This window comes from Canis lupus, chromosome 16, assembly GCF_003254725.2.
Source record: "Canis lupus dingo isolate Sandy chromosome 16, ASM325472v2, whole genome shotgun sequence".
Lineage (NCBI taxonomy): Eukaryota > Metazoa > Chordata > Mammalia > Carnivora > Canidae > Canis > Canis lupus.
Window position 1 is genome coordinate 7,627,118 of NC_064258.1, and position 442,064 is coordinate 8,069,181.

The 442,064-nt window shown below is 45.5% G+C and overlaps 1 protein-coding gene and 3 long non-coding RNA genes across 4 annotated transcripts; 2 read left to right on the forward strand and 2 right to left on the reverse strand.

Annotated features, from left to right (window-relative positions):
• Window positions 1-54,889: 54,889 nt before the first annotated feature.
• Window positions 54,890-397,653, reverse strand: TMEM178B (transmembrane protein 178B). Its single transcript, XM_025433717.3, has 4 exons — window positions 397,133-397,653; window positions 285,998-286,111; window positions 96,738-96,875; window positions 54,890-64,639 (listed from the first exon to the last, which is right to left on the reverse strand). Exons 1-4 carry the CDS (start codon window positions 397,512-397,514, stop codon window positions 64,389-64,391), a joined length of 885 nt encoding a protein of 294 aa, XP_025289502.1. The 5' UTR covers window positions 397,515-397,653; the 3' UTR covers window positions 54,890-64,388.
• Window positions 87,992-99,754, forward strand: LOC112650870 (uncharacterized). Its single transcript, XR_003130508.3, has 4 exons — window positions 87,992-88,451; window positions 96,235-96,342; window positions 96,715-96,873; window positions 97,160-99,754. It is a non-coding gene; the product is annotated as an uncharacterized LOC112650870 (long non-coding RNA).
• On the forward strand, window positions 104,982-107,875 carry LOC125752631 (uncharacterized). The gene is made up of 2 exons (XR_007402608.1): window positions 104,982-105,071; window positions 105,967-107,875. It is a non-coding gene; the product is annotated as an uncharacterized LOC125752631 (long non-coding RNA).
• Window positions 397,654-412,570: 14,917 nt separating the features above from the next.
• LOC112651049 (uncharacterized) lies at window positions 412,571-439,659 on the reverse strand. Its single transcript, XR_007402809.1, has 4 exons — window positions 439,528-439,659; window positions 434,806-439,363; window positions 418,264-418,450; window positions 412,571-412,913 (listed from the first exon to the last, which is right to left on the reverse strand). It is a non-coding gene; the product is annotated as an uncharacterized LOC112651049 (long non-coding RNA).
• Window positions 439,660-442,064: the final 2,405 nt, after the last annotated feature.

The following is a 442,064-nucleotide window of genomic DNA, read 5'->3' on the forward strand; positions in this document are numbered from 1 at the left end:
TATCAAACGAGGTCTCTAATTTTATTTTGCAAAACCCAGTCTCCCAGGATAACTCCATTCTAAGTATTCTGGAGCAAAAAGGGCGTAATTGTATCCATAATGAGTTTTGAGTCAATTTTTTTGACTTTTTTCTTTTGAGAGCAGTTTTAAGTTTAAACTGGGAGGAAGTTAGATTCTCCATCTCTGTCCCTGCCCCTACACTTGCCCAACCTCCTACAATATCAACATCTCTCACCAGAGTGGTAGTTATAATTTGTTACAATTGATGAACCTATTTTGACACATCATAATCACCTGAAGTCACAGTTTACCCTACAGTTCACTCCTGGTGCTGTACATCTTGTGAGTTTAAAGAAAGTATGATGACATATTTCCATCATTATAATATTGTACAGAGTAATTCCACTGCCCTAAAAAATCCTTTGTGTTGTGCCCCTTTATCTCGCCCCACTCCCACCCTGGCAACCACTGACTGTTTTGTATTCATAGTTTTACTTTTTCCAGAATGGCATATAATTGGAGTCATACATTATGTAGCCTTTTCAAATAGGCTTCTTTCACCTTGCAATATGCATTGAAAGTTCCTCCATGTCTTTTCATGGCTTGAGAGCTCATTCCTTTTTAGCACCAAATAATACTCCATTGTCTGCATGGACCACAGTTTCTTTATCTATTCACCTCCTAAAGGACATCTTGTTTGCTTCCAAGTTGGGGCAGCTATGAATGAATCTGCTATAAACATTTGTGTGCAGGTTTTTGTGTGGATATAAGTCTTCAACTTCTTTGAGTAAATATCAAGAAGTGTGATTGCTGGCTTGTATGGTAAGAATAAGTTTAGAAACTACCAAGCGGTCTTCCAAAGTGGACATACTATTTTGCATTCCTGTCGGCAATGTGCGTGCTGCTGTTGCTCCACACTTGGTGTATCCAGTGCTCCAGAGCTGGGCCATTGCAATAGGTGTGTAGTGGTATCTCACTGTTGTTTTAATTTGCATTTCCCTGCTGACACGTGATGTGGAGCATCTCTCATGGACTTGTTTGCCATCTATATATTTTTTTGATGAGGTGTCTGTAAAGGTTCTGGCCGATTTTTAAAATCAAGTTGTTTTCTTTTTTTTTTTTTTTTTTTAATTTTTATTTATTTATGATAGTTACAGAGAGAGAGAGAGAGAGGCAGAGACACAGGCAGAGGGAGAAGCAGGCTCCATGCACCGGGAGCCCGATGTGGGATTCGATCCCGGGTCTCCAGGATCACGCCCTGGGCCAAAGGCAGGCGCCAAACCGCTGTGCCACCAGGGATCCCTCAAGTTGTTTTCTTAATGTTGAGTTTTAACAGTGCATTGTGTATTTTGAATAGCTGTCCATTACCAGATGTGTCTTTTGCAGATGTCTTCTCCCGGTTTGTGGCTTGTGTTCTAATTCTCTGGACACTGCCTCTTGCACAAAATACTTTTTTCATTTTAATAAAGACCAGCTTATTAACTTCTCCCTTCAGGGATCATGTTTAGTGTTCCATCTGAAAAGGCATCACCAAACCCATGGTCATCTAGGTGTTCTCCTGTGTTACCTTCTAGAAGTTTTATAGTTTTGTATCTTACATTTAGGCCTATGATGCATTTTAAGGTAATCTCTGTGAAAAGTATAAGGTCTGTGTCTAGAGTCTTTTTTTATTTTTTATTTTTTGCATGTGCGTGCCCAGTTGTTGAAGAGACAACTGTTCTTCACTATACTTCCTTTGTTCCTTTTCCAATCAGTTCATTTTATTCATGTGGCTCTATTTCTGGACTAATTTGTTCCATTGATCTATTTTCCCCAATACCACAATGTCTTGATTACTGTAGCTTTTTTTTTTAATTTTTATTTATTTATGATAGTCACAGAGAGAGAGAGGAGAGAGAGAGAGAGAGAGACACAGGCAGAGGGAGAGGCAGGCTCCATGCACCGGGAGCCCGACGTGGGATTCGATCCCGGGTCTCCAGGATCGCGACCTGGGCCAAAGGCAGGCACCAAACCGCTGCGCCACCCAGGGATCCCGATTACTGTAGCTTTATAGTAAGTCTTGAAGTTGGGTAGCATCTGTCCTCCAACTTTGTTCTTCTCCTTTAATATCATATTGGCTATTTTGGGGTCATTTGCCTCTCTATTTAAACTTTAGAATCATTTTGCCAATATCCACAAATCAACTTGTTGAGACTCTGATTGGGATTATAATGAACCTATGGATAAAATTCGGAGGAACCAATATCTTGAGAATATTCAATCTTTCTATCCATGAACATGGAACATCTCTCCTTTTATTTCATTCACCAGAGAGGCAAAATATAAAAGAGAGTTAACAGTTATGCAAGAGACCATGAGAAGATCCCATAACCATCTAGTGGTATCTCTAGAAGGAGAGAATAGAGAATAGGAAAAAGCAGTATTCAAATTACTGGCAGATATAGCAGACAGACCGAAACTGCAGAACACTAAAGGCAAAATCCTAAAAGCACCCAAAGGAAGAGGAAAGCAAAGGAAATTAAATGAAAATCTATAAACATGGGTGGAGGTTGCAGTCTTTGTTCTGCCACTAGCGTCTGACCTGCAGCAGTGACTATAACCTGCCCCTCTGCTACCAATTCCACACTTTCTTACCTTAGGACAAGCTGATTAAAATTTGAGGAGAGAGATCAAATCTTCATTCCGGGGGCATTGAGTTCAAGGTCCTGCCTGGATAGAGAGTCAGTAGTCCCTCATTATATTTGTCCTTAGGCATGGCAATATAAAGGAGTGCTTGGGGATGCTTGGGGATCCCCCGGGACTCATGCATATAACTCCCCGCTCTCATTGTATAGTGACAAACTTTGTCCTTGAAAACTGGGCAAAAGTCCCTCACCAGGAGAGACAGATCTCTTGCTTAAGGTCCCTGGTGACTCTTTCCCATCTCTACTTTATGCAGGCTTGGCTACAAGCTGAGTCAGTGGGACTCAGCCAGCTCAACAAAGAATGCTGGATCCGGCATCAGGTGTAGACTCTCCCAGCTGAGCTCCAGATCCTAGTTATTTCCCTAGTAAGATGTTCCCTTTGTCACATAGTAGACCAGATGTTCCTGTCCCTCTCCCAATTTCCCTAGAAATATGGAAAGTAGAGGGATAGTATTTCAGTATTGGAGGACTTCCCATGGTATGTCCAGCTGTGCCTCATCTAAGCACATCTCAAAATGGAATAATGAGAGTTTGTGGAATCATATCATGAATACTCTTTTCCTTCTCTTCCCTTCTTCTTTTGCTGCTGCTGTAAGTTTTTCTCCAAAAACCTTCCTCTACACATTCAATGGTATTTGTATGAGGCAGTGTGTGTTTGCCCGTGTGTGTACATGCATGTACGTGCTCATCCATGCCCCCTTGCGCGTTGCTAGTTATCTTAGGCTGGGTTCTACAAAAGCAGAGGCTGAGGCTGAGAGCTAATGTGCTGTTACCCTTTAAAATATGCACTCCTAGGGAGGAGGAAGATGAGGAGGAACAAGGGGTGAGGCAGCAAACGCTGGCCACTTTTAAATGTGACCAGTTGCTTCACCCAATAGGACTGTCCTCCAAAAATCCACATCAACTAAGTCTCAGAGTCAGCCTGTGAAGGAGAAGTAGGTGAAGGATCTATCCGTCAGCTCTGCCTTGCACGGTCAGGCTGTTAACTTCCCACAGGGTGTGGAAAAGTGCAGGTATGGGTGGTGAGCAGGCTCTCACAGCAGTATCAACAAGGAAGCCAGGGATATTTCCATCGCTCAAGCACGTGCACTCAAGATGGGTGCAGTCTGGCTGTGCCTCTCCAAAGTCGGTCAGAGCACACACAAAGCTGGTTGCCACAGTGGCAGCTGGAACAGTAGACAGGTGGGATCAAAAGACATGAACTGGTGGATAAGATGTGTCAGATACACTGGCTTACAGCATAACCCTGATTTTTGCCTGTTTATCCAGTGACCTCATGAGATATGATACCCAGTCTGTAGTCTAAGCTTCAAGTCCCATAAAAATATTACCCTCTTGGTACCAGCATTTCTATTTTGGATATTAAGTTTTTTATACCATGAGGACATGAAGTAAACATTTTAGAAGGAGGTCACTGGGTATTTGTGAGTTGTGCTACTCCCAATTCTACTACTTGATTCCCTGACTCATGTATTCCGGCTAAAGGAAGAAGAGCATTGTATATGGTGCTGCTTCAAAGAATATTCTCAATCTTGCAGGCAGCACTTCTTATTGAAAGTGCTTATTTAACCAGCTGGAGGCACGAGTGCATTTTAATAGAGCATTCCACTATTCTATAAGACCAGCTGCTTCTGGGTATTGGGTGCATGATAAGACCAGTGATTCTCTTGGGCTATAACCCATTATCTAACTTGGATTCCTTGGTTAGAAGCAATGTTGTGCAAGACACCATGACCGTTTTTAAGGCCTCTGATATGTCCCCAGACAGTGGTTCTGGCAAGGCATGACAGGCAGGGGAAAAGAAAAGCAAATCTGTGAATCCTTCACGGGGGTCTTGCTGTGAGCTCCATTCAACATCCTGATCTGCCCCAGGCACCAGGAGCACTAGATCTGCTAGGTCTTAAGAGCTGAAGGACACAGTTGCTGCTGTTGATCAGCAGCAAAGAAGGCTTCTCACGCTCTGAATACATTCAAACTTTTCATTCACCTGTAAAGTGATCCCCTGCCAGCACACACAAATCTCTTATTTATTGTCTCAAAAATATGTGCCTTCTTGTGGTGGAGGGTACAGTGCCCAGTGCCCTTCCTTCACTGTGATGGGATTAATGGAGCGCACCAGCCAATCTGAGGTCTTTGGGGTAGAGTAGTAGGCAATGTCTCTTGCCCTCAGTGGTGGCATAGCATAGTTCTAGGTGGCCATAGGTCACAAAATTTTTAAAGATTTTATTTATTTATTCATGAGAGACAGAGAGAGGCAGAGACACAGGCAGAGGGAGAAGCAGGCTCCCTACAGGGAGCATGATTCAGGACTCAATCCCAGGACCCCGGGATCACGACCTGAGCCAAAGGCAGATGCTCAACCACTGAGCCACCCAGGTGCCCCAGATCACAATATTTTTAAAATCCCTTTTTAATTAATGTATGATATTGCAACATTTGGATATATCACTGTTTAATATCCCTTCATTGTTAAAAGATAGGGCTTTAAGGTTTTAACTAAAAAACAAATGAAGATCTTCTGAGTCATTTATGATTGCATTCCTAGGGTTAATTTTTACAGCTGGAATCAGAGGAAATATATTGGAGGATCCAGATGCATATTCCCAAAACTTATAACCAGGGTGCCTAGATGGCTTAGTCAGTTAAGTGTCTGACTCGATTTCAGTTCAGGTCATGATCTCAGGGTGTGAGATTGAACCCTGCATCAGGCTCCACACTCAGTGGTGAGTCTGCTTGAGATTCTCTCTTTCCCTCACCCCCCGTCCTTCCCCTCACTTGAGCTTGCTCGCTTGCTCTCTCTCTAAAACAAATAAATAGACAAAATCTTTAAAATAAAATAAAAACTTATATAACCAATTTATATTCCCATTATCTGTTTGGGATAGCACCTTCACCACCAACCAACACCATTAATGTTTTTCCCCAATTTCTACTTATTTAATTGTCAGGAAAATGGCATTTCATTTTTTTCAATGTACATTTCTTTGTTTATGAGTAAAAATACTTTTTAATCCATCAAAGCATTTTAATTCTCTCTTCTAAAAATTATTTGCTCTGTCTTTAACTTATATTTTTATATTTTCCCAACATGCCTTCTATGTTTATTTTAAAATTTTCTAAGTGCATCTAAATTATCAAAATACCACATTTTAGAAAGATTATAGTAACTGGATTCTACTGAAATTTTAATGCTTTTCTCATCAATTTGATACATGCTCTTTACAGATTTAGGATGATAATCCTGTGATTTGTTTGCTGCAAACATCTTCTTGGATTATTTGCCTTTTACTTGGTTTATGGTATGTCTTACGTGAAAAACAAAACAAAAAACCTTGAATTTTATGTGGAATGAATCTTAGCCATAAAGAGCTCTCTAATGATTAGAAATTTACATACACATTTATATTCCATGGTTTCATTTTCTTATAAAATGAAAGAAATTCACCCATAACTATGTTTCTGTACCAAAATGTACCAAAATCTTTCCAACTTTAAGCCTCTACTGCAGCCCCTCATCACCCTGCTCTGACTCATTCTCCTCCCCCCAGCCTAATGGTTATTCCACCCAAAGGACCTCCCCTGCATCCTCTGTCTAAATCAGGTTTCTCCTGCTACACTCTTCCATAGCTCCTATGTCCTTTATGGAATTCATAATAATCTGCGATTATATATTCAGTTGTGTGGCTATTTAATGCCTGTTCCCTCTTCCCACCGAACTGTTCTAAATTCTGTAAGGGCAGTGACAACGTTCTTTTTTTCCTGCAGAGTACCCACATCCGTATACAGATACAGATATAGATACAGATACAGATATAGATATATATAGTACCTGGCATAAAATAAATATTAAGGATTGAATGAACCATGAACTTCCTCCACTTTCTGACCTCCCACATACTAAATTACATGCATATTTACTCAATACCACATATCACCTTCCTCCACCGTAAGCTCTGGGAGAGAATGTTCCCTCCTCCTACCCAAGGCTCATGCACCCACCTGTGCTTTGCACAGCACCCCTTCTTCCTGAGAAAACTGTCTCATCAGTAATCTCCCCACAGTATTTTTTCCCTCCATCTCCACTGTCCTTCCCTCTTAGTATATAAACCTACTCAAAACCCATCTACTTCAACATAAAAATATACCAAAACCTACCACTTCTGATCTTGCAATTCCCTGCTACATATAATTTACCTATGACAAAATGCACCTTTTTAAGTGTACAGATTGGTGACTTTTGATGGATGTACATATTCCTATAATGGCCACAGTGGAGATACAGAACATTTCCATCACTGGCCTGGTGTCTTCTCTCTCTTCCTAGCCAACTTTCTCATGACCCCGGTGTGCCCCCGCAGCAAGTGGCCACGACTCTACTTTCTTCCACTCTAAATTACATCTCTCTCTTTTAGAGTTTCATATAAATGGATTTACCCAGTAGTTGCCTTTTGTCCCTGGTTTCTTTCTCTCAACATACTGTCTGTAAGAGTCATCCACATTGTTGGGTGTATGAGCAGTTTGTTCTTCTTTCTGCCAGTAGTAGACTACACTCAGAGTCTATTGCAATTTGTTTATCCCCTCACCCACTGACAGATGTTTAGGTCATTTTAAAGTTTGGGCTATTATAAATAAAGCTGCATTTAATATTTGTATTCAAGTCTCTGTGCTATTGTTTATGTTTTCATTTCTTAAGGGTGAATGCATAGAAATGTAATGGCTGAGTTATATGATAAGTATATATTTGGCTTTTTAAGAAACTATCAAACTGGGGGTCCTGGGTGGTTCAGTGGATGGGTGTCTGCCTTTGGCTCAGGTCGTGATCCTGGAGTCCCGGAATTGAGTCCTGCATCAGGCTTTCCGCAGAGAGCCTGCTTCTCCCTCTGCCTATGTCTCTGCCTCTCTTCTCATGAATAGATAAAGAAAATCTTTTTTTGTAAGATTTTATTTATTTAATCATGAAGACAGACAGACAGACAGAAAGAGAGAGAGAGAGAGAGAGAGAGGCAGAGACACAGGCAGAGGGAGAAGCAGGCCCCATGCAGGGAGCCTGACATGGGACTCGATCCTGGGTCTCCAGGATCACGCCCTGGGCTGAAGGCGGCACTAAACCGCTGAGCCACCGGGACTGCCCAAACAGATAAATAAAATCTTAAAAAAAAAAAACAAAAAAACCTATCAAACTATTTTCCAGAGCGGTTGTACATTTCACATTCCCACCAGCAGTCTATGAGAGATCTTGTGATTCCACGTCCTTACCAACACTTAGTATGTCAGTTTTTAAATTGTAGACATCCTAATGGATCTAATTGTTTATTATATATCTTCTTTGGCAAGGCATCTATTTAAATATTTTGCAGATTTTGAAAAATTAGGTGATTAGTCTTATTGAATTTTAAGAGTTCTTTATATATTTTAGATACAACTCCTTTTTCAGGTATGTTTTGCAAATATTTTCTCATGATATATGCTTTGCCTTTTCATTTTCATAAGTGTCTTTGATGAACAAAGGATTTAGATTTTGGTAAAGTACCATTTATTGATTTTTTTCTATTATGCTTCATTTTTATGTGGCCTTTTTAAGAAATTTTTGCTTAACCAAAGATCATTAAGATTTTCTCCTGTGTTTCCTTTTAGAAGTTCTATAGTTTTCACTTTTATATTTAGGTCTATGATCTATTTTAAGTTAATTTTTGTGCATGGCATGATGTAAGGGTTGAGGTTTTTTTTTTTTCTTTATGATTATCTTTTCTCCCACTGAAATACTTCTGCAAATCACTTGACCACAGATCCGTGGATCTATTTATGGACTCTGTTCTGTTGGTCTATGTGTCTATCCTTATGCCAATACAATCTTGACTAATAAGGCTTTGTAAGAAGCCTTGAAATTAGGTAGTGTACATCTTCCAATTTTGTTTTTCTTTTTCAAAATACTTTGGCTATTCTATGTTCTTTGAATTTCTATATGGAGTTTAAAGTCAGGTTGTCAATTTCTACCAAAAAAAAAGGCTACCGTGATTTTGATGGGGAGGAAACAACCTTTTTACAATACTGAATATTTCAATCGATGAACACAGTATCTCTCTCCATTTACTCAGGTGTCTTTATATCAGTAATGTTTCTTAAATTTTGTGTATGTGTCTTGCATACATTTTGTTTAATATATCCCGATGTTTTTCATGTTTTTAGTATTATTGTAAATGGTACTATTTAACTTTCAATATCCAATGGTTTGTTTCTAGAATGTAAAAATACAGTTTGGATCCTCCAACTTTACTAAACTCCATTATTAATTATGGTATTCTTTTTCTCTTTTTTGTAGAGGCCTTAGGGTTTTCTATGTGTACAATCATGTCAGCTGTGAATAAAGGCAGTTTTACTTCCTTTTTATCGGAATGTATTTTCTTTTTTATTTCCTTATTTTACTACTTAATAAAGCAATATTAAAAGATAGGATTTGTAAGAATGGGCATTCTCATCTAATTCTTGATCTAAGGAGAAAATTATTCAGAATTTCAACATTAAGAATGATCATAGGGTGGCCTGGCTGGCTCAGTCAGTAGAGCATATGACTCTTGATCTTGGGGCCATTAAGTTTGAGCCTCATGTTGTGAGTAGACCTTACTTAAAAAATTTTTTAAAGTTAAAAAAAAAGAAATATCATAGCTATAAGTTGACCATAGATGCCCTTCATCAGTCTTAAGGCATTCCCTGAACTTCCCAGTTTTATGAGAGTTTTCATCATGAATAGTTGTTGCATTATTTTTTTCAAATGCTTTTTCTGCATCTATTTATCTGTGCCTCCTGTCCTAGATTTAGGACTGGGATGAGAGTCCTAGTTTGGACAGCCCTGAATCCCCTGGCAGGTGCTGAATGACATGGAAAAATAGAATAGGAAAGTTTAGGGTTAGAGAGACAGATAATCTTTAAAACTCTTTTCCCTAAATCTCTCCAAAGCTAATTAAAATTTTCCAGTTAGAGATTTATTTATTCCAGTCGCAAATACTCCAGAAGCACTAAGGACAGAATATAATCAACACGAATTTGATTAGATTTTTCCCCTAACGTTAAACTGGCAAAATACTGAGGAAAGGAGAATGGGTATCAGAGATAACTTTGAAGCCTGGTGGACATGGAGGTGGGCAGGTTAAGAGAGGCCACTGGAGGGGTGCTCCAAGAAAAGGGAAGAGATGTTATAGATGCCACAGAAAGGAACTGAGGTGATACCACAGCATAGATACTTTTACATTTTCATAGAGAACCATAGAGATCATCACCATGCCACCAAAGTCCTGCTTTCCTACATTCTTTCTTGAACGAGGGAGTCACAAACAAGAATTTTTTTTTAAAGATTTTATTTATTTATTCATGAGAGACACACAAAGAGAGAGAGGCAGAGACACAGGCAGAGGGAGAAGCAGGCTCCATGCAGGGAGCCCGACGTGGGACTCTATCCCGGGACTCCAGGATCACGCCCTGGGCCCAAGGCAGGCCCCAAACCGCTGAGCCACCCAGGGATCCCGCAAACAAGAATTTTAAAATACAATTATGCTTTAAGCTGGTAGAGTACTATTTCAGAAGGAAGTTAACAGTTAATCACATGTACCAAACAACAACAAAACAATAATGCCATGAGCTTGGGAATCATTTAGGCTAACCATGTGTCTTTATATTAAGAATTCGATAGAACCTCTGACATACAGATGAGCATGCAAATTTCCCAAGGGTGAGTAGATGGTGCTTTATGTGTTATTTAAGTTGGGAATAAAACTTCACTTCTTGGTTTCTTCTGGTAGAGTGAAGTGGTGTGGCAGAAATATTACTAGACTTCAAGACAGGAAATTCAGGTTCAAGGTCCCGCCCTTCTGTCCAGTTGTTGTATCATGGTGGTGCTTACTTAAAATGTCTGCATTTCTGTTTCTTTGTCAACACAAAGGTAATTCTCTAACTCATCTGGAGGGCTAGTCATGAAGATCAAATGGTTACTGAATGTGCTATCACCCACTCAGTATTCGTGCCAAATATATGTGTGTTCTTTCAATTCCAAGCCACATGCTCTTAAAGAAAATGCAAATTTTAAAATCCATTGTGAATTGCATTAATTAAATTTAAAATGTTACGTATCGTGATGAACCTAAGATTTTATAACTGATAAAGAGGATATGGGTTGACATTATACATCAGATATTTAATGTACATGACAGATGTAATAAACTGCCATCCACATTATAAAAATTGTCAGGCATTCTAGTTCCTGCATGGGGACAGAGTAACCCCAGCCTTTAGGAGAACAGTTTGCGAGTATAAAATAGAATAAAGACTGACCTGTTTGTAGGAGATTATCAGAGCAATTGTAGCAAAACAGGAAAATATCAAAAGAAAGAGGGCACTTTGAAGCAGCCGAGCAAAAGAAGAAAGGACACTCCACCCAATCAGGGCTCTTGCCGCATTTATTGGGTATTTGACCTTGGGCATTTAACGAAGCCTTTCTGCCTTAATTGTGAAATGGCAATGACACGTCTCCTGTCTGGAGTCAGGGGCTGGATCAGATTCTCTTTTCCATTTCTCAGTTCTGCATTTCCTTTGCACAACTTTAACCTTTGATCTTGGCCTCATTGTCCAAAAATTGCTCAGTCTCCCAAAACTGTAAAATGATAAGCACGAATACAAAATCTTGCTACTAATTGTGTATGTAATTGCTGAGATTAAGTTCTGTGACTTAAAATTCTCTGACATTAATTCTAAAGCTCTCAATGTATTCCTTATTTCCACATAGTCTCTTATCTTAAACCTTAAGAGGAAGGCTTTAATCCTCCCAGCTTTAAACCAGGGCACGAAGCCCTGTTGGGCTCTTGGGCCGTGCAGCGAGCCTGGAGGGAGCACCACAAGGTGGCACTGAAGATCCGGCTGCAGAAGGTGGTAGGGATAAATCCACACCAGCGTTCATTTCCTCTGGATCTCCTGGCTGGCACCAGGCTGCTATTTCCTTTATTGTCAGGGATCCTGGGGATGCCTTGGCTTGAACCTAATGCAAACAGTCCCTCTGCAGCGCTCAGCAGTCGGTAAAGGGGTTCTTGGGCTTGGCAATAGTATCTCCAAGAGTTTATCACAAAACCATTAATGACCAGATCTTTCTGTCTCCTCCCAGAACCTTCCCTCAGTTCCCAGAGATGAGGCCTATCCTGTTTCTTCAGCCACTCATCCATTCAAGCATTTATTGCATGCTCTTATGTGTCAGGCATACAGCCAGGAGTGATGTGGTTTGAGAGATCCAGGACATTAGCATTTTTTTTCTTAGTCTGCCATCAGCACCAAACCCAGGTATCGTGCATTGGGGTGATGGCCCAGGTGCCCGAGGGGACCTAGTTGCTGGCAGCTGTGCTGTGTTTCCAGGAGGGAGCAGAGGGGGAAATATTGTGGTGCTTGTATTTACAACCAGCCCCTAACACCTCCCTCCTCCAGCACACACTATCTGCAGGAAGCCAAAGTAGCTTCTCTGCCAGTCTACCCCCATTGAAGCGGACCTTAAGCATCTTCTTTTTCCTTTTAATGGAGCTATTGATATTTATTTTAACTCTATTACAATGCAGTCTTTTTTTAAAGTAAAAAGTCTAGGGAAGTTAAAATACTCCATATGATAGATGAATGGTGGAAATACGTCATTATACATTTATGCAAACCCATAGGATATACGCCATATGTGAATCCTAATGTAAACTATGACTTAGGGTGATTATAATGTATCAATGTAGGTCTATCCATTGTAACAAAGGTACCATTCCAGTGAGTGGTATTGATAACAGTGGAGGCTCTGCATGTGTAGGGGCAGGGAGTATATTGAAAATCTCTGTACCTTCCTCTCAGTTTTGTTGCAAACCTAATAAAACTTCTCTAAAAAACTAAAGTCCTTTTTTAAAAGTCTATGGGGAATTCACTTATAATGGAATAGTATTCAGCAATAAATAGAAATGAGCTGTCAAGCGATCAATGAAAAGACATGAAAGAATTTTACATGCATATTATAAGGGAAACAAGACAATCTGAAAAGGTTACATATTATAGGATTCCAACCATATGACATCTGGAAAAGACAGTACAAAACTCAGTGGTTATCAGAGGTTGGAGGAGGAGGAGTAAGAGATGCACAGGTGGAGCAGAGGGCATTTTTAGGGCCATGGAACTACTCTGTATGATACCCTAACAGTGGGTATGTGCCATAACACATTTGTCAAAACCCATATTACAACACAAAGAATAAACCTTAATGTAAGCTACAGCCTTTAGTTACTAGTAATACATCAGTATTGACCTATCAATTGCAACTAACTGTTAGCAGTGGGGGAAACGGCAGAGGGGATTATAGGGGATCCTTGTACTTTCTGTGCAATTTTGCTGTCAGCCTAAAACTGCTCAAAAAAACCCCAGTCTATTATTTTTTTACAGTCTGTTTGGAAAGCCCTCATATTTATATAGGGCTTTACAGTTTTCAGATCAATCCACTTGATTCTCAGGAGAACATTGTAAGATATAAAGGACCGGTATTGTCCCACGTTTACGGATATGGATGAAGGGCAAGGGAATCAAGTGTCTTCTCAAGTTCACGCAGCTAATGAAACAGCCAGGAAAGGACATGAACCCATGTCATCTTGTTCCAGATCCAGAGTGCTTTTCTCTAAGTACTTACAAGCATGGAACTGTTATCACTCCTCTGCACTCTTGAGTGATTATTCTTCCTTCTCCCAGGGTTTTGGAATTCGATTCAGTAGAGATACACACTGTAAATTACAGTTCCAGATTTCAGTCTCTGGCTATCTGACATGATGTAATACAAGGATTTCATGTGTAAAACAGCATCTTTAACTTCTTTCCTACCAATCCTTTCCTCCAGTGTCTTTTGAAGTCTTTGCTTCCTCACCACTTTTGGGATAATCCATTAGAACAAGAATAAAAGCAGAGACGAGCTAAAAGAAGCTGAGGGTATTCTTATACAATATAACACTGACGATATGGGATCGGTCTCCTGAAAGAGCCACAGCTGCTTGGGATGGGAGGTGAGCCTTCTGGGAGGCATCATGATCCCAGAGCAAATCAATAGCAATGGTCAGACTGCAGAGAGCAAGTTTTCAACAGTGATACCTTATGGTAGTGAGAATTACTAGCAGAAGACAGATGAGACCCTCATTTGCTCCCTTGGGTATGGAGACCATACTGACTCCTCTGGAGACTGTGCAAACCTCCTCCAGAAGTCCTTGGTGTGATGGAAGAGGGGAGTGAAAATTGCCAAAAGAGGCATCTGCTTTCAGCTAGGTAAGCATTTAGACACTTGAGCAATACATTAGAAAAACAAAAGAGGAAAGACCACGTAGGGACAGAGAGAGAAGGTGGTTATCTACAAACCAAGGAGAGAGGCCTCAGAAGTAATCAAAGCTGCCAGCACCTTACTTTCTGACTCCCAGCTTCCAGAACTGTGAGAAGATCATTTCTGTTGTAGAAGCTCCCAGTCTGTGATATTTTGTTACGGCAGCCCTGACAATCTCACATAGGCAGATAGTGGGCACTCAATAAACTTGAAGGGAGAAATGAATTATGCAATTAAACATACACAATTGTGCTAAGTCCCTGGGAGGGTAAATAAAGGTTGCTGAGAACAAACAGTAACATGACCTGACCTACCCTGGGACAACGTGGAGGGCTGGTCTGAAGAAGTGATAGGTTGAGGCCTGAAGGAATGGTGGCCATTGACCAGGCAGAAGGGGTTAGAAGCCTGTAGAAAGCTTTCCACACTCGGAAGGAATAGCATGTGCAAAGGCCCTGAGGTGGTAAGAAGCACAGTGTGGTTTTGGATTTGAAACGCAGCACAGAGAGAAGAGGGAGAGTGGTTCTAGATGAGGTGGGCCAGAGCCTGACTACGTGGAGCCTTTCAGGCCACTTGTCGAGGAGTTTGAAGTAAGGGCAATCCATTTTAAGTGCAGGAATGATGAGAACATCTTTTGTGCCAACAAGATTCCTCTGGCTGCTGTATGGAGAGTGTGGGGTGGGGTGGGGTGGGGCAAGGATGGATGTGGAGAGACCAGAAGTCCACAGGAGGCAAAGTAGGATGTTACGGCTTGAACTAGGGTGATGGGACCCGAGGTAAGCAGGTAATTCCAAAAGATATTTAGAAAGAGGAGCAAAAAAGAAAACAACTGGATCCTTACTCTCAAAAACCTCACTCTTGCTGAGCATGGAAAGCCAAGGGGAAGGATAGGAGTGGTGGTAGGTAAGAACAGGAATAAATAGGACGAGGAAGAAGTAGAACCTGATCTAATAAAACGCTGGAAATGTCAAAAAAGGGGGGGGGATTCTGCGAGGAGATCATCTAAGATTTGGAAGAAGATGGAAATCGGGACCATCCTGCCAACACTACTGGTTTGATCATCTTACAAAATCCCCTCTGTAACACAGGAGCCGCAACACATATTGGTTCACCACTGGAAATAATCATATTTTGCATTAATAGTTTTGGCTTTCAGCTCATCTTCATGCACTTTCAGATCTACTCTTTTTTTCTTTTTCTATTTGACAGATTGTACTCTTGGTTGCCTTTTAATTATCGAATTGCTGCTCTTTATCTGCAGCCTCCGACTAGTAACCTTATTATAACAATTGCCCAAGACTCAGAACTGAACAGTGCACAATAAAAATCCGCAATAATGAAAACACTTAAATTAAATAAAAATCTCCTAACAACTAGCAGAGCACACTGGAATGGATTGTATGAGTCACCGACTGTATGAATGATTTATTTGGGAAGTTATATCAGCTCAAGAAAAACATATTTTGATCTTAACATTCAACAACCAGGCCTAATACACTCATCACAGAGCCTCTGAGTGAAATAGCCTCATGCAGAGATTATTAACCTATAAATAACATCCCAATAATCTGTTGGTGTTTACGACTACCATTTTTAAAAATACTTGCTGAGGACTTTCATACTTGCCGCCTATTTCTTTGCGCTGCCCGATACCTATACGTGTTCATAACTCTGTGTGCGTGTGGCGTTGCAAGCTTAGTAAAACCACCATGCTGTGATACGCAGGCTAGAAGCTGCTTCTTTTTAATTTTTTTAAAAGATTCTATTTATTTATTTGAGAAAGAGAGTGAGGATGAGCAGGGGGCGGGGCAGAGGGAGAGAGTTGAGTGCGGAGCCTGATGCAGGGCTCCACCCCAGGATCCTGAGCTCATGACCTGAGCCAAAATCAAGAGTCTAATGCTTAACGGATTGAGCCCCACAGGTGCCCCTCTTTCTTATTTTTATAGAAGAATGCAAAAAGGAAAAAAAAGTCCTATAGAACATTAAAGAAAATCTCAATTTTGTGACTTGAGAATGCAAAATGGTTTTATGAATACAACTAGAAGGTTATGTTCTAAATTCCACTTCTCCTTTCACAACAGCAAAAAGGAATCACGTGGCTAGAGAGTTGATCAGGAACTTTACAAAGAGGAGAGCAAATGGCCAATGATCATATGAAAAGTTACTTGACCTCCTTAGTAATCAGAGACATGCACATATTGAAATAAAAACGAGATACCATGACAGAATGGCTGTAGTTAAAAAGACTGATGATCCCAGGCCATGATGAAGACCAGAAGCAAAGGGAACACTCCCACATACCTGGTACAACCACATTAGAACACAGTTTGAAATATCTATAAAAGAAGAACACAGGCATACCCAGTGTTTCTACTGGTAGGAAAATCATTATATTAATTTTCTTTGCTGCCATGACAAATTACCATGAACTCAGTGGCTTAAAACAACAAATTTACCATCTTACGAACTTCAAAGAAAATTTCGCTGTCATAGAAAATCTCCTGAGTGAATAAGTACATCAAAAATTACTATTACGCCTATATCTGCCACTGGCCATGACAAAGGCCACAAAAAATGGGTCTCAAAGGGGAACTTAAGAAAATGATATTCAGAAAGACATTTTCCTGTGGATCACATCTGACATCTCTCTGAAGGATCAGGTGCAAATTTCCAGATATGTGGTGTCCTTTCTAGGTCTCTATTTCCCCTACCCGGGGGTGGGGTGGTGGAGGAGAGGAGTGGTCTTTATTGCTATCCCTAACTAAGGCTTTGAATTCTTATGTTGTATTATTTTTAAAGAGTTAAATCTCTAAGTACTTTAAACATTTTTTATTATCATACAGTTCTACAGTTCAGGAGTTCAGATGGTTCTCTTGGGCTAAAATCAAGGTGTTAGCAAGGCTATGTTTCTTCTTCTGGAGACTCTAGTTTCTTCCCTCTAGATTGAGGGGAAAATCCTGTCATTTCAGCTTCTAAAATCTGCTCACAGACCTTGGTTAATGGTCCCAAATCCGGCAACGGTGGATGAATTCTCACAGTGCATCACTCTGACCTTCTCTTCCGTCCCTTCTTCCACATGTAAACTCTTGTGATTACGTTGGGCCCAGCCAGATCTTCTAGGCTAATCTTCCTATCTTACAGTTAGCTGATTAGCAAGTTTACTTTCATTTGCTACCTTAATTCCCCTTTGCCATGAAATGTAACACATTCATAAGTTCTGGAGATTAGGATGTAGACATCTTTGGGGGACTGTTATTCAGCCTACCACAATGGCCAATGGCAATGTAAGCACGTATGCACCAAAAGACATGTATAAGAATGTTTAGAGAAGTATTGTCTTTATTGCCCAAAAGCTGGAAATAACCCAATTGTACATCAATGATAGAATAGATTTATATATATATATATATATATATATATATATATATATATATATATATATAGTGGTATGTTTATAAAACAGCATCTTTTAAATCACAACTTCACGCTACAGCGTAAATGGACCTCACATAATGTTAAACAAGGGGCCAGCACAAAATAAAACATATGGCAGGATTCCATTTATGTAAAGTTTAAAAACAGGCAAACCTACCAATTATATCTCAATAGAGCTGGAAAAAAAACCCCAACAACCATAGACAAACATGGCGCTAGGAGTCCAGGAAGTGGCTAGATTTAGGGAAGAAAAAGAAAGGCAATGACCAAGAGAAAGGCTAGGCCTTCTGGATGCTTCTGGATACTTCTGGATGCTTGTAGGTCATGCTCTAATTCTTGCCCTGGGCGGTTACGTGAGTGTGTCTACTTTATGAATATTTATTGAGCTGTACAGGCAAGATTTGTATGCTTTTCACATCTGTGTATGCTTTAGTAAGATGGTTTAACAAAATGACATGCTTGTGGTTCCACTCCTTATTAAACATTTTTTTACCCACTGCTCTCACCTGTTGTGGGGCAGCCCTGTGGAGAGGCCCATATGGTGGAGTTTAGAAGCGTGTGATCTATAATGCCTAGAAATAGCCACACCAGTGAGTTGCAAAATGGCCCTCTAAACTTCTAAGCAAGACTACAGCCTGCAGGAGACATTTGCCAGAGGCACCAGCTAAACCACTCCCAGATTCCCCACCTGCAGGTATTGTGAAATACTAAATGTTTGCTCTTTTCAATCACCAAATTTTCAGGATAATTGGTTACTCAGCAATAGATCATCAATACAGGAGCCATGCAGAAGTGCTCCCCATTAGCAGAGATCTGTGGGAGAGGTTGGGCTTGTATAGTTCACATACCTTCATGGAAGCAAGGGCTGTGCTGATTGGAAAGTCAGCTCCTTGAAGGGAGTTCCCTGTCACGGGGCGTTAGGGACATGTTTAGGGTGTGATCCACATTTGTCAGTCAAAGAGCAACAATACCCTAGTTACAAAAGAAGACAAAACAGTCACAGTGTGTCACAACAGCCATATCTGGACATCATGTCATGAACACGGGTAGCAGAGATAAAGCTTCGATTGGCTAAGATTCCTACAGAATCCAGATATGCCTGCCAGGGCATGGATTCCTTTCCTGTGAAACTTCAAATGAACTCTTCTTTTCCTACAACAACCAATGTTTCCCTATGCAACCCCTACGACCGTCACTGAATCCTTCCTTGGAGCAGTTGTCTTGAGGAATGCCTCCTAAGTGAGGGACACAAGTGAGTTCTGGGAAGTTACCTTCCCCTCGCCTGCTCCAGGCCTGGCTGACTTGGTCGAGCAACTGAGATCTGCCATTGGCTGCCATGTCTTCTTAGCCACACCCCCTACAACCCATCATGGAGGGATGGGCAACAACCTCCAGGCCAACTTGTTCAAAGATTTTGTGGATATGTGCCATTGGATCCAGCCACATGCTTTCACAAGGATGTCTCCAGCTACCTAGTACAGACTATTGCACCTCAACTGGTTGGCTAGCTTTTAGATGGGCATTTTGCCTCATGCATCCTCTGTAGCATCACACACCATGGCAGGTTGGTCACACACACCCTTGAACTCATGAGGAGCCATAGCGGAACATATGTATGGAAGCACTGTTTGTTTCTACAATTCACTCAGATGTGCTTTTTTCCCCCATAACTGATCTGCTCTATGTTACCAGCCCCTCATCCCAGTGGGTACCTACTAAGAGAAACAAAATTAAAACTTAATCAGTGTGTATTTAACAAACTGCTTTGCTATAAATGTTGTTTTAAAATAGATCACCCAGCCTCTTTGTAGCACAAAGCTCAGATGTTCGGGAACTTCCACATGTGGGAAGGTAGACAGTATTCAAGGCCTTATGGTAGCAGAGATGGGGGTTGGGGGGGGAACCTAGAACCTTCATTGAATCATTTAACTCAGAAAATATTGATCAAGCACCTACTATGTATCAGGTAGTGCTCCTGGTGCTGGATATATATAGTAATGGGCAAAAGAAAGCCTTTGCCCACTGGCCTTGTGGATCTTACGTTCTGCTGGACGTTGGGCAGATAATAAATGGACATAGTATGTGCTATGTCGGAGGAGATGAGGGATGCAGGGGATGGAGAGGCAGGCGGAGGGAAACCATGCAGGTGGGCCCGGGGTTATTCCACACAGGGAAGGCCTTATTAATAAGACAAAGGCAACCTTTGAAGCTGAGTCCTGGAGAAAGTGAGGGACCGATCTGGGGAGGGAAGAGGGGGCGTGATGTGTTGGAGGGGCGCAGGGTGTCCCGGATGTCTGGACTGGATGCGTGTGTAGCCAGATCATGGTGTGTCTGGTGGATGGTAGTAAGTTTTCTCTTATCCTGAGTGAGATGAGAAGCCTCTGGAGGATTTGGAACAGAGAAGCAGCTTACATGTTTAGAGTCGTGCCCGCAGCTGCCATGTACAAAACAGAAGACGGGAAAGCAAGAGTGGGTTGAAGGGGGTGAGTTAGGAGGTGACTACAGGACCCCTGGTGAGAAATGAGGCGCTGGGGTGCAGGATGGTGACAGTGGCAAGATTTCCCCAAGGCTCAAGGAAGAGCTAGGACTGGACACACACCATTGAGGTCTAGAGTGTACAGAATGCTTAGGGCCGTGACCCCAGGTGGTATCACTGTGGGAGCTGAGAACGGAAAGAATTCCAGAGTGTAGAGGTCAAGAGGAATCTGTAAGGGGACTGAGAAAGAGTCCAGGTTGAGCCACTTGCCTGGTCTCAATGTCCTGCCCATGGCTGTGTCTTTGGCCAACCAACCCCAAGCTCCTGTCTCCCGCCAGCACTCTCCATTTTCTCTTTGGGCCAGGTGGGAGAGAACTCTGGATGCTCTGCTCCCTGAGCTGGCCATCTGGCCCCTTCATCCAGCCGCGGCCTCAGCAGCCACCTGGCACCTGCTCCTTTGTCATCCTGCACAGGTGGGACTTCAGCTGGGAACTGGCAGCTCTTCTGAGATGTGTTCAGATACACGGGCCAGAAGCCCAGGGTGACGAAGCCCTCCACTTCAATATTCTCGGTTTCCCCCATCACTACCTGTTTCCTCTAGTGTTTCTCTCCCCTGTCCTCCACCTACACACACACACACACACACGTGCACATCAGGGTCTGACCCCAGGAGAGGTGACAGGAACCTATATGACCTCAGGTCCTAGCTCAGTCTCCCTTTGCCCTTCATACCTGCCTTTCTAGCACCCAATGGGGTAGGTCTTCTCTCAGATGTGAAACTCCCTTTTCTAAAACCCACTCATCTACCAACTAGGCAGGGCTCTCGATATGTCCGTGGAGGAGTCTGGGAATTTAGAAATCCCTGCTCTCTTTCCGCAACACCTAACTTTCCAGTCCAAGCTCTTGATTAAGAGAGATTTGATACCCAAAGGTTAGTCACCCCTTCTTTCTACCCACCGTCTCCCTCCCTGGGGCAGTAAACTCCCTCAGACTTGGGGCTGGGGGTAGAGCTGAGAGTAATTAGACTTAACGGAGAAATGAAAAGAAGTCATTTTTAGTGTTCTCAAAGTGTGATTCTGTTCTCAACTCAACCACCTGCAACTCAGATAACGATTTTTACACATTTTTAACATGCAAGTTTCCCCCTTCCCCGCACATGTCTGAACTTGGGAGTTTAGCTGTATGGCCAGCAGAGGGAAGCCACAGGGGGAGATGCTACTGAGCCCAGTGAAGATTTAGCACATTGATTTTTTCCCCCTTTATTTTCTCTAGGCCCTGTGGTTTGTGATTGAGTGGGGAGGTTGGGGAGGACAGCCAAGGCTTTTAAAGGTGCCAATACTCTAGCAAGAAATAAGGAATAGTGGCTGCGAAAAGAGCCTAGATTCTCCGCTCTACCCTCCCATGCCTCATTTTTCTTTTCCTCTTTCTACTTTCTTAGAGGACCCTGCCTGTCAGCAAGGTGATGAACAGCTTTGGGAAATCACAGAGAAGTAGGGACTGGAGGGAGGGCTCCGAGGGGGAGTTGGGAGGCCTGGGTCCTGCACTGGGCTGGGGTCCCACCTGAGCATGTCGCTGCCCAGGTCCTGGGTCCCAACCTGCCTTTGTGTGCTCTTTCTTTCCTGCAGCCATTGAATCTTTAGAGAGTCTACTGTGTGCCAGGCGCTCTGTATGCGGTTGTGACAAAGCGGCCACGGGCCTGGCCTCAGAGAGCTTGCACTCTAGGAAGGCAATAATTAAGGAAGTGGCAAGAAATAAATATGATGGGAAAACAGATGATGCAAAGGGCCACAAAGGAAAAGCACACCAGGAGAGAGAATCACCCGGCAGGTGGCTTCTAACTATAGAGTCAGGGAAGGTTTCTGTGGGAGGTGACATTTAAGGGGGGAACCTGAAGGATGACATGGAGGCGAGACCCAGATCACACCCACAGGAACAGTGTGCCAAGGAAAACAAGAGATGAGGAGGAAAAGAGCTCAGGTCGGCTCCTCAAACCCGACAGAACAGATTTGGGAGCCACCTCGCACATTTTCTGTCATGCGTACTCATTAGCATCAATCTGTTTAAGTCTGCTATTTTTCGTAAAAAAAAAAAAAAAAAAAAAAAAAGTGAACTTCTCTAAATTAAAAAAAATTTGTGAACGACGCTATAATTAGGATCTAAAAGATTTCTTATAACAAAAGTCAGAAAGCAGAGATACTTGGGAAATTAACTCTTTTCTTCATTTGCATTGGGAGAAAGCCTTAAATTCTTTTATAGAAAATAGGAAAAGGGTATGCCCTCTTTCTTATAGGGTGGTAAGCTTCCCATCTTGTAGACTTTGAGCTTTTTACCAACAAAGGTAATTAAAGCCACGCTGCAGGTCTGTAACTTTTACCAACAAAGGTCACTAAAGCCACGTGGCATGTCACAAACGTTCTTTCCTTTCTCCTTATTCTCTGTCTCTATGCCTATTCATGCAGCAAATATTTACTGAATGTCTGTTTTATGCCAGACACCACTCCTGACCCTGTCAGGGAACAGAACGGAACAAAGCAAAACAGCCTGAGTCCCTCTTATGAAGCTTATCTTTTGCCTGGGTGAGACAGTCAATAAACAAATCAGCACACAATGGGTTTGCTGGCCTTAGGTGACAAAGAGGAGAAATAAAGCAGAGAAAGGGGCCAGAGTCATTCCTGGGGATCAGGGTTCCTACATTATACATAGGTGAAGGGGATATTCGGGCAGAGACTTGAAGGACAGGAGGGGAGGAGTGTTTCAGGCAGAGGGAACAGACGATGCAAAGGGTCTGAGGTGGTGCGGTGTTTGACGTGTTCTAGAAATAGGATGCTGGGGCTGCTGGAGCAGACTGAGCGGTACCTTAGTTTGCCAACTCCCTGAGACAAAAATCTGGATGCAAGTGGTTTATCCTGGGGGTGATCTTACGAAGCACTAAGAGGAAATGAGGGAAGTGCATGAGGGAAGGAAGGTAATTGAAAAAGTGGGACATGGATGAGTGGGTTACCACTGTGGGCTCCTGAGGTTCACCCCTGCTAGAGACCTCTGAGATCATATGGAATAGGCCTCAGAATCACCCTGTGAGACGCCTGGGTGGCTCAGCGGTTGAGCGCCTGCCTTCGGCCCAGGGCATGATCCTGGAGTCCCAGGATCGAGTCCCATGTCAGGCTCCCTGCATGGAGCCTGCTTCTCCCTCTGCCTGTGTCTCTGACTCTCTCTCTCTGTGGCTCTCATGAATAAATAAATAAAATCTTTAAAAAAAAAAAAAAAAAAAAAGAATCACCCTGTGAGCAGACAGGAAGCTGGGTACGTATCCAGTTCCCATCTCACTGATGAAGATAACTTCTGGAACCTGCTCTGCAGCCATAGAATACCTCCAGGCAGATGCAGGAAGGCCACCGGAGCATAGGGCAGTGTCTGCAGTAGCCTCTGGGCACCCGTGGGGAGATGGCCGGAGCACAGGCAGTCACTGCCCGAGGGAATGGCCAAGATGAGACCAGAGAGGAGGTGGGAGCCCAAATCATGTCAGTCTGGGAGACCACCATAAGGACTTTCCATTTTATCTGCAGCAAGTATGGCAAGCATTTGGAGAGTTCAAGCAGCATGATCTGATTTCCATTTTTAAATAAAAACTATGAATACTGTAGGAAGAACAGACACGAGGGGAGTAAGGACAGCTGGAAGGCCTTTGCAATAATGCAGGTAAGACATGACGGCAGCTGGATACAGGGTGGTACAGCCTGCTGGTAAGAGGCAGCTGCTCATTTCTCCATGAATCTTGAAGGTAGAGCAAAGAGAACTTGCTAATGGATTAAAAGTGGAGCATGAGAGAGAGAGAAGAGTTAAGACTGGTTTCTGGCCTGAGAAATGAGGAAAACAGAACAGACGCTGACTGAGATGGGGGTGGGCTTAGGGAATTTGGACATGCTCTATTTGGAATGCCTCCAAGTGGAAGACATCCAAGTGGAGATGTGGGTTAGGCAGTGGGACACGTGTACCTGGAACTTAACTCACGCCTCCCTGACCCACAATGTGGGCCAATTCCCTCCTGGCCAGCCCAGAGTCTTCTCTATGTTGGCCTGAAACTGCATGATGTCCTTAAATCTGGGCACTTCCATCCTCTCCCCACACTTCCGAGTTAGTACCATTTTTTTCTTCTTGGTTCTCATACTCCTGTCCCACCTCCTGAATCAAAAGCTGAACAGGTGACTAGGAAATAGCTTATGCTTGAAGAATGACCATTTCAGTGCCTTCATCCACCATCCTTCCACTAGTTTCTAGTATCTTCTGAGCTGAGGCAAAAACGCACCATAGCTTGTGTTTATAAATAAATAAATTTATTATATTATAAATTAAATCAATACCTCTCAGGGCTTTGGTCCACTTCTGACCCACCCAGTAAGGCTCTGAGAACAAGGTTTCTCACGTATATGTTTCTATACCAGTACCTTGTAGGGGTAGGGAGTGTTTTGAACACTGGAAACAAGTTATTTTCCCCCAGAAAGATCCACTGATACTATCATAAGAAATACACACTTTTTTTTTTTTTTTTTAAGAAATACACAATCTTTAAACCTCAGTGTCTTAACATGGTAAAAGTTTCCTTGCCCACATCACAGACCATGCAGCTGGGTCAGGCATCCCTCCTGGCGGTCCTTCCATTGTGAGTCCTCAGTTGCACAGCCCTTCACTCCCAGCAGTCAGGACATTTTTATGGCCAGGTCTGGAAGCGACATATATATCCCTTCCGCCCGCGTTCCGTTGCCTAGACCTCCGTCAGACGCTTCCACCTGTCCCTACCTGCCCAGGGAGAAGTTTCAGGATTGGCCAGCATCTAGCCCACTCCTGACACAAAAGGCATATCCCTGCCCATAAATTAATACATCCTCCTCCTCCTCTTGTGAACGGTGTAGTGTAAGCCCGCCCTGCAATGAGAGGCTGCTCCCAGCGAACCTAGAAGTTTCTGAATCTGCAAAGCGCAGGACCAAACCATGCTGATGGCAAAGTGCGGTCAACCCTGGAAATTCCTCCAACCACACCTCCTGCGTTTGGAACGCTGCTCACCTGAGGCATCAGGAAGGGCCCAGGCCCATTACTGTGCTCTGTTTAATATGCCAATGAAGTGTGTCCTAAATTTACTTATTTCTAGGATCTCATCCTAACTCCCCAGCTAAGCCCGGTTTCACTGCTCTCACACGCTTACCCTTGGCATGGGAGGTAGCCGAGGAAGTGATTCGAGAAAGGAGGGCGGCCTCGGTGGCTCAGCGGTTTAGCGCCGCCTTCGGCCCAGGGTGTGATCCTGGGGACCCGGGATCGAGTCCCATGTCAGGCTCCCTGCATGGAGCCCGCTTCTCCCTCTGCCTGTGTCTCTGTCTCTCATGAATAAATAAAGAGGAAAGAAGGAAAATAAGGAGAGGGAAAAGCAAGCAAAGCCTGTGAATGTGAGAGAGAAGAGAAACTAAAGGTGAAAATCACGGAGGAGGAAAGGGGTGGGGGAGCCAAATAGCAGAGGGTGAGAGCTGACAAGGGGGGGGGGAGGGCTGTGCAGAAAGGGGGCAGGGTGCCTTTAAGAGCCCCCCACCCCATCTGGGCAGCAGCCTGGGGAAAGGAGCCCTCCTTGGGCACCGGGAGCCCGAGCTCACCCCCTGGGGGAGCAGGACCCCCCCCATGGTCTCCCACGGGGAGTGGGGACAGAGAAGGGAGGTGATGGGAGCAGAAGGAGGGAAAGCGGAGACCCCTATAGGGCAGAGCCAACTGCCGGGGAAAGAACAGGTGAGCCCCTTGGCACGTGAGGCTTTGGTCCCCTGAACCGAGCTCCCACTTTTCAGTCTCCCTTCATGAGAGGCACACTTGCCCCCTGGTCCCCCTTCCCGGGCAGCTGCTCTGCCCCAAACCCAGGAGGCAGAGACCTGAAAGGAGGTGCACTTGAGCCTACTTGGGCTTACCTGGCTGCAGCAGCCCCCACTGTGCCGGCAGAGACCTGAGACAAGGTGCACCTGAGCACACCTGGGCTTACCTGACTGCACCCCTTCCCTGCCCTCATGCTCCCAAACCCAGGATGTGGAGACCTGAGAGGAGGTGCACCTGAGCACACCTGGGCTTACCTGACTGCAACCCCCCTCCCTGCCCCCAAACCCAGGAGGCAGAGACCTGAGAGGAGGTGCACCTGAGCACACCTGGGTTTACCTGGCCACAGCCCCCCCCCACACACACACCTGAGCTTACCTGGCCACAGCCCTTCCCTCCCCCGCAGGGTCTCGCTGGCCCAGAACATCCCTGCACTGGGAAGGAGGAGACCAAGGGGCGCGCGGTGGGGTGGAGGGCGCAGGGCTGTGATTGGGGCGCGGGGAGGGCTGCTGGGGAGCAGCACGGGGCACAGAATCAGCCACAAAAGACCAAACCCTCTTCCCGCTTTCCTCTGAGTGCTCGGCAGCGCCTCTCAGGTTGGCGGCCCTTAGCAGGCGGAGCAGGTGGGGGGGATAGAAGCACTCAGGGGAAGCCTCTGGGGGGGGTGCGTGGACGAGTCCTGGCACAGGTGGGGCGGGCAGTGCTCACAGTAACTCCCTTGGTGCAGCCGCCCCCCCCCCCCAGCATCCTGATGGCCTCCAGCCTCCAGGGCCTTCACCCTTCAACTCCATCAAGGCAGCCTCCACTTTGTCCGCCTCTCTTCCTCTGGTTGTGTCTTCTGCGTTTCTTCTCCCCTGTTCTTCCTCACTCTGGGCCGCACCTGAGACTTCTCCGGAAGCGACTGAGTCTGCAGGGCACCCTAATAGGATATCCCCGAGGCCATCCCAGATGGAGGCTTTTTCCTTGGGCACCTTGGGGACCTCCTGCCGCCGGCCCCCTCCTCACGGCCCCCCTCCACCCAAGCCTGTCCCTTAACGAGCACAGTTGATCTTTCCGCTGTTCAGAGGAACTGAGTGGAGCAGCTGACGCTCACGGTGCAGCTTTGCAGTGACAAGTTGGACACGACCGGCCACGTAGGGAAGCCACGTCATCACGGCAGCTACCCGGACGGTGGTGGTGATGGTGTGCTCATTTCACCCAAATATCTCCCTGGGGGTTCAATGCCCTTTCCAGGCACCCTCAGCTCCCACCCCGTTTTGGGTCCCTTTGGCCAGGTTCCCAGGACCTGGGGGAAGGCAGTGAGTGGTGCTGTCTCCCCTCTACCTCTCCAAGGCTCCCAACCCACACCCCGAAGTTCTCGGAACCATCCAGGCCTACGGAGCACCTTCTGGTCTCTGCTCTTAGAGATCTGTTCTTTCAGTTCTCGCCCTATGTCCTCTTGTCCTTGCTCCCAGGGATTCCCGGTGCTCCCTTCACTGGGATTCAGCTTATTTTAGTGGTTCTCTAGCCCGCTGTCTGGAATAACTACACTAGAAAGTTCCCTTAGCTTGCCGCAGCTCCAGCCCTCGGCCTTGGCAATACCGGCCAACCCCGGATACCCTTGTTACCTTGACCAACACCGCTCAGCAGACTCCAGGTGATGGCAAATCCCAGCTGGGTTCCGCCTTATAAATAAACATTCTTAAGAAGTTAAGTCTTGGGGCCCCTGGGTGGCTCAGTGGTTAAGCATCTGCCTTTGGCTCAGATCTTAGGGTCCCGGGATCGAGTGCCGTATCAGGCTCCCCCCAGGGAGCCTGCTTCTCCCTTTGCCTGTGTCTCTGCCTCTGTGTGTGTGTCTCTCATGAATAAATAAAATCGTTAAAAAAAAAAAAGTGAAGTCTTTTTGCTTTACTGGAGACACTGCCTCATTTCTGAGTTCAATCTCAGGTTACACTCAGGTTGGAGCTGCTGCAAAAGAAGGTTTTGGGGCTAGGTTCCATCATTGGGATGTCTTTGGATCATAAAGTGCCTTCTGGACTCAGAGTTGGATGGGACCTTCGAGATCACCTAGTCCAGTGGTTTTCAAAAGAAATGGGGAGGACGACAGAGATGATGGTGCCAGTGATAGGAAACAGTGTCCCTAAGGGTCTGTGACGTGCCAGGCAGGTGGCCCAGGAGGATGGGGGGCTCCAAGTCGGGCTGATTGCCAGGATCGCAGAGGAGCTGGACCGGCCCCTTTTGTGCTGGGTGCAAGCTTCCCTTCTCTACTGGCTTTCTCTAAAGGGCTCATTTAATTTCTTGATATCCTTTGTCCCCTTGTTCTTGTAGAAACTTTCCACGCCTTCTACCACCTTCAGTGGTTTTCTCCTCCCTATTTTCTCAGATTCTCTGCTCTTCCGCCCACCAGTTTGAGTCCCACACAAATACCAGAGAATAGCATGGACAATTTTCATCACTTCATACTTACCACATGCCTTCATATCCATCCTCACTCATGCTGTTTCCTCAAGAAAACATCTTGATCAGTTTTTCTGCTGTCCTGCGCCCAGTTGGCACATGCAGACACGTCTATACTTACACACGCATAACAGAATGTTTAATCCTGCCCTTCCTGAGGTCCCCTCTTTACGCTGAATCCCCAAAGGTAGAGAGCAATGTAATATGTGTCCTGCCCCCCATGTCCTGATGGGTCTTAGGTCACAGGTAGGACTCCTTAGGAGATTAAACCAGTGTTGCCAGAGTTAGTCCATCATCCGTCCTGTGACAGAGAAGGCCTTGAAGTACCAAGGACACCATTCCTTTGCAGAGAATGTTGGTGCTTTGCCCTCCTCTCAAGTCAGCGGGGATTGCTAGGGATTACCTGGAAGCCTGGCCTCGTTCTGGGGCATATTGGGAGCCAGCATGTACTACATCCCTGAAAAATGTAAGAGCAAAAGGCTTAAGAAGGCAGGAGAGAGAAGGAGGATGAAAGAACTGCCCTGGAAGCAACATGCACTAACTATAGGGCAATGATGTTTCCTGGTGGAATCAATGTGTGACACGCTAGAGGACGACCTGGAGCCATCTTCCAAGGGACCTGGCCCAGGAGCACTGCCAGAGGATAAACTGACCCAGCAGAAGGGTGGACCCCTGGCCTTAAAGCCTGAGTGCTGGAGGCTTAAGTGGCCATTGGGAGGAGCCATCGCCTGGCTCATTGGAAGGGCAGTAGAAGGTTCCAGTGGGGAATTGCAGAGAAACCACAGTAGAAAGCCTTGAATGAGGAGTCAGCTTTGAAATTCTACAAGGCCGAGACCACCACATTTACAGCAGCCAGAAAATGGACTCTTTCCCCCTAATCCTTTCCCATCCCTTTCACCAGGGCCAGTAACAGCAGCTAGCTAGTCGGGCAGAGCCAGTGGGGAAAAGAGAGAAGCAGCCACCCTTTCCCTCAGTCCTGTACTGGGGGCGGAAGAGCTGGAGGAGGAGCAGAGCTCTAAGTGGAGTTCATTATTATAGGAGACTGGACATATTCACTATGAGAAGAAATCAGTTCTTGTGATTGCAAGTACCAGGAAAATCTTAAGACCTGCCCAGAATTTCCCCCAAGGCAAAAAGGAGGCCACAGAGCAAAGGGACACAGGAGGAAGGAGTCCCTCTCACTCAATATAATGAGCACACGTATTGGCGCACACTCGATGATGACAGCTGAGCAGATAAGACACATTCAAACATTAGCCGACCCACAGTAAAAATAATTGGGAAGGACATGGACTTTGCTTTTTTTTTTTTTTTTTTGGACTTTGCATTTTGACTTGGTCATTCCTACTGTGAATATTTCTTAGGACCAGAGGTTGGGCTCACACACCCAGCAGCCTTGAATCCTTTTTCTTCTGGGTACTCGTTTTCTACTGGGTACTCACTCTGTCATCCAATGAAGCAGGGGTGCAGGGAAGTGCCCTGGTTTATGGGTTTAGAATCCAAACCACTAGGCTTTCTATAGGGTATTGAATGCACTTTTTTCCCTCAATTCTATTTTTTGTATAAAAAGACAAATCTTTAATAAAACCAGAGCAGCATAAACTAGTGTTAGTAGAACAAAAACCATTGCTTCAAATGGTGAGTTTTCTATTTCTATAAAGAAACAGGAATATTTAGAGGTATTTTCTTTCTATTCCAGAGGCTCACATATGCATGAGAACTATCTTAGGACTAAAAATGCAGGTTCCTAGGCCATGTCCTCGGAGACTGTGGTTTAGGAGGCAAGACCAGAGACTGATGCCTAGCTCAATTTAAGGAAGAGCAGATCTGTATTTTAATTAGCAGTGATCACATTGCCACTCAGTCTACCCCTTTGTCTCCCACTAGATGAAGTGGAAATGATCTGAGTCTTGTTTTTTGTTTTTGTTTTTTTGTTTGTTTGTTTGTTTTTTATCTGAGTCTTGTAACGCTAGACCGTTTTGGAGGGCCTGAGGTTTTTAGCAACTTTGCCAGATATCAAACCTGCTCATATTTCTCTCACGGAAGACTAGTAGATTGGTCCTAATTACCTGCCTTCTAGTTTACTAGAAGAATACGCATTTATGTGGCTCCTTTTCTTCGGACAACTAGAACAGAGTGACTAGCTAACCTGTAGATTCCCAGTGGCACCCCCATCAGGACCACTGTTCTAATCGATACCAAACAACGCTGAAGTTGACTCACTAAACACTTTCCAAAGCAGAGATCACACACTCGGGATTACATACCAGTCTGCTTCGGAGACATCCACTTTAAAGGCTTGGGGTTTAAAAATCTAAGCCAGCCCAGTGCACTTAATTGGAGTTTAACAAGATTTTAAAACAGATACAGTAATTTCTTCACACGCCTGGAGATCATCAGATAGAAACAGGTGTGACTAGAATAGTAAAAATCAAGAGGGAGGGAATCCAGCTAGTCAAGGATTTAATCAGAAGCTTCAGTCAATGACCTTTCTGGCCCTTTTCTTCTAAGAATCTGCCATTTGTTTTTCTCCATTAAATTTCTCCTTGGCTTTGGCCCCATCATTCCGGCCTGTTGAGAACATTTAGAGTCTCGGTTTTGTCTTCTATCATATGAACTATTCCCTCCGCCCGCAACTTTGATTCACCCTCCAATCGGATTCACAAACCTATGAGAGGGTCTTGCAAGCTGGTGATAAAAACCAACAAAAACTTCGCTGTGGTGCAATCAGCCTCGTTCCACAGGCAACGCATGTGGTTCCAGCTTACACATGGAACCTCAATCTACTACACCTATAATTGCACCAAGAAAAGAAGGCAGGTAGATAGGAAGTACATTCCCTGGAGATTGTCGGAGACACAGAGAGGGTGAGTCAAGGGTCAGCATGGGAATAGAGCAGTGGGAAAGTGGTAGGGCAGGGCTGTAAGAAGTCTGGGAAGCCCCACAGGACACTCATCACAATAGTGAACAGTAAGAGCATTAAGTGTCAGTCACTGTGCTAGCACTGGGCATGCGCTGTCTCATTCAATCCCCCACAACCCTGTATAGGAAAGAACTAGCAGATGCCCTCACGAGCTCAGGGGCCGAACGGCTTGGGTTTGATTCCTGACGCTAGCACTTACTAGTTGTGGCCTTGGGATAGCTTTCTGCTCGAAGATCCTCATTTGGAAATGATGATGGGAACAGCAATGCTCATGGGCTTGTGGAATTTTGTGGGGGGCTCCAGCTGCTATAACAAATCTTATGGCTTAACACCATAAAGGTTTGCTTCACCCATGGAACGGTCCAAGTGAGTATTCAATGGGCGGCCTTCCACGTGGGAAGGATATTAAGGGCCCATGCTCCTTCTGTTTTGTGATTCTGCTAACCGCTAGGTGCAGAGCGATGATATGGCCGTGGGCTGAGTGGGAGAAGCGACGCACGTCCCACAGTACCCAGAAACTCATCGTGTGGCTCCTCCAACTGCAAGGCAGGCTGGGAAATGGCGTTTGGGTGTCCAGGAGGAAGAAGAAATGGATTTGGTGCCTTCCTCGGTTGTGAGGATAAGATGTCAATTCCTTGGACCAGTACCTGGCACATAGTAAGTGCTCAATAAATGGTAGGTGGTTCTCACTCCTCCTATTGCACTAGCTCTGCCTATATTCCTCCAGTATCTTTCTGATGCCTGTGTCCCAATATCTTAACTTTTCACTTCGGAGTTCCCTGAGATTTAGCCCGACCTTTGTGACACATTGGGGGTTCTCCCTGAAAATCCTGGCAACCTTTGGACATTGAGGTCCACTGTGTTCTGTGGACACTGACCTCAGCATCTTAGCTGAGCCCACTGATCCCTGTAACACTGTTGGGGATGGGAGGGTGAGGACAAACAGGGAGAGGCCAGCTGGGTCCGCAGACCACCTGGGTGCCCGCGTGACCGAGCTGCTCCTGCATTCCCAGAATGCTCTTCCTGAAGGCTAAGGAGGCCACTGCAAAAACTTTTGCATGAAAGTCCCTGATTCAAAGTTTGTCTCTGTGCAATCATATCATTGCTAATTGAGCAAGCAACACTATCTCTCCACCTGCTACCCTCAAAAAACCCGCAGACGTAGTCTGAATGAAATGTTTTGGGTGGGTGGAGTACAGAGCTTTCGAATAGGGAAGTGTAGGTTTTTAAATTTTCTATCTTGATAAAATATTTGTAATTTCCACAGCACAGACCAAGTGTGACTGTGACTTTTGTTTTTCAGTTTATGTAGCAGGTACAAGAAACCTTGAAAAACCTATCATGCTTTGGTTGGCATGGCATCATGGTTACGGTCAGACAGCAATGCCTTTGAATTCCAGCCCCACATCTTTCTAGCCTTGCGACTGTGGCTAAGGTAAAAGCCTCAGCTTCTCCATCTGGTAGATGACACAGTGATGGTGCTTAATGTCACAGAGTGGTTTTGCACAGCACGTGACAATAGGAAACTCCATAAATGGCAGTTATTTTTGTTATAATAATGATCACCCAAGACCCCCACATTTCTTTCTCTGTACCATTGAGGGGTAGGTACATGTGCTCCTTCTCCCAAAGCCAGGAGCACCCTACCTGGAGTTTTTTGTTTTTTAAAGATTTTATTTATTTATTCATGAGAGACGCAGAGAGAGAGGCAGAGACCCAGGCAGAGGGAGAAGCAGGTTCCGTGCAGGGAGCCTGACGTGGGACTCGATCCTGGGTCTCCAGGATCACACCCTGGGCTGAAGGCGGCGCTAAACCACTGAGCCACTGGGGCTGCCTGCTACCTGGAGTTTTGAAGAATATTATTTGAAGGTTACCCATGGCATTGTAGCTCTGCATTTTTCCTTCCTGGGGCACATATCTCTCCACATGATCTTCTTTGCACATATAAGATGGAGGTACCCTCAACAGTGAATGTTTTTATCTAAGCTGTTTGCCTTTGTAGAAGCCAAGGCCTTCAAAGGGTATATGTTTATAGAGGAACAGGGTATTGATGATGGGGAGGATCCCAGAGAAAGACTGGGGGGTGGGGCTGGAGGAGGAAACCTTAAATGCCATCCTATCTCACTCCATCTACTTGTTAATCTTCATGATGGGGGACACCTCGGTGGCTTAGCAGTTGAGCATCTGCCTTTAGCTCAGGGTGTGATCCTGGGGTCCTGGTATCCAGTCCCACATTGGGTCCCCCACGGGGAGCCTGCTTCTCCCTCTGCCTATGTCTCTGCCTCTCTCTGTGCGTCTCTCATGAATAAATAAATAAAATCTCAAAAAAAAAATCTTCATGATGGTTCAGTTTGGCAAGAAGGGGGTACCCCTTTTAGCCTTAAAGACCCCTCTGAAGAGCTGACGACTCTTTCTCTTACTCTAGAAAAATGCATTTACAGGCATATGCACAAAGGTTCGCAATCAATTTCAGGGGGGTCAAGTCACCCCCGTGGCTCATTTGTGGACCTCAGGTTAAGACATGGTACTCAGATGGCCCCTTTGTCTCCTTACATGGCTGAAAACAGCAGCCTCAGGCAAGGGAGGGGAATGGTATCATCAGACTCAAGGCCTAGTGGCACTGCATGTGATGGGCATGACAGTAGAGGCAGGGAAGCCAATTAGACCCTTCCAAGAGATGAGGCCTGCGATTGCCGGCAGAGAGGAGGGAAAGGAGGGGGCCTCCTCAGGTCGAGTAAAAGAGGATTCCACCACTCACCTCAGTGGCTGGGCAGTGATGAGGGAGAGAGAGGGCCTAAGGGTGGCTCCCAGTTTCCCGCTTAGATGACAAGCTGGTGCCATTCTTTGGGGGTAGTACCTATGGGAAGGAGAGGATGATGATGGCTCTAGTTTAGAAAATGATGAATGGGGCAGGCCTGTGGACTACCTAGTGAGGCTATCCCCTAGGTGGTTAATCTGCATTAACAGCTCAGGAGAGAGCTACAGAGAGAGACACCGGCATGAACATTATATTAAACCTATGTGACTAGATGAGAAATCCCAAACACATTGGGCAAGAGATGAGGGTCAAAGTCAGAGTCCTAACAGTAGTGTGGAAGCCAGAGTTTCCCAGACCTGAGGCATTTGCCTTTCCCAGGCCTGTCTCACCTGGACTATGGTTTTTGCAGATTTTTTCAGTTGAACTCAACTTTGATTCATTTTTATGAGATTATGCAAAAGGAAACATATTAACAATATAATAAGTGAGAAAGTAATATCCCTTGCCACGCATAGATAGTACTCCTAAAAATAACTACAAATGGATATAAAGAAAACCCAGTTCTACGCTCTAGCTGGTGATGGTTGGCCAGAGAGGACTCCAAGTCTGAGACTGCTGCTCCCCTTTTCTATCTTAGCAAAGGAAGCCCAGCAAGTGTTAGAAAAGTGTTAAAGACATACTAATTCCACGCAGAGACTTTTCCTTTGTTGCAATCAGAAGACCTGGAAGAGAAAGAGAGAATGTATTTTCTCACCATGCAACTCACATTTTATTTTGCGTCGAGGCAGGGCTGAAATGCAGAGGAAAGGATTTTACACAGTGTTCCCAGCCCTGGTTGTGGTCTTCCAGCATCTAAAATGACCCCTTCTGGGGACCTGGGTGGCTCAGTGGTTGAGTGTCTTTGGCCCAGCGTGTGACCCTGGGGTCCTGGGATCGAGTCCCATACCAGGCTCCCTGTGGGAAGCCTGCTTCTCCCTCTGCTTGTGTCTCTGCCTCTCTTTGTGTCTCTCGTGAATAAATAAATAAAATTTTTAAAAATTAAAAATACAAAAAAAAAATGACCCCTTCTGTCACCAGTGGTTTGAACCTTCACTTTGGGAATGCCAGGAGGAATGAGGTCATGGTGTGTGGGGTGGGGAGGCCCGGGAAGGGCAGTGGTCAGTGTCAGAGGCTTCAGAACAGCCAGACCGCAAACCTCCCCCTGAACCTGGCAGCCAGGGACCACTGCATCTCTGGTGGAGGGGATCTCATGGCACAGCGTGGAGGCTGGAGAGTGAGTGGGAGAAAACACTTGGCTGTGAAGGGAAGGAGAGAGAGAAGATGCCCCTGGGGGCTTGGGGAGATTTTCTTTTGTTTCCTTCTATAAAACATGGGAGATATTTGAGCACACGTTTAGGTACTGGGGAAGGAGATGGGCATGAGTCTGTAAGGACCGGAGAGAGGTGATGATAGATGGAGCCAGGTCCTGGTTTGGAGGAAGAAGTGAAGGGCTTATTGGGATCAAAAGCACAGGGAGAGGGACGAGCTCAAAACAGGACAAGGATCATTTTTTCTTAGTTTGAGAATAACAGGTAACTGCTTGCCTGGTGGAGTGGAAAGTGAGGAAGTTCATGTCTGGTGCCTGATTTTCCTGTCAGGTAGGGGCTGAAATTATTTCTGGGGTCTAGGAAAAAACTGAGGGGCTTGAATGATGGGTCCTTTATTTGAAAGAGTGTATGAGTGATTGAGAGAGAGAGAGAGATTTTAAGGAATTCACTCATGTGGTTGTGGAGGCTGGTAAGTCCCAAACCTGCGGGGTAGGACACCACGGGAGGCATTGATGCTGCAGCTCAATTCCAAGGCAGAATGCCATCTTCTTTCTGGAGACTTCGCTCGGTTTTCTATTTGGGCCTTCAACTGATTGGATGAGGCCCACTCACATTATGGCAGGTAATCGGCTTTACTCAAAGTCTACCGCTTTAAATGTTCTTCTCATCTAACAAACACCTTCACAGCAACATCCAGACTGGAAGTTTGACCAAATATCTGGGTACCGTGGCCAAACCAAGCTGACACCTGCAACGAACCACTGTAAGGAGTATTAATGATCTCGTTTGCAAAAACATGAGATGATGTAGATAAAGAGAAGACTATAGAATATGGAGAGAATCTACTGGGTTCTGGGAGGTTCCAACTGGAATTAGGTGCTCTTTAGATCACAGGGATTCTAATGGAGTCAGAGCTAACGAGGACAGCAGGGAAGAGCCAGCAGGGGCAACCCACCCGTGGAGAGTACCCTACCTTGAGGAGAGTTATCATCTCAGCATAGAAAGGAAGAAGCTTCTAGATGCAAATTATGATCGTGAAGCCCAGTCGATGACTTCTGAGGACCCTCCTGCCATGCAGGGCACAGGCGCTTTCAAGACAACAAATCATAGAATTTATCTTTTCATTCTTTCTCCTTCCTTTATTTTCAACAGGGTAAAAGGCATATGCACTTACCTCACTGAGGTCAGTATGATTATTTACTTTATTTCCAAGGCTGCTCTTTCAGAACGTCACAGAATTTCCAGTCCAGCTTATCTTTCCTTCACCCACAAGCCTGAGGTCTTTTCACATCCATCCTGTCCTTGGCAAGAATCCTTGGAGAGTGGCCTGGGACATACCTAGTGGCGAGCCACCTGCTCTGGGTTGCGGGTGGATCTATTCTGGTCCTAGGCTTTGTGATCTGGACAAAGGAGTTGAGTATGTGCCTGTCAAATTGTCAGGCAAATACTAAATTTGGCGGGCCAGCTGAATTCTCCCAGAAAATCATGCAAAATACGGTTTAGCAATTGGGAAAAAATTGGCCCGCAGGAAGACAATTGGATGAAATTCAGTAGGACTACGTGGCCCTGGAATTCTAACTCTAAGACCGCAACTGGCTGTGTGACCTTGTCGCACAGGGGCCAATCCCCAGATACAAGAGGACGCTGTGCCACACCAACGAGTTTGGGAGCCAAAGCAACCATTGAGAAGAAGCCATCCCCCTGTGTATTTCTTTTTCTGAAAAAGAAATAAGAAAAATAAAACAAAAATCAGGTTTCTTCTAACTTTAAGAGGTTATGGTTCTCCAAGTTCACTTCCTCTGAGCTTTGTATCCCTCTTCCTGATTCTTCTAACCAGAATTACTAGCACCTTCCCCCCAGATGCTCATTATTCTGCAGCATTTCCTTCATACGCCTCACTTTGTTTCCCTCTGATTCTCTTCTAGGTTATCGGCACCTTGACAAAAGGACCACGCTGTGTGTCTGTTTAGGAGCCTTTCTGAGAACTCTCATGGTGCCTGGCACATATTTAATGATCAATACTTTTTGATTAAATAGCGATAAAAAGAAATCCCAGTTTTTTTCATGTATTAGGATTTTTCTCACCCCAGACACTCTCCTCTACACACAGTCCAATCCAGTGACTCTCCTAAAATTATGAAGGTCAACAATTAAACATGGTTCACCAGATCTTTGACCAACATAACATATAGGGAGGAAAAATACTTTGTGCCTTGGTATCTTACTTCTGGTAAGAGAAACTGAAGACTGTACTGACTTAGTTTTAAAGCTACATCACATTAAGTTTGTCGTCAACTGAAATACTAGATGTTTCTTTTACTTTTTTCTTTTCTTTTTTTTTTACTTTTACTTTTTTCTTTTCTTTTTTTTTTTTTAAGTTTATTTAAGTAACTTTGACACCACGTGGAGCTTCAATTCATGACCCCAAGATCAAGAGTCGCACGCTCCTCCGACTGAGCCAGCCCGGCACCCTGAAATATTAAGATGTTTTCATGTGGACCTCTCCCAAGCTGCATCTCCCCCATTCTGCATGGGTACCACTGATCTTGAACCCAAAATGTAGGATTTTATGTTTTTTGTTTCAGCTCAAGGTTAAATCCAATCAAAATCACTTTGAATGTGATGCTGTCAGTGACTACATTAGCGATCCTTCCTGGCTCCGGGTCACTGACAAGTTTGACACGCACATCTTTTCTGTTCCTCATCCAGTTTTTGACAACGATGTTGGAAGAATGGAGACTATGACAGAAGCTCTAATAGTAGCCACCCTCTTCCAGGCTGACCCAAGACTATTCATAAAATTTATGAGTAATCAACCACAAGCTGAAAATGCACTCCAAAATACTGCATTCCTTATTTTTCCATCTTATCTACATAGCTCTTATGGATGACATTTTAAAAAGATTTTCCGAAGTACACATACACACTTCCTCCTCAGTAGCCCCTAAAATTTGCCAAGTAATCCATTAAAACATTTCAAAACACAGCTTGTATGGTACAACTTCTCAGCATGCACATGCCAGCCCTGGTGCCCCTGGCATTCTTCTAGACCTCACAGTTCCCCTCCCACTTTAAATAGATCTCTCTTAGATTATTGCCTGGCACTGGCATTGAACTCGTTTTCCATAGTTGGGATCCCATCTGATGGTTTATCCAGTTTTATTTATCTTTCATTAGTCCTCAAAAATTACCCACTGTGACTATGAGATCATAGTACAACTTCTTGAGACGTCCCAGGACAAAGTTTTTAGACTTTAACAAACTTTGCGGAGGGTGCTCTTCATAAGCACAAGGGAGACATTCTGGACTCTGAGGTGGCAAATGTCTGCAAAGAGATCAATTTTTTTTTTAATTTTTATCGAATTCTGTAGGATGAGGCAGATTTTTACCAAATTATTTTACCAAATTCAGGCCTTTGTCACCCTGAACATCTTCAACTGTTAAACACAGTCACCTGGTAAGAAGATGCTCGTCCATCTCAAGATGTTTTAAATCTTTTCCCGAGTTGATATGAAGAATCGATACATATTGGGATTCTACTGATCTTTTGATGCTGAACATAGGAAGGCCCTGCATGATAGCTGTAGTAAGTACCAAGGGGCTCAGACTGATTGTCATAAGATGCCAAAGAGCAAGAAGAAGACCTACCATTCAGCCATGTTAGAATTCGAGCTAAAGACCCTGATAATACCCCTAGGTCACTCTCTTAAGTAGAAAGTGCCACAATCAAGAGATAACGAAGGTGTCCCGATAGAAGTTTTCCTCTTATTCCTATGATCTTTTTTCAGAAGGTAAGCTTTGGAAGTACGTGAAATACATCCATACTCTTGTTCCCATGTGTCATACATAATGAGATCAACAATATATCCTAAGGTTTAGAGCATGAAGCCAAGCTTTGTCTTTTCCACCTAACTCTGGAACTTCAAAAAGCCATATGTTTTCAAAAGAGACCAAGTACCAGGCTCATTTTATGGCAGAGTATTGAAGTTTGAGTCTTCTTTAAAAAGTAGCTTAGAGGGATGCCTGGGTGGCTCAGGGGTTGAGCGTCTGCCCTTGGCTCAGGCCAGGATCCAGGATGGAGTCCCACTTTGGGCTCCTTGCACAGAGCCTGCTTCTCCCTTTGCCTCTGTCTCTGCCTCTCATGAATAAATAAATAAAATCTTTGTTTTTTTTTTTTAAAGGTAGCTTAGAGATGAAGGAGTCCAACTGTGTCCTTTTATTGATAGGGAAACAGTTTTAAAGAGGTTCAGTGACTTGTCCAAGGTCCCTTGGTTACCAATAAGTGGAGCTGGCCCCTAATCCCAGGGCTCTGTAACGTGGGCCCCCTTCACTGTAACATGTGCTGCCCCCTTTGTACATGGTGGTTGTTTTTCCACCACCCTTTATTTACTTCTACTCTTTCCAATTTGAAGATGGTTTTTCTTCCTAAACAATAGTAAAAGAGAACAGAATCTGAATAGTTCTGGCTTCTGCTAATCTCACACCGTATGGTCCAAGAGTGGAATATGGAAGGTGGTAAATTTAGAGACACAGAGAAGCCAGTAATGGGAAAGTGGGGTGAAGAGGACAGATTAGGCAGGCACAGGTGCAACACGAAGAGACTGGAGAGGTCTTGGTTGACCACAGAGGGAGGGATGCAGCATGGGAGGGCTCCTGCTGAAAAGCCAAAATGATCCCAGGCTGTATTTATAGAAGGATGACATGAAAAGCCCAGGAAGCAATCATCAGGCTACGATCTACATTAGTCAGCTCTCTGTTGAAAATGATGCCCAGTTCGCCACACTTTGAAATGCATGAGCCCAGAGCAGGGAACAGAGTGACAGGAAATCGTTACTTAGAGTAAAAGTTAAGGAATCTGGAGAGCTGAACGCAGCCTTTTCACTGATTCCACCCATTTTCCAATTGCTGGAGCGGCTAAGAGGGAAGAAGGGGCAAACAGGGAGGGAATTCCAGCTAGAACTCCTTCCCCCTACTGTCCTCTCAACATAGAATTTTAGAAGCCCCATCTCTCTCCTCTCCTTCCAGTCAAGGTTATGCCCCTGCCAGAGGTCTCTTTCTGCAAGGACTTGAAAGCCCAGCATAATCAATTCTTATTGACTAAAGATGGCTTCTCTACCTGTGCAGGGCTCTTACTGAGTAAGGTACCACTTCTAGCCACATGCTGGTTACAGGGGCTTCCAGAGCAAAGCAGCTGAGCAGACTCGGGCTTGTGGCTGGACCCCCAAGCTGGCCACAGCAGCCTGTGGCCTCCACCTGATTTCTGAACTTGTTTTCAGCCCATGGGTGTGAACGGTTTTCTCCACTGGTCTTCAGCAGATCCCTGTGGGAGTCCACATGGCTCTTACTTCTATACTTGTATGGCTTACATAATGATATGCTGAGGATGATGATATAGTTCAGCCTCAGAGACTCAATGCTGACTTCAAGAAGTTAAAAACATAAAAAAAAAAGAAGTTAAACACATAGGATTCTTCTGATTTGAGACAAATCTGATGATATAATTCCATATTTTGGAGAAAGGCAATGATGACTTTAAGATAGTTCTTCTCTATTGTGTCTTCTTTGACCTTCCACAGAGGTTTTAAGCTTCATTGACTGTCTCCTGAAAAAAAGAAGGAAAGAAAAGAAGACAAACACACAAAAGAGAAAGAGCCCAGAGGGGGTCACCTACCAGGTTCTTGCAGAGCAAGGACTGCAAGTGGAAAAGTCCTACTGTAGGCTTTTCCCATCTTGCCTCCAAAGAAATCCCTGGAAAAAATATAGTGAGAGGAGACTGCATCCCTTCTGCAATGGGAGAACTCAAGAAGCCAAGTCCAAGCAGCTGACAGTGGTCAGATAGTCCTTGCTTCTCCATAGGAGCTTGAGCTCTGCATGTTCTTTCTGGTCCCAGAATTTAGGGGCTCCTTCAACAAGAGTTCTGGGGTACCCAGGGCCAACAAAGTGGGGAACATAGCAGAGAGCGGCTGAATCCTCAAGCATTGCCACCAGAATTCCAGAAGGTCAAGTGTGTCAACATAAAGAGCCCATGAAAGGTTGGAGGCACAAGCTTTGTGATGAGACTGACCTGGGACTGAACATCAGCTCCGTCAGTTCTCCTCCCTCAGCCCAGGGTGAGCCTCAACTGCATCCAAAGATACTCCCCCACGCTTTCCAGAAAGTGCTAGTCTCCTAACAGGACCAAACCACATGCCCAGGGTTTTCACTTAGTGCGCTATCCTGTACATCTCCATGTGGAGATATCTCCATGTATATCAGCACATGGAGATTGACCCTGATGGTTTCCATGGCTGCATGGTATTCCATCACGTGGTCATACTATCGACCTTTGTCACTGGTTTGTGGCGTCTGCGATAGCAAACAATGCTGCAGTGAGTGCCCTTGGATAAGTATCTGCACACGAGTATAGCCATAGGAAAATCTCAAGAACGATTTGCTGCAAATGCCTTCAACATTCTGATTCCGTTAAATCATCCTCCAAAGACCTTCCACCCACTAATGGTGCCCAAGAAGGCTCCTTTCTGCGAAGCTCTATGAAGGAAGGCCAACAAGCGTGTGGAGGAAGGAAGCAATAAAAACGTCTTTTGTTATTCTTTGGCCCTCCAACAAAGCATTGTTGGTGCTATTTTGGGGGTCCTGGGTGCTGACTCCACAGACGAAGAGAGCACAGTTGTGCTTTTCTCCGAGGGGACATCTGTCAGAAGCCGGGCTTATTATTGGCAACTCAGTGACATGCTCCCTGCATTTCCAGGGGATTCTTGGCTTCCCTCAACAATGACCCATTTGTGGCTGAATATTTAGCTGTTCTCTCAATCCTGATGTCTGTTCTGCAAACTATTTTGAGATTTGATAGGTTGGCTCCCAGCAGAAGCTGGATGCAAACCCCCAAATTAGAATCTTTCACTCTGTTATTTGTCCGGGGAAGGTAGTACCTGGGCAAAAGAAGCTTTTAATTTGAGTTACTTAATTTAAACTTTTTATTGTGGGAAATTGCAGGAATATGTAAAAGTAGAAAAAACAGTGTGATGAATCCCTAAATATCCAGCACCAATGATCAACTCATGACCCATCTTGTTTATCTGTACACCTACCATTTCCCCACCTCCTATATTATTTTGTTTTTTCTCTTAATATAGTTTAATTTTTTTCTCTTAATATAGTTTAATTTTTTCTGTTAATATAGTTTAATTTTTTCTTCCTCCTATATTATTTTGAAGCAACTTCCAACCTTCTTATCATTTCAACCATAACTGTTTCAGGATCTACCTACAAATTTAAGGTCTTTTTAGGAAGACATACTCATATTACCATTAACACACATAAAATAGGTAGCAGTGATTTTTGAACATACACGAATAATCCAGTCAGTGTTCACATTTTTTCAAACTGTCTCCTAAATGATTTAAATATGATTTTTAAGTGGTAGAAAAGCAATATCCAGGGCCAGGAGGACTGAATTCCAGTGTCAGATTTATCCCTCTCTCCTTGGTGATTTTCATTAATTCCAAAGTCAACTTTGCCTCTGTTTCTTAGCATTTGGGGATTGGAAAAAAAAAAAAAAAACATGAATCTAAATACTCCTAGACAATGCTGATGAAGATAGGAAAAGAGCGGGGAAAAAAAACCCACTGCAATAATTGAAACTAGAGTCAAGTTCTAATTTCTATATAATGGTGACCGGATCAATAAATGTCTTCTAAACTCAATAAATGTTACAAAATCTGTCTACTCTTCTCCCTGTGAAAGAGAGATGTTAGGGTCAGGGGATCCTTATCTTCTCCTCCTGGCAGATAAGTGCTTTTCAAAATGAAGTAGTTATACTTCGTAGTAGATATACTATAAGCTGCTTTCATTCTAAAGCACAAAATCTTAATATAGTATTTGTTTAAAACCCACAGATACTCCTTTAGCATATCCTCATGTTAGTTAAGAGACTGGAAATAGGGCTGGGAGAAAGGAAGAGCACAGAAAGATTTGTCAATGATCCTGGAAGTCAGGCAGTGCCATTGGTAGCTCTATTATCACATGAGATAATGTATGCATATATAAATTAGAAAGTGGCATAAAATTGTTATTAGGAAAAAGAAGATCCCCAGGTGGCCCTAAATCATGCCTAGCATTTCCCCCATTGCATTTCTATTAGCAGCAATCAGATTTGTCTTCGAAAGAAAAAAAAAAAAAACCTATTCCCTATAAAGTCTAGAAGACGGGAAGGAAGGGGAGCTAGTCAAATGAAGATATATTGGCAGGAAATTGAAAAAACTGCCAGAAACTCTTGAAAGACTTCTTTAAAAGACCATTGCAAATACCTTCCTCTTGCTCTGTGTGTGGGTGGGAGCACAGGAGGTGATGAGCGAGCTGTGTAAAGGGAGGGAGGAGAAAAGGAACAAAAGAAGGATCTTCATTTCTCATGGTCGTTTGGTGGACACAGAATGGAGAACCCCTCCCTGGAGAAGGGGGGGATACAGCTGCCAGGAACGGCGTGCGTCTCTATCTTCTCAATGAGTGGGATCCTTTCGCAGAAAAGCAGCTAGGGAAGGATGAGGGTAGACATTTTTTCTCTCTTTTGAAGACGACAGTGCTCAGGGGTCCGAGGAGGCTGGATTTCCATGGCTTGAGCATCTGTAGGTTCACAGTCCCTGTCCTTTATCGGAACACAAGTGCTCACACATGCAGATGTGATGCAGATGTGATACTTTCCCTCTCCCCCTCCCAGGAAACATCCAGAAGACTCTAAGAAGCTGCCCCTCTGTCTGAAGAGCAAAGGTGACAGTCTGCTACCTCCTGACCCATCAGTGAGGGAGAGAGGCCGCACAGGAGGAGCTGGGGCAGGGGTCCTCACAGGCACGACCCGGAGCACCCAGCTGGCTCCTGGGGGTAGGAGCAGAACTCCCGTCCCCACTGGCAGTGACCGGTTACAGAAGCGAGATGATAATTCACAATTACCTTGGCAACCAGCTAGCAGGCAAAACTGTTACTTGGCAATTTGCAGAGACTGTCCACCCCCTCCCCCCGCACCCACTGTCTCCCCTCCGCGGCTCAGACAACACGTTCCCCCTTTACTGCATCTCAGAGATCACGAGACCGTGTGCAAGGAAATGAGGGGACGGGGTGGGGGGGCTCAAGGGGGACCAGCTCCAAGACACCGAGCCTTTTCTCAACCCACGTGGGAGGGGTGTCGTGGTGTCAATGACCCCCTCCCACTGGTGTCAGGAGACAGACAGACGGGGGACAGAGTCAGAGAGAAGGGGCGGTGAGCAGCAAAGCTAGAACAGCAGGTGGTGCGTCTGCTCATTGTTTCCAGAAGCCTCAAAAATGGAACAAAAGCAGAGGGGATCAGCAGCATGTATTCGCTCCCGTGTTCCCTTCTGTCCCTCCTGCCCTCTTTCCCGAGGTCCTGTTGCAGGATCCTGCCTTCGGGGGCCTGTGCCCACCTGGGTGCTGCCTGGTGGCTGCTGGCCTCCCATCGGTCACCTTGCACACGCCGGCCAGGGCTGCTGCAGTCAGGCTCGGACACACGGGCCTCTGCTCCCCGGACCCTCAGGGGGAGGCCGAGCAAAGTACCTGAACAGGTGAGAACAAGAGTGCAGCGGTGCCACCCAGGATGGGCACGAAGCGCAGGCCGGAGCTCCGGACGAACAGGCCGGGACCCACTTAGTGCTGACTTGCCCGTAGTGCTTCAACTTTCCATTTGGGAATGTTTTTAGGCAGGAGAGCGGAGCTCCCGCCTACACTTCACCAAGCTTCCCCTAATGCTCTTCCCAATTTTGCTGAAGAAGAGCTACACGCATTTAGCTCACGGTTTGGTTTTATTTTGTTTGTTCTTAAAGATTTTCTTTATTCATGAAAGACACAGAGAGAGAGGCAGAGACACAGGCAGAGGGAGAAGCAGGCTCCACGCAGGGAGCTCGATGCGGGACTCCATCCCGGGACTCCAGGATCACGCCCTGAGTCTAAGGCAGATGCTCAACCACTGAGTCACCCGGGGGCCCCTTAACTCACAGTTCGATGGATTTGGACACAGGCAAACACCTGTGATACCATTAGCACAGTGAAGGGACACATCCTGTACTTCCCAGAGTCTCCTTGCATCTTTCGTGTGTGTGTGTGTGTGTGTGTGTGTGTGTGTGTGTGTGTGTCAGGGGGTAGAGAGGCAAGCACACTTACTATGAGATCTACCCTCTTAGCACGTGGATTTGGAAGTGAACAATTCCATCCTGTTGACTCCAGGCACTTCGTGGGGCAGCAGGTCTTGAGAACTTACTCATCTTGCAGAACTGTAACTTCGCACCCACTGGCTAGCAACCCCGATCCGCCCGCCTCCAGCCCTTGCAGCCACGATCGTATTCTCTGCTTCTATGAGGTTGTCCCTTCAGAAATATCACATAAGTGGAATCATGGGGTGTCTGTCTGGTGCCTGGCTTATTTCACTCAGCAGAACGCCCTCCTGATTCACCCACGTTGATGCAAATCCTTCAAAAGGTTTTCCTTCTTTTTAAGACTGAATAATATTCCTTTGTATGTACAGTCCACATTCTTTAAATCATTCATCCGCCAATGGACACTTGCATTGTCCCCATATCTTGGCGGTTGCGAAGAGTGCTGCAATGAATATGGGGGTGCAGATGCTACAACTTATGGTCACACCCAAAGCAGGGCTGAGAAGAAAGGACTCTTTTTTGATTAGGTGCTCAGGGAAGAGGCCTTTTCTGGCACTTAGGCCAAGGTCTGAAGCCTTGGTTTTGTACCACTCGGCCACTGTAAATGGTTGCCGGGTTACGCACTGCACAACTCTGGAGGATGCTATTTGCATTATAGCCTAGCTTGTACAAAAATATGCAGATACCCTGAATCCACATCCAACCCCCTACATCCTAGTTGTTCTTCTCTACTGCTTCTTCCCATCTCCTAGCTATGTATGCCTGGTTACTTCTGGTCTACTGGTGGGACTCAGTGATATGTGTGTGTGTGGAGAGAGAGAGAAAGAGGGGGAAGGAGAGGGAGGGAGAGTGAGGTATTGGGGGAGGAAGGGAAGAGAAATGAGGGACACAACAGGCCAAGATAGAATATTCTGTAGATAGTCCTTCAAAAGGCTACCAACAGGAAAGGCAAGGCTTTAAGTTCTGATTGTTCTAATAAGAAAACCCATTAAATTGTGGAGGAGAAGCCAACCAGCAGCAGAGCGATGGACAGAACCACGGTGCTAATTACTAAGGGATAAAAGGGGGCAAAATTGAAAGCAGAGTTTCACTGGCACACATCTGAAGGCGTGAAAACAGATTTCCAGATCGAGTCTGGGGCTGGTGCTCAGAGTCTGGCCTCATTTCAAGCCAAAGCATTTTGATGTTGCAGGAGGAAGACGATATGATGAAGGATTGAAGGTCGAAGCTGTAGTGCAAGGAAGAGCATGCTTCTGATTTTTATGGCTGGTATATTGTCTGTGCTGCATAACCCGCATGCTTGCTATGATTTAAAAAATAACAGCTAGAAGGAAAATACGTCAAAATGTTATTGGTGATTATCTTCTTGGGGTGGTGGGAAGCGGTGGGTCCCCTCCTACTTCCTGCCTCCTCCACCTCCGCCTACTTTGTGTGTGTGAGTGTGTCCACATCTTTCTTATTTTCCCCAACAAAGATATTTTTTTAAGGTAAGAATCCTTCACTTCTTTTAATTGAAGGTTTAGTGTGGCTAACACGGCATATAAAATTTTTTCCTCTAACATGGCAAAAAGCCACTGTATATTTTCGTTTCAGAATACTCTTCAGTATCAGAGGAACTGCGTTATTCTAGAAGAAAATGCGTATGCCAGGATATGCAATATTCAACGAGATGAATCCACACTTGGCCTTCAAAATAGCTAAGGATAGATTTTATTTTTGCTTAGTCCTAATTTTAGTGCAGATGAAGCTCAAGCCTTCAACATTTAAAAATTATATTAAAAGGCAGACCTCTAGGGGCCAGAAACCAAATTCTCAAGCTTGGATAGCTGGGATATTTTCTGAAGGCCATTTTGTTTTTATGACCATTCGGTTCAGAATTAATGAGAACTACTTTGCATAGACATCACTTTATATTCTAAAGCAGTACCTTTTGGGGATTTTTCCACTCACCTTGTAGATATAGATTATGAAAGTTGATTTTTTTTTTTTTTTTTTTTTGTTCCCAGCACATTCGTGTTCTACTCTAGGAACCTCAGAGATGATTATCTTTTCAGGCCTACAATTTTAGAACATTTATCAGGTTATTAAAACCACCAATTATGGTGGTAAACACCCAAGAAATTTGGAGACTGTTGGCGAAATTAAGAAAACCAACTTCACTGGGATCCCTGGGTGGCTCAGCGGTTTGGTGCCTGCCTTCGGCCCAGAGCGTGATCCTGGAGTCCCGGGATCGAGTCCCATGTCGGGCTCCCTGCATAGAGCCTGCTTCTCCCTCTGCCTGTGTCTCTCATGAATGAATGAATCAATTAATCAATCAATCAATCAATCTTTTTTTTTCCAATCAATCAATCAATATTTTAAAAAGAAAAGAAAAGAAAACCAACTTCGGAGATTCCTCTGGAGGGAAGGGGTACCAGCACATGAAAAGCTCTGTGTTCTCCTTGAACCCTGGTATTATGACAGCTCTTGAAATGTTTCTTTTTTCTTCTCAGAGAGGATCCTTCTTGTGAATGAGATCCTGAGAAAGGTGGCTGATGACTACATACAACACTTGAGACTGGTCGTGATGTCCCCAAGTGTTTTTAAACCCTTAAAAGGATCTGTGACCTCTGAGTACCCAACCCTAGAACCGCATGTGTTCAGTGGAGACCCGTGTGGTCTGGGACAGATGGTGAAGCCCTTTGCTGGCCTGGGATCCTCAGCACCAGATAGACTAGCCTTGGTCAAAAATATCTTTGGATGCTCGCCTTCGTGGTTTATTCTCAGGACTGAAGGGAGCACAAGGAAACTCCGTTTTACTTGGTAGGTCCAACTCCTAAGAGGCTGGGCCCTTGGGAGATGGACTATGACTAGCGGCTCATCAATATCACAGCTTGTGGAAGATGGTACTTGAGTCCCACGACGGGGTGATGGGCCCGGGGTGGTGGAATAGAGCCGCGTGGGCTCTTCAGCTTGACTCAGATCCTGCTGCTCCCCCTCCACCGTTCCCTCTGCTGTGTGTTTCCGAAATCTGACCCAGGGACAGCTGGGCATGTGTCCCTGTAAGCAGCCCACTTCACATCATTATCTCCTCGTACTGTATAAAATCACATGCACCCCCCCAAAAAAATCACACGCCCAGCATGTCCATCCCCCTTCCCTGATTTTTCCCCAGAGAACCCCTTCCCCCCATTGACGATTACTCTCCTTAGCTTATCATTGATATTACTATTTGCTGTATTTTACCACCCATCTCCCCCCTCCTGCTCTCACTATACCGGGAGCTCGCTCCGGGAGGGCGACAATGAATGTGCCGGTCACTGCTCAGTCGCCATGACCCCAGACAGTGCCTGACACAAGCTTCGTGCTTGCAGACAAACCCCCTCAATGATTCTGCTGCCCTTTCAGATTTGAGGAAAATGCTCCCCTCCTCGTTCGGAGCTGACCTGCTGTGAATCTGCAGTAATTTTTCATGTTTATTTACTGTATTTATTCACGGGCTTTCACCCATTTAATTATAAGAGTTAGGTGAGTGGAATATATACTGAGAACAATAAGATTAATTGGTGTGACATAAGTAGCAGTGTTTTTGTTTGTTTGGTTGTTTTGTTCTTGTTCTTGTTGTTTTGTTTTTTGTTTTTGTTTCTCCTGTAGATCAGAGGCCAGGGGAAAATTAGTTCTTCTGTCCTATATGGCACATTGCCAAAATCAAGAAAGTAGTGTGTGTGTGTGGGGGAAGGGGGGGGCACCTGGGTGGCTCAGCGGTTGAGCATCTGCCTTCGGCTCAGGTCGTGATCCCAGGGTCCTGGGATCGAGTCCCACATCAGGCTCCCTGCAGGGAGCCTGCTTCTCCCTCTGCCTGTGTCTCTGGTTCTCTGTGTGTCTCATGAATAAATAAATAAAATCTTTAAAAAAAAAAAAGAGTAGCGTAGGGAAATAAGGGAGGAAAAGCTAAGGTGATGCCTCCCCCCCCACAAGGCCAAACCCCTTGTTCCAGGCAGACCCAGAAAACAAAGATAGGAACAGTGTCAAGAGGCAGGAGCCCTGGCCCTAGCTCTGTCCGCAGCTTAGCTTATGACTCAACCCTTCTGCACCCTGTCTCTGCCTGGGGAGAAGCCCAGGGCCAGGGATAGGCCAGTCATTTGGGTACTTCACATCCTACAGGTGGGTCCCTTAGATCCTGGAAGGACAATTGCTGCCTTTTCTCTGCCTAGAACACCAGGGAGTCATGATCTCAGGGAATGGCCAAGCATGGATGGGCTACTCTGATCGGCTATAAAGTGGGGGAAACTGTACCAGTCTAATAGACTCAAAGATGAAATGAGAGAACACAGGAAAGTGGCTGGCAGAAAGTAAATTCTTGGTAAATGGAACGATTATCTGGTTCCAAGAGAGGCGCAGACGTTACACTGCCTCTGCCTTCCCTGCCTTACGAATGGGTCGCATGGGCCTGGAGCTGCCAACTTGGTCGTTAGAAGAACATGTATCTCTTTAGGGAAAAAAACAAACAAACAAAAATACCCTTGTTCCAAACTTCAGTGATAAGAAGGGCTCTGAAGACATTCACCAAAAACTCTTTCCACCATCACCAACCCTCAAAGTAGGGGATGGGGGTTCTGAGGCAGGGCTCCTTATCCCCGTGCAGAGAAACCCCACAGGGGTCCCTACAGTGCCAGCCACTGGACAGGACATATGACAGTGGACATCACTGCTCTGGAGGCCACAGCCTGGTCAGCAGCGCCACCCCGGCTTGCAAGAGGCTGGACCACAGCCAGCGATGCCGCCAGCTGCCCTTCCCGTTCCCTCCACACACCTGCAGCCCCCATCACCTGCAGAAAACTCTGGCCACCACCACTCTTTCCCAGAGCTCTGTCCTCACACTTAGCCTCACAGTCACATCTTCTGCTCAGGTCTCATTACCCAGGGGGACTTCACATGGGCCATTTAAAATTTGAATGATGATGGGACCCCTGGGTGGCTCAGCAGTTGAGCGTCTGCCTTTGGCTCAGGGCATGATCCAAATTCAGGGATCGAGTCCCGCGTCAGGCTCCCTGCATGGAGCCTGTTTCTCCCTCTGCCTATGTCTCTGCTTCTCTGTCTCTCATGAATAAATAAATATTAAAAAAATAAATAAACATTGAATGATGTAATAATAAATCCATATATAGTACCTACTATATGTCAAGCGCTGGTTTAAGCAACGCAGCAAATATTAACCCATTTTATCCTCACAACAACCGTACAAGGTAAGTTATTACCCTCATTTGTTGAGGGAAAGATTGAGGCATGCAGAGGCTGAGAATCTCACCTGAGGTTATTATATTAGTAGGTGGTAAGAAGTTTGAGCACAAGCGGTCCAACTCCAGTAAGTCACACTGTCATGAACTAAATCTTTGCCATCTAGCTCACAGAGAACACACAGGAAGGGACATCAGGGTGATGGGCTTCGAGTCCCCCCATTCTTTGGATCTATTTGGTCTCATGGTCCAGGCTTTCTTTGGAAGAGCGAAGAGCAAAGTCCCCCTGCTCGGGCCACCCCGAGCCTCCTCTCCCACGGTGGCTGGAAACCATGTGGTCTTATGCACACCTGCTTCGACACAGCTGCTATGGTGTTAACGTTGCCCGACACCTGCTCATCGGGAGAAACAAAACCTAATTGCGTGTCCTTGTTCCCCAGGTGCTTACGCTGAAACCAGGGTTAAACCCAGCAGAAAGGATCTTTTGGGGGGACATTAGTTTAAAACAATACCTGTTCCCATGTGGCTTGAAATCTCAGACTGGGACTAATTTTTTTTCATTGTCCTTTGAAATCCTCCTGTGATCTTTACCCTAGATAAAAGATATTAACAGAAGCATTGAAAACACGACTTTCACATCACGTAGCTAGGTAAGTGAATGTTCCAGACCAGGGCATCCACATCACCTGGAGATCATGTTAAAATGCAGATTCTGATTCAGTGGATCTGGAATTGAAGATGGAATTGAAGATGCATTTCTAGCAAGATCCCAGGTGACACCGATAGAGTGGCAAGGTTCTAGAGCATTTCTCTCACTCCTGGAAAAGGAAGTCCTTTGCAAAGGGATAGAATACTTTCAATCACAGATTTTTTTCCTCTCCTGAGTCAAAAATATTTCAAGGGATGGTTTTATTGCACATAGTTGTGTATCTATGTACGAGAGTTGTATTGACCAAACAGTGGTTGACTACAATCAATGTGAGTTTGCATCTAATTGATCAATGTGTTCACTGTCCATTGGCTTTTGGCCAATGGTGACCGAGTGGGGCACCTGTAGGACTCTAGCAATTGTTCAAATCTAAGTTCAGAAAGCCTTCCCAAGGAGGTAAGAGGTGAGGCTGGCTTAAGAATGAGAAACCAAACTGCAGGGGTGCAGGGCAGCTGAGAGACACTGAGTTAACGGTTCTGGGCCAGGCATCTCCTACAGTTCACTCTTTGACTTTCTGAAGTGGTCTGGGTGGGTGTTGGAGTGCCCCGTTACATACATGCAAGGATAAAGGCTGAGGAGGCCAAGTGACACAACTTATATATAGGAAGATTTGAATCCACATCTGCTTAAAGACTCACGCACCTGCGCCCCCTCCCCCAGTCCCCATCCTCACCCCAGCACCTTGTGAAGGGTGCATGGAGCCTTTTGAGGAGCTGGGATGGGGAAGAGACCAAAGACAAAGAGCTTCAGCACGTGACCTGCAAAGGGCAGGGTCAGGTCTCTCTCTAAGGGGTCAAGGGGGATAAGGAAGGAATCTAGAAAACCTAGAAAGGAACTCGGTTAACGTGGAGAGGAGCTATGTTTGGTGTGATTTAACTTATCACATGACTTACTGTATGTACAATGAAGGGTTGACGCTGCACATCTGGGTTGCCCGAAGCCTGCACATCCCAAAGAAGGTAACACCCTTGACTAGTCCCTGGGAGATCACCTCTAAGCCCTTGGGATATCTTGCTTGATGAGTTGGTCTTGGCTTACCTGGTTTCCCTTGGGCCATGGCAGCTAGTTTATGCTATCACTGGGATTTATGGTGGGGACCTCGTCCACAGGGTGTCAGTTTGACCCCAGCAGGGGTTGGAAGCTGAGCAGCTAAGGTCAGCTGTATGAGCATTTGATGCCTACACACCCGACCTCCCCCCTAGATCCCGGGACACGGAGGCTAGGGTGAGCTTCCCTGGTTGGCAAGACTCCTTTTGTCACACAGCACTGCTGGGAGAATTCAGTGGCATCTGTATAAATCCACTGGGAGAGGACAACTGGAAGCTTTGCTGATCTTAATCTGTATCCTGTCAGTGTTACAGACTATAACCCTGAGTGTCACAGGTCTTCGGAGTTCTGTTAGCCCGTCTAACAAATCATGGAATCTGAGGGTGGGTATGAGGATCCCAATAACACTTAAGGAAGAACCCCGCACCAGTATGAGGGCCAACTTGAGTGGGTGGATGGGGGAAGACTTAAGTTGGTTAAGATCAATATTTACTGAGCCCTTGACTACCCACCAGGCCCTGTCGGTCACTGGGATATGAAGAGGAGTTAAGTCAGAATCCCTGCTCTTTAAGAAAATCCAGTTCCTAAGGAGATCCCAAGGAAAACACCAATTTCATCTGGAAGCACTAAGTACCATGAGAGAGACGTGGCATGGTGCCATGGGGTTCAGGCGGTGGGCACCTAGCAGGATGGACATTCAGGAACGGAAGGCTTTCTGGAAGACAGCAGCCCTCCACGCATATATTTGCCCTCCCCCAGATATTTGGGGGACTTGGTCACGGTTCCCAGAGCTGCCTTTCTCCAATTCTGTAACAGCTCTCACTGGGGGGACTTCTGTGCCTCGAGGCACATGTGCTGGGGTGAGAGGGAGTAGATGCATTTCCCACAAACCCAGGGGACCACGTAATTCATCAGGACACAGAAATCAAAGTTGTGCTTCATTGGAAAAAGGAGCAGCAGACTGCGTCTCTGCGGCTTACCCCGGGCTGTCTACGGGGCATCCCAGCATTCCGCTCACCCCTCAGGCCAGGATGCTGCAGCACAGATTCATAGCACCTGATGGGCGCATCATCCCCCTCCCCACCCCCACCCCCACCCCCACCCTGGGCTGGAAGGGAAGCCCATGAAGTCCCCCTGCTTTCCCTGGAAGGCACAAGGGCTGAAAGGCCTTGCTCCTTTCTTAACATCCATGCTCTCTCTCTTCCAAAGGACGTGACAACCAAGAGGGGAGGGGGGCTTAGGATTCCGGCCTCCCGTTGCTCCGAGCCTTTCTCTACTTATGACCCTTCCCCACCCATTCTGTAAGGCACTTACTTACCTTTGACCCGTACTTACTTTTTGAAACGTTTTACTGCTCATTTCCATCGCCTCCAAGGTGATGATGATAATTCTTGATCTTTTTTCTTTTTAAATTCCACTGCCTACATGAGTGTTCCTTTTTCAGGTTACATCTACGCAGGTCTTCCAGGACAATGTCCAGCACTATGCACGTCTTTTGCCAGAGGCTATGAGCCATGGCACCAGCGATGATCATGAAGATTAGACACTTGCCCGCTCGACCACTACTCGGATGCACCACAAAGATGCAGGGACACTCTCAGTGCGGGATCCTCCCCCTTTTGGTCTGCCCAGCATCATATGGCTCCTCCTGTGTCTGGAGAACTATCTGATCTTGGTGGGAGGCAGAGCTTACCACCAGAGACAGAAATAAGAGGCTCTGGGCCTGTTTCCTGCACTCCCTGGGCTGGCGCACTCACCTAAGATTCTGACTCTGGGGCTACCCCCTGAAGGGTGGAGGGACCCGGGAGCCCATCGAGGTGAAGGTGGTGGCAGAGGCAGCCCCGGAGGGTCTCGGGGAGTCCCACAGCAGCATTGGCAGGAGTCCGGGTTAGCCTGGGGTGTGACTCTGGCTCTCTAGCTGCTTCCTCCTGCCTCTGCTATGAGCTTCATGCTTTTCAGTAAATTACTTTTCCACTTGCACCAGATGGAGCCAGTTTCTTTGCTTAAAACTTCGCAATGTCGACTGACACATAATGCCCTTTAACACGCATGTGCCTCCCACTGTCTTCTTTCCGAGCTGTCCTCCCCGGGGAAGGAGCCAGACACTTTTAAAAGGCACATGGGTGGATGGGAACTGTGATTCTAAGCGAGGGGCAGAGATGATGAAGGCTGAGAGAGAAGTCTCTCTCCTCGCTGACGGCTGGGAAAGAGGCTTAGGGCTTAGAACATAACCAGCCATTCCAGCATCTTACAAAGCTTTCTTCAAAAAGTTACTAATGCCAACAAAGGAGAAAAAGAACAATAGTTTCCTTCTCTTCTGTATTACTCTCCAAATCCTGCTCTCACCAAACTCTAAAAGCACGTACCTTTGGCTTACACATTTCTTGAAATGTTTATGGTCTATTTCCTCCAGGATTAGTCTTCAATCTGCTATCTATAGAGAGCTGTTCTATTTTTTTTTTCTATACCAACCCTGAGGGGAAATTATGGCTCTCCTCCACCAAACACTGCAGCATCGCCCCCTCTCCCCCAAGCAGACACAATTACTTAAAACACACAACATGATCTTCTTTATTTAATTGTTTAATCAGTTTACATTCCACAACTGACAGATTATTTATTTTATTTTTTTTCCATGAACAAGTCATTGAATTAATTACCAGACACTTTTTTTTTCTTCGATCGATGATGGAAAGACGATATTTCTGCCAATTTGAAAAAGAAAATTGCAAGATGGAGTGTCAGTGAAGTCCCCCAAATGCTCTCTGCTTCCTCAGTCCTTGCAAAAATCACGGGAACCTGGCAATTTCCCTTTTCATCCCCCCCCCCCACTTCCCACTTTCCTGTTACATTCACCTCTCCGAAGAGTACAATTGTCTCGAGATCTGGTTTGGATCACCTTTCCTGTAATTAATTAATTATGAGAAGTAACAGACAGCACAATAGAGCTGATAAGATGTAGCATTCTTGTTAAGATGAAACAACACATTTATTCACATCGTATCAGAATGAATTAACAGAATATTTAATCTTATTTTAGCACCAATAACCACAGGAATTTGCTACCTCCCAGGGCAGAGGCGGTGTTGGGATCCTGCAGTACACACCACTCCTTGTCTAACCAGTCAGAAAGCACTAGGCAAATGAAGGGTAAATTTGTAGAAATCTATATTGACCAAGCAATAATCTGGTGGACCATAAACACTCCAGGTGTTCGAGAGTTTTGTCAGTTATGATCCCTGTCTAATGACCATATAGAAAACATACTCACCAAAGGGGCTCATTTTCTTTCACTTGGTAACACAGGGCTCAGAATGTTCTATTTTAAATGAGTTAAATCTTGTCATACTGGCTCTTTGAAATGCTTTGAGTATGCCCAGGGGTGGCTTGCTTGCATTTTATCCTGTTCTCTGTGCTAAGATCTCGGAAAACTGTCTTCTTCCCCATCCACCCCCACCCCACACAAAAGAGGTTTCTTCGCATCTAAGGAAGGTCTCTAGTCAGGGAGGACAGATAGGCAGTGGCGGCCTGAGTCCCAGTGCAAAGGACAGAACCTGTCATCACCACAACCTCCTAGAAAACCCAGTCTTGCCTGTGGTCACTGCTATCTCCAGCGGATCCCCTTTTAGCACTTGACTTAAAGATACAAATGTAAGGAAATTAAGGGGCTGAAAGGAACAGCTCCGAATATTGGTGAGATGTTCTTAGCAGATGATTGGACTAGATGACAAAATGGTGTGTTCATTATTCTTGACCAAGAGGAGGCCTGTCTAGCCCCCCTCACCACTGTACGATAAAGGGCATGTGCATAGGGATAAGTTGGTGCTCTCATAGCTGAAGAAAGTGACCTGCTCTAGCCTCTAGAACTTTGAGGAGTCATTGGCGCCATGCCCAGGGGCAGTGCTGACACCCTGTGGGGCACAGGTGACATGTATTTGACAAGCGATAGTCCTCTCTGACTAAGCAGGTGAAGCAGAATTTCAGGGGTTAGGATAGCAGACTGGCTGCCCCTGCTGTGCTCTACTCTGGGCCAACACCAACCTCTGGCCTCTATCACCTGGGAGATCCGAGTGACTCATGGGGGAGGGGGTCCGATTAGACATCTTAACAAAGAGTCTCAATCTTTGCTGTCCTATATGGTAGCCAGGTGCCATGTGTGGCTGTTGAACACTGGAGATGTGCCTGGTCCAAACTGCAATGCTTTCTAAGAATAAAGTGCCCATTGGATTTCAAAGACTTCATTAAAAGGAAATGGATGTAAGATATCTCAGTAATGTTTTATATTGATTCCACGTTAAAATAATAGTTTTGGCATGTTGGGTGGAAACGTGTTAAAATTACTTTCAACTGTTTATTCGGACTTTTAAAACTGGGGCCACTAGGATATTTAAAATTGCATATGTGGCTTACATTCTATCTCTGTTGGACAGCACTGGTCTAAATTGCCTTCCTGACACCGGTCCCGGAGTGATGATCACTGCGGACCATCAGAAAGGAGGAAGGCTTGGATTATAGGCCCCACCTCAGGGCACCTCATCTTCTCAGTCCGAGGGGAGGCACCTCCTTGTGCTGTAGGATTCCCCGTCCTTCTTTCCTACTTCCTGCTACTTCCCTGCCTCTCAGGGCTTCCTGTTTCATCCTTGCCATGCTGAGGATGCTCTGGTAATTCTCCCATTACCCCTTCCCAAAGCTTTCTTTATCTTACCTCCATAGGCAACTCACGTCTGCTGCCCACGGCCTGTACCCCACCACCCACTAGGGCTGTCTTCCTTCTGCTTGGCAGCATCCCTTAGCCAGCCTCCCTGCTTCTGACATCACAAGCCATGTTTGTACAGTGAGTCACAGATTACAAAGCAATTCACAGGCACCATCTCCTTTGATACTCTCCTACCCCAGCTGGCAAAACTCTGTCAGGATAGCAAAATGAGAATGGCAAAATGGGTGGGAAAAGGCATCTGAGAACAAAAAGGTAGATCAAAGGCTTTGGACTGGAGCACAAACTGGCTGTTAGCTTGAGGTTACTTTCTGCGGAGTGAGAGGGGCAAGAGGAGCATGGAATAACTCTCCAAACGGACCTCCAGGGGGGAAGCACACGCACCTGCGTGGGCCGAAGCCTCTAAGGATAGCAGCAGAATGGCCAAGGAGACGTGGTGCCCCAGGGGCCCCAGGAGCCCCCTGCTCCCCATTTGGCTGAGAGGACACAGAGACAGTGAGGTAACAAGACTCGCCTGAGGCCCCCAGTGAGCCGGTGACAAAGCTACGAATGCAAACCCAGGATCAGGTCTTTGCAGTGACCTTCGTGATGACCTTCGCCCTTCAGACTTGGATGACTTGCTTTGACTTTCTGGAAAATATATTTTACTTTAAAGGCAAAAAGCTTTAGAACAGAGGGTCCCAAGCAGACACTAGTGACTGTCAAGAGAAGCAACCAGAAAAAACAACAACAACAACAACAACTCCTGTGCCAACGGCTTCCTTCCCTTCAAATCCCACCTGGAGTCAGGATTCTAGGGCAGTCTACGTAAGTCCTCCAAAAACTGAGGGCTACGTCAATGCGTGTGTCTAGTCTCAATACCCTCCCCCTTATTTTCAGTTTCCACTTTTATTTGTACATTTTTACAAATAGTCTTAGATCTAAAACAGTCACACCATGGGTGGGAGTGGGAAAGTAGTCTGAGAATGAGTTAGTAAAAGCTCCCTATGTGAAAGGCATCATCACATCCACAACGACACAGACACACCAAAACATTCAGGCTTGAGAGGGTCTCCAGGAGATGGGGAAAGAAGGGAGAGGTTTGGCCAGAGGGAGTCAGGGGAGACAGAAGAGAGAGACACAAGAGTTCCCCAAGGAGCAACACTCAGTCCTTGGAAATGAAGAATAGGATTAGTTGCCAAAGTTGGCATCTGTCAAAGTGAGGCCAGGTTTGAGCTACCACTGTGCACCCCTCCATGCTTACACCCAATTTTCTGCTTCTCAAGAGTGAACAAACACCCCCTGTGGTTGGGTAGGCCCCCCATTCTTGGTTGGGCCCTATCCTTATAGTGAGCAAGGACTTGGACTTCTCTTAGAGAAGGTCTCACAGTAACATTGAAACCAGATCCCCTGCAAAGCACAAAGTGTGCAGACCCTTTTGGAAGTGCATTCTTGTCTAGAACCTAGGATTCAGTTTTTCCCAAATAGGATCACACCCAGAACATCTCCTAGTGAATGCACCATCTAAAGGACTTCCTATGAGAACCCATATGCTTTTGATGAAGCCATCTGCTTTACCAACTGACAAGAGAAAGAAGATTCCAGTTCTTTGAAACTGGTTCCCATCTTAAACTTCAAAGACCATTAAAAAATGTTTCAGACCCTGATCTGTTCCCACTGCTAGGGCATGTACAGCCACAAATCATGTTTGAAGAAAAGAGAAAAAAAAAAAAAGGCATTGACCCCATGCCTTGCTTAATAGTTAACTGTGTTAGCTCATATATGCTACTTGCTTCAGATGGTTTACTCATTCCGTGACCTCTGGGAATAATCGAGAGGGATTAAGAGTGCCCTTTGCAAAATTGGCTTTGGACAAAAGGAAGGAAGCCTGAGAATGGGTAAATTAAGGAGCCAACCTCTGTGAGGGACTCGAATGATAAAACAATCCCACGTGCTGAAGCTGTATTGAACGGCCCTATCTGGTGGCCAAGATGACCGCTCACTCCCAATTGTCCTTCCAGCAGTGAGGACCAGACATCACACAGAAGAATTCCGCATGATGGGGGCTCTGCTGCTGCAGGATCATTTGAACAATGCGTGATTTATGTGACACGTCATGTTTGCAAATCACTTTGCAATTTCCTTGTCACCCTTAATATACCATGAGGTAAAGTGTTATCACTATCCTCATTTTGTGGATGAGGAAGTTCAAGTATGGAGAAGACACAGTGCCCAGAGTCACAAATCATTTAGTGCAGAGCTGAAATGAACTTTACAGTAACTGCACTATAGATGTGCAGCTTAATTAGTGAGTTACTCTGGCTTCAGTGCTCTTACACCTATAATTAGGTTGAGAAAGCACTCAAAAGAAAGAAAAGAAAGAAAGAAAGAAAGAAAGAAAGAAAGAAAGAAAGAAAGAAAGAGAAAGAAAAAATACCAAAGCAGGAATCTTTTCACTCTGTTCTGCTCATCTCTAAGCTCTGGCACTGACTTTTTCGAAAAGTCTCTCTGTGGTCTTTCGGGGCTCAGAGCCCTGTGCTCCTTCTGTTATGAACACAGGGTCAAGTCCATGCAGACCAGTGCGGTTCTGTGGTCTGGGACTACATTCCTAGCCCCAGTTGCCAACCCAAGACAACCACTGACCGTGGAAGTGCTGGGGCTGTGACCATCATGATGCCCCTGAGTGATGGAATTATAAACAATCCTTTAGTCTTTTTTTTTTTTTTTTGTACTTTATTTTTCTAATTTTCTACAGTTTCCTATTGTTCAGAAAAAGTAATCCAACAGCCAATAACAATGTAATCTATGAACTAACAATAATGTTTTAGGAGACATTTTGCACCATGGAGGCATCAATGGAAAGAGTGCAAACAAAGCCCACCAAGTTGACTGCTTTGAGAGACGCCAGAATCTTTTGTGTCTATCAACTCAGGTGGGCTTGTTTAAAAACCTGTCCCCTTACTTTATTGGATACCAGCTAGAAGATGGCATGGAAGCCAACCTGCCTGGTATGCACCCATGATTTCTAAACACAGTGAAATCACCTCTCACTATGACTCATCATATTTCCCTGGAAGGGGCTGGATTTGTCCACTGGGATGGTCAGCCCCTGGAGTGGAAGGAAAATTCTCAGAAAAGGCAGCTTCCCTTTAGCTGTAAGAATCAGCCAAGCAACCCACACAAACTACCCCAAAGATGACCAGAGTGTATTTCTTCCCGCTCCCTCCCCTCAGATACTTGAAAACCAGTTAATTAATGCTCCCAGAATACGTCAGGGGAAGACAGAGTCAATGGCTCTGGGTATTGTACTTGATTTCATTATTCTGAGTCTGACTCAGGTGGGCAGCATTAGGGATCTAAGCAGCACATCCCCCATTAAATCAGAACTACACATGGTTCATTTGAGATCTCTTCTCATGACTGTGGATGACTGTTATGAGGTAGGGCCCATCCATACTCAAGAGTTCCAGGATATTGTCTCCCCTTACAAAAGGAAGGGCAAACATTGTTAGGGGAAACCACCCCCCTCCCAACAAGAGAAGATGCCAGAATGGGCTCAGGGTGCTGCATATGGACATGTGATCAAGGAAGGCTTTGTCTTTATTTGGTGGAGATGTTGAGTCTTCCTAACTTTATGATCCCTGAAGCTGAAAGGATATAGTTATTGAAAGGCTTTCAGAAGGATTGAGGCTGGAATAGGCACATTAAAAAAATTCTGTTTTATATTTTTATGCCAGGAAGCCACTGATCTCCTCTGGAAGCCCACAGCCACAACAAATGAGGAAGGGGGCTACTTGAAGAGTATGAGCGTCTCCAGAAACAGATTCCTAAACTATTCTAACTGATCAACTACTTTAAATTGATGCAGAAGGAAAGTAGAAGTGAGTGGAGAGAGGAAGAGGAAACACGAAGAAACCAAAGCTCTCAAAGTGGGGAGAAAAAGAGATAGGACCTCTTCCCAGGCAGACACTCCACTTGCCTGAATCCTCAATCTCGTAGGTAAGGAGGGAAATGAAAGCCGCCTCCCACAGAGCTCAGAACACATACATAGTCAGAGACCTTGCATGCACAATCTGTAAGAAATTAAACTTGACCTGGGGTCGGGGCTGGGGCTTTAATGAGGCTGCTAACCCTAAATCCCATCAGAAGGTTGGGTTCTACTTTGACTTGAAGTTGGCAGGGGCTCCAGCCTCCTTCTCCTTCTCTGCCCCCTCCTTCTCCATCAGCCAAACCACTGCATCAGTGATAGTGTGGGGCAGCAGGTCTTAACCTGGATCCCTATGTTGGAGGGGTCAAGGTCACCGGGGCAAGGACTTGCCATGTGTATGGGGCTTCCATCCTGATCATATGGCTTACGCTTTGAATTGGTCCCAAGCAGGATCAGACCTCAGCGTGTATCTGTTCCTACCCGGCCCCACTACCAAAGCAGCAGCTCAAAGCTCCTGTTCTCCTGATGGTGAGTTAAGCCCAGGTGGTTGACTTCTTTCTTAGGAATCTCTTAACACTTCAGGAAAGTATTGAAGGGACACAATAAGCGGTATTAAGGATCGATCATAAAGATGAGTAGCTGGAAAGAGTGGCTGATCCATTTCTGGCAAGCATGGGATTAAAAAAAAGAAGGTATAAATAGTTACAGGTCGGTGAAGCAGTATCTTCAAACATGGCTACTTAAGAAAAGTTTAAGTGATAGCAAGTTGCCCCCTTTAGAATTTTTTCCCCCATTTTCCTGCTGGAAAACAGCTGGAGTTTGGGTCTGGTCACAGACAAGCCCTCTGGCCTCAAACAGATGCTCATGGGCCCCTGCCTCTCCCTGCTGGGCAGAGCCCACTCAAGATACTTCTTGGCAGGAAGACACAAGGCCTCTCAATCTGAGCTGCTTCTCACTCTTGCTCAAGCCCTAGTATGCCTTGAAGGGGGAAACGCAACTCTTCAAGGAGAAAATTTTAAAAATTCTGTATACAATAGAAAAATTGGGTTTTCTTGAAAATGAGTTCTCTTCCTATAGAATAAACCCTTTATTTTAAAAATTCTTAGAAGCCCAATTGGAAGGTACTAGCATTTCCTGCTCCACACCTTACCCCTCATCTCTCAGCACACCCATACAAGAGGCACACACACACGAGATCTTTTGCAGAAGCTGACCAATGTCGCTGGGAAGGAAGTCTTGAGTGGTATATCCACAGCTGCATCCAGGTTATATTGACACAAACACACAGAAAATGCACGAGAGCTACACTTTTACAGAGACCCTCATTCAGGCCATTCATGCACATGGGATGTCCTATGTGGATGTGCATTACACACACACACACACACACACACACACACACACTGTCCAAAAGAGCAGATGAGGAGGCAGGCAGGACTTGTAGCCTTGTGGGTGGAGGAGGGAGAGGTGGTTAGTGGGTGAGGAAAGGTGAGGACTGGTAGGAAGACAGATCAGAAGACAGGGAGATGGAACAGGTGCTTGGACGGGAAGGAAGGCTATTGAGCTGTTGGCAAAGTGCCCAAAGCACATTTATTTATGAAGCAACTGAATTCTCAGCTACGTGCTTGACCCATGACTGTACAGCCTAGGGATTCACTTTTTGCCTCCCCAAGGCTGCTCAGCCGCAGCAGGGTCACCGAGGTGACGGTCAGCTGCTCCTGCCCACTCTTCCCAGCAGACTCTCGTCCCTACAGCTTCCACGACTCTGGCTGACTTCGTGGTTTGCCAACACCTGCAGGGCCAATTTGCTCAAGTGAGCCTGAGACACTGGGCTGGATTTGTGCCACCTCTGTTTGGGTGCTAGCCACTAAGACGGCTATTTTGGGATGCATGGCCTTGAATATCAAGAGGAAAAGGAAGAAGATGGAAAGAGTCAAGAGTTCTCCATTAATTTACACAATATCATACAAACTCGAGCCCATGGGACATGGAGGTGCTTTCTCTGCATGGGACCCATTTTCTTTCATCTGTACAGAGGTTGCCCCTCGGAAAGGGGTAGATGTCCAGTGACAAAGGACAGCTTCCATGATGGGGAGTGAAGGTCTGGTTTGGTACACGTACTTGTACAACAGCAACAGAGGCAACGTCCCTTCTCCCTCCTGAACTGTGTTCCCCCTCTTCTCTCATGGCTTTTGTGCCCAGCTTTGTCTTGAACTTCCAGATTTAGAGGACTAAATCCTGTGGCATCCCAGAACTGTGACGTGATGGACCATGGGGCCCTCGGCCCAGCGGTTTTGTTCTCGGTTCTGCCCTCTGGGAATTTCAGCTGCACATACAAATAATAGAAAAATGCAACACAAACGATAAAACCCCACACTCAGGGAACATCCACCACACACACACACACACACACACACACACACACACACTCTCCAGGGATCTGAAGCTACGGAACGGGCACCCGCACTGGCTTGGTCCTCGTTATTCTTCCTTGGTCTCGGGCCTCCGGCCTGGGCCACGAAACGACCACAAATGATGGAGACAACAGTCATGATGCAGTATTTCCAATTGAAAAGGTGAAAAGGAGTAAAGGAATCCACCGGGAGTAGTCTCGCACACACGCACACACGCATGCACACGCACACGCGCACATCACAGCGTTACTCCGAGGCTCTGATCTGCCCTCGCAGGAGTGCAGGTGGGGTCAGGGGCAGGGCGGCCTCTTGTTTAACTGAGTGTAAGGCAGCTGGAAGGTAAGACTGGGTTTTCTGAGCATCCACTGAAGTGTCCTTTTATTGACGTGGATCTTGCCTCTCAGCACATTTGTTCTCTCCCCCTTCCCACATCTACCACTTTGTCCAAAAGTTTGGCAACAAAGAGAAAACTTTCTTGTCGGTCGTTTTCTCCTCCACGTCTTGCGTGTCGCTGGTGGGTCAGGGAGGGAATCAGAACAGGAAGATCAGGAGAAGTGGTTCTGCAAATGACCTCAAAGATCTGGTTACATTCTACGAACTAAGGGCTTCGTTTCTCTGCGGTATGATTGGTGTTGGGGTGGTGTCCTCACTGCTGGCCCCACGGACGGCACCTCCTCGTCTGTTTCCGTGCCGCTTCAGAACACTGGCACTGTCCCTTCCCTGCCCGTCACCCGTCCTCATGAGTGACAGGAATCAGGACGCTATCACGGGTGGCGATGTTCGTTCTGTCTTCAAGACACCATGGAGCCAAAAGTTAAGAAGTGATGGAAGAGCCACATGATGGGAATGCTTTCCCCATCTCGGTGATGAGGCAACACAAAGTCCAACGAGATGCGGGTGCCTGAGCCTACTCAACTCTACCTTGGCACTGGCATCATCTTGAGTTAGTTTTGTTTTATATATGTATATTATATATATATTTATATATATATATATGTATGGGTTTGTTTTTTAGCACACTGTCCCATTCTCGGGTCTGGATTTAGGGCAGTTGGTCCTCGGGACAGGTTGGACAGAAGGGGCCAAGGTACAGAAGAATCCCGAGATTAGCGTGAGGCCCAGGCCCCCCCATGCACAGAACATGGACCATCCATAGCCGTGGCTGATGTCATCGGGGAGTCCATACAGGTAGCGTGGGTAGCGTGACAGCTCGAAGTTGATTCCGGCCACACAGGTGCACAGTGAAATGATGCAGAAGGTTCCTGGAGGGCGAGGGAAGGAACCGGGGGGGGGGGGGGTAGGGTGAGGGAGAGGGAGAGAGAAAGAGAGAAAGAGAGAGAGAGAGAGAAAGAAGTGAGGTTGACAGCATTTTTCAATTCTCTCGAGTAGGAAAGATGAGACGACCCAGGTATGACCCAGGTACGAGTCGTCTGTGAACGAGATCAATATCTGGAAATATTCACAGAGAGGAGAGTAGCATGAAGAGATCACGGCTTCCTCGTTCTCCAATAATTGCCCAGTCTTGGGAAAACTTGGCAAGTCTCTCCTGTGGGAAAATACCAAATGAGTATTACAGTAGAGTCTCATGTAGGGTGTAGTGGGGCAGAAGAGGACCAATTCATTTTTCTAAAGCAAGGAAGATTCACTGTCTTTCTTGGGAGACACAGAAAACACCCCTGCCCCTAAAGTAGTTTGCTACTTCTTTAAAGAGAAAAACTCTATACTTTCCTATATAAAATGTTCTTATACAACACCGGGTTTGTCTTTAACCCATCCATCAACAAGTCATCCCGATCTTGGGATTCCTTTTCCTTTTGCTGCAAGACAACATTCTGCAAAGTGTTCTCCACGGAACACTGACCCTGGGAGATATTCCTTTACTAAGGGGCAGTGGAGTCAAAATCTCCAGGAAACTCTATATGCGATTTCTTGCCCGTGAAGATTCATCACCCACAGTAGCATGAGCTCATGTGTCTAACCTAGTCTTTTTTTTTTTTTTTAAGATTATTTATTCATGAGAGACACGGGGGGGGGGGGCGGTGGGGTGTGGCAGAGACACAGGCAGAGGGAGAAGCAGGCTCCATGCAGGGACTCATGGACTCAATCCCATGGGATTGGGACTTAATCCCAGATCCCAGGATCACACCCTGAGCCGAAGGCAGATGCTCAACCACTGAGCCACCCAGGCGATCCATCTAACCTAGTCTTATGAGTATTTCCAAAACACACTGAATGATGGGACCTCCACTTTAAAAAAAAAAAAAAAGAAGACTCCTAGTGACCTTCAGTGAGAAGAGGTTGCTTTAAGAGAAAGAATGTTATAAAAATGCATACACTTACAAACCCATTTGTAACCATTAGAGATATGCAGTATACCCAAATTCAAGAGTTCAAGAGCAGAGTCTCCTGTTCCTTCTATCAGCACCGAAAGGGGAGGGAGGGCCCGTGAGTCTGAGAAGGCTGGGTTGGCTCGGCAGAAGAGGGAGAAGCATATATTTTTTTTAAGGGGGTGGGAACAAGAGGAGGGGCATTGTGTTTATATGTATTATAAGACCTCCTTGGCTTCCTGAGGGCCAAGTTTCTTTAAGATCAGACCTTATCTCTTCCAGGCCTCAGGCCCATGAGCATGTGACAGTTTTAATGGCCACAGTGGTAGCAGCCGTACCTAACATTTATTAAGTGTTGTGTGCTAGGAACAGTTAAGTGCTTAACATGTATTGAAACTGTAATCCTTTAAATAAATCTATGCAGTAGGTTATATGATTTTTTTTTTAGTAGGTTATATGATTAGCCCTATTTTGTCCCTATCCCTATTTGGTTGAAGAAACTGAGGCCCAGGGAGATTAACCCATCTGTCGGAAATTACACAGGAAGTAACTGGTAGAGCCAGGCTACAACCTCAGGCACGCTAGTGTCAGAGTGTGCAATCTTCTTCTCTGTGCTAAGACTGGTGTCATGCAAGGGGGGGGGGGGGCCTCCTGTTGTGCACCTGCGTTCAAGATGATTCTCCACCACTCAGTCTAGGGTAGGGTAGTTTGGAGTCTGGATGGCTTGTTAGAGTGCTGGGCCTACCGCCATAGTTTTTGGTTCATAGGTCTGGGTCCAGCCTGTAAATTTGGATTTGTTTTTCTTTTTTAAGATTTTATTTATTTGAGAGAGAGAAAGAGAGCAGGAGAGAGCAGGAGAGATCACAGAGGCAGAGGGAGAGGGAGAAGCAGACATGCCATTGAGCAGACAGCCCAAGGCAGGGCTTGATCCCAGGACCCTGAGATCATGACTGGAGCTGAAGGCAAGTACTTAACTGACCGAGCCACCCCAGCTCCCTGAGAATTTGGATTTTGAACAAGGTCTTGGGTGATGCTGATGCCACTGGTCCAGGGACCACACTTTGGGACCACTAAGTCAGGAAAAAGGTTTTATTAGAGAAAGGTGAAACTTAATATTCGAAAGTTCAGATGACAGAGGAAAAAATTCACATGAGCAATACATGCGAAAAACGCTCAATTTTGCCAGTATCCAAAGACTTGAGAAATAAAAACATAGTAAGAGAACATAATCAAATCAGCTGAGTTTTTGTTTTTTGTTTTGCTTTGTTTTTTGATGGTTATTTCCAAAACTAGTGAAGGAGCAGTAAAAGGGACCATCCCACGGACTCCAGGGCACGTGTAAGCTGGTGTTTCCTTCCAGGAAAAGTGATCCTCAAAACATTCATACCTGAAATTTAGTGACTTCCTTTTAGATTAAGAAAGGAACTCCACCTGGGTACAAAGAGTTCGCATCAAGATGTGTGCATGGTGAAGGGTGCCTCTGTGACGTGGCTGTTGGAGGGGGAGCCTGATACCTGGTGAACACGGCTCCTCGAGCTGAGAGGTCTGAGCTTTCAACGGAGTGACTGAGGGTGTTGAGAACTCATGACTCTGCTCTGCATCCCCAGAGACCACTAAGGAGCCCGCTGCAAGGACCAGGAGAAGGGAGCTGGGGGCTGGCGTGGAGGGAGCAGGGAGTAACTGTTTGGTGAACGTTCCTTGTAGAGGCAACCGAAAGCCATGTGTCAGGGATGACCTGGGCTCAGGTGTCCCAGAAATAACATATGTGCGTGTATGTGTGCACGCACAGGTGTGTGTGTATATGTATGCACGCATGCATATGCGTGTGTGCCTGTGTACAAGCGTGTGTGTGTAGTGACCACCATTATACACAAATACATACGGTACCATCATTGCCTTGTAGAACAGGGGTCCCAAACTTTGGGGAGTTACAAAACAACCTAGTCCCTCTTGCTGCTCACTGGGGTTCAGACGGAATCAACAACAGTATCCACAGCGGGGGAGGTTCCACGTTGGCCCTGGGAGTCAGAATCTCTTGGGGGAGAGGATAGAAATCTTTCAGTATGTATATATGTAGGTATTTATAACATATTTTATTTACTTATTCATGAGAGACACAGAGGGAGAGGGAGGGACATAGGAAGAGGGAGAAGCAGGCTCCCTGTGGGGAACCTGATGCGGAACTGGATCCCAGGACCCTGGGATCATGACCAAGCCAAAGGCAGACGCTCAACCATGTAGCCACCCAGGCATTCCGGAAAGCTTTTGGTTTATTTAAAATTTGCTCAGATGGTTCCTATTCATCAGGCTGGTGAGACCCTTGGGTTAGGGCAGAGGGCCTCTGTGTAACCTTGAGACAGAGCCAGGGGAGGGGAGGGGTACAGGTGGTCCAGGAGGAAGGGAGCAGCCTAGGGGGCATGGCCAAAGAGGAGGTGACAGCCTGGAAGTGCTGGCCCTAGTTGCAAATAATCCAAATTCAGACAAACCAGAGCTGGCCTGCTGTGCCTCCAATATGCTACTTTCACTACCTGATTTGGAAATCTGAGTGTGCAGATATAATTTACTAAAATTTAGATTTAGGACAGGAAGTGTGCGAGTGTGTGCGTGCATGCGGAGTTCAACTCTGAGCTGCCCTTGGGATGGTAAGGCACTCCGAACCACAGAAATGGAGCCTCATAGAAGTTCTGAGCTAGAGGGGCACCAGGGTGGCTCAGTGGGTTAAGCTTCAGATTCTTGGTTTTGGCTCAAGCCATGATCTCAGGGTCCTGGGAATGAGCTCTGCACTGGGCTCTGTGCTCAGCATGGAGTCTGCTTGAGATTCTTTCCCTCCGTCTCCCTGCCCCTGCTCTGCTCTCTCTCTCAAATAAATGAATAAAAATCTTTTAAAAAGTTCTGAGCTAGAGCTCTGGACTAAATAATCATCTTATACATTATATACACTTATACACATCTTACACACTGAAGCTCTGTGTATGAGGAGGTCACCCAAGGACTTTATATAAATCGTATCTACCTAGGATGCTTTTTTAAAAAAATGGTGATATTTCTTCCTATCAAAAGGTGTGCTATCCTCCTGGTTAAATCCAGTGATTTGTTCTCGGGGAGGAGGTCAACCTGCAGAACTGTTGATTTTCCCAAGTTGCCAGTGGTTACAAAAGCTTGCTATATAGGGCTTTAATGGCGTGTTCTGCAAGCAGAGTGGACAGGACGGAAAAGATGTGGTTGATAAATTGAGAGTAAAGAGATTAGGCCCGTGTGGACCTAATTACCAACTGCAAATGGCCCAGCTGGTTGACAGCATACATCTTGTTGTGTTACGTTAATGGGGCTAATTGGGGCTCTTCCTGCCTTAACTTCCCGTCAGTTGTCCTGTGACTTTGGAACCTGTTAAAATTTGTTAACTCTTGTCAATAATCCCTTGGAGGGAGGAAAACTTCTAGGGCCCCCATGAAAGCTGGCCCTGTGAGCCAGTCATCTGAGCAACTTGTTCGGAAATGCCGTGTGACTAAGAGGGAAGAGTTGGAACAGGTGCTGGTAGTTTCCACATAACACTACTGTTCTCTGCTATGACCCAGGACTTAGGTTTTACGTACTTCTGCACTTGTAAATTCAAAATGTGTATTAGTACTTGGCAATGAAAATACGCAGGGGGCCTGGGTGGCTCAGTAGGTTAAGCAGCCAGCTCCTGATCTCAGGGTCCTGGGATCGAGCCCCACATTGGGCTTCATGCTCAGCATGGAGTCTGCTTGGGATTCTCTCTCTCCCTCTGCCTCTGCCCCTGCTCGTGCTCAATCTCTCTCTCAAATAAATAAATCTTAAAAAAAAAATAAAGAGAAATGGATGTATGCGGGTATCTGGTGGATCCTTGATAAATGGATGAATGAATGAATAATGTGTTGCCATTGCTCCTGAGCAGCATCCTTGGACAACCCAGCTCACAAGGGGCTTTGACAAGAGTCCCAGAGCATGGAGGAGACGGAGGCAAAGGTGGGTGAGGACCCTGCCCGACCCAGTTTTCTCAGGTGATGAACTCAACATTCAGATCTGTAAAGTGGCAACTGACTGGGGGATGTGGGGTACAGAACACCCCCCATCCCTTGCTGCCACCACAACTCTCTGGGGTTCTCTGGGGGAACTAACACAGATTCTGAAAGCCTCTGTGGAAACTGTATCTCAGCTGAAGGATGGTGGCCTCCTCTTCCTTCACCCCAAGTACAATGCGAGGTCCTCCGCTCCCCCCAAGTGGTAGATAGGAGACTCGGAAGCTGGGTCTTTGGAATCTTGTCATTTTTATTTCCCGTGAGCACTTACTGAGACCTAAGTGAGGATCCAAGGAATCATGCACAGTCACATCTTCTTAATAATTCCCTCCATGGCTTGGGGGTTGGGCCTAATTGCAATCAGACTCCAGGACTAACTGTAGTCACAACCTGGGAGTTAAGTGAAAAGAACTCTGGCCCAAGCTCTCCCCGTGGAACAAGGTTCTGCTGTGTGCCCCAGACCCGGCTGTAAGAAGCGGCAGGTGTAATGCAGGTCCGGGAGGCAGGGATGGCTCCCATATGGCTGTCACATCTAAGTGATGTCGGGTCTGGTGTGTGTGTTGGGGGTGGGGGTGGGGAGCATCCCTGTGGCAGTAGCTCCAGGACACAGAACAGCTCATCCGCAAGTATCTGTTGGTGTTTATGTTTACGGTAGATGCTAGGAAGATAAAAAGAGAGTAAGATATGGTCCCTGCTCTTAAGGACCTTTAATAAAATCTAAAATAAAAAGATGTTTTGAAAAAGCTTATCATCTAGTTGGGGATATGAGACATCCATAAATGAAGAGTTGAGGATAAAGTAGAAAGAGCACCAGACTGAGGACCAAGAGGCTGGGGTTTAATGTCAACCCTGAACCCTGGCCCCTTTGGCTGGAAGATCAGAGGTGGAGCAGAGGGCTGTAGGGTCCCTCCCCCATCTAGCAGTCATGGGGAGAAGGGGGAGGAACACCCAGTGGTAGGTGGTAAGGGTCAACTCTGCCCAAGACAATCAAGCTGGGCCAGGGAAGGTTTCCCAAGGAATCCCAAGGATTCTGAAGGATGAACAGGATTTCCCCCAGGTTGCACACAGAAGGGGGTCCTCCCCTGGTCTGGAGAGTGTCCCTCCTCCACCCTCAGCGCCCCCCTTGTCCCAGAGCTCAACGCAGAGACGGCAAGGCATGCCTACGTACCACTGCCCTGTGCCTCTCACCTCCAAAATGTTCCCTGCTCTAGCCTAGTCCAGCATCTGTCATTTCCCACCTGAGCTGCTCTAACAGGTAACTGCCAGCCTGCCTCTGTCCTTGCCCCCAGAGAGTAGCCAGGGCTATTTTTAAAATTTCATCAGATCGTAATTCTCTCCCCAGCTCAAAACCCTCCAACAGTGTCCTATCACACTCAGGATGAAACCCACACTCCTTACCCGACTGGACCCTGCCTCCCTATCTGGCCTCATTTCTCACCTTGACCCCTTCAAATGTCATCCTCCCAGAGAGATCCTCCCTGGCCTCCTTCTAAAATAGTGCCTCCCCGGTGGTTTTCTGGCTGTTGTCTCTGCTCTGCCCCTGGGAGAGGGAGTAGAAGAGGCTTCCGCCCTCTCTCCTCTCTTTGGCCAGAATAGCCCCGCTTTCATCTGTGTCCCCACGAAATTTCATTTGAAGAAAGGAGTCCAGTGATGTCAACATTTCTGAAAAGCACCGGGCTTGTCCATTCGCAGGGGGACCTCAAGGTGTGCCATTTACAGGGACTGAGCTGTGGACAGCAAAGTCCGATGGCTGCTCCCACAGTTGCAGGTCTACGCCTTTGGCAGGAAACACTAATCCGTCTTGGGGCACCCGGGTGGCTCAGTGGTTGAGCATCTGCCTTTGGCTCAGGGCGTGATCCTGGGATCCCAGGATAGAGTCCCACATCGGGCTCCTCCCAGGGAGCTTGCTTCTCCCTCTGCCTGTGTCTCTCATGAATAAATAAATAAAATAAAATAAAGCTAATCAGTCTCAATTCTCATTGCTGCTGGTGCTAGAAGGGGCCTCGGACTCCTAGTCAGCCCCGCCCTCCAGGCAGCCAGCTGGTTGGAAGGAGAAGTGACATCTGACTGCCCTTCCCTGTGCCAGGACCCTCCATCCCGTGACCCTTCCCTGTGCCAGGACCCTCCGTGCTGTGAGCCCTCCCTGTGCCAGGACCCTCTGTCCCGTGAGCCCTCCCTGTGCCAGGACCCTCCACCCCATGAGCCCTCCCTGTGCCAGGACCCTCCATCCTGTGACCCTTCCCTGTGCCAGGACCCTCCGTCCTGTGACCCTTCCCTGTGCCAGGACCCTCCGTCCTGTGAGCCCTCCCTGTGCCAGGACCCTCCACCCCGTGACCCCTCCGTATGCCAGGACCCTCAATCGTGTGGACTCGGAGCTCAGGAAGTCCAGCTCAAAGAGACAGCGCCACCCCATGGAGCTGCAGACTGAGAGAGCCTGTGCTGTAAGACCCGCTGGACAGAGGCCTTAGGGTCCAAACCCCGGTAGGGTCCCCGCTGGCGAACCCCACCCGGGAGTGGGAAGGACGGCAGGGAGAGGGAACCACGTCAACATGATGCTTCCTTCTGGTTGCTCAAACCTGCCACCTGCTTCCCTCGAGGGCCCTCCCCACTGCAGCCCTTTCAGGACTCACAAGCACGACGTCACCCCGCGTGTGTCCCGTGGGCCCGGAGAGGACACGGCCCACCTGGCCCACCAGCTCCCCATCCACTCCTCCACATCGCGCCGTCCCTAACTAGCGCTTCCCGGGTTGCCAGATATTAGACTCCCGCCCCCCGCCCCGAGTTTCAGCTTCCGGCTGCTGGACCTCGTCCCCCTGCTGGGGATCCCTTCCCTCCATCTCCAGTGAGGGGCTTCTCATCCGCCTTTCTTTCGTCTCTGCAGACCCGACGTTCCCAAGCTCTCGCCCCACTAATACCCTCCCTGCGGGCGGCCTCACCCTCTTCTCTGACTTGAGCTACCACCACTACTTGATTGATTCCTAGGACCCGTGATATCCTATACTACGTCATTACCATTACGTGTCCCCAGCCCCCAGGGACACAGCTGGTCAGGGTGTTCCCCGGCTACCCGCAGGTTTCCAGCGCTTTCCCCATAAACCCCACTTCCCTTAAGCTCCTGACTTCTTTAGTCTTCCCAAATCTTGCCTCCCTAGTGGGGGGGGTCATCCATCCTAGTTTGCCTGGCAGTTGGGCATGGGGGTGGAGCCCTGGAAGGTGGGATTTTCATCCCCAAACTGGGAAATCCTGAGCTACGTGGGACTACCAGGCACCCTTACAGGTTCCTTCACTGTCCTCCTCCCCACTCTGGTGCCAAGCGATGGTACTGTGACCGTGACCAACTTACTCTTGCTTGTAAATCCATTTAACCATCATGCCCTCACCCGGTGAGGATGGAGACCTCGATGTCTGGAATGCGTTGCTCATGTTGAGAAAGGCCACGCTGGGGTTGCACTGTTTTGGGGGCAGCTAACTCTTGTGTCACCCTGAGATGTCACCAAGGAACACTTAATCGCCAGGCCCGCAGTGGTCCTACACCAGTGCCACCTTAAACCTCCATGAGTTTTAAGCCGATATTCAGAGTTCTGGTGTCAACCCCATCCCTGCTCAGCTCAGCACACTCCCGGAGCACGGGCTGCAGGTGTGTAAGGTATGAGCAGGGCCTCCTGCGTGGCTGCTGCTGTATTAGCACACACAGGAGGGGAGGGGAGGACGTGTGTCTCCACCCCCTTTAAGGATGATCAGAGAAGCCATTGGCAGTAACGCTCCAGCAATGGGCCCTGGGGAGAGAGACAGCATCAAAACTGAGGCCTCAGATGAGGCAGCAGAAATGCTCTTCCTAATTCAAGAGGCCGCCAGCCAGGAAACCGAGGCCCTCGAGAAGATTCTCACAGGAATCCAGGGCAGTTACATATTGTGTGCACAGGCACTCTCCCAAATATCTATTCCTTATGTGACCAAGTGGTGCCCAAAACTCCGCTGGAGTATAATTTCTGCAGCTTTCTAGGGCATGAAATCCATCTGCATGACATTTTCTGTTCCTGGGAATGAGGACTGACGTCTTGGTACCCCTGGGCTCTCGCACCTTCGTTCCCTAGTCGCTCCGGGGAGAAAAGGCCTCTGTTCTGACCCCAGCCCACCCCGCGTGCTGCAAAGTGGTGACTGCAGACCTGCTCTTGGGGGTGTGCACGTCAGGGATGTCTAAGGAGCAGCCCAAGTCCTCCCTCAGACACTCCCCTGTTAGCCCTTCTCTCATCTTTAAAACCATAAAGAAGCAAATCGACAAACAGAAAAAGGATCCCTCCTCCTCCAATGGCAACTGCATCCTAGGAAGCTGATGTATACTAAACCCTTCCTTTGCTGAGATTAAATACCTCGGCAGCATTTAGCTCTCAAGAGCACTTTATAGCTTTGCTCAGACCTGTGTGGAATATAAATTACTGTTGAATTATACACTATTGCATCAGCAGCAGCCAACAGGCAGGCCACGTGGGGTTTTACATTCGAGGTGCCTGAGGGGTTTGTTGGGATGAGGCATGGAGCGGTGGTGACAGGCTCCGGAGAACACACCACAAGGCATGGTGCCCTGAGTTCGGACAAAACCATCCATCACTCTGCAAACTCTGCAAACGCTCTAGGCAGACACACTGCAGGAGTGCTGCCACGCAACACCCCCCTCCCTCCCCGGCAAGCGTGCGTGTGTTCCCAAGGTTGTGTCGACGTGCTACAAGGCTGCTCTATGTCTGGGCCCCGGTTATGCAACATCCCCAACTCAAGCACTGAAACGGACTGGCCCATGCATACAGGTTGGCATCGGTCCTAAAGACAATGCTTCCAGATTCCTAACCTAGAACCTGGAGCCTTATGCTTTCGTTTTCACATATCTACAGGGTGGTCACCAAATCTGAAAGCACTGGTGTCACGGACCGAATCGTGTCCTTGCAAAATTCCTACAGTGAAACCCTACCCCCCGTGCCTCAGAATGCGACTGTGTTTCAGACAAGGCTGTCACAGAGCTGATAAAGTTAAAAGGAGGCTGTTGGGGGGGAGGTCCCTAACCCAAAGACATACAAAGAGACACCAGACAGCTGCACACATAGAGGGAAGACCATGTAAAGAGACAGCAAGAGGGTGGCCGTCTGCAAGCCGACAAAGAGGCCTCAGAGGAGACAACCCCGCTGACGCCTTGATCTTGGACTTCCAGCCTCTGGAACTTTGTGAAAATACATTTCTCTTGTTTAAGCACCCAGTCTGTGGGATTTTGTTTTGGCAGTCCTAGCAATGTAATGCAACAGGTGAATACGTAATAAATGGCTTATTACCATAACATTATAATCCACGATAAAATAAGACCATCTATGTTTCCAGACTTTATGGCCACCCTGTAGCTAGAAGAGGCATCTCAACATAGCCATATAAAACAATAGCTGCTGGGCATCTCCTGGGTTTTTTTTACCCAGCTAGTCCTCCTCACCTATGTATCTATGTTTATTCCCACTCAATACCCATCAATCCATTTATTTTGGGGGGTATAGACTTAAATTTGATTACAACCTCAATGGGTCTTGTGGCATCTTCACCAAAGACAGAGCCTTTGGAAACTTGTGCAAACATCTCAAGGGCTAAGCAAATGGAAGAGGGCATTGGTGGTGTTCAAGTGCTTCTTGTGATGGGAACTTCCTAAGGTCAAAGGACCTTTTTGTCCTGTGTCCTTGACTGGAGTTGGACTTTTCTGTTCTCTACCTATCTACACAGAGCCTTGATGGTCTAAGCCAAGTCCTGTCTCCCAAGAAGCCTTCCCTGAATATGCCCAGCTTAAGATTATTCACAATTTTTCTGAATTCATAAAACTTTCATGATCGGGAACAGGTCACCTGACAATTATAGGGACCCTCTCTCACTCTCTGTTTTAGTTTGTGTTCAGCTAGACTGTCACATTCTCCAGAACTGGCATGGCAGTGATGTCTCCTGCATCACACACAGCACTGAGCATGAACTCCACGCCTCTAGAAGAAATGGACTTCCAGGCTAAATGGCTTTCAAGTGAAAATATGGGCTTTGAAACCTGGAGGGGAACCAAGCTGACACCATATCTGGTCATCCCATTATTTCTTCCTCCTCAATGGTTCTGTGATTGCTGAGGGTTTGTGCACCTGCACACGTGTGTGCCCATGTGCGCATGTGTGCCCATGCAGGTACGCACCTACCCATGTTTCATTGGGCACCCTGGGTTTCAGGAAGCATTTTTACATTCACAGAAATTCTGCATTGGAATAATACGCTCTCTGCAGGATTATTTTGAAAAGCAGTAATAAATGTGAAAAGGCTTATAGAAGTTAAAATTGCTTTCTATATGTAAAGTATAATATTAGAAATGGAAGGCTTTAAGTGAGGGTGAAGAACAACTGTTCTGGAAGACAAGGAGAAAATGCGGTTGCTGTTACCTCTCCATCACCCACTCCACATCCCCCCAGCCCCACCCAGAACTCTTCATTCTGTGGACTTTGTTGAATCAGAACCACAGGATTTGGAAGATCTCAGATCTCAGAATACATTTCCAAGACAGTTCTCCTCAATGACGGAGCTTATCTTTGGGCTCAGAGAGGTTACAGCCTCCAGGAGGGGTTAGATGATGTCACTGGTGGGTTTGTGAAGAAGCTTGTAAACCTATGGTTCAACCAGGATGGGTAAAAGGAAGTAGCCCTAATAGCAGTGTTGGGAATTGCTATGTAATAGAAGTTGGGGACTTTTTGTAGGTGCTATAAAGCTTCTGGTTGGTTCCTCTGGCATACAGGGGTGGCATCTAGAGTTCTCCCAAACTCATTTATTAAACACCTATCATATAGTGGACTGTGAGAGTTATCTTTTTATCATTTTTAATGATCATTTTTAATCGACACAGTTTCTTCTTTTTTTTTTTTTTTTGTAAAAACACTACCACAATTCTTTCCCATAGGGAAGTCATTCTGAGACCCCAATGATTAATTCAGACATATGTACCTGATTCAAGCCAAGTCTCAGGTGTTTTAACTTCTGTACCTCTTAAGGCTGTGATTACATATGCGTGCATATATGTGCAGCACAGAACACACATTATATAATGCACATAGTAATCTCTGGTTAAATAATTTTTAGACTATTTTTTAATAACAGGACCAGAATACATTTTAGATTATTAAAAAAAAAAGAGGTCCCAAAGCATATGTGACAGAGCAAACATCTGATTTTGCCTTAACACCTCAAATTGTTTTGATTGCAGAAACATCTGAGAACTATCCATTATATTTGCTCCCACTGTCCCCATTAAAAAAAAATCCCCCCAGAAAAAGCCACCACTGGCCCACTCCACTTCTACCCACCTGCCCTGGGGTATTTAATGTTTCATGGAGCAAAAAGTTGGGAAGAGGGGAGGAGGGTGGTCTGGTGTGAGCCATGAGCTTTCTCTATGGTGGGCATATATGTATGGGTGAGAGAGTCCTAGAAAGACAATGAAACAAGAGTACAGCATCACGTCTTTCTCAATGTGAATCTCTGGAGCTTCCTACCCATCTGGGTCTTGGTTCAGAGCTGAGAGTTGGTGGGATCCAACTGGCTTCTTAACTAAACCGAGAGTGGCATCTACAGCTGTGCAGAAAGGAACATTCTCAAGCTGTGAACAGTGAGCTTCCAAGAGTAAAGCCACTTAGCGCATGCCATCTTCCTGCCACTGTTTCTCTTTTTCTCTACTTCCTTTTCTAGGCCAGCCCTTTCTGTTGGATGACAATGGTCTGTAGAGCAAATGTGGAGAATCTCTAGGGTGGAGGGCAATCTTGTCCCGAGTTTCTTGCTTGAGGCAATGCTTGCAGTCATTCAAAACCTCCTGCAGACCATGTCTGACACTACAGCTTCCTGAATGCTCTGGTCATTGATCTTCCTAAGTAATAGACAAGCCACATCACCCCCCAGGGCCAGCATGAAGCCCAGCACAAGTAGTGTCATCATTACCTACGAATTCCCGTCTTGGTAGTTTAAGGCTCTCTGGCCCAGAGGTACACTAAGGCAGCCTGCACCAGCTTCCTGGTAGAACTGCGGCCAATGGGGATGTGCAGAGTGGGAAGAGAACTCCACCAAGAATCAGAAAATCTTGAGTTCTTGTCCCATTCCTGCCCATGAAGTGGGCAAACCACCTCATCTCTCTGGCCTTGATCCCTCAACCATACAATATGGAGAGAAGGACCAGATCCGCTCCTTCTAGTTAAGTAGAAGGGACCAGTTAAGTGGAGGGAAGGACCGGATCTGGTCCAGGTAAGTGATTCCCTGACTCTCCACATTGGGGTATGACAGTTCCCTTCTCTCTGAACTGCTCTAGGACAGGCTGCCAGTTATTCTGTCAAACGTGAGCCACCTGGAGAGAAGACATCGCTTCTCACCTCCTGACATGCACAGAAGGGCTGGTGGATGAGACCATCAGATGCCATTACTCGACATCAATGTGCATATGAGGCTCTGCTCTAAATTGCCTTGATTTTAAATGTGGAAGGATTGGGGCCCAGCTGTTTAAGTGTCTGGAAGAAATTGGCTACTGAAAGAAATCTCTCAGGCTTCCACCCTATCAGATCCAAGCCAATGCCATGTTAATTAGGAGAGGAAGAGACTTGGGGTGGGAGCCAGAAGATCAGGTGAGCCTGCCACCTGGTTTGGTTTATGTTTTCATGTGCCTGGCACATTTGTTAGCTTGGTCTGGCCTTTCTTGAGATGATGTCACCTCACCGCTGGGTCACTGAACACATAGTTTTATGTGGATCGAACACTGATGTGTAATATTTATAAGGTGGCAGGCATTGCTGCAGGCGCTTTACAAATGCTAGCTCTTTTATTCCTCCGAGCCACCTTATGAGTTTAGGATAAGGAATGTGAGGCACAGAGAGGTTAGGGAGATTGCTCAAGGTCTCACAGCTAGCAGTATGGGAGTCAGGATCCCATACCTCACACTTTTGCTGCTTGTTATGTTGGCTTTCATTTCTCATGCATGTGGGTTGTCTCTGGAGCTGGCCTGTAAGCAATATAAGCAGAGAAGCCATCCTCTTCCCCAGCACGGCCTTGTACGCAGTGGTGCTTCAGTAAGACCTATCAACTAGATGATGACCTGTCATGACCAAAGGGGCTCTGGGGAGGTTCTGGGAACCACTCAAACTCATGGCTCAGGTAATAAAGCTCTGAATTCTATTGCTGAATTCTTCAGAGAACTTGGAAGACCTTTCAAAACCCGTATATAGTTTCACTCCTTACTTGTGCCACCAGAGAGGGGGGAGCTCCTGTAGAGAAATAGGAGCTTCCTAGCAGGTGTAGGGTGGGGAGGTCGAGAAAGGAAATGAATCAAGATCACAGCATTACTTTTTTTTTTTTTTCCAGTAAGACTCTTTGTAGCTTCCCAGTTGGCCAGAAGCTAAACCCAGTGGACAAAGCAAGCTGGTCATCAGAGAAGGACCCCATGGGAGCTCAGTGTGGACCCCAGCCCATGGAAGGTATCCTACCCTCCCACCAGCTCCTCCTGGCTCTTCAGTGGGTCTCAGTCTAGGCACCTCTTTTAAGTCTTCTTTTCTCTTGGAGACTTGGAGGATGATAATTGCTCATCTTTGCTTTCTGAACTCATACTTTCATGAGAAGAGAGTCACAGAAAGGAAGCCAACAGGGCCAAAAACATGTCAGCTTTATTACTGGTAAGGCTAGCATGGCAACTGTGGCTTGACCCCTGGCCACATTCGAGGGTACCTATACAGTCCCCCTGGCTGACATTTTAGGATGATTTGCCAAAGGGAACATTCAGGTTTGCAAAGCAGATACACTCACCCTGAAGTGCTGACTCACTGGTGGGCCAAGTAAAAAAAGATAAATAGGCCTCCTGATGCCAGCCTGGCCCTGGGTCCTTGACCTGGGAATGCTGCCCATGTGGAGAACAAGCAGGGGCAGAGGACCCAGATGGTGCTAGGCTCCACGAGCTCAGCCTCTTGACAAACCTCACCAGAGAAGTCAGTCCCCTCTTCTCCCTTGGGAAGTAGAGTCTTAAAAGGTGGCATGTGGTCCTGAAAAGAGAGGTTTCCTACTTTATGGGCCCCTGATGGGAATGCTGAGATCAGGAGAGAACTGTCCGACTTCCCTTTAGCCATCCTAACTCAGGCACCATAAAGAGCTGGACCCAGAAGCTTCTGGGAATTGTAATTGCAGTGGGACTTGTCTGAAAATGTTAAGAGCTGAGCCACAGGGGATACTTTCATTAAACAAATTGTAGCCTGGAATGGTGGTGGAATCTTTAAGAAGTTCCTAGGTTTTGTTAGGGTGAGTAGTGGGAAGGACACAGCTACTGGCGTTCCTTCCTACCCAGGGCCAAAAGGAGGAGGTCAAATATCACGCCAGATTGACATTTTACCTTCACATAAAGCTGCTTAAGCATTTTTCTTTTTTAGATAAAAGGGATTCTTTTTTTTTTTTTTGCTTCATTCATGAGAGTTTAGTTACACAGAGATATATAAAAATGGAAATGTATTAATGTCACGTGAAATCCTAAATGAGAACGAAGAAAGAAAGACTTGGTGGGGCACCCGGGCGGCTCAGTCAGTTAAGCATCTGACTTCGGCTCAGGTCCTGATCTCAGGGTCCTGGGATGGAGCCCCACGTCGGGCTCTCTGCTCAGCGGGGAAGCTGCCTATCGCTCTGTCCTTCTATCCCTCTGCCCCTCCCCCCATGCTCATGCCCTCACTCTCTCTCAAATAAATAAATAAAATCTAGAAAGAAAGAAAGAAAGAAAGAAAGAAAGAAAGAAAGAAAGAAAGAAAGAAAGAAAGAAAGCTAGCTAGCTTGGCATACTGCTTCTAGAAAGTGGCCAACTCCTAGTTTTGGTGCACATTCAGTTGGCTGATGGTGTAAAAGCCCTTTGAGGGCAACAGTAAGGCCAAGTTGACTTGATTCTTCCTTCGGCCTTCATCTCTAGCCCTCCTTGAGGCTACTCTGGAGCCCTTGGCACAGAAAGGTCCTCTTTCTCTGTGTATCCGCAGTCCCTCTGTTTTGGCACCACCACCCTGCCTCCACCACTGCCTGGGTGGCCCTTGAGGACAGGGACCATCTCTGTGTTCTTATTTGTGTGGCCTGAGTGCTAGCACGCAGTATGTACTCAGTCAATGTTTAGCGAGGTGAACTTAGTTTGTAACACAGATAATTAAGAAGAGCTATAGAGGAGTCTTCAAATATTTAAACGACTGTCGGAGGAAGATGGTCCTGACTTTATGTTGCTATAGCAGAAAGGATCCAAGTCCAATAAGTCGAAGTTAGCAGAAACCACATTAAGGTTTAAAATAAAGAGGAGCAAAATGACCACCGGAGGAGCCAACAAGGAAGAGGTCCCCTGCTACCATGGAGGCTTTGACCCAGAGGGGAGATAGGACGTTATCTCGATTTCTGCTCCTGGTCACAATGAGGCAAATGCCATCAAAATGGTACAGAGTGATGTCTGAGTTCAGAGGCAGAGTCTGGCTTCAGTGAAGCTGATCTAAAAGGTTTCTAGAAGATGCTGAGCATGCCCTGAGCCTTCAGGAAGCTGAGGCCTTTATCAGACCAAGCAGGGTAGCACAGTGGCAGGCAATGGCAATGGCAAGTGGTCTGTAGGGACCACAGGACGTGTGGCTGAATGTGAGCCTGGGGCGAGACTGCGAGCAATGATCAACTCTAGCCTGGCCATGCTGACCTGAGTGATCTAAGCAACATGGAATCCCTAAGTGTTTTCATCAGAGAAATGACATGGCAAGAGGTATATCTTAGAAAGACAGAATGGTATAAAAGGTTGAATTAAGTGGAAAGTCAAGAGGTGAACATTTATGCTTTACTTATCTTCTGCTAGATGCTTTTCCTATCTATTATTTCATCTCATCTACACAAAAACCAGACCAGGTAGGTGGCACCCCTCAGTTTTACCGATGAGAAGATGGAGACTCAAAGCTTGGGAACACAGATGTCCACCAAGGGCTAAGTGACTGGCCAACACTGCCATCGTACCAAGGGCTCCAGTGGCGCTCGGGGAACGGACAGGAGTGACAGAGCCACAAAGCCATGTCAAAGGAAATACTGGCAGATGCAGACAGTTGATGCTAAGGTCCGGGTGACACTAGAAAAGTGAATAATGACTCAGTGGTGACTGGAAGACTTCTGGGCTGAGGAAGGCAAGAAAAACAGCATGTTTCGTTGGGAGAAGGGGAAGGACAGAAGCTGACATTTGTCGGGCACCCACAGTATGCCAGGCGTTTAGCACGTATGCCATAAATGTAAAGCACACATGTACCAGAGAAAGCACAAGTCTAGTTGAAAGCACGTTTGAGGTTCCAGAAGGCTGGAGATGTCCAGAGAACAGTTAAAAACATGAGGCCGGAGCTCAGAAAACGCCATTCCATAGCAGTTCCAGACGCATCTGATGCAGAGGTCACTATCACCATGACAGCAGATATTGGTGATGAGGACACACATTTGTAGGGAAGAAAGAGCACCAGAGGCCACATTTACAGGTAGAACAAAAAGCAACAAAAACAAGAAAGGCACAGAAGGCAGGAAAAGTCACGAGTGTGTTGTCATGGAAGAGGAGAGATGAGAGCCTGAAAAACAGCGACAGGTAAACCCACGTGAGGTCAGAAAGAGGAGGATCAGGAACAGGTGACAGGCGGGACAGCCAGGAGGAAGCAGGTCTCCAAGCAGCAGCTTCTGTGACACGGTGGGAACAGAAACCAGACTTCAAGAGATGAGGGGGGTTGGGGGCGGAGCTAGAGAAGTGATGAGATTAATCTTTTTTTTTTTTTTGAGATTAATCTTTTTTGCTCCATGAACCCCAAGCTTTTTCTGTCTAGAGCATAGGAAAAGATGAGGCTCTCAGCCAAAGGGGCTCATTTCCCTATTTCTCTGGGAAACAACCCTTCAACAGAATCAGTCTCATCTTCTCTTTCTCTCTCTTTTTTTAAAGATTTTATTTATTTATTCATGAGAGATGCAGAGAGAGAGGGGCAGAGAGACAGGCAGAGGGAGAAGCAGGGTCCATGCAGGGAGCCTGACGTGGGACTCGATCCCGGGTCTCCAGGATCATAGTGGGCTGAAGGCGGCCCTACACCGCTGAGCACCCCCTGGGCTGCCCAGCCTCATCTTCTCTGCTGCCCCAAGAACAACAGCCTTCATCCACCGCGATGAGAGCTCTGTGTGGAGTCATCTCTCACCCTAGCAGGACATGAGCGACTTGAGGGTCATAAATACGTTGACAACTTCATTTTTGTTTGAGAGATAGCACCGCATGATAAGTACAAGCTCAGGTTTCAGAGTCCAAGAGATGTGAGTTGGAATCCGGTCTGGGCACCATGTGACCTTCAACTCTCGAAGCAACTGCTAGGAGCTACAAAGGTAGGCGCCAGTGATACACTGAGCACGTGAATAAAAACGTAGGAAGTGCCCATTACGTGCCAGACAGGTCCACCTTCTTAGTGACTTCTTACCACAGCCCCAGGGGCAGGCTACTATCTTACAGATGGTGACACTGAGGTTGACCTTCATCACACCGGGACCCCATGCTACTGTGAAAGCTCTGGTAGTAGAAGCGACTCCCTACTTGGCTTCTCTACCCCCCTGCCTCCTGCCCTCCCCCCGGGGGGGTGGAGGAGGACCCTCTGGCTCAGGTGGAAATGAAGGCTCGTGAGCAAGCCTGTCTGCCTGGCTGGTTAATTCCTCAGGCTGCTTCTCGTCCCGGGTGGGCTCACCCAGGAGCCTTTCCTTTTCTTCCACATGTCCCGCCAACAGGGAGGCAGGAGTGCATATTAACCTGCAGGCCTTAGTTTCAGGCTCCCCCATTTACGTAATTGCTTGTTTTGTGGCTCTCGGGGGCCTGGTTCGTGTTCTACAAAATTAGGGCTGATGGGAAGATGAAAGCATTAATGTTTGAACAACATCTACCACTGATACAGCACAGATGCTCCAAAATGGGAGCTCTTCTCTCCCGCTCTACCTTTTCCATCTGTCTCTTCCGGGGGTTTGAAGGTCCCCCGAGGCCTTCCCCACCCTTTGGAGCTCCCAGAACTGCCAGTGGTCACCCAAATCCATAACTGATCCCCTTTCTGCCCTTTCTGTGTGGCCACTACCTCCCCCCCTAAGAATGCTGGACCAGTGGCTTGAAGCTGTCCTCAACGGCTCTCCAGCTGAAACTTCAGACACAGAATTCTTTGGTTTTCACTCTTTTGCATTTTTTTTATTAATAAATTTATTTTTATTGGTGTTCAATTTGTCAACATACAGAATAACACCCAGTGCTCATCTTGTCAAGTGTCCACCTCAGTTTTGCATTTTAAGGGTGGCCATCATGAAAAGGAAAACTGCTCTTTTATCACACTAATTGGTCTAGGTGTCTGTTCTCTAAGATTGTGAGCAACTCCAAGGCTCTGGGGTTTATCTTCTGCAGTATCTACTGCTTAGTGGGTATTTAACAACTGGTTGTTTATTTAATGAACGAGTGGGTTCTAATGGTTGACTAAAGTGGGGATATGGGTTGGCCTCCTTCACAGCCACATCTTGGATATCTTTGCTCTTCCGATGGCTTCTCCAGATAGGGAGAGGGTTTTTTCCAAAGCCCAAATCCAGACACGTGGTATGAGACGTGATCTGATAACAGGAAAGTGTATTTAAAATCAGACTTCCAGAATGTTAGGGACATGGAACAGCTTCACACAGGCCCTTGCTCCCCAATTATTTTATACTTGGGGAGAAAATGCACGCCATTACCCACCTGTCATCAAAGCCCAGGGTCTATTGGAATGAAAAGGTATGTCCGCCAGAGTATAATTCCTTTACCTCTCTGGGTCTATCTTTATAAATTTTCTCCAGGGAAATGCTTTAGGGCCTTCCCAGAATCATTCTCCCACTGGTACCCCCCAGGCCTTCAAAGCCATCACCAGCTCCCCATTCAAGCGGAGAACTGAACAGTCCAGGATTGCCAAGCTCCTCCCCACCCCCAACCATAGGGGGCATCATCGCAGTGAGGTGCAGGTTCAGAGGTGAGCCAGCCTGTACGCTGTAGGGGCTGCCTGGCCCTGCTCCCCAGCTCAATGATCCAGGCCAGTTCAAGCCAGCTCCCAGGTGCCCAGACTCAGGCCCAGTTAGGGAATGGGGCCCTAACTCCTGTGTTCCTGTAGCGCATCTCAGCCACCCAAGAAGTGGGGGTGACAAGATGCCTGGGGGACCAAGCTCCAACCCCCCCTCCTTCCTTGGGTTTGGCTATTTTTGATGCTGCTTCTCACCTGTCCTTAACCCCCCAGGGCAGGACAGAGGAAATTCCCCCTCATTTATACCTGCTCCTCCCTTTTGTTTCCCTAGGAGCCTCTTTTAAGCCCACTAGTAGGGGTCTCTCCAGTTATTTCAGGAATGAGCATTTTTCTTTGATTTATGACTCATTTCAAGAGCCAGAGGCTTGCCTGACAAGTTCCCTTTCTCTGAAGCTTGCACACCTCTGTAAGAACATCCTAGAAGAGCCATAGGGATAGAAGCTTTTGAAGCTGCTTTAGAAATTACCTAAGTTTCCATGGCAATCAAGCACTCTGAAGTCACCACCACATTCTGGGTCTTTCTGTTTCCACTGAAAAGGCTGTTGGAGAAATCTGTTCTTTCTCAGCAATCCCCCCCACTCCCAGGAATGGAGCTTGGATTCCAGCTACCCTGCCCTTTCTTTCTTCCCCTGCCTACCCTTCCCACTCTTGCCAATAATCCATGATCTGCAAGCAAAGACCCCAATTCAGTGCAGTGACGTTGTTATTTCGACCCCAGGAAAGACAGGGTCTTGTTACCATGATAGGAGGGGGCCTTAGGGTGTCAGAGTCCTGGCCTGACTCTGGACTATATTCACTGGATGATTCAGACATTCTACTGCCCGTGTTGGCAGAGGCAGGCCAGCCATGAAGGCACCAGGCTGTGGAGAGATCAGTCATCCTGAGTGAGACCCCAGATCATGCACCCCGCACTCAGCCTAGAGACTGAACCAAAACCATGCCTTACCATCTAGAGAAATCTAACTTTGCTATTCCCTTGTCTCCTCTGTACTTCCAGGTCTGTCCTGCCCACATAACTGGTTTTGATTGTTTGCCACAGGAACGTCACAAAAGATCCATCAATTTCCAGTGAAAACATCGACAGTGTATGCTAGAAGATTTCGCCAATCCTGCTGTGTCCATCAATCCTAGACATTATCGGTATTTGCAACCAATCTCAATCAAACACCTGCATTAAAATAAAGGCCTTAACGCAAACTTCTAATTCTCCATAAACCCTGACCTTACCTCCCTGCCCTGAGACCCTGCCAGTTTTGACAGGTGCTGTTCTCCCCAATTGCAGTAAGCAACCAACTCAGCTTCATCTGATTAGCAGGTTGTGTGGGCAATGTTGGGGGAGCCAGCTTTTGATCTCAGGAAAGGGGAACACATGCCGATGTGATTATTTGACCATCACAGACAAGGGGTGATCTTAAGCACAGCAGCCTTGGACTAAGTTACAGAAAAGAGGAACTGTAAGTAGAATAGAAGACAGACCTGGTTTCTCAAGACCTTCTAGAGTCCCTGCAGCAAAAGGCTGCTGTGCCCTGGGACCAGGGAGTGTGAGTGTGGGACAGAGATGGAGGCAGAGCTGGCATCATGGGCATGTGTGCTTGCTTTAATGTTCTGCTGTCACCATCCTGAAATTCTTAAATGTTTAAATAAGGGGTTCCAGGTTCTCATTTTGCACTGAGCCCCACAGATTATGCGGCTGGTCCTAGCTGGAGGGGAGGGATGCTCCTAGGTGTATAGCAACACTTTCAGGGACACGTGACAGTCTCTCTACCTGACCTGGCCACCTTGGGGCATAGGTATCCATGCCCCCACTCATAGAAACTGCCATGGGTAGTAGATGAAGCCCCAGGTATTGGCACCCCAGAAGGAAGCCAGATCACTGATACATGCCACATAATATCAAGTGATCACCCAGGCAAGAACCCCAGGGCAATCCGTGAAAGAGAGAGAAGGCAGGCCAAAATGAAGGATGATGCCCTCTCAATCAAACCCACAGCATGGCCTCCAAGGGCCTACATCTGCTCTCTTTTGGGAAACGCCTCCATCTTGCTCTATTCCTGTCACAACTGTCCTCTTACTCATCTTCCTCAGAACCAACAGGCTCATTCCCTTCCCAAGTCCTTTGCACCTACTGTTCCTTTTACAAGGACTGATCCTGCCAAGTCTCTCCAGGAAGACTTCCTTTCAATGGAAGATTCCCGCTGAAGGCTTCCATTCAAGCCTCCGTTCAACTGCTACCATCCGAGAGGCCTTCTGCCCACCCACTGCCCCCTCATCTATGGTAATGCCCCATCACTCTCTACCCCCCGGCCAGGTTTCTTTCTCTCCACAGCTCCTGTCACCTGGTCGCGTATCACATACTTATGGTACTTCTTATCTCTCTCTCCAACAAGACTGTAAGCTTCCTGAGGACTTTGCCCTATTCCCCACTCTAGCCCAAATGCTTAAACGGTGTCCGGCACATGATAGGCAATCAGTATTTATTGAATGAAAGAATAAGTAGGGTGGCGATTAGCTAGAGAGACATCATCTGTTCAAGCAATTTTATCTTTACCAGGCCATGGCATGTGTCTGTGCACGGTGTTGCTAGTGATGGTATGGGGCTGCTGAGAGTGGACTGTCACTAAAGGTGGTTGTTTTCAAAAAGTAGCTAAAGTAGGGGCACCTGGGGGGCTCAGTGGTTGAGTGTCTGCCTTTGGCTCAGGGCGTGATCCTGGGGTCCAGGGATCGAGTCCTGCATTGGGCTCCCCGCAAGGAACCTGCTTCTCCCTCTGCCTATGTCTCTGCCTCTCTCTCTCTCTCTGTCTCTCATGAATAAATAAATAAAATCTTCAAAACAAAGATAGCTAAAATAATATCTAAAGCTTTCTGGAGAATAATGCTAACCGTTGTCCTAAGCCTCTCACGTAAGTTAACTCTATAATTCTCACAACTGTGCTTCCAGCAGGTACTATTATTAGTTCTCTTTGCAGATGAGAAAATTGAACGAGTACATGAAAGGTAATTAAGTAACTTTCTTAAGTCACACAGCTCCTTTGGTTCTGCACTAGTTCTTCATGATAAAAACGTAATTCTCCCCTTTAGATGGATGATTCTATCCATCTAAAAAAGTCCTGAACAAGGACTTCAACCTCCAGTTGGGTGGCAGGGAATGGAAGGCAGCTCACTGGGCATGTGTGGGCAGGGGCATCCAAGAGATGAGGGTTGCTCATCCCATGAGCTCTCTTGGATACCTTCACCACCCACCCTCCTTACCACCTCCTTCTAGAGTCTGCTTTCTGTCTTGGCATTTCCTTCTGGGGATTTAATGACAAAGCATTAAGAATATGTAGCACTGTGGTTTGTTGAGTGTTTGGTGGGCAGGTTATAGGCATTCTGACATGGCCTTCACTGATGCGATTTGGATTTACAGGACCAAGGCTGCTTACTATTGCCCTCTGAAGTACAAATCTTTTTTTTTTTTTTTTTTTTTTTTTTAAGTACAAATCTATAATGGGGGCAGGTCCCAAAGTGTGGCAAGGGTGCAATTCTTTTCAATGTGGTCCAGCTCTTCAGGTGAAAATGAAGTCCTCCTGCTGCCTGGGTTGCTGGAAGGATTGATCCTGGCCCCTCATTCTACATTAGGTAAGGGTGCATGTTGTTTCTTAATTCTCCTGGCAATGTGTCTCCTCCCCTAAATGTCTTTGTTTTGAATGTAATTATCAAATGCTAATAAATATTCAAATATGCACCTTCCGAAAGGCAAGACATATATATTTCAGGACATGAAGTACTTTGTCAATCTCTGCTTAGGATTTTGCAAGAAAGGTTGTAAGACAAAAAGCCAAGAGGGGAGTTGTGATGTTCCAGTGAAATCCCACATGAACCTATAAAAGCAGTTTAGCAGGGTGAGTAAATGGGTTTTATGTCCTTGTTTGGTCATGGTAGATTATAGATACTTCTCTGCCTATCAGAATGGACTTTGGGCAGTCCAGGTGGCTCAGCAGTTTAGTGCCGCCTTCAGCCTAGGGCCTGATCCTGGAGACCCAGGATCGAGTCCCATGTCGGGTTCCCTGCATGGAGCCTGGTTCTCCCTCTGCCTGTGTCTCTGCCTCTCTCTCTCTGTCTCCCATGAATAAATAAATAAAATCTTAAAAAAAAAAAAAAAGAATGGACTTCACTTAGGGAATACATATAACAGTAATGGCTACCATTTATTGAGGGTTTTATAAGCTTTGCACCATGGAAAGTCATAGAGTTACTGGATTTATCCTTTCCTCCAATTCAGAATATCTAATTTCCATCGTCTTCCTCTTCTTTCCCATGAGTCTTGAAGTAATGACCCACAGTCATTAAGTTGGAGCACCGTGCCTCCAGGACTTAGAGAAATGCTGTTCTAGCCAGGTTTCTAAGTAGTGCTGGAGTTAGGAGTGACAGTGGGGAGAGGCTGATGGCAACCCTAGACCTTATTCTACTATGTGGGCATCCCTAAAATCACTTCACTGCCTAACGGAAAGAGTCCTCCAGGTAAAACACCTATTGCCTCAGACTTTCATTTTAGGATTGTGTGTTCTCAGAATTGCTGGGCCTTTATCAAGGTCTCTATCTCTCAGAAGTGGGGTATCTGGGGGTTCACAGCACAGCTGAACTGCTCTCCGGTGAGCCTGGTAGAAGGGGAGAACATCTGGCATCACTGCTCTGCAAATCACTGCCATCACTCAAACTTGATAGCCTAAGGTCCTTTAGGACATTCTCTTGGCTCCTCTTGACTGACTGGGAAGGTAGAAAAGGCCACACTGGTCACAGGTGGTTGGGGAAGGACCTCTAATGATTTCCTTTTCCCATTACCACCTGTGCCCTCAATTCTGGCCATGATCTCCTCCGTGTGTCCTTTTGTATTTTGAGAAGGGATAAACGGAAAGGGAATGGAGTGAGATTCTGGGACTGGCACCTGCTCAGAAGCAGACTGGAGGCATGAGAGTGTGGGAGGATGGGTGTGTGGCCTGGGGGTCATGGGGACCTTCAACATGGGGAGCTGAAAGCCCAGGCAGCAGGATGAGCTGCTGTCACAGGCCAGCTCTGGTTCCAGTGCTGCCACTCACCAGCTGGGGGGCCTGGGACAACTGACACAACTACTCTGATCTGGAGACACGGGGACATCACACTGGATGGCCTCCAAGGTTCCTGCCAGTTCTAATACTCTCAAGCCCCCATTTAAGATAGAGGTCCTTGTGAATTCATGTGTAATCTATACCCTACTTCCAAAGGAAACTTGAGACATCCTATGCCAGAAGTACACAGACCCTGGGACTGTTCAAATAAAGAGAGAAGGAGGATAAGGAATCCCACAGAAGGGGAGAGGATCAGGCCAGGTTATTTTCTTGAAGGATAGCTCTTCCATTGAGACAAAACAAAATACTTTCTCTTCATTACACGTAATTCACTTCTGCAACGCATGCATTCAACAGATATTTAGGGTGCAGACATTGTTCCCAACATGTGGGATGCTTTGGAAAACAAGAGAGACAAGGTTCTGGAGCTCATGGAGCTTCTATCTAAGGGGGGTGGGTGTAAAGAGGCAATGAACAAATACGGACTGTTAACAACTCTGCAGACATCTAGTGCCCGGATCTTGGTGTCTAACACCCTTCTCCAATAAAAGGAACCGGCGCTCCTTGGAGAAATGGCTCATTCCAGGTCTGGGCAGGAAATATCAAAGAGAAGCCTGGAGCCCCTTGTGGTGCCAGAAAGTAGTAAGAGCTTAAATAAATAAATAAATACCAACCACCAAAACCAAAACCCCACATTGGTAAGAATATGTCAAAGCAGCACAGGGCCAGGAGCAGTAAAACAAATCTAGTATTGGATTATAACCCAGAGTAAAAAATAAATATCCGTGAGTCCGCGCTGATATAAATAAAAGATGGGGTAAGTTGATAAATGGAGGAGAGAGACAAATCGCCGTTGCAGAAGTATTCCAAATAACTTACATAGATACTCCACCCTAAAGGAGAGGGAGCCTATGTCCCCTGTCCCCAGGTGTGCACCGCGCCTGGTGACATCCTTCCAGAGAGAACAGGATGGAAACAGGGAAAACAGAGTAACTCTACAATAGAGGATACCCCTCCCTCCACCCGCCACGACTTCAGCCAGGTGATCCCAGGCAACTTCACAAATCATGTGGACAGGATGTAGCCTTAAGATGATGTGACAAATGACACTTGACCCATGTGATTTTCCTCCCCAACCCTCTATCCAGCCTAATCATGAGAAAAAAAAAAAATCAGGCAAGTTCCAGCAGTATGGATGAGCAGTGCTCCTCAAAACCACTGAGGTCATGAAAAACAAGGACAGTCTGAGAAGTGGCCACAGCCATGAGGAGCCTAAGGAGAAGTGACAACTAGTTGTACTGTGGGGTCCCAGATGGGAGCATGGAACAGAAAGATAATGGAGATCAGGTAAAAACTAAGAGAAACTGAATAAACAATGGACATTTGTCAATAATAATCTATCACGGGATGCCTGGGTGGCTCAGTGGTTGAGTGTCTGCCTTGGGCTCAGGTCATGATCCCAGGGTCCCGGGATCGAGTCCCATGTTGGGCTCCCTGCATGGAGCCTGCTTCTCCTCTGCCTATGCCTCTGCCTCTCTCTCTGTGTCTCTCATGAATAAATAAACAAAATCTTAAAAAAAAAAAATCTAACACTATTCATTAATAATTCATTAACAGATTCTGCTAATGGAGGATGTTGATAAGCGGGGAACCGATGTGCAGGGGCAGAGGGCAAGATGGGAACTCTGTGCTCCCTGCTCCATTTTTTTCTGTAAATCTAAAATTATAAATCTAACAAGTAGACCTATTAAAAAAAAAAAAAAAAAAAAAAAAAAGGAGATCTGAAGGTGAGAGATGGAAGAAGTCAGAGACTCTCTCCTGCTGGCCCTGAATACATACACAAGCTTCCCGGAGTTTGGCAGCCACAGGGAACTGAATCCTACCAAAGAGGACCCCAGGCTCAGATGAGACCCCGGCCCCAGCAGACATTTCAACAGCAGTTTTGTTGCTTTAAGCTATTAAAAAAAAAAAAAAAAAAACCAACCTAAACCAAAATACAACAAACATTTCAGAAAGTGGTGAGTGTGCCGTAGAAAGATGAATTAATTACAATATAGACAGTGATCGGGTGGGCTTCATGAATTTGGGTGGCCAGGGAAGCCCTCTCTCGGGGTGACTTCTATTTGGGGTCTGAGTCTGGGGAAGGAGCCAGCCAGGAGGTCCGGGGGAGTGGAGAGTACTACGAGCAAAGGCACCAACCAGGTCCAGGGCCTGGGAGCGAAGCTTCGGGTGCTCCAGGACAGAAAGGCAGCTGGTGTGGTTGGAGTGACGTGAGAGTCGGGGAGAGGAGAGAGCAAGGGGGCTGCCCAGGGGGTACTATGAGCCAGACTACACTGAGCTTCCACTACGGACGGAGTGTGTGGGTATCCCCAGGATTCTTCTGTTGAGATTCTAACTCTCCAGGTGATGGTACTAGGAGGAGGGGCCTTTGGGAGGTGATGAGGTCCCGAGGATGGTGTCCTCAGCCTCAGAAGAGGCCCCACAGGGCTCCCTGGCCCCTTCCACCACACGAGGACACAGCACGAGGGGGCCTGTCTGTGAACCAGAAAGTGGTTCCCACCAGTCGCAGAACATTCCAGTGTACTGCTCTTAGATGCGCCAGCCTCCAGGACCGGAAGACGCAAATTTCTGTTGTTTATCAGCCATCCCATCTCTGGCCTTTAGTCATAGGAGCCCAGGCTGGCGAGGACAGCTTCTAAAAAAGGCTGAAGAATTTGGATCTTATTTTCATTTTGACTAGAAGCCTCGGGAGTCCTGGTAGCAGGCGAGTGACATAGCTGACTTGCGGATTTCAAAAAAAACTGATGTAGACTCTGTGAAGGACTGACTGCTGGCGGGGTGCCGGGTGGAGTCGGGGCGTCCAGGAGCAGCCGAGACCAAGGCTTAGGCAGAGGCGGTGGCGGAGATGACGGGGGTCCTCCAGGAGGTGTGGCCGGGGGTGCAGCGGGGCTGGATGCTCCCACTCGCTTTGTGGATCTGCATCCGTGCGGGGGCTCCGAGGCTCCCCAGCAAGGGAATTATAAGTAACTGCAGCGGCCCCATGCTCCCCCACCGCACCGTCCGTCCCCCGTGTCATGCTGTTCCCGAGCTTCTGAATACCACGGTGATTCATCAAGACTCTCGTCTCTGGCAGTTGCTTGCACCCAACTGGTGCTGTGCCAGTCTGGGCTAGCTTGTCTCCTGGAGGCATCACCAAAGGGGAAAGGGGCTCCCACCCACCGCCCCCCAGCCTCCTGGCCCCACAAAGCTACCCTGCTTCATTGATTGCCTCCTCGGGGTTGAGGGTTAATTAAACCGTTTGTTGCTGGTTACTTCACAAGGTACGGGGTACCCTCTATGTAACCCGGGGAACTGGATAAATCTGGCACAGAGTAGTACACAGGGTCAGCAGCCTCCCTCACGCTGGGACAGAGAACAGGTTGGTAATAGCACTTGCTGCTTGGTTTTCATTTTGGGTTTTGTTTTTGTTTTGACTAAGGTCAAGTGCAATTCTAGCCTTGGACTCTTGACTCCAGGCTTACCTTTTCTTGTTCTTGCAGCTCCTCCTTCTTCCACCCGCTCCCCATACCCCTGCCGGGCCAGCTCCAGGCCCGTCCCCCCTGCTGCTGTTGGTACCCACCCCCTGTGCCTGGAGCTTCACCTAATCCTCTGGGTGCCGCTCTGGGCTCAGTCACAGGTGCCTGGCACACCACTCTGGGTGAAAGCTAGGGCTCAGAGGCCTTTTCAGGTCCCACTTGGCCATAAAGACCTGTAGTCTGGGGGACCACCTTGTTCCTGAGGTGGCCGTCACTGGAGCAGACCCTCTAAGCACTTAACAGGCCAACCTGAGGAGGTTAACTTGTAGAGGACAAAGACCAGTCGGGTTCTGGGGGGATTCGGTGCTGACACAGGGCATTCTATAGGTCAAAGCATCCTTTCAGGGTTGACACCTGGGCCTCTGAGTCACTCCCTCTGCTGGGAAGGGATGGGGGTTAGGACAGCTCCTGTTCCTGGGTGGGCTTCCTCTCCAGGCCTGAACTAAGCTAAATTCATGGGGTCAGCAGATGGCAGCTGCTCCAGGCATCTGGACTCCCATGGCTGTGTCTGGCCTCGTTGGAAAGGATACTAACTTGAGGAGGACGAGAGTGTTCTCACACCCTCTGGAGCTTCAGCTTCCCAAAACAGCCACTGTCCAAGAGATCAGCCCTTAGTGGCTTTGTCTTGTCTTTGTTCCTGTTAGAGCCTGGCCTGATGGTGACATGAGGTGTGTAGCCATCCTTTCTCTCCCTAGCCCCTTCTGGGAGGGTACAGCCCTACTTGTGGACACAAGTAACCAAGCTCCAGGGGAGATGGAATGGGTTAACCCCAACCAGGACAGTGCCCCAATCACCAAGAAACAGCTCTTAGAACAGCAACTTCTCCAAAGCTCTTCTTGATGCTAACATTTCATCAACTATGATTTTGTTGTTAAAAAAAAAAAAATACAGTACATGTCCTAGAAAGCAGGTTTTGCTGAGCCCCTCAGTAACCAGGGCTTGGATAGGTCTGCACAGTAATAACTGAAGTCCTGTTGTGGTATTTGGCTTTCTCCTGCTGCACAAGGCTTTGAGAGTCATAAGAGGTGGGGAAGGGGAGGGAAGGAAGAAAGCCAATCACGAGAGGTCGTGGCCAACTGGCTCATTCCTAGAAGCATAACATTTTGCCACCAGAGACAACTTTAAAGTTCAGCTATCCCACAGGCTCTCACCCCTGCCTGCATGTGAGGATCACCCCCCAGAAGTTCTGCTGGGATTGTTCTGGGGAGAGCACACAGCATCAGTATTTTTAAGAGCTCTTCAGGTGATTAGAGCGTGCAGTGACAGAAGCATGGACGAGGCAAAAGGTGAGCCATGCCCTCACTCAGGCACCCTGTCGGGCAGGGCCTCTGATCCCCAATCAATCAAAGCTTTCAGACTGTCAACCCCAAAGCCCCAGGCGTACTTGGCTGTACGCAGGGCCCCAGCCCCCCTCCAGCCACCCTCATCTCTTTCCCACAGAGCTTCCACCCATGGTCTCAGGTGAGCAGAAAGTGACCCTGTCCCTACCCTGGTCACAGCTGTTGGCCCAGCCATGATCACTCAGGTCTGCCTGACCAATGGTGTGTGATCTGCTGGAGAGGATAAATGGGCCAATCACATTCTTTCTCTATCTCTCGGGAACGTGGCATAAGCCACCCAGAAGGAAGCTGAAAGGTTCTGCAGACTTAGCACCTGGGCAGGCTGTGAGCCTTGCTTGGGGCCTGGAGAGAGGGGAGCGCCTGCAGGGAGCTGCAAACACCCTGAAAGGGCGGGAATGAAAGAGTGTCAGCTCCCAGAGCTCAAGGATTCCTACTCTGCCTGAGGCCTGTTTGCTCAGCTGCTCCCCCCCCCCCCCCATCGGGGAGACCTTTCCAGAGCCTTAGAAAAGCCCATTCACTGGAGGCTTTCTCTGTATCACCAAAAACGTCTTAGAATGCTCACTACAAACAGAGCCACTCTGCTTTTATCTCTTTACATTTCAGGGTCCAGGGGAGATCTTGACTGGAAGGTGGACACAAAAGGTCCCCACTGTTGGCTAAAACACAGTGTGGAGGTCAGGGGCCGAGGCTGAGCCTTGCTTCACTGAGGACACGGGGCACAGACCAAGGACAGGGCAGGTCTTGTGGGCCTGTCTCTGAGGAAGACCAGTAGGAGGGGTGTAGGGACCGTTAGAGAGCTCCCCTAGATACCCCATGACCACAGGTGTGGGGATGGGGGCACAGGGTTGGGTAAGCTTGGGGTTCCCTGGGAACCTGGTCTTATCTCTGGCACAGAATGGCTATGCTTCAGGGGTATGACTGGGCCTTCTGTTGGGCCCCTGGAAGGATCCTACAATTCTCCCCCTCTCCTAACTGATAGCTCACTAGCCCCCAGACATCCCTTCCATGCACCCAGAGGGACAGCAGCCACCGTTCCCAAGGCTAGCCCACCCCTCCCATCTTAGGCACTTCCCAGAGGCGACCTGGCTGGCCAGAAGCATGCGACGCCTCAAGTCTAAGGGACATGGTTTCCCCGTAGAGGACTCGCTTTCCCTTCTTCCCATACATACATCTAATTTCTGCTGACTAAGCCCAGCTCCACCTCCACCGAGCTCCACACAGGGCACCAATCTACTTCTTGCAGAGGAGACCGTGAGGGGCAGACCCGATGGTGAACTTCAGCTTTGGGCCGAGACGTCAGGGAAGGGAGGTGCATGCAGAGTGTGGATCGAATTGACTTTCCATGCACTGGAACCTATTCCTGCCTAGCCATACAATTCTCTGTATCTACAATCCCTTACAGGGACACTGGAGCAGTTCAGTCATGACACCAGCAGAGAGTTACAGGAGATGGATATGAGAGAAGGTCTAGCCCTGTCCTACCACCCTGGGAGTGCCTTATTTGGAAAAGGTAAGAGCATTTAGGATTCATAAATCAAGGGTAAGGATAGGCTTTTGAAAAGGAAACTGCCCAGGTAACACCTGCTTCCCACCCCAAAGTCCAATATGTACATAAAACGCCAGAGCATTTTCTGAGTTTGTGCTTTCTCGGAGTCTGATGCCTCTCTCCGTGTCACGGCCACACAATCTTTCCCATACCAGGCAATCAGACCCCCAAGAGTGAAGGGCCAGATCTTATTAGCCTTTGCAACCCCAGAAGCTGGCGCAGTGGCAGAGAGCTTTAGAGGAACTCAAAAAAATGTTTGATGAATGAATGAATGAATGAGTATTCCCTAGCCATTCTCCTGGAATCCCAGAAACCAGGACCTTTGCCCTCGAATAGGCCCCCCGAGCCCACAGCCTTACCTCCCATGAGGAAGAGAAGCCCTGCCACATACTGCATAAGGCCTCGGTCCCAGCAGCAGCCCAGCACGCCGATGATCCAGCCGAAGAGGATGATGGCCACCGCCATGCCCATGAAGCCGGCTGTCATCCTGCGCAGGTCTGTGGGGGAAGCATGGGGCGACAGTTAGCATCAGAACCTAGAACTCAGGGTCAAGGTACGTCCTGGCCCTGGGCAGAGGGGAGAGGATGGGACACCGCAGGAGCGGGAAGGCAACCTCCCCTTTCCAGACAGATTTGCACAACTGAGCTCCCTTTGTACAGGAGAGCCCCCGATGGTAGCTATCCTCAGGTGCAAAAAGCAGCCAGCACGGCTTGGTTTGTGAGCATAAGGAGAGATCATCACCATAATTGGTGTCATTTCTTACGCACTTCCTTTGTGCCAGGTGCAGCCCTGTCCTTCCCAAGCATCTGGCTCAGCTGTCCGAGATGGGTCCCGTCTTTATCCCGATTTGAAAAATGGAGTGAACTGCTGAAAGCCGTACAGCGAACAAGCAGCAGAACAGGGCATCAAGCCCAGATCTGCACGGCTCCTGGGCGCCAACCACAGCATCGTTCGCCTCTCAGGGAGAAGTGGGCCTTTAGAGGAGGGCGGGCTCTTGGCCTCCTGGCTGCACCTGCCAAGAGCTCCCTCCCTCCCCTCCAGGGTTGACTGGGCTCCCCAGGAGGTCCAGTGTGAGGAGGAGGCTGCTGCGGTGTCTCCTTCCTCCCCCTCCAAGCCAGCTCCCAGGGGCTCAGCTTCCCCTGCATGTGGGGTTGCAGGGCGGGGAACCACACTTCCTTCCCTCACACTGTACCCCTGCGCAGGCCTCTTCAGCCCCTAAGACCCAAATCAGCCCAGCCTTCTGGGTCTGGCCTTTCTCCACTCCTGGGTTCGCTGACCCCGCCATACAAAGCTGATGTGGGTCCAGGCATGAGAAGGGCTGAAAAAGGCAGTATTTTTAGTGGAAGGGAGAGAGCAGAGCTGCTCTCACATCTCAGCCGCCCTCACGCAACATCCTGCCCTAGGCTCTCTCCAGCACCCTCTAGTGTGTGCCCCACCAGCCTCATGCTCCCTCCCTGGCGTCCAGCCTTCTAACCTCCTGCTGGGCAACACCCTGGTCGCTTGCCCTTGATTCCCTCCACCCTGCCCCAGCACCCACCAGCCTGCAGTTCCCTGTCCACCTCCGTGGTCTGTGCGGAGCCCATCTGCCAGCTCCAGTCCCAGTCCCGCCAATGGGACTCCAAACAGGAGCAAGCCACCTGCCCAGCCTCTGCACCCAGGGGGTTGCCAGGGCAGCCTGGAGGACCCCATGGGCACTCCCTGCTCTCAAAGGGAGAGACAGACAGTGAGGATACCCGACAGCAAACTCTATCCACATTCCATGCAAGCAAGGGAGAAATCTCCGCTCATCCCCCACTAACATGCGGCAAGTTTCTGCCCACCACGAGGGTGTCCCATCCGCTCTGTTCCTCTCCCACCCCAGTCACCACCGTTGGGAGCGACGGCGGATCCTGGCACGGTTAGGCTAGAGAACTCTCAGCCCTCTCCCCTCGGAAGAGGGACTCGGTCCACCCTCCTTGGCCTGACACGGGGGATGAGATGCTGGCAGCCCTCCACCCAGGGGGAGCTGGCTGGGGTGTGGGGAGACAGAGGCAGAGGACAGCGGCCGGGACAGGAGGCAGGACAGGCCCCTGTGGTGGAGGCCGAAAGCCATCCAGAGAGAGGTTCCTGCTCGATCTGTTCTCCTCTGTCCTCCCCTACCCGATCTGGAAGGCCTGCCCCAGCCAGGTAGGAGTGATACCCATTAGAGTCACTTATGGGAGCTGCCAGGGAGCTAATTATCGTGCCACACTCCACAGATGGTGCCTATCACCAATGTGTCCCAGGAAGCTTCCCGGAGGGGCGCCGCTCGCTCCATCACAGCACAGTGCTCACATGTGCATGTGTGCCCCGAGCCGGCTCCCTGCGTCCGTGCTCGGGCACCCACAGCCAGCTTGAAACAAAGAGGCACAGCCTCGCCAGGTGCAGAGGCACTTCTCATCCCGGGATCTAACTGCCTGGTCGTCCTGGCCCTCATCTCCCCACACTGCTTTTTCTGCTGCCACCTCTCTTAGCCCTTCTTCCTTTGCCACCACCCACAGTCCTTGGAGTGAGCCAGGCCCCAGCCCCCCTGGTTGGTGAAGAGCCCGCCCTTTTGATGTGTGAGTCCATTTGACCCCTGGAAGTGTAGTCAAGGGCAAGGAGGCAGCGGGGAAGGAGAGGTCAGGGTATTTTTGGAGTAACGTAGGTTTATATCCCCTTAAACAGATCAGGAAATTTTGCTCTATGCCCCTGTGAGACCTCTGGCTCCCTTTACAGGGCAGGAGGGGCTTCTAAAATCTCGGCCTCTTTGGCAGCAGGAGAGAGGGACAATGTGGTTAAGGTCACAGAGCCCCTCCCCTGCACTTGGCCTTGCTCATGGGTGGGCCTTCCTGGTCCTCAGGCTCTGCAGATCCACGGGAGCAAAGGTACTGCCTGGGGGATTAAGTGGACCACGTGTCCTATAAGGTGTGTCCCCGTGGGCCAGGAATGGACAAATAGGAGAAGGAAATGCAATTGGAGGAAGCAGAGACACGAAGAAGATAACTTCTCTTGCAGAAGTTCTGAGACAGGGGACAGTCACCTGTGTCCCAGGTCCGAGAGGGGCTGTGGCCCTCGAGCACAGATTAGGGGCACTTTGTCAGCAAAAGCTGAGTTGTTGATCTGGAAAGCAGGATGAAGACCAGAGGTCAGGCCTGAGTATTTTCACTGACTGAGGGTATTTTTACCACCACCCCGTGAGTCCAATTTGCAAGATCCAGAGAAGTCAAATAATTTATTGACAAACCAGTGACATAAAAGAAGAGTGAGTTGGGTGGGAAAATAAAATTAATAATGCAGCTAAAGACCTACTGGGTTGTCATGGTGATTGAACAGATGTATTGGGCATTTCTTCCTTCCAAATAAACTGAGAACTATAGTTCCGTGATTTTTTTTTTTTTTTCAAATATAGGCGTCCACGAGGATGGGCAAATAGGACAAGAGACAACCCAGGACTGGGAGCAGCAAAGCTGGTAGATGGTGCACTTGGCTAGAGCCAAACTAGAGGCAGCAGTGGCAAAGGTGCAAACCAACCCACCGCATCCCCCAGAGGCTCATGAACAGGCACCCACAGGTTCCTCTGAATCAAGCAGTTGTTACCCAGAGGGCAGGAGCATAAATAACCAAGGTTTGGTAGAGTTGTCTGAGATGGAACTAGATCCCTAGATGCCTTCACCCAACTCCACAATGCTTGGGGACTCCCCTCCCTCGCCCTGGGGGGTACACTGGGGATATCTAGCACTGGCGGTTGACAAGCTAATTCCACAGAGACAATTAAGTGACCATTTACCTACAGAATGTTGGCTGCTTGCCCTTGGAACCCTAGCCTCCTTCTACTCGGCCCCCAGACACTATCTGGCCCCTGCCGTCCAGTCTGGGGACCAGGCAAGGCCTTTCCAGTGACGACCAGCACAAGAGGCAAGACCTAGACACCCAGCATTGGGGGAGTCCCACAAACAGCCCCTCTGACCGCTCTACAATGGACCTTCCCATTGACAAGCCCTCCACCCACTCAGTGCTTCCAGGCAGCGCTTTAGCACTGCCCCCTGACAACCCAGTACCAGCACGTATCTATAACCTGGGAGCAAAAGAACCTGAAGAAACAAGCCACGGAGAGAGGAGGCAATAATTCAAAATTATTATTAATATTCCCAGAGAGGGCACAAAACATATTTTGCCTCCGTGAAATAAGAACAGGAGTCTACTGAAAACATCTGGAGAATAAAACCAACTCCTTAAAATAGCAGAATCAAAGTCACTGAAATTTATAGCATCAAATCGATTCTAATTCATGTATTAACAGTGCTATCATGTTCCTGAAGAGAGATGTAAGGGAGCTTACAAATCACACATGGTGTAACAGGATAAAAATAATTAATGGGAAAGGAAGGGAACAGAAAATAAAGGGAAGAAGCAGCTGGATCTCACATGCAGGCAGGAGGTCCTTAGGTAGGAAATGACACTCTTGTACCTGAATTGAAAGGCAACACACATGATTTCCATTGTCATGGAATCTTTGTTTCCCGGTTGCACTTGAGTGAATCTGAAGGGCCACTCTGCCCGTAGAATGAGCCGGGTGCACACAGCCCCATTTCCTGCCCATCTGCAGCACCCTGTGTGCCTATTTTATCTCCTGAAGAGTAAGAGGGTTCCTGTTTCACTGTGACTGCTCACAATGCCCACACCAGTGCTCTGCACCCAGGAACTTACACAGCTTGTCTCTCGTTCCCCATTTCTTCCTGCCTTTTTAGAAAAGAAAGAAAAGGGAACCAGCCTTACTCAAGTATTTGAAGCCCTGTTTGAATATTATGTAGGATTGGCCTATGAATAATCCCCTTAGAAAGAACCCGGGATGATGAGCTGAACTCTGCAGGCCAAAGCTGAGATAGAGAAAAATCTCATGAATCCTGTTGGGTGGGAGCCCATCGTCTGTATTCCATGACCCAGATGCTTAACATTCTAAGTTTTGAGACGAGAAAGGTGCATTCTCAACTTTTTAGAAAAAGAATGTAGTTCAGCACAGTGGAAAGGGTGTGCAAAAGGGGGTAATGAGGGAGGGTGCAGGAGGAAAGGCAAGGGGAACCATTGAATAGAACCAGAAAAGGCAGTTCTCCCTCACAGAAAACTTTTGATTTTGAAGTTTACACTCCTATTAACATTTAAATTGAAAGGTATTGCTTTGCAACTCTACACGGGAAACCAGGATATCTGCATTTAAATAAATACCACTTAGAGAAGGAAAATATATATGGGCTCTGAATATCTATTTGCTCTTTAAAGACCTTGCACAGAAAAATGATGATTGTAATTTTTTTTTCTCATCAAAAAAAAAAAAAATCCCCCAAATCACAAAAAATGGTGAGGGTAAGTATGTGTTAGACCCTTCTGGGATGATACCCAGTGGAGACGGGGAGAGGATACTTTATTAATGGCCCAAGGGCCAACGTGGGGAGTGACCAGCAAGGCCACATGGGGGCACGTCTGGGTTAGCCTCGTTTGCTGCAAGCTCTCCCTCTACATGAAATGAGCATATCACCCCTGCCACGACGGTGGAAGAGTGTAGGCTGCCCTTGGAGCTGGACATTCATTCATGGATTCATCAGTCCCTTGGGGTTCAAGGTCACAGGAACTGGAAGGTAGAACAAGATAGCAAGGCCAGAACTCCAGTACTTTCGCCCCAAAGGGTCAGTCTGCAATGAACATGCCAGCCGTGGGATATGGGATTAACTCAAGACAAATGGATTTAAATGAGAAGGAATATTCCAGGGCCCATTTATGGGCACACCAAGTGGGGGTCTGGTTCTGGGTAACCATACAGAGATTTGACAGTTGAGAATGGAAGCACGGATTATGGTCCTGCCCCATACTGGCCATGTGAACTTGAGCAAGTGAGTCCATCTCTCGGGATCTGGGGTCTCTGCCCTTGTGAGCGGAGGTTCTGACAATACTTGCTTCAAAGGGTTATTAAGAGGATTAAGTCAGTTAATAGGTGTAAACTTCTTACAACAGTCCCTGGCACAAAGCTGGAGCTACACACAGCATTATGGATAGAAATGGAAGTCACTTAGAGTCACTCTCTTTTTCATGCTCCCTGTCTTGTGCATTTGCTGTCTGTAAGCACAAAAGGGGCTGGGCAACAAGTCTGGGTTAGCCCCTAATTAAAGACTGGGTACCCAGAGGGAACAGCCTTCTGGAATCTGTTCTTATGCCTCTCAGGTACCTAGAGAAGCCAACATGAAGGCTTTATGTTCTCTTCATTAATACTGAGATGCATCCAGCCCGGAGTGTCGATGCTTCCTATCCTCCGTGGACCAACCAGCTGGAGGCTGCAGCAGCTCGCAGCAGAGGGGCTGGTGGCCACGGAGGCTATCAGAACCCGGGGCTCTTGCAGTGAGCACAGCATTGGCTGGAAGGGAGAAAGACACACAGGCAGGACCCCAACTCTGCTGTGAGGGCTCCCGTGACAGTTAATTAAAATTGAAACAGAGAAGTAGCTAATGGGAGACGTTGCCTACAGCTTTCTTATAGAGGGTAAGTTGGTTCAGCATAATGTAGTTATATTTAAAAAGTTATTTTTATGTGAAAACAAACAAAATAGCTCTTAGGTCTGCCTGATTTGGTTTGATTCCTGAAAGGTCCTTCAGACCTCCCATCTTTCTCTAAGCACCCCCCCAGGCTCCGGTCATAGCGGACTGAGACCCCCCTCTTTCCTGGTGGGCACTGTGCTCCCTGCTGACATGGCTGCCCACCTGCTCCACGGGGCAGGCTTCTCATCATCCTTCAAGGCCTCCCTGACAAGTCAATATCTGGGGGGCTTCCCAGGCATGTTACTAGACACTGGTGTCCGGTGCCCAGGCTCCTCCAGCACTTCTCACATATCTTAGGGTAATCACTTAGGTCTCCCTCCCTGCAGTAAATGCAAGCTTGTTCAGGGCTGTGGTCATGTCTGGGTTTTTCTTTTGTCCTTCCCATCTCCGGTGCATTGCCTGACATAAGCAGGTGCTCAATAAATGTTTGCTAAATGAGCTCCCCGTCCCATCCTGAAACAGTTACTAAAACTGTGTGCACCACGGAATAAGGCAGGGTGAGGGGGATGTATGCCCCGCCCCATTCAACACCCTGCAGTGACTCAGCTGTCCTGGTGACTTGTAGCCAATGTCTCTCTCCTCCGATCTGATTTTATTTTTGAAAGCCAATAGTAACTACCACTTAACAATCCAATATACTTGTTTATTGTGTACAAACAAAACATCTGCGTAGGTCCAGGTTCCAGATCACATAAAGCCATGCAGCCTGGGGGCTCCTTACCACAAAGTTTAATGTGATGATGCCCATCGGATCGTGAACATGATGTCCCACAGATTATAAACCCAACAGACCTTTCTGCACCGCCCTCCTAAGTCAGGAAGAGACCGTCGGGGGAAAGATAGATGTTGTAGAACCAAGAAGTGAAACGTTTCTGGGTCAGAAGACAGGCTTGCTTGAGCTTCTCTGTCCTCATCCCTACCTCCGGATTCGAGAGCTGCCATAAATAGGGATATTATGTGATGCCGCCGTGTACAAATCACATCCATTGTCAAAACAATGGAAGGCAAATTGCAGAATGTGTACTTGCCTGATGAGCTAGGTCAGCAGCTAAACCAAGTGCCTGGAAGGAAGGAAGAAGGAAAGAAAAGCCCAGAAGTAAGAAGCAGAGTTCCCAACCAAACAAATCACAAGACTCCCTTCTCCCTGTAGCCCCACTGCTATACCACCAGCAGAAACCATGAAGGGAATGACAAAAAGGAACCCCAACTTGGCCAACCAGACACACCTGGGGAGACCCTGTTCAGCACCTGGCCCTCTGTTCCTAGGGTCTTCCTACTGGGAGAGAGGAACGAAACCAGTACAATCCATCATTCCATCTTGAGACACTCCCACGTCTTCTCCTCTGTATCATGTGTCACTGATAGCTGCTCTGAGTGCACAGTACAGAAATCAGGGTGGCTTGGCAAGCATGTGTCCCCGGTGAGCCCCCCGCCCCCCCCCCCCAAAAAAAATCAGAAGATGCAAGCTTTAAAGCACACAGGCACCTTGCAGGGTGCTCTCTTTCCAGAAAAATGCTGTGGGTGCCAGAGAATGGGCTGATGACAAAGAATCTGAAAAGCCTAGGGAAGGGGAAGATAAATAGGCTCCAACATTTATTGTGTATTTACTATGGGCTGTCATCGTGTTGGGTAATTTCCACAGATGTGTCCATAAGCCTCTGAATGGGTCTGTAACGTAGACATTATTTTTCTCCTTTTGTTGACTTAGACATTGAGACAAGGGAATTTCAGCCAGTGACCTAGGGACCAAGGTCACCAGATAGTAAGAGGCAGGTCTGGGAAAGGGCCTCTGCTCACCCGTGCCCTCTCCATTGCTCAGACCTTTCCAGACTTGGTGCCACTTCAGACCCCAGAAGAGAATTTAACATTCGGTAGAATGTAATGGAAGAACTAGATTTGGCTATTGCAGTAATTCTTTTGAGGAAGGTCAATGACAAGGGAAAGCTCATAATAGACTATTGTGATATAGATATAGATATGATACAGGCTATCACTACGGGCCCACTTACTCCAGATGACCCCTACAGTGCAGGTGTATATATGTGTGTCAAGCACCCGTGTGGGAAGAGCAAGGCAGAGGCACACCAGGTGTTAACAGGGAGCATTTTTGTAAGTCTGCAACCTCTTCAGGAGCTTCCTGGGAGAAATCTGAAACCGACCCCCAGGTATAGAGGGTGGAGAGAGACAGAGGAGAGGCAGGCCACTCCATGTTGGTAGCTGGTGGGTTTAATAAGCAAAGGGAACCTACTTACAAGGCTTGTCTTGGGCACCACAGGATGAGCACACCTCCACACCTGCCCACCAAGTCTTAAAAGTTCACGTAGAGGCTTTAACTGGGTTCAGTCACACATACCGCCCAGAGGGTCTCCATACTATATCACTATCTCAAGGCTGTGCCCTTGGGGCAGCCTCTGGGAGCAGGAAAGGGGATCAGAATCCACATTCCAAGGACAGGGAATGGATCAGAAGCCTCTGAGGGCCACAGTCCAGCCTACTGGTCAACCAAGGGTTACGTCCTCTCAATGACCTCCCCAACACGTTCTGGGGTGTGATATTTTGGATTCTGTTTGTTCTTTTCTATAACAGGAAGGTGTCCTTTAACAATCAGATTTTGAATTCTTTAGAAGATTTGAGCTTTACTGTTTTTAAAGTTCTCTCTTTTTTTTAAAGATTTTATTTATTCATGAGAGACACAGAGACACACACAGAGAGAGAGGCAGAGACACACACAGGCAGAGGGAGAAGCAGGCTCCATGCAGGGAGCCCGACGTGGGATTCTATCCTGGGTCTCCAGGATCAGGCCCTGGGCTGAAGGTGGCGCTAAACCACTGAGCCACCCGGGAATCCCTGTTTTTAAAGTTCTAAGTCCAAATGATGTAGCAACCTAGTATCTGAACTGTGACAAAAGGTGGTGATACCCATCCAGCCTGGCCACAGATTCCTCCTGACGAGTACTGCCTTTTCAAAGACATACATACAAAATAGTTTCTTGTTTCTCTTTTAGCAGTGAAAGCCAAAGACCTGCCTAACAGTGCGCACCATGGAAACATTTGCCATTGGAGGACAGAGCCTCCTCTACCCAGCAGCTCCAGCGCAGACCAGACTGAGCTGATTGTCAGGAATGGGCTCTAAACAGTCATTGCCCCCAGTGGAGCTACCCCAGAACCTCCAATAACTCCCAGAGATGTCTGCAGCTATCTCCTTACCTTAAACTATCCCTTCAACCATTGAGATCTCCATTAACAAAGCGTAGCAGGATCTATTTGAACAGCATGATGGCATAAAAAACAAACACTGAATGTTATATTAGAAGACCTGCATTTGAGTCTTTGTTCTCTACACTGGCTGTATGCATTGGATGAGTCCCAGATACACTCTTGCTTCCGAGGCCTCACAGCTGAGAACAACACGGGATGAGCTCCCTCTCTCCATCTTCCAAAGTATGGTAGCCACCAGCCACGTCGTGGGTACTTGAAATTGCTGCTGAGTCCTTGCACTGAGACATGTGTAAGTCGAAAGTACACACCAGCTGTCAAAGACTCAGTGTGAATTTTCACCAAATACTGCAGTAACAATTTTTTTTTTTTTACTGATTACATGTTGATATATGGGCTAGATAAGATGTTATTAAGATTAATTTTATCTGTTTCTTATTAGGCATTGAATGTGGCTAAAAGAAGATTTAAAATTAGATGTGTGGTTTGCAGCCTATTTCTATGGGACAGCACTGTTCTAAGAAGAGGTGTTAAGACCTCATGCTAAATGTGATACAAGGGGCCCCAAGCTACTTCGGCAACCTGTAGTGCATTTGGCAACTATGGTTTACATATAGCAGGAGGTGTCTCCCTGCTTTCCCATTCCTCCACCAGCACCACTTTAAGCTGAGGAAAGGCCCCTTGGGAGTAATATTGGGAGAGCTGCACACGGATACCCTAGAGACTGGGTGATGGTAGCTACATGTGGCCTGAGAAAATGAGGCAAGAACCTGGTTAAGAGCTATCTTTGGCCACAGAGTGATGACAAAACCATGCACCCAGAGTTTGGCTGGGGAAGGATCCTGTGCTTTCTTCATGGGCCACATGAATGTTGATGAAGAACGAAGGTGTCCTTGAAAAGACTCCATTTAAGAATTTTGCCTGTAGGGGCGTGATGACCACAACAGGAAGGGTCTCCATGGTGGGATGGCACCAAATATGGGGGCTGAGGATGGAGTGGGACCAGGTCAGCTGGAAGGCAGAGGCCTGCATTAGGAAGCAAAGGTGGGTGTCAACTCCACAAAACTCCTCCAAAGGAATCACCAAAGCACCTGACAGAAGATAGAGCCAGAGCCTGAGCCCTGCTGCGTGCAGGGACCCGACTCAGAGAGCAATCACACCAGGCGCCGGGCCCTGTGCATGGCCTCCCGGGCTCCCAACCCTACAGGAGGCAGAACTCGTAGGGCACCGGGACAGCAGGTGGGACAATGAGGATAAAAGACTGACAGATCTCTCCGCTCACTGCAGGTTTCCAAGAGCCAGGCAAACCCAAGCTAGGAAAGGGGGAAGATTTCAGTGAGACACAAGTCTCAAAGTCTGCTCTCAGCTCTGACTCGCAGTTGAACATTTGCAATGAAAGTTTACTAATACCTGAAAGCTAACCCCCAAATCTGCGCCGTCTCCCACAGACGTCATCTTGGAATGGGGATGAGAGATCAGATAGGAGGACCTTAGAAGGTTACAGTAAGGGCAGCCCGGGTGGCTCAGTGATTTAGCACCACCTTTGGCCCAGGGCATGATCCTGGGGTCCCGGGATGGAGTCCCACGTCAGCCTGCATGGAGCCTGCTTCTCCCTCTGCCTGTGTCTCTGCCTTTCTCTCTGTGTTTCTCAATAAATAAATAATAATAAAAGAAAAGAAGTTTACAGTAAGAAAAAGATCAACTTGTAGGGCTGCCTTTTCAGTAAAATGGTTAGAGATGGCTTTATACAAGTCGTATCTGCGTCATGCATGATAATAAAAGAAGCATTTTTTTTATATGCCAAGCATGTCCTGAGCCCTTCCTATACATTACCACATTTAATCTTTCCAACAAGTTGATGAGTCTATCATTCTCCTTTCACTGATGAGATAATAAGTAACTTGCCCTAAGCCTGGCAGCTTAGAAGTAGGAGATTCCAAAACTCAGGCTCTAAATCACTGTGCCCTCCAGCCTCCCAGATTCGCTGATCAAATGAGATCCGTCATAGCCTTTTGTAAACCATAAAGTGCTACCACAAATACCAGTGATCATTTATGTTCATTGCCAGGCTACAAGGCAGACGAACAGACACAACAGACCCAGTGGACATGACTGGTGTCATCTACTCAGGGCATACCAGGTATGACAAATAACATGGGAAATATAAGATCAGCAACTTTTCCCACCCCCTGAAAAATCTTTTTTTTTTTTTTTTTTTGAAGAATCTTTAAATTTGCAATGCTGGGCAAGTTTATTTTCTAATTTGTAAGTATGATAAAGGGGTCCAAGGAATGTGTGCTTGCCTCCGTCCACATACAAGCAAAGAGGTTTCCCAAAGCCCAGGGGCACAGGGTGGCAGGAGGCGGCAGTGGGGCAGAAAACAGGGTGGGAGTAGCAAGAACCGAGGAAGAGTGGTGAGCACTGCCCTGGGAGTGGGAGCTGGCCTTTGATCCTGTCCAATAGTTCACTACTTCAGGTAAGTCACATTATTTCTGCATTCACCTGTCTGCTTTCTGAAATGGAGGTGGTAATACCTTTCCTGCCTGGGGCTCTGGGAGTAGGATGATTCCGCTGCTCCAGCAGGTGTGCTTCTCAGCCTCCTTTTTGCAATATATCAGCCTGCCCTTATCTCAAGAGATAGAGCACAACTCAAAAATAGTGTTATTAAAACAATAATAATAATACGCAAGTGATGAATTATTGAACACTGCATAGGAAACCAAGTATGTACTATACGTTGGCTAATTTAATTTAAATTAAAAACAACAGGGGCACCTGGGTAGCTCAGTGGTTGACTGTCTGCCTTGGGCTCAGGTCATAATCCTGGGGTCCTGGGATCAAGTCCCGCATTGGGCTCCATGCAGAGAGCCTGCTTCTCCCTCTGCCTGTGTCTCTGTCTCTGTCTCACTCTCTGTCTCTCATGAATAAATAAATATAATATTTAAAAAACACACAAAAACCCCAATAATAATATATAATACTACCTACACAACCATGAAATCATTTTTGAGGAGTGAATAATCTTAAATCAAATCAATGATATGGGTTGTGCACCTCCCACAGGCTGGAAGTCACTGTGTATAAGACAGCAGAGCCTCCTCCCCATACTGTTGTTCTCTTCCCTTAAGTGGATGCTTGATAGTGGCCAGGAACAAGTGAGTGGACTTGGTTGACCTCTCCTTTCCCCTCACGCCTTCCTCTGTGGTTCTCCTGACTTGTTTTTGGAGGCTGAGACCCAGGCTTCTTTGGCGGATGGTTAAAGCTCATTCAAATAAAGGCCTTGCCAAGAAAAATGTATTCTGGAGAATAAAAACTAAAGTTATATCCTACCTACCACTTGAAAACAATTCCATCAAAAGAAAGTCTCTCTTTGGGATCATCCCATATGCATTTATTTATTCATTCAATGTATTTTTTTAAAGATTTTATTTATTCACGAGAGACACAGAGAGAGACAGAGACACAGGCAGAGGGAGAAGCAGGCTCCTGGTGGGGAGCCTAAAGTGGGACTCAATCCCAGGACCCCAGGATCACAACCTGAGCCAAAGGCAAGATGTTCAGCCACTGAGTCACCCAGGCACCCCTCATTCAATGCATTTTTACCAAGCAGCTGCTACAAGTGACAACAAAACTGATTTGAGTCACCAAAACCGAGTCCCTGGCTTCATGACATCTTCTTTCCAGGGAGAAAGACAAGCTTTATAACATAGACATGAACATATACATTCAGGTCACAAGACAAACTAGACACCTATACACAAACCCATGTGTCTACATGACAAAGATAAATGCTATGACAAAAAATAAAGCAGATAAAGGGGGACAAGATGCAGTGGGGTGCAGGTGGGGCTTGTTGTTTAACACATAGAGATGAGGAGAGCTCTCTTAAGAATGTGACATTTAGGGGCACCTGCCACCTGGGTGGCTCAGTGGTTGAGTATCTGTCTTTGGCTCAGGTCGTGATCTCGGGGTCCTGGGATTCAGTCCCACGTCGGGCTCCCTGTAGGGAGCCTGCTTCTCCCTCTGCCTGTGTCTCTGTCCCTCTCTCTGGGTCTTTCATGAATAAATAAATGAAATCTTAAAAAAAAAAAAAAAGAAGAATGTGACATTTAAGCAGACACTCGAGGAAGCGAAGCAATGGACAGGTGAGTAGCTGGAAGAAAGGCATTCCAGGAAGAGGGAACAGCTGGAGGAAAGCTGCTAAGGCAGGAATCTGTTTACCACATTTGAGGAAAAATAAGACCTCATCTTCCATACAGGGCCTATTTAATATTCTTCTATTCACAATTATAACAGCACACTGACTTAGAACCACCATGATAAATCTTGGTGACCACTTGAAAATAAAGAAGTACCCTCTATAACCAAGTTCTCTTAGAACTTAGAAAAAAAAGTGGCAGAGTTGGTTGATAGAAATTAGTGGTTGAGTGTGAGAGGCACAGAGAGGGGTGAGTTGCTGGCAACTTCCAGGCTCCTGACTTGGATGATAGGAAATGGTGATGCTATTGACCATGATACAGAATAAAAGAAAAGGTGGGGTGCCTGGGTGGCTCATTTGGTTAAGCATCCAACCCTTGGTTTCATGAGCTCAGGGTCATAAGATCGAGCCCTGTGATGGGCTCTGTGCTCAGTGGGGAGTCTGCTTGGGATTCTCTCCCTCTCCTTCTGCCCCTCCCCTGCTCTCTCCCTCAAATAAATAAATAAATCTTAAAAAAAAAAAAAGAACAAAGGAAAAGGCATAGAGTATTGCTTTTCTGCGTGGACTTACTTCTATTTCCTTTTTTATTTTTTGGACGGGGGGCAGGAGGAAAGATGGGGAGGACAGATCTCGGAAGAGAAGGATGTGATGATCAGTTTGTCAAATACCTAGAAGACACGTAACTGGAAATGTCCATTATGGCACCAGAGATATGGTTCTCGTGCCTGGGAAAGAGATTACTATTTGAGGTGGGAAGCTGCAGGACTGAATGCCTGCTCTCTCAGGGTAGGTGTATAAAACTGAGAGGAAGGCTAAGGATAGAATTTGAACACCAATATTTAAGGGCTGAGAAGAGGGAGAGAAGGAGGAGCATGGATGGTCTAACAGAGTCAGGCAAAATTCAGCATGAGAGGTGTCACCGGAGTGAAAGGAAGAGAGTTTCAATGACACTCATGTCGTTGAGATCAAATAAGACATAACGTCATAAAACATTCAGCAAAGATTTGCTGAGCACCCACTGTGTGCCAGGCATTGTGCTAGCAACAGGGAGCACGGTAGATCATAAAACCGGCACGGTCTGTCCCACGTGGAGCTTACCAGATTCATAACTAGGTCTCTCCTGATCTTGGCAAACGCTCTTTAACCGATGTCAGTCTCGCTGAGTTACTAGGAATGAATGGGAGATAAGGAATAAAAGTCACTTAGCTACTGTGCTTTCAAGTACGCTGACTGTAGAGAAGAGGAGGGAGACGGAGTGACAGGGTGGAACACAGAGTGAGGACTTTTCTTTTGTTGAAATATGCAAGATTGAGTCTATTTCTATGCAGAGGAGGATGAATTAGCAGAGGGAATAAGACTGAAGATCCTGGAGACAACACTCTTTCACACACTCTGCATTTTCTCCAAATCCAAGTCAGAGCCACACGCACTCAAGATAAAGCCCCTGATCCCACTGGACAAATGCGGGCAGCACAGCCGGGTGCTGAAAGCTCTGAATATGGGGGTCAGACTCTCTGGGCTTCAACCCTATGACCTTACTGTCCCTGTGCCTCAGTTTCCTTTTCCATAAGCAGGGATAAGAAGCGTACCAACCTCAAAGATAGTTGTGAGAATTATATTTGTATATGACCTTGAGGTTGGCACAAAGTGCATGCCAATAAATGCCCAGAAAGTAAGGCCTGGAAACAGATACACCTTATACACTTAAACCTACACAATGCACGTGCAATGGAAGGGGCAGAGAAACAAGGTAGAAGGGAGGAGGGTTAGAAAGAGGGTGAGTATCAGTGAGAGACACCTTCCCTTTCCACAGTCCCTCAGGGCTCAGTTCAGACCCCATCTTCTTGAGTACTTCCATCCAGAACCACCTGTTCTGTAGGAAGGGCCCATCATGTAGCACACCTATGGGCAGGACCTCTCACTTACTGGACGCTTGTTCATTCGCCGACTCACTTATTTGGCCCTCACTTGGGCAGCTCCATGTTTTATCCAGGAATTGTTTTACAAAGATGGGTAAGACACCAGCCCTTCCCTCAAGAAGGCTGCTGGCCCATAAACCCTTGGATTTTTTCTCCCCCTGTCTGCCATGTCTCATAGAGTCATTCAACCACTTGGAAAAACGAGACAGCATTACTTCTCTTTGTCTCTTACAACATCTAATACATAGGAAGAGTTCTTTAGAGGAGTTCTAAAGCTCCACAGAATGAAGGAATGAATCTATTCCATTCCGTAAATACACATAGGAGTAGGAACCCACAGTGTCTCTCCTGGAAGATGAGTTAGCAAGAGGGAGAGGCACCGATCTTTATCCGTCACTTATGTGCCAGGCACTGTTGACAGTATACAACTCACTTAGAGCCAGTCAATGAGAAAGCCTTTTCTATTGGTTTTGTTGAAAAGTGATGCCTAATGGCTTCACTTTTATGTTTTCAAATGTTTTCCATTTTGTGCGGTTTGCTTTCTAGGCTTGAAGCGTCTCATGTGACTGGAAACATTTTTCATGCTTCATGTGTAGTCCGTCACTTTTGAGTTTTGCCAGTGTTTGGCTGGTGGGTCTTTTGTTAAGTAAATGCTTGTTATGTACTTTGTGTCTGCTTCGATAAGAGACAAGCATGCCCACCCCTTGGCCCCATATGTGCCTTTCTCTCCCTCCAACCTCATACATTGTCTTTGTTCTGGAGCAGGCTCTCGGAGCCTCTTCCAGCAAGGTGCTCACTAATGAGGCCAGGATCATTGGCAGTATGTGAAAACTCAGAATAAAATGGGAAACATTGGGTAAAAACTTTGTCTTGGTTCTCCCAAAGGAGTTAGCGTTTGATTTATTTCTGAGTTAGAAAAAATAAATAAATAAATGGGTCATGGCTGTTTTTTTTTTTTAAGCATGATGGGTAAAATATTTAAGGCAAGATGTTTATCTCTTGACACTTAGCTTTCCCACTTCTTAAATGATTACTGTAGGAAAAGTAGCCAAGTTGTTTATCCAACACTAGCTCATCAGGTCTTTGCACTTCCCATGTCTTCACCCCCAGCAACAGAACAAATCTCAAGTTAAAGATTCTTTTCTGCCTTCTGAGAATACTGTCTTAGTCACTGGAAAGGGGAAAAGAGTCAGGGTCTTCTGTGCTTGTAGGATTTAGACTCAAGGGTTAGGGGGACACTCCTGGACTCTGGGCTGGACCACATTCATCTGACTGGGAGGCGTCTAGATGTTCTTGAGCAGGTTAGAAACAAGGAACTCATTCTCCTGCTCAGAAGAACCTGAGAACACAGGATGAGAAGACTTAAAGTTGTAGCCTGGCCCCTTCTGGCTCTGGTGCCTGATGAATTAATAAAGAATTTTTTCTTGAAAGATGAGTATTTAGATTTATCTGAATTTATAATATTAAATTTTACTTTGGCTGCATTCAAATATTCTTACACATATCAGAGCTAAATTTCTACTCATCTGCTATTAACTCTAGTTCAGCAGCACAGACCTCTCACCTGGGCTCCATATGCCTCATGACTTTCTGGATATGTTGACAAGGGTGGTCTGCTTATGCCTCTAATTCAGAACCTCCAAAACTCCACTCCTCATCTTTACTCTCAAAGCACTCCTCCCCCTATTGACACCAATGGCACCACCGTCCTCATGACCCAAACCTCAGTGCCATTTTGAAATCCTCCTCCTTCCTTTCCTTCTTCCCTTCTGACCAGTTAGTTGCCAAGTGTATCAGATTATGCTTCCATGATAATTCATGCACACATCCCCTCCCCTCTATCCCCCCCACCTTGTCCTCTTTACATTGCCCCTGGTGTAGTCAGAAGAGCCTGAACTCATCTGTGTTAGGCTTAACACCTGGCTCTGTAACTTTCTGCCCACATGGCCTTTGGCAAGCCTCACTTCCCCACCTCTAAGTAGAGGCGAGGGGATTGACCTAAAATTCCATGCAGTGTCTGGCTCTTAGTGGGATCCCAAATAGCACCAGCACTCTTCATCCTTGCTGAAATTCCTCCTGCCCTGAGTCCTTCCTTCTAGGGCTTCTCTTCTCCAATCAGCCAGATTAATTTTTCTAAAGCAAAATTTCTCACCCTGCATGCCCAAAACCTTGATCACTTCCCACTGTCTGTCAGAGTAAAGGCCACATGGCAGGCCCTTTAGATCTCACCTTCGCTGCCAGCAGCATAGTCTCTCTCCTCACTTCCCTCTTCTATGTGCTCTGTACCAGGGTCACCTGAAGGGCCTACCCTTCTCCAAAGGATGCTCTCTACTTTCCTAGTCTCTGTTCATCCTGAAGAGAAGGCACTTGCCCCACCTAAGTGTCCGGAGCCTGCTCACCCAGCTTCTGCTCCATTCTCAAACCTTCAGAAAGTCCCTCCAGTCCTCAGCAGGAAGATACGCTCACTTTTTTGTGACACAAAATTGATCCATTTAACTTGATTTGTGGCAAAACCCAAAATAAATAGGGACACCTGGGTGGCTCAGTGGTTGAGTGTCTTGCCTTTGGCTCAGGTCATGATCCTGGGGTCCTGGGATCGAGTCCCACATCGGGCTCCCCATGGGGAGCCTGCTTCTCCCTCTGCCTGTGTCTCTGCCTCTTTCTCTGTGTCTCTCACGAATAAATAAATCTTTAAAAAAGATAAATAAATAATAACAAATAAATCATACAAGATAAATACATACAAATAATACAAAAAATAATATACAAAATAAATAACACATGCATATAATTTACCCAACTTTTAGCACTCTTCAGAGGTTGTTTAATTGTCATGGTTAAATAAACATGTATGTTAAGGAGATGTCATTTGTAAGTATTTACATATAAATTTACAGTAGCTTAAAGTATTTGTTGGCATGTGGGAGTAGACAAAGCTAAACGTGAGGCACTAGCTTTCTATATTGGAGCCTCCATATTTCTATATGGTAAATTAATTTGAGGAATAAAAGCCATTTGCAAATATTCTCTAGTAAAGTATTAATTTCCAAATGTTAAAAGTTGACCAAACACATCCTTCTACGTTAGAAGTACATTGCAGACGTTCAAAACCCCTCTGTGAAAACAGCAAACAACCTAAACTGTTCCAATAATTAGGAAATAGTTAAATAAATTGTTGCATACTCACATTATGGGCTAATATGGAGCCATAAAAATGATGTTTCTGAAGAAATTAAATGATGTTGAAAAAAGAAAGATATGAAATTGTACATTCTCTCTGCTCCCAGCCATGTAGTAATAATGATTGTGAACCCTAATGATAATAAGCAGGAAAAAAAAGGAAACCTAAAGAAAAGACACTTCACATTCTCCTGTGGCAGTCAGAGAGCACCCACCCCTGGTTCCTACAAGGCCAGCCACCTACAGCCCTTGGGGGTCCCCTCAGTTCCCGAGTACAACCCACATGTGGCACAACGCCTGTGGGCCTGCTGTGTCCTCCTCCCCTGGACTATGTGTGCATATATGTGATGAATAAACAGTTGGGAAGAGGAGAGGAGAGGAGAGGAGAGGAGAGGGGAGGGGAGGGGAGAGGAGGGGAGGGGAGGGGAGGGGAGGGGAGGGGAGGGGAGGGGAGGGGAGGGGAGGGGAAGGGAGGGGAGGGGAGGGGAAGAGAAGAGAAGAGAAGAGAAGAGAAGAGAAGAGAAGAGAAGAGAAGAGAAGAGAAGAGAAGAGAAGAGAAGAGAAGAGAAAGAAAAGAAAGGAGGGAGGGAGGGAGAGAAGGAGGGAGGGAGAAAGGAAGGAAGGAAGGAAGGAAGGAAGGAAGGAAGGAAGGAAGGAAGGAAGGAAGGAAGGAAGGAAGGAAGGAAGGAAGGAAGGAGGAAAGAAGGAAAAGGTTAATGGGGGAAGAAGATTATGGGTAATTTCCATCTTATCTTTTCTGTGGTTTCCAAATTCTCCACAATAAGCACGTCTTGCTTTTATAATCAAAGAGGAACACAGTCAAAGCATGGTTTGAAAACAAACACAGCAACAAACCATTGTCCTTGAGCTTGGCTGAGGCATGCCGGGTAGAAGAAGTTCAAATGGCTTGTTTGAGCCTTCTCTAGCCAGAGGTTGTTGTTCATGGAGGATCTGGCTTCCACAGCCCGATCACACAAGAAGGCTTTCTCCTCATCAGCCTCGACCAAACACTGTGAGCAGCTGCATGCGCTATACCCTCAGGGATTTTACTTCTAGGCAAGATGACCCAGAATGTCAGGGAAAAGGAACCAGAGTCTTGCAGAAGAACAGAGGATTTATTTCTCCTGTAACATCCCTGTCGGTGACTGCCAATGCATACTGGGAGAAGTCTTAATTTTATTTATTTAGTTCTTCAAATTCTTTTTTTTTTAAATTAAGATTTTGTTTAGTTTTTCATGACAGACACACACACACACACACACACACACACACACACACACACACACACACGGCGGGGGGGGGGGGGCAGGGGCGGGGCAGAGACACAGGCAGAGGGAGAAGCAGGCTCCATGCAGGCAGCTGACGTGGGACTCGATCCCGGGTCCCCAGGATCACAACCTGAGCTGAAGGCAGATGCTCAACCACTGAGCCACCCAGATGTCCCTAGTTCTTCAAATTCTTAAGACTATGATGCCACTTGAGCGCTAGGCAATCTTCCTGTAGGCCTCTCTCAAAAAGCAGAACATACACAGGAATCTCTGAAAGCATCAGTGTGACTCAAAACAATTACAAATTTATGGACACACATTGGGATGGCGCACATGCCGTGACATGAAGTCCGTTTTCTGGAGACAAGTAGAAATAAGCAATGCACGTGTACCCCGAAGGGCGTATCAGCCGAGAATCTGGAGTGTCAGACAGAGGGTGGTGGCAGCAAAAATGGCTTTGAATCTGACACTGTGCTTGGCACAGGGAAAGCACTCAAGAGACATTCTTGCTTGACTGACAATTTTTAGAACATGAAAGATCACGATGATATGGCAGTAGAGACTGTCACCTGTGCTCCTCTGTGACATTACGAAGCTGAGCATTCTTCCTGAGAGCTAAGGAAGAGCAAGCATTCACCAATTACAGCGGTGCTTTTCAGATAAAACTAAAAGTTTGGACTTTTGAGCACCAGCAGAGTCCAGAGTCAGACGGCCTGGGTTTGAGCAGTGGCTCGTTAGCTGTGTGACTCTGGTCCCCTCCAGTGTCCCCATCTGTAACATGGAGTTTATAACAGTACCACCCTCGGAAGGGGAGGAAAGAGGGGGCCATGAGTGACCTCCATCAGGTTCCTCAACAGGGGCAGCTCTTCGGGGAACCAGGCTCTGGGCAAGCTGGACTCCCCAGGAGTCCCACCAAACTCCAGGTCACTGGCAGAGCAATTTTTTTTTCCATTGGCTCCTCTGAATCTGTCCAAATACTCATGAGGGAAGAGCTTAGATAAACTAAAAACCCAAATTTTCCAGAATCTAAATACATAAGTGAAAGGGGTTTTTTCTTTTGTTTTGTCAATAAACACCATGAATTTTGTTGTCAACTAACTCCTGCTGCTGCAAATCTCTGGGGCCCATGCTTCCAAAGCAAACACCTAAGAGATGATCCGGTTGTTTCTGCCCTTGCCTTGATTCAACCCCAAGGCACGTTAATAGCAGGTTGTTGGGCAATTTATATTAAGTGAGCCTGATACACGGCGTCCAAACCTCGGTCAGATGTCACATCTCATCCCTGCCCTCCCCCACCCACCTCCTTAAGAGTCTGACCCTGCACCTCGCTTCATAATAAAGACAGCATTTATCTGGCTCTTAGCATGTGCCCAACAAAGCACTGCTCTAAGGACTTTCCACCTACTAACTCACTTAATTGTTCTAACGGTGCTAAGCTTCAGAGATGACTCAGAGGGACACCTGGCCCCATGGGGTCACTCCATACTGCAAATGACAGGCTGACTAAACCAGACCCGCTTTGGTGTTTCAGGATTGCGAGGCGCATACAGAAAGGACATGTCACTCAAGCTCAGGCTGAAATAGTACTGCTGACTTCTTGTTTTTGTTTTTTTTGAGATTTCATTTATTTATTCATGAGAGACACAGAGAGAGAGACAGAGACAGAGACATAGGCAGAGGGAGAAGCAGGCTCCCTGCAGGGAGCGCGATGCGGGACTCGATCCCAGGACCCCAGAATCACAACCTGAGCCAAAGGCAGATGCTCAAACCACTGAGATACCCAGGGGCCCCAACTTCCTTTTTCCATAGCGTTCAGGCTTTTAGCTCTGGGACCCCAGGAAGCTGTGTAGCAAAGGGCATGGCTTCCCTCCATACCTCATTCCCCCGCATACTTTATTCCTTTGCATTTTTACAGCAGAGGCTGTCACTAAAGACAATCTGGGCCTGCCTCCTCCTAGCAACCTGGAAGAGACTCACCAATAAAACCCACGAGAGCCAAGAGATGCTAGATTCCTTAAGTTCAGCAGCTTGTCGAGCTATTTGTAAGAAAAATGTCGACCATTTAAAATTAAATTCAATTAGTGAGTCTGCACTGATTGTCTTCTTCAGCACTGAGCACTGCGCCTCCCACATAGGCTCCATAAATGTGCTGAATGAATGGGTGAGTTGTCTGAGTTATACTTTTAAATTGAGTACACCAAACAGGATAATTTTATGAACAACCTAAGTTATCCATAAATACATTTTTATATCCCAAAGCTAAGAGAATGACTTTGAATCAATAAATGGGGCTTTCAAAAAAGTCATTATTTTTGTTTTCCCCAAAATGTGCTTTAAGTGAGCCTGATACAGACTTTCGTGCCTTAAAATGTCTTCATGGTGCTCCCCCACCTTTTAAAATTGTGTTTATACGATTCGCCCTGTGAACCATTTTTAAGTATAAAGTTTGATGGTGTTCAGCATATTCACATGGTTGTACAAGCATCACTGCCATCTCTGGAACATTCTCCTCTTCCCCGGCTCAAACTCTGCACCCATCAAACACGAATTCCACACTCCTCCCTCCCTCCAGGCCCTGGCAACCACTTTCTACTTTCTGCCTCTGTGAACGTGCCTATCTAGATATGTCAAGTGGAATCACACAATATCTGTCCCTTTGTGTCGGGTTTATTTTACTTAGCAGAATGTTTTCAAGATTCATCTATGTTGTAGCATCCATCAGGATCCCATGCCTTTTAAAAAAACATGTCTATGTACATGTATTTTTAAAAATATGACATACTTTACCATCTCAACCTTTTTTTTTTTTTTTTAAGAGAGAGAGTGTGTGAGAGAGCGAGTAAGAGCGTGAGCACGGGGTAGAAGGCGAGGGAGACGCAGACACCTCACTGAGCAGGGAGCCCGATGCAGGGCTGGATCCCAGGACCCTGAGATCATGATCTGAGCCGAAGGCAGATGCTTCATCGACGCTTGAGCCACCCAGGAACCCCACCATCTCAACCATTTTTAAGGCTACAGTCCAGTGGCCATGGTGGCTCACTTCTAATATGACAGTTGTAACAATAGCCCTGGTAGCTTGTGGTGTGTAGACTTCTAACTTTGCCGAGCTCTTCCAAAGCTAGCATTGCAACAGCAGTGGGGAGGTCCAGATTAAGGACCCGGCCCTGCTGAGGACTAGTCGAGTCGCCTCACCTCCTGAGCTATTTCTAGGTCTCTAGTGACTGGTCCCAGGCCAAAGCATGCAGTGGATTATCACAACCCCATCGCCACCCCTGACTTTTTTCTTTAAAAAGAGAAAATACCCAACGACAGGGTCTCAAAGGAAGTAGTGAGAGTGATAAAAAGACAGCTGGAGACCTGACTCCGGAACACATCTGTTCAGGGGCTTTGGTTTGGTAAAATTTGTTGCATCTGCATTAGCAGAGCAGCGCTACTCTGGGCTGTGAGCTGCAGCACCGCACAGAGGCTCATGCCGCAGGCCCAGGTGCAGGCCTGAAGACCAGGAAGGCACGCCAGTCAAAGCAAAGTGCCTGAAATTGGAAATGTATGTCCCTTTGAACCCCGGGGAGCAATGAGGAGGTTTTCCAAAAAGAAGGTGATGGGGATGTCTGGTTAAGAAGGAAGCAGTAGAACAAGGATGCTCCAGAGAGGTGAGTATGTGCGGGAGGATGGCCCAGGTCCTCCTGGCTGCTGGGCCCAGGACAGAGCAAGGACAGAAAGGGGTTCCAGGACACATGCGTCCCCCCAGGGCTCAGAAGAGGCAAGAGGCCACAACTCAAACCCCAAGTGAGAAAGGATGCATTTGAAAGGACTTGAGAGCTTGAATCCCACATTGTGTTAATTAACAGAACTGTGATTTGCCAATGAACACCCAGCAGGGGTGATCATCTGCTTGATAGAGAGGCCCTGCTTTCCTGATGGAATCTCAAGTGCATGAGCCATGAAATTACTTCTAAAGAGGGGGGGTGGGGGGGAAAGGAGACGGAGACAGCCAAAGAGGACAAGCACTTACGTTCATGTACTGGAGAGACTTGTTCTCTCTCTTGAAGAAAACTGGCTAATGACAGAGACCAGAGGTGAAACAGAAATATCCGACCTGATCATCTCTCCCAGGAAAGCGGAAACTGCCAGCTAAAGTAAGTTCATGCAAACACCAAACCGGTGTAGAACACGTACAACGTCCCCAGATGTACTTTACCCACGCTCCCCGCCATGAGCCCTACAGCAACCCACTTTCAACCCCACTTCGCAGAGGAGAAACAATAACACAGGTTAAGTCACTTGCCCAAGGTCACACGGCAAAACACAATCACAATAAACATTCCACCTTCCTGAAGCACGGGTCCTACGATTTTAAAAAATCTATTTTAAAAAAGATGGCCCAAAACAGAGGTGGTGAGGGTCCCACACAAGATGGCGCCAGGAAAGGTTTGTCCCCCCTCCTCCTGCCAGTCATCTGCAATAGTTCTGGGCATGTCCCTCATGGGCTCGGTCACTGTTTGTGGCAGAGTTACGTGGCAGCCAGATTCCAATTTGGGAGTCTCCGCATCTTTCTCCAACACACATCCCTTCTTGCCATGGTTCAGCTTAAAATCCTTCAGTGTCTCCTGCTGCCTTTAGGATGAAGTCCCAGTGCTTCCATGTGCCATGCTCAGCCTTCTGTCATCTGGCTCCAGCCTTTCTCTAGTCCCATTGCCTCATCTCCTGCCCAGGAGGGCCCCCTCACCCATCAATATGCAATCCCCCAACTTGTCCTGGACTCTTCCGTCTCCTGCTCCCCTACCCCGGGGCCTTATCACCTGCTGTTCCTTGGACATAGAATTGCCTCCCCTTTCTGCCTAGGTATTATCTACGGAGGCGACGCACAGCCACCTCCTCTGTAAAGCCTCCTGTGCCCAGCCACGCTGAGCTGGCTTCTTTCATTGCTTTCTGCACCTCCCATACTCACCTGGGCTATAGCTCCTCCCATGCTCCACCGCAAAGGTACCTTTCTGTCTTGTCTCTCTTCCTCTCCCTGAGGAGACTCATTCATCTTCTCACTCAAGTATGCAAGCTCTGTCCAGGGCAGGAGCCACAACCAGCTCCGGTTTAATCACTGTGTCTCCTGCCTCACATCCAGGGCTCTCTAAGTGTGGTCCCTGGTAATAGCTATGAGCAGGGAACTTGAGAGAAATGTAAATTCTCAGGCCCCACCCCAGGCCGACTACTGGATGGAGACTCCAACGATGGAGCTCAGCAGCCTGCGTTTTGACAAGCCATCCAGTTTGGGAACCACTGCCCTCATATGATGATGCCTGGCACACTGTACTCTAGAAGCGTGGAAAGAATGAGCACACAGCTGTCTAGCTAGAAACCAGCTACCCCGGAGCCACTAGAGACCTCATGTTTATTCATCCTCCCCCTGGGAGGTGATCAGATGTTCTTCCCTAGCTTCTCTGCCTTGGCCAGAGATTCTGGCCTCACGGTATCCCCACCCTGCTCTAGCCCTGGTGACTTTGGCTAGTTAGGTGACTATGGAACATAAAGAATCAATAGCTCTCTGGGTCATGTGGCCTTTTGGAAACATAATGACCCTCAAAGTCAGAAACCTCAAGACAAGGCCCAGGCCTGGCTCTTACAGGCAACACACGTGAGCTCCCTGGCCTTCCACTGCTCTTCTGAAAAGGTGGCTTGCCTAATCACAGGGATGGCCTGAGCACCGAGCAAGAGAATCTACAGGGATGTGCTTCCTCAGCTTTAAACTGTCCTATAAATATTCATTCCTACTAACAAAATGAGATCTGCTGGGCTACGTGAATAGCACCACTTCAGCTCTAACATTTCTACGATTCTGCGAAATCTAGCTAAACTCCATTTCAACAAATGCTAAAAAAAAAAAAAAAAAGATGGGCTCCCTACAGACAGCGATGGGTCATGATGCAGGTTGGGGCAGCCAACTGGGTTCTAACCAGCTCTGATGCTTCCAAGTGTGCGACATGGATGAGTTCCTTCCTCTCTCCATACCTCTGCTTCCTCTCCTAGAAGGTGGATGGATCATTACTACCCCTCCCCTCCCAGGGTTGTTTATTTTATTTTATTTTTTTTTGGGTTGTTTAAATATATGCTAGATATTCAAAGTGTATCCCAAGCCTTCAATAAATGTTGAGGACCCTTGCTACCAATGCCTGGCTGCTGTCTGTCAATGGTGTTATTTTCATTTCTATGGGGAACATACAAAGTAGAGATCAACAGGTAGTAAACAATCTACAAAGAATAATCTTAATACAATCTAGTCACGTCACACTGGACTGTAGAGTATGTTGTGTTCCAGACTATGGAGTACTATTAATTTGCTTTTTGTTTTGGGCTTTTTTTTGGGGGGGGGGGGGTTCAAACATCAATTAGGGCAGTGTTTCCCATCCTTCCAAGTGAAGCATTTCAGGGATCAATCATCATTGCTAAGAAGTTCAGCATGCCTGTGTCTCTGCCTATCTCTGTGTGTCTCTCGTAATAAATAAATAAAATCTTAAAAAAGAAAAAAAATATCAAGGCAATGATCAATAATCTGAGTAAGCTTAGACATAGACCTCCACGTGGCATGAGGTTGAATTACTGCTTGTTTAGTTGTTTGAAGTCCTCAGGATTCATGGTAGGAGGTGGAGTTTTCATGTTTATATTCAATTGTGATGCAATCTGGGCAGAGGATCAGGGGCTTGGTCAAGTACAGGACCAAGACAGAAGGCAGGGAACAGGGTGATGGACGGAGAGAGACAGGAACTGCCTGACAGCTGAGGGCAGGGAATCCATAGGGCACAAGATGGAGAAGAGGCCAGAACTCAGAGAGGTGGAAACCAGAGCCGGGAACCCTGCTGAGAAAGCACGGAGCAGAAATACCCCTTACAGACTGCCAGGGAACTAGACAAATCAGATTTCAGAAAGTACCACTCAGGGCTTCTGACACTGGTAACGTAACATTTAACATACAATGTGCAGTGAACAGATGTGAGCTGGGAAATGACAGGGTGGAGAGAGGTGGGTGGCAATTTTATCTGCCATTTGAACCTGAACAGCCCAGTTTTAGGAAAACAGATAAAAACAATAAATAATGCAGCACACCTCCTCTGTACCCAGTGGCAATGGGCCTCCATTTTAATGAGGACTGAATGCAACATAGACATTTGACGCCCTGACACATCCATTAAAATGGAAATCTATCTGTAGAGCCTGTCACAGCTGCTTCATGACACCAGGAAGCCCAATCCCCTCTCCAAAGAGACCTAGAAGTTTCTGTGCAGTGACAGAAGGAGCCCTTAGGTGAGTGCCTCCTCCTTTAGGCTAGACCCCAGGCCTGAGGACAGTAGAGCCTGAAAGGTCTTGGGCAGCTGCCCTTGCCTCTGGGCAGGGGGAGGATCCACCCTTGGTGAAGGAGTTCGGTTTCTCCACAGTGAGTTTTCCCATGTGGGTAGGGGAGAATGGGAAGATACTGATATAATTCAAATTCACATTGGCATTAAAGAACTTTTAGAGAGATCAAGTTCATTTGCTTTTCAGCCTGCAAGATAGATAGGGGGTGCATTTTCTCATTCTATAGTTAGGGATATGCGTTCCATGGTCAAGGTCAGATAAGGTCAAGGTAAGGTGTAAAGACAGATCATGACCTGGGCTCTGGACTCGGGGCAGGATCTCCGGAATGGTGGGGCTCCTCTGCTGAACCAGGAACATGTGGCCAGTGGCACTGCCCTGGCCTGGCCCGGACACAGGTGTCTGGTTGACCATGGGTATGATGCAAGGGGCCCAAAGACCCGGTTGGTATAATGGTACCAGTTCATCAGAGGAGCTACAGCTCCCGTGTCCAAATTTCCTTGGCAGGGTTAGGACTTGTGGTCTCCAGATCTGGTTGTCCTCAAGTGTCCCAGGGGTAGGTACAAGGGAAGATCACAGAAACAGGTTTGTTTCCATTAGGAGTTATCAGGAAGCAGCCATCCAGAGCAGGACAGATAGGAAAGCCTGGGATGATGTGGGAGGTAGGGTTGGAAAAACCAAAGCAGAAGCACCATGTTCCCTTATGCTGCAGGGGAGGCTGCAAAGGGGAACTCGGCCCATAGGCCTTGCTCTTGGGGTGTTGGAAGCTGGGCAGAGGGGTGTTCAGAGTACTGGACACAGCACTAGACCGGGCTCAGGAGGCTTGGGTTCCAAACCCAGCTATGTTGCTAAGCAGCCATATGACCCTGGAAAAGACAGGATCCCCTACTTCCTTATATGTAAAATGGGTGTAATGGGTTGAACTCTGTCCCCCAAAAAGATGTGTCCAAGTCCTAACCCCTGGTATTTGGGAATCTGGTCTTATTTTGAAGTAGGGTTTGCAGATGTAATTAAGGGCCTCAAGGGATCATCCTGGATTTAGATGGGCCCTAAGTCCAATGACTGGTGTCCTTAGAAGAGAAAGGACAGGAAGATTGACCCACAGAGACACAAGGAAGTTCATGTGAAGAGCCAGGCAGAGACCGAATGATGCAGCCTTAGCCCAAGGAATGCCCAAAGCCACCAGGAGGTGCAAGAGGCAAGGAAGGCATCTCCCCTAGAGCCTGGAAAGGGAGCATAGCTTTGCCAACACCTTGACTTTGGACTTCTGGCCTCCAGAAGTACAAGACCATAAATCCTTGTGGTTGTAAGTCCCCAGTTCATGGTAAATTGTTATGGCCTCAGGAAACCAATGCAGTAAAGAGAACATCTTCTTACCTCCTAGGATGGCTCTGAGCTGCTGACATACGACCACTGCCAAGGACGAACTAGGGAAGGGGACGCATTTTCTGGGAGAGCTTTTGGTCCTCCCTCTGGAAACTCACATCTGCAATAACTACTCATGACCTCCTCTTTCCTTGGGGCTTAGGGGGCTGTCAAGGTGGGGGATGTTCTAGAACAGCTAACAGCGCTGGAAGGCTCTCTCTGCTCCGGCATGGAACTCAGTCTTTGGTGTGGATGATCTCACTCGGGCTTTCCCAACTGCGTGAGATCGGTCCATTATCGTTCCCACCTTACAAATGAGAAAACAGGCACAGCAAGTGAGCGGCTGGACCACGGTTAGCAAGTGGCAGAGGCAGGATTCCAACCGTTCCACCTACAACAGTCTGAGCTCTTCTCCTTCACAGGAGGGTGAATAATAACCAGGCCCCTCCCCATAGGGCTGTGCCCCTCAAAACAGGCAGTTGGGAGCTCTGGCATCTTACTAAACATGGCGATGAGCACCTAAGCTGTGCCCAGCACTGGAAAAGACCGTTGACATGTTAACAGACTAAATCACCAAACAGCCCTATCATGTCCATTTGCAGTTAAGAACACGGACGTTTGAGTCCATTTCTAGGATCACACGGCATCAAAGTGGCAGAGCCAGGGGGTCCAGGCAGGTCCCTAGGACAGCAAATCCATGCTATTTCTGTCAAAATACACCAGCTGGCCCCACCAGAACCACCATCCTGCTGGCCACTTGAGTCACACTGATCCCCCACTCTGGCTCCTGGCTCACCTTGCGTGAATCCCCTCCGCTTATAAAGGTCAGGAGAGGCCCCACATGCCTCAGGGACCTCATCTCTAAGATCCCTTGGCAGCAGGTTCTCCAATGACCATGGTGTGGCTCCTAGTGGCAGCAGGCCACAGCCTTGGGAGCAGGTATATGAGGGGGCGAGGCTCATCTCCCCTGGAGATGGGGCAGGTCTGAGGTGGGCTTGTTGGGGGAGAGGTCAGGAGACACCTCCTTTTGGGAATTGTCTCCAGAGGTTGGTCTGGCTCCACTGTGCACTGCGGCTGCTGGGTATGCCCATGTGCATGAATGTCTCTTCCTCCTCACTGCTGGCCTTTTATTTCATACCATCATCTACATGTGAGGCCAGCTATGCTTTTCATTCATCATTCGACAAAACTGCAGTGAGAGCATATTTTGTCCTATGCCCAGCAAGTGGCTCTGCGGAAGTGCACATGGAACCAGCCTTTGCTGCCCACTCCAAGGTACCCCGACGCACAAGGTGGCACGTCTACATCCTCAACCACATAGAAGGTCAACTGGGTAAAGTAATCAGCCATGCGTGAGTGTCAGAGGAGGGAATGATCTGGGGAAGAGCGACAGAAGCTTCTGGAAGGGAAGACACTGAATAGGTCATGAGAGGTGACAGTTCAATCACCGATGGCACCTCCCTAAGTGAACAAACAGGAAAATGTAGATGTTCGGGGAAGGCACGTGCTCCACCTCCGTGGAAGGTGAGGTGATGTAAAGGCTGGAGGGTGGAGTCCCACTTCCCTTGGAACATGGTCAAAGATCCACAGTGAATCCACTGTCAGTTGGAAGCGTTAGTGTTTATGTTCGTTTCCTCTCTTTCTCACCCTAGTTAGGGTCCCTCATCACCTGTCCCCAGGACTTCTCAGTGGCACACACCCCAGCAGTGAGCATGCATCAGCAGATGTGGGTCCCAGCTCTGACTTCACCCTGACTAGCTTTTCCACCATGTGGCTTTGTGCAGTCCTCCCTTGGAGCCTGCCTCCTCCGCTGCAGTGGGAGGGGATGGGTTAGGGTCCCTCTAGCTCTAAGCTCTATAATTAGCAACTGAGTGGATTTAAAGGAAGGGCATGAGTACTACGCAGATCAAAGTGTGATCACCCTCATTTACCCTAATGCTCCCCACAGGGACAAGTCCTGACCCTGAGAAGAGCCAGTGATCCCTCCTCACATAGGAACCAGGCCGACCTCTGTCCCCTTGTCCCCTCACATCGCAGTCACACCCCTACCACTGGCTTGGCTCCAGGGGCACACAGATACAAAGGATGCAGACAGACGAATTCTTGGAATGCCAAAGAAGGGGAGCTTATAGAACATCACTTATTTCAGACTACCAAACATACAGACTTTTCAAGCAGTCATGCTTTTCTTTCAAGCAAAAAGAGGGGACAGAGAGAGAGATTGAGAGAGACTGACTGGGTGCCAGCTCTGACCTGGGCTGGACTCAGCCAGACGGTTCTGCCATTCTCACCCATGTGTGCGTGGCCAGCTGGGGTGCAGCTCTCTTCCTCTCCTGGGACCAGCAGGCCAGCCCAGACATGTCCCCTCTTCCTTTTTAATTGTGGCAAAGGACATCAAACTTACCCCCTTAACCATTTTTAAGTGTAGAGTTCTGTGGCATCAAGCATACCCACTCTGTTGGGCCACCATCACCACCACCCATTCCCAGAACTCTTTCATCTTCCCAAACACAAACTCTGTCCCCATTAAGCTCTAACTCCCCACTCACCCTCCTGAGTCCCTGATCCTGAGTCCCTGACGACCACTGTTCTACTTTCCATTCCTTGAACTGAGTACACAAGGTACCTCATATCAGTGGGATCATGTGACACTTGTCCTTGTGTGTTTGGCTCGTTCGCTTAGTATCTTATTTTCAAGGTTCATCCATGTTGTAGCAGGCATCAGAATTTTACTCGCATCTGCTTCTAATTAGCTTTAAAGTTGACTATAAAGCCCAGCTGAACCGTGACTCTGGTGCTACAAACCACCGGCCCCTGGGCTGTCCCACCCAGGCCTGTGCTGTCCTGTCCAGCTGCCAGAAGCCGCGTGGGGCCACTGAGCACCTGAACATAACCAGTCCCAATGGAGATGTGCTGTCAAGTACAAAGAAGATTGCAAACTATCTTATTTTGACAACAAATTAAAATGAACAGAGTCTGGATATGCTTAGTTAAATATTTTAAAATTCACGCCACCTGATTGCTTTTAGAGTTTCTTAAATGGCAAATAGAAAATGAAAAGTTATGTATGTGGCTCACGTGGTATTTCCACTGGGCAGTGCTGGCCAAGCAGTGCCCCGCCTACACACAGCACACTCGTGTGAGAATTTCGGCCAAGCTTTCAAATAGGCACAGGCCTAGAGCAAGTGCGATGCACGCCAGCCATGCAGGGCGTGCCCACGTTCCCTGCCTCCCTGCAGATACATAAAACAGCACTGACAGGGCTCTGCCAAAGCTAGTAGGCCCCTCTTTATAGGGGTTAAATAAGAAACAAAGGAAACTAAGGATTCTCGTTCCTCATTCTACTCCTCCTTCTGCCTACAACCTGGAGCCCTCCCCAGTTCTGTGGCGACTGTCAATGCGCAGGCCTTTGAGCGCTTGGGCCAGGCTTCCCCTTGTCACTGCTAAGTGCCTATAATAACAGGTTGGTTGGGACTCAGATAATTACAGGCCCAAACCAGCCACGTTGTGACATCTGTCTTGAGTCTGTCCATCCAGCTCACTCTACATCTGTCCACCTGTCTCCAGGCAACTTCTCCTAAATTCGCTTTCCTCCCATTTTTTTCATCTCTCCTGTCCCCCTCTTGCTTGGTTTTGCTTTGCACGGGAGCACCAACGCCCTTGATCCCAGGCTGCCAGCAGCACGGCCTGATCCCCAGCGCGATGCAGCGCCCAACATGACAGGTGAGATGTGAGCAGTAATGACAGGCACGGGGAGGGAGGAGTAAATGAATCGCTGGAAAGCCCAACTCCCAGCTCTGCAGATCAAGCAAGGAAGGGAACCTACGCCCACACGTGCAGACAGCCAGACACCCACGTGCCAGACAGGGGGAAAACCAGGTTAGTTAAGCCCCCAAGCATTCCAAACCTCCTCAGGAAGCCTCCTTGCCCTTCCACGCCAGAACGGATACTTTCCCTTCCCGAGAACTTTAATAGTATCTATTGTCTGTGGCCACTCCTCTTTCCAGCCTTTTCTTGTAGAGCCTGCTAGTGTGGCGAGGTCCCGAAGGGCAGGGCCGGGCCTGACACCCAGGCCTCCTGGGGACTGCCATAGCACAGCAGAATAAATACCTCGTATGTGGAAGATGCTGGATGTGAGTCTATCAATGAAGGGGGGAAAAAAAGAGCAAAAGCAAGGATGTTCCTAAAGGCCACCTTTCCTGGTATTAGGAAAAAACTGTCCAAGATTTGGAAATGGAACAAACGTGGGTCCTTCTACTATAGCGTTGGGAGGCAGGTGTCTGGCTGTCCAGAGCTGTTGGGAGTCTTCACAGATGCACACCTGGGTTTGACTTGCTATTGATTAGGATGTTTACAACTCTGTCAGGGTAGATGCTAATGTTCAGAAAACTGACACAAAAACCAAAAAAACAACAATAAAAAGCTTCTATCCAGTAGTATTGCGAGTGAGTATTGTCCTGTAGATACAATCTGGAGAAAAGCCCAATGCTTACTGTTTCCTGCCCTGTGGTCCACGTACCACCTTTGTATCTAACCTAACAATCTGATTTCTTATTCTAGCATATTTTACATGCCTTTCCCCACAGAAAATGTAAGCTATTCTTTAATTAATTGTCTGTGCCAGAACCAGTGTGCCATCTTATGGGTCTCCTCACTAATATAGATGGATACATTTTTGAAACACGTTCATTCGATTTTGTAAGAGAGTCATGTCTAAGTTTTTGGGCATGATTCTTTGGCACTGGTTAGAATTGGCAGTGGTAGGCTCCCGGCGTATAGCTACCCTGGCTAATCAATTAGCCATCTGAGACTTGGATCATTAATGGTCATTGGCTTGCACTTGTTTTCCCCTAACAGCGTTCTAGGAGGTCTTTCAGGAGTAAGAGGTCTGCAGGCCTTTGGAGAAGGTTTTAGAGAGGAAAAGAAAAATAGGATGTCGGGACACCTTGGTCATCATGTAAGTTGGGACGAAGAGGACAGACCAGAGGCAATGAGCACAACACCATGTCCTCCCACACTCAGTGCTTCTGTCCCACCAGTGATGTGAATCCCTACTACGCACCCTCAAGGCCCAGCTCAAGGGGTACTTTCTCCTGAAGCTTCCCTGACCACCTCCTTCCAGCCCAGAGGATGACATGCTGTGGCCTCCTTTGTGACAGTGTTATGCAGACCCTCACTTTACGAGAGAACTTAAACATCTCTGGTTAGCATTGCATGAAAGGCTACCTCCAATGTAAAAGCACCAGCCGCCTTCCACAAGAGTATATGGGTAGAATAGACTATTCTGGGCATGGGTGGGTGTATTCCCAGCTTGGAACGAAGAGGAGAAAGGAGGTTCTAGGAAAGATGAAACAGTCTTGGAAAAGGAAGGGCATCACCGATCCAAGCTAAGGCAATGCGCGCCTCTCAGGGCCCCAGCTGAAGCAGCAGGTAAGGCAAGAAAATGCAGGTGTGTTTGAGAGAACAAGCCTGAGTGAGGGCTTCTGGGGCTCAGGGTGGAGTCAACTGAAGAAAGGAAATGTAGAAATGTCTCTCTGCTTCTGGAACTCAGTCTTAGTTGGAACAGATCTTTGTTCTCGTCATCTGTGAATAGATGCAAGGCAAAAAAAAAAAAAAAAAAAAAGCAGTGAACTCTACCAAGCTCAGTCCACAACTTTAGAACTCCCTTCCTATCGGGGTGGTTTGTCACCAGGAGAATCCCGGCCAGCGGGTGAATGACGGCCTATGGCACTTACAATGTCACCCTACAGTTATCCATGTCCACGCCTGGAGCTTTCACTTGACCATGGACTCCTCGGGAACAGATCCCTGCATCTAATCATCTTTGCGTTTCCAGAAGCCAACACAGAGTCCGACATCTAGGAGACTGTTTTTAAAGATCCTGAATATGTATTTTGTTGCCCACTAAGCCTTCCTTTCAAATGGAGAATGCCTGCGCATTTATTTTCAAATAGGCACGGCAGTGAAAAATCCCCAAACCCAAAGTAATACATAACTTTAAAAAAGGAAAGTAAAACAGAAAATCTCTGGGACCAGCAGAAGGAAGAAAAGGATTCATAGCATTGTAGATATGCCTTGATCATTAGCAGAACAGAAGTCATCGGATTCTCCCTTGAATGTGGTTCAACGTGCAGGCAAAGGAACTAAACAGAATGACATCTATAAACATCTTCCAAGAAATGGCAAAGACACATACCCAGAAAGCAAGCGTGAAACTAATCTCCCAGGCAGAGGCCCAGAGGTGTCTAGTAAAACCAGTTAAGTTACCTTCCTAAGACACTTGTGGTTATCACGGAACGTTTCATTACTGTAAACTGGAAAGAGGAGCCAGAAGGCCTGAGTTCCTGCCATGATTTTGCCTTCACCCCATGTCATCGAATATAATAAATTAGGACTTCACCACCTATCATATTTCTCACTACTTTCCACAAGTGCTTATTCTGGTAGGCGAATGCAATGTTGTCCAAGTCAGGGGCAGACTCAAGTCCAGGGAGCTAGTGAGGTAGCTGAGGCCTAAATCCAGGAATCATTAGAAAAACACTTAAACTGGCCAGTGCTGACTTGAAGATGAAGGTGAGGACTGAGTGGGAATAGAGGCTAAGGCATCACTGATCCAAAGATATGAAACAAGAAAAATCAGAGGGAAGTCAGGACAGGGAGATAAATCTGGTTGGAATGTGCCTTTCCGAAATTAAAAAAAGAAAAGCACAGGAAGCAAACAGGTGCTGAATCTGTGTTGGCCGTATATCCAGAGAACACTGACTACAGCTTGATGCCCTTTTTTTTTTTAGTTTATTTATTATTATTATTTTTTTAGGACTCTCTACACCCAACATGGGGCTCAAATTCACGACCCTGAGATCAAGAGTGGCACTTTCTTCTGACTGAGCCAGCTAGGTGCCCCCAGCTGATGCTTTCTAATTTGGGATGACTGGGGAGATGGGGTACTTACCCACTCATGGAAATAAAATGCCCTTTCGAGCCTCTCTGGTCAATGCCCCTTCTCTGGAAATGAGGAGGAGTTTCACAATGACAAATAATGGAATCGTGGTCCTGCCTCAGATGCCACCGAGCCTTGCAATCCCGGAGAAGTGAGCTCACCTTCCTGGGTCTCAGGGTTCTCATCTGTACACTAAGAGGGCTGGCCCAAGAGTTGCTTGCCTCACCTGCTGGCTCAGGGAGCTCACACCAGAGGCCATTAGAGCACAGCTCGCGGGAGCCTCTACACACTTCCTGCAGCTTCCAGAAAGCACGGGATTCTCCATCAAACCATTCTAGCAAATCATATTTTCTGCTCTCTGCCTCCCACATGCTTTTGCAGATGGCCCGGCAAGAAGACCACATTGGTGTCTGAGGCTCCAAGCCTTGGGGACAGAGAAACCCCGCCGTGGTGGGCAAGAGCAGGAGGAGGTGGAGCAGGAGACAGGAGCAAAGCCACGGGGAGGAGTGGATGGTGCTCAGTACACCTTCCACATACTCGTGCCCACCCCTCCTCGGGTGTTGCCCGGCTCCAGGGCCTAGGCTCCAGGTCACAGCGGCTCTGCAAGCAGGGCAGCAAAACCAAGGTCCCTTCATCCTCAAGGTATCTAGATGGCAAAGCTTGTTCAGAAGCATGGGGAGGGCTCCTGTTTTTCATAATGGGGATCCAGAACTTAAATTTACCCCTCTGATTAGACTCCAAGAGTTACTACCGAGTTCTAGGTTGGAAAAGTCAAGCAAAGATCTCAAATATTCTGAGGTTTGCTTTGATACCACGCTTAGCCCTGGTCAACGGCTCCTTACTGAGTCCCCGATGTGTTAGAAAGTCCACCTGTGTATACTGTGGCACCCTTCCCTCGACCTCGCCGTAGTGACCTCCTATCTATGCACTCTCCTTCCCCTCCCCCAATCTCCTGACCCTGTAGACCACCTTGACTCCGCTTCTGGGAGAGCTGGAACTGGGTCCCCTCCCAATTGCCCTGCTGCCCTGAGGCCAATAGTACAGCTCCAGCTCTACTCTGAGTCCCCACCTTCCTGAAAGATGGTGCAAGGCCCTGTAGGCAGGACCTCCCCCCTTCTGCCCCTGACTGGGCAGATGCATTCTAGTCTTGAACATTAGAAACTGGAATGGAACTTCTCATGGAAGACTTTGTAATGGTGATAAAATTCTACATTATTTAAGTAGAGAGGTCATCAGTTTTCAAGTGAAAAATTCAGGTGCAGGGAACAAATGGCCACAAGGCAGCTAGTGACACAGCTGAAACTATGTGCGGGGAGCCTAACTCCTAGTTCAGTTACATATGGGCTAACTGGACACTTACTCACTGGCTAGGAAACCTGCCTACTGTTTTTGGCACGTACCTATCAGAAAATGTGTTCGGAGATCCAAATGGCCCTATTATGGGAAAAATTTGGAACATGATTCATTCTATTTTGGAGACCACCAGATGCATAAGGTCTACCTGAGGGTTTGCTGGAAGTGTTGGGCTCAGGGAAGGGATGTGACTCCAGGATGGATCTGCCCCACCTAAGAATCCTCATGATGCAAGGGCCCTCAGGACTCTGTGTGAAAGGCAGTCCAAATATTATTGGGGAAAGGAACCATTTCTAATCTCCCAAGGCCATCTTTAATTTTTTTTTTCTTGCTACACCACTTCTAAAGGAAAGAAACTGAATGGAACAGTTAATCACTATGATTTTAGAAAAAGTTCTTTGATCTTATTACTTGAAGCATTTCCTTATCAGGAGAGTAGCTGAATAAGCAGAGGATGGATGCCTCTGGGAAACTGGCTGGAGGGTGGCGGGAGGGGTCAGTGCAGCTGGAGGGGCATTTGCCCCTTTTGACTTTTTGAAACAGATTCTCTGTCCTCCTCCTTTAGAGTCTGGGCAGCAACACACACGAAGAGACCAGAGACAATCTGGGGTGACAAGCAGGCGAGGGGTGCTGGCAAAGTGGCTCCTTCCCTGGTGTGATGACGGACTCCACCTTCTCCTTTCCCTTGCTGCCCTGATCCTCACACCCCTAGGGGTGTGGGGTGGGGTGGGGAGGGTAAGGGAGGGGGACAAAGGAGGGCATCAGGACCCGACACAGGCCCCCCAACTTCACTTCATCCTATTTCACAGGGCATGGCCAGACGCATAGCTGGGAGGATCTCGCATCTCTATTCTGATTAGGAGGGTGAAGATAATTCTATTACCAGTAATAGTATGTTGTAAACATTCCATCCCCACTTGTTAATTAGCACCAACCCCCCTTTCCTCCCAAATATGAAGCAACGCTGTATAATCATGGCATTTTGCGGATGATACTGTTTATTACATGCGGTATTTCAGTGGTTTGTGTGGGAGAAAGAATTAATTATAGCTCTCTGGTTCCAACCCATTCTCAACCCCACCCCCGTCCTTTTCTCCCATTCCCCTGATATAGAAAGCCATATATGTATAAATAAGCAGAGTAAATATGTAGTGCTCATTCCCCACTTACTGAGGAGGGGGCGACAGAGCACTGGGGACCAGGAGCCCAAGTGGAAGTCACGGGTCTGCCTCCCGTACCAGCAGAGTCTGGCAGAGAGGCCTTGGGGGAACCTCTTGTCTCTGGGCCTCAGCCTCCTCGTCCTACAACAGGAATAACAAACCAGCCCTGTTCACGCTCTGAGCTTGTTAGGAGGATCAAAACAATGAAACTCTGGTAGCTGTGCGAGGCCATCTCTACATACAGTTAAATTCTTAATAACTGTTCCAGGCATCTGCAGATTCTTCTGGAGGTATCTGTAGCCAGGTTTCTTAGAAAACCTAACTAAGGATCTAGAATTAGAATTATTAGAGACAAATAATAAGCCGGTGGTGGGGGCTGTTTGGGCAACAGGAAGCAGGGAGTGAGGGGAATCCTTTGGGTGCACAGAAGCAGCAGGGGATGGTGGGTAGACAAAGAGGAGGTCCAAGCTAATGGCAGGCCAGAGGCATCACAGGTGGGTACAGAATTGGCGGGGAGCCCTTATTAAAATACAGAGCAGCAACTTAAAAATGGGCTTCATTTTTAATGGAATTCACAGTAGCAAGGCAAAGGAGGATTGGGGTGATACACCGCTAAGGAGAAAAAAAATATATATATATTACATAAGATATATAAAAAATATATGTATAAAAGAACTATTTATGTAATTCGCTTCATCTGTATCTTAGAATCCGAAAATATGTAAACGAACCAGGCATAGGAGAAAAATGGAAAATAACAGAATTTGCTCAAAATACAGTAGATCTCCATTAACACCAGAAAATAGCAGCTGGGGCATGGGCCATATCCTTGTGGGGACGTGCCAGAGACATTATTAACCTACACAGAGGACACGATTTGGCTTTTGTTATCAGACATTGTAGAGGGCGAGGCATTTTATAATTTATAAGGCCCCCTGAACCATTCTTGCAGTTAGATATTACTAACTGAAGGATATTATTAACAATCGGGAAACTGAAGGTAGAACAAGGTGTATCTTGCCCAAGGCCACACAGCTGGTAGGTGGTAGAGCCAGGATTCAAAGGCATACCCAACTCCTAGGTCACCACACTGGGCTGCCTCTCATGGTAGACTGGAGGGTCCCTACTTTATATTAGGCCCAGATAGTTAGGGTGTGGGAGGCCATGTCTGAACCAAAGTTTCTTAGGCTTAAAGCCTAAGTTCTTGCCCTCACCCTACATTTCCCCACAGAAAAGCCCAGCCCATGTTGATCCTGGAAGTTTGGAAGAAAAAAACCAAGCCTAGCAAGAGTTGAGGTATAGACCAACCATCGTGGAGCCACTAATTGTCTTCCAGTCTTCCCAGGGACTTCTGCAGGGTGCAGAGGATGCTCTGGGGCTGTTAGAGGTAAAATCCTTGACTAAATTGTGCAGAATCAATCTTCACACAAAACCCCCAGAAATGCAATTGCAAGTGGAGGAGAGGTCAAGGAACACAGCTTGCTGATGATTTGTTGAGACCAAACAAAAGGAGTTTCCTTCAACGTGTCCAAACTTTAGGAAGTACAATAACATAAATTCAAGCAACAGAGGATAAACTCCAAAAAGGAAGCCATTCCTTTGTCTAAGAAAGAGAACACAAATCCCAGGCTACTAAAACCTTCCTATATTAAGGTGAAAAACCTTGTCTTTGTGCTCATCCTGCCAAATGGAGTGTGGCCTGCCCAAAGGTCACCTGTCCAGTTAGCTTCCTCTACCCCAAGCATGGCTGCTGTGAGAGAAAAGTGTGTGTGTGGCCTGTTGTAACCGTGTGCACAAAAACTAGTAGGAAGAAACTGAAGGTCTTCTTGAGAGCATGAGGGCATCTTTGCAAGAGATTTCTGACATTTCTGGCTCAGAGACCCTACTCCTTGGACTACCAGCTGCCGGTAGGTCCATCAAGTCATCATTAGTCAAGAGTTTGCATGTAAAGGGTAAGGCATGACTAGAACTACGTTCTGACCCCATCATGCTGAGGGCATCTTTGCAAGAGATTTCTGACATTTCTGGCTCAGGGACCCTACTCCTTGGACTACCAGCTGCCGGTAGGTCCATCAAGTCATCATTAGTCAAGAGTTTGCATGTAAAGGGTAAGGCATGACTAGAACTACGTTCTGACCCCATCATGCTGAGGGGATGAATTATTTTCCTTCTCCTGACCCCCTAGCCACACCCCACAAATCCTGCAAGATCCTTCAACTTCTGTCTTTTCCTGGACATCCTCTGGCTCCTTTATTCCTCCTGGATCTGAACATCTATTACATGCTGCAATCTGGGTTGGAAAGCATTGATTCTGGAATTCTCATCCTTCTATTAGTTTTCTCTCTCTCCTGGTTTCAAGTGCTTTATATTTCCTTTGACTCCCCCTCAGTGCTATGTAAAGAGCTGTCACTCGATAAATATGCTGCTGATTCAGTAAAAGATGAAGGAGTTAGGAATTCTGGGTTTCAAGGTTACCTGAAGACAGAGAGAAGGAAAAGAGGATGAAGATGGAGTTGTCCCCGGGGGTAGAGAAACCCCTGTGAAGCACCCAATAGAGAGCATCCTTCCCTGCTAACAAGCTCTCTTTATCCAAGAGGAGAGGAAAAGCCTTGCAGGAGAAAAGTGTTATTATATGCATTGTGAATTCCCAGCATCGAAATGCACCACAAACGCACAGGCTCAAATTGCTGAGGCTGGTGAGTTATTTACCTTAAATAACAGGACTTGGAGATGGTATATACACAACTTCTGGTAGCTTGGTAATGACTCACTGGAAGGTTTTTTTCCAGACATGCTAAAGATTTGGCACGAGTACATGCCAGATGCAAGCCCCATTCGAACTTGTATCTGGTTTGCCTCGGAGGAGGGCACGTACTCCTCTGTCTCTTTCTTAAATCCACTCCCAAGAGGGGCCCAGAAAAATGCTGCTGTCTACAATGCCAGATTTCAGTGTTGATCTTCTCTCTCCCCACTCATAACTCCCAGGGTTTCCTGCTCAGTGGCCGGATATAGAGTCTAAAGCCTGCCATGTATGATCCCTGGTTACTCAAGAAAAAGAAATCCAACCACAAAAGACATAAGGGGACAACAGAGGACATCAGAATATGAGCCAGGCACAGGTGAGGTCAAGGAATTACTGTCCACTTTGGTGGATGTGATAATGGCAATGTGGATCTACAGGTACGCTGATGTTCTTAGGGTCACAAAGTCTGCAATTTACGTTGAAGCCGATTCACTAAAAATCAATGTTTTTGTTAGGTAGACAGTGAAAAACAAAGATGAAGTAAACACTGTAAAATATTAGCATTTGTTAGATTTGTTTTGTGGATCTATGTTTGGCCCCTGTTGCCCTCAAATACAGAGGTGAAAATGTTCTTCAAGGAAATACATACAGAAGTTTACATGTGACGGGAGATTGAGATCTAAAGGCCAGAAACTAGGAAATGATGATCATTGCCTCTCAATCCCAAAGTGTACATGACATCTCGAATCACATGGCATCCCAGGCCAGGCAGTTTGAGAGCTCTGTTTTGTTTTGAATCTGAGATGTAGCTGGGTATTTACTGCCCCCCCCCTTTTTTTTTTGACTTATGTGCTTGGTTAAAAATTTTCATACTAAAAACAGGATGCCGATGCCTCAAAAAAAATACCATATGATCTAACAATTCCACTTCTGTCTTTATACAAGAGGTGAGAGCAGAAAGTTGAACAGGTATCTGTACACCCACGTTCGTAGCAGCATTGTTCACAACAGCCAAAAGGCAGAAGCAACCCAAAAGTCCAGAGACAGATGAATGGATGAACAAAAGTGGTATCCACAATGGAACATTATTCGGCCTTTAAAAAGGAAAGAAATCCTGTCACATGCTGCGACATGGATAAAGGACATTATGATCAGTGAAATAAGCCAGCCACAAAACAGCAAATGCTGTAGAATTCCACATAAATGGGGTACCTAGAATAACCAGTTAATGAGAGCAGAATGGTGGCTACCAGCCACCAGGGGAGGAGGCGATGGGGGAGTTAGCGTTCAATGGGTACAGAGTTTCAGGTGGAGAAGATGAAAAAGTGCTGGATGGGTGGTGGTGATGGCTGCACTTAATTAATTTTATTTATTTTTAAAAGATTTATTTTTCATGAGAGACAGAGAGAGATACAGAGAGAGAGGCACAGAGACATAGGCAGAGGGAGAAGCGGGCTCTTCGCAGGAGCCTAATGCAGGACTCGATCCTGGATCCTGGGATCATGACCTGAGCAGAAGGCAGCAACCCAACTGCTAAGCCACTCAGGTGTCCGTGCCCTTGAATTATCGAACAAGGAGTCATGGGGGAGACATGGGAAGAAAGGATGTAGCATTACTGAATGCTGCAAAAACTGCACACTTGAAATCTTTAAATGGGGGGTGCTGGTGGTTCAGTCAGTTAGGTGTCCAACTCTTGGCTATGATCCCAGGATCATGAGATCGAGCCCTGTGTTGGGCTCCTTGCACAGCAGGGAATCTGCCTAAGATTCTTTCCCCCTCCCTTCACCCCTTCCTCCGTTCCACCTCCTCCCAACTTGCATGCTTACGCACGCGCGCTCTCTCAATAACGTAGTTTAAAATGATTAAAATTGTAAATTTCACATTGTGCATGTAATTTACCGCAATAACAAGGTTTCATAATACAGAGTTGAAAGAAAGGAACTGCACTAACAGTAAGCTTCCACGGCCTGATCTTCAAGGCCATCTCATGTGGCCCTGCTGAGCATTGCCACACAGTGCTGGGCCCTGCGCACACCCCATACCACCCAGCCTCCCTGTGCCTCTCTTCTTGCTTGTCCTGCCATCTGAACTCTGTCCCCCTTGTCCATCTGTCAAATCTCACCCTTCTGAGAGTCAAGCTCAGATGCCATCTTCAAAAAAACCCCATCACAACTCTCCTGACCAGACCGATCCTTTCCTTCTCTGATTCCTGCTGCATCTTGTTTATATGCTCTGCAAATTCTTGTTTGCTCTTAAAAACAAAATCAATGCTTAGATACTGGCCAAGGCTGAGTACACTGTGTCTACAGTTCATTTGAAAGTCCCCGCAGATGTGCAGGAGCATAAATTTTCTTGCAAAGAAATATGCCCATCAGAAAGGCTATGGGTGGCGTGGGATTGAGAGCTAAAGGTCATAGCTGGGAAATTATGATCTGCACCTTAATCCCAAGCTATGTCTAACATTTCTAACCAAATGTCATCTCAGGGTGGATCAGCAGTCTCAGAATTTCTGCCTTTGACAACAACCCAAAGGCAAGGTAAGTCAGGTTCTGGAAGGTAACAAGCATCCTTAAAACCCCACCAGCCCCTGTCAGAGCTGGCGATGAGGCTGTCCCTCTGGAGAGAGACAGATGCAGGCAGAAAGCTCTTATTTCCCTAACAAGTAAAGATCACTTGATTCTGAGTGGAAGCTGATCCCTCCAAAACCACAGTGAGGTATTTTCGTGAACAGTATATAGTACACAAAAACACAAGCAAAAATTTTTCACTGAGCAAAATGCCACCAAAACTTGTTCACAGCAGCAAAGAGTGTGCTAGGCTTGGAGTCCACAGTGCATGTGATAAAGAATAACATGCAACACTTCCTGACTCAAAAGGAGGAGGGCTGCCCACCAAACAAGGGAAAGAAGAAAGGAGAGTTCCAGAGAGAAGTGATAATTGACCCTGTAACTTGATCTTGGGTTCTCCTGCTCTCATTCTCTCCTTTAAGCCTAAATGATTTTCTCTTCTTTTCTTGAAGGGAATTTAAACTTGAAATAGATTTTAGTGCTTGAAGTATTTCCAGGTGAGAGGCTAAAATGTCCCATAGTAGTAATTGCTCGGGCCTAGAACAAGATGTTTTCCAGCCATACGCTTGGTCCCTGAAGGCTCCCTCTGTCAGATACTGCTTTGTTCCCAAAACAGCTATATATATATATATATTTTTTTTTTTAAGGAAAAAGAGAATCTCTCATTATTTTCCAGAGATCCCGGGCAAGCAGATCAGATCCCATCCTTGCTGAAAGTCAGGTCTCTGGAAACATCCTTCCTCCCCATGTCTCCCCCATGACTCCTTGTTCAGACCCAAAAAGTTTCTTGTAAAACTGTAGACCCCAAATTTCTCTACTAAGATTTATTTAGATATCTCTCAACAATTAACAGTGTCTTTGACATAGCCCTCCCCAAAATTCTGAAAATAAAGGAGACTGTCACTCTACTGATGCCTCTGACAGCATGGTGCTGCCTAGCAACTGCTGGTGTAATTGGTGTACTAATATGTCACTCTTGGTTAATCAGAAGTCTTAAGATGTAGAAACATCAGGGACTCCCACATGCACCAACCACCCCAGCTCCGAGTGATGAAGACCTAAGAACTCTCACTACTGTTTCTTTTACTATACTAAGTGGTATACAGATATACCCCCTTTTTTCCATTAGGCTATATAAATGGATGTCCAGGCCAGGATATGACCCAGTTTCAAAATCAATTTACTAGAGAGACCACTCCATGGGTCCAGAAGGAGCCATTAGGAGGGCGATATGACTTGCTCGTTATGGCAAGCTGGTTCCAGGGAAACAGATATGCTTTCCCTTTTATGTTGTATGTTATCTGGGTAATTGACAGAAGAGCTACACATTTTTTACTATGAATTTTCTATTTATACCACCTGGACCTGATAAGAATAGTGGTATCAGAAAAGAGTAATGAACTTGCTGGCATGATCCTGCTGACTCAAGGTCAGAGTTAGAATTTTGTTTCTGCCAACATAAAGAAACCCAGGAAGGCCTGGTTCCTAGACCCAATTAATCAAGGTGTGGAGATCATGACACCAGACTCAGCTGGGCTTTGGGACCCAGGAAGATCTATTGAATCTATGCTGCTGCCAGGAGCAAGGTTACCACAACTCAGCTTTTGGACAGGACACTAAAGTGGGTACATTTGCAGAAACGATGCTCTTAAAACATCTGCAATTCTAGGGAGTTTTGGGGGAAGAGAAGAAAAGATTTAACGTCTATAAAATATCCAATAATTAGCATACAAATTAGTATTGGTAAATAAACTGGCTACTATTCTACTTACCACCTCAAAGTTTAAAAATTTAAAAAATAAAAAAATAAGTTTAAAAATTTTGCAGCTTTATGGAGTTATACTTGACAATTTAAAATTGTATATATTTAGCATGTAGGATCTGATAGACTTACATATTGTGAAATACCACAAACTAATGAACACACTCATATAATTACCCTTTGTTTGTTTGTGGCAAGAACAGTTAAGATCTACCCTCCTAGCAAATTTCAAGAGTGTGATAGAATATTGTTAACTATAGTCACATCATTGTACATCGGGTCTCCACAACTTATTTATTTTACATAACTGAAAATCTGTATCACTTGACTAACATTTCCCCACATCACCCTCCCCCCAGCCAGTGGTAACCACCATTCTACTTTCTCTTGGTAGGAATTTGACATTTTTAGATCCCACATATAAGCGAGAATATGCACTATTTGTCTTTCTGCCTCTGGCTTATTTCACTTAGCATAATGACCCCCAGGTTCATCCAAGTTGTCACAAATGGCAGGATTTCCATTTATATACACACATGCACACAGGAATATCATTCAGCCTTAAAAAGGAAGGAAATATACATAAATTATATATAATACATATAAATACACACATATACATATACATAAATACAAACATATTTCCTTTATCCATTCATCTTTTGACCGACATCTGGGTTGTTTCCGTATGTTGGGTATTGTGAAAAATGTTGAAGTGTACAGGGGAGTTGCAGACATCTCTCTGAAATACCAATTTCATTTCCTTTGGATACATACCCAGAAGTGGGATTGCTGGATCACAAAGTAGTCCTGACTTTAATTTTCTGAGGATCCGCCATGCTGTTTTCCATAAAGGCTGTCCCAATGAAGACATCTGCAATTCTTATAGCCTTTCCAGGAAGCTGAGATATTTGATTTTACCCTTCTTTGTTTGTGCAGATCTTTGGAAATGAGCGAAAGTCTTGCTGACTCCTACCTAAATCAGCCCCATGCTGTATAAAATTTCCAGCACTACAAAATTTCAGAACCGCTGCAGAGCTGGGTGTGTCACAACTGCTCACCAGGCTGCCATGGCCGGTGGGAAGAGTTCATGCCAACCTGGAGTAGTTATTACTTTAGTCCATTTAAACTAATTCCTCAACTTCTTCTAGGATTAGGATTCTGGGTATCACAGTAGGGCCCTTCTGATTGGCAGGAAGAGGCTTAGGCTGGGAGCATAAGAGCCTCAGGAGGAAGAAAGGATGAATCGGCTTCCTTGTAGCTCGGAAGATTTCAGCATGAATCAATGAAAATGACGGAAATATTTTCCACCTAGAGAAAAAGATGAGCTCACTCATCTTTAGTGAGTTCAGTTATACTCCCAGCAAACCTGGTGGTCATCATTTAGAAAGATGACACCCTTTCTAAAGCAGAAAAGCATGCTTATCATTTATGGCAGACACACATCTCCAGTTGAAGCCTGACTGGGTGACCTGGAGGCAATTCAAGGTGAGTTCTGAGTACCTACTATGAGCCTGGAGTTGTACCAGTTCTGGAGGAACCAAAGACACACCTGAGGGTACCTGGGTGGCTAAGTGGTTGAGCATCTGCCTTTGGCTAAGGGCATGATCCCGGGATCCAACCAGACTCAGCTGGGATCAAGTCCCGCATTGGGCTCCCCGCATGGAGCCTGCTTCCCCTCTGCCTGTGTCTCTGCCTCTGTGTGTCTCTTGTGAATAAATAAATAAAATCTTTAAAAAAAAAAAAAGGACACACCTGAGCTGCTTTCTGCTGCTCTAGGGTAACTCTTATGTCACCTGACAGACACGCAAGCTGAAATAATAATATCCCAGTAAAGAAAGCTGTCCCGCTGGCAGAGAGATCTTACATAAGTCATCGAGATGTACTCAAATGCCAAAATGGACACCTGACAACCATAAAAGCGCACACCCTGAAGAGTCAGCTGCTGGAAAGCTACAAGGGTGTATGGCTTGGCAACGTCAGCAACTACGTACAGGTGAGTGGAAGGGGTGTTTAATAGCAGGTGGGCAGAGGGTGAAGGAGTGGCCAGCAGGATGACCATGGGGGAGGGGAGAGGCCTGCGTGAGTTTCAGGTTGGGTGATAGAAGAACAGAGCAAGAGTGGGTGGATGTGAGGCCCAGAAATGGAACAGTTGTGGGTGAGCCATGTGGTGATAGGAGACAAGTGTCAGGCCACAGGGAGCTGCGGCAGGAGGTGGTGGGCGGGCAGAGGGAGTCCACGCCACAGGGTGGCAGAACTGGGTAAATGCATGAAGGCTCCACGCTTTCCCTTTATTCAAAGGGTCTGCTCAAAGGAGCTTCTCCTCCTGAAAACGTCTCCAAGGTCCTGGTCAACGACGGAATGAGAAAAGATGGCCAGGAGGAGAAATACATCTGTCCCCAGAGCCATTTTATTTTATTTTTTTAAGATTTTATTTATTTATTAATGAGAGACACAGAGAGAGGCAGAGACACAGGCAGAGGGAGAAGCAGGCTCCATGCAGGAAGCCCGACGTGGGACTCGATCCCAGGTCTCTAGGATCACGCTCTGGGCTGAAGGCAGGCGCCAAACCACTGAGCCACCCAGACTGCCCCTCCAAAGCCATTTTAGGTTCAGACAAATGTCATCCTGTAATTTACCTCTGACCTATTTAGATGAGCTAGAAAGAAAATCTGCAGCCCTAGGAACTCAGAAGCAGGAGGAGATTTTCTTCCCCTGACTGATAAGTTATGAGGACCTGTTAGAAGGAGCTGGGGGGATTCCACACCGTCTTCTTCGGGGTATTCCTCATTTGTAGAAGGTGTACTAGGTACTTGGAATGGAATATGGAGTTATTGTAAAAATAAAAGATGCTACATGTAAGATGTTTAGCCTAATGCTCAATGAAACAAAATAAATATTATCTAGGGTTCTGTGCAATCTAATATTCTGAGGTTCTATGAAATTCTGTCGAAACTAGTTTTATCTTCCTCCAAAATAGGAGGACTGTGAATGCCCTGAAATTACATGCAAAGTAGAGATTGTAGGAGACTCGTCTGCCTAGCTCACGATGTTCTCCCTATTTCTGGGAATGGCCTCATGCTACATAAAATGGATCTTAATGAGCATGCCACCCTTCTGGTATAGCTGACTGGACCGACTCAAGCTAGGACAATTCACTTCCTCCTCTTTTAGATTTTTGAAGTTTGGGGCAGATGTGAACATTGGGGCTTATTGGAGCTGAGTCAGAAAGATGACCCCACTGAACTCCAGCTGCTGAACCCCTGGGACTGCCCTGGTTCCTGTCCCACTCTCACCTACCTTACTTACCTCTTACTCTATTCTGTGAGCTTACCCCAGCATCCTTCTTTTTTAGTTTACATTGGCTGGAGTTGTTTCCCGTTGCTTACAAACCAATGATGCACACGTGTACATTCATGATCACATTATTTAGAAAGAAGATCCATAGTTTTCATAACAGTACATAGTATCCTTGACTTCACCCCAGCATGACTAAAACCCAAGAAATAAGACTTTCATGTAATAAGGTAACAGATTGTTCAACGGAGGGCAAAAGTAGCATGTTATTTGATTCACCGGAGAGCAAAGTTCCTGAGAGTGGATTCTAATGTTTTTGACTTCTCCCACATGTCAGCGTCCAGGAACAGTGCTGATGTGTCTACCAAGTACTCAACCCTCTGTACTAGAATGCCACCAATAAGTAGATACAATTTTTAAGTCACAAGTCTTCCCAGAAGAAAGAGCTGAAGGAAGAAACAGAAAAGACTAATTATTTTCATAACAACTTCAAAGCCTGAAGCAACATTTCAAAACCCCTAAGTCTTTTAGAGGCCACCTGCCCGTGAGACCCAGGGTTTCCAGGTTCTGTGACTGTGACAAATGCATGGTGAAAAGTAGAGGACTGTTGTGGAAAGTCCACGAGACCCAAGGAAATCTTGTCATTATGTAATGAGTTTAAAAAGAAGCCCTAGAAGATGAAGAGTCTGATATTTCTTTGTAGTACAACAAAGTCTAGGTGAAGCCTAATTATGTATATAGAACTCAAGGGATCTGGTTCAACTTTAAGGGCTGGTCTTGCAACATGTTATTCTATTTCAGTAATGGGCACATTGCATGAGCTCAAGATGTAGCATAATTAAAGACCCCAAAACATCAGATACAGAGGCATGAGAATTGTTTGGAAAATATGAAAAGCAGGCATATTCTCTTCAAGATGGGAAGCAAGGATTCTCTTTGTGATAGGAAAAAAATCAAGGGATCTTTTTTGAAAATCCATATAAATTTAAGTTAGGATTGTCACCTGCAGGCAAGAATGCTTTAGGTTTAATCTTGAATTCAGACACTCATAACAGATTTAGAAAGGTTTATCTGGGAACAAAGGAATTTGGAAAGGGCTGTGTAAGAGCACTAGTGTGCTCTGTAAGGGTAAGTAGCCTAATTACGTACAATGGCTTTCCACACTAGAGAGACTATCAAAATATTAGATGATCAGTGAGATCTTGAGTACAACTTGACCTACAGAAAGTGGTGAGAACACATGTCAAAACATAGAAATATACAACTCAAGAGTAAAAAACTATACAACCCTATTTTTTTACAACCCTATTAAACATGGGTAAAGGACCTAAAGAGACATATTTCCAAAGAAGATAAACGGCCCACAGATACAGGAAAAGGTACTCAACGTCACTCATCATCAGGGAAATGCAAATCAAAACCACAAGGAGGTATCACCTCATATATGTTAGGATGGCTATTACAGAAAGACAGGAGAGAAATGCTGGCAAGGATATGGAGAAAAGAGGACACTTGTGTGCTGTTGGTCGGAATACAAACTGGTATGGCTGTTATGGAAGACAGTATGGCAGTTCCTCAAGAAATTAAAATAGAACTACCACATGATGCATCACTTCCACTTCTGGGTATATATGCAAAAGAAATGAAATCATTATCTCAAAGAGATACCTGTATTTCCAAGTTCACTGCAACATTATTCACAACAGCCAAGACATGGAAACAACCTAAGTGTCCACCAATGGATAAAAATGGATAAAGAAAATGTGGTGCATATATACAATGGAACAAAACTCAGCTTTAAAGAAGGAAATCCTGTCATGTCTGATGACATGGATGAAATTAGAGGAGGTCATACTAAGTGAAATAAGCCAAACAAAGGAAGACAAATACTGCATGGTATTACTTATATGTGGAATCTGAATTAATAAAGTTGAATTGATAGAAACAAGGAGTAGAAAACTGGTTTGCCAGGGGCTGGGAGTGGGGAAATAGGGAGAGGTTGGTAAAAGGGTGCAAACTTTCAGTTATAAGAAGAATAAAGAAAAATAAAAAAATAAAATAAAAATAAAAAATAAAAGAAGAATAAAGTATGAGGATCTAACAGGACACGGTGACTATAGTTGATAATACTTTATTGTACAACTGAAATCTGCTAAGCAACTAGAACTTAGATGTTCTCTCTCTCTCTCTCTCTCTCTCACACACACACACACACACACACACACACACACACACACAAAGGTAAGTATGTGAGATGATGCATATGTTGATTAATTCAGTGGTGGCAATCCCTTCACAATGTATATGAAAGCATCAGGAGGTTGGGGAATCCCTGGTGGTTTAGCGCCTGCCTTCAGCCCAGGGCATGATTCTGGAGTCCCGGGATCGGGTCCCACATCAGGCTCCCTGCATGGAGCCTGCTTCTCCCTCTGCCTGTGTCTCTGCCTCTCTCTCTCTCTGTGTCTCTCATGAATAAATAAATAAAATCTTAAAAAAAAAAAAAAGAAAGCATCAGATTGTATACTTGAAATGTCTTACAATTTTATTAGTCAATTATATCTCAATAAGTTTGGGGGGGGATTACAAAAAAATATATAGGAAGATGAGTGACTCCTCCAGGGAACAGTCTCCTCCACACATTAAAAATAAAAGCAATTCTAAGAGCACTGGTTCAATGCCAGTGTGACCTCAAACCAAACGAAGACATCACTGGTAGCCAAGAGGTCAAGGTTGGAATGCAGCCTCCCATTGTGGCCCCACATGGGCACTGCCTCCGGTAGAAAGATGGATTTGTTCTTCAAGTTCCGGAGGGGAATAGGGTGGGAGGACATGACAGGGAAAGGTACCAGGAAGGAGGTAAGGGAGCTTCTATGCATTCACATTGGCAGGTGTTACTATGACTTTTGCATGTTCTCAAGAAACTCTAGAGACACAGAACTCACTACTTCGCTGAGGCACAACTTTGAATTGGGGGTGTCACAGGGCTTCTTTGTGGGACTGAATCACTGAGCTAGTGAGAAAAGTGAATCTACTACCTGGCCTACCCAGCTCAATGCATTAGTGCTGTTTTCTCTGTTGTTACACATGCATTAACACTCATAAAGTGATTATTCTTTTAAATTGCCTTTCTTGCAAAAAAAAAAAAATAGTCCATCAAAGGAAGCCAACTGCTAATGCTGATAATAGATGAGAAGAGGTCCCAAAAAGCAGTATTTTGTGTATAATAAAAAGCAGAATGCTGAATTTGGCAAATCAGACATGTGAAATAAACAAGTTTGCTTACTGGGATGAAGGAAATTAGAAAATATAATTTGAATGTTGCAGCCAGGGCAAAGGCTGTAATTTATGGGGGAATTTTTAATCATGTGTTGCTATTCACAAACTGGTAGATTCTCAAACATCTTGGGACCTATCCCTTCAGAATCTCACTAGATTATCAGCTCTAGGAGACAAACTTTGGGACTTCATAGAATCCTGATTCCTGAAGCAGTGCCTGGCACACGGGACATTGAGAGAGAGGCAGCAGCCAAAAATGTAGTGCCTAGTGGTAATTTGTAATGAGGAATCTGGTTATTGATCTAAGTGCAATAGGAAGACTTTGGACATTTTTACACAGGCAAATGATACAGTATGATTTGTTTTAAACAGTCACTCTGGCTGCTACATGGAGAAGACAGGATAGGATGGGAAGAGCATTGGTAGAAGAAGGTAGACCAGGTATCCCTATGGAGAAGGTTACTGGAATAAACCAAGCAAGGGACCACTGTGGCCTAGATTCTGGGGGCTGTCAATTGGTTCAAGATAAACTGGAGACCAGAGCCAATAGGTATCCTGCTGGACTGGGTGTGGGACTGAGGAAAGAGAAACCAAGCATAATTTGAGATAGGCAAGACTGATGAAGGATCTGGTTTGAGGGGGAGGGGGAGGGGCATGCAAAGTTTGAGATACATATTAGACATTGTGTGGAGATGTCAATTAGACATCTCAATTGGAGAGCAAAAGGTGTCTGATCCTGGAACTCTGCGAGGTAAACAGGATTGGAGATTTAAATTTAAGATGAATAAATCAGTGCCTGAGGCCTACTCTCTGAATTAAAAATGGAAAGTGCTCGAGCTGCAAGACTGTAAACATATTTAATTCTCCTCAGCTACAAAAATCACCCCTTACTATCCTTGTGAGCAAAAAGCAAGAATCTGAATTGTCATTGTCCTGAGACGGAAAAGTCCCTCCTATACATGTCAAACTATTCTAATAATCCAAAACCCCAAAGAAGTGGTTAGAGTTTGTTTTTGGTTTTTTTTGTTTATTTTAAGGATTTTATTTATTTGAGGGAGAGAGGGCACAAGTGGAGGGAGGGGCAGAGGCAGAGGGAGAAGCAGACTCCCCACTGAGGGGAGAGCCCAATGTGGGACTCAATTCCAGTACCCTGGGATCATGACCTGAGCCAAAGGCAGACACTCAACCAATGAGCCACCCAGGTTCCCTGTTTTGCTTTTTTTTTAATGTTAGCTACTGAGTGTCCTGTTTTTGATTAATTTAAATATATTTAAGACTCATTATATCTTTAATAAGACAAGGTTGGGATTATCCGGAAAGAGGGGAAATAGAAGCCAACTTTTAAAATAATAACTCATAGAAGTATTTGATGCTCAGGCAACGAAAAGAAGAAATATGAAAAATGAATGTTGTTTTAACAAAGGAAAAATTCCTACACAACACTTAGCTCTCTGACAAATGAAGTGTGGCACAAGAAAATCAAACGGAAATTATTTCTTCTACTTCTAGTACTACTACTACTACTACTACTACTACTGCTACTACTACCACCACCACTACTGAGAATGTGTTCACATATTTACTCAAATGGGAGGCTGACATTGTCGAGTATTGGTTTAAGGATACAGAAGAATTTAAGAAATTTCAGAAATCTGAGTAGGGCCATGAGAGAAAGCTCAAGAGAAGCCATTGCTACATTAACTACAAGACTCAGAATGGGTGGGTGAGGGGAAGTCGCTGAATTACATATAACAATCACCATCACGTTGACGCTAGCTACACTTGCCCCCAATTCTGGGATCTGGAACACTTCCATTCACCTCACCTCACTCACTGTAACATCACCGGATAGTAAAGTAAATGTATAAAAGAAATACGCTGTGTATGCAGATCAGATGTGGATTGTGCAAGACACAGGTGGGGAGACAATGACAGTCTGTCGCTCAGGGCACTGTAGATATATATTAGCCTCCATAATACCCAGTTACAGGTCTGTTTACTTCGAGATACAGATTGAAGTTCCAAATTTCCTGATAGAGAAGTAGTTTTTTTCTCTGAGATGATACCCTGCCTCTAAAATGTATTGCTGTTAATATGCTAAGACTATTTCATCTACAATGTAATGATCAGCTGAAAAGATCTAACACAGCTGAGGAAGATTACAATTTATGGGAATAATTACCTTAAAGATCAAGCTGATAGGTTTTCAATCAATACTTGTTTATAGGAAGGCACAGGATCCTTCTCCAAACAAACACAAACACAACAACAAAAACAACAGTCAGATTTTTACTGTTAGCAGGGAGGGGAACATGTAATTCTTTTTTTTTTTTTTTTTAAGCTTAATCAAAACACTGGAACTGAACATATCCCCAAATTAGCTTAGTAATACATAACATTCTATACTAGGGAGATACTTGGTAAAACGTATATTCTGGTCAGAAAGGCAAAAATACTAGTAACCTAAAAAAAATTTTATACAAAGCCCACGAGTTCAGATATTACAAAGAAGAAAGTGTGGGATATCATTTTCTAAAGGTGCAGGAAGGTTCCTACATTTGAGTATCAGTAAGATGGTGTCTCCTTTTCAATTGTCTCAGGAAGGTCTACACACACACACACACACACACACACACAGAATATGATTGAAAGAATCAATTATTCCAAGGGTTTTGCTATCAATTTAAAACATTCAGATATTTCCTATGTTCAGATTTTTGTGACTAGCCAACAAATAGCAAAAAAATTGACTTTTTTGCTGCCTCCTCATTAAACATTGCAGAACTATAATCTGTTCTATGTTATTGAGGTGATTAGCACAAATGCATGGAGACTTTAATCAAGTAGCCCCCCAAACATACATCTAGGCCTGAAAATTTTGTCACCAAAATATGCACTTCTAATATTCAATAAGATTTGTTTTCAAATTTACATATATGGGTAGGGGTAGAATGCTCAGTAACTTCTTAGTCTATATCTGGAGTAGTAAGAATAGATGGGTAAGAAAAGATGTAACATGAAGTTCTATAAATTTATGTCCACTTTCAAATTCTCCAAACATAAAAGAATTTTCCAGTAGAATCATAACACATCTCAACACTCTCCCAATTTGACAAAAAATCTCCTGAGAATTTTTTGTTAGCCTGAACCAGGAACTTTTCTTTCTCATGTAATGACATCTGTGATTGGGAACCTGTGAGTACCATTTTGAAAGTGGAAGTTACACAAGTGGGAGAAGTTCTTGCACTGGATGCTGGGGTCGGTCCCACTCTGCACACACAAAGGAAGGCATGTCCACCAGGAAAGACAGCTCAGCTGGCAGTTTTCCTCTGCTCTTGGCACCATCCCTTCCATTCTTCTGCCACCCATTGTCCAGTAGCCATGAGATCCATGGAAATTAAAAGTACCTCCTGTAAGGGAAGACCACTTCTCTAATGAAATGAAACCCAGAATTTTTGCAAGTTAAGCTCAGGAAGGAGGAGGTCCAGGTTCGTAAGAGCACAATATAGAGGAGCAGTGGCTAACCAAGGGCTCCAGGCTCGGAGACCCTCTGTGTCTCACTTTGTTACCAGCTCCACCAAAGCCACGGCCCTATCATGTGTTATCTGATGATGCTCTTTCAAAAGTGGAAAAAATAAGGTTCCCTCAGCTCAGCTAAAATTAACTAGTGCTCTGGGTATTTTGGGGTGGGGGGCAGTACAGAGCTGCATTTTGTAAAAATTAAAAACCATATGGGCTGGACTCAGTGACTCACTCCAGAGAATATAGTATAGAAAGGGAAAAATAGTAACCTTCAAAAACAGTAACTAGAAAAATAGTAGAGACTTTTCAGATCCTACCTTACAACCAAGTGACCAAGGTTAACTTAACCAGTGATAAGCCATGTGGCCATCACACACCCTGTCATATGATATAGTAAGAAGCGCACCTCACCTCTGTGGGAGTCTTCCATCAAGCCCACAACCCTTTTCTAACTATGAGAAACACAGCAGACAAATCCAAAATGAGGGATAGCCTGCAAAATACCTGAGCAATATTCTTCAGAACTGTCAAGGTCATGAAGATAAGGGAAGACAGAGAATCCGGCTCAGCCTCAAGAGACCAAACAGACCCGATGATGAAACACAATGTGGCATCCTGGAGCACGAAAGGGACATTAGTAGAAGAAATGGTAAAAATCTGAATGAAGTCTGGAGCTTCGTTAATAGTAATGCGTCAATGTTAATATCTTAGTTTTGACAAATGAATTAGGGTAATGTAAGAAGTTCATGTTAGGGGAAACGAGTGTAGGTTATACAAGAATGCTCTATATTATCTTTGCAGCTTTTCTCTAGATCTAAAACTGCTCGAAAACAAAATAAGGCTATTTAGAAAAATATCTAAACTCCAAAAGGCTCAACTGATCTTAATACAAAATAAAATCTTAATTCCTATCTGATGTTTTCTTAATGATTTCCTAAAATAACAGATAGCCTCTGCACATTATAGAAAAGTATAAAATATACACAAGTGAGCACTAAAACCCAAAATGTAGTATTTCTACCAGCTAGAAATCAACTGCTTACTACCTTAGCACAGTCTCTTTCTGGCTCTTCCTAGCACACGTGTGTGTGTGTGTGTGTGTATGTATACGTATATATGTATATGTTTACAATATGAGATCTTATGGTGCATGCCATCCAATAGCTTTTTTAGTCAATGATTTGCCTCTATTTCAATAAACTTCATATCATTTAATACATTTACCATATTCAGCTTCCCCCCCACCCAAATGTCATTACAGCTTCTTTGTTTAAATACTATCCAGTCCAAGACGATGGTATCTGATTATTACGTCGTTTAAATACTTTTAAATCTAGCAATTTTCTCTTTCGACCCTGATTTGCGGAAATCCCAGGCCAGTGGTCCTGCAGAATGTCTCACTTATGTAATTACTTCCTTCTGGTGGTGCTTAACTTGTTCTTCTATCCTTCATAATTCCTAGAAACTGAAAGAGCTGTCTAAAGTTGCAATGGATTAATGTTAACCTTTTTTTTTTTTTTTTCTAGAAAACATGTAAGTGATGTTGTGGAGTTGTGCTCAATGACATCCAAGACATATAACATCAAGTTGTTACCATTAGTGATGTTAAGATGGTGTGCTGGATTAGACGAGGATAACCTTTTTCCTATATTGTACAATTATGCCCTCCTCTCAAGACCAGAAAGTAATGTGGTAGTCAGTGTGACTCTGGCAGTATAGCAAATATCCATTTCCCTAATAGCTACATATCAAGTGATTTTCATTCCAATTAGTGATACTCGCCTGAATCAATACATTCGTTGCAATTCATGAAATGATTTTAAAAATTATTTCTATAATTATTAGTTGGCTTTCTTCTGTAAAGTAGAACATTTCCTAATCATGTGGGTCTATATAGTTACCCTTAAATACAGTTCCTACAGAAAAGACTGCAGGAATACTGGCTGAAGCTTCTAAAAGATTTTACTAAGCACTAAAGAAGAATGAAAGGAAGATAAATGCTGAAAGTATTACAAATATGACACAGAAACTTGCTTTGGTTTACAAAGACTAAAATACATGCCCACAGGACGGGCACAACTTTAGGGACCCCTACAGGGCTGGTCCCATCTGAATACCTCCAGGCTGATGGCCTACAGGGATGTCCCCCTTCTGTTGCTCACCAATGCTTACTCTATTTCTATTTGATGTCTAAGAGTCTGGCCTCTTTCCCAAGAATGATTTCTGCCTTTAAGTGAGACACACACCCACACACACCTCCTAATTAATATGGTGCCATGTTCAATTCTTACAGTCCCATCAATATGGCCATTTCTAAACATGCTGCCGTTACCCTGGCCTCCTAAATACACTGCAAGAACCACAACGTCCAATAAACCAAGAATTATACAGGGGAACAGGGGGTTCATTTCTTTGTGGCTTCCTTAACAGAAAATGGTGGAAGAACTGGAGTCAAATTACTTCTCCTGGAACACACAACTATTACCTGCCGTAATAAGAAATAGGAGGTAATACTGTTTGCTTCTAACACAGACATTAGTCCTGTCTGCTAAAATCAGCATCATAAAAGGTTCCTACTATATTTTTTAACTCCCGTGTCTTTTCTATTTAAAAATAAGGATCTAACTTTGACAACCTCGATGCAGGTGCAATCACGATGGATGTCATGGAAGGGTTTACTTTTTGCAATGCACACAGCACATCACAATGACCCTGAAATGATGGGGCCACTGTTTTCAGGCTGCAAGCAGTTTCAAATGTGGGCCACATCAAAACCTTTCCATTGTGTCAAAGTCTATCAAGGTTATATAATCATAGGCATAATTTACTCATGTTAATTATTCAAGTCACAAGGAGATGGACCAACACTCACTTGGTACAAAAGGAGCAAATGAAAGCAAACAGTAATACTCATCATCCGGTACAGAGAATGAGGTGGTGATCTGTCCATCAAGTATGCAAAATCTGGAAGGGAAAGCATCTGCCAGTATCCAAGGATACGTTAAATTATGAAAAAGAAGCATATGAAAATTGGAAGACAAATTCAAATCCCAGACATGGGATGTGGGGACATAGATCTTGAGACAAGGACAAAGTGAATACTGAATAGAAAGCACAGGTGCTATGGACACTGGGATTTTATAAATGCAATTGGGATGCTGCCTCATTACATTCAGCATACAGACTCCTAGGGATGCAAGGTCCCTGGTAATGATCTGGTCTATCAGATTACATTTTCACAAATTTTGTTTAAATGCCAGAGATGAATAATATGCCACACGGAGAAAATGGCCTGCAAAAGTAACCACCAGAGTAAAATCAAGTGACAAATTGCCCGTGTGGGAAAGAAGCCCCATGAAAGAGGCTATTACACAAGTGGGAGAGACTCTCCCACCAGGGCCTAGTGAGGGGTTCCGAGCTGCTCCAGTGAGGCCGTGATCACCCTGTGCCCCCTCAGCCCTCTCCCCCTCCCTGGAATGATCACGTTTCCTCACCTACCTCCATACTCCAATGCAGACAAGCAAAGAATCTGTGCAAAAAGATTCTGTGTAGTAGAGGGTTTGGGAGTGCTGTCTATACTGCATACCTGTGTCTGTAAGCTTGTAAGAGATGATAATGTTAAAGAGTGGTTAGCCAAACTGGGAGTCTGGCGTGCCGGAGCACCAGGGGAGACCCTAGGAGATGCCACAGGCTCCCCCTTTACGGTCCTAGAGGCAAGCTGGTGGAGTCCTGTTTAAATACTAACTTCTGGGCAGCCCGGGTGGCCCAGTGGTTTAGTGTCGCCTTTGGCCCAGGGCCTGATCCTGGAGATCCGGGATCGAGTCCCACATTGGGGTCTTGGGGTCCCTGCATGGAGCCTGCCTCTCCCTCTGCCTGTGTCTCTGCCTCTCTTTCTCTTTCTGTGTCTCTTATGAGTGAATAAATAAAATCTTAAAAAAAAAAAAAAACCTAACTTCCACTCAAGAAGTATGGCCCAGGCACCATGAAGCGGTGAACATGGGACTGCCCCTGGGTGTTTACAGTCCTGGGCTACCCACCGCAAACACTTAGAAACAGATGAAGCGCACTCTGGTGACCTGCTCAGGGCTTCCCTTCTCTTCAGCTGCAAGGTGGGCCCTGGCATTCTCCTCATGGCCTCTCCATAAGGAATAAAACAGGAGGAGGGGAGGGTCCTCTAACCATCATGGCCATGTTCTTTCCTGTCTGCAAGTACATCCCACAGAGATGAGTTTGATGCATAACTGCACATTCACCCATGTGAGGAACACAGGGGCCCAGCTGGAAACCCCTTCTCACAAATTCCAGGTTCACGTTCTGGCCTCTGAGCCGAGGTTTCAATACTTTCAATCCTCGACCTCTGGACTCAGGTGAAAAGCCAGCAAGCAGCCCTGCAGTGGATTCTCTGGTACGCTGCCCAGCCCTCAAGACCAAGCCCTTACCTCCCACAGCTGTCAGGAGTGGTGGCTGCTGACGGCTCACAGCTGAGCCCTCTCCTGGAGCTGCCCTCATCCCAGGTGACTCCCCTTCCCTGGGTGCAGCCTGCATCCAATGACCTTGGGTCAATGGCGGGGGGGGGGGGGGGGGGTCATCCCCCTGTCTCAAGAGAGACTTCTCTGAAGGGCCACCCAGGCTCTAGAGCACTTCAGGGGCAGTAGTAGCCAGACCCGTGTGCATTTGAGAGACAGGGAAGGAGAGGAATTGGACAACCCTTCCACAAAGCTTTGCTGCATAAAGGAGAAAAGATGTGGATGGCCAGCTGGCAGGGGAAAATGGGTTCAAGAGGAGGCTTTTTTAAGATGAAGAAAGTAGCAGACGTGTGTGCTCCTGAGGTCAATCCAACGGAAAGAAAGAAAGAGGGGATTACAGATTGGCGGAGAAGTGTCAGAGCAGTGTCCTGAGTCATGGGGGGAGGGGCTAGTGGGGCAGAAGGTCGGGCTTTCGGTGGGAGGAGAGGGAAGCAGGTTGTGGAGGTGGGAAGATGGACTGAGGTGGCCTTAGCCAGTGCACGGTAGTTATTCTAGCCCATTCGCATGTCTGCTTCTAATGCAGAAATTCATGCTGGGGGTCAGAGCCTTTAGTATTCTGGTCTCGTGTATCTTGGTCTCATGGAATAGGGATGAAGATGCCCATTTGTTTGAGCCTGATGCCATTATACCCCATTCCATCTACCCCTACTTATTCTTATTCCATGATCATATCGTAACTTCTGTTGGTTTTGGTTCTGCCTTGGTGATGGATCTGCCTACGAATGGAAAAAAACAGGAGTTGGTCATAGGCTACTGGGTACTCCTCCCCATGTAACCATTCATCTGTCCACGTGAGTGCGCAGTCCAGCTTTCAGGTTACCTACATTAGTCCTCCAGGCTTGGTCATCGTGTATCCTCTCAAGGAAGATGGACCCATTCTCAAAATGCCAACACCACCATCACACTTCTGAGCCATACGGCAGAGAGCAGCTTCTAGTGGCCAAGTAACAGATGCCCTAGGCTAACTTCAGACAGGTGTGCATGTCTTCTCCATATGCATGAACAGAGAGGAAGGCTCTTCTTTTCTAATACTTGGGAGCAATTAACCAACCTCTATGGGGCCGGCGTGGCAAAGACAACTCCTATTAAATATTAGCAAATGTCACAGAGTCAGAGTCTGAAATGACTTGCCCTTCCCGTCCATATCTTATTCACCCTCCAAGACCATACGTTCTCTTCCTCTCCAGCAAACCCTCCTCAACTATTTCAATCTAAACTAGTTTCTCCTTCTGCTGAGCACATGTGGAACCCGGAGTCTGTTACCTACACTGGGACACCTTATCACACGTCGCTTTATACAACCATCTGTTGCAGTATTAGTCTCCTTAACCGGATTAAAAGCTCCTTGGTGGCAGAGGTCATGCGCTACGCATTTTGCTCGTATTTCTCAAAGCTCAGCCATGTTCCCGGGTTGGCCTTCTGGAGCGTGAGCCTAGTCCAGTCCCACTTACCAGTGCCTCTCCTGGCTGCCCAAATATGCCAGATATATGCCCCTCACTTGGCATCACCTTCCAAGCTACCGGCCGGTTGAAAACCACCATCCGTTCTTTTGGGTCCCGTGGCCAGCACTCTTGTTAGCCTACGGTTTGATACCCCAAGATCTTTCCTTTGAGTGCATTTCTCTGCAAGTCTCCTTTTCCTTCTTCTGGCACTCCTGGTACACTTCCTCCATCTCTGAGCCTCTGTGATATGCTTGGGGACTCCCCTCCGAGTTCCATCTGGCTCCAAGACCCTCCCTACCTGGGGGCAGTCCCTCCCATGCTTACCTCAGGCCTGGAAGTGCGAACCCCAACAGCATCCATTGTTATCCGGGCTAAATGACATCTGAGTCTGCCTCATACTGGGAGAAGCAGGGACAAAATAAGGGGAGGCCTGTCCTTTGTTTTTGCTTTCATATTGTTTTTGCTTTTCTCCAAGCTGCATGATTCCATGAGCCTCTTCAACCAGTAGAATGTTTCTCCACTTGCTGGGCATCTTTCCATTTTATGGTTTATTTAAAAGTCATGTTGAAAAACCCGTTGTGGATAAGAGGTAGGAAGTAATCCTGGCTCCAGGGGACAGATGGAATGACCCACTGGGATTCGCCATGTCTGTTCCCCAAGAGAGAAAGTGGCAGAATGAGAATTTGTCTGAAGTGAATTTCTCCAAACCTGGGCTCACAGCCAGTCTGCAGAGAGCAAGCTCCATTAGTAACACAGGTGGAAGCGCTTCCCTGCTCAGTATTCTCACTCAGGGAGAGAGCAAAACACCTACCTTTGAATTTTCCATTTTGCTCAGACATACAAACAAGGAAGTAAACAGGAGGTCAGTCATTTTAAACAGCTGGAGAGGCCCAGAAACCCTGCAAGGAGTCACTGCTTTGAGGGAAAGTCCGTGCCAGAGAAGCTAGCAAATTTCACCTTCTCTATGATATTTATTCTCCTTTACACACACACACAGAGAGAGAGAGAGAGAGAGAGAAAGAGGGGCAAAAAAAAAAAAAATTAAAAATTGAAAAAGGAGGGCAGCCCGGGTGGCTCAGCGGTTTAGCCTAGTCCCACGTCGGGCTCCTTGCGTGGAGCCTGCTTCTCTCTCTGCCTTTCTCTCTCTCTCTGTGTGTGTGTGTGTGTGTGTGTGTGTGTCTCATGAATAAATAAATAAAATCTTTAAAAATAAATAAATAAATGAGATGATTCCTAGGCAGTGTCACTTTAAGACATCACATCTTTCTTCATTAAATCAACAAACAAATCCTGAATATCACTGTGGGGAATGAGTAAGGCCACTGGAGAACAAAACAGCATAGGTATCTCACAACTGAGAACCCAAGTTGAGGCTGAAGGGATGCTCATACTTCCTACAACCCGAAAGCCTGTTGGAGTGACATGTCAGGTGCACAGGGCAGCAAGGAGGGTCCCCAGGCCTCAACTTCGGGAGAGGCCCACGGCCTGAGTTTCATTTTCCCACCACCAAAGGGTGGGTGTCGTGTCAAACACTACTTGAGGGTTTCTCTTTGTTCAGACTGAGCTGTAGGGGGAACAGAGCAAGAGCCACACAGTCCTCTCAGAAGAGAGCTGGCTCGAGGAGGAGACAGCGATGCGGAGGGAGTCTGGGGATGTTTAGCACTCTGTTGGAAGTCCTGGAGTAAAAATTAATCTTTTTGCAATCAAGCAACAAGAACCTCAAGTCTCAAGAGCCTCACCTAATGTTCACACCCCTTTTACCTCTAGGATCGCTATGGAGATAGCCAGACACATGCCACCAGTTACAGACCATAATGTTCAGTGCACAGAACAATAAGGGAAAACAGAAACAAGAGAAAGGGGCACAGTGAAGAAGAAATAGGCTGTGAGGCATTATGTCAGAATGGTATTCCCCGTCTTTAAGTATCATGGTCTCCAAGTACGTTCAACAGTGTCAGTTTTTGTGATATAAAGTAACATTAAAAAGCAGAATCACAAGTTTCTAAGCATCCTCTGTTCAAGTAAATATTCCATGACATATACTCTTAAGTATATACTTTGTGCACTTTATGTATGTTCCATCTCAGAAATGTGTATAGAGAGTAGGATACAAACTCTAGAACAGTGGCTGGTAGTATTTCAGATCATTTAACCTTTTTGTATTTTTCAACATGTCCCTGGCCTTTCAGACTGAGCACGGTCTCTGCCTCCCTCTCTCACCTGGTCTTGGACCATTCATGCCCTCCTGCTCCCCCATCCTGCTGGTCTTTAGATCTGCAGATGCTCCGAGGTCTACTTGCCCTAAGGACCTTTGCATTAATGGGGTCCTCTGCCTGGAAGCCCACCCTCTCTGCCCCCCATGCCCTGCCTTATTCCCATCTCTTCCCTCAGTTAACCCCTGTTCATCCTTCAGGTGTTAGCTCAGGATCATGGCCTCACAAGAAAGGTCTCCCTCCCTTCCCTCCACCTCCCACCAGATGGAGTTGGGTTAGACGCCAGGTTAGTGCCCACACAATTCACCATTACATATTGTTTCTGTGATTATCTGGGTATTGACCAATCAGATCTTCTGATTTTTTTTTGAAGATTTTATTTATTTATTCATGAGAGACAGAGAGAGAGAGGGGGGGGGGGAGAGGCAGAGACACAGGCAGAGGGAGAAGCAGGCTCCCTGCAGGGAGCCCAATGTGGGACTCGATGCTGGGTCTCCAGGATCATGCCCTGGGCTGAAGGTGGCACTAAACCACTGGGCCATCGGGGCTGCCCAGATCTTCTGATTTTAAGAAAGGATTTTACGCGACATGTTGCCTGGTCCCTAAATTTGTTAGATGGATGAGTGAGGAACCTTTCCATCCTGTTATCAAACAGTTAGTTTGTAAAAGAAGTTCCAGGCTTTGACACAGGGCGGAGTGTCTCCCCCTTCTCTCCCTGGCCAGGAATTCATGTTGGGCGTGGTGCTATCTCAACAGGGGTAGAAGCCTTTGCTCTGCCCTCTGCTATCATGTGAGCCCCTCACGGAAGAAATCACAGCAGCACAAACCAACCAACAAACCAAAAAAGGGACATAAATAAGCAGCTGTCCGTGAAGGAGCAGCCCCACCTGCAAACTCCTTTGGATCCAATTCAGCATCAGCCATCCCCTTTTGGGAGCCAGGAGATTGAATAGTTTTAAGGTCCATAAAACAGATTATAAACTGTCACGGGAGAGTGGCAGAGTATATTATGGGCTGGACAGTCTACGAGGTCTTAAGAATGAAAATAATGCAGAGGTTAGCCCAGGATCTCGGCCAATCTGATAAAGAAAGGAAAGTGAGTGGGAGAAGGAGAGGGAATCTATATCCTGGAAAGGGAGCAGGGGCAAAGTAGGAAAAGGAAAGGAAAAATTAGGGAAATGAGGGAGAAAACATGGAGAGGGAAGAGAGTTAAAGTAGTGAAAACCTAAACAAAATGGTAGCATAATGCAAATAAATGGAAATACAAGGGGCTGGGGGTGGGGATAGTGCAGCCCAAGGACTGGAGGGGTTGAAATGCTAAGATATCCAGGCCCTCTTCCCTTCTTCAAAATAAATGAACTCTGGGCTCAGGCAGTTTGTGAAATCCTACAGATTTCATAACACACAATCAAATCAGAGAATCAGCATGGATTTGAAAAGCAAAATACCTAAAGACATATCTGTCACCATCCTTGTGCGGACTTTATTTTCAAAGGGGTGAGGGGGAAACAACATGATCATTTCCCTCTTGGGCCGGAACTCGTGGGTATGTGTTCACTGTGTGCAGGAAGGAGAGGGAGTGGTCAGGAGAAGCACAAGAAAGATTGTCAAAGGATTCCATCAGCGGGCTCCTTGACCTCCAAGGATCTAGCAAGCAGGTTATTAATAATAAATATTACCAGCTTTTACCTTTATGATAGCTCCAGAGGAATGCACATGCCCAACAATCATCAGCTCTGACCTTATCACATCCCTTCCAGGGCGATAACAAATTACTGAGCAGTTATAAAGTGCTCTGTGCTTTACCGAGACGTTCCCCCAACATTACTGCATCTGGTCTTCAAACAGCTCTGGGGGGTGGGTGAGGCGGTTATCTCTGTTGGACAAAATACGAAGAACCATCCAGAGGGCTAAATGCTTTGCCCAAGGTCACTGCTGTGGGTGGAACTGTGTTTCCAAAAAGCTACCTTAAAGTCTTAATCTCTGTTACTTGAGAATGTGACCTTATTTGGAGACTGAAAAGAGGGTCTTCGCAGGCACAATTGAGATAAGGCTACGCTGGACTAGGGTGGGCCCTTAATCTGACAGGATTGGTATCTTAATAGAAAGAGACACACAGGGCGGGAGCATTTCATCTGAACACACGGGCGCAGAAAGAGGAGACAGCTGAGGTGGTGGTGACAGAAGCAGAGGTCACAGTGACACAGCTACAAGCCCAGGAATGCCAAGGATTGCCAGCACCCCCAGAAGCCAGGAAAAAGAGCGTGGCCCGGCCAACACCTTGACTTTGGACTTTTGGCCTCCAGAAGTGTGAATCAACCTCCTCTTTAAGGCACTGGTCCAGGGCCAGGGGCGGGCAGGGGGTGGGGCGTGGGGGTGGGGGTCCTTCATCTGGCAGGTCAGGAAACCACCACAGTCACTGGGCGACAGCTTGCGGGTGTGGTCGCTGTTCTGGCCCCCAAGACATCTACCCCCGCACCCGCCTCAAGATTCCCTCATGTTCTGCTGGTGACGCTTCTCACACCACCCACTGGTCCCCCTTCCACCCGGCCACCCCACTGGGCCACCCCGGCATCCTCCCCTCTCCCAGGCCACCCACCACCTCACATGGCTCACGGAGGCCCCATTGCTCAGCACTAGCATCTCCCTAGCACCAAAAGCTCTCCCCGCATCTCTGGATTCTTCTCAACAAATTCCACTTCTGTGGGCAGCCATCTCAGCTGTCAGTGAAGAAAAAGATCTGACGACATGTCAGTAAAACTTCAGGGTAAGGCAGAAACCTAACACTGGCATTTCTTTAGCACGCTATGACCAGAGCTGCATATACATTTCCTCGAATCCTAGAACATCCCTACAAGTTCAGGGATCATCATTAATCCCATTTTGTAGATCGGGCAGCTAAGGCTCTGAGAGGTTAGGGGAATGTGCCCCGATGTACACAGCGACTCGGGAGCCCTATCCAAAAGCCCTGACTCCCCTCACATCAGGTCGGAGCACCAACGGAGGCTTGCAGGCTTGAGTGCCTCATTTTACAGACAAGAAACTGTTGTTGGCCTTTGCCAAGGTCACATCCCAGCTCCATCTTCAAGTCGTATTTTGGGGGCCAATTTGAAGTCAGAATGTCTCTAAAAGGGATTTGAAGACAATGATCTGGTTGGAGAGGAGGCTCAAAGCTGTGCTCACCCACAGCTTTACCAACAGGACGGAGAAAAGGCCAAGTGTCCATGTGAAAGGAAGGCCTGATGGAGCTGCTGAGAGGCTGCCATCTCCCCAAGCCAGTCCATGGCACCGTCACTGGGACACAGAGGTCTTTTGTTCAGTCCACAAAGTGCTAAATGTTTTTTAATGAGTTTTGACATCAAAAAGTCAGGAGGCATTGCCTTCGATCTTGACTTCCAGCTTTTATTGGAAAAAACAAACAAACAAACGCCCAACAACAATAATAAACCAATCAACCCCTCCAGAAGATTTGGCAACATTAGCCTGACCTTCTCACATAGCATCATTGAGCTGCCGCTGACAAGTGGCAGTACGTTATCCTCAGTCCCCACTGTACCCTATTACCCACACAGGGCCTGAAATGGCTGCTGTATGTTCCACTCCTCTTGCACCTCCACTTCTTTATTCTTCTGGATCGCCTGCCCGGTCTATAGAGCAGACATTTCAGTACGTGACCCCTGCCCCAACCTTCTAATGTGTTCCTGCCTGGAAGAGGTATATGCTTTTCAAGGGAATATACAGCACAAATGAAAGACTTTATTTTTTTTAATTTTTACTTTTTCATGACAGACACAGACACAGGCAGCAAGAGAAGCAGGCTCCCTGAAGAGAGCCCGATGTGGGACTTGATCCCAGGACCCCGGGATCACGACCCGAGCCAAAGGCAGATGCTCAACCACTGAGCCACCCAGGTGCACCCAAATCAAAGACCTCCTAACTGTACTTAGACAGTTGCCTCTGGGAAATTATTTTAGGGCAGGAAAGGGGGGACTGTTCTCTTGGGAAGGTAGATTTGAAGGAGTAAGCTACAGGACAAATGAAAAGAAGTGACATTTGTCACTGTAGGCAGAAACTATATAAATCCATTTCTTCCAGAAGATGTAAAGCTATAACTTGATCCAAAAATAATTTAGATGCATTCATGGGTGATAAAGACATAAACAGACTTCAAGGGGGAGTCGGCTACCTCTGATCCCCTCCAGGCCCTAGGCTTATCTTTATTCGAGACAGCACTTTATCTCAAATGAGCAACTAAGAGAGATCTAACTTCTGCAGAACTGTTTCTCATCCCTGCACACAAAGGAGAATCAGGAGGGGATGATTCTTGGCAACATGAAGGAGCTCTTGCAGGGCGGTGGGGGTGGGGAGCACAGCTTGTGGAGTGGAAGTAGCCCTGTGCTGAGAGTCAGAGGACTGCGTGCAAGGCCTGGCCCCCACTTACTAGGCTGACTTTGGCCCCTCACTTCCCTGATCAGTGTCCCGCTCCTGAAAATTCAGCCACTCCTGTCAATTCCAAGGGATCATTTGGAGGGGCTTCTGAGGCCACGCATGAAAGCACTTAGTGGATTAAGTTCTGATTCCTTGACTAACTGACCAGCCAAAAGATATACGAATAGACCCAGGGAAGACAGTTATGTATGATGCATTTTGCTCTAATAAATCTGACTCTTGACATCAAGATCCTAAAGGAATTCCTAGTTGTTTTCTAGCCCTGCAAAGGCAAATCCCGAGGGTGTCACGCTGGCCCCATTCATGAGCCACAGTATTCTGACTCATATTAAGATGTGTTCACTCTTTTTCGAAGCATTAATGAGCTACTCTGTCTTGGGCCCTGGAGACTTTTGTGATGATTTGTTGCCTCTAAATTTTCTGTCCTGCCAGTTCTCCAGACCCACTGGCAAGACCCCTTGGCCTACCCTGTCCCCAAAGGACAGACTCACTTTGGCTTCTCAGCCCTTGTTCTCTGTGCTAAAAAAACTTCCCCCTTTGCCACAGATCTGACTTCACCAGGGTTTCTCCAGATGGCTGGGCATGTCACTGCCTGCCCCCTGAGCATTTTGCTGGTGGCTGTAGAAGGGAGGGCTATCGCATGGGCGATTTCCTCACATTGCTGCCCGGAGGAGATGGGGAAACTAGAAACCAGGCCCATGGCCAGTCTTCTAGCCCCAACGTCGGTGAAGTTATGATCCTGACTTGGAAGCACCAAATGCCCAACTGAGTGTTTCCCGATCCCTGAGCCAACTGCCCGCATCCAAGGGTCCTGATGCTGTCTGAGATTTGACATTTTGATCATAAAATTATTTAGGTCTTGCTGCTCCATGGAACTCTTTTAGTGGACAAATTAATTGTCTGGCTAATTAGCAGGTCTTTTTAAAAAATTGTACATGTGTGAGGCTTTCATGCTTATGAGAGAATCGAAGAGGAAACCAGCAGTTTTATAGGTGCCATGGGGACAGCTTTTTACTCCGAAGCAGGAGAGACAACCAGACAGCAGGCAACTTGTCTCTACACCTCAAAGCCAAAAAAGGTCCACTTTTGCATGACTACAGTGTCCTATGTTTATTACCTTGTACCAGATTCGTGTTCATTGCCCCAGCAAATGGCCCTGGCAGGAATGCTCCCTGTCACTGGATAGTAAAGGTCCCACTACAGACACCCAGGAATTCCTTAGTGTTGGGCAAAGACTGCATATCATGTCTTAATTTGTGGGATCTATTGAAAAGCACTAATTGTGATCACCGGATAATAGGTTCCCTCCCACGACGTGGTACACTAATTAGCAATGGCGTTTGTCAGACTAGCTGTCTTGAGGCAAGGGGGTCTGGAGAACGGAATTCATTTAGCCATTGCTGTGCACTAAAGATGCTTTGCCTTGTAAAAACAATCAACCTCCTCACCTCCCCTCCTCCAGGAAGGATGAATTTGAAAGTGGCACAAAGACACATTTCCACTTGCGGTGTGCACTGCAGTTATAGTTGGGCTGGCAAATTCCAAGACCTACAGGTGCTAGGAAGCAGTTAATTTTAATGATGAGGTGGGCTGGGTAAAAGAAACGTACAGCCTACTCTATCTGTTCTTTTGTTTCCCCGCTCTTGAGAAAGACAGTCTCTATTATGGGGACAAAAAGCATTGCTAGAGGGATGATAAATCAACACTCAGCCTCAGTGTCATGGAGACAACAAGGAGAGGGTGACTGGTCAACCAGAAAGCATGCAACAGGACGATGGGTACTCTGCTCCAACCAGAGTGGCATACAGAAATGCAAGCCTGATGGTGCCAACATGTCTGGTTTCCTGAGGCCAGAAACATGGTATTGTATGTAAAAATCTCCTGATTTTTAAATGTTGGCAATCAATTTTTTTTTTAAGCACGTAAAGTGTATAGGTCAAACAACATATGTCTTAACCAGAGCAGGACCCCCGGGGACAGGCAATCTTACAAGCTCAGCTTAAGCCATTTGTTCTCATTCTCTTTTCCCCCAAAATGTGCCACAGAAACAGAAAAATTGGGGCACCTGAGCAGCCCATTGGGTTAAGTGTCAGACTCTTGTCTTGGGCTCAGGTCATGATCTCAGGGTCGTGAGCCCCTCATCAGGCTCTGCACTCAGCAGAGTCTGCTTGAGATTCTCTCTCTCCCTCCCCCTCCTCCTTGCCCTACCCCTCACTCTTGCTCTCTCTCTCTCTTTCTCTCTCTCTCTGATATAAATAAATCTTTGAAATAAAAATGGAAGATCTTTCTGTTTCAAAAGTAAAACTGGTTTTGGAGAAATGTACTGGAAAACCAGTATATTCTCTAAGTTACTTAAACATTCCACTTGGGCCATTCATCCACTCCCACTCCCCCGAGGAATGGCAGAGATAAACACCCCACGGTGCCACTTTTCTGCCATATTCCAGGTAGAGACTGAGGCACAGAGAGGTCACCGTGTCACACGACTTGTCAGGATGGTGTCTCAGATCCATGCCAGCATTCAAGACGCCCTCCCAATATCACCTCCTTGAAATAGCTCCTTAGTAAGACACACAGACAAGGAAAGGTCCACAGCAAGCATCATATCCCTTCCTGGTTTAGCGCCTTCTTAACTTTTTCTTGTCTCTGCCCAAAGAAGTTCCGTGCATTTATTGTTTCCCTTCTTTGAGGCTTTTTGGCCAAACTTCCTATAGTAATTAATATTTTTCCTTGCTGGATATCTTTGGAGCTCCAAAGCATCACCAAGTCATCTTTTTTTCATCCACCAAGGAGGATTACATAATGTTTTGCTCCCAAAAGTGTCCTCTGAAATGTCTGACTCTTACTTATAATTACATCTAAAAAGCAGAACCTAACCTAAATCCCAGATGGAAAAAGTGGCTAAAGTATTGTTTAAGCCCAAAACAGTTAAGAATGTGGCTGGCTGCAAGCAACAGAAAATCTGAGTTGTGAAAAATCGTTTAATTATCCTACATAATAGTAAGTCTGGAAATAGGTTGTTACAGAGTTAGTGCAGAGGCTCAGAAAAAGTTAGGATGCTGGGTAAGCATTTTGCGTTCCTCTCGACCATTCCATCAGGCTGGCAGGGTGGCCACAGCAACTGTAGACATTACACCTGGGCAGCAGCATGCCCAGCAAGAAGGAAGGGGTGGGGAGGAAGAAAGATTCTCTTCTCATTGGATCTAGCCTTTTATTTGGAATCAAAATCCTTTCCAGAGGTTCCCAGAAGACTTCTCCTTTCCCCTTACCAGCTGTAACAGTTCCACGGGCACCCCCAGATGCACAGGAAACTGGGAAAAGCAGGATCTGATGAAGCAGAATGGAATTACCCTGACTGGCTCACATCAATCCTGATTCATCCTCTGAGGCTATCAGAGGAACTTTATTCCATGTGAACAGAATCTGGGATCTGTTGGCAAGGAAGGGATGGTCATATGGCCATTACATAGGCAAGTATGCCACAAAGCTAAATTTACAAAATAAATATCAGTTAATGGTCGGAATGAAATGGCATGTACCCATGAGTTCTGAAGGAATTCAAGAATGAAATTGGCCAAAATATATAACCTACTCTATTCATGGCCACCAATTCTAAAGACGGGTTTACTGAAAATTCATCCCCAATTTGTAAGAACTCCAAAGCAGACCTGGAGAAATGGCTGATGGAGTCTAAAACAAGAGGACCCCAGCCACCGTGAGCCAAACTGCTTCAAAAACCCTTAAAAGAACAGCTTACCATCACAATCGTCTATGGTCATTCTGGTTAGAGTAAGCTAGCAATTGAGTTAATGATAAGGGTCAGTTAGGAGCAACTGGGGTACAGGTTGGGACTGAGTGGATATGAGAGATTGGAGGAGAGCATGGCAGTTACTATAAGAAAATGGTTAAGAGAAATTCAATGCAGAACTTTGACAATAACATCAACTGTGCGTATTCCACAAGACTTGAGTGAAAAGAGAGCACCCAGCTGGTGGGCTCTACCTTGGGGCGGAACTGATGACCAACACGTCTCACTTGGACCAGATATACCCCGGAGAGGTAGGAAAGAAGTAGATCATCAATAAAATACTGAGTAGTCATGGTTTGTTTTTTTAAGATACTAGTGCAAGATTTCTGGATCTTGTATGAAAGAGTACCCTGAAGAGAATTTCTTGGAGGCATTCCATTCAATGCCAAATATAACTACTATTTCGGTCACTCTGAACTGATAACTGTGGTTACTAAGAGCTGTTATGATAACTATGATACCTATGCTAATAGGTTATGGTCATGGTCAACTGTCTGTGCAGGAGGAGTGCATAGAGAGGTAAGTGTGTGTATGTGTGAAAGATTGAACATCTACTTGGGAATGACCTTTAGTACGTAACAAAGCTTAATATTACAATTCCACATCCACTGATGATCTGTCTAAACTCTATCTTCTATTCATTTTTAATAGATGTTTAAAGGCCTAAACATTTCCTATTAATGGGAAAGCAACAGGATTCAACAAGAGAAAACTCCTGTCTGCCTACTTGATCGAATTCTTTGCAAAAAGGAGGAGGAATCTAAATAAAGAAGAATGGAATTTCTTAGTCATTAATAAAAGTTTCCCCACTCGGTGCTATTTTAATTTACTGAATGAGCTGTGATGGGATTGGGGAGATAGGGCAGGGTTGAGGGTTCATATATAAAGAGCTATTTAGGGAACAAAGAGTATTTTTAAAGTATCTCTGAGTAGAGAAGCATAATATGAAGAGCCTGGTTTCTCAAAGATAAGCACCAAGCCAGGACTGTTTGGCATCTTTAAAAAATGATGTTGAGGAAAAAGGACATAAGGGTGCCTCACAGATAACACCAAAGTGGTACGGGAGGGGAGAGTCAAACTCCTCTGAAAAAAGACACCGGGCGGGGGGGGGGGGGGGTGGATACAAGAAAATCTTATAAGCCTGTGCAACTGGCAAAAACAAAACAAGACCAAAAAAAAAAGTGAAAAATAGATCTTAATGAAAGTAACAAGGTAAACACATTACAAAATAAATAATCCAAACTCCCCCTACAGAGTGATATACTGAGTATCATTTAAGAAATGATGGCCTCCTGAGGATACCTGGCCAGTGTGCCACGGAGAACCACTGTCAATAAAATGTTGATCATTAAAATGTAAATTTGAAATAGGGCAGAAAGGTTTACTTTCCCTTTGTATAAACTATAACACTTCCGTTTCTTAAATGCTATGTTCAATTTTGTCCTTAAGAAGTATTTAATAGAACCAGAGTTTCAGATAAGAGCCACTAAAATGGTTTCCAGGGTATATGAGCTACTGTATAAAGACAGAATTCCAAAAAGCTTGAAAATTCTTCATCTGTAAAACAGAGATTCTTCACTTTTTTTATGCTATGGATGCCCTCAGCAGTTCTAGGGAGCCCATGAATGTCTTCTGAGGATAATCTTTTTAAACATATAAAATAGAATGCACCATATTACTCAGGAAAGCAATTATGATGCTATCTGGCTTTCAAAATATTTTAAAAAAACAAATTAGTGAGAAGGTAATACATAAGCTTCTGTATTAACACAGCAAGTAACAAGGTCTGATGACAGTTCTAATAACTACCATAATTTCTAAGTAGTGATGAACATAAATGATAGTCTCCTACCTGCATCAATTACAACATGGTATGAATACGCCTGTGGTGCCTATGGTGGTATTTGTAATGGAAGAAAACACTAAATTTCAAGTAGATGTTTGTGAGAATAAAGGTGCAGTATCTCCCATCCGAGTTCAAGAATGCCCTGGATTTCTTCCTCGGGCTCCTTGGGGCAGGAGGGTCTGGGAACCCAAAGTTAAGTATCCCTGCCATGACAGCAAGGGCTGAGAAGGAATCTGACCAACACTGATCACATCATGAATAATGCAGATGAAACAAACTTGTTTCACAAATCCATAAACACAAAGATACGTTGGCCAGGGTGGCATAAGAAACAGGAATGAATTTAGGATTTCCAAAAAAGGCAATTGGGGGCACCTGGGTGGCTAAGCCGGCTAAGCGTCCCACTCTTGATCTCAGTTCAAGTCTTGACTTCAGGGTGGTGAGTTCATCAGGCCCTGAGTTGGGCTCCATGCTGGGCATGCAGCCAACTTAAAAAGAAAAAAATAAAGGCATTTTTAACAGTGAGCCTTAGACACTGGATGTTGTATGTAAGAGAGGAATCACTAAATTCGACTCCTGAAACTATGATTACACTGTGTCTTAACTGGAATCTAAATATAAACCTGAAACAAACAAACAAATAATAAGCCCTAGAAAGACGTGAGCCTCATTATTTCAGTACTGACTGGAAATACTAAAAGATTCAAAAAGATTTTGGACAAACTTGTCCACGTTAGCCATAAAAAGCTCAAGGAGGGGAAGGCTGGAGGCACTTACTACTGAAGATTTATATCAGCGAAGATGACAGAACCAGTAGGTCTGAATCAATACCACCATATTTCTCACCTTCTTCAGGAATCCACTTCTTCGGAACCAGTCTTTTCCCTCCGCTCACAATTAAAACTAATTACGACACAATCCACAGCAATTGTGTACGTGTATTTCACCGCAGACCCAGCGTCTGTACTGAGCACTAAAATCTTGTAACTCCAGCTCCTGATTTAAGGTGTATTTCACAAGCCACCAAATACCGTATTTGCAATGAAGTGGACAGAGAGCAATTCTCAGGTTCAGCAAAGGTGAAAGGAGCCACGGGCTGGGGTGATAGTGCTAAGGATAGCAGGGTTCAAAGCAGTCAAGCCAGAAACTCTGAGAATAAGATCAGTGACCAAGACCGTCACCTGAATGCAACCTGGACCCATCGGCGGGATCCTCCCGACAGGCCTCTGTGCTAACAGAAACTTAAACCTGCGTGGAATGCCTACCCAGGCTCACCTGGCTCCCCCCTGCCCTTCCCACCCAGCACATAACCACTCTGCCCCACTCCGGAATCACAAAGTCCTGAAATTCTTATGTTTCCCCTCTTTCTGTAAAAGAATCAATGATCTTCATCTATTCTCCATCTCTCTCGATTCGTGTCAGGTGCATAACTGACAATGGAATTGGCAGGGGTGGCAGGGGCCCCCGGGTCTCCTCTGAGGCTCACGGCAGGAGAAAAGCCTGTCTGGTCATGGCTGTTTTTGTCCCCAGATTTTCCATCCTCTAACTCCCTTTATTTCTTCAGTTAGTCACCAAGTCTGAACAGCAGCCAAAGCCCTGACAATATTAGCAAGAACATTTGATTCCCTTCAATAAAACTGGAGACGGCCCTGAAAAATGATCAGTATTCACCTGGCTCTCCCTCTGGCTTCCCAAGGGGACAGTCCTTCATCCCTTCCACCCTTTTCATCAGAACAGCAGAGTCTGCTTGGGGAAGGTGTTTACCAAGGCTGGCTGCCTTTAGTGAATTTTTTTTTCATTAACACACACAAATTTGTTTCTTCTAAACAAAACAAAACAAAAAATTTTAAGTCAAAGGCTGGGGAACCTGGGTGGCTCAGTCGGTTAAACGTCTGCCTTCAGCTCTGATCATGATCCCAGGGTCCTGGGATTGAGGTCCTGCTCAGTGGGGAGTCTGCTTCTCTCTCTTCCTCTGCCCCTTCCCCCAGTTCATGCTCTTTCTCTTTCTCTTTCAAATAAATAAATATTCAAAAGAATAAAAATCAAAGGGTAAAAAGATTAATCTTTAATAGCAGCTCAAATCTCTTAAACCTGTAAGTATATTTAAGATCAGTTCGTAGGAAGGGTGGAAAAGAAAGAAGGCCTGAAGCCCTGACGAGTTAAGATGAGGGAGAAACTCAGAGAAACACCCCAGGAGAAGATGGTGCAAATGGCACTGGCTCTCAGGAGTAAGTACAGGATGGAGCCAAGGAAATGAGGGGGGTGCACAAGTGAAACCATGGAGACCACCAGAGCAAAACTGGGCAGAGAAATGGCCTGCCACAAGGAGCCCCTCAAGGGTCACAGGGATTTGATTTGGGATGTTAATAAGAGAGAGAGGACTGGGTGAACAGGTTGGAAGGGGACACCAAAGAATACAAGAAACCTCCACCAAATGAAAATAACTTCTCTCTTGAGCAGGTGCATGTATCCCCATGCGCACACGTACACTCAAACTCCTAGACTTCTCATTTTCCTGGACTAAACTGGGACTAGTAGGCTGCTTTGTTATTTTCTCAGAACTGTGCCCATACCAACTGTGTGAGGCTCTAGGGTTGCGGCAGGAGGTGGAAGAGGACTTCCTGGGTATACCAATCAGCACAGGACCAAAAACATTTCCACCCAATGGAGCACACTCCCCTGAGGTCACACAGTCTTGAAAGTTCTTTGAGGATAGCTTATTCTACAACAATCAAATAAACTAGTCTAACAAACCTAACAAACAGGCCCTAAACCATGGAGTGAGGCAGTGGGGGAGTGAAGACCATAGACCCCTCGAAGCCTACCCTAAGTAGATTAGCACTAGTTTTTAGTTTTGCTTTGCAAATAGTTAGATACCACATTTCACTGTCTCCTGATCCTAAAAGTTACAAAGAGTAGGTTTATTCTTATTTAGCTAATAAAGAAACCAAGACTTCAAAGAAGGAATGAGATTTCCTCAAGGTCAACTGGCTATTAAGTGGCAAAGCAACATCTTCTGGCATCAAGTCTAATGATCAATATAGGACACCTTGCTGCCTGTCCATCAGTGTAACTAAAATGAACTCAATGTTTTCCACTTCTTTCTGGTTTGATTGCATTTATTCAATTAATATTTAGTAAGTGCTCTTTCCTGGAGAAAGTTGAAAAGAAGCTATCTTTAAAGGAGGTCTCCGAAAATAAGCAATAATGAGAAGAGACAATGATGGCGTAGTGTGACTGTACCAGGAGAGGAGTGGCAGGGCTCACGCTTGGAGCAGAAATAAAAGTCCGAGGTCATTAGAAATGGCAGTGATTGGCGTATGTTCTGAGTTTCACATACACATTCTAAATAATGCAGGTGTCTGCTTGAGCATAACCTGCTCCTCAAAGAAAGTGAAAATCTCAAGGTAGACAAGTGGGAGAGGGATCATCCTTGTCAAAGGGAACAAAAGATTTGAGAAAGGCTGGTGTAGTCAAGAAACTGTGAATAGGGGTGGGGGGTCAGTTTTGCTCAAGAAAAAAACCTAAGATGGGCCTGGGGAGATGGTAGGTGATGGGACTCTCAAAAAGGGTCTCGCATGGCACAGAAAGACATTGCATTGGGAGCCTTCGGGCAGAGGGGATCCAGGGAAGCATCTTCACAGGGGAGTGATGTGACCAAATGTGCATGGTAGAGGACATTCTGGCAGCAGTATAGACCTAGCCACCAGCTTGGCAGAGGAGGAGGAACTGAGGGAGGTGGACCAGCAAGAATGCTGTCGTCATGGCAACAGATGAAGGCGACTGAATCAAGGTGGAAGGGATGCCTCCAGGAAGCACTTAAAAGTGAAATCCACTGGGCTTTGCGTGTGAATCCATAGGGACGAAGGAGAGTAAGCCACCGGAGACAACGCTAAATACTTTGAAAACAACCACAAATGCCTTAAAATAGAGTTTGTGTCCTATTCAACTTCAGCTCTCTCCTTTCTCATACTGAGCCTGGCATGTTTGGGGTGCTCGGCATACTTCAGCGAAATGGTGGTCTTCTCTAATTCTTATTCACCTCTGTGGTGGCATCTTGAAGGTGGGAACTGTGAGCTGGTTGTTTGTTTCCTACCCTTGAGAATTCCTGGGCTCAGAACCTGAAATTAGGAGGTGTTCCAAAAGGTTGTGAAATTAGGAAATTTCCCAGAATTTGTTGTTGTTTTAAAGATTTTATTTATTCATGAGAGACACACAGAGAAAGGCAGAGACATAGGCAGAGGGAGAAGCAGGCCCCAGAGGAAGCCTGCTACAGGACTCAATCCCACTAGGATCATGACCTGAACTGAAGGCAGACACTCAACCACTGAGCCACCCAGGAAATTTCCCAGATTTAAAAAAATAAATGATATGAGAGGGAAAAGCAAAGCAGACTTCTAAATTGAAGTGAAATGGTAAATAATATTGGACTTTGGGCAAATTCTTTACAAAAATGGTCACAGTCATGTTCTCTTCCTCCCTGCAGCCACGTCCCTTTAAATGTGACTTTGAGGATCCTCCTTTCAAGGGGTGGAGTTTGTTTCCCCACTGCTCCAGGGTCTCAGCTGAGCTTGTGACCTACTTTGAGCAACAGAATGCAGCAAAAGTAACTTTGTACTTGCACGTGTGCCTTGACCACTACTGCTGTTGCTCAGAGCCCTGCTCAGCTGCCATGTGAATGAGCCTGGGCTGGCCTGCTGGAGAATGAGAAGTCCCTACGGAACAGAGAACAGCTATTCCAGTTGAGGATATGCTGGTCAGTCGGCCTTCCGCCAACCACAGATGCCATGAACTGACCTCCTGGAGACCGAAGAACGGCCCAGCTGAGCCCAGCCCATGTTGCCAACTCAGAAACTTGTGAGTTAAATAAATAATTGTTGCTTTAAGCCACTAGAGTTTGGGAGGATCATTTGTAGCAAAAGCTATGGATAGTGTAATCTTTGTAAAAGCAATGTGGAAGGCACTCTTCCTTGGCTCCCTGCTTCTAAGGAAACTGGTGTGCTAACCACTCTGGTGGATGCACTGCTAACAGCGCTTCATCTGTCACCCATGGGTCATAAGGTTTGCTTAAAAGGATATCCTATGTTGTAGGGGTGCCCATATGTGGTCTCACCAGGGCTGGAGGTAGAGGAAATTCTTTGAGGGATGGGCAAGATCTCTACAGTTTTCAAGCGATGTGGGGCAGTTTGTGCTAAGCACTGCTATTTTGAGCCTTGAGAGTCAAGCACTATAAAACCTTTAAGGAAATGTGTATTTTATGTGTGCATCAAAAATAAAATAAAAAGTACATATGGATATTTTATGTACTTTTTTTTTATTATGTGCTCTTTGAAATATTTCATAATTTAAAATAAAAATCTTTAACCAAGTAAGAAATATATCACATTTTCGTAGCATAACATTTTAATCCTCTCCCTTACTTGGTTTCCAGAGAATCCTATGTTCATATTGCTTTCTCTGATCACAACTCTGTCAGGAGATACAAGGTCTGTACCTCCATATTTAATAGATCCTTCTTTTATAGCACTTCATTTATTTATTCACTCATTCAAGAACCCTTATTAAACATCTTCTATGTACCAGCTATTATTCTGGGCCATAAGGACACAGCAATGAACGAAACAATGTCTCTCCTTTCAGGGCTTACATTCTAGTACAGGAAATCAAAAATGAATGAATATATAAAAATGTCAGGAGCAGTACACACCATAAAATAAAATAAAGCATGGCCAGAGAACAGAAAGACATCGAGGAGGCTCTTTGAGATGAGAGATGGCCAGAGAAGGCCTCACGAATAAAGGAGCTAAGCCAGAGCCTGAATGCAGGGACAGCAAGAAGCAGGGCATTGTATACTCCCTGATTTCTCTGTCTAGGTCTTTTTTTTTTTTTTTTTTTCTTTTAACTGTGGTATGTTGATGTAGAGACCATGTTTTATTCATGTCTGTGTCTTCAAGCCCAGTACAGTGCCAGGTACCCATTAGACCTTACTTGATGGACGGGTGGGTGGCTGGGTAGATGGGTGGGTAAATGAATGCATGGGCAAACGGATGGATGGGTGGCTAATTGGAGATGTGAGTGGCTGGGTAGATGAATTCTTCCTCAGGGCTCTGAGAATACTGGCAGCCCTACAAGTGCTGACTGGGGCTACCAGCAAGGCTTCATACCACACTGTGCCATCACCCTCACTCCCGTATTCTCAGCCTGCTGTATCTGTCCTTTGTTGCACAGCAATATACACCTTCTGACATATCAGATAACTGACCTCCCTGTGTTGTTTATTGCTTGCCTGTCTCCCATCATCAGAATGTAAGCGCCACAAGGGCAGAATTTTTGTCTGTTTTGCTATCATAACCCAAGAACCTCAGACAGTGCCCAGAACACAGCAAGAGCTCAAAACATCCGTGCTGAATGCCTGAATGCGACCCTGCCCATCTCAATTTTTTGAGTGTCCGAGCCAACGTGTGTCTGTGTCCCTTTCCTGTCTAGCTTCTCCTGCGAGATATCTGCTTCTAAGATCATCCATCAGTTAGTTGTTCTGCCTGGAGATGTAGGTTTACCACAAAGAAACTAAAACAGGCCCCCTGAGTAATAGACACTTAAAAACATGTAAAAAGGGGCAGCTTGGGTGCCTCAGATGGTTAAGCGTCCGACTCTTGGCTTTGGCTCAGATCACAATCTCAAGGTTGTGAGATGGAGCCCTGCGTCAGGCTCCGCGCTGAGTGTGGAGCCTGCTTAAGATTCTCTCCCTCCACTTCTGGTTGATAAACAAAGCTAAATTAGTATGTATGAACCAACAAGTAGGAAATAAAGTAAAAAAGAAGAGTCTGATGGAAAAACTAAAAAATGTATTCACGCTATTATCCGTGGGCCTGTCTCTTCTGCTGCGTCAGTCGCGTGGGAGCGTGCCCCGGCTCAGCGGTCCCCGGTGCCTGCCCCTCCTGGCACCTTGTCATGAGCTCCACCTGTCACTCTCTCTCGAGGGGACTCTCACAGCTTCCTTGGTGACAATTCTGCTGACTCATGCCCCGATGGCTTTGTAACCTAGTTAAGGGTTCATTATCTTAACTAGGCTGACGCTGTTCCTTTTCAGACAAAATCAGCCTCCCGCCCTGGCGAAGACACATTGTCTGAAATGGCTCCTTTTCTTCACAGGTCCATTTCAAACTCTCATATTCTGATTTCTTTGTAACCTAGTTAAGGTTTCATTAGCTTAACTAGGCTGAAGATATTCTTGTCAGTTAAAATTTGCTTTCAGCCTGAAATTATCCATACTCTTCTCCGAAATGGCTGCATTTTTCTCACAGTCTAAATTAGATTAATTTCAGGCTGTTCCCTCTCTAAATTACAATTTGCCAAGATGGCCCAGAGATGCTCTCTCTCTTCCAGAAGCCCGTCTGTCTTCTACTACTTGACTCTCCCATCAGCACACCATCCCTTCACAGCCTCCTCACTGCCCTGCCTGTCGTCGGGAGAGCCCCAGCTCGTTAAGAAACCACAAGCACATGCCTACATGGCGTTCACATTACATGCGCTATATGGCATGCTACCTAATTTCTCCAGATGTGATTTTTAGAACATCTTCACACAGTGTGGGCTTTCTTACAGAAGAAACTTTGACTCACTGACTTTGTGACCTTATTTTTATAGTAAAACACCTGCAAAATCTAGAAACCAGTAACAAAAATAAAACAACCCACCATGGCAAAAGCCAGAATTTCAGCTAAGATAAGAATAAAATTAAACTGGGGGAAAAAAAAAAAAAGACCCAGCTAATAAAAAGAATCTCATGAGGAAGCAATAGGATATGGAGTTTGTTGCTAAATGTGGCTAGATCTGCTTAAATCCGTTTTTCCTCCGTCTAGTATGAATATTGTTTTTAAAAGTTCTATGGTAATTATAGATGCAGCCCTTTGGAAATTAAATTTTGAAAGGTTTTATGACTGAGGCTGTTTGTGAAATCATCTTTCCTAGGTAACTAGCGACAAAGCAAGATTGTCAGGGTAGTGTGCTTCAGGCTGCATTCATTATATACACATCTGCTGTTGGCAGGGGTGGTGGGGTAGGGGGTACGGTCAGGAAGGGGTGAGGGGAGAGGAGACAGAGAGAGAGAGAGAGAGAAAGAGAGAGAGAGAGAGAAGGGCAGAGCGAGAGAGACACAATGTGCTGACCTGATGCCAACACTCCATGCAGACAGTGGTGGAGTGTGGGATGGTGAGCTGAGCGAGGGCTGTGACCCTGCTGGCCCCAAAGCCAGCCCGTTACCATGGCTCTTGCTGTGTAGAGCATGATGCCAATCCTTACTGGTAAATATTTTTATACAATGTGGCTCCTCAGCACAAACCAACTGTGTGATCTCATTATCAGCTAACAACAGTGGTCTCTTCCCTCAATGAAGGGAAATCAGGCCCTTCCAGATGTCCTGAGAGACTGCAATGCTGCTCTGCAATGCAGCTCGAAGGGACCTCTTTCCAAGGGAAGAGTTTTCATCTTACACCCTACCTCTAGGAAGTACACACAGTATATGACTCTCCTCCATACTCTACATTTCACAAGAAACTTAGGTAAGAACCCAGTCTAGAAGATTCCTTATGGGGCAGGAGACACCTCCTTTCTGAGTAATTTACATTGTAATAGAATTGTATTTCCTAAGAGAAAACAAAATGTCATTCTGTGTGTGTGTGCACGCATGCGTGCCTCTGTGTGTGTGTGTGTGTGCATACACACATGCATATGCACAGATACCCATAATCTCTAGCCGGGCTGGCTGGAGGAAGGACAGGAAAGTAGTACAGATAATGACACATTATTCTCCCTTGTAAGATGCTAATAAACTACTAGCTGTACACAGAGCTGACTGTGAGTGAGTCAAGCCCTGGAGGTGGATACGTCCTAAGGGGGATTGATCTTTTAGGTGACATTTTAAATATAATTATAATTCATATATCTAAAATGAAGATTTGACGGGGCACCTGGGTGGCTCAGTCGGTCAAGCAGGTCTGCCTATGGCTCAGGTGGATGGGATCTGGGATGGAGCCCTGCTCAGCAGGGAGTCTGCTTCTCTCTCTCCCTCTACCCCACACCCTGCTTGTGCTCTCTCGCTTTCTCAAATAAATAAATTTTTAAAAATATTTTATTTATTTATTCATGGGAGACAGAGAGAGAAAGAGAGAGAGGCAGAGAAATAGGCAGAGGGAAAAGCAGGCTCCATGCAGGGAGCCCGACGTGGGACTTGACCCTGGGACTCCAGTATCACACCCTGAGCTGAAGGCAGACGCCCAACCGATGAGCCACCCAGGTGTCCCTCAAATAAATAAATCTTAAATATAGATTTGTGCCAATATGGCCAGATTTAGCTATCTTCTACCTATAAATGGGAAGAGGGTGGGGTGTGGGGATAGGGTGTCCTAAGCAAAGCATGAGTACAAATGAAAATGCATTTGTAACCTTTACCTTAGGACACAATTCCCTTCCAAGCCCTTCTCCATAACACATTTGTATGCAATGTGCCAATTATGACTAGCTTTAATCTCTTCATAAAAGTAGAGCCTATTTTGTTACATTTTGTTAGCCATTAGTTCAAGTTCATTAATCAACTAATGGGTCGTAGTCAGAGCTGTGGCAGGGCCCTTGTCCATCTCTGTAGCTTTACAACCAAGGCCACTGAGTCCCGGAGACTTCGCTGGCTTGCTCCAGGCCTCACAGCCAGTTAGCAGTGCTCACGGCTGGAAGCCTGGTCTTCTGACTCCCAATGTTCTGGAATCTTTACACTCTCCGGTAGTTTTCAAACTGACCCGTGGGTCTCTAGCTGGTCCAAGAGAGGGGTACGCTGGCCCTTTCAGATCCATCTTTGTTGGTTTTATACTTTGGCTTTCCTTCTATTAGTCAACTCAAAAAAAAAAAAAAAATCCGTGGCTTAAGGAAGTTTTAAAATCACATGTTAAAAATTTCAAAGTGGGGTGTCTGAGTGGCTCATCTATTAAGCGTCTGATTCTTGATTTTGGCTCAGAACATGATCTCTGGGTCATGGGATCTAGCCCCATGTCAGGCTCCGTGCTCAGTGGGGAGTCTACTTCTCCCTCTCCACCCCTCCCCTGCTCTCCCCCCACCCTCCATTTGCTTGTGCATGCACGTGTGCTCTCTTCTTAAAAAAAAAGTCTTTAAAAAAAAATTTCAGAGATGCCTGGGTGGCTCAATGGTTGAGCATCTACCTTGGGCTCTAGGCGTGATCCCAGGGTCCCAGGATCAAGTCCCACATCGGGCTCTGTGCATGGAGCCTGATTCTCCCTTTGCCTGTGTCTCTGCGTCTCTGTGTAGGTGTCTTTCATGAATAAATAAATAAAATCTCTTTTAAAAAATTAAATTAATTAATAACTAATTTTTCAGGGTGGCTCAGTGGTTCAGTGTCTGCCTTTGGTTCAGGGTTTGATCCTGGGTCCTGTATTAAGTCCTGCATTGGGCTCCCTCCATGGAGAGTACTTCTCCCTCTGCCTGTGTCTCTGCCTCTCTCTGTGTCTCTCATGAATAAATAAAATCTTTAAAAATTTTTGTTTCAAAGTAAAAACATTTCTAAAATATGCTGGAAATTTATTATAACTTTCCATTCAATATAAGTTTGGGTCCCTGAAGATTCCCTCTCAAGCTGAGGGAGTGAAGGGCCACAGGATCAGGGATTCAGAGCTCCAGGCCTGAAGGCAGGGACACTAGAGACCAGTGCTTCCAACGCTGTGACCACAGATGAGTTTCTCAGCCACACCGCCTCTCAGTGCCCTGATCTACGGAACAGAACTTATAAAACGTTAAAGCATTAAAAGATAATCCATGTTCACTACTGCTGCTGTCACTATGGTCGCTGTTAGGCAATGACAGTTATATATTAACACCAGAGAATTAACTTCTAGATCAGCATATAGTGAGCAGCGGATATACTCTGTATTTGCAAACTGACAATTCAAACTGTCTTGTCCTCTGTGGTATGAATTAGTAGTTACTTTGTTCCCAAAGGAGGTTTTGGAATCACAGGACAAGATCCTTGACACTGGGGGCGTGACAGGTGTCCAGGGGCATGGGCAAGCCAGCCCCACAGTGGTCTCCAAAGAGTGAGCTGGAGTAGAGGCTTCAAGAAATTTCCCATCCCAGCTGTGGTCTCTAGCAAGACTGGTTCTGAGCTGGGCAGCTGCGGGAAGGTCAGCAGTCTGGGTAACCAATATGGCTTTAGATGTTGTGGCTGCAGAGGAGTCTAACAATAGGCCATGGCCAGATTTGGGGAGTGCCAAATAGGCCTCTCTAGGGGGCCATCTGGCTTTGGAAATTCATAGTCAGAATCCAAAGACTCATCTGAGGTCACAGCAGTGTCTCCTTTTACATCCAATTCAGCACATCACATATTTATTGTCCGTGGCCTTGCGAGACGCAATGCAAGGTGGTGGTGGGATAGGGATGAAACAGGCTCCTCAGGGACCGACCCAGTCATGTGGGGGAAGTGTAAGAAAGTGATTCTCACAGTGTGGTCCCAGCATCACTGGGGATCTTGTTAGAGACGCACATTCTCAGGCCGCTTCCAGACCTACTGACCCAGAAGAAGCCCCAGCAAACCTCCTGTTTTTGCAAGCCTTCCAGGTGATTCTCGGGCAGCTAACATTTGAGATCCAGTGAGTGGCACAGGTTGTGTTGGAGAGGAACAGCCGGACAGGAACAGTGACAAACCAAATGGTGCCCAGAAGCTGGCCTTCCATCAGGATAGACAGCGTGGCTAATGAAACCCCATGGCATGGAGAGCCTACCATGGTGGGCAGAAGAGTCAATCAAGCTGAGAGAAACTAGAGACTGACACAACTGCTACAGAGGTCAGAGTTTCATACCTCACTGACTACAGAAACTCACACGGAAAAAAAATAAGAATGATTGAGTCATCCATTTGTGAGAAGAGTTTTGTTTAGAGTGGATATTAACCTTGTTCTTCTCTGCATCCCAAAGAAGAAAATTTTCAGCAACTTACTCAAGAGATTGCCTTTATCAATACAGGGCCTAAGTAACTAGCCAAATGAGCGCCATCTCGGACTCTCTTCCTCCCTGGAAGCCACCCAGAGGACTTGAGTTGAAAAGTGGAGCTTTATCTTAAGGATAAAATGAGCATTTGTAGAATGCGCAGATTCCTTAGGCCTACCCCATAGGATTCCTCACTCAGAAGGTCTGAGAAGGGCCTCCATGAAGATGAATTGTTTTGAATATGCATTTTTAACAAAGGCCTCCACCAACGCTGACTCAGGTGGTCCTCAGAGGACAATATGAGAGATCCTGACTTCATGATTCACTCGTTCAACAGCAGGGAGGTTGGAACCAATGACCCAAAGATCTATCACTCCTCTTTTATTTGACACTGGTTTGTTTTTAAGTTGTGTTTTTGTTTTGTTTTGTTTTGTTTTTTATGTAATTTGTAGATCTTCACTAGAAGACATTGGAAAAGTCAAGGCTAATTTCTGAAGTGGCAAAGAGTCCTGAAATACCAAAGTGCAGGAAACTTCTAGATCAAGGGCAAATGGGGCTGGCCGAAAAGCAGTGGAAGATTTCTGGGACTTCTCAGGACAGGAGCCTGGTGATCATACATTTTTTTTTTTTCTCGATTAAACAAAAAAGAGCGAGTGAGGCATTTGAAACTCAGCCCTCTTTCCCCTTAAATCAAGTGACTGAGATGATGACTCACCAAAATCACTAGACATGAGTGTTGGCGGGGACCTCGGTGGCCACCCTGCCCACCTCAGTCCCGGCGTGAAGCTGCTCCTTGACCTCCAGAGATACCAACAGCCCCAACAGAAGGCACTCGGCCCACTGATTAGAAAGGTCTTCCCCCCACAGTAAGCTGGAATAGTCATGTTTCCTTCCTTAAAGAGAAACAAGAGATTTGCATGTTCCTTTCAGCCGTATGGGTAGGTTCTTTTTCGTTATAGGAAACGAAAAGTGAGGAGCAATTATAAAGAGAAACCTTAATTGGATTATGCAGCTCAAGCAACAAGACAGAAGGAAAATCTTGTCCGTCTTCCGTCATCTTACCCTCCCTGCACCTCTGGCTTCTTTGGCCACAGCATTTAATAAGTTACTGTAGCAAAGGAGAGAGGAGAAAAGAAAACCCCCTTCTGTTTTGTTTTCCAATCCTTGGATGTCATCTTATTCCTTCATTTTTGTGGCCTTTTGTCTCTGCCGGTTTCCATAGCAACCACCATCAGCAAGCGGTTTGTATCTCTCTCTCTAGCTTGAGCACAGATAACTCCAAACAGGGTCAAAACGAGCTCTGGATTGAGGAAGAAAGTGGGAGATTCATTTCCTTCTCCTTGATGTTGATGTGTGTGTGTTCCAAGGTGCATGTATGTTCTGTGCATTGATCTCACGCAGTGGTTTTGGCTGCAAGTGATTTTTTAAGAGCTTGTCTTTGTTTCAGATTTAGAGGAAGGGAGCAGTGACTTTCACGTTTAGCTACATATCTGAGAACATACAGATACATAATTTGTATAATATTTAAAAAATAAGGAGAATCAAATAATCTTGCAGAAAAAAAAAAAAAAACAGCTAGGAAGCTGTACACAGCTTCTATACACCTAGGAAGAAAACTATTCTGTACAAGGGCACCGGGCTCGGAGAATTATTTTTAAAACCCACCAATGACCCACCAACTTATTAGGCATAGTTTCACATCAAGTGAGGATAGCTGATTTTACTTTATAATTTGAGTGTTTGTCTGTTGCAATGCTCCCTGAGTGTTCTGTGTTTTCCTCAGATATTTTTACTTAAAGTGAATGAAGACTGTATGGCCAACAGGTGGTGGTATGGCCACAATTCGGGTCCTCTGAGAAGCACACATCATCTTTTGAAGAATTTTAACTAAGACTGAAAAAAAAAACATCGTTTTATGCCTTACAAATTCTTATTTGTTATCAGTACAGCCAAACATACCAAATTGCAACAATAGGAATTGTAGCTAAAATTTCTACAGCAGGCTTTTGAGAAACATCTCAGAAGAAATTGGTACCTGCACTAGTTTCCTATCACTGGTATAACAAATTGCTGCAAATATAGTGGCTTAAAACAACACAAATTTATTACCTTATAGTTGTATAGATCAGAAGTCCAAAATGGGTCTCTCTGGGCGGAAATCAAAGTATTAGCAGAGCTGTGCTCCTCCTGGAGGCTCTAGAGGAAAATGTGTTTCTGGTCTTCTCCAGCTCAAGAAGCTGCCTGCATTTCTTGGCCCAAGGCCTCTCTCTTCAACTCCAAAACCAACAGGGCAGCATCTTCAAATCTCCCCCTGATTCTGAGCCTTCTGTCTCCCTTTTATAAGGACTCTTGTATTTATAAAAAGGCCTCTCAGATGATCCAATTTAACCCCCAACTCAAGATCCTTAACTTAATCGCATCTGCAAGGTCACGTTTGCTGTGGAAGGGAACATACAAGTTCTAGGCATGAAGACATGGACATCTTGGGGTCTATTATTCTGTCCACCATGGTACTGCTTCCATCAATCAGGCCCACCCACCTTCTTCTATTAATTTGATCCTGGTTTTATTCCAAGACTCAGACAAAATGACCTTTACCAATTTGCCTTAATGCCATCGTGTAGTTGAATGCCCAGCTCTTAGACTGCAAGCCAGGTTGACAGCAAACATTTCTCAGTTTCTACGCCTGAGTCTACCCACTCAGGGCGGTCTGGCTGTGCCAGGTCTGCCTCCCTCACCCCACCCCCACCCCCCCCTAGACAGGGCTCTCCCTCACCGGCCCCCACACTTAGGGCATCGAGGACGAGTTTCTGCCCCACAGGGTGAGCTGTGGGGAAGTGGCAAGAGCTTTGCTTTAATGTTCAAATTTCCTTTCATGAAGCACACGAATGCCCCTACTTTCCTATTTGATTTTGTATTTGCACTTCAACTTACAAACTTATTTTTCAAACCTCATCTGCTAATTTTAAGCCTTTGCTAGATCTCTCATTGAAGAGTAAGTCGTATCTGACCTCCAGCCTAGCCTGACTTCTGAAATCTGTACTTCCTCCAGCGGCTGGTTTCCTAAGCCTTTACTATGTCCACTCCTCCTGACTGCATGGCTCTGGACGCTGTGCCACTGCCTCGAGACACCTGGGCTGGTACAGCACATTGTTTCCCACACCAGCTACTGAGTCCAACCAGAGACTGTGCCTTACCCATCCTGTCTGTGTGAAGCTGCCCACCACTGAAATGATTCCTCTCAGGCTTCTCTACTCCCCAGTAGGAACAGAATCGATGAAAAGGAAGGAGGCCCCAAGAGGGTTGCCATAGCTTTCCTTAGTCTGGGTATGAAGACACTGGCCCATTTGGGGATTTACAACGCAGGTCTACAGACTAAAGCCACGATCGCCCCTCCCCACTGCCACATGCGCATCCATCTTCTCTCCCTGACACCTGCCCTGGAAATCCCTATATTTTTCTGAAATAACTATTTATGTTTTAATAGATAGCTCCAACTTCCTACAGTTGAGATAATGAGCCAGTGCACAATTGTTCCTTACTGATGAGGAGCACACCCAAAGCAAACATGCTTCCAAAGGACTCGATTCGAAAATATAAAATCCAAGGACCTGTTTCTAAAATAAAAAATAATTTGACTTTGATGCAGAGGCATCACCACTGGCCAGCCAGGACTGGCTCTGACAGCCGTGAGAGACAGAATGCATGGAGTCAGCTGCTGCCACCCTTCTGCACACACCATAGGCCACCATCACAGGGCCAGGCGCCAGTCATTGCTCTCCCCACAGCTCCACGCCATACCAAACATCACAAACTCACTCACAAACCTAAGCAGTCCAGACCCCATGGGCAATGTGATGTGGGCACCTGGAATCAATGAAAAAGGAAGTCATTACCCCTGCCTTCCTTCAATTGCTGCCCAATGTCAAAGAGAGGACAGGTGCCTTAGGGTTCCAGGTGTTTTCAGTCTTAACTGTCTTAACGAGATGCTTCCGGCCAGAATAAGAGTGCCCTCCAACTCGAACACTAAAAATTACTTTCATATGCTTCTTTGATTTCCAGGGAAGGAAACAAAGTTGGGAGTAAAAAGAAAGGCTGAGAAGCAACTCAATTATATAATTGACTCATTTCTCCACTGATTGTAATCACTCTTAAACAAAATAAGGTTATTAAGTGAAGGTTTTCACTGCATCATGACCAAAACTTGACTTTCTTTCACCTTTATGGGTCTAATTCATTTCTAGCACAGAATTTCAAAAATATCCTTGGTTTTAAAGGGCCAAGCCATCTGTGGTATCTGCTAGATGTCTCTTGAATATATTCTACTTCTGTTTGTGCAATGGACTTAAAGTCTTGAACAAGGCCACCAGGGCCTTCTCCTTGTCAAAATGACAAAGAATACACTGACCTATATAGAAACATATCCACAGACACACAGACAGATACAAAAGCACACACATAAATAATCTGAAAGATGTAGCCAAAATATAGACAGAACAGAGGCTCCATTGCTACTCATTAACTCTATGACCTTGGGCTAATTTGCTGAGTATCTCTAGACTTACATTTGTCATCTGTCATGAGGGTAATAATATTAAAAATGAAGCTAACAATATTTGAATACATCATAGAGTTTTTGTGAGAATTAAGTGAGTAGACACATGTGAAACCCTTATGATAGGGCTTGGGAAATAAGTCCAGTAAGAGTTCGTTGCTAATTTAGTGGTGGTGGCGACCGTGGGGCAGTGGGAAAGATGGTGCTGGTAGGAGCAATGGTAGTCAGAGTTTCAGAACGTGCAATTCACTGAAGGAGAGTATGAGCAGAAAAACCATACATCTATACAATTTATATTACTTTTAAATGCACTGCCCCATGCATATTGCCCTTATAGTAAAACTGAGATTCACTGAGCCAATCCTTACATCAGGAAGTTTATAATACTAGCTCTAAAAGTCACAACAGTCCAAACAGGGAGGTATCACTAGGTATCACTTTATTTTCCAGGGAAGAAAACAGAGACCCTCAGCAGTTAAGTGAATGTCTGAGGCCACACAGTGGACAATGGTGAGACCCCAGATTCTGTTATTCAACACTCTCCTCCCATCCAGGCTCTCTCTAGAGCTAGCACTTCCCATTGCTTGGTCCTTCCAGGAAAGCCAGCAGGCCAGGATTCAGATTCCCAGCCTTTAACAGATGAGGAAAACAAGGCAGACAGCCAGGAGGTAGAGATTAGGAGTAGAGTACAAGTTGTGTGGGGGTGGTAGTGGGTGCAGGAAGTGGTGGTGATGGAGGCAGGGATGGTGAGAACAATGGCAGAGATGATGAGGATGATGGTGGGGTTGGTGAGGACAATGAAGGGGCTGATGAGAAGGATGGTGGGATTGGTGAGGATGATATCAGGGATGATGAGGATGGTGGGGTTGGTGAGGACAATGAAGGGGCTGATGAGAAGGATGGTGGGGTTGGTGAGGATGATATCAGGGATGATGAGGAGGATGGTAGGGTTGGTGAGGATGATGGAAGGGATGAAGAGGAGGATGGTGGGGTTGGTGAGGATGATATCAGGGATGATGATGATGGTGGAGTTGGTGAGGATATCAGAGATGATGAGGATGGTGGGGTTGGTGAGGATGATGGAAGGGATGAGGAGGATGGTGGGGTTGGTGAAGACAATGAAGGGGCTGATGAGGAGCATGATGGGGCTGGTGGGGACGATGGAAGGGATGATGAGGAGGATGGTAGGGTTGGTGAGGACAACGGAAGGGATGGTGAGGACAATGGAGGGGATGAGAAGGAGGATGGTGGGGTTGTTGAGGATGGAAGGGAAAAGGAGGAGAATGGTGGGGTTAGTGAGAATGATGGCAGGGATGATGAAGATGATGGTGGGGTTGGTGAGGACGATGGTATGGATGATGATGAGAATGGTGGGGTTGGTGAGGACAATGATGGGGATGAAGAGGATGACGTGGGGTTGGTGAGGACGATGGCAGTGAAGGTGGTAATGGGGCATGGAGGCAGAGAGCAGTGGAGGTGGAGGGAAAGACAGTGAGGATGGGATAGGAGTAAGTGGCACCGTGCAGACCCCACTGTGAACTAGATTCTTCCATTTGGCTCGGTAACAGCGACTCTCCAAGTCTGCCTGTGGCAAGTGATGATTACTCTTTTTCAGTTGAAAAGGCCGTCAAACATTTTAAATTACAATTGTCAGTAGTGAGATGGTGTTTCATCATGTGAAATGATCTAAAGCTGCAAAGCATAAAGCCTTCTTTAAACAGCAAAGTAATGGCTCCCTGCAGAGAACTAAACTTCCAGCACAGAGCGAGGCTCGAGGCTCGCTCTTCCCAGAGACACTGGGAGGAAAATTAGCAAGTGTCCTCTGACTTAAGCACATGCACTGTCTTTGCAGCCCTCTGACAGGGTTCACAGGCTGCACCCCTGAAATGCAGCCAGCCCAACAGAGCCACGTGTGTGCCAGCTCTAAACACGCCTGGATGCAGACCAGTTCCCCTGGCATTGGGAGGAGAGGCAAGCCAACAAGGAGTTTAAAGGGGGAATCTCAAACTGCACACCATATCACGATGGTGTTCGTGGGCTTCTCTCACCCCACAGAAGTTACTAAAGGGCAGCAAAACTGTCTGCTTGTGGGTTCCTTTCTCCTGTTCTTCCAGAACCACTGAAAGTGCAAAGGAGCCACCAATCTGCAAGATGCCGGGCAGCAGGAAGACAGTTAAGGGAGTCCAAGAAGCTGGCACAGACCATGCCAGGTCCCCACGGACATGCCAAGCCACTGGGAAGAGGGGTGAAGAGGGGAGAGCAAGGTGGGAGGCCAAAAGCTCCAGGCATAGGTGGCTGGACGGGGGGAGGCAGGGGAGAGGAGGACGCTCAGGTGTAGGCATCAGAGATGCTACCCACGGACCCGCCTCTGACTTCGATCTTTGACCACCTGTCCCTCTGTTTCCCTTGCTCCTTCTGCCCTAAAGCCCAGCTGCCGGGAGTTTCCAAATGGCAGGAGGCACTCGGACTCTAGATCCTGGAGCAGTCTCCGCTGCATTCCTCAAGCAGATGGGGTCAATAGGATTTTCTGAAAGCCCTGAGCCTGAAACTGGCCTTCCCCAACCCCGCCCCCCCTTCTCTCATTCTAGCCCTGGAAACCTTCTCAGGAGAATTCAATCAGGACAAAGCTAGAAGGCATCATTCAGTCATTTAATGAGCATTCATTGAGCACTACTACATGCCAGAAAGTGTTTTAAGGACTGAGAATACTGCCGTGAAGAAGACAGAAGAGAAAGACCATACACAGGAAACCTTAGCTAACAGGGGCTCTAGGAGTGCCTGGCATCTGGGAAGCCCCTCAACTGTCACCCTCAGCTCCTCCGTGCAGAAGGCTGTCCACCTGTACAGAATCATCACCAGGAGTGAAAGCATCCAGCTCACGCCTGCCCCCATCTCCCACATCTGTTCTCAAGACCCAAACCATTTCTAGCATCCTCAGGGCCTGGTGCTGACAGGCAGGAGAGAAGATGAAGGGCAGATAGAGACCATGGGAGGTGGGGGTCAGTGGAGGTGGGACCCCGAGCTGTCTCAGGAGCTCTTGGAGGACGGGGCTGAGCTGAGCATCCAGGCAGCATTGTCTCCCTCTACCCACTTCCCAACAGGGCCACACCTGTCCCGTCCAGCTGGACACTCTCCGTGTCCTGACATGGATTTCCCTCCCTTATCCAGGTTGGCCCTCCTGAGCGGCTGTGCTGATATAGCTCATATCAGAATCACTGAGGCTGCGCTAACCAAGCAGTTCATGTCATTGTCGGCTATTGACTCAGCAGCCCTGGGAGAAACTGGAGGCTCCTTGTGGGAGGTAAAGATAAAGGTGAAACAAAAGAGCCTCCAGACCGTTTGCATTCGCACCCCTCCTAGGACCTGCCCCGGATTGAGAACAATTTTCCAAATCTTTACCAGCTGCCTGGCAGCTTGCCACAGATCAATAAGTCTTCTTCAGAATTCCAACTTGCAAAAATATTTACTGTACATAATTTAATAGAACCCTCTCCTGGATAAGGAGCTGACACTTTTAATTACCTGGGACAAGTGCCCTCCTTCTATAGGACGCGGCATCCACGTGGCTCGGAATGCCAACTAAAGGCACTTCCCAGGGCTTTTCATGACTGATTGAGAAAGAGGAGAGCCCATGCCATGGTGACCTCCGCAGGGAGCTGTTGTAGAGAAGGGTAGCCACAGACATAACTAGTGATTTTTTTTTCCCCAGCAGAAATTTCAGAACACTGCTCCCTCTTTTCCACTGCTTTTCTTCTCTACTCCCTCCAATAGACGTTCACCTGCTCAAATACGGACAAATCTTTCCCCCATTTCCCGGGAACTGGGTTGTGCATCTTCTTCAGGACTGTCAGGGGCAGCTGGCTCTCGGGCACCCAACCTGCTCAGGTCCTGGGGACACAGGACTCAAAATGTCTGCTCTAGAAGTGACACGGCCACCAGCACAATGATGACAAGAGCTAGCATGTGGAAAACACCTTCGGAGGGTCAAATGTGAGTCTTAATATACTTCATTTCCAAGCTGGATAATAAGCCTGCGTGGAGGCACTGTTATGCCCACTTCTCAGATGAGAAAATAGAGCCTCAGAGGCGCTACATGACCTATCCAAGGTCACCAGCTACTAAGCTGCAGAGGACTCAAACACGTATGGGTCTGACTGTAATCCTGCCTTGCACATCAAGCCCGTTTTTGAGGAAGCCCCACACAATTCCCAGAAAAGCTCCGGAAATTTGGACTCCTTTCTGTCCCAGGGCTATATGGAACTAAGGTGAACAAATAAGGATAGTTCTGGAGACTGGCTTCCTTACCTCTTGTGGCCTTCTCCCCCTGGGCCTGACTCCTCCTCCAGGCCTCTTCTCTCCTGGGGAAATGTCCACCCTCCACCCAGCACAGCAGATGAGTCCCGGGCCCAGTGTCTATCGTGGCCTAGGCCTGGTGCAGTCAGGAACCCCATCAGTAATCAGGGCATTTCTCTCAACTGCTGATTAACTTCCTCTGGCATTTTAGACAAAAGCCATCCCCTGGCAATCATATTCTGCTTAACACCTAAAAATTTGTGGGTGTACAATATTCAGTTCCTAACAACAATTCCCACACTTGCTAATGACTGTGTGGGTACATTTGGTTTCATCGGCTACGTCCTGCCAACTAATATGCAATTGAGCCCTAAAAAAGTTCACGTCCAATGAGGTTTTCAGCACCACATAATTTTAGAGCTGAGCATTTAACTGAGATGCCGCTGAGACCCAGAAAAAAATGTTAATTCTGGGCCACCCTTGGGAGTGCTGACCCTCTAGGAGCAGTGGAGGGGCGGAGTGCAGAGAACAGAATGGCAAAGAGACTTGGAAATTTCACCCAAATGGTGGATTCAAAATGGATGGGACGATTCTTCAGCCAAGTGCTGTTTGGTGCTCTTCCAGGAGACCCTGGCAACCGTATCTACTAAAACCACATCACCCAGCAAGTGGAGGTGAAGGAGAGCAAAGCACCAGAATAGATCAGTTCTCAAAACGATGAATGCACCAGGTTGTTTAGTACACAATTTAATTTGTAACACTCACTACAGGTGCTGACGCGCTAGAGAAACCAGCTTGCGTATTCCAGGGAAGATGCGCAATAGGTACCTTTCTCTGGGGAAGGACAGACTTGCAGGCAGGAAGCAAATGGATATGCATTTCAAGCCTCTATTTCTCTGGGCAAACTCACCCATCACCCTCTGCCCCATAGGCACATACCCTTGTCTTCCATCATTTGAAAGCGATGTCTACAAGAGATGCTTGAAAACCTTCATGGGCACTCACATGACATTCATGTGCATTTCTCAATTAAGGAGACCTCCCTGAGAGGAGTTGGAAGAGCTTTATAAAGACGAAGGGAACCTGTGCACAGAGGAAGAGAAGGGCAGGAAGGGGTAACAGCTCCCATGGGTCATGGGGTCCATGTGGTTGCTAAGTCTGAAGGACCAGAACGCATCAACAGAATTGTGTGTGCGTGTATCAGCATATGCGTGGACCATGTGATGGTCACAGCTGCTAGATGAGGCTGGTGGGCCTACAGGGGATTTTCTTTCTTTTGGTTCATGGTATATTCTAATTTTTTGACAATGTAATGTAGTATTGGGGTGCTTCAAAGAATGGGAGTTTTAAAATATTTGGAATGTGAACATGGCTAATGGATTCCTGGATTCTGTATTTAAGAACAAAAATGTGCATAAGTGTTTGGGAGAGAGTCTTGAATCTTGGGTAACAACTCAAGTCTGGTCAAACTGACGTGGAATGACAGATGTGAAGGTTGGAGCCAGGCCACCATAGAGTCACAGCCAGAGGGTCATCCCTTTCCTCAAGGCGGGCAGATATGCATCCTGAGAACATGGGGGAAAGCCCCTTCAGAGGGGAACCTCTGGGGAATGCTCCAGGGAGAGCAACAGGAGGTCCCAAATAAGACAACAAATGGGTTAGACCAGTGAAGTGAGAACAGGCACAGAGTGAATAGCAAACAAGACCACCAAGAAAATTGCAAGATCTGTCACTGGTTGGTGAGGCCGTGTGCCAGCTGACTGGAAGCAGTCACTCTTTTTAAAGGCTGAGCAAACAGACACTCAAGGTCCTTTTTCCCCAAAGCATCACCCATTGATACTGGTTTCATCAAAGTCACCAGTGATTTCCTTAACCTTTTGTGTCTAACTCACCCGCTTCATTTTCTCTCTCTCCCTCTCTTCAAGACGTATCTGTAGTCACCATATCTAATTTCTCACTTCGCATTCTCTCTTGAAACCAGTCCAAACAGATTTTTGTTCCCTTCACCTTTCCAAAACTGTTCTTATCATGCTCATCATTGCACTCCACGCTGCTAAATCCACTGGAAACACATCCACTGGAAACACTGGCCCTTCACAGTCTTTATGATGTCCACCCTTTCCTCCCCTTGAGTAACTCACATGGCTTCCAACCAGCACCCTGTCTGGCTCCTACTAAGTCACTGGACACAGCTTCTGCTTCTCCCTCATCAACTTGACCTCTTACCATGAAAGTGCCCCAGGAGTCCATCCCAACTCCTCTCCTGCTTCCACTTATCCCCTTGGTGACATCACCTGGTCTATGGCTCTAAACATCATCTACATGCCAGAGGCTCCCAAATTCATGCCTCCACTCCCTACCTCACGGTGAACCCAAGACTTGCAATCACGGGTCTACTTATCTCCAGTTGGACATATTAACACTTCCAACACTTCCACGATAAATATAACTCCCTCTATCTGCTCTATCTCAGCTGATGGCGATTCAAGCTCCCAGTTGCTCAGGCCAAAAAGTCTTGGAGCCATCCTTGACTTTTCTTTCTCATACCTCACATCTCTATCAGGAATCCTGTTGACTCAACCTTCAAAATCAGGACAGAATTTGACTGCCTCTCACAACTTCCACTGCTACCTTCCTAGTCAGAGCCTATCATCATCTCTTGCCTAGATTATTGCAATGGCTGGTGCCTCTGCTGCTGTCTTCTTCCTGCCTCTAGGATATTTTCAACCCAGAAGCTAGTGTGATCTTGCTAAAACATAGTCAAGTCATATCATTCTTCTTAAAACCCTCCAATGGCTCCCCATTATAACCTGTCATTAGAATATTCTTTGAAGAATTGCCTTCTTTGTGGGAGTTTGATCTCCCTAACAAGATTTAGTTATTTGTAAGCTGGTACTGCAACTTCTATTTTATTTTATTTATTTATTTATTTTTTCAACTCCTATTTTATTTTCTGCTCCTCTATCAACTCCCTGATAATAGCAGGTGACCTGATACTTGTTTAATTAATGGGGAAGAACAGACACTAGGACTTAGGTAAAGGGATGCTAGGCAAGTATTTCTGGGCCATAGGCTGATTTCCTTCCCTTAACACATCTTCAGCAGCTATTATAAAATGTTCTGTAGAATGGTCGATGTGCTAGCAGTTCGGTACAACTCGTTTTTCAATTCCTTTGAACAAAAACACCAAGAACAAATGACTTTACCTGAATATGTTGCAATGACAGAAAAGCTTTTCCCCCAGGACAAGAATAAAAGGCAGCTCTGCTGACCCGATGAGTATCAGGACAAAAGGATGATGATTTGATACAGTGGCTCAACAGGCTGTACACCGGCTTGTAGAATCTGCTACCCAGTCATGGGAAGGAACTGGCAATGAGGAAGACCATTGTGACTGTGCAAGCCAGAGCCTGGCTTCCGTCCTCTTGCTCTACATGGGTGGGACCCAACATTCTGCCCACGCACTGTCACAAATCTGAACCCTCAGTCGGGGAGTGAGGGCTGTTTGATCGGTGCTGTTATTTTACTCATTTTACCACAGCATGTTAACAAAACTCCAGTCACTCCTTTGCTAGAGACCTCTGGTTGTATTGGTTAGAGGACAGCAGCAGATCCTCCACCCTCTTCAGGGAGTTTTGAAATATCCAGTGTTGACTCCTCAAGTGTCCAGCCCTCCTGGTCCAAGATGCAGGGGTTGACACTAATGGCATAAAGGCAATAAACCTAAAGGCATAATATATTTGGGGGTGGGGGTAAGGGGGGGACATATTAATACATAAAAAGGACCATCAGGGAGGAAATATAGCATATCAAAAAGATCTGAGAATCATGACACCGGAATCTAACCACTAATTTCCTGAGCTACCTTGAGCTGGGTATAGAAACTCTCCAGTCTCCAAAGACTTCTGTAGGTCAAAGAGCCTAGGGCTCATTATCTAGCCTGGAATGTTTAACCTGCAGATGGCAAATGACAGCAGCCAGACTCCTTGGCCCGTGGCAGGGAAGATTCACACCAACAGCTCCAATCTCTTCTCCACAGAAGAAAAACTTCACACCAGGTGTTCCAGCAGGATATAGCAAAGGACGAAAACAGAATAGTTTATAAGCTAGAATGTGAGGACTCTCAGGATGCAAAAACAGCTCTCTTTTTATTCCTGGTTTAGACCCCAAGACCCTGGGAGACCAGTCATGCATTCAGTGGCCTGGATGTGTCATCTCCTAGGCCACAGCTCATCCACCACGTCATGTTGGCTTTTTTTTTTTTTTTTTTTTCATGTTGGCTTTTGTAGGCTTGGCCCTCACTCCCCTTCAGCTCCTAGCTTCCCCTCAGAGAAGGAGAAGAATCCCATTTGTTTCTCTTCCTGTCAGCAGAGGCTGGGTCTCACAATCCCTTCTGGGATTCCTCCCATCAAAAAGGTATTAGATAAAAGATACCACGTGTGTGAAGGTTGGACAGAATCCCAAGCTGACTTTTCTCTCCACCACTACAGTAGCACTGTCTATGCCTCCAAAAGAAAAGCAATGACCGGAAAGGAACATATATATATTCTCCCTCAGGAGCTAATCTCACTCCTTCCTTCTATGCAAATGGAAAAGAGAGCAACTGAAAGCCTTATGACACACTTGTGTGTGATAGGAGGTCCTAAGTCATCTGGTCATCCCTAAAGGACTCAGACTTCCACTTGCCAAACTGGCTCAACACTCAAGGTCTGTGGCCAGGGAGGCATGAGGTCACCAGGCAGAGATGCTTTGACTCAGTGACTTTCTAGAGAGTTCTTACCATGTACTTCGTGATCAAGCTGAATTACATGCACTCTACTTTCTGAGGCTGCGATGCTTGTTTAGAAATAGTTTTCAACTAGAACTTTAATACATGATACAACTTTACTTTTTAATGGGTTACCAGTGTTTCACTCCAATTCTGTCCATAATTTACAATCTAAAAGCCTCATAAAAACTCCATGGTGTATATGTTGCAGGTGAACTTGTCCCAATTTTACAGACCACATCTTACATATCCTATGTCAGTTCCAATTTCTCTAGTCCTCACGTCAACTACAAATGCATTGAGGACACCAAGTAATAAATTCCAGGATCTCTCGTGTTGATAAAATACAATTTTAGGTCATTCTCTGAAAGACACTAAGATTCTTAAAATGCCCTCCCACTATGCTGCATTACTAATTAGATATTAGAGCGGGAGTAGCTGGAAGTACAGGGTATTAGATCATCACCAAAATCAGAGACTTTGAATAAAATAAGCCTGGCTTTCTTCAGAAGACCAAAATACTAAAGCATGTTGCCTAAAATTGTGATTTTATCCTGAAGCAACCTTATGCATGTGATGGCAAACAACAAATTTTAACTCAACCTGGGGCTACACACAGACTAACTGGGAGAGGCCAAGTTCAGAAAACAAAGTTCGCAGATGTCATGCTGCATCGACCACACAACCGGTTTGGAAATGAGGATTTCATGAGCTGCAACTGGAACAGTAAGCTTTCCTGGGAACATGTGTCTTCTGTGGACAATCAGCCTGGCCACTGGCATCGTCAGCATTGCTATCGGCTCCAGCTGTTTCTGGGAATCATCTGAAATCGGCAGGAAACTGGAATCCCAACCTTTATGATCATGAGTGTACATGAAGGAAGGAGGATGCCTGAAGGGTATGAAGCCCCATACCCACCTGTACACTTCCAGCTTCCAGCAGGGAAGGAGAAAATCACAGAATCCTAAAGCAAGTGAAGGTTTTCTCTCTTCTCCCCTCTTGCTTTCCACACCTCCATCATCCTCAACCCACCTTCCCTGCTCCATCCCCAAAGCAGTGCCTTCATTTAGGACCTTGCAAGTCACCATGATTTGCCCAAGGCTAGTGGTTGGGTTACTCACCCCATCCTTCTCCACCCCCACACCCAGAAGAATTTGAACGCAGACATCGTACATATGTTAAAACCCAGAGAATGTAAACCACCAAGAGCAAACTCTTGTGAAGAACTATAGATTCTGGGTGATGACGGCGTGTCAATGTTGAACCAGTGTACCACTCTGGCACGGAACATCAGTGGCGGGGGATGCCGGGTAGCAAGGCGCAGTATGCATGTGGGAACTCTCTGTACCTTCCACTCAGTTTTACTGTGAACCTAAAACTGCTCTTAAAAAGTTTATTTTTCTTTAAAGAGTAGTTAAAAAATGGGGTGGGAGTGGATTTGAGCTTTTTCCTCTCTCTTTGCTCAACACTTTCCACTGGCAAATCTGTCTTTCCTATGATGGGATATTTCTGGGTGGAAAACTTCATGAACTCTATGCCTCATAAAAAGAGGCCACCTCCTACCCAATGTAGGAATAGTTAGAACATTTTTTTTTTTTTAAGTGTTTGAGTCAAGAGAGTCTGGGGAGGACTCAGCAAACAACAGCACAGAGAATGCCCAGGAAAATAAAGAATTTCACCATTTGGTGTAGAGTGGCATTGTTCAATTCAGTAGTCCACAGGTATATGTGTCTATTTAAATCCAAATGTAAAATAAAATTAAAATGTCATTTCCCCAAGTCACACTAGCCACCTCTCAAGAGCTCCTTAGACACATGTGGCTAGTGGCTAAAGTATTAGATGGCACGGATACAGAACATTCCAGTCACTGTAGAAAGTTCTACTGGACAATACTAGTCTAGAGTAGGGATGGACAAACTTTTTCTGTGAAGGACTGTGAAGGACTATGAAGTAACGGTTTCACGCTCCTTGGACCAAATGATCTCTGTCACAACTGTTTAACACTATCCTTGTCATGAGAAAACAGCTATAGACATTACGCAAATGAATGGGCATGGTTGTGCTCCAACACAACTTCACTTACAAAAATGGGACTTGGTCTGCAGGCCAAATTTGTCAAGCCCTGGTCTAGAGGACCCGTTCCTGGAGACATCTGATACCTAGGTCCTCATACACACCCAAGCAATAGTGGTAGACAGACAAAAATTCTGTTTGGCACAATCTGGACCTTTATCAAGATACCTCTATATAATCATGACTGATAAAATACAAATCCATTTAAAATCATTACTGCTTTCAAAGGAGCATTTGTCATTGCGCATTATTCTCAAGAAATGAGCCATGAATTTCATCTCTTTTATTGGGTTTCTCTAATACAAGTAATGCATGTTTGGTTTAGAAAAATGAGAGATGAAGATTTAAAAAAAAAAAAGAAAAAAGAAAGAAAGAAAGGGAATTATGAGTTCCCAACTTGGGAGATTCTTAACCTTCTTTAACAAATACAAATATGTGATTCCTTTGTTCACACAACTACCTTTCTTGTCCGTACAGCAGTGCTAAATGCGTGAGAGGTACTGCATAAATATTTGTCGAATGACAAAAATGACTAAGTATTACAAGATAGGCGTGTTCACGAATGGCCTTCAGGATTTCTGTAATGCTTACTATGATAGTAATGCTGGGTGCATGTGATGGTTTCTGGAGTGATCTATAGTTTTCGTTGAATTATCAAAGATGTCCGTGACCTTAAACAGAGGAGAAGCCTTTGGTCGTCCTCAGGACTGAACCAACAGGCCTTCACAATTTCTGTCCATCAATGATTGCACCCCCTAGAGAAGCTGACTTTTCCCAGGGCAGTCTCCTGCAACTCACCAAAGTCATCTATCTGAATCTAAACCAACCCAGGTGGAAAACCTGCTTGTTTTAAACATAATTCACTCAAGAGAAATGGGGTAAGAGGGGTTCTGGTGTGTTGCTGAGTCTGAAGGCACAGATCCAGCATATGGAAAAAGACTCCTAAGGAGTTCTGGCTTGAACCCCGCCAGTTCAGGAGGCTTAAGCATGATCTTAACGAGGTTGGACCATGAGCCGACTCCCTACAAGAACAGGCTAAGACCAAGGTGGCCCCGTCAGCATGCCTAAGGTCGAGCGGCAAACCACAGTTCCTCTATCTCTGGGCACCCTCCTGGGATGCCCCCACTGGATACAGCGCCCAGGGTAGAGGACAGAGGCACAGCATGGTGTCAGCTACGCCAACAATGAAGAATCAGCAGAGGAAAACAGGGATGGTTTTCTTCTCAAGATGCTTTTACAACCTGGGGAAGATGACTTGAGATTTACAGACACTCATTTAGAGTTCTCTCAGGCATTTTACCTGCATCTGCTCCACAAAAAAAGCAAATTCCAGTTTCTTTTCTGAATCTTCATTATATAGCACCATCAAATCAGGACCATTAATTGCTAAGAGTAAAGGGCTTTCTCATGCCCAATGAAATCTTTAGTAAAGCAGGCTCCTTAGAAGCAGGTCTATTTATAGATCATGGCTTTTCCTGGCCTCCCTCTCTTATCATGGAGAGCATAGGTAGGAGGCAGGAATTTTTTGCTTCTTGAGAAAATGATCATCTGCCCCTCCCACTTATTCTCCACCTGGAGTCCTAAACCAATTATAACATCCCAATCATTTCCAAGAGCAACCACGATGCTGTCACAAAAACAGGATTACGACTTCAAACCAAGATACAGCAGAAGAGCTAATCATGATTCAGAAACAAAAGGCCCTGTTTTTATGCAAATAGACATAGTTACAGAGAGTCTGCAGAGATAACCACCAAAAATGTAATCTATGATAAACAGATTGATGGCTGCCTCAACATGTGTGCCTCCAAATTCACACACACAAAAAGTGGCAAATGATTCTTGAAAGGGATGTTATACCCTGATTCAAAACTATGATGAGAAAATCCCCTAAAGTCTAACAGTGGAATGTCTCAAAATTGGGAGCCAGCCCGGGCCCCATCTGAGAGCCAGCTACAGAAAGAACCTGTTTAAAGGTGTGTGGCATCTCACACAGCATGAAGCGGGGCTCTCAGATCCTGACCTCTCCCCCACCCAAAGCCCTCACGGAGGAGCATTTGTCCCCACCACCCTCAGTTAACAGTGACCTCGTTCTTCAGTTCCTCTGGACAAAACCCTGAATCATTCCTTCACTCCTCTCTTGCCCTCCTGCTCCACATCTGATCTGTCAGCAATCTTGTGGGGTCAAAGGGCATGGGAAGTCCCACCACTCCTCACCATCTCCCCCGCCACCACACCAGCCTCATCCAAGCCACCACCATCTGCAACCTGAAGAGTTAAATAGCCTCTCTCTCTGCCTCTGATTTTGCCCTGCCTTCAGGCTCTAGCCTATTAAAACGTAACTCCTAGCAGGGGCGCCTGGCTGGCTCAGTCTGTTGAGCACACAGCTCGATCTTGGGGACTGTAAATTCAAGCCCCATGTTGGGTGTGGAGATCACTTAAAAATATAATCTTTAAAACAATAAAAAAATATATAACTCATATCATCCCCCTGCATAAGAAGTCTCCAGTAGCTGTCCCTCTACCAATCAAGAGCCCCAAAAGATCTGCTTCCTCCCTACCTCTTAGGTCATCTCCCACTAAGCCCTCTCTCTCACTCACTCAATTCCAAGTTTATGACCTCCAGGGAGTTTCTTGAATATGCCCGCACCTCAGTGCCTCAGGACCTTCACACTTGCTGGTCCTTCTGCCTGGAACGCTCTTCCCCTAATATTCCATTGCTGCCTCTCTCACATGTCTATCCCAAGTCCCCCTCTCGAAGAGTCCTTTCCTGACAACTCTTCTCAAAATCTCCCTTCCATTCCCATCCCAATAGTTCATATCCCTTCCCACACTCGTTTTCCTGCTTAACACACTTATCACTACCCAATGCATTTTATCTTTCACTCATCGTCTTCATCATCTATGTTACAATAGAATGTAAGTTCCATTAAGAGCAGGGATTTTTGTCTCTTTTATTCATGAATGAATCACTGCTACAGTGGCTCGCAGTGTATGGTATGCGACAAGGACTTGTTGACTACAGGAACACTAAAAATATATTGGCATTTCAACTGTTAATTAAAAGTTAAAGACAAAATGTAACTGGAATAAATTAGAAATGGCCTAAATGCCTCTGAACATGAAATTGGTTATATGACATGGCCATAAAAAGATACAGCAGGCAGCCCTAAAATAGAACAATGTAGAATTTACTCACGAATAGGGAAGCAGCAGCACTACCAACTATATCAAATAAGAAGGCTGCAGAACAGTAGGTATATTATCCCAGCATCAGCTACTATATACATATGTCACGTGGGTATACGCATCACATACGTTTATTAGAAAACCCATTTGTGTGTGTTTGTGTGGCTAGATTGATGGGAGAGAAGGAGAGGCAAATCAATCTTGGCCAAAGACTTTAAGGAGAGTTTTGCTTTCTCTATTCTTTCTGCATTGGATTGTCTACAATGAGCAGCCTTTAAACAGAATTTTTTCAGGAGTTTTCTCATTTAACATCTACCTAGGGTTTGCTAGGTTCTCTGTGGAGAACCTGACTAGGCCTAACATCCCCTAAGAAGCAGTATTTCAGTTCAATCATCCTGAAGCTATTTGACAGCTTGCTCTTTAGAATTGTGAAGATTTATCCACTTCCCTTATGACAAAAGCACCTACAAGGAGATAAAATAGCAATAAATCTCACTCACTAATTAATATGTTGTGAGTCCAAATCTCAAAGCTCCACAAGGCAAGGTGGAAGAACAAGGGTCCTCTCAACAAAAGATTTTCCTTTCTCAGCCACGAGGCCTCCTTCCACCCTGTCCCTCTTACCTGGCCACCCAGTGTCAACTGTAGGCCTGGTTCTAGTCGGACTGGGGTGATGGAGCTCGCTGCCCGCCCCACACACACCCCCAGCTCCATGCCTGTGCTCTTGTCATGGCCATGCCTTGAATGTCCCTGTCCTTCCTCCAGGAAGCTTTCTGACCCAGACTCCCTCAAATGTACTCTTCGGGCATTTCCAACTGACACTGAGGTGGTCGGTCCTCATGGTTCTGAGTAACAAGATGAAGAAGAATGGGCTGTGTGTCCTGTGTTCCTGTGACCGGGCAGGGAGCGAGGATACAGAAGATGAGTGAGAGCCTGAACCTTGAATCATTTCAGATTCCCAGCCAGTCTATAAGCTTCTAATTTGATTTTGACCTCCCTGCTTCCCAGCACAAAGTAGAGAGCATTTTGTACAAATTAGGAACTCCACCAATGGATGCTGGCAGTAATGATGATGAGCTCAAGCTGCCTCTGGCCAGTGAGAAATGGCTTCCACATCTGCTTCAGCCAGAGTCTCTGCCTCCTGGAGGAAAGGCTGAGCCCGTGCCCTGAGCTTCTCCATTACTGGCTACACATGACACTCACTTGGGGAGCATTTTTGGGTTTGTTTTTTTGTTTTTAATGCTGACAACTAGGACCCAGACAAGTCAATCAGCAATTCCAGAACACAGTCTGAAAACTGGCACTTCTTAAAAGCTCTCCAGGTGATTCCAGGGATAGCCAGGGCTGAGAGCCACTGCTCTGGCCTATGGGCAATTTTGCCACCTGGCACTTGTGAGAGCTCCCTTTAGGCCTGGTACTATGGGCAGAACAAAATCACGACTGTGGAGATTCCACAAGTGTAGAATTGTGGAGGGGAAAAAAAAAAAAAAAACGTAGGATGCGGTTGCAGGCCATGAACAGTGACCATTGCCTCCTGTGAGCTCTCCACTGCCCCCTCCCCCTTCTTCGAGGCATCCTTGAGAAGTCTAGCCTTAGTCCCCAGGTGACCAGCACAGAGTGGGCCTGCCTCCTACCCAGATGTCACCTGCCACGGGGGTTAATGAGGCTTCACTGTTGACACAGGTGGCATCTTCAACACATGGGGGCAAACTGCTTTGAGATAGGCCACTGGCATCATAGAAGTGTCTGACCTCTTTTACAGGATGGTAAGCCACTAGAGAATGGCAGTCAGCATACTGATGGCCTGCTGAACTTCCTTGGTGGCCTGGAGATACTCAGGGCTGGGGCATTTGGACTTGGCTACCCCTAAATGCTGAGCTTCACACTGCCAATGGCACAGGCATGCATTGTGTTCTTGAGGGCCAGAGGTTCTTTTCTCTGTAGAGAAGTCATTCTCCAAAAGACTTCATTTTCTCAAGAAGCATGTGCATGGGACATGATCCCACCAATGACCATGATGAGGCTTATCCACAACCATGGGCTTTGAGGCAATCCAGGTGAGTTAAGATGGGAAACCTTCCACCACAGGAAAAGCCAGTCCTCCAGCTGATTCACAGACTGGGTATTAATGTTTAGAAATGAAGAGCAGGAGTTGGACTCAGCTCTTAGGTCTGAATCCCTTGTTACGTAGCTCTGTGGCCTTGAACAAGTTATTTAACTGCTCTCTTTTCCTTTTCTGTAAAACCGCTTCCATTTCCTTTTCTGTAAAATGGGAATAATAGAAATATTTCCATAATAGATTTGTTTGGGGATTAAATTGAAGGCCATAGTCAAAATAGTTAACAAATGGTATGGCAGCAATGTGAATGAATGGATGCACACATGGCTGATTGAGTAAAAAATGGACTACAGGACTGGCTCAGGGTTAAGAATGGCCTGAGACCCCATTGTGCAGGCTGCAGGAGCCAGAAGTCAGAGGAACCACAGTGGGATGGGCCAACCACTGAGAACTGCAGAAAGACACAGCCCTGGAAACACTCCGAGGCACAGAGATTCTGAGTCACGTATCCCCTCCCAGAGCTCACTCCACTCCCAGGTATTATCTCAGCATTTCCAGCTCAAATATATGCGTGCCTGACAGAGATCCCTTACTCAATAGGATAGCCAACACGTTGAATGCATATTATAGGCTGAGCCCCTAAATACAGTTAATCTGTACGCCATCCTTCTAAGACACCCACTGACAGCTAAGAAGAAACTGAGGCTCTGGGATGCAGAGTAAAGTGGTCTTACTCTAAAGCCCATTGTTTTTAACCTTTACAGTAAGAAGACACAGTGACACAATCAGAAAGACGGCTCGATCTTCACAAATTGGCCTCTGTATTAGATCTTTCCACCATCAAAAAAAAAAGAAAAGAAAAAGAAAAGAAAGAAAGAAAAAAAAAAGCCTAGTTCCCCCCTTTTCTGGACATAGGTACTAAGCAAATGAGTTCAAATGGACTTATTTAAATTAGTTAGCCAAAGGCTCATCAAATGGCACAAGTATCACAGTTGTCAAGTACATAAGCCTTTGGAGGGCTAGAGTTTTCCACCTGTTGGCCCCAGCTTGGTGCTACAAATGGCCAATAATGTCAGAGGCAAGGCTGCCAGTCTGTCAATGAGATTCTCTCCTCCTAAAGAAAACCTAATCTGAATCACTGCCTTTTGAGGCAGCTGATCAAAAGCTAATTTATTTCTAGGGTGACTCTCCCATGATCTTGTTTTAAATACAGTGGACCACTAGGATCACCAAATCTCCTGATTTTATGCTATTCCTAAGCCTTTTTTGCTTCACGCTTTACTGTTCTGGAAATCAGTAAGAATCACATTTTGCAGTCTTTGACAATTCTCTCCAACCATCACAGTCACTTTTTTTTTTTTCCAATTGCTTAAAACTTGGTAAAAATTGTTCATTTCTTTTTGGCAGAAGTAACTCATATTCAAGCTTGGATCCAAGGTAAGCATTTTTGGCACATATGGTTAAAAAAAGATCTCTTTAACTGAATTAAGACAGCACGGAAAATACACATTCATTTAGCCCATTTCCAAAAGTTGATTTCTAGCAGTTTAACAATATTTGACAGTATTATTCTTAGCACATGTGGTAGAACCGTTGTGTTGCTCTCTATAAGGTAACAGCGTAAGATCAAGATGAGCTGTGAATTAAACAGCTTTAAAATAAAGTAGCAAAGTTCCAGATGTCTCATATAGGCTTCTGAAGGGTGGGCTCAGGTTTAGATGGAAAACCACAAGGCAGCATGGAACAGGTTTCAAGAAAGGAGACATATTTTAGTTCCCAATACATTTCTATTTCCCATTGAGTGACAAGTGATGTTTGCCCTACTCTGAAAGTTTTAAAAATCAGGCAAAGCGTGATTTCAAAGAAATGAAAGCTAAAGAAAAACTTGCATGGTTTTCTGAATCCACACATTTGGTTTTCCCCTCCACCTCACTCAATTAACTCAAGCCAACTTCAGTACACGGATAGCCAAGCTTTCTTGAGTTGAAACACCCAATTATGGGTTTTCCAGCCCCATTCCCACCCTCAAAATGGGCCTGTCGAAAGGATGGCCAGCCATCACCATATTTTATGTTTCTAGACTCAACATTCAATACGTTAGTGCACCACTTTCATAGAGAACACCATATTGCGGGCTTAATGAATGGACAGATGGATGGACATCCCATACCACTCCAGGTTGTAATTATACTGAAGTCATCACAAGGCCTAAAAGGAACGCTTATTCAATGAAAGATGTTTTAGCTAAATTTAAAATAAAGCTGTAATCTCCTCCCACATATCTTCATTTTTAGAGCCAAAATCTGATTAAATAATTAAAAGGAAGTATTAGGCAGTTGATAAATGCTTCTGGCACTTTGCACTTGTGGATGTTAGCTAAAGCCACATCCTGCAGCTTTTGACAATGCTACTCAACCATCACAGGTACTGGGTTTTTCTTTTTTTTTTTTTTTCCGTCGCTTCATATAGAGCAAGGGAAATCTAATACTTTATCACTAATCCTTAACTGCCAGCAGACACAAGTGAACTTTAGTCTTATCCCTAGACTCTGGTAAAATGTGCTTTTCGAACTCACTCTGAATCATATCTTGGAATGAAATAACTCCTGGGACTGAGTTTATGGCTCTGGAGTTTCCAATCTGTTTCGTGCCAAAAGCCTGATTAGAACACATCTTCTTAAATCACACGGAGACTCTCTATCTTGGCATCTGATTGTTCCTGGGCAGACATCCCAGGAGTTTCGGCTCCAGGATTAAAGGTCATCTTGGCATTAAAACTCCTCCCCGGGTCTCATAGGTACCAGTTTTTCTCCAGTTCCAATGCTCTTGCCACCTGCTTTAGTTGCTCACACTAATTAAAGACACAGCCTTGGTCTGCCCTTCTTGCTACCTCATCAGCTAGAAAAGGTCTGCCAACCTCACCGACACCTGCAGCCAAGCAGGCAAGGTAGAAAAATTAAGATTATATCCACGCGGGGCTTTTCTCTGTTCCAGCGTGAAATCCTGTCATCTCTTTTTTTCCCCACTTAGAAGAAGGCAACCTCCCACTCTCCTCCTTAAGAGGAAAGAAAAACTCTCCTCTCTATAGGCATCTCCAGTAATGGCTATGCTACTAGATGCTGCTTTTAAATACAATGGCACTTCTCAAAGCTGCCAGTGGAGCAAATGGAAACTTCGACCACGTCTTGGCCACAGGCTGCTTTAACAAAGGCTCCCCTGAACCAATTTCCACAAGAACTTTTCAGGCGCACCTGAGAACGAACAAGAATATCCAGCACCAAAGGCAGGACTCAGGGAACAGTGGCAGGTGCCTGGCTACAGCGTCCTGCTCTGGGGACGGAGGTATCCATACATGTGTGGGGGGCCACCCATCCTGAGAAGAATGGGAGGCAAAGTTAGAGAATGTCACTTCCACAAAGTGCGACGAATTTGGGGCAGACTGGATGGCTCAGCTGTTTAGCACCGCCTTCAGTCCAGGGCCTGATCCTGGAGACCTGGGATCGAGTCCCACGTCAGGCTTCCTGCAGGGCGCCTGCTTCTCCCTCTGCCTATGTCTCTGTCTGTCTCTGCATATCTCTCGTAAATAAATAAATAAAATAAAATTTAAAAAGCGCCACGAATTTGATAACATCTGCCAGTTTTATAAACATATCAACCTCAGAAATGACTTTTAAGATACAAAGGAAACGATAATCCAGAGAGCTAGAAACAAGTTGATGAATAAGTTTACTACTATTTACTCAGCACCGATCTTCACATGGCATCGGGCACTTCGTAGCTGCTAAGTACTTGCCAAAGGTAGAGGTGAACATACGTGCATGTGGGGAAAATACGTGTGGGTACAGGACTATAGACACACAGAAATACACACACAACAAAGTTCAGAGGCAACTCCCGAGGCCTTCCTAGAGTTGGGGACTCCCACACAATCATTGCTCTGATTCTCCCACAAATTAATTCTCCGAGTATTAGGTTCCCCGGATGCCTTTATACCTCCCAAGTATCACCCTTGAATAAATACGACAATCTCTAAAGTGTTTTAAGTTCATTGTAAAAGTGTATACAGAGATGCTTTTACCACCAGTGTTTTTAGGTCTGATTAATATCTCTTTCCACCTCAGAAAATGTGGTGACTGTTAAATTGAGCTTCAGGATTTGCTAAGTCAAAAACCAGGCCCCACCTCACCAGCCAGCCAACCTCCTTTTTTTTTTTTTTTTTAAATAACCATTTAATGCAAAAACCTCCAGGGCCAGGTTGTGCTGGAACTAGGTTTGGCAGCTGTTGTGTGCCAGGCTGCTCTTTCCTTTCTGGGGCTCAAACCTGTGACCACAAGCAAGATTCCACCCTGAGCACCACTCACCTGGCCTCGTTGGGGAAGATGGCCCGACGACATATCTTTAAAAACAAGGAGCGTATTAGTATGTCTCAGCTGTCAATCATAGATAATCAAGCTCACCAACAAACAGCACTTTTTTTTTTTTTGATGAGTGAAATTTTATTTTTGCATACTGATGGAAAGACACGAAGGCTGAACAGGTTAATAAATAATTTTGTAGAGGAAAAATAGTTATTTCAAAAATAGATTTCCTTGATTAAAATAAAGTAACAGTCCCAGGTAACCTTAACCCACATTTTTGCGCTCAGGTGCCAAGTAAGTGCTGCTAGCTGAGCTCCATAGCAGCTAATAGGGTGACCTAAGGAAAAAAATGTATAGCTCATGCCTTCAGGAAGCTTATAAGTGGGTGACAGCAATAAAACAGGCAGACAAAAAAATAGGCTTTTTAATTCAAAAATAAAAATTGCATGCCAAGGAAAGAATACAAAAGATCCCCCAAACCAGTGTGCGATTAAATGTGAGTGCTGAATATCAGGGTTCAGAGGTTGAGGCTGGGGGTCGCTGCAGCTTGATACTTTTACAGGAAGTTTCATGAGAAAAGCAGTTGATAGACCTTGAAGGGGTGAGGCTTGCCACCAGGAGGACAGTGAGGAAGCACAAGCATGGGTGCAGGGCACGTTCTGGGCACAGCCCTGACATTGACACTGGCCAGGACTGGGGGAGTTCCAGGACAGCGGCCTAAAGATTATAGGCTTTAGGCTTTTTATGATGCTGAAGTGGGGACACAGAAGATGTGATAGAGGGAAGCAGTGTTTTCCAAAGATAAATCTGGCAAAGGTGTACAGCGCCAGTGGAAGTGGGATGGAGGCTGGTGGCAAGATCAGCTCCCAGGCCGCAGCAAAGCTCCAGGCCGAACAGGACTGGAACTCTGCCGATGAGGGACGCAGAGGGTACAGATCGGAAGGACATGGAGACAAAAACAAACAAGCAAACAACAGGAAAACAAAAAAACAGAACTATCAGGCTTTGGCAACTGATTGGATACACGCCCCCCAACAGAACCAAGCGTGGAGAATAAGCCTCGGCTTTCACAGGTGAAGGCCACCGGGAAGAGGACTCGAGAGCGGGTGGAGAATGGTTGGCGATCACAACGTGACCCTCGGGCAGTGGTGGCCAGAAGCATCGGCTCCACATTCTGCTGGAACTTAATGAGACGAGGGCACAGCCTGGGAGGATCTCAGCAGGACAGACAACTTGGCCACGTGGGTGATCATGTTCTCAGAGCAAGGCTGCCAAGCAGTGAGGAGCAGAGTAAGCGTGGAGAACAGCAGAGGCCCCTGACGGAGACCCAGGAGCAACAGGCAGAGGGGAAAGCAGGACCAGACGGTGACAAGGCGGCCAGAGGAGCAGCACCGAGCGCTGCTGAGCCCGAAAGATGACTGAGGATGCCCAGAAGAGGACACAAGACCTGTGCCACCGGCCCCTAGGAGGATGTCATCTCAGCCGACTGCTGAGAGGTAGGAGGTAGTGGAATGTGGGTGCTCATATGACCACTAACAGCAGTGACTGCAAGACAGGGGCACAGCCACCCGAGGCCCCCAGCCCTGCCCGTCCGGAGGGACACCTTCCTTCTCCCCAGCCATCCTGAGAACAAAGAGCGTGCCCCCTTCCTCTCCCCCACTCAGGCCAGCCCTGCATGGTCCTGCAGGGGAAAACCATCCCATGGTAGCAATGATGTGCACCAGTGTTGAAACCAGCCAGCCTGAGAGCTGGAGCCATATGGCTGCTCCTTCTTCCCTGCAATGCTCGTCGCAGCTGGCAGGGGTTAGACATTTCCAAGAAGGGACAACTAGAGGAACAATCTCCTGGGTTTCCAGGCGGAGGAGCTGGGGCCGTTGCAACCAAATGAAGGAGACATCAGGTGGTGGTGCTACTCGCCAAGGCGGAGCTGCAGCGGCTGCACCGTGGGCGCCCAAAGTTTGCTCTCTGTTTGTTTTCACCTCGTTGCTCTCAGATCTCACTGGCATCGTTTAGTGGAAGCTCTATCTGGTTCCTGTCTGTTCCCTATCAGGAACTGGATTAAAATCAGTGGTTTTTGCACTTAGTGATTTCCTGGTCTCATCAGGGGGTGCCTATGCAAAGAGTGCCTCTCCAGCATTCTAGAGCCGACCCTCCCTGCAAGGACACACATCAATAATGCAGAAAGTGCAAATGCAGAATCTTAAAGAAAAAAAAAAGAAGCATGAAGATATATCCAGAATGTTCACAGTTGTCCACTGAAAGCCACAGTTCCATTCTGCCTTCAGACTGCCAACGTGCAGTGTGAACTGGGTGGCAACAACATCTTTACTAGGGAGGGCAGCTGACTGCATAGAGAAAGCATTTGGCGGCAGAGGTCATACAGGGTTTGGAGCTCAAACCTCCTGTGGGGCACAGAGCTTGCTTTCGTAGTTGTCTATAATGAAGCTGTGAGCGACAGTGGCCAAGGCAGGCAGGCTTCCATTCTATCCAGTAAAGGGAGATGGTTAAGACAGGAAAGGGCAGGAGGCCCGTGGGCAGGAAAGCACCTGACTTCCAGGCTGAGCCTGGGGCATGAGTGACAGCACCACTCCAGAGCCTGGAGATCCCAGAAAAGGGAATTTCTCTTCTGGATGTGCTTTGTGCTTGTGAGGAAGGGCATAACGAAGACAGGGAAAAAAGAAATCACCAGAAAGTCTTCTCTTACACCCCCCAGTCAAGTACTAGAGGAAGACATGACTCTTTCACTTCTTCGGACTTTTTTTTAATGACTCCTATACTTCCAAATGGATAAAAAGGCATAGTTTTACTTTGTCTTCTCCCTCCAAGATTTAGCTAGCCCAAATTTGGTTTTCTATTGCTTCCAGCTTTAAAATGCTTTGCTGAGGGGTACCTGGATGGATCAGTCTTAAGGTTAAGTGGTTAAGCATCTGCCTTGGGCTCAGGTCATGATCCCAGGGTCCTGGGATGGAGCCTGCATCCAGCTCCCTGCTCAGTGGGGGGTCTGCTTCTCCTTCTCCATGTGTGCGCATGTGTTCTCTCTCTCTCTAATAAATAAAATATTTTTTAAAAAATAAAGTGCTTAGCTGAAAAGAAACTGGCCCTCTTCTGACCAACCTGTTGTGTCTTCTGTTAATTAAAAATATAATAAAGAGCTAATTTTGTTCAATTGAGATATTTGAGTGGTTTCTCTTTAAAAGGTCCCACCTGCTTTAGGAGCTGCATTTGCCACCCAAATGGACCACCAGGGGAGGATTTAAATTCTACTGCATAGTTGTTGCCCTACATGATCTGCAGGTGCATCTTCTTATGGATGCAAATCATAAAGCAAATTTAGAAAACAGTTTTGGAATATGTGACCTTTGGAAATTTGAATTTTGAAGCTGAAGACTGGGAAGGTTATTTATACCATCCCTATACTGGAGGAATGCTTAGAAACTCTTGCCTCCTCAATGACCCCTGGGATCTTTAAAATATCTGGGGCTTCATTTCCCAAATCAAAGAACAGGATGTTGTCGCTTGCACTTTTAAGTACTAAAGCAGTTTCCCAGGGAATGCTACTCATTCTCAGCCATGAGAACATCTTAGTTTCTCAGAGACAGGTGTCTATTTCTTCCAACCCTATCGTTTCTGAAAACAGAGCTCAAAGGTACAAGACCCCCACTTGCCATATGATAGGGAGTCCTGGGAGAAGAACAAGGTGGGTTTGGGTTGGGGAGGAGGGCAGATTTGTGCTCAGTTTAGACTGTGCTCAATTTGAGACAAGACATCCAATCATTAGGTAAATAGATTCACCTCGGTCTGGAAGAGAGGCCCAGGTCAGAGACCTAAGTTGAGGGCAGGAGTCATTAGCATATGGATGGTTAATTCAAGGTTAGGGGATAAACAGGTCACCTGGGGAGAGTTTCCCCAGGGAAGAGGCCTAAGGGTGTGAGGCTCTGCCTTGAGGCAGGGACAAAGCAGGGAAACCTGAGAGAGAGAAGAAAATTGGGGCAGGATGGGGTCATGGAACCGAGGGGATTTGGTGCTTTGAGAAAGAGGAAATGCAGGCAATGCCAAAAAAGCGACAGAAAAGGTAAACAACATAAGAAATGAGATTTGACCACTGGGAAGTCCTTGGCTAGAGCAATGATAGTTTTTTAGCCTATTAATCCCTAATCAAAACAAAACCACCCAACCCCACCATCTACACAGGTGCGTCTCTCGGTTTCCCATCATCTTTCAACTGTGTGGATCCGCACATCCTCCAGAGACTCACGCACCACTTGACCCTGACTGTGCAGTTGTCACAGCCTCCCTTCCAGGGTCCCAGCCCCCAGTTCCATGAGCTCTTTCTCCTCTGCTTACTTTATTCAGAATCTCCGTCTGTTCATGATGCCTTCTGATGACTGCTCATCTGGCCCTCACTCTCCCATAGTCTTTTCAAAACTATCCCACCTCGGACAAGTGACACATAAAAATACACTACAGTGGGATGTTAAAGCTAGGGCACCTGGGTGGCTCAGTCGGTTAGGCAACTGCCTTCAACTAAGGTCACGATCCCAGGGTCCTGGTTCGAGCCCTCCATCGGGCTCTTTGCTCACCAGAGAGCAAAGCCTGCTTCTCCCTGTCCCACTGCCTGCCACTCTCCCTGCTTATGCACTCTCTCTCTCAAATTTTAAAAATCTTAAAAAAAAAAAAAAAGCTAAATGAACCAGAAAAATAATGTAAAAAAATACCTTTCCAAGCATAAAATTAGGTGGAAAAAAAAAAAAAATCACAGAGTGACTGATCTGACCATATAATCTAAAAGAGCAAATAAAACCAAATCAGTTATGAAATAAAAATTCAGGGACAAAGTGAAAAATTTGTAGCAAAGAACATAATTTTAATATCCTGAATTTATGTTTTTAGAATCTAATAAATCAATTAGAAAACCAGGAACCACCCAGTTGGGCAAGGAACAACAGCCAATACACAAAGCATTCAGACACAAATAGATGATAAAATATGGGGGGAGGGGGGAGCCTTTCTAATAATCAAATAATTTAAAACTAAAATAAAAGTCCTTTTTTTTTTCTTGCTTATTGAATTGGACCTCTCACTTAGGATAATAGTTATGCCGAGAGTTTAGAAATAGGTATCTACATATACTTCTGGTGGGGAGAAATCCACTAATCCCCTTTCTCTGAGTCATTCCCAAAGAAATTATGCAGATAAAATCTATGTACAAACATTAAGTGTAGCATTATTTACAGCAGTGAAAGCTTGTAGGTAACTTAATATACCATAGAGAACTGATAAATTTCGACTTTTAATTATATACTCAATATTTTCACACAATTGCAGGAAGGGAAAAGATAAATGTCTTTAATCTGTAACAGAGATTTATAAATCAACAATAAATCTACAAAAAGTGACCAAACATGGACAGGCAATTCACATGAAAATAATCAGTAAACTTTTTTTTTTAAGTTTATCATAAAGTAATCAAAGAAGAGAAAAATGAATATCCCTAATTCATCGTGTTAGAAAATATTTAAATATATATACTAGAACCACGAGTATATTAAGAATGTCTAGATATGAATAAAGGTAAGAAAGAGACAAGGAGAACATTCACCAAAATGCTAACAATAGTCATTTCTGGGCATTGAGATTATCGGTGATTTTTATTTTCTTCTTCACGCTTATTTGCATTTTCCTAATTCTAGAATGAATATATATATTACCTTTATAATGAAGGAACTGTTTCAAATTAAGTTTTCAACAGTAAATTGGTGAGAATGGAAAAGGCACGTGCTATGATGTTCAAGAGTGAAAAGAAGAAATAAGACAATATGTAAGCAGTTTGATCCCACTTAGGGCCATATGCACTGTGCACAGAAAGAGTAATGGAAGTGGGTATACTGTGCCAAGCTCTGAGTTGGTATATCCTGGTTATGGGAAGATGGGTGATTTTTCGTCTCTTTAATTGTTCTGCCGTATTTTCCAACTCATTTTATAATGAAAATGCATTATTGTTACAATCATAAATAATAAAACGTGTGAACTGAAATGCTTCACTCTTCCTTCTGGAAAATAAGGTCTCTCTTATTTCAAACTGAACCCCTGGGCATCTTTCTTCTAGAAAATTACCTTGATCAACTGTCTTAGTCCACCCCCAGAGCACTGGATAATTGGGATGTCTTTATGCCAGGTTTGTTTTACTTTCAAGCTTTAGGGCTGGTCTGTAACATGACCTTGTGGGACAGTCATATGCCAGAAGTGGCCAATTACAATGGAGGCTGGGCATTCAGGAGATGGGGTCCTCATGGCCTCCCTGCCCCGGGCTCATTGCCTGACCTCGGGCAGGTCACACAATCTCTTCGGGACTCAGTTTTGTCTTCTTTAAAATCATGAGGTTGGGACAGCCCGGGTGGCTCAGCGGTTTAGCGCTGCCTTCAGGCCAGGGCGTGATCCTGGAGACCCAGGATGGAGTCCCATGTCGGGCTCCCTGCATGGAGCCTGCTTCTCCCTCTGCTTCTCTCTCTCTCTCTCTCATGAATAAATAAATAGAAAAATAATTAAAAATCATGAGGTTGGGCTAGATGCATGGTTTTCATGCTGTGTTCTCTGGAGAACCGCTGCAGTGTGATGGGGAGACTGGGCAGGTGGGGGTTGAGGCCCTGAGCCCCACAGTCACTAGAGCAGCTCTGCACATATCTGCTTTTTATCTTGGGGTTCCACAAAGGAATCTACATTGCCAACTTTCTCCCTGCCTCTTTCAACCCCACCTGCTACAAATGGGAGTTGTCTCATCTCATAGACTGGACTACGAGTCTGAGAAGTCAGAATGACTTTCTTCAGCTGGAGTTCTACCTTTTAGTAGAGGGGAAATGGTTTCAGAATCAGAGCTTGAGTCATAGCTCTGCCCTATCTGAATATTTGATGGGTGATTTGGGGCAAGTTTTAACCCTTTTGCCTTCCCCCACCCCATTCTTTCACCTCCAAACGAGAATACAAATTGGATCTCAATCACAGAGCTTTCTACGTACTCAATAAAATACCATGAATGAAAAGCACTTCATATACAGCACCTACACTCCAAGTTACGTTATCCACAGTAAAGGTATCCCAACTCCACACTAATATTCATCCATTCAACAAATACTCACTGGTCATCCACTATATGCAGGTCTCGTGCTCTCATCTACATGCCTGAACTTCAAGACCCTGCTAGGCTTACATTCAACATGTGGACTGAACAAGTGATGCATATAGAGCCCTTAGCCCAGTGCCTGGAATGTAGGAAGTTAGCTTCCCCACCATTAACATGTACTGAAAATGGGGTAGCTTCTTGGATAATGAAGTCTGCTAATTAAGGACAACACAAGAAGGACATACTCATATCATATATTATATGGGGGCACCCATTCTAGATACAGAATGTGCCTCCTGCTACTCAGAGCACGAAACTGTAACCTCCCGGTCCTATATATGTTACACAGCCACAAAGACACGCCCATCCTCTCTTTTTGCAAAGCAAAGGGCATCCCACCATGAGAGCCCTTCCCATTCACTTCTTTTAAAGAGCACACCTAATTACCGAAAACTGATGAGCAAGTGAAAGAGGACTTTGCATCCCGGTTCACACTTGGCACCCTCATTTTTCCTAATCTGCTTGAGCTTATCTGGCCTTTGAGCTAGAAGGGACTAGGCTACATGAATGCCATCAACCACAGTCAAGGAATCTGAATGTGAATTCAGTTCAATAGATCAAGTATATCCAACATCTACCAGGTGTCTGGTGCTTGCTGGATGCTACAGAGGATACAGATCTGGAGGAAGCTGTCCGGGTCCACAAGGTTCTCCCAAGAAACCAGAGGATAAGCCAAGTATACATATCTACAGCACCACGCAGAAAACAAGGAGTACAATATGAGGGAAACAGAAATATAAAGAACTCATCTCATAGGAGCGCATTGGGGGAATCAGCAAGGGGACAGGGCACCCAGGATAACCTGGAGAAATCGTATAATTTAGACCTGGAGAGGTGTTAAGGGAAAAGAGTCTTGCTTGGCATCACAGTAGGAGAGATGGTGCCTAAGAAGAAAAGCACAGGGCATGATCTACAATAGCAAGTGATACATGCTCTAGAATAGTGGTATCCACTCACTGGGTAGTTATAAGAACGCAACAAGTTAACATGTATTAAGCACTTAGGACAAAGCTGAGCACACACAAAGTGAACTTTGACCCTGACCTCTGTTGCTGTTGCTTTACCATTACTATTATTGCTACGCCACTGCTGGTCCTTCCGGTGTAGGTGTCGAGAGAAGTACCAGCACACACATGGGACTAGAAAGGCGATTTAGGATCATAGGCATAGTCTGGAAACCCCCAAATGCCACAGGCCATAAGCTATTTTTGACAGAGCTGATGGAATCAGAGCTCTACTTTGGGAACATTTTGACAACAGGATAGGGTAGGATGGGGTCGAAAGAAATACAAGGTAGGAATCCTGGATAAGAAGTCATTCTCATCAGCTGTTGAAAAAGTTCAAGAGAATCAGGAGCAAGGTCGTGCATACGGTGTGGACAGTGCTTGACCTTCAGAGGGTGCAGGGAGGTGGGTAGCTGGTCTGAAGATGAGAAGAGGGAACAGAGCTGTTGATACAGACAGAACCACATAGCTGGTGGCCATGGTGGCAAAAGCCAAGTAGCGGAGGATGGCCCTGGAGAAGAGAAGACAGGTCCCAAAAGAACCTTGCTTTGGGCATACACAGGGGGTGGGCAAAAGGTGAGAGCAGGAAAAGGGGAGGCACACAATGTGCAGTTCCAGGGGAGCAAATTCACCACCACTTTCTCAAAAAAAAAAAAAAAAAAAAAGCACCGAACTTGTTCAGAAGAATGGAGGCTTCCATCTTATGGCAACTCTGCTGGCCCATCCCCAAGTCATCCACTCTGCTCTCCCCTCTACCTGATTCTTTAATCACCCATATAGTGTAAGACCTAGAGACATGGGTAGATAAAGAGTATGTGGCACTTCCTAAAAAACTCAACCAACTAATAACCACAGAATGAAGCTCACTGGTATTCTGAAGTAAAAGGTAGTTACCTTAGGCCCTAGACATGGAGATCCTGCAGTCAAAACCAGCTCCCAGGCAGCTGTGGCACTGCCGAAAGAATGGGAAAGTCTGAGTCCAAGAACCTGATTAGAATGTAGTTTCTGCTATTTCCTGGCTGGCTGACTAGAGACAAATCACCAAACCTCTCTGATCCTCTCATGTCTATCCTCTATAAAATGGAGACCATAATACCGAGACTTCTTAAGGATATTATAAGGATTAAATGGGATAATACGTTCAGTGTGCTTAGCAGAATGCCTGGCACATAATAAATAATAGCTTTTATCTATTATTTATATTAAAAGAGATCTTGTGAATAAATATTCTTTGTTCCTCTTCTCCCACCTGCTTTGGGAAGAACATCACATTTTCTCACCCCTAGACTTCAAGCGTCTTTACCCCATCAGGTGATGGAGGTGGGTAGCGGCAAAAAGTAAGATTCACGCATCCAGAAGTTTTCTCTCCACCAAAGAGTGGTTGCACATCTTGCACCCCCTGGAAAGCATCATCAAGGGCAGCCTGGGCTTATCTATGAATCACTGGGTCTCCCTCAGGGCTGAGGGAGATGCTGTGACAGGTCCAGACACACAGCTTATCAGGATGGGGAGGCCATCTGCAGAGGGTGCAGGGGCGGGGGCTGCCTGGGCAGCGGCACACTGGCTGTCTGCAGAAACAAGCTCTCCCAACAGGCATCCACAAGGTTGGGACCTGGACAGGTTCTGAATCTCCCCGCAATTGAGGCACAATTGTCAGATCCTCACCCATCACAGCTATTCATGGAAGGCGCTGCAAACATGGTATTTGGGCTTGTACCTTCTGGAGGCTACAAGAATCCTGCTAACGTAGGTGATAATTCCAGCTAGACACATTTCCAATCCCACAGGAGAGCTACAAGGTCACATGATTGAAGAGGAGGGCGGGTTGCGATCGGCAGAGACGAGCTAACATCCCCATGATGTCGATGTCGCACACACGTCCGAAGCACAGCCTGGCTCGTGGTGGGAGGGGATTGGCACTGAATAAAGATGCAGTACCTTGAGGAAGAAGCTAGTTGCAAATTGGTTAGCCATTTAAATGGCCAAATTATCCAAGACATAATTAGGGCAACATTTCTCCCCCTGGAACTCCTATATGTGAATTAATGGACCCTTCTCAGTAAGCCAAACTAGCACTAATAGCATTTTCTTTCCCTCACTCCGTTTAAATCATTAATCCCTTTTCCAAGCTGGCCTGGGTGTTTGCATCTTCTGTGCCCAGAGGTCAAGTCTCCATCAGGCTGCCTTTGGCACGCCGGCATGCAGTAATGGTGGGCATCTGTCAGGGCAGAGAAATTCTTTCCTGGTTCTACATACACAGTGTTCCCTGCGAGGTAGTCAGCGCTAATGGGAGGAGAGCTAGGCTGGGACAGTAGGCAAGGTTCGTAGGTGCCTTGCAGCCAGCCTGCCAGGACTTTGGGGTGGGTGTAAAATATACATAAAATTAAATGGATCATTTTAATCATTTTTAAGTGCACAGGCCAGTGGCATGAATCACATTCACACTGTTGTGAGCCATCCCTCCTAACCATTTCCAGAACTTCTGCATTTTCCCCCGACTGAAGCTCCATACCCATTAAACACCAACTCCCATATCCTCCCCTCCCTCCAGCCCCTGGCAACTGCCCTGCTACCTTCTGTCTATCTCTAGGAGTTTGACTTCTCTAGAAATCTCCTGTAAATATAATCATGCGACATTTATCCTTTTGCAACTGGCTTGTTTCACTTAGCACGATTGTCCATGAGTTTCGTCCATGTGGTGTGTGTTGATGTCCTTCCTCTCTAAGGCTGAATATCCCATTGTACGTATATGTCACGCTTGAACAAATCTATTTATCTGAATTGTGTTCTTAAATTATTAACTAGCAGCTATGAAACTCTGTTTCCACTATGGTAAAGTATACATGACATTTAACCGTTTTTAAAAAGTGTACCGTTCCATGGCATTCAGGACATCCACAATGTTGTGCAACCATCTCCACCATCCATCTCCAGAACCTCTTTTTATCTTCCCCACCTCAAACTCTGTACCCATTCAACAACTCCTCATTCTCTTCTCTCTGCCTCAGACAACCATGCCTGCCAAGACACTTGACTGTACCCAGCCTCAGCCTCTTTATCTGAAGAATGGACACCGTAATCATAGCGTTGGACCTATCTAGGCATCATTGGGGTACCAAATGGGTCACATTTTCACTGGGATCAGGTCCCTCTGTCACCCCCTCGAATTCCTTCTGGGCTGGTACTTCCAGCCAAGTTAGGTGCAACTGGATTTGGAAGACATCGGGGAACACACGCAGGTCCCACGTACCACGGGAAAAGGGGCCAAAGACATCCCACATGTCAAAGAACGAAGTTGTTCCTAACCTTTCCACACACCTACAAAACATTGCTCTTGGTATAATTAAACACACTTAGCTTGAGGTTGGAAAACCAGGCACAATAGGAACAGTCTAAATATAAGTCCCCATCTGGTTTTTATTTTCATTGCAACCTTTCTGGGCCCGAACAAGAAGAGAAAGTGTTGCTGGTTTAGATTACTCATTGGTATATCTCCTATAAGAAGAGGAGGAAAAAAAAAAAAAAAAGACAAATATCACCTGCCCATTGGTGTAACATACTTATGCAAATCCACCATCTCCTTAAAGAGAAGACAAAGGACTCCCTTTTCAAATTAAGAATCTCACTTTTGGCAACAGAGCCATTTTCGACTTTATATATTGTGCGTGTTTATTAGAGTTTAACAAAGAGGAGAAATTTCATGTAATTAGCCACCGGAGGATAGCCCACACAACCCCATAAATGTAACGGAGGCATATTGACAGTGGCATAAAAGGAAACGCTAATTAAATCCCAATTTCCTCCAAATACTGCCAGATCTTGCAGGTATAAGCTCACTTCCTGGGTTGTTGAGCATTTACTCAGAAGTGCCCAGATCTCAGAGTTGGTGCCGTATTAACACCGCAGAATCTGCAACAAAGCACGACAGGGGCAGTTAAGTGTTCCTTGAGGTTGGGATGCACCTGGCACAGCCTAGGTAGGTAGAATGGAGCCAAAGAGAGATAGGGAAGCAGACTCTGTTGAGAGAAGTGACAGGACAGCTAAGGAATTTTCTGGAAACAGAAGAATCATGGGTTTGAAAAAAAATAATAAAATTAAAGAGATGGATCAACATAGATGGACAGAGGAGGAGAAAATAAGGAGGTAAGGAACACCAGTGGCAAAGAGCGTGTAGGCCTAGAAGGGTCAGAGCACTGAACACTGTGCTCTCCTCTGCACCCTAACAACCCTCATCAATGAGGGGTCTAAGAGCTCTTCCCCACCATCTTCAGGCTGTCACTTAGCATCCAATGTTGAAATAAGCCAAAAATGGTGACGGATTCCAAGAACTAAGAGATGGGAGAAGAAGCAGAAGAAAGTGTCCAAAGATCCTGGAGAGGAACTGTGCCCAGAGGAATCACGGTCTGCAATTTTCATGTGAACACTGATATTTGAAAACAAAAGAAACCACTGTGTGAACCGCACAGAACATCACCAGCGTTCCAGACTTCCAGGTACGTGTAGGGTCCTCCAATCCTGCTTAGAGCAGGCAGTTAGGAACCAGTGTGGAGAATCAAGGAAGCTAGGAAGGACGAGCCCAGGCCTGGCCGGGGGAACCCCAAGGATGGGGGACCCAAAGACCAAGACGACACTTCAAGCATTGCCTCAGAAGCAGCCTTGGGTGCAAATGGCAAATTCTAGGAACCTGTCAGTGGAGTGGGAAATGTGAAAGACCCAGTTGTCATGGTTTGCCCTGCGAGAGCAAAGAGGCCATCATTAAGCCCCCTTTCTCTGAAACACCACCTAGCCCTTCCTCCACCACCCTCAGCAGCATCCCCTTTCCTCAAAATAGGGCTTTTCCAGCAACACCTCTCTTACCCCACCACTCCCAGAAACAGCCTCCTACTTCCATCTCCTGTAGACTAAAGCCCACACATTCCCACAAAGCTCAGAGATGCATGCAAGCCAGGAGGGGTGGGTGCCAGGAGGAGGCCTATACAGGACTGACTGTCCTGGCCTGTACCATCAGCTCTCTCACTTTTCCCTGAACCAATCAGCCAGTCTAACTGACCCTCTTAAAGGGCAGGAGGAGGGAAAGACTCTGAAAACAGTAGATTTCATGCATATGCAAGCAGCTGCTGCTGAGTGCTTTGTAAGGACTTAATGCTTTTTCTACCCTATCCCCTTATTTAAAAAAGCCTTTCCCTCCAGGAGGTACTAGAGAAGCTTATTTCATCCCAATCCTATTCTGAGGACCATAAATCCCAAATTAGTGAGCTAAAACTATTGAGGACTCATTGCTATTAATTCAAGAAGCTCGAAAATCAACAGCTGGAAAATTCTAGTAGATTTTAGGTTGCACGTATTATGACCCTAGAGTTCTTATTAACATCGAGTTTTATCAGGGTAGCCAGGCCCAGCCTTGGGTTGGGAAGGAGGAGAAGGGACAGTGCTGCGTGCTCCGAGGAGCACCAGGGATTCCCTGTCCTGTTGAGGTTGCTCTAGTGACATTTGCCTGGGCTCCTGAAAGAGCACTGGTCTCAATTCATGCTTTAGGGGAGGGTAAGTGCAGAGGCTCCAGAGGGAAGCAGTCATGGCTCTCTGCTTAGTGGTGTGTCACTTAAGCTCCCAACCTCTGTTAGGAACAGTCCCAGGACCTCCGACATAGCCTTGCTGTAAGGACAAGAGACAGCATTACTGGTGAAGCCCGTAGCAGAGGTCGTTGCAGCAATCCTGGTCACTGTTAATCCTTTCACTCCCGCTGCGATGCACCATGACATGCAAGCAAACAACCAGAAGCTTCTAAGCATGCAAGTCAACAACTAAGAATGTGTTGACTCATTAACTGACTTTGCTTCATGACTGGAGAGACCCAAGAGCATGACAAGGCTGAGGGGTAAGGGGAGGAAGACCCGCTTCAAGGAAGAAAGGGTGGAGGTGGTGTGGAGAAGACACACTCAAACTGGCGTACAAGTCTGTCAGACCGTAATGCAGTGACGAAGAGGTCACCACCAGGGGAAACTGAGTCAAGGGTATATGGATGATCTTCCTGCGAATCTAAAATTGCCTCAAAATAAAAACTTGAAAAAAAGAAATCTGCCAGAAGTCCAGGTCTCTAAGATTCTTTTCTTTTTTAAAAAAAGATTTATGTGTTCATTTGATAGAGAAAGCACAAGCAGGGGGAAGTGGGAGACAGAGACAGAGGCGCAGAGATGGGGGGGGGCAGGCTCCCCACTGAGCAGGGAGCCTAATGCAGGACTCGATCCCAGAACCCTGGGATCACGACCTGAGCCAAAGGCAGATGTTTGACCGACTGAGCCACCCAGGCGCCCTGGTCTCTATGATTCTATTAAAACAAAACCTGGGCTCCATGAGCAAGCCAGCTCTTTCAGCAGCCCCCCTCTGGGCCGGGCTTCCGAGTGGAGACACGATTTCTTCTCATCTCTGCATCCCCGCCGTAGAGCTGGGCCTGGCACGCCGCAGACTCTGTAAATGTTACATTGGTGCATAAAAGGATTAATTCTCTTTCCCAAACCCCTCGCGCCCCCGAAGAAGAGCTGAAAGCACTCCTACCCCTTTGGCTCCAGTGCAACGTCCAGGGTTTTGTTGCTTTTCTTCCTTTCCTTTTTTTCTTCTGTGTCTTTGCAAACCTCAATGAGAAGAGACATGTGTGCACCGCTTGTCAGCTCCAGACACCCAGCCAGGAAAGGTTACGGGGAATGCAAACCAGCCACCATTAGCATCAGGAGGTTAATGGTAACAGGGCTACGGCTGGCCCATCTTCAGATTTCTGGAAATGTGGGACAGAGGTGAGCCGCTCTTTTGAGCTGGTATTCCCTCTCTGCTCTCCCCGCCTCTAGTTTGGCAGCCAAAATATCCACTCTAATTTCATTCCCTGCTCTTGCCGTGTGCTTTGTGAATTGCCTCTCTTGACACAAGATAAAGGGAATGAGTGGAGGAATTGGCCCCCCGCAGAAAGCAGAGGCAAGGCCAAGTTTGTTTGCTAAGAAAACACTCCCTGCTCCCCCACCACAGCTCGACGGGTTACCTTCTTCTTTTGCTTCTTCTTTAGTGCCTCATAATAATCCTGGAGCATCTGGGACCCGCCAGATCCTGAGCTAAATGTACTCACAGAAAAGGAGACCAGACATTCTCTTGGGGGGCATGATAGCAGGCCAAGCAATAGTCACCGCTCAGACAAGCCAAGAGAAATGAAGCAACGGATGGCAACTGCTGCATCAGAGGCTCCAGGCTACACGCCTTTCCCCTTTCTCGCAGTCCTGTTCTAGAATTCTCTTTCCTCCCCCTCTCTGCACCTTCCCAAGCTGAACACCAACCTTTAATTCCCCTAACCACGCTGGAGAGTTACCCATGATTCCCCCACAAAAGTCCAAGATGTCCTACAACTCACTTCACCCTCGTGCCCTGTGATTCGATTTCTAGAATCTGGATGCTCTCTTAACCCACGGCCCAGCGGCAAAGCAAGTCCACAGGTGTCACCACCCATCATATCCAAAGTGGGCTCCCGGGGAGGCAGCTTTTTCAGGGCCTGAGATTCCATTAAAATGAAAGATGCCACTTACCATATCATCCAGCCACATGCCAAGGACACCAAGCCCCAAACCATCCCTCTACCTAGTGGTATTAAAACTGCAAAATTACATGTGCAAGCGGAGGGCCATTAAATCGCACCAGATTGAAAAGGCCTATGTGTGATTGATGTCTGTTCATAGGTGGCGGCTCTGCAGCCTGGTGGAAGCACATTCATCAGGATTTGGAACTGAAAAGTGGCCAAGGCACGGGTTTCTACAAAAGATCCTCTATAATTCTCAATAGGAGAGAAATGAGGGTAAAATGAATAAAGTTCAGGATTTATCTTCTCCCGTTCCCTTCTCTCTATACTCTCAAGGAGTCTGAACCCCAATGGGAGAGAGGGATGAAAGCCTCTGTCCCCCCAAACACCAAGCTGGTTTCCGTTGCCTCAGGCTGGGAGCCAAGAGGGCTGGGTGTGTAGAGAAAGAGCCCCACTCGGCTCATTATTTCCACTTACAAAGTATATTGTTGGGAGTCGTTTCAGTTGACATTTTTTGAAACCTGTAACAGGAGAGAAGGGGATGCTCAGCCTGACCATGAGTCGGTCTCTTTCAACGGCCTCTTATTTCTTTCTGTTGAACATCTTTCACACAGGAGGACGTGGTCACGTGCCAGCCAGACCTTTGAGCACGAAGCCATCAGAGAGATGGTCTCCTGCCGCTTCTCGCTTTGGGTCTGAGATTCTGAGCCTCAGGATGAAAGTTGTGACTCCCCTCAGAAGGGCCACATTTCCATTTCTGGGTTCAAGGAACAGAGATCAGCAGGGGTGGGAGGGCAACTATGGGACCCCGAAACTACACCTTTATTATTGGTAATCATGGCAATAAATATTCGTAAACCACGTTTACAGCTTCCTGACCATTCTTGTCTATAGCATTTAATCTTCATGGGTGCCCTGGGAAGTGGGCAAGAATCCCTGCTCACAGCTGACAGAAGCAAAGCTGCCCAAGGCTCGACTACCACGTGGCACACGTGGGGGACCCATCCCCAGGACACCAACTCCAAGTCCTCTGCCCTTGCCACAGCCCTTCCACTGACCTCAAGAGTCGAGGAGTTAGAAATGCCAAACATTAGAGTTTGAGGTGCTCTCCTCTGCTACCTTCCAAATCAGAGGATCAAGAAAGAAATAACATTATAACCTGAAATTCTTTAGGATTGCCTACATCAGTGATGGGGGGAAAATGAGATACTATCTATTATTGTGGCTTCAGGATGACCTTCTACTTGCCCTCTACATGCCAGGCAGAGGTTTGTAAACTTGACAAGCATGACATTTACCACCTTCCCTCTGCTAACCAGTAAAATTCCCTCCTTTGTGCTCCCACTAGCATATTAGACACACAAGTGTCCACCGTGGAAAACAACATCTAGTGGGCATTGGTGAACGCCCAGCTGGAGACTGAACCTGGTAAAGTTGCCATACTCCTCTCTCCCCACAGTCTCACCTTCTCTTCTTCTTTCCTGTTCCCACTGCCTGCACCCCTTTGCCACCATCCCACTTCACCCTCATAATCACAGGGCTAGAGACACCGCTGTGGTGCCTAAGCAAATAGTACTGCTCTCTCCAAAGACATTTTGTGCCCCGAAAAACCAAAATCCTCAAGGCAGTGAGAGATCTTAACAGCAAAGGCAATTGTTTGAACCATAACTCCTTGTGAGCTGTAGGCCCCCAGGGGAAGGAGCAGAAGGCAAAGGAAAGACGTGAACACCTGGAAGATGCTTACCTATGTCCATGCCTGGGAAAAGCAGAAGAGCCCCGACTGGGTCCTCTTCCCATGGTCCCCGAGAAGATAGACCAAAGCCCAGTCTGTTGAGGTCACTGGCTTCAATTTAAGATCTCTGAGGCCATTCCAAGTCTGATTCACCCCCAAATCCCACATGGATCCTTCCTGTCCAGATAAGAGTCATCTGGGCTCTCCTCAGTCTTGCCTCCAAAAAGAGAATACTTTCTGGGACTGTGATGGCCCTACAAGGTCTCTACTGTTTTTATTTCCCAAGGCCCTTTGCCATGACCCTGGCAATCTCAATATTGCAGGCTCAACTCTTCCCCAGAGTAGTGGCCACAGAACTCAATAGCAAGAAGATCTGAGGGCAAATTTGAGGGGGCAGCGGGGGGAGGCTACTTCAAGGTAAAATATGAGGAAGAAGTCAGGAAAGATCTTGGTGCATTAGGGTATGTGTGGGCTGCCCACTTGTTTGCCTGCCTGAGGTTATGAGCTTGCAAGGGTGAGCTCATTCCTCTGCTCCCAAAGATGAAAGGCACTTGAGGAATGATTCTTACAGCCTGGTTTATTAGACGAGACAAAGGGCTCCTCGACAAGATGGCAAGATGACAGTGAAAAGATATTTCTGAGAAATTAGAATAGAGCCAAAGATAAGAGGGGAAAATGTCAAAGAATATGACACAGTAGGTCAAGAGGAGGAGCAGAAATCCAACAACCTTGCAGCTACATTCCACAAGCATGAGTATTCTGAATCTTCTAAGTAAGAACAGTGTGCTGTGCTCCAGGACATTCAGATAAATCCTTGCACAGGTGGAAGGAAATTTATTAGGGCCACAGAGGGGACAGGTACCACATGGCACTTGGAGACTCCCTCCTTCAGAGGCTCAGGGTGGCTGTTTGCAACATGACAAACAGAGAAACATCATCGTTCTGGAATGCATATCTAAGAGGAAATGACAAAGAACCAATAGTGGAAGGAAAAAGCAGACAGGAATTTGATATTTGGGGGAAAAAAAGCAAACCTCTAAGCTACACAAACCAGAGTATAGAACCCCAGGGCAGGGGCGTTAGGTAGAGGCAAAAGAAGGTAAGTGATGAGTGAATTGTCAAAACCATGGTTGCGCCACCATAGGTTGGACAAGACTGATTTTTCTCATTCCAATTCGATGGAAATTTCAGCACCCCAAAAGATCAAAAGAGTCCTACTAACCCTCAATTGCCCACGAACTAAAGGGGTGACTGGTCAGGGATCTCCGGCGTCTGCACACATGGCACTGGCTGCTCTGTTATACCGGGGGTGGGGGGCACGGCTGACAAGGAGAGTTAGGTGCTCTCACTTCCTTTATCACCTCCTATTGAGACCTCACATTCTAGACACTGAGTGGTATGGTTTCTCTGCATGTTTTCTAGTAGACAAAGAAAAGCAGCCAGCGTGATTACTGAACACAGAGTTTTAAAGGGAACCTTGCAGCCCTGATAGGTTCTCACCTCCTCATGGCGCCACCCACTTTCTCTCCCAGTAACGGCAAGCATCTCGGGTTAACCTACTTAAGTATGAGACACAATAGGCACCGTCTGTTAATTCCAGATGCTTCTCATAAGAAAGGAGAATCTGTCACATGGTGATGTCAGAAGGGCCTCAGGATCATAAAAATATTTCCCAGAGGGTCTCCTAAAATAGGAGAAACGACCAAAAGTCATTTTGGTTGAGGTAATTGAGTACAGAAGACTCCTCCAGCTGCAGAGATAAATAACACTTTCCCAATATAGATGACAAAACTTTCTGAGCATCTAGGCACGGCAGTGATATGAAGAGTCCTGATATCTCCTGGAAGCTCAACTCTATTACATGCAGAACATCAAACAGACTCCTGCCTTGTCCTGCTGACAGTTTTATCTCTCAAAAGGTAGAGAAAGCAATTAGGAAAGCCGCCATTCCTGACACAATTCTGACCATCAGGGAAGGGCCAGCTGGCAAGGTGTAAGTGGCAGGGATCTCCCGAGTGACCACTTCATCTCGGGATCCGTAACAGCTGGGGAAGGGGACACTGCCCACGGGTGGACATGGTCATCTCGCACAGCCAGCATCTACAAAGAGAAAGCATGTATGGTTCCTGCCTTCCAAGAGCTTCCAGTCTCCACGGAAGATAAAGAACATTCAAGGGCATTTTATTGGGAACAAAAAAAAAAAAAAAAAAAAGAGGCAGAAAGGGCAGGTGTTGCAGAAGCTTGAGGAAGGAAGAGGGTCTTGTGGAGTGGGACAAGGTGATCAGAAAAGGTCTGCCACAGAAATCTGACTTGAGCTCACCTATGAAAGGTGATGGATCAGATAGTGGGGGTCAGTGTGTGTGTGTGTGTGTGTGTGTGTGTGTGAAGGAGGAACGCACATTCCATGGCTGGGCAGTGGCTGGAGGGGTCAGTGGGACTATATGTGCTTGGCATGGAATCTGGCCCAGTGGAGAGGTCCTAAAAGGTCAAAGGAAACAATGAGACTGAGGAGAGGTGATAATGCTTGTCTTCCAGGTGTTCAATGAGCCACAGCCGTCTTCTCTGAGAACTGCCAATGCCCTGGGGGCAGGCTCCGGCCACCACGTTCATTCTAAGTACTGTGCACCTTCCATCACACCACAGGTGTTTGGACTGGGGTGAACATGTGACAAAAGCTGAACCAAACATTTGCTTCCTCCCAGGAAGTTAAGATTTGGTTCTCTGTTGGTTGGCTGCTTTACGGGTACAGAAACTTAGGAGCTATGGGGAGACCATCTGCTCCTGAGGGGGCTGGGGTAGGGAAGCATGATGGCAGTCTACAGAAGAATGGAACAGACGATGATAAAAGTGGAGATAAGCTGTCTTGTTCAATCCTGGCCCAAACCCTTCTGAGGCAGGCTGCTCTCCTTGTGTTGGGGTCCCCTGAAAGCCCTGCACCCTGACGCATTTCCTTTCAACTTAAACCAGACCACCTTGGTTCTGGGACAGCAACTCAAGGCCATGACGATGGTAATGGCTAATATTTTATTATATGCCAGACACTGAGCCACTTCTCCATAGTCACCTCAAGAAGACTTTAGATAGATACTATAGATTTTAAGTCCCTAAGTCCTGCATAAGATCACTGAGCTTCTAGGAGCACGTTAGGGCCAGGACTGGTGTGTAGACACTGTGGCTTGGGCTTGTGTCCTCATCCCATTGCTCTTCTCCCCCATGCCTTGCAAAAGGGATGTGAGCTGCAACTAGAGCCTGTGACTAAAGACTCTGGACTTAGTCCTTTATACAACAGGAGTAGGCAAAGATTTTTGAACAAGGGCATGTGAGGTGCAAGAAGGGGACAGTCCGTGGGACGGCAGATCCTGGGGGTCAGGCCCAGGCAAGAGGTAAATTTTTTGGGGTTACAGACCCACTGAACCAACCTAGGAAAGAGGTGAAAACAGACCTGGAAGGATACCGAGGTTGTTAGCCCAGAGGGGCAAGAAGCTGTCTGTCGTGGGATGGGAGGAGAGGGAAGGTAGAATGAGAAAACTGAAAAGCATCTAGATCAGGAGCCAGAAGTAGCAGTGGAGAAGGACTCAAGGCAAGGAACGAAGGAAGGGAGAATGAGCCAGGGAACCCGGTTGGCCAGCGCACAGCGAGGGAGGACCCTTGACATCATGCCTGGTGTTTGCCACCTGGGTGGACGCAACGCTTCTCAAGAACCACACTGGAGCTCATAGCTTCAAAGGTACTGGAAGCCAGAGTCAGTCAGCAAAGGTCTAAGGAAAGATGGGAAGCCAATGATGGGGAGATAGGCTTGTCAAGAAACGTCTGCACAAACTTGAAAGGAAGAAGTAAGACAGTCGCTGGAGGGAATAGAAAATCAAAGAGGGTTTCTTTCTTCTTTTCCTCTTTTCTTTCTTTTTTTTTCTTTTTTTTTTTCTTTTTTCTGGACAAGGAAGTTCTGCTTATCTCTGCAGGCAGAAGGGAAAGAGCCAGCGGGTGAAGCAGAAGCTGCCGTAGACAAGGAATAAAGCATGGAGCTGGGTCCAGTCCTGGGTAGCCCCCTGGATTTTAGAAGAAAGGAGGTGATGATGTTAGTGGAGAGAAAAATAGGTGGAGTTTCATGGTGAAACAGTCCAACAGAGTAAACCTTCTGAGCAAGCAAGATTATGAAAGGTGGGATCCCAAAGAAGAAAACGAGTGGGATGCATCTAAGGAAGGCCAAGCTGGCACCAGATGGTCGTCTGCCCAAGCCCCGGGCACTATGCAGATAGGAACGGACATGGGGCTAGTGGGGTCCCTGTGAGGTGCACATGCTCCACCCCAGGGCCTGGGCCTCAAAACATGCCTGACAATTTTTAAAAGGGCTATGAGTTACATTTGGGGGTAAAACAACCAGGACGAGGGGAATCCACTGCTCAAGAGGATAACTTACTGCCCACAGACCAGCAAAAAGGCGGCAACATTCTTATGGGCTCTTCCTTAGGAAAACAATCTTGGAGTGAGGAAGGCAAGGTAAACATAAAGAAGTAAGGGAAGTACAAGAAGATGGAAAGATAAGAAGGGAACAGTTGGCTTCCTTAAATGAATTCAACTCACTCAGGTCCAGAATGGAAGGTGCGGCTCAGTGGTCCGTGTCTGGACAAAGTTTTCAAGGAGATGTCAGTTAAGGAGAACAGCAAATGTGGTCCACATGAGGGGGAGGAGGAAGCACCTGACTCCCAAATGGAGTTAAATATTCTACTTGTAGTTTGTGAATATTTAGGAGAGAATAAATACATTGAGTACTAAAAGGCACCGGGGTTCATAAATTGGAGTAGGTTAAAATCATCCCCACATTTTGAGAGCGAGGTGACCAAACTATTTATTTATTCACACCCAGTCTCATTCCAGAAAGCACTGAGGGCTGATTTAAGGGACACCAAAAATCTACTGAGACACCACACATTAAAAATACGTGACAAAGAAAACAGGAGAAACTGATAGGAAAGACATAAGAATGAAGCCATAAGTAAGACGAATGTTAAATGTGCAGCATAGAGTTGTACCCACTTGTTCAGTTCTATTCACTTGCTCAAGACAGACACTAAGTTGGCTGGATGTGTTCTAGCAGGCAACAACAAAAGAGAAACCTGATAGACTTTTAAATTTCCTAAGTGGTGTGAAGTGAATGAAGTAGCGGGGAGATGAGAGAAGGGAAAGGAGAGACGGGTGGGGAGGGAGGAGAGGCAGAAAGGTGGACAGCAATAAAGAAAAGATGGACAATAAATAGCATTTTAGCATTTATTTGCACTCAGGAGAGGGAGACAGTACGAGACTGTACAAGTGATAAAAAAAAAAAAAGAGAGAGATCTTCACAACTTGGACCAGGAGAATCAGGCTGTGAATATAAGAGAAGTGATCAATAGTCAGTTATTAGAGGTTAGAGAAGCCACGTCCCCCCTTCAGGCTCACACTATGGCATTAAGGACATAAGAGCTTTGCATCTAATTCCAAGGAGAATTCTGGAATTGGACAGACTTTGCTTGAATCCCACCTCCTTCTTAACAGCTTTGTTTGCTTGGCCAAATCTATCCAACAATTTGAGATTTTGTGTGTTCTGCTATAAAGCTAGGATGTTTTACCCACCTCAAAGAATTGTGAAAATTAAATGAAAAAAAGAAAGAAAGAAAAGAACTTTAATTATTCCCAAGTCTACACCCAGAAGTAACTTCTCCTGAGAGTCCTCATAAAGGAGACAGCGTGTAACTGAAATAAGCAAAGACTTCAAGGACTTTCTCGCAGTTAAATGTAATATATTACCTCCAAGAATCCCTCTAACTCTATGTTCTATGATTATTTGTAATTCAAATTAGAGTAAATTTTGTTAAAACAGAAGTCCTAATGCTGTAAAGGTATTTTCAGCCTTAAATGCTGGCCTGATTATTTTAAGCAACATTCAGTACAGATTAATTCTAGGACAAGCTGAATACTAATAAAATAAACTCGGGAGAACCTTCCATTCTCCTCCTGAATGGCAAGTCAGGGTCACACGTCCTCTACGCTGGTCTGTCCGGGCCTCTGCTTTGAGAAGGCTCAGTCAGCTCATTCATGGTTCTCCCTGAAGTTAGGCAGGCTCATGTGACAACCAATGACCCTAATTGGAAAGGGGCTTTGGAAACCTATGGCCCATCCTCAGACGATATTGTATCAAGGCCACCCGACTGTATCAACGACCATCTTCAGATGGCTTTTCTAAGTTATCATCCCATACTTGGCCAAAAGGGCAGACCTGACCCTTTTATCTCACGGCCAGTCCCCAAAAATGATGAGGCCTGTAATCCTTCTATCTGTTGTGATCCATTTTCCCTTGCTTGATCTCAGACTCTACTCTCTGAACTGTTCCTAACTTGGTTGGTCCCAACTGAATCCCCACACATACTCATGTAGCCCCTTTAATTACACGGTGTCCAATCACCCTGACACATCCTTGAGATAATACTAACCAGTCCAGGCCCTCACGGCCAACGTTCCATTTGATTTGTCCTTCTTACTGGATTTAAACAGAGTGATATTTGATAGCCATTCTTTTGTCTAACAACCCTCACTGACCCCACATCATGCCTCATATTATTCCATCCTAAAGTACTATGGAATAAGACCATGGCACTCTATGATAATTACCACTTTTGCTTCTGATTTTTGGTAGAGATACAATAGAATGAAAAGGTCCAGAGAAGGGCAGCTGAAGTCCTCAAAAGACAGAAGAGTCTCCTTCGTAAGGATGAATTAAGGAAATTAAGAGTCTATAAGACAAAGAAAAATGTTAGGAGGAGACAATGTCCAAGCTTTTCAAAAAGTCTTGGAGAAGCTAACAGTGCACTCACTCCTAAACCAAATTCCAGAATGCCAGACTGAGGTACATCCCTTGATTCTTTTTTTTTTTTTTTTTTTTAAGATTTTGTTTATTTATGCATGAGAGACCCAGAGAAAGAGAGAGAGGGGCGGGGGGAGGCAGAGACACAGGCAGAGGGAGAAGCAGGCTCCATGCAGGGAGCTGGATGTGGGACTCGATCCCGGGACCCCAGGATCAGGCCCGGGGCTGAAGGCGGTGCTAAACCGCTGAGCCACGTGGGCTGCCCCATCTCTTGATTCTTAAAGCAGACAAATGTGGAGGAGTTGGAAAGAAATTACTACTAATAATAAGGAAACAGGTGATGTGGAGAGGCAGTAAGGGCTAAAAATGTGAATTGAAGCATGGTTCAGATAAAGCCGGGGAACATCTACACAAGAGTATGATGAGAAAATTGAACAACTCTAACGGCTGAAGACAAGCTCAAATCCCAAAGCACACATCAAGGTGACTACCAATAGCTCAGCTTCATGAGCTACAGGACCTCACGCCCGTATGTGGTTCACCTGCGGGGAGGACTGAATGAGACCAGACATGGCAGAGTGCTTCGTACAGAGCCTGGTGGAGCCTCAATAAAGAGCAGCCACAGCTATGTTGTAGTTATCTGGTATAATTCAGCTGAATGGACTCGGATCCAGCCCCATATAACAGTTCTTCTGCTGAGTCATTATTCTGTCTTCAACAGATCAACAACTGCCATCTGTCCATAATCATATCCTACCGTCAGGTCCCCCTAGCTCAACACTTGGGATCATTCTTGGACATTCCAGATAAGCCCTTCCACAGTTAGAAAGAGGGTCTAGCACTAGAAGTCCTCCAACGCTGAGATCATTCTGGTCTCAGAAAAAAATCTTTTTGTAAGAAATACGCATCAACAACTGCTAAGCAGACTTTCCCCCAGTGACATTTGGTAAAACAAAACAAAAAAACTTATGTGCTAAGAAAGAATGTCAGAGATGATGTGTTGCAGCTACCTGAGGAACGACATGGAAGATTTCAGCCACTTGTCTTTGCAGTAAGACATGGCAAAAGTGAAGATGGAAAGTGGCAAGGTGAATGGCAAGAAAAAGATGTCTATCTAGATGCACAATTTAGAGCCCCTCAGAGGCCATCCATGGGAAATATATAAGAGAAATCTTATATATATCTTATAGTGGGAAATCTTCAAGAGAGAGAGACCATGGTTGTGACCACAATGTCCCCTGGTGCATCTTATAAGGCCAGGCTGGCAGCTCCCAAGAAGCAAACATTTCTGCCCTGAAATTCACCTTCTGCTTCCCCCATCTATAAAGCGGCGTGATGATCTCCATTCTGGTTGGCCATACCTACCTTGGGCTATGGCACATTTGCTGGATTCCTGGGGCCACGAGCAAAAGCAATGACAGGTGGAATTACTTGGTTGGATTCTATAGCCCAAGAGCACTTTAGAGATATTTTACATCAGACCCCACCCTTTTGCTGATAAAGAAGCTGAGCCCAGTGCATTAGGGAAAGAGCTGAATCTAAGCCTGGCTCTTCTCATGTGGTTGCATCTGGCTGTGCTCAGGGATCATGACATCCACTCAGACCGCTGTGTGACCACTTGGCCTCCAGGTCACCCACTACCAAAATGGGGATAGGAAGAGTCCTTCTCCTTCCCAGTTGTAGGAAGCATTAAATGAGATGGTTTAAATGAGACAGTTCATGAACTATACTCAGCACAGCGTCTGGCATATGTCTAAGCATTCAATAAATTATACCTATTATTGGACGTCTTCGCTGTTACCCCTTCTTTCTCATCCCTATACCATCGGGGGGAAAAAGAGCAAACAATGAGGACATTTTTAGATTATCTGCTGCCTGCCATTCCTGCATTTTCAAGTGTTCGTTTATTTAATAGGCTGTGTGCCTTGATTACAGTCCTATATGGGTTTGAATTTACATTCACAAGTATGTTTGAATTCCACTAGCATTCCTCTCCAGGGAGTCGTGCTCTGTCAATACCTCTTACCCGATAAGGCTTCAATTGGTGTCATAAACTACCATTTGGACTCTGTAACAGAATGGTAAATAGAACCATAATTAACGAATTTCCCAATTATTCTCCTCTATTCCAGATCTATCAGGCATGGCATCTTCAAAGTTGTCTTTCACCCTCAGGAATATGGAAGGAAAATGAGCCAACAGGATAAAAAAGGAAAGCGCCACTGATTATAGGCAGGTGGCTCAATCTAGGATTTATCCTTCACATTTGGATCCTATCTCTGCTTCTTCTCTCCAATCCTCTCTTGAACCCCCTGCAATCTCTTTCTCTCCCTTCATCCCTCCTCTCTCCCCATCCCAAGGTTGTAGAAGCCTCCTAGTTGCCAAGCCCCAGGGCATTTCAAAAACCTTACAACCATCTTGTTTATGTGTGTCATTGACACACAATGTTACACTGGTTACACAGGTGTACAACACAGATGCACCAAATCTACCTGTCAGGCTGTGCTCGTGTCAAATGCAGCCACCTCTTCCATCTTCAGATTCCCTGCTCCCTTGGCCTCTGGTGTCCTCTCCTACTTGTCCGGCCACTGCATCCTAGGCTAGAGGACTTCTTGCTTATTGTACCTTCTCAATATCTCTTATTTCTGTCTGTTCTTCCTCCCCACTGCCTTGACCTCATTCAAACCTTTGTCACGGCTTACCTGACTGCTGCCATAGTTCCCCAAAAGGTTCCCTTTGTCTGTCACAGCCAACCCACACACCTTCAACCCAATCTCTACTCCACTAACAAAATGGTCATTTGAAGAGGCATATGCTAGCAGGTGCCTCACCTGCTTAATGGATGCTGGTTTTGTTTTGTGTTTCACTGACCTATAGAATCATACAGGCAACTCCATACAGCCCACAAGTCCTCTCCACTGGCCCTGCCATATACCCTACAGATCTCAATGTGTTCCCCACAACAATGTGTTCAATGAGAACAATGTGTTCTTTCCATAACACCATGCCCTTCCCTCTACACACATGCTGTTTCCTCTGCTAAAAATGTCTTCCCCCACCTCCCATGCCGGGCAAACTCCACCTCCTCTTGTGGAGGATTCAGCTCCAGGGTGGTTCCCCAGGCTTACAACCCATGGGAGGCTTCACGTCTCAACACAAAGCTCTTTTAATTTTTTTTTAATTTTTATTTATTTATGATAGTCACAGAGAGAGAGAGAGAGAGAGAGAGAGGCAGAGACACAGGCAGAAGGAGAAGCAGGCTCCATGCACCGGGAGCCCGATGTGGGATTCGATCCCGGGTCTCCAGGATCGCGCCCTGGGCCAAAGGCAGGCACCAAACCGCTGAGCCACCCAGGGATCCCTCAACACAAAGCTCTTTGAGGGCAGCGGTCACACCTTCCTGGATTTGGGACCCTGGTCTCTCCCAGGCTACCAGTTGATGTCAGCCACTGGGTTCTCAGACTGATAGATAAGCATTCCTTCAAAATAATATTTTTAAACCCCAAAGAAGAAAAAGATGATAAAAATCCCTGTGTCTGCTCATGTGAGTGGCGTTCTGGGAAGCTTTGAAGAACAACAACAACAACAAAAAAAAACCCCACAAAACCTTGTGGGTCTAAGTGATGGCCCCAGAAGAGCAAGCCTATCCCTGAGGCGCTATTTAAATTCCACGCAGTGGCTTTCTTTTTAATTCATTTTTATTCCAGGTGCAGCCCTGCAGCTATTTTAAAACTGAGACTTAAAATAAAGTAATACTAATACCTGGAGTTATCACAGGCTCCTGCAGTAATGGGGTGCCTGGAATTAAAAAAAAAAAAAAAAAAAAAAGCCCTTCATGAAGTCTTGACAAACCACAATATACCTTCCCCGGGAGAGGGTGGAGAAGGAACAGAACAGGGCTCCATCATCAAAGGATTTTGCTTCCCTGCGCAAAAACGTTTATTCCTAGATTCCCTGAAATAGTTCACTTTGTACGTTTAACCACTGGTTTTCAAAACGTGAACAGTCTGAAGGGAAGACCAAAATGCCAAGGCCGGGAACCAGAAAAACACCGATTAAGAAACACTTCCTCCAAGTATGGGCAGCAGACCATCCACATCGGCCACCTGAGACCCTGGGTTCTGAGCACAAATGCCAATTCCAGGCCCCATCCCAGACTGTGGAATCAGAATGGCTGCTAGGAAAAAACATAGTGTAATTTAAATGCATGTTTTCTGCAAAGCACCTCCATGCTAAGGAAAGCTGCCCCAGGAAACGGAGTTTTGTGAGAGGTGCCCAGAGACACAGCTCTGCCTCTGACCTGCTTGTGTCAGCAAAAGCCAGAGTTGTTTCTCTCAAGTCATTAATGAAAAAAAAAAAAAATCATGCTTTAATTACTGGCCCAAGCCAGCAGGGAGTCCACCACATTAATACCTCCCAGCCAGGGAGCTTCCCGAAGCATAGAGTCATGGACTTTCCGTGTTTGATGATCCCAGACCCCTTCCCCTGTCTGAGGAATAACACCGCCTCTCCTATCTGGGGGAGTCCTTTCTTGTCATCTCCCACCCAAACGTACAGCACAAATCCAAAAGGACAGCTGACATCACCTCCTCCATCAGAATTACAATCAGAGTCACAAGTGGAAGGATGGGCATCTGCCCCAGGCCAGGCCACCTGCAAGTCCCTCCATGAGGATTAGCCCAGAAGATCTGTGGGCAAGGTCCTCACCCCTGTTCCTCCTAGGTCCTGGGCAACAGGACTCATGACTAAGCTTGCCCAACGTGGGTTTCTAGCATTCTTTTGGACAACCGGAACCCCTGTGTGTCACAGGTTGTTAAAGTTTAAATGGAGTCCATCTGAGGGTTTCAAGGGCCAGGATCCCCAGGGCATGGCTGATGGGGCTGCTGCAGAGGGACTCGGGCTTCACGGGCCACCTGCCCTGGCACACACCATGAACCTCTGCTGCCAGGCCACGGGCCTCAGGGCCCAGAGAGGAGCGTGCACCTCTCTGCATCCAACTCCTAAATCGGGGACTGCCTTTTCAAGACAACATCCGCCGCAGAGCCAGAGGGTGGCCAGCTCCCCCTTTCCTGAATTCTCACACCATGGGCTGTGCCTACCACCAGTTTGCACTTAACTATTTACAATTCAGGACCTCAGTGACAGCCTTCGAGTCAGAACGAGAATGGGACAGTGTTGCCCAATTTGTTTAAATCTCAGATCCATAAAATCTTCCCCATAAAAAAGAGTGCCAGCTTATTATTTTTGCTAAGTAATGAGACATTTTAAAAATACAGTAAATCTATTAACACCATCCTATCATAAAAGGAAAAACATTCTCATAGCAAAGAACAATGAGAACTATGTCAAAGACAATCTCAAAATTAATGAAAAGTTTACTACGTCACTGTGGCCACCCTTCTCTCCCCACTCTTCCTCCCCTTGCCATTTTGCTTTTTTGTTTTTGGGTTTGCTTTTTTTTTCCTTTTTTCTCTGGACCAGGGGAAACTGCTTGACAGACCACCCGGCATCTGCAGTAAAGGGTTTCTGAGTCTCTCATCTTGGCCCAACCACCAAAAGATAAGGGCCCTCCTAATAGAAGCACCCAACTTCGCACCATGAGCAAGAGAATATCACTTGGCTGGGATGTTTTCTGGTTACAAAATGCTCCCACATGCACTATTCTCATTTAATTTCAACTTAATTCCCATCACAAGGTGCTATATGATGAGGAAACCAAAGCACACACCTGCTTTCTATTGGTTATCAGCTGTTCCTTTACTTGGAGCCTCAGTCTGCCTCCTGTCCACCCAATGGCCCTTACTTTACCCTTTAGAACTTTCCTTCCACATAGTGGGTTTTAAATTGCACCCTTTGGTCCTTTCTTTTCGAGACTAACTAGACCTTGTTTCATTTATTCAAGGATGGCAAGCTTTGACCTGAATCCCTCACGCATCCTACAGTGCCAAGAGACCCTCAATCACTGTTTGCTGAAGAATGAAAAGATTAACTGTTCCTCATTCAATATTATTTCGAGACCCTTTGAAACTCTTCACTGTCCCAGCCGTGTCCCTCGAGAGGCACTGCCATCTTTTAAAATGTCATGCCCAGAACTGTGTGCCATGCACCAGATGGGCTCAGCTGTGCAGAGTGCCAAGGCCCGCTGGACCTCTTGCCCTGGGCACAGAGCCTTTATTCATGAAGCTTGAGACTGTATTTACTTTCTGGCAGCCATTTCATACTGCTGACTCCTCGGACATTGGAGTCAACTAAAATTCTTAGAGAGCCCCAATTCTGATTTTCTTAGTTGGTCATTTTAATCCAAGAAAAAAAAAAGTCTTTGGGGCACCTGGGTGGTGCCACCAGTCGAGCATCAGACTCTTGGTTTCAGCTCAGATATGACCTCCGTGTCGTGAGATGGAGCCTCGCACACTGGGCTCCATGCTCAGTGGGGAGTCTGCTTGAGGATTCCCTCCCTCTGCTCTTCTATCACGCACATGTGTGCATGTGCTCACTCACTCGTTCTCTAAAATCAATATTAAAAAAAATTCTCTTCTCTCTTCTCCTCCCCCTTACCCCTCTGTAATTAATAAAATCTATAAAACAAAACAGGTCTTTTTATTGATTTTATTTTTGCTAGTCAGTGTCTTCTGTTTTTATCTGACTCTTCAGATCTCATCTCTCCAACTAGATGCTAAGGTTCTTGAGATGGTATCTCATACACTTCTACATAAGGATTAAGTGTAAACATTCAGTATGGTGACACTCGGCAGATACTCGATAAATATGTGTTGGTTCATTAAGATCCACTTTTCCCCTAATCTCCCCCAGGACTCTCCACTTCTGATGAATCACACTTTAGTACCAAGAATTAGCACCTACGACTCCTTCCAGTTGCCTTCTCCTTATGCTTCCAGCTCTGACTCTTGCTGGTCCCCATATCCACCAGATGCACCCACAGCACCCTGCTTGCACCCAGACACACTTCACTCTCTACAAATGACCACCTCCCCCAGCCCCCATCACTACCTTCTCAAAACTCTGTGCATACATGAGCCCTGATCCGCTGCAGTTTCCCCATGTTCCCTTAGCATTTGTAGTATAGTCCATCATGCAGGAAAAATATCCGGGGTAAATCTGGGAATGTTCAGATGAGCCGCAACAGAGAAAGAATCATCATTGATCTTAAAATGGAATTGTGTCTACAAATGGGTTTGTTATAGAATTTACTGTCCTAAAAGACCCCTTTACTGTATTTTAAATGACTTGATGTGGTTAACATGCAGCTTTCTACGAACTCATCTGTCACACAGGGAGTTGGAATCTTCAAAAAGAATTGTTCTCTGCAGCAATGCTGTCTCTGTACACACCAGCCAAAGGCCTTGAGACACACCTTGCCAATGACTGAGTGCTGATGAGTCCCGTCCGACAAATACGTATGTGTACAAGTGCTTTCTCCACATTTGCCATATATCGTAGTTATTCCATGAGCCTTATAATGAAATTAAAGAAATCAGAGTCTTCTATCTAGAAGGGACTCTTGATTGAGCAACTCACACCATGAGCAAGGAGAATAAGACTAAGCACAGAGGCTTACAACTCCTTGATCCCTTTCAAGTCCCAACAATTCTTCAGTGAAACCCACCATGAGCACCCAGAGAAGCCAAAGATGGTGCTCCCATCCTGCCCTTAGGGATTTAAAGGACAATTATTATAGGAGAGAAGCTGGCCATCAGTCTCCTTTCCTCTGAAGCTCCTGAAGACTTCAGCCATATAGATCTCTACCTATTCAGACATTGCTCAGAATTCGTCTTCTCTTGGAAGAGGCATCACCCTCAGACAGGACTTCTGGGGACCCTTTACGGTTCCTGGGACAGTGCCGGGTCCAGGGAAGTTTTGGCGGACCTGCTTCTACACTTAGAACTGGAGCAAGGGAGGAAATGAAAAGAGATTCACAATCTCTCTCCGGTTGTGATTATCAATAGTCATTTTGCTACAACAGTACCTGCTTAGATGGCTAATCATCACTGCTCTATTCTTTGTAGAATGCCAGTTTGGTCTTTCTTTTTTTCAATTATATCTTAAATCAGTCTCTCATTTCTGCCTTAATAGCTCTATGAAAATGCCCCAATTTCTCACTCATTTATTATATCCCAGGCACAGTGAAGGTCTGAAAAGGCTGTTTCTATAATTTTTTAATACAAGCTGCTGTTATGTCTCTAAGTCACATTATAGGAAGGAAAAGTACATGCCAAGTTAAGACAGTAAGGGTAGCCCCCAAGCAGAGGGTCCAGGGGGACTCTCAGATTCCCTACCTTTTGGGGCAGGAAAGAGGTTGTGCCTAGCAATCTAATTCCCAGTACAGGGGACCCATGGGCTATCTGGCATAGGGATTCTTCTTTTGATGACCCAAAATTAGGTTTCAAAATGAGAATTTTGTTTTTCTAGTGAGGCAGCATAGTTGATACCGAATGTTATTTATCGGTTTGACTCCAGCTGGTTTAAACCACTGTTCTGGTTTCCAATAAATCATTCCATGGAAATAGCTACACATCATTCCTTCTTTGTCTCTGAACTAAATTACCTATTAAATAAGGGGGGGGGGGGTGAATTATGTTAGTAAAATGCTCAGATTGCTTTGCTCAACATCAATCCAGCGAAATGCATTCCTGCCTTCATAGGTAATGGCCCAAATGTAAAGTAATACTATCAACAACCAGGATTTGCTGAACGAGTACTATGTGGGAAGGCATGCTAATGACTGCAAGGAAGCCAAACGCACTAAGGATTGCCTTCTGAAAATGTGCCACCCTCCCTGGAGAATAAACACATGGAGCTGAAACCTCAGACAAAGTGGGGAATGGTAAGGAGTTTGAGCTCCATGAGCTACAGGAGTCCACAGAAGAGCTCACTTCCGTCTGGAGTGTCCACAGGAGGACTACTTGTTGATCTGGGCCCTGAAGTGTGCTTGAACAAGGGGACAGTGTGTACAAAGACATGAAGATAAGGCACAATAGGATAGTCCTACATAGTGGAAAAGTTTAAATCCTGGAGCTTAAGAGCTGTGTGACCTTCAGCAAGTTGCTCGACTCTCTGAGACTACATATTCTCATTGCAAAAGAAGGAGGATGCTAGAGGAACGTTGTTCACAGGATGGTTGTGAAGAGTAGAGGGGAAAAGGCAAGTGAAGCACTTAGCAAAACCACACTCCAGCATACAGGGTAAACCATCAGTACGTGTTAACTATTGTTATACTTTTGAGGTTATAAATGAGCCCAGGCAACCTTTGGGTTGAGCTCTATACTGGAGCTGCGATCTGCGATGGAAGTGGCTTGTTCTCCAACAGCCACTTATAGCAGGAGAGAAAAAAAATGGGTCATGGAGCTCCATGGTGCCAGTCATGACAATGAATTTAAGAGAGTGACACAGAAAAAAGGGGTCACAGTCAACACCATCAGACTCTTCCCATGCCCTGGGGCCCACCTAGTAGTTACTACTATAAATGGAGTATATATACACCCTCGCCCAGCTCCCAAACCACTTACACTCTTACAAAACTAAACAAAAAACCTCATAAAAAGAATGTCAGAAGGAAACCAACCTAGAAAAATACTTGAGGATGGTGCCTTATGATCCCCCTGCAGGAAGCCACAGGAAAAGAGAGGTCCTGAGGGCAGAGTCAACCAAGAGTAATTGCAAAAAAGGCTGGAGAGCATAGAGAGATGCTGAAGCATACCTCCTCCCCAGCCCCAGCTTCTCAGAAGACCCAGTGATGAAGGAGCAGTACTTACTGGGACCAGATGCAGCAGCCTACACAGAGGGCAGGGTTTGTCTCATTTGGGATCCAGAGCAGAGGTAGGGATTCTTCTGTTACTGGAGCAACAGGCAAAGTGAGGACACAGTCAACTGTCCCTTCAGAGTCCCAGGAGAGACTTTTAGAACCCATGTCAGATGTAACTGGGCTAAGAGTGCTCGGAAACAAGCAGGCCTCCAAAATGGCTGCCTGTGAGCTGGTGCCAAGACCCACGACGATCATGGTCTGGTAGAAATGTACAGAAATACAACCAGGAAGTTCAGAATGCATGGAAGCAACTAACAAGACTGGCCATAAAAGGACTCTCCTGCATCTGGGCTGAGCTGGCTAGCTGAGGCCCAAAGTATGGGGGTGGCACTTTCTTCTCGGATACGAGAGACAGAACAGTGTGGAACCGGGGACATGCTTAACGCTTAGCAGCAAAAGCCAGCAAGAGCTTGGACTTTGGTTTTCAGAAGACTTGTAAAGAGAATTTACCTCTCTTGGCATAAGTTTGATTAAGCTTCAACTGGAATCAGTTTGGTTTTTGTTTTGTTTTGTTTTGTTTTGTTTTTTAAAGCTCAGATCTTAATTAGAAAGGATGCTTTCAGGAAGAATGGTAAAACAAACAAACAAACAAAAAAACCCACGAAAAACAACCCAGCAACAACAACAAAAAAAAAATGCTGAAAGTAGGGAAAGGACTTGTAGTGAACATATTTGACAAACAGGAATGATGTTAAAAGGTGACTGCATATATATGTTGCTGAACCGCATGAAATTTTAGGCTCAAAAGAGAATGTACTGAAAGAAAATTCCTGAATGTCAGTTTCTTTTGTCCTCGGGTCTTTTCTTCCCAGAACTATAGACTGGCCCCCTGAGCATCTGAGCTTCAACCGAGTGCTCTCTGGAGCTGTAGACTGCCCGAGTGTCTGGGCTGAAGCTGAGCTGTGGGCTGGCCCTACAGAAATGAGAAGTTGAGGCAGGTGCTTCCCCAGGGAAGCTACTAGGTTCTAAAGCCACACAATTCTTATAGGGCTTCAGACATCACAGCTCTCTAGCCAAAAGACAAAAATACATCATATCTGGTGAAATCTATCCCATCACGAATGTCTAGACAGCCACTGCATTTCTTATTGTTGACCAGTGAGAAATAATGGACCTCTGTGTGATTCTATAGCTCTACATAGACACAGGGGCACAGGACACAGGGCCACAAGTTGGACAAAAATAAGCCTTGTGCTGTTTCCTTATCAGCTCCAATGTTGACCTTCAAAGGTGAACTTTGAGAATATTTACTGAGCATCTGCTAAGGTCAGGCATCAAGCCAGGTTCTGAGGGTAAAATGGTTATCAGTCCAGCCCAGCCCCTCCTTTACACCCCTGTTACAAGATGAGGAGCAGACAATCAGGTCACTAAGCCCTTACCAGGCTCTTCGAGAAAAGCTTTATCCAGAAAGGACACACGATGACTGAACTATAAAGTTATCCCAAATGCTGGAGCAAGAAAGATGGTGAAACCCAGGGAACAGGTAGTTCTTTGGTGGCCAAAGCTAGTCAACCTGCAGCCTAGAAGGCCCACTTCTGGGCTCTGCATCCACAACTTGATGCTTGGTGTCAGTACATTAACCAGTGATGCCCACGTCTATGCCCGTGCCCTGGAAACCAGGGCCACTTTGACATGAAGGAAGAGGAGCCCCAGGGTAGGTGACGACGAGGGAAATCCTCAAATATCTCCATCACTGGGCTCTTAAAACCCACCACAGGATCATCTTTGTTTTGAGTTATATCAGATCCTCGCTTTTCAGTTAAAAAAGCAAAAACTACAACCTAGGTAGGAGTAACTCACCTAGCCCCTACTACATTAGTGTGAAGAAATGTAACAAATTATTTAACTCATTAGGAGAGACCAAAAAAACCTTTAAGCATAGAAATTTGAGGTGATACAGGGTCCATATATCTGGGGAAAGGGCCAAGAAAGGTCAGGGTTTTGCTTCTTGGCGAATTGCTCCCCAGGTCACCTGGGCTTTAAGCTCTAGATCAGTGCTCTTGGGAGGACTCTTTCTACTGTCACATTCCTGCTCTTCTGTACTCATCTTCTCAGGCAGCAGGAAATGTCAGGGGACATACTTGGCATCACCCAGCCAAGGTCAAAGCCCCTGGGAGCATCACCTGATTTGGTTGAAATGAGAGGCAATGCCCACAGGCTCCTGGAAAGCTTTAAGGAAAGAAAACAGTTCCAGACTAGCCAACCTTCAGCAAACTCCAGCTGCGGCATGAACCCTGAGATGATCCATAACTTGGGTCCCAAGTCTCCTCTCCCATCTAAGTTTCTAGACAAGTGTCCCCAAGGAGCTAACAACTTGATGATCAAAACACAGTATTTCTGAAAAATGTCCTATAAATACTAACCACTCTTTGATGTCTTAACACTGTACAATTCATTGTGGGTCCCTGAGACTCAAGGGGGCAATGGCCTGTCCCTGAGCATGACAAGGGGCAGGACGATTTTCTCAATCTCCTGAGGCAGCCCCCCTAATTCTCAAGGAGATTCACATGGCCTTCCTCAGCCCAAAGCCAGCAGGAATCTCCACTCGTTTACTCCTCCTGGCATAGGGAAGAGGGAAAGCTGAACTCCCTCACCACCCCAGGAACATTCCGTTGACATGTGGTTTTCAAGAACTAAAAGCTCCAGGTGTGCAGTATTTATTGAGAAAGCAGTGGCAACTAGCACGCTGAGTTAGATGGACAGAGAGAAACTAGAAATAGAGAATGGATGGACACCAGAAACTAGACTCATCTCTAATCAACAGCCCAGGATCATGAGGGTGAGATGCCCACTCTCAAGCATGTCATCTGTCAGTGAGGACAGCAGTTACCTATCAGGGTTCCAGGCAGCCTCAGAAGGATGCTGGGAAAGTCAACAATACGTCCTTCCCCATAGAGTCTCACCCCTGAACAAGTCCTACCAGAAGAGGCACCGCTCAAGGCTCTTGTACCAGGTGGGGTTCTAAGTTTCAATATTTTTAGGAACTTCAGAGAGTTTTTAAGAGACATTATCTCATTTGGGTCCCAAATAGCCTCTTTGGTTAACATCTCTGCTGTCAGAAGCCCTAATCATGTTCCATGATGGGCGGGATTCTGGACCAGGAGGAATTCAAGGAGGGGGCACCTCAGGCTTCCCAGGACTAGCTCATGAGGGACCCCAACCCCCCAGCCAGGCCACATGCAAGGAGTTGAGCTTTCATCCAACTAGCGAAGAATCTTTAGCTGGGGAAACCCAGACCTGTTGTCACAACAAGACACCTTCTAGTCAATTAAACTCTATTGTCCAGAGAGCTGTTAGCCACCATGACTGTACTGAATAGTTGGGAAGCTTGAGGAACACTACTGGCACCTGCCCCCACCACCATCTCTGGGGTGCTAGAAAGAGTACCGGATTGGGAGTCACAAGATCTTGGTCCTTTATGGGTTATGTACCCTTCAACACCTCACTTAAACTCTGTGCAGCTCAAGTGCCCCATTACTATAAAATAAACACAATAAAAATTAGTTCCAAGTATATTGTGAGGATCAAATGGAATATAAGTGAACATATCTTAAAACTAAAAAGGGTCACTGTGGCTCAGTCAGTTAAGGATCCAACTCTTGATTTGGTTCAGATCATGATCTCAGGCTCATGGGATGGGGCCCCATGTCAGACACATGCTCAACATGGAGTCTGCTTGTCCATATCCCTCTGCTCCTTTCTCTCTCTGAAATAAGTAAATAAAATCTTTAAAAAACAAACACAACTCGAAAGGGCCACAGCACTGTCAAGTATCACTCTGAAAGTACTTGGGAGCCTTTTAGACAACAAATAAAGTAGAAAAGCTGATCCTGCTTCTTTATCCAACCTGATCCTGAAGGAGATATGCCCCACCCAACTCCTCCAATATCTACCCACTCATTTATTCTGCATTCATTAAATTTCTCCAGGGTGCCATGCACTGTGGTACATGCTGGAGAGACAGCTGTCCTGCCCTCACAGAGCATAAATCCAGATAATTCCAATACTATTTCCACCTCCATTTGGTGTTCTTAACCTGTAAATCCCATCCTACCAAGATCTCTTCTCCCAGGAGCAAACAACTGTCCCCTTCCTAGGGTAGACAAACAGGCCTGAACATGGAACCCTACTCTGTGAGCTAATGAGTCACCTGAGGCCAAGTCTGCACCACTGTCCTAAAGCATGAAACTCAGCTGCACCCCCCCACCCCCCATCCTACCATCTTGGCCTTTCTAAAACCTTTCATAGAGAACCTTGAGTCTCCCAGGGGACCAAACCTCAGTCTTAGCAGACACAGTCTTTTGAAGCCACTTTTAAAATAAACACATTAGATACCAAACCAGTACACCAGAAGTTTATCTCCACTCCACAGGCTGTGTTAACCATATCCATCATGGAGACTCATAATGGGTTAAGCAGAGACACTGAAGGCACAATGACCTGGGTTTGAATCTTGGCTTTGTTGCCTATGAGCCTTTAAGCTAATTATTTAGCTTAGTACCACTCTAAGGCTCACTTTTTACATTTATAAAACTCAGATAATAATCCCTATCCCATAGTGATATTCTAATAATTAAATGTGATAATGTTGGTAAATAATTTAATAGTGCTTGGCACTTAGAAGCATTCTATAAATGGTAGCCATTGTTATTCGTAATTATAATAGTCATTACTACTGATACACTCACAAAACAGCCCATTTCATCCTTTGCGCCTTGATATCTCCACTGCCTATACGGGTGAACAGAAAAAGCAAAGCTTCCATTGACTCTAGATCTGATTATTTCTAACTGTGGACCTCTACTTATCTTGCCTTTTTGGAAAAACTAGCTCTCAACCCTGAGGTTAAGATATATTTATCTTTGGTTCAATACCCATCTGATGGACAAAATGAAAGAATAAATCACAACGTAAAATAGTATCTCACAAACCCACTGGCTTCCATGTCTCCCCCTCTATTCATACAAAATATTACACACACTTCCTCACAGCAGTCCCTTTTCTCTCCAGCTACAGTTTTTCCCCATCCTACTCCCTCGTCTGTGGTTCTTTCACCTCCATCTTCATGACAGCCAACTGCCTTGTACAATTTCAGAACACCCAGCCTTACTGACCAGATTTCTGTAGCGAGTAAAGAGCGGCTATGTAGTGAAGAATTAACCCTGCCCAAAGAGAAGCATGGCCTTTGCCTGGGCTTCTTAGAGGAAATTCTTTAAGTCCTTAGAACCTAAGGCCCAATAGGAGTATGTGTCTTTGTTAGCCTGGGGCCTTTGGTCATGCAGGATGGTATAATAATGGGACTTGGGACTTTGGGTGATGGGGTATCAGCTCAACTTCAGGAGATGCTGGAGACTAAGACTGATGGCATGCTCAGTCAACCACACCTATGTGATGGAGCCTGAATAAAAACTCTGGATGCCAAGGCTCAGTGGGCATCCCTGGTTGGTAGTACTCCATGCCTATCGTCATATTCGATGCCAAGAAAGTATTGCTGCCCAGGACTACATGGGGAGAAGAAAACAGGAAGCCCCACATTTGGAATTTTCCTAGACTCTGCCCTTTGTGCTTCTTCTCTTGGCTAATTTTACCTTGTATCCTTGAACAATAAGAAAGCATAGCCATGAATGCAACAGCTTTTGAACATTCTGTGAGTCCTTCCAATGACTTACAAAGCTAAGAGTGATATCCTGGGGGCCCCACCTCGAAGTTGCCATTGATGTCAGAAGTGAGAACAGTTGTGTGAGCTGTTCTTCTAACACTGCAGAGACCACTGGGAAAAGCCCTGAGCATGGGCAGCTGGGTTCCAGTGTACACAACGGACTCGAAGAAACTGAACAAACACATTCTTGGATCATTCACAGCCATCAGAGGGTGGACTTCAAAGCCCAAAATCATTACTCCGCATTCATCAACAAGTCCTGGTTGGATCTCCAACCACACTCCCCAAGTTCATGAGGATAGGTGGACCCCTCACAGCCTTGTCTCCATCCTCTAATGTCCATTAACAATGTGGATGAGGTTCCTGCCTCTGAGGCATTTGGGGTTTCTAAGTCTGGCATCAATAGTCACAGTCGGTGGTAGACTGGAAGGGGCATCATCTGGAAGACCGTACTTGGGAAACTGCCACCTGTGTTCATGTGTCTCATCTGCCTGGAAAATCCCATAGTCACTGTTCCACTGAGCCCAGTCCTCAACTCAAGGGAGGAAATTGGACAGAAGAAGGGGAAATAGGAGCCAGGGAGTGCTCAGGCAAGCCAGAGGCCAGTAGTCGGACCTGCCAAGACAAGCTCCAAATCCTCAGGAATCACGCCCTTGCTAGGATGTCTTCCCCAGGCTTGCTGGGCAGCCCCCTGCTGAGAAACAAAGCTCCTTTTCAAGCCTGCGCTGCTATCTGCAGCGGTTTGGTGTCCAGATAACTGGGGAGCAAAGAGATACATTGTCATGTCAAGGCTCACGGGAAAAATGACAGGAAGAAGAAATGTCAGCATTTGGATACCGATGGAAATGGAAAAATCTCAAAAAACTCAAGAAGGAAAGAAAATGTATTTCGGTGATAATGGGACTGGAGTGGGCTGTGGCTGCTGAATCCTATATTGGATCTCAACTAGCCACGGTATCCTTCTTTTGTTAGCCCTGATTCCCAGCCACCTGCCCCAAGAACAGAGAACAGAAAGGAGGGAACAAACCGGACCCCATATGTTGAAAATGAAGAGGTTTCAGGGCTGTATCAGTCACTTAAGCCTAATATTTGGATTTCCTTTAAATTGCATTGTCGTCAACGGCTGTTCAGGCTGAGTTGCTTAGACAGTAAATTCTGGTTCTAGCTGCCATTTCACATTATGCTAATGTATGTGAGAAGCTGTCTCCCTGGATACCGTAGCAAATTGCCAGCTGAATCATAGAAATGCTGTCAACTTTTTTTTTTTTTTTGCAAGTTTTCCATTTTTGCTTTGCCATTGTGTGTAGCCAAGAGAAACTGGGAGATGAGGGGGAAATATATATATGCATCAAGCTTCCATTGGATTGGTTTTGCCTCTTTGAGAAAGAGCTGTAGTGATCTCCCTAGTTTCTAAAGCAACCCACATACATACTTCCATTTTATCTGAAGTCATTTCATTGCCCAGATATCTGTGTCAGTTTCAGGGAATCAAGCCTCGAGAGCCAGCAGAGGGAGAGAGAGAGCACCAAACCTGATTTTCTATAGATTCCACTCAAAAGCAAAGCCTGAACAAGTGGACATTTGCTGAGCCCAAACAAAAGGCAAATCAAATGGATTCCCCAGATGAGGCCACTTTTTGAAAGCTGCCTAGGGCTCCAGTATGGTGCCAACAGCCTCGGCTTGCACACTGGCTCCAGTTTGGGCATGCTATCTTTTCTCCTTGGGAGACCTCCCTCCCCCCAATCCTGCTGCAAACAGTTCCTTTGCCTGTAAATGAGAAGAGGGAACTGGTGGCCACTAGCATTCTTTCCGGCCTTAACATTCTAAGTCTCCAGGGCTCTTTTCTGGCCTTAGCTGCCTTCTGGATTGTGGATAACAAATACCTTATTTTCTTGGACTTGGGGGCTGAACCTGATTGCCTAGCAAGATTGTTCCAGGTCACGGAGGTTCTGAGACACTCGTGGTACAAAATAGCAATTTTTCGTATTGTCAGAGGGAGGGAGAGATGGGTATGTGCAAGATGGCCACAACAGGCAGTGGGATGCGGGCTTCCCCTCGCTGGGGGAGGAGAAACAAAGACGTACTAAAGAGTGCAAAGTTCCAGTTCTGTGAGTAATTTCTAGAGACCTACCGTAGGAGGTGATAGATAGGTTTATGGCATAGATGGTGGTAGTAGTTTCACAGTGTATGCTTCTCTCCAAACCCATCAAGCTGTATATATGAGATACATAGTCTTTTGCATATCAGTCATAACTCAAAGAGGGAGGGACGGAGGGAGGGAGGCAGGGAGGACGGAAGGAAGGATTGGTAAATATAAAAAAAGAAAAGGCTGCAATAGACTAGGACATGTTCCCCATCTCCCCGACCCTTACACCTGCCAGAGGGCTGGGAGCAGGGTGGGGCACAGCCCCTGAGAGTCGTGATGTTGACCACATTTCACCCACCGCTCTCCATCACTTGCTTGGGTTTAGGCTTCCTGTCCCACTGTTTTGTCAACGGTGAAACCATATCTGGTTATCATTTCCTGCACATGGGACCCCCCCCCCCTACATCCCACTCTCTGCCCCACCTGTCCCATTTCTAATCACCTAAAAGTTCCACCCATACAGACCCCTGGGCCCACTTTCCCTGCAGACAAAGATTCTTCTGCCCTGTTTCCCATCGGCCCTCACCTAAAATTTAACCAATTTAAGGGTACACACTCAAATGCCTTTGGGAGACAAGAGTCCTGAGCAAGTGAGGCTGCCCAGTTTAAGGTGATAAGGAAAGGTGGGGCCCTAGCAGAACAGAAGGAAGCACATCCACCCCTCTCCCCCCACAAAGAAGACTTTGGCATGAAATTGTTTCCAACTCCGTGCCCCAAACAAGATGATGATGCAGAAATTAGGCTCCTCTCTACCAGTTTTTTTACTGCAAGCTCTCTACTCATGAAATTCTGGTTTCTTTCTAAGTAAGGAATATACCCGCATGGAGAATTCATGATGGTTTCCAACAACTAAGGCTGGATTTGAATTGCCATTATTATTAATGATCTTCCTTTAAGTTTAATAAATACTGAAGCCTTCTCACCATAAAGCCTATGTTATCTTGAATTGATTAATTTCAACCTAATATCAATAGTATTTCTGTGATTTTTTTTTATTGAAATTCAATTTGCCAACATATATTTCTGTGATTTCTCAATGAAAATACTTATGGGAATAAAGTCATACCTCCAGGGGCACCCCACAGGGGCCAAAGTGTAAAATTTCTCTAATATCTCAAGGGCTTTTATCTAAAAAACATATGACATCTTTGTGAATTTCGCATTCTACATGATATCCATTTATTAACCAGAGAGTAATTTTTTTTAAAGATTTTTATTTATTTATTCATGATAGTCACAGAGAGAGAGAGAGAGAGGCAGAGACACAGGCAGAGGGAGAAGCAGGCTCCATGCACCGGGGGCCCGATGTGGGATTCGATCCCGGGTCTCCAGGATCGCGCCCTGGGCCAAAGGCAGGCGCCAAACCGCTGCGCCACCCAGGGATCCCCAGAGAGTAATTTTTAATTACTTATCACATACTTACGTCTTCACTGCATACAAATCTTTAAGTGAAAAGGACATTTCTGGATGATGTACACTTGCCTTCCACCATATTCCAGGTGGGACCTGGGTCTCCCTCTGCAGCATAAGCAGTAAGACTGGCTGGTGACTTGATACTGCTGTTTTAGGGGGGAGGTAGGTTTCATCATAAAATCAAAGGTTTGGAAACCATGGTCTGGTAATGCTCCTCTGCATTTTCCTGTGACCAAACTCCGATAATGTCAAAGCCTTGACAAAATAACCACCAGGCAAAGCACCCCAGTCTCTTCAAAGCTGGAGTCAGGCCTTGTGTTAAGCAGATTCTCATACTACTTTCACCCTCTTGTCCCAGGATGATGGGGAGTCCGCTACAATATCCTAGCCCTTCCCCTGGGGCCCTGGGGCCATTGGCAGAGAGCCTGACAAGAGCCGGGCAGGCGGGGGAAATGAGAACCCAGGGGGAACTGGACATCATGTTCTTGAAACTCATGTGCCAGATAAGCATTTGTATATTCAATCCTATCTCCCCATTGTTACCACAGCTCCTCTTCTTTCACGGATCCTTTTCAATAGACAGTGGAGGTGAATACATGAACTTTAAGCTTCTTTGACCTCTACCTGGTAGCCACAGGGGATGCTAAGGACTCTTCACATTGTGAAGTAAAAAAACAGTCTCATATGGGGAAAGACGGCCCCTTGATTCATAGATTTTTATAAGTCTAGATTTTGATTTTTTTTAGCTGCTGTTAAGAATGGGGTCACCTTTACTTGGATTCTGGAAACTAAGAACCGTGCAGACTGAAGATCACAACTCAAGTTATCTGTTCTCACCCCTTTTGAATTCTTCTTGCTAGACAAGTTTTTAGTTTTAGGTAAGAAAGAAACCAATGAAACAAGCCAGGGGGAGGTGGAGTCGCGTCTCCCGGGAACCTCGAGTTAGCACTGATGGGTAGTGGCAGACATCCCAGCCAACAAGCCACCCACCTGGGATGGTTTATCTTTGAAAGATCGTGTCCCCACCCATAATCCCTCCCAACTTTGAGGGGACCACCCCATGCCCAGATGCCAATCACACCAGAGGTCACTGCACTCTTAAGAAAACAGATTCAAATAAATATCCTTCCTTCCCAGCAGCAATGTTCTTCTCTACTTTACTAGTAGAATCCATGTGAGCCCACTTTTGAAAGCATTTGAAAGGCAAAAAGCCAAACTCACACAGAATGTCAGTAGTAGGAACAGAGGAAGGAACAGGTGGCCTAAGTTCCTTTTCCAAAAGGCTTATTATATCTTTGCCCTGGTAGGCACATGCAGATTTTACACTAGGAGAATGCCCTCTGTCCATTCCAAGGTGGGGTTATAGGCCCCTAGTGTTAGGAGCTATTGCTCACTGTAGAGCATTCAAAGAGGAAGGAAAAGTATATATCTGAAATGAAAGTGCTGTAGAGAAATGGGGGCTCAACCAAGAAATGTGTAACTGAAGGCAGTGTCTCCAGAGTACAGCTATGTTGTACGCCAAGAGACACCTGCAACAAGCACAGCATGGAGCCACTAAATGCACAGACTTACAGACCCAACAGCTTGAGGAGAAGGAAGAGCCTGGATCAGTCGGGACACAACAGCAGACGGACAGTACACTCGAAAGGGCTTAACTAAAGACTTGGAGGAAAGAACTGTGCACAGTCTGGCACAGAATCCAAGAAGCCAGTGAGCACTGGTGGAAAGTGGGAAGTTATTGTCCCAGTGAAAGGGGGAAGGAATGTGCATGCTGGGAGCCCCGCAAAAGCCAGAGGTGTGGAAGAGGGCTCCCTGGCAGGACGGTGCCTTAAAAGAACACAGCACTACAAAACTAGAGCTGGGGAGAGGTGAACACCGCCTCCTCCTGCCTCCTGGGTTGGCTCCTATTGACCAAACCCAAATGGAAAGCCGAGAATAAGGTGGCTCACATACTGCTGTCCAGAGAGATCAGCCTCCTAGGCTATGGAGAATGAAGCTGGGGCCAATGGGGCAAAGAGCCCTAGACTGAGGTCAGGACACCTGGTTCCAGCTGTGCCATTACTGGCTTTGGCACTTCGGGCAAGACTCTACGTATTTAGACTTCCAAGGCTTTAACCCAGAGCCCTTCAATCTAGGAAATAGTCTGTTTCCTAATCCTCCAATGCAGACAGATATCAAATCCATGGAACAGAAATATGGGCCCAAGGAATCCTCACCTCCTGATTCCCAGCTTTATCACCAGAGCTAATCTCACATCTTGATCAGTTTCCCTTTTGATTATTGAAGAGTTCAGAATTTCACATGGCCTTGCTCCTTTGGGAGGACAGCAAATCTGGACAATAAGAGATGAAGCATCATGGGCCCGAGAGCCTCTGAGGCCACACATGTGGGAAAGAAGGCTCAGGCACCCACAAAAGGAAGAACACACTGGAAGTCCAGTCCTCATCACTGTGGACCAGTCTCTCCTACTTCGAGGGTCCTGCTCTTCTGCATTTTTTTCTGTTCTGGCCTGGCACCTGCCCCTTGCCAGCCTAGAGGGGAGAGGAGCCTCTAGATCAGAAGGTTCACGCTCTCTCCTTCCAATGAGCAGCCTTACCCCACTTTCCCTGGTCTCATTAGCTACTTCTGGTCATTTCGGTTCTGTAGCTTGGCAACATCTTTCTCTTGTTATCTCAAAGCAGTTTGGAAAAGGATACTAACAAATATCAGAATCCTGGTTTGGTTTTGTTTTTTAAGCCTTAAGCAAACAGATGTTGCAGAAATTCCTTTCTCCTACAAGAAAATTAAAGAATGCATGATAAAAGAAGCATCAAGTTGATTGAAATTTCAGAGAAGGGACTTCCCTTGCATTCTCTGAACAGTAAAAGGTGCTGCCCCTCATCTGAGTTCTCGGGTGCCACTGACATCCTCAGATGAAAAACCCAAGGGAAGCAGCCTGAGAGAAAATGTCATTTTAAGGCCAAGTCTACTTGCAAGTTAAGAAATGAAAGCCTATTAACCTTGGACAGAAGACCGTGGGTTGGGGCACGCTGTAGCAAACAGTTAAGTACAACGCAGGGTAGATAAAATTAAATTATACCTGGTGTAATAAACGCTCTGATTTTGCTTTAGAAGTTTGCTCTAGAGTTATTACTGTCATTATTTTACTTAATAATTATGGCTTAACACGCTAATAAATTTTACGTAGGCAATAATCTCGCAGGCTAAGTAGTTACCTGGGAACTCTACATCATGCACCTAGTAGGTCCTGTCAATAAATGTTAACTGCAAGGTCTCTGCTAAGGCACTTGGGAAGCTCTGACATCACCCTGCTCTTCCTTCACCTCTCATGCTTCCTTCATCATGTCTAGTAGTGTTAGGCACCACCTCATTCTGGCCTGTTCCCAGACGCACATATTATGTGTTTCCCTGGACATCTGTCCACATGCATTGTCCAGGATCCTCTGTCATTTTTAATGCATCTCTAGGATTCCTGTGGGTGTTTTTGTTTGTTTGCTGGTTTGTTTTTGCCTCTGGCATAGATTTTCTAGGAAACAGACTACTTCCTCCTTGGGGATTAAGAGACTCCCAGGCTAGATGGACTAAGCGCCTCTCACCACCCTAGCATGAGCACTGGGCCCACAGAAGATGCCTAAAGATTGTTAAAGCAGAGCTGTGTTTTTAGGTAAACTGAGCATTGCTGCTCCCTTCAGGAGACACAAAGGTGAATGCAGGGTAAAGGTCTCTGGAGGGAGCCTTCCTTTCTCACAGCCCAAGTTCTGAGAAACATCCTCCCACTGCAAAGTGGGAAGGAAGCAAAGACAAGAAATGGACTTCAGTGTTTGCAGAAAGACTGTAGTGAGATTAGACCCATTTGTCTTGTTGGATATGAAGACGGTGTGTCACGAATGATGAGGTATGCTGGTCAGGGCTCCACTTGGTGGGAGCTGTTCCCAGGGAGTGGGGAAAACAGCAGCTGACTTAATGCACCTGGGGTAAGCGGGGAGAGAAGAGCCTCAGTGCTCAGAGGAATGACAGTGGACAGGCTCATTGAGATAAGCGTCAAGAAGCTTCAAGAAGGCAGGCAGGCCAGCACCAGCTCCTGCTTTGCCACCCACCCCCCCAATAAGTGCATCAGACACCCCGCATCCTATCTATGCTCTTTCCTTGGAGCTCCAGGAACTGAATGGTTCTCTCTATCCCACCAGGCTCTCTTTCCTTAGCATCAGACTTCCTTCCATTCTGTCCCAATTACACAAGAGCGGGTAAATGAATAGAAAGAAGCACTTACTGATTCTGGAGCCACACTGGCCACCTCCAATCCTTCCTCTGTCACTAGCTATGTGACTCGGAGCAAGTAACTTAACCCTCGGTACTTCAATTTTCTTGTCTATACAATGGAATGATGGTAATAGTGCCTACTCATAGGGTCAGTATGAAGATTAAATAAATTAATGCTTGACTGCTGTAAAAGTGACCTGAAGCTCTACTAACAGACAGGACTCAGGTGAAAAAGGAAAAGGAAGCAGGCCAGAAACCTGTCACCAAAGTCAGCCGGAGCTGGGGCTAGTGATACCAGATATGGCTAACAAAAAAATACAGGATGCCCAGTTAAATTTGAATTTCAGGTAAGCAACAAATACATTTTTAGTGTAAGTAGGTCTCAAACATTGTTTGGGACATATTTATACTAAAAACATTTTGGGGGCACCTGGGTGGCTCAGCTCAGTAGTTAAGCGTCTGCCTTTGGCTCAGGTCATGATTCCAGGGTCCTGGGATCGAGTCCCCCATCAGGCTCCCCACAGGGAGCCTGCTTCTCCCTCTGCCTATGTCCCTGCCTCTGTGTCTCTCATGAATAAGTAAACAAAATCTTTTTAAAAAATAAGTAAATAAATAAAAATTTTAAACAGTTTTGTAGTTTACCTGAAATTCAAATTTAACTGACTATCCTGTGTTTAGTCGGCCAACCTCAACCTGGCCGTTGGGCTGTGAGATGGAGAACGTTGGTCCAAGAGACTCTGTGCTCCTTAAGGCTATACTGGCTTCCACCACAAGACTGAGATGCTGGCGGCCAGAATCGTGTATTGGAGGCCTGCAACTGATTCACGAGGACCCTCAGAACTCTGAAACGCCTTCCAAACTCTGAGATTTCTCCTCTGATTATCTTGCCACCCAGTGTCCCTATTCAGATGAAGAATTCCCCCCATCAGAGCTTCTGGACTCCATGTCACAATTCTAGTTCATCCATAGTTCCCTCCTCCTGTGAGAGCTCCCAGGAGCTCATACTGGGCCAAAGTGATGTAGGGTACCCCCAGAGAGCATGGGCTCTGGACTCAGCAACAGCTGGGATGAAATCCCTAGAGCACCACTCACTGGCCACGGGACTCTCTGGACTCAGTTTCCACATATGCAAAACTGAGTTGGTAATAGCCACCTTGCCTGGTGTTAGAGGGACCGGCAGCAATGCATACATTTGATATAAACTGCTGGATGGTACAGCTACAGTCTACTAATAGTAGTTGCTACTATTAATGGTAGTTGCTCAACTGCTCCTACTAATAGTAGTTGTTCAACTGCTAGTTGAACCAATTGTCTTGGTTGCTAATTTTACCAATTTCAGCCCGAAAATCTTTCATTTTGAAAGTTCTGTATCTTTAAAATGGATTCGTCTCTACTGCTTTGACTCTGTAAGTTTAAAATTTGTTTCCTTAAAGAGCACCTATATTGAATTAATACATCTCCACTAGAGTTTGCCTCTGAATGATTACATTAATATTTGATGGAGGTAAGTCTCATATCAGATTTAACATAACCGCATGGAATTTGCTGTTAGAATTCTAGTATACTGAAAAGCATTTCCAGGGAAAAGACAAATTAGTATCAACTATTGGAATGGCAGATGACAAACTTCCCACTTACAGCAGAGAAAAGGGAGGAGTAAGACTGGTAATATACCTCTTCCAGTTTTAACTCTGCTGTCCAACATGATCCATGGTCTACCTCCTCCAGGAAGCCCTCTCTGGTTACTGCATCACTTAATACTATTTAGCTTTCTTTGACTACATAAGCACATAGGCTGTACCACAAAACGCCCCACATATTTAGCCATTATTTTAAAGCCTTTTTGTTTGAGTTGTTCCGATCTCTCCACCCACATTATAAGCTCTTGAAGAATGAATGTCATCCCAAATACCCTTTTGTAGATTCAAAAGCACTTTGCACCATACTGAGCCTGATAAATACTTGCTGAAATCATGAATGAAAAAATTTGCTCCTTGCATCACGTAGGGAAACAGGTCACTAACCTATAAGTATTTTTCAATTCCATTTGACTCAGGGAATAATAAATATTTGATGATATGATTTGATTTGAACTAAAATAAGCATGGCTCCAGTGGGATAAACTATCAACAAACGAATAAAAGTTGCTGCTCTTCCCCCGCAGAGGTCTAGAACCCAGCAGAAATCTGATTCTTTGTGAGAATCATCCCTTCAGAAATAAATGTGAACAAAACGTAGTGTCTAGTTAAGCCTAAACTAGACAGGCTCTTTGTGGGTCCATAGAAAGCTCCAGAAGCTCCAGATTAAATCAGAATTCGGGGGAGGGGGGGTGGAATCTAAAGTACCATTTCCTAAACCCTATTCCCATTCCTACCCCAAACCATTTTCTAGTCTGATCCTGGCTCTAGAATGAGATCCAAACAGTGCTTGTTTACATAACAGAAGTAGATTTACATTGGATTCAACGTGATGACATTTCTATTATAGACCATAATGAAATTCACCAGATGACTTACACCACGAGAAAGATACGGATTTGGGAAAGGCCTGCAAGCAAATCTACTCATATCTTGCTGATCCTCTCGTCTTGATTTCAGTTGCAAAATCTATAGACATTCCCAAATAATGTGGAGCTCCGGCAGGGGAGCTGGCTTACGTGTGCAGCATGGCTGCATCCGAGCTTGGGGATGGGCAAAAACACATGAGCATTATTTGCGGAAATGAGCGTGCAGAAGAGGGTTCTCAGAAGGGAAGGGAAAATAATTCTGAGACTTCGATGATCCCTCCACACGCTGTAAACTCAATCGGCTCTCAGACTTGCTTGTTGTGTTTTTCTATCTTGTAAAATGTACTTGAAAGAAGATTCAACCTCTATAGCAAACATTTAACATCCAGGCCTCTGAGCAAAATTATCTACAAGTGTAAAATGAGCACAGCTCTATCCACAGAAGTCTGAGTCTACTCGAGAAGCGAGATGGCCTTTCCAGGGCTTGGATTTTCCTCCCTTTATCGGGGGCCTCAAGTCACAACCCACACCAGGAAATCTCCTCACTCCTTGACCTACAAGATGCTTCCTCCTACCTCTCTGGTTATTTTTTTTTTTTTTTATGACCTTTTCAGACTCCCTCTTTTCCTTAGGTGTAAGCTCTAGGAGCCTCACACAGCTCTGCCCTCACTCCCTCCTTCTATTTAGGAAACAAATCCTATCTTATGACTTCACTATTGCTTCTACTCCACGACTCTCAAATCTGTATTCCTTGCTGGGTTTTTCATCTACACTCTAGTTCAGGCACCCATGAGCATCTCCTCCTGGCCAGGTCAGCATCGCAAACTACATGCCCCAAACGGAACCCATGATCATTGTTCTCCATGCTCCAGCAGCCTTGGTTCGGTCACCCAGACGCAAAAGCCTGAAGCCATTCATTTGTTCATTCAATAATGACTTACGTGTGTGTCTCTCATTTCCTAGATCCTTCCTATCAACCAGAACCAGAACTTCAACCCAAATTATTCCTACTCAAAAAAACTACCTTCCTTTCTCTCTATATGTCCCATGAGATCTTCAGACTCCTTGGAACTCACTTCCCTTCTCTGGACGTCTGAAGCATTTATTGACTGTATTATCATTTGGGCACTTAAAACAATGCTTTAGACTTTTTTTTTTTTTAAGATTTTATCTATTTGACAGAGAGAGAGAGCAAGCACAAGCAAGGGGAGCTGCAGAGGGAGGAGAAGCAGGCTCCCCACCCAGCAGGGAGCTCTTTGTGGGGTCAATCCCAAGACCCTGGAATCATGACCTGAGCTGAGGGCAGATGCTTACCCAACTGAGCCACTCAGGTGCCTCAAACAATGCCTTGGACTTTTTACTGTTTTAAGCAGATATATTATACCTCTCAAAGTATGCTATAAGCTTCTGAATAACAGGAAGTGTGCTTATGAATTTTTTGTTAAGAATCTCCCTATCCGGGCAGCCCTGGTAGCTCAGCGGTTTAGCACCGCCTTCAGCCCAGGACGTGATCCTGGAGACCCAGGATTGAGGCCCACGTCAGGCTCCCTGCATGGAGCCTGCTTCTCCCTCTGCCTGTGTCTCTGCCTCTCTCTCATGAATAAATAAATAAAATCTTAAAAAAAAAAAAAAAAAAAAAGAATATCCCTATCCTGGCACATAAGTAAATAAGCAGACCTCTATACAATGCTTATTTCAGGGCCTGGCACAAAATAAGAGCCTGAAAATACAAGCTTAAAAATAAATATATACTCACTGAACACTTGGCAAACTGAGTAAGAATGAACTATGTGAAATGTTCCCAAGACATCAGAGCACCAGGCCCTAAATGCATATATACTGGTGGGTACATTTTTGAGTCCTGATGAGCCACGATAAACAACTTACACAGACTTAAATTATTTGGAGTGAAAATAGAACGTGGAAATGCATTAGCTACTATTTCCTTCCTTCTTCCCATCACCTTTAATAATGTAAATGTTTGGTTTAACCTCAGCTCTGTAACAGTGTGGCTGGCTGGCAGTAGGAATGGAAGTGTCAGAAAAGTGCATCTGGACTCGTGGGCCATTATAGAGGAGGAATCAGAGGGAGAGCAGGTGAATCTGACAATAAGGAAGGAAGCAGAGGCCCAGAGAGTGACTTGCTCAAGGTCACACATCTACCGGCCCAAGTTAACCTAAGGGACCTTCCTCACTTCCTACCCACCCTCCCTCTAGCCCTTGTCTGATGACAGCCCCCAGCCCCAGCTGACCTTCCCTCAGCTTCAGAAACATCTTACACCCTTGCCAAGATGCTTTTTTATTACTTCTCATGGCAACCATAACCCCACAATGCAGAGCTGACCTCCCTCTACCTCTTGAGAGGACAGAAGGGCTGAGGGATTTCTATTTGTTATTTTAACTCAAACAGAAGTTAATCATTGGGGTCAGACCAAAAAAACAAGGGACCCTTCCAGCAACCCTCTCCGCAAAACCCAACACAGCCACGGGAGCCTGGCTGACCGCAGACAGATTTAGCAGCAGGGATATTTTTCCCTTTTGTTAGTCAGCAACCCCCAAGAGAACAAAATCAACCAAGGGTCACAGGGATTTGGTCGTTTAGGTTTGCTTATATCTTATTTTGGAGTGAGTGAAAAATCTAAACTGTTTCCCTTTATTCATTACTGGAAATTCAAAATTATTCAATTAAAAAAAAAAAAGAATTTAAGAAATAGGTGGAGCCCAGAGGATTTTTAGAGCAGTGTAACTATTTTATAAGACACATATAATCTATCATTATACGACATCATGATGGATAGGGTCATGAGACATTTACCCAACCCACAGAAGCTACAGCACCAACAGTGAACCCAAAGGTCAACTGTGGACTTTGGGTGATTATTGGTCAGTATAGGTTCACTAAGTGTAACAAGGTATGGCTCTGGACCAGGTGCCCATAAGGGGAAGGATATGCGTGTGTGGGGGCAGGGTACCCCTGGGAAACCTCTGGACCTTCCACATAACTTCACTATGAACCCGAAACTGCTCTAAAAAATAAAATCTATTTTTTAAAAATGCAGTCTTTGTGATGAAGGAAGTCAGATATGAAAGAAGAACAGGAAAAAAGTTAAAAAAAAAAAAAAAGCTGGATAAAGGGGAAGATGGAACGTGGTATCAGAAAAGCAGGAAATGGGCACCTGGGTGGCTCAGTCAGTGAAGCATCTGACTCTTTGGCTCAGGTCATGATCTCGGGGTCCTGAGATCGAGCCCCGCATCTGGCTCTCCACAAACAAGGAGACTTAAGATTCTCCTTCTCTCTCTGTCCCTCTCCTCTACACTCAGGTGTGCTCTACTTTTCTAAAAAAAAAAAAAAAAAAAAAAAAAAAAAGCAGGAAACAAAACCACATGCACTTGAAGGGTAGAGAAACTGAGAAACTGCACTGCAGTTCTAATCCCAATAAAGACTCAGAAAGGTAGTTCATGAAGAGACAGAAACACGACACATATGTTGAAAACAAATTTGACAACAGCCACACAGAAATTTACTGTGGGGAAGTCACTATAGAGCCTTGTTTCGTATTTTCTTCTTTTTAATTCAACTGCACTTTAAGATATTCTAAAGTAGTCACATATAGCTACTGAGCATTTGACCTGTGGCTGCTATGATTGAGAAAGTGAATCTCTTACTTGACATAATTATTTTTTAAAGATTTTATTTACTTATTCATGAGAGACACAGAGAGAGAGAGAGAGAGAGAGAGGCAGAGACACAGGCAGAGGGAGAAGCAGGTTCAGTGCGGGGAGCCCAATGTGGGACTCGATCCCAGGACCCCGGGATTATGCCCTGAGCCAAAGGCAGACACTCAACCGCTGAGCCACCCAGGAGTTCCTTAGTTAAACTTAAGTCTAAATTTAAAAATGAAAGTAATAGAAGTCACTCTCCATTCAACACACCTTTATTCAGTAGGACTTTTCAATCTGCTTCAAGGTCAAATCGATTCATTCTTTGCTGATAAACCAGTTTTATTAATGTGGATGTGAATATTAAAACTGGGAGGGGAGAGGTAACTCATTTTAGTTATTAAAAAACTTAAGTATGTCTGGAACAACTTATATATGTAAATCCACATTTTCCACTGTGCATTTTATGCACTCTAGATATAGATCAAGTATTTCTCATGAAAATTTAGCACCCAAATACAGAGGTATTCTAAGTGTAAAATACTCATCAGATTTTGAAGACTTAATGTAAAATATCTCATTCATAATTTTTTGCATGGATTAGCTATTGAAATCAGAATATTCTGGATTTATAGGGTTAAATAATCTCCACTATTAAATTTAATATTACCTATTTCTTTTCACTTTTTTTTAAATATGGCTACCAGAAAATTTTAAATTAGGTACGTGGCTCATATCATGTTTCTGTTGGACATCACTATTCTAAAGGAAGCAAGGGGAAGCTATTTTAAAAGATGTCTGATGGAAATCAGCCTTACCACATGCCTCCAAATCTTGCTGGAGCTTGATAGCTGAGAAGCCAGATAATAAACTGCCATGCTGATTTCTGGGATGAGGTGAACCAGGGGAGGCAGGAACCCCCTTTGGATCAAAAAGGGATGTGACAATGTTCTAAGCCCACAGAGGGAGCTTCTGCTAGGCTTCCAGCCAAGTCCAAAGGGGAGCCTCACCAGCACCCATCTTTCCAAGAACTTTCCATAAGCTAACAAATACCAAATCACCAAGAGGAGGAGAAAAACTGAGATGTGGAGAGGCAGAGGGAATGCAAACTCAGGGCAGTAGAGGGTAAGAAAACAATTTGCTTCATGTAGATGATAGCAAAATGAATGGTTCACAAGGCCATGTGCTTGAAGCTGGAAATCCATCCAGGCGTTTGCAAAAGGCAGAGAAACACAGATCTAGTTCACATAGGACAGTATTCTCTCTGGGGGTGAAAATGCAATTCAATTGATTAAAAAGTTTTGCCCAGGAACACCTGGGTGGCTCAGTTAAGTGTCTGCCTCCAGCTTACATCCTGATGTCAGGGTCCTGGATGGAGCCCCAAATCGGGTCCCTGCTTAGCGGAGAGTCTCCCTTTCCCTCTCTCTCTCCCCCCTGCTTGTGTTCTCTCAAATAAATAAAGTCTTAAAAAAAAAAAAAAAACTTTGCCCAGAAACATTCTTAAAAGGAAAATTCGTACTCACAAATAATCTTGTCCTCACCTGTGACAGAGAAAATCATTGATTTTCTACTTTGGGAAAGTATCAGTATCAGAAGGTATCATCACCCCAGAAGAGAGAAGAGTATCTACGCTTAAGGCCAATATCCCAGTATCTCAGGACTTTAAGGCATTTGTACTAATGTAAATTTCTGATTGTCGCTAGTTTGTTGTCCTTGTTTTCCAGTTTATCATAAACTATATCATTCTTGAAACTTGCCCCAAAGTCCAGGTGACTCTGAGCTGAAGACTGACCATGTAGATTTGGAAGCTAGATCAGTAAACACCACAGCAGAAGCTTAGAAGCTTCTAGAAGGAAGGTGTCCATCCTGAATAAGCTACCTTAGTGCTGTACACACAAAAAAAGATGAAACTCTATTCTAAAGCTGTCCGATATAGACAGCAGCCACTAGCTACATGCCCTACTGAGCACTGGAAATCTGGCTGGTCCAAACACAGACTACAAAACTTATACTGGGTTTGAGAGACCTAACACCAAAAAAATTAAAAAATATCTTACTAAAAAGTTTCTTTTAATGTTGATTATACGCTGAAGTAAAATTTTTGACTATAATAGGTTACAGAAACCATATTATCAAGGTTAATTTCATCTGGTTCTTTTGAAAAAAAAAATAGCAAAATTTAACTCAGTGGCGACACTCTTGGTTCACGTTATAGTTCTACTGGGATAGTGTTCTCCAGTGACCAGCTTTAGCTCCCAGAAAGCAGAAGGGAGACAGCCCACGTTCACTCCCGCAAGTGAGGTGGTCGACGGTGTTCTGAAGCAAGACTCTCAAGTCCTGTGGGCAAGCCTCCTCTCCTTGCATCTTCTAGGCGCCCCCTGATGTAGAGGTTAGAACCACCAAGAAAGCTATCCTGTTGTTGGAAACCACAAGTGCACCCAGAGTGGCTAACAGTTTTCAGAATGTAGGTATTCAGAGACACTCCTTGTCTCCCCTAGTGGGTGCTGTGGGAGCCAGCAAGGTCCTCCCCACTTCATCGGTGAGGCACCAGTTCACCTAGCTGCCCTGGTGTTGCCTGTGATGCTCTCCCCAGGAATTGCCCTTGGTCAAGGGAGTCACTTTACCCAAGGTAGACCTTTTCCAAGCAGTCCCCTGCACCCAACGACTGGTCAATGTGGAGATACAAAGACCTGGACCCTTCCCTCAATTTGGGGCACTATGAAGAGCAACCCCAGACTCACAGCCCCCACGCCATTAGCAAAGGCCTCTGTTCCAACTCTCTTACCATCTAGCTGTTCCTGTTGCCCAATCCTGCTTCCCATCTTCCCTCTCAGAGCACCTCCCCCAAAATTCCCTACATGCAAAGCTCAGTCCCAAAGTCTGTGCTACGAACCAAATATTTGTGTTCCCCCCAAAATTCCAATGTTGAAACCGCACCCCCCAGTGTGATAGTATTTGGAGAGGAGGGACTTTGGGAGGTAATTAGGTCATGAGAGTGGATCAGCACTCTTATAAGGAAAGACACAAGAGATCGTTTCCTCTCTCTGCCATCTGCCATGTGCGGACACAGCAAGAAGATAACCATGTGCAAACCAGGAAGTGGGCCCTCACCACACCTCTTCAGGCACTTTAATCTCGGACTTCCAGCCTCCAAAAACTGAGAAAGCAACCATGTCTGCTTGCAGCCACCCAGTCTTTAGTATTTTTGTTACAGCAGCCTGAGCTAAGAGTCTGTGCCCCAGTGAACCCACCTAGGATATCCCCAGATGTGAAGGAAACATGACCAAAAAAGAGTATTGCATGCACATGCGTGTGCACACCCATGTGCACCGTCTAGGAATAAAGTGAGGATATCTGGGTCAGCCACACACAAAAAAGCTGAGCTGCTTACCAACTCCCTCGGGCTCTCTCAGTGGTGCTGATTACTGTCAAATGTCCGTCGGTGTCTGCTTTATTGGGCACAGAAAAGAAATCCCAACACCCAAGAGCTAACCTACACCCATGCAACTCGTCATCTCACCTACTTAGAGCCCTTTGCCAATGAGTCCAGAGATGTAGGCTTCGGCTATCCCAAAGGGGCCAATTAATTCCACGGTGTCCCTGGGCCAGACTCCTGGTAGCACGCGTGTTGTTGGGTCTCAGGGCAGCTGTGGGGGAACGCAGGCCTCCGCTGGCACAAGCGCTGACCAGGTGACATAACTCACGCAGGCACACCCAGGCAGGGTCTTCTGTGACATGCCTGGGTCCACCTACTGCTTCCATCATCAAGAGGAGGGACTTTGTCTCCCAGAATGATGGCTCTCGTGGAGGCCTGGTCCCTGCCTGCTTTCTCTTCCTCTGGTCCACCATGGTCCTGGCGCTTCAGTTCAGCAGCACAGGTGTATTTTCCCACCCTCACATGCATGTTTTCCCTTCCTTCTTCTATCTTCCCCTTTGTCTGCTTTCCTTCACTTCTTCCTCTAACTTCTCCAACCTGGGAGGGGTGTAGTCAGACATGCTGGGGAGCCCTTCCACTCCCTCTCCCCCTCAGCATGAACCCTTCCTGAGATCAGAGCTCCCTCCCTCCCATCCCTTCTGACACTCCTGGGGGCCTCTGGGTGGGAGCGTTTGCTTGGCTTGCATCCCAGAGAACATTTGGAAGCCGCAATCAGCCCCACTGTAGCTCTGATCAGCATCTCTCACACTCATCAAGTTCAACTCTTGCTGGTGACTGAACAGAGAAAAAAAAAAATCCCTCTTGTGCTCTTCTGTTTGTGCTCGTTAGAAAAACCAAACAGCAGGCAAGCTTCGGGAACATCACACACCCAGGACCTGGAAGGCTGAGCCAGATCCAAGACAGGCCTGAAGCCAACAAAAAAGCAACGTGTGCTTAAGAGGAGAATATAAGATCCCAAGGGCGGGGCACCTGGATGGCTCAGTGGTTGAGTGTCTACCTTTGGCTCAGTTTTTGATCCTGGGGTCCTGGGATGGAGTCTTGCATCAGGCTCCCCAGAGGGAGCCTGCTTCTCACTCTGCCTATCTCTGTCTCTCAGGAATAAATAAAATCTTAAAAAAAAAAGATCCCAAGGGCAAGGACCACACCCAACTTGTTCATGAGTGGATTTCAAAAGGTATCTGGCAATTTCTTTGGGCTCAGTGAGGAACTGTGAAAGAAGAAGGAGGATCCTCTCCATCAGGAGCTCCTAGGAAGTATGGTGACTGAATCACACAATCAACTTGGCATTATCGTCAGAGGGTTTTTTGGTTTTTGTTTTGTTTTGAACCATCCACTTTTTTTTTTTTAATCCTTGGCTAGCCTGTGCCCCACAAGCATACTTTGAGTACTAATCCTCAAGAACCATAACTTTCTCTGGGCCTCATTACTAAAATGATAAAGTTTGATTAGATGAACTCAAATGTCACCTCTATCTACAAAATCCCATGATGAGATTAATAAGTTCAAGATAAATGCTTTTACGGATGGTTATAAATTCTGTTCTGTCTACATATGGGCTGAGAGTACATCACATAATTTACATCTGACTATACTTTACTGGAAACTAAAGTTCAGAAGGGAATTAGAACCACGAATAGCTTTTCCCAGCCTACTGGGTATGCTTCAACGTGGGCACAGGAACCATCTTTCAAGCAAGCATTCTACACCAACCAGGAAACTGTTATTACCATATTTCTTATCATGATAAATCAGAAAGCTTTATCCAATGATTCTGAATTTGGGAGAGGTTATTCCCAGCCTCACGAAATTTCAATCACAGATGAAGACGTGCAACTGGAAGTCCATTTGGCATAGAAACACCCCACAACAGTCTAGCTAGTATTAATGTAATAATTAATACTAATACATAATTAATGTAGATAATATTAAAATGAAAATGGGTAAGGTTTCTTTTACACAGTCTTGGAATTTGGTGGCATGTGTTCAGGGAGTGCCAACTCATTTGAATATTTGCCTAATTAGGAAGGTAAATCTGCTGCTCCTGCTGCCAGCAATCACACCGTGCATTTCAAAGCCAAATATAAATGCCTTTTGTATCACCCACTGTTTTTGGATTATACACCTCCCACGTCTGTCCCTCCAGTAGCACAGACAAAGCAGAACTGACCAAACTGTCTCTCTTCTTGGTCTGTCCTCCACTCTCTCACCAAGGCTTGGCTCTGCCACAAAGAATAGAGTGCAGATGGCACAAAACTATTTGGTAGTGGGGGGGTGGGGGAGGTTGCATAAGGTATGAGAGGACACAAAGAAAAAGAAGATTTTATGAACCCAAATGTGGAGAAATACAATGGTCATGCAAACCCCCAGACCAAGTTTTGTATCTAGAGGATGCGGTCACATGTGATCCTGCTGGAAATGTGTCAAGGCTAGCCGGGACCTGAAACAAAGTCCTGCGTCCCTGAGTGTTACCCCTCCTTCAGTCTCTCCTTCCATCATAAAGCCTTGTGCATTCTCCATTCTAGTCACATGGGACTCCCCGCCAGCATCCAGGTCTCCAAGACTGCTCAAGCTGCTACACTGGTCTGCAAAGTCTTTGTTACCCACATTTGTCTGGGAAGTCCTAGCCATTCGTCAAAGTCCTATTTGAATCTTAGCTCCCATAACACTCAGTGGATCATCCCAACCTCAGTAAAATGATCTCCCCTTCTCCCATCTTTTATGGCATCTGATTTTCCCAGCGTGTCCTTTATTGAAGTCATTTATGTATGACTATAGATACCATAAATTGTAATGGAGTACAGAGGCAGCACCTTATTCATGTTTCAACACCAACAATGCATGTCACAGGGTCCATATAGAAGCAAGAAGCAGGCTGTAGAAAGGAAGCAGGTAGTGCCCCTTGGTGCCATCTGCACCAGACAGATTTCAGGACCAGTGTTCCTAGGGAGACAAACACCTTATGCCCTAGGGCAGGAGCTTTCCATCTTTAGCTAGCAGACAAAACTCTTTAGAATTTGTTAAAGTACAGAGTCCTAGACTGTCTGCTTATGAATTTAATTCAGTGGTTTGAACTGACAGGGAAGCATTTGGTTTGTTGCACGGGGTGAGAGGGAGGCGTTTGCAAGCCCACTCAGGTGATTCTGATGCTGACGGTCCTGGGGTCGACAATTTGGAAATTCTGTCCTGGGGAAATATTTCATGGGCTAGGCACAGATGCACAATGAAGTCAAAGAAGTTGAACTAGGTGCTGCCAATTTTTCAAAAAGGAGCAGTGCTTTTTGGTAGAGAACTCCTAGGAATCCATGTAACTCCCAAGATCCTTTGGACAAGCAAAAGGTACAAATCAAAGTGCTCTGGGCTTGCCAAACACTGAGCTCCCTGGAAGGATCTGAACAACGAGAGGCTAAGACCCTTCCCTGATAGAACACAGACCCAGGGCAACATGGAAGTCATAATACTCCCAAGTCAAGCTTTCAAAGTCTGGCTGTGTTGAGACGTAGGGGAACCCCCAAGAGGGGCCAGATTGAAATGAAAGAAAAGCCATGGTGAACCATCACTTGGAGAAAGGTGTCCAGGGCTAATATGGAAAATAGGGAAACTTCTGCCTCAGAACAGAGGTCACCCAGCTGAGAGTAATGTCATTTCTACCCTCTACAATTCTGAGTAGGCACCCTCATGCTTCAGGCTAACCCTATACCCACAACTTCAATCTCAGGCTTCTCAACTTCTTTTAATCAAACATTCCTCATGGGCAGCCCAGGTGGCTCAGCGGTTTAGCGCCGCCTGCAGCCCAGGGTGTGATCCAGGAGACCTGGGATCTAGTCCCACATCGGGCTCCTTGCATGGAGCCTGCTTCTCCCTCTGCCTGTGTCTCTGCCTCTCTCTCTCTCTGTGTATCTCTAATGAATAAATAAATAAAATGTTTAAAAAAAAAAAACATTCCTCATGCCCGAGGGCTCCTGGGTGGCTCAGTTGGTTGAACATCCCACTCTTGATTTCAGATCAGGTCATGATCCCTTTTGTGCAAACTGCAAAATGTAGATAAATTTCAAACCTTCTTGGCAGCCCTTTTGTTCTTTTCTTAAGCTCAGTGATAGAGCTGGGGGTCAGAAGAGCCAAAATCACTGCAAAGAAGCCAGAAACTTGTAAAGGCACTGGCCATTCATTGCACAAATACACAGTGAGTACCTTACCTTCTCTGTATGTGCCAGCTCTGTTCTAGGTCCAGGAGATACCAGATACAAACAGGACAATATGTCCTTCCCCTTGGAGTTCCCAAAGTATCAACCAACTCCAAGGGCCATAAAACCCCAAATGTTCCTGAACCTATGTAAGCTACTGGAGTTCATTTTCTGAACACCCCTTAGGGCTTGTGCCTCTGACTGTCAATCTCTTTAGTCTTGAGAGTGAAATCCTAAAGAGGAAGCAATTGATTAAATGGGGTAGGGGGTGGGACTTGACATAAAGAGGAGCCCTTGGTCAAGTGGCACACGTACTAAAGGTGGATTGATTTGGATGGGAAAAAATAGGTAATAGGAAAGTAAAGACAAAGCAAATGAAGAGAGAACTTGGAAAAATGGGTAACACAAATGGCTAATAACCATTCAACCCTTCTCATAATCGGAGAAATGAAATTATCAAAAACAAGTAACTATTTTTCATCAAATTAGAATATACTTGAATGAAAAAAGAATTTCCAATAGAGGTAAAATTAGGTTAAGACCAAACCAGCTAGAATTTTCTGGAAAGCAATTTGGCATTATATATCAAGAACTTAAAAAAATGCATGTGACTTTTGAGCCAGTAATCTCTGTTTTAGGAGTTTATCCTCAAATTATCAAAAATATTGTCAAAGATGTGTGCACAAGGATTAGCAATATGGCATTATCCTTAACAGCCCCAACTAGCACAACATAAACGTTTAACTGCAGAGGTAAGGTTAAGTAAATTACGTGTATCTGTATGGCAGATTATTATGATGCCATTAAAATTGGGTTTGTGAAGAGTTCTGATGACAAAAGGAAATGTTAAAAATTATAAACCAAACTTGGGATACCAAATTATATATAAAGTATTATTTACATCATGTAAAGAAATGCTAAAGGATACATGACCTATCAGCATTTGCCTCTTGGTGGTGGAATTGTAGATGTTCTCCTGCTCTGTTACACTTTTCTGTCAGATTTTTCTGTTACATTTTGATAAGAGAAATAAAATCAGTCGATAACAAAAAGAGATAAAACAGAGGAGGGGTGAATGTTCATCTAATGAAGAAAAAAGGACTGGAAGCAGGGTGGCTGGTTCTGGGGCTGGATTAGGACAGAGACTTAAAGGATTCGGATGATGGGCAAATGCTTGCTGCCCAGAATAGCCTTTGGGGACAAGGTCTGTTGCAGATTTCATCCCTCCTTTCAAGATTAACCAGCATTAATGTTAGCTTTCAATCTCCATGACAACTCTTAAATAAACTTGGCTTGAGTCTATGGCTTTTTAAAAATTTCACTTGGTTCCCACCATTTTCAGCTTCCCAAGCTGAATCCTAGCTAGTCCTACAAACCCCATAAATTGAGCTATGGAAAAAAAAATGTTCTAAGAGAACCATAGCATTTTTTCAAAATTATTTCAGAAAATCCTTCACAGTGAATCAAATTCATCTCCTTCCCCAAAAAACATAGTACTGTTATCAATTGGCTCTAGATGTTCTCTTTGGAGATGCCATCTCACTGAAGGAGATGAATTAGATAGTCCTGGAAAGCTTCTAAATGGGTTCCCTGTCTGTTCAGCACTTACCTTGTGCACAGTATATTATAAATACTTAATGATGAGGCTGACGATAATGACCACATTGATCAATAGTGAGCATGGAGATAGCATTTCATTTCCATGCACCACCAGGATGGCTGTCAGGGGAATGGAGGAAAGATCCCACGTGTAGAAGAGACACTTGGCTACTCCTCTCCCGCATTCTTCATTCACCCATTGGCTATCCCCTACTGATGGCCACTCAGTTTCCCTGGAGTGGGAGTTGAGGTTGTTATAAGACAGAGTTGGGGTTTCTGGCAGCTGATCTGGAGGGTGCCAGCCATTTCCTCACCAGTGTCCCTTGGCCATGCAATTTTAATAAGCTCAACCTAAAGAAAGGAAAAAGGAGCCTGGGATCATGCTGAATTATTCATGGATCCAAGTGAGTAAGGCCGAAGATCCCCACTTTCTAAGAGTATATAATAGCTACTCATTGATTCCACCCCTCTACAATCCCTAGGTGAGAATCCAGTCTTTAAAATCAAAATACAAGAAAATCCAACCATCTTCTCAAATCTGAGTTCATGAGTGATTAGTGAATTGTGTTGCAGTTGATAATTCTTGAGAATTCATTCTTGAGAATAATTTTTAAGAGCTTGGCATATTTAAATATATTTAAATGTAATATATGTGTGTATATGTGTGTGCGTGTGTGTGTGTATACATACATACATAAGAACTAATTCTTATAGATAAATGACCATGATCAAAGGGGTCTTGTTTAATAGCAGAATGAAAATGCTTGTTAGCCTTGAGATTCCAAGGGAAAGAGAAATAGAATTCATGCATTTACAATATGCCAAAGTTGAATTAGCTTTTGAAGCTAATAAGTATATTTCCATGTATGAAAAGAGAAATGTAAGCACAATAAAATATAGTTAATTCTTCTCTATGCTTCCAAAAAAGCTCATTTTCCATGCCCCTAGTTAGTGCTGATAAGTGTTCTTGGAGATAAAGATGGCTGTCATGCAGGGAAGGAGTGAGTCAGAACTTTGTCCACTTGTTTGAACTTTGTCCACACACCTCAGAATCTCAGCCCTCCCCTCAGGCACACCCACTCAGCATGTAGCCTCACCTCCTTATGTGATCAAGTGTCAGAGATCCACAGCAGGGATATCTCCCAGGCCGGGAGATCTCACGACCCATCTCCACCCATTTCCACCCATCCCATACATACTGACAGATGCATTTGCTAAAGCATCATTAAGTCCCACTGCTCACACCATGTGGTTCTCCCATGAGTTAGCTCGGTAACCTTTGTAAGGCTCAGTGTCCTCATCTGTAAGACAGACATAATAAGAATACGCTCCTCACAGGACAGTTGGGGTTTAAGTAAAATAACACATATCAGGGCCATGTTAAGCACTCAATAAGTGGTAGTAATGTCATGAGAGTGTTAGCTCCATGAGGGTAGAAATGGCTGTTTCTTTCATCTGGTGCCTAGGACAGTTCCAGCGAATGGTAGGAACTCAAGGTTAAATAAACTTGGCCTGAGTCTATGGCTTTTTAAAAATTTCATTTTCAGCTTCCCAAGTTGAATCCTAGCTGGTCCTACAAATCCCATAAATTGAGCTATGGAAAAAAAATGTTCAAGGTTAATGAGTGAAGTATTTTTAGGGCCACTTTAAGTGCTGCTACTCCTGACCCATCGTCCTGGGCTGAGATGGTCTCTTCCTCCTCTACACGCTGCTGACAGCACTTGGTTTGTCCACATCCCATAGCACCACCCCTGCCATCCTGACTTCTGTCCCTGCTCTAGGTTCTCTGGTAGACTGTAGGTCCCCTGAAGACCCCTCCTTCACTGCCCAGTTGTACATATCACAGGCCCTCTGTAAACCCTGGTCATGAAGGTCCCACCAGGTCATTCCAAGAATGACCACAGATGGCTCTTCATTAACCAGAGCACAAAGCTCTGACCAGGAACTGCACATACTTAGGATCCCAGCCCTTCTTCACTTAACAAGGAAATGGAACAGTCTTTTTCTTTTTTAATTGCACATTTTCTATTAGCTCTGCCAAGCTAAACAGTAACTAGATTTCAAACCTTAATCATAAATCAGAAGTCCCTACTCTTTTGATGTGAAGTCACATTTACTTCCAGGAAATGGAAAGATCCTTTTGGGTAGGAGCTGATGGCGATGGGGGTTGGGGGTGGGGGGCAGAAACATGCAATGCTACCGTGACTGAGGGTCAGAACCAGACCGGGACAGCATAGGAGGGGGAGCTGGCTCTACATGGGCATTTCCCCTCAACTCAGGGCCTGAAGGAACACACCTTTCTTTCTGCACTACCTCCAAGACAATCTGCCCAGAGCTCTGTCAAGGTAGCCTTTGTATAGCTCCTTTTCCTGGTTTCCCTGGCAACTGTGCAGCATCTAGAAGATCCAGGAGGGAGGTGGTGGGATGGAGTGGCATGTGGACTGTGAATACTGATGTCATCCCACATGGTGTTACCACCACACCCTTGTTAGGAGTCTCTAAGCCTCAGAAGGTCTCATACAGGGCAGCCCCGGTGGCGCAGTGGTTTAGTGCCGCCTGCAGCCCAGGAGACCATGAATCGAGTCCCACGTCAGGCTCCCTGCGTGGAGCCTGCTTCTCCCTCTGCCTGTGTCTCTGCCTGTGTCTCTGCCTCTGTGTGTGTGTGTGTGTCTATGAATAAATAAATAAAATCTTAAAAAAAAAAAAGAAGGTCTCATACACACACACCCCGATTGCTCATTTCTAATTTGCTGCTAGGAGCCCAAGCAAGGAACCTCAGGGAAATCTTACATAATTAGTCTCATTTTATCAACGTGAACTGAGAGGAGGACTAAGAATGAATGATACCTAGAGCCAAGGATGCTTGCGGTCTCTTGGTTGGATTTCTGGATTTCAGATAAGCCTACACAGGATGCACCATGGGGCATTAATTAATTTTGTATCACCAGCTGGTGATAGGCTGAGAACAAGGGACCAAAGAGGAGTCTGTGCTTTCACCCCATGGACAGTGTCTGGTTCGAGGACCCAGACAGATGCAGAAAGAAGAGAGGGGGTGAGACCATTCAGAGGCAAGCTGCCCAGAAAATAGAAAGACAGCCTCCAGCTTTGAAATGAGTTCTGTTCTCAATCCTCATTTAAAAGTTAGTTAGTTAGAATTCAGAACCCATTTCCAGAGAAGTCATGTCTGTTATAAATGATCGAGTTTCCAGGCTAGTCCACAAAAGCCTATTTAACTCATAATGTAGATAAAATACTATACATTTGCAATGAAAAGCAATAGAAAAAAAGACCTGTTGTGATACCAGTAATTAAATGGAAAAAAAAAACAGAAGTGGAAAATAAATAGCTTTCTTTCATTTCTTTTGAATACTTGAGCTCTTGCGTGGAAGGGTGGCTCGCCTGGCAGCTCACAGGGAGGGAGCTTTACTTACTTTAGATAAGGAGGAGGGGGGTGTCACTGATGGTAAGAGAGGGGGAGGATGAAGTAGGGCTGTCCTGAGGATAATGAAAATAAGAAAGTACACCTGAGAAAGTGGGCAGAGAGAAGAGAAGAGAATGTGAGTAGGCTTGTCTAATAAGGTATAGGTAAGGGATCCTTGGGGTGAGGAAAGAGCATGAATTTTACAGTCACCAAGGCCAGGATTCTAGTTCCACCTCTGTCTCTTACAGGCTAGAGCTCTGGGCGGGGTGCTCCATCTGAGTATCAGTCACTTTACTGGCAACCTCAAAAAAAAATCACTTCAATCAAACACCTGCACAGTGGATACTGTGTGTACTGCCCAGAACTCTCATCATGGAAGGATCTGCTGCCCTGGTTCTGGGAGAGTTGTTGGCCTTCAGGGGTCAGCCCCTCCTGGGGATTACTCAGAGAGCTATGGCCCAAAGCTGCCCCTATTCTGGTGAGCCTACAACCAAGAAGTAAGCAGTGTGGGAGGCTGAAGGCCCAACCACCTCAATCCCATTGCAGAAACTCTGAAGGGCCACTTATATGACCAGAGTTCCTATTGGGGTGGGGGTGTCACTTGCCCTGCATTATAGCTTGATTTCTCCCTCTGTCAAACCCTGCTCTGTCCCTTCCTTACCATAGAAGTGGGTCCTAAGGACATGCCTTTAATAAACATCCTCCCACAAAACTCCACCTCAAAATCTTCCCAGGGAACCCAACCTGCAACAACCTGGCCCTGATTTGGCACAGGTAATGATGAGACAACATCCCTGCTACCTCTCCTTATCTGCACATGGCACGGACCAGCAGAAAAGCCTAAGAACAACCCAGTTAGCTCTGGGATTGGGACTTCTGGGAGCCCAAGGGCAGTGTAGCAAGTAAGAATCTGGGTGATTCAAGGGAATGTGCATTCCTAACAGCCTGAAAATGGTTGTAAGGGTTTGTTTTTCATGTGCGATTGTTCATAATCAACAGTTTATAATTTGGAATCTAAGAAATCTGAGGATTGTTTGGAACTACCCTGGCTGATATGGTAGCTACTTGGTCATGTGTGATAATTTAAATTTAAATTAAGTTAAATCAGACACTCAATTGCTTGGTTGCACTAACCCTATTTTAAGGGCCCAATAGTCAGATGTGGCTTAAGGCTAAGTATATTGGGAAATACAGATTTATAGATCATCTCCATCATTACAGGAAGTCCTTTTGGGTGGCCCTGGTTGGAATGTTGAATTACAAAGAATCTAAGAATGTTTTAATTGTAGTCTATACCAACCTTCCATGGAAGACTCCTAAGATAGATACGCATAGAGAGTGAAGCAAGACAAGTAACACCCTATTTTTGGCTCAGGCTTAGCTCCACCTCCCACCTTCTACACACAGAATTATAGTTTCACATGAGCAAGGCTGAATTCCATGGAGAACTACTGTAGGTAAGCCTGAATTACCCAGAACCAGGCAAGCCTCTTGGCCTACTAGGATCTCCAAGTTCAAATCAGAGTCAGCTATCCGCAAAAGACAAGAATGCAAATGGCAGAAAACATCAACCTGAAGGTCTAACTAGGGCAGGAGTCCGCTCCCACAATTATCTCAGAGGACCAAACATTTTAGCTCAGCCCAGCAAATCGATCAACTAAAACAATGGCCTCCAAAAAATAAAGAAATTAAAAGTCCTTAAACCTGATCAACCTATGCAGCCTTTCTTCTTAGTCATGAACAGAGAAATGTGGGGTTTGTCGTAGCAGCCAACGCTGCCAATCACTAAATATGACTTGATCAGCAATGCCAGAGTCTCAGACTGAGCAATGCATCATCTCTAGGGTGACCCTACCGACTCCACCCTACCTTCACCTTGGATCTGGTTCTTGCCTTCTGCCCACCCCCTTGGACCTGGCACTTTAGATCCTCAAAGTTTCCCTAGAACCTCTGTTGTCAGGACTCAAGTTCCATCTTCTCCCCATGGTCATGGCTACGGAATAGTCCCACTAATGCTCATGGCCAGCCCTGCCTCTCAAGGGAACTCAGACCAGCAGAGCTATAGCTCCCTTTCACCCAACTGGTAGGTTACAGACCATCTTCAAGGCCTATCTATCTCCCTGCAATTCTTGGTCATTCTTGGTCGGTAACAGAGAACAGTAGTATCCATGACCACAGTCAGGACCACCCTAAAGCCCATCGTGAGCACAGAGCTGAAAATAAGGAGCATCCTTTTCCCCCCAGAATAGGAATATCATGCCTCTCCCTCAACCCTAACCACATCAACTATCCTCTTCCTAGACCCTCCTCCTTGCCTTATATCTCCAACACTCTTGAGGTATCCACTTTGGGGATATATATTTTCAGTTCAGGAACAGAAGAGCATCTGATCACAGTACATACTGGAAATTGCAGCCTTCCTGAAAGGCAGGGCTGAGCTACTACAGTCAGGAGAGTCGTTTCCATGCTCCCCTCAACGATTTCAGTACAAATGTACTCACAGCATATTTATCTTCAAAGCTTTGAAAATGTTACTTCTCAGACACTTAGTATGTAAATCCTCTTTTAGAGACTCCTGCTATTGTCTAAACCGCATTCTTATTGGACACAACTGATAAATTAGGAGGCTGCCTCTGCTACTGCTATACCACTAAGGATCTCAAACACTGATGATTTTCTGCTCTAAAATTCCTTTCACAATATGCCACACTGTTGCCATTCAGCACATAATCCTCTCAGCCACTTCCTACTCCCACACTGCGAACACCTGATGCAGGCTCCCATCTCACACACACCTGTGCAGCCAGCAAACCCACAACAGACCCACTAACACGTGCTGTCACATAGGAGGCAAACACCCACACAGCCTGTGCGGGGTTCACCAGAAAAGCCCCTGAGTCCAGGAAAGGTCATTTTAGTGCCTTTCCTCCACACCCTATGGGGATCTCAACACCTGGTACATCTCTGCATTCCTATAATAGTACCTAACACCGCCTGGTATCAGGCTTTGCAAAGATACCGACTGATGTCACATGAATTTTATTTATTTTTAACTTTATAACAACTCGCAAGACAGGTATCATTACGTCTGTTTTACAGATGAGTGTATTGGGTTGAAAACACTTACACAGTTTGCCTGGGGTCATATACCTAGACAGTGACAGAGATGGAACTCAATCCAATGTCCCCTAGCTTCAGTGGAGCTTGAAGCCGGTTTCTGAATGAAGGAGAATGGAACAGAGGTTTCGGTCTAGATATTAGGAGAATGCTAATAGCACACATAATGCAGAAAGACAGACAAGGAGAAAGAGAATATACCTCCTCTTCTATGCTAGTTTATTCAATTAACAAACAAATATGGAGAAAAAGTGAATTACCAGAGCTCTAACAGAAAACAGACACAGACAAGAAACACAACAAACAATATACAAATAGGTTAAAAGTCATTCTCCTATGTGAGAGCTTGTGCTAAATGCAGTATTTCCTCTCCCAACTCCCATCCAAGGCCTACCCACGCTCTGTCCTCCAGAGCCATCAGTGAGCACCACTACAGTCCCCACCAATACACATACACACACCCCAAGCGTTCTCAAACTTTAGGGATTCTGATTCAATAGGCCAGAGCTGGGGCCCATGACTTTGCATTTCTTACGAGCTCCTAGATGACACTGATGGTCCATGGACCACATTTGATGTGCTGGTCTAGACTTGGAGAGGTCCTTTACCACAAAATACAGAACTTAAGGACTTTTCCTGCTAAGTCATGCTGATACCCAATGCCTCTCCCCTGCCTTCCCCATCATCCTACCATCTTCAGCAGCAGCCTGACCTCCAAAGCCCAGGACCAATCCCGATCACAGTTTGAGACTGCTGCTTTTACTATCATGATCTTCCATCTTGTTCAAGGCGTGACACCCTTGACCTGTGTATCCCAGATCTTAAAAGTGGGCTTTGCTCAGGCACTAGTCTCTATTCCTTCTTCGAACTCCCTAACACACTCAACTTTCTGTAGAGGTGGGGCATGTAGAGTTGGATCATTGTAGTCCTGAATCCCCAGAGAAGCACCCACGATATTCATACCTACTGACCCATTGCCTCAATGACAAGTGTCTGCTGCCCAGACTATCCTATGCCTCACCCACTTGCACTGTTGCTGAGCTGTCCCTGCTCACTGGAATACTCAGCTTCTGGTGTCGTTCCTCCCCCAACGACTGTAAAGTTCGCCTGGACAGTGAGTGCTGATCATCTTAGCTGTTGGAAAGAAGAATCATAAGTCACACTGAGCTTCCTATTCAACATCCAGAGCCAGGACAGTTTCCCCAGAGAGGCCAACAGGCAGATCCTAGACCCTCCGCATTTCTCCCTTGCTGTGAAACAACAACAACAACAACAACAAAAAAAAAAAAAAAAAAAAAAAAAAAAAAAAAAAAAAAAACAGGCCTTGCCTCAGTGACAGAGTAGTTTGGGCTGATATTTTGCTTTTAGGCCCTCTACAATGAATTCTTGCCGACTCAAGTGTGGAGTTCGAGGGCCATGATGTGGGCACGTCAGTAGCATTAGCCTGCACACTATGGGTAGTCAATAAACAGTACACAACAAGCAGTTTGATCCCTTGCCAGGTTGGCACCTGGAAATATATCACCCAATTTGGAAAGCAGAATACCTTTTAATAGCCCCTCCAGCACCTAATGTAGAGCTTCTCCATCAATATTGAATGAGAGAATGAACAAATGGGCGAAGGATGCCAGTGGAGTTGTGCCCCGTTCTCCTTGGTGGTGTCTGTATCACTATCCTCGGCCAGAAGAAAACAACTTCCAATCTGCAGAGGCTGAGAGAATGCCTCTAGGCCAGACTTCCAACTAATTCCCAGCACAAACTTGGACCAGCACGTTCAGACGAACTGTGGTTAAAAACCGCAATTACACCAACATGGGGGTTCTCAGGTTGGCTTCAGTACATAGGTCATCTGCACGCCTTTAACAGAAAGGTTTGTATCCTACTCCACTCCACCTTTTACTCCAGGCTTCCTTCCTTCCCAGTCCTGAGGTCATCTCAAAAATAAACCCCTGTCCCATCCACTCCATCCCCATCCCACCCCTAGCCAGGCCAGCCACTAAGTAGGCGGGAGTGAGAGCACACGATCATTTTAAGGATCTCCACACTACCGCTACCTTTAACCACTTCAACGGTCATCCCTTTGGGTTGGGTCTTTCGGAAAAAAAAAATTTTTTTTTAATGCGATCCGGGGAAGTAATCCAAGAAGACATGAACACCTTCGCACCAAACAAGTTCATCAAATTTTTGACAGGCAGGGGAAGCCATGAAGAAAAGGTGTGTGCTGGCAGGAGTCACTGCTGCAAGGGCCGGTACAGGTGCAAAGGCACATTACAGGGGGTTTGTGTCCTCCGCCTGGCTTGCTGCAGAAAAACCACAGGAGCTCTAGGAGGACAGGCACAGAGCAGCCCGCGAGTAACCCCAAAAGTTTACAACACTCCCCATAAGGACCGGGCGGGGCAGAGAGACAAAGATGGTTTGCAAAAAAAAAGCAAAGACTTTAGGACACCAAGTGACATACGGTGTTGCCCTGATGATTGAGTTCCTATGTTACCAAGTTTTTGCAGTTCTGGGGACGGTTTCTTGCTAGGCATGACCCCCACGGATGCCAGTCTTGCAAGCAAGAGGCAGCTCGCAACAGATTGCACACAGTGAGAGCCTCACACGGGCTGGGCTCTGATGCGGATTCAGAGGAAGGGAAATGGCTGACACTGCAGGGGACCTGAGCTTCTAATGTCTGGGATGTTTACTTCATTAGGCTGTTTTACATAACAGCAGCCAGAAACAGAAAGGAAAAAAATAGCTGGAGGCAGTCCGCTGGAGTTCAGACCTGGATTCTGAGTTTCAGATTCAAAAGAGGCCAACCAAGGTGGGACCCCTAGGCAGCCCCTTCCTCCCTGGCTCTGTTACTTTGTCTGCAAAGGAGCTGGAACCCTGTGGCTGGGCTCCTAGGAGGAAACCTCGAGCCACCCTCTGAGGGGCATCACAGTGGATGTGAACAAAGATGTAGTTGTCATTGTGATAATTGCTGTTATTTTATTTTCATCCCAAGCCCCTTGGTCCACCACATCCACCTTGTAGTGACCAGGGGATGGCCTGGGAAGGAGGGACCAGAAAACCAAGCTTGGAGCTCAGAGGTCTGAATGGAAGGAAAGTCCAGAGGGTAGATGAATAGGCTGGTCCGAGAGCTGCCAGGGCAGTCCAGTGGGAAAGGAAAAGGCAAATGCCATTACACAAGGAACCAACATAAATCCAAGTCCAGAGGGCCGAGGCCAGCGGGGAAGAGCAAACGGGAGCCTGTGGCACAAGACGTGGGCAGGACCTGGGGGTGGCTACAGAGTCAGCAGCACGAGGGAGACCAGGGTCCAGGGGCAGGATGTGCGAATTATGGAAAGAGGAGAGGTTGTGGAAAAGGCCAGAGGAGGGGACCAGGTAGGGCTTGGCCAAGCAGGGTAACGCAAGTGTTCTGCACTGAGATGCCCGACAGAGCAGCAGGACAGACGTAGCTTCCCACCACACCAGCCTGGGTGGGGGCTGGATCCCCAAAACTGAGCTAGCCTACAGGCCCCCTGCTGAGGGCAGCCTCAAGCTTGGGGCCAGGGAGCCAGGTGTGTCATTCAAGGGTCTATGTTAGACCAGAAACTCCTGGATTTTGATTTCTTCTCCTTTCAGCACATCCACTGAACTGTCCTTGCTTCTTTCAAGTCTCAGGCTCCATCTGTCTGTCGGTCTCCTCTACACCTGTGGCCCTCCCCTCCTCGCCCTCTTTAACCACAGATCTTATTTCTTGGATCCCAGTCTCCAGAGGTACAGTGTGAGTGTGTTTGTGTGCTGTTGAAGGAGCGCCCTCAGGAGGACGGGGGAGCAAGGATGTCAGAGAGGGGGATCAATCCTCCCCTCCTCTTTCCCTCCCTGGCCAGCTGGAAATGTGCCGTGTGACCATCCAATCTAATTAACTGAACTTTCAGTCTTGACAGAAGGAGGCTTTAAAAAAAATAATAATAAATAAATAACTCTAGCTTTCTTGGCTCTCAGCCTCTTGAGAGATAAGGGAAAGGATCTGATTGCAGGGAAGTGGAGTCCCAGCTCCCTGGTTCCCGCTGCCAGGGGCAATCAACTGTGAGCTGTAACCTCCATCCTGAAAACGCCAAGTGGAATGAAAAATCCAGAGTACCCAAGAGCAGCGACTCAGGAGTCCTAGGGCTCAGATCCTGCGGGAAACTCTGCAGCAGTAAAGCTGATATCAGCGGGTAAGAACGGGTACCCTTCTTGCACCTTCTATGGATGCCTACCCGGCGACCCCCAGGCAAGCTCCTCCTCGATGCCACCAGCCAGCCTCCCTGGGGTCGTCTGATGCAGCTCCACTCTGTGCCAGCTCCTTGCAGAAGCACTGATCTCTTGGGGGTGGTCCTCCCAGACCCTGCTTTCTCAGCCTCCTGGTTCCCCAGGCCCTACCATGGGCCACCCAGGATCCCCTCTCTGCCATCTCCCCTTGCTGGGCCAATGGCCACACGCAGGCCTCCAGCCATACCGAAAGGGCATGCTGAAGGGATGCCAGTGGCACAGAGAGCAAAGGCAGAGCCACCTGGGAAGGCCTCAGGGCCCTCGGAGGTGGCAGGAGGACACAGAATTCTCCCAACAAGGGCTGCAAACTCAGATGGAGCTACAGAGCATGAGAAGTCTGTGGGTACATTTTCTAGAGAGAAGAGGAAGTGGTACTGTTTCAGGGGCCACCGCAGTGCCAGCCTGCTTCCCCTCACCGCTGCTCATCTGATTTTGTCACATGCAACATATTAAACCAGACAACCCACCTGGAGAGTGGCACTAGCTGAGCTCATCTCCTGTAGCCACCATCCCATCCTCACTGGCCCAGCAACATCTGCTGTCCTGCTCCAGTGATGGTGGGGCCAGGAGGATCTGGGGCAGAAGTGTGGAGCACCCGGGACCCACGGGGGCTGGACAATTAGGTTCCGGGGCCACTGGAACCTAATGGGAGGAAGTGGAGAGACAGGATGGCAGGTGGGCTGCCTGGGGCCGAAAGCCACCACGCCTGGGTGGAGTGAGGGCCCAGTGCCAGCTCTGGAGAAGTGCCACCTTCTCCCAGGAAGCTCTGGCCAGGGGCGGGGTGGGAGGACAACAAGCACACACAGTACCTCACCAGCAATCGCCACCCAGCCCGGGTAAACCCTGCCAGGAAGTCACTCAGACAAGCCAGCATCCGAACCTCAGAGACCACCCCAAACACACACAGACACACTCACACTCACACACACACACACACACACACACACACACACACACACCTGGGTCTCTGTCCTATATTCCCCAAGGTAGTTATTATCTCTTTACACTTGGATTTATAAGCCTAGTGACCTACAAATAATTTTATTCTTTTGCCTGCTATGCACTTGACCATAAAGCGAATGAGCTCTCAGCCAAACAGTTAAGCCTCCCACTGGTGGTGTTAACTGTTCAGAAACCATAGCACAGTTTTAAACCAAATTGTGCTTTTCCCATTTGAAAATAAATTGCCCCCACGTCAAGGGGTGATGACCACATGGCAAATCCCCGATGAAAAAGGTTTAACCTCACTTTAACCAAAGTGTGAAATATTTACCAGTCATTTTGGGGAAGAGGAGATTAGTTTCAGGGCTTTGACAAATATTATCTATTAAGAAAAATTATAGGGCAGCCCCAGTGCCCAGCGGTTTAGAGCCGCCTTCAGCCCGGGGTGTGATCCTGGAGACCTGGGATTGAGTCCCGCGTTGGGCTCCCTGCAAGGAGCCTGCTTCTCCCTCTGCCTCTCTCTCTCTCTCTCTCTCATGAATAAATAAATAAAATCTTTAAAAAAATTATAGAATGTAAGATATTATAGTCAAATTTCAAAATGATAATCAACCTGGTGTCAAATGGATTTGATCTCATTTGCAGTATTTTTTTAATTTATTTTTTTTTCATTTACAGTATTAAAGAGTATAGAATTCTCAAATCAGAATCTGATTTTTTTTTTAATTTCCAAAGCTTGATCACAGGGGTTTGTTAGTCTTTGTAGTTTCTACTTTATTTTAAAAGTGGGCTCATGAGCCCACTTCCCAGCTAATATCAATATCTGACCTTTGCAAATTAAAATCGACATTTACTATCCTTCCCTATTATGGCAGCACTGCCAATTACACTTAGCACCAACTTCAGATGTGACAGATGCGCACCTGCCCTCTGGCTAAAAATAGCTATCATCAATGACAGGAGTGGCAAATGTTCTCGGCCTGCTTAATAATAGCCCATTAGGCCACTTTGTGAAACAGGCAGATAAATCCCTCACCAAAGAGTATCCTACACTTCACCCACCATGGGATGCCAAAAACCTTTGCCCATCAGTCACCCAGATAGCTTTCATCAGTTAAAAATAGAGATCCGTCAGCACCCCAACTCACAAGCATAAGCTGCACACTACAATCTGCAGAACCCAAAGGCACCTTGTTTCAGAACAAGGACCCCAGAGGTGCTGGAGTCAAAGAAGATTCCACAAATCTTAGCGTTGGCCTCCTCTCTTCATCTTTGCCAACACCATGTAACAGGGATGCTGCAATAGGTAATCTATTTGCATTCCAGGCATCTACTCTGGGCAGCCAATAGCATTCTATTGAAATAACTGGTTTCCCTTGAAATGCATCTGTGCCATTTACGCTAATTCTCCTTGCTGAAAAACTTTCACAAACTATCTTAATTGCTTGGAACAATTATACTATATTGTAATTATCACGTTGCCTTGTAATTATTTGCTTTGTGAGGGTGTCCTTCCCCTCCCCCACCCACCTCCACCTCCAGGTGTGAGCTCTTTGAAAGAGTTCCCTGTGGCCTCAGAATCCACTATGTGCCTGGTACACAGAAAAGCACAGTACCTTTGGTTGAATTGAGTAAATATGAACTGAAGCTATGCCAATCACTTCTTCCTTCTTAGATTCTGTTACGACCCCCATAATTTACGTTATACTTAAGTGGTTACTCGGCAAGGCTTATCACCAATCCTGAACATTCACTGTGGGCTTCAGTAGATCAATGTAATGTGGGAAAGAAGTAGTCATTTTCAAGTATTTATGCATTTGGCTCCTTAAATGTCTACCTCCGAAAAAAATTAATAACCCTGATTACTACTATCTCTAAGGCAAGTCTCACATTAAAGTCAAATAAGAAAAAGAAAAAAAAAAGAAGAAAAAAAAAAATAAAAAAAAAAAAAAAATAAAGTCAAATAAGTAAGGCCCTGGGTGGCTCAGTGGTGGAGCATCAGCCTTTGGCTCAGGGCGTGATCCTAGGGTCCTGGAATCCAGTCCCGCATCAGGCTCCCCGCGGGGGGCTTGCTTCTCCCTCTGCCTATATCTTTGCTTCTCTCTGTGTCTCTCATGAATAAATAAATAAAATCTTTTTAAAAATATCTAAGTTAAATTAGTATGTATAAGCCCAGCTCAACATCTAGTACATGGGAATGCACTTGGAACATTAGCTCTGTCCCCATGTTCTGGTGAGCGTCTCTAGTGATGTCAAAGCCCGAAGGCAACAATTTGGTTAATGCCTTCCTCACTCACTGACACCTGCCCTCTCATTTCAGGCTAGTGGCAGTAACAATCATCCAGACACCTGGTCACAATCTTCCCCTCCTTTCCCCCCAGCCAATGAATCATTGCTCTGTTTTAATTTTACTCGCCTCCCTTACCTCCCACCACCTCAAGCCATGGTTGTTTGACTAAGGCCAAAAAAACAATGGGAAGATACCCTATGGATCCCATATGCAAGCAAAACCTAACTAGCCAACAATAAAGGGAAGAAAGAGGTTTTCAACTTTCTTCAAAATTGACAAAAGATTTAACAAACAATAAAAGACACCACCACCACCGCCTATCAATGTAAACTGAATTTTAGCCCCGTAACAGACACTATTGTGGGGGGACAACAACAAGAAAGAACTGATAAATGGAACAGAGACAAATCGGAACAGCACATGTCCCTGTGAAGAACTGAGTCAGCATCGAAGGACAGCTTCCCTGACACGGATGAGCAGGACATCCCCATGGGACAGAAAAATAAAAATGGCCAACTAACTCTGCTTGCTCATGAAGTCATCCTCTTATCATGGAAGTTTTTAAGGGTCCCTGACCAGGAAACTCCCTAACCTTTGGAGGCAGACATTCTGACCTCTGTGAAGCAGTCACGCGTGAACCAGGTCCCACAGATTCTCATTCTCAGGGAAACAGAAACATGTAAGCAGAGGAGGAGCTCCTACCTCTTGACCACCCACCCAGATGCAAACTCCCAATGCTATGTAGCCTACAACCCCAGCTGGCCTCACCCCATACAAAGGATGACACGAGGGATTTATAGGTTGCCACGATAATACTCCAAGCAACTGGAGACACACGCTGAAGTCAGATCCCAGGGGCTGGTTTCATTAGGTAGGTGAAATCTTAAATGTCTGCCCAGGTAACAAAGCAAGATTATCAGTCATTGTCTGTTACTTACTTGTTTTTGCTTTTTTTTTTTTTTTTTAATTTGTTTTTTTTTTAATATTACATTTATCTGTTGCCTTTATTTGTGTTTTTAAGGTAGGCTTTCCATCCCAATGTGGGGCTTGAACTCATTACCCCAAGATCAAGAGTCCCATGCTCTACAAACTGAGCTGGCCAGGCACCCCTGTTTTTAATTTTAGAAGCAAGCTCTTTAAATCTAATGCGATCAAGGCCAGCGGAGACAATCTGACCCACAGGCACTGACACCAAGGGACTGCTATCGTGCTCTAAAACTGTCCATAGGCCTACGAGGCACATCCATCCATCCAGACCAAGCTGTTGATGGGCGCCCAAACCTCCATGACCTCCAAAAGTCACTGCCCAAGAAAAAAACTCAGGTGTACTTACGAAGGGCATGCCACTCATCCTGACGGATGGTCTTCGTGATGTTGAAAGTGAGGTTCCTGGGGATGGTGGCTGAGGAGTAGTGGTATTTGATGTACGTGCATCGCTCAATTTCTCCTGGCAAAGAGAGACAAGAAACCGAATGTTAATGAGGCAGGAACCATGTCTGGGCAGTTTCTGGGATCCATTTTTCTGTCCTAAGGAAAAAGACTTGTTTCCTATTGGGCCTGGTGACACCTATGGTTTATACAAGGCAATAACTTCGACTTTTCAAAAGGTAATGTCTCCTCTCAGGAGAGTAGAACTAAAGTCAAACACCATCAATTTAAATAGAAAAATACCTCTCTGGCATCATTCAAAGAGGAGATGAGGCAAAGTTTAGGCTGATAGCAGCTTGCTAAGAAAGTAGTGCCTGTGCTTGTTTAACCTTAAGAAAATCAACTTTCAAATGATGGAAGACATGAACAGTTTGTACCCATGGACCAATACAGAACAGGCTCTGGCCTCCATGAGGTCATTTGTGCCTTGTGGAATGGGTGAACCAAAGGGGCATCTTCTCTTTTCCCCATCCTACACCCTAACATCACCTGAGCACAAAGCACCCAAATCAACATCTATCTCCTTGAACCAGCCCCTTCTCAGGCTTCTTGGCGCACGGGGTGGGGTGGGGGTGGGGGGGACACGGGTGACACTCAAGCCCCTTAACATACTCAGCACCTGATCCAATACTGGTAATTTGACTGGCAAAGCATGAATTACTAACTTATTAAAGTACTCCTCTATCTTAGAGCAGAGTTTCTCAAAGTGTGGTCCAGGAACCATCAGCATCCTCTGGGAACTTGCTAGAAATGTCATTTCCTAGGCCTAATCCCAGATCTGCTGCATCAGAAACTCAGAGACAGAGCCTATAATCTGAATTTTTAATAAGCACTCCAGGTGATTATGTTGTACTCCCAAGTTTGAGAACCACTGCCCCCGAGAGTCTAACGAATTACCAATGTATTAATTCAGAAATCCACCATGTTTCCAAATTCCAAAAGGAAGGACCAATTAGGAGTTCTTCTTTGTTACTTTTGGTCTCCTACACGCATGTCTGCTGATGCTTGCACATCTGGGGAGAATTAAAACTCAGTACCAGGGGATGGTAAAGAATCAAGAAAGAAGTGATTTTTAAAGGTTAGGGGATTTAAAATTTGGTTTTGCACCTGAATGGATTTGGATGGTAATCCATTTTGCACCCCACTGATTTTCAATTTATAAGTGGTGGCACCTGATTGAATCGTTTGACCCCTGGCTCACTGTCAGCAGGGAACCTGGCAATGGGTAGAGTGCAGTAATTTAGACAGTACCTCTCATGAAACTGATGCCTTCTTGTAAATCATATCTGGATAACTGCCCTACTGCCAGTTATTGGCAGACACTCCTCCAATAGGACAGACACTGCCCAAAGAGGCAAAGTTTGAAGAAAGCGTTAGACGCACCTTAATTTTAAATCTCCTGTGCCTCTGTCCCCTTAGCCTATAAATGTCCCAAATGTCCCCAGCATTGCCCCCTGACCATATCCCTACCAGGTCTTCCTTTTTCCCTAACTTGCTATGCTTCTTAGAAAAGTCCTCCATCCATCAGACCATCTCAGCTCATGTTCATACCCTAAACCCACGTGCTCTAACATTCTCCATGAATAGCATCACTTCCTCCCAAGTGGTCTAGAACATAATCAATCCCTGGGCATCTCCAATGCCTCCCGCCCCCTAGGGGAGGCCCCTCCTCCCTGAAATCCAAATGGTCACCAAATCCTGTCAGTTCTACCTCAGAAATGTCCCTGGAGGCCAGCCCATCCTCTGTGTCCTCACCCTCTTAAGTAGTTGTGTGCATACAATGACCCATCTCAACAAACAGCCATATATAAGGAGGACTAACTTGTAGGAAATACTTGACAAGTGCTTCATAAACCAACAGTTTCCAACTTCACTGGTGTCACAGCACACACGGAAGAGATGTGTGCAAAGCTCCCCGGGATAAACAGATGCGGATGCCTGGGCCCTGTCAGCCTTCCCAAGGAAGGAGCCAACATTCCCAATCCACTTGTAACCCTGCATGTCCTATACTTATCCCAAGGACAGAGAACCCTGTCATGGATATGGTCTTACTTAATCCTTCATATGACCCAATTAAGCAGGTGTTCCTAGGACCATCAGCACACTGTGATCATATTTCACAAATGAGAAAATGGAGGTTCAAAAAGATTGGGTGACTTGCCCAAGGAAACAGCAGTGCCAGGAGCAGAACACAGAAGCGTCTGACCAGAGCCTCCCTCGGCCAGGACACCCTCCATATACTGCTGCATGGACTGTATTCCAGAAAGGAAACTGTGGTCTCCTTTACACACAGGATAAATGTCACAATCTTCAGGTGGGAAGTCCCAGCCAGGTGGCCCTCCCCTACCCTTCCCGGAATAGGCCATATCCATCAGGACTCTGCACCTAGGCTCCTCCCTATTTTTCTTCACCTGATGCACACCTAACCCTCCTAAGAAGTGGCCAAAACGGCAGCTCCTCGGCAGAGCCTTCCCTGCAACGTGGACTGTGCCCTGCAACAGAGGAAAGTACTGGTTCGGCGAGGTCCCTCCTCCCTCTCCCCGTGCTCCTGCCCTACTGCGGCAAGCACACCAATGGGCTGTGATTTATCTGTTTACACGCCTCACTCCCCCACTAGATTATGAGTTTCTCAAGGGCAGGGACTGGTCTTATCCATTCATCTCGGTCTCCCTGGCTCCCAGCACAGGGTGAGCACCAGTAACATGTGCTTTCAGGAAAGGGATGAATGATAGGAGGCGTCCTCTGTAAAAACCACGGTGGACAAGGCATCCAACTGCTTCTGTGCTGTGCAAGGGACTAAAATAATTGAGGCAAATCAGAATAAAAGGAATAAAAGGTGATGGCTGCAGAACTCAGCCTCCAGCAAATACGTTTTTCCTATAAGACAATGTAGGGAGAGGCTTATTTGATCACAGTGAGGAAGGGGGAAAAAAAAAAAAATATATATATATATAGGCACAGAACAGCCTCTCACTGTACTTTATAAATGTAATCCAAGGGGCAACCAGGTCCATGTTTCTGGGTTTTAAGAAGAAAAAGGAGAGGAAAATATAAAAGGTAGAGAATTATATCAAGAATACCACCAGCAGCTACTTGAACACGTGTAGTCGAGCAAGTTGTGCTGGACTCAGCTTCAGAGACACCTGGCAAGACCTCACTAGAAATGGCCAGACTGATGCCCATCACTGATGTCTGAGAAAAGGATCTGATGTCTTGGCTGAGATCAGGTTCTTTCAGGCTCAAAACAAACTCAGCAAGTGGCCACGGGTTCCAGGCAGGCTGCGGTCAGCTCCCTCAGCCCCAGCCCACCCAGCCACCTGACACTTGGCACCGCAGGTGATCGGCCAGAGAGCCTGGCTGAAGCTGCCGGTGCAGCCCCGCTGGAGGCCTCGCTATTTGCTTTGCCTTGGGGATGCAAGCATCCTGTCTTTGACAGCAATTAAATTTGAAAGACTCAAATATTGCCTCAGAAGAAAGGCAAAATATTTATCCATGTGTCTGCAGGTCCTGTCAGTGTGCTGGGCTTTTGTAAATACAGGCACCATCTGGGCACCAAATTCATGTGCCCAGAACGTGGCTTCCTGAGACGAATAGGTTTTCCTGCAACGATCCAGAGGGGCCACCTGAGAGGCAGTAGAGAAGCCCATGGCCTTCCCCGGAAAGAGGGACTCCTGTGTTCGTGGCCCAGAGACCTCAGCCTGGATAGGGTGGGGGCACCCTCAGAAGGGAGGACACTAAGCCTTCATCTGTGCTCTGCCTTCCTAGCTGGTGACCCACGTCAGGCTCCGGCTCACATGGGTAGCTAAGAAGGGTTTCAAAAACAGAAAATTTACAAAGCCGAGCCCAAGGTGTAGAGGTCAGCAATGGGTGGGGCAGGGACCTAGGGCTGGTGGCAGAAGAAGATGGTTTAACCCCAAGCCTGGAGAGACAGAGGCACAGAGGCCAGAACCAAGAATGGCCGCATGGAGAGGGGTGATATGACCTGGGGCACAGGTCACAGCCAGCCTGTGATGCGGTGACCAGGAATAAACACGCAACCTGTCGCTCCTCCGTCCCCTAGAAGCTGAACCCACGAGATGCTGGAAGAGGTAGAGGAGCTCAGACGCAGAGAGCAGGTGCAAGGCGGGGGGGGGGGGGGGGGGTGATCCAAGGGGCAAACACAGGCATCCAGCTCACTTCCCTTTTGTCCCTCTCCCCCCGCCCCTTGCTCGTCTTCTATCTCCCTGGCCCTCTCTCCTTCTAAAGGCATCACTCCTGTTCTCCCCTATTCCAATGCCAGCTAGCTCCTCCTCCCCTCCACCCCCCCCCCAAAGATCCAGGGACAAGGAAGAGTGGGAGACCACTGCCATCCTTTTTCCCCATCTCAAATCCTTTAGAACCCAAGGCCTAAGTGTGATAACTCACATGAAGTCCTCAGTGTGGTCTTTACACACAGTTAGTGCTAAGTATTAGTTATTACTCTCAACTGCTGCCTTTAAGACCACTTACTTACTCCAAGGGGGAAAGACCAAAGCAAGTTGGAAATAACATTAGCAACCACGGTCTACATCAGGACACATACATTTTATGCATAAATACACAGATTTATACATATAACGAGAGAGAAATTTCTGCACTTGATAACCCTAGGAGGCTGGCAGAGCAAGAGCTCTGCTGTACAGTGGACAGAGAAGAAACAGACCAGGGAAGGGAGAGGCAGAGACGGCACACAAACCCTGAATTCTGGATTCTAGTTATACAACACCACCAGTAAGCAGTTTTCCTCTCCTGTGCATCTGCTATTGGCGAGACCTGGTTTCCGAAACACTTATGGAAGGCTTATATATATTAAGGAGGAGTCTTCTTAGGCAAAGTGATTTGAGAGGCAGCCCTGGGACCCGCCCCCCACTCCATCGAAAATTCTCTTCCCTGAACAGGTGTCATAGCACTTCCAATTCTTCCATTACAGAGTTGTTCCTTTGGATCAAATACTGCCCTATTAAAGCTTTAAAAGGGGCTGCCCTTTAAATAAGTTCAAATGGGTAGCACGGAGTCCCTAATACCTAAGTGTGATTAAGATTCTGAAGTCCCCTTCCTTCCCGGGGCTCCTGGAGAAAAGAGCAGCTGGGAAGGGCATGAAGGATCCATCAAGGGAGGGGATGGGCGTGTGCAAAGGCAAACCCACAGCTTTACAGGGTGGGCCCTGAAGGAAAAAAAAAATGAGGACACAGGAACTCCCCCAACCCTCATGTTGAAAATAGATTGATTGGTGCAACCACTATGGAAAACAGTATGGTGGTTCCCCCGAAAATTAAAAATAGTACTACCATATGATCCAGCAATCCCATTTATAGGTATGCATTTGGAAGAAATGGAATCATTACCTTTTGTATGAATCATTTTTTTAAAATTTTATGTTAGGTAATCTCTATGCCCAACATGGGGTTTAAACTCAAAACCCAGAGATCTTGGGGTCCTTCATCAACTAAGCCAGTCAGGCACCCCTGAAATCACTATCTTTTTTTTTACTATTTTTTTATTTGAGAGAGAAAGAGAACAAGAGAGTACAAGCAGGGGGCATGAGAAGCAGACTCCCCGCTGAGCGGGGAGCCCCACACGGGGCTCAATCCCAGGACCCCGGGATCATGCTCTAAGCTGAAAGCAGATGCTTAACCACGTAAGCCACCCAGGCACCCTTGAAATCAAATCACTATCTTGAAGAGACATCTGCACACCCATGCTCACAGGAGCATTATGCACAACAGCCAAGACATGGAAACAACCTAAGTGCCCATCAGTGGATGAACAGATCAAGAAAATGTGGGAGGGTGAGTGTGTTTGTGTGTGTGTGTGTGTGTGTGTGTGTGTGTGTATAACAGTAGAATATCATTCAGTCATTAAAAAAAAAAGGAAATCCTGTCATCTGCAACAACATCAATGGACCTTCAAAGCATTACGCTAAGTGAAGCCAGAGAAAGACAAATATTGTACAATCTCCCTTATGTGTGGATTCTAGAAACCCTGAACACACAGAAACAGAACAGACTGGTGGTTGCCAGAGGCAGAGGGAGTCCGTGGTAGGGGAATTGAGTGAACATAGTCCAAAGGTAATATCCCAGCTATAAAAACAGTTCGGGAGACATAATGTACAGCATAGTCACTAGAGTTAATAATGTATATTTGAAGATCTTAAAGGTTCTCATCAGAAGAAAAAAACTGGCAACTACATGAGGTGATGAATGTTCCCCTGGCTTAACTGTGGCAATCGTTTCTCAGTATACACATGTACCAAATCAACACATTGTACATCTTGGACTAACACAATATTAGATGTCAGTTGTATTTCAATAAAACTTTTATTTTCAATTAAAAAAGTATCAGGAGTCAGGTTGGGTATGTGATAGTCAAGTGTACTTAGGAAACATTGGGTTAAATATTTAAATGATTTACTTATTGCCAGACTTGAAGAGTTTTTAAATGAACATTGTGACTCCCCTCACCAGCCACCCCAGAAAGGACTGGTTATGGCAGGCAGACTTTCCCAGACTCCTTTGACCCAAAAATCCTTTTTTATTCAAGAGCAGTTCCTACCACTGAGTTGTGAGTTCATCACAACCAGAAACCACCTCTCTTGTTTACACATTTCTCCCCCGGGGCCAGGTGAGCATTTGGTGCACAGCAAGCCTTCCATATACATCTGGATAAATGAAGAATGGAGATCAGGGTCTGTTTCTTGATCAAATGATCTGTAAGGTCAATGAAGTGGTTGGCTCGGGGTATTTGCTGGCCTCCCCTCTGAAACCATGTCTGGGAGCTCCCAGCAAAGCACCACTGGGGTCAAATGTGTATCTGGGAGCTGAGTTTGCACCATGCCGTGAAATAAACTTGGATCTTTGTGGACGGAACCAGAGCAAGGCCTCTGGGCCCATTGAGGGCACCTTGGGTTCCCATGGCAGCTGCAACAGGCACTCTCGGGAAAGCTGACAGCAGCCTGCACATCCCCCTGCCTCAACACACTTTCTAAAGCTACTCAGTCCACAGCAGGCAGCAGCCTACAGGAGAAGAAGGGGGAGTGGGGGTAGAGAGAGCAACCCTCCACCAAGGGCGTGAGAGCCAGGGAGCAGGTGCCTGAGCCCCAGGGGGAGCAGCACAAGGCATGCTCTGCACAATTACTCAGAAGATGACCCCTAGGACCACCCGTGAGGTTCAGGGCAGCAGGCAGCTCAGCACTGCCCCAAGGTTCCCGTCTAGGCTGGACTGGGCCAGGGAGGCCAGAGGAGGATGCTCTAGAGCAGCGGAGGGACGGTGGGTGGTTTATACACCCAAAAACAGCATGGATGGTACCAAGTAGAAGGCACCGGTCCAACGTACATTGTGGGGTTACCCTGCAGGGCGCCTGTTGCTGCAGGCAGGGTCCTCTCTTTCCTTTTCAGCTTCTGTGCTCTCCACCTTCACCTTCTCTTCCTCTCGAGACTCCAGCATCCTAAGGCACGGTGGACTCCAGGACCACTGCGGAGGGCCCATGCACTTCCCTCAGTGCAGAGCTCCTTTTTTTTTTTTTTTTTTAAAGATTTTATTTATTTATTCATGATAGATAGAGAGAGAGAGGCAGAGACACAGGCAGACGGAGAAGCAGGCTCCATGCCAGGAGCCCGACGTGGGACTCGATCCCGGGTCTCCAGGATGGTGCCCTGGACCAAAGGTAGGCACTAAACCACTGAGCCACCCAGGGATCCCAGAGCTCCTTCTTTCAAAGTCTGTTCTATGCCCTTGGCACGTGCCAAAGGTCCTGTTGTCTCCCAGGCCATCCCACAGCAACCCGAGGAGGGGCACGTCCTAGTGATGGCCCCCTGACTGGGGGAGGAGACAGTGTAGACCGACCAAGGTCCTGCCCAGGACCCCTCGGCTGGCAAGGAGGAAAGCCAGGGGCTCTCAGCACAGGTGTCGTGGCTCCCTGCCTTCCAAGGGTCCACTGGGAATGAGGACTATATCACAGCCCTGTGCCCTATATGTGGAGGGAACTCCATACATTTGTCTGTGAAGGAAGAAAGAAGGGAGGAAGCTCACTCCTTTTCCTCAGTGAGAACACCACCAGCGCCCAGAACACCGGGGTTGGCCGACTGGCCCACCTCGGCCTCAGCCTGCCACCCCAGGCTCACCACCCCCTTCCTGGGGGGCTGACCACCTCTAGTCCTCCCTTTTAGCCTGAGGCCTGTGCTCTGTGCTTAGTACATGGAAAGATTAAGTAGAAAATAGAAACACATGGGGAAAAGAATTGAAAAGCCAACATTTAAAAACAAACATGAAATGTAGTTAATGCTTTAAGTCTTAAACCTCATCTCTTCTTGAAAGGCCATTAAAAAAAAAAAAAAAAAAAAAAGCTAAAATGACATCCTAACAGGGAGAGAAGGAAGGGAGCCTTCCCTGTAGCCAGTCGGGAAAGCCATCCTCAGATTTTTTAGTATTATCACTGTTGAATACTTGGGCAGCCCCAAGAGTGAGTTTTAAGATTAGAAGCCACACCATGTCCCTGATGAAAGAGCAGGGAAGCAAGCCAACAATGCTCCAGGGGTGCAAGGGGGGCAGGCCAGCTGGGATCCCCACCCTCCTAACCCTGTCTGCAAGTGGGGCAGAAGGGCGACAGGACTGGGAAAGGCAATGCTGGCAAGAGCTCTCCCTACCTAAGGGGCAGCTCTTCACAAAAGCATATTTCAAGAAACCCCCCCTCCCCCCCCCCCCAGGCTCCTCTTAGCACCTTCTGCTCCTCCCAGATGTTCTGAGCCCAAGGATTTGCCAGGCTGATAGCTGCTGCAGGCCCAGCCAGAAAGGGTTTTCTTCATACAGAGGGAAAGTGTTAGGTTTTTATTTTTAATGCTTTCAAATGCTTTCCACTTTGTGTGCTTTGTTTTTATGCTGGTGGCACTGGCATGGCCTTTTAACGTCTATGTGCACAGCACGGTTTAGGAGCAGCGTTCAGGGGGCTCTGCTGACTCACACACGGGGCATTTCACCCTCAACAATCCTGCTCCTCACCGCCAGCACCCCTCACCCTGTGCCCGAACACCTTCGGCTGCCTATACTGTCACACACTGGGGTGCATAGAAGTCCCGTATTTCCACCTGTGGTAAGAGCTTTGAGAAAGAGGTGCTGGTGTTTTTCATCTCTGTCCTCCCCATGGCCAAAACGCCTCTGCGAACTATTGCTATTCGTTGTAACAACGGCTTACGGTTAATGCATGCTCTCCGTCTATTGGGTAAGGCACCAAGCACTTCATCGTGCATGATCTCATTTAATCCTGAAAATTAAGTCCGGTTATCATTTTGCCGATGAGGACAGAGAGGCTTAGAAAGGTATGCTGCCCAGGAACACAAAGCTGTTGCGTGGCACAGGGAAGGGCCAGCCCACCTTACACCGTACACGCAAAGACACATTATGGAAAGCCAAGTTCTTCAGAAAGAGACCCTCTGAGGTTTTGTATCAGAAACAAATGAAGCAAACTTTTCCATTTACAGGGATTTCCAGCAGCTACACGCCTTGCTGCTCTTATCGGAGTAAGACAGAGTGTTGGCTTCCAAAGTTACCCTAATGAGCTGGAGGGTGGAGAGCCCCCAGCCACAGGGGAGGGGAACTTAAGAGGTGTCCACGTGTGCTCCTTTATCCTCGTCCCCACTCCCAGGACGAGCCCCTTACCAGCAGGAGCTGGGGCAAGGTACCCAAGCCCTCAGAGCCTCACATCCTCAAAGGCCAAAGGCAGATAATAGCACTCCCCCCGCAGGACTGATGAGGCTAAGTGAGCCAACCGAACGCCCGCTCCAGTGAGCATCAGTAGACACGCGCACCACTATCAGTTATGTCCCTGGGACACACCTCCTGCTCCCACACCACGGCCCAGAAGTATGTTGAGACTGTCCCTCTGCCCCTCCCCACCCCAAGTCACCTTTCCTTCCACCTGAGCACCTCCGGCTTCCACACCCACACGGTCACAAAACCCAGCACGACACTGGTCACCCTCGAGGTTCAGGGGATGTCAAAGCCCGTCCCAGTTCCACCCTCCCACAGTGAGGCCTGTGCAAACCCGTGGGACCACACAGTCCCTGGTCTGGGAGCCACAGCAATAACCACAGTGGCCTGGTTCCCTGGGAGCTGCACGGGCGACCACATCACAGGGCTGGTCACACAAGGGACAACACGCTAGCACTTTCCTCCAGTGAGACGGTTAAGCCAGCATACGCTTGGGCAACTGCCTTTTCTCATTGTTTGGTCTTTCTGTATTTTGGTTACCTCCTGCGAGATCTCACATTTGTTCAAGCCCCTGAAGAAATTCTTGGATTGTGATCTTGTCATTCCATGAATTAAGCTATCTGTCCCACATGATGTTTCATGACCAAGCCATCCCCATCCAAGCCACTGCTAACAGCCCTCAACAGGGCAGCGTTAAAGAAAGAACTCTGCACGTGCGCGCGCGCGCACACACACACACACACACACACAAGTTCCTTTGTGACCAGAAATCAGACCATTAAGAGAAAGCTATTTGGGTAGGACTGTTGGGCCTGCTAGGAATTCACACCCCTGATCCGCCCACCTCCAGGCCCACCCCCCCCCCATCTCGTCCACCTGGATATCATTCATCCCATCAACCTGTCCAAGGAGCGTGTCCAGAAAGGGGACGAGGCCAGCTTGGCGTGGGCTGTTTGGGCCCTCGACATCAGAGTTTCCTTGCTGATCACTCACCCGCCATCTGTTTAATAAGCCCTTTGGACAGTTTTCCAGATCTCCCTCTAGCTCAGCTGCTCGTCTGTGTTCACAGAATCCAGACGGTCTTCTCCTTTATTGAAAAAAATCGGGACACTACGCTCCTACCTCCAGGCTCACAGCACTCTGGGTACCACGTCTGAGGGTCCGGTCCCCTTTGGCAAACAGGACGACCTTCCTGGAGAAACCACCTCCCTGTGCTCCTCCCTGTCCCTTATCATCTGGTGCTCACACTCCAACTGAGAACAGGAAGGGAGGCCTCCCTGCTGGGGGACCACCGTGCACCTCTCCTATCACAACCGAGGTCTGTGATCCCCAACCTCCCCCCTGAGCACAGCTCCCACTCCTCTTTCCAGCTCCATTTGCTCCCCAGCCCCTGTCCATTAATTTATCAAGTGACTATTCTCTTGACTAACATCTAAACAGCATCTAAAACCTCATAACCTTCTGTGCTAAAGGGCACCTTACCTTTTGCAGGATCTACAACATTTTTTATCCTAATTTCTACATTCCTAGATTCTGAATGCCATTTCCCCCATCTCTACATCTTTTAGCAGGTTTAAGGTTTTTCTTTTACTTGACAGAGAGAGATAGACACAGAGAGAGAGAGAGAGAGAGAGGATGAGAGCACAAGCAGGAGAGGGAGAAGCAGGCTCCCCGTTGAGCAGAGAGCCCAACGTGGGGCTTGATCTCAGGACCCGTGGATCATGACCTGAGCCGAAGGCAGACGCTTAATTGACAGAGCCACCCAGGTGCCCCTTTTAGCAGGTTTTAAAGGAGACACTTTTAAATGTCATTACATAGTAACTCCCTCACGAAAGGAAAGAAAGAACGAGGGGTCGTTGTGCTTGCCCCACACCACCCATCTTCCCTGTAAAGGTCTGGCTGGTGCTTTTCCCCTCATTTGCTCACGTGTTTTCCAGCTTCAAAGAGGCTGCTTGGGAAAGAAGAAGGTGAGGTATGGCTTTAAATTACCATTGAGGGTGTAGTAAATAACCTAACTCCCTTATTCCCATCACAGTCCTAATAACCTTCTAGAAAGTTCAGAGCCCCAAGCCGCCACTGCCCTCGCCATGCCACCCCCCCCCCCAGGGCACAGACACCCTGCGCAGGAGGCCGCAGCTCCTCCAGGCGGTTTCAGCTGGTGGGAGGATCATCAATCTCCAGGCTCTGACAGACAAACGAGGCGAGAAGGAGACCAAGTCTGGTTTTTCACCGGAAAACAATGAGCTCATGCTTTCTCTCCGGGGACCTGGGAAGTGGAGACAGATCTGGAGATGGGGAGACAGTGATGGAGACAGGCAGGAGTGATGAAGGATGGGCAGGAAAGAGGGAGGAGGCCAGTCTGGCACTTTTTTAAATGTCACTTTTGATAAGAATCCCCGGCTCTCAGGCCAGAGGGAAACATCCATTTTCTTTAAATTAAGGATCCAGCATCAGGCAGTTGTCCTAAAGGGGAGGGACAGTGAGAAGATAAACTAGTCGGAAATTCTTCATTCCTGCTCCTTCAGAGAAAAGATGATCGTTCATGAGTCACCAAAATTACAGATGCCACAGCAAAGACGGCTCTACCTTTCTCCGTCATTGCTGCTCAGATGTGGGGTCCAGGATCAGATACGTGGGACAAAGACTCTGGGGTAGCTTTTCTGGCGACGGTGGGCCTGCCACCCTCAGTGCGCATCTCCCGAAGGCCAAAGGCCAAAGGCCAGTCATTTCCTACAGGCCGAACCAGATAAAAGAACTTCGACAGCTGCCCAGATGTTTCTAAACAGCTAAATAAAGGTCTGATTTCAGCCAGGGGGAAAAAAAAATCCAGATTACAGAGTTTTCTGGTTTTCATTTGAAATGGGAGTTATATAATCCTGATTTTCTTTACCAGTTAATTCAGAGATGGAGAGATTGTGTGTGTGTGTGTGTGTGTGTGTGTGTGTGTGTGTGTGTGTCCCTGGGTATCCGTGTGAAAGAACGTATGTGTTTGGGGCAAGATTGGAAGAAGCAGGGTTGTAGGTAAGAAACCAAACCCAGATGATTAATGATTTTACTCTTCACCCTGTTGTGTGCCTTACCTAAAAACTGAATGGAAACCAAAGATCACAGAACGGAGGCAGAAAGCCCCAATGAATTATGTTTTTCTTTATTACCTCTATTTACCAAATTGACTATTTCCTTGTTTACGTTAAATGGCTTGGCTAGATTAGAGATGTTCAGTGTTAACTCTGCCTGACTCACTAGTTGAACTAAAACTCAAACCCAGGTATGAAAAGAAGAGTGTTTGCTCTTCCGTGCTGCATCCGACAGCACTACTGCAGTCGAGAGCCTGGCCCTGGAGCCAGCCTGCCTGGGGTGAAGTCCTGGCTTTGAGACCCTGTGGGTGTAGGACAGTGGCCAAATTAATGAAGCCCTCTGTGCCTCCACTTTAAAGGAATAGGATGCAAATATCTACCCCTTAGGGGCAAGGTGAGAATTCAGTGAATTAATATAGGTAAAGCACATAGCGCCTGGTACCATGTAGGCTCTCCATAATTGTTATCGTAATGCCTTCGGCCATACTATATCCACATAAGATGCAGATTTATTATATGTGTCAGACGCCAGGTAAGTTTTTTAAGACCTGAAGTAACTACCTATCTGATATGTTTTTGCAAAAGAAATGCATGCCCTAGGAGACAAGCTGCCAGCCTCTCATCTTCTTCCTGCCTTGTGTACTTTCTCAGCCAGGCTGTGGCATGTGCCCTACCCCTACCCCAGCTCAGGGCATTTCTTCATAGGCTCCAACCCTGGTTATATCCTACCACCTTGCTCCTGCCTCAAGGACTAAGGCCACTGCCCCCCTCCACCCCCCCACTGCCAGTCACCTCTAACACTGGTTACAGCAGGGACCTTCTCAAACCCATCTACCCCACTCATCTACGAGACTCTCACTGACAACCACAGAGGCATCGCTCTGACTGCACAGCACCAAGTAGAGTTTGACCACCCATAACCAGGAACGTAGCCAGGGAGGACAAACCTGGGTCCTGTGAGGAGGATAGCTCTCAGCTGAACAAGTGTCCCCTGGCCCTAACCTGATGATCATGGGTGAAGCCGAGATGGAATTTTACTTTTAGAAATGCTACCCCACATCCCACCTCCCAATCAAAATAGTAAGAAGCCAACAGAGTCAGCAAATATCAAGGCAGGAGGAGCCTAGAGGGAAAGAAGCTTTCAGAAAGTTGTCAGGTGTATAAATCAAGTAAGCTGAAGATGCATATGCCCTATGGCCAAGATTATGACCCCTGGACAAACTCCTGCCTATGTGTGCAAGGAAGAGAAGTGCACAAGGATGTTCATATAGCACTGATTAACCTAAAGGTCCATCGATTAGACAGAAAAATAAAACATGGTTATATTCACATGATGGACAGTCTACCAGGGTTTAAATGAATCACCTAGAACTGTATAAATGGAGACAGAGTCCTCAAAATATAATGCTGAATAAAAAACAGAACGTAGAGTTACACCTACAGCATCTGTAGTCTTTGTATTTCCAGTTTTTCCTCCCATAAAATACAGTCTGTGGAGACCCCATGAGAAAGAACATAATCACATTTCAATAAGAAAACCACCTGTTACCTTAACAAAACTCAAAGGCACATTACCCAAGCTTTACCAGCGGGAGACCCTCCCGGGGGCCCTGGCTCACCTCCAGCTCATCTTCTCCTCCTCCGAGCAGCTCACTCGCCACCTGCAAGCCCCACTCACCCCCCCACCGGTGCACACAGGGGCTGGCCCTGCAGAGATGGATGTCAAGTCAGACAGAGAGAGGAAGACCAGGGAAAGCACAGGGGAACACAGGACGCAGTGAGCAGTGCTGGGTACCGGAGGAGAGGAGGGAAGCTCACGGGTGGCAGAGGACATCAGGCAAGGCTGGGGAGACTGGAGGACCGTGTTCTTCAGGCCTGGCAGGGGTGCAGAACATGGGGCTTGCAGGGGGAGCCTGGGGCCAGCCAGCATGTGACAAGTCCACGGCCGACTCCACGGGAGCACAATGCTCCAGAGCCAGTCTGCTGGGGTCCCACGGGGGTCACTGGGGTTGGGGCCAGAGTACCGAGGGGAGGACTCAGGCAGGAGCTGTCATGGTTGTCCGAGTACAGCCACAGGCATAGACGAGAAGGACACATGTGAAGCCCTTCCAGGCTGCATAGACAGCCTAGTCCTTGCAATTCATCTGCTCCTGCAAGGACAGGTGGCAGTGCCATGCTCCCCACGCGTGGAGCTGGCGCCTCCGCTGCAGTGGAGCCAAACCGCTTTCCAACTTTCAGAGCACAGAAGCAAAGAGGTGGATAGTGGATGTGGATGCCCTCTGGGACCCAAGGCATCCAAACCGAGTGAGCAGAGAAGAGCACATCATCCTCACGGAGCACCCTGCTCCCTGAGAGGCTGCCCGACGCCGCCCTAAATGCTCTAAGTGTGGTGAACGTGGCTCCTGGGCCGCCCAGGTTTCACATTCAGGGCTTCAGTGACATCAGCAGCCAGCACGGAGGCACAGCGTTGGGTACAGACAAACAGCCAGCTCTTACATGGTTTTGCAAGGCCCCTGGGAACTGCTCCACTCACTGCCATGAAACAGAACCGGTACAGCACCAGCCTGGCAAGGAGGCTTTCGGAAGGGAGGGGGGGACCCAGGATCCAGGAGGCAGAGGTGAGAGTAGGAGCGCTCCAAAGGGGGGGCTGGAGGCAGAGGAACCCCAAGGCAAATCCAAATCTAAGCTGTCATCAGAGAGGCAGGGGCAGGGTGAGGATGGAATGGCTCAGAGAGGGCACATGCAGCTATTGTTGGAGAAATTTCTATTCACTTACATTTTCCTTGCTTCAAGAAGATGGACTACAAAATTTTCTAAGTGAAAACAGCCCTGCGTTGGACTCCCTGCTCCATGGGGAGCCGATTTCTGCCTCTCCCTGGGCTTGTACGGGCTCGCTTGCTCTCTCACTCACTCTCAAATATTTAAGTAAAATCTTTTTAAAAAATTTTAAGATTTTCTAAATGAAAATAAATAATAAGACACCATCCCAGAGAGCTGGTGCTCCAAGTGCACATCATAGCGATGTTTTGGGAATAGAAGGAGACTGTGAGGAGCCTAGGGTTTGAGAGCAGGTATGAGGACACTGAACCACCAAGACAGTGAAATAAACCCCTGGGAATGAAGAATAGCACACAAAGAGCTCCCATTCTCTGTCTCTGGCCTTCCAGTCCAGCCTCGTTAGCTCCCAGGATGGCCAGAAGGTGGTCTTGCTGCATCCTTCTGCTGGACCAGCCACCCCCATCCTGCCCTTCCCAGGCAGTGTCACGTAGGGCTCTGCCCCCACCTCGACCCCCTTTCTCCCAAACAACACCCTGAGAGGTGTCTCTAATGCTTCTACAGTCTCAGCTTATCTCAGGCTCTCCCTACTACCTTCTTTCTCCATGAATTTTCCCCGCATGTCCCTCTGACTCTCTAGGCTTTAGAGGCCCTGACTCTCCCCACCACCACCCCAGTCACCCCTATTGCCTAGTTGGTGAGCAATATGATTGGACAGAAGGACTGAACCAGAACTCATAAATCCACGGTCAGCCTGTAACACATGGGTATTTTTAAATGGCACGTATTAGGACAGGCTGCCATGACAGGACACTCTGGACAGGACTGCTTATATAACAAACATACATTTTTTTCACAATCTGGAAACTAAGTCTAAGATCAAGGTGCCAGGACTGGTTTCTTTCTTTCTTTAAGATTTTTAAATTTATTTATTCATGAGAGAGAGAGAGAGAGAAACAGGCTCCCTGCTCTTGAGCAGGACTCAATCCCAGGACCCCAGGACCCCCACCTAAGCCAAAGGCAGATGCTTAACGGACTGAGCTGCCCAGGCGCCCTGCCAGGGCTGGTTTCTGAGAAGACTTCTCCTCCTGACTGCCTTGCTCTATCCTCACATGGCCTCTCCTCTGTAAGGCACGGAGCGGGAGGGCAGGAAGAGAGAAGGGACTGGAGTCTTAGAGGAACACACCAGTTCTATCCAATTAGGGCCCCACTTTTATGGCCTCATTTCACATCAATGACCTCCTGAAGGCCCTATCTCCAAATAAAGTCACATGGGAGGTTAGGGCTTCATCATCTGAACTCTGGAGTGACTCAGTTCAGTCCAAAGCACCGTAATGGTGGCATCTCAAGTCAGTAGGAAAAAGATGGCTTATTTATAAATAGTATTCAAAACACTGGGTAAAAATTAAATTGAAGGCATATTTTTACACTTAAACCAGGATTAAATCCCAAGTAGATCAAATATTTGTTTGCAAAGGTCATAAAAGTACTAGAAGAAGCCAGGAGAAAACACTTTGGTAGCCGTAGAGAAAGAAAGCCTTTATAACTGTAACACAAAATCCCTGAGAGAAAACAATTGAGAAGTTTGACTATGCAAAAACACAAAAATCGGGCAGCCTGGGTGGCTCAGTGGTTTAGCGCTGCCTTCAGCCCAGGACGTGATCCTGGAGACTCGGGATCAAGTCCCACGTCGGGCTCCCTGCATGGAGCCTGCTTCTCCCTCTGCCTGTGTCTCTGCCTCTCTCTAGGTCTATCATGAATAAATAAATACAATTAAATTAAAAACACCAAAAATTTGTGCACAGCAAAACCCACCATAAGCAAAATCAAGACAGTTTGCAACTCAAATCACAAAGGACTGATTTCCCTCATACATAAAAAGTACCTACACATCACTAGTAAAAAGACCAACAATCCAATTTTAAAATGACGAAAACATGAACAGACAACTCACATACCTACAGGTGCAGCTTAAACACACAGAAAGATGACCAAGAATACTCAAAGAGAGAGACCAATAAATTAAATTGGCACTGAGATGGCATTTTCAACAACCCAATTCTGGCTAAAGGTCTGAGTTTGATCACACACTATGAAGGGAGGTGTGGGGGAAATAGACACAACACACTCTTGGGTTGGTGCTGGAGTATAAATTTTGTATAATCTCTCCAGAGGGCAATTCATCAATATCTTTAAAAGTTACAAAGGCTTGATTTGACCCAGAAATTCCACTTTTAGTAATTTATCTGGGAGAGACAGCCTCACAGGTGTGAAATGACATATGTACAAGGTTATTCATTGCCACTTTGCTTACAAGAGCAACCTAAATTTCCATTGAGAGGAGACTGGCTAAATAAATTATGGTATATCTACAGAACGGAAGGCAATACAGCATTTTTAAAAAGGCAGCTCGTTACAAATGGATATGGAAGGCCTTATGGGTTAAAGCAAGCAGAAATAAGCAAGGTGCGGAACAACATGTAAAATACGCCACATTTATATAAGAAGTGGGTAAAGATGATAACAGATATATAGGTGTATAGTTGCACACATATAAAATATCTCTGGAAGGAAACTAATAATACTGGCCATCTTTGGAAGGAAGATTGGAAGGTCAGGAAAATTAAAGGGAAAAAAACGTTCCTCCTAGATCTGTTGCTACTTTCAAGATGATAGACCATGTGAATGTATCACTATACAAAATAGTCCATTAGAAGGCTCTGAATGTGGGGCACCTGGGTGGCTCAGTGGTTGAACATCTGCCCTTGGCTCCGGTCATGATCCCAGGGTCCTGAGATCGAGTCCCACATCAGGCTCCCTGCATGGAGTCTGCCTCTGTGTGTGTGTCTCTCTCATGAATAAATAAATAGAAGAAAGAAGAAGAAGAAGAAAGAAGAAGAAAGGAAGAAGAAGAAAGGAAGAAGGAAGAAGAAGAAGAAGGTGGTCCAAACAAAACAAGGTTAAAGAATGTAAAACAGAAACTTCAGCTCTACCTTAGCTCTGCTCAGAACAGTCTTGGGTCAGTTGCTTTGGCTTGGAAAGCCCGGATGTGTGCCCTGCCCTCCCGGTTCCCCAGGGCTCAGCACCCTGGGTGGTCCTTGGTGGACCACCTTGCAGTTCTCCACTCTCAGCGCCCTCCTGTCCCCACACCTGGGCCGCCCCCTCTCTCAACCCAGGCTCCGGCCAGGACCAAGGCCAGCAGCCCCACATTCCCACCGCAGACTCTGCCTCGACTTTGTACACCAGTCCCGCCTAGACTAAGGCCTGCTGGGATAGTGGCCGCTACTGCCACCAGTTCCTCCAAGCTGAGGGCTCTCCCTCCCCGGGGCCGGGATGGGTGGCTGGATTCCTGGCCCTGGAGGAGGCTCAGGAGGCTCAGCCACTGGCTGCCAGACGTCCCGTGCCCTGAGCAGCAGTGGACACCTGCGCCGAGTTCCTGTCGCTCTGCTCCTCTGCTCACTGTGTCAGTGGCTGCCCCGCCAGGTGTCCCTCCCACGGCCTGGGAAGCTCTGTCTGCCTTCACCTGCCTCTCACGGCCAACCGATCAGAGCTTTCCTCTCGGAAACAGCTCCTCAAGTCTGGTCCTTGGCTATATTCTAGAACACCGCAGCGAGGGATTCTCTCCAGCCATTTGATGTTCATTCCAGGTTATGTTAAAACAGCTCGGAAAACCCGTCGTGAAGTCCTCCGGCAGTTCCGGCGCCACAGCTGTCACAGGATGAAACACCACTTCGGTGTGGACCTTCAGAACCTTCTTCTTCCAAAGGGCACGGCAACCTCCTCGGTTTGGGCTTCAGATTCCTCGTCAGTTCATTCAACATCAGGCCACCCGGCTCTGGAGCTCCTCAGCCAGGATTCTGAGACACCTCCCAGCTCGGTATTACCAACAAACAACTCTGGCTGTTTACAGGGTTGCCTGGTTTGGACAAGTACGTGACCTTGATTCTCTCTGGGCTTATCTTCGATCCACAGCGCATCCCAGACTTTCAAGGCAGCCTGTAATTTCTGTGTGTCCTCTTATGTGAGTACTTCAAGGTCACAATCACCAGCACACAGCAATCAGCTCTCAAACGACTGCCTTAATGGATGTTGTTTGCAGCTTATCCTAACTAGAATGTAAGCTTATTTCTTTTTTATCTCACCATAACACCTAGGGATGTGCAATGCTCTGCATTCAGATATAGGATGCATAGGTAAAGAGGTGCGGGACTGGGAAGTCAGAAGGCCTGGTCATAAGTCTCTCAACTTCTCCTTGACTCAGTTTCCACGTATGTAAAATGACAGCAAGAACATCTCCTTCACAGGCTGCTGTGAAGACCTAAGGAGTTCGGGTATATGAAAGTGAAAATGGATTTGGCCATTACGCACAACACAGAAACGATGAGAGCTAATGTATTGAGAGTCATTTTATAAACATCAAAGTGTGTCTAGAATATATAGGCTCTGTGCTATCCAAGAGGACCTGTGATGCCTCCACAAGCCTGATCTTCAGTGACTCTTTAACTATGCTGCAGAGGTAGAGGCATTGAAGCAAGGACAGCCTGAGTCAGCAGCCCCCAAGTGAGGCTACACCCTGTCCTGTTGAATCAAGAGAACCACCACCTTTGTATGGTTTCTCATGGTTCTACATCCCAGAACCCAGAGAAATCCTGCTTCAAGGGCCTGCCCCACATGAACTGCCTTCTAAGAGAAGGGAATTCACTCTTCGTCCCTGCTGCTCAAATAACCATGTGCTGAACCACCATGTGACCCTCTACCCCAACCTGAGATTGAGCACCAGCCCATCCTGGGCCACAGCCACCCATGCCAAGGGCCCAGCCCAGGATGCTGAATCCTCCCTTAAGTGAAAAAGACACCAGAAACATTGAAAGAATGAAGTTGAAGTTGAAAAGGTGCCATGAGATCAAGCTGGAAACCAGAAAAAAAATAATAATAAAAGGCAGGGAAAAGTTATGAGGAAGCCAGGCATGGAGGGAGCTGGGGAGACAGATGAGGAAGAAGCAGAGGCCCAGAGATGGAGGGCAGGACCGACTCCCCAGCTGAGGGGTATCTTCCCCATCAACTCTTCTACTTGACTCATCTTTGGGCATTCCTGAAAGTCGAGTCAGCCAGCCTACAAAACTCCAGGTACCTTGAAAAGGCACCCAGTTTCCAAAACACAGCTCCTTCTCTAGATCATGGCCATGGGCACCACCCTCCTGGTTCTTGGCTTCTATCTGGACCCTGAGGATGAACTCTGGTTTCCTACTCATGACCTTGACTCTTTGACCATGAATTTAACCTGTCACCCTGACTCCTTGATAATGGCTTTTCCCCTCATTCCAACACACTCATACCCCCAATGCAAACCCTGTTTTTTTTTTTTTTTTTTTTTTTTTTTTTAATAGTATCAAGCCACCGTGGGCAGGAAAGAAGACCAGGTTATTAAGGATGAAAAGGTTCCAAGAAATTAAAGTTTCAAAAGGAAAGAATTCTCAGGAGAAACTGATCAAAAAATATCCATATGGATATTATAATTAAGACCATCTATAGAGCCCTGTCCTGTGCAAGGCTCTGAATGAGATGCTAAATACACACTCCCCAGAAAAGCACCGAAAGTACCATCACAAGACTAAACCATGACTGCCTGGGGCTTCAGACATGTCTGGGCACGTCTGGAGGGTCAGTAGGGCAGCTACAGCTCAGAGCAAGACGTGCTGAGTGGAATTCAGAGTAACTGCAGTCTATTCCCAGGATTACCTCTTTCCATCTCTGGGCTTTCCAGAAGTTTATCTACACCCAAGACCAATGACACTGCTGGGAAAATATTCATCCTGAGGGAAAGTCACTATGCATAGCCTGGTCCAAGGACACAGGATCAGAATGAGGCCAGAGGGACTCCAAATGCAGCAGAATGTGTTGCTCTGAAGTCCCCAGGTTCCTGGCCCCAGGGATTCTTGCCAGAGCCCCAGGGAAGAGTGGTGTAAAAAAATAAATAGAAGTGCCAACTGCCAAAAGTCCCTGTAAGACACTGTCCCTCACCCATACAAGGCAGCATGGCTTGGTGACCCACACCACACAGGGAATGATTCTTTCCTTTCCAATGAAATGACAAGCAAGAGCCAGGCTCCTAAGAAGTCAGGGGGCACAGCAGCAAGCTGGAGCAGCCTCCATCTGGAACAGACCCAGATAGCAGGTGCTCCCTGACATCAGACAGGAGACCCTCACAAGGGAGAAGAGGCCAATAGGCAGGTGTCGCTGGCAGAGAGGACAGATCTTGACACAGTCTGAGGGAAATGTCAGAGCCCTCCAGGTAACTGGAGACAACACCACTTAGACATATACATGAGACACCGCTGGGAACTTCTTAAACCTGCAGGGAGGAATTTGATGGCCCCTAAAGAACAATAGTGGGGGAAGAAAGATGGTGAAAATCAGAACCTGGGACGCCTGGGTGGCTCAGCGGTTGAGCGTCTGCCCTTGGCTCAGGGTGTGATCCTGGTCCGGGGATCGAGTCCCACGTCGGGCTCCCTGCATGGAGCCTACTTCTCCCTCTGCCTATGTCTCTGCCTCTCTCTCTCTGTGTCTCTTATGAATGAATGAATGAATGAATGAATGAATGAATGAATGAATAAGATCTTTAAAAGAAAATCAGAACCTTACCCACACTTAATCCCTGAAGTGAGACAGTATAGCAAGTGTGGCTCTACTACTCACTCCAACCAGTTATGATTCTGTCAACACTTAAAAAGCAACTGTGCAAAACACCATGGGAGACGATGGAGGAGATACACCCTCTAGAATCTCACTATATGACCTGTGTCCCAACAAACTGTCCTTCTCATTAAGTGATAGCTAACAATCTGCAGCAGACCTTGCAAAACACCCCCCTACACACACCCAGAAATCCATAAGGAAGGTCTTTCGTTTGGTTACAACTCTCCAAGTGAAGGAAAGACTTTCCAAAAACCATTAGTGAGAAAAGCCCAGCTGGAAGAGCCAAAACAGCTGGAGGCTTAACCCCAGAGGACTGGTTCCATCGTGTCTGGAGGGTGAGATTCCTTTGCAGAGGCCAAACCTGGCTGTTCTGTGCAGTGAGGACAGTGTGCTGGAGCTAACCCAACCATAGGCCAGCATTTGGACAAACCCACAACCCTCAGCTCGGAACAAGCCCCTATTAGGAAATGCTCTTGTTTATCAACTATCAGAATCTTCTAGATGTCCATAAATATCCATCATTCGTGTGATTAAGTATCAGGTACTGTCATTGGGTCCCCAAGGGACAAAGTTAACACAGTCTCGGCAGTTTACAATATAATTTGGGAAGGAGAACAAGGAAGAGGAGTTGGAGGAGGAAGAAAGCTGGAAGTCAAGTCTAAGGCAGTGCTGCATTAGGAAACACAGATCTATCTGGTTAGGTTGGTTATGGATTATCAAAGAGCAGGCCATAAATAGGTGCTTCCCATGTTGTTTAAAATCAGAAAAATAAAATAAAATAAAATCAGAAAAAGATACTTATTTACATGTCGAATATGCTCAACCAACTATTCTTTCCTAGGTAACGCAAAGAGTAATTTTAATCCCAGACCTGTTGGAAGAACGAAAAGTCTTGACTTAATAAAGCACTTTTTACCATTTACCAGGTTAATTCCATGTACGTTTTTGACAATGAAGAGCAAAGCAAAGGACCTGGAATTTGCGAGTGAACGTGCTGACTACAGGATGAGCTAGGGCAGTGCCACAGGTTAAGAGCTATTTTCTCCCATCCTTGGTTTACTGAACCCCACACTGCTGCAAGATTTCAGGTCTGGGAAGAGGCCAGCCAGGACATGGCTCTTACACTGAGGCCCCCAGACTCACAGTCTATAGGACTTAGAGTCAATGTTATTTTTGTGTTGAAGAACTTCAGCCAATTAGGGTACTACATAACTCATTCATTCTCACACATGTAATTCTCCAGGAAAAGGCTCCACATAGGTAACAAAATACAGGACTCCCATATCTTCTAGGACTACAGTGCTGTTTTACTAATTTCCTTCCAGATCTCAACGAACACAATTTCAACACGTGGACCAGTCAACGCCAACATCCACATCATCCCCATCTATCAGTTTCCCCCACTAACTCTTTCCAGCCAGGCATCCCACTTCTTTTCCATTCCCTGTGTGATTCCAGAGGTATCATGCCCTAGAGTTGGACTTAAGTACAATAGGAACAGTCCAAAAAGCTTCCTGGCTACAAATAATGTGTCCTTAGTTATGAAGGTCTTCTCAGTCATGGCATCCTGAGGCCAAAGCATAGCAGGTGTGAGTCTCCCCTGATGTCGAGGACAGTCTTTTACTTCCCAGGCCCCAGAATTCCTAAGTCCCAATTTTCTCTATTTTAATGCTCGTAGGTCCAGCTTCAAGACATGAGGATTCAGATGCAAGCTAATAGGAAATAGTGTACAACTGGAAATAAGTAGGCCTGGGTAAGAACAACTCCCCAACTGCATGTGTAGCCCTGAATGAGAATCACAAGCAATCCAAATATCAACATCTGTAGTTAGGCAAGGGAGCCAAGCTGGTGGGTGAACCTGGCAGCAGGATACTTTGGGTTGAGATAAACTTCCTAGTTGGGCATCTGGCAACCCAGGACTCTAGGCAAAGGGATGGTAGACCATGGAAAGGCTTAGCACCCAGGGAGGAACACTTGAGTAGAGTTTTAGGAAATGACAGATCCCGTTTAGCATTTATGGACCAGACTCAAGAACCAGTCACAAAAATTGTTGCTAACGTGGCCGTGGCTCCTGCTCCCAGCTCCTGGCTGTGAACCTGAACTCACGGTCACTGTGGATTTGAAGAAGAGCCTACATCAACCCTTCTGTGGCCATCTCTCCACCCTGTTGGTACCCAGATTGTATATTCCCACTGCACATACTTGATCATGAGCTTCAACAAACTCCTATCAAGAACTGACTACATGTTACAGCCTCAAAGGGCTTACAATCTAACTATCCATTTAAAGATGGTCTATGAACACATTGTTGTGATTACACAAATTTGTATAGGTTTCTGACCTCTGGATATTTCATACATTAATTTTGTCTCTAAAACTAATATATAAATTCCCTGGGAAAAGGATCACACCTTCCAAGACTTTGGAACCCTTGTCATCCTACCCTATACACTTCAACTATCCTACTTGGCACATGAGGACTAGATGGTGGATGGAGGGATGGTGGTGGAATTGTCCTCACCTGGAGCCTTCTGAAATGAGATTGAGAAGCAACAGAGGATTGAGAAGCAACACAATAAAACTGGTAATCTTACAACCAGAAGTAACATTAGTTATCTGGTCACATTTCTCATTTCAGATAAGAAACTAAGGACCAGAGAAATTAGGTGACAAGTCAAACAACTAGTAACTAGTAATGATGCAATTTAGGAACTAGTGCAGATGTCATGGTCCTCTGCCAGGCGATCCTCAAAAGTAAAAGGATAATACTTCAAACAGAACCCATCATTTGAATATACCATGTATATTATATTTGAATATACCATGGGGAAATAACTCCTAACGTATGGCCAAGTCTCATACAAGCTCAAGTTGACACAGTAAGCCTATGAATTTTGTTCCCATAAATATGACTAAGGAAGGAAGCAAAGGGGACCTTGAGATGCAGAGTAAAGGATGGGGACGGGATGAATGTCATGCTTTTGCATAGATTTGTATTTCATTTAAATTCTTATTTTGTTGAACCACATCTACCAATTCTCTCCCTCTGCCATTTTGACCTATTAATAAACACAAAGGCAAAATAAAGTCTATTGCTTCCAAGGCTTAAATTCCTGGAGAGTTAGGGACCATGGGCCACTTACATCCTAATCAGATCACTTTCTTTTCTCTTAAAAAAAAAAAAAAAAAGACAGAGGTAGGAGGACTGATGGACGTGGTGTGGGAACGAGGGGGGCACTAAAGGTGTGTGGCCTGGGTGGAAAATACAGGGAGGAGCTTTGGACAATAGCAGCGAGGCCAAGAGAGACAAAGGGCTGTGGGCGAGGGTTAGGGAAGAGTCAAGTACATTGAAGGGTGAACAAGACAAAGTCAAACTTCATCTCCTTTGCAATAAAGCCAAGGACCAGCCTGGCCCTGGGCTCTCCTGTGGCCCTGAGGACAGAGGACACTTGCCCAGGATGACCGGCCCAGACACTGGCATTAAAAATGCATTCCCTTCTACCTTGCCCTTAGTAGTGCCCTGTCCCGAACCACTTAAATCCCACTCCATGCAGCCCTTTCTCTGTTAAAGGTCACTTTAAATTCTAAATATTGTCAAACAGAACCTGAACTACAACTATTTCTCTAGACCTAATCTTCTGCTGTCAGCAAATTCAGAGGGGGAAAAAAAAAATCAATAATGGGATTAGCTGCAAGTGACATTGCATATTACAGCAGCAGTACATTATGTCCAAGATGAAGGACTTGCCAGCTACTAATATTATGAACCATTTCAAATGATGACTTTTTACCAGAAAACCTTTCCTGACCCTCTGTGTCCCAAAAGGAAAAAAAAATTAATCAAAACAACTTTTCTCAAAAATGTTTCCTTTTGGCGATTTCTGCTACAACTTTGCCTAAATTGATATTAACCCTGCAGAATAGGTTATTGACTTTTATCATCTCAGACCTTGATACAAGTCTTTAACCAAGAAACAAAGGCTGGGATCCAGGCTGAAGGAGAGCACTTTCTTCCCTGATTTCTGAGAAGTGAAGCAAATTCTAGCAAGTACATGGGGAAGCTCAACTTTCCAGTCTGGGGTCTTCCTCCCTAGACCAGTGAGAGTGTTCAGCATTAGTAAAATCCATGGATCTTTAACAGCAGTTACACCTCAAGTATTCACTCACTTAACACAGCTACCTTGACTAAGCAGAAGCCAGGTGAGAGCCCAAAAATAAGTGGAAAGGGGGCTCGGGGCAAGCCTAAGCACCCATACACACGAAGTACACGTTCTTTATTCATAGAACGTCCCTCAGTACCTGGTGCTGCTTCCTTTAGACAAAACCCAACAGGCTTAATTACAGGACTTCAGAGGCCACTGAAAGTTATAAAACAAAAAGTACTGCTGAAAGCAGAAAAACTGATAGCAGCCAAGAGGTGGTCAGCTGGTATCAAAGTAGGAAAAAGGAGAACAAAATGAAGATATTAGATCTCAAAAGCCAGAGCAACCTGGGACCATTTAGTGAGGGGCACACAGCCCCGTAACCCTTGGGGATGGAACTGTATCACAGCAAAACAATTCATAGGTGACGTTATGATGACAACAACATATCACCAACAGTATCTTTGTGAGTGGTAGGAGTGAGCCACATAAGAAGGAAGAAAACTCTGCAATCGATTCAAGTTATTTTTGTTAGAATTGTTTGATGCTGCATTTATGTTTCAGCATAAAGCTTAAGTCATCTAGAAATTTAACCTCTTTTCTTCAGTTCGTAGCGCAAAAACTTTATTTTTTTATAGCTCAAAAACTTTAGAAGAAATGATTAGGTGGGGCATCTGGGTGGCTCAGTGGGTTAAGCATCCAACTCTCGGTTTTGGCGCAGGTCATGATCTCAGGGTCGGGACACCGAGCCCTGCATCAGGCTCTGCACTCAGCATGGGGTCTGGTTGAGATTCTCTCTTCCTCTCCCTCTGCCCCTCCCACTCATTCTTTCTCTCTCAAATAAGTAAATATTTTGTCAAAAAAGAGAAATGATTAAATAGTACAACAAAGTGAAGATTGCTAAAATATCTGTTTCCATATCCTTCCCAGATGCATAATTCCTTTCTGATTAGTTTTTAAAGAGAACATCTCCACTAGAATCTCCTCAAAGCCCACTGATTCTATACCTTCAGCCTCATAAGAAATGCTTTTGTGATGGAGAACTTTGATGAAAAAGTAGAGAACCACTTCTCTCACCTGTATGGTCCCATGTCCTTGTGTGAGTTTGCACTAAACACACTGCCAGGCCCTATTAAGCCATGAAGCTGCTCCCCCTTATTGATGGAGATCAGGCAAAAAGGAAGGACTGAAGGTTTTCTTTAAAAGCCCAGTGACTTAAAATGGAGATGCTTGGGATGCCTGGGTGGCTCAACAGTTGAGCCTTCAGCTCAGGGCGTGATACCAGGATCCAGGATTGAGACCCACCCTGGGCTCCCTGTGGGGAGCCTGCTTCTCCCTCTGCCTATGTCCCTGCCTCTCTCTTTCTATGTCTCTCATATGAATAAATAAATCTTTTTTAAAAATTAAAATGGAGATGGTCAACATGTGATATGAATACCACCAGCCCCTCTCCCACACCAAACAAGGCCATCAAGCAACATTTACTATGACACTTTCAAATCCTCCCCCTCAACACAAATTCAGGCAACCATTATGGACTGATTGGAGTTGACATTCAGGAAAAAAAAAAATTGTGGGCCTAAGTTATTGTCATATGGCCTCAGATCAGATTTATCTGTTGTCAGGGATGTAGGTTTCACATGAGATAGGCCATCTTCTTCCTCAAGCATGACCACAGTCTGTTTCTAAAGATCTGCCTCAAATAACCCTCCTCAGTGAAGCCTTTCCCAAACACCCAGGGGAAAGGTTTAGGGAGGGGTTGGTCAAGCAATCAGTGGTTCCATTCTGTTTCCATAACACTCTCCATATTATTCATTCAACTCAAGAAAGAAATATTCACTGAGTCTCTAGTACATGTCAGGCACAGTGCTAGGCACTGGGGACTAATTTATTTTTATGACATGGTTCTTGCCTTCAAGGAGCTTACTTATAGTCCACCTTGTAGAATTTACCTTTCTCTCTGTCTCGGTCTGTCGCACGCACTCTCTCTTTCTCTCTCTTTCACACACACACACACACACACACACATACACATACACACACACAAATACACTTGTGCAGATCTCCTCTATAACAATACCTCAAGGAATATTTTAACTAGGATTTAATGAGGAGAACAAAAGAATTAATTGAAAATGACTATTTTTGCTTTGGGATAGAACTTACACGTAATTATGTATAGCAACTAGAAATACTACACCTTCAATGTCTAATCGCTATTCCTCCTCCCTTGGCTGATGTGGCTGTAATTGTTTCCATCCTCATCTATCCCTACCTCAATCTTCTCAGAGTCCCCTCTGTTGGGTCCCATGCGGCCAGGAAGTAGCAGAGTTCTCACTGATTACTACTGATGAGACTCTGCAGCCAAACCTGCTCCTCTTCCAGGTGCTTGGTTCAGCATCCCTGACACACCTCACGGGCAGAGAGGCAGAGTCTGGAACTTTCTGTGTAACACTATTAATATTCTCTCTGGCAGCTGCCAATCAGGGTTTCACCCTTTAACCAGTGCCTAGTAGTGTGGCTGGCACCTAGCAGGTTCATAGTAAGGGGGAATGAATGAGTCATTGGAAATGAAACTATGAAATAAACCATTTCACGCTCACTGTCCTGGGAGTTGAAATCCTGCTGCCAATACATAACCTTGACCAAACAATTTAATCTCTATGTGCCTCAGTTTCCTGTAAAAGAGAAATATGTAACATAAGCATCACCAGAAGGTACAGTGAAAATGTCTATCAAGCACCCACCACAGTGCCTGGAGCACAGCAAGCACACAACAAATGGCTGCAATCATTACATCATCAGCACACAGTAGGTACTAAACCAGCATTTGCTGGAAATGAATGTACAGAGACCCCAACAAGAACTGCAGACATGCAGTGCAGGGCCATGCTCACCCATGTTCACAAGGCCTGTTCCACTGCTAACCCTCTACTCACCACCCCATCCCTGTCACTGGCTCTCCCCGGTGATGCCCCAACACCCCTTTGTGTATGGGATGTGCAAGCATCCCTTGGAAGGAAGCATTATGAGGGAGAACAAGCAGAGCAAGTGTGACCACACACCCAGAATAAATCATGGGTGTAGGTCTGGCCAAGCCACGGCCCAGAAACACAAAAAAGCAGAATAGTTTTAAAGACCTGAGTTCTAGACCTGGCTCCATCACTTACCGACTGAGTGACCATGGGCTATTTGAGCTCCCAGACTATTTCCCGATCAGGAAAATAGATTTACCGTTAATACCTACACATCACAGCATTGTTATATGGCTAAAAGAAGACATGCAAAGCACTTAGACTAATGTGTATCACACAGCACAAATTCTAGAACATTCGGTTTTTGTAAGTGGACAACAGATCTATATTAAGGAGCTAAAAGTAACCTGGAAGACTGGAAAAAAAAAAGAAAAAAAGAGTTCTACTTCAAGCATTTTTTTTTGGGGGGGGGGTATCGTCTGGTAACTACAGGTAACAACCACTGACCCACTCGCATGGTGTAGACCAATCAGAGTGAACTGGAAAGCAACAAAGCACAGGACTTTGACAGAGGAGCACTGACTTTCCCAGGTGCAGCGCATGTAACCCACAGCTTCGCCACCCCCAGAAGGAGCTGCTCCACCAGCTGCAGCATCCACTCCAGTATCCCACTCATCCTTCAGAAAAGGAGTCGCACCCAGGAGTTTGGGGCCAAGCATAGGGCCTACATCAGTAGGGCCCATAAGGACAGGACAGCTCTTTAGGGAGAGAGGGCCTGACTGCCAGGGACCGGTCTGGGATTCGTTCTATCTGTGGCACATCCAGCCCTTCCTCTGTTCCTACATCTGTCTGCCCCCAACCCCACAATCTCATCCCTGCTATGGCTCTGCATTGCTTAGAGTCTCTGCCAGCTGGTGGGAACTTAGGGTCAAGCAGCCCTCCCATTCTGGAGAGGGTCATACACTGCAGATCAAGGGGGATTTGAGGATCCATCAGGGATCTCATTAGGAGTGGCTGACTTTTGTGTCATTTGCAGAAGAACAGCATAAGTTACACTGTTCAATCTTGACAACTCAAAGAACTGACGAACCCCTCTACAGATGAACGGTAAGGAGTATATTCACGTTAAATCATACCAACAACCTTTGTCATTGATCTCATCGCAAAAAAAAAAAAGTACAGTGAAGGAAACCAGGTCCAATCAGCCATAAGACAGTTCCTGTAAAGGATCCCAAGAATTATTATACTAGAAAGGACTCCTTCCAGGAGCAATTCCAGTTGAGGAAACTAACTCACACTTTGTTGATGATAGGATTAATAGAACCATGTGAATCACAATATGGCAATACCTCTCAAGAACCATGAAAGTATTCCATCTTTGACCTGGCAATCCTATTCAAGGAACCCAGGCTAAAAAAGAAACCCAAGAGACTTGTAAAGTTATTTTGGGGGGGAAAAAAAAAAAAAGGCCAACAACTATATAGAGACAAAAATATGGAAACCTAAGTATCCAATATCAAAGGAAAGCCTAAGTCCACAAACCAACACTTGATTAGTAAATAAAAGGCCAACATGGCAATATGCAAAAACATCTATATAATAGTGGAGAAAATCATACTCTGTACTCATGGGGAAAAAAAGTAGGAGGGAACATAGATGATTAAAAACACTTGACTCAGGGATCCCTGGGTGGCGCAGCGGTTTAGAGCCTGCCTTTGGCCCAGGGCACGATCCTGGAGACCCGGGATCAAATCCCACGTCGGGCTCCTGGTGTATGGAGCCTGCTTGTGTCTCTGCCTCTCTCTCTCTCTCTCTCTCTCTCTCTGTGTGACTATCATAAATAAATAAAAAATAAAAAAACACTTGACTCGGGTGGGATGGGATTGTGGGTGAAGTTTTTTTTCTTTAGTTATATAAATACTGCTGAATGTTATTGGCATATGTGCAAATACATACAAAATAAAATGAGAGAGGGGCACCTGGGTGGCTCAGTAGTTGAGCATCTGCCTTCAGCTCACCTCATGACCCCGGGGTCCTGGGATCGAGTCCCACATAGGGCTGCCCTCAGGGAGCCTGCTTCTCCCTCTGCCTATGTCCCTGCCTCTCTCTGTGTCTCTCATGAATAAATAAAATCTTAAAAAAAAAAAAAAAAAAGAGGGAAATTGTACTAGAATTTCTAGTGTCTAACAGCCCTGATAATCTCGGAGCTTTTGAGACCAGAACCAGTATCTTTTTTTATCCTTGTATCCCCAGAGTTAGCTATGCATGACCAGACTTTAATAAACATTGAAGGAATGTTACAAACAACCACATGGATTATTCCCTCCTGAGCCTGGGACCATTTGATCAGTCAGAGCCTGGATCACCCAAAAAGCCTTGTGCCTAGATATTAATTAGATGAATTAAAGGTTAAAGAAAATATCTAGGAGGAACTTTTTAAAAGAAGATGAGAGCAAAATCTGGGGAAGAGCATGGTTGATTGAAAATTTATATATTTTGCAGGGACCCCTGGGTGGCTCAGCGGTTTAGCGCCTGCCTTTGGTCCAGGACGTGATCCTGGAGTCCTGGGATCAAGTCCCACATCAGGCACCCTCCATGGAGACTGCTTTTCCCCCTGTTCGTCTCTCTCTCTCTCTCTCTCTCTCTCTCTCCCTCCCTCCCTCCCATGAATAAATAAAATATTTTTTAAAAAGAAAAAGAAAATTTATATATTTTGCATCTTCAACATAACTCCACAAATTGCATTCCCCAGATACACAAGCCAAGAGGAGATGGGCTTACAGTTCTCCAAAGTCTGGAGACCTTCTTGAAGGCAGAGCTCATTTGTGGAAAGAGAGCCCATGAAGTCTGCATTAAATTCAAGGTCACAGGACACCTGGGTGGCTCAGTGGTTGAGCATCTGCCTTCGGCTCAGGTCATGATCCCGGGATCCTGGGATCAAGTCCCACATTGGTCTCCCCGCAGGGAGCCTGCTTCTCCCTCTGCCTAGGCCTCTGCCTCTTTCTGTGTGTCTCTCATGAATAAATAAATAAAACCTTAAAAAAAAAAATCCAAAGTCACCAGGAGAATGACTTGAAGCCAGAGGTCAATGACACCAAGTCAAAAGCATGAACTGTCAGGATTAGAAGGGACATAGACCCAGCCAGAGATATGGTCCATCTTCACCACCAGCATCAGCAAATCACCTAAACTCTCTGGAAATCGAGTTTCTGGTTTCTGTCCAAGCCATCTTGCAGGAGGGACGTGAAAATCGGACAAGTTACGAAAACATACCTGAGAAATATGCATAAACTGTAAAGTGCTATGTAAAAGCCTGGCCATAGGAATTCTCCATAAATTTGAGAGCACTTGAGTGCAAGAAAGGGGAGAAAGAAGGTAAAAAATAATGTTTCACAGAACCGTAGAGGCAAATATAAGGTGGGGTGCTAACCCGTGTTCAGAGCACCATTTCCCCAGGGGGAACAATGGGAAGCAGCTCTCAGGTGCAGGCAAACCGGCCTCCAGGATGCTGCCCAGATAGAGGGGTCCCAGATACCACCTACCAGGACTGAATCCTTTTTACGGGGCCTTAAGGAGGTAGCAGCCTCAAAAATCTGGGAGACAGCTACACTACATTCACTAATTATGCATTTGGGGACAGCACAGGCAGGAGCATTTTGCAAAATGTTTGCAGTTTAAGGGATTGAAAGGAAGCCTGTCATGAGAAAGGACGTCAGGCACCTTCTCTGATCAAAGGGATGAAAGAGCGAGTGATGGCAGTGCCACAGATCCGGGCCCTCATACATGGCAAGGTGATTAAAGGCACAAATCGGCTTCAGAGCTGTCATTCCTAATAGGACCCGACCAGAGTGAGGAGCCGTGAACTGGCAGGAGAACAGTGTGATTTACACACACTCGCCGTGCCTACCTGGTGCAGCTGTACGAGGCTGAGATGGGGCGCCCCACATTGGAGCTGCTTGGGAGTCGTCCAGAGAAACTGAGGACATGGTGTGGGGGACACCTTGGACGTTCCTCAGAAGCACAGGCAAACAGGTGATTTCATAAGATGCAGAGCTCGTGGCCAACTCGGGATAATGTGTCTGGCAATTAGTTCCATGAGCCCTCGGACCAGGGCAAGGAGTCCAGAGCAGTTTTTGCTGGAGCGGATCTTAGATCACGTAGAGTCGATCAACATCCTCATTTTACAGACACAACTGGAGCCCAGAGAGGGGAGATGACGAACTCTCGGCCACACAGCAAGCTCCAGCTAGGACTTTTAACGTGACCATTCTCTCAACAGAATATGAAAAGCACAAATCTGGCAGAGATGACATTAGACTGGCAGGAAATTGTTGCCAGGCCCCCAGCGAGGAAGGAAAAGGGGAAGGAACGCTGGTCAGAAGTCCCCTGCAGGGACGAACTCCAGGAGGCACCAGGCGACAGTGAGCACCTAGATCTCAGCACCAGTAGCAGCAGAGCCCCACCTGGCCCTTCCCGTTTGTGTTCTCCTTGCAAACATGAAAGCCCAGAGGCAAGGCCTGATGGTGACCCAGGCCTTGGTTCCTGGGCTCTGCAGGAGCACCTGAGACATGAAACAAGGCACAGGGGCAGGTTCTGGGTCATTCCCATGGCTCCTCTAGAGGTCAGCCCTCCACATCCTCAAGGATGTCCCTTCTTACCCCTCTGCTGACATGAGGTAACACGCTATGGCTCTGAACTTTGCAAAGCCTTTCCAGACCACCCCATCTCTTCCTTTTTGAACATCAAGTGTATGTTTAAGAAAGCAAACGTATCAAACACTTTCAAGTGGGCACACCCTGGCTGCCATCAGCATGTGCAGAGTGTGAACCACTCACTCCACATCCTCACTGGGAATCCGCTGCAGAGAAGAAACAAATTCTTCCCCCAGTGATAGTGTGAACCCAGCAGGACCCTGAACTCCTGATGACCTCTCAGCTCCCTTCTTGTTGCAGTCGGTTTTTCACTCTCCCTGGGCCCCCAGTGACCACCTTGTGGACCCTCTCCTAGGGAGGCTTTGTAAGGGGAAGATGCTCCCATCACTGCCCCTCCTTATAGACCTAGCAGTCCAAATCGGGGGTAGTGATGATGGCAGGTGCTGCTGGCAGTCTCTGAATATCCAGCCTCCCTTCTCTTCTGAGGTCTCAGTATCCCCATTGGTAACTAGGCGTGTTGTTCCTGGGAAGACCACTACATTTCCCAGCCTCGCTCACAGCTAGATGTGGCCAAAGAACAAAGTCAGTGACTAACAATGACAGCACCCCACTAGTTGCCCAGCACAATTCTAAGCATAGTTACACACAGAAACTACAACCTTCACTACGACCCGATGAGCAAATAGCATTATCAGCACCTTTTTAAACAAAGGAAAAACTAAACCACATAGAAGTGATTCGCCTCACAGTGTTAATGAGTTCCACAGGTGGATCTGAAGCCAAGCAGCCTGATTCCAGCCAAAGCTCTTCACACTGATTATCCTGAACTGCAGCCAATCGAAGCCGCAGCTTAGTGTGCGACTTCCAGGAGCACTCACACCCTTGAAAAGAAGGGGGGGTCCATGAAGTGAGCCTGAATTTCCCATCCCTCAGGTGTGAGCCGAATTTAGAAACTTCTAGCCAGAAGAGTCTGGAAGGTGAAACAGAGTAACTGGACAGTGGAGACACCTGGCACACACCACCTTAACCAAGTGATTGGGGTTCGCATCATCACTGACTAGTCACGTTGGGATTACAGACTCTGAGAAGGGCACTTCACCTCTGAGGATTCTTCCCCCCAAATCCAAAACTGCAGTCATACCATGAAAGAACCGTCAGACAAGTCTAAATTGAGGAGCTTTCTATAAAACACCTGATCAGTGCTCTTAAAACACATCAGGGTGGTGAAAAACAGGACAGAAACCATCACAGACCGAGGGAACTAAGGAGCATGACAACTAAATGCAATGTGGGACCAAGGATGGGATCCTGGGACCAAAATGGGACATTATTAAAAAAAAAAAAAGTTAAAATCCAAATAAAGACTACAGTTAGGTTAATAGTATTGTATCAATTAACTTCTTGATTTTGATAAATGTACCCATGGTTATGTATGATGTTAACATTAGAAAAAAATGAACGAAGGACATAGGAGAACTCTCTTTGCAACTTTTCTGTAAATCTGAACTTATTCCAAAATAAGTTCCCACCCCAAAAAAGGAGGGGTAGGTGCCTTCCCCCTCCCCCCCCCCACTTCTTCCTATTGCTGGCCTGGTAAATGATGAGGATTGTTGGAGCTCCAGCAGCCATGCTCATCCACGAGGCAACCTCAAGTTCACCCTGAAGACATCCTAACGATGGCAGGGAAGTTAGAAGCATAGATCCCTGATGACACTCAGTGCTGTATTATCAACCCTGAACATCTAGCTCCAAACCTTTATTATTATTTTTTTATGAGAAAGAAAAAAAATAGCCTCTTTATTAGATAAGCCACTTATTTGGGGAATTTTCTATCAAACGCAGTAGAATAAAGATTAGATGTTTATTAACAACAGCAACAGAGTGAAAACCTTTGGAATATCCATCACTGATATAAAAATTAGAAACTTAATCTTGGAATTGGCCTTAGATTCCATCTGGTCCAACCTGTCAGTTTTCAAATGAGTAGAAGAACCACCACAGAGGTGAATACTGTACCCAGGTCCCAACACCAGCAGCAAAGTAAACACGGCTCCCCAATCCTGACCAGCACAGTTTCCCCCACTGTGCCTCAATGCTTGGTCAGGACTCCAAATGCCAGCATCGCAATAGTAATATAATCCTATACATAAGATCAAGCTGAAATGTTGCCATGCAGGTGGCTTCTGATTGTCACATGGCCCTACCGACTTCAGTCTAATGATAACATTCTTTAAGATTTTATTTATTTATTCATGAAAGACACAGAGAAAGAGAGGCAGAGACACAGGCAGAGGGAGAAGCAGGCTCCGTGCAGGGAGCCCGATGTGGGACTCAAACCCTGGAATCCAGGATCAAGTCCTGAGCCAAAGGCAGACACTCAACCGCTGAGCCATCCAGGCGTCCCCACATTCATTTTTTTTTTTAAGATTTTTTTTTTTAAATTCTAAGAGATTGAGAGAGAGAGAGAGAGAGAGAGAGGCAGAGACACAGGCAGAGGGAGAAGTAGGCTCCATGCAGGGGCCTGACGTGGGACTCGATCCCGGGTCTCCAGGATCACACTCCAGGCTGCAGGCAGCGCTAAACCACTGTGCCACCAGGGCTGCCCCTAATGATAACATTCTTTTTTTTTTTTTTTTTTTTTTTTTTTTTTTTAAAGATTTTATTTATTTATTTATGATAGTCACAGAGAGAGAGAGAGGCAGAGACACAGGCAGAGGGAGAAGCAGGCTCCATGCTGGGAGCCCGACGTGGGATTCGATCCCGGGTCTCCAGGATCGCGCCCCGGGCCAAAGGCAGGCGCCAAACCGCTGCGCCACCCAGGGATCCCTAATGATAACATTCTTAAATTAACATTTCTGAATCAATAGCCAAACACAGCAACACATTTGCCAACTCTGTTATAATTCTGTGACTTTCAGATATCGAGTTTTGTGAACAAGAAGCTCTAATATTTAAAATAATGCTGCCGTTGTATTTATTTTTTTTTAAGATTTTATTTATTTATGAGAAACACACAAGGAGGGAGGGAGGGAGGGAAGGAGGGAGGGAGAGATTGGGGGGGGTGCAGAGACACAGGCAAAGGGAGAAGCAGGCTCCATACAGGGAGCCTGATGTGAGACTCGATCCTGGGACTCCAGGATCACGCCCTGGGCCAAAGGCAGGTGCTAAACCACTGAGCCACCCAGGGATCCCCCTTTACTTGGTTTTTATTAAAAGGAGACTGTAGGGGGGAAATGTGTACTTATACCTATCAAATGGCATTCTAATCGGGGAAGAATAAGGTTTCAATAGTTATGATCACTGATTACTAAAAACCCTAAAAAAATCATTTCCCCAGTCTGGGTTATAAATTCCTCAGTTTGTAAAATAGAGGGTTAGCTGGGATCTTATTTCCTCTGAGTTTCCTTCTAATGTGAACAATCCATAATTCCAAACAATGAAAATCATTCAGTTTTCACTACCTATGTATAAATGACCATTTCAAATACAGATCTTTGCTTTCTTCATCAAATCTGTTGAAACCATGGTGTTTACAAACTGAGAATGCTAGTCTGTGGTGGAATGCATCCCTGGTCTCAGGTTTCATCTTTTACCATGTCACTTTGCAGTTCTCACCAGCGAGGCAGACTCGATTTCCCCACCCCTTGAATTGGGGCTCAGCCAGGAAACTTGTTTTGGCCACTATTATATGGTGAGAGTAATGGCTCGCTTCTTGGTCCTGGGAGAAGAAGCAGCACAAAAAGAACTGTCCCAGGGGCGCCTGGGTGGCTCAGTCAGTTGAGCAGCCAACTCTTGGTTTCAGCTCAGGTCATGATCTCGCAGTCATGGGATCGAGCCCCACATCGGGCTCTGTGCCGAGTGCCAAATCTGCTTAAGTTTCTTGTTCCCTCCTGCTCTGCTCTCCTCCTCCCCAACTCTCTAAAATAAATAAAACATTTAAAAAAAAAAAAAAAAGAAAGAACTGCCCGGGCTAAGGTGCTACAGACATGCCCCCATCAACCTATAGATGCACAAGTGAGCCCAGCCAACCTGAACTACACAGCAGAGACCAAAACAGATCAACTGCACCCTGTCATAAGCCATTGAGGTTTTGGTGGTTGGTTATTACACAGTGAAAGCTAGCTGATACACTTCCTTAAAACCTCAACTGTGGAGGGAATCTATGGGGGGGGGGGGGGACTGGCTATATTTATCGTAGCAGATACACACATATATATGGCATATATAAATATATGCTATAACATCTCTGTAGGAAAGGGACTTTGCTTGTGAAACAATGGATTCACATGCCCACTTGTCACCACACTCACAACTGATCCTTTGCCCACAGGTAGATAAAGAAATCAGTCTCCCCTCCAAGTACACTCTCTTGAGCTTTATTCTCCACTTCCAAGAAACCACACGTGAGGAGGGCGCCTGGGTGGGTCAGTGGTTGAGCATCTGTCTTTGGTTCAGGTCATGATCCCAGGGTCCTGGGATCAAGTCCCGCATTGGGCTCCCTGTAGGGAGCCTGCTTCTCCCTCAGTCTAGGTCTCTCTGTCTCTTATGAATAAATCAAATCTTAAAAAAAAAAAAAAACACATGCAAATGCAGAGTTATGTATACAACACCATCTTTTAAAATCATGATTTAAAAACTATTTATGCACCTCTATGTTACCTGCAGCATTGTTTATTTACAAGAGTCGAATTAGGGAAGCAGCCCAAGTATCCAATGGCAGAAGAATAAAGAAGATGCGGTCTATATTTTATATAGTCTGGAATATTATTCAGCTGAAAAAATGAATGAAATCTTGCCATTTTTGCAACAACAGGGATGGAACTAGAGAGTCTAATGTTGAGTGAAAGAAGTCAGTCACAGAAAGACAAATACCTAGGATTTCACTCATATGTGGAATTTAAGAAACAGAAAAAAAGAGACCAACCAAGAAACAGACTCTTAACTATAAAGAACAAACAGATGGTCACCAGAGGGGAGGGGGGGTGGGTAGGCGGAAGGGATTAGGAGTGAACTTATCTTGATGAGCACGGAGAAATGGGTAAAATTGTTAAATCACTATATTGCACACCCGAAACTAATACAACATTGTATGTTAATTGTGCTGGAGTTAAAATCAAACACTTAACAATTTAAGAAAACATTTATACCAGCCCTCATTTTCTCAGTACATGAATTCAACCCAACATTGCTCCTTTTGAGTAATGAGATGAAGGCCTAGCACTGGGACCCCGCGAAGGACACGGCTCTTTTCTAACTTTGCACCAGGACGGAGCCTCCGACGGCGGCTGGAGTGTCCCTCCCCTCCCCTCCCCTCCCCTCGGGCAGGCGGTCGTGCGAACCGCAAGCGTCTGTAGTTGGGCCCCCTCGCTGGTTCTCGGCCCACCACGGCCCCGTGCCGAGCCCCAGGCTGCCGCGTGCACACCCGGTGCGGCCGTCAGCCCCGGGGGGCGGGGGCGGGGGTCCCCGCGGGCCGGAGGAGGCCGGGTGGGCGCGCCCCGGACAGCGGACAGGACAGCGGCGGGCGAGCGCCGAGACGGGCCGGGAGCCGGCAACCGCCCCAAGCCTCTGCGCGCCCGTCGGCCCCGCCCCCGCCCCCGTCCAGGCAGCCGCCCGCCTCCTGCGGGGAGGGCGCGGGGTCCTGCGGAGGTGGCCAGCCCAAGGGGGGCCGGAAGGTAGTTCCTGCGGGGAGCCGGGGAGCCGGGGAGCCGGGGAGCCGAGCCGCCAACCCTGGGGGCCTCCCGTCGCGCCCCAACACGTGCTCGCGCGCCCCCTCCCTCTCGAGCATACACACACCCGCCTCTCCCTCACACACCCCCCTCCCCCTTCCACCCCCCACCCCTCTCCCTCACACACCCCTCCCCCACACACCCCTCTCCCCCTTCCACCCCCCACCCCTCTCCCACCACACACACGCACACCCCAAGCCCTGTCTGACACCTCAGAAATCTCGCTCTCCCCCCCCCCCCACCCCTATTCAGGCGGCACCGCCTCTGCCTATTCCACGGGAAGAGCCTCCGGGTGGAGCTGGGGCCTCTGCGGCCGGCTCTCAACCCGCCCATGGTTATCAAGTGATCTTCAAACTCCGCATCGATCTCTTCACTGCTCTGGGCTACACAGAATAACGGCCACACCAGGCTCGCACACTTAAGCACACTTAAGGCTCTTTGAATTCCGGCCCCTCAGCAACTAGCCCTGCCAGATCGCCCCGGGCACCACCCCCAGCCGCCCTGCCCCACCATCGCTCTGACTTTGCCCTTCCATCAAGGTCCATGCCTGTTCCCCACTGTCAGAACTCACCCCAGCAGACCCTCTCTGTGCAGCCTTTCTGGACCCCGGTACCATGCAACACCTCCTCCCATTCATCATGGCTTGGTTACTCCCATCTTAATCTTGTCACACTAGAAGCTCTTTGAGACACATCCTGTGTCTCGTTCATCTTTATAACTCTCTTCCCCTTCCCTAATGCCTCAAGCATAAAAGAAATCCAATAAAAATATGTTGAGTTCAAGGTTAATAATTTAATCCCTATGAGGGCTAATTAATTTTGTTAATCCCACATCCAGCCAGTTTCCATCACGGAGCCCAAGCAGCCTGGCCCAGAGATCACGGCTAGTTCAGCGTAACTCAGACCCACAACCAGAAAGACTATGGAGAGAGCACAGGTTCCCTCGACAGTCAACCAGAAACATGCACCAGGAAAAACCACTGAATGAATGAGCAAGTGCCTTGTGACAAATACTCTTCCAGTCCCTGGGGAAAGTCAAAACAACAAGGTAGGGAGACAGACAAAATTCAACCCACAGAATAAGTACTAAAAATGCCCCCAAAGGGCTGGGGGGGTCGGTCAGGTTATAATGGGGAGGAAGAGACACTGGAGTGGAGCCCAGCCCATGAGAAGGTGGCAGACATACAACAGCCCTTCAGAGAGAAGAGAAGTACAGGCCAGTGCCAGGACAAGGTACAGGAGAAGCCAGTGGGTGGAGGCTGAAGACTCAGTGGAGGCCAGATCAAGTAGAGCCCCGCAGGTCACGGGCAGTTTGGATTTCTTCTTAATCGGCAAGTTACACCTAACGTAAGATTTACCATCTCAATCATTTTTAAGTACACAGTTCAGTAGTGTTACATTCACCCACTGATGCGCAACCACTGCCACTATGCATCTCCAGAACTTTTCACTTTGCAAATCTGAAATTTTATACCCATTCCATAGTTCCCTAGTCCCCCAAGCCCCAGGCAACCATTGTTTTTCTACCTCCTAGCTGCTCTATGAATTACTGCTCCTGAAATCTCACATAAGTGGAAATCATATAGTATTTGTCTTTTTGTGACTGGCTTATCTCACAGTAGCCTAACGTCCTCAAGCTTCATCCAAACTGCGCCATGTGATAAGATTCCCTTCCTTTGTGAGGCTGGGTAACATTCCATTCTGAGCATATGCCACATTTTGTGTCATATGCCACATTCATCTGTCAGCGGACACTTAGGTGGCTGCCACCTTTTGGCTATTGTGAACTGTGCTCTTATGAACACAGACCTGCCAATATCTCTTTGAAACCTTATTTTCAATTCTTTGGCGTCATTAAATAACTAAACACGAAGCTCATTAGACTGAGGTGGCCTTAATATGTTAGTAGCTAGCCTAAGTAGACAAACCAAAACCTAGTCTGTAATGCCTCGAGAAATCAAAACCCAAGGACAACCCAAACAGCCAACTAGTCTTTCCCAAATAATGAAAACAATCTATAATCAAATAACTTCCTTGCTTTGTTTCTACCTTGTCTCTATGAAAGTCCCTTTCCTAGCTCCTGTCATCAGAGTGCTCCCAACCACCCTACCTGGCACTGCCCAATTCGATCCAATTTTTGACCCAACTCTTAAAATTTATAATATGCCTCCCTTTATCTTTTAACAGTTCACATCCCCAGGAGTAGAACTGCTGGACTATCTGCTAATTCTAGGGTCCTGAAGAGCCACCATATTGTTTCATGACAAGGAGTTTGGAGTTTATGGTCAGCAAAATTGGAGGACACGACGGTTTTGAGAAGAGCAACAGAATTTTATTTCGATTTTTAAGTCCTCACTCTGGCTGCAGAGGAAGACAGATGGTCAGGGGGGCAAGAAGGCAGCCTGGGCTCAGCTGCAATGAGAAGGTCATAACGGGAACCCTGGAGAGACAGGAGGAAGACAGCAATCGGATGAGGGACAGCAGCATGTGGAAGAAGCAGGGGTGCGGGAGGGACAGAGTGCAGGGGGACCAGAAGGGAAGGAAGTGCTAGAAAGCACTCCTGGATGCTTGGCCTGAGCCCCTAGGCACAGGCCGATGTCCCTTCCTGAGCTGGAGAAAAGCAAGGGACACAGACATCTTTAATCCTACAGAAAGTACTAATCAAACTCTTCCCTCCTTTCTCTTGTCCTTCCCGTGCCTTTTTTTAAAATCCTAAATGCCCGTTTAGCCTTCAAATCTCTCAGGCCTCCCTAACTCAAGAAAAGGACTAATCGAGAGACCACCACAGAATGAAGTTCTATGAAGCAGGAAAGCAACTGTTACCCCTAAGAAGGTGCTGGCAAGGACCCCAACTCCAGGCCTAGACAGGAGTGGATTATATAGGCTTGTTCCTCTGGCATGTGGGCCAGGAGCAGGAGGTTCAAATTGCATGTCTAAACAGGGGCCGGACAGCTGGCCAGTCATCAGCCCAGAGGCTTCCCAGTGGGTCCCAGCACTCCGGAGCTTCTCCTAGGACCACATCACCCAAGGCCAGGCTCAGGGCAGAGGCCCTCCCCACTGACCCAGTGTCCTATCTGAGGCCCCCATGAGGCAGGCCTGTTCTTCCTGCTGGTCTCCTGGTCTCCATCACAGCTCACAGATAAAGGGGACAGGTTTGGAAAGCAGACTGGTTGTGTTTTGTTTTGCTTTTTTAATCATCCAACAAATATTTACTAAGCACCTACCACGTTCTTTGCAATGTGCAATGTTCTTTCAATGTGCTGGTATAAGATACGGAGATGATCAGCCATGGGCTTTGTCCTTGAAAAACTTCCAGCAGACATCAGTTGGCAACAGGAGGCCACACAGGTTAAATATCAAATGGTAAAGAGGAAGAGTCTACTGCAGGCCGAGGTCTGGTAGCAAAAGTAGACTCGTGCTAGCCTTAAAGGGAAAACACAATTTTTGCAGGGAGAAGAGAGGATGCGCCACGCAGGGCAGAGTGCACCAAAGGCACAGACACAGAAAAGAGCAGAACCATGAGGAGGGAATCTGAAGGCAGCGTGGGAGGGACACAGAGAGGAGGCTGCTCTAATAATCCAGCCAAGAGGAGATGGGCTCAAAGGTGGGCAAGGAGGAGAAACGACGGTCTTTCTGACACCTCTTATGTGCCAGGCACCACACTTAAAACATCACAGCTGTTAACTTAATCCTCACAGCTACCCTGCGAGGAGGGAGACTGAGGTTATTAGCCCCATTTCACAGATGTGGAACTGAGGCTTTGAAGAATTAAAAGTACTTTCAACTGTTCCTTTTTTTAAGATTTTATTTATTTATTCATGAGAGACAGAGAGAGAGAGAGAGAGAGAGAGAGAGAAAGAGGCAGAAGGAGAAGCAGGCTCCACGCAGGGAGCCTGACGTGGGACTCGATCCTGGGTCTCCAGGATCACACCCTGGGTGAAGGCGGTACTAAACTGCTGAGCCACCCAGGCTGCCCTTAAAAGTACTTTCCAATAAGACTACCAGCTGTAGGACCTGGCCTCCCGCCACCCAGACAAGCGAGCGGCACGGACTATGCATGCCCACAGACCTGTGTGTGTTGTCACGGTTGCTGGGTATTTTGTGTTTTGCTTGTGTACATGTTGTGCAGGGGCAGGAAGATCAGCTCTACTCGGTTTCTTATCTCCAAACTGTTCTATAAAATGCCAGAGGAGAGGCTTCTCTGGGAGGCCAGGCCGCATACTGTTCCCAATCTTCACACCCTCCTATTCCCAAGGTCACCATGTGACTTTGCAATTTGTTCCTGCCCCAAGATGTCCAGCTTGGCCAGGTCACTTGCCTTGGCTGGTACAATGTGGGCAGAAGGGACAGGGAGACTTGATTCAGCCTAGGCCTCCAGAAGCACTGTCTCCACTCCTCCATTGCTGGCAGAGGAACCTCCCGGGGGAAAGGACTGGGGTGGGGAGGGGGGGTAGTCTATCAGAAAACAGCCCTAAGCAGGGCACACCTGAACCCCAAATGCATCTGTGAACCAAGGCCAGGTAAGTCAACAACCCTCTGAAATGTCCTTTGGTTGCAAATCACTGATCTATCCCAAACCCCTAATTTTTCAATCAATGCGTCTGAGACCCAGACTGGAGAAATGACCCATTGGAGTCCTACAACCCATTGGAAATTGGGTCTCCTGATTGCTAATCCACTGCATTTTCACTACACCACCCTATCTCATCAAAGGGATTCCCCACAGGCTACACGAAAATAGAGGAAACCTGAGATGCCAACCAAGTAAGTAATTAAGCAGAATAGATGCGGTCAAAAAGCATGAAAGCAAGATTTAACCCGGATAATCCCTCCATAATTTAGAGTGGATCTGTCTAAAAGAGTTCCTGTTGATTTCCCGGGAGGACCTTTCTTCTGGAGCTGGAACCACGAGGACCATCAGAGCTGAATCTATTAACCCCATCATCTTTCAAGGTGTCTGTCTTTTGTACCTAAGAAATGTGGCCCAATTCCTTTCCTTCTTGAATTTGTGTTTTGTTACTAGCATCTACAGTACTCAAAAATAACATTTCTTTCCCAAATGACTTTGCATGTTCTTCTCTGCTTCACGCAGATTATGAGCCAGCCTGAACTATAATATCATTTACTATAAATATTGCTGTCGTTCAGAGTCTGGAAATCTTGGCATGCTAGGGCTGGAAGGGACCTTAAGAAATCATGCACCCCAACCCTGTCATCTTAGAGGTAAAGACACGGAGGCCCAAGGAGGGTAAGTGATCCTCCTGAGGTCACACAGCTAGTTAGTGGCGGAGTCATCAGCGCCATGGGCAAGATTTGCAGTACCGTGCCAGAAATACAGAATAAGCTCAACCATCTCCAGGAGCCACTGAAAGTGGGTCACTCCATATTTAAGATGTATAATGCCAGGAGTCACGCTCTGAGGCTGAGAAAGAGAATGAACGCTATCAGGAAGAAATTCAGACCTCCCTGAAGGACCAGCAGGTTACCAGGACCCCTGGCACCTCAGCTGTCTGGCTGAGCACAGGTCCAGCAAACAGACATGGGCACTGAGCCCCCTGGAAGGGTAAGGGTGCTGCCAGTGGCATGCTGGACTCAGCTCTGGGCAGCTGCCAAGAGCCAACAGTTCAGTTTTGTGAGACAGTTGTTAAACTGTTGGTAGCTCAGGGCACCTGGGTGGCTCAGTCAGTTAAACATCTGCCTTCAGCTCAGGTCATGATCTCAGAGTCCTGGCATCAAGGCCTGCACTGGGTTCCCTGCTCAGCAAGGAGTCTGCTTCTCCCTCTCCCTCTGCCCCTCCCCCTGCTCATGCTCTCTCTCTCTCTCTCTCTCTCTCTCTCTCAAATAAAATCTTTTTAAAAATTAACTGTTGGTAGCTCAAAATCAGCCATGGTGGGAATGTTTCTACCACAGAAATTGGCAAGCACTACAAATCAAGGGTGGAGAGGTGTTTCTTGAGAACCAGTCTACCAGCACGGCATGGTGTGCTGTCCCTCTGCAGGGACTGATGGCCTGCCCTGACACTGAGAAGCCCCTTCCCCACAGAGCAGGCTACTCAGAGAAGAAAACACAATTATCAAGGATGCAAGAGCTCCTACCCAGACCCCTGTCAGGGCTACAGGGGCCCCATGATCTTTGCCCCTGTACCATGGGAACTTGCTTCTTGGAATTCCTTGTCTAAATCTTCTCCCCAGAATCCCAGTGACCTGACTCGGGGCTGCCCACACTGGCTCTGTTTTTAGTTCTGGACCCCTACCACACTGTCCTCTGAGTCCTCTACAGATTGACAAGTTAGAACAATAGTAAGGCAATCAATGCCGTTCTCCTTCTCTAACCTGAGCCGGAAAAGTCAACAACAGCTGCATTCCAGGACCCAAGGGACCCAGGTGCAGGAAACAGAACTAGAACTATCCAATAGCTACTGCGGCTCCTGGGGCCTGCCACTTTTTCCTGCAGAAAGCATCCAGAATTCACTAGCAAACTGGTGTGAAGGGGCCACTGCACAAACACTGAACAAGGAAGCTACTGTGTCATCAGCTTCAGGGGCACCAGGACCTCAGTGGGTCAAGCCAAGGTTTCTCATCCATTCCAAGTCACCTCTGCAGGATATATTAGCAAAAGCAGCCAAACAGAAACTCTAACAGTTCCAGGGAAGCCTCGGGTCTGCTCTGGATGCTGACCCAAGCCCACCCAAGGGGATCAATTTTAGGAAGGAGGGTCTCAAGGGCCCTTGCAGAATGAACTGGCCTGTGACATGGGGTCCGGAATTTTACAGTCTGATTGAGTCAAGGGACACCGACCTCTAGGAAACAGATCTTTCATTGAGGCAGACATTCTAGTCCAAGCCTTAAAATTCTAGCCTTAACCAGAGAATATTCCTCTGAACCCTCTTCTCCTATGGAAGGCAGAGCGAACACAGGAGTTCCACCAAGCTCCAGGTGACCCTGCAAAGAACAAATATATTCCTAGAACCTCTCTTCTCACTGTACTTAAAAATGAGTTTCAGGTGGATAGAAAAAGGTCAGAAGTAGGAAACCTGTCCATCTTGTTTCTGTACCCCCCGCCCCCCCGCCAGTGCCAGCATATGCACTCAAGTATTTGTTGAATGAATAACTTAAAAGTGAGTAAAAGAGTTTGTTTTTTGGGTTTTTTTTTTGGGGGTTTTTTTTTTTTTTTTTTTTTTTTTTTTTTAAACAGAGGTACCTGTATCATCTGGCAATGGAACCAAAAATAACAGTAAAGGCAAGGATTGGAGATGGGATTACCTAGAAATTTAGAACTTCTTTACATTAAAAAAAAAAGTTAATAAAATATAAAAATATACAGCAAATGGAAAAATATCTACAACATATGACAAAAGGTTCATGCCATCACTTTGTATATAAAGAGTTCATCCAAATCAATAAAAAAAAAAAAAAAAACTCTCAAAAAGGCAATTCACAACAGAACTACATGCACCCATAAGCTGGATGTTCAAGGTCATTAGTAATCAAAGACTGTAAAATTTCGCTGGTGAAAAATAGTTTTAAAGATAAAAATATCTACTGTTGGCAGAGTTGTAAAGAAGTAGGTGCTCTATACTCTACTAGTGAGAAAAGAAATTAGTACAGGACTTCCAGAAAGTCTTCTTTGCAATAATCCCAAGAGCCTTTAAAATGTACATCTCCTTTGATGTAGAAACACTTCTCAGAATTTCTCCTCCAGCAGTCTTCCAAGGTGTATGCAAAGATGCCTAAACAAAGCTGCTAATCATGGCATTTTTTTTATAACAAAATTAATAAACAACCTAAAGTTCTAATAAGAGATTTTTCAAACTATAGGTTCCTATATAATAAAATACTTTGCAGCCATTAAAGATCCCTTGAAAAATATTTAATACTGGAAAATGTTCAAAATGTAATGTGAAACGTAAAAAAGCAGTGTAAAGTCAGTAATCATAACTTCATTTTTTCTTTAAGCTACACACTTACGTGCACTGAAAAAAATATTAGCAGTAGTCACCTGCGAAGGTGACACCACGGAGGATTCTTCTCTTAGGTTTTATAAATTTGCCACCTTGATCACGTTTTCTCACCGCCAGGTAGAGGCGGCACAGGGAAGTGCTCAGGCCTCGGGTGAATCCCCAGGTCCACAACTTACCAGCCAGGTGACTGTGGACAAGTCACCTCCTGTCTCTGCACCTCTGGTTCACCATCTGTGCAGAAGGGGTTCTGGTAGGGTCCTCACCACGTTGTGAGAACCAAAGTAATCTCCGTTACCATGCCTGGCACAATTCCTAGCACGTAGTAAATGTCTGGTGAACGTTAGCTATGGCTAATAAAGACAATGAACAGTTGCTATTATTTAAAAAGAGGAGAGACTACATTTTGAGGCTTGGCCTTGGCCTCTACTGAGGTCCAACAGAACTTGCAAGGCTGCCTGCACAGAGAAGGTTCTGGTCGGCTCTGACCAAGGGGAGACAGCCACACTTCTGACCCGAGGTCCTCCACCGAGCCACTAGACTGGCCCACCTTTCCCCTGCTGACCCACCGTGGATGCTGTAGTTCTTATAACCCATGCTGGCAGCCACCGCAGAACAAGGCCATCCCCAGGATTTATGGGCAGCCCGGGTGGCTCAGCAGTTTAACATCACCTTGGGCCCAGGGCGTGATCCTGGAGACCCAGGATCAAGTCCTACATCAGGCTCCCTGCATGGAGCCTGCTTCTCCTTCGGCCTATGTCTCTGCCTCTCTCTCTCTCTCATGAATAAATAAAATCTTTTTTAAAAAAAAATTTAACTTCTAAACCTTCCTAAGTATCCCAGTCAAGACAAAGTCTGGTCTGAAAATAAGCAAGTGACATATGGTCACATTCTGTCCTCAAGTCCTGGTGAGAACCTGGAGTCTATAAACACTGGGAACTGAAGGGCCCCCCATTTTGTGAAGTCTGGAAGCCGAGCCGGCACGCCTGGTGGAACCCAGAGGCCCTCCCTCCCAGACACGGTGCTGGAACACAGCCACCAGCCCTGAGCCATCAAGAGGGGCCCCGTGCCGGGGTGGAGGCCCCCAGGGCTGAGAGCCATGCCCGGCCTCCCCGGATGCAGCCTGTCTGCCCGGATCCCACCGAAGATGCTGATCTTGTCTGCCTCCCTGCCCAGGGCCCGTTCATCAGCCTGACTCTCGGGACGGCAGCCGCCACAGGCTCCCTCCCACCCTGCACCATGGCCTTCCTTTCAGCACAGGATGACCACCTGGCCATGACCCCAGTCTCCCAAAGACTCAAATGACCTCTGAGCCTTCTCTCAATCTCAGCTCACGCCCCTACAGCAGCAGTGTCTGATGGCAGCGACACCATGGGCCAGCTTTGCTGGTGGAACCTGGCTGCCACAGCCAAGCTGCGGAGCCCAGATAAGGCAGGTAGGGGGGCCAGGAGGGACCAGAGAGGCCAAGGGGAAGGACTCTGAAAGTGGTCTTTCCCCTTGGGGCTGACACCCAGCACCCACATGGCTGTGCCACGAATCCGGTACAATGAGGAAATGTCCTGGGGTAGGGGAGGAGGTAGGGAGCCCTCCCTACTAAAGTCTATTTAGGGAGAGCTAAGGGATCTTTCCAGATTTCACAGATTAAAATCGTGATGGTTTGGTGTCATTTGGCCTTCCCCTCGCCACTGAATCCAGGCAGGTTCTCCATGGGCAGAGAGAACCGGGGGCTCTATCTCCACCGTGCTCTTTACCATTCAACGTCAATCCTCTAGATCCCAACTGCCAACCCAAGGAGGAACCCCACCTGGCTACAGGATACTAAAGCCCAACCTACAATGTGGCCCTCTAACCTGAGTCAGGTGAGGGATTAATGGGAAAATAAGACACCTGGCGCAGAGTATAAACTTGAGAGTCAGGCACAGCTGGTGGCATACCCACCCTTTGCAGCCGTGTAACCCCGGCCAGCGTCCACAAGGCCCCATGTCTTCATGTGCAGACTGGAGAAGAATCACCCCTACCACATAGGGTGGTGGTGAAGTCTAAATAGAGAAATAAAGAGCACAGGGCCTAGTCCAGCGACGACAGCCACTGTCGCTACACACTCCACGATCAAGTCCATGAGGCCAGTGACAGTACTGAAGGCTCATCCCATTCATGTCTGTACCCCTCACCCACTGCCCCACCGGGCATATTGTAGCAGGTAGACCCTTAAATATTTTTTGAAGCAATGATTTAATGAGTGCCATTTGGTCTCTGAAATGTGCCTTCTGCATTTTATCATTTCATGAATGATGGATTATCCCACGACCTTTTGGATTTCCATTTAATCATATCTAGATTAAATCCTGATTTATTTCCAGGACCGTGAACAGCATTCAGGGATTTCCCTCCGTATTATCCTGCCTAGGTGACTATAATACAAGCCCCACGACCAAGTGTATTCCTTTGCGTGACCAACCAGTCTGAAACTTTGGGACTCAAAACCAGCGTGTCACATCCCCCCAGTTCTGTGGGCGGACCCAGCAGTCCTGCTGCTAGTCTCACCAGGCTGCAGGCAGAGGACTGTCATCAGCAGTGGGGCCCGGCTTCCTCGGGCAGCGGCGGCTCAACAGGGTTCAGACAGAAGCTGCAAGCTTTCCGGAGCCCAAGCTCTGAAAACGATCGGATATTACTTCTAGCACATTCCTCAAGGCCAATCCCAAAACCGATACAATTATTGGCCAACGTCGGCGGGAAGAATTTGGAGCCATGAACACATTCTGCCTCTTGATGCAGGGAGCTTCAAAATAGTTTGGGCCGGCTTTCAAACCAGACCAAAGAGCTACACATTTAAATTGCACCTTGCTGGGGCACCTGGGTGGCTCAGCAGGCTAAGTGTCTGCTTTGGGCTCAGGTCATGAACCCAGTGTCCTGGGATGGAGCCCTGCATGGGGCTCTCTGCTCAGTGGGGAGCCTGCTTCTGCCTCTCCCTGCCACTCCCCCTGCTTGTGCACTCTTGCTCACTCTCTCCCTCAAATAGAATCTTAAATAAATAAATTTCACCATGCAGATTTGGGGAAGAAGCACACAGCCCCACTGGAACACCTGAGAAGTCCGGAGTATCTGACCCTTGAAAACACCCTTCTCAGGGGCTGCCTGGCTGGCTGGCTCAGTGGGTAGAGCACATGACTCTTGATCTCAGGGCTGCAAGTCCAAACCCCATGCTGGGTCTGGAGATTACTTAAAAATAAAGTCTTATAATAGTAAATAAAGTTTTGGGTTTTTTCTTTTTTTTTTTTTTTTTAAGGGAAAAAACTATTTTTCTCTCTACTTTAGGAATCTTCAAGGCCATTCGGGGTTGCCTGAAACTTTCTCTCCTGGGGTGACTTCCTTACTCTCATTATTTCAATACCATCTATATGCTAATGACCCTCAAATTTATACCTCCTGCTCAGCTTCTGACTCACATAGTCAAGTCTCGATTTTGCTACCCAAACTTGCTCTATCCACGGTCTCTGCAACCTCGGGAAAGGAAATCATCAGCCACCCAGCTGCTCAGGCCATGAATCTTTGTCCTCAATTGCTCCCTTTCCTTCACCTCCCACCCTCAATCCATCAGCAAATCCGTCAGCTCCACCTCCTCACCCCTTTCCCCCCCAGCTCTACTGCTTACCAGCTTCCTAAGCTGCCAGAACAAACTACCACAAAGTGGGTGCCTTAAAACAGAAATGGATTGTCTCGTAGTGCTGGAGGCTGGAATTCCAGAATTGATGGTTGACAGAGCCAGGCTCCTCCTGCAACCTGTAGGGGAGACTCCTCCCCGGCCTCTTCCTAGCTTCTCGTGGTGGCCTCTGAGCCACAGCTATGGTACACCCATCTCTGCCTCCATGGTCACATGGTGCCCTCCTTATCTCTGTCCAAATTCTTCCTATACATAGGACACCAGTTATATCGGGTTGCGGCCCACCCTAACCAAGTATGTTCCCATTCTAACTAAAGCATATCTGCAAAGACCTTGTTTCCTATTAAGGGCATATTTACAGGTACCAAGGGTTCAAGGTCTCTCTTGGGAGGAAATTATTCAAACCCTAACAGCTACTATAATCCCAGTCTAAACCACCATCAACGTTCACCACCATAAGCCGCTTTTACCAGTCTTCCTGATTTGCTCCTGACCCCCTACAATACCATCTCAGAACAAAATCTAAATTCCTCACCTGGCATTTAAAACTCAAAGCTACAATCTGCGCAGAACTTCCCAATTTCAGTGCCCACTACCCTTCTCACCCTCGTGCTACAGCTGCACCAAGCCCCTCTCTGACCTGCCAAGCTAGGACCCACGCAAGGGCCTTTCCACTAGTTGCTTCCAAGGCCCCAAATGCCCTCCCTGGGATTCAGGGAATCGCTCATCATTGCCTCTTCGAGGCAACTCAATCTTCACCACGGCTTCAATGACCACCTGCAAGAGCATGTTTCTCCAAAATTCAGTCTTTCATATCCAATAGCTTGTTTGTGGATATATTCAACTGGGCATGCTAGGACTATCCCACACCCACCTGCTTCTCCACCTGTATTCTGTTTCGGCTGATGGCAGCACTGTGCACCTGCTCCTCTGCACAGAGCACCTAAGGACTCCTTCTCCTTTACCGCAGGATCCATCTCTATGCCCTGCTGATTTCAGCTCATACCCTGTCCTCTCCTCTCATTGCTTCCATTAGAACCTTGTTCTATACACACAGAGGCCTTCTACCTGTCTCCCAGCCTACAGCCTGGAAACCCTCAAACCTGTCCTCCACGCTGCATTTTTCTTTGTAAAATGCAAATGTCTCACCACATCCTTCCTTTCTAGATTCCTCAGAAATAAAAGTCAAGTTGCTAAATTCAATTTACAAGGCTTCCCTGTCTGCCTCCTACCCTACCACTCCAGCCTTATCCTCATCTTCCCACTCCCCCAAATGCACCCCTCTGTTAGAAGAGAGGGGAGCACAGGGAGGGACAAGGGAGAGGCCGTTATGGAAAATGAATGGTTTCACTATGGGTTCTTTTCTTCACTCAGGATTCTGCTCTCAAACCCTAGCCTGACTCCCTATTCAAGGGGAATAGCAATAGCCCCTCCATATAAGACACTGTCAACAATTACATATTCTCATTACTCATGATCCACCCCCAACATGCAATTCATGCAAATATTGTCTTGGGGCATCCAGGTGGCTCAGTGGGTTAAGTGTCTGCCTTCTTGGCCCACGGTCCTGGGATTGAGCCTCATATCACACTCCTCGCTCAGCAGGGAGCCTCTCCCTCTCCCTGTCCCCCACTCATGCTCTCTATCTCAAATAAATAAAATCTTTTTTTTTCAAATAAATAAAATCTTTAAAAAAATATATTGTCTTTTAGATCTGCCCACTCACAGAAATACAAACACAGACAATATGGACAGATGCTCATCCAGCTACGTGTGCCTTCCCATAACTAGCCTTAACATCCTCTCACGTGGACACAGCAAAAAGTCTCAAACATTCAAAGCAGGGAAAGGAGGTTAACTTCTGCAGCCTGGGGAGTGTGAGAATACATAGGAGAGGTAGGAAAGAATGGAAGGTTGGGGGTAAGGAGAGGAAAAAAGGAATGACCATGGAAGAGTCAACTGGGACGTATTCATTCACCAACATTCCCTAAGCCCCAATAATAGGCTGAATGTCAATACTGCTAAACAAAGATCCATAGGGGCTGTAGTAATAATAACTACAGCAGCTAATACTCCAACAATGGTCACTGCCCACCAGGCACGAAGTGCTCTATTAACTCATATAGCCCCCATAGCAATCTCAAGAGGTAGGCAGAGAGTCTTACCCTAGAGTTACGACATAACAAGGTCCAAGAAACTGACATGTCTACTGTCACATTGCTAGGAAGTGGCAGGGCCTGGCTTCCTTTCTAGGCATCAGATTCTAGAGTCTGTGTTCTTACCTACCTCCCAATACAGAGCCTGCCCTTGAGCAGGTCACAGACCACCAGGCACTCACATGCCGGAGCTGGGGCCGTGTGTTCTTTCCTCGGCAAAGCTGTATGGAATAGAAAGCAGTGATTGGACAGATCTAAACCCAAGTCCTAGCTCTGCCACCCACTACCTGTGGCAACTTCAGTAAGTTAGATTATTAACCACTCTGAGTAGCAGTCACTTCCCCCTTAAATGAAGATGTGAAGATTGACTTGGTCAAGTTCTATTAGAATTAAATGAGCTTCTATATACAAAAGTGCTAAGTGCTGTGCTTGACATAGAGTAAGCTCTCAATACACCCCTTTCTCTTATTGTCTCAATACTTTCTCTCCAGCTCCCTAAACCCAATGTTCTCCAGAAACATCAGAAGAACCACTGAAATTATGGCCCTCGGGCATGCATGTGGTTTAACCAGCAAAGCATCTAAAAAGGCACCATAACTGGGCAGGAGCTACTATGGCCACAAGACAAGCAGCTCAGCACAGAGTCACCCCCAGCCCCCGCAGGCACGTGAGCTCTCAACTTCTGTCTACAATCAAGGTGGCCTAAATCTGCTTCAGACCTACAGAACCAGACATTCACAGGGTAGGGCCCTGGACTCCACTGCTTAAATTCTTGGACACCCTCAGATTTCAGAGCCACTAAAGGAAAAAATAAAGCACTCTTTTCCAATGAAATGCATGGCTCAGCGGTGAAATAAGCTGACCCTGCCATGCTGCCAACTTTAGAGGTCTCTTTCATACAAGACCAAAAATAAAGGCCGTTTCTCTGTCACTGAAAGAAGTGACCCTTTTAAACTAGGATTTCCAGGAAATCCAGGGGAAGCCAGAGCGCCTCCCTTGCTCAGATTTCAGAAACCAGAAAATCTAAGCACAGCAGGGAACAGCTAGGCACAGCAGAGCCCAGAAGTGACCCAGTGGCCTGCTGGAACAGGTGGAAAAAAATAGGTATTCATGCTGCCCAGGAACCAACCTTTGAGTTACAGGCCAGGGGTGATGGCAAGTCTTGCTGGCTGACCTTAGAATCATTTCATCATCAAGTAAGCCAGAGCTAAAGGTCAAATAACAACCAAAGACCCCTAAGTCAGGCCCAGCATTTCCTCTTGACCTAGGGCTGGGATCATGTGACCAACTCCCCCAACTTGGACCCTGGCCTGGTTAACGACAGGAGATAATACGGGGTGCCAGCCCATGGACCCTCAAGTCTATCTTGTGGGTGAACGCAGTCCTGGCACCATGGTCTTCACTCTGTATCTACTATTGATTCCAGTTCTGGCAGCCAAGTCCCGATCTCTTTGTATCTGAGTCTCTGTGCCTGATATACCCTCCCACTTCCCTCACTTCCTCTGAAAGACTTTTCCGGAGTCCCTTGGATGAACTGGGGCCCTGCTCTTCATAGGCAGGCACAACCACAAAGCTCCCACACTGAGTCTATTGTTTGTCTGGGCTCTGCACTGCAAGGACAGGAGGTCTCTAGGGGTGCACTTGCCCATGCAGATGGTTTAAGCTGCAGATCCTACCAGGTCTGACCCAGGCACTCAAAGTGCCTGCATAACCAGCACAACCCAGTGCCTGCCCTGACCCTGTGTGCTAAAACCAGCTTTGTTCCAAAATGTTACTTTTAACAGAGAAAAGGTAATTAGTACATGTATTATACCTCTGCTTGTACTTACTTGCACAGGCTATTGAGGGAGGAGGAAAACAATAAGGGAAAAAAAGGTCTTGTATTTACCAGCCAACCAAAAGGCATTTGCTATCCATAGCTCACCTGCAGGGTGCAGTACTCCGCTAGAATTCATATAGATCATTTCTGATCATAAAGCTTAATTAACAAGTTGACTAGAGAATTAGAATGTGAACATCACAGTTAATGAATCTGCAAGTTCTGTAATGCCTCAATATCACATATTCAGCTTTTAACTGACCTATGTTTAAAACTTTATACACGGAAACCCCTAATGCCTGAACCACCACTCACATTAAATTTGGGCTATTGAATGAATATGCAAGCTCTCTGATGAAAGTCCTGCTTTCCAACTAGTATTCATTCATGCATTTACTCATTCACTCAACAAATGTTTCTTGAGGGCCCACTATGCACCAGGCATTGTGGGTGAAGCATGATGCCTGCCCTCATAGAGCAGACAATATAGGTGGGAAAGACATACAAGAAAGCAAGCAAGCAAACAAACAACATACTGTGTATTTTATGCTACTAATGAAACCATCAAGTACTGTAATAAAAATAAACAAGGAATACTTAAGTAGCAAGGAGCACACCTGGCAGCCAGATCTTGGTCTCTAATACCCTTCTCCACTAAAAGGAACCAGGGCTCCTGGGAGAAACATTGATCTAGGTCTGGGCAGGAAATATACAAGATTATCTTAGAGCATCTTGTGGTGCCAGAAATTAAGAAGATGCTCAAAAACAATACGTCAATACCCACATTGATGAGACAAGGTCAAGAGACACAGGAGCCAACAGAGAGAGTTGTTCCTAATGGCCAAATGTAGAACTGGGGAAAAAAAATAAACAGCATTGGATTATAACCCAAAGCATAAAATATTCATGAGTCCATACAGATGGGTAGCAAGTGATGATGTTAATGGATAACAAATCTCTCATGCAGAATTTCAAATAACTTGTGTAGATACTCATAATAGATGGGGAGCATAACTGCCCATTCCTCAGGTGTGGGCTGCACCTAGTGACATCCTTCTCAGGAGGACCGTGTAGAAGGGGCCTCAGGGAGGAAGGCAGAAGAGTAACTTACAGTACACGCTATTTCAGCCAGGTGATCAAAGTCAAAAAGACTCATAAATCACATTGATAGGATGTACTCTTTTCACGCAATATGATGAAAATGGCACTTCACATGATTTTCTTCCCAAACCCATTACCTAGCCTAGTCGTGAAGGGCGAGGGGGAGGAAATCAGACAAGCTTCAACAGAAGAGCATCCTACAAAATATCTGACTAGTAGTCCTCAAACTGTCAAAGTCATCACAAACAAGGAAAATCTAAAAAACTATCACAGCCAACAAGAGCCAAAGAAAATCTAAAAAACTACCACAGCCACAACTAAATACGAGGTGTTATCCTGAGTGGGATCGTGGAACAGAAAAAGGACAACAGAAAAGACTTACAGAGGGGCACCTGGGTGGCCCAGTGCTTGAGTGTCTGCCTTTGCCTCAGGTCATGATCCGGGGGTCTTGGGCTCAAGTCCCACATCAGGCTCCCCGCAGGGAGCCTGCTTCTCCCTCTGCCTATGTCTCTGCCTCTATCTCTCTCTCTCGGTTTCTCGTGAATAAATAAAATCTTTAAAAATATTTTTTAATAAAAAGAAATGAACGGGGAGAACCATCAGTCTGAGAAAGCTTCACCAGGGGTGCACTTTAAGCCTAGACTTAAAGGTTCTAGGTCATATGAGGAAAGTGTTCAGAGGTGAGGAAACAGGATGTGTACAACCCCCGTCCAGCAGGACAGAACCGAATACACATCAGAGGAATGGAGAGTGCACCAGCACGCCAGAAGTGCTGTGGACAAGAGGGAGGGTGGTGGGAAAGAAGGCAGAGCAGGTGGGAAGCCACTTAGGCTTTGACTCTACAAGAAAGAGAAGGATCCTGTTCAGAGTCCAGTAACAAAAGCACAGCATCCTCAGCACAGTCATCCTATTTAGTGATGTATGCACAGCTGTCGGATATTTTATTATATTCTATATATACTTTTATAGAAGTGAATGAGAAATGAAATATGAAGATCTCAAACACACATGGCAAAGACAGAAACTACTAGGCATATGGAAAGCTAAGACTAAAGATGAAATTAAGAGCATCCCTGGATTAGTCACGGATTTAAGGGGACTGTAGGATTAATTGTGAAAGAAAGGAACAAATTAAAGACCTAGAATATTTCATTGCAGATTAGGTCTAAAAGATAAAACTTAAGCAGTCATAATTTGCTTTATCTCTGAGAACAAAACCTTCCTTAAAACACGTTAAGTCCTCTTTCTGTACGGGATTTTAGAAATGAAAGAAAGTAGGGAATACTTCATACTTTTTACTTCATACTTTTTACATGTCAATCTGATCTTTAACAGCTTAACAGCAGACACAAATTTTGACAGAAGTCATATTTCCGCCCCCTCCCCCATATCTTCCCCACTGCACTCTGCTTTTCAAGTTCAACATTAACCCACATTCATTTTAAGGTTTTATTTATTCATTCATGAGAGAGACAGAGAAAAGCAGAGACATAAACAGAGGGAGATGCAGGCTCCCAGCAGGGAGCCCAATGTGGGTCTCAATCCCAAGACCTCGGGATCACAACCGGAGCCAAAGGCAGACACTCAACCATTGGACCACCCAGGTGGCCCCCACATTCACATTCTATAGCACGCACAGATGCATTTTACCCTCCCAACGCATGCACCCCACTGCCCTCACTCTCAGAGAAGGAAGCCCTGGACCAGCCTTCTCCCTTTCTGGGTCTAGACTCCCCCCACCTGGTGGAAGAACTGGGGACTAGTCCATTAAACTGATTCTCAGTAAGGATGCATATGGCTCTTCCTTGAAATTTTGAATTTTAAAAAGAGAGCTCGTGAAACTAAGAATACCTTAGCCAAGAAACAAATCTTTACTAATCTATATTTTAGTCCTGCCAATCTGGTGGGAGAAAGATTTTGTAGAATGGAAACTTTGAGCAGCCCCCTGCTATCGTACCACATGGACACCCAAATACGGTGCCAACACAGAAATATTTTTATCATCAAGAACTCCAATCTATTTTCTTCAGTTACTTCCATACCCTTTTCACCAAACCATACTCCATTTTGCTTTTATGAAGAAAAGAAGTATTAACTTTGGCACTCTCAGAAACTCCTATTAATTTGTAAATATTGAAGTGCAATATGTTGACTTTCATAGTTTAAGATGTATTCATTCAACACATACTTACTATGTGCCAGCACTGTTCTGGAAGCTTGAGATAGGAGGACAGTCAAGTTAGACAAGGTCCCCACTCTTGAAAAGTTTGTTTTTCCAGTTTGATTTAGTTAAAGCCAAAATCCAACAGGCAATAGTGGTCTTAGAGGCTCAGTTGGAACTTAAGACCTCACAAAGGATGGGAAGGCTGGGATGAGCTAAGAGTCTCCTTTTTTCAAGCAGGAAACAAATATGCAATAAGGATCCAGGTTAAGAACAACTAAGGAAATCTCAGCCTTGTCATTCAAAAAAAGAAAAAAGGCCTAGCGCTGTGAACAGAGGCTCCAGGTAGATATTAAGAGATGCAGAAGTGCATAAAACAAATGTTGGGGGAAATGAGAGCTTGTTAAAATACAGCTCGTTAAAACAGCTCCACAACAACAGCAAATATAGGTAAAGATGTTGCCAGTGGGAGTACAAAGTAGTTCAATCATTTTCAATAATTGCCTGTTTCTTATCAAGTTAAACATTCATATACCAAAGAATCCCACCCCTAGGGGGATTCACCCAAGAGAAATGAAAATCTAGGTCCACAAAAAGACTTGCACGATAATGTTAATATCAGAGGTCTTAAAAATTACCAAAAGCTGTGAACTACCCAAATGTCTTTCAAATACAAAGTAGACAAAGGGTGAGACAGCCATACAAGTGGAATATCATCCAGTAATAAAAATACACACAATACGAGTAAATCTCACAGCAAAAGAGGCTAGTCACAACTAAATACATACTACATTTCCATTCATATGTAGGCCAAAACAGGCAAACATCACTGAAAGAGGTTAGGTCTGTGGTTTCCTACAGTTGGGGAGACATGGAGAATTGAGGAGAGAACGTATGGGGTAACTGCTTCTTATTGAGGTAACAGTTACAACCGTCAACCCACAAAAAGAGATCTGGGCATTTTACTGCATGTTAAGATCCAAAAAAAGTTTTTAAACTGTTTAACATCAGGTTAACAGTAAAAAGGGCACCAAAGCCCCCAGCAAACACTCGGAGAGAGCTGCTCTCTTAGGTGGGCATAGGAGGTCTTGGCAGCTACCACAGCATTCCAGTTCAGTAACAAGAGGTTGGGTTAGACTAGTCCAGGACAATTTTGTGGCAAAAGGTCTGGGAGATTCAAAAACCACTTGGTCAAGAATAATCTTTAAGAATAGTTCCCTTAGGAATCCCTGGGTGGCTCAGTGGTTTAGCGCCTGCCTTCAGCCCAGGGCATGATCCTGGGGTCCTGGGATCAAGTCCCACATCGGGCTCCCAGCATACAGCCTGCTTCTCCTTCTGCCTGTGTCTCTGCCTCTCTCTCTGTGTGTGTCTCTCATGAGTAAATAAATTTTTAAAAATCTTTAAAAAAAAAAAAAAAAAAGAATAGTTCCCTTATAAGTAAGAATATTTATTGAGCATCTACCAGGGCCAGGCACAAAACTGGCTGTTGGGAAGTCAGCCCCAAATGTGAGGAGCATCCATCCTAGCAATAGGCTAGCAGTAGGGGAGGGAGGAAGGGGAAAGACAGCTACAAAATTAAAAGGATAATTTCAGATACTGGGTGATCACATCAACTTGTACTTATAAGGTTGTCTTGCTTTTAGAGTTTTTTTCTAATTTAGGTACGAAGTTGGCAAACACCGATGGAGCGATAAAAAGCACACATGGGCTGTGGCTACAGAGCATTTGCTCACTTGCTTACGACCATTCCTGGCATAGAGTAACCTTTCAGGAAGTATCAATTCTTACTATTTCCCTCCTCTCCCTCCTTTTAGGTAAAGCATGAACTTTGAGAATCTACATACAATTAGGGACATGTTCAAGAATATTCCTTAAGTTCCATTCATAATAGCCAAAGCTGGAAATGGCCCAAGCAGAATGGATATACCGTGATGTATTCGTATAATGGGCTACCTCCCTGCACTGAAAAGAACAAGCGGCTGCTACACAGCAATTAACAACTTGGATGAATCTCACAGACATAATATTGAGTGAAAGAAGCCAAACACAAACGACCACATACTATATACTGTCATGTATATGAAGTTCAAGAACAGGCAAAACCAACCTGATAATAGAAGACGGTGGTTGCATCTGGCAGGAGCTGCTGACAGGAAGGGGCGCAGGGGAGCCTTCTTGTGTATTTGCAACGTTATCTGGAGCTGAATGGTGGGAACATGGGTGTACGCACAAGTAAAAACTAACTGATCTCTTCACTACAGATCTGTGCGCTTTACTGTATATATGTTATACCACAATACAAAAAAAAAAAGTTAAGAATTTAACTGCAACTAGCTAAATAAAGAAGCACATTTGGGAATATGAATATTTCTCATGTGGAATCTCATTTTCAGCCACTGATGGCTTCAGTGAATGGAATCGCCAGGCCCCTTCTATCATAAACAGTTCATTCATCCACCACACACGTCCTGATCATCTCCCAGCTGCTGGGCACCACGCTAGAGGTGCCCGGAACACAGGAGTAACCCTAACACAATCCCCACCCTCAAGGGCATTTCCCTGAGACGGGCAGCCAGCCATATAACCTATTACCCTGGGGCAGCTGGTGGTGCCATGAGGTCCTGTGGGAGTTCAAAGACTTCCACGGGAGAAACCTTAGACCCTAGTTCTAATCTAGTAACTGAGACATCATGGATGGCTATCCAGTTCTCCTGAGGAGCAATATGGGTGATATGTTTCAGATCATACTGTTTAATTGCAATCGACATTTCTAGGTCATCGGTGGTGACGGCAAGTATCCTCCTGGAAGGCTCCTCATTTGTGACAACAGCAGAGGAAAAGCAGCTAATTTTAGAGACCACAGCTCAGCTTCCACCCTGTGGAGGAACATCTAACAGAAGACTCTTTGTTCTCTCAGCAGTGGCAGTGGTGTGGGAATCACAAAACAACTCCAGCAACTGCCTACCACCCTCGTCAAGGGCCCCAGGGTTCTACCCTCCAGATGGTTCAAGAGGCAGCCCCATGCAGTATTAATGTATGAAACATGACAAACACTTTGCTCTTGTTTCTGGCATGAATTAATAATTTAACGCTTTGAGTTTTAAAGGATCCAAGTTAATTGATGGTGTATCCAAAATAGCCCTGATCTTCTTGCATTTTTCTGCAAAAAGCATTTTTTAAGACGCTTAGTGGCAAAACGGGCATGAGTAAGGTGTCCAGGGGCTGCTTTGTTTTGCCTTACTCAAAAGGCCTGACAACCCAACAAATTTCATAACCCCAGAGGCAAGTCAACCTCTGGAGAGAACAAAAGAATAAGAAGAAAGGCCAATGGTTCCTAACAATGCTCCAGTTCTCACTCCCTCTAAGGCAGAGCAAGCAATTGTTCTGTACTAACACTGGCAAGACTAGAAAGGAAGCCCAATGGGCCTGGTATTTGGGATCTAGATAGGACCCATAAGAAGGGTGACCAGATGTCCCGGTTTGTCTGGGGCCATCCCAGTTTACATTTGTTACAAATATCAACAGTGCCCCCTTTAATACTCAAGAGTGTCCGGGTTTGAACAATGGATGATATGGTCACCTAATCAGTAAAGGAAGCAATAGCTGGTACACTAGAATTGACACAGCCTTTGGAGGAAATGGACCAAGTCTTTTTCTATCCTGTGGTTCATCCCGGGCACACTCAGAGAGGGGCAGGCATCAGGGCCAACAGATCCTGACAGGAAAGACCGTGCAAAAGGGAACTCTAACTCCACAAACATGAAAAACCTCGCAGAAAGGCAAAGTGAAGAACCTCTAAAGAATCAAAGACAACTACTCAGGGAGGCTAAAGGGGCTTGGACCACAAAGGCAGGATGAAGCTCTCCCCCACAGATGCTGGAGTTCCTGAGGGCGACCGTAACAAATTCACTATAAACTGCATGGCTTAAAACAACAGAAATTTACTTTCTCATGGTTCTGGAGGCCAGAAGTCCAAAAATCCAGATATCATCAGAGTAAGCTCCTTCTGGAAGGATCCATGCCTCTCCCAGCTTCTGGCAGTTTGCCAGCAATTGTTCCATCCCAATGTTCCAATCTCTTCCTCTAGGTTCATAAGACCTTCCCCTCTGGGTGTCCTCACAGCTCTGCATCCTCTCTTTTTATCGGGACACCTGTCGTTGACGTTAAGGCCCACACTCAATCCAGGATGACTTCATCATGAGATCTTTAATTATATCTGCAAAGTCCTTTTTTCCAAATAAGGCATCTTCACAGGTTCCAGGGGTTAGGACTTACATACCTCTTTTTTGGAAGCCACCATTCAACCCACTATAGAGGTATGCAAAATAGTACCTCTGAGTCAAATTTACCAAAAAGTTTTTTTGTTTTTGTTTTTGTTTTAAATCAAAAGTCCTTTTCAAGCTAAATCTGGAGTGAGGGGTTGGGTTGGGGAAGAACTAGACTCAATGTAGAAGACAGAGTGTACATGAACCAAACACCCAAGGGGTGAGAGAACTCCTCTGTGCCTATGGCCACTGTGTCCAATGAGAAGCTGGAACAGGTAACAGTCATGCCCCACTTCCAGCTACAAGACTTTCCCTGGTTTTCAGAGTCAAGGGCTGTGAAGCTCCAGTGCCACCAGACACAGGTGGCAAAGCTACATCTGACACAAGTCCACGCAGTCCAAAGCCTTTCTACTTCCCATTTTGGTCACCAGGCATATTGACTAACCCCACACACGCTCTAGGGAACGGTGATACCAAAGAGAAGGGGCCTCCTTCTCAAGCATGACAGTGACTACAATCTCAAAATTCCCTAGGGTGTTACTAGACCAAGATCCTCACCTGACCATGTGAATCAAACACTGACCCAATTCAACACATCCACTGTCCATCAAATGCCTGCTACAAACAAGACAAAACAAATTGAATTAATAAGTTCTTATATAATCACTGTCTAGGACAGGTCATTTCCTTGATCAGAACCATCACTGACTGCTCATTGCTATAGTAGTATTTTCCTAACAGGTTTCCATGTACACCCAAAATAAGATGGAAGGTGCTGAGAGAAGAATAGAAGGGATTAGGTCCAGGAAAAGACATTCCAGATTCAGACAGAACATCTCCAAGGCTGTTTCAGTTCCTGCCTCCTCACTCCTTAATCCCCTACATTTTACCATCACCCCACCAATCTATCCAAGGGTACCCATACACTGGTGGTCTTTGAGCTTTGGCTCATGCTATTTCTCAGCTTGGAATGCTCTTCCCAGGCCCCCCCACTCCTGCTAACCAGGAGTCCTGTCAGGCACACCTCCTCTGAGGTCCTCTTTCTCCATATCAGCCCAAGATAGCCACTCCTTCCTCTGACCTCCTCGTGCACAGATGGTCTGATCGTTCATTCCACCAAATCTGTCACCTCTTCATAAATGTCTTGTTCTTTTCCTACTCCCAACTAGTTCAAAGCCCTTTAAGGAAGGGAGTGCTCTTCACCGACATAGTGGCCTCTACTTAAGAGTCACAGGTCTACTGACAAAAGACAAGGTTACTTTTGGGCCCATGAGAAACTCCAGAAATAAGCGTTAGTAGGTAAGTACAACTTCATCTCTGGCCCATTCTTACTTCCGGAACTTCTGGTGCCAAGCGAAGTTTTCCAGCAAACTGACCTCCTTTACCTGGAGAGTTGCAAAGGCCGACTATAATTAAAACAGCAAATTTGCTTTCTAATAGGTTTCAGATGGTATATGGAGCGCTGGACCTTACTATCTTCCAGGTGGCAAGAGAGTGGACTTTGTTTTCAGCTGTTTCCTAGATTTTATAATTGTGCTTTCTCCTGAAACATGGCATATAGGACTTAAACTATACTAAAAAGTATTTTTGCTTTAATAATTTCTTTAAATGTCTTAACACCTCTTGAGCTAAGTGGAGACACCTGAGAATGTCAAACAACAAAAGAAGGGTTGAGACAGAAGTTCTCCTCTAAATCAAACAGACATTTTCTCAGAAGCATTTTTTAAATTTCTTTGACAAGAAATAGCTAATTAACAACCCAATAGGGGGCCTTAGATATTTCTTTTATCCTTGATTATCCAACAAACCAAAGCACAAAAAGGACAAAAAAAAAAAAAAAAAAAAAAAAGCAAAAAACGAAGAAGAAGGTGAATAAGTAGCCTAGGTAATTCTGGAAGCTTGCTTTTTGTATTTTTTCTCTTTTGATTCTGTTTGGTAAGATAATAGGACTGGAAATTTGGGGGAAGAGGAAAGTGATGAGTAATGAGAAAGAAAACAGCTTTATAATCTCCTCTGAAAGGTTTTTATTACACATATTTTTCCCTTGGAAAAAATAAAATACAATATTCCTATCCCTACCTTGCTTTTGTTGCAATTTCAAACATTCACAATACTGAGAATATCATATATACGGTAGGCATCAATTCAATAAATATTTATCACATGCCTGGCACTGCGCTTGGTGCCGAGGAAACAAAATGTGATCAACTCTCCCTTCCAGAAATGTGGACAGGCACATGGTGGGAGGGAACTCTAAAATAAGAAACAGGGGCAGCCATCTGGCTCAGTCAGTAGGGCATGTGACTCTTGGTCTCAGGGTTGTAAGTTCCAACCCCACATTGAGTGAGAGATTACTTTTAAAGATATTTTTTAAAAATCATAAAATAAAATAAAGAAACAGGAGCCCTGCCCTCCTGGAGCTGACAGTCTAGAGGACAATGTTTGTCAATACTAAAAAATGATCAGGGAGCAAAAAAGCTTATTGCTTCTTTATATTTGATATTCATTACCAGACTAAAATGAGTCCATTGAGGTGGAAGTTCACTCCTTTGAAACTTTTAAAGACTAAATGTTTAATGTCACCCTAAGAAAGGGTTAACCAGCATGCAATCCTAATCCCATATATCTGTGGCTAATGTCATAGAACGTTCTAGATCAAAAGATTGCAGCGCTCTCTAGCTTATTATATAGCCTTATTATATAGCCAAGGAAGCAGAGGCTCACCCGTTCAGGGTCTGCTGGAGTTCAACAAAGGGATTAAGCCCCACATCCCTCTGAAGCAAGTGCACCACCACAGCAGCTGTACTCTCCCCTGCATGAAGCACTTCTTCCTTGGACTCCTCAAGGGGATGACATGCAGGGGGGCTGAGAGAAGGAACCACTCTGGTTCCTGTTTGCTGTTACAGCTACTGATGGATGACCAGTGTAGTACAGTGGTCAGGGGATCTTCAGACCAGCAGACAGTGACACCACCACCACCACCACCACGGCACTAATCCTAAGACAAGGAAAAGTCTTCCTGGATCACCTAAACACCCATTAAGCCTCTGAACACCCACCAAATGGTAGTGTTGTTCTCCCTACCTAATCAGATTCCAAAATACCTCTCTTCTACAATTTGGGCATAATTTCTATCTTTCTGTGTACCTTGGACAGAGCATCAAGAAGAAAAGCAGGCTGAGACAGGTTGGGCAACAGGATACTCACAAGAACTTTAAAACAAAAGAACAATTGGCAGCCCGGGTGGCTCAGCGGTTTAGCGCCGCCTTCAGCCCAGGGTGTGATCCTGGAGACCCAGGATGGAGTTCCACATCAGGCTCCCTGCATGGAGCCTGCTTCTCCCTCTCCTTGTGTCTCTGCCTCTCTCTGCACCTCTCGGTGTCTGTCATGGATACATAAACAAAATCTTCAAAAAAAAAAAAAAAAAAAAACCATGAAAAGAAAAGCACAGGGGCATGACCAGAGGGCATAAAACAGAAGGTAAAACTAGACAAACTCAGACAGAGGCTCCTGACTGACCAAGATCACCATTTCCAGAGTTTAGACTTATCTTCTTACTCTGACCAGCAGCCTTGATCCATCTAGAAATGGGCAAGAAATACTTTGACTATAGAAATAAACACGCCACAGTGGTTACCTTTATAGCTAAATAAACAAGCTATTCTGGCCCTCTTTCACCCAGAGCCTTCAAATTCTCAAAAAAAAAAAAAAAAGAAAAAGAAAAGGGTGAAGAAAGAAGAAAAACATGGACGAGATGAAAAAGCCCCAATCCTTGCTTGTCTCCCTTATCATCAGGACAGATTACAACCATGCAATCACACTTGAACTCAAGTCTTCAGTCCATACAGCACGTTCATGCACCTCTGGACCTGCATCTTATCTTCCAGGATGCTGGTGGTAGTCCTCTGATGGAGGGCTGGCACCTTTCCTAGGACAGGATGGGATCTGTTTTGCATAATCAATGTCCTTTGTTTCACAGTCCTGTGTTCTTAGGGCCCACTGGGGCTGGCAAGCATAAAAATTCTTCTACATAACAGCACTACAGTAATGGCTCATTGATAAATCCATTATCAATAACAATTCCCGAACCCACAGTGGATGAGCAGCCTGCACTAGACAGGACAAGCCTGGATTTCAACATCTTCCCTTCTAAACAGGTTGCTGTAAAGTCCCTCACGGAGACATATTCTCTCTCAGCTCTCTTCTGTCCTTCCATTTCTTTTTTTTCTTTAGCCTGCTTTGCCACTCTCTTTTCTTGCCCAAAGCCTTATTTGCCTTTTAAATCAAAGACTTTGAATATGTTATTTTCCAGGCGAATTTTCAGGCTGTTCTCATTTACTTCTAGCAACACCTTTCTAATTGGACAAAGCAGGTCAATATACTTGTTTTACTCCTCTCAGAAACCCCACCAATGGAAGGAAAGGAATTGTGAGAAACAAAGAGGCTACAATCCCGCAGACACGAGGAACAAGAGACACCAAGTCATGAAAGATTTCAACAGGTTTTTGGAAGACAAGGCCAGGTTGGAGGAGGGCACCTGACTGGAGTTACAACCAGGTAAAAGGGGGATGAGAAGGGAGGATTCCCTGCCAGAGCCAGGAGAGACTCACGACTTAGGAGTAACAGGTGTATGGGGGCAAGGGAACCAGGTCTCCTATAAAGTAACAAGGTAAGTGACCTCACACCATTACCTAGAGACCAACAGATACACTCTCACATGAGACAGCTTTCGTTTCAATTTAACAGTCTCTACTTGGTCAAGCTATCAACTAAGAATAAGAGAATAAAAATATTTTCAAACAAGGACTCAAAAATACACCTTTTTTTTTTTTTTAAAGTAGGCTCCACAGCCAGTGCGGAGCCCAACGCAGGGTTCAAAATCACAACCCTAAGATCAAGAACTGAGCTGAGATCAAGGTTCTGATACTTAACTGAATGAGCCATCCAGGTGCCCCTCAAAAATACACTTTTTAAAGAAGCTATTACAGGATGTGCTACAGAAAAAAGAAGTCAGAAAAAAAAAAAAAAAACCACAACCCCTATGGAAAAGGAAATGTAACCAAGAGAGTGACCAAATCCCAGGACTTGCCTAAAGAGAACCGAACCAGAGCAGGAATGAAAGAGGTCTCAAAGGGGAAAATGACACTTTGAGTAGCTTTCCTGTTGAGATGTTTGGGAAACAACATGGATAGGTATCGAGAGATTGATTAGAATCTCTGGGAGAAATATCTGGGAGAAATAAGCAATAGATATGTAAAAGACTGAGCAAACTTTTTTAAAGGCCATTATGACCTCTAGGCAAATAAAACAATGTACAAGAAATAAATATAATCACAGAACATAATTTGGCTCAAAAGTAAATTATATAGTCATAATAATGTAAATACCGACAAGGAGTCAACCAAAAATTGTGATATAGTTAATTGAGAAAATAAGAGGCAGGTAGATGAAGGTGGGGTATAAATATTAAACTTTAATCAACTAAATCAGAAAGCTAGTATGTAATATCTAATACTGCCTAAGTAACAGATTTTTTTTTTTTAAATATGGTGATATAGGAGGAAACCAAAAACCTCTAAGGTACCTGCCTCTAAAAAGCTGGTATGAGAAAGGAAAGGAGAAGGACTGTTTTTTTTTCTTTAGGATACTTTTAGTTCTATTTTACTACCACTGTTTTCCTTTGATTAACAAGAACAAAATTAAATTTAAAGACCTGTGTCCCATTTATATTCTGCATTAACATTTTTAGAAGACCTGCAATAATCCTGTAAATAGTATAATCGTATTGTGTCACATGATTTTATTAAAAGCATTTTATTAAATGTAAACTTTTAAAATATTCCATTAAAAAAAAAAAAAAAAGGACAGGAGTGCTTTGTAACAGATACATCTGCTCCTCTAATCCTCACAACCTGGTAGGTTACTTATTACCTTCTACAGATGAAACAGGCTTGAGACCCCACCTGGACTTCTTGCCTCCAGGTGCCTCATATCCCATCTCTGACACCGCCTCTCCTCTCTACCCAGGCCTCACAGTGCAAATACTCCCAAATTTTTGCCTTCAAATAAAGCGATCCGTGTCCACCTCCCCACTCAGCTCTCCTCCCCTATCTACAATCTGGCCACTGCACTATTACAGTCAGACCATCCACAAAAGCAGACTATGCTTTGCTAACCCTTCCAAGCCCATGGAGATAAGCAGTGCCCTGTCTGCTGCAGCTGTCCGTTCACGGATATGTGTGACCCCTTCCATGTCACAGGTAGCTGCATCTGAAGGAGGGGAGAGGCAGTCCAAGGCCCCCTCATGTTCCAGGTGCCTCATCAACTGCTCTGAACCTGCATGGTCCTGGCTCCCTTCACCAGCTCACTCACTCACTCACTCTCTCTCTCTCTCTCACCCTGCCCCTGTTTCTGAGACTGGACCATGCGGGGAATCTCCAAGACCGGAATTCCCCACAGAGGACATTTAGCAAATGTATCTGCAAAATGCATCAAAGCATATTAATTAAAATGTTTGCTGAGTGCCAACAGAAGCTGTAGGTGTTGCACAGAGCACACCAGACTCTTTTGAAAAAGGTTTAGACCCCTTCCACAGCCCTCAAGTCTCCCTCAGTCCCTGCAGGCCTAGCTCATCGTCCACCTGCCCATAACTGCCAGTCTAAAGCTCTCTGACCACCAGAGCCCTCTGGGACCATGTGGGACAGACGGGAAGCGCCAGGCAGCTAACTTCCCTACCCCGGGCAGGCCTCAACACGAGGAGAATCCGTGGATAAATAGCTCCCGAGCCAGCTGGAGAAAGTGGAAGCATTTTTTGCACAGTTTCCCAGAGCTTTGGCAGAGCTGCGCCCCAGCTGCCCACAGCAATAACCCACTGGGTGACTCTCCCATCCCATCCCCCTCCTGGTGCCACCTCCTGTCCTTGCCTTCGGGTGCACTTGCAGGGACCTCGAACTAAGACAGGGGCCTGCCTGACTCAGCAAAATGTCTTGGGAGCCAACTGTGCCCAGTAAGGGTCCTTGGGGACCTGTTAGAATAGATGAGACTGACGCATGATTAGCACGTTTTTTTAATGCAACATAAACGTTATTAGAAAGTAAGATTTTGTGAAGTGCCTCGGACGAGGCCCTTTCAATTTGGCTTACACTGTTTTCTTCACACCATTCTCTCAACACCGTTTTTTCTTCATTTGTGAAGAAAAATTCACAAAATTCACAATTTCTGACCACATAGTTGAAGCACACCAATTAATAAGATCTGAAGTAAGGAGGACTCGTGATCATTCAGGGATGTATCCATCCCGCTGTTGCCTCTTTAGTGGAACCTGCAGAAGATCCTCCAAAGAGCAAGCCCGGAGCTTCCCTGTGAGGTCAACATCACTGATTTAACAAACGCTGTCATCACCATCATGAACCACGTAACAATTCCGATATGCTCAGCATTCGAGACACTTTATGTACATGAGCTCATTCATCCCGCAAAGCAGGATTCTTATTCCCACTGGGTGGACAAAGAAACCATAGGTCAGATCACCCAGGAAATGGAGAAGCAGAAATGAAAACCCAGGCCACCTTACCTCCAGGCCCCGATTCTAGGCATGAAGGGCCCTCTCCCAATAGAGTGCACAGGGTGCAGGAAGCATCTGGAAGCAGCTCACAACAGCCCCACCAGAGAAGCCCTTAAAGAGCTGGGGCGGAGCATGGATGGGGATGAGCCCCGAGGGAAGCATCCAGGTGAGATCCCAGCATCTGAACTTGGCAACTCAGCTCCGTTCCGTAGGAGGGGATCCTTGCAATAGGATGATTTCATAAAATTGCCCAGGAGATGGTAAATCATGTAGTATTTCACAAATATTCTACTCCACCCACAGATGCCACAAGGGGGTCCCTTGATCCAGAAAAATTTCTCTAAGTCCCCATTTTATCGGAATTTCATAGCCAGAGAAATTGGCTGCAGCTGAACTAAATCCTTCATTCTGGCAGCCTTCTAGGCCTTGCGAGATGCTGCCCATTTTCTCCCAAACTTCTTCCCACCTCCATCGCCTCCATCGCCCTACTTCCTGCCAGTGAAGCCTCTGCCCCTCTGCCACACGGAGGTCAGCGCCCACCTTTGCTCTGTGCTTAGGGCCATGTTGGCACAAATGATGCCACCTGCGCGCTCGCTGCCTAATGAGAAAAGAGCAGAGGCGGCCTCTGTAGGCAAACAACGCATTCAATCACGGCCAGCTGTTCAAACAGAGGTCTCTCGGTGCTTCAGACAGACAGACAGGTCGGAGCTGGAGTTCTAAGCTGAGCCACCAGGGCCACACTCATTCACCAACAGCAGCCCCACATGAGCACAACACATCATCCATCACCCACCCTACACTCGCGCTGCCATTTGAATCTTAATGCTTTTAGTGCAAGAAGTTTATACCTCGATTTTATGCACATTTAAATAAAATAACAAAAATAATTTAAGTCTCCTCTGGAGGTCCATGAGGACTTCCCCCACTTTAAACGCTACCCAAAACCTTCCAGGAGGGCCACTCCTCACAGGTGAAAGCCCGTGAAGGTCGCCCCGTGTACTCCCTCCCCCAGAGAATCTTGCTCCTAGTAGATGCCCAATGCACTAAACTTTGCCCCTCATTCACTTGACTCCCATCTTTAGGGCTCAACGGGTCCTTATCAATTTCTCTTCCATTCCCAGACTATCCCTACCCCCAAGTTTTCAAATTCCCTAAGGCAACTCTTACCTTTCATCAGAGCCAAGGAAAGTTGGAAATCATATGCCTGCCATTTGGGATTGCTCACAATCCAGTAACTCCGATTCCACTCTTCTGCTCTTTCCCACGGATAACCCTAAGCCAGCTTTTCTGCTCACTCCTACTGTTCACATAACACGGGAGGTTCCTCTGCCCACTCAACTCTTTCCCAGAGTCTGCCTGGTCCCCAAGCCCCACTCAAGCTGACCTTCTCTTCTCCTTTCTACACTAGCACCCTGCCTGTCTGAATCACCCACTTTGGCCTCTATCTGTATGATAAAGTAACCAAAGTCCCACATCACTCCCCAAAGAGTTAAAACACCCTTGAAGAATAGGGGGAAAATCCTACTAAGTTCTTTAGTCCCCTGAATTCCCCCCTAACAGCAAAGTCTGTGTTAACAGCTTATATGTAGTAGGACGGGAGAGAAAGAAAGCCACCACAAAGGTGCATCAATGGGCTGGTCACCGTGTGGCTCACCAGGACCTAATCATATCAGGACGTTTGAAAATGAACAGAATGGGGGCAGCTTGGGTGGCTCAGCGGTTTAGCACCGCCTTCAGCCCAGGCATGATCCCAGAGACCCGGGATCGAGTTCCACATCGGGCTCCCTGCATGGAGCCTGCTTTTCCCTCTGCCTGTATCTCTCTCTCTCTCTCTCTCTCTCTCTCTCTCTCTCTCTCATAAATAAATAAAATCTTAAAAGAAAATGAACAGAATGGGCCTCAGAATCATCCACCCAAAGGACAGAAGGAGAGAGCATTTTACCACAAGCTCCCATCCCTCAATGGTCAAAGATTGACCCATGGGATGTCAATTCCTTTCCACTTCCAAGTTGCATGTACATGAGATCCAGCGAGCCTCCCTGGGGTGATTTCTAGAAACCCTTGGGCACAGAGAGAAATGTGGTGCAGCTGAAGCCAGACAATGTCGGGTACACCTGTGTGAGGCTGGTGGCCCAGCCATGGTTGGGGTACAAGATGGCCAAGAGGATGTGAGGTAGGACACAGAGATGTCGGGTATGTCCCCTCAACAACTAGCACAATGTGATGCTTAAAACAGGTGTGCTGTTCTTATGAGTGGAATTAATTCAAACACTTCTTCCTTGAGGCCTTCACACATTAATCAGTGATTTTCTGTGGTCATCCACTGTCAGACCTGGAAAACTCAAGGCTTCCTCTTTATGCCAATTACATACAACCTTTGATCCCTATACTAAAATGCCCTTAACTGTGAAAAATAGCAAGACAATAGGATCATGCTGTTAGATCTTTACATAGAGTTTCTGTACACTAATTATATTACCTAAGCAATCTCCTCTCCCAGCCTGACGAGGCACAATTACCACACTTGAAAATCAGAGGTTACTCAGCTCATGTGGTGACCAAAGAGAATGGGTTTTTTCAACCCAATTCCACAAGCATTTTCTGGGCTCCTGTTACATGCAACATGCTGTTTTGGTGCTGAAGACATGTGAGGAGTATGCCGTGGTCTTAGGACTCCAGAAGCCGAGCTGGCCTGAGATGGTCCAGCTCACCACCAAGGTAGACAAGAGAGGCCCCAGAGAAACAGATGCACTGAAGGAGTTCCGAGGGAGGAGCTCCCATTCCAATGGAGGAGTTGGGAATGGCTTCCCAAAGAAGAAGGTGTGGAGATGGACTCTGAGCCGTCACTCCCCTGGAAAGATGCTCCCTGAGAGAGGCATGACAACAGGAAGAAGAAGAAATGGTCCCAGCAGTGTCATTCAGCTGAGCAATGCCCTCGCTTGGGCCCTTTCCATGCCTTTCTAGTCCAATGACTTTCAAGTCTGATGGTTTTCAAGCCCGATGGTTTTCAAGCGGTGTGACGTGGAGTCCCGGGATCTCAGGGAACAGATGGACAGCGATGGGACAGAGCCCAGGGATCTAGTCCCCCCTCCCACTTCAACAGGAGCAGCTGAGTTAGAACAAAACGAACCCCACTGTTAAGTATTTAAACAGTAAAAACCACTCTTGGAGTTGGAAGCACCTATGTCCGAGTTGGAGCCACCCCCCCACATACCCCCCATCACCACCACCACCACCACCCTACTACTCACCAGCCACGTGAACAGGTCTTGAGCCTCAGCCTCAGCCTTCAGCAGCTCTCAAGATATACCCAACTCTTCCTGCCAACTGGAAATTGTTAGCTTCAGGGGAATCTACTTAATATTTGGAAATCTGGTGGAGCACTTGCTGATAGGCAGTGGGCTGCCTCTGGCTAAAATGCAAAGTAAGTTCCCAAGTCACACTAGATTTCAGCTCCTTTTACTCCTCTTCCCCCACACGAGGGGCTTGAGCAGTAAGATAAATGAAACACACTTCTTGGCCACTCACCCAGCAAAAGCCATTTATCACCCAGGCCAAGGGGGTGAGTGGCTATTTGCAGAGCGGAATGCCTGCTGTCCAGGTGAGTTCTTTCTCCTAATGAACAAGAGAAAGAGCTCTGGTGTTACAGATCAGATCACACTTTCCTCCCTAGGACCCGCACAGTCACAAAGCAGATGATGGAGATGTGCCCCCCATCAAATGTGTAGCAAGAGGGAAAGAGGAGAACATACTAGCACTTTGGCCTGCAACTGTTCCATTTTTAAATTTGAATCCAGTAATAAGACAGAGGAAGTGAGGTGATATCTGAAAATAAACTGCTCCAAAGTGAATAAATCTTCCACAGTAGACTTAGCCCAAAGAAGCATCTGAAAATGTCCTGTGTGAGTTAATTGTTCCTGACTCCATACCACTAGGTTTATATACATCTGGGTCAAAAGTAAGGATCAAGTATGAGCAGATAGCACAAAAAATCATTATTGACTTTGCAAACTGTGCATCCTTCATACATCCAACCTAAAGACTAACGTTCCTGGCTTTGTCATGAAATGCCAACTTCGGCTAGTTCCATAAATTAGCACACACACTTTGGTTTACTGAAGGGTGTAATCAAAATGAAAATGCTAAAAAAAAAAAAAAAAACAAAAAAAAAAAAAAAAAAAGAAAATGCTAATATATGCAAACACTCATTTCTAGCAGATAGAAAAGTAAATAGAAACCTAATTGATGACAGTATCCATCCGCCCAACTCTTGCCTCCCAGGATTAAGTGCCCCAGCACTATAATGTCTGAGGAAAGCATGCGCAGTCTTTGGCTCTGACCCTTTCTTTTTCTATTTTTTTAATCCAGAATTAACACTACGAAATCCCCTCCACCTTTTAAAGTGGGTCTTCTCTGATCCTGTGCAAGCTGGTTTCTCCACAGCTCAGCCAAGAGCAATCCGTATTTAAGGAACTCTCCCTAGGCCAAGGAATCATCAGCTAAGATACCATTTGTGAAGCAGTCCTGTAGAACGAAAGTGGAAAATTAACATAGTGGATAAACGAGGTTGGCGGATGCCCGAGCCTTCAAGTGGCAGGCAACAGCTTCACAAGCCTGTCTCAGCCGGATTATCCCAGCAAAATTCCACAGGCTGGGGCCTTAAACAACACACATTTATTTTTATCACAGCTCTGGAGGCTGGGAAGTCCAAGATCGAGGATCCAGCACGGTTGGGTTTCCTGCTATGTCCTCAGGCAGTCCCTCCTCTGTACACATGTGGGAAGACAGTGAGTGGGCTCTTGGTGTCTCTTCTTATAAGGACGCCAACCTTTCAGCTCAGGGCCCCACCCTTAGACCTCATGCATTTGACCTTAATTACTTCCATATTCCAAATGCAGCCACACTGGAGGGGTTCAGGCTTCAACGTATGAATTTGGGGGTGTGGGGAGAACACACACATTCAGACCATAACAGTGCCTGCAGAGAAACTTGCTCTCTGGAATTTAGGTGAAGTCTCTACTCGGGTCTCTATTTATTCATTTCCTGCTAGATGCCAAGCATTTCTTTGGTCGTGCAGGGAAAGAGAGGGGGAGGGAGAAGAAATGCAGGAAAGCAAAGCATGGGGATGCCTGGGTGGCTCAGTGGCTGAGTATCTGCCTTTAGCTCAGGTCGTGATCCCGGGGTCCCGGGATTGAGTCCCACGTCAGCCTCCCTGCTCAGTGGGGAGCCTGCTTCTCCCTCTGCCTATGTCTGCCTCTCTCTGTGTGTCTCTCATGAATAAATAAATAAAATCCTAAAAAAAAAAAAGGCAAAGCATGAACAAGCTTCAGGTCTTAACAAAGATGTTCCTCTTCTTCATACCTTTAGTTTTGTATGTTAACCTGTAAGTGAGTTTACTGATTCTCAAAATGCTGCTTCTGCACATGAAGTTTGATTCATTACACAGAAGTGACACATTTCAAATCACTGTGTGTCCTTCTCAAGTTTTGACATACTGTATGCTCTGAATTGTGTTAACAAATTTTCACCTCTTATTTATCAGAAAAAGTTCTTTCTTCAATCAGTTACTAACTCTGTAAGTCTTTGAGGGCAGGGCTTGGCCTTATTCCATTGAAACCCCAGCCCACAGTGTCCGATACATAGTGGACATTCGTACAATTGTGAAATGAACAAAGAAACTCTAAACACACACTAAACTTTTAAATTTTTTTAAAAGATTTTATCTATTTATCCATGAGAGACAGAGAGGCAGAGACATAGGCAGAGGGAGAAGCAGGCTCCCTGTGGGGATCCCGATGCAGGACTCGATCCTAGGACCCTAGGATCACACCCTGATCCAAAGGCAGATGTTCAACCACTAAGCTACCCAGATGCCCCTTAAATATTATTTTAAATAAAAATGTTAGAGAAATAAGTCCTTAAAATCCAATTATTATCTGTCCTACCATGCACCTTCTCTTTCCTATAAATTAGCCTTTTTTAAGTGGCATAAGATTTTCATCTGTCTTTTAATCAACAGATCAGAAATTCTGTAAAATCCTATCTGATTTCTGAGTAAGTGGCAATTGTTGATTTCTGTATTGACATCATCAAAAGCCACAGTGCCCAACTGCACGGTGTCTCCCCAATCTCAAGCACAGGTCGTAGCACCATCAGGGTAGTTCTGACTTTTGATTCAACAATTGTTTATGAAGCCCCTGCAATTTTCCAAGCACAGTCCTAGACAACAAGGGGATATGACGGTGAGGAGGAGCCTTCACGATGCTGACAATCTAGCAAAGGAAACAATCACACTAATACATGCACAACTGTCGACTGAATTAAGTGTACTGAAGTGACGGAACCAGGCCCATATAAACTGAGAAATGAGGAAGGAGGCAGGAATTCAAAGTAACTGCAGCTCCTCCATGATCACATGGCCCACACCACACTATCCACCATCTCTTTGAGTTTCCCATTTAAACCATCGAGCCCATCCACATGCAGAAGAATGAAACTAGACCACTCTCTTTCACCATACACAAAGATAAACTCAAAATGGATGAAAGATCTAAATGTGAGACAAGATTCCATCAAAATCCTAGAGAAGAACACAGGCAACACCCTTTTTGAACTCGGCCATAGTAACTTCTTGCAAGATACATCCACGAAGGCAAAAGAAACAAAAGCAAAAATGAACTATTGGGACTTCATCAAGATAAGAAGCTTTTGCACAGCAAAGGATACAGTCAACAAAACTCAAAGACAACCTACAGAATGGGAGAAGATATTTGCAAATGACGTATCAGATAAAGGGCTAGTTTCCAAGATCTATAAAGAACTTATTAAACTCAACACCAAAGAAACAAACAATCCAATCATGAAATGGGCAAAAGACATGAACAGAAATCTCACAGAGGAAGACATAGACATGGCCAACATGCATATGAGAAAATGCTCTGCATCACTTGCCATCAGGGAAATACAAATCAAAACTACAATGAGATACCACCTCACACCAGTGAGAATGGGGAAAATTAACAAGGCAGGAAACAACAAATGTTGGAGAGGATGCGGAGAAAAGGGAACCCTCTTACACTGTTGGTGGGAATGTGAACTGGTGCAGCCACTCTGGAAAACTGTGTGGAGGTTCCTCAAACAGTTAAAAATAGACCTGCCCTACGACCCAGCAATTGCACTGTTGGGGATTTACCCCAAAGATACAAATGCAATGAAACGCCGGGACACCTGCACCCCGATGTTTCTAGCAGCAATGGCCACGATAGCCAAACTGTGGAAGGAGCCTCGGTTTCCAACGAAAGATGAATGGATAAAGAAGATGTGGTTTATGTATACAATGGAATATTACTCAGCTATTAGAAATGACAAATACCCACCATTTGCTTCAACGTGGATGGAACTGGAGGGTATTATGCTGAGTGAAGTAAGTCAGTCGGAGAAGGACAAACATTATATGTTCTCATTCATTTGGGGAATATAAATAATAGTGAAAGGGAAAATAAGGGAAGGGAGAAGAAATGTGTGGGAAATATCAGAAAGGGAGACAGAACGTAAAGACTGCTAACTCTGGGAAACGAACTAGGGGTGGTAGAAGGGGAGGAGGGCGGGGGGTGGGAGTGAATGGGTGACGGGCACTGGGTGTTATTCTGTATGTTAGTAAATTGAACACCAATAAAATATAAAAAAAAAAGAAAGAAAGAAAGAAAGACATACAGAAGACTATTAAGGGCTTGCAAAAAAAAAGTTAAGATCAAAAAAATAAAAAATAAAAAAATAAACCATCGAGCCCAAATAAATAAATAAATAAATAAACCATCGAGCCCATCACCTTTTCACTGTCCCTCACCACCGCCCCCACCCCCCAGGCTGTTCTTCCCACATAGGCCAGCCTGGATGCCTCAGGCAGTCACGGGATCACTCCTGCCTATGTCCTTCCCCTCCCCCTCCCCCTGCCCCCTTGGCCTCCCCATACTCATTCGGAGCCAGTATACTCCAGCCGACCTTGAACTCCACCTTCTCCACACTTTCATCCAGGCCGCAGAGCACTGCTAGAGAAAAGCACACAATCGTGCCACACCAGTCCCACATTAAACTTGGGATCACAAGCCTCAAGGGAACCCCCAATGCTGTCCGCAAGGACCCCGTATTTTCAGACATGCTCACTCGCTCATGCTCCTAGACAATTATTTCACACCTTCTCCTTCCTCTTCACCACTCTATCGCCTGCTCACTCAGCCCCCCTCCAGATGATGATCCTGCATCCTGCAACACGGAGAAGTGATGCAACTGATAGAATTCCCACAAACTCCCACTACCTACACTACCAGCCACACACTCACCATGCCTCCTACTGCTATTACACATGAACTCACACACCCACTGACTGCAAACTTGGGCGTTAGATCCCACCCTAGATGTGTATGCAGTGACCTTACTGGATTCTCTCCTTCTCCCTGGGACCATTCCCATTATCATTCAAACATGCTGCTATTTAGTCCATCTTTAAAAAAATCCCTCTCCAAGATGCCCTTCTCCCTCCAATTAATGTTCCATTCCTCTACCACCTTTGTTACAAAACTCCTTTGAAGAGTACTCTCTACTCACTGTCTCGAGTATCTCTCCTTCCAGCCTCTCATGAACCCACCCCAGTCAGTCTTTTGCTCCTCTACCACCACAACCACCAGTAACCTCCAAAATGCCAAACTCAGTGGGCAGATCTCACTCTTCATTTCATTTGATCAACCAGTGATATTCGACACAGACCACTTCCTCCTTCGGGAAACACTTTTCTTCCCTTGACTTCCAGAACACCACAAACTCCAGGACCTCACTGACCACTCCTCCTCAGTCTTCCTTCTCTTGGACCTCTTTATGTTGTAGTGCACCCAGCCTCAGTCCATGGGCCTTTAATCGTCTCTCACTGATTCTCTAAGAATCTCATCTAAGACCAGCTCTAACCACCATCTATGCTGACAACTCTCAAGTTTACGTCTCCAGTCGAGATCACTCAGCTGATCCCCAGACACATATATCCAAATGCCTACTCTTTAATGTTTAACAGATATATCCATCTTAATATACCCCAAGCCAAAGCCTTAGTGTCCCCGAAGCCTGTTCTAACCATTGTGGTCTCCATCTTGGTTGATCGCAACTCCTTCTCTACACAAAGACAATGGAGACTTTACTGAGTCCTCTTTTTCTCTCACAACCCTCTTACCCAATCCATCTGTAAATCCTGTTCACTCTACCTTTAAAATATCTCCAGAACCCAACCAATGCTCACCACTCCCACTGCCAACAGTCTGGCCCATCATCATCTTGTCTACATCGTGGTAATAGCCTCCTAATTGATCTTTCATCTGCTGTTGGCCCCCTACTGTCTGCCATCATCACAGCAACCAGAATGATCTAGTGGCTCCTCAACTCACAGTAAAAGCCACAGATCTTGCAATGGCCCTATATGAGCACATCTCCTACTGCTCAGCCCCTCACTCCCTCCTTCACTCTCTCCACTGACCCCTTGGCTATTTCCCAAACAGTAAGGACTGCTTCTTCACTTTTATCCATCTTTCTCCAGAAATCTCTATGTCCAAATCCTTTATCTACTTCAATACCATGTTCTTGGTGAGTCCTTCCATTTGGTGTATTTGAAATTGTACATCTGTGTCCCCATTCCACACTTCCTACAGCTCTTACCTTGCTCCATTTTTCCCAAAACATTCATCAGTTTCAAACAGTATATAATTTACTCATTCTGATTATTGTCTTCCCACCAGCATGTAGGCTTCACCAGGGCAAGGATTTTGTTTATCTTCTACTCATGTGCCTCAGGTGCCTAGAACAGTGCCTGGCACACAATAAACACCAAATAAATATATGTTGAGTGAATACAAAAAGTGAGAAGCAAGACGCCTGGGTGGCTCAGTCAGTTAGGCATTGACTCTTGGTTTCAGCTGAGGTCATGATCTTATGGGTCATGAGACTGAGCCCCCCAGTCAGATCCATGCTCAGTGGGGAGTCAGCTTGAAGATTCTCTCTCATTGCTCTTCCTCCCAACCTCTATAACACTCTCTTTCTCCCTTTCAAATAGATAAATAATTTTTTAATTAAAAATTAAAATAAAAATTTAAAAATTAAAAAAAGTGAGAAGCAGGGACACCATTACTAGATGGCCACAATTAAAATATGCATATTTTATCCAAGGGAGTGATGAATGGAAAGGACACTGTGGCATTTATTAGCACATTTGCACAAATATGTCTATCAAATTATCTGGTTGTTACTCTGGAAAAGTGGCCTGAGGCCGAAAGACGATTCCAAACACCTGGTAACTTGAGGAGAGTTTAAGAATTTTTAAAACTTTCCTACAACTCATCTACCCCCTCCAAAAACTAAATGACCATCAACTTCTACTACTGGGGTACATGGGGAGTGGGCGTGGCCCGCCAAAACTTTTTTTTTTTTTTAATTTTTATTTATTTATGATAGTCACACAGAGAGAGAGAGGGAGGCAGAGACACAGGCAGAGGGAGAAGCAGGCTCCATGCACCGGGAGCCTGATGTGGGATTCGATCCCGGGTCTCCAGGATCGCGCCCTGGGCCAAAGGCAGGCACCAAACCGCTGCGCCACCCAGGGATCCCCCGCCAAAACTCTTGATTTCTTCACCACGTCATGTTTTAGCTCTAAAAGTCATACATTTTGAATTCAAGAGAGTAATGCATCCACTTATTTTCATATAAAAATAATGTTAGATTATTTAGTAGTTTAATTATTTGATTTCCCAAATAATCTTAGAGTAAAATTCACAGACCACAGAAGGATGCCGTGTTTGCCCTAGGCATCTCATACTCCTTGGGAGTAGAGGACCTCACTTTGAGAAAACACTTTTGAACTGCCAAACAACTCTGAGGACTGCAAAGCCCAATGGAAGCATAAATACAAACCAACCTATCTCACAATGTTGCCTTGGCTGACTCTAACTGACCACTTTCTAAGGCCCTGCTAAAAGGCTCCTTCAAATTAAAAAAACTAAATTCCTGGCTTTGCTTGCCTAGTCTTGTAATGACCACACAGTCTGTTCTAGAGCTATTTAGAGCAGCTGCATTCCCCACTTTATGTCTTCCCCCAAACATCCTTTAACAGCTCTAACTTGGAAGAAGTATTACAAGTGATGAGAGAAATTAAGGAGAAGAGTATTTTTAATGAAAATGATATCAATATGCATTTCCATTTGTGGCTAAATAAAGCAAGAGAAATAAAATGTTCCATCTTTTAGATAAAATAGTGAGATAGAAGAGGTTGAGCTCAGACAATACAGCTTAGCCAGATAGCCCTTCTCTTCCCCCCTCTTGGCCTCCTCTCTTCTCTCCATCCTCTTCCATCATGTCTTAACATTTGTACAAAAGGTCACAAGAGGATTGGGGGTAACACTCTGATGGGGTGGGTTTAAGTCTGACTTCTAACTCTGTTTCAATGCAACTGTCCTCAAAGCCCATGAAGACTTATGACGGTAGCCCATGCCACAGGCTGAATTGTGTATCCCCAGAATCCATATGTTAAAGTCCTAAACCCTCATACCTCTGAAAGGTACTGTATTTGGAGATGGAGTCTTCAAAGAGGTAATTAGATTAAAATGAGATCATCAGAGTGGGCTCTAACCCATAAGACTGGTGACCATGTAAGAAGAGATTATGGGGCATCTGGCCAGCTCAGTCAGTAGAGCATGCAACTCTTGATATCCGGTTTGTGAATCTGAGCTCCACACTGGGAGTAGAGATTACTTAAAAATAAAAAATAAAAAAATCTTAAAGAAAGAGATTAGGACACAGGAAGAAGGACAGAACCCAAGGAGAAAAGCCTTGGAAGAACCCAACCCTACTGGTCCTTGATCTCAGACTTGAGCTTTCACAATTGTGAGAAAATACATTTCTATTCTTCAAGCCGCCCACTCTGTTGTACATGCTACACCAGCCCCAGCAAAATAAGACAGTCTGTAAGTAACAGACACAATTCAGGAATGGGGAAGGTAAGGGTAGGAAAGAGGGCAGGTAGTTGACTGTGGGGCCCTTATGGCAGAAACAGAGCAGCAGCCAGAGGGAGAATCCAATTCTGGAAATTTGATTGTGTTTTTAGACCTAGAAAGGATCCTGGCTTTGCTTTGTTGTAGTCCCTCCCTGACATCCCATCCCTGCACTTGGAGAGGAATTTCACCTCTTTTGCTGGCAGTGGAAGGCTTTCTGGAGCCCCACAGGAGGCCTACTTCAGGCTTCCACAGGTCACTGTACATGAAATGCAAGGCTGAAAACAGAAGTCCCTTCACCCCTACAGCAGGAGCCAAGACTGTCTACTCCCTGTGAGCCTCCAGAGAAGGCAAAAGCTTTGCCAACTGCCCAAGAGGCACTTCCTGCATCTCAAGAGGCCAAGAAAATACAAATCCTCTTTGTTTTACATTCAAAAATGGTCAGATTTCTGACTCAGCTCAGATTCAACCCATAGCAAAAGCTCGAAAAATGCATGAACGTCGTGCGTGGCAGGACATAGGGAAGAAACAGAAAAAATAATTTCTACTTTGACACTCAGTTGCCCCAAGTGAAGAATACTCTCCTCTGAAGTTGTACAGACAAATTGATTCCATAGAGGGACGCCGGGTGGCTCAGGTGGTTAAGTAGCCCACTCTTGATTTCGGCTCAGGTCATGATCTCAGGGTCATGAGATCGAGGCTCCACACTCAGCAGGGAGTCTGCCTGAAGACTCTCTCATTCTCTCTCTCTCTCGATCTCTCTCTAAAATAAATAAGGGGCGCCCGGGTGGCTCAGTTGGTGACGTGTCTGCCTTCAGCTCAGGTCATCATCTCAGAGTCCTGGGATGGAGCTCCATGTCCCGCTCAGTGGGGAACTGGCTTCTCCCTCTCCCTCTGCTGCTCCCGCTGCTTGTGTTCTCTCTCTCTCTCTTTCAAATAAATAAAATCTTTAAAAATAATAATAAATTAAATTAATCTTTAAAAAATATTGATTCCGTAAAAGATCCTGAATCCAATCAACTCTCTTTTCCTTGCTGTGATAAGGGTGTTCATCGGGGAAACCCCATTAATTCCAGCACTAATACAGTCTCTGTAAAAATCTGTCAATAAATCTTCAAAGAAAGTCTGTCAGCAATACTGTTATTAAATAAATAGAACAACATATTGCATGGTACAAATTCAAAGAATACATCTCATTATTGTATAAACTCAGGTTTCTCCTACGTCGAATTCCGTCCCCGGAAGCTGTGCGAAAGCCAAACACCAGAACCAGCCCTCCACCCAAGCCCAGCATTAAAAATTCACTCATTCAACCAACATTTAGAAAGCACCTACTATGCACCAGGCAAGGTGAGGACACAGAAATAGACAGATGAGACACTGTCTCTGCCTTCAAGGATTTCATCACCACATAAGGTAGACAAGCCAATTGGTCAATGGATTACAACGTGGTCTGACGTGCGCCCAAGTAGAGGCAAAGTGAAAGCAGAGAGAAATCCAGGACAGGTTGTCCTCCTACGCGGATTCTGAGGGCACTTGAATTTTAACTTCTCACCTCAGTCTGACAATCCGTGTCCACTGCCAACACTCCTCTCCTTCCCACCCCCACCGTGATTCAGCAGGTCTACAAAGGTCTCTGCCTTCCAAAGTCCTCAGGAAAGATGAGTTGGTACCACCTGGGGAGCATTAATTTTTTTTTCTCTCTCTCTGCACTTGAAAGAAAACTAGGTAGCAGGAGAATGGCAGATACAGCAGTAGAGAAAACCCACAAGCAACCTGAAGTGCTCTTCTGGGTATCTCTGCGCTTCTGGATTCAACCAGCCCTTGGAGCATCGTCCTCGGGATGCAGTGAGGGTGACAGGCTGTGATGGGCAGAGTCCCAGGTGGTGACTCCAGAATCCTGGCCCCACCTGCCTTAGCCACTTCAATGGCACTTTTTTTTTTTTTTAGATTTTATTTATTTATTCATGAGAGACACACAGAGAGAGGTAGAGACACAGACAGAGGGAGAAGCAGGCTCCTCGCAGGGAACCCAATGTGGGACTCCATCCCAGGACCCCAGGATCATGCCCTGAGCCAAAGGTAGATGCTCAAGCACTGACACACCTAGGTGCCCCTTCATTGGTATTTTTTATTTAATTCCATCAGCTTTAACTTTCTTATCTGTGCAATGGAGTCATACCATCTACCCTGCCTACCTCATAGGAAGCTTGGGAAAAATCAAAGGAACTGTGATAAGTGAAAATGCTCTTAAGCCAGAAAAACACTGTACAAATACAAGAGAGGGTTATAATTAACCAAGCCACAGAGCTGCCTTAGGGCTGGATTAAAATATACTGTACCCCTCTGGATCGACAAAGTGTGAATATGGTTAAAAAGAGGGACAGCTACTCCTAAACAGAGACAGTTGGTGTGTGGGCAAACCCCCATAAGCATTTTCTATGCCAGGAAACCTGCATATGCTTAGAAATTAGCACGTTTCTGTTGGCCTTATAGCAGCAGTGTAGGAGAGCTCGCAAAATGAAATCCGCAACAGGCAACACCACTGCCAAACACAACTGTCCCAACTCACAAGAAATATATTGAGCACCAACCCCTATCGATGGAATAAGACATACCCTGTGCTACTGGGCAGAGGAACCCCCTGCAGAGGACACCCGTGTGATAAACACAAACAGGGCCTCTGGCAAAATGACCATATTTTTGAACACTGACTGTTACAGACCAAATGTCGGTTCCCCCCACCCTCCCCAATTCATATGTTGAAATCTAACACACAAACACACACACACACACACACAATGGTTTTAGGAGGTGGGGCCCTTGGGAAGTAATTAGGTCATGAGAGTAGTCTCACGAATGGCCTTAGTGTACTCCTGAAAGAGAGCCCAGAGAGCTCTCTCATCCCTTGGGCCAGGTGAGGACACAGAAACAAGCAAGTCTATAAGCCAGGAAGTGGGTCTCCCCAGACCTTGAATCTGCCGACCTTGAGCATGGACTTCCCAGCCTCCAGATGGTGAGAAATAAATGTTTGTTGTATAAGCCACCCAGTCTCTGGTATTTTTGTTACAGCAGCTCAAATGGACTAAGACACTAACCGATACATTTCAAAGGTTATGAGCGCAAGCTCTTTTGGTAAGAGAAAAGTTCTAGACGGTGGAACTACTTCTGCAACCTGACACACGATGCCCCCAAAACAGTACTTTTTCTATCCGATTACAGTACATTTTCCAATACAATGAATGCTTTGTTTGGCTGAGGCATTCAATAGTCATTCACAGTCTCTAATGAAACTACTAATTACAAAATCTCTGCATTGCAGGCAGTAAAAAGGGGTTGCTAACCTCTTCACAGTGCTTTAGTTCCGCCATCAAGTAGCAATTAATCAGTGGCCCTCCCTCTTTTTTCACTGATTCTCACCTCCAAATATCCCAACCACACCTACAGAAAAACCAAGACTCACTCAAACAGGCAGGTAAGAGTACAGCCTGCACCCACACACTCCGACGCACACTATCCAGGAACTAGAAGAAGAAAACTAAAGCTAAAGACAAGGATCAGAGAGGATTCTCTTATTCAGATTATTCCTTTGCATTGGCTAATTCAGGAAGAGCCGGGCTTCCGCCCTCTGCCTACTGGAAATGTAGCTTTTAGTAATACGGTCATTAAAACTAGACTCCATCACAACAGAAAGATTTGATGCCTAATAGAGTCCACTGTACCAGAATATGCTACATTTTGATTTCTAAGAAAGCAATCTGTCATTCATCAGGATCCCCAGCTGCTGTCACCAAATAAAATAGAAGGAGGCATTAAGGCATCATGAGATAGGTTTCTTTCAGGCTTGTTATCATTACAGCAGCTTCCAGGCCACCAGAACCATCTCAGAGAGGCTAGGCTAACGCACCCCGTGTCCTAAGCTCCAAGGGCATCTCCACCTGTACCAGAGAAAACCCGTGTTAACCACTTTAACCATTTCCACTAAGGCCCTTTAGGCAGCAGTGAGGTCTATAGCTGGAGAAATCAATGTTTAACACAAGAACACAGGTAAAAAGAGAGAAAGAGGTAAAAACCTATTATGCCAGTTTTTAAAGGTTAAAGGGAAAAAAACAAAGTCTGCATGAAATATTTTATTGTAGTTCATTAATTAATTAATCAAGAGTTTGACAACAGGCAACAGATTTGGAGTAACTTTTGCCAAACCCAAATTAGATTCAAAAGAGCCAAAATATTTTTCCCCACATTTGCAGGTTATGGACTTATAATTTGGTGACTTATCTAATATTCCAAAGAATGTATCTCAAAGGATTATTTTAATAACTCAGTAAAGTACTCAAATCAAGCCTGTGGAAATTAATTTTTTCTCCTTTTCAAAGATCCATGGAATGAAGTAAGAGGTTTGAGGGCACTTAAGTCACAATCTATCTACTTTTAAAGTAGCCAGGCTATTTAAAGGCACCTGATTGTTTAAACAAACATCAAAATGTATACATTCAATTGACTGTCTTTGAAAACCCTTTATAAGAGCTACATAATTATTCCATTGCTCAAGACACTTTTGGAATGCTTCTTTGGAATAATTTTTTTTTAATCAGCTCATTGTCACATGCTGTACAGACATATGTATGCATGCAAACACAGTCAACCCTCACTTAAGTCTACAGAACTTCAGAGTAAATAATCTAAAAATAATTTCTATTTGGTTGAGCATGCTTTTACTTTTTTGTGTTAGAATACAGGTGTTTGGGAACTTCTGTAAATTTATGTCTACTAAAATAACACAAACACATGATGATTAGGAGCCAGATTTCAATCAGGAATATCTGAGAGGTTGATCGCCTTTCCTGTATCCCCTACAAAATTCAGCCTGCTGTCTGCTCCAGGCTGCCTGTAGAAAATGCTAGCATCTCTCACACTTCTACAAAAAGGAATGTGTATAAGTGTTTGCACTTCTACAGAGTGCAGAGTGAGAACTCTCAGAGAAAAAAATGACTGCTCAAAATACCCAAAGACCTTAAAAATGGACCCATCAGGTAATTCCAAATTCAGCCTTTAATTATAGAACACCTGGCACACCCAAATGTACTGAATTAAAAGTTACGGAGACGAGGTCTGGGAATCTGCACACTTTCAAGCTGCACAAGTGATTATAATCACAGCATAAGTTAAGAGACATAATTTTCATTTTACAGACAAAAGCTGTAAAACAACGCGGGCAGTCACTCCAGTAAATGGCAGAGCTGGAAGTGGGAGCCGATGCTTTGACTCAACTTAGCACAGTGCTCTTTCAATGAAGTGTCACCAATGGCTGTGATTAATGACGGTAACACATTAATGCAATTGATACGTAGGAAATTGTGCTTTGCTATGGATATACAACAGTACAAGTCAAGCTCCTGTGTCCAATCAAGAGATTACAACAGAACTGAGTATAAGAGCTCTACTCTGAGCTGCATCCCTATTTGAAAACCTCAGCTCATGGTTCATTAAAAATAAATTGCTAGGTATATTCAAGTCCATTCAGCAAGTTGACAATTCAACTCAAAATGAACTAAGGTGGGGGCAGCCCCGATGGCGCAGTGGTTTAGTGCCACCTGCAGCCCAGGGCGTGATCCTAGAGACCCTGAATCGAGTCCTACGTCAGGCTCCCTGCATGGAGCCTGCTTCTCCCTCTGCCTGTGTCTCTGCCTCTCTCTCTCTCTATGAATAAATAAATAAATAATCTTAAAAAAATGAACTAATGTGTGAATCCTTAATCAGTGCCAGACCTGTAAGAAAGTGGAAAAGGATAGCTATTTATAATAATGTTAGAAAAGAATAGGTGACCACAAAATACTCATCCTGCCTAATAGCTAAAATTTCCACATTACAAATGTATTCCTTTAGCCTAAAGCTGAGTTTCCATATCTCCGTGTCTGTACCAACCTCCTCTGGGAAGAGCCAGGCATTGAGCTTTATTGGTCATTTACAGTTGATAGTTAAAAATCTACTCAGACCCTTCTCTGAGATGAAGAGCTATGATAGGAAAGAAGACAGAAAATTGTTTTAAATGATGGAAATGAGGTTCTATCAAGAGAGGAAAAGATTCTTCAAAGGGAAAAAAAAAAAAAAAAGATTCTTCAAAGGGATACAGGAGTCCCCAAAGACAAACTTCACAGTTGCCCCTAGATCCAAGTCTGCTGTAGATGGTGCTATATGGTCAAGCTGGCTTGAGCAAAGCTGAAGAGTCTTGCTTAAGTTTTGTTTTTGTTTTTGTTTTAAAAAAAAAAACAGATTTTAGTTTGGTTTTGTTTTGGTTTTGGTTTTGAAAATAAAGGTAACCAATATGAGGGCCAAAGAGAGATTATTAAAAGAACAAACTTCATTTGAAAGGTGAAGACAAAGCCTAAAAGAAATTAAAAACTGGAAACTTTCAGATATGAAATATTTTAGAAATTCTATGCCATAAGGCATTTCTGGCAGCAGAGATCACTTTGGAAATTATCTAATATAGAGACCTACATACAAATTATCCTGTCTAATCCATTCTATTTTCTTGCAAGTTTTAAATATAATAACAGCTAACACTTACTATGTGCCAGGAACTATTCTCAGGTCTTTACTTGTATGAACTCACTCAATCCTTACAATAACTCTATGAGGTAGAGGTAGATTAAAAATAAAATCTCCACTTACAGATAAGAAAATTAAGGTCTAGAAAAGTTAAGTATCTTGCTCAGCGTCACACAATAAACAGAGAAGCTGGAATTTGGAGGCACTATAACTCTACACTGTTAACTATTTACACTCTAATGAAGATATTTAAAACAGAAGCCTAGATAAACTACTTTACACATAAATGTTTTAAAGTTAGGCTGATTTCAAAAGTGTTTTTTAAACTGTATTATAATAAACCTGATAAGCTTAAAATTTCAAACTTTAAGCCCATTAAGATAGTAGTTCCATATTTAATTTGGTATAAGTGATTAGGGTTAGGGATCCCTGGGTGGCTCAGCAGTTTAGCACCTGCCTTTGGCCCAGGGCGTGAGCGTGATCCTGGAGTTCCAGGATCGAGTCCCACATCAGGATCCCTGCGTGGAGCCTGCTTCTCTCTCTCTCTCTCTCTCTCTCTCATAAGTAAATAAAACCTTTTAAAAAAATAAGTGATTAGGGTTAGAAGAACATTCTCCCATTAGCATTGGGGAAGTTTTTCAATATCAAAAATCTCAAGTGTCACAACGTCAAGTGAGCGAGTAGAAGAGGTAATAAGTCAGAGAGATGCCTCTTGACTTGGAAAAAAATCATAGGAATTCATATTTTGGAGAAGGGAACTTGCAGCAGGGCACTCTTTTGGTAACATCATGAATCAATAAAAAAATCATGAAAAGAGGCTGGGTGGCTCAGCTGGTTAAGTGTCTGACTCTTTAGCCCAGGCCTTGATCTCAAGGTTTTGAGATCAAGCCCCACATTGGGCTCCATGCTGATCACGGAGCCCACTTTAAAAAAAAGTCATGAAAAGAAAATTTTGGCAAGCTGAAATAAAAGGAAAGCCTGGTTGTTTTAGGAAAAATCTAACTGTCTGGTAGATAAATTTGGTAAGAAGAAATACTGTATACACTAAGGATAATGAGATTTGAAGGAGAAAGTTGCAAATGTAATGATAAAAACACTAAATTTTTTAAAACCGTGGACAGATTCCCATGGAGCTCTATTGGCCAAAAGGCTCAAGGCTGAGTAGGTTCTCTTCAACTTTGAAATAATAACCAGGATTAAATTAAGCAATCTTTGACAATACCTAAAAATTTGGAGGAAAAGTACTGAACTAATCTTTTATTTCTTCAAATGCTGTTACAAATGCATATAGGTAAATATATAAATGAAACTCTATTACAATGCTAATATTAGTAGAAGGATCTACAGTTTATTGTGCTAATCCAGGTGCAAACAGTTTACATATTGTCTTAATGGTAACTGCAATATGGGTTTTCATATTAGAGTTGAAATGAGATGCATTAAATTATTATACACATAGTATTTCATTATGAGTAAATAATGAAATACTAGCTACTTTATCAGATAAACTCTTAAAATCTCAGTGGCTTAACTAAGAAGGTTATTTCTTGGGCAGCTCGGGTGGCTCAGCAGTTTAGCACTGCCTTCGGCCAGGACATGTTCCTGGAGACCAGGGATCCAGTCCACGTCGGGCTCCCTGCATGGAGCCTGCTTCTCCCTCTGCCTGTGTCTCTGCCTCTCTCTCTCTCTCTCTCTCTCTGTCTCTCAAGAATAAATAAATAAAATCTTTTTTTAAGATTATTTATTTATTTATTCATAGAGACACAGAGAGAGAGAGAGACTGAGTTATGATCTAATTGCAGAGAATGCTGGGGGAAATAGTCTGGCTGGGCACCCATAAGAAAAGAAAGATAAGTTTGGTAAACAGAAAGCCATTCTTTGTTCGATAGGCAATCATGTGACCTAAAGTAAAATTTAAGGCATATATAACAATATTTAAAGTGGAATACTATTCTATCAAACTATTTCCCCTTCAAGTCTGGGGGAAAGCCAGTTATAAGCACTCAAACAAGAATCTGGCCAAGAGGCTAATCATGCTGTATGGAATGTAGTTCTGAGTTTCTTCCCCTCTAGATACTATGTCAGAGGCTGTCAATGCCAGTGGAGAGATAATGGCTTGGTTGTCTGGAGCCACCATCAGTGCTTGCACTTCCCTTCACCCCTCTGGTCACTCCTATGGATGCAATGATAAAGGAGAGGTAGGAGGACAAAACAGGAAAATACAGACACATCTCTAACACAAACCAGCACTATGAGGCAGCACCGGGGAGTGTGGTGACGGAAAGAACACAGAAAAAAGCAATAGTCCCAGAATGATTCCACTATTCACTAGTCAAGGAACAGATGATAAACTTTTTTGAGTCTCAGGCACCACATGCATATAATGGGACTAATACCTGCTCTGTATGCCCCACATATTGGCAACGTGGCTGGGGGTTTGATTGGAAAGAAGAAGAAAGAAGAAGAAAGAAAAGAAAAGAAAAGAAAAGAAAAGAAAAGAAAAGAAAAGAAAAGAAAAGAAAAGAAAAGAAAAGAAAAGAAAAAAGAAAAGAAAGAAAAGAAAAAAGAAAGAAAAAGGATTGATGAAAAGATGTGATTGTGAGAATAAGCTACTGAAAGAGAGAAAGCAAGTAGATGAGAGAAGATTAGGCAGGAGAGCAACCTACTGAATAAGCCTATTACTGCGACAGTTGTGGGGAAAAGTGCCAATAACCCAATAGGGAAAAATCACAAGCTAAAAAATTTCCAAGCACTTGAAAAAATAAAATTGGTCATGACATGCACCTTGAAAGACATTTTATGGAAATTCAGAACCTACGTGCTTACAGATGGAATCACAAACCAGAAGGGTAAGGGAAAAGTCAAAAGTTAGGTGCAATTATAGGTAGCAATGAATGCCATTTCTCACATGGTTTCCAAACTGGGACCTAGTTTCCCCCTATTTCTGAGTAGGAGGCAAAGGTGAAATTATACACCACCTGCTCCACTAACTTGCACCTGTTATTCTTTGTCTCTAGAACTCACATTTTTTCTTAGAATTTTGAGTCCTTATAATCTCCAAGGAAGAAATTAAAAATGCTAATGACCTCCACACCTTTTCAAAAACCATGCAGACAAGAGACTGCCTATCAAACACGGCTCATAATTTTTGCACAATATCCAGACTCTTTTCTTCACCAAAAAAGAAAGATTTTGTGACTTTAATTCCTACACCAATCATAGAAAATATTTGTTGCTTAGAGGTTACCAGAATTTCGTGGACTTTGTTTTCCAGAGAAACTTACAGTATAATGGACAAAGAAGACTAATTCTGCATTACCATAGGTCTTTAGTCATTTAATCAGTGGCTTTGAAATGCAGACACAGTGCAGCATTTTTAGGATGACAAGGCAAGAATGTGGCCATTCAGCCTGAAAATAAAGCGGCTTTATCTCGAAAATGACCTGAATGTCATCAGAGCCAAAGCACCCTAAGATTCTAATTAGAGTGATGCTATTTAATGGAAAACTGCAGAATCCATTGGCTAAAAGATCCTACAACACCTAGTAAGAGAGGTTTAAGGATGAACTGTGCTCTCCTTAAAAAATGAAATCTTTTAAAACTTTTCAGAGCACCATGCTTCAAGAGACAACACATCATATTTCCTCTAACACCAGAGGCCAAAATGTCTCAGAAAGTCCAACCAATCACCAGCTACTTCAGTTAGGCTACTCTGACCAGTGCCTCTTTACAAGCAGAACGCAAAGGCAACGTGCATAACCAGAATTCTCCAATCCTGCTTTCTCCTGAGAAACTCCCATTAAATGCTCAATGACAATAAGATACTGACATCCTATAGAAACTCTCTTGCAAGAAGCTTGAAGTTCTTAGCTCAAATTATCCCACAAGCTTGTGGGATAGTGGGAGCAAGATGATTGATAACTTGCATCAAGAAAAATAGTCCTAGGGCTCCTGGCTGGCTCAGTCAGTAAAACATGTGACCCTTGACCTCAGGGTTGCATGTTCGAGCCCCATGTTGGGTGTAGAGATTACTTAAGAAGAAAAGAAAAATTAGAAAAAGGAAAAGAGGGGCAGCCCCGGTGGTGCAGCAGTTTAGCGCCACCTGCAGCCCAGGGCGTGATCCTGGAGACCTCGGATCGAGTCCCACGTCGGGCTCCTTACATGGAGCCTGCTTCGTCTCTGCCTCTCTCTCTCTCTCTCTCTCATAAATAAATAAAATAAAAAATCTTTAAAAAAAAAAAAGAAAAATAGTATACACCTAAAACTAATATTGCACTGTATGTTAACTACCCGGAATTTAAATTAAAAACTTAAAAAAAAAAAAAGACAAAAAATAAAGAACTAAATAAAAATTTTAAAAATAAAATAAAAATCTTTCCTGCCTGGCTTCCAGATGTGGGTGATCGACTTGGGAAGTTGGCCTTTTAAAAAAACCTGATATGGTGCACCTGGGTGGCTCAAAGGGTTGAGCGTCTGCCTTTGGCTCAGGGCGTGGTCCGGGAGCCCAGGGATCGAGTCCCACATCGGGCTCCCTGCATGGAGCCTGCTTCTCCCTCTGCCTGTGTCTCTGCCTCTCTCTGTGTCTCTCATGAATAAATAAAATCTTAAAAAAATAAAAACCCCGTTATGTTATTTTTTCCTTACATAAAAAACTAAGTAATGCCCTTCCCTCCCCCACCCCCACCCCCCCAAAAAAGAAAGAAAAAAATAGTCTTGGATTTTTACATCCTGGCTCATCTAAAACGTGTTTCTTCCTGGGCCACATCCCTTTCTTTTTCTCTCCCTTCCTTTCTGCCTCAAACTTCTCCAGCAAAAACTCCAGCAATTCTTCCCTCTTTCTTTTTTTCTGTACCATCAGTTTTGTCCCTGTCTACCAGGTTATTCCCACCAGCCTACAATTAGGCTATTACTTCTCCAATTTAAAAAGAAAAAAAAGGCGCCTGGGTGGCTTTGTTGGTTGAGTGTCTGACTCTTGGTTTCAGCTCAGGTCATGATCCTGAGATCATGGTCATGGTCATGAGATTCAGCCCCCAGTTGGGGCTCCATGCTCAGCAGGGAGTCTGCTTGAGATCCTCTCTCCTTCTCCCTCTGCCCCTCCCACTAATGCATTCTCTCTGTCTCTGTCAAATAAATAAATAAACCTTTTTTAAAAAAAAATTTTAAAAATATATATATAAATATATCCAACTAACTGTTGACATCTCCCCTGGAGTATTTGAAAGGCATCTCAAAAATTATCATACCCAAAATAGTGGATCCCCAAGTCAAGATCTTCCTACAGTCCTATCCATTACATATTTTTTCTTAACATATACTGTATCATTAGTTTCAGAGGTAGATTTTAGTGATTTATCAGTTGTATACAAAACCCAGTGCTCAGTACATCACGTGCCCTCCTTCATGCCCATCACCCAGTTATCCCACCCTTCCACCCGCCTCCCCTCCAGCAATCCTGTTTGTTTCCTAGAGTTAAGAGTCTCTTATGGTTTCTCTCCCTCTCTGTTTTCATCTTATTTTATTTTTCCTTCCCTTCCCCTATGTTCATATGTTTGTTCCATAAATTCCACATAGGAGTGAAATCATATGGTATTTGTCTTTCTCTGACTTATTTTGCTTAGCATAATACTGTCTAGTTCCATCCGTGTCATTGCAAATGGCAAGATTTCATTTTTTGATGGCTGAGTAATATTCCATTGTATATACAGACCACATCTTGTTTATCCATCTGTTGATGGCCATCTGGGCTCTTTCCATATTTTAGGCATTGTGGACATTTATGGCAACACACTCTACCAGCTCCTCACGTGAAAACCCTTGGTGCCAACTTTGACTTCTCTTTCTTTCCCCCACCCTCTGTCTAATCTATCAGCTCATCCTGGTAGTTTGCCATTCAAAATAGATCAAATCTCTTCTCCCATTGTTCTAATCCAGCCACCATCTCTGTTGGCTGCTCCTCCTGTTTCTAAACATGCTCCATTATAATCTATTATTAGCTCAGCAACCCAAGTGATCCTTGAAACCATAAGTGTAATCACGCCACTCTTCTCAGAACCTCAATGGCTTCCCATCTCACTTCTTCCTATGACCTTCAAACCCTATGTAAGGCAGCTCTTTACTTCTCAGCCACTCTGCCATCCTCATTATGTCTCCAACATCAGGGCCAACCATTCTCTCTTTCTGAAGTCTTCATCCTCCAAATATCCTCAGAGCTAGTTCCCTCATGTATATCTGCTCTTTACTCAAAAGCCACCTTCTCAGAGAGGGCCTCCCTGGCCATGCCATCTACAATTTCAACTCTACCTCCTCCCATTTCCTAGCCCTTTCCATGCTTTGTTTTCTCTCCTACCACTAATCACTGTCTAATATTTTACTTATTTACTTTTTAATTATCTCACCAGAATATAACCTCCATGTAGGCAGTGGGCAGGGAGTTTGTATATTTGGTGCACCACTCTAGCCTAAACCCCTAGGACACATCCTGACATGTAAGTATCATCAAATATTTGTTGAATAAATGAATATATAATTCCTGTAATTTATTCTTGCAGCACGAAGGAGAAGCACAGAGTGAAAATTGTTATCCCACTGGAAAACATCACCATCCTCTCTGACCATATCCTTAGGAAGTCACCAAGACATAAGTACACTCAGCTCTGTGTGTTCACAAGTCAAGAACCTTAGCTAAGGAACTTTGTGCTGCCTTGTGTACCTTTCTTTTTTTTTTTTTTTTTTTTTTTTAAGATTTTATTTATTTATGAGAGAGAGGCAGAGACACAGGCAGAGAAAGAAGCAGGCTCCATGCAGGGAGCCCAACATGGGACTCGATCCCAGGTCTCCAGGATCCGGTGCTGGGCTGAAGGCGGCACTAAACCACTAAGCCACCCAGGCTGCCCCCTTGTGTACCTTTCGACCCCCTCCAAGCCCCCCACACCACGTTGCATTTAGAGCCTCTACATTTCCCAACTCCTCACTGATGCTGTACTCAAGCCCACCCAAGTGTCTTAAAAATCAATGTTCAGATTACAAGAAGATTTTCTTTTAATTAATAAGGTAACCAAGAACAACCACAATCAAGTAGTATTTGAGGCCAAGGGAATTGATTCTGTATTTCTCCATCTGGGAATTCTTCCATTAAAATAACTGAGGTGGTTTTAAATTCAGCTATAACAGTGGACACAAACCTCCTGGAATGTATGGTTAGCATGCTAAAGTCTTTATTACAGGACTCCTCACCTTGAGAAAGCCCATTTCTTTCTTCTAAATAATAAGGATCTCAATATAGGGATATCATTGTTGTTGTTCCTAAATGCACTTCACTACCTGGAGACGATCTATCTTCTGTGAAGAAGCCATTATGGTCTCTGATGCATCTCCCTTTTTAGCAGCTTATTGATCTACAAGCGCCCAGCCAGCCACCACACCACTACGGATATGTGTAATAAAAGCTGATACAGGCATGCTGCTGGCACAGAAACATAAAAGTCCTTCTTTGAAATGTTAACAACTCTGCTGACCCAGAGAGATGAAATGCCACCTTCCAGTTTGAAATAAACCTCTGAGTTCCTATAGGTTTTAAAATAAACATATATGGCAAAAGACAGTTTTCAGGGTAAGGGTTACCCACCATTTTATGAGACTCGTGATAGTATATAGCTCATCAATACTTTTTTATGATTATTTTTTACAATTAATCCAGCTCTTCAAAACACTGGTTTCATTGGAATTCCTACCCAATGGTCACTGCTGAAAGTACAATCTAAATTTTTTATCTGAGCACTTTATACAACTTGGGTGAGAGGTGCTAGAAATCAGTTTTCTAGCTTAAACCCAGTACAGATTTAACTAATATAAATCCAGGATTTAGAGTGGTCATAGAAAATGTTTCCTTGACATGAATCATTTATTTAACCTAGTTTAGACAGCCAAGCAATGTGGCTGTATCTATATTTATCTGCTGAAAGCAAAAGAATTACTCTACTTATCTGAAAGACTCGGCAACAGGCTCAGCCCTTAGACTGTACAAAGGGAGACGTCCTTAACACCTTCACCATGAGATGACCCAGCCAGAACAACAGTCATGGATCATTTTGGAAGAGAATCCACTTCCCTGTGAAACACTGAGAAGTGAACAGCTGTCTCATCCGTTGTTGACCTAGGACTCAGTGGTCTTCATAAGCAAAGATGTGTGGTTGGCCATCACATCTTTTGCCCCCAAATCCCCTTGTAAGGAGATGGGTGTTTTCCATGAGCAATGATGCTCACCAACAATGGTGCCAGATGAGCCAGAGAATTGGGAGACAGATACTCACCAGGATCACGGAATCTCCCGTTGAAAGTCATAAAAAGTGAACTGAGGGGGGCACCTGAGTGGCTCAGTGGTTGAGCATCTGCCTTCGGCTCAGGTCATGATCCTGGGGTCTTGGGATCAAGTCCCATATCGGGCTCCCCTCTTCTCCTTGCTCTCCCTCTGCCAATGTCTCTGCCTCTGTGTCTCTCATAAACAAATAAAATCTTAAAAAAAAGAAGAAGAAGAAGAAAGGGAAAATGAACTGAGGTAAGAACTAGGCAGTTACAGAAGGCATCGTCTCTGTTTTCAGGTCATTATCTGACCAAAATCACTATCAGAGGAGATTTGACGAAGCTGCCCTAAATAGATGGTTGAGGGGGAGTCTGGCCATAGACACTCCTGATGATAAATATTGAAAAACGTGGAGAAACATCCTGAGGAAATAGCCACATGTGTCAGACCCCGAGGTAAATTTGGAAATTCTTACATCCATGACAGGAACAAGAAATGGAGGTAGCCTTCTCTTTGCCAACCATGTTTTGGGAAGGAGGACCAGCTGAGGAAAGGCATGAAGGAAATAAAAAGTGGGCAGGATCACAATTAAGAGGTCAAATCCAAGAAAAATGAAATCATCCCGCCTTTGAAATTCTCCTCTTGTGAGTCCAGAAATATGGGTGCTTTAAGAAAATAGAAACCCTAACAAAGGAAATAAATTGAAGTTTATCATATGCATTACAGAACAATTCACAGCAGGCTTCCTTTTAATAGTGAGTCTCCCTGGTCCAATGAAATTATGGCTCTTTGTTAAAGAAGATTTCCAGATCGACTGCATTAAGTGAGATAAACCTTCATTCATTCAACAAGTAGGTATTAAATACCTATTACAGCCCATGCATTATGCAAAATGCTGCGGATGAAAAGATGAATATGAAATAATGCAAAAATAATCTCAAAAAGGAGGGAAACCTATAGGAAAATAAAATGTCACTGGTGCTGGAAAGTATTTGGTGTGTGACAGAGGCCTAGGAGGAAGAAGGCAATCCTACTCAGGAGGAACAGGTGAGAATACCAAGCAAGACAAGGAGAAGAGGCCTAGAGCTAGCTGCTAAGAGGTAAGCACGTGTTGGGGGTGGGGGCAAGCAGGGACAGGGACTTACAGGCAAAGGAAGAAGCTCATAAGCAAAAGTGGAGGCACCAATTAGCTTAACCTGTTTGGGGACCCAGGAGTCCTTCATCAGGGCAAGAGGAGAGCTTGCTGGTATGGAGAAAAGCATGATAAACAGGGGGGCCGGGAGGCATGTTGCCAGACCTGGGTGGCCCACATGCCAAGGTGATGATGACAGATCTTATCCTGACTGATAGCCACTGAAGGATATTGAGCAAAGTGGTAACATGATTCAATTTCCAGTTAAGAAACATCCTTCTGAATAGAAAGCAGTGAGGAGAGAGGTACTAGAGAGCAGGAAGCCAAAGGGCACCACAAGCCCACAGCTGCTGGGGACCAAAATGCAGCGGCGACGATGGAACAGGATGGGAGGGACAAGCATGAACGTGTCAGGTCTAGAACTGGCTTGTTCACTGCTTGCATGAGTAGGACAGGAGAGAAGAGGGCCCTGAGGATGATTCTGAAGTTTCTGGGTTGGGCAACTAAGAGAGGCAGGGATGTCATTCCCCAGGATGGAGAAAAAGGAAGGAGAAAGGATTCCCGGGTGGGCAGGGAAGAGAAACAAGGTGTCCGAGTGAGATATCCCACAGGAGAGCTGTTTGGATTTTAGGTCTGAGTGAGAGATTCCCCGTGGAACAAGTCATGAGCTTCGAAGGGTGAAAAAACCACAGGCATGAAAGAGAATGCTCCAGGAGAATAGAACCCCGGAGAACCCACACAGGCTGAGAAAGAAGAGCCAGCGAAGGAGAGGGAGGAAGAACAGAGGTAGAGGGGCACCGGCTGAGTCGAAAGAGCCTGCGACTCCTGATCTCTGGGTGGTGAGTTCAAGCCCCACGGTGGAGATGCAGATCCAGGAGGGAACGTTGCCTTCACAGTCAGAGGAAGCACAGTGTTGAAAAAGAAGGAGCAATCCCAGCCACCACCACCCACCCCCCCCCCCCCCCGGGAAGGGGGAGGAAACCCAGTGATAGGGGCCTAACAGTGCACCGAAGCTGCTGGTGAGGAAGAGAAGCGAGCCAGACCACCTGAGCAAGCTTCGCTGCTGTTTCCTTGGTGCTAACACCTGTAGGGAGGAGGGAGCCACCGGAAGAGGTTGGAGACTCAGAGGCCAGCTTTGCCCAGAGTGGGAGGTCATTCACCAAAGGATGGGGGGAGCCAGCTATGCCGAGCTCCCCCTAAGAGCACGAGGAACAGGGCAGCTCAGCCACCTGGGACACCCAGAGCCGCATGTGGGCATCTCATCCGCCCTGTGGTTACTGAAACGTAAGCCCGGCAGTGATTCTGCTTCAACGCCCCTGAAATCCCATGGGACACTCGTGATTCCCTAGTAACCTCGGACCAGCTTTGGTGCTTTAAATCATCACCAGATGAAAATGGAACCCCTGCTATTGTCCTGATGGGCCTTTTCTGCTGCAGCTATGGTTTGTACAGAGTGGAAACACGCCGTTATCGTCACAGAGGGGCCCTTGGCTAAAGTCACCCTCGCATTTTTAATGATGAAGAGTCCAAACCTTACTCATTCATAATAAAACTACTTAAAGTTTTACCAACTAACATTCTCCGCTGGGTTTGAAAAGTGATAAAACCTCTGAAGAAATAACATGCAATTCTGGTCCTTTCTGATTAATTCTTAGCTTCTCCTTTCCCAGTTCACACCAAGCTCCTCCCTAGGGGCTCAAATGCCTTCCCAAATGCTGGTGCTCTGGTTCATCCCACATTCAGTCTCTTGCGTCTTATCGCTTCAAAGTTCAGGGTCTGATCAATTGGAGGGATGGTTTTAATTTACCTTTCTGACCCTTGAAATTCCTTGTTTTTCTCCAGAAAATGTGTATATTTGTATATTACTCCCTAGCTTAAAAACAAATCATTTTATTTTTTTTAAAGATTTTATTTATTTATTCATGAGAGATCCAGAGAGAGAGAAGCAGAGACACAGGCAGAGGGAGAGGGAGAAGCAGGCTCCCTTCAGGGAGCCCGACGTGGGACTCGATCCCAGGTCTCCAGGATCAGGCCCTGGGGCAAGGGCAGGCACTAAACCCCTGAGTCACCCAGGGATCCCCAAAATAAATCATTTTAAAGCCTCAATTTCCTCTTCTTACACCACATCTAGAGTGAATAAAACATAATTTTATTTGTTCTAAGCCCTTCCCATGAGCTGCTTTCAGTGAAAACTGTTGGTGGGGAGTTACCTGATTCTCCTCTAAATGCTGCTTGCTACTACTTATAAAAGTCAGTCACAGATCACCTCAAACACAAAGTTTCCCAAGAATTGTTCTTAGAGAACCTGCCTCCTATACTCTGAACAACAGTCTGAATAAATTTAACCTTTTTTGTCAGGATCATGAAAACCTCCCAAGTAGCCCGATTGTGAATGCATTGTGTATGCCCCATTCGCTTCAGATTTTTTTTTTATTGTTTTCTAAGAAATGAAATAGCAAAGATGATTTTAAAGCAACTTCCCAATTCCATTTGTTTCTCTGTCTTGAGAAAGCCAAACGTCATCCTTCATTTTGGGCTCCTCAGTCTCATGCATACTTTTATAAAAACAATGCAAATAATGTTTCCATAAACAATATCTAATGTTATTTGACCTACTTTTTAACTTCATATAAACAGCAACATACTCCCCATTTCATTCTGTATCCTGCTTTTGTCACCCAAATTTTACATTTACCCATTTGGAAATACGTGGATGTGGTATATTTATTTTACATATATAGTGATAGTTTCCACTGTATGACTATGTACCATACCTCATTATCTATTTTCCTATTCATGGACACTTAAGTTTTTTCCATTTTGCTTTTTTATTCTGCTATTACAAGCAGCGGTGCCATGGACATTCTTGGATGTGAGCAGAGTCAGGAGCATGTGTGCCAGGCTGCAAGGTGCGCGTGTCTTCGGCCTCCTGAGATAGAATCCAGCTGCACTCCAGTGTGGCGTCAGCTGACATACAGCAGGATATGAGCTCAGAGCTTTCTTAAGGTACAAACAACCCCATCCCATCCAGATCGACAAAATACTCCAGGGCCTTGGGGAATAGGAGTTGTGTTTGCCTAAATAGAATTGCTGTTAGGAAGATTAAGAGAAATTCAGGCCAAAATTGAAAGGGAGATGCTCTGGAGCAAATAATGTGTCCAACAGAGTGAGGTTCAGAATATAGAACAGCAGGGCATTTTAGAACGCAGGAAATGGTATAAATTTATGAAGATGACCTAATATAAAGTAAATTGCCTTTTCTTGGCAAAATACTTTGACTCAAAAAAAAAATCAATTGAAATAATCAGATACTGCAGTCTCCCATAAAACAGCAGATCTGTCAAACTTCCTTGAAAACCAACAGCAGCTTCCACTCAGAATAAACATCACCTGTAGAAGATTCCTGGTGACTCCTGGAACAAGGGCTCTAAACGTCATCTCCGTGTATACAAATTGATAAACTTTTTTCATGTTTGAATCATCTGTTTGTTGCCTGACTCCTATTTAAACTTGCTGTTACTTTTGAATACCGCTGAACAAATTACCTCTGATATGATTTATAAAATCTGGTAGCAGTGGCTGCCCCTTGGGAGAGAGGATGGATCTGGGTCACATGGGAAGGTGGAAGGCAGACTAGACAAGCATTTACCTCATCAAAATTAATTAGTAGGGGCACCTGGGTGGCTCAGGGGTTGAGCGTCTGCCTTTGGCTCAGGTCGTGATCCTGCGGTCCTGGGATCGAGTCCCACATCAGGCTCCCTGCAGGGAGCCTGCTTCTCCCTCTGCCTGTGTCTCTGCCTCTCTCTGTGTCTCTTATGAATAAATAAAATCTTTATAAAAATTAATAAGTAATCTTTAAATGAGGCTAAGGCTTCACCCTACCCATCTACAAATAACAACTCTTAGAACATCTCCTCTTCTACAAAGCCTTCCCTAAGTGCTCCAAAATTCAAGAGCCACTCGGGCCCCCAGGATGTAAATCTCTCCCAGAACCAATGCTGGGGCTTGGATTTATTAGTCTTCTTGCACACTTCCTCCTTTTGTTTGTTCTTTGAGGACAGGAACTATGGATTTCACTCAGGATTAGCCACCCCAAGTCATGTGCCTGACATAGTTGGAGCTCAAAAAACATTTTTAGTATAAACACAGTGAAGTGTTCTTCATTTTACAAAGATTTTTTAATGACCCAAGGGATGTATTCACTACTTTTACTTGTTTTATATCTTGGTGCTCTTTAAAAGTTTTGTTTTACAAAACAAGCAAAAAAAAAAAAGGTAAGATAAGATACTCAATGTTTAAATATAAGCCCTATGAGGGCTTGTCTGTTTTATTTTTTTTAATATTTTATTTATTTATTCATGAGAGACACTGAGAGAGAGCCAGAGACACAGGCAGAGGGAGAAGCAGGCTTCACGCAGGGAGCCCGATGTGGGACTCGATCCTGGGACTCCAGGATCACGTCCTGGGCCAAAGGCAGGCGCTCAACCGCTGCGCCACCCAGGTGTCCCTCTTGTCTGTTTTATTAATATCTGCATCCCAAGCAAACCTTGGGCCAGTGCCCAGCACACGTAAGTGCTCAATAAATGTGTTGAATGAATGAAGATCTTTGGCTATGAAGTATATTCTACACACCAACAGCAATCCAGCTCCATTCTCTATTAAGTTTTATAATTTATTTTAATTAATTAAATTGTGGTGAAACATACGTAACACAAAATTCATCATCTTAGCCAGTTTTAAGCATACAGGTCGTTGGTATTAAGTATATTCACATTGCTGTGTAACCATCACCATGTTGCTACATTAAGTGTCTACTTTTTTTTTAAAGATTTGTTTGTTTGAGAGAGACAGACACAGAGCTCCAGTGGACAGAGGGGCGGAGAGAGCCCTGCGGACTCCTGGCTGAGCACACCGCCCCCCTTCGTTTTTACAACCCCGAGATCAGGACCTGAGTCAAAACCATGAGTTGGAGGCTTAACTCCACCCAGGCGCCCCTAAGCCACCCAGGGGCCCCTAAGTATGTACACTTTTAACTCCAATCTGCAACCTGGCATTTCAAATCATTAGAAAGAGAAGAGACGAGGTTTTGTTACAGGATCGCATGTGGGTATGAAATTAGCTGCTTTGTTTCACCTCTTCCTCTGACTCGCTAGCACCCTGGAATGGTCCTTTTCTCTCTCCTTCCTCCCATGCTTTCTTTTCTCTCCTGGTTCACCTCTTCTTCCCAACCATCTACCTATTATTTACACTCTATCCCCTGAATTTACTTTTCTCACTTCAAATGTTAAAAGTGTGAAAGGGCTTGAAGTTTATAAAATCCAAACTCTACTATTTTATGTATGAGGAAACAACATCCTTTGAAAGAATGTTTGCATTTTCTCAGAAACAGCAGATGTCCAATCCAGATGTTCAAATCAATTTTCCGTCCACTCATCCCCCGGGTCACGCACTTCTTCCTCTCTGTGTATTGTTTGGATTGCGGAGTTATAAGAGTATCTGCATCTGAATATATATGCGTGACTTTACTCTCCAACTCCTGGATGTTTATGTGCCTGCGTGTGAAGAGTCAAACTAGCCCAGAGTGTGTTTAGGATTCTGCTGGAAGACCTAGGATTACCTAGTAACAGCAGAGAGGGAAAAAATATTTTTAACTGACAAACCAAAGTGGAATATACAGAATTGATCCTGTAATTGATCCTTAGCGACCCTACAGTAAAAGAATAAATAAACCAACCTTCTGGAACAGAAATATGCCTCTTGACTTTGTTGACTCAGTAAAAAGAACTCAAGGACCCCCCTTCCCCTCTCCCCGGAATTCCCTGACCAGTTGACACAGATGCGCTCTTTTGAGGAAGAGCCTGATCCAAACAAATAGGACAGCGAATTTGTCACTGAGCTAGAGTGTAAGTTCCCTCAGGACAGGAACCCCCAGCACCTAGCAGAGGGCTCAGCACACAACAGGTGCTCAAAACACATCAAACCAACCCTCTCTCCACCCCACCCCATGCACCTGCCCATTGAGTCACAGGGCTCCCAACTATCAACTCTCACTGGTGAGCTGTATTTCAACCTGATAATGGAGGGGGGTGTGACTAAGTGCATTCGCCTGTACATTTGGGCACACACACAATGCGCATGCATGGGGCACACGCTATATATAAAGACCACGAGTGTTTGCATGTGTTTGCCCTTGAGCAGGTAATGCCTCCCTATATTTTAAAACCAAAACTAGAGGTGTCTGGGTAGCTCAGTGGTTGAGCGTCTGCCTTTGGCTCAGGGCGTGATCCCGGGGTCCTGGGATCAAGTCCCGAATCAGGCTTCCCTCAGAGAACCTGCTTCTCCCTCTGCCTATGTCTCTTCCTCTCTCTGTCCCTGTATCTCTCATGAATAAATAAAATCTCTTAAAGGAAAAAAAAAAAAAAAACTAATGAAGCTGTCTAACTTGGGGCTTACCTGTCCATCTTTTCTTTTGTGCTTTCTAAGAGCAAAGACACCTTATGGCACTCCCTCCCTCCCAGTATTATATACTGATTAGTTCATTAGATATTATTTTTATTCCAATTGGCAGAAAGTAGTACCATTTTTAGTACCACTTTTTTGTAGTAAACTCTATGCCTAATGTGGGGCTTCAATTCACGATCCCAAAATCAGGAGTCACAGGCTCTGCTGACTGAGCCAGCCAGGCATCCCTCATTTTGATTCCATATGTATTTATTTATTATCTGTCTCTCCCTCCTGGAACATAAGTTTCTCCATGATGTCCAGTCCTTAGGCTTCTAATTAATATTTGCGGAATGAATGAGTATGTCCTTCATGGCTCTAACCTCAGCATCTACCACAGTGAACAAAATAAAGTCTCAAAAATCATATAACAAAGCGTGTATGAGCTTCTGGCAGTGGGTCTCAAAGCAAGATGTGTGAACCACTTTAAAATGATCTTCCTCCTCAGTGCTAAGCTGAAGTCCTCAAGCAGATCTCCCCTGGGTGAGATTCTAAAATTAACTTTCTATTTCTTTTCCAGATTGAGAAATCAAGATATCAGCCTCTTCTCCATCCCACCCCTCCCCCAGCAGACTGGTGACAAGAGAGTACAGTGGGTGTCACCAAACCTGAGCGAAAATTCGAGTCTTGGCAGCTTCACTTCCTTATCATGAGACTTGGCAAGTTGACTGACATCTGTATGCCTCAGTTTCCCTAACTGTACAATAGCGATGAAAAAAATAACACCCACCTCAAGTGTAACTATGAAGAACAAATTAACTAACAGATGTAAAACTCTTAGAGGAATACTAGGCATCAAGTTTGGCAATTATTATTATTAATCCTCTCCTCCCACTCAATAATGCAATTATCTTTTTTTTAAGATTTATTTATTTATTTATTCAGATAGACATAGAGAGAGAGAGAGGCAGAGACACAAGCAGAGGGAGAAGCAGGCTCCATGTCAGGAGCCCGACGTGGGACTCGATTCCCGGGACTCCAGGATCACGCCCTGGGCCAAAGGCAGGCGCAAAACCGCTGAGCCGCCCAGGGATCCCCAATAATGCAATTATCTTTTAATGAAGTTGAGAGAGGGAAAGGAGAGAACAGAGAAGCGTGTGAGAATTCTGTGACTCAAAGATGGAAAATTAATAAAATACAGATTTAGTATAACTGACCATGAACTTGAACCTTCTGCACAAAACATTCAAGGAGCAAATTTTCTTCAATTGTAGAACAGCATACTTCAACTTAAGCTTAAGTTACCATGTTTAATTATCCTCATCTGGGGCAGCCTGGGTGGCTCAGCAGTTTAGGGTGTGATCCTGGGGACCCGGGATCAAGTCCCACATCGGGCTCCCTGCATGGAGCCTGCTTCTCCCTCTGCCTCTCCTCTCTCTCTCTCTCTCTCTCTCTCTGTTTCTCATGAATAAATAAATAAAATCTTAAAAAAATAATTATCATTATCCTCATCTGAAACGAAGTATGTGCTTGTTCTTTTATAAGGTTCTGGGTTCCATACAGCACTGTCCAATGGGGCTTTCTGTGATGACAGGAATGTTCTCCAAACTACACTGTCCATTACGATAGCCACTAGCCACACGCGGCTCTTGAATATCTCTAATGTGGCCAACACGACTAAGGAAATGAATTTTTAATTCCATTTAATGTTGGTTATCTTAAATGTAAATAGCCACTGGTGGCAAGTGGCTACCCTACTGGGCAGTAGAGCAACCAGGGATTTGCGTGCACCAGCTCCATGCCGTGGCTCTTCCACGCTCTCCAGACCCACGCTCCGCTCCTCTCCCTCACTCCAGCAATCAACACTCACGAGGCCAAACCTGTTTCCCACCTCCATGGCTCTGCAGATGCTGGCCTCTTTATCCCCATCCACCTCTCAACTTCCTGAAAATTTTGTTCAGATTTCACTTCCTCTTTCGCCAACCCCCTCCCGGCGTACCTCACCCCACTGCCAACACAATCCATCACTGCCTACTCCGTGCTTCTCTGCATCTGTTTCTGCTGCTCTCATCACCCCGTAGTTGTCATTTATTTCCTGTGACGCTAACAGATTGTGGAAATCTTAAGGACCATGTCTTATTCTGCGCTTTGTTCTTGTGATGTGTGCCCATCACATAATATATGTGCAGTAAATATCTGGGGAGCATTTTATTAATTTGCAAATATATGCAATGTTTTTGTTAAAATAAGCCTCAGTATATTGACAACCATTCCATGATTCTATGGAATTGAATGAAATTCAATTCTATGGATTCTATTCAATTCTAATTCAAATTGTATTAATAAGGCCTGTTTTCAAATAATAAAAAAAGTTCTTAAGAGTCTCAGCTGAAGGTCTACTTATTTTAAGCCATATCAATATAACATTTCAGTACAAATCAAAGAATATAAGTGTTCCCTGGAACAAAATCCAACCTGTAGCTGCTCCTCCTAACGGTCTGGAAGTCTCTTGGATTTCAGAAACTGATCCTGTCATTGATCTGTCCCCCATGCTTGCAGTGACTTACTAGGGAGACATTGACCCGGTTGAAAACCAAGAAGACAAGAGGACTTGATTTTGGACACCATCATATGGGAATTCAAGGATGATCTATCCTTGCTACACCCTTTACTCAATCCTACCTCCAAGAAGAAAATCATTAAAATCCTATGTACTGTAAAAATAATGATTGTGGGTGATAGATGTCTGTTCAGTGACATACGCTATCAAAAAAAAAAAAGTATTGTTTCCTTCTTTCCTTAGAAAAACTTTTTTTGCTCAAAAAAAATCTTCCTCGTTAAATTAGGTAGCATCTGTTGCAATATTAATCTGCCCTGAGAGCCACAGCGGTTCATTTTTTTTTTTCAACACAACTTACTGACTAATCCTTCATTGGGATTCCCACACAAGTGTTCCTACAATTAGAATAAGTTCTTGATGGATATGATTCTGTGAACCTTATTTGTATGAGATATTTCCCAAGCCCACACATCTGGTGAATGTATTTTACAAATACTTATCTTTTCTGCCCTACAGGAACTTACAGTTCAATAAGACAAACAAATAAATATACAGTGACCAGAAATGCCTATTTGTTGGTATAGTCATGGCAGCAGGGCATTGGAAAAATGGATTTTAGAGAGAACATGCATCCAAAGGACTTTATCTTCAGATCAGATATAGATTTGACTTTTGTTTTCTTATTAATTATGTGGTTTTGTTTTATTTTAAAATGCACAACAGCACTTCCTAATGCAATGAATATTAATTTAACAGATGATTGACTTGCAGGGACCTGTATGGTCATTGTGATAAATCTCTAGTTTTCCCATAATACTGACAGATTTGACAGTCTTTTCTCTGGTTTCCCTTTCCCCTTACCCAACACATATCTCTCAGAATTTTAATCTAAGATGTTCCCCAAAAAGACAAAGGACTCAATATCTCTTGAGGCCACTAATAACTACTATGAGATAAATATCTCTCCCTAAGATGCCTGCCTTAAATTTAAATATAAGGATATCAATCTCTTTTTTTTTTTTTTACTTCCTTCCAAAATCTTCCAATCTAGGAAGAACACTGATTAAGTCTAGAAATTATGTTCTGTTATTGGAATTGCTTGTGGATCCTACTAATAGAAGATGCACTTATTTCCAAAATGTGTCTCTTGTTGCTCGGAAAAGGAAGATCTAGCTTTCACAGATTATGTTTGGGGGCTAAAAATGAAGATAGTGACCTTAGGTCCCTCAAGATTTGTAAGGCTGACATGCCATCTATCTCAATAATACCTAACAAGAATGTCAAATGGACAGAAATGGCCCTGGTAAGTGGGTGTTTGCAGCTGACAGTGATTGCTGTATTTTGGGTGATGGGGAACAGCATCTCCATTAGTTCAAGTGAAATACAACACCCTGCCAACTCAGGGTATCAGTGTATTCAATCCCCCTGCTGTGCCGTGTCCATTTTCTGTTGCTGCAATTAAAAATCAGTCGATACAAAGTCAAAATGTTGTACACTCTTCCCCTATCCCTTTCCCTGACACAGTGTTTCCAGCTCCACCGGAAGAACATGTCACTATGGTAACCAATCTCTCTGGTGCACAGACCAAGTCAACCTTTCTCCCAGGATTGCCAGGCAAAGCGACATGGAATCAAAGCCCTCAATGGAACCACCAGGAGCCATGGATTCCATCCCCCTTTTTCTAAGTAGAGTGAACCAAAGCCAGACAGAAGGATACCCATCTTGTTGCAAGAGACCTTTAAGAAAGGAAATGTAAGACTGTCTGTCGTTCAGCCAAGTGCTATCACTGTGCATCAGTCCTTATTAACATGAATTCTTCTGCACTTTTCAGCTAACTTCCTACACCATTTCGATTTTAATGAAAGCAGAGAACAACAAAGGACATAACAATTCATGAATCTGAGGATCTGAACACTGTTACAGTCACCCATTCTCAAAAATTATTGCGTCTTCTCTTGGCTTTCCTACTTCTAAATCCAAGTTACTCTCTTCTGGAATTCTCTATTACCCTGCACATCTTTACAAAGTTGTAGAGCTCCAAATGGGTCACCCTGCTCCAGTATGAGGCTAACCATGAAGCAGTTGTGATGTCTGTAGTATTAAGACACTCATAACTGAATCAGCTAAAATCCCTAGTCATTCTACAGGAGCTACAACACAAACATTAAGATGGATTCTCCTTCTGGACTTACTTCACCTACATCTGACTAGCCACCTGGACTATACCCACTGCTTGTCATTCTTAAACAACTAACTGGTTGTTTGTTTGGTTTTCTTTTCTTTTTTTTTAATTAACTATTTTTTCTGCTCAATCTCAACATTTTTCTAAATCAAAGAAGGGTCTGTTCCCACAAGTCATATTTTTAAACAGCAGCAAACCTGCATTATAATATTAAGGGGCAATAAGAACGGTTTTCCACGTGGGTCTCAAAGACTTTGCAGACAACAAAATAATTTTCACCTCGACATCACCGTTAAATAGTTGAAGAGAACGAAACACAGCAGGGAGAAAAAAAAACCAAGACTCCTAAAATCGCACCACAGCTTCCAGAATGCAAGTACCATAAAAGACAACGTATTCCCTTCTTCAGACGTTCCTATATATCCAAAGAATATTTCAGTGCATTAACGGAACAGGCTGGTCCCCAAAGTACAGAAATCATGCAAAGATTTACAAATTGCATCAGACGAACAGACTTTAAAAAATTCTGTGATGACACTAAAGTATCCAAGAAATGTTCATCAGTAGCAAATGCAGTCTGTTTTCTGTTTGGGAATACTTGAGGTATTTTTGATATAAATCTTCTGAACGTGGTAATTTTTTTTTTTTCCCCTCTGAGGTGCCCACTTTGATGTTACCTGACGAACTACTTTTTCCGCGTTTATAGGCCCTGTTAAAGCCGAGGCACGCAGGTCACTTTTGACAACCGCCTGCTCCAAAGGAGACCTCAAGGATCGTGGTACATGTTACTGCTCAACAGGCCTGGAGCTGCAATGGGGCAGGGGCTGTGATCTATGGATGTTTATGTGACCGATGCCCGCACCAGGCTCCAGTACAGTCCGGCACTTAGCAAACGTCTGTGGCGTGAGTAAGGCCTTCTCGGTGAGACCTTTCCCCTTGAATCGGTTCAATGTCTGAAACAAAGATTGAAACTAGGAGGCTGCCTGCCTGACACAACATTCTCGAAGGGCTTCCTCCGCACAACGCAAGAGGACAGATTCCCTCCCTCCCCGGGGACCGCTGAAGCATCAGCCTGGATAACCCACCGCCCTCCCGGGACCCCGATATTGCACAGCAACCCCAGCAGACAAACGCAAGACAGGAGGCCGGGCGGGGCGGGGCGAGGCAAGCCTCCGTTACCAGCTCCCGGGAGGCAAGTTCGGGCCCCTGCGGGGCTCCGCGGGGCCTGGAGGGCCTGACCTCGCGGGGGCAGGAGGCCGGGAGAGCGCGGGGGCAGGCGCGGGGAGGGGAGGGGAGGGGAGGGGAGGGGAGGGGAGGGGAGGGCGGCGGGGCCTGGGAGGCGCCGGCTCTCCTCGGCGCTCTCCGCGCTCTCCTGTCCGCAGCGCCACGCCTCGCGCCTCGCGCTTACCTTTCCGGATGAGGGCTGCGATCTCGGGGTCGAAGCCCTGCCGGTGGCACTTCCTCCAGAGGCCCATGTTGGTGGAGTTGTACTGCCGGCTGCACTCGTCCACCGGGCTCATGGCGAAGAGCTGCCGGCGATTCCGGGCCCGCAGGAGTTTGCCCTCCCAGCGGTCCAGGCGCGAGCGGCTCGCCCGGAGCGGCAAGTTGTTGTTGTTGTTGTAAATGAAGCCGGGGTCGACCCGGCGGGTGTTGAAGGCCTTGCACCTGTCCCTGTGCTTCCTGGCGTCCGTCTCGTACCAGTGGTCCGAGCAGATGGCCACGGCCAGCATGCCCAGGGCGCAGAGCGCCAGCGACAGGCCGGTGTAGAGCAGCAACCTTCCGGCAGCCATGCCTCCGCTGGGCGGCTACACCATGGGCATGATCCGCCGCAGCCTCGCCTTCCCTCCGCGCGCCCGAACAAAGCGGCGGGCGGCCGAGCCGAGGGGGAGGGGACGGGGGCGGCCCGCGCGGCGGCGCCCCCTCGCCCCCGCCTGCGGTGCGCGGCCCGGGGCCTGCGGGGATGCGGGCGGGCAGCCTAAAAAGTTCTGATCCGCGGAGGCGCCGGCTGGCTCCTGGGCATCCTCCGCGGCAGGTGCAGCCTCGGGCGGCGGCGAGCGGACGAGGCCGCCTCCCGCGCCTTCCCTGCCCCCGGGAAGTCCGCGCGCAGCCGGGCCTCGGGCGCCGCTGCCCTGCGAGGCCGCAAACTCAGCGCCAGGTGCCCCCGGCTGCAGCGGGGCTGCCGGGCCTCCTTCGTGCCGGTGGCGACGGGCCGCGCTCGCCTGGCCTCTTCTCGGGGCGCGGGGGTGCGGGCGGTCACGAGGCGCCGCGCGGCGACCGGGTGAACCCCGGCCGGCCGGCCACGGAAACCTCCGGAGGCCCGGGCCCCGCCGGGGTGTCGCACTAGGCGGCTCTCCCCCTTGCGGTCTGCCAGCGAAGAGACGCGCTTCCTCTCTGGGTCGCCTCTGTTAACGCGGCTCCGCGCCCCGGCCACCGGCGGGTCCCTGGCTCTGCCCGGCCGGCGCGCTGCGCTCAGAGGCGGGCTCCCCGTGCGCGCACGGCCGCGGCCGACCTCTCCGCGCGGGCTCCCGGGTCGTCTGCGTCGGGCCTCGCCATTCAGGAGGCCCCTCGGGCCGACGGCGCGGTCACCCGGGCGGCGTCACCCGACGAGCCTCGGCCCGGGGCTGCGGACGACGCGGCGGGAGCTGGCGGGCGCGAGGGGCAGGCTGCGCGGAGGACGGTGCCCCCGGCGGGGCGCGCGGCGCGGGGCGCGCGGGGCTCGGCTCGCGGTGCCTTCAGCACCATGGACAGGGCGCGCGGTCGGGGCTCGCGGGCAGCCGGCCCCCGGGGCGTCCTGCCGGTCTCCCCAGCGCCCTCCTCTTCCTGAGTATCCGCCCGACAGGTTCCAGACCCGCCTCTCCCGCGGCGCCTCCGCCTCACTCCATCCGGCTCCCAAGTAGCCGCGGGAAGCGTGCTGCCCAGGCGCAAGGGAAACGCTGCAGGCACCGGGGAAACGGCGGCCCCGGCCGCTCCGAGCAATCCGCCCCCTGCTCCCGCCACCCGAGCCCGGCCACGAGCCGTCGGCTCGGCTCTGCCCGACCGGGCTCAGCCGCTCGCGGACTGCACCATTTTCTTCGCAGCCCGCCCGGAGCCGAGGCGCCGGCTCACTCGGCGGCGTGCAGAGAATCCCGGCCGGGTCTCGGCGTCCCGCGATCGGGCTCCTTGGCGCGCGGCGGCCGCGAGGTGAATGGGGCGAGGGTGGGGGAGGGAGGCCGGGGCGCGGGGCTTCCCCTCCCCGCCTCCTCCTCCTCCTCTAGCCGCGGCGGCTCCGGAGCCTCGCGGGCGCGGCCGGTGCTGGGGAGCGAGAGCCCAGGCTGCGCCCGGGGTGCTCGCGAAATCGCATCGCCCGGCTGCGGGCGCCGGAGGAAGCCGCTGCCGCGCTCGCTCGCTCGCTCGCTCGCTCAGCTCGGGCGCCCGGCGCTGCAGCCTTGGCTAAAACCCACAGACGAGAACACGGAGCGCGCAGCCAAAAGCTAGTGATGTCATCCGTGCAACGTGAGCCTCATCTCTTATTTTTCTAGCATCCTTAAAGATAAACTGCACCATTTCCCAGGCACGAAACGTCTAAGCCTTAGTCTTTGACCAGGCAAGTCAATGGTGTCTAGATAGGTATGTGCCCAACCACATCCATATTTATGCACATATACATATATGTGGTATGTAGCATGTTTACACGCATTATTATAAATGTAGGGATGTTGCCTCCATCTCCTGGTTCTCTCTTTGCAGTGGTGGAAAATTCTCTCGCATCCACCACTGGAAGGATAAAGGCTGCTTTATTGCAGAGTCGGCACCCAGAGGGGCTGAGGAAGTTCCCCGCGTCCCCGGTTTTGGTGGCTGGTATCTTGGATCATATTAGATCTTTGTTTTCCCCCAGAAAGCCACAGGCGCTCCCTTGCTGGCTTAGCTACAGGCGTGGCCCCCCGGGGCCGCGCGCGTCGGCGGGGTTGCCACGGCCAACCCCAGTCTAGCCCCACGCCCGCGCCAGACACCCTGACACACACCCACCTCCACCTGCCTCCACTCCCCTCCCTCCGCAGCAGGAAAGGAAAAAGGGAAATGATTGATCCTTTCAAGACCAGAGGCAGAGGATGTTAATGGGCGTGCGGCGTGGCGGGGGGAGGGGGGTGCTTAATAGATATTTTGAAAACGCCCGGGGGCTCGCGCTTTGAGAGGGGAGGTGGGGTTAAATGAAACCTCGGCGCGGGATTTGTCCTCGTCTGGGTGGCGGCTGGATGTAGGCTCAGCGGGGGCTCTGGGAGGCAGTGAGGGACCCTCGACCTGGAGCCGGTGGGCCGCCAGCGAGCCCCGCTTCATCCCAGAGACGCCCCCCGCCCCTCCCCGCCCGGCTCACGTGAGACCGCGCCGCAAAGGCTGGGAGCCTCCCTCCCAGGCTGCAAAGCCGGGTTTTTTCTCTCTAATGCTCGCCCCTCGGTGTCACCCGCACTACAAAGCCGGGGGCCCTCACTGCCGGGTGAAGAGCTGCCCCCGGGAAAGAGAGGGTCCGGCACCCCGCTTTGCACAGCGGGGCCTGCGAGCCTGAAAGAGCGCACCTCCACCATATTCTTTTTGTCTTTTTTCATCCTTTCTGCAGTTTGAAAATCGGGAACGAGGCGTTTCAGTGCCATCTAGTGGGGGAGGGGCGTGCCTCCCTTTCTGTCCCTGGATGCGGCACTGGGATTTGCTGAAAGGGACAGCAGAGCCTGAGGATGTCCGCCCGGTTCCTGGGTGCCCGGCTGGCAGAGAGGCCGTGGGCATGTGCCCTTTGCCAACCCCTGGTGCCCTGGGTCCCCCGGGACGGCGAGGTGGGGCCCAGGGACTTGACCACAATTTCTTCTCACCTTCCTTTCTACCCTCCTCCCACCAGTTCCCTCTCCCCCAACGTGAAAATGTGGAAACGAGCGCAAACACTTTGCACACATGGAGACAATGTCTGAAATTTCTGGAGCTATTTTCTCCTGTAAAGCCCAGAGCACTTTTAGGCTAACGGGATGTCTATGTTTGACCATAGGGAGAAGGCAGAAAGGTGAAATGATACCTACAAGGTCACTCAGCAAGTTGGTACACATCCAGCATTAGAGCCTCACTCTCCTGATTCTCAGTTCTCCCCTCCCCTGCGAACCAGCTAGGAGAGGTGCCCCTGGAGACCCCTGGAAGCCCAGGTAGCCACCCATTTGGCAATAAAGGAGCCTGACCATTTTATCCCTATCTGCCCTCCCTTTTCCATTATCCCATTCCTTTCTTGTTCTTCCTTTTTACCATTTTCTCTTGGCCTATGCCTTAGGCCTACTTCCAAGACTATGCCTTGCCTCTCCTCCCATGGTCCTCCTCAGCAGTCCGGTGATTAGGGCCCTGCTAAGAGAAGGGACCCAATGGCACACTGTCCTTTTTTCTGAACATCATTAAAATTATATTTTGAAATGTTTGTCCCTGGTGACATCCCAAAAGCCTTTTAAAGATGTTCATTTGAGGCCTCCTTTGAAATGCTGTTTTCCTGGACAGTCCTGCTCCATTTTGAGAAGATCCTTGTTGGGGCCAGGCGGGAAGGGAAACTCCTCAAGATGGCAGATACACCAAAATGGCTGAGGTTCCTGTCACCACCTCCACTTGGGACACCAATGGACCAATGACCTGCTGACAGCTTGAGCAGACCCTTACACCTCTCCTTTGGACTTCCCCAACCGAACCCAATGCCCTTCAAACCCCAGAGGAGGAAGTCACCTTTGACTGGTCGAATTGCAATCCTTCCTTTGCATATGAGCCAACCAATAGGAAACCGTTCTGCCTTACAACGTTATGTAAACCCCGACTACCTTGTCTTGGCGCGACTTCCTCGACTCACTCTCTTTCCCCCATGAGTCGTGGAACCTCGCCCGAGGGTGCCTGCAATAAAATCTGTTCTTGGACCCTCGCTTGCCTTGGCGGTCTCATTTCCATCTAGTTACTAAAAAACTTAACAATCCTGATCTTTGGAGCTAAAAAGATGGTGGATTCTTCCTCTTGACTATATAACTACATGACCTTTTTTCCTTGAGTGATCTACGTTTCTTCCCTCCGTCTCTTTCCAATTCCTTCCACCCTGTTAGCTATAGCATCACTATCTCCAACCTAGTCCTTCTGATTTGAACCTATACTGTCCTCAGATCATAGAATCTCAAAATTGGAAGGGACTTTAGAGTCAACCACACAATAATGCATGAATCTCTCCTAGAACATTTCCCAAAAAGTAATTGGCCAGCTTCTGCTTGCACACTTGCAGTGATAGGGAAATCACTCTCTTGGCAAGCACTCTGTTCCTTGTCAGATGGTGTAAGTGGTTAGATAATCCTTCCTTACATTGAGTATTTTCCTAGATCCCTGTAATCCTACCCATTGGCCTTTGGGAAGCCCACAGATACTTGATTCCTCTCCCATATAATGGTCCTTCTTGACCTACTTGACCTCTACCATCATGTTCTCCCTAAGCCTTCTTTCTTCCAGGCTAAATACCTTTTGTTTATTTCCTCTTTGAGCTTGCTGCCCCTGGGTTTCTGATTCTTCCTGATTATTAGTATGTCTTATATCCAACAGTGCTCCTTGATATAACAACCAAGTCAACCGATAAAGAAAAAAAAAAAATGGCCATGTTTTCACAAGACCCATGCGAAGTTCTAATAATCCTCACCTTCTCTTCTAGGATCTCCTCTACAACTCATCCCTTTGAATGCTACCCTAGGATCTTACCCCAGAGTGATATTAAGATCATTGGTTTGCAGTTTCTGAAATCTACATTTTTGAAATTTGGAATTTCATTTGCTCTTGCACAACCTCCCTCCTTTTCTAACGAATGTTCACATTCTCCGAGCTCTCTCCAAGGCCAACAACAGAGATGCAGAGATATCATTAAAAATTCTCTCTTTCCTGAGGTACAGTTCACCCAGAGCAGAGAGATGCTTTCCTACAATTTCTTTACCCATTGGGAACTGTCTTCAGTTATCATATTTGTTCTACTCTACACCCTACTTTTAGTCTGAAAACCATTCTCCTTGACATTGTCTCTTGGAATCAAAATAAAAATTGATGAGGTCTGTTTTCTCTTTGCCATTTATCAATATGCCATCATTTGCTCAGAGAAGTGTCCCCCTATATATTCTTATTCTTGTTTTTCTAACTAACTTTGCACAACTTGTACATTACTTGAAACCCAAGAGTTAACTTCTACTCTAGCCCTCCTAACACAGTCCCCCAAGCATGTGACATGCTAGTATTTATGCTTCTTTCTACATCACAATTCATCGCAGAGCCACATTGGTTTGTTAGAACTTCCCTTCTTTTCTTCCTCATTAGGTTCATTACAGAAAAAGGCAATTTTCATCTCACCCCTGGGCATCCAAGTCCTCTCCCTCCTTTTTTTTCTTGTTCCTCTACCATACCACCATGTTAATCTTCTTATATTCTAATTCTCCTTTACCCAAAATTCTGCAGTAATTTCATCTTGCCTGTAGAGTAAAGCTCAAACTTTTTACTCCAAGTGCCTATTTTCCAAAGCTGACCATCATATTCACTTAGACACATTCTCTGTTCTAACCAGGCAGCCCTCTTAACATGTTTTGAAAAGCCCCTGCATTGGCATCATTCCTCTTGCCCATAAAATATTTAACTGCTCTGCTTTTTAAAGTTCTTGTAATTACAGATGCCACATATCAGTAGGTCAAATAAATAGCATTTTATCATCTCACTAGAAGCTGAAAAGACAACCAATTAAAGCCAACAAACATTCTTGATATTTAAAATCTCTTCCTAAACCAGGAATTATAAAGAATAAGATCACATCCTGCATAAAGAAATATTCCAAATCAGTAGCAATAAAACAAATAACAGAACAGAAAAATGATCAAAGGTCATAAAAAAGAATTTACAGAAGAAAAAATTCAAATGGAAAATTAACTTATTAAAAAAAAAAAAAACATGGGCAGCCCTGGTGGCCCAGTGGTTTAGTGCCACCTTCAGCCCAGGGTATAGTCAGGCTCCCTGCATGGAGCCTGTTTCTCCCTCTGCCTGTGTCTCTGCCTTTCTTTCTCTCTCTCTCTCTCTCTCTCTCTGTCTCTCTCTGTCTCTCATGAATAAATAAAATCTTAAAAAAAAAAATTCAACCTCACCTGTAATCAGAGAATACAAATTTTTTAAATACTTTTTTTTACCCATCAGATGGAAAAAAATTTTTTCATGTCTGTTAATGTCACGTATTGGCCAGTGCATAAGGAAACATGTTCTCATGCACTGCTGGTAAGAGCATAAACGGATACAGCCACTCTGGAGGGCAATTTGGAGTAGCTGTATGGATGAAAACTAGATGTTTGCAGACCCAACAGGTCTGCTTCTAGATATCTAGCCTACAGAAACACTGATACAAAGGGCAAAGAGCATCTTTAGTATGCTGCCCACGTCCTGGGGCTTCCATGACAAAACACCACAAATTAGGTGTCTTAAAATGTCAGAAACTTATTGTCAGACAGTTCTAGGGCCCAGGAGTCCAATATCAAGGTGTCAGCAGGACCCTGCTCCCTCTAAAACCTGTGGGAGAGAATCCTTCCTTGCCTCTTCTAGTTTCTCTTCTAGATACTCTTCTAGTATCTTCCTTGCCTCTTCTAGTATTCTTCTAGATACTCTTCTAGTATCTGTTGGAAATCCTTGACATTCCTTGGCTTAACGATGCTTCATTCCAATTTCTGCCTCTGTTATCACATGACTATCTTTTCTCACATCATCTTTCCTCTTTTGCCAAGTTTCTCTCTTCTTATAAGGATACCAATTATATTGGATTATAAGCCTACCCTACTCCAACATGACCTCAATCAGATCTACAATGACACTATTTCTACATAAGGTCACATTTTGAGGTCATAAGGGTAAGGACTTCAACATATCTTCTGGGTGGAGGTGGGAGGGTTGGGGGGTTGGGTGGGATTATTCAACCCATAACTCTACCTTTCATGTAACAAAGAAGGCAACAGGGGCACCTGATTTTCCCCTGTGACTCTCAGTCTTGGGGCTGTGGGTTTAGGCCCCATGTTAGGTGTAGAAATTACTTAAATGTAAAATCTTTACATTTGGCTCAGTGGCTCAGTCAGTTAAGCGTCCAACTCTTGATTTCAGCTGAGGTCATGATCTCAAAGTCATGAGATCAAGCCCTACGTCAGGCTTCAAGCTGGGCATAGAGCCTGCTTAAGAGTCTCTCTCTCCCTCTGCCCCTCCCCCCAAATAATAATAAGAAAGAAGGAAAATATTTAAAATCTTCTTAAGGGATGCCTTGGTGGCTCAGCAGTTGAGCATCTGCCTTCGGCTCAGGGCGTGATCCCGGAGTGCTGGGATCAAGTCCCACATCAGGCTCCCTGCATGGAGCCTGCTTCTCCCTCTTCCTGTGTTCTGCCTCTCTCTCTGTATCTCTCATGAATAAATATATATTTTTTAATCTTTAAAATCTTTTTAAAATAAGGGGATATAAGAAAATGTAAAGATATCTGCTTATTTGTGCAAAATGGAAGAATGACAGAAGAACCAAGAAGCCAAGCAGAGAACAGGAAGTTGATAGCACATTGCCATTACCACTGTTAGGCTGAAGGCAGGCTCAGCCCTGGCCAAGCATACAAATGAAGGCCCACATCTCATGTCTCTAAATGTTTACAGGTGTAAGTCAAATGACAAATTGTTAAATAAAAATGTTCTAACCTTATACTTTACAAATACCTTTATGATGACAAATCTTCAAATATGTGTAATGTTATGTTTGGGTATGAATAAAATTTGGCAAAATATCAAAGGCAACCAAATTAATTATGATTGCTCATGTATTGATGGGCCAGCAATGCACAGATGAGTAATAAAGGTATTCATAATTCATAACTTATAATAATACATATTCATAAGACTTACTTTTCTTAACTTTTATTTCAGAAAAATCATCCTGTTATAATCAAGATTTTTTTTTAAGATTTTTATTCATGAGAGACACAGAAAGACAGGCAGAGACATAGGCAGAGGGAGAAGCAGGCTCCCTGTGGAGTGCCTGATGCAGGACTTGATCCCAGGACTCCAGGATCACAACCTGAGCCAAAGGCAGACACTCAACCACTGACCCACCCAGGTGCCCCTACAATCAAGATTTTCACATACTTAATATTCTATTGATGGTAATGCCAAATGGTGCTTTTGTTTGTTCTGAGAGAGAGTGTGAGTGGTGGGGAGGAGCAGAGAGAGAGAGAGAGAATCTTAAGCAGGCTCCACGCACGGCATGGAGCCTGAAGTGGGGCTTGATCTCATGACCCTGAGATCATGACCTGAGCTAAAATTAAGAGTCAGACATTTAACCAGCTGAGCTGCCCAGGTGCCCTGAAAGTTTGGGTTTTTTTTTTTTAATTAATATCAATTCGAAGGAACTTCATACTACTGAAGCAATAACACTTTTATTGGAAATGTCAATAAGATTCTTAAAATACTACTTACATTTGGACTTTACATATTATATTCAAGCATTGTAACAATCACATATGACACATCACTGTTAATGCAAAAAATACATTACTTTTATCATGTAAATCATTATCACATACATGATTTTTACTGTCAAAGTGATATCTATATGCCTATGATAGTTATTCAGTTCTTCTTTCAAATATTCCAGTGCTAAAATGAAAAATACCAAAAATCAAAGTACGGTGTCTAATTTGTTCAAGTCTCTCTACAGTAAAGACCATATCTTGGGATCCCTGGGTGGCGCAGTGGTTTGGCGCCTGCCTTTGGCCCAGGGCATGATCCTGGAGACCCGGGATCGAGTCCCACGTCGGGCTCCCAGTGCATGGAGCCTGCTTCTCCCTCTGCCTGTGTCTCTGCCTCTCTCTCTCTGTGTGACTATCATAAATAAATTAAATAAATAAATAAATAAATAAAAAGACCATATCTTGATCTACAATGATTGGATATTAGTTGTTACTACAAGCATTACTTTGGGATTATTTATAACTGAATCCTCTTCTTTAAAGTCATAAAAAAATGTGCTTTTCCTTGTTCTATTTCCTTATATTTTATTCGAATGCCACTTTTGGTTTCATATGCAGTTTATTTCTACTTAGAAAACCATTTTCTAGGCAGCCAGGGTGGCTTAGCAGTTTAGCGTCGCCTTCAGCCCAGGGCATGATCCTGGAGACCCAGGATCCGGTCCCACATCGGGCTCCCCGCATGGAGCCTGCTTCTCCCTCTGCCTGTGTCTCTGCCTCTCTTTCTCTCTGTGTCTCTCATGAATAAATAAATAAAATCTTAAAAAAAAAAAAAGAAAATGTTTTTCTCTAAAATTTAAAAGTATTTTTAATACCTTAAGTAGAAAAAAACAAATATTGTGCTTACCAAGCAAAAGCATTCCATTTGTCAGTTCATGCTCTGCACCATAGTTTTGGTTCTTTTTTATAGTTTTGGATTTTATTTTATATATTATTTTTTATTTGAGTTCGATTTGCCAACATTTATATAGATATTTTTTAATTGGAACGTTTTGGATTTTAAACATAACACAAACCCCCCCCTCCAAAAAAAAAGTATTTTTAGTCTCTTTAACTGAGAAGTCACCCAACTTAGATCTGCTTTTATTTATACTATTAATAGCAAGCAATAGCAATCAAAAAAATCGTAGATAGAACAAACCTGAAATTAATTTTTTAAGATTTTATTTTATTTATATATTTGAGAGAGAGTCAGAGAGATCACAGAGGGAGAGAAAAACAGACAACCCAATGAGGGGCTCAATCCCAAGACCCTAAGATCATGACTCAAGCCAAAGGCAGATGCTTAACCAACTGAGCCACCCAGGCGTCCCTTAAAATTAATTTTATTTTCCATGAAAGACCACATTTTGCTCTGTATTTGAGGGCTTCCTGTTGTTTACTTTAGCTTTCCTAGTATATCTTACGTCCTTTCTAAATTAAATTTAATGGCTTTAGTCAGCATTTCCATTGCGTGTCTTAAGTGGCAATAAGGTCAAATTTAAATATGTTTTGTCTATGGATAGATTCAAGATACATAAATAATCTTTCTTTGAATTTCTCCATAACTTCATGACTATTGACTCAGTTGAGGCCATGTCTCCAGTAACAAATTCACACTATATTCCATATGTGTTATCAAGAATGTTTCTGCAATTTAGGCCAAAATTGAGGTTAGGTCTAGAAATACACTTATAGTTTAAGAGCAGTATGAGTTACAAGAGCATAATATTGCAAAATGGCTCAGTTATTGTGTGCAACTGTTCAAAATACCTAATTCATATGTAATTCCAGAACCATGAATTAGAACACAAAAGGAAGGAAGAAATGGATGCCCATCACTGCTGAGAAGTGACACTTCCTTGTTCAAAAATCTACTACATGCATGCTATCTGGGAAGAAAGGCTGGACAAGCTAATAATTTTATCTTTTCTTTTATCAAAGTGCCTCCACCCTCAGGCCCTTTCCATGCTCCAAAGCAGAATCTAACACCAACATCAGCAGCAACACAACCCACATAACTTAGATGCAGTTGTCTTTTGTTCTGAGGACACAGGGCAAGAGGTTTAGAAAAGCATTTCCTTGGGTCCTGTACTACATTAACCAGAAGAGCACTTTTTTAAGCTCATAAGCCATATGTGCCAGTACTCACTGATGCAGGATCCCAAGACATAGGGGCAACCATGAGTACTCCAAGACTATTATGTGTGTATTTGTGATATGCAGGCCCTGTAAAACAGTCTAGGGCAGGGACCCTCTTGCTGGGACTGAGGGCAGCCTCGCTGAAGGAATAAAAAGAGCAAAGAGTTTTGCCTGAGCCTGGGGTTCACCCAACAGAAGCTGAAACTAACAAACATCTGTCTGGCCAGAGCTGGAGCCATGAAACACAGACAACTGGTGCTGGAGTTGCCACCCATGGCAGAGACTAGAGGAGAAATACCCAGACTTCTCTCTGTCTTTGACTCATCAACCTTTTGCCAGAACCTCCCGTAGACTGAACCCAGATGAATATCAGCTGACACAGAAGCCTTGGGATGTACAGCCTGGAAATTTCAGTCCCTTGTAGTAGAACAGAGCAGTGAAAATCAAGGAACAAATCTGAGGGTATACAGGCCAGAACGGGCTGACACACAGTAGATATTCTCATAGTCAGGACAAGAGAAATGTGCTCTCTCTACCATCACTGTTTAGTATTCTGGGGGTCAAGGGTAGAGCGGGCTACAGAAATTAAGAGTTACAACAATTGCCAAGGAGAATGCAAAATGAATATTATATGTGGATAGTAGAACTGAAAACTCAAAAGAACAAACTAAAAATACTCAAGAATCAATACATTCCAATATAATAGCAATTAATTGTTAGAAAATATACTGGAAAACCATCCCATATACAACAACAACAAAAACCTCTATAATATATATATAAATAATAGTTACAAAGAAAGCAAAGGCTTTATATGACACAAACTACCAAATTTTATCAAGAGACACAAATGACCGAAAAGATGTAGAAACTCGCCATATTCCTAAATGAAACAACTCAATACTATAAAAATGTCAATGCTTTACAAAATCATTCATAGATTAACATGGTTCCAATCAAAATCTTAGGTTTTATTAGAACTTGGAGAATAATTCTAAAGCTCATCTGCAGAAAGCTAGTAGTGGGAATAGCTAAGATATTTTTTACCTGATAATTTCTTGCTCTTAAGTATTAAACTATGTTTTTAAAGCCACAATATTTAAACAGTAAGATATCCACTTCTCAGACCCTGCACTTGCTCCACAAAAGACACAAGAATTTTTTTATAAGTGAAGAGAATAAGGAACCCAATCTAATCATTCACCAAAAATCATGATTTGTATGAAATTAGACCTCTTAAGGGCTACAGGTCCACAAAATCTGGAAATATGATGAGTGTATCACAGCCTCCCAAGCAGGCTTTGACCAATATGGGCGCACTCACTGTGAGGACATTTGGCTAATGTGATACTCTGAACGTTTTCCAAGCCTTGGCCTCCTGGGTTGATGATTCATGATCTATGTGGACAGCATCTTGTTGTACTCCCTGACCTGACATCTCATGAGTCTGGATCTTGTAAGTCCTTGATCACCAGCTACATCATCTGGAAGTTGGAATGTTTGTGTCCCCCAAAAATCCCCATGTTGAATCCCTAACCCCCAACGTGATAGTATCTGGAGATGGACCTTTGGGAGGAAATTAGGTTTAGATGAAGTCATAAAGATGGTATCTCCATGACAGGATTAGACATCAGAAAGCTTGCTCTCCTCTCTCTCTCTGCCATATGAGGACACAGAGAGAAGGTGGCCATCTGTAAGCCAGGAAGAGAGCTCTCATAAGAACTGGATCATTGCAACACAGAGATCTTGGATGTCCCGCCTATAGAATTTGTGAGAAATTTCTATTGTTTAAGCCACCCAGTTGATGGTATTTTGTTATGGTAGCCCAAGCAGATTAAAACATCATAATCCCCATAGCAACTCAAAGGATCACAAGTTTGAACCACAATGTGGAGTGTCTTTACTACATCATACCTGATCAAGTGTAATGATCCGCATGTTGTAGGACAAGGTATTAGTGGTCCTGGGGTAGGGGGGCCCCAATTTCCCTTCCTAGATATTGCTATTTCCTGGGATTTTCTGTTTATTACCAGCAGTTCTAGCTCTCACTGTCTCTTTTCCCACCATAATAGCCATGGTTGCTGACCTCAGTCATTTTTTCCACATTTCATGTGTGAGCACTCTTCTAGGTGCTTAGAGATGCCAGTGAAAAACAAAGAAAGATCCCTGACCTCATGGAGCTTATAGTCTAGTAGTGGGAGACAAATAATAACCGATTGAATAAATAAGTCATGTAGTACTGTAGATGATAAATGGTAGAGGAAGACAATAGAGCAGTGGGTAAGAGTTTTATGGACTGAATGTCTACATACCCCCAAAATTCATAAGTTGAAGTCTCAAGCCTCAACAGGACTGTATTTAAAGATAGGATCTTTAGGAGATAAGAGTTTAAATAAAGTCATAAGAATCGCACCCTAGTCTAATATGTCTGGTGGTCTCATTAAAAAAAAAGAAGGAGAAGGGGAAGGGGAAGAGAAGGAAAAGGAGAAGGTCTCTCTCTCTCTCTCTCTCTCTCTCTTTCTCTCTCTCTCTCTCTCTCTCTCAATCTTTCTTTTCTCTTGGTCACAGAGGATAGGCCATTTGAGGACAAAGACAGCCATCTATAAGCCAGGAAGAGTCTTTATCAGGAACCTAACCGACCTACACCTTGATCTTGAACTTACAGCCTCCAGAGCTGTGAGAACATAAGGTTTTGTTGTTTAAAGCACCCAGTGTATGGTATTTTGTTACGGCACCTCGGAGACTAATACAAAGATGAATCATCTCATAAAACAGAGAAACTTGTATAGTCTTTGGCGGCTGCCAGAGAATTTCAGGGGCTGAAAAGCTGATTTACCTACATCTCTTTCTCTCTCTCTCACACACACACACACATGCACACACCAACAAACACACCCTGGCTCACCACAGCACAGCCAGGGCTTATCCACCCAACTCCAGACACCAGGTTGGCATCGCAGACCAGTTTTACCAAAGGGAGCTTCAAGTGTACAAATTCCTATTCCTCCACCACTTTCCACAGATGCAGGCCCTGCAAGCACCCGACTTTAGAAAGGGAATTACTTGCCAACAGAGGCCTACGCAAGACTTGGAGGCACTGCCAGGGCACCTCACTGCAGGGTGCTCCCACAGCCTGCAGTAGCTGACACAGACACAGAAAGAAGCTCATTTATAACAAGTCAGAAAGCCTTTGTCAAGTTTACCATTTCCTATGTGCCAAGCAACTAAACTCACTGGGAGGAGCCCTCTTCTAGAAGGGAATAAAAATAGTCCTGCCAGGGAGAATCATCCACCCAAAGCATCTGTGGTCATTTAGCCCCATTGCAGTTGACCCCAATGGTGCAGCATGAACAGCAATCAGCTCCACAAACAACCAGAGGACCTTGGCAATGTGAAATGCAGAAAGAACCTATTTTAAGGGTATGATTGGATAAGTACTCAAAAATGAAGGTTCAAATATTTACATTGAAGTACTATTTGTAATAGGATTCAAAAATGTCCAACAACAGGGGTTAGATGAATAAATCATAATGCAGTGATTCAATGGAACAATAAAAAGCCATAAAAATAGCATTTTAAAGGAGTATTTAGGGGGTTACGTGGCTGGCACAGTAGGAAAAGCATGTGACTCTTGATCTCGGGGTCATGGGTTTGAGCCCTCATGGGGTGCAGAAATTATTTAAATAAAACTTTAAGAAATAAGTATAGGAGGATTAGAGAAGGTAGAAAAACACTCAAGAGATACCAATAGGTGCAAAGAGTAGGATATAAAACTATGGATGAAATAGGATCCAAATTTTATAAATAAAAATCAGTAACAAGGAAATATACCAAAATGTTAGGATTATTTGGGGATTATTCTCTTTTAAGGGTTTTGTATTTCCAGAGCACCTGGGTGACTCAGTTGGTTAAGCGTCTGCCTTTGGCTAAGGTCAGGATCCCAGGGTCCTGGGATTGAGCCCTGCTGTAGAGCCCACTGTCAAGCCCTGGGTCTGAGGTGAGCTCCCTGCTCAGCAGGACGTCTGCTTCTCCCTCTCCCTATGCCCCTTCCCCCACTCTGCTCTCTCACTCGTCTCTCAAATAAATAAAATCTTTAAAAAAATAAATATTTTGTATTTTCTAGGTTTTATATAATGAACATGTATTACTTAATTGTCTAAAAACAATAGCTATATTAAGATAATAAAGTTACTCATGCTCAAACTTTTATGTGTATGATTAATTCCCCATGCAGCCAGGATTCCCTAGGTTCCAACTGAACAATTCATTCAAAAGCACAATATCTATGAAAGAATCACTGACATCCAAAATTAAAAGTGTTCTCCTTAGAGATAATTCTGCCTCTAAGGGCTTTGAACTGTATATTTTTGCCTTACTCTTCTTGACAGTGAAGATTGTTTTCAGGAGGAAAAAAAGTCATGGTTTTTCCAGGGTACTCTCCTCGTTGCTTTAAATTTTCCATCTTTTTATGACATATGCAAGCAAAAAGCCATCTCCTCCCTCAACTGGATCATTATGTTTTGGTCCGGCAGGCATGCACTGTAAAGAAGCACAGATGTGGTACAGGACTTTAAATGGTTTTGCCAAGTTTACAAGGCCAACTGTAGAAGGACCCGACAGGTGGGGCTCTGAGCCAAGTGGGTGTGGTAGAGAGGGTGAGTCACCATCCAGAGCTAGAATCACAAGAACAGAATGCAGAATTAAGATAATGGAACCTAAAATGTCCACAAAATGAGAGAGGACAAATAGGCAGAGAAGAAGCAGGAACTGTGTATTAAAAGCAAGATTCTGGACCACAGTGATGATAATCCTATCAGGAAAACCTCTAGAATCAACTCAGGTAACTGGAAGGAGGACCAGTCAGACGAATAGCTATGAGGATTCGGCCCCTATCTGTTGGCTGCTTACTTCATGCCAACAGATATCAACAGGACATTTGATTTAATCATCATGACAGTTCCATAAACCAGTATTATCCACATTTATTAGATGAAGGGAGCCACTCAGAGTGATTTGCTAAAGTTTATCTAGCTGGTAAATATTGGAGGATTTAAATTTAGATACAGCTAACTCCAAATGCCAATTTCTTGGCACTGTGAATCTGCCATAGACCCTAGACGTAAGAGACAATGGAAAGGAAGGTGATTTCTTAGGCTCAGAGGTGGAGACCCATGGTAAGAGAACCTGGATCGTTCAGTCGATTAAGCGTCTAACTCAAGAGTTGGATCAGGTCATGATCTCAGGGTTGTGAGATCAAGCCCCACGTTGGGCTCTGTGCTGGGCATGGACCCTGCTTAAGATTCTCTCTCTCCCTCTGCCCCTTCCCTCGCACTCTCTCTCTCTAAAATAAATCAATAAGATCTTTAAAAAATAAAATATGGTAATTTTTTTTTCAATGGGTTTTCTGGATTTTTTTTTAAATAGGCTCTATGCTCAAAATGGGGCTTGAACTCACAATCCTGAGATTAAGAGTCACATGCTCTATGGACTGAACCATACAGGTGCCCCTAAAATATAGTAAATTTTAATGATTTTTGAAAACTTCTAAAGACCTCCACAGATTCCTAACAATCAATTGCCATTGTTGTATGTATTGCATTCCCAAATGCTGAGTAGTGCTTAAGAGTGTGTACACATTCGTAACAATCAAGCAAGGACAGAAGAAGCTGCCATGGAAATTGGATGCTGGGATCATGCTCCAGCCACTTGGGGCATAGGATTCTGAAAATTAACATTTTTGGCAAAATTATCTATTATTACATGATGCAGACTGCAAAACCATTAAAAAGTAAACAAAACCTTGAATATTAAATTCCCAATGCCAAGGATTAACTCTATTGCCTTACTTTGGTAATTTGTCCAACTGCAATTTGTTTCATTTTCCTTCCATTTCATAAGTCAGATTTTTTTTCTTCAAAAGCCTTCATATCTAACATCCATGCTCTTGAGGAATTTTGGGTCCAAATACATTTGGTAGCCACTAAGGCAAAATGAAAATATTGGAAACATTCCAGCTCCTTGTTTACTTTAAAACAAACATTTACTCTTTCCCTAAAGTCCACAGTTTATTGACCTTTACATTTTACATTTTTTGTATTTACTGAAACAGGAAAAGCAGAGACATTTAAATGGGTTTCAGTTTAAGAGAAGCTGGTATTTAAGAAGTAAGATTTATGAAATGACTATTTGAGAGAGTGATTATGTATATTTAAAAAAAGATTTTTCACTTTTAACAAAGCTTCCTCTATGTTTCCTATTAATAGTTGCCCTACCAAGTAAGCTGTTTGACTTAATATATAAAATTTTACTTAGAATTCTACGATTTCAGAGCAGGAAAAATAGTTGAAGATGATTTAACATTTGTGTAAGCCAAGGAAAAAGAGGAGTTAAGAAATTTGCTCAGTCAATGGTGGCTTGTTTAGTAGTAGTTGGGGATTTGCTGCCAGTAGACCTAGCCTGTTGCCAGTAGACCCACCTTCTTCATTTTCTTCTTCTTCTTTTTTTTTTAATATTTTATTTATTTATATGGGAGAGAGAGCAAATATGAGCAGGGCCAAGGGGTAGTAGGAGAGGCAGAGAGAGAAGCGGACTCCCTGCTGGGCAGGGAGCCAGATGTGAGGCTCTATCCTAGGACCCACGAGATCACAACCTGAGCTGCTTAACTACCTGAACCATCCAGGAACCCAACCCAGTTACCTTCACTTTAAAAGAGGTTCTTGGCGCAGTGGCACAGCCCGGGGTGTGATCCTGGAGACCCGGGATCAAGTCCCACGTCAGGCTCCCTCCCTGCACGGAGTCTGCTTCTCCCTCTGCCTGTATCTCTGCCTCTCTCTGTGTGCCTCTTCTGAATAAATAAATAAAATATTTTTTAAAAAAACAGTCTGAGTGGATTAAAAAAAAAAACAAGACCCAACTATATGTTGTCTACAAGAAACCCACTTTATTTTCCTTTTTTTTTTTTTTAAGTATTTTATTTATTTATTTATTTGAGAGGGAGAGAGAAAACATGCACTCAAGAGCAGGGGAAGGGAGCAGCAGACTCCTCGCTGAGTAGGAAGCCTGACATGGGACTCGATCACAGGGGAGCTGAAGGCAGACACTTAACTGACTGAGCCACTCAGGTGCCCCAGAAACCCACTCTAAACATAAAGTGGATAGATGAAAAGATACATTAAAAGTAAAGACAGCTTTTTTTAAAAAAGTAAAGAGATTTAAAAAGAAAAAGATATACCGTGCTAACACTAATCAAAAGAAAGCTGGAATAGTAATATTAATTCCAGAGAAGCAGATTTCAGAGCAAAGAAAATTAACAGGGATAATGTGAGACATTATAATAATAAAGGGACCAAGTCACCAAGAAGACATAATAGCCCTTAATGTACATGTATCCAACAACAGAGTATTAAAATACATGCAGCAAAACTGTTAGGGCTGCAAGGAGAAACAGATGAATACACTATTGTACTTGGAGACTTCAACACCCATCTATTAGTAATTAGCAGAAAATCAGCCAGGACATAGTTGAAATGGACAGCATCATCAGTCAACATGACATAATTGACATGTATAGACTACTTCATCTAACACACTTCATCTAACCACAGGAGAACACACTTTTTCCTCAGGGTCACACAGAACGCTCACTGTAAGGACCACGTCCTGGGCCACGGAAACACCTTAGCCCATAAAAAAAATTCAGACTTCATACAGTGTCTCCTCTCAGTCCACACAGGAATTAAACTAAAAATCAGTAACAAAAAGACAACTAGGAAATCCTGAAATGTTAGGAGTTTGAACAATACACTTCTCAATAACACATGGGCCAAAAAAGAAGTCTTACAAGAAATTAAGAAATATTTTGGGGACACCTGGGTGGCTCAGCGGTTGGCCATCTGCCTTCAGCTCCAGGCGTGATCCTGGAATCCCAGGATCAAGTTCTGTATCGGGCTCCCTGCATGGACCTGCTTCTCCCTCTGCCTGTGTCTCTGCCTCTCTCTGTGTGTGTCTCACATGAATAAATAAATAAAATCTTTAGAAAAAAAAAGAAATATTTTGAACTAAATGAAACTGAAAATATAACATTTTGAAATTTGTGGTATGCAGTAGAAGCTCTGCTTAGAGGAAAATGTATAGCATTGAATGCATATGTTAGAAAAGCAAAATAAGTGAAAATCAATAATCTAAGCTATTTTAGGAAACTAAGAAAAAAAGGACAAATTAAATATAAAGTAAGCAGAAGAAAAGAAAATTAGAGCAGAAATCAATGAAATTGAAAACAGGAAATAAATGAAATAAAAACGTTCTTTGAAAACATCAATAAACATTGATGAGCTTCTAGCCAAGCGATGAGAAAAAGACAGAAATGGGCACCTGGGTGGCTTGGTTGGTTAGGCATCCGACTCTTGATTTTGGCTCAGAATGTCATCTCGGGGTGGTGAAACTGAGTCCCACACTGGGCTCCGCACTCAGTGTGGCGTCTGCTTGAGATTCTCTCTCTCCCTCTTCCCTGCTTCTCCCCCCAACACACAAACACTCTCTCTCTCTCAAATAAATAAATAAATCTTTAAAAAAAAAAGAGAGAGAGAAAGGGAATATTTTGAGTAATTCTATGTTTACAAATTTGATCATCTAGATGAAATAGACCACATCCCTGAATCTATCAAAATTCATTCAAGAAAAGATCATCTGCTTTCGCCTTTATCTAGGAAAGAAATTGAATCAGTGATTCATAACCTTCCAAAATAGAAAGCACCAATTGGATTCACTGGTGAATTCTCCCAAACATTTAAGAAAGAAATAATGTCAACCCTCTACAATTTCTTTGAGACAATAGAGGCAGAGGGGACACTTCCTAACTTACTCTATGAGGCCGGTATTACCCTAAAAGCAAGACCAGACAAAGACTTAGGAGAAAACTACAGTCTGAAATCTCTCATGAACATTGATGCAAAAATCCTCAACAAAATATTAACAAATCAAATCTGACAATATGTAAAACGAAGTATATACATCAGTCACACAGGATTTATTCAGTAGAAAAATCATCCAATCATATCAGTAGATGTAGAGAAAGCATTTGACAAAATAGTACATGGAGAATGATTTTTATATGTATCTCCTTGTAAATGTCTGCTTTTGTACATCTAAAGTCTATACAGCAAAATTCTGACAGATGAGTTTTCTTTTCGCTTCTCTGAAAGCGAAGTTTTCTGTAAAATTTTCTAGAAAAGAGCACTAACCATGACTATTTTTTTTTAAAGATTTCACCCACTTATTCATGAGAGACACACACAGAGAGGGAGAGAGAGAGAGAGAGAGAGAGAGGCAGAGACACAGGCAGAGGGAGAAGCAGGCTCCACGCAGGGAACCCAACGCGGGACTTGATACGGGGTCTCCAGGATCAACCCAGAGCCGAAGGCGGCGCCAAACCTCTGAGCCACCGGGGCTGCCCACTAACCATGACTTTAAAAACCTTTATGGGGGGGATCCCTGGGTGGCGCAGCGGTTTGGCGCCTGCCTTTGGCCCGGGGCGCGATCCTGGAGACCCGGGATCGAATCCCACGTCGGGCTCCCGGTGCATGGAGCCTGCTTCTCCCTCTGCCTGTGTCTCTGCCTCTCTCTCTCTCTCTGTGACTATCATAAGTAAATAAATAAAAATTAAAAAAAAAAAAAAACCTTTATGGGGGATCCCTGGGTGGCGCAGCGGTTTGGCACCCGCTTTTGGCTCAGGGCGTGATCCTGGAGACCCGGGATCGAATCCCACGTCGGGCTCCAGGTGCATGGAGCCTGCTTCTCCCTCTGCCTATGTCTCTGCCCTCCCCCCTCTCTCTCTCTGTGTGACTATCATAAATTAAAAAAAAAAAAAAAAAAGATTAAAAAAAAAAAAAACCTTTATGGATGGATTTCCCTGGTGGCTCAGTTGGTTAAGCTGCCAAGTCTGATTTTAGCTCAGGTCCTGATCTCAGGGTTGTGAAATGGAGCCTCACGAACAGCTCTGCACTCGGTGGGGAGGCTGCTTAAAATTCTCTCTCCCTCTGCTCTTCCCTAGTGCACATGTGTGCACACACTCTCTCCCTCTAAAAAAACAACAAACAAAAACACACAAAAACAAAAGGACAAAACACTTTTATTGATTTGGCAAGAGTCCACTACTAGAAACACTTGTTAAAAGATCACAGCTAAAGGGGATGAGGTCATAAGTTTTCTAGTGCCCAGTTGATGGGGGTGAAATTGGCAACTGGAATGAGCTTCCCCTGGTAGAGTGCTCAAGTGGCCAGATTTGGCATTTCCAAACTGCAGGCAAGATGCAGACAACAGAGCAGCATAGAAATGCATCCCCATCTCTTCTCCGTAGTCTCATTTCATATAAGCCCTGGTCATTGCTGTCATCGATAGAGATCAGTTGTTTTTGGATCTTTAATGTCAACCTAAACAAGTGAACTTGTACAAATCAGTCATATACATGTGTGCACACACATACATTTAACTACAGTGCTGAAGACTCAAACTATAGGTGTTTACACTAGATTTACTCTGATCAATCTAGTTTGTTTGTTTTTCAGATTTACAAATAGTGCTATATAGTTCTGTTAAAGCCTAAACCAGCCTTATTTTCCTTGAACTGTGCCAACCCCATGTCTGGTCTCTGGAAAGAGATGTTTTCCAATTTGGAAATTTGACTTCATACAGACTCATTGTCATATTCTATACACAGCCATGCATCTTACTCCCTCATAGTATTTCCTCTTTGGGTTGCTTGACTGTCAAGAATATTATTACTTTGAGAGAGTGCAAGCGTGAACAGGGCACTGGGGGAGGGCAACTCAAACTGGCATCAGCAAAGGGTTTTGGTTTGTCATTGAAAAGTCTCAGGATGGGGGAACCTCGGTGGCTTAGTCAGCTAAGCATCCAACTCTTGATTTTGGCTCAGGTCGTGATCTCAGGGTCCTGAGATCAAGTCCCTTGCTGGACTCCGCACTTAAGATTCTCTCTCCTCCCTCTGCCCCTCCTCAATCCCACTTAATCACGTGCTCTCCCTCTTTTTTAAAAAAAAAAAAGTCTCAGATGGTTTTCAGACATGACTTGATCCAGGAGCCGAGATGATGTTATCAGGATGCAGTTTCTTTCTCTCCCTAAGTTCTGCTCTCACTGTGTTGGCTTCATTCTCATTGTCCACTCAGAGGCTCTCCAGGCCCTCATCCTCCCAGGTGGTATTCCAGCACAAAAAAAAGCACCTTTTCCTAATACCTCCTTATGACTCCCTGCATTCACACTAATTGAATCAGTTTGGATCACTAGCCACTCTTGATTAGTCAGTTCTGGGTCATATGTTCCACCCCCAAGGGGGAACATAGGGGAAACAAAGGAGCTCCACCCAGTCCACAATCCATATGGATTAAGTCATAGAAAAATGGTTCGCCAAAGGAAAGCCAAGGTCATCCTGACCCAGAAGAAGAATAAATGAAGGATGACCAAAACAGTAGATGTTTAAGATAAAACTGAAGTAATCTGTGGTTTCTGTGTGTGAGTGTTGGATCCTGAACAACTGGAGTGTCAGTATGAAATTCTCTCTGGGAAGCAAGGGAAGGCTGAGAGCTCTGGCAAAGGCAAGTGTTCTAGTGTTCCATGGCAAAGTGTAGTTGTTCTGTGACTTCCTCAAGAAAAATATACTAACACCCCTTAGTATCTGTTGCCTGTTTCAGAGACATAACTATTAATATAATTGTCAGAGAAATCCGCTGTCATCCCTGCATTGTGTGTGTCTGAATTGATGACCGTACTTTTCACCAAGCCAGCCTTAAGTTCATCCAAATGAATTCATTAATGCATTTATTTTTGGTATAATAGAAGACCCAGGAGTCCCTATGCTTAATACATGTTCATTTTTGTGCTCTATAAACAGCCAAATTTTAAAGGAAAAACTTTTTTCTATTATTTGAATTTGAGGCTAGCACTAGACTATGTAGGAGACCGACCTGTGCTTTCATCATCCCTTCCTTAACCAGAGAAACTGAACTGCGTATATGCCTTTTTTTCTGAGAGTCTATTTGTATCTCAGAGGGGTCTATGACTTAAAGTGTGAAGAACCACTGGCCTAACCCTATGAGCCGCAGGGTACCATTTTGCTCATTTCACTGGGGAGGCCTAGGACATGATAATGGCAGCTGGGGCTGTGGAGACAGACTTGGCATTTACCCAGCTCTACTCTGTGACATTAGGCAAATTACAGTGTCTCAGCCTCATTTCTCTCATCTGTAACATAGGGATAAAATAACTGCTACCCCAAAGGACTGTGGTAACTGTTCAACAAGAAAATTCATGTCAAGCATATAAATCAGTGATATATGTAGTAAGTCTTAATTTCTTATTAATGTTATACCTGTACAGGTATACAACTTAGGATGGTATTAACATCCCTATAAACCTACTGAACATCATAGGTTAGCCTAGCTTACCTGAAACATGCTCAGAACACTTACAGTAGCCTAAAGTTGGGCAAAATCATCAAACTCAAGCCTGATTCATTTTTTTTTAAGTTCTATAATTCCAGTTAGTTGACACAGTGTAATATTAGTTTCAGGTATACAATGTAGTGATTCAACACTTCACCTGGTGCTTATCACAAGTGCCCTCTTTAACCCCATCACCTATTATACCCATCCCCCCAGTCACTTCCCTTCCAGTAACTATTAGTTCCCTGTAGCTAAAAGTCTGTTTCTTGGTTTGTCTCTCTTTCTTTTTTTCCCTTTGCTCATCTGGGGTTTTTTTTTTAGATTCCACATATGAGTAAAATTATATGGTATTTGTCTTTCTCTGACTGACTTATTTCATTTAGCATAATACCCTCTAGTTCCATCCATGTTGTTGCAAATGGCAAGATTTCATTCTTTTTTATAGCTGAGTAATATTCCATTGCATACATATACCACCTCTTCCTTATCCATTCATCAGTTGATGGACATTTGGGCTCTTTCCATAGTTTGGCTATTGTGAATAATATTGCAATAAACATTGGGGTGTGTGTATCCCTTTCAATTAGTATTCTTCGGGTAAATACCTAGTAGTGTAACTGCTGGATCATACATTGGATAGTTCTATTTTTAAGTATCTGAGGAAACTCCATACTGTCTTCCACAGTGGCCGCACCAGTTTGCATTTCCATCAACAATGCAATACAATTCCCCTGACCCTACATCCTCACCAGCATCTGTTGTTTCTTGCGTTGTTGATTTTCGTCATTCTGATAGGTGTGAGTGCTAGCTCATTTTGGTTTTCATTTGCATTTCCCTGATGATGAGTGATGTTGAGCATCTTTTCATGTGTCTGTTGGCAATCTGGATGTCTTCTTTGGAAAAAATGTTTATTCCATGTCTTCTGCCCATTTTTAATTGGATTATTTCATTTTGGGTGTGTTGAGTTGCATCAATTCTTTATATATTTTGGATCTTAACCCGGTGTCAGATATGTCATTTGCAAATATCTTCTCCCATTCCGTAGGTCATCTTTTAGTTTAACACAAGCCTAAGTTATAATAAAGTGTTGGATACATCATCTAATTTATTGGCTACTGTACTGAAAGTGAAAAACAGAATGGCTGAATGAGTATAAAATAATTTTAAGTGTATCATCTGTTGACCCTTGTGATCACATGGCTGACTGGGAGCTGCAGGCGCTCAGCATCCAGAGAGGATCATCCCACATATCAGCAGTCCAGGAAAAGACCCAAGTCCAAAATTCCAAGTACAGTTTCCACTGAATGCATGTCACTTCCACACTATCATAAGGTGAAAAATCCTAATTGGAGTCAGTCTGTATATTCTTGGCTTCTGTATTTCTCTTTCCTTAGTTTTCAAACTTTAGTGTTACAATATAACTAAACCACAGTTCACCCAACCACAATATGTCAATCGTTCACCATATGTTTTTACATAATGAGGACTTACTGCATCCCTGGAATTTGAGATTAAAAATTAACAAATAAAATATCTTTTATTTAATACAATGTATATGTCTCTGTGAGTGGAGGTTGTAATTAAATAGCTTTACTAATATTAGCTCATTTAATCCTCATGATCATTTTATGAGGTAGGTTCTATTTTTTTTTTTTTTTTTTTTTTTAAGATTTTATTGGGCAGCCCGGGTGGCTCGGCAGTTTAGCGCCACCTTCAACCCAGGGCGTGATCCTGAGGACCAGACATCGAGTCCCGTGTCGGGCTCCCTGCATGGAGCCTGCTTCTCCCTCTGCCTGTGTCTCTGCCTCTCTCTCTCTCTCTCCTCTCTGTGTTTCTCATGAATAAATATTTTTTTTTTACTTTTTTAAGTTTTTTTTTTTTAGATTTTATTTATTTATTTATTTATTGAGAGAGAGAGAGAGAATGGCTGGGACACAGGCAGAGGGAGAAGCAGGCTCCATGCAGGGAGCCCGAACTGGGACTCGATCCCGGATCTCCAGGATCACACCCCAGGCTGTAATGTAGGCGGCGCTAAACCACTGTGCCACCGGGGCTGCCCGATGAATAAATAAATTTAAAAAAAAATAAAGATTTTATTTATGAGAGAGAGAAAGAGAGAGGCAGAGACACAGGCAGAGGGAGAAGCAGGCTCCATGCCAGGAGCCCAATGCAGGACTCGAACCCAGGAATCCGGGATCACGCCCCCAGCCAAAGGCAGGCGCTCAATCGCTGAACCACTCAGGCATCCCAAGGTAGGTTCTATTATTATCCTAACTTTATAGATGAGGAAAGGGAGGCACAGAGAAGTTAAGTAGCTTTCTGAAAGTTGCACAGCTAGGAAACATTAGATTTAGGATTTGAACCCCAAGAGTCTGATTCTAGAATCCAGGTACTTAACCACTTTGCCATTTCTTTTTTTTTTTTTTTTTCCATTTCATTTTTTAAAGTAAACTCTACACCCAACGTGGGGCTCAAACTCAGGACCTCAAGATCAAGAGTCTTATACTGTACCAACTGAGCCAGCCAGGCACCCCAGCCATTTAATTTCCATCTTTGCTGTTTGGTTGATAGAGAAGGAAATGTTAAAAGAGAGAAATAATTATCAACTTCTCATATTTATTAAGCACCTATTGCGCTGGGGCTTTCACACCTACTTATTTCAATACTTTAATCACCATTAGTACTTTTTAAGAACAATCAAAAGAGATTTTTTACAGAGCACTTAAATACCAGAAACTACTTCATTTAATTCTCTAACAGCCCTACAAAGTAGATGCGGTCATTATGGCCATTTTACAGATGAAGAAAACGAAGTTTTAAAAGCTTAAGTAACTTGCCAAACATCCTATGAGTAGTAAGTAGTCAATCTGGGCTTCAAACCCAGGCTGCCGGGCTCTAAAACTCTTGTGTTTAACCACAGTACTTTCCAATCTCCCTGACTCTGTGGTGTAGGTATTATGTTGCTATTATTATTAATAAATCACATAAATATTTATTCAGAATCCATTCAGTGGATACTGACCACTGACACCATTATCTATCACTTTGAAGATGGGAAAACCAAGCCACAGACTAAATAGATCCTCAGCTGCTCCAGGGAAGGGGCTCAGTCTACTTAATGGGAAAGGGAACTACAGGAAAATTTGTGAACCAAATGCATATTTCCTTTCAGGTTTCCAAACTCTCTTGCAAACACTTTTCTCTCATCCTAGTAACGCTGATGCCCCCAGGGTACTATTGGAAAATAATATATTGTCTCCAAACTATTACGACTCAGTTGAGAACTCAGAATGGATTAGAGAGGATACGATGCAATATAAATGTAGAGTTCTAAGAATGCTAATGCGGGCAGTGGGCAGTTCAAAGACAGGACATGTCCATTAAATAAGAGTTTCCAACATTCTGATGTGTAGCTAAAGATGAACTCCTGCCCCCCAGGGCAGAGGAGTGAAGAAACTGGGAACTTTGAGAGAACTTTTGGATTCAGAAATTTTAAAATATAGAAAACATTTGAAGAGCAGACAACTCAGGGAGTCTGACCCGATGGTGCTAAATCTTCAACACAGAAATTAATTTATGGAATTCCTGTTGACCAAGTCCAGTGACATTAAGATTGTGGTAACTCCAAGGAGGGTATGTTAGACCTTAATAAACTGATAGGAATGAGTTGAATAGCAAACACCATGTAGTTCACAGATTCTCTTTGTTAGTTCTCACAACTTCCTTGTTCTGTAGCCATTATCAACCTATTTTACTGTTGAGAAAATGGCTAAAAGAGTATCTAGGTCTCTCTGGCAGGGGAGATAGGATTCACACCTAGTTCTATGCGATTCCAAAGATCACTTTTTTTTTTCCTAACAATGCTTCCCCCCCAGAGCAGAAAAAGTTTGTCTCTCCTAGGATCACAAAATCTACACCAATTGCAGGATATGAAGATGAAATACCAAAAGCCAGGATGAGAGAAGGAGTCAGTCAGGGCAGAAAAGACTGGGCCAACCTACCAGGAGAGTGTATGCCTGTAATTTACACAAGGTATCACACCCTTAAAAAGAGTCCTGGGCAGCCCAGGTGGCTCGGTGGTTTAGCACTGCCTTCAGCCCAGGGCCTGATCCTGGAGTCCCGGGATCAAGTCCCACGTTGGGCTCCCTTCAGGGAGCCTGCTTCTCCCTCTGCCACTCTCTCATGTTCTGTGTCTCTCATTAATAAAGAAGTGAGGTCTTTTTTTTTTTAAAGATTTATTTATTTATTCATGAGAGACACAGATTGAGAGGAGAGGCAGAGACACAGGCAGAGGGAGAAGCAGGCTCCTCGCAGGGAGCCCAATGTGGGACTCGATCCCGGATCCGGGAATCACGACCTGAGCCAAAGGCAGGTGCCCAACCACCGAGCCACCCAGGCGTCCCAATAAGTGAGGTCTTAAAAAAAAAAAAAAAAAAAAAAGAGTTCTTCTATCTGGTCCATTGCCATTCTAGGCTCAGTAGTTGACCACCTGCCTTCGGGTCAGGTCATGATCCTGGGGTCCTGAGATTGAATCCCGCATCAGGCTCCCTGCAGGGAACCTGCTTCTCCCTCTACCTATGTCTCTGCCTCTTTCTGTGTGTCTCTCATGGATAAGTAAATCTTAAAAATCTTTTTTTTTTTACAAAAAAAAAAAGAGCCCTTCTAACTGGTCCATTGCCATTCTAGGCTGTGTTGATTTCTGGAGCACTGCCGCCTACCCAAGTGATCTAGATGATAAGATTGCTGGACACTGATGGGGTTATCCTTTCAATGACCTCAACATATCTGGACCCTTTTTCTGTGACATTGACAACTGTGACTTTTTGTTCTATTAGTTTGTTCTACTGTAAGTTCCAAGATTTGAGTTTGGATTTAGGAGTAAGAAGCCCATCTCACCACAGATTTATAGATTCATGAATTCTCAGGCCAAACTATTGTAATGATGTCACTGTTTATTAGCACTTCATTACATGGTCCCAAACAGGCTGCTTTTATTTTAAACAAAAGTGAATCCCAATCTTTTAGACATGTATACTGAAATATTTGCAGATGAATTATATGATGTCCAGGATTTGCTTCAAAATAATATTGGAGGACAGGAAGATGGGCCACCAGTCAGTAGTAGTTGAAATGGGGTGTGGGAGCACATAGAGTTTCTTTGTATCTCTCTCTCTCTCTCTACTTGTGTGTATATGTTTGAAATTTTCTATAATAACATTTTTTTATAATAAGAACATTTTAAGTACATTGTCACCACCAAGTTTTAACTTTCTTTCAGCCTGCTATGCACTTGCCTTTTTCTTTTCGAAAATTCAGTTCCCATCTTCTCTGTGATTCTTTCTCTAGCTACTCCAGCCCAAAGAAATCCTTACCCTCCTCAAAAGTCATCATTTCTTTTTTCTTTTAAGATTTTGCGGGGATCCCTGGGTGGCTCAGCGGTTCAGAGCCTGCCTTTGGCCCAGGGCGCGATCCTGGAGTCCCCGGATCGAGTCCCACGTTGGGCTCCAGGCAGGGAGCCTGTTTCTCTCTCTGCCTGTGTTTCTGCCTCTCTATCTCTATGTCTATCATGAATAAATAAATAAAATCTTTTTTAAAAATAATAAATAAATATTTTGTTTTTAGGGCAGCCCGGGTGGCTCGGAGGTTTAGCGCCGCCTTCAGCCCAGGGCGTGATCCTGGAGACCCAGAATCAATACCCACGTCGGGCTCCCTGCATGGACCCTGCTTCTCCCTCTGCCGGTGTCTCTGCCTCTCTCTTTGTCTCTCATAAATAAATAAAATCTTAAAAAAAGAAGAAGATTTTGTTTTTAAATAATCTCTACACCCAACATGGTGAACTCTCAACTTCAGATCAAGAGTCCTATGTTCCACCGACTGAGCCAGCCAAGTGCCCCAAAAGTCATCATTTCTTTAAAACACATAATTGAAAAGAAAAACAGGCTGAAAATCAATGTATTAAGTATCCACATTAATAAATTGAAAAAATTCGAGCAAACTCAACCCAAATAGAGTAGAAAAAAAGATAATCAAGAGATGGAAAAGATAAAATAGAAAATATATGATAAAGAAATTACCTAAGCCAAAAATTATTTCTTTGAAAACTGATAACCCAACATAGACAACTTTCTAGAAAATACACAACTTATCAAAATTAAATAAGAATAAAGAAAAATCCAGAGTCTTGCATCAGATAGCCAATGAGTGAAATTTCAAAGAATAACTTAAGAATAATGATGATCGGGGATCCCTGGGTGACTCAGCGGTTTGGTGCCTGGCTTCGGTCCAGGGCATGATCCTGGAGACCCGGGATCGAGTCCCACATTGGGCTCCCTGCATGGAGCCTGCTTTTCCCTCTGCCTGTGTCTCTGCCCCTCTCTCTCTCTCTCTCTGTCTCTCATGAATAAATAAATAAAATCTTTAAAAAATAAAAAGAATAATGATGATCAAAAACCTGTAATTTAAAACTTTTCCACAAAGAGTACCCCAGGCCCAGATGACCTCACCAGCAAATTCTACCAAACATCTGCAGAAGAAATAATGCCAATCTTAAAAATCTTCCAGGGAATAGAGAACGAGGAAACAAAACTCTGTGTTGTATTATGAGCTACAATAACTTAATACCAAAACCTCACATACATTTTAAGAAGAAAAAATATAATCTAATTACACTCATCGATATAGACACAAAGCTGTTGTTGTTTTTAAGTAGGCTCCACTCTGGGTGTAGCTTGATCTCATGACCTGAGATGCGGACCTGAGCTGAGATCAAGAGTCAGATGTTTAATGAACCGAGCCACCTAGGTGGCCCATAGGGGCAAAATTCTTAACCAAAATATTTGTAAGCTTAATACAGAAATACAGAAAACAGGGCAGACCAGGTGGCACAGCGGTTTAGCGCCGCCTGCAGCCCCAGGTGTGATCCTGGAGACCTGGGATGGAGTCCCACATCGGGCTCCTTGCATGGAGCCTGCTTCTCCCTCTGCCTGTCTCTGCCTGTGTGTCTCTCTCTGTGTGTCTTTCATGAATAAATAAATGAATTCTTAAAAAAAAAAAAAAGAAAAGAAATACAGAAAACACAAAAAAAGAACTGTGTGCCATAACCAAGTTGAATTTATTCCAGGAATGAAAGTAAAATCAATTAGTGTAATTTACTACATTATAAGAAAAAAAGGATTTTTTAAAAATAATATAAAAAAATAAATAAAAAATAGTATGATGTCAACAAATGCCTAAAAATACTTGATAGCTTTCAACATAGATTCATGATTTTAAAAAAAGCTCTTAAGAAAGTCAAAATAAAGGCAAAAAATATAATCTGATAAATGATGTGTGTAGTAAACCTCAAGCATTATATTTAATGGCGGAAAGCTGAGACTCCCTCTTAAAGATCAGGTTCAAAACAGGTTCAAATTGATTCAAGAATGAACTGAAGGCCCACTAAAATAAAATAGAGTTCAAAATCAAACCCATGCATATTTTGACATTTGACTTACAATAAAGGTATATGTAGATCAATAGAGGAAAATGGATAGTGTTTTCAATAAATGGATCTAGGGCAAATGGTATAGTCATACAATGGAATCCCACATACCAACTAAAACAAATGCACTATAGCTACATGCAAAAATATAATAATAATAATAATAAGACTGAGTGAAAGAAGCCAGACACAAATGAACATACTGAATGATGCTACATAAGTTTCAATAAATGGACAAAATTCCACAGTGTTTAGAGATACGTATTTATGTAGTAAAACTATAAAGAAAGCTAAGAAAGAGATTTTATTAAAATTAGCTTATTGATTACCACGAGTGGAGAAATTAAAGTGTAATGATCAGGATAGGGCACGAAAGAGACTTCTGGAGTTTTGGCAACATTATATTTGTCAAAAAAGGAGGTCAAGGGTGCCTGGGTGGCTCAATTGGTTAAGCGTCTGCCCAGGGTCCTGGGATTGAACCTCACATCAAGCTCCCTGCTTAGCAGTGAGCCTGCTTTTCCTGCTTCCCCCTGCTTGTGTGCATGCACTCTCCTCTCTCAAATAAATAAATAAAATATTTTAAAAATAGAGGAGGTCAAATTGGGAGGCAGTTATACTATGCTTTGATAAGGTTTATGATAAACCACTGAGCTATGTATATTATGTCCATTTCTCTGTATATGTTATAATTCACCATGGAAAGGTTAAAAAGAAAAAGAAGTGTATTCTCTGCTCATGTCCTTCCTGGTGGCATCAGGCATAGCCTCAACCTGCACAGAGACACGGGCAGGTTTGTGGACTTGCAAGTGCAGTAGAAGCTCTCCCCCACTGATGATTCTCCATCATCAGCACCACAGACCACTGCAGCCATCCAGAACATGGCCAAGGCTGATAAGGTCATGGACAGTCAACCTGAAACCTCTGCTATCTCTGGGGCCATTTGCAGGGGGGATGAGTTAGATGATTCCATTCTCCAGTTGGCCAAGGCACATAGAAGTCAAAGGACTTCTGACTAGAGACATGGAAGTGAAATGTTTGTCTAAAATAAATAGCTGGGCGGGCACTGAGGTGGGCACTTGATGGCATGAGCACTGGGTGTTATTTTGTATGTTGACAAATTGAACACCAATAAAAAATAAATGTATTAAAATATTTTTAAAGAAAATAAAAATAAATAAAATAAATTAAGTTAAATTAAATTAAATTAAAATAAATAGCTGGGGCACCTAGCTTGCTCAGTTGGAAGAGCATGTGACTCTTGATCTCAGGTTCATGAGTTTGAGCTCTACATAGAGTGTAAAGACTACTTAAAGAAATAACATTTTATTTTTCAATTTATTTTATTTTTTTAAAGATTATTTATTTACTTATTCATGAGAAACACAGAGAGAGAGGCAGAGACCCAGGCAGAAGGAGAAGCAGAATCCTTGCAGGGAGTCTGATGCGGGACTCTGCAATCACACCCTGAGCCAAAGGCAGATGCTCAATCATGGAGCCACCCAGGCATTCCAATAAATAAAATTAAAAAAAAAAAATAGTAGGGATGCCTACTATTATTTGACTCAAAGAGAGTTCAAACAAGAGACACTCCCTGCTCTCAGAGAAGTCACTGCAGCTGGGGGAGGGGAAGGCTAAAAGATTTTAATATCTACTTAGGTTAAATGATGTGGATCACATTATATGCACCATACGAATGCAAAGGGAACATCAGTAAGAACAAAAATACAAAGATCTAAATGTGAGCACTGAAACCATAAAAATTCTAAAAGAGAGCACAGGCAGTAATCTCTCTGACATCACCCATAGCAGCATTTTTCCAGATATGTCCCCTGAGGCAAGGGCAACAAAAGCAAAAATAAACTATTGAGACCATATCAAAATAAAAAGCTTCTGAACAGCAAAGGAAACAATCAACAAAACTAAAAGACAACCTACCGAATGAGAAAAGATATTTGCAAATGACATATCTGACAAAGGGTTAGCATCCAAAATATATAAAGAACTTATAAGGGCAGCCCAGGTGGCTTAGTGGCTTAGCACCGCCTTCAGCCCAGGGCATGATCCTGGAGACCCTGGATCAAGTCCCACGTCGGGCTCCCTGCATGGAGCCTGTGTCTCTGCCTCTCTCTCTCTGTGTCTCTCATTAATAAATAAATAAAATCTTTAAAAAAAAAAAAAAAGAACTTATACAACCCAACACCCTAAAAATGAAACAATCCAATGAAAAATGGGTAGAAGACATAACAGACATTTCTCCAAAGAAGACATCCAGATAGCAAACAGATGCATGAAAAGATGCTCAAAGTCACTCATCATCAGGGAAACGCAAATCAAAACCATGATGAGATATCACCTGTCAGAATGGCTAAAGTCAACAACACAAGAAACAACAACTGTTGGTGAGGATGTGGAGAAAAAGGAACCTTCATGCACTGCTGGTGGGAATGCAAACTGATGCAGCCACTGTGGGAAACAGTACAAAGGTTCATCAAAAAATTAAAGGTAGAATTACCATATGATCCAATAATCACACTACTGGGGATTTAACCAAAGAACATAAAAACACTAATCCAAAAGGATACATACACCCATATGTTTGTTGTAGCAATTATTTACAATAGCCAAATTATGGAAGCAGCCCAAATGTCTGTCCATTGATAGATGAATGGATAAAGAAAAAGTTATATATATATACAAAATGAATGTTATTTAGCCATGAAAAAGAATGAAATCTGGCCATTTGCAACAACATGGATGTACTTAGAGAGTAAAATACTAAGGAAAATAAGTCAGAGAAAAACAAATACCATATAATTTCATTCATGTGTGGAAATTAAGAATCAAACGAAACAAAGGGAAAAAAAGAGAGACAAACTGAAAAACAGACTCTTAACTATATAGAACAAACAGATGGTTACCAGAGGGGAGGTGAGGGGGAGAGATGGGTGAAATAGGTGAAGGGGATTAAGAGTCCACTTATCTTGATGAGCACTGAGTAATACATAGAATCGTTGAATCATATTGTACATCTGAAACAAATTTACTACTGTATAATAACTATATTGGAATTAAAATAAAATTTTTTTAAAAGAAGCCAAAATAGGATGGTTTCGGATTAGACATGAAACTTAATCCGAGCCTTTTGAATAGATTACACAAAAAGGAGAGGCTGGGTGGCTCAGCGGTTGAGCCTCTGCCTTTGGCTCAGGGCATGATCTTGGGTTCGGGGATCGAGTCCCACATCGGGCTCCTTCCGGGGAGCCTGCTTCTCCCTATGTCTGTGTCTCCGCCTCTCTCTCTCTGTGTCTCTCATGAATGAATGAATGAATGAATGAATGAATAAATAAATAAATAAATAAATCTATCTTTAAAAAAAGGAGAGGACAGGACATTATAAGAAAGGAAACGGCAACATAACTATAATTGTAATCAGCTTTTACTAAGTGTTAATTATTTGTCAGGAACTCTTCTAAGTGCTTTTAATATAATGCTATATTTATTCCTCAGAATAACCCTGAGACAGGTACTAGCAAGAGGCAATTTGAAAGATGAGGAAATTAGGGCACAAAGAGGTAAAATAACATTCCCAAGGTTTAGGCACAGAGAGGTTGAGTAACTTGCCCAAGGTCACAAAGCTAATAAAAGGCAGTGCCAAAATTTGAATCAAGCAATCAAGATTAAAATGATATAGGAACTAATAAAATTAGCTTAAACATTTTTATAAGAATAAAGCTATATGGTTTTTCGCATTATTTAATTCATAATAGTTAAACATAATAAATAAATATTATTTATGAATGAGGGTATAGTAATGTGTACTGAACTTTGGCTTTCACCTTTCAAAACTAACTAAATAAGAATCACATATAAAAATTCTGTAATAAAAAAAAATTCTGTAATAGAAAAAATATATAAATAAATAAATAAATAAAAATTCTGTAATAGCTCAAATTTGCAACCAGGGCGCAGGAGTACAGGAACACCTGGCTGGGGGTGTCCCAAGCAGACCAGGTTCAGCCACTCACTGCTGACAAAATCCAAAGGCAGAGAGACAAGTGGTGGTGAAACAAGAAAGGGATTTATTTCAGTGAGGCCCACACTGGGAAGACAGCGGACTACCATTTCAAAGACTGTCTCCAAAGTGCTGAAAATACTTCTAGGTTTATATAAGGAAATTGTGGGACAAAGGTGAGTGGGTATGTGCAGGTAGGCAGTAAAGGTCAAGTGAATCATTGTGTTGGAGTCAGTCATGCAGGGTCTTGCTGGCTCAGGGCAGTTCTTATTGCTTGAGGGGTTAGTTTCAGTTCCTATCATGGGATGCTTTGCCCGCTGGCGGTTTTTTGTTTTTTTGTTTTTTGTTTTTTATTTTAAATTAAGTAGGTTCTACACCCAACATGGGGCTTGAAGTCACAACCCTGAAATCGAGAGTCACATGCTCTACCCTGTGAGCCAGACAGGTGCCTTGCCCACAGGGTCTTTTGCCTGAGTTAAGAAATAGGCTGGAAAGAAGAACATAATTAGAAAGTACAGACTAGAACACCTGGCTGCCTCATTCAGAGAAGCGTGTGACTCTTGATCTCGGGGTCATGAGTTTGAGCTCCGCATTACATGTAGAAATTATTTAAAATAAATATTTTTTAAAAGATGTATTTATTTTGAGAGAGCACAAGCGACAGGCAGAGGGAGAAAGAATCCCAAGCAAACTTTGTGCTGAGCGCAAAGCCTGACTTGGGGTTGGATATCACAGCCCTGAGATCATGACCTGAGCCAAAACCAAGGGTAGGATGCTTAGCTGACTGTGCCACCCAGGAGCCCCTAACTAAATTTATTTTAAAGTAAAGACTGAGGGGAATCCCTGGGTGGCTCAGTGGTTTAGCACCTGCCTTTGGTCCAGGGCATGATCCTGGAGCCCCGGGATCAAGTCCCACATCAGGCTCCCTGCATGGGGCCTGCTTCTGCCTCTGCCTGTATCTCTGCCTCTCTCTCTCTCTCTCTCTTTCTCTGTCTCTCATGAATAAATAAATAAAATCTTTAAAAAATAAATAAATAAAGACTGAGGTGAAAATGGGGGTGAAGTCCTCTTTCATAATCAGTTCATTTGAAATCACAATAAAATATTTTCCTATATATATAATGAAGAATAAAAGTATATGCCATTAAAAATTAATCAGTCCAGCAGCTGGCACATAATTTCACTTTTTGATAATAAGGGGCAGATAATATTAAACATGTTAAAAGGTGACAAAAGGTTCAGGATTGTAGTATTTATATATACCTTTTTGGGGAAGATTTTATTTATTTATTCACGAGAAACACAGAGAGAGAGGCAGAGACACAGGCAGAGGGAGAAATGGGCTCCATGCAGGGAGTGAGACTTGATGTGGGACTCGATCCCAGGACCCAGGGTCATGCCCTGAGCCAAAGGCAGATGCTCAACCACTGAGCCACCCAGGTGCCCTGTATTTATACGCTTCTGATGATGGATAGAAGTAGAAAAATGTTCACCATTAACCCAGAAGGCTGACCTATAGCCCACATAGTTCCAATAAGGATCAAATACGTCCTGGTTACTACATTTTTAAAGGGTCTCATGACTGCCGGTACATCTCACCAATAGTTAATATGGAGCTGAATGATAAGCACCAAAGGAATCTTGTGAAAGTAGTTTTAAAAGTAGTAATTTGAAGAAGTGTGGGACCCAGGAAATTTAACAAAAATCCCCTACCCCTGGACAAGCAGAGCAGGACTAACTCCATTTTGTGCTGCACCCACCACCTCCTGTATGACCCCCACATGACTTGCTTATTGCTTAAGGCGCTGCCCCACCCTAGTCAAGCCGCTGGGTACACCCTTATTGGAAATCGGCTCATAACAATGTAACCCCACCTTGTGCCCGCCAAAACTGCGAGCTAATTCTGACCAAAGTAATAGGCCAGCTCAAATGGATACTATAGGGTAAAATGTAATTCAATCGGCCACCTGCGTGTGGACAGACATGACTGCAAATTTCTGCGTATGTTACAATCCCATTGGCCGCTGGCCCCTATAAAGCTGCTACGCCTCTTAGTCTCAGGGTCCAAGTCCCTGCTCCACTGTGTTGGGTGCACTTGGACCCAAGCTCGAGCTTGTAAATAAACCCTCGTGTGTTTGCATCAGTGTCGGCTCCTTGGTGGTTTCTCGGATTTGCACAACAGAAGACATTTATGATCTACTACTCCCTGCACACCCCCTCCCCCTTGAACAATAAGCAAATATCCACCAGCTTCGTACAACAAAAGGGCAGCTCTTTCTGCACGAGTCCTGTCCACATGCTATAATAAAAGCATTTTTGCACTAAAAATACCTCAAGATTTTTTTCTTGACCATTTGCTCCCCATGCCACATCACTTCCATTATGGAATTTTATAGAATAAGTATATCAGATAGGACAGCCTGGGTCCTGCTGCAGTAACAAACAATAAAATTGTACGACTTAAAACAACGAAAGCTCATTTCTCACCTAAGCTATGTGCACGTTGTGGCTGACAGAGCAGGATCCACTTCTCATAACCACTCAGAGGACTACACTGACAGAGCAAGGACCCTTTACACCAGACAGAAGAGGCCTCTGGAGAGTTCCATATGAGTGAAGGTGATGCTTCACTTCTATTCACAACTCATCGGCCAGAAATAGACATATGGCTTTATGGGATCCCAAGATTGCCACGAGATGCACTCCTACCTGATGCCTGGAAAGGGGAGGAATGGTAAATAGTCAGTAAACTGTATCAGTGATTTCACAGCATGGCTTTTTGGTTTTGGGTTTTGTTTTGTTTTGTTTTTAAGTAAGCTCTAGGCCCAACATGAAGCTTGAACTCACGACCCTGAGATCAAGTCACATGCTCCACAGACTGAGCCAGCCAGGCACAGCACCCCCTCAGGATGTTTTAATCTTTATTGAATAACACATACCAAATCTAAAATAAAATTATGACTCTTTTGCACATTATCCCAGTGTGATGTGAAAAATATGAAGGTTCCTTAAAATAATCCATTCTATATTAATCAATAAAATAATCAATGTCATTAAACCTCTATTCCTTCAGCTTCAAACTTGCTTTCCTTTCCAGATAATGACATGTCGTACAGATAAGAATTAAGAATAGCTGAAAAGAATTACTTATGTTTAAACATGTGGGAAAAAATTGAGGGTTCAATATTCTTTAATGCCTTGGCTCTGCTTTCACCAGACTATCCTTCAATAACTATGCACTTCTGAGCTACAGAGGTTGATGATTAAAGGAGATTTTACTATCACTCCTGCCATTCACACTCACAGAGTATATCTGATTTCAGAAAATCACAACAAATATCCTATTACTGTATTTCTAACAGCCATACTTGATCCTTACCTGGAATGTACATCAGACAAGAAGAGGCAGGAAGCCTAAGAAGGGTTTACGGTGCCTTGATTGGTCACGAAAGAAAGCTTCACCCAAAACATATTAAATTGTTCCTTTGTCATCCAAGAGGGTTTTATACTCTGGGGTGAGGGATACACCTTTTTTTTTTTTTTTTTTAAATAAAGTAAGAAAAGAATTATTGTAAATGCAGAAGTAAGAGAACTTATATGACGTGAGGAATGAGTATTTATACAATAGGGAATCTGTAAGTTAATTTACTTAAAGGAATAAGTATCCACCTACCCTTTCTACTATGTCACACAATAAGAACCTGAAGATGATGTGAGTTTTGGGGACGCCTGAGTGGCTCAGTGGTTGAGTGTCTGCCTTTGGCTCAGGTCGTGATTCCAGTCCCAGGATGGAGTCCACATCGGGCTCCCTGCAAGGGGTCTGCTTCTCCCTCTGCCTGTGTCTCTGCCTCTCTCTGTGTGTCTCTCTCATGAATAAGTAAATAAAATCTTTAAAAAAAAAAAAAAGATGATGTGAGTTTTAATTCTTGCTGTGTCTAATGGCAAGGAATATTTGCCATAGAATATGATGAGTAATGAAACTGTGTACGTGAGAGGCTTTCCATTTTACCACAACCTAGAGTAGGAAGCATATTTTACATTATGATCCGATACATGCATATTGTTTCATGAAACAATAATTACCCTCATTACATGTGATGCACTCTGATAGTCCCATTCTAATGTCTTTTAATGCTGCTCAGAACCTACTAAATTGATTTCATGACCAACTAATGATTCATAGCCCACAATTCTATTTTTTTAGACATTTTATTTATTTATTAGAGAGAAAGAGCATGAGGAGGGTGGAGGAGCAGAAGGAGGGAAAAGCAGGCTCCCCACTGAGCAGAGACCCTGTCACAAGGAAGATCCATCCCAGGACCCTGAGATCATGACCTGAGCTGAAGGCAGACGCTTAACTCACTGAGCCACCCAGGCGCCCCTCATAGCTACAATTTTAAAACGTTGAGCAATAGGTATAGAAATTTATAATGAGGGATGCCTGGGTGTCTCAGCAGTTGAGCATCTGCCTTTGGCTCAGGGCGTGATCCTGGAGACCTGGGATGGAATCCCACATCGGGCTCCCTGCATGGAGCCTGCTTCTCCCTCTGCCTATGTCTCTGCCTCTCTCTCTGTGTGTCTCTCATGAAAAATAAATAAAACTTTTTTTAAAAAGAAATCTATAGGGACACCTGGGTGTTTCAGAGGTTGAGCGTCTGCCTTTGGATCAGGGCGAGATCCTAGAGTTCCGAGATCAAGTCCCACATCGGGCTCCCTGCGTGGAGCCTGCTTCTCTCTCTGCCTGTGTCTCTGCCTCTCTCTGTCTCTCATGAACAAATAAAATCTTAAATTAAAAAAAAAAAAAGTTGGGAGAATCAAAGAAATGATTCTATCCTAGAGCCTCTGGAGGGCGTGTGGTCCTGTCAACACTTTGATTTTGGCCCAGTGACACTGTCTTTGGACTTCTGGCCTCCAGAACCGTGAGAGAATAAAGTTCTGATGTTTTAAGCCCCAAGGTTTGTGGTATGTTGTTACATCAGGCTCAGGAAATTAATAGGAACTCCAAAAGCTTCTTAATGAGAGTCATATTGCAAAGTGCCCAGAGTGTTACCAAAATCCAAGTTTAGCTGCCTGTCACTCATAAAGACAATACTCAAGAAACAAGTTTTGATTGGAAAGGAATATGAGCTTTTTTTTTCTCTTTTAAGATGTTATTTATTTACTCATGAGAGACACAGAGAGAGGCAAAGACACAGGCAGAGGGAGAAGTAGGCTCCATGCAGGGAGCCCGACGTGGGACTCGATCCAGGGTCTCCAGGATCACCCCTGGGCCAAAGGCGGGGCTAAACCGCTGAACCACCTGGGCTGCCCAGAAAAGAATATTGATCTTTATACAGGAGGCCAGCAACCTGGGAGAAGGCAGACTCTTGTCCTAAGACCAACTCCGAGGCTTCTGTGGGGCCAAGGATTTTTTAAAGGGGTTCAGGGTGGTTAATCAGTAAAGGGAGTGCCGTGGTCCATAACATTTCTTGTACTGTGCAGACTTAATGGTGCCAGCTACAGAGGTTTTCACAGCACACAGAGGCTGTGCAAGGGAGTCTGGCTCCTTAGTGTGGGGCACTGAGGTTGCCGGCACGTGCAAAGGGTCTGGTTTCTGTTTCCAGACATGCAGAAGGGCTCTATTCTTTTCTAGGAAAGAATGCATGATCTTAAGATTTAAAAAAGAAAAAAAAAAAAAAAAGGTTTCATTAATCAATCACATGGGCTAGGGGTGGTTGCTAAAGCTTCAAGACTATTAGGTTGGCCAGAAAGACAGAAGCAGCTTCAAGAGTAGCCACTTGGGGCACCTGGGCGGCTCAGGGGTTGAGCGTCTGCTCTATAGGAGGGAAGAGAGTGTCAATAGGATGCCCTCCAGGTATAGGGCTGGCTGCTCATGTGCCCTATTTCCAGGGTACATGTTACAGTCTTTATGAAAAGCCTCGAAGAACGCTCAGAAAATAGTGTTCCCAGCCCAACTCTCAGTCGATAAATGCTTCGTACAAGGCCCAGGCGGTGTGGCCTGCCTGACAGCCGGTTTAGCACGGAGGGAAATACAGGAATTCTACGATCTGCGGCGGAGTCAGACAAATACCCCATCCCTCCTCCCTGAAGAAGCTTCCGGGCCAGCGGGGAGACCCGCAGGCAGCCCAAATCTACCCTAATCCTGCGAAAGGGAGTCGAGAATGGCCTTCTACAGATGGTACTAACGGTCCACTAGAGGAGGAGCGGGAAGGGGAACGGGAGGGCAACGGCCTCCCCGATGGGCCGCAAGACCCTTCGGCCCCAAGTCAGGCAGTGTCCCCGGGGCGCGTCGAGGCCTCAGCTGGATGCAAAGGGAAAGAAAACAGGAAGAAAGGAGGAAGGGGGGGGTGCCTTCCTCCTTCACTACGTGGCACGCGCATAACCACTGTGGAAGGCAGCACCGTAGGCATTTCCCAACAAAATACATTCAGCAAACCCTGCAAGACGTTCCCGTAGGGCGACGATCTCCGTAAACCACCTCCGCGCTCCGCCTACGCAGCGCACGCCCCTCACTGCGCAGGCGCCAGGGATGACCTCTGAGGCCTCCGAGCGAGAGCGCTAGTAGTTCCGGGTTCCCCCGCGCTCCGCTCTAGCCGCAAGCTTCCGCTTCTCCGCTGCTCTCGGTGGTAGGCTCCCTCCCGCGGGAGCGTGGAGCCGGGCCGGGGGGCGGGCCTTCCGGGAGAGGGGCGCGTGCGCGTGGGAGAGGAAGGTCGCGAGTAGGTAAGGGTGTCCGAGAGCTTGGGGGTGACGGGGGTGACGGGGGTGGGGGGTCTGCCATGAGAGACGGGCGGTCGTTGGGGAGGTCCTGCAAGGGTCTCCGACCGTCTAGAGTCCCCAAGAATAAGAAGAGGCGAGTTCGTCATCAACCAGCTCGGAGGTTTCACACCACCCTGCAAGCAGGGTGACCCTTTCCTGCGTAAATTGGGGACTTTACCGAACGCAGGACGCTAGCGTAGCTTCCTCCCCGGCGCAGTTCCTCTCTCCTGGTTAGGAAGCGTGCACGGCTCGGTTCCTCAGCTCATCACACGGCATTTCTGCACCGTAGCTGGGGGAGAGGAGATGCAAATTAATTTTGTTGCCAGTTGGAAAAAAAAATATTTGCGGGTGCCTGGCTGGCTCGATGGGTAAAGCGTGCGACTCGACCTCGGGGCCTTCGAGCCCCACCTTGGGTGCAGAGATCATAAAAAATAAATAAATATAATGCCGTACCGAGGCGAGCGCCGGCTGACTTGACACCTGCTTCCAGCACAGGCAAGCGGGATCCGGTCAGTTGCAGGGGATCGGAGGCGTTGTCGTCGGACTGAGTCCAGCGGGCAGAGGTTCAGAGCCGTTCACGTCCCTACGACCCAGTGGATCGATTAGTACCAGACTTTAAGAATAATACAACATCACGTTTAGGTTGTTTTTCTGTGAGCTACGTGTGCAGAAGGTGTGGGTTCCCCGAGGCCTGAGGAGTAGGAGCGCACCCACCATGCACCTGAGTTTTGAGGTCAGCGTACACGCAGGGAGGCGTCTACTTGTTCTCAGGTCGGAGGTGAGGAAGCCCATGTAAAGGACCGTCACTGCTGCAAACACGACGTCGCCATCTAAGCGCAAGAGTCCAGAGCTGGTGCTTTCCGCTAACCAGTGGTTTTCTGAGAAACTGGAGAAAGCTCTCCCCCCGCATAATTTGCGCACACACACACACACACACAGGCACGCTTCGTACCGTTTTTAAAAGTTGCAAGGGATTCGCCGCGCTCAGGGATACCCAGGTTAGGAACTCCAGCTCTTCAGCTGCCCTTTTCAAAGGAAAAAGGCAAAACTAATCCAGAGCCAAAACTTGAACTTTCAAATGCACCAAATCTATCCTAAAAATCAAAGAAACTTACCCTTTTATGCCAAAGTAAAAAAAAAAAAAAAAAAAATGCATTTTCTTGTGTGGGCTTAACATGTCTTTCTCCAGCCCAGCACATTTGAAAATAGATGTGTGTGTGTGTGTGTTTTATTTATTTTTGCTTAGCATTTCCCACTCCAGTTAATTTTTCTTTATTCTGTTTTCTTAAGATCACATTTAAGGAAAAATGACGTTTTTAAGTGACTGTCTTGTACAATGAAAATTCACTGATGTAAATTATTTGCCTTTAATGTCTTGAACATAATCATTCTTTTATTTTAAAGATAAAATTGGAAGATTGTGTAAGGATGCACACTGGGTCCTGAAAAATCCTAAGTAAGGCTCTCTCCCCAATTAAAAAAAAGAATTTAAGATAGTAAAAAGTGACCATCTGATAGTCTTAGGACCAGTATTTACGGACAACAGAACTGTTTAGCTGTTTTAGTCTGTGTTAAAAGAAAAGCATACGAAGCTCCTATGCCTTTCTTCGTCAGAGATATATGTCTGGTCTGTGGAAGGAGACTACAAAGTCTCCTTTGTAATTGTTATAATCATTTTCAATTTTCTTCTGTTTGGCAAATGGATCTTTATTACTAGTAAGGGATTCAGGTTTGAAGAGGCTTATTTCCTTTCTCCATCATAAAAGTTTTAGGACTTGGATTTTGTGGTATAACCACGTCCCAGTGGATTCTAATGAGACCTCATTACTTCTCAATGTCCCAGTAATTTGCTACATTGCAAAGTGGGCCTGCACAGAAGTTAACATCCTGTGGTGGTTTCAGTGACCACTTACTTTCCCAAGGAGTCCCTTCCTCTTTGCTGTCTGTCAAGTTACCAAGCTGCTGGTCCCCTCCCTTGTGTTTCTCTGGCTGTCAGTTTTTATAAGTAAAGATGTCATTCCAGGGATTTAGAGGTTTAGCTGCAGGAGTGTGTTTCTCCTGATGAGATTAGATGAAGACAAGGAATAGGGGGCACCTGGGTGGCTCAGTGAGTTAAGTGTCTGACTTCGGCTCAGGGTCACGATCCCAGGGTCCTGGGATTGAGCTGCACATGGGGCTCCCTGCTCAGTGGGGGGCCTGCTTCTCCCTCTGCCCCTGCTCATGCTCTCTCTCTCAAATAAAAATCTTTTTAAAGATGTATTTTTAAAAAATAAATAAGGAAAAGGAATAAATAACTGTGCCCGACTAGATCCTATGAACCCCAAACTTAAAAACATGTTTAGGTTTTTTTCTTAAGTTACCCTTTACGGAGTGCGACGGCTTTAACTTATCCCTCTTATTTCTAACTTATTTCCACAAGCTTTGTTTCCCAAAAAGGAAAGTCAGATTTAGAAAACCACTAACTTTAACCCAGCCAATAAATGGCAGAGCCAGGATGCAAACCCAGGCCTCAGGACTCCATGCTGCCTCTTCATTTAAAAATATAAGGTGAAGGGGATCCCTGGGTGGCGCAGCGGTTTGGCGCCTGCCTTTGGTCCAGGGCGCGATCCTGGAGATCCGGGATCAAATCCCACGTCGGGCTCCCGGTGCATGGAGCCTGCTTCTCCCTCTGCCTGTGTCTCTGCCTCTCTCTCTCTCTCTCTCTCTATGTGACTATCATAAATAAAATAAATTTAAAAAAAAGATTAAAAAAAAAAAAATATATAAGGTGAAGGAATTCCGAACACATAAGTGAGAACACTGCAACAAAACAATAGTTCCTGACCACCAAATAACTGATTGTGAAAAACTGTGCACTTGAAACAGAAATCTATTTAAATGCCATTATAGCAATTAAGCAAAAACAAAGCAAAGTTGACTAAGAAACCATTATTTTTAGTTTTGTTTTTTTAATCTCATGTTTGAAAAAAGATAACTTTCACTGAAGGGAG

Coding starts and splice junctions, on each gene's coding strand:
- TMEM178B (XM_025433717.3), bottom strand. CDS start 397,514: ATGGCTGCCGGAAGGTTGCTGCTCTACACCGGCCTGTCGCTGGCGCTC. Junction 286,112..397,132: donor CGCAGCCCTCATCCGGAAAG/GTAAGCGCGAGG, acceptor TCTCTTTGCCAG/GAGAAATTGAGCGATGCACG. Junction 64,640..96,737: donor GCTTCTCTTCCTCATGGGAG/GTAAGGCTGTGG, acceptor CTCGCCCTCCAG/GAACCTTCTGCATCATTTCA.